Below are 558,033 nucleotides of genomic sequence, written 5' to 3'. Positions count from 1 at the left end.
GGTATGGTAAATTTTCTTATTCTCGTGTACTTCACGAAAACATTGGACATGTGCACTTGACGAAAAATGATTTAAATTCCACATAGGTTATCGTAAAACCCAGTATCGTAAAATCCAGGTTTCACTGCACAATACACAGTTGAACGAAACCGAACAAAATGCAATCCAATCGAACTCCAATCGTATCCAGCAAACGATTCGATTTTATTAGGTAAATATAACAAATGCAAAAATAAACTCTTTTCGAAGCGCAAATAAACATTAGTAAAGCTTACATTTCGATCCAGTTACTTTAAAATAGTGCTGGAATAATAACGTAGACCAGCCAAAACTGTAGCGTCCACGGGAATTCGGAAATCGAGAGCAAGTTTTGCGCGCGAGAGAAATCACACGTAAACTTGTAGACGTTTCAATTTGCGGTTTGCAGTTGTGGTTGAACAAGACCTCAAATGATAATTACAAAGGGGTGACATACGTAAAAATGAGACACAGTAGAGTATGAATGCGTTGCTACATAAAAAAAAAAGCTTTTCATTTGATTAAGGCTATTCAAGGTCAAACGTCTGGCTGGACGTGAGGTCTACAGGCCTTTTATAAAGTGCTGAGTTGGCAGAAAGACCCGCCCGCACAAAAGAGAGTAATGTCGTTTCCATTTAGCCCGTAATCAAATAATAAAAGATGAAATTAATTTGCGATAACAAAGCCTTACAGTTAAAATAGTTTTTTTTTTATAATTTTTCCCGGTTCCAACCGGGTTTTTTACTCATGCCAACATACTCTCTGGTAGGTCAGTGAAAATCCGGCTTCCAAAAGTCACTGCTAGACAGGCCAATACTTCATGGAGTTATAGCTCGTTGGACACTTATATAACAAAGTGTTGATAACCCCACAAATGTGGCTAGCATAAGGTATTGCCCTCGATTGCAACATACAATGCTTTGACGTCATAATAGATTCCTGTACTTCCTGTCGCCATTATTTGCAATTTATGACAATTAATCACGAGTTTTTTTTAAAGCTGATACAGATAGAAATCTCAATTTAAACACTTCAAAAAAAATTTTCTAAAAATTCCAGCGAAAATATGTTTCCAATTTCACAGTTTTTTCTGCCTTCTGTGGAGTCTTTCAGATCGCACGCGAATTTATAATTAAGTATGACGTAGGCCTAATTAGCTATTGACAATACCTTTTGTAATTCAGCCAATCAATGAATTTCTTCCTGCAAATTTTCCCGAATAAGCCGACAAAAGTAAACTTATTAAGGCCTCGCAGTGAATTCGGGATTTGAAACTGAAAGGCCCCGTATTGCTTCCTGTAGGGACCCTTGTGGCTGGGAACGGAAGAAATCTGGAAATAATTGTACAAAAGTGGACTTGCACGCCTGAAAAGCAGCCAAACATCAAACAAGATCCGTGGCTTCAGCTTCCAGAAAGCAAGGGAGTCTAATTAGCATTACACAGAAGACAAATTTCCCCACGCAACAAAGCTCCGTATTGAAGAGCTGCAGATAAAATTAACCAAGATTTACAACTCCAAAGTCCCAATCTTCCATTGCCTTCAGGAAAGCGAGATCTTTACAGCCGGTTCAAATATTTTTGGAACAGATTCTACACGCGAACTGCAAACCATGCCAGTTCAAGTCAATACACAATCCCACGAAATGGTGAAGGATTTCATCGGCTACAAACTACGGCAAAATAACATATTCCTGGAGGGATTTAATATGGAATCTCCGACCAAAGCCTCGAAGCATTTAAGAATTGTGGCTGATGAATTAATTGCGGACAACAGCGAGCTATTTCATTCTATGTGTGACCAACTGCATCTCACTCCAATTTCAACTTATCCAACTTTTGTTGGAATCGCCAATGAGATCTTCCAATCGGGCAAAAACTGGGGTAGAGTTGTTGCTTTTCTTGCTTTTGGAGCAACCCTTGCAGTTTATTGCGCCCAAAGAGAGGAATTACACGAATTAGTGAACGACATTGTAGAATGGGTCTCACGCTACATGGACCAAAACCTGTCCTGCTGGATTCGAGAAAATGGTGGCTGGGTAAGATTTCAACAAGTATTTCTCGCTTTAAAATAACCCTAACACTGTAGTAATTGTTTTAGGCGAGCATGGGGATTGTTTTGAAGTCCATGCATTTTTCTTGGATTTTTCAATGTTTTTTTTTTCAAAGATTTCCTCCTGTGGCTCGAGAGTGTTTACAAACGAGGGAGAATATTACCATAGTTGGAGCAAAATACCAAAAATATATATAATTTTTATACCGTACTCTCGCTGCCAAAAATTGAATCACAGGAAATAATGAAATGTGATCAATCTTGGTTCCAAGAGCTGGTACTTTCTGATGACCATTTTTTTGCTAGATTTTTACATGTTTTTCTTGAAATTCGACTCATTTCGGAAGTAATTCAGCGTTGTGAGACACATTGGGGACACTTTTTCCTCAAAAAACAAAATTCATAGACAGAAAACAATATTATGCTCGATTCGAGAACTTCCGAACATGCAGCTGAATTTCGAATAAAAATACTGTGGCATAGAAAAAATTAAGAACGTGACTCATATTTCTTAATTATTTCCTATTTTATGTTTTCACTTTTTACCTTTTCGCTTTTCACTCCAGTGCCAGATTTTTAAGTTACTTATATATTGCAAATAAAGCCCACAGAATCGAGAAAATGCTCGAGAAGTTTATTTATTCCGGAATTATGTACATTTATTTTCACAGAAATTTTTCCCACGGTTTGTAAACAAAACAGGACATATTTAGAATAACGGGAATTTTGCCAAAAAGATAACTTTTTTAAAGAAAATAGTTTATGGGTTCAGTACAGTCTTGTAGTATTTTTTTTGGTAGTAAAATTTCCCTGTGAATGAAAAATCCATTCGTGGTTAGATTTTGAGATAAAACATCTTCTTGTCACTGGTCATACATAACATAATTCCTGCTGGCCAGTATTTATCATGTTGTGATATAACAATAAAAATGTACCTTCTTCCAAAAAAAAAAATCCACAAAGCGAACTAAAAGAAATCCAAAGACAACTATTATTGAAACACCGATTTATTTATTTTTTGCTTTTTGTAATCTTTTGCTATCTGAACTTTAATTTGAATTTTCTTCCATATATGAATTTTCAAAGATTATTTTAAATGTTCCTGTCAAATGAGATGAAGAATTTGCATTTTTTTGTAGATAATTTGTGCTTGAATGCATGCCCCGTCTGAGACACTTGGTTTTTATGCATTTTAATGTAAATTGTTCCACTTTTTTTTCAGGATGGATTTATAGATTTTTTTCAACGTGAAGATGACTCCTCAGACCAGGATAGCAAGCGAGGGAATGGAAGATGGGGAATGGCCGCTGTTGCTGGACTGGGGATTGGAGCGTTGCTGATGTTGGCTTGCCGATAACTTTCTGAAAATTCTACATCCACAGGAGAAGATGGAATAAGAACTTTTGACTGTGGGATTGTATAAATGTATGATAAGGTTCAGTTTGTATAGTTGTGGTTATACACAGAGTGAGCCAGGAGAGAAAGCTTGGAAGTCACTGAACAGTACTGTACGTTCTCTGTTTTCAACACTCGGCGAATGATAAAGGATTGTAATCCATGTATAATGGTCCAAGATGGCTTTTGTATCTTCAATGAAGACATATAGACAGATGGTGGAACCTGGTTATCTGGAAACCCTTTTATTCAGCTGTAGTTTTTCTTGTTTTTTTGTTGTTGTTGTTGTTGTTTTTTTTTTCTGTAGACTGATTACAGATGTCTATACTCTATCAAAAGGGGGAGGTTTATATGCCCTTCCAAGGATCAGATAATTAAAAAATTGATGAGAGGATGTGATCCCCTAAGAAAAATAATATCAGAAAAACGAAATTGAGAAAAAAATATGCATTGGAAATAAGGAGACAACACATGAATGCTTTTCCTGCAAAATATATTGAGCATAAAAATAAAAATTATACCTGCCCCTTCAAATTCCTAATGATGGCAAATCTTGAATCAGCATTGTAGAAGATCAGTTAAGGGTTTTTTTTTTTGTCAAACCTTTTGGTTACCAGATATCCCAGTTCAACATGGTTGTGTTTTTTTACATATTACACAGTATATTTTTAATACATTGGGAAGAATTTTGTACTTGATTTGGTATAATGTTAGGTCATTGAATGGGTTTTTGACTAATTATTTCCATTTGACCTGGACCACTGAATTGTAGACAAATAGTTTTGTACATTTACTTACATATGGTTGTGGGTGTTGGAAAATATTATGGATAAAAAGCTTTATCATTATATATACTGATGGTTGGAAAAATGTAGACAATAGCAGAAATCCAGTTTAGCTTTATTTATCACAAGGTTTATTCATGGCAATGAGAACTTGGAGCTCTGACAGACATTTAAGTTTGCTTGACAAAGCAAATTTTGTCCAGTGCCTCCATCAGACATACTATTCGACAAATAAATAGGCCTTGCAAGAATTCCTAATCCTGAGATAGATTTGGTTGTTATACAGTATGAAAAAAGGTTCTCTGAGTTATTGATAAAAGTCAGTGTTTCATTGTTGTTGTTTCAACTTCTATAAACTCTACAACAAATCAGTCTTTCATACAGCCCCTTATTATCAGTGAAAAATAATTTTTCAAGGAGGCTTCAGAACATTTGGGGGGGGGGGAATAAAAAAAAAAAGAAGTGTTGGGGTGCACTGATATGCCCCTGCTTGTCTTTTCCTTATATTTTTTTTAGATATTATTGCCTTTTTTCTTTTAGAACTGTTAAAAATTGGAACTCTGTACCAGAAAATGCTTTATTTGCAGGCCTCAAACAGGCTGCAAATGTAAATTCTGACCATACCTAGCCAAGAATCCACTGCTGAGGGGTGGCTGTATCGGAAATAATTTCATGATGAAATTGAGGAAATAAATCATTTCATGATGAAAAAAATGTTGTGTGATTGAAATTTTTGGCACCCTACTAAGAAAAATACCCCAAACCGGCAAAACAACCCAAGTTTAATAAATCAGTAATACAGGGCAGAAACCACCCCAGGCTTTAATCAGTTTATAAAAGAGCCTTTTCCTATTTGCAATATCTGGAGGAGTGACCTCAGAGCATTGTGTTCAAAATTAATTATGAATTAACTATCAACAATGCTGATTAAAGCATGGTAGGGGGCTAAGAGCTATGACGACATTACAGTATTCAAGCCAATATTATGTAAGTTCCCTGGGGAGCTAGATGTGATTAAAGGCATTAAAAATCACCAATTAAATAAACTAACAAGATATATTTTAATATTTGTAAAAGAGTGGGAGCAAAAATTTTGCACTAAATTTAAACTAAGGATATCTTTAATAACCAAACATCTTTTTACATGTTTAAATAGAAATTTACAATCAGACTTTTAGAGGCTATGGATTTTACACCAACTCAGAAGTAGGCCACAGTATTCCTTCTGATTATATCTATAGCTAACAATTATCCTAGAACACCTTAAATCCAATGTCTACATGCAAAGCTATATACTGTAGCTACAATCCACAACAAGTTATTGTTACGCTTCTCCATCTTAGTACAATTTATAAAGACTCCTTCAATTGTATAAGCTGTCATACAGTATTCATTTAAATCTTACTAGGTTTTAGACTTGAATAGGAGCACATAAATTTGTATCTTTTTATGTAAACAAAACAGCTTTTCAAGTAATATTCTACAGGTGTGTAGCCAGGATTTTTTATGAGAAATTTGTGTAAAATTCGGTGATCCCAGGAGGGGTGTGTGCACCGTCTGACAAGATATGCACCTGTTTAGCAGCTTAGGCAAGAAACTTCATGGATGTCAGGCGCATACCCAGGCTTTGCTAAGGGGAGGGGGAAGCTGTCACAGGTATCATATGGAAAAAGAACAGTATTTGATGATTCTTCAATAATTTGGTGGCTTTGAGTAATTTGTGCACACTCACCCTAGGTTCACAAGGGGGTGTTTTTGTTATGGAATCAATAGTCTAAGTTATTCTAGTTATTTTGACCAGCAACACTGGTTCTGTTACACAGGGGCTAACAAGCCATTATTCTGAAAAGTAATGAAAGCAAAAAAATTCCCTAGAAAGCCAGCAATAAGGAAATAGCTGGTATCTTTGGTATTTTTTTTTAAACAAAAGTAAATCTTTTTAACTCCAACACTCATGGTAAATGGAAAACATTTCAAGATAGCAGAGATTTTGAGTTATCAAGTAGAAATGACTGAAAATTAGTCTCTAGATTGGGGTGGGAGACTCTCCAGAAAAGCAGCTGGGTGATAATCCAATCTTTTGGGGTTAAAAATTTTACCAACTGCTATTCCTTGGCGATGTTTAACAGTTTTTCCAATTCTGCTATCTCTTGGAATTAAAAATTCCTTCAAACACACCCAATTTGCTATCTCTTAGGCAGGGTTCAAAATATATTTTTTTACATCTGCTAGATTTTACCGTCTTTGTGGATTTTGGTGGGGAAAAAAGCCTGTATACTCTAAATATGAGAGAGGAATACAGAAAAAAAGACTGCAAAGACCGGAAAACAGCCGGCTATTATTTTGAACCCTGTTAGGGGCGAGAATTTCTGTTGACAACACCTCAAGTGCTTTCCCTTAGGGTTAAAATTTATTTTGCCGACGTTCACCCCTGTCTGTTTTATTAACCCCCCCCCCCCCCCGTTGGAGCTCAACTATAATTCATACTCTGGCTCAATTATCTGTGTACTTTGAATTTGTACCTAAGTATACTTATCTAAAGGCCATTCATCAAATAGTCTACCTTTGAGTAGCGTGGGCGCTGAAGGAAACGCAGCCATGGCCTTCCAATTTGCACAATGACAGCAAACAGAAACAGGAATCCGAAGCAAAGTGCTATTACCAGGGCTGATTTGCTGGTATGATTGTGTGGCTGTTTCCAGTGTATGTTAGCCTTGCCGACAGTAGCTGTACTTGACTGTGTTGACATTGATGTTAGCACTGTGCTTGTTTTATTTTCTGCAGTGTTGGGTTTCGTAGTGGTTCTGCGAGGGGTGGAAGATTGTTCTGTGGACATTTCTGCAATTAGATAAACAATCTTCAAAGATCAATCATATCACCTCAATCAAGATCGAATAAGAGTCAATAAGATTTGATTATTTCTAGCTCTCACAGTTTAATGACTAAATGTATTGGTGAGAGTGGTCACATATTCTATCAAGAATAAAGCCAGTCAGACAAAACAGTGTGCAATGATGTCAAATGTGTATGTGTATTCAAATCACCATCTCTTCCAGGGCCATAGCAGGGGGTGGGGCACTGGGGGCATAGGTTCAAAGGTGATATAAGCCCCCACGTTAACCCCACACTTCCCCTGACCATGGGGGTGGGGGTTTCAATTGACTAGGGCATATAAACATATCACACATTATTGAAAAAGAGGTAACTGTTTGCTTGTTTTTTTATTCTCTTTTTGTATAGTGTGTCATCAAAATGATGTAATAAAATTGTATGTTATAATAAATATAAAAAGTATAATAGATGCCCTTTCATTCAGTCAATCAAATAAGATTTTGAACCATGAATAATAAATAGTATCTTCCATGTTATATTAAATTAAAATTTAGTTCATATGACAGAAAGTAAACTGGATAAAATTAGTAACACCTTATGTATAATGCTTATAACGAAACAAAATATTTCTGAATATGGTTGAGAAAATTTTAATCAAACAAATTTGTTTTGATTTTGAACGAGAATACTAAATAGGGTTGTCATTCCTCTAATTACCAGTCATTATTCTGCAGAGCTCTAGATCATAGATAAAGAAAACAAGAGAAATCACAAACCTCTAGTGTCCACATCAATCGCTTTAGTCTTCATCATCACTCCAACCACGGAATTCGCAAACTCTTTTCGGACACAGTTCTTTTCAGGTTCACAATCGAGCAAAAAGCAATTAATCTTGCGGCTGCTCCCATTGTAGAAAATAAAAATATTGCAGAGGTCCTCTTCACAGCAAGCCTTGCTACAGGCAGCTTCGGTGGAGACGTTTAAGCCAGAAACAACAGTTGCCTTTTCATTCGTCGCTTTCTTCGATGCCTTGATGTCAATAATATAAGCCCTCTCTTCCTTCACCTCACATTTTGGTTTCTCCGTTTTAGCTGCACAAATGTCCGTTGTAATAGCTAGGAGAGTAGCTAAGCTAAGTAGAAGCGGTATAATAGCGATTTTCTCCATATTCAGATGACTCTTCACAGCGTTTTCCACCGAGACTTTTGCTCCTCCGCCATTTTGCAGTTCGAAGAACGGAGCGTCATTCAAGACACGCGATCAGAGAGACTGAGGAGAGCGGAGGTCGAACTGCATCCTGGTTAGAATTTTTTCAAGAGTCTGGAAATATACCAATATTTTTCCGGCAAAAAACGGGAACGGGGACAAAGAGGCGCCATGAGTAAGACGAATACAGGGAACGAAAAGGACGACCCAGTGGCGGATCTAGGATTTAGACAGGATGGGGGGGGGGGGGGGGGGGTGACCTTTTTGACAGCTGTCGCGATTATTTTTTTCTTCAGATTTTAAGGAATATATATTTCATGTTACAAATTCTTCTACAAAATTTCGAGAATACTTTTATTTTCCCTGTTTGTGAAAATCGCGTTTTTTATTAAAGTTTTGAATTACAGAAAACCACAACCATAACAGCTCCTCTTACTACGGACTTAACCGGAGGAAGAATTAGAAAAGAATATAACGCCATCTGTCATGGTTGCCCTGCCATAAAACGCTTACAGATCTCCATCCTGTCGACCGACACTATTGCGTGCAACCCAGCAAATTTTGCAAAAATCTGCCAGTTTGCGCCTTCTATTCTCGGGTGCAACTATATCAATCACAACACACTTTTAAAGCTGCCGGCGAGTTGTCAAAAAACTTGTAAAGCTCATGGCAAGAATCCAACATATTGCGTACTATATTGCAGGCGTGGCAAATGACTTTATTCAGTGAATGAAGGTAGCATCCTTTCGGCGTCTGGAGCTGACTTAGCTATTCCCACATAACCTCCTACGAGATACTAGATTCAGTAAATGAAGGCAGCATCCTTGATATTCGACATCCGGTGCTGACTAAGCTATTCCACATAACCTTTCTTATCCGAGCTCATTTATGAACTCATATGCCTATGCCCGCGGCAGTTGGTTAAAATCTATTTTTTTGTTGCTAAAGCTTTGCCAGTGGGGCATGTTGATGAGCTCCTCGCAGCTTCAGCTTGCTGCTTGTCCACTCTACTATGTGTGGGCATGAATTTGTCGGTTGCGCTCCGTTTAGCGTGTGGTAATATACACAAGTGCATATGTTTTTATAGGGAGTCTGACAAACGAAGAATACATAGATAGATATTTAAAAAGAAAAAAAAGTAAGGTGCTTTTTTTGGTCCGAAAAGGGGTGACATCACCCCCGTCACCACCCCTGCGACCCTGTACGTAAAACCAGGAACGCCTGGTAAAACATGTGTCTTACTTCAACCAGTTGAATATATACCTCGAATATACTTAGCCTCCCCGCAGGCAAATTGTCAGACCACAGGGAAACCGCGAGAATCTTAGAGATTCAGTCTTGGTTTTTAACGTTCAAAGACGCTTGCGGAGGAGGCTTAGAATATACTGTCGTTTCTCACAGCTTATGAAAATCTCTAATCAACTATCCTCGGAGCCAGACAATTGTCCACGTGACCATATCGTTGCACTCCCTTTACATATACGATGTTTCTTTCATGAGATTTTAAAATATCTATATTTTTAATCGGTCGAACGGACGGACATCCCGTACCGAAAACTTGAGAAAATTAGTTACCAATATTTGCTACCATATTTTGTATACCACCTTTGTATACCTTTTTTTTTCTTCGATGTCTGGCTCCGCGGATAGTTGATTTTAAAGCTACTATGTCATCATTACTGAAGTCATCAAAAACCTTTAATATGTTAACTACCATATAGTGCATATTTTTCTATTTCCATAGTACAGCTTTTAGGTTGGTTTATAGCCATTAGGTGAAGTTATTACATTTTGAGTTATTACATTTCGCTTTAAATATTTTATAACATTTTGCGTTGAAATGTTATTACATTTCGCGTTAAAGAGTTATCACATTTTGCGTTGAAAGTTATTACATTTCGCGTTAGGATTACATTTTGCGCTAGTTATTACATTTTGCGGCGTAACAGCTCCTCCAAGTACGGCAAATCCGAACGGACCTTTCCTCCTCTGTCACTCTCCGAGCTATCGTCCTCCCCATCAGCCTCTCCGGCGCATCGTCTATGCATCTAGAACCCCCCCCCCCCCTTGAAAAAAAGGACCCTCCCCTAAGAGATGAAAAAAATTAGGACCCTTCCTTTAGACATTCGAAAAAAGGACCCTCCCCCCCCAAAAAATCAGAGCCCCTTCTCCCGTACACGTATCCCTAAGCGGTTGTTGACCACGTATTCTTTCTATTATAGAGCACGGTACATCACGAATGGAAAAACATTAGCATATATAATAAAACATTATCGGAACAAAAAAGCAATTTATATATGATTTTAAGTACACGGTCCAATCAGATTATAATAGCAGGGGCATATATCAACCCACTATGCATAAAATAAAATGAAAAAAAATTCATGTTCCCTCATTCAACCGTATGTAACCAGATGGTAACGTGTGAGACGGAATTCTTTATCTTTGTTATCATACAAAACGTGTTTCTCTCGGTAGGCTTGTTACATCATTGTTTTAATTTTAAAGAGTATTCATATGTAGCTATTTATAAAAACGTTCTGCCTACAAGCCTGTTTTCCTGAGTAAGAACGCGAGAAAATTTAAACCTAAAACCCAAGGAAACGCTGATGAGAACAGAGGGAAAACAGTTATTAGAAAAAAATGTGTCTTGCAAATATGGACCTTACAGATGCTCCGATGAGTATAACCATCGTGTTGTGAAGTAGGAACCGCTTACTTACTGCTCATGGTTGAACGACGGCAGCGACAATAAATGTTCCCACAAAGCCGAGACTCCACCCTAAGGGGGTTAGTTCGTGCCCTTGTCTGACACGGCCTTTGTTGTTCGGATTTTTATTCATTATTGGAAAGCACATCAGGCGTTGACACTCCAAAGAGCCGTCTAAAAAAAGTTTGATTATTAACCAAATTCAATAAAAAATATCGCATTCACTCCCCCAAATCCGCCGATAGAATTAACGCTCCAGGTATTGAACCTCACGTTTTCAAATGTCTGCTTTATATTTATTTACTTATGTCTGCATGCGTACGACAGCAAAGTATATATGGCTGTCTGCCATGCTCATCAAGGCTCGCCTCAAGGGGCGATCACCGGCAGATTACGCTTCTAAGACGCAAATGCCCTCCGTGTAGTTGTAAGACATAGCACCAATATCCGCCGATGTGAAACTAAAAGCGCAGTCGGGAATCTTCACAGATCTCTATCGAATAACTCTACTCATAAATTAGTAAAACCGTCACTAAAGGCCATTCTCCTCAAGCGGAAATCTGCTTTTTGAAATGATTGTAATTTATATTAACTCAAGTCAATGATTTTTTATCCACTTTGCGGTGAGTGAAAGTGACGTTTTCCCCGCCCTTGCTTGAACGCTAGAGATCATCGACTGTAAGCGTGATTGGTGATCGGCTCAGACTCAATAATATGTTGCACGTAGAGACTGTTCGTATCACGAGCAGTTTGCAGCACATGTTTGCAGTGACACTCAAGAAACCTGAATACTTATTTTTATCAGCATGTACTTTTTGTTAAACTCGAGAATTTTCCTTTTCTAAGTACGGAAAATAGTCATGAGCTCGCAAGCCTTGCGTTAAGTAAGTAATAAGCATAATGTTTTTTTTCTTTTTCCCCTGTTTATGCATAGTTGTATTCAAAACACCACATGAGGGCATTGGTTTAGCTATTATTGTCAAAGTTTAAATGCCGAGAAAAATGTCATCCTTTTGTGAGCTTTTAATTGCTCATTTGTAGACAAAAAAAGCAAACGAGTCCCCTTGACAACAAGTTTCTAAAATAACGTCTCTCATAGACCAACTCCTACAAGCCTATATAATCATTCAGAACTGAAGAAAACAACTCGTATTTGAAAGTGAAAGTAGATAGTTTAACGGCAAAGAATTGAAGAAGGGATCATTTTTCGCATCTTGATTGATCTGGGAAAATAATTGAAAGTGACACTAACTGGCCACGTCACATATGGGTCCATCAGCAACAGGTTGCTTTTCAGAAAGTATTCACGGTATTTGCATGAGTTTCTAATCATTTTACCAGCATGGGGCAATAGTATAAGCCATACCGAACGAAAGATTAGTCTAATTTGGCTCAATTATTTACGGGAGTTTTTTTTATTATTATTACTCTGTCCGGGGCCTTTATAGAGAATTGAGAACAATATTTGATTTTTTTTCAGGTTTTGTATTGAATTCGTTAAAAAGGATCTTAACAGAAATACTTCCTTGCCTTGTAAAAGCTCATTATTATTTTCACAGTAGTTCTGTTAGCTTCCGGAAGCGCAGTTTGAGCGCATTTCCGCGTGAATTCTTAAAAATTCTAGCGCTAAAATCTTGCCATTTCCCTTTGATTACTGCATTTTAGAAGAACGAGTTTCCTAACAAACCCATACAAAGTCTCAAAAATGGACGCGACGCAGTATTGAATAATTGATTTTAGCATAATTATATACTTAATTTGCAAATTATACATCACGTCGAAATGGCGCGATTTGATTGGTTGACTTCTAAAATAAATACACCGGTACGGTTCAGCTGTTTCGTTGTCAATTTCTTTCACATGCAACGGGGGAACACCATCAAGAACCCGCAACGAAGAAACAACTTGGCCTGAAATTTCAATTCCGCCAAACTGGCAGGAAAAAGCTTGAAAATGTGGTGCTTTGTGTCGGAGCCGAGTGGGATAATTCATGAGATTTTCCTGCCGCGAAATGCAGTCGGCCAAGAATGCTTCGACCAGGTACATAGCTTGTTGAGGATCTACCAACGACCGATCCGTGCCATTCAGAACTGGATTTCTCAATGAGTTCCCAAAGAAATTAAAACAATATCTACACGAAAGGTTCCGAGCTGTTATTAGAGATTACTTTTCCAATGGCTTTCTGTTTTTATTTTTCAGGTTTGCGAAAAATTGCGCCTTGTAGAGAAAGATTATTTTGGGTTAAAATACAATGGTGGAAATGGAAATCGTTGTTGGCTAAACATGCGAAATACATTGTCAGTACAGCTAACCGGTAAACCACCATACAGACTTTATTTTCTCGTCAAATTCTTCGTGAGACCTCAAGAATTACAACAAGAAATTTCGAGGTAAGCGGGATTTAAACTGCAGGTTATCTGCAAACGTATTTAAATATTCAGCCTAACAAATTCCGTTGAGAAAATCTACGAATGGCGAGTTTTACTTCTGAGATAAGAGGAATTCCCCCTCGTGTATTTAAAATGATTTATTTAAAATAATTTACATTACTAAAGGTCTATCTTATTTGTTTTTGTTGTCTTTCAGGCATCAATATTACCTGACATTGAAGAGCTACATTTGCAATGGAAAACTTGATTTGTCTGCATCTCAAACAAAAACAATTTCTCGGATTTGTGCGCTTATAGCTCAAATAGAGACTGGAGACCATATCCCGGAGAAACCACCGCGATATTCGACTTTTATACCAAATGCTCTTCATACATTTTATTCAAAGACTTCAGACTTACAAAAGGATGCGGCAACGGAGCACATACAACTAGCTCATACGACAGTAAACGAGGCGAAAGTCGAGTTTCTGCATTTGTTGTCAAATGTTCCCGGATACGGCATTGAAGTATTTCGGGGTAAAACCACAAAAGACAAGTTTTCAAAAAAGCTTGAAATCTGTGTTGGTAATGATGGAGTCAAAGTTTACAGCGTTAATCAAGAATTCGACACAAAACAGGGAAGGGAAATTGTCCGCAAAGTCGTCGAAAAGAGGTATATGTTAAATAGCAATGTGTTCTATTGAAATATCATAGAAACGAGGTTATTACAGATACATTTTGTTGAATATTTTACACATATTATATATTTTCTGTTTCTAGGATTGATTTTCACTTTTTTATCTATATTCGCTCTGTGTTTTGAAAAAAATATTTCTTAACTTAACTCTTTAGTTTTATTCTAACTGAGAACTTGCAGCTTAAATTCAGCTTTCCAAGTTACTAAACTTTTGAGTTAGATATGCTGTATAAAATACAGAAAGCAATAAATTAAACTTATGAAAATAGTCAGCAATTTCCATCCAGTTCTATGCAGATTTGTCCTTTTCGTTGTAGGGACATAGAGGTAAACTGAATATCATTTTGTCTTTCAAACAATCAATGTCTGTCAGGTAAAGTAAATTTCTGTTAAAAGGAAGTTTGAGTGGATATGCTTTAAAAATAGTGAAGTGTAAAAAATGGAAAACTTTTAAAGTAATTTGTTTAATTTATCCATATTAGACAGCGGGAGTCTGCAGGTGAAATAGAAATTTGTATAAATAAAAAGTATTCCAGTGTATTATTTTAGGCACCTATCCAAATTAGTTTAAATGTCATAATCAATATATGTGCATTTTCTCATCGTGTGTGATATTTCAAAACCACTTCAGGTACACAAAAAATCGACTTCCTGTCTTGAATGCAAATAAGATTCAAAGTCGTTCTTATCATTAACTTTTCTAGCAGGAGAACAAATTAGGCCTTTTTAGCCGGGAAGTTCAAAGATGCCTGGATAGCATACTGCGGTGGAAATGAAAACCATCCTATATCTTTGAAACGTGATTAGAAAAAAATAAACACTTTTAAATTCTGACCACTTTTTGGGACTTCCTGTAGGTAGAACAGGTAATGATTACATGAATGCAAGTTGTGATAGAACTACGCCCATTATTGGGTTTCTTTGTGGTTTTTATCCATCGGCAAAACGTGAAGTTGTTTCGTCTGACTAACTTGCCGCTGATACGTACGCGCGGTATCAAAAAGCATCCTGAAGACCAGTGTATGTCATAGGACTGCCAATTATGGCGACTATATTACAACCGTGTATTGATTGAATTACATGAAGTGTTGAATCACAAGATAAGGGATAAAAGGTATCAAATAATATGTCAGACTTAAAAAAAAGAAATTTAATGGAATCTAAAAAAATGGAATTGGTGAACTAATGAGTATAATGTAGAGCAAAATTGAGAAATTTAAAGAAGATTACAAAAAATTATATTTTCTGATGAACAAATAACATTGGCAGCATCAATATTCGTCTTTTTCCAAAGATTTATCAAGGTAACGTTTTTAAACTTGACAAAAGCTTTTGATGTTTTTTTCTGTAGAGGTTTTGAGGTCTGATAAAAACAATCATTGGTGTCATAAAGTAAAGATTAATTTTCACTGTGTGATTAAGACAACAAATTGGCAATTGGTTTACTTAAGACACAAAAAAAACTTGAATATAGAAATATGTTTTAGTCTTTAAATACCCGCTTACCTAAGGTTATTTCAAATGCTGTTGGTATAAACTAGAATCGGAAAAAAAACTGAGGTAATTTAAAATGCTGTTGGTATAAACTAGAATCGGAAAAAAAAAACTGAGGTAATTTCAAATGCTGTTGGTATAAACTAGAATCGGGAAAAAACTGAGGTAATTTGAAATGCTGTTGGTATAAACTAGAATCGGAAAAAAACTTTAGCCGGTTCTCAAAAATACACGCTTTCATTTTTTTTTTCTTGCTGTTGGGGCTCGCTGTAACAGACAACAGACGCATGTCCAGAGGGGGTGGGTGGGGGAGCTCGTTAAAAGGAGCGATTTTTGCGCTTGTAGTACCATGGCAGGACTGTAAAAAATAATGCTAAAACTCTCTCCTGGGTTGTTGCCTCTTTTCTGGTTTCAATTTTAAGCATTTTATTTTCAACATATTCTTTCCTCCAAGCCGTCATGAATATACGAGGTTAAATTTAAAGTTAGTAGCCTGCTTTTTATGGTTAGTTTAGCTAAAATGACGGTCGTGAATCGATGTATATCCTGATTCTATGCAAGAAAAGGCTCAGGGATGGGCAAAATATTATGTTGATCAAAAAAGAAGGACTTGAGCTTAAAGCTGTTAAGCTTTATTGCAATGTCGTCTTTTGGTCGCAAAGAAACCGTCACTTTGGCTGCGAACATACTTGAGGATTATCCTTAACACACCATGAGTCACAAAACGTGAAAAAAAAATTAAGGGCATATATGGAAAAGTATGTCGTTCTTATTTTTGATATACATTTTATTTGCGCTCTAGCGCTGATTTTGCATTGAGAATTTAAAATACACTCTCTTTTTTTTTAAGAAGTCTAGTTTTCAGTTGAGGCTGGGCCGTTCTTATTTTTGGAACATTTTAAGGCTGAATATGTTCTTAACGATGTTCTTAAATTTTTAGTGTATAAGAATATGATAACCAATAAATTATTAGGAAGATAATTTACACTAATGATCAATAGCAATAATAAGGTTGTTACTATGAGCACAATTTGATTTTGTATTTTTGAAAGCATCAGGACTAAAAAGGAAAAATTTTTCTGCTATCTGGGTAGACAAATAGTTCTTAGCATGTTCTTAAAATTTGGTGAGATCTCAGGCTGGACGTTCTTATAAAAAAAGGTTCTTATAAAAGAGTATACATTTGCAATCTCACAACCCAAAGCTGATAAAAAGGGGCATGTTCCCTCAAGACGTTTTGATTTTTTACGGATCTTCGCTATTCTGCCCACTTACTACGTTTTTTACTGAGTGGTTTCACTCTCGATTAAGTTCTTACGATAAGTTTCGGATTAATGTCAATTGACAAGATTGGTTCCCTATGCTCTTAATCTACTTCTTCAGTTATCTTCAAACACCATAAAAATCAGTAAGAATCTTTTCGCTGAATATTCTTGTAAGATATACAGATATATTTCTCCAGCTTTAAAGGCCCTCCTATATGTTAATCACATCTACATAAAATCAGTCGTATATCGAATTGATGACAATTTAACTTGGAGATTGTATTTCTTCGCTATACTAGAAGATGAAGCTTTTATTTTTAAAGGAGACTGAGTGGTATATAGGGGCAAGAATATAGAGGCGCGCCTAAGTTTATCAATAAAATATGTTTGCTTGTCACTTGGTTCCCTTAGACGCAATTTGGTCTGATGGTTTTATTTCGTGCAGTGCTTTTATTATACAAACAGTAGAAATGTCTTGACGGTGAATAATGTTTTGCTTATGAAGATACAAAGGATGTATGAATTTAAAATATATAATATTCGGGCTAAAAGATAAAAAAGTATTAAGTGCATGTGGTTTTTACATTCCCGTTAAAAAGCAAATAGTAAGACATTATATGAAATTGTGCCAAAAATGCTTGCTTTTTTGAGGTTAGTGCTTTTTGCCAGCATAAGTAAAACTTGAGCTCAACAAATTATTGTTGATTATTAATGATTATATGTAAATTAAACATGTTCATTAACATTTATTATTTAATAATTATTACTTCATTTTCAACGATAGCACCCGTCGCACTTTTAAACGTCGTCTTGCTAAGGAGTGGCAAATGGCCAATCCGAAATTCTGAGACCCCAGAAGTCCGTCAACCCGGGAAATCCTGATACGCCGAAAAGTCCGTTTTGAAAATCCGAGAAAAGCGATATTGCTTTTATTAAGTCGGATCTCTAAAATCCTCTAATTCGAGAAACCTTACACTTGGCAAGAAAATCGATATTTCTAAGGAGAATTCGCTTTCCGTTTGCTAGCCAACAGGCCAAGGTAGCGCGGATTGCAACCACTACGTGTGCATCTAAATAAAGCCCTTCGGGCCGCTTATCGCGTAATCTGTCAACGCCTTGAGTATCCCGAGGGGATTCGTCTGTCACGGCCAGATATTGAGCATGATGGAGAAAAATATTACTGCTACCTGTAAAAGAGATGGGTAATGGACGATATTAGGGTAATCACTCGCTAGCAAACACATCCGCTTTTATTCCTTCAAAATGAACTCATCTATACCTTCAATTTTGAACTTGTAACTCTAATAAGATTGTTTTTAAGACTTATCCATTTCCTCCTGTGCTGTTTACAAAACCACCTTATTGTCTTTAAAAGCACGTATATAACCCAAAAGCTCTAAGCACTTATTGTTTACTATCCACATTTAATGGTTCTCTTATGTATACTTTTCAAGGTTTTGGGAATTTTTCTCTTTTATATTGCTCTAAAGTGCTTGTCTGTTTTTTATTTTTTATTATGGGCTTTTGTACACGGATGTTGACTCTTCTGACTTCTCTTCTGTTAACTTCTCTGAGTCTCCTGCTGAGTCGCCTGCTGGCTTCACTACGGTGCTTTTAATTATACAGACTAAATATGAAGCTGATCTATTTACTCTGCCTTCGAGCAATACTATTTCGCTGTTGCAATTATTGTTATTATTATTTTTACTTTTTGTTACCCCTTAGGTTGACAGGTATATGAAATTGTACTTTTTTATATAAAACGTTTATAGACAGCTGGTCGGTATAGTTTTGGGTTCCCTAGGATTGATAAGGTGACGTAGCCCTAAACCCCAGACCCTCGCGGTTAACCACAGGAAACCTGAAGAAAATACCTTGTGCTAGGCATTCAGATATGCTTGTCACTTTAAAGGAGGTCGTACTTACCTGCAAAAGAATACCAAAATACAAATATGTGGACATGATTTTCCACTAAACAGTAAATGTGTGTATGCTACTCAGTTCTCAGTTCGGTTTATCATTGTTTTCATTGTCGTTCTTTTCCTCGAAATTTAAAACTCAATGTGAAACCACAACGAAAAAATTGATTCACTTTGACCGTTCAACACAGAGCTTGTATTTAGATTATTGTGATACATCCAAAAAGGACAGTTGCTTTGTCATTCCAAGTAAACTGAAAACGTTGAAGAATAGTTTTATACAGACGGCCACACCTCTTGGCTTTATCCAGGTGTAGGAACCATTTCCAGAGGACACCTTTGTATTCAAAAGTCCAGTTCAAACCCCTAAAAAGGGTATAGTTATCTCTCGAATTTATAAAACAAAAAATCACGTGACATGACTCAAATCCAACATGGCGGTCGAGGCTGCGAAAAGGGGCGACTAGAAAACAAGAGCGGGATTTGGCTTCATTTAACGTATAATGTACAAGTTTGTTGATATCTAAATATGTTTTTCACAAGACAGATCTCATATGAAATGCTTATGAAGTGTTTACGAGTTCTTAAACCTCAAAACCAAGACCGAAGAAATGATTCCACACACACAAGCATCCAGAGAAGTTGACGAGTTCGCAATTAAAACCAAGATGGAAAGGAATGATTCCACCACAAGCATACTTGATCTGTTCAGCTCTGTTTTCATCATGATTCGTTTTACCAAACGAAGCTTTTGTGACGCAACGCGTGTCAATAGAGAAGGCCTCTGAAAATAGAAACGAAAAATCCTCGGTACCAGACCCCTAAAACGACAACGGTTTCTTCCTATGAAATGACGTCACAAAAAAAGAAAATACGAGACGCAGTCAAGTTGCATGACTGTTGCCCATGGCACGTTGTTTCGTCTTCTGGGCATCTACTAGAGAACAACTGCATGAAAAGCAGGACATCTATTTGTTTCGCTCATGCTGACACCATATGTGCGTGTGTCCTCTAACAACATATTGACCCTTGACCAATCAGAATACTCAAACCTTTATTATTCAGGAACGTCAAATGGTGGCCTGGTTCAAATTTTCAAACCGCTTTTTATCCTTTTTCAGGATAAACTTTGAAGATGTATCGACCGTCTCCTACAACAACCGCTGCTTCACCGTGGTCCATGGCAGCGGAGTGCAGGCTCAGCGAGTAACCTACAAACTCAAAACCGAGTGTGATGCTGTCGGACTTTTCCGAACATTCACCGAGTACCACACATTCTACCAATGCAACACCGTCAAACGTTCAGTTATCGATCAATGCACCCGGACGCTACTCGGAAGGGTAGCGACGGTATTTCTTCCCTCGAATGACATCGGAAAAACATATTTATTTGACGTCCAGCGGACTCGCCGACAAGCGTACAGCCATGCCTGGAGCGAGATGAACATTGGTCGCAATATGAGCCGAGTAGGCCGCGACAACCGAGGACGACACTCGATGCCCGAATACCGTCCGGTGCAATCTCCGCTGAGTCATCGAAAGTTCTACAGTCTTCGGAAGAGGGACTCGGGGACGTGTCGGAGAGAGCTCGGGGATGGTGATATAGAGAAGTTGAGCCCAGAGGAGTTGAAGAAGATGGTCTGGCACCTTCAGGACGCGAGGATTTGTCAAATTTGTATGGACGTTGAGGTGGCGACCGCGTTCTGCCCGTGTGGTCACGTGGTATGTTGCGTGGAGTGTTCCGCCCTGTGCAAGGAGTGCCCGTTGTGCCGTAGTCAGATCACGTATGCGCAGAGAGTTTTCTTTCCCTGTGAATAGTCCGTTTTGATAATGTTGCGCGCGCATCCAAAATGCCACAGATTGGCGGGCCACAGCTGATCCATAATGCGGAAAAAGAGGAATGTGACTCCAAAACCCCGCGAAAGTAGCACTCTGGCAGCAATTTCTATAGCGTCGTCTGTAAGCGCCACTCCGTACACTTTTTAAGACTGGCCCACCAGTCTGTCATTTAGAATGCGCGCGCAACATTGTCAAAACGGTCTATAGCGCCGTGTGGCGAGCCTTGAAAACAAGGAGATAGACCAGTTTTGGTGATGCTGTTTTTGTTTTCATTTCTTTTGCTAATTTATTTCTTGTTCATCTTTGTCGATATTACCGCTGCTGTTTTTGTTGTCATTTCTGTTGCTGATTTATTTCTTGTTCATCTTTGTCGATATTACCGCTGCTGTTTTTGTTGTCATTTCTGTTGCTGATTTGATTGCTGATTGCTGATTGCTGTTGTTGTTTGAAGAGCTGTTTTGGTTTAACTGTTGCAGTTATTGTTGATGACACTGTTGTTGTTGTTACTGTTGTTCGTGGTGGCTGCTAATGCGGCTGTCTTCGGTTGTTGCCATTTTAGCTGTTTCTGGTATTGTTGGTTGTTCTACTAATGCATTTGTTACATTTGTAGATTTTTTCTTGTTGTATTTGTTGTATTGTTGCTTTTTTCCTCCCATTTTTAATTTTTTGTTGTTTTAATGGCGTCTCGCTACTTTGTTCCATATCTTACCGTACCTTTGTTACCAGCTATTGTTTTGCTACCGTTTATTATTTTTCAAATCTATACTTTAATATAAGTTAATTCTAGCACTTACATCTTATTGCCTCTACGAAAGGGTCGAGTTGAATTTACAATTTACGAGGTTGAATTTAACGGAATTTAAAGGCTTGCCAAAATAGAATATAATTTCTTATCTTTATCTCTCCTTTCCCAAACAGGGGGGAGCGTGATTATTCATAATTTCACTATTATTTTATCATGTTTGCTTACAAAATCCTCTGATGGAATGTATGAAAGTATCGTCTTTTCTATGTCTTCATTCAAGAAGTTTTCATCGGAAATCAAGCCTCTGGGTTATTTTCTTTAAATTCTATACATTGCAAAATTCTAAATTTCTTCTAAGCAAATTAATGATCGATTTAAAGTGATGACCTGGTTTGCTTTTTCCCGCATGTGATTATTTCATTCAAACGTCTGAAAAGTAAGCTTAGGTATTTAAGAAATTTCTGGTTCGAAACATTTTCTTCCTAGGCGGCTAGCCGGCGTCAAGGCAAATGCTTGATTCTTATTAGCCCCGAAATATGTTAAAAGTAATCACTTTATAAAAAAAAGTATTTTTAATAATAGACCTAATTTTTGAGAAAGTAAGGGCATTGTTAAGGTTGCTTACCACTTTGCTAAGACTTATTTAGGCTAGATCCGATCTTTATACGTCAATCTTTCACTCTGAAGCTTGAAGCTTGTTCTGAGTAAACATGTTTACACCTGGTCGCATCCGCGAATCAATGTATCGTAGCCCGCAGTGATCATTGAGTAGAGCAAATAAGGCTGGATCCGGTCTCTGAACGCCATGTGAACGTTAATAGGTACATAAACAACCATTCTTAAGCTTTCTAAAGATGTGTTTAGTGGTCTGTTTATATTTACGCTTATTTTATTTATTTTATTTATTTGATACCCATAAAGCACTGCGGGTTACGACACATAGATTCTCCGATTGCAACCTTATTTGAAATAAGTGTATGATGCTAGTGTGTAGACGAAGCGAAATGCGTTCTGCTCATATGACTCTATCAACACATCCATGAAATTATTTATAGACTACGGAGCTTATATTTATTCTGAGCCTGCGTAGCATATGTAAAGGTAAGAAACAAGTGTGCATGGGCGGGTGGTTGCGACGGGCTGGAAGTTCCAACCTATTTCTTGTCTTGTACTAATCAATCACATTTCTTCGTTGTGCGAGGTTATGTGGCCTATGGCACGATAATGGGATTTGGCGATACAACAAATGTGATTTTAACTCTTCCCATACCATGCGTTTGCTACGTAGGTGCTTAGCCCTATGAAAAGATTATAAATAGGGAGTTACGTTACACGCGTTACACGCGTCACACAGTCAAATTCACGTTGTGTGACCTATTGTAAAATTGTGAATATATATTTATCGAGTTTATTTAACATGACCCACTAAAACGTTAAATAGAAATGGGGACGAATACATTTGCCCCACAATCTAACACACGTCAGCCTTCCCATAATCCTTTAGTCTGTATCATAAGGGGATTGGGTACTAGGACAATTTAATGCCAAAGTGACGAAGATGTGACGTCACATTGCACATATTACTGCAAGAGCTTTATTATTACGTAATAAGGATTTGTTCCTTGATTTTAATATAATTATTGCTAAGCCTTTAGAAATAGTTCAAAATAATAGTGTCTAATAGATTTCTAAAATAAAAAGATAAATTGAACAATTGTAAAAAAAAAGATTAGTCCAGATTGTTGCCAGCGATGCTAATATTTCTATATTGCTGTAACCATTATTATTGTCATTATTATTAATTGAATTTTAATAGATAAGAGAAAAGGAATATAGTGTGAATGATTATTTAGCATTTGGATTTCACGCCAACACCCTCCCTCCCCTCCCTCAAAAATTCATTTAGCAAATCGCCCAGATTAATACATAATTGATAAAGACGTCGGAACCTTTACGCAATAAAACCATTACACAATAATTCCTGCTTGTAGGGGTAATCAACTGTTCGACCGCCGCATTATGCAAGTCGATCAATGCTTCTAGAACCCAGCTCGATGCGCTTCATTTAAAATATCGAGAAAATTATGACGACCTATTGTTCTAAATAGGGACGGCAGGTCAAATCATAAAATACACCACTTGACAACGAAACAGGTAAGCTCTAACACTGACTGATCAGCTACTTACTACTTTTAGAAAAAACTAGAAAGGCGCTTTAGAGATCAACGCCTTTATGAATCATTGGAGTAAAATCTTACTTCGGCAATGCACTGGAAGATGATAAATAGAAATTAAAAAGGATTTTCTATAATAATTGCAGAATTTTATTTTGTTTAGGAGTTTTTATGGTCTTTGATCCCGCTGTAAGGGAACAATCAAAAGTTCACTACAACCCGCTAAAAACAAGCAGGTTCCTATAGTATTTTCTTGACTATACATTATGGGAACAAAATACGAATATATAAAGCAGGACACTTTCCTTTTTTATATTTTCACTGTCTATTTTATACTTTATTGACAAACAAATGTTTAAGCATTCCAGTAGTTTTGTTCATTTTTCCCTATATACTAGAGCGCGCGTTATGGAATTGGATTGCATTGTTTGAAAAATCTTTCAAAATAAAATTAAAAATAACAAAGCTGTATTCCTTCGTTACAATGAATTTGTCCAATGTAACAAAAATGCAAACAAAATTCTTTTATCTTAAGCAAATCGTACCTAGTTTTCATCTAAAGTAATACTTATTAAATTCTAATCTATACGAGAGGATTGCATCAAGGGTAAAATAGCCACAGGTAGCCTGGCGTTAGCGAGCGCAAGGGCTAGGGAAGATGGATAAGACACCGCGCGCCGGGGATTGGGTTGAGGTGGAAACAGGTACTAAGAAAGAAGTCTGAAATAGCTCACCGATATACACAAGATACATCCATTCTATTTCTAAACGGAAATATGTTAGGTAATATGTTAATCTATATATTTTTGGAAATATGTTAGGTAATATGTTAATGTATATATTTTTTCAACGATAAGAAGCTTGAAATTCGTAAGACGCCTCCTGACGCCAACACAAATCTACAGAAATAAAGCAACCAATGTTATGTAAACGTCGCCTTTTAGATTAACGAATAACAACTCAATCACTTTCAGCCCACTTATATGAAGGCCAAACTCTGCCGCTGACCCTCTCTTAAGAAGATGAGCCCCTTGGGGGGAAATGAGCCCTAAAGCACTTCTCTTGCTGTCAGCGGTAATAATGGTGGCAGTTAACGCAAGAAAAGCACGAGGTTAGTCACTTGATGATGTCTTGACCTGTGACGTATGTACCGATATCCACTGCGCCACTCAGGCTACCCATGATGCAGCGGTGTCGTATGTAGGGGAGAGATTGTGGGAGATTTAATCCCACACCCTCTTCATTATCAGAAAAAAATAATACTAAAAAAATAGTCACCTTGTTTTCTCGTGTCCCCCTCCCCCCATACGGACTGCAACATATGGGTGTGGTGCTTATCAGCAGAATACTAATTCAAAAGAACAAGAGTCCTCACAAAGTAATTTATATGATTCCATATGTAAAACAGGGAACTTGGTTATCCCGGGCGCAGTGACCTTTCGTCAGAGATGGTCTGACTTTAAGGCTACTGCAGGAACCTCTCAATACCGGGCGATGACTAGAAACATCGAAAATGCCGTGAGTACAAACATGACTAACAGTTATCATACAGGCGAAGGCTGTGAGAATGGAATTATTTTTGATATTCTACAATATTATACACAGGCGAAGGCTGTGAGAATGGAATCATTTTTGATATTCTACAAGATTATACACAGGCGAAGGCTGTGAGAATGGAATCATTTTTGATATTCTACAATATTATACACAGGCGAAGGCTGTGAGAATGGAATTATTTTTGATATTCTACAATATTATACACAGGCGAAGGCTGTGAGAATGGAATTATTTTTGATATTCTACAATGTTACACACAGGCGAAGACTGTGAGAATGGAATTATTTTTGATATTCTACAATATTATACACAGGCGAAGGCTGTGAGAATGGAATCATTTTTGATATTCTACAATATTATACACAGGCGAAGGCTGTGAGAATGGAATTATTTTTTATATTCTACAATATTATACACAGGCGAAGACTGTAAGAATGGAATCATTTTTGATATTCTACAAGATTATACACAGGGATAGGCTGTGAAGATGGAATCGTGTTTACATTTCTACTATTTATTATTATAAACAGGGATTGGCTGTGAATCATTTTTGGTATTTTATATATTATCATACATTGAAAGGCTAGGTAAATGTTATTGGTATTCTGCATCATTTTATACAGGAAAAGGCCGCATATCATACATGAAAAAGGCTGTGAAAGTGGTTTCATTCGATATTCGATTTACGATATTTTATGCCATCATAAAGAAAATGGTAAAGCCGTTATCAAAATGGCAAATCTGTGGCACTAACTTATGTTTTTTGTGGGTATTCAGATCAGGCAAAGTCTTGGCGACATGGAGGCGCTCAGGAATATTAGTGTAACGCAGCTCAGGTCAGTTTAATGGTTAATTGAGCACTGAATTATATGATGTAACAATTACATGAGTGGAACCGTACCAATCAGGACAACTTGATAACAATGCGGGAGCTCAAATTTAATAATTCACATATAATTAATAGTTTAATAGCACGGATTCTGATAGATTTTTTTGTCTCGTGTCGGTTGAGTTCCGTCGCCCCTCCGGAAGTAAACTGGTGACAATGCGAGTGTCTAATTTAACTGTTTTGACCTTAATAAATTTGAGCTGGAAAAGGTCCATTGTGGCTATATAATTTTGATAACCGTTGGTCCTTGCTTACTTCACTTGCTCTGTAGAGAGGATAAAGCTACCAAGAAGACCACGACACAGGGATACCTGACAGCAGAGTTCAACCTGGCTATGCGTCACGCTGACGTGACAAGGCTACAGAAGTGGCGTGACATGGTCCGTGACACAGGACACTTGGGCGAACTTCCGGTCAAGAGACACTCTCTCCATCTCAAAGGTATTCCGAGGGGCTATTTGCAGTCCCTTTCTTTGCGTTTCTTTATTTCTTCAATGAATTTAATTCCGATATTGTAATATTAACCTAAAAATCACTTCTCTCTAAGTGTGCTTGCACAAAAGTGTCCTAAAATCAACCTATTCCGTGAATAAGTCCGGCATTTTTATGTAATTTTTTTTATGTAATTTGAAGATCGATTACTAGCCCAGAAGTTTGCCCAGCTATCTCTCATTCCCCCACCCTGACTCCGAACTCCAGGTCCAGAATTTTTCGAATGAAGGGGGGGGGGGGGGGGGGTGGGGTATTATAAGATCTATTGAATTCAGCTCCCATAATATAGGGGAACTAGCTTTTCCATACATTTGGCTTTCTGAATAAGATACCAATTCTTATCTTGGATGACAGTAGTTTATTTATCGAAGAAATGCTCAGGTTGTTTGCAATAAGGGTGTTTGCATATCCACAAGAAAGAACACTGTCTTGCTTCATGCATTCCTTTGTTCCAGAACTCCTCCATTTAATGGGAACTTTGCTAGAAAAAACGCAGCAAAAAAGATGATTTGCGGCAGTGTGCACCCATAATAGGCTATTTGCCAGTTTTTCGCCCTTGGCAGCGAGAGGTTAAAAAAGAAACACTCAATCCTCCTAGTAGATCCACCACCGATTTTTTTTCTAAATTATGATAGGCCAATGATTGCTGGAGCTGATGATTTCTAGAGCTCTTAGCAACTAATTATGTTTTTCTCTTTCTAGAGTTACAATTTCGCCAATCTGACATTCCACTTTCATACAACACGTGGCCATCCGGGTCGTACGGACTTCCTAAACCAATGACAGGGTGCCACGGTGATAAATGGAGGGAAGGATTCCGTTACCATGACACCGAGAACAATGATAACCAAAATAACCAATCAGCGATAAGCCACTTGGCGGGGAATGTCACGCTTCATGGTATTCGACAGGAGTTTTGTATCCACGAGGGAGGGGAGGGAGAGGAGCGTTTATGGCCTCAAGGACAGTACTGTATCTACAAGAAGGGCGCGTTATGCCCTGCAGGGCTTAATGAAGGTACATTATCATTACCACCTCAGGGCCGTAGCGGACATCGAAAAACTGGGAAAAGGGGATACAAGGGGATAAAAGGGGATACAAGTTTACGAAGCATCTGCTGTACGGAATCCTTTTTTTTCAAATAAGAAATATATTAGTTTTGGCAAAAACGACAATTTTTGGCTAAATTTTCTTGATATATGTTTTTCAAAAACAACAGTAGCAGAAATAAGTATCAAGAATTACCATAAAATGTGGGTAAGCTTGGAGAGGGAAAGAGAGGGTTTGGCTCTCAATCCTTTATTCATTTATTTTCAGAAGTGGAGAATCGACATAGCTGTAGCAAGCCTCGTATTTTAGGGGGTGGGGGGGCACGATATAGAAGCAAAAAGAAAACATTTGGGTCACAGCCACGCCCCTACTGGACATTATGATTTTTTAAAACATTTGGGGGAGCACGTGCCCAAAGTGCCCCACCCCCTACTACGGCCCTGTTAAAACGGAAAAGACGTAAATCCAATGCAAAATTTAGCCCAAACAGAGCAAATTACAAAACTGTTGTGTGAAAACTTGTCTTACCCTTTTTCATAATTAAGAGAAATTTCTTTCTACAGGATGGATTCGCTGGGACGATGAGAACTCCGATATCGATTTCCCCAACAGCGAGGGGGGTTCACTCCCTGAAGGGATCTACGGCGAAAACACTGTCATCTATTATTGTTGTGACGGCAGGGGGGACACGTCTACGCCCATTTGGCTGCCGTCAGGGGGTCCTTTCTACTTGATGACGTTCATATCCAAAACTTGTCAGACGGTTCATCGATTTAAGGTATCGGCAAGGAGGGGATTTTTGACGTGCTTCAAGCCTTCCATAAAAAGGAGAACTATTAAAAACTAAATACAATTAAAAAAAGTCCTGTAACGTAGAGGTTTTGAGCATATATTTAACCCTATTCAGACCGGGGGGGGGGGGGGGGCATTTGAGGCCCCCAGCACCTTTGGTCTGTAATAATTTTTGAACTAGTAGGGCTAGAGCATTGAAATTTGGTGACTTTTCCTAAAATTTATCTTGAATCAGTTTGGTGTAAATAAATTTTAGGTTTAATGACAACTAGGCAAAACGCTTTAAGTCGTTAAGATCAACGATAAATACGACGTGCTCAACGTAAATCCATGTCATATAGGCGTTTTATGCCATGTTTTGAAAAAAAACACAATAAAAATGTACATCTCTATTTTATGGGGGAGGGGTGGTGTGTTTTTGTTTTGTCAATTTTTGACCTTCTCGAAATATTCATATCCACCTGAAATCATTAATAAAACTTGATACGAAGAGGAAATATTGTCAAAAAGCTTCAGATTTTTCTACCCATTTTTTATTAATTAAAATAAATAACTTTTATTTAATCCAAGATGGCGGATCCAAGATGGCGGATGCTGGTATCACATAATTAGCTAAAAATCGCTGTTTTTTTTAACTAACATTTAAATTTGGTGACGATTCTTTGAAAATTTACGGTCAGAGGAAGCCCCAAAAAGCCCGGTCTGGATAGGGTTAATATAAATCATAGTGATTATGAGCATTTATTTGAGCATTTATGATTTGACCCATCTTGTTATAACCTTCATCATGAAGATGAACATCTATTTGCCAATATCGTCTCATCTCTGTCAATTCATCTTTTGATCTAATACAGTCAAACTGCCTTCACAAACGCCTTCACAATTTCTCTCAGCTTCTCGATTTGAGCCCGCGCTGCCTTATGTTTGCCACATTTTGGCGTTAGCTCGCAAAGCCAGCCGGGTAAAGTAACTACGACAGTACTTGAGCCCGCGCTGCTTAATGCTCGCTACATTTTTACTTTAGCCCTTGTATTCCGACATGACCTTCTCTACTCGACAAGCTCTATCGCTTCTACATGTCGCCTGTGTCGGTCCCTATAATAAAGTAGTGATTCTGAGCATGTATTTCAGGCGACACTAGAGTTCCGTCACTTTGATGACGAGGATCATGCAAACAGAAACCAGCACAGTGGCGCGGTGCCTTATGGGATTACAGAAGACAAGTATAACACTCGAATATACTACTGCTACTATACGCCAGGTAGGCGTGGCCCATTTACCTTATTTGGACACTGGACACTGACCCTCGCTCCTCCTAAGAGGGGGGGGGGGGGGGGGGACGATCATTCATGTACCTGTGAGCTAGAGCGTCCTCAACCCATGAATGGCTGCTGTCACTTCTCTATGATGTCTTCTTTTGTGACAGAAAACCAGGGGCCGCCCAGTCAGAGATTTCATATTATAAAAGACGAACATCTGATAACTCTTTCATAAGGATTGACCCACTTTTGGTGGTCGGGAGGGGTTTCCTTAGTTACGCGCCTTGCTTGAAAACAATTAAGCAAGACATCCCTTATTATCTCTATTTTCAGTTAATTGCGATTCAGACGATTTTGATGACCCCTCCTGTCCCGTGTGGCTACCGTCTGAAGAGCAGGGAACAAATAAGATGATGGTATGTCCTGATAAGAATATATTAGGGCCCCCGGATGGTCCCCCGAAATTTCGATGTGCTCGCATCGGCTAATGCTCGCATGAGCGCGCATTTTTTTTCGCCTAAAAATGCTCGGTCTCGCATAAAAAACGGGGTGCTCGCAAGCTCGTAAGTGCTCGCCTAAGACCATTCGGGGGCCTTATATTATCATCTAAGATTGAAGACGGCCAATCACGCCGCCATTTTATGCTCCCGCTCAAAGAATCCATTTCCATCGGCTAATTCAAGCAAGTAACCAATATATTTTCAATCAAATATCGCAGGTCCGTAGCCAGGGGGGGGGGGGGGGTGGGTTTGGACGGACCGCCCACCCGGCTTGAAGGTCCGCTCAGAGCAAACAAAAGTATATAACGTTTGGCTGGAAATATACCGTGCACATCAATATGTCTTTAAAAAAAAACTATAAAATTCTTTACAAGATTGATTGCCTAATGTTATAAGGCGAGTAGAGGGGTATACCGGAAATTTGGTCCTCTGAAATGGAAATACGAACCACCCCGCTCAAAATCCTGGCTACGGGCCTGTATCGTCAATCTCATATCAGACTTTATTCGCAGATTGTTATTTTGAAGTATCCTCGCAAATAAACCGTTGTATTTTCGATGATAAACAATAACAAAGAAGTGAGTGATCGCGAACTAGCCATCAACATCCATACCCCGCCTGGCCTCCGTCTACTTGATCCCAGTCCCCTCCCGCGCTAACCCCCTGCCAAGTCCCTCATTGTTATACCTTTTTTCAGGAATTCAAGGCTGATAGGAACACGCCGAACCACGCGTTTGCTGTGGGGAGTGGTGTGGGGCTACTACTGATGGGCACCACCGCCTTTTGCGTCATGCTAAAGAGATTCGTCACTCGATCGACGACGGTTTATTATTATTGAAGGTTACGCCTCTATCGGCTATACCCATGACACAGCATTAGCAACGATGGCGGAAACGCAGACGGCAATGGCAGGAAAATACACTGACACGTCAAGGAGCTAATCGTGACTCTGTCTGTTTATCTCATAATTATCCTCCCAAACTGCGTCGTGAAAGCTTCAAGTTTGACGGTCCAATTTCTTACTTTTTGGTTATTTTAACGCCCCGTTAAAAATATCCTTTGAGGCAAATACAAGGGAAAAATCTCAAAGGAAAACGTCTTAGTTAATGTTCTTTCAAAATTTTCAGGAGATTACAGGCTGAATGTTAATAAATATAAATTTCACACAAATATAAGATTTTTTTATAGCTAAAAGAGTATACTGTGCAACATTTTATTTAAATTAGTGTAGTCTTTAACTTGAAGATATAACCCATTACCATGGCAACACGGCATGCTTATAAACTATTGCATAAAGACATTCTTATTTTAGCATGGATCTCAATATAGAAATTCATAAAATCAAATAAATGCTGGAATAGAAATAGAGGATTTAATTTTAAATTTTCTTAAAAGAATCCACTCGCTGGTGATGTTGTTTGCTCACTTAAAGCCGCATAGTCAGACCAGTTTAGTTTGGGAGGGCCGACCAAAACCTCAAACCACAAAATAATATATTAGAATCCGCGCTATTTAATAGGTCATCCACTCTAAATTATCAGTCACACTCTCAAACTTTGAATAGACACACTGCTTTTACAATTTTGAAATTTTTTATGCGTTTTCCGTTAAAAATCATCGGAGATTTTTACGAACTGCGAAGTACACTGGTGACAATGCGGCTTTAAAGATGACCACTGTGTTATCCAATGCAAACTACTCCCTACCATTTGTTTTTCTTCAGAAGCAAATCACAAAATGGCAAGTCCTGTCTTATGACAACACAGGCGCCCAAAGTTCAGTGGTCTTCTCGTATGAAGCGCTTCGATACTAAAGTTTACATTTACATAGAAACTTTTTTTTAAAAAATAAAAGAATTGCTAGTCAATTTTGGTGTAAAATGAAGGCTTAAGTATCTGCGTCTTTTTCTTTTCCCATTTGAGCAGTTTTGGGAGTTCAGAGAAGGATCCGCCTCCGGGGGTCGGGGTATTGGCGGACCCTCCTCTGAACTCCCAAAACAGCTGAAATGGGAAAAAAAACGACACAAGCGACTTCTTGTACGACTTCAGCCTTTATTATACACCAAAATCCACTACCAATTCTTTTATTTTTTTAATTCGTTTCTATTTCCATATAAACCTTAGTATCGAAGCGCTTTCATACGAGAACACCACTGAACTTGGGGCGCCTGTGATGACTGCATGAATGCCCATCGCATCAGTTACCAAGGAAACCGCCCTTTTGCGGAAAAATTCTCTCTCTCGGGCTCTGATTCTAAGTGACGTACACAAGACGATTTTAGAATATAAAATTCCTTACCAATATGGGAAGCGACAACTTTTAGACGGTACCTGTAATTGTAATTCACAAATATCTTATAAACGGTATGAATACATACCATGCGAAAGCTGCCTTATTTACCCTAGTTGTGACTGGTATTATAATATCGTGTAAACTATTACTCCAATCCACGGGCAGAACTCAGTTAAGCGGAGATGACAATTATTCTAACATTAGAAAAGATTACATAGTAAGCAAGGACGAGGGAAAGAAAAAAGTGTACGAAGGCGTAAATGAAGAAGAGAACAAGACGAACAAGGAAAAGGTACGAGATTTGAGCAGATTTGAAGATCAACTAAGGAAACAATCGCTTATGAGAACTGTTGGAAAGGTTAACGGAGTTGTTGAACGTCAAAAGGAGTTTGGAAATGCTGTTGAAGAAACAAACGGACATGTGAACGCTTTTGATGAGCAACTTGGTAGAAATGACGAACGTGTAAACGTTGTTGATGGTCAACTTGGAGGAATAAAAGGACATGTGAACGCTTTTGATGAGCAACTTGGTAGAAATGACGAACGTGTAAACGTTGTTGATGGTCAACCTAGAGGAATAAACGGACATGTGAACGCTTTTGATGAGCAACTTGGTAGAAATGATGAACGTGTAAACGTTGTTGATGGTCAACTTGGAGGAATAAACGGACATGTGAACGCTTTTGATGAGCAACTTGGTAGAAATGACGAACGTGTAAACGTTGTTGATGGTCAACTTGGAGGAATAAACGGACATGGGAACGCTTTTGATGAGCAACTTGGTAGAAATAGCGAACGTGTAAACGCTGTTAATGGTCAACTTGGTGGATATTATAACCTTGTAGACGACGTCAACCGGCAACTTGGTAGGGACAACAAGTATGTGAGCAAAATAAATGGACAACTTAGTAAAAGTAGAAATAACGTGGACCATTTGAGTGTTTCCAGCGATAGACGCTTGTCTCGTGCTATAAACGAAAGTTGTACAATTAACGTGTTGTGTTTTGGGGACTCTTTGACTACCGGTAATACAGACTCCCCGATATACCACCCTTATACAACCAGACTGCAAGAATTACTCGACAAAAATACTGATCTAAGTGAAAGAAAAGTCCATGTTTGCGTTCATAACTTTGGCATAGACGGAGAGACAGTCCACTGGGGCATGAAATACCGACTACCCAGCCTACTAAAAGAATCGTACTTTGACTGGGTGGTGATACTTGGTGGGACAAACGATTTAGCGGTTCTTTACACCCAGAAGAAGAATCCCCCTATGAACAAGCGCGATCCACTTTCGGAGGACACTATTTCAAAAGACTTGAAGTACCTACACAAGCTTGCATTGAACGCGGGCTCAAGGACTGTCGCGGTTACTATACCCGGCAGGCTTTGCGAGTTGACGCCAAACTGTAGCGAACATAAGGTAGCGCGGGCTCAAATCAATGAGAAGCTGAGAGAACTTGTGAACGCGTCGAATGGAAAGGTAGTTTTAGTCGATTTGGACAAAAAATTGAGTTTACCAGAGATGAGACGATATTGGCAAATAGATGTTCATTATAATGACAAAGGTTATACGAAGATGGGTCAGATCATATATGGCGCATTGATGGATAAAATTCTCTTAAAATTAACACCACACACAGGGGCGTATCCAGGAGTTCCGAGGGGGGAGGCCTAGTCAAGGGTTTCAAGTTAGGGGGGGCCGGATTCATTGTGGTTCCCTGGATTTCCTTATACTTTTTGTTATTTATAAGCAAAACATCCGAAAATAGAGGGGGTGGGGTGGGGGTGGGAGGGGGCGCCCCTGACACAGTGTTGCGGTCTGACATATCAATCATATAAATGCTAATACACTCTTTATTAATAAGTACCTTTTTTATTAGAGCGTCCAGGCTGAGATTTCATCAGATTTTAAGAACATGCTAAGAAGATACCGAGGCTCAGATAGCAGCAACATTAGTCTAATGTGTTCTAAAATGCATTGTTAAAATGTGTTCATTTATAACAACCTTATTATGTTGCTATTGATCATTTGTGTAATTATCCTCCTAATAGCACCAATAATTAATTGGGTACTATATTTTATAAGCACTAAAATTTTTATCAGCCTTAAAATACTCCAAAAAAAGAACGGCCCAGCATCAACTGAAAATTAGACGTTCTTATAAAAAAAAAATGTATAGCACTCAAGGCGAGTGTTAAAGGTCTATTACAGAGTTTATATGAGGCCCGTACCCAGGGAAGGGGGGTGCACGGGGTGCCAACGCATCCCCCCCCCTCTCGCACAACGGTCGAAGGTCTACTTTCGGTTCTCTATAGACGTTTTGTAGACAAAACTATAAGGCATAAGCTTGATCACTCTAGTATGTAGTCAAATACGACAATAAACGTCCCGTGGAGATACTGCAAATACTTAAAAAATCACTTTTATTATTTTTTTTTATCGCGGGTGGTCAGATTTTGATAAGAGAACTCCCCCCCCCCCCCCCCCCCCCCCCAGGAAAACTTAGACTTAGGCTCACTTTTTCGGGCATGTTAAGTGAATCAGTGAGGTAAGATGTGCTCGACGGTCTTTTGGACAACAATTTAGGAAAAGTGAAAATGTGTTTTTAGTGAGTTATCCTTATCATAAGGTAATTTTGTATTCCAAAATATGTCAGTTTTTAAATTAAGTCATTTTTTTATCGTTTGAGAATTGGTTAATCGATTAAGCCATCATTCTGTATAAGACAGTTGATACTTCTTTTTGGTTTCAAATTGGAAAGCAATGGACCGCTAGGCAATGTTCCCCCGGTCTCAGATTGCATATCAACATTCACAAATTCAATATTCTCACATGTGTAAATGAGTGTACAAAAGATACACAATCGGCTAACTTGAGGTTGCAACTTAACTTGAATAATCTACTTTTAAATTTATTACATAGCTTTACCTTACATCTATGATTACATTTATGGGGACTTTTTTTATATTTACGATTTATATTACATTTATGGGTGCTTTTACATTTATTCAACTCTACGGTTTGAATAAAGTCAGAATTGTTCCGTAGCTTCGTGTTGTTGTGGCTGCCGTAGAATACTTTGGCGAACTGGAATACCCCGTCATGGTACCCCTGTTGTAAATTCTTTACCAGTGACGCCTGTCGGGTTTCAAAGTGTCTATTTTTGGCAACGTTTCTCCGAAACAGTATAAAACGACAACAAGAGACTGGCTACAAGGATCATTTGCTCGATCAACTGATAAGTTTGGATTTTCAGGTATTTCTTACATCCCCTATTTGCCTTTATTATACGCGTTTATTAGAACTGTTAGAACAGATGGATCGGTTTTTAATACAGGCCTTAATAATGAGCTTAGAGGATATGCGTTTTGCAAGTCGGTCCTAGTTAGGTTTTAGATAGACAGTCCAAATTCCTTTCCGCTGTTTCAAGTTAAGTACAGTAAATCGTTTGTAAGTATAAGCAATTTATATATCCAGCACATGATTTGAAACTAGGAGTCGTCCTCCACCGAAATATCTATCGTAAAATCGACAGGAAAGGACGGAAACGAACCAGACAGGAAATGGAATTAGACGCCTTTAGTCCTGTGATTGTGCATTTTTGGTTAGGACAAAACACTGACCCCCCGCGGCACCTTTAGGTAGAGTTTTTATCACTGTACATGTACAACTATCAAATAGAATCCGAAAAGATTACCAAACTATGCTTTCTTTCGAAAGCAAAATGTACTATTGTATCCCATCTATAACTTCAGCGTTCACGGTCCAGAACCCAAGACATGCTTTGTCTACCCTGGATACCCGAGGCTCTATAAACAAACAAACAAAAAAATACTTTAACCATCACTTATTCACTAGTCACTTGAAACCCCACTTGCATTGTCCTGGGAAAGGTTGGGGGATTCAATTTTAACCCTGAACAAAACTAAAGAAAGCCCTCACCCCCTAATGAAAAAATTGAAGTCAAATGCAAAGGGTACAACTAAATGCAAGGATGCCAACCCTCCAGCTTCCGACTGGAGTCTCCCGTTTTTTGGACCCTTCTCCCATCTTCCCGCTTTTACTAAAAAAGAGAATTAACAATTTGAAAATTAAAATCTAATTGTTATAACTGTCTCACCATGATGTAAATGTGCACCCCCAGTACCATCCCCCCCCCCCCCAAAAAAAAAACCTTCAAAGTCTAGGGGTTGGCATCTCTGTAAATGACATGGAAGGAAAAAAAGCCATATGAAATATTATGCCTTCACCTTTCACTCAAAGAATGGAAAAAGTCGTATTTATCTGGCGGTAGTTATCATTTGGCATTTATCACCTGGCACTTGCCTCAGTACATTTCACTATATAGCGTACCACTCAATAGCACAGTTATAGGGAAAAGTCTGGGAAAAGTGAGAGTTACATTCCTGGTGGTTTCTGTGTTTTCAAATAATCTGCAAATAAGACTAAGGCAAGATTGGAAAATTTTGCAAAACCTGCAAAACTTTGCTGTGTGAAAGTGAATGAATGAAAAAAAGTTTTAAGAAAGTAATACTCTTATCTATGGTTGGTAAAATGTTTGTTGACTATACCTTCTGTCATAGTATGGCTGATTCTGAGACCACTCCTATTAATGTCAGTGATGTCACATGCTCTCTTTGCCTGGAGCAGTACCAAGACCCGCGAGTTCTAGCCTGCCTGCACACTTATTGTCGGCACTGTCTGGAGAGTCTGGTAGAGCACAGCAAGGAATGCACAGTGTCTTGCCCCCAGTGCCGGGAAAAAATAGAGGTACAGTTGATAACATTTTGTCACAAACACAATATTTTAGTGGCCACCTACTGTAAACTCATCTAGTAAATAAGGTTGGAACTAAAGCGTGTAGTGTAAAGTTGTCTTGCTGCAATTAGATTTGCTTTGAATACCATTTTGTGCCCTAGTCCCCCTCTTAACTTTCTCCTTTCAAATACTAATGCTGAGAAGGATTTCAATTCAAATATTATGGTTGTTTTTTACAGATAAGTGTTGAAGAGGTAAAATGTCTAAAAGTGGATTTCATGCTAATTGATTTGATTGAAAAGATGTCGGTGGATCAAGAAAATAAAGGCGACATCTCTATCACTTGTGAAACCTGCCAAAGTGATGTTGCTACTGGGAGATGCGATGATTGCTGCGAGTTCATGTGTGAGTTCTGCATCACATGTCACAGACGACTTCTGCGAACAAAGCAGCATAAGATAAAAGGTATTAAAGAAGTTAAAGGCACTTTAAGTTGCAAGTCGCACTATTGCCCACACCACAGAGAAGAAAAGCTCACCCTGTTTTGTGACACTTGTGACGAACTGATTTGCCGAGATTGTGTAATCAAAGCCCACCAAACTCACAAATATGACTTCACAAGCAACATCATTGATAGAGAGAAAGAATTAATCAAGGACAAAATTGAAGAAGTAAAATCCAAGCAAGAGGATTTATCCCAAGAACACGCTAATGTCTTGAGTGAGAAGGCTCGAATAGAAGCACAAAGAAAGTCGTTAACGTCAGAAATTGATGAATTTATAGATGCCAAAGTCAGCCTTTTGGAAGAGATGCGCTCAAATCTAAAAGATGAGGTCTTTTCTGATTATGAGAAGAGAAATAAGCAACTTGATTCTCAGGAAGATCACCTCTCTATTTCCATCGCAAACTGCAATAGCTGTGTGAAGTTCGCAGAGCGTGTTTGTCAGGCAGGTCCAGGAAACGAAGTTGAGGTGTTATCATTGAAAAGGGAGGTCCTGTCACGACTATCAGATCTTGCAAATACCACCATCCAAGATGTGCTATTTGAAAGAATGCTCAATACCTTTAAGGTAGACGAGGATTTCTGGGAATCTGTGACAGAGAAAGCTTCTTTAAAAAGTGAAGTAATCGTTGACCCTCAGCAGTGCGTCGTTACCATGGGAAAAGGTTCAGAGCCTGGGATTATTTATTCCACTTTTGCACAGCAGCTCATATATTTTTACGTTGCTGTTAACGACAGTAAGAAGCAACGTTATGATGCGCCAGTGAGTGTCGAAGCTTATGTTCGAATGACATCGCACGAGCCAGATAAAGTGACCCCGTTGATTTTTAGAAAACTGCAATTCTTCCCTTTTGGCGCCTATGAATTCACGTACACGCCTCCTGATGACGGTGATTATGAATTGTCAGTTAAAGTAAATGGTGAGAATGTCAGAGGCAGTCCATTCAAATGGAGCGTGCGACCAGAGAGTGATCTGGTCAAAATGTTTGAGAAGCCTTCCAAATCTCTCTTACTGTTAAAGAAGGAACATGTCTCTTGGAGAGTCAAATTGCTTCGAGCAAGTTTTGATTCGGAGCTTGGAGTAGATCATAAATCAAGTGAGGGTCGGCAGATTTGGGGTCAGTCTTGTATCAAAACATTAATGGCTAATGAGCCAAATTATAACTTTAATTTTAAATGGAAGGATGGTGACGTGTTTGGTGTCTATCTAAGCAGGGATAAGCAGAGCGCAAGAATGATCATTAATTATGAGCGCACAGACCGGAGGAATATATTCATGGGAATCAACTTTCCCGTTTGCTTATATACCCATGGTCAGTGGTATCCACAGTTCGAGAAATAAAGAGGAACAATCTGAACCCTGAACTGTGCTTTACATGATTTGTGGCATGTAACCCGTTACAGGTTTTGTAGGATGGTACGAATTAAATGCTGCGATATATGCTAAAAGCCATACTGTACTAGGCCACACCTCGGCAGTAGCGGATCTAGGGGGAGGGTTTAGAGAGTTTAACCCCCCTTTGGGCTGCTAGAAAGCCAAATGTAACAAAAAAAATCACCCCCTCCCCCCTTTGTCATTGAGCCAAACCCCCCTTTAGCGAAAAGCTAGATCCACCCCTGCTCTGTTTACATTATACATTATTAAAGCTTAAAATCTAAAAAGAAGAAATAAGCTAACAAAAATAGTCGAGTTACAAAAACTTAAGAGTTAGAGTATATAAATGAAAATAGAAGGATTTAATGCTGTATTGTTGTTATCCCCAGGATAAAAGTAGGGATCATTATCATGTCTGTAGGATCGGTATCGTCTTCCACATATAATTGGGATTTTTTCTTGCACCTAAAACACGATTCTGCAATGTCATTCTCGAATTCGTTCATTTTTTTTTTGTACAGCTTTGATAAACATAGACAAAATTCAAATCAGGAGATCACAATAATTGTTTTTTGCAATCCCGATTGAATTGTGCAACCAATTCTATTGAGACTTATTATTATAGTGAGAGTTTCAATAACAAAGTTGTCATATACTGACCGGGATACCTGTGTCAGGAAGTAGACCGCTGTAAATAGTGTAGGCTCAGGTGACTCACATGTTCCGAGGCGAACGGCCTGTCAAGTTGTTGTTGGTTTATTATGGAAATTTCGTTTGCTAATTAAAGAATAACCAAGGTTATTATACGTGGCGACGAGAAAAAAAACGAAAATAAGTCAAGAAGAAGGCGCTAGTGGTAAATTGGGACCGAAGAAACCCGACGAAGGATCGAAAATCCGGTGAGTTTGTTCCATGAAATATGGCGACCGCAGCGTTGTATGGCAACCTCTTTGCTTTTGATGAGACCGAACACAATTGGACGGAGTTTATAGAAATATACGAACATTATTTTGCTGCAAACAAAATAACAGAAGACAAGTTCAAAGTGAGCATTTTGTGTGCCAACGTAGGCCCAAAAGCGTACCACATAATCAAAAGTTTGTGTTTACTGGAGAAACCGGCGGACAAAACATTTGAGTTTATCACCAAGGCAGTGAAACATCACTTTAAACCGAAGCTTTCCGAAGCGGGCGCGAGTCTTTACTTTAACTCGAGGATTAGGAGAAGTAATGAAAGTGTCGTGATGTATGTTGCGGAACTCAGGAGATTAGAAGTTCCATGTAATTTCGGAGGATTTCTAAACCGAGCCCTGAAGGACAGATTTATCGCTGGCATAAATGATGCAGAAATCCAACAGAAAATCTTATCCACACCAGATGGAGACCTAACATTCGATAAGGCTTTCCAGATCGCAGAGGCATATGAATCGGCACGCCGCAATGAAAAGAAATGCAGAAAAGTGTTGCACAAGAGGAGCCCTCAGTAAACCAAGTGCACTACTCCCAAAAGCCTAAAGGGAAGGGACGCCCCACTAGACAGAGGGGTAACTATGAAAACAAAAGGGAGCAGGTTAAGGGGTCCCAAAAGACACCCATGTCAGGAGACAAATCAGGGGGAGAATGTTACAGATGTGGAAATTCCCATGACCCACAATCATGCTGGTTTAAAGATCAGAATTGCTACAAATGTGGGAAGAAAGGCCATGCAAAAAGTGCATGCCGGTCCGGGGCTACCATTACCCATGTTGAAGAAGAAGTTTTCAGTGAAGATGAAGATAGTGAAGGGGGTCCCGAGGGAATGTATCACATTAGGAACCCAGGAAATAAAGTTCCACCAATCACTGTACACCTAGAAGTAGACAGGAGGCCAATTGAGTTTGAAATAGATACAGGGTCACCCTATACCTTAATTTCGGAAGAAACTGCCAAAACTCTGCCAAGTTTCCACAAAATGAAGTCATCTGAGTTAGACCTAACTTCTTTTACAGGACACAAATTAAAAGTCCTGGGAACTATTGAGACTGTTGTCAGTTACCATGGCAACTCATGCACCACCCCAGTTGTCGTTAGCTTAGCGTGATAAGTGTAAACCACCTCAAGGAAACCCTGACCCTAGAGACTGTGCTTGAAAGGCACCCAGATATTTTTAGGGACGAATTGGGGAAAATGAAAGGCACGCAAGCTAAGATTATTGTTGACCCCAGCGCAAAGCCACTTTTCTACAAACCGCGCTCACTCCCATTTGCTATGAAGAGCAAGGTAATTGCAGAGATTGACCGACTCGTGGAACAGGATGTGATAGAGCCTATCCGACATTCAGACTGGGCAGTGCCGGTCCCAGTACTGAAACCTAACGGTGAGATTAGACTGTGTGGGGACTATAAGGTCACTGTTAACAAGGTTTCCAAGGTCGAGCAGTACCCAATACCCACCTTTGAGGAGTTGACTGCTCAAATAGCAGGAGGAACTATCTATCATAAGCTTGATCTCTCTCATGCATATTCTCAGGTTGAACTTGACCCAGATAGCAGGAAGTTCACAACCATCAACACGGTGAAGGGTATGTTCCAGTATAAACGTCTGCCGTATGGAGTCGCCAGCGCCCCAGCGGCCTTCCAACGTGCCATAGAAGAACTGCTGCATGGAATACCTCAGGTAGCTGTATACCTAGATGATATCCTTGTGACAGGTGAGAGCACTGCTGAATCGCTTGAGAATTTAGAGAAGGTCCTAGCAAGGCTTGATGAGGCAGGACTGAGACTTAAGAGAGAGAAGTGTGTGTTTATGCAGGACAAGGTTGTATACCTGGGTCATCAGATTGACAAGACGGGCATATCTCCAGTCAAGGACAAGGTTGAGGCACTAGTTAAGGCCAAGACACCGGAGAATGTCACGGAACTGAAGGCATACCTAGGCCTATTGAATTACTACGGTAAATTCTTGAAGGGTCTGTCCCAGGTCCTTCACCCTCTGCACAAGCTCCTAGAGCATGGGGTGAAGTGGCACTGGGGACCAGAACAGCAAACATGTTTTGAACTAACCAAGAAGATGATTCTCTCAGCAGGACTTTTGGTACACTATGATACCGAAAGAGCACTAGTACTCCATTGTGACGCTTCCCAGTATGGCCTAGGCGCAGTCCTATCCCATATCATGGAGGATGGCTCCGAACGACCTATTGGGTTTGCAAGTCGCACCCTTAGTGATGCTGAGAAGAACTACAGCCAACTAGACAAGGAGGGAGCCGCCGCCGTCTTCGGGCTAAAGAAGTTCCACAAGTATGTGTTTGGTCGAGATTTTGATATAATCACGGACCACAAGCCATTACTGTCACTGTTCCATGAGGCGAAGCAGACACCGGTCATGGCATCGCCCAGAATTCCATATTGATGAGGGCATACCAGTACCACATGAAGTACAGAGCAGGAAATCAGCATGCCAATGCAGACTGTATGTCCCGACTGCCTTTACCTGTGAAAGCGCGTACTGAAGACAGAGTATTGATGATAGAAGAGTTAGAAGACTGATCTATCTTGACCTCAGAGCAGATCAGCCATTGGACAAGGAAAGATCCTGTACTCGCACATGTACATGATTACCTGTTACGCGGATGGCCGACAGATGACACAGATCCAGCCCTTACACCCTATCGCAAGAGGAGAGACGAGTTAAGCGTCCAAGATGGGTGTATCTTATGGGGTGCGAGAGTTATAATTCCACCCGATGGTAGAGATCAAGTCAAGCGAGAACTCCACTCTGCACATCCGGGCATCAATCGGATGAAGGCCTTGGCCAGGAGTTACGTTTGGTGGCCCGGAATGGATGAAGAGCTAGCAGAGATAGTGAGGAGATGTGATGTTTGCCAGGACCGGAGAAGAAACCCGCCATCAGCTCCATTGCACCCATGGGAATATCCCGATGGTCCCTGGAAGCGGATCCACCTAGACTACGGTGGGCCGGTCGAAGGTCACATGTTACTGGTTATAACTGATGCTTACTCCAAGTGGATTGAGACATACCTGATGAAGTCAACAACATCTCAAGCAACCATAGACAAGCTGCGTGAATGCTTCGCACGAAACGGTATTCCAGATGTTGTTGTATCGGATAATGGTCCTAACCTTATCTCGGAAGAACTGTCAACATTCTTCAGTAAAAACGGCATCCAGCACATCCCGGTTGCGCCAGTACACCCATCCAGCAATGGGCAGGCAGAGCGAACCGTGCAGACAGTAAAGGAAGGGATAGAGAGAACGCCTGGAAGAGATTTGACCACGAAACTGCAGAGATTCCTCTTCCAATACCGTGTTACACCTCACACGACAACCGGTCGTAGCCCAGCGGAACTGTTAAACGGCCGGAAGTTGAAAACAAGGTTTGACTTGTTATACCCTGCTCTCCGAGGTCGAGTCAGGGACAACCAGAGTAATATGAAGAGATATCACGATGGGAAGACACCACTGAGAGCATTTACAGCAGGGGACTTGGTAAGAGCCAAGAACTTTGGACATGGAGTCAGGTGGTTCAAAGGTAAAATCTTCAAGGTAACTGGTCCTCTTTCGTATGAAGTTGAGCTCATAGACGGTGGACTTGTGCGCAGACACATTGACCATTTGCTGAAGCGAGAGGCAGACACAGACGTCAATGAGAAGCCTAGGGGGGATTCTAATATCTCCTTAGGTCCAATGGAGCTGGCCGGTGTAGACACAGTTCCAATAGAAAGTCTGGTGCCACCGACATCCACCACCCCCATATGCGAGCCAGTTACAGCGACACCAGACGATACTCAGTCAGCGCCTATTGCTACTACAGAGAGCCACTATCCTACGAGAGTTCGACAAACCCCAAGTCATTTAAAAGACTATGTTTTGTAAATAAGGTCCTTGTTGCAATACTTGTTGGGTTCACCAGGACTTGGACACATAGACACACATATCATTGGTGTACTGTAGTATGCTTTAGCTAGGAAGGAGGAAGTGTCATATACTGACCGGGATACCTGTGTCAGGAAGTAGACCGCTGTAAATAGTGTAGGCTCAGGTGACTCACATGTTCCGAGGCGAACGGCCTGTCAAGTTGTTGTTGGTTTATTATGGAAAGTTCGTGTGCTAATTAAAGGATAACCAAGGTTATTATAAAAGTGAACTAAGAGAGAATGTATGAATCTTTAAAAAAACCTTGAAAATGTAATAATCTTTCAATACCATGAATCTGTCATGGTAAGAGCTTTGCGATAGCCACCCGGCCCAGACACAATGAATTTCATTCAAATTCTAATATTTACTTATGAGCCTTTGGTACATGTGGGAGACTTCAAAGGAAATGATCACTGTCAATAAACATAGTTTTCAATAAAATATTGCATATTATTTTAACAAGGCATTGATATTAAAGTTCAACAATTTGTAAACAATTAAAAGCCCACAACAAACACTGACTCCAGACATGCGCAGGACCATGACAACTGCCCCTTCAAAAGGGACCTTTTAAGACTTCCTTTATAATGAGGTCTCTTTATTAATTGAAAGTACTTTGAGTGTATAAAGCAACACATTTGTCTTGTTCCACTGTAGTAGACAGTGGCCGGTGTAGCATATTAAACGGGTGTACTTTGAGTGTATAGCAACACATTTGTCTTGTTCCACTGTAGAACAAAGGGGCCAGCACATTAAACGGGAGGTGTACTTTGAGTGTATAGCAACACATTTGTCTTGTTCCACTGTAGAACAAAGGGGCCAGCATATTAAACGGGTGTACTTTGAGTGTATAGCAACACATTTGTCTTGTTCCACTGTAGAACAAAGGGGCCAGCATATTAAACGGGTGTACTTTGAGTGTATAGCAACACATTTGTCTTGTCCCACTGTAGAACAAAGGGGCCAGCATATTAAACGGGAGGTGTACTTTGAGTGTATAGCAACACATTTGTCTTGTCCCACTGTAGAACAAAGGGGCCAGCATATTAAACGGGTGTACTTTGAGTGTATAGCAACACATTTGTCTTGTTCCACTGTAGAACAAAGGGGCCAGCATATTAAACGGGTGTACTTTGAGTGTATAGCAACACATTTGTCTTGTTCCACTGTAGAACAAAGGGGCCAGCATATTAAACGGGTGTACTTTGAGTGTATAGCAACACATTTGTCTTGTTCCACTGTAGAACAAAGGGGCCGGTGTAGCATATTAAACGGGTGTACTTTGAGTGCATAGCAACACATTTGTCTTGTTCCACTGTAGAACAAAGGGGCCAGCATATTAAACTTTGCAATCCTCCTGCCCTGCCTCTTGTTGATCTTCAGAATTCGGAAGCAGCTGTTGGTCTACCTGTGGTTCCTGACTGTTGTGCCCAGGCTGCGCTTGTCTCATAAGTCTTGGGCCGGATACGGCTATGGCGACGGCGCCGATTGGTGCAGTTATTAAGATTGACAGCACTGCCATGGTAACGATCTACGAAAAAAAATATGGCTTTAAGGCAATGCAATACATAATTATGTCTTTATAAAAACTTGAATGAGATGTGTTGCACCCTTTAGTTAGCTTAAAGCCGTATTGTCACAAGTTTACTTCCGGTAGATTACGTAACAATCTCGGATGATTTTTAACAGAAAACGCGAAAAATATTTCTAAATATTGAAAGCAGTGTGTCTATTGAGAGTTTCTTAAAGGATATGATCGATAATTTAGAACAGATTGCTGGTTAAATATCTCGGATTCTTATAGATTCTTTTGTCTTTTAACGGTTGAGGTTTCCGTCGGACCTCCTGAAGTAAACTGGTGATAATGCAGCTTTAAGTGCTGCCATAATTGAAGTAACGGTCTAACAACCATAATTATAATTTCAATGTACTATAAGTTTGAATAAAAGTTAACTTAGTCTTATTGTGTTTAGATTAATAGATCAATTTCGTCTCAATGTGCAGAAGAATGCTTATCTAAAATCTCTCGAAGGCCAGATGCCACTATTTTGATAACAAAAACTTGCGATTCTCAAATGATGGCAAATGATTGCCAGCTCATTTGGAAATTTCTACTCGCATAACTGGGCCTATCTGTCAACTCAGACTGTCTTTTCTCTCCCAATAAAAAAAAATATTATTGACATGAGACATCTTAAAATTTTGATATTTTGGGTGGTTCTAATTCCATCCTATGTGAAACATCTGCCACCACAGCTCTTTCATCTCCACATCAAATTCTCCACACCCCCACAAGAAAGAAGAAAGAATTACAGTAAGAAGAATTTACATACCTGGACACCAAGATCTTCCTGGAATTTACCAGTATAGCCTCTCTCTCTGGCAATGTCAAGAGACATGGATCCTATGGCCGCCTGGAAGAAGAGGACACCCATGGGTTAATTTGAGGGCAGTTACCATAAGCAATGTATACCTAGAATTGACAAGTATTTGTTTTGGGAGAGGGTTAGATTTTTGGGGGAGGGGGCAGAATGTCAACACATGTATTTTTGTACTGTAGGATGCTTCTAAGGTGCTGTACTTGGAATCATGTTAAATACACCTGAATGGTAAAATAAAACCAAAACGAAAAAACCAATAATTCTAGAATCCACTGCGATTTCAAAATAACACTCAAATCATTCTTTCACTGTGCAAGTCCTCAAAAATGTTATAAGTTCAGATCCTCACGATTATGCTTTCAATTCGTGGTTTAATTCAACTAATATTTCTCAAAATCTAAATTACAACTAACTCCGAGCTTCAACGAGGAACCAGCCCCTACGGGGGGTCCCAATCAAAGATCAGGGGCCACAGGGAACCCAAGGAGGGCAATATACATATTACAACATCTCCCCCCTTTCAAAACTTCAATAAATGTTCAAAGAAAACCCAAAAAATGTTCTTAACATTGTTCAATAAGTCTTTGTGGCTTCTTCACTTCACGACCAGCTCTTGTTCTGATGGGTGAATGTGCTTCTGTTTCTCTCTGATCTTCCTGTACTTTCAATGGACTTGGCGGTTCATTGATCTGCGCTTTCCTAGCGACCACTTGAGGTTGAGGACTCATGTATGTGGGAGCCACTGGCATCTTCGGATTCATGGGTGTGTCCTTCGGGACAGAAATGATGTGCCTTCGATTTCTTCGAAATACACGTCCTTTCTCATCTTCAACTACATATGACCTTGGCAGGACTTCTGCTTTACACCATTCTTTATCTTTGTTTACACGAACTCTAACTTTGTCCCCAACTTCCAAAGGGGGAAGGTCCCGGCTGTGTTGATCATAGCTCATCCGTGAACTTGCTTGTCGATGGGCTAATGCCTTTACCACTCTGTGAGGGTCTACTGGGTGAGGTACCAACAAACGTCGATGGGTAGGTAGTGTTGAACGTGTACGCCTACTCATGAGTAGTTGGGCAGGTGAGACACCTATGTCGTCAAAAGGTGTATTTCTGTACTTTAATAAACCTTCAAATGGGTCTTTATTCTCTGCTGCTGCTTTCTTAAAGATTCGCTTTGCAGTCTGGACAGCTCTTTCCGCAGCACCATTGGACTGGGGATACTCGGGTGAGCTGGTTACATGCTGGAATCCCCAAGCTTCTGCAAACTGCTTAAACTCATGGGTAGTACTGAAATATTGCGGGTGTTACTATATTGTGGGCCATTGTCGCTGATCACTTTGGCTGGAATGCCAAATCTTGCAAAGATTTGCTTCAAGGTGTTGACAACACACATGGCAGTGGACTGCCGAAGTAGTTCAACTTCAAAATACTTCGAATAGAAATCAACCACAATCAAGTAGGAATGGCCAGCAAATTCAAAAAGGTCAGTTCCAACAACCTGCCACGGTAGACCTGGAAGGTCATGTGGATGTAGGGTTTCTCTCTGCTGTTGGTTGCGGAATGCATTACAAATCTGACATGAACGTACTCGGTCCTTAATATGGGCAGTCATGGAGGGCCAAAAGACATAGTCTCTTGCCAAACTCAGACTCTTACTCTCACCCATGTGTGCTCCATGTATATCTTCAAGTACTTCAGCTCTCATGGATCTTGGTACTACAATTCTATCAGATTTGAACAGCAAACCATCTTCAACACTAAGCTCTTCCTTGTAATTCCAGTATTCTCTTGCCAGTTCGTCAACCTGATCCTTGTCTTCTGGCCAACCCTCTAGGACATATTCCATTACTACTCTTGAGGTTTCACCGTTACTTGATGCATCTCTGAATTTCTTTAATGTGGAATTCTCAATTCCCAGATTTTCAATCAGATTGATTCCAATCACATCCTCTGGTTCACTTACTGGCGTAGTGTCAGTGAGTGGGGCTCTACTCAAACAATCAGAGATGATTTGTTTCTTGCCTGGGACATATCTCACATCCAAATCATACTTGGTTAGCTTCAGAAGCATTCTCTGCAATCGTGGTGGGCATTCATTTAGGGGCTTCCTAAAAATTGCCTCCAATGGTTTGTGATCAGTTTCTACAATCACTCGCCTGCCATATACATACGTGTGGAACTTGTCTGCTCCCCATAGTATAGCTAACAACTCTCTTTCAATGTTAGCATATCTCTGCTCACAAGACGACAAAGTCTTTGAACCAAAGGCAATCGGCTTACCCTCTTGGATGATGACTGCACCAAGGCCAGTGCTACTCGCATCTACATTCAGAATGGTCTGTTTGTGATTGTCAAAATAGGCCAACACTGGTGCATGGGTGATCACAGCTTTGAGCTTCTCGAATGCCTCTTGTTGAGGCTTCTCCCAGGTGAAAGCTGCTACTTGCTGGGTCAGCTGGGAGATTGGGCCTTGCAGATCAGCTTTGTGTTCAATGAACTTGTCCAAGTAGTTGATTGTTCCTAAGAATCGCTGCACGCCATCTTTGTCTGATGGGGGTGGCATCTCACTAATTGCACGCACTTTCTCAGGATCTGGTTTCAAACCCTCGGATGTGAACACATGTCCGACATAGCTTACTTCTGGAACTCGAAGCTTGATCTTCTTTGGATTAAATTTCAGGCCCACCTCTCTGCTTCTTTCAAGTACTGCTATCATCTTCCTATCAACATCACTTATATCTTTTCCATGGATTAAAAAATCATCAACAATTATTTCAACTGCAACTCCAGCGAAGAGCCTGTCCATCTCTCGTTGGTATATCTCAGGAGCAGATGAAATTCCAAATGGCAGCCGTGTAAATCTATACCGTCCCCAAGGTGTGTTGAATGTCAGAAGTTTCGAGCTTTCCTCATCTACCTCCACCTGCCAGTATCCACTGCATGCATCCAGTGTGGTGAACATTGTAGCTCCAGAAAGGCGATTGGCAACTTGCTCAACAGTGACCATGGGGTAGTGTGGCCTCTTGAGGGCCTTATTCAGATCCCTGGGATCGATGCAGATACGGACACTGTCTTTAGATGGTGGGTTGGCTCTGTCCTTCTCTTTTCGTTTGTCAACAACCAACATTGAAGACACCCACGGTGTGTGCTCTTCTTCTTTAACGATAATCCCATCTTGTTCCATCTCTTGGAGTTTTTCTCTTGTCGGTTCAAGCAGGGATATGGGGATCTTCCTAGGGGGGTGGACTACTGCAGGCACTGATGGATCTATCTCTAGGTGTACCTTGTTTGGCAGTCTTCCCGGTTTGTTACTAAAACAATCTTGGTACTGGGATAGAACCGGATCTTCTACCAACAATTCTGCATTCGGCTTGTTGCCATTCCCTTGTGTGGTCTCCTCGGCCAGTCTTTCTGGTGTGTCTATCAGGTCAAGATTCATAAACTTGAGCACCTCTAAGTCTAGGCAGGCTTCACAACTCAACAGGGGTGTAAACTCTCCATGCACAACAAGGTACAGCAGATCTATTTTTCGGTTCTTGTACTGGGTTGGAAGGCGAACACATCCAACAGGATGAATTGCCTTGTCTGCGAGCCATCCTTTAAGAGGCTGATGAATCTTTCGTAGCGGTTGTGTAGTGATGGCCTTATATACATGATATGGCATCACATTGGCCTCTGCACCTGTATCAGCTTTGACTTTCACCTCTTTTTGTGCAATCCTAAGGGTAATCACGCTCTTCTTTGTGCTATTGGGGCTGGAAACAGTCCCAAGTTCTACTGATCCAAAGTATAAGTGTGGATCACCCCCACGATCACCTTGGCCCATACTCTCAACCTGGTTTTCTTGCTCTACTGTGCTGACCGGTGTTTCTTTCTTACCCTTAAGAGGACACAACTTTGCAAAGTGTCCCTCTTGTTGGCAATTTCTACATTTCTTTCTTAAGGCAGGACAAATACTTGGTTTTGTGAAACGGTGCTGAAAACCACAAAACTTACAGGTAGGATTAGGTGCTCTCTCCTTTCCTTGAACTGGGTGTACACTCAATGGCTGCTGTGAACCAGTTGGTGAAGCAAACTTGAATTTCTGCAACTCAGCAGCTTCATAGGTTCTACAGTAATCATGGGCACTTTGGAGTGTCAAATCTGGCTTTTTCAACAACTCCCCTCTCAACTCATTCGAGAGCACCCCTCCCACGATACGATCTCTGATCAGTGAATCTCTGAGGGTCCCAAACTCACATGTCAACGATAAGCGTTTCAGCTCACTCACGAAATTGTCCATCCTCTCACCTTCTTTCTGGTTTCTTTGATTAAACACAAGGCGCTCATAGATGACGTTTCTTGCTCCCTGACAGTGTTCCTTGAACTTTCTACACACATCTTCATAAGATTCATTGCTTTCTCCTTCGTTGAAAACAAAATGACTATATTCTTCAATTGCATCTGCTCCAGCACAATTGAGTAGCAAGTTCACCTTCAACTTGTCAGGTTTCTCATCCTTTCCTTTCGCCACTAGGTAAATTTCGAACTGCATAATAAATTTCCTCCAATTTTCTGAGGCTTGGGCATCCAGCACCAGTGGACCAGGAGTCCTGTGCGACTCTACTTCTGCCATAATTTCAATTCTTTTCTCGATATTCTTTACCTTGATTCTCGTTAAACTTTTACTTGACTTCTGACACCAAGTTATAAGTTCAGATCCTCACGATTATGCTTTCAATTCGTGGTTTAATTCAACTAATATTTCTCAAAATCTAAATTACAACTAACTCCGAGCTTCAACGAGGAACCAGCCCCTACGGGGGGTCCCAATCAAACATCAGGGGCCACAGGGAACCCAAGGAGGGCAATATACATATTACAACAAAAAAGTAGTTGGTTTCTAATGAAAAACCTTACCTGAACTGTCGCTTTAGGAAGCCAAGCAATAGCAACAAATACTTTCTCCTTTAGAGTTAAGTTGTTCCCAGCCATAAGAACACCTGTTATCATCATTCGGACAAGGAGACTGATGCAGAGTGCTCCTATACAACGACCTGTCGATCAAGATACACCAATTGGTTGATTCTAAGCAGGCACTAATGTGTTGGTGATTTTGTGTCGTACTGGTTGGGTGCTAGGACTTAACAATTATTCAGAATCATCACAGGTGCCCCAAGTTCAGTGGTCTTCTCCTATGAAACTGCTTCAATACTAAAGTTTATATATGGACATAAAACGTATTAAAAATAAAAGAATTAGTAGTGGATTTTGGTGAATAATAAAGGCTGAAGTCTTACAAGAAGTCTCTGAGTCGTTTTCTTTCCCATTTTAGTCGTTTTCGGACCTTCCTCTGAACTTCCAAAATGGCTCAAATAGGAATGAAAACGACACAGAGACAAACTGTAGTATCAAAGCGGTTTCATACGAGAAGACCACTGAACTTGGGACACCTGTGGAATCATTAGTCTTATCACTGGAAACAAGGAATCATATTTTTCAATCATATTTTAAAGATAATCTAGTATAGCATGCAGTTTAAAGTATATAGTAGTGTATACATAGCATGCAGTTTAAAGTATATAGTATAATACTAGTATATAGTATAATACTAGGTCTAAGAAGTCAAGATACCCACCTACAAGGCTCACATCCATGTATTCCCAAGTGACCTCAGCACCAATAAGACCAAACAGAAGGGGCTGGAAGAACTCCCACAGTACAGCCATGGCACGAGAGACTGCTATCTTCTCATCATCACCCCAGCCATGCCCCGCTATGGTTGCCATAGAGAGTACTCCAAGTGCACCAGCCCCAGAGAATTCTGCAGCATTGCATCCAAATACAGAAAGCAGAGCAAAAGCAGCGAGTAGGACAAACCTGTTACCCAGCCTGTTGGTCTGAGGGAAAAAGCAAAGAATGACATATCCCTCCAAATAAATTAGCAGAAAAAAGCCAACAAATCGAGAATATTTAGCTACAAATATTGCAGATATCCAGTGCTGTTGAGCCATAGGAGGCAGGACAGACTCCCCCCCATTTATAAAACAGTTATAAGAAATAACGAATAGGGCGTGGCAGTGCCCCCCCCCCATTTATGTTAACGTCTCCGTATTGTGTACACCCCTCACCAGTTATCCAAGGCCTGCTGCTGCCCTGCCCATGTTGTTATAGTAACATCCACTAACTAAGTTGTACTGGTGCGGAAGACACAACAGAGCAAGGCTCATAATCAAGTGCCCCCTTGTGTGTATTGTCAGAAATGACTGTCACTGAGGGTGGCATCAAGCAGAATGTATATAGGGGCATTGCACTAAGAGATCACGTGACCTTTCTGGGTGGCAAATTCAAAACAAAATAATCAAACAAAAAATTAGAAATAACTGCGCCTGTCACACTGGAGAGGGAAGAAAAAATAACATTTTTAAATGAAATTAATTTTTTTTCTGAAATAAAAGAATTCTGGCTTTTTTCATAAGCAATAAATAAGTTGCTTTTTGTTGTTGTAATTTGGCCGCTAAAGACTTACCGTGCGCTAGTTTGCTCCCCAAACAGTCACGTGATCTCTTAGTGAGAGTCCCCTATTGCGCTCCTGGTGTATCAATGACAGAGGGCTTATTCACCGGCTTTACAGCACATTTTTAGCATACCTCTTGGTTGTTTGGTAGATACCAGCACACAACACCAACAAGGATGCCTATCACAATACCCATGAGAAGCTCTATTGGACCACGGAAGATGTTGAAATATAAGTTTCCTGAAAAAGAAAAAAAAAAGGCAAAAGGAGCATAAAAGTATTTGGTGAATTTGTATAAAACTGTAAAACACAGGTATTGCTTTTATTTCTCATTATGTAATACATTTCATTAATCTTAAATAAATGGATAAAAATCCCACACAAAATGAAAAGTATGTATTTGGTATGTAACCTGTATGTAAAAGGCATGTCTTTTTTGTACTGGATATGTATTGGGTATGTAAAAAAATACATACCTTTTACATACCTATACTTACATACCCTAAACATACCCTTTTCTTTTAGCCATCTATGTATTTGGTATGTAAAAATACATGCCTTTTATTCACCCACACTTACATACCAAAAACATACCAATCCTATCCAATGCACTTCTATGTATTTGGTATGTAAAAATACATACCTTTTATATATCTGTCCTTACACACCAAAAACATACCCCTTCTCTTTTAGACGTCTGTGTATTTGGTATGTAAAAATACATATCAATTACATATCCATTCTTACATACCAAAAACATACCGTTCTCTTTAATCCATATCTATGTATTTGGTATGTAAAAATACAAACCTAATATATACCCATTCTTTCATCCCAAACATTTGCCGTTGATCTATGTATTTGGTATGTAAAAAAAACATATCTTTCACATACCTATACTTTTATACCCAAAAAAATGGCAGTATTAGGCCATCTATGTATTTGGTATGTGAAAATACATACTATTTACATACCCATTCTAACATACCAAAAACACACCCATCTCATTGCTGTATTTGGTATTGAAAAAATGCATGCCTTTACATACCTATACTTTCAAAAAAGCATACCTTCATTCAGGGCTCTTCTATTAATTTCGTATTCAAAAATACTTTAACCTATTCACATACCCATTGTATGAACTAATAATAAAAATAATATTTATGGTAATGGGTCATTATTCTTGAAATCACAAAAAATTTATTTATAAATAAATAATTAATTAACTAAATAAAAAATCTGTAAAAACAATTATGAAAAGTACCAGTGATAAGTAATACGGTATATTTCTAATGATATTTAATTTTGGGTGCAGTTTGGAATTAGGATTAATTATATAAGGTAAATTTACATTGTGATTCTCACTCTATATTGTCTTTGCGGGAAAAAAAAATTCTCATTCTCGCTCAATCCTATTGGGAGGTATCCCAAGAAAAAAACAATTGTCATTACCAGTGTCAATAAAAAAACATGTCTGAATTAGTGTATGAACAGGTACGCAAACAATGCCTAACGGTTTCCTGTTCATGGGAATCAGATGCCTGACTTCTGCTTTTGGTCCTCTCAAGTCTGAGCTGGATAAGTGTTTAGAGTGCAGTATTTCATATTCCTCTATCATAGCTACATAACCATGCTCAGTACACTGGCAAACCACCTCGCAGGTAGAGCTTCGGCAGGGCTTTTTGTACTTGACAAAATAGAGGACGGACCCATAAGCCATCTCATCATCATCAGGCTTTGTAAACTGTACAACAGTCGAATTTCGTTTTGTTACTCGGGTGTATCCTGCACTGTGGATAATGTTATCGCCACGTTTTAATCGGTAAAAACATTTGTACATTATGTCGAATATTGCCACATTTCCAGCAATTATTTGTAGTTGTTCAACTTCCTGGAGAGCGCTGATGATATAAGGTTTAAGAGATCCCAGTACCTGAAGCTTTAGATTCTCATCAATTTCCTCGCTCACATGCCCAACCCTTCGTTTTTGAGTTAATGACTGACAAAAGTGTTTTACGTTTAAATCCGTCACATTTTCAATCATTTCTGGTAAATGTTGTAAAATGGAAACAGCTCTAACAATTTGGCCCTCAACATTTTGTGAACCATGAAAGAGGCTTCTTAAGTCTCCATTTAAGTCCTCGTAGAAAAAACAAGAATTACTGAAAAGAGGGCCGTTGAATCTAACAGAATCAGCAAGATGTAAAAGCTGATGAAGATTAAAAGTCATAAATCTGTCATCGTAGAGTCCTTGAGCTCGAAGACAAAAATGTTCCAATAGCTGATTAGCCTTGTTTATCTCCATTGGAGAAATTGACTCTTTAAGCAACATATAAACACCACACACAAAAAGCATTAAGTGCTGATAGTGTTCATTTGGCAAAATACCCTGCATTACAGGCAAGGAATAATAAAGTAGCCAGGTTCGTAACTCAGACGCTTTGTAATGCGACCGTTCCTCAACACTTCTTGGTATCCTGCTGACGTAGTTTGGCGGTTTTATCCTCTCACGCCGTTCGTCACATGCTTTGACGCTATTTCCACAATACCAAGAACATTTCTTGTGTTTCTTGTCGAACCAGTAGCACAGTAATTGTTTCATTACTCCTAACAAAACAGCGTGCATATAATCAATTGCCATTCCTTTGACAATATTAAAACCTGGAAATCCAAATGCCATGCTTATACCTTTCACGCCATCTACAGTAGTAGCTTTACTCGGAGACTGCGCAGCGCTCTTTGCATCTCTCAAAAACTCGCTGTGTGTTCTTAATGGAGATAATTTTTTCCGGTCTGGCATTTTAACGTAAGGGAAAATGCGACAGTTGCCTTTTTTCTCTGTCCTTACGTTTTGCCCTTTTGCCTTGCAATATGGGCAACCACATTCACCATTAAATTGCTTCATACACATGAAGAGGCATTTTGCAGGAGCATCCATTGTAGTGCTTATTACAATAGCTCGCCAAGTTATATCAGAACCATTTAGATTTAAGGTAAATCCGTCATTATAAAGTGTTTGAAACATGTCCTTAAAAGGATGCAGAAAAACTGAAAAGAGAGGTTTCGTGTTCCCGAACCAAAGGCCTGCAAAAAGGCGATACTTTCTTGAATACCTCATACGCGGAGGCAAATCACATATAACCATGTAAACCGGCCATATAGCATAGCTGGAGCTTTTAAACAATGCCACACCGTCCGTGTTTAGCTGAATAGCAAAATTGTTTGGATTTCTCAAAAAACCATGTTCTTTAAAAAATAATTGATAATTTTCGCCGTCAATTATATCCTCGATGTTTTCTGGGCAGTTCCGCCTTCTTTTGTCTTCCTCGTGGTTGAATCGGTAGGACGTAAGAGCTTCTACAAACGAACTGTCTTTAAGCATGCATGACAGCTGTGTGATAATTGGAAATACTATAAACGTATCCCATGTCTTACTTTTTCCAGGGGCGAAGCTCTTTTTGCAGTGCACGCAATTTTGCGTTGCGATTGGCTTAGTTTTTCCCAAGTATCGATTGCACCTTGTACAAAAATAGTGCCACTCTATGGGGGCACTCATGGAGCCTAGGTGATTCCAGAGTGTGTGAAGTGTTTTCATGCATCTATTAGGTACCGGGCAATGAAGGGAGATAAGTATTAACAGATGGGAAATCGCGGAAGCAGTAAGGCTCTCTGCCATCGCAAATGTCATTATAGCTGCTAGATGCATGGTCACTGTTAGCAAACTACCAGAATAAATTGGCGGATCCTGCTCTTGTGCAGTCATCAGGTCTAAATCTGCCCCGTCACTTTCAATTGAAGAGTCATCCAGCTCAATAAAGTCTTCTTGTTCTTCGTTCTCGTCTTTACTTCCATGTTCATTGTTAATTTCAGTTTCCGAGTCAAAAACGACGTCTGCAAGTTTCTCCCAGTCTTCGTTATCCAAATATTCATATATCTCCGCTCGGTTTTCAAAATTTCTGCTAGTGTGAACAGTGTCGGAATTACAAGTGGTCTCGCATGCAGTACAATCAGCTACAAAATTATCTTCGCTTTCGGATAGGACGTCATCAGGGTATTCGGCTATTATATCCTCCGTCGTTAAACTAGAAGCTCCCGCGAGAGTATCGTCTATCTTATCTTCTGTTTCTAAATCCAATAAGTTATCATTTTCGTTAGGATGAGAATCTGCAAACTTGCTTCTTGTTCGGGTTGTCCTGGGGATCTTGGATGGCGAAGTAATTGTGTTATAATACTGACAGTACCGTCCTTGCTTTTTTCGATTCTTTCGACCATCCATGTTGTTTTTGCCTGTAACATGAAAGTAATTCCGTCTAGTTTTCAGTTGTTTGTTCAGGCCATTATCTCTGGCCTACGGTATCAATCAATCTTGGCAGTTTCGACCTGATTGGTCAGTTTTGTTTTATTTTGTGATGTTCACGTCTATTTCGAGCACGATCTGGTTAATAACTAGCCTTTGTCGCATCCGTTTTTCCTACTCGAACTTTTAAATAGTCGATCACCCGACCGACATTTTCAACTACAAATGGCATCTCGTTTTCCAGCATTTGCATTGGTTAAATGGATAGGCGATCCAGAGCCCGAGTGTTGGAAGGTGATATATACGAAAAATATATGTACCGAGGATATACCGGAGGGAGTAATCGAGGGTTCAACCTACAATGCTGTGTGGGATCCCAAGCAAGAAATGGCCCGCGCCAAAGTTTTAAAACTTCATGGTAAGTCTCTTAATAATAACTTCCCATTATACATGTTGCATTAAAATTGCCTGGACGTATTAATGATTTGCAATCGAACATATCTAACCCTCAACGAACGCGATAAATGACAGTTAAACTTGAAATTCTGGTCTGCCCGAAGAACTCGGCGCTGATCACCCGAGTGTGAATTTGGAATATAAGAGTTAACCACCATACAATTCGGATTTTACAGACATTGGCCTCGGTTTTATGCTTGTTTGCCCCTTATAATTATTTTCAGAATCACCTAAAAAAATCACCATGTGGCGCTTAGCTGTTATCACTAAATTCCACAGTTGCGACAGAGGCGAGACTTGGCGCTCCTTGATTGATTTTAATCGAGTAGTATAATATAGTTGTATGAAATACTGTATTTTATTGCTTGAGACGATTAGATTGGCATGAGTTGTACTCCTTGGTTAAAAGTTAATAAAAACAAGAACACATTGCTGTTATACTTTCAGATAACAAAGCTTTTTTAAATGCTGTTTTTGCACTTACAGATAGTAAAGCTTTCTTGAATAGTATAAGGAAGCACGAGTACATAGACCCGTTTGAAGAACAACGGAAGGCGACTTTAGATGGTGGGAAGCGACGCCCAAAACCAAAAACTTTGGGAGGCGATTTTGTTGCTGAAGATATTGGTATTTGACTTATCTTTGTTTACTCATGTTTGCGTTTATGTAATGAGTCGTGGCGTTTAATATAAATATTTTCAGTGATTTTATCGGTTTCACAGAAATAGATGTGGCCCGAGAAACGGCAACAACCCGAGAAACGGCAACAACCGGAGGTGGGTAAACAAAAGCTTTAATGTTGCGTGAGTTTTTTTTTTTTTTTTTTGTAGTCTTTTGTAGTCCTGAGAGACTTTTATATTTACCGTCATGAAAAGCACTTTATGAATAATGCTTTTAATCAAAGGTAATTAAGTACTGTTTGCATTTCGTAACATGGAGTTCCCCAGGTAGAATCTGTTTCCGGCACTGTCAATGATAAGAACATGATAAGAACAAACATGCCGGAAATGCCTTCAAGGTTGAATCATCTAAAAGAGCGTTTTAGGATGTCAAACATATATCAAATAAAAGGATATGGTTCTCTTTTTGATCGGTCTGTTATTAGGAATCAAAAAGTAGTTCCGTTGTATTTTGTTCCGTCTGCAGAGGCCAATTACATACGCCTCTCTTTAGCCGCTCCAAATTGTTGCCGTGAAATATATTAAAAGCTATTCTACATTCGCGGTTTGATTGATAATAGTCTAGGTGACAAGCAGACAAGAGATGGACCGAATAATATTGGTTTATCGAGATTTTGCAAAGTATCGGCTCATTATAAAAGCGGCGTAAATAACCTTTATGACTTAAAATTCTAATCTATTAATCTTGAATCTATAGCTGAGGGACTAAAATCCGAATCATTTGACTGCTCAGTCTCTCTTTTGTCAAAACGTCCATAAAACAAGAATTATGACGTCCGTGCTGCCCGCGCTCTATTCACTGGCCCAGTATAAGGGTCAAGTCGATGGGGCTCTGATTTCCCCGCACCACAAGGCCAGGGACCAAGGGGCTACCACGGCGGGAGCATTTTCCAGCACAAGTTAGATGATTTTTGCTTGAATCATGTCCACCCGAATACTTTTAAGCCTTTTGAAATAAAAAAAGCGATGAGATGTGGTAATTACGAACTTTAATCACGATGAAGTTCACAAACTCAATTCGAAACACACAAAAAAAGCTAGTTTCGCAATGAATGTTTAGTTCGGAGCGAACTTCGGGATATTCTTGGGAAAAGTATGAAAACAACTGAAATGAAACAATTTCCTCCGGGCCTTAAACAATGGGTCATAAAGTGTTATTTATTACCTTTATTTTAATTTATGGTTATAGGCAAGAATGTCAATGAGGAAGAGAAGAAAAAAACTAAAAAAAGGACCAGTGACAAAGCTTCTTCGGGTACGTCACTACTTGCATAATATGACAATAATAGTATAGTAAAAAAATAGAGTACTTGGGAAAATTTAAGCGGCAGAACCACTGAAGTACATGATTGGTGAAATTCATAATAACAATAAATCCTCAACAGATAGTAATGCTCCAGTTAAGAAGAAAAAGTCATCAAAAAAATCATCAAAAAACACCCCCCCTGCGACAACTGTGACCGGAACTGTGGAAAGTTGCGACCAAATTGCTGAGACACTTGAGGTTAGATTTTCAAACATTTTCAAAGAAATGGAGCTTGTGAATGTGAGAAATATACTCTATACCACCCCTCCTTCCCTCATAACTATCTTCAAACACCCAAGAAAAACAGGTCAATCGAAAGAACTGTCATGCTCGAGAGGATCTGTACAGGACCCGAAATGATCCCAGGACCCGAAACGATCCCAGGACCCGAAACGATCCCAGGACCCGAAACGATCCCCAAAAGTACCCCAACTGATCCCGGGACCCGAAACAATCCCCAAGAGTCCCCGAAATGAACCCCAAGGAATTACAGTAATGGACAACTAAAGGAATGTGTAAGGATTGGCTTTCAGTTTTAAAAACATATGAAACATTTAGCTTTGTTTGTGTTATTAAAAGGAAATTTACATTAACTAAAACTATAGTATTAAGATTTTTATATACGACTGCGGGGGAAATACAGTGGTTGAGTCAGAAATTGGGGTCAACTAACAATTCCTGTGATAGTAATTTGAGGAGCCCGGCGTGGATAAATCATTTTTACATAACAAGCCATAAAAGAAAGTCTTAACAGATGGGACATGCTGCTTTACATAGGAAGCGAAATGTTTTAAAGTTATTTTTTGACATGTTTGTTTTCGGTGAATGAAAGACCTATCATATCATGAGATCATGCCGGGGTGTACGCACGACTACATGAGGAAATTCAAAACTCACATAATATTGCTTTCACATCCTCTTAATATTTTGCATCGGTAGTAGAAGGGTTGTTCGAGTGTATTATACTCAGTGTACTTTTGTCATTCCATCTTCTCTGCCAAACCGGCTGCCTAAAATGTGTCGGTAAATATTCGCTCGTAAGAACAAGGATTTCGTGGTGAAATACATGTTTGGTTGTCAGATGAATATTAATTTTTAGGGGTGATGTTTACCGGAAATGAGATTTATAGTGTCGGAGTCATGTGTCGGAACCGCAAAATGTTAAGAGTGTGATGGAAGGTCAAAAGTTTGGTTGATCTGAGCAAGGCTGTGCTATGTTTATGCTATATTCCTTTCAGTAGCAATTTAAAGTTGTGTATTTGTTTTGGACTCTGTTTATGGGTTTAACGCCGGGCAATGTAATAAATAGAAGTATTGTGTTGGAATTTAATATTTTTAAGTCACGTTGTTTAGAAATCGAGTCGCTGTTAACCCTTTATTATGATTCAAGAATTGCAAGTATTTCTTCTGCTTTCCCTCTGTCCATTACCGTAATTCCTTGGGGTTGATTTCGGGGACTCCTCGGTATCGTTTCGGGTCCGAGGATCAGTTGGGGTACTTTTGGGGATCATTTCGGGTCCTGGGATCGTTTCGGGTCCTGGGATCATTTCAGGTCCTGTACAGATCCCGTTCCTCGAGCACGACCAGTAAAGAATTGCGAGAAAGTACACTGAACTTTGCGAGCAAGAATTCTCAGCACTGAGAATCGAGATATCCTCAAATTTATGAAATCATAGAAAATCATAATAGACAATGTTTGTTTATGTACATATAGGACATCTCGATTGTTGCTATCAACGAGAGATCAACACAAAGAGCGGGTAAGGAATACTCCAATTTGTATTCTCAAGTCTATGATCATTCATGATGATTAGCTATTTACGTTTCATCCGTTTATCACAGGGTGCGAGCTGAATCAGTCAGAACAAATAGTCCAGGTTGGTACGCAATTTGAATGAGAAGTTCAGGATCTTAATTCTATACCTCTATAAAAATTTTTCAACCGCATTTCTATTTTCAAAGAAGTCGGCCTCCCGCGATTTATCAACATCGTCACTCAAGGTTTGTCAATTTCAATTAAACGGTTCTGAAACGCATAAAAATACACTAGTATAGATCCCCAAGTTTGAAGTCTCTCTTTAATTAACCAACAGGGAGTCACAAGAGACAAGCCAGCACATACGCAGCGTAAGTATTTTTGTCATTATTTCACTTTTCTATTTCATATTTATATCAAAAATTATTATCCCCATTTTCAGGGTAGAATTGCTGTAAAAAGAACAGTTCAGTATAGACTCCAAAATCAGATGTCTTTTATTCAGGTTCTACTTGAGGGTTTCCGCTCTATTAATTTTTTTTTTCTATTTCAGATGCGCAGAAAGAACCAAAAAAAAGGCCACTTTGCCCAAATCCTATGTGTGTTTCCACGAGAGATGAGCTTAGTGAGCTGAAGGAAAAATATGGGGCTTTGGAAGCGCGATTCAGGAGACTGAGCAGATCAGATGGTATCCAAGGTAAATATTTTCAATTTAATGGGTCAAAACGGGCGCCATTTCGTATTTTGTTGGGCTTTTTCACAGATAGCCTTTGAAATATCTTTCAAGACATAGCGTAAGTTACATTTTTAATTTTGATATTTTGTTCTCCGACAAAAAGGGAGCTTATATGCAAAATATTGAGCTAAAAAATAGTTATCTTGCATCTTTCCTCTCTGTCCTTTTAGTTGAAAAATTATTTTTTACGTTTACGTCATCCTCTTCTAGATTGTTTTCTGATGATATAGAGATCATTTTCCACGTTTACGCCATCCTCTTCTAGTTTGTTTTCTGATGATATAGAGATCATTTTATAATTGTCATTGATTTTAGGAAATGAGCTTCGAGTACCAAATGTACAAGTAAATGATGGGCGGGTAGGCGTGATGAGTGAGGCAGAAGCGGCAACGAGAAAGGTAATAATAAGGATGGATACAGGAATTTGAGAACAGTGCAGGGTTTATTAGTCAGCCTTGAACATAAGTCTTTAGTTTAAAAAAGTTTGAATAAAAATGAGTGTGAGGTGTAATCCAACCTTACGGGCATCAGGTCACAGATAGATTTTCTTGGGCGACTTGAAATACTTAGCTGCCATTCAAACGAAGTCAGTGGCTATGAGTGGTCCTCGCTTGTTAATTCGGGAAGTCCCGATTCGCAACAGCCGGGACTTTCCAGCGCTTGACAATGATAATTTACTAATCAGATCACTCAGTAGCCGCCGACTTTGTTCAAATGACAACTAACTATTTCCAATTGCCCGTGAAAGCAAGAGCTTGTCCTATCGCGAGTACTTGATACGATATTTAAAAAAATAACTCAAGTATTATTGACGTCGTTTTATGAACTATATGTTATTTTGGGTACTGAACGTTTTTTTTTTCTTTCATTATTTGCAGTTAGTTGAATTAGTTGCGGGCAGTGGTGTCTTCCTTTCGAGGACAGCACTTGCATTGTGCAAAACCGCACACACCAAGTCCTCGCTGGCTACACGCCTTTTAAAGGCGTTTTTTTCAGAAGAAGAAAGGCGCGAGGGAAAAATCTCTGAGCAGGGGGAGGTGGGAAATTTGCTTAACCAGCAAATTATAACCACTATTAAAGGTGAGAAAAGCTAAGTTTTGATTTTCCCACATTAAATTGTTTTCGCATCAGGTGAAGTTATGGTACCGCGAATATTTGGTATATTGAATAACTCAATTAATGACGATAATAACAAACGTAATGCGAAGTGATTTTTTGTTACATTAATAGCATATGCGTCGAGGCAGAACCTCCCAGACGGGTGTAAAAAAGGCATCACAAGTGCCATGAACCTAAGTATAAAAAACTTGAGGAGAGCAGCACGGAAGTCAGCTTGTGAAGATGATCTGCCAAGTCTGCCTAGTCTTCCTGATGATGATGATGATGACTACGATGCAGATGAGTCTTTGCTTGATTGAAAACTTTGGCATAGTTTTTACCATTTTTTTAAATTTATATTTGATAATAAACAATTCGAACTAGTAATCAAAAAAGTCATTTTTTGTGAATCGAGATTATGTGCCGATCTAGGAATCAATTAAACATTTCCAGTGATTTCCAGGTTAGTAACTTTACCTTTGCAGCTTAGCAGTTCCAGGTAATCTTATTGATCTTTAAGCAACAATTTAGTTTTACTTTGCGCATAAAGTGTGTTATACAACGTTCTTTGGGTTTAAATTTTGCGTGTGACATGTAGAGGCATAGATACCATGTTGCAGGGGCGTTTTATTGATATGCTTACAAACAAGGAAAGACTAGCTGCTTGGCTCAGTCGCTTATTCCAAGTTATCCCTTTAGCTATGGGACACATTTAGATAATGTATTGTACGTAAAATTGGCACGATGCCATTTTAAGGTAGCCTTGAGCTATGTTTGTGGCATGTCCAAGGTACATTTTAGGTATGTAATGGGTATGTAAATTTCCATTTAACGGTATTATTTGTGAAGGTACATTTTGGGTATGTAATGGCTATGTAAATTCTATACCATGCCTTCTTCAGGTAGCCTTGAGCTATGTTTGTGGCATGTACAAGGTATATTTTAGGTATGTAATGGGTATAATAATTTCCATTTAACGGTAGCATTTGTGGTATGTTCAAGGTACATTTTGGGTATGTAATGGCTATGTAAATTCTATACCATGCCCTTTTAAGGTAGCCTTGAGCTATGTACCCATAAGGTACATTTTAGGTATGTAATGGGTATGTAAATTTCCATTTAACAGTAGCATTTTGGTATGTAATCGGTATGTTTTTAGCAAGTTTTTGATATGTAAATGGTTCCCACTATATATATTTTACTTGCCATCTACATACCTAATACTTACCATTTACATAACTATAAATCTTCAAATCAAGGTCGCTTTTGGTTATGTAAAATGTATATTTTACAATGTCCAATTTTGATAGGTATTACATGCCAATTACATACCACCTAAATTGGTATGTAACAGGTATGTTTTCAGCAAATATTTGGTATGTAAATGATATCTCATTACATACCGTCTACACACAATTTACATACCTAACACTTACCTTTTACATAACTCCAAGGTCTTCAATATCAAGGTCGCTTTTGGTTATGTAAAAGGTATATTTTACTATGTCCAATTTTCATATGTATTACATACCCATTACATGCCTTCCAAGTTGGTATGTAGAGGGTATGTTTTTAGGAAGTATATGGTAGGTAAATGGTATCAAACAACATACCTTTTACATCCCCTTTACATACTCAAATTTCTGCATGGGAATATCATTTAAGTCAAAATCTTGACATTTCAGCCTTACTGTACTGGTGTTTTGAAAAGAGAACATCAGTCTGATTCAAGGAAACAATGGCCATTTTACAACACCATGACCTCATGTCCAGCTGGCTTATGTCCAGTTATAAGCCAGCAGAGCCAGGCACTAGTAATGCTCACCTTTTGAAAATGCAATACCAACAAACACACCAAACAAGCTGATGGCCAAGACATCATCACACGAAGACGCAGCCATGACAAGAGTAGGGATACCTTGTTCCACACCATAACCCTTAGCTTGCAAAACCAACAGCTGTGGTACAACCACAGCTGGAGAAACAGCACTCAACACAAACCTAGAAAAAAAAGTGAAAACTAGTAATATGGCATGAATAGAAAAACTACAACCAATCTCTAGAATAACAAGGTCTAATGACTAGGAAGACTACAGACAATAGCTGTAAAATAACTGGTATGAATAGAAAAAACTACAGACAAGCTGTAGAATAACTACTCTATGTGGTCTACACCATCATGGTGGAATGTTCAAGAGAATTTGTTTAAAAGCTAACGCTCAAAACGCCAGTGAAACTACGTATACAGGACGGTACTCTGTTTTTCAGAAGTTGATTTTTCCATGACATTGAAGGCTTCATCTATATCGATAATCATATATATTGAAACTCTTTGTCTATATCAATAATCAAGGCTAGAGGATAACAACAAAATGCAAAATAAATAGCATAGATCATAGATCTTTTTTACAAGCTACAGTTGTACAGCATTGACCAACAATTAATTATTTGCATGCTTTGTTTGGGAGAATTCAAGAGCAGATCAGTGGAGCACAAGACTGCAGGTTGAGTGCTCCACATCTGTTCAAGAATTCCCCAAACAAACACCGAGGTTTTCAAAACTCAATGAAGGCACAAAAAAGATGTTTTATTTCTTTTATAAAATTATTTCTAATCCTATTAAAAAATTATTTCTAATCCTAATCCTAAAAAAGCTTACAACAGTGTGCACTCATGGTGTCATTCCAGTGCACGTCAGCATGCGCACAAAAAACAAGTTTTAAAAACTTGCTTCAAATTCCAAGCTATATTTACTGCATTGTTTGGTGGTTCATCTATTTAGACTTATTATTTGCAATTTCCTATTTACCTGGGACACTTTTTCTCCCGAAGAATAATATTTTTTAGTGTAAAAGGTAAAAGTTTGTGGGAATTCACAGGGTTGTTGACTGACTATTCTGCAACGATTCCCCTTACATGATTTTATGCTGCGTCATCGCGTGACCTTCATCATGTAATGAAAAAGACCAATCCCACCAAACAGAGTGCCTGTACGAACTCCAATTATTTTATGAGTGCTTGTAATTGGAGGTATGTGTATTTAAAAACAAATAGATGAAATGCCAGCCCCCAAGAAAATTCACTATCATTCACTCCATCCCCCACCAAAATAAAAAGAATATAAAACACCTGACCCTGATAATACCAAAAACAAATATCAGGTAAAGTTGATGAATCAAAAATTATATACTGAGGACTAAACATGCAAACCCGAAGAGGATCATTTATCAGCTCTCAGAAGATTTCACCTCAGTGGATTGATGCACCACAGACAAAACAATGGATAAAAAGTAGAATGGGAGTGTAATAGAACAATAAGGTAATTCAGCCAGTTATGTTAGGCCTTCTGAACGGGCTGCTATATGTCAGCCAAGAATGCATAGGACATACCTGTCAACCTCTGAAAATCTCAAAGCTTGAGAATTTTTTGGGGGAGGGGTGGGGTATATTCATTTTTTTGGGGGAGGGTTAGGTTTAACCTTGCAGGTGTTTGCCGTATAGAAAGCTCTCACACACAAATCCACTTATAGATCTTGTGAGGGTGTTAGATAAATTGTGCTACGCAAGGAAATTATTGTTTCAAATATTTTAAAACAAAATAGGCAAAAAGACGATTTTCTATAGAATAATTTTTTGGAAGCGATAAAGACTGCTAAAAAGCGGGAGATTTGGTGCTCAGTGCAGGAGAGCGGGAGAAGGGGTCCAAAATCTTAAGACTCCCGCCTAATGCAGGAGAGTTGACAGGACCACCATGATAGGACCACCTCTCTGTCATGCTTAATATCTAAGTGAGTACCCCACTCCACCACCACCCCCCTAGGGTTCTGGGGATGTACCTACCCTAGCTGAAACCCCCATAGCCATGGCATATCAAGAACATATCTCACAACCACAGCAACTGTCACCGCCTCAGTAATACAAGGTCCAAATGCCAGTCGTACACATGTAAATTTCAGTCTGCGTAACGCTCCAGGGTCTAACTCCAACCCAGACCTGGCTAAAATAACCACTAGGGCTATACTTCTTAGTGTCGCTGACCATTTCTTGTCAATGTGCTTAGCAACATCAATTCCAGGTGCATTTTTAAGTAGAAACCCAACAATAAGCATCCCAAGCAATGATGGTAAGACGCCACAGGAAACCCGCGTAGTGATAAATCCCCCAAACGCTGCACACACTAAAATTATGAAAATGCCAAAAAGATTTCCACCAGGAAGCATTTCATGTCCAGTAATAGACCATAAAACTCCATAAGACACGAGAACAATTAGGCATCGAGTCAACGCTTGGCTTAGGAAGCCGGAAGGCGGACGAGTGAAGCCCAAGCCGGAAAGCATCGTTTGAAATCCATTGTCACTTTTGCTGTTTTCACTGTTCTGTGTCTCGCCATTGTTTTCGGTTACTTTGAGTTCAAGTGTTTCTGTATTTTGACCTTTCATTGTGTATTTCCCACAACAGATATATTATGTACAGAATACGTTACGGTATAACAGGTTAGTGGTGCTAGAACAGTAAATAAAAACAAACCCCGGCGTTTTGTGCATGAGTTTCCAAAGGCGCCATTTTTGTTATTTTGACTTGTTGCTTGGGCACCCTGTGTCCTTTGAGAAATAAATAACACTTTGCTAAGATGCGTTTTGATAGCTCTAGTAAAACGGAAAAGACGTAAATCCAATGCAAAATTTAGCCCAAACAGAGCAAATTACAAAACTGTTGTGTTAAAACTAGTCTTACCCTGTTTCATAATTATAAGAAATTTCTTTCTACAGGCTGGATTCGCTGGGACGATGAGAACTCCGATATCGATTTCCCCAACAGCGAGGGGGGATCCCTCCCTGAAGGGATCTACGGCGAAAACACTGTCATCTATTATTGTTGTGACGGCAGGGGGGACACGTCTACGCCCATTTGGCTACCGTCAGGGGGTCCTTTCTACCTGATGCCGTTCATATCCAAAACTTGTCAGTCGGTTCATCGACTTAAGGTATCGGCAAGGAGGGAACTTTTGACGTGCTTCAAGCCTTCCATAAAAAGGGGAACTATTAAAAACTAAATACAATTAAAAAAAGTCCTGTAACGTAGAGGTTTTGAGCATATATTTAACCCTATTTAGACCGGGGGGGAGGCTTTTGAGGCCCCCAGCACCTTTGATCTGTAATAATTTTTGAACTAGTAGGGAAAGAACATTGAAATTTGGTGACTTTTCCTAAAATTTATCTGGAATCAGTTTGGTGTAAATAAATTTTAGGTTTAATGACAACTAGGCAAAACGCTTTAAGTCGTTAAGATCAACGATAAATACGACGTGCTCAAGGTAAATCCATGTCATATAGGCGTTTTATGCCAAGTTTTGTAAAAACACAATAAAAATTTACATCTCTATTTTATGGGGGAGGGGTGGTGTTTTTTTTTGTCAATTTTTGACCTTCTCGAAATAGTGCTTATAGGAATATCAAAAAAAAATTCATATCCACCTGAAACCATTAATCAAACTTGATACGAATATTAAATATTGTCAAAAAGCTTCAGATTTTTCCACCCATTTTTTATTGATTAAGTTAAATAACTTTCATTAAATCCAAGATGGCGGATCCAAGATGGCGGATGCTGGTATCACATATTTAGCTAAAAATCGCTGTTTTTTTTAGCTAACATCTAAATTTGGTGACGATTCTTTGAAAATCTGGTCATAATAGCTCCAATGGTTTAAAATTTACGGTCAGAGGAAGCCCCGGAAAGCCCGGTTTGAATAATGTTAATATAAATCATAGTGATTATGAGCATTTATTTGAGCATTTATGATTTGACCCATCTTGTTATAACCTTCATCATGAAGATGAACATCTATTTGCCAATATCGTCTCATCTCTGTCAATTCACCTTTTGATCTAATACAGTCAAACTGCCTTCACAAACGCCTTCACAATTTCTCTCAGCTTCTCGATTTGAGCCAGCGCTGCCTTATGTTTGCCGCATTTTGGCGTTAGCTCGCAAAGCCAGCCGGGTAATGTAACTACGACAGTACTTGAGCCCGCGCTGCTTAATGCTCGCTACATTTTTACGTTAGCCCTTGTATTCCGACATGACTTTCTCTACTCGAAAAGCTCTATCGCTTCTACATGTCGCCTGTGTCGGTCCCTATAATAAAGTAGTGATTCTGAGCATGTGTTTCAGGCGACACTAGAGTTCCGTCACTTTGATGACGAGGATCATGCGAACAGAAACCAGTACAGTGGCGCGGTGCCTTATGGGATTACAGAAGACAAGTATAACACCCGAATATACTACTGCTACTATACGCCAGGTAGGCGTGGCCCATTTACCTTATTTGGACACTGGGCACTGATCCTCGATCCTCCTAAGAGGGTGGGGGGGGGGGGGGGGGGGGGAAGGACGACCATTCATGTACCTGTGAGCAAGAGCGTCCCCAACCCATGAATGGCTGCTGTCACTTCTCTATGATGTCTTCTTTTGTGACAGAAAACCAGGGGCCGCCCAGTCAGAGATTTCATATTATAAAAGACGAACATCTGATAACTCTTCCATAAGGATTGACTTCACTTCACACTTCACACTTTTGGTGGTCGGGAGGGATTTCCTTAGTTACGCGCCTTGCTTGAAAACAATTAAACAAGACATCCCTTATTATCTCTATTTTCAGTTAATTGCGATTCAGACGATTTTGATGACCCCTCCTGTCCCGTGTGGCTACCGTCTGAAGAGCAGGGAACAAATAAGATGATGGTATGTCCTGATAAGAATATATTAGGGCCCCCGAATGGTCCCCCGAAATTTCGATGTGCTCGCAGTTTTCGGCTAATGCTCGCATGCTCGCGCAGCTTTTTTTCGCCTAAAAATGCTCGGTCTCGCATAAAAAACGGGGTGCTCGCATCTTGGATTGAAGACGGCTAATCACGCCGCCATTTTATGCTCCCGCTCAAAGAATCCATTTCCATCGGCTAATTCAAGCAAGTAACCAATATATTTTCAATCAAATAACGCAGGTCCGTAGCCAGGGGGGGGGGGGGGGGGGGGGTTTGGACGACCCCTCCCCCCCCACCCGGCTTGAAGGTCCGCTCAGAGCAAACAAAAGTATATAACGTTTGGCTGGAGATATACCATGCACATCAATATGTCTTTAAAATAACTATAAAAATCTTTACAAGATTGATTGCCTAATGTTATAAGGCGAGTAGAGGGGTATACCGGAAATTTGGTCCTCTGAAATGAAACGAACCACCCCGCTCAAAATCCTGGCTACGGGCCTGTATCGTCAATATCATATCAGACTTTATTCGCAGATTGTTATTTAGAAGTATCCTCGCAAATAAACCGTTGTATTTTCGATGATAAACAATAACAAAGAAGTGAGTGATCCACATTCTTTAAGGACCAATAATCGCGAACTAGCCATCAACATCCATACCCCGCCTGGCCTCCGTCTACTCGATCCCAGTCCCCTCCTCCGCTAACCCCTGCCAAGTCCCTCATTGTTATACCTTTTTTCAGGAATTCAAGGCTGATAGGAACACGCCGAACCACGCGTTTGCTGTGGGGAGTGGTGTGGGGCTACTACTGATGGGCACCACCGCCTTTTGCGTCATGCTAAAGAGATTCGTCACTCGATCGACGACGGTTTATTATTATTGAAGGTTACGCCTCTATCGCCTATACCCATGACACAGCATTAGCAACGATGGCGGAAACGCAGACGGCAATGGCAGGAAAATACACCGACACTTCAAGGAGCTAATCGTGACTCTGTCTGTTCATCTCATAATTATCCTCCCAAACTGCGATGTGAAAGCTTCAAGTTTGACGGTCCAATTTCTTACTTTTTGGTTATTTTAACGCCCCGTTAAAAATATCCTTTGAGGCAAATACAAGGGAAAAATCTCAAAGGAAAACGTCTTAGTTAATGTTCTTTCAAAATTTTCAGGAGATTACAGGCTGAATGTTAATAAATATAAATTTCACACAAATATAAGATTTTTTATAGCTAAAAGAGTATACTGTGCAACATTTTATTTAAATTAGTGTAGTCTTTAACTTGAAGATATAACCAATTACCATGGCAACACGGCATGCTTATAAACTATTGCATAAAGACATTCTAATTTTAGCATGGATCTCAATATAGAAATTCATAAAATCAAATAAATGCTGGAATAGAAATAGAGGATTTAATTTTAAATTTTCTTAAAAAAATCCACTCGCTGGTGATGTTGTTTGCTCACTTAAAGCCGCATAGTCAGACCAGTTAGTTTGGGAGGGCCGACCAAAACCTCAAACCACAAAATAATCTATTAGAATCCGCGCTATTTAATAGGTCATCCACTCTAAATTATCAGACACACTGCTTTTACAATTTTGAAATTTTTTTATGTGTTTTCCGTTAAAAATCATCGGAGATTTTTACGACCTGCGAAGTACACTGGTGACAATGCGGCTTTAAAGATGACCACTGTGTTATCCAATGCAAACTACTCCCTACCATTTGTTTTTCTTCAGAAGCAAATCACAAAATGGCAAGTCCTGTCTTATGACAACACAGGCGCCCAAAGTTCAGTGGTCTTCTCGTATGAAGCGCTTCGATACTAAAGTTTACATTTGCATAGAAACTTTTTTTAAAAAAAATAAAAGAATTGCTAGTGGATTTTGGTGTAAAATGAAGGCTTAAGTATCTGCGTCTTTTTCTTTTGCCATTTGAGCAGTTTTGGGAGTTCAGAGAAGGATCCGCCTCCGGGGGTCGGGGTATTGGCGGACCCTCCTCTGAACTCCCAAAACAGCTGAAATGGGAAAAAACGACACAAGAGACTTCTTGTACGACTTCAGCCTTTATTATACACCAAAATCCACTACCAATTCTTTTATTTTTTTAATACGTTTTTATGTCCATATAAACCTTAGTATCGAAGCGCTTTCATACGAGAACACCACTGAACTTGGGGCGCCTGTGATGACTGCATGAATGCCCATTGCATCAGTTACCAAGGAAACCGCCCTTTTGCGGAAAAATTCTCTCTCTCGGGCTCTGATTCTAAGTGACGTACACAAGACGCTTTTAGAATATAAAATTCCTTACCAATATGGGAAGCGACAACTTTTAGACGGTACCTGTAATTGTAATTCACAAATATCTTATAAACGTTATGAAAACATACCATGCGAAAGCTGCCTTATTTACCCTAGTTGTGACTGGTATTATAATATCGTGTAAACTATTACTCCAATCCACGGGCAGAACTCAGTTAAGCGGAGATGACAATTATTCTAACATTAGAAAAGATTACATAGTAAGCAAGGACGAGGGAAAGAAAAAAGTGTACGAAGGCGTAAATGAAGAAGAGAACAAGACGAACAAGGAAAAGGTACGAGATTTGAGCAGATTTGAAGATCAACTAAGGAAACAATCGCTTATGAGAACTGTTGGAAAGGTTAACGGAGCTGTTGAACGTCAAAAGGAGTTTGGAAATGCTGTTGAAGAAACAAACGGACATGTGAATACTTTTAAAAGACTGAATAGAAACAAAAAGCGTCCGAACGCCATTATTGGTCAACTTGGTGGAAACAAAGGACATGTGAACGCTTTTGATGAGCAACTTGGTAGAAATGACGAACGTGTAAACGTTGTTGATGGTCAACTTGGAGGAATAAACGGACATGTGAACGCTTTTGATGAGCAACTTGGTAGAAATGACGAACGTGTAAACGTTGTTGATGGTCAACTTGGAGGAATAAACGGACATGCGAACGCTTTTGATGGGCAACTTGGTAGAAATAGCGAACGTGTAAACGCTGTTAATGGTCAACTTGGTGGATATTATAACCTTGTAGACGACGTCAACCGGCAACTTGGTAGGGACAACAAGTATGTGAGCAAAATAAATGGACAACTTAGTAAAAGTAGAAATAACGTGGACCATTTGAGTGTTTCCAGCGATAGACGCTTGTCTCGTGCTATAAACGAAAGTTGTACAATTAACGTGTTGTGTTTTGGGGACTCTTTGACTACCGGTAATACAGACTCCCCGATATACCACCCTTATACAACCAGACTGCAAGAATTACTCGACAAAAATACTGATCTAAGTGAAAGAAAAGTCCATGTTTGCGTTCATAACTTTGGCATAGACGGAGAGACAGTCCACTGGGGCATGAAATACCGACTACCCAGCCTACTAAAAGAATCGTACTTTGACTGGGTGGTGATACTTGGTGGGGCAAACGATTTAGCGGTTCTTTACACCCAGAAGAAGAATCCCCCTATGAACAAGCGCGATCCACTTCCGGAGGACACTATTTCAAAAGACTTGAAGTACCTACACAAGCTTGCATTGAACGCGGGCTCAAGGACTGTCGCGGTTACTATACCCGGCAGGCTTTGCGAGTTGACGCCAAACTGTAGCGAACATAAGGTAGCGCGGGCTCAAATCAACGAGAAGCTGAGAGAACTTGTGAACGCGTCGAATGGAAAGGTAGTTTTAGTCGATTTGGACAAAAAATTGAGTTTACCAGAGATGAGACGATATTGGCAAATAGATGTTCATTATAATGACAAAGGTTATACGAAGATGGGTCAGATCATATATGGCGCATTGATGGATAAAATTCTCTTAAAATTAACACCACACACAGGGGCATATCCAGGAGTTCCGAGGGGGGGGGCCTAGTCAAGGGTTTCAAGTTAGGGGGGCCGGGTTCATTGTTCTTCCCAGGATTTCATTATACTTCTTGTTATTTAAAAGCAAAACATCCGAAAATAGAGGGGGTGGGGGTGGGGGGCGCCCCTGGCACAGTGTTGCGGTCTGACATATCAATCATATAAATGCTAATACACTCTTTATTTATAAGAACCTTTTTTATAAGAGCGTCCAGGCTGAGATTTCATCAGATTTTAAGAACATGCTAAGAAGATACCGAGGCTCAGATAAGAGCAACATTAGTCTAATGTGTTCTAAAATGTATTGTTAAAATGTGTTCATTTATAACAACCTTATTATGTTGCTATTGATCATTTGTGTAATTATCCTCCTAATAGCACCAATAATTAATTGGGTACTATATTTTATAAGCACTAAAATTTTTATCAGCCTTAAAATACTCCAAAAAAAGAACGGCCCAGCCTCAACTGAAAATTAGACGTTCTTATAAAAAAAATGTATAGCACTCAAGGCGAGTGTTAAAGGTCTATTACAGAGTTTATATGAGGCCCGTACCCAGGGGAGGAGGGTGCACCCCCCCCCCCCTCTCGCACAACGGTCGAAGGTCTACTTTCGGTTCTCTATAGACGTTTTGTAGACAAAACTATAAGGCATAAGCTTGATCACTCTAGTATGTAGTCAAATACGACAATAAACGTCCCGTGCAGATACTGCAAATACTTAAAAAATCACTTTTATTATTTTTTTTATCGCGGGTGGTCAGATTTTGATAAGAGAACTCCCCTCCCCCCCCCCCCCCCAGGAAAACTTAGGCTCACTTTTTCGGGCATGTTAAGTGAATCAGTGAGGTAAGATGTGCTCGACGGTCTTTTGGACCACAATTCAGGAAAAGTGAAAATGTGTTTTTTTTTTAGTTATTCTTATCATAAGGTAATTTTGTATTCCAAAATATTTCAGTTTTTAAATTAAGTCATTTTTTATCGTTTGAGGATTGGTTAATCGATTAAGCCATCATTCTGTATAAGACAGTAAACAGTTGATACTTCTTTTTGGTTTCAAATTGGAAAGCAATGGACCGCTAGGCAATGTTCCCCCGTTCTTAGATTGCATATCAACATTCACAAATTCAATATTCTCACATGTGTAAATGAGTGTATGTACAAAAGATACACAATCGGCTAACTTGAGGTTGCAACTTAACTTGAATATTCTACGTGACATTGCATAATGCTAGGTGGTGGCGAAGTTTAGTGACGAACTCGTTATATGTAAATATGCGCGGCGCGCGATCATCCATCCAATCGAATGCCTGGCTACGCGCACCACTAGAACTATTAAAGTGGAAAGCATGTTCGATGGCTGACGTTGGGCATATCGCGCTACCCGGGATACGTGGGAGTGGAATTTCCACAACCCTTTCGCGGAACTGAATAGTTTTACTCCAGTGAATGGTTACCAGGGCGCCCCATGGTTGGATGGTGATGTCAGCTTTCGTGAGCTGTTTGTCCGCGTCGAAGCGCGTGGCAGATGTCGGCAACAAGTGGGACTTGCGAAACATGCCATTAAAGGCTGCTAGACATATCGCCCAGAAAGAAGCGTCTAGGCTCGACCTATGGTTTAGAGTTGCGAATATGTGATGTAAAAGGGCAGTAGTAATAGGTTGTTTCTGATTCGGGGGAGACCCCTTCGCGCGCTTAATGCCTGTCAATAAAGCTTGCAGCGGCCAATTATTCACCAGCGGATTAGGTAATCCGGATTCTTTGTGGAGAATGCCAATAATATTTAGGTAACTACGGATCGATGCCGGTTTAAGCGATCTCGCAAGAAAAGCTGCATACAGGAGCAAGTGCCGTTGTTGTAGGGGTACGGGGCTAAAGCCCATGAAAGAGCAAAATCTTAAAAAAAAGTTGCTCTGTGTGTTTTATACGTAGCCTTGGTCGATTCCGCAAATGTGTGTTGGCGGAAATTAATCACGTCGCGCGCTCAAGCTCGGCGGCAATCTCCGGCTGACGTACACCTGGAAGAGACGAGACGCAGGCTATAAGGAGACATGTGCGCTAGGAGTGGTATATTATCCACATCTCCGTTCGGAAAAAGCGCGCAAAGCGTGGAATAGAAGTAGAGGAGATGCGAAGGTGTGTGTAGCCTACTAACCGCGTCTGCCACCGCGTTACACCCCCCTTCGATGTAAACCGCTGTTAAATGAAAGTTATACATCGCTGATAACCAGAACACCTCGCGCAATTCCTGCATTATAGCTCTGTTAGCTGTCGATCCTTTGTTAATTATCGCGCAAGCCGCTTGATTGTCAGTATGAATTATGACCCGTTGGTTTGACCATGCGTGTGCCCAACGTTTGCCCGCTAAAGTTATCGCTAACGTTTCCTTGTGATTGATATGCAGTGTATCCCATTCCGGGCTGTCTAAGGGGAAACAGTGATAGTACCAATCCCCTCGAAAATACCCCCCCCCCCCCCCCCCCCCGCCGCCAGAGGGCACGCATCCGTGTGCACATCTACCGTGGGGACTGCTCCTAGGAACAGCCGTTTGCCATTGAAGACCTTTAAGAATTCAACCCACCAATTAAGATCGCGGCGGAACTCATAATCGAGCCAATATTTACCCGTTGGGCCCAGGTCATTCATTGTGTCAATAATGCGGCGTAAAAAGGTGCGACCACCATATACAACACGACAGGCCCAATTCAATTTGCCTGTTAAACGTTGCAGTTGTTTTTTGTTCGCTTTGCGCTTCTTCTGGAATCCAATTACCAGATTATTAAGTTCGCGCAGCTTTTCCTGAGGTAGTTCCATAGAGCATTCGACCGTGTCTAATTGGATGCCAAGAAAGGTTAAACGTTGTGTAGGTGGAACTAGCTTACGTGCGCTTAGAGTAAACCCGAGATCCGACAACAGCGATGTCAGTGTTTCGTAAGCTAAGTTGCATTGTTCAAACGTGTCTCTGGCTACGAGAAAGTCGTCTAAATATACCACTATGTCTCGGAATCCCCGGCGGTGCATCATGCGGCGGATAGATTGTGTTATGCGTTTAAATATGCTGGGCGAACTTTTTGCTCCAGAAGGCAGACGTGTGTCGTAAAAATATGTATAATCGGTATCCCTGGAGAATTTCCATTTACACCCAGTCGCGCGGTGGTTGTCAGGGTGAATAGGTATGGACCGATAAGCGTGCTGACAACCCTCTTCATAGTCTATTCCTTATTCGGATAAAGTCGTAAAACGAAATCGGACGTTGGGAGATTCCATCTCCTTATTCGCGAAAACTAACTTGAATAAGGAGCAGTCCCCTATTCGTGTCTCTGCACTAATCTATTTGTTTTGTCAGAGCCATATCTAGTAGCCAAGGTGTTAATTGACAACAAGCACTATCTGTCAAATTGTGGTTTTGTTAGCAAGGTCAAATTCACACGACATACGTACGTAGTCAAGTAAAGCGCACGAGATAGTTTATTAGGAAAAAATTGCGTAGCAGCCCTTAGGCTGAATTAGGCATTTACAAAACAATAGATACTATATTACAACTATAATAAATTTAACTATATACAGTAATAAATATAAAATATAAAAATTTAAAAACGTGATAAAGTTCATCCTATATATAATTAATCATAATCCATAAAAAAACATATATACTCTCCATTTAAGATTTGTTGGCCATCGAGAATGTAAAAGAATTCATGGCTCTGTTTGTTTTAAGGCGGGGCAAGGCAAAGGGCCGGTTTTTCCTAAGGTTATGGCTTGAAACGTTTGATGGAGGCAGCAAGCTCTTTAGTTTATGATTCGGATCAGAGACTATTTCGTCGAAGAGGTTGCTGCAAATTATGCCGTGGTGCACTTCTAATGGTGTTATGCCCAACAAATCACAAGCACCATCGTAGCTCGTACGGGGCAAAATTATAGATAGCGCCCTTTTCTCGATACGTACGAGCTCATTTTTTAGGTACTGCGGCAGGGCGTTATGAAAAACCGGCACTGCATAGTCGACGGCCGAACGAATGCAAGCTTTGTAAATTAAAGATAAGTCTGAGGGAGGTAGCCGAGCCCTTTTTAGTTGGATTAAAAAGTATAGCTTTTTGCTCGATTTCTTGACTACCTCGTTCACATGAGCGTTCCACGACAAGTTATCGCTTATTGTGAGCCCTAATAATTTCGTGCTTTTAACGACCTCAAGCTTCTTTCCCTCGATGGTAATGGCATCGAAAGGTCGAGGCGAGCGCGCAAACGAAATTCTCACCCCTTTGCATTTATCGGGATTAAGGACTACTCTATTGTCGTGGGACCACTCAATGATGTCGTTGACCAACCCCTGAGCGCTGCTTAATTCCCCTTTCAATACCACTTCGGAGACCGTGGTGTCGTCTACGTACTTCCATAAGTGTGGGGAATTACATTCTAGATCATTGATAAATAAAACAAATAACCACGGGCCTAGCTTGGTACCCTGTGGTACCCCGGAGGGGACTGGACCCCACTCGGAGTAGCAGCCCTTGGCTAGCTTAATTCGTTGGAATCTATTGGAAAGAAAATCAATGATCCAGTTAACAACGCTACGGGGGATGGCCAACCTACTCAGCTTATCTACGAGAATACTATGATCAATAAAATCAAAGGCTTTGCGATAGTCAAACAACAAAGTTCTTACTGTTGCTCCATTCCCGTCAGTCCCGAGAGCCCAAGCATGCAGCATGCTTATAAGCGCCATGGTGGTAGAAGACTTTGGGATCGCCCCGTATTGGTCTTGGCCAATCACCTCAAGGACCGCTGGCTTGACAAAGTCCGTGACCACGAATTCCTCTGCCACCTTAGACACGCACGGTGTTAGTGAAATAGGTCTTAGGTCTTTTCTGAGATCCAACACAGGTTTCGTTTTTGGAAGAGGTGGGACATCAGCCATTTTCCAGATGGGTGGCAGTCGCTGATCTTTAAAGGATGCGTTTAGGATTTGTGTAATCGGTTGGGCCATGATATCGGAAAACTCTTTCAGAAGCCAGCTCGGCACATTGTCGGGGCCCGAGGCCTTTCGTGGGTGGAGTTTAGATAACACCTTTTGCACGCGATCCTCGGTAACACTAAGGAACACGGGCTCATCCTCCAGGGGAAAGCGCTCGAGCGGCTCGTTCACCCGGTAAACCTCCAAAGGCTCTAAAAAGGCTGAGTTGATTCTGTTTGCCTGATCTTGCATAGGGAGTTCGGAAAAATTCTCGATGTTTATTTGAGTAGTCAAGTCCCCATTTGTTACTTTGGCGCCACAGAGCCGCTTAACCTCATCCCACCATTTCTTTGGGTTTTCGCCCTTCAGTTGTTTCACCTTCGAATCGTAAAACCGGCTTCTGCAGACCTTCCTCTCCCTATTCACCATGTTTCTGAAGAACTTGAATTGAACTGACTCGGGGCCGTGATTTTTAAAGGCCTCTTGTCTCTTGCGTATGATGGATTTAAGACCTGGCGTCATCCATGGTGCGTCGGCTGCACAAATGTGGTACTCTTTCTCGGGCATGATGATGTCAAGCCCAGTACTCACCACTTCAATAAATGTATTCCACATTTGATCGCAGTCCGATAGAGGGGCGAATAACAAGGACCAATCAATGCTGATCAGATATCTTCCGAGTGCAGCCTTGGAACTGGTGCGCAGGTCCCGCTTTATGATAGTTTTCTTGCGGTTGTTGTTTTGTTTCTTGTCTATTGCAGCAGCTAGCACCGTGTTGTGGTCCGACAGACCAAAAGGTGGAAAGGCCTGTGGCGCGGCGTAATGATCGTGCATGTTAGTAAGAATCAAATCCAAGGTTGCATCTTTCCGCGTTGGCACCTTAACAATTTGCTTCAGGCAAAAGTGTCTTAGCAGGCCGCTTACGTCCAGACGGTTGAAATCGCCAGTAAGCAGTATGCCAGAGTTGGGGAACTTTGACTCCACGAGCGCGAGGGACTGGAACAGATGCTCCCGCAGTGACTGGTCGTCTGCGCTGGGTGGGTGATATATTGCAGCGGCAATAATACAGTGGAAACCTCGAGGAAGGCGATTGGGTCTTAAATGCAGCCACAAACTCTCATGATCTTCACAGCAGTTCAGCTCTTTTAGATGTTCGAATCTACAGCCATCTTTGATATACGCGCACACTCCACCATGCATCTGTTCCATCCGATCACGGCGTACCACACTAAAGTCAGGAATATTAATGACTCCGTCGGACACGCTTTCTTTTAACCAAGTTTCGGTAATAAAAACAAGGTCGGCTTCTTTGCGCAAAACGAATTCTTTTACTTCATCGATTTTTGGAGCAAGTGACATAACGTTAGAGACAATCACATTTGGAACTTTGGCGCGTAAATGTCTCCGAGTAGGTCCGGTTTCGGTTTCTCCAATGTTGTTTTTGTCGCTGGGCTGGGTGTCACATTGAATATTTAATAAGTTCTGGTTCGGAGTATGCAAATTGATCCCTTCATTGAGGTTGGAAATATCGGGAACCGAATGCATTTCTGCCAAGCCAGGAACTGCACTTCCCTCTCTGCGACTAGTAGAAACCGAAGTAGGTCTTTGCTTCCGTTGTCCAGCCCGTTTGCTCCGACGAGTAGGACGAAAACGTGATATCTGTAGCTCGTTTAGAGTATCCCACAGGTTACGGCTGAGTGGTTTCGCCTTGGCTGATGTAAAAACTGCTTTTAAAGCTTCCCTGGTGTAGAATAAGGCCATTTCCAATCAATGAAGAGTAAAACACATGTAGGGAACTGTGTAGGTCTGATGGTGGTACGGATTTGGTCGTAAACTGCTTGGTTAGAATGAACTTTATGGACAGTCGAAATTTTGCATGCAGCCGGTTAGGCGCACAACAACAGGGCGCGAATATACTCCTCTAAACAAATTGTGAGAAAATACTAACAATCCTCTTTAAAGTAGATTCCTTATTCGAATAGATATTTAAAAAGAAATCAGGCGTTATGAAATACCATTTCCTTTTTCGAGAAATGTTTAGAAAATACTAAAGAACCCTCTCTTTAGTCTATTCCTTATTCGGATAAGTAGTAAAACGAAATAGGACGTTGGGAGATTCCATTTACTTATTCGAGAAATGTTTAGAAAGTACTAAAGAACCCTCTCTTTAGTCTATTCCTCATTCGGATAAGTCGTAAAACGAAATCGGACGTTGGGAGATTCCATTTATTTATTCGAGTAATGTTTAGAAAACATTAACGACCCTATTTTTAGTCTATTTCTTAATCGGATAAGTAGTTAAAACGAAACCAGGCGTTATAAAATACAATTTCCTTATTCGAGAAATGTTTAGAAAGTACTAAAGAACCCTCTCTTTAGTCTATTTATTATTCGGATAAGTCGTAAAACGAAATCGGACGTTGGGAGATTCCATTTACTTTTTCGAGAAATGTTTAGAAAATACTAAAGAACCCTCTCTTTAGTCTATTCCTTATTCGGATAAGTAGTTAAAACGAGATAGGGAGTTATGAAATACAATTTCCTTTTTCGAGAACTCTTTCGAAAGGAGTAGTTAAAATGAAATCGGGAGTTATGAAATTTCCTTTCCTTTATTGAGAAATGATGAGCAAACACTGACAATCCTCTTCATAGTTTATTCCTTATTCGGATAAGTAGTTAAAACGAAATCAGGCGTTATGAAATAACATTTCCTTTTTCGGGAACTCTTTAGAAAGGAGTCGTAAAAGCGAATCGGGAGTTATGAAATTTCATTTCCTTTATTGAGAAATGATGAGCAAACACTAAGAACCCTCTCTTTAGTCTATTCCTTATTCGGATAAGTAGGTAAAACGAAATCGGAAGTTGGGAGATTCCATTTATTCATTCGAGAAATGTTTAGAAAACATAAAAAACCCTCTTTTTAGTCTATTCCTTATTCGGATAAGTAGTTAAAACGAGATAGGGAGTTATGAAATACCATTTCCTTTTTCGAGAACTCTTTCGAAAGGAGTCGTTAAAGCGAAATCGGGCGTTATGAAATTTCATGTCCTTTATTGAGAAATGATGAGCAAACACTGACAACCCTCTTCATAGTCTATTCCTTATTCGGATAAAGTCGTAAAACGAAATCGGACGTTGGGAGATTCCATCTCCTTATTCGCGAAAACTAACTTGAATAAGGAGCAGTCCCCTATTCGTGTCTCTGCACTAATCTATTTGTTTTGTCAGAGCCATATCTAGTAGCCAAGGTGTTAATTGACAACAAGCACTATCTGTCAAATTGTGGTTTTGTTAGCAAGGTCAAATTCACACGACATACGTACGTAGTCAACAGGTCAAGTAAAGCGCGAATATACTCCTCTAAACAAATTGTGAGAAAATACTAACAATCCTCTTTAAAGTAGATTCCTTATTCGAATAGATATTTAAAAAGAAATCAGGCGTTATGAAATACCATTTCCTTTTTCGAGAAATGTTTAGAAAATACTAAAGAACCCTCTCTTTAGTCTATTCCTTATTTGGATAAGTAGTAAAACGAAATCGGACGTTGGGAGATTCCATTTACTTATTCGAGAAATGTTTAGAAAGTACTAAAGAACCCTCTCTTTAGTCTATTCCTCATTCGGATAAGTCGTAAAACGAAATCGGACGTTGGGAGATTCCATTTACTTTTTCGAGAAATGTTTAGAAAATACTAAAGAACCCTCTCTTTAGTCTATTCCTTATTCGGATAAGTAGTTAAAACGAGATAGGGAGTTATGAAATACAATTTCCTTTTTCGAGAACTCTTTCGAAAGGAGTAGTTAAAATGAAATCGGGAGTTATGAAATTTCCTTTCCTTTATTGAGAAATGATGAGCAAACACTGACAATCCTCTTCATAGTTTATTCCTTATTCGGATAAGTAGTTAAAACGAAATCAGGCGTTATGAAATAATTTCCTTTTTCGGGAACTCTTTAGAAAGGTGTCGTAAAAGCGAATCGGGAGTTATGAAATCTCATTTCCTTTATTGAGAAATGATGAGCAAACACTAAGAACCCTCTCTTTAGTCTATTCCTTATTCGGATAAGTAGGTAAAACGAAATCGGAAGTTGGGAGATTCCATTTATTTATTCGAGAAATGTTTAGAAAACAAAAAAAACCCTCTTTTTAGTCTATTCCTTATTCGGATAAGTAGTTAAAACGAGATAGGGAGTTATGAAATACCATTTCCTTTTTCGAGAACTCTTTCGAAAGGAGTCGTTAAAGCGAAATCGGGCGTTATGAAATTTCATGTCCTTTATTGAGAAATGATGAGCAAACACTGACAACCCTCTTCATAGTCTATTCCTTATTCGGATAAGTAGTTAAAACGAGATAGGGAGTTATGAAATACCATTTCCTTTTTCGAGAACTCTTTCGAAAGGAGTCGTTAAAGCGAAATCGGGCGTTATGAAATTTCATGTCCTTTATTGAGAAATGATGAGCAAACACTGACAACCCTCTTCATAGTCTATTCCTTATTCGGATAAAGTCGTAAAACGAAATCGGACGTTGGGAGATTCCATCTCCTTATTCGCGAAAACTAACTTGAATAAGGAGCAGTCCCCTATTCGTGTCTCTGCACTAATCTATTTGTTTTGTCAGAGCCATATCTAGTAGCCAAGGTGTTAATTGACAACAAGCACTATCTGTCAAATTGTGGTTTTGTTAGCAAGGTCAAATTCACACGACATACGTACGTAGTCAACAGGTCAAGTAAAGCGCGAATATACTCCTCTAAACAAATTGTGAGAAAATACTAACAATCCTCTTTAAAGTAGATTCCTTATTCGAATAGATATTTAAAAAGAAATCAGGCGTTATGAAATACCATTTCCTTTTTCGAGAAATGTTTAGAAAATACTAAAGAACCCTCTCTTTAGTCTATTCCTTATTTGGATAAGTAGTAAAACGAAATCGGACGTTGGGAGATTCCATTTACTTATTCGAGAAATGTTTAGAAAGTACTAAAGAACCCTCTCTTTAGTCTATTCCTCATTCGGATAAGTCGTAAAACGAAATCGGACGTTGGGAGATTCCATTTACTTTTTCGAGAAATGTTTAGAAAATACTAAAGAACCCTCTCTTTAGTCTATTCCTTATTCGGATAAGTAGTTAAAACGAGATAGGGAGTTATGAAATACAATTTCCTTTTTCGAGAACTCTTTCGAAAGGAGTAGTTAAAATGAAATCGGGAGTTATGAAATTTCCTTTCCTTTATTGAGAAATGATGAGCAAACACTGACAATCCTCTTCATAGTTTATTCCTTATTCGGATAAGTAGTTAAAACGAAATCAGGCGTTATGAAATAACATTTCCTTTTTCGGGAACTCTTTAGAAAGGTGTCGTAAAAGCGAATCGGGAGTTATGAAATCTCATTTCCTTTATTGAGAAATGATGAGCAAACACTAAGAACCCTCTCTTTAGTCTATTCCTTATTCGGATAAGTAGGTAAAACGAAATCGGAAGTTGGGAGATTCCATTTATTTATTCGAGAAATGTTTAGAAAACAAAAAAAACCCTCTTTTTAGTCTATTCCTTATTCGGATAAGTAGTTAAAACGAGATAGGGAGTTATGAAATACCATTTCCTTTTTCGAGAACTCTTTCGAAAGGAGTCGTTAAAGCGAAATCGGGCGTTATGAAATTTCATGTCCTTTATTGAGAAATGATGAGCAAACACTGACAACCCTCTTCATAGTCTATTCCTTATTCGGATAAAGTCGTAAAACGAAATCGGACGTTGGGAGATTCCATCTCCTTATTCGCGAAAACTAACTTAAATAAGGAGCAGTCCCCTATTCGTGTCTCTGCACTAATCTATTTGTTTTGTCAGAGCCATATCTAGTAGCCAAGGTGTTAATTGACAACAAGCACTATCTGTCAAATTGTGGTTTTGTTAGCAAGGTCAAATTCACACGACATACGTACGTAGTCAAGTAAAGCGCGAATATACTCCTCTAAACAAATTGTGAGAAAATACTAACAATCCTCTTTAAAGTAGATTCCTTATTCGAATAGATATTTAAAAAGAAATCAGGCGTTATGAAATACCATTTCCTTTTTCGAGAAATGTTTAGAAAATACTAAAGAACCCTCTCTTTAGTCTATTCCTTATTTGGATAAGTAGTAAAACGAAATCGGACGTTGGGAGATTCCATTTACTTATTCGAGAAATGTTTAGAAAGTACTAAAGAACCCTCTCTTTAGTCTATTCCTCATTCGGATAAGTCGTAAAACGAAATCGGACGTTGGGAGATTCCATTTACTTTTTCGAGAAATGTTTAGAAAATACTAAAGAACCCTCTCTTTAGTCTATTCCTTATTCGGATAAGTAGTTAAAACGAGATAGGGAGTTATGAAATACAATTTCCTTTTTCGAGAACTCTTTCGAAAGGAGTAGTTAAAGCGAAATCGGGAGTTATGAAATTTCCTTTCCTTTATTGAGAAATGATGAGCAAACACTGACAATCCTCTTCATAGTTTATTCCTTATTCGGATAAGTAGTTAAAACGAAATCAGGCGTTATGAAATACCATTTCCTTATTCGAGAAATGTTTAGAAAGTACTAAAGAACCCTCTCTTTAGTCTATTCCTTATTCGGATAAGTAGGTAAAACGAAATCAGGCGTTATGAAATACCATTTCCTTTTTCGAGAAATGTTTAAAAAACACTGACAACCCTCTTCATAGTCTATTCCTTATTCGGATAAAGTCGTAAAACGAAATCGGACGTTGGGAGATTCCATTTCCTTATTCGCGAAAACTAACTTGAATAAGGAGCAGTCCCCTATTCGTGTCACTGCACTAATCTATTTGTTTTGTCAGAGCCTTATGTAGTAGCCAAGGTGTTAATTGACAACAAGCACTATCTGTCAAATTGTGGTTTTGTAAGCAAGGTCAAATTCCTTCTACACGCGTACGTAGTCACGTAAAGCGTGAATATTTTTCCTCTAAATATATTAATGCGTTTGGAAAGAAAGCCCAAGATATAAATACATTTATCAGATGAGAGGTAGATTTCCTCTCTTTTGCTAGATTCATTTGTGAAAGCGATTGCACGCATTTCGTAATTTGACCTTTTGTAGCAGATAGAGTCTCATGTTCACAGCTCCGCTTAGCAGCGAGCACGTTAAAGCATCGAAATTTACCCGACGAAAATGCTGTTGGACTTGTTCTGAATAAACTGTTATGCCTAAATACTGTTTCAACTCGAATTAAAAGGTATCATGTAAGTACCCCCCCCCCCCCCGGATTTGAATGAGGAAATGAGCGAATAAGGAAACAGACGAAAAAGGAACTGCGAATAAGGAACTAACTTCACTCTGGTTAGGCGTTAGGTGTCAAAAATTTTATCGCGTCGTCGAGAGATTGAAACCTGAACTTGTCAATTTCTATATAATCGTTTACCGCCAGACCTCGCGGCCTCGAGCAGTCATTTATCAGGCGAATCTCGGCGGAGTCAGGCTTAGGAATAGCTCCTAATGCACTCGCTACTGTAGGTTTTGTTGTTGTAATCACATAGTTGCCTTTGTCAATTTCCTCTCTAATAGTTTGTTCTACCACATTGCGCGCCGCGGGGTTAGTGGCCGAGTAATAATTATCGTTCTCAACTTCTGTGTACGCCGTACCTACAGGTGCTAATTGAAACCCTTCCACAACGCCTTGTGTGAGGAAATCATAGTCCTCGTCGGATGCGAGTTCGTGCCGTGTTAAGCGGGTTGGCTGTTGGGGGGGGGGGGGGGGGGTTAGTCATGCTTGCGCCGAGGCATGCGAACCCTGTGGTGCTTGAGCGTGGGCTGCGTGAGATTGACCACATGCCTTTCCGCCGGTGGTTTTGCGGCTGCAAGCGTGGGCGAAATTGCACCCCTGTAAGCTGCACCCTTTCCCATTAAAATTACGGCATATAATTTTGCCGTCCGCGGTGAACGTGGTGAGCGTGATTCGTTAGGCGGTGGTGCCCGTGGGGGCTGTGCTGGTTAGGTTTGTGTGTTAGTGGTGTAAGAAACGTATGCAAATATGTGGAGTCGAAACTCCACGGGTAATTATATGCTGCTTGCAACTTGCGAAATTCGTTATCGTATAGCAGCACCAATTTCCATTCGAACCTGTTTGCTAGTTTCATTACCTTAACTGTGTAAGTAAGGTACTCCTGGGTGGCGTCCCTTATTAAAAACTTCCCTTCTATTAAAAAACTATTGAAAATTCTGGTGTTCGCTACCACCCATTGTTGTATAGAAACCCTTTCTAACCTAGGTTTCTTAGAAACTTCGCGCACTATGCGTATATGCGTATCGCACGCTCGCTGGAAGCATTAAGTGTGACTGGAGCATGTGATGCGCAACTTAGCGTTATAGTTCTAGATAGTGTTGCGCTTCCGGCCTGCCCCCGGCACGTGGGATGCCTAACATGCCGGAGTTGTGCGTCACAAAATTCAAGGCTCCTGGACCACCCACGAGATAGTTCCGGTCTAGATTTGCATTAATAGCCGCGCTATCAATATTCACTATATTACATTTATGGGTGCTTTTACATTTATTCAACTCTACGGTTTGAATAAAGTCAGAATTGTACCGTAGCTTCGTGTTGTTATTGTGGCTGCCGTAGAATACTTTGGCGAACTGGAATACCCCGTCATGGTACCCCTGTTGTAAATTCTTTACCAGTGACGCCTGTCGGGTTTCAAAGTGTCTATTGTTGGCAACGTTTCTCCGAAACAGTATAAAACGACAACGCCAGTACCGGTCAGCGGTACTTAGTTATGTTACGTTCACCAAATCCTGTCTTCTATCCGCCATCTTGTTTTTGCTGTGTTACGATACTGGCTTTGGTTCTCTGTTGATTAAAGCGTTTCCAAGTTGTGTCCTAGTTTGTGGTCTTATTCAACTGGCGTGGTGGCAGCTGGATTTCGTCCCTTCGTCTCTTTCGCCAAAAAAAATCACAGAATAGAACAGCAAACGCCGCTGTGACAGCACAACTTATTTACCGAAGAAATGGCTGCTACTCACAGAGCACCAAAACAATGGAGCCTATCTAAAACCGAAACTATCACCAGTTTTGAAAACTGGAAGCAAAACCTGATGTATACGCTGTCTCTCGATACAAATTTCTCAACTTATCTTGCCGATGGAGCTACATGGAAAAAGAAAACAAAGACCGAACCTCTCCGTGGCTATACCGATGATGATGAAACCGTTCAGCAATCAAAACGCCTCACTGCCCAACAGAAGGTGAACTTTTTAGAACTTATGCTAGGACAAATCGCAAACTACTGTCCTATTATTTCGAGAAACACTTTAGTTAAGAACTCTACATCTCTAGAGTTTATCTGGCAGGCGATCCGACAACATTTTGGATTTCAAGTAACTGGTGCACACTTCATAGATTTCGTCGACATCCATCTAGAGCCCGACGAGCGCCCGGAAGACCTGTTTCAAAGACTTATGGCTTTCGCCGAGGATTCCCTCCTCAAACCCAATAACCTAACTCACCATGGCGAACAAGTAACAGAAGAAGAGGAACTTTCCCCAACACTAGAAAACCTCATAGTGTTGACTTGGCTGAGGCTTATTCACCCATCACTACCTCGCCTTGTTAAGCAACGGTACGGGACAGAGCTACGTTCTAGGACTCTCGCATCGATCAAACCAGAAATCTCTCAGGCATTGAGCTCCCTGCTAGAGGAAATTCGCACGTCCGATGATGCAAAGATCCTTCGCTCAGCCGTCAGCAACACTTATCAGTGGAAACCTGCCACAAGCCACAACAATCAGTGGAAACCGGCACCAAATAGCAAGACCACATCAAGAAAGCCCCGCTCCTCGAAGGTATGCCCACTCTGCAGTCAGGCTAATCGGTCGGATACTCATCACTTCCTAAGCGAATGCAAATTTCTCCCAGATAGCGATCGGCGCTATATGATTAAAGCAAGACAAATCGCTGACATCTTCGACGACAATGACTCTGAGTTAGAGACACACGCCCAAATGCCCTCGACTGAGTCCATCGACCCCCCTGCACACACTGCCCATGACGCGGTCGTCCTCAGAATACAGACCCGCCAGTCACTATATCTAGACGTCTTCTACAATCACCATACCGTACGAATGACCGTCGACAGCGGTGCCACAGGCAACATGATAAGACTCTCCACCGCGACACGCCTCGGTTGCAATATTACAACCAGCTCTCAGTCCGTAAGCCAGGCCGACGGCTCATCCCAGTTACGTGTTGTTGGTGAAACGCGCCTTTCTTTTACCCGGGCAGATAAGTCTTTCTCATTTGAAGGTCTCGTTGTGGAAAACCTAGACGTAGAAGTGTTAGCCGGCACGCCCTTTATGGAGAAAAATGACATTGCGGTCCGACCTGCAAAAGGGCAGATTATCCTTGGAGACAACACCATCTACACTTATGGAGCCCACCACTCCACCCTCACCTCGACCACGGCACGCCTTGTAACCGTCCTCCGTGCACCACCACGCAACGCAACAGTCTGGCCAGGCGAGTTTCTTGAAATCACACTACCGGACGACACACCCACTGATGCCGAGTATGCACTTGAACCTCGTACCGACGCGCCGAGCGCTCGTAGAGTAAAACCATCTGCTGTCTGGCCTCCCCCTGGCATCGTTACCAGCATAGCCGGAAGAATACGTATTCCCAACCTTACATCGGAGCCACGCTCACTCAAACGTAACGAGCACTTCTGTCAAGTCCGCCAACTTTTCGAACCATCGAACGTCACAACGACCAGCCCAGCCCGTGCGTTCCCTTCTACAGACACCCTTCATTCAGCAAACGTTTCTCTAGATCCTGACAGTTTGCTACCATCAGATATCAAAGCCAAGTTCAAAGCCCTCCACCATGAATACGACCAGGTGTTTGACGCTAATATCGAAGGCTACAACGGCCACGTAGGCCCCTTCGAAGCCAGAGTCAACATGGGGCCTGTTGAACCCCCCCAACGGAAAGGGCGCCTTCCCCAATATGCACGTGAAAAACTTCTCGAGTTACAAGATAAATTTGATGAACTGGAGAATCAGGGGGTCTTTAAACGCCCAGAAGACGTAGGCATCTCCGTGGAATATCTAAATCCATCATTTCTAGTCCGCAAGCCGAATGGAGGTTCACGCCTTGTAACAGCCTTTACTGATGTTGGAAGATACAGCAAACCTCAACCGTCGTTAATGCCAAACGTCGATTCAACATTACGCCAAATCGCCCAATGGAATCACCTCATTGCGACTGACCTAACCAGTGCATTTTATCAGATCCCTCTGTCAAGAGACTCTCTGAAATACTGCGGAGTCGCAACTCCCTTTCGCGGCGTCAGAGTTTACACCCGTTGTGCAATGGGTATGCCTGGTTCTGAAACTGCGTTAGAAGAACTAATGTGCCGCGTCCTTGGAGATCTTCTTGCTGAAGGCGTTGTTGTCAAGCTTGCCGATGATCTCTACTGTGGAGGAAGCACCCCACATGAACTCTTCAGCAACTGGAAAAGAACCCTCCAGGCTCTTCACGAATGCAATCTTCGCTTGTCTGCCTCCAAAACAATCATCAACCCCAAGACCACTACTATTCTTGGATGGATCTGGAGTGCAGGCACCTTGAAGGCTAGCCCCCACCGAGTTGCTACGCTAGCCCAATGTCCAAGCCCAACTACCGTTGGTCGCATGCGTTCTTTTATTGGCGCATACAAGGTACTTTCACGAGTTGTACCACAGTGCTCCACATTTCTATCACCCCTCGACGAAATTGTCGCTGGCCGGGAGTCACGAGATACTATTGAGTGGACTGACAATCTACATACGGCTTTCTATAATGCCCAGAAGGCCCTCTCTTCCACCCGCGTCATCACCCTGCCAAGACCTGAGGATTTCCTATGGATTGTCACGGATGGCGCCCTGCGTGACCCAGGAATCGGCGCCACACTTTACATCACACGTAACGGCAACCTACACCTCGCTGGGTTCTACAGCGCCAAGCTAAAAGGTTCACAGTCGTCTTGGTTGCCCTGCGAAGTTGAGGCACTGTCTATAGCCTCTGCTATCAGACATTTCAGCCCCTACTTAATACAATCTCATCACCGAGCGTCCATCTTGACTGACAGCAAACCCTGCGTACAGGCGTACGAGAAATTATGCCGCGGCGAGTTTTCCGCAAGCCCACGAATTTCGACCTTCCTCTCTGCAGTCAGTCAGTACCAAGCCACAGTCAGACACGTATCAGGGTCCTCCATTCTCCCCTCAGATTTCGCAAGTCGAAACGCTCCACCGTGCGAAGATGAAGCCTGTCAGATCTGTTCCTTTGTCAAACAGCTCGGGGACTCTGTTGTCAGGCACTCATCAATTCAGGACGTCATTGATGGCAACGAGCGGCTCCCTTTCACTAGCCGATCAGCTTGGCTCGCGATTCAGTCCGAGTGTCCTGACTTACGTCGAACTCACTCCCACCTCAAACAGGGCACCCGACCTTCGAAAAAGGTAACAAACATCAAAGACGTCAAACGATATCTTGGTGTCGCCACCATCGCCAAGGATGGCTTACTCGTCGTAAAACGTGAAACACCCTTATCGCCCAGCCGTGAGTGCATCATTGTTCCACGTCGCGTTCTTGACGGCGTACTCACAGCTCTACATATTCAGCTATGTCACCCGTCAACTCACCAACTCAAGATGGCCACCAAGCGCTATCTGTTCGCCCTCGATCTTGAGAAGGCCATCGTTCGCGTGTCTCAAGCTTGCCACCATTGAGCTTCTCTCCGTACAAGCAGCAAAGCACGTATAGAACAGTCGTCTTGCGACCCGCCCGACGCCATTGGAGTTTCTTTCGCAGCAGACGTCATACGTCGGTCACGCCAGTTTATCCTGATTGTACGAGAGTGCGTGACTTAGTACACCACCAGCTTACTGTTAACCAATGAGCAACACTCTACCCTTCGCGATGCTCTCATTCGTCTTTGCGTGCAGATGCGTCCCCTCGACGGTCCCGTCGCCATCATTCGCACTGACCCAGCCCCAGGATTTCAAGCGCTAAAGGAAGACAAGCTCCTGCAACACCATCGATTAGTCCTCGAAATTGGACGCGCAAAGAACGTCAATAAGAACCCGGTAGCTGAAAAGGCAGTACAAGAGTTAGAACGTGAGATCCTACAGCTTGACCCACTAGGGAGCCCTGTCTCTGAAGTAGCACTTGCAGTCGCTACAGCTAATCTCAACGCCCGCATCCGATTACGTGGTCTGTCTGCGAGGGAAATGTGGACTCAGCGTGACCAGTTTTCCAACAGTCAACTCCCCTTCCAAGACCAAACCCTCATAGAGAAACAGCACGACCAGCGGAATTCTAACCACGCGTACAGCGAGAAATCTAAAGCGCCCACCGCAGACTTTCGCCCATCCACAGCAATCACTGTTGGCGACCTCATTTACCTGCATCCCGACAGGAACAAGACCCGAGGGCGAGATAGATATCTCGTCGTAGACACTGAAGGAGGCTTCTGTAATATCAGAAAGTTTATTGGCTCGCAGTTACGTTCTACGTCATACAGAGTAAAAAAAACAGATTGCTACAAGGTTCCATCTGAAGTACCGGACAAGACACCGACTGCAGCCTATGACTGTGACTCTTCCGCAGATGAAGATGACACTCCGGCCACCAAGAGGCTTCCGCCCCCAGCCCCACCAGATATACCGACAGCGATAACTGATCCACCTTCCCGGGATGTACCACCCCAAAGTGATGCCGACGCCTCTGAGACGAGAGCTATGGACTCCAGTCACTGTCCCTCCAATCTTCAAGATGATGACACATCCCCACCTAGGAGGTCTACCCGCGAGCGTCACCTTCCCTTACGTTATAGAGATGACGACTTTATCACTGACTTCAAATAGGGCTTAATGTATAAACTATGCTAGCAATTAGGCTTACTGTTATAGTCCTATCCTTTAATCAGTCCATCGTATTTACATTGTACGCCGTGAAAGACATTAGTTGTGTGATTTCTCTACAGTAGATAGTATAAGAGAGAAAGAAAGGAAGTCACGCCAGTACCGGTCAGCGGTACTTAGTTATGTTACGTTCACCAAATCCTGTCTTCTATCCGCCATCTTGTTTTTGCTGTGTTACGATACTGGCTTTGGTTCTCTGTTGATTAAAGCGTTTCCAAGTTGTGTCCTAGTTTGTGGTCTTATTCAACTGGCGCAACAAGAGACTGGTGAAGATAAATACTCCTCGATGACAACTCAATTTATTGACAAAGATGTTGAAGTCGTTCTGACAATGATAAGATAGATAACAATAAATCGTTTGAATAACATGAACGAGGTAATAAACAAAACACGGAGACTCTTACGACTATAAATGGGTAAAAACTGGTGGATTAAACCCAGTGAAGCGGTGTATAGTTCGTGAAGTCAACTTTAGTCCGCCATCTTGTTTTCTCCACACGTCAAAAAGTCTTGGGAACGAGAGTGGTCAGCGGTAATCTCTACATCCTCCCCAGTCCGGGAGGCTACGGGCGACCGTAGATGGACGGACTTACGGCTCGTACCATTGACCAGTCTCAGGCTCGTAACGTTTTGGCGGTCGGCGTGCGCGGCATGGACGTGGGGAGTGCAGCTGCCTTCTCCTGTTGCGGAGGGGACACTGAAGGCTCTTCGTTGGGAAGTGGTGCACACACCGACTCGGCAGGGCTGTAGTGAGGGTGGCGGGCGGGAGCTGCGGGACCCACTGGATCAGAGTCCGCGAAGGGAGACTTTTCTGGTGATCCCAACTCAGATGGCGGGGTCGTCGTCGTAGGTGTCCTTTGTGGGGACAGGGCTGGGGGGCGTTGAGACCGTTGTCGCTGCTCTGATGTGTGACAAGGTTGGTGTGGAGGTGTTGCTACCGCTGGGGGTGGCTTGATGTCTGAAGAGGCTGGAGTGTAAGCCCGTAGAAATCGACGATTGCGTAGGGTTAGGAGTCCGGACCCGTCAACCTTGACACGGTACTGGTCGTGGCCTGGAGACTCAACTACAACTCCCGACCTGTCCCACTTGTTAGGGTTTCTTCCTTGCTGGTTCTGGAGGAAGACCCTCTCGCCGACGGCAAGCGGTCTGAGTGGGCGCGAATGTTCTTTCAGTGTCTCAGCAGTACGCGTGATACGGGAGCGGAGGGCGTCTTCCTTGGCAGCCCACGCCTCGCGCCAGAGTGGTCTGACGTGAGGGTTGGAGAACTTCTCTAGTCTGTTGACGAAAGAGAGTGTGTCCCTCAGGGGGCGACCGAAGATAATCTGAGCGGGCAAGACGTTGCAGTCTGGGTCAGGTGTGTTGCGTAGCTGCAGCATAGCGCGTAGGAAACGGTCATGGTCGAGGCTACCCGTCGGACCAGTGTTTGACATAAGGAGGCGCTTGGCCGTTTTAACGGCCACCTCTGCCCGTCCGTTAGACTGGGGGAAGTGCGCGGATGACACACGGTGGCGTACGCCCCATGCTCGGAGGAAGTCCTGTGTGACCCCTGCTGTGAACTCGGGTCCCCCTTCACTGGAAAGCTCTTCCGGTACGCCGAACGTGGCAAAGAGGGAGCGTAGATGGCGAGTCAGGCCGGCAGCGCCTGCAAGGGTGGTCCCCGCTTTTGAACCGAACACTTCTACCCACCCTGAGAGGCGGTCGCCGGCGACCAAGTAGTGATGCCCGCCGTAGTCGAAGAAGTCGGCAAAGACCGCCTCGAACGGGGTAGACGGTGGCGGCGATGGTAGGGGAGGGGTGGCAGCTTGTGATGGTGCATTCCCATTGCAGTCTGAACAGCGTTCTCTGATGGCACGGATGTCCCTTGCCATTCCTGGCCAGTAGATTATTGTGCGAGCACGTTGCTCCATTGACGAGGTGCCTTGGTGGGCTGCGTGGAGGTGCTGAAGAACACGGGGACGGAGAGAGGTGGGGACAATGACGCGATCCTGGTACAAGAGGACCCCTTCATGTGCATAGATAGAATCACGGATGGGCCCAAAGGGTGCGAGATCAGGATCGCGGCTGTCAGCAGTTGTCGTTCCGTGTTCAATCTGTTGAAGGAGGTTGCTAAGCGACGTGTCAGAGGCTGTTTCTTGTACGAGGAGGGGCCATGATATGGTACTGATGTCCTGAGTGTCGTCGCAAATGGATGCCATGTGTGCTGCTTCTACCATGTCGGGGGTGCTCGGCGATCCCGTTGAGGAGTGACAGTCAGGGTCTGTGGGTGACGGGTGTCGAGATGCTGCGTCAGCTGCAAGGTTACTTGTCCCAGGCAGATGTTTGATGTCAAAACGCCACTGGAGGGTACGCTGTTTTAGGCGGAACAGACGTGTGTTGGTGATCTCGTCAAGGGTTCGGTCGCCGAATATCTTCACGAGCGGCTTATGGTCGGTGACGACGAGGAGATTGTCGCAGCCTTGTGTGAAGTACTTGGTTTGTTCTAATCCCCAAGCTACGGCTAAGGCCTCTCCTTCGATTGCTGCGTAGCGCTGTTCAGCCGAGAGTAGGGAGCGCGAGCCGGCAAGGGTGATACGCCATCCCCCAGGGCAGCAGTCGGGGACGTCAGAAGGGCATTAAAATTGCTGTTGCAGCAGTAAGTAACCGATGCCACGTTGCGACCAGTCGGGGCGTAGACAAGTGCGTCGCTGCATGTCAAAGATCTCCACGCCTTGGCGTATGGCCTGGATAATGGCCGCTTTTGACGCCTGAAATGCCTCTTCCAATTGGGATGACCAGGAGAACTTGCAGCGCGGGCTCAGGAAAGGCTTAAATGGCGCCATGATGTCGCGTAGCTGTGCATAGTTCGACACTTGGTTTACGAGGCCGAACCAGCTTCGGATGTCAGTCGTAGAGACCGGAGTAGGGAAGTCCCGGATGGCATCCAAGTATTTGGGGAGGGGCTCGATGGTGGATTCCGAGACGCGGAAGCCCGCAAAGTCTACGCTTTTCTGCGCAAACTGAAACTTCTCCGGGTTAAGCACGATGCCGGCTTCACCAACGCGGGTGAGGAAGTCGATGGTCCTCCACCAATGCTGTTCCAGATCGGAGTCGTAGTGTATTGTGTCGTCGACACAACGTTCCTTGCGCTCAAAGCCCGATAGAACGGCGTCGAAGCGGCGATTATATCCATCTCCCGATGAGAGGAAGCCTTGCGACGCCCTAGTATAACGCCAGCGCCCAAATGGTGTGATGAAGGTCGTGAGGGGTCGATCTGCTTCGCGGAGGGGAACACTGTGGTAGCCGTTCCAGGCATCTGTCACGGTTTTCCAGGTGTCCATCGGGACGCGTCGTGCGAGGTGGAACGGAGACTCCATGGCGAATGTCTCCCGTTGGCAAAATTTATTGAGTGGCGAGAGGTCGACCGTGCGTCGTGGCGATCCATTCTGCTTCCGTGTGATCACCATGCGGTGACACCATGTCACGGGTTCGCCATATGGAACGCGTTCGATCACGCCCAGGGCTTCGTCACGTAGGAGGTCGTCGTATACCTGTTGCTGCCAATGAAGGGGGATATTGGCGGGGATGTGGCATGCCTTCGGGGTTGCGGTAGGGTCCACGTGGATCTCGACTGGCGGCCCCTTCATGCAGGGTAGCGCGTGGTGGGGGCAGGTGTTAAATGTGGAGGAGGCATATCGCTCCAGCAGCCAGGCCCGCATCTTTACGTTGTTCTCTGGTGTGCATTCGAATGGCAGCTTTGGAGGGCGTGGGGGGCGGCGATACGCTGGGGGCACGAGCATGTGCCCGCTGTGTTGTCGGGTTTGCTGCAGCCCTCGTTGACTGCTCGCGTGGAGTTGACTGACAGGGGTCTGTGCGGGGTGGCTGAGTCATCGGTGTGCTCGTCGCTTGGGTTCTTCAGGGGCTCGGCGGAGGGAAAGCCATGTGATAAGATGCCCAGGTTAAGCATGGACTCGTACGATAAGCACATGGCTTGGACGCTGCCGCTTATGTATACCATTGAGCGGCAAGACACTGCTTCACCGTCACGAGTAATCGTCGACAGTCGGGCGAAGAACGCTCTATCGATGGCGATTGGCGAGCGGTTGGCGGCGGTGAGGTCAAGGCGTACCGGGAAGAGGTCCTCCAGCGAGAAGCCACATGCCAGGAATTCTGCGAGAGACCACAGGTCAGATTGTGTGCAAGTGTCCGCTATGGCCGAGACCTCAGCTTGGAGAGACGAATTGCGTGCAGAGTGGCTATGTCTGGTTGTGGTTTGCTTATCGAGCGACACGGTGATCGGGACGGTTGGGTGTGCGCGGAGGCGTGCTCGTTTCCACTCGCCTTTGGTGAAGACATGGTGATCAAGCGTGACAGCGGTAGGCTTGTGCACAGTGCCATGGGTGGTGGGCGTGTGTTGTGGGGGAGCGTTGGCTTCTTTGTCGTGGAGCGCTGCAATCTGAGATATCGGCTCTGACTCCACTGTCTGGACTGCAGGCTTTTGGGCATGGGGTGGTTGTTGTGGCCGGTGGCGGCGACGGCGGGATCGGTGGCACATGATGCACGTCTGGTGTGGCTTGCTGTTCCAGCCCCTGGTCCCTTCCGAAAATACGTGGAACAGAGCGCGGCAATCCGGGCAGGCAGCCTGCCTGGCCCTGTCAGGTTGCGAAGGGGCTGCTGGGGGGTTGTCTGAGGGAGGTTTTTGCTGCCGTCGGAAAAACAAGATGGCGGACTAAAGTTGACTTCACGAACTATACACCGCTTCACTGGGTTTAATCCACCAGTTTTTACCCATTTATAGTCAACGACTTCAACATGAAGATAAATACTCCTCGATGACAACCCAATTTATTGACAAAGATGTTGAAGTCGTTCTGACAATGATAAGATAGATAACAATAAATCGTTTGAATAACATGAACGAAGTAATAAACAAAACACGGAGACTCTTACGACTATAAATGGGTAAAAACTGGTGGATTAAACCCAGTGAAGCGGTGTATAGTTCGTGAAGTCAACTTTAGTCCGCCATCTTGTTTTCTCCACACGTCCCAAAGTCCTGGGAACGAGAGTTGTCAGCGGTAATCTCTACAACTGGCTACAAGGATCATTTGCTCGATCAACTGATCAAGTTTGGATTTTCAGGTATTTCTTACATCCCCTATTTGCCTTTATTATAAGCGTTTATTAGAACTGTTAGAATGCAGCTAACACTTATCATCTAGCTCTCAATTTTTGGTCTCGTCCATTGATACTCAGTACAAATGTGGGATAAACTCCTTTAAATATGCACACAAAGGCGGTGATACTCAAAACGCGTAATCACTATAAAATGCCGACTTCCCTAAGCATTGAAGTGGTCAATAGTTTAATTCGGAAAAGAACACACATCTTATTCCGCCAGACAGATGGATCGGTTTTTAATACAGGCCTTAATAATGAGCTTAGAGGATTTGCGTTTTGCAAGTCGGTCCTAGTTAAGTTTTGGATAGACAGTCCAAATTCCTTTCCGCTGTTTCAAGTTAAGTACAGTAAATCGTTTGTAAGTATAAGCAATTTATATATCCAGCACATGATTTGAAACTAGGAGTCGTCCTCCACCGAAATATCTATCATAAAATCGACAGGAAAGGACGGAAACGAACCAGACAGGAAATGGAATTAGACGCCTTTAGTCCTGTGATTGTGCCTTTTTGGTTAGGACAAAACACTGACCCCCCCGCGGCACCTTTAGGTAGAGTTTTTATCACTGTACATGTACAGCTATCAAAAAGAATCCGAAGAGATTACCAAACTATGCTTTCTTTCGAAAGCAAAATGTACTTGTATCCCATCTATAACTTCAGCGTTCACGGTCCAGAACTCAAGACATGCTTTGTCTACCCTGGATACCCGAGGCTCTATTTAAAAAAAAAAAAAATACTTTAACCATCACTTATTCACTAGTCACTTGAAACCCCACTTGCATTGTCCTGGGAAAGGGTGGGGGATTCAATTTTAACCCTGAACAGAACTAAAGAAAGCCCTCACCCCCTAATGACAAAATTAAAGTCAAATGCAAAGGGTACAACTAAATGCAAGGATGCCAACCCTCCAGCTTCCGACTGGAGTCTCCCGTTTTTTGGACCCTTCTCCCATCTTCCCGCTTTTACTAAAAAAGAGAATTAACAATTTAAAAATTAAAATCTAATTGTTATAACTGTCTCACCATGATGTAAATGTGTACCCCCAGTACCCCCCTCCCCCCCCCAAAAAAAAAAACCTTCAAAGTCTAGGGGTTGGCATCTCTGTAAATGACATGGAAGGAAAAAAAGCCATATGAAATATTATGCCTTTACCTTTCACTCAAAGAATGGAAAAAGTCATATTTATCTGGCAGGAGTTATCATTTGGCATTTATCACCTGGCACTTGCCTCAGTACATTTCACTATATAGCGTACCACTCAATAGCACAGTTATAGGGAAAAGTCTGGGAAAAGTGAGAGTTACATTCCTGGTGGTTTCTGTGTTTTCAAATAATCTGCAAATAAGACTAAGGCAAGATTGGAAAATTTTGCAAAACCTGCAAAACTTTGCTGTGTGAAAGTGAATGAATGAAAAAAAGTTTTAAGAAAGTAATACTCTTATCTATGGTTGGTAAAATGTTTGTTGACTATACCTTCTGTCATAGTATGGCTGATTCTGAGACCACTCCTATTAATGTCAGTGATGTCACATGCTCTCTTTGCCTGGAGCAGTACCAAGACCCGCGAGTTCTAGCCTGCCTGCACACTTATTGTCGGCACTGTCTGGAGAGTCTGGTAGAGCACAGCAAGGAATGCACAGTGTCTTGCCCCCAGTGCCGGGAAAAAATAGAGGTACAGTTGATAACGTTTTGTCACAAACACAATATTTTAATGGCCACCTACTGTAAACTCATCTACTAAATAAGGTTGGTAGGCAGGAACTAAAGAGTGTAGTGTTAAGTTGTCTTGCTGCAATTAGATTTGCTTTGAATACCATTTTGTGCCCTAGTCCCCCTCTCAACTTTCTCCTTTCAAATACCAATGCTGAGAAGGATTTCAATTCAAATATAATGTGTGTTTTTTTACAGATAAGTGTTGAAGAGGTAAAAAGTCTAAAAGTGGATTTCATGCTAATTGATTTGATTGAAAAGATGTCGGTGGATCAAGAAAATAAAGGCGACATCTCTATCACTTGTGAAACCTGCCAAAGTGATGTTGCTACTGGGAGATGCGATGATTGCTGCGAGTTCATGTGTGAGTTCTGCATCACATGTCACAGACGACTTCTGCGAACAAAGCAGCATAAGATAAAAGGTATTAAAGAAGTTAAAGGCACTTTAAGTTGCAAGTCGCACTATTGCCCACACCACAGAGTAGAAAAGCTCACCCTGTTTTGTGACACTTGTGACGAACTGATTTGCCGAGATTGTGTAATCAAAGCCCACCAAACTCACAAATATGACTTCACAAGCAACATCATTGATCGAGAGAAAGAATTAATCAAGGACAAAATTGAAGAAGTAAAATCCAAGCAAGTGGATTTATCCCAAGTACAGGCTAATGTCTTGAGTGAGAAGGCTCGAATAGAAGCACAAAGAAAGTCGTTGACGTCAGAAATTGATGAATTTATAGATGCCAAAGTCAGCCTTTTGGAAGAGATGCGCTCAAATCTAAAAGATGAGGTCTTTTCTGATTATGAGAAGAGAAATAAGCAACTTGATTCTCAGGAAAATCACCTCTCTATTTTCAACTCAAACTGCAATAGCTGTGTGAAGTTCGCAGAGCGTGTTTGTCAGGCAGGTCCAGGAAACGAAGTTGAGGTGTTATCATTGAAAAGGGAGGTCCTGTCACGACTATCAGATCTTGCAAATACCACCATCCAAGATGTGCTATTTGAAAGAATGCTCAATACCTTAAAGGTAGACGAGTATTTCTGGAAATCTGTGACCGAGAAAGCTTCTTTAAAAAGTGAGGTAATCGTTGACCCCAAGCAGTGCGTCGTTACCATGGGAAAAGATTCAGAGCCTGGGATTATTTATTCCACGTTTGCACAGCAGCTCATACCATTTTCCGTTGCTGTTAACGACAGCAAGAAGAAATGTTATTGTGCACAAGTGAGTGTCGAAGCTTATGTTCGAAAGACATCGCCCAAGCAAGATAAAGTGACCCCGTTGATTGTTGAAAAACCGCAATATTATTGTTTTCCGAATTATGAATTCAAGTACATGCCTCCTGATGACGGTGATTATGAATTGTCAGTTAAAGTAAATGGTGAGAATGTCAGAGGCAGTCCATTCAAATGGAGCGTGCGACCAGAGAGTGATCTGGTCAAAATGTTTGAGAAGCCTTCCAAATCTCTCTTACTGTTAAAGAAGGAACATGTCGCTTGGAGAGTCAAATTGCTTCGAGCAAGTTCTGATTCTGAGCTTGGAGTAGATCATAAATCAAGTGAGGGTCGGCAGATTTGGGGTCAGTCTTGGATGGAAAAATTAATGGCTAATGAGCCAAATTATTTCATTTATTATAAAGGTTATGAATGGAAGGATGGTGACGTGTTTGGTGTCTATCTAAGCAGGGATGGGCAGAACGCAAGAATGATCATTAATAATGAGCGCACAGAACGGAGGAATATATTCAGTGGAATCAACTTTCCCGTTTGCTTATATACCCATGGTGAGTGGTATCCACAGTTCGGGAAATAGAGGAACAATCTGAACCCTGAACTGTGCTTTACATGATTTGTGGCATCTAACCCATTACAGGTTTTGTAGGATGGTACGAATTAAATGCTGCGATATATGCTAAAAGCCATACTGTACTAGGCCACACCTCGGCAGTAGCGGATCTAGGGGGAGGGTTTAGGGGGTTTAACCCCCCTTTGGGCTGCTAGAAAGCCATATGTAACAAAAAAAATCACCCCCTCCCCCCTTTGTCATTGAGCCAAACCCCCCCTTTAGCGAAAAGCTAGATCCACCCCTGCTCTGTTTACATTATACATTATTAAACCTTAAAATCTAAAAAGAAGAAATAAGCTAAAAAAAATAGTCGAGTTACAAAAACTTAAGAGTTAGAGTATAGAAATGAAAATAGAAGGATTTAATGTATTGTTGTTATTCCCAGGATCAAAGTAGGGATCATTATCATGTCTGTAGGATCGGTATCGTCTTCCACATATAATTGGGATGTTTTCTTGCACCTAAAACACGATTCTGCAATGTCATTCTCGAATTCGTTCATGTTTTTTTTGTACAGCTTTGATAAACATAGACAAAATTCAAATCAGGAGAGCACAATAATTGTTTTTTGCAATCTTGATTGAATTGTGCAACCAATTCTATTGAGACTTATTATTATAGTGAGAGTTTCAATAACAAAGTGAACTAAGAGAGAATGTATGAATCTTTAAAAAAACCTTGAAAATGTAATAATCTTTCAATACCATGAATCTGTCATGGTAAGAGCTTTGCAATAGCCACCCGGCCCAGACACAATGAATTTCATTCAAATTCTAATATTTACTTATGAGCCTTTGGTACATGTGGGAGACTTCAAAGGAAATGATCACTGTCAATAAACAAAGTTTTCAATAAAATATTGCATATTATTTTAACAAGGCATTGATATTAAAGTTCAACAATTTGTAGACAATTAAAAGCCCACAATAAACACTGACTCCAGACATGCGCAGTACCATGACAACTGCCCCTTCAAAAGGGACCTTTTAAGACTTCCTTAATAATGAGGTCTCTTTATTAATTGAAAGTACTTTGAGTGTATAGCCACACATTTATCTTGTTCCACTGTAGCAGACAGTGGCTGGTGTAGCATATTAAACGGGTGTACTTTGAGTGTATAGCAACACATTTGTCTTGTTCCACTGTAGAACAAAGGGGCCAGCATATTAAACGGGTGTACTTTGAGTGCATAGCAACACATTTGTCTTGTTCCACTGTAGAACAAAGGGGCCAGCATATTAAACGGGTGTATTTTGAGTGTATAGCAACACATTTGTCTTGTTCCACTGTAGAACAAAGGGGCCAGCATATTAAACGGGTGTATTTTGAGTGCATAGCAACACATTTGTCTTGTTCCACTGTAGAACAAAGGGGCCAGCATATTAAACGGGTGTACTTTGAGTGCATAGCAACACATTTGTCTTGTTCCACTGTAGAACAAAGGGGCCAGCATATTAAACGGGTGTACTTTGAGTGTATAGCAACACATTTGTCTTGTTCCACTGTAGAACAAAGGGGCCAGCATATTAAACGGGTGTATTTTGAGTGCATAGCAACACATTTGTCTTGTTCCACTGTAGAACAAAGGGGCCAGCATATTAAACGGGTGTACTTTGAGTGCATAGCAACACATTTGTCTTGTTCCACTGTAGAACAAAGGGGCCAGCATATTAAACGGGTGTACTTTGAGTGTATAGCAACACATTTGTCTTGTTCCACTGTAGAACAAAGGGGCCAGCATATTAAACGGGTGTACTTTGAGTGCATAGCAACACATTTGTCTTGTTCCACTGTAGAACAAAGGGGCCAGCATATTAAACGGGTGTACTTTGAGTGCATAGCAACACATTTGTCTTGTTCCACTGTAGAACAAAGGGGCCAGCATATTAAACGGGTGTACTTTGAGTGTATAGCAACACATTTGTCTTGTTCCACTGTAGAACAAAGGGGCCAGCATATTAAACGGGTGTACTTTGAGTGCATAGCAACACATTTGTCTTGTTCCACTGTAGAACAAAGGGGCCAGCATATTAAACGGGTGTACTTTGAGTGTATAGCAACACATTTGTCTTGTTCCACTGTAGAACAAAGGGGCTGGTGTAGCATATTAAACGGGTGTACTTTGAGTGTATAGCAACACATTTGTCTTGTTCCACTGTAGAACAAAGGGGCCAGCATATTAAACGGGTGTACTTTGAGTGTATAGCAACACATTTGTCTTGTTCCACTGTAGAACAAAGGGGCTGGTGTAGCATATTAAACGGGTGTACTTTGAGTGTATAGCAACACATTTGTCTTGTTCCACTGTAGAACAAAGGGGCCAGCATATTAAACGGGTGTACTTTGAGTGTATAGCAACACATTTGTCTTGTTCCACTGTAGAACAAAGGGGCCAGCATATTAAACGGGTGTACTTTGAGTGCATAGCAACACATTTGTCTTGTTCCACTGTAGAACAAAGGGGCCAGCATATTAAACGGGTGTATTTTGAGTGTATAGCAACACATTTGTCTTGTTCCACTGTAGAACAAAGGGGCCAGCATATTAAACGGGTGTACTTTGAGTGCATAGCAACACATTTGTCTTGTTCCACTGTAGAACAAAGGGGCCAGCATATTAAACGGGTGTACTTTGAGTGCATAGCAACACATTTGTCTTGTTCCACTGTAGAACAAAGGGGCCAGCATATTAAACGGGTGTACTTTGAGTGTATAGCAACACATTTGTCTTGTTCCACTGTAGAACAAAGGGGCCAGCATATTAAACGGGTGTACTTTGAGTGTATAGCAACACATTTGTCTTGTTTCACTGTAGAACAAAGGGGCTGGTGTAGCATATTAAACGGGTGTACTTTGAGTGCATAGCAACACATTTGTCTTGTTCCACTGTAGAACAAAGGGGCCAGCATATTAAACGGGTGTACTTTGAGGGTATAGCAACACATTTGTCTTGTTCCACTGTAGAACAAAGGGGCCAGCATATTAAACGGGTGTACTTTGAGTGCATAGCAACACATTTGTCTTGTTCCACTGTAGAACAAAGGGGCCAGCATATTAAACGGGTGTACTTTGAGTGCATAGCAACACATTTGTCTTGTTCCACTGTAGAACAAAGGGGCCAGCATATTAAACGGGTGTACTTTGAGTGCATAGCAACACATTTGTCTTGTTCCACTGTAGAACAAAGGGGCCAGCATATTAAACGGGTGTACTTTGAGTGTATAGCAACACATTTGTCTTGTTCCACTGTAGAACAAAGGGGCCAGCATATTAAACGGGTGTACTTTGAGTGCATAGCAACACATTTGTCTTGTTCCACTGTAGAACAAAGGGGCCAGCATATTAAACGGGTGTACTTTGAGTGCATAGCAACACATTTGTCTTGTTCCACTGTAGAACAAAGGGGCCAGCATATTAAACGGGTGTACTTTGAGTGTATAGCAACACATTTGTCTTGTTCCACTGTAGAACAAAGGGGCCAGCATATTAAACGGGTGTACTTTGAGTGCATAGCAACACATTTGTCTTGTTCCACTGTAGAACAAAGGGGCCAGCATATTAAACGGGTGTACTTTGAGTGTATAGCAACACATTTGTCTTGTTCCACTGTAGAACAAAGGGGCTGGTGTAGCATATTAAACGGGTGTACTTTGAGTGTATAGCAACACATTTGTCTTGTTCCACTGTAGAACAAAGGGGCCAGCATATTAAACGGGTGTACTTTGAGTGTATAGCAACACATTTGTCTTGTTCCACTGTAGAACAAAGGGGCTGGTGTAGCATATTAAACGGGTGTACTTTGAGTGTATAGCAACACATTTGTCTTGTTCCACTGTAGAACAAAGGGGCCAGCATATTAAACGGGTGTACTTTGAGTGTATAGCAACACATTTGTCTTGTTCCACTGTAGAACAAAGGGGCCAGCATATTAAACGGGTGTACTTTGAGTGCATAGCAACACATTTGTCTTGTTCCACTGTAGAACAAAGGGGCCAGCATATTAAACGGGTGTATTTTGAGTGTATAGCAACACATTTGTCTTGTTCCACTGTAGAACAAAGGGGCCAGCATATTAAACGGGTGTACTTTGAGTGCATAGCAACACATTTGTCTTGTTCCACTGTAGAACAAAGGGGCCAGCATATTAAACGGGTGTACTTTGAGTGCATAGCAACACATTTGTCTTGTTCCACTGTAGAACAAAGGGGCCAGCATATTAAACGGGTGTACTTTGAGTGTATAGCAACACATTTGTCTTGTTCCACTGTAGAACAAAGGGGCCAGCATATTAAACGGGTGTACTTTGAGTGTATAGCAACACATTTGTCTTGTTTCACTGTAGAACAAAGGGGCTGGTGTAGCATATTAAACGGGTGTACTTTGAGTGCATAGCAACACATTTGTCTTGTTCCACTGTAGAACAAAGGGGCCAGCATATTAAACGGGTGTACTTTGAGGGTATAGCAACACATTTGTCTTGTTCCACTGTAGAACAAAGGGGCCAGCATATTAAACGGGTGTACTTTGAGTGCATAGCAACACATTTGTCTTGTTCCACTGTAGAACAAAGGGGCCAGCATATTAAACGGGTGTACTTTGAGTGCATAGCAACACATTTGTCTTGTTCCACTGTAGAACAAAGGGGCCAGCATATTAAACGGGTGTACTTTGAGTGCATAGCAACACATTTGTCTTGTTCCACTGTAGAACAAAGGGGCCAGCATATTAAACTTTGCAATCCTCCTGCCCTGCCCCTTGTTGATCTTCAGAATTCGGAAAGAGCTGTTGGTCTACCTGTGGTTCCTGACTGTCGTGCCCAGGCTGCGCTTGTCTCATAAGTCTTGGGCCGGATACGGCTATGGCGACGGCGCCGATTGGTGCAGTTATTAAGATTGACAGCACTGCCATGGTAACGATCTACGAAAAAAAAATGGCTTTAAGGCAATGCAATACATAATTATGTCTTTATAAAAACTTGAATGAGATGTGTTGCACCCTTTAGTTAGCTTAAAGCCGTATTGTCACAAGTTTACTTCCGGTAGATTACGTAACAATCTCGGATGATTTTTAGCAGAAAACGCGAAAAATATTTCTAAATATTGAAAGCAGTGTGTCTATTGAGAGTTTCTTAAAGGATATGATCGATAATTTAGAGCGGATGGCATGTTAAATATCTCGGATTCTAATGGATTCTTTTGTCTTTTAAGGGTTGAGGTTTCCGTCGGACCTCCTGAAGTAAACTGGTGATAATGCAGCTTTAAGTGCTGCCATAATTGAAGTAACGGTCTAACAACCATAATTATAATTTCAATGTACTATAAGTTTGAATAAAAGTTAACTTAGTCTTATTGTGTTTAGATTAATAGATCAATTTCGTCTCAATGTGCAGAAGAATGCTTATCTAAAATCTCTCGAAGGCCAGATGCCACTATTTTGATAACAAAAACTTGCAATTCTCAAATAATGGCAAATGATTGCCAGCTCATTTGGAAATTTCTACTCGCATAACTGGGTCTATCTGTCAACTCGGACTGTCTTTGAGTTCTCTCCCAATAATAAAAAAATTATTATTGACATGAGACATCCTAAAATTTTGATATGGGTGGTTTTAATTCCATCCTATGTGAAACATCTGCCACCACAGCCCTGTCAACTCCACATCAAATTCTCCACACCCCCACAAGGAAGAAGTAAGAATTACAGTAAGGAGAATTTACATACCTGGACACCAAGATCTTCCTGGAATTTACCAGTATAGCCTCTCTCTCTGGCAATGTCAAGAGACATGGATCCTATGGCCGCCTGGAAGAAGAGGACACCCATGGGTTAATTTGAGGGCAGTTACCATAAGCAATGTATACCTAGAATTGACAAGTATTTGTTGTGGGAGAGGGGTTAGATTTTTTGGGGAGGGGGCAGAATGTCAACACATGTATTTTTGTACTGTAGGATGCTTCTAAGGTGCTGTACTTGGAATCATGTTAAATACACCTGAATGGTAAAATAAAACCAAAACAAAAAAACTAATAATTCTAGAATCCACTGCAATTTCAAAATAACACTCAAATCATTCTTTTACTGTGCAAGTCCTCAAAAAGTAGTTGGTTTCTAATGAAAAACCTTACCTGAACTGTCGCTTTAGGAAGCCAAGCAATAGCAACAAATACTTTCTCCTTTAGAGTTAAGTTGTTCCCAGCCATAAGAACACCTGTTATCATCATTCGGACAAGGAGACTGATGCAGAGTGCTCCTATACAACGACCTGTTGATCAAGATACACCAATTGGTTGATTCTAAGCAGATACACTAATGTGTTGGTGATTTTGTGTCGTACTGGTTGGGTGCTAAAAATTAACAATTATTCAGAATCATCACAGGTGCCCCAAGTTCAGTGGTCTTCTCCTATGAAACTGCTTCAATACTAAAGTTTATATATGGACATAAAACGTATTAAAAATAAAAGAATTAGTAGTGGATTTTGGTGTATAATAAAGGCTGAAGTCTTACAAGAAGTCTCTTTGTCGTTTTCTTTCCCATTTTAGTCGTTTTCGGACCTTCCTCTGAACTCCCAAAATGGCTTAAATGGGAAAGAAAACGACACAGAGACTTCTTTTTAGACTTCAGCTTTTATTATACACCAAAATCCACTACTAATTCTTTTATCTTTAATACGTTTCTATGTTCATATACAAACTGTAAAGCGGTTTCATACGAGAAGGCCACTGAACTTGGGACACCTGTGGAATCATTAGTCTTATCACTGAAAACAAGGAATCATATTTTTCAAACATATTTTAAAGATAATCTAGTATAGCATGCAGTTTAAAGTATATAGTAGTGTATACATAGCATGCAGTTTAAAGTATATAGTATAATACTAGTATATAGTATAATACTAGGTCTAAGAAGTCAAGATACCCACCTACAAGGCTCACATCCATGTATTCCCAAGTGACCTCAGCACCAATAAGACCAAACAGAAGGGGCTGGAAGAACTCCCACAGTACAGCCATGGCACGAGAGACTGCTGCCTTCTCATCATCACCCCAGCCATGCCCCGCTATGGTTGCCATAGAGAGTACTCCAAGTGCACCAGCCCCAGAGAATTCTGCAGCATTGCATCCAAATACAGAAAGCAGAGCAAAAGCAGCGAGTAGGACAAACCTGTTACCCAGCCTGTTGGTCTGAGGGAAAAAGCAAAGAATGACATATCCCTCCAAATAAATTAGCAGAAAAAAGCCAACAAATTAAGAATATTTAGCTACAAATATTGCAGATATCCAGTGCTGTTGAGCAATAGGAGGCAGGACAGACTCCCCCCAATTTATAAAACAGTTATAAGAAATAACGAATAGGGCGTGGCAGTGCCCCCCCCAGTTATGTTAATGTCTCCGTATTGTGTACACCCCTCACCAGTTATCCAAGGCCTGCTACTGCCCTGCCCATGTTGTTATAGTAACATCCACTAACTAAGTTGTACTGGTGCGAAAGACACAACAGAGCAAGGCTCATAATCAAGTGCCCCCTTGTGTGTATTGTCAGAAATGACTGTCACTGAGGGTGGCATCAAGCAGATTGTATAGGGGCCTTGCACTAAGAGATCACGTGACCTTTTTGGGTGGCAAACTCAAAACAAAATAATCAAACAAAAAATTAGAAATAACTGCGCCTGTCACACTGGAGAGGGACAAAAAAATAAAAATTTTAAATGAAACTAAATTTTTTCTGAAATAAAAGAATTCTGGCTTTTTTCATAAGCAATAAATAAGTTGCTTTTTGTTGTTGTAATTTGGCCGCTAAAGACTTACCGTGCGCTAGTTTGCTCCCCAAACAGTCACGTGATCTCTTAGTGAGAGTCCCCTATTGCGCTCCTGGTGTATCAATGACAGAGGGCTTATTCATCGGCTTTACAGCACATTTTTAGCATACCTCTTGGTTGTTCGGTAGATACCAGCACACAACACCAACAAGGATGCCTATCACAATACCCATGATAAGCTCTATTGGACCACGGAAGATGTTGAAATATAAGTTTCCTGAAAAAGAAAAAAAAAAGGCAAAAGGAGCATATGTATTTGGTGAATTTGTATAAAACTGTAAAACACAAGTATTGCTTTTATTTCTCATTATGTAATACATTTCAATAATCTTAAATAAATTGATAAAAATATCATTTATAAGTCAAAATCTTGACATTTCAGCCTCACTGTACTGGTGTTTTAAAAAGAGAACATCAGTCTGATTCAAGGAAACAATGGCCATTTTACAACACCATGACCTTATGTCCAGCTGGCTTATGTCCAGTTATAAGCCAGCAGAGCCAGGCACTAGTAATGCTCACCTTTTGAAAATGCAATACCAACAAACACACCAAACAAGCTGATGGCCAAGACATCATCACACGAAGACGCAGCCATGACAAGAGTAGGGATACCTTGTTCCACACCATAACCCTTAGCTTGCAAAACCAACAGCTGTGGTACAACCACAGCTGGAGAAACAGCACCCAACACAAACCTAGAAAAAAAAGTGAAAACTAGTAATATGGCATGAATAGAAAAACTACAACCAATCTCTAGAATAACAAGGTCTTATGACTAGGAAGACTACAGACAATAGCTGTAAAATAACTGAATAGAAAAAACTACAGATAAGCTGTAGAATAACTACTCTATGTGGTCTACACCATGGTGGAATGTTCAAGAGAATTTATTTAAAAGCTAACGCTCAAAACGCCAGTGAAACTACATATACAGGACAGTACTCTGTTTTTCAGAAGTTGATTTTTCCCTGACATTGAAGGCTTCATCTATATCGATAATCATATATATTGATAATCTTTGTCTATATCAATAATCAAGGCTAGAGGATAACAACAAAATGCAAAATAAATAGCATAGATCATAGACCTTTTTTACAAGCTACAGTTGTACAGCATTGACCAACAATTAATTATTTGCGTGCTTTGTTTGGGAGAATTCAAGAGCAGATCAGTGGAGCACAAGACTGCAGGTTGAGTGCTCCACGTCTGTTCAAGAGTTCCCAGCAACGAGGTTTTCAAAACTCAATGAAGGCACAAAAGGATGTTTTATTTCTTTTATAAAATTATTTCTAATCCTATTAAATTTTTTTTTTCTAATCCTAATCCTAAAAAAGCTTAAAACAGTGTGCACTCATGGCGTCATTCCAGTGCATGTCAGCATGTGCACAAAAAACAGTTTTAAAACTTGCTTCAAATTCCAAGCTATATTTACTACATTGTTTGGTGGTTCATCTACTTAGACTTATTTTGCAATTTCCTATTTACCTGGGACACTTTTTTTCCTGAAGAATAATATTTTTTAGTGTAAAAGGTAAAAGTTTGTTGGAATTCACAGGGTTGTTGACTAACTATTCTGCAACAATTCCCCTTACACTATTTTATGCTGCGTCATCATGTGACCTTTATCATGTAATGAAAAAGACCAATCCCACCAAACAGAGTGCCTGTACTAAATCCAATTATTTTATAAATGCTTGTAATTGGGGGTATGTGTATTTAAAAACAAATAGATGAAATGCCAGCCCCCAAGAAAATTCACTATCATCCACTCCATCTCCCAACAAAATAAAGAAAAATATATAAAAAATATAAAACACCTGACCCTGATAATACCAAAAACAAATATCAGGTAAAGTTGATGAATCAAAAATTATATACTGAGGACTAAACATGCAAACCCGAAGAGGATAATTTATCAGCTCTCAGAAGATTTCACCTCAGTGGATTGATGCACCACAGACAAAACAATGGATAAAAAGTAGAACGGGAGTGCAATAGAACAATGAGGTAATTCAGCCAGTTATGTTAGGCCTTCTGAACGGGCTGCTATATGTCAGCCAAGAATGCATAGGACATACCTGTCAACCTCTAAAAATCTCAAAGCTTGAGAATTTTTTTGGGGAGGGGTGGGGTATATTCATTTTTTTAGGGGAGGGTTAGGTTTAACCTTGCAGGTGTTTGCCGTATAGAAAGCTCTCACACACAAATCCACTTATAGATCTCGTGAGGGTGTTAGATAAATTGTGCTACGCAAGGAAATTATAGTTTCAAATATTTTAAAACAAAATAGGCAAAAAGACGATTTTTTATAGAATATTTTTTTGGAAGCGATAAAGACTGCTAAAAAGCAGGAGATTTGGTTCTCAGTGCAGGAGAGCGGGAGAAGGGGTCCAAAATCTTAAGACTCCCACCTAATGCAGGAGAGTTGACAGGTATGATAGGACCACCTCTCTGTCATGCTTAATATCTAAGTGACTACCCCACTCCACCACCACCCCCCTAGGGTTCTGGGGATGTACCTACCCTAGCTGAAACCCCCATAGCCATGGCATATCAAGAACATATCTCACAACCACAGCAACTGTCACCGCCTCAGTAATACAAGGTCCAAATGCCAGTCGTACACATGTAAATTTCAGTCTGCGTAACGCTCCAGGGTCTAACTCCAACCCAGACCTGGCTAAAATAACCACTAGGGCTATACTTCGTAGTGTCGCTGACCATTTCTTGTCAATGTGCTTAGCAACATCAATTCCAGGTACATTTCTAAGTAGAAACCCAACAATAAGCATCCCAAGCAATGATGGTAAGACGCCACAGGAAACCCGCGTAGTGATAAATCCCCCAAACGCTGCACACATTAAAATTATGAAAATGCCAAAAAGATTTCCACCAGGAAGCATTTCATGTCCAGTAATAGACCATAAAACTCCATAAGACACGAGAACAATTAGGCATCGAGTCAACGCTTGGCTTAGGAAGCCGGAAGGCGGACGAGTGAAGCCCAAGCCGGAAAGCATCATTTGAAATCCATTGTCACTTTTGCTGTTTTCACTGTTCTGTGTCTCGCCATTGTTTTCGGTTACTTTGAGTTCAAGTGTTTCTGTATTTTGACCTTTCATTGTGTATTTCCCACAACAGATATATTATGTACAGAATACGTTACGGTATAACATGTTAGTGGTGCTAGAACAGTAAATAGAAACAAACCCCGGCGTTTTGTGCATGAGTTTCCAAAGGCGCCATTTTTGTTATTTTGACTTGTTGCTTGGGCACCCTGTGTCCTTTGAGAAATAAATAACACTTTGCTAAGATGTGTTTTGATAGCTCTAGTAGACGGGATCAATCAACGTAAATCCTTTGACACTTGTAGAGTTGAAAAAAATTTTCAACTCGCTTGGAAAATGGAAATAATTTTTTTTTGTGACTCCACAGGTAACCCGGAACAAGTCGCGTGGCTTTCTTCAACTCGCTTGGAAAATGGAAAGAAATTTTTTTTTGTGACTCCACAGGTAACCCGGAACAAGTCACGTGGCCCGAACAAGGATCCTGTCTCCCGAGCGTTACTCAGCAAAATGGAAGCGCTTTCTCGTCTTATTACTTCTAGCCTACCACACTATCTAGAAAACCTCCCTGTGCCGAAATCCATTGGAGGAATCTTCAAACTAGACCACAACCAAGTTCTACAGCTTGTTCCTTTGGTAGCAACGACTTCAGTTGTTGTATACGCTCTGGTGAAATGTTTCATGCCCAAAAAAGACGAAATGGTCAACTTGGAGAAAGACAAACATAAGGAAAAAGTAGCTGACTTTGTAGAGATTGAGGATATTGGGGACAAAGCTGTGTTCTGTAGATGCTGGAGATCGAAAAAGGTAGGAATGAGGATATCATATTTTTTATGCATGGTGATTGCATAATACGTGAATAATTAACCAGTTTGTTGTGATTGTTGATTGCTTGTCTGTAGTAAGTTATAAAACCATTGGCCGGCAGTCTTCCCCTTAAAACTTATTTCCTGTCCAAATTAAGAAAGTGGCCCCTACCCCTAGGAATGAAATGCCCTTCCCCTCCCTCCCTCCCTAAATACTGCTGGCTTCACAATAATTCTGTGAGAGGTATGAGGTAGGGGGGGGGGGGGGGGGGTAAGGGGGCATATTTTTCTCCTTTTTTTTTTCTTGACTTAAACACGAGGTTCGGCTTTATAAGGAAAAGTTCTCCCACCTCTGGGCTCAAGAACAATCAGTTATCAATCAGCCGTCAATGCGTCAACATGTCAGTACAATTGCTCCAAATTAAATATCATTCCTAGACTTTTCCACCTAAAATGTTCCTATTTATTGTAAAATAATGCTATACCAAGCTGTGTATGCTCTAAAATACAAGCATTTTCATCACAGCACAAGAATAATTTATGCAGATGCGTTTACAGATTACGGATAGTGCAAAATTCAAAATTTTGCACCGAAAGAGTGGAGAGCAAATTAGTTTTATTCCAACCAACTGAGGCTCAGAAATAAGCAATTTTACAGGCTTATAATTTGTGACTGCTAGCTTGGCAGTGTTGTGATTATAATTGCAAATTTGAGCCCGGGGTGGGAGGAGCTTTACCATTTATAGTGGAACCTTGTGTTTAAATCAGGAAGGTAGACAATAACCGAAAGGACAGGAAGAATAGAATTTGTTTGTCTAAGTTCTAATAGTGAAACCTATTGGCTGAAATGTGCCTTGTTTTGCACAGATATGTTGTGTTCTCCAACTGATTTTGATGCACTAGTTAAAATGTTCAAAATGTGTGTTAAAATGTGTCTGCATTATGACTGAGCTTTAGAATATCATGATCCTTCTCTTTGCAGTTCCCATATTGTGATGGTTCTCACGGTGCTCACAACAAAGAGACAGGAGACAACGTTGGCCCACTGATAGTGCACAAAAAGAAGCAATAGATGACTGCACTGCCATACTGTTACCTTTGACCTGTGCATGAAGATGTCAGAACCCTATATCTGGCAACAAACAGGGAAAATACATATCCTGGCACTATGGTATTCTATGTGAAATTTACTGAATAGGCCTATTATATGTATGGTAATCCTTCTGTAAAATAAATAAGTGATGTGAGTTTTATATCCTTTGAATTTGTCATAAAAGAAAAATAAACATCCTCGTCTTCTTTATTACACCAGGTGCATTCCCAGGATTTTCTAAGAGACGGAGCACAGTCTTAGGTATCATTATATAAAAGTATCATATTTGAAAATCCTTTACAAATAAATCACCTTTTTGTACCCAATGTGTTTGTTCCAAAGCCTTGAACGTCCTCTATTTATAGTGACCAGCAAGCTTGTGACGACGGTCAGCTCAAGCTCACTGGCCACTAAATAGAGAGACGTTTGAGGCTCTGGAACCAGGTTAGGGGGGTGTGCACTCTGTGTACCCCCTAGGTAAGCAACTGCACATTAACCAGTGTAGCAAGTTCAAAGCATTTTCTAAAAGTACATAATCCATGGGAAATAATTCTTTGATAGTTGGCCTGCATAAAATAAGAGCAGCAAAATATTGTCTGGACCAGCAATGTGTTGCATAGTGCTGTAAGATGTTGGTGGTCTGCCAGTTTTGTTTGGCACCAGAGCTCGCCTAATAGTGTGTGATCAAGGGGGGGGGGGGGGGTTAGGGTCTTACACCACCCTCCTGGGCTGCCTGGGGAAAGTGTTAGTGAGAAAAAAATGTGAGACAGGAGTGTATGCTGTACAGAAGTCTCCCATTAAATGTAGGTCCCCTCCAACCTGTTTTTGGAGACAGAGAAGCTGCTTTCTAACAGGGGGTGGGTGAAGAGGACTTTTAGTCTCTGGACCCCAGGATTCATTTACTTAGGACAGATAAAGAGTTGGAGCTCCTTGAACTGGAAGGGCTTAGGGTAATATTTCATTTACTTTTTGGGCCTGCATTTCCCACACACAACCTGATATGTGTTCATTTTATGGTCTATGGAAGCTAGAATATTAGTGTCACAAAATTTATAAGAATATAAAGCTACATAAGAGATATTTATTGATTATTATCAGGAGAGCATGTTCTCCTGTTATTATATATTATTTAGTTTACCCTGGAAGAAAGAGGCTGTTTTTGGAGAGAGAGAAAGAAGCTGCTTTCTAACAGGGGGTGGGTGAAGTGGACTTTTAGTCTCTGGACCCCAGGATTCATTAAGTTAGGATACAATAATATTTGTTGAGTTTACCATTTAATATCATCTATTATTACATGATTGACACGGTTTCCATTGTTTTTTTTTTGTTTTTTTTTAGGGCTTTATTTCACGTAGAAACCTCTATAATATGCAAGTAGCTAAGAGCCCGGGGAGGGTTTTGATATTCAGCAGGAAAGAACGGGGCTGATATATTGAATTTAATTGCTCATTATAAATGCAAGGATGTATCCAGGGGAAGCTCGTATACAACCCTTGCATTTATAATGAGCAATTCAATCAATTGACTACCTGCACTCTTCCATGCTGAATATCAAAACCCAACCATTTGGAACTTAACTTTGCAATTGTCCAAAATCTATTGGACCATAAAAATGACAAACTTCAACTATTAATTTCTTATATCTGCAGGTCTTTTTAGGGGTTTATTGCCTTTTTCGCCCTGGCTCTTTATTACTTTATCAACCTTACAAACATCCTCTATCATTACTTCATCAACACTACAATCGAACACCTTTGATACTATCGAAACTTACGAAACTATCCGATCCTGCCGCCACAGCTCTGGTTCTTATTCCTCACTTCTGCCCAGTCTTGTCAGGTAAGAACAGCCCACACCGTGTTGGTTTTCGTGTTCTCCGGAATCCTGTCGTCCTTTCTCTTCTCAACTTATTTTTCACTTAGAATCGTAATATTACAGTTTGTTGTTCCAAGGATCTTCCCTGCTAGCAGAGGCCTCTTTTCTCTGTATTTCGCTGGGCAGCCCAGAGAAATACAGAGAAAAGAGGTCTCTGCTAGCAGGGAACCAAGGATCGTTCCGACAAGATCAAAATCCGGGAGAAACTATTCGACTCGCGAAAACGTATTCTGTGTCAGTTCGGACATGTCTTCGTCGCTCTCCATCTCAGAAAAATACGAGCGTTAATTAAGCTAACTAAAGGGTGCAACACATCTCATTCAAACGCTCCTTTTGTAAAGGAAAATCACTTGCTTATTGCATGATTGTTATTTCCTACAAATAAAGAACACATATAGACTACCCCCATTGTAAAATGCCATAAACTGGCCGCGCAGGGAAAACTCTTCTTTGTATTTGGTACAATTAAGATACCAAGGCCTTTGTTTTCAAGGACGAAATAGTTTTCGTGACTATTAAGCAAATACCGATGTGGTTGATTATTAAAATCGTTTTCCTTTTTGATTGCCGTAGAAATTGCAGAAGAAATAACTTTTCGATATATATGCTAATGGGGTTTTAATCCTCCACACCACTCTTTGTTCAATCAGGGTTCAACTTCAAAGATTAAGATTCTGAAAAACATTTTTGCGTGGAAACCTTTGTCAATCCGTAATAAGTCAGTTAATTACTTCGAGCCTTCGGCAATAAGCTTATACATCCTGCGGCCTCGGGATGTATATCGCTTATTGCATCGGGTCTCGGTCATTAACTCTTACGTATGGTTGGGTTGCTAGGTTACTATATCTTAAATGACCCTTAAGACCAATGCGGCAGAGCGAATGCTATGAGTTATGATAGAGACTTGTTTCTTAACTAGGTCCCAGTCCCCTGTCTTCTCAATATCAAACAGGGTGTCCCCAATTGCAGGGAACATACTAGACCCATACTGATTATGCATCTCCGGGGCAAAGATCACATGACGTGTGTCTGGTCGCCTTGGCAACCCATAAGGCCAGATGAATGATCGCTCGAAGAGCATCATTTGGTCATTCAGCATACGAAGCTTTACGAAATCTTCAGTGGTTGAGGCTTGTTGTTTCTGTGCCGTGAACTTGGTCATGGCCTCCTCAAGGGTTTCTATCGCATCCTTAACGTACTCCAAAGTGATATTTTTCTCTTTGAGTCGATCGCCATAGCTTTTATCCAATGCTTTTATCCCACTGAGAAGCGTCTCCTTATATTGTCCAAATTCAAAAGGGAGTAGCGCAGGTTCGCTGAAATCCATTACTAGACGCCCACTCACTTGTGCCATCGTCAGAAAATTCAGAAAATGAGGATCGTTAAATTTCTTCTGCCAGTAGAAGGTATCATGAACCGAGTGATACACAGGGTACCCATAAATTCCGTGTGAGTAGAATCCATAGCTCATCTCAATGGAAGGAATCCCAACGAAATATGCGAAGTGCGCATGATCAGACCCAGACCCCAACGTCCCAAGTATTGGCTTATTCCCGCCAGGAGCTGGGCGAAGTCTTTTCCAAGTGTCGTAAACAGTGTGGGTCTTGCTGTGGTCCGTGGTTTTGGCGGTTGCCTTGAAGATGGACTCTGCCAGTAAAGGGCTCCCGGATGCTGAGAAACTATAGTTTCCTTTGACGGCGGTGTCAAGGTTTATATGGACGACGGCCCGGTCCGCCAAGGTTTTCTGTGGATTATAACATACAACGATTAAAAAAAAAATTCAGGAAATTGATTAAAAAAAAAATATGGCGAAATCCACCGGACTCTTCGTTGGCAAGGGTTTTTCTTTTTTTAACCAGAAATAGACATATACATTTAAATACGTTATTTGAAATATCGTAAATCATCATTCTGTGCTGATTTTACCATGAAAACGTGACAAAACGATGACCAAGCGGTTTTGTCTTGAAATTTTCGCGGTTGTTACGGTTTTGGCATTTTTTGGTACGGTTTTTTAGAGACGCGCTTTCCGGTTTCGCAAAACTTTGATACGGTTTTGCGTTCTTTTTTATCTGTGCGCACCAAATACGTAGTAAGTTATTTTCGTTGGATTCACACAGAAAGTATCGTAGCTTCTTGGTGATTCAAATGAATCATACAAATAAAATTACCAAGCCCGTCCTCTATTTCTATTACCTTTATATTTTCTTCTGGCTTTTTCTTACAAGTGGTGCGGTGCAAAATAGGTACACCATTTCACAATGAAAAAGTTTTTCATAATACCTGATTTTCCTCCACCCATTCCACCGATCCGATAAGTCCATACTCCTCGACACCCCAGCTACAGAACATGATGGTACGACGAGGACGCCAGCCTGGGAAACAATGTAAGAGGAATGGTATAAAGACTATACATGCCATACGTCCTGGGTCATTTTCTTATAGGAAATCACAAGGTGACGTCGCAAGAAAGGTGACCGCGCAGCCTAGAGGGACCTGGGGACGAAGCTATATGGTCAGCTTAGGTATTGCGGGATCAGATAAATTAATCAAAGCTGGCGGGTGTATGTTTCGTGAAGCTCAGAGAAGCCACTTCTAATTCAAAAGGTGTTCAATATATGAAAACTAGAGGTAGCTGGGTCTTGGAAAAAAACTTCAAATTTCCGTAGAATTGATTGCAAAGGTTGATTACAAAGTGTCAACTCCCTCGTCAGGGCCGTGGCAAGGGGGGGGGGGGCGAAGGGACTCCCCCCTCCCCCGAAAAGTATTCAAACTAATGACAAGGAACAGTAGGGGCGTGGCTCTAGCTGTCTCCCCCACTTCACCTTTGAAGGCTACGACCTTGCTCGTCAATGATACACTTAGTGAAATAAACCAAGGTTTCTCTTTATATACGAGAGCAGTGAACCCGGAATCTGAGTCCCTTGTTTTATCTTTGTCGAGTCTCCCTCCCGACTTACCAGTTTCCTTCATCAATTTTCCAAAACCACGTGCCACTTCCATCATAACCGCTGACCCACTGGACGGATCCACCCCACCAAATACCCAAGCGTCTCTATGGTTACCGATCATGACGATGCGATCAGGCTCAACAGCCCCTCGAATCGTACCAATCACGTTATAAGCCGAGCGCGTCACGAACTCGTTGTTGACCTCGAGGCGAACTCGGAGGTTTGTGTCACGGAAGCCTGGGCCGAGTCTGTAGGTGATATTGAGACGTCCTGACCATCCATCCGGCACTTCAGCTCCTATAGAACACAATCTCATTGAGGTTTGTCATGGAAAATTATTTTCTGTAGGTTTTCACGAAGCATTTTGAGATAAACAAGTATTTTGTACTTTTGAAGCCTACAACGTTTACAAACCACCGACCCTTTATCTGCAACAAGGCGCTTTCCCAAACGTTTTACGTTCTAAGTCCTCGAAGAAGTGAAAAAGCGATCTTATTTATTTTTGGCTGGATTTGTATTCAATACCACCCAAGCAGATCAGTGGTGCGTCTAAGAGAAGGGCTTGCATGAGTTTATATCTAGAAACGGAAATTTTATTTCGCTTAAATAAATCAACACAGAATTGCCTTTCTTTGTGATATAGTAAAAAAGTAAACAAGATATAGTATACAAGTGTTTCTTAACATTTTAAATTGATTTAAATGTCGGGTGACAAAAATGAGAACGTCATCTTACCTCCAATGTCGCCTGACAAGGCTATGTTGCGTGACAAGGCTATGTTGCGTGACAAGGTTTACCTCTTACCTTGCGTGATAAGGCTATGTAGCGTGACAAGGCTTGCCTCTTATATTGCGTGACAAGGCTATGTTGCGTGACAAGGCTTACCTCTTACCTTGCGTGATAAGGCTATGTAGCGTGACAAGGCTTGCCTCTTATATTGCGTGATAAGGCTATGTTGCGTGACAAGGCTTGCCTCTTATATTGCGTGATAAGGCTATGTTGCGTGACAAGGCTTGCCTCTTATATTGCGTGACAAGGCTATGTTGCGTGACAAGGCTTACCTCTTACCTTGCGTGATAAGGCTATGTAGCGTGACAAGGCTTGCCTCTTATATTGCGTGACAAGGCTATGTTGCGTGACGAGGCAAAGAGCATTAGCTCACCTCTTATCTTGCATGAAAAGACTATGTTGGGTGACAAAGCTTACCTCTTATCCTGCGTGACAAGGCCAAGAGCATTAGCTCACCTCTTGCGTGACAAGGCTATGTTGCGTGACAAGGCTAAGAGCATTAGCTCACCTTTTATCTTTTGTGATAAGGCTATGTTGTGTTACAAGGCTAAGAGCATTAGCTTACCTTTTATCTTTTGTGATAAGGATATGTTGCGTGACAAGGCTAAGAGCATTAGCTTACCTCTTATCTTTTGTGATAAGGCTATGTTGCGTGACAAGGCTTTCCTCTTATCCTGCCTGACAGATTATCCTGCGTGACAAGGTTATCCTGCGTGACAAGGCTAAGAGCATTGGCTTACCTCCCATTCTACTCAGAAAATGCACAGCATCCCCATACGTCATAGCCTGGGCGGGTATACCAGGGATGCCTTTGGTCTTATTAAACGGAATCCGGTAAATCCCATCCGTTGCCGGGAGGTCTGGGGTGAGGGGGTCTCCATTGTTAGCATATATGGTCCCTCGCTGGGCCCCTGAAGGCGGGAGCCACCAAGTGTCTGGGAATGTCCCTGCGCCCGCGGCTACGTAGTCAGCAGGATCGGAGTAAATCAGTACGCCTTTCGCGCCACATCTCTCTGCATTCTTAACCTGACCCATCCAAAGAAGAGAAACAGGATCAGACCATTTGACTTTTTAGGGGAGGGGAGGGAAGGGGAGGGATCGTTGTGGGGTTCGATAGAAATACATATTTCATTGGCATTATCATTAACTATGGCATAATGATGATTTCCTCCTTGTTTATAGGCTGAACAATATCTATTTATGAAATCCTTCGACCCCCCTTTAGCGCACTATTTAAACGCTTAGAAAAGCGCTCACATATTGATTGGGAGAATGTTACTGAAAATGGAACAGACGGCGTACAAAAAACAACGGAAGATCTTAGTTACGTCAAGGAGAAAACCCATATAAAACAATATAATTAGCTTGCTCAATGCACTTTCATTGCCTGTCGCCTGAACCCCCAAACGTACGGAAATAACGCTTAGAGTAATCAACAAAAACTTGATGTGAACATTTTCCTAAGCTTACTCGATGTGATTCCTTCCGTTTGTTCCACGGCACTCTCGTCCGCAGGATTTACATATTGAGAATGCCATACCCACTACTCCCACAGTGGCGTAGCCAGGATTTTTAACAGGAGGGGTCCCAAAGGCCCCCATTTTCTCCTGTATTTTCTCACACAATTCTCATACATTTACTGTATTTACTGCTGCTAAAAGGGGGCGCCCGGGCCCTCTTGGCCACGCCCAAGTCCCCACGATCTAGATGCCCCCCCCCCCCGCACTGACTGAAGTCTTACCTTGTCACCTCGGAATATTTTACCGTAGCGTAAGATAACGATCTTGTCGTCACAGGTCAAGTTCATGTCACGCAACTTGGCGAAGTCCTGGGTCGAGCCGTAATTGACATACAATAGGTCCCCAGTCACATGACCTGCTGGCGCGTACGCAAGGAATGGTGGGGCGACAAGGGTGTCGTTCTCGCTTGGCTCTGCAATCTGCAGGAAAGAGGTGGAGCGCCGAAGTCTAGCCGAGCATAAAGCCGACCGAATATTGATCATAACCGTATGGCGCCTTTATCTAACTCCTCCAGAAAAAGTAGTGGAGCTAGTGGATTCACAAGACAGTGTTCATACCGAAAAACCAGCCTTGATTAATAGCCGCAATCTTCGATTTTGAGCAAAAAAAAAAAATGGGGGAGGGGGAGGGGAAGGATACCTATCTTCCCTTCATCATCTCCCTCCCCCCATTTTTCATTTTTGCTTTAAAAGATAGCGGCTACGAATCGCTCGAGGCTGGTTTTCGCTATAAAACCACTGGGTAAACGCATGCATTGCAGGCTTCGAGACAGCGCTGGCTTTTATGGCACTACGTATTATGTGATTTGTTTTGATATGATATGTTTTATTTGGTAACAAGGTAACTGGCGTGACATGGTACTAGCGTGACGCAATTAATACGTCACGGAACAATAACGTTACGGAAAATAACGTGTAACGCAGCATGGCGGTAAACAGTGTATCAAGGGGTGGTTTCCCATGACATGGAGTGACAAAGTGTTGCGTGACATAGTGTTGCGTGAGAAAGTGTTGTGTGACATAGTGTTGCGTGACACGTGGTTGCGTTACACTACACAGCGCATATTATGACTTATACCTTCTCTGGGCCCTGGACATCAAGAATCACCCCCCCGGTTCTCTCATCAATGATCTTGACGGCATTGGGTTTGTCACGTGGTGGGATGGACAAGAGAACATCATATCGAGGCATCTCCACCTTGTCGAATCCATAACTCAACCACAAGTCCCGGATGTATTCACCTAACTTCCGGTTTTCATCGGTCCCACCCATGTGAGGGCGTTTAGTGAATTCCCTGAAATTGAAATACAGTTGATTTTAACGTAACGTGTATGTAGAGGGTTGTTGGGCGTATGAGCTCGAGAACCTGGAGAACCACAACCAAGATAAACCGATGGGATTTCTGCGTCCTTCTGAGTAATTTCTTTAGATCCCGAAAACTAATCGAGCTCTCCGATCAACTGAGGCTAACCAGCCTCAGTATAATTTGCAGCACCTAATATACAACCTTGGTATCCCTGTGGTGTTGCTATGGTAATTTGGATTTTTATTGCACATATGCAGTGCAAATGCATTTCGCCAAATTATTCAAATCACTACAGACAATCAAAAGCAATAAAAAAATAAACATGTCGAGTTTGTGTCAGAATGGATAATATCGGGCCTGTATTGCCACACAAAGTTGTGTCAGATATGTAAATTAGAGACACGAGTAATTAGCAAAGAAATAACAAATCTAAATTTTAGCAGCAGGAAAGTAACACGATACACGTTTTACTCACGATAAGAAGTTGAGTTTATCAACAATTATGCATGGTGATGTTTACAATTTAACAATGTATTTCCGCTTAGATGATCAATACAAATAGATTCGGGCTTCGCAGTATTTGATGTCTTTTGTCTCGTATGCTGTCTCAGTATCTCGTCTGAATATTACACCCTGTCGGATTAAAGTTTAATAAACAAAAGTATAAACCAGCGAAGTAGTTAGTTATAGTGCGAAAATTATACAGCGTCGACATAGTCCAGTTTCATAGCTAACACTTGTCCTGCGAGATCACAAATTATCTAAAAGTTATGTATGCTCCTTTGCAATAGATTACCTCAAAAAGTTCTCCAAGTTCTGAGCCCTCAAGGAGTCGGTCATACGATCTGTGTACGCGACCTGCTCTTCGGGTTTAGAGGAGCCATGTTCAGGTCCGTGCTTGCTACCTCGGGGGGCCGAGAAAAAACCGATCAGAAAGCCAACTACGAAGATAACGATTACCACAACAGCTAGAACTATACCGATTCTACGGCGGTATTTTAATAACGGCGGGCTTTTGTGTTCGACATCATCGAGAAGAGCCATTTCGAGGTAGAGCTGCTAGGGTAGTATCACAGAACAACTGCACTTGGGATCATAGACTGTCATTCGACCTTTTGTCGCTGTCCAAATTGGAGCTTTGAAAGGGCTGTCCAAATTGGAGCTTTGAAAGGGGAGGGGAGGGGAGGGGAGGGGAGGGGAGGCCACAGCCAGGGCTTTTGGAATAACGTTTTTTTTTTACATTTGTTTGTCGAAATCCGTGTAATTTGCCTAGACTCGAGTGTCACGCCATTTAATCGTCCCCTTTGAATATATACCCGGTTCCTCTCCAGCTATGGCGGAAGGGGAAAAAACTCATCGCTGGGAGTCGACTTACATTCACATGGAGGCGGTTAGGTAGAGCAGCGCGTCGAAGCTAAATGAGCAAAATCAAGGCAGATAAGAACAACCAGAGGCAAAAAAACGTTTATTCAACAATATCAATACATTCCCAAAGACAGCATTTTGGAGTACATCTATCGCATTCAGGAACGACTTTGGATGGCATTTAGAGATTAATATCCATTCACAGAATTTGGTTGTTTTGATTGAGCCAGGGCTTGTGGGTTAGTCGACCAAAACATCCCCTACTCTTATTATACTGAAGCCCTTGATTCGGGTCGAGTGTAATTCGACTATGCAAAGGCATCAAATCTCAACACTTTGATACAAGGATACTTGAAAATGACATGTATTCATCATACCATCAAAGAGTCCAAAAAACATACTCCTGCTCCGTTTTTAAAGCAGAAAAGCTTTATTTTCAAAGCGTGCAAAGCTACATAAAAAAATCGAGAATTTCACTGAAAACAGGCAAATGAGACGAAAAGGCGAAGCGTCTCTCTATCAAGCCGCTAGACGTGTTGACCGGTGGTCTGGTGGTAGAGCAAACAAAAATCTCTACCATCCTCTAATCTACGCTGCGTGGTTAGTTGGTGAACTTTAAACATTTGGGAGTGTACAATACAGACAAGCTATAGACAAACTAGATGGACGCGTAGGCGTAGGGTGTAAACAGGCTGTAGACAAAATAGATGGACGCGTAGGCGTGGTGTGTAAACAGGCTATAGACAAACTAGATGGACGCGTAGGCGTGGTGTGTAAACAAGCTATAAATCAATACAAGGTTGAAAAGAATGTTGTACACCTCCGTGAAGGGAATTGTTCCCAGTGCCGTAGCAGGCTTCGAAATAATAAACTATTGGGGGCACAGCCACGCCCCTTCTGGTCATTTTCTTATAGTTTTTGAAAATATCGGGGGACACATGCCCCCAGTCCCCCATTGCTACGGCCCTAGTTCTACATGACTATAAAAGACACAAAACGACGCAAATTAAGTGAAAAAAAATCAGGCTTCCAAATATTAGGGGGGGGGGGGGGGGGGCACGATACAGAAAGATTAAGAAAATATTGGTGGCATAGCTACGGCCCTGTTTCTACATGACTATAAAAGACACTAAACGACACCATAGCCTAGCCACGCTCATTCTGGTCATTTTCTAATAGTCCAATATAGTCTAATAAAAAACATTGGGGGTACACTTGTCCCCATACCCCACTCCCTGCTACGGCCCTGGTTCTACATGACTATAAACGACACAAACAAATAAATGAAGAAAGTAATCGGCTATCACTTCATCCTGAGTTAGGCCCCGCACTCGTAGATCTCGACTCTCATCGCAGGGTTGACATTCCACGCCTTCACCACGAACCGGATGTACCTGGCCTGGATGGTGACCGGAAGTGTGTGTGACACTACTGATTCAAGGTCGGTATTACCAGGAAATTCCTAGAAAAGAAGTCACATGGTATCAGATTTATAGCAAAACCTTGGACGGGCTAGAGAATCTAGCTTAGTTCATTGAGGTCTAGTGATTTACCTAAATAGTCAAGACAACCATTTCCTGCTAGCAGATGCCTTTTTTTCTTTGTATTTCGCTGGGCTGGCGTTCGCGAGGAAAAGCGAACGCCAGCCCAGCGAAATACAAAGAAAAGGGGCCTTTTATCTAGAGAATCGGTCCTTTAATGCTATGAATATTCAATTGGACATTAAGGGCTCGCCTATCTAGTCTGAGTTTTTTTTAGACAGCTGCAAAATACTTTCGGCAAAAATGATTTGCCCTGTAATCGTTGTAGTCATTAGTTCTACATTAAAAATATATTGTATTCAGGCGCGTACCCAGGATTGGCTAAGGGGGGGGGGGGGGGGGGGGGGCGGTCATAGGTATCATATGGAAAAAGCATCGTGTTTGAAGCTTTATTAACCCTATTCAGACTGGGCTTTTTTGAGCTGTCTGTGACTTGGGGGGTGGGGAGCAGTCATAGGTATCATATGGAAAATGCATCGTATTTGAAGCTTTATTAACCCTATTCAGACTGGGCTTTTTTGAGCTGTCTGTGACTGGGGGGGGGGGGGGGGTGCGCAGTCATAGGTATCATATGGAAAATACATCGTATTTGAAGATTTATTAACCCTATTCAGACTGGGCTTTTTTGAGCTGTCTGTGACTGGGGGGGAGAGGCGTTTCCAGAAAAGTGCTCCCGAAAACTCCCAAAAAGTGCTTAAAAAGTGCTCCAAAACCAATTACTGCTCAAATAGTGCTCATTGGCAAAAAGAAAATTACCGTATATTTTTAAGACAATTTAGAGATAAGTTGTGTAATAAAAAAAAAAAGAATATTGCTTTGATTAAATCCATTAGAGTATCCTATATTGTTTTCCATAAACGGGTAAACCACACTTTAGTGTATAACAACTAACTGTATTATAAATGACTTTGTTCTCTTTTGTGTTTGTTTACCTTTGTTATTTGGACACAACTAAAAAACAATGTTCAAACGTCACCAATGTCAATAATGTAAAACCTAATAACAGACCTTAATTATAACAAACTTCTAACGAGAAATAATTACAATAGATGTAAAACAGGAAAACATGGTTTCCGATTTGCAAGCAATAAAGTGCCAACAAAGTAAAATGTTAGTAGCTAATAACAACTCATTTAGAGCTTTCTTTGGTTACCATTGTATCTCACCATAACAGATGCCTCTATGTAGTCCTTTAGAGCTGCTTTAGAGCTGAACACAACAGGCTACCCAATATTTGTGGTTACCGTAGCACTGGCTACCCATTAAAATGTCGAAATCACCAGTCTTAACAGTCTTAGCCTAGTTGAGATAATATTAATTGTAGTTAAGGAAACTAGAAACTAGACAACAAAGTCTTAGTAACTTGGGTAAAAAAAAGCTAGAAGTTGACTTGTTTACCCAAAAAGTGCTCTCTGATCAAAATAGTGCTCCCAAACCCAAATAGCGCTAAAATAGTGCCGAGCACAATCTGGAAAGGCCTAGAGAATGCAAAGAATCGTCACGCCCTATTTTGGGTGTGGTCGAGTCAATTATGACGTCATAAATACGATGTCTAGCTATTCGTTAAAATATTGCCTAAATTATCAGATATCGGGTTGAAATCATTTTGCATCATTCAGATATGCCAAAATCAACCTTTTTGCGGCTTTACAATGCAAAAAGGCCATAAAAACGTTCCTAATGAATTTTTTTTTGTAAGAATTTCCGACATCTTGGGTCCGCCATCTTGGATACTTTTGATTTTGCAAAAGAAAAAAATCTGGAATTATTACAGAAAAAAGTATTGGTATGCATGTAGTACTCGTAGTAATAATTAATGCATAATATTAGCTTTTAAAGTGTCATCTATCCGGGGTAAAAAGATTCTAGCGCTTTTGTGAAACTTAACACCTAAACAAACTTATAAAGTCAATAGAGGCATTTAAATCTGAAAAACAGGACCAAAATATGAAAAATTCCCTAGTTTTTAGTTTTTGGAAAACCTATGTGTGAAAAAGCGGTTGCCTTGGTAACAGGAGCGTCTCCTTGACATGTCAATGGCATCAAAACGTCCTCAGATGGATTTTATGAAAAGTCACCAAGTTTTGGCCTCTTAGCTGCTATTGTTCAGAAGTTATAGCAATTCACCCCCCCCCCCCCCCCCCTTCTGAATAGGGTTAATAGAAAATGACCCACCTTTTGGCCGCCGCGAATCCTGCGCACCCCTTGTGTACGCGACTGGTATTTATATTTATCGTGCCAATGCATATGTTTTATAAACATATGTGGCACTATTTACATATAACCAAAATATCTCCAGTAAAGCCAAACCATAAACCCTTCAAGACACAAAGGATCTTAAGTAAGGCCGAATCATAAAAACCCTTGTATGTCATCAAGACATTAACCCTTACATTCAAGACATGCACCAAAGAATCTACTTTTACTCACGTGCGGGTAGTTCGTCCACGTGACACCGTCCAGGCTGTAGCTGAGTGCATATCGCGTCACCCAATGGGTCATGTCGAGAAGATAGGGCTGGCCTTGAGTGGCGACTTTGCTGATGTTCTTCACCGCGAGTAAATCCACCTGTAAGTACTCGTCGACTTGTGCGCGTGCTGGCCGCCAACACCCATACGTAACGCCAAATGTGAACGAATTGCGCAGGCGCCCGGCCGCGGGTGCCCAATAATAGCTCAATGACGATGAGCCCGTGATCTGAGAGTCGAGAATCCTGCGGTCCTCCATGCCAAGTGCCGTGCAATTCACTAGGAACAATAAGGTTTGGATTTATAACTTCCCCTCTACTATACGGTGCAACAAGTTGCCATACCCAAAGCCTAACTCGAATGGCACTGTAGCCAACCCAGTTCCTCGTGTTAACGACACAAAGCAAACTGGATAATTTGGTCCTTTTTCTGGAATTTCTACGGGCCTTTTACAAACTTCCGCCAGATGCTTTTAAGAAACTACCTGAATTCTAAGTTTCCGCTATTCATACCATATTGTGCATTGCGTGATGTTTGACTGACTATCATTTAATCTAATAACGAAGCGAACTTGGCGGTTATTGTTGTTGCTTGTCTCTTTAAAGTACGCGCAATAGACGTGCTATTTTTAGACAGAACTATAAAGCATAAGCAAAAGAGCTTGTGAAGGAGTGTGATAGTGATATGTTCCCCAATATCTCCACACTAAAGATATGCTGCATTGTAAATTCTACAAGCTGCGAATGCCAGAACAGCGCGAGTACACTGCGACGCCTCCAGACGTATAACAGATCGTGCATGGGGCAAGAGAGGCTATCGGCAATGGCCCTTTCCCACTATCACTACGACAGACACGTCTACCTAGACTACACAGACGCGAACTAGACGACACAGATAGACGTCGACCTAGATCAAATGGTTAATCGGTTTGCAGACAGCACACTATGAGAATTAACTTGGATCACTGCTTGAAAATTAATATTGGTCAAGGATGTGTATAGATGTGTTAGAAATTAAAGGGAACAGCTTTACCCTTAGTTTTATTTTCCCTACCCTACCCCCCGCTCGGGAAAAAAAGGGGGGCTTGGTAGGTCCACTTTTTTTGAACTTCTTACCCCCCCTCCCCCCAAGAAAAATCCTGGGTACGGGCCTGCAGTTAACTTACGTGTGCAGTTTTTCCCGGCGAATTTTTCTGCGCATGTGCAGATGTAGCTGTTTCCAATGTCTTGGCAAGTTCCATTGTTCTTACACGGAGCACTTGCGCAGTCGTCAAAGGCATCTAAATGAAATGCAACTATTAACAGTGCAACCAGAAAAACCGCAAACACCGGAAATATACATCGAAGGTTTGTTCCGACCAATCACTCACGAGATATTCACACCAGTCAACTAGAAACATATTTCTTGAATTTTTGCGTCTGACTTATCAAAAAGCATTAAACATTTCACACACATTTTAGGTGTTCACGGTTTAAATGGTTGCGTTATATTTTTAAGCAAAAAATTACCGACTGTACGCCATTGATTTTGGGCGAAATGAAATTGATTAACCCAACCGATGCATTATAGAAATGTATTGCTATCAGCAATACAATTAAAAGGTTAAAGAACCTTTAGCACCCTTTGAATTTAAAAAAAAATTCTCTTTTTTTTTCTAGTTTTTCATCCTTATCTTCGAAGTTCCTGTGGATTTTTTCGCCGCAATCGGATCAAATTTCATTTTTTTCCAGCCGTCACATGGTCGCTCTCGTACCGCCGGCTCTCAGGAACAAGCTTAGAACACGGGCTACTAAAATAACGATTTTATAGTGTATAAGACGACGAAAACTTTCAATACCGACAACAAAGCTCAATTCAAAATCGCTTGCCCTTTCTAAACAAATAAAGAATATTTTGAACTCACTAGGTCGACTCTTTCGCCTATGTAATACAATGATTGTAACGGTTGATCTTTCACGGGCTGATGAAGACTTCTGAATGGAGTCGAAATATAGGAGCTTAAAAATACCTGGTTGCCTTTCATCGAGTTTGCATATATTTTAACTTAACAAAGAATTTTTAAGACTAGGAGATACTTATATATAGTTACTATTTTCGATGGCTGTATCCGCCAAATTAGATTTTTAGTTATCAGTAGCGATTAGCAAGTTTCTTATCGAGGCCACATTCCCATTTCTAAGAGTAATAGTCGATTTACCTGTGTCGCACGTTTCCCCAGTAAAGCCAGGTCCACACTGACATTTTCCAGTATTACCGCCATAGTTCGCACGACATTTTCCGCCATTCGCACACTTCAGTTGGTCACACGGATTCTGAAAACACATGCAAAACCAATTGTTGAAACGTTGCTTGCTTTGTGTCAAATATCATTCCTTCTAACATTCTTGATTTGGAGAAACTCCACCTTCTACACCAAACACACTGTTGATGTAAATACCCGAGGATCAACCTCACCGTATCCTCTTTGCCGAAAAGCCCGGAAATCAAGGATTTTAGGTGCGGGCGAAAAATTTGCCAAAAGGGGGAATGTGTAGCCTGTGTAAGTGTAAGCTGTGTTTTAAGGAGGAAAAAAACTCGAAATAAAGGAAACCGAAGAGGAGTTCGATGAGCGATATTAACGTGTGAAAGCTTGCGGTATGTTTTTTCAATGATCTGAACAAAAAACACAACGAAATCCGTGCAAACATAGATAATAAAAATAAGAATCCTTCGCAAAGACTGTTACAAACAAAATTCAATCATTCATAGACGTTCTTAACACTTCTTGTTCAATCGAAAAAGGAATTTCGCGCTTTCCGCGTTTGTCGTGTTTCCTTGTACTTACCGGAATGCTGTAATGGTTTGACGACGTGTTAAAGTTGAACTTGTCTGAGGCGTTAAACTTGTCGTCAGACAGAAGTTCGCACCAGGTCTTATAAATCGAATCAGCAGAGTCCTTTTTTCCTGCATTGATCGACAAACAAGATGGGAACTCATCCATGCACTTCTCCCAGCACATCATCAAATTCGGTTCCATCGTCCTTACTAGCGCTTGCACCTCAAGATAGGAGTTCAGATGTTCGTTGAAGTTCGCGAAAGAGAATTCACCCCCGTCATTAACCACTGGCTTTTGTTTTTTACCATTTGAGCTGCTTGCCATTAGAAGGCATGATACGAGATAGAAATACATGACCCGTGGATTAAGATGCGCGAATGACTTCCCTTCAACACAGCCAACTAAGACTCAAAAACAAACTTACTAGCTATTTTATGCGGACCCAGATTAATTACGAGCGGGAGGCGAAATATTTCATTGGCCCCGTGCTGAGATCTCACCCACGCTCCCTTAAAGTTTTCCATTTGACCATCTCGGAACATCTTCGAACTAAAATTGCACAAATCATATAGTTAGAAAAATCATTAAAACTCAAGAAACTGACATACCATAGAAGTCTACACGAGAAAGCCAAGTTTGTTATGTCGCCAATCAGGATACCTTTGTAATAAATATAATAGAACCGTGTTTACCATGTTACACGCGCATCCAAAATGCCGCATGAACCGCGCTACGGCAATGCATTATGGGGAATTAGGTGATGTGTGTCGTCAATAAATATAGTCTTAGAGCAATTCTGATTATTTTTCTAGAGAGTAATCTCAAGTTATCAGTTTAATTAGGTTAAATGAAAAGTTGTTGTTTTCCAGTCACAGCTTGACAATTTTTTTAAAGTATGTTTGGAATGTGAGGACAATTCGTAATTCAATTTCGAAAAAGTGATAGTCGAAGTGGTTGAGTATTCGAAACAAAGCATACGTTATCAATTTATTTTCTATATCTTTTTTTTTTAATTTTGCTAAAAAGAAGACAAAATAAGGCTTGCTAAGGAAACGTAAAACATAAAGCTCGTTCGGGCTTTTTTACAAATGTTTACATAACAGGTGAACGACGGTCAGAGTTACGTTAAAGGCTGGTTTCCAAGTAGTCGCACCATTTTAGTGATCGCGCAATCGTGAGAGATGAAATGGAAACCTGGCTTAAGTAGCATATTATTAGCAATTAGCTCATTCTGTTGACTATTGCGGCAGTTTTCAGCGCTTCTATTTGTAAAGTTATCAGCATTTTTACTGGATCCTCGGCTATTATTAATTATTAAGCTCAACACATTCCTTGTTAGCTAATTTAGTTTCGCGCTTCTTCAGCCATAAGCCAGCTCAGCTGAAGTTTTTAAAGTAAATCAAATAAATAATTTTTCAAGAATAAATACTGTCAATTTTCACTCTCTACTTAGCTTTTCTTAATTGTGCAAATTCCTGTGACTCCATGGGGCATCAACTTATTATCATCTTTAAAACAGATTCGACACTGTTTTCCCAAGTCCCCAACCACCGAGTCAATCCTAGATCATATCTTTTTGTTTTGTAACAGCGAACTTCAAACTTTTTGGCCGTGTATGTATATCTAGAGACGAACTTTCTTTAAAAGTTTGATAACTTTTCTATTTCCGTGGCAACGAAACAGCGAATCTGTTAAATTCATTCTTAAAAGAGGAAAATAAGGGAAATTTTCGATAGACCAACTTGAAGATACTGTTACGTTCCTAAAACGACACATAGAGGAAGTCTTATTAAAATCATTATGAGCAATTCTTTGAAATTATCTTGCAAGCTAAATTTATACTATGAAAGAAGAGGACATTATTATTAGTTGCCATGGTATTTAACGCCTCCCCCCTACTTTGCAGTGCCAAGGGAAAAAAGACGCCATTGATTTAAGGCGCATGCCCTACCAATCTCTTTGCTGCGTTTAATTTTTAACAGCGCCCAGAAGTAACGGGCATAAAGTGAAAAACTATTTTCTTCCTTGGAAACACCCTGATTTTATCAATAAATAACTGCCTTCTTACATATCAAACATATTCCCCAAGGATAGTGTCCTTCGTTTGCATTGCCTTATATGGTCATTGATGCCCATATTTAGAAGAGCTAAAGTTTTCCCGCTCCCTGATCTCCAGAAAATATGGTGAAAAATGCTGATTCCTGTCAATTTGAGACTCGTGGCAAGAATTTGTCTAAAAAAAACCTGACAGATTGGTCAAATTTTTATCTCACTAATCTTGAAAAGCCCTTAGACCCAGGCCTCACAGAGATTGACCGAGCGGGTTTGAAGGTCACCCAAATATTGATATGATGTATTGTGTCAGTGTGTGTAAAGCTAAATGTAAAAAAAAAGAGGATCCCATTGTCACTGAGCCCCCGCCCCCCCCCCCCCCCCCCCTTCATTGAACAGCTAGATCCGCCCTTAATTTTACCTTCCCCCCCACCCCTACAGAAGAAAATCGTGTTGTTCATTTGTCCTTACGATTGTCTAAAAATTAAAATAGGATTATGTAGAATTTTTAAGCTTAATTTTCAAGAAAGTGTCAAGGGAGCGAACCAATATGATTACGCGACTGTGACTGTGATCAATAACGTCACTAGAAGCAAAAATATGCTGACGTCATTAAAATAAAAAAAAATATTTATAGTCATTAAAGACAACCAAACTCGGAAGGTGTCGTGTTGGTGTCAAGGGGTGTGCTCCAATATGGTCACGTGATTGTGACGTCACCAATGACGTCAGAAAAATAAATGTTTATAAAAAATATTTATATGTTATTAAAAACATCGTATGACAACCAACTTCGGTAGGGGTCATGTTGGTGTCAAGGGGTGTGCCCCAATATGGTCAGGTGATTGTGACGTCAGCAATGACGTCGCTAGAAGCAAAATATGCTGACGTCATAAAAAAACATATCTCGTGAAAGAAACATTGTATAACAACCAAACTTGCATGTCATGTATGTGTCAAGGGCGGTGCCAAGGTATAGTCACGTGATGCGTGACCATTTCCCGATGTCATATCTATATTCATATCTCCTAAACGAAACATCATATGACAACGGCAAATTTGGTATGTGTTATATATGTGTCAACAATATGATCGTGTGATCTTTGACGTCATCAATGACGTCACTAAAAGCAAAAATATGCTGACCCCAAAAAGACAAATTTCATGAAAGAAACATCGTACGGCAACCAAACTTGGTAGGTGTATGTATGTCATGTATGTTTTAAGTGGGTACAATGAAATGGTCACGTGACTTCATCGATGACGTCAATAAAAGTAAAACTACCTTGACGCCTAAACATCGTATGACATCTAAACTTGTTATGTGTGATGTAGATGTCAAGACTGGGGGAAGGGGGGTTAACAAATTGGTCGCGTTATGTGTGAAATCGTTCACGTCGTCAAAAACACAAATGTAATGATAATATTTAATATTTCTTATATTATTAAGCGAAAATAAGAAAGGATTTGGTAGTTTGGAGCTCTGCTTTTAGGCAATGCCTAAACCTATGTATTAGATTCTCTGAAGTCTACTCAAAGAAAGTGCAGGCGGGCAGCGAATGGGGTGGTGCAGGGGTGATGTATCAGTTGAGTACTGCACATAACAACTACTAACAGAATTATCCTTGGTATTCTCTAGGGGGATTGGAAAAGATAATTTTATAATATACCGTAGAGACGCCCCGGGCGCTTATTTAATTTTTCGGGTCATTAAGGGGGCGGTTATTATAGAGAGGGTGGTTATTAGAGAGGGGGCGGTTATTAGAGAGAGGGGGGGGGGGGGGGTTATTAGAGAGGAAGAGGTTATTAGAGAGGAAGAGGTTATTAGACAGGGGGCGGTTATTAGAGAGGCGGCGGTTATTAGAGAGGGGGCAGTTATTAGAGAGGAGGCGGTTATTAGAGAGGGGGCAGTTATTAGAGAGGGGGCGGTTATTAGAGAGGAGGCAGTTATTGGAGAGGGGGCGGTTATTAGAGAGGAGGCGGTTATTAGAGAGGGGGCGGTTATTAGAGAGGAGGCGGTTATTAGAGAGGGGGCAGTTATTAAAGAGGGGGCGGTAATTAGAGAGGGGGTGGTTATTAGAGAGAGGGGTGGTTATTAGAGAGAGGGCGGTTATTAGAGAGGAGGCGGTTATTAGAAAGGGGGCGGTTATTAGAGAGGGGGGTTATTAGAGAAGGGGTGGTTATTAGAGAGGGGGTGGTTATTAGAGAGGGGGCGGTTATTAGAAAGGAGACGGTTATTAGAAAGGGGGCGGTTATTAGAGAGGGGGTGGTTATAAGAGAGGGGGTGGTTATTAGAGAAGGGGTGGTTATTAGAGAGGAGGCGGTTATTAGAGAGGAGGTGGTTATTAGAGAGGAGGCAGTTATTAGAGAGGAGGCGGTTATTAGAGAGGGGGTGGTTATTAGAGAGGAGGCAGTTATTAGAGAGGAGGCGGTTATTAGAGAGGAGGCGGTTATTAGAGAGGAGGCGGTTATTAGAGAGGAGGCGGTTATTAGAGAGGAGGCGGTTATTAGAGAGGGGGCAGTTATTAGAGAGGGGGCGGTTCTTAGAGAGGAGGCAGTTATTGGAGAGGGGGCGGTTATTAGAGAGGAGGCGGTTATTAGAGAGGGGGCGGTTATTAGAGAGGAGGCGGTTATTAGAGAGGGGGCGGTTATTAGAGAGGAGGCGGTTATTAGAGAGGGGGCAGTTATTAGAGAGGGGGCGGTAATTAGAGAGGGGGTGGTTATTAGAGAGGGGGCGGTTATTAGAGAGGGGGTGGTTATTAGAGAAGAGGCGGTTATTAGAGAGGGGGCGGTTATTAGAGAGGGGGCGGTTATTAGAGAGGGGGTGGTTATTAGAGAGAGAGGGTTATTAGAGAGGGGGTCGTTATTAGAGAGGGGGCGGTTATTAGAGAGGGGGTGGTTATTAGAGGGGGGCGGTTATTAGAGGGGGTGGTCATTAGAGAAGGGGTGGTTATTAGAGAGGGGGCGGTTATTAGAGAGGGGGTGGTTATTAGAGAGGGGGCGGTTATTAGAGAGGGGGCGGTTATTAGAGAGGGGGCGGTTATTAGAGAGGAGGCGGTTATTAGAGAGGGGGCGGTTATTAGAGAGGGGGTAATTAGAGAGGGGGCGGTTATTAGAGAGGAGGCGGTTATTAGAGAGGGGGCGGTTATTAGAGAGGAGGCGGTTATTAGAGAGGGGGCGGTTATTAGAGAGGGGGTAATTAGAGAGGGGGCGGTTATTAGAGAGGGGGTGGTTATTAGAGAGGGGGTGGTTATTAGAGAGGGGGCGGTTATTAGAGAGGGGGCGGTTATCCTTTTTTGGCAGAAAAATTCCAGCTTCTTTATTTTTTATTTTTTTTTTTATACTACAGTATAAATGCTGTTAGATTGTTTGTTAATCGATTAAAATATCGTTATAATGTGAGAATGTCAATGCGAGGTAAATTGAATGAAGATTTACACCATTCAATTAGTGTTTTTATTGGGATACTTTTAGGGGGAGTGAAGGGGAGTGCGCTTATTATAAAATTCGAGGTCGAATGGGGGCGCTTATTGGGTAGGAGGCGCTTTTTTAAAGGAGGGCGCTTATTCGAATCATTACGGTAATAGGAGAATTGCATTTTTATGCATTTAAGATAGGTTGATTTTTGGTAGGTGGGATACATGATGAATGATAAAAGTGTTCTGTTGCTATGGACGTGCGTATGTCTATATTTATAATGTACGTGCTTGAGCTTTGTTTTCAGGATGTGGTGGACTCCTCTAGTTCTAAAAAGTTCGTAGTTTAAAATAGCTTGCACTTATGTACTGCAACATCACAAATTATCTCATATCAAACATATTCCCCAAGGATAATGTCCTTCGTTTGCATTGCCTTATATGGTCATTGACGCCCATATTTAGAAGAGCTAAAGTTTTCCCGCTCCCTGATCTCCAGAAAATATGGTGAAAAATGCTGATTCCTGTCAATTTGAGACTCGTGGCAAGAATTTGTCTAAAAAAACCTGACAGATTGGTCAAATTGTTATCTCACTAATCTTGAAAAGCCCTTAGACCCAGGCCTCACAGAGATTGACCGAGCGGGTTTGATGGTCACCCAAATATTGATATGTAAAAGTTGAGCCACTCCATGCGCTTGAATTAGCTTTCCCAGGCTCTTTTTTTTAGCAGATTTCTCAATTAACTTAACAACATTAAGTTGTTTACATTAAGACTATTAGTTCAGTTAATAATCAACTATTTTTTGAAAAACTCTGACGCGGGTAGCCTGTGGCTTATTAATAAGCATAAACAGTGGGTCGTTTTGGAATAACGATTTTTTTGTACATTTGTTTGTTGAAATCCGTAATCTGCCTAGACCTGAGTGCCAGACCTATCTTTCGTCCACTTATAGCATATATATATATATATATATATATATACACGCTGAAAGCTACAGTCTGTAGGCAAAGTGCTTTTGAATTGAGTACTGTGTAGAATATAAACAGTAGTGGATCTAGGGGGAGGGTTTAGGGTGTTTAACCCCCCCCCCCCTCCCCCCTTTGGGCTGCCAGAAAGCCATATGCGACTGTCACGCAGGAATAAGTCACACATGTAGTGAAGACATATTTAGCATCTAGAAATTATATACTGATCGGCTGTCAGCATATCGAAGTCCACGGAACGACTAAAAGCATTTTGTTTAGTATATATATATATATATATATATATATATATATATATATATATAAGCGTGCTACATAAAAAGGAATAGAGAATTTCACTGCAAATGAGCAAATGAGACCTACCACCCTCTAATATCTACGCTGCGTCACTTTAAACATGCTGGAGGGTATAGCTAGAAAAGACTACAGACAAGCTGTAGACAAACTAGTTAATATGACTAGAAAGACTACAGACAAGCTGTAGGGTGGTCTGACTAGAAAGACTACAGACACGCTGTAGAATAACTAGGTGGTATGACTAGGAAGACTACAGACAAGCTGTAGAATAACTAGGTGGACTGACTAGAAAGACTACAGACAAGCTGTAGACAAACTAGATGGTCTCAGTAGGCGTGATGTGTAAACAAGCTATAAATCGAAACAAGGTTGAAAAGTATGTTGTACACCTCTGTGAAACAGAGTAGTTGTGCAACTCCGGGACCAAGCGATTATTCCCAGTGCCGTATCAGGCTTCCAAATATTAGGGGGCACGATACAGAAAGATTAAGAAATATTGGTGGCATAGCTACGGCCCTGTTTCTACATGACTATAAAAGACACTAAACGACACCATAGCCTAGCCACTCTCATTCTGGTCATTTTCTAATAGTCCAATATAGTCTAATAAAAAACATTGGGGGTACACTTGTCCCCATACCCCACTCCCTGCTACGGCCCTGGTTCTACATGACTATAAACGACACAAACAAATAAATGAAGAAAGTAATCGGCTATCACTTCATCCTGAGTTAGGCCCCGCACTCGTAGATCTCGACTCTCATCGCAGGGTTGACATTCCACGCCTTCACCACGAACCGGATGTACCTGGCCTGGATGGTGACCGGAAGTGTGTGTGACACCACTGATTCAAGGTCGGTATTACCAGGAAATTCCTGGAAAAGAAGTCACATGGTATCAGATTTTAAGCAAAACCTTGGACGGGCTAGACAATTTTGTTTAAATATTTGTAAACAGCGCTAATAAAGTTGTAAAAATACAGACGTTTCGCATATCAAACATATTCCCCACATATAGTGTCCTTCGTATATATTGCCTTATATGGGCATTGATGCCCATATTTAGAAGAGTTTTCCCGCTCCTTGATCTCCAGAAAACATGGTGAAAAATGCTGATTCCTGTCAATTTGAGACTCGCGGCCAAAATTTGTTAGAAAAACTTGATCGCTTGGTCAAATCTTTTTGTCACTGATCTTGCTGAAAAGCCCTTAGACCCAGGCCTCCAAGAGGTCATCGGCCGACTGGGTATGAATGTCACCCAAATATTGATATGAGGCTACTACCTATTTATCAGTATGCTTCTAGACACTGATGAAGGATATGAGCCTCGAAACGTCTGTATTTTTACAATATTATTAGCGCTGTAAACAAACATTTGAACAAAATATAACGTGAATTTCCCAGCGCTACCAGCCCTAATCAACACCACGTTGATTTTTTTGGGCTTTAGAGAATTTACCAAGTTCAGTGCCTAGTGATTAGCTAAATACAGTGGAACCTGGATTTTACGATATGCCTCGGGGGAAAGAAAGTGTATCGTAGAATAGAGGTATCGTTGCAAAGAGGTCCTCGATTTTACGATATAAAAGACAATCCATACTGAAAATATCGTCGTTGCGAGGTCGGGTTGATTATCAACATTTAACAAAATAATAATATTGTAACTGTACTCTCTGTAAGACTGTATTCTGTATTCAACAAGACCTGTCAAACAAAAAGTAGATTAACTGTACTGTCCGTGTGCCTTGACTTTTTTTTCTCTATGATGATAGACAGAATCGAATAATATCGTTGTATCGAGGTCAAAATTACCCTCACGAGAACAGATTTGTATCTTAAAATCGAGAATATCGTTGTATCCAATATCGTAAAATCGAGGTAATTTCTTATACATTTAACTGAATTTCCGCCGGGGAAAAAGAATGCCATCGTAAAATCGAGGTTATTGTAAAATCAAGTATCGTACAATCCAGGTTCCACTGCAGTCAAGACAAACAGCAAAGATCTCCAGTAAGACCATACCATAAACTCTTATCTCCAAGACGAGGGCCGAATCTTAAATCCTTGCATTGAACACATACACCAAAAGATCTCCTGTAAGACCAAACCATAAACTCTTATCTCCAAGACGAGGGCCGAATCTTAAATCCTTGCATTGAACACATACACCAAAAGATCTCCTGTAAGGTCAAACCATAAACTCTTATCTCCAAGACGAGGGCCAAATCTTAAATCCTTGCATTGAACACATACATCAAAAGACCTCCTGTAAGGTCAAACCATAAACTCTTATCTCCAAGACGAGGGCCGAATCTTAAATCCTTGCATTGAACACATACACCAAAAGATCTCCTGTAAGACCAAACCATAAACTCTTATCTCCAAGACGAGGGACGAATCTTAAATCCTTGCATTGAACACTTACACCAAAAGATCTCCTGTAAGACTAAACCATAAACTCTTATCTCCAAGACGAGGGCCAAATCTTAAATCCTTGCATTGAACACATACATCAAAAGACCTCCTGTAAGGTCAAACCATAAACTCTTATCTCCAAGACGAGGGCCGAATCTTAAATCCTTGCATTGAACACATACACCAAAAGATCTCCTGTAAGACCAAACCATAAACTCTTATCTCCAAGACGAGGGACGAATCTTAAATCCTTGCATTGAACACATACACCAAAAGATCTCCTGTAAGACCAAACCATAAACTCTTATCTCCAAGACGAGGGCCAAATCTTAAATCCTTGCATTGAACACATACATCAAAAGATCTCCTGTAAGACCAAACCATAAACTCTTATCTCCAAGACGAGGGCCGAATCTTAAATCCTTGCATTGAACACATACACCAAAAGATCTCCTGTAAGGTCAAACCTTAAACCGTTGTCTTCCAAACCCTCCAATCAAGACACACACCAAGAAATCTCCTTTCACTCACATGCGGGTAGGTCGTCCACGTGACACCGTCCAGGCTGTAGCTGAGTGCATATCGCGTCACCCAGTGGGTGTGGCCAGGATCGTTTTTGGAATAGGGCTGACCTTGAGTGGCGACTTTGCTGATGTTCTTCACCCCTCGTAAATCCACCTGTAAATACTCGCCGGCTTGTGCGCTTCTTGGCAGCCAACACCCGTACGAAACGCCACCTTGGAATGTATTGCGCAGGCGTGCGTACTTGGGTGCAAAATACACATGGTGTTTGGACGATGAGGCCGTTATCTGAGAGTCGAGAATCCTGCGGTCCTCCATGCCCAGTGCCGTGCAATTCACTAGGAACAATAAGGTTTGGATTTATAATTTTCCCTCTACTATATGGTGCAACAAGTTGCCATACACACAGCCTAACTGTAGCCAATCCATAGTTTCTTGTGTTAACGACTCAAAGCCAATTGGATAACTCGGTACTTTTTCTGGAATTTCTAGGGGCCTTTTACAAACTTCCGCCAGATGCTTTTAAAAAAGTAGCTGAATTACCTGAAGTACCTGAAGTTTCCGCTATTCATACCATATTGTGCGAACTTGGCGATTATTGTTGTTGCTTGTCTCTTTAAAGTTCGCGCGACACGACGCCATATTTAAATGAAGAAACGGGCAAATGCGACCAACGGAGGAAAGAATACGTTTATCCATATACATTTCAGAATAGAATACATAGAATTTTGAAAATTTTGCCATTGTAATCACCGATTATGTAGGTTTCAGCTTAGCAGCTCAGAATATTTCCTTTTCTGGAAACACAAATATGGCAGCCTAAATGGATTATGACGTCATCATTCAAGCCCCTCGCCTTTTACCGCCGGGAAGATATATTTTTCGCTTTAAAAGCTTTTTCCCGTCGACTTTTGCAATTTTAGAGCAGCCAGTGTGTTAGGTCATCTTTCTAAGATATTTCGTGCAAGGCTTCGAAGCGATGGAGTAAAAATATAGAAGATGGTGAGTATTTATTCGAAGGGAATTGGAGCTCTGCAGCGACACATTTGACCGATTTCGAACCCAAACACATGTAGTAATTTGCCAAGATCTCTCTACAATAATTTTTCCGGGCTTAGAAAAAATTAATTTGAGAATAAGGTGTTATGTAGCTTTTGAAATCGGTATGTCTCTATATGGGACGCGACGCCAGTTGCTGGGACGTTTGGTTTCTTTAAACAATTTCGTGTTGAGCTCAGCACATCACCGACATAAGTATAGGAAACAAGGGCCCTCCCCACACTGTCAAGTGGATAGCTAGCCTAGCCGTATTTATTGCTATCATTTTTGCTTTTTCTGGCTGATTTTAAAACCAGAAATCTTATACGGCGCTGCCAAAGTGTATTATTAAATAGCTAAATTGAGTAAAAATAAAATAAAATTAGTGTGTGAGGCTGTAGTTTCAGTTGGCTCCTCTGCAATAAGGCCATCATAAATAATAAGCTACTGTACTCTATACATCAAATTGAAAAGAAACCCCTTCCTCTTTTCTAAATATAATTGTTACAATTTATTTCAGATATTGACCATGGCAGATAAGAAGAAGATAAGTAAATATATAAGGATGGACAGAGAGATCATTGAATTTTCTCCTTTGTATTCTCCTTTGTATTGTTAGTGATAAAAAATCTTATACTATTCATTTTTGTTTTTTGAATATTTGTTTTATTTTTCCAAGCTATTTGTTATTGACTACACTTTTTGAAAGTGTGGTTAAAAACTGACCCCCCAGTTCTGTAGCACTGTCAAGAAAGTAGGGGGGACCCCCTTCGTATTTAGAAAGACAATGCTTAATTAAAGAACGCTGCTTGGTGTAAAAATGGTATGAGATTATATGGCTTTCAACGTTAATGGAGATTTGCACCCCAGCCTCTGCTACGGCCCTGCCCCTGGTCCATGGACCCCTTGTTGAAAATAGGTTTTCTAGTAATAACATGTTTTCTAGCGAGGGAAGGTTCTTTCTACTTTTAGTATGATCTGAGTATAAACCAAGAGCATGGATGAAGGTTGGTTAAAAAGTTTCTATGTACTAAATCCCCAGAGCTAATACAGTCTTATACTTCTGGGTTTTTTAATTCGCACTAAAACATAATATAAGACACAGCATATTGTGCATTCAAAACGTGCAATGGGCTTTTGAAATGAGAGGGGATCTATGATTATTTCACATCACTTTTATGTATGGTGCTTGATTGTAAAAATTGTATGATTGGACAAATTGTTTCAACTTTTCCCCCATTTACTCTGACTGAAAATTTTCTACCAGAAAGAATTCAAATTATTAGAATTCTGTTGGAGTAAAATTGTTTAGGAGAAGAATGATAAGCTCATGAAAATGATTTGTTTTCTAGACATATTGCATTATACATATGCTATAAAAACATTTACAACATAACATGTGTCCACTGCATTTCTTTGGGATTGAACATTTTACCAACAGGCTTGTGTATTTTGGGGTTTGCAAGTTTCCATCCTTTTTGGGTGTATGACATTTTGAGCTCTGTTGGACCATTCCATAATGTATATAGCTAATTACTCCCCTCCTCCTTCCAACCCACTCCTGGGCAATTAAGCTTCAAGGCATATAAATCCTAAGCCCATTCAGCCTTTCGGCTATCAAGTCATAGCACATTCATTCCCTAGGGACATTGTCAAATATTTAAATTTGAGAGTTATACAAAAGATGGGCTGGTTGGTACAAGCCAAGCAAAACAAAATTCAAACTGTGTCTTCTATTTGTTTTATTTGATATTCTGTGTACCACATGCTTTTTGTGTGTAGGAGATGAGATTATTTAAGCTTATACCACTATTAAGTCATTAAAACAAATATAAAATACTTTATGTGTCAAGTAATTTTCTGCAGTGGCTGATCCAGGTGTGGTTTAGTCCAGACCTGGGACTCTCTTTGCGCTCGACATTCTGGCCAGTATTTATTGCATGCGCATGCGCAAAAATACACCGCATATATGCGGTGTGGCCTGGTTGCTTAGTTCAAGATGGCTGCGAAAGGGACGAGCGAGGCTTTATTTTCAGAAATATTTCGCTAAAATTGTCAGTCTTCCCGGGAACGGGAAAGATGATAATTAGGGTCTGAAAAAGATATAAATCAATGAACTTTTCAGTTTTCGTTATTTCTACGCGCGCACTTTGCTCGTTGTTATCGGAAACAAATCCTATGCAGGTCGCTGATATTCCTCAGTAGTATAAATTAACATTAAATTAGCAATGATCTATTTTCGGAGCTCTGCACTCGACAAGGTCTAGCGCGAATCGACACGTCCGTTATTGCGCGCGTTCGTATTTGAACTTTTTTGCTAAGATCGCTGATTGGTACATGTTCGCGCATGCGCATGCAATAAATACTGGACCCTCTTTCACGCGAGCCAGAATGTCGAGCGCAAAGAGAGTCCCAGGTCTGGAATAGGTGTGGTTCTGTGGGTCCAATCCTTTTTAAGCACAAAGCTATTAGTACAAAGTCATAGTTTTAATAAATTGAACCACCTTTGAAAAATTCTAGACCCCCATTCAGCTTTTAACAGCGCCTGCACAAGGCAATTTGAATACTGAATGTTCATGATCGACCGACAAACTCGGACGGGCTGCATATATATAACTTATTGAGACTAAACACAACACACCGTAAGGCATGTATCGATGTATGCATTATGAGCCTCGGAGGACGCAACGAATACCATTTGCAGTACTGAGTAGTAAACTCCAGGGTCAAGAATCCATGCCTGCTTGTCCACCGTTAAGTGTGCCTTCGAATTCCAGTATAATTACGCTTCCGAGCTGTAATTTAATCGTGATGACCATCATCCCCGCCGTCATCTATTGACTATAGCGAATCGGACTTTCCCACCGAACATAGCCATTCGAAATATAAATTTTTACCACATCTTTGCGCCCAAAGGCTTTTCTACAAGTCTTTGAAGTTCTGATACGTCTAAAACCCTACCAAAAAGCAGAAAGATATTGTTTTATGCTCTTATTCTCGTCTCTCTATGGCCGCCATGTTTTCTTTACTTAGGTCCAGCGAGTGTTATGACGTCATCTTACAATTTCATCTGTGATTGGTTGTTTCAATGTTTTGATGCCTCGAATGTCAAAACAAAAAAGTGTTTCCAGAAAAGGAAATATCCTGAACTGCTAAGCTTTGTCATTATGGCGAGGATGGTGGGTCTGTTTACACCATATTAGCGCCCTTGCTCTGCTTAATCATAGACTGTGAAATAAAGTTCAAGTCAGAAGCTGTCCAGAAAGATATGTTGCATTGTAAATTCTACAAGCTGCGAATGCCAGAACAGCGCGAGTACACTGCGACGCCTCCAGACGTATAACAGATCGTGCATGGGGCAAGAGAGGCTATCGGCAATGGCCCTTTTTCCACTGTCACTACGACAGACACGTCTACCTAGACTACACAGACGCGAACTAGACGACACAAATAGACGTCGACCTAGATCAAATGGTTAATCGGTTTGCGAGACAGCACACTATGAGAATTAACTTGGATCACTGCTTGAAAATTAATATTGGTCAAGGATGTGTATAGATGTGTTAGAAATTAAAGGGAACAGCTTTACCCTTAGTTTTATTTTCCCTCCCCCACCTCGTTCGGGAAAAAAAGGGGGGGCTTGGTGGGTCCACTTTTTTTAACTTTTTACCCCCCTTCCCCCCAAGAAAAATCCTGGGTACGGGCCTGCAGTTAACTTACGTGTGCAGTGTTTCCCGGCGAATTTATCTGCGCATGTGCAGATGTAGCTGTTTCCAATGTCTTGGCAAGTTCCATTGTTCTTACACGGAACACTTGCGCAGTCGTCAAAGGCATCTAAATGAAATGCAACTATTAACAGTGCAACCAGTAAAACCGTGAACATCGGAAATATGCATGGAAGGTTTGTTCCGACCAATCACTCACGAGATATTCACATAGTCAACTGGAAACATATTTCTTGAATTCTTGCGTCTGACTTATCAAAAAGAATTAAACATTTCACACACATTTTAGGTGTTCACGGTTTTGATGGTTGCGTTATAAATTATTTTTTTAAGCAAAAAATTACCTACTGTTCGCCATTGATTTTGGGCGAAATGAAATTGATTAACCCAACCAATGCATTATTAGAAATGTATTGCTATCAGCAATACAATTCAAGGTTAAAGAACCTTTAGCACTCTTTGAATTTTCAAAAAAAAATTCTATTTTTTTCTAGTTTTTCATCCTTAACTTCGAAGTTCCGGTGTATTTTTTTTGACGCAATCGGATCAAATTTCATTTTTTTTCCAGCCGTCACATGGTCGCTCTCGTACCGCCGGCTCTCTGGAACGAGCTTAGAACACAGGCTACCAAAATAACGATTTTATTGTGTACATAGACGACGAAAAATTTCAATACCGACAACAAAGCTCAATGCAAAATCGCTTGCCCTTTCTAAACAAATAAAGAATATTTTGAACTCACTAGGTCGACCCTTTCGCCTATGTAATACAATGATTGTAACGGTTGATCTTTCACGGGCTGATGAAGACTTCTGAATGGATTCGAAATATAGGAGCTTAAAAATACCTGGTTGCCTTTCATCGAGTTTGCATATATTTTAACTTAACAAAGAATTTTTAAGACTAGGAGATACTTATATATAGTTATTATTTTCGATGGCTGTATCCGCCAAATTAGATTTGTAGTTATTAGTAGTGATTAGCAAGTTTTTTATAGAGGCCACATCCCCATTTCTAAGAGTAATAGTCGATTTACCTGTGTCGCACGTTTCCCCAGTGAAGCCAGGTTCACACTGACATTTTCCAGTATTACCGCCATAGTTCGCACGACATTTTCCGCCATTCGCACACTTCAGTTGGTCACACGGATTCTGAAAACACATGCAAAACCAATTGTTGAAACGTTGCTTGCTTTGTGTCAAATATCATTCCTTCTAACATTCTTGATTTGGAGAAACTCCACCTTCTACACCAAACACACTGTTGATGTAAATACCCGAGGATCAACCTCACCGTATCCTCTTTGCCGAAAAGCCCGGAAATCAAGGATTTTAGGTGCGGGCGAAAAATTTGCCAAAAGGGGGAATGTGTAGCCTGTGTAAGTGTAAGCTGTGTTTTTGAGGAGGAAAAAAACTCGAAATAAAGGAAACCGAAGGGGAGTTCGATGAGCGATATTAACGTGTGAAAGCTTGCGGTATGTTTTTCAATGATCTGAACAAAAAACACAACGAAATCCGTGCAAACATAGATAATAAAAATAAGGATCCTTCGCAAAGACTGTTACAAACAAATTTCAATCATTCATAGACGTTCTTAACACTTCTTGTTCAATCGAAAAAGGAATTTCGCGCTTTCTGCGTTTGTCGTGTTTCCTTGTACTTACCGGAATGCTGTAATGGTTTGACGACGTGTTAAAGTTGAACTTGTCTGAGGCGTTAAACTTGTCATCAGACAGAAGTTCGCACCAAGTCTTATAAATCGAATCAGCAGAGTCCTTTTTTCCTGCATTGATCGACAAACAAGACGGGAACTCATCCATGCACTTCTCCCAGCACATCATCAAATTCGGTTCCATCGTCTTTACTAGCGATTGCACCTCAAGATAGGAATTTAGATGTTCGTTGAAGTTCGCGAAAGAGAATTCACCCCCGTCATTAACCACTGGCTTTTGTTTTTTACCATTTGAGCTGCTTGCCATTAGAAGGCATGATACGAGATAGAAATACATGGCCCGTGGATTAAGATGCGCGAATGACTTCCCTTCAACACAGCCAACTGAGACTCAAAAACAAACTTACTAGCTATTTTATGCGGACCCAGATTAATTACGAGCGGGAGGCGAAATATTTCATTGGCCCCGTGCTGAGATCTCACCCACGCTCCCTTAAAGTTTTCCATTTGACCATCTCGGAACATCTTGGAACTAAAATTGCACAAATCATATAGTTAGAAAAATCATTAAAACTCAGGAAAATGACATACCATAGAATCCTACACAAGAAAACCATGTTTGTTATGTCGCCAATCAGGATACCTTTGTAATAAATATAATAGACCGTGTTTACGATGTTGCGCGCGCATCCAAAATGCCGCATGAATCGCGCTACGGCAATGCATTATGGGGAATAAGGTGATGTGTGTCTCAATAAATATAGTCTTAGAGCAATTCTGATTTCTTTTCTAGAGAGTAATCTCAAGTTATCAGTTTAATTAGGTCAAAACGACAAGTTTCTTGGTTTGTTCTTATCGATTGGCTGTTTCCTAGTCACAGCTTGACAATTTTTTTAAAGTATGTTTGGAATGTGAGGAAAATTCGTAATTCAATTTCGAAAAAGTGATAGTCGAAGTGGTTGAGTATTCAAAACAAAGAATAAGTTATCAATTAATTTTCGATATCTTTTTTTTAGTTTTGCTAAAAAGAAGAAAAAATAAGGCTTGCTAAGGAAACGTAAAACATAAAGCTCGTTCGGGTTTTTTTACACATGTTTACATTACAGGTGAACGACGGTCAGAGTTACGTTAAAGGCTGGTTTCCACGTAGTCGCACCATTTTAGTGATCGCGCAATCGTGAGAGATGAAATGGAAACCTGGCTTAAGTAGCTCATTATTAGCAATTAGCTCATTCTGTTGACTATTGCGACAGTGTTATTTGTTATTAGTCTATTTGTAAAGTTATCAGCATTTTTACTGGATCCTCGGATATTATTAATTATTAAGCTCAACACATTCCGTGTTAGCTAGTTTGGTTTCGCGCTTCTTCAGCCATAAGCCAGCTCAGATGAAGTTTTCAAATTTTATCAAATAAATGATTTTTCAAGAATAAATACTTTCAATTTTCATTCTCCTTTTTTAAATTTTCTTTTCTAAATTGCGCTAATATCTGTGACTCCATGGGACATCGACTTATTATCATATGAGCTTAATGAATGCTTTAAAATAAATTTGACACTGTTTCCCGAGTCCCCAACCACCGAGTCAATTGCAAATTAAACGAGACTTACCTGTAAGTCTAAGTTTGATTGTGATTCTATGAGTCATCAGCCGGGAGTGTAGGGAGTGGTACGAGAGAGCGTAGCGCCAAGCATCAATCAGGTTTTAGAGTGCACAATAATCGCCTCAATAACTACAGAGCCAATACCCAGAGGGTGGGGCATAACAAGGGTGGGCTTACCACTCCCTACACTCCCGGCTGATGACTCATAGAATCACAATCAAACTTCGACTTCCAGGTAAGTCTCGTTTAATTTCCAATTCTATTTCGTCATCAGCCTAGGCCGTGAGGGACTGGTACGAGATTTCAGAGCAGTTATTGAGGCATTATTGGAAGAAAGATGCGGGAACAGATGTTACCAATGATGCAACAGTACCGGACATTAATAACACAACCAGTCTGTGTAAAATTTACTTCAATAAAACAGTGGTTATAACAACAAGTGGGATGTAGTACATTATACAAAATCTAGGCTGTAGATCCATAAACAATAAAAATTTGGTAGCATGTTTCACATTATTTACTTATGTTGACCTCCTAGGGAAAGTATAGCGCTACCAAAGTTGAAGGTGCGCTCTGTAGGCTTGTGATAAAAACGCTGAAATGTCTTTTCGCTAGACCAGCCTGCCGAATTCATGATATCTTGGATGTTAACCTCTATGTTTGCCAAGAACGATGTGGATGCGGCTCTGGTGCTATGAGCTTTGAACTGAGAAACATCAACACCTGCTGAAGCAAGCACTGCTTTGCACCACCTCGATATGGTATCCGTATTTGCAGGGCCATCAGGCTTTGCATGGCATAAAAGTAGTTGCTTGCAATTATTACGTTTGTTCTCGGTTTGTAGGAGGTATTCCTTTAAGTACTTCATTATGCATAGTTTCTCATCCTCTGGGTATGCCAGAAAAACAATCGGAGCAATGTGGTGCCCTGTCCGAGTTTGTTTAATCTTCTCGGTTACTGTATACAGCTAGAGACAGACAATTTCATATTTTCCAGAGAAAACAACGAGATCGTCTGGCTTCTCTATCCACTCAACAAAATTAGCAAAAATGTAAGCTTCAAGGTCAATTTCTTCAAAGTGAGGGATGTAACAATTTCGCCCTTGCGAAACCAGTCTAGGACAACACTTATCCCAAGTAGATACGTAGCGTGGAAGGGCAGGCTTAAGTTCAAAGATGCCCTTCATAAATGTCAAAAAAGGCTTGTTTTAAGGGTAATAGTTCCTAGGTCTAGCATTCATATTGCTGCTCCTTTTAAAGGGCTTGGCCTCAGAACTCTTATTCATGATTTTGTTAGTCGTTTTGAGCTCTTGCAATGTTTTTGGTAAATCATTACCAAAGAGGAGTTGCCCAGGCTTACGAGACCTCGAACACAATGGCTTGAACTCAGGGTTTGAGTAGAATTTCATTAACTCCCTTCGCTTATAGGATAATTCAGTGTTCACATGCCCTATAAGAGCAACAACATCTGACAAGGGATTTATAAGCTCTTTGTAGTTAGGGGTTGTTCTCTGTTCCCTGTGCTCAAGCAATTTTTCAGTTGTGCAAATCACTGCACTTGATACCTTTACTAAGGTGTCCTGCAGGGCTGATAATTTAAGTCAGAGCGTTTAGCATTTGTGTTAAGCTTACACCAGATCTCCTCATTTACTTTTGGTCAAAGTACCTTGTCACAATTCGAGGGTTTTTTGAATTTTTTCAAGAGCTGTTTTCTTTGTTCTGTAGGCAACTCTATGTTAAAACTCTCATTAACCAATTCAGCTAATTTAGCTGACACTGGGGGGCCAGTATCCACTGAGCCACTTGTACCTAATCTTATTTGGTCAAGCAAACTGTTGTTGTCACCCTCAACCTCGGACTCGTCAAGCTCAGAATTGAGCTCTAGTAACCCCTCATCTTTTTCAATGTCTCCGCCAAAGAGACTAACTTTATCATAATCTTCAGTGAGATTATTAGCGTCATTTGACGCGAAAAACTGGCTTTCTGAGAAGTTTCTGGTTCCTCATCTGAGGTAGTTGGGCTTGCTCTCTGTTGAGCCGAGGGATTTGCCCTCGATCTTTTTGACCGTGGCTCGTGGTTAGGCGAGCGTGACCTCTTTTGGGTTATTAGCTCCTTGAGTAGTTTATTACTACTCTGCATGCTAGCCTGCATGCTATTTAGGACGGCTACTAAGGAATTGGATCCTGTTTGTGCATTAGAAGAAGTCGTTTCTTCGGTTTCCTTCGGGTCGTTTCGGTCGCCCATCATGTTCCTGTAGAAAAAGATAGCAAAAAGGGCGGAAAAACCTGAACGAAGAAATTAGGTAAAAATGACCAGAATGTCGAAAAACTACCTCAAGCGGTTCCTTGATGGTTCCACTGATTGTATCGACGATTATTCTATAAAAACAGTGATTGAAAAACACGTAAAAGCTGAAGAATATGGGGAAACACTCTTTGTAAACAAAACGATGCGAAACACGACACAACTGATTGATGCTTGGCGCTACGCTCTCTCGTACCAGTTCCTCACGACCTAGGCTGATGACGAAATAGAATCATAGCTCATATCTTTTTGTTTTGTAATAGCGAACTTCAAACTTTTTGGCCGTGTATGTATATCTAGAGACGAACTTTCTTTAAAAGTTTGATAACTTTTCTATTTCCGTGGCAACGAAAGAGCGAATCCGTTAAATTCATTTTTAAAGTAGGAAAATTAGGGAAATTTTTGATAGACCAACTTTAAGATGCTGTTATGCTTTGTTCCTAAAACGACACATAGAGGAGCAATTTTGGAGCAATTTTATTTGAAATTATCTTGCAAGCTAAATTTATACTATAAAGGAAAAGGACATTATTATTAGTTGCCATTGGATTTAACCCCCCTCCCCTACTTTGCACTTGAGTAGGTTTATTTATAGCTGTTTCTTTTAATTTCATTTTGAGGGAGGACTTATCCATTTCAAATGATCAACAAGAATCTTTATGGGTTGAAATACAAAATAATAAGGGTAGCAAAAACATATTATGTGGAGTTATTTACCGCCATCCAAATAGTTCTCTTGACCCCTTTTTAGAACATTTCTATAAAACCATGGACAAAATCAGTAAGGAGGGAAAGCTCTGCCTTTTTTCAGGTGACATAAATTTGAATTTATTAAATTCAGACTCCCACCAACAAACAGGGGAATTTCTTAATACTTTATTTTCATATTCTTTTCAGCCACATATCTTGCAACCTACTAGAATAACTGATCATTCGGCCACGCTCATAGACAATATATTTTTTAACTCGCTCGAACATAAAACTTGTAGTGGCAATATTGTTTATCCCTTAACAGATCATCTTCCCAATTTTCTGACAATAGATTCAATTAATATCAATGTCTCAAAAAATGACTTCTACCAAAGGGACTATTCTAGGTTGGATCAGGAAGCTTTAATTAATGATTTTAGCCAAATTGATTGGTCTTTACAGTTTTATGGTATGGATAATGTTAACGATATTTTTTCCTGTTTTCTTGCTAAGTCTAATGAAATAATTAATTCCCATGTTCCAATGAAAAAACTTTCTAGAAAAGAAATTAAATTCAAAGCAAAACCTTGGATATCCAAGGGCATCAGAACTTCGATTAATTATAAGAACAGGCTCTATAGGAAGTTTATTAAATCTAGAAATCAATATCATTTTGAAAAATACAAAATCTATAGAAATAAATTGAACCATTTAATTGCAATAAGTAAGAGAAAATACTATGAAAAGTACTTTAATTTTAACAAATCTAACATAAAAAATATCTGGAAAGGGATAAAAGAAATTGTCGTGCTAAAGCCTAAGGCTCATTTCACACCTTCAAAAATTGTATCTTCTAATAAGGTTTTTACCAATGTAAATGAGATAGCAAATGAGTTCAATTACTTCTTTGCTAATGTTGGCAGAAATATCAGCAACAATATTCCAAAAGTAAACACTTTATTTTCAGAATTTCTTCCAACAGCTAATTCTAACAGCTTTCTTCTAGCTCCCACATCTACAGAGGAAATTAGAAGTATAATCTTAGGAATTAAATCAGGTAAAGCTTGTGGTTCTTCTAGCCTTCCAATTACAGTTCTTAAAATACTAAGCTCTATTATTTCAAGGCCTCTGGAGATATTATACAATCTGTCCTTTTCTTCTGGCATTGTACCTGATGCCTTCAAAATTGCACGTGTCATACCTATTTACAAATCAGGCTCTCATTTTGACACTTCTAATTTTAGACCAATATCATTATTATCTATTTTTAATCAGTTACTTGAAAGGTTAATGTATAACAGAGTCATAAAATTTCTAGACAAATACGATATTTTGTACAAAAATCAATTTGGCTTTCGAGCCAATCATTCTACAGAACATGCTCTTCTGCTTATTACCGATAAAATCCAAAGATCAATTGAGGGTGGTCAATACTCTTGTGGCATATTTCTTGATTTTAGCAAAGCTTTTGATACTGTTGATCATAAAATATTATTAGCAAAACTTTATTCATACGGCATCCGTGGCATAGCTTATGAATGGTTTGTTTCCTACTTATCAAACAGGCAACAGTTTGTTTCTATTGGTAATGTGTCATCTACACCACTACCAATAACATGTGGAGTGCCTCAAGGTTCAGTACTTGGTCCCCTTCTCTTTCTTCTGTACATTAATGATTTTAATAACTGCTCCAACTTATTTGACTTTCATTTATTTGCTGATGATGCCAATTTATTTTGTGCCGATTCTTCATTGACATCCTTAGAGACCAAAGTAAACACAGATCTGTATAATATAAATCGTTGGCTTTGTGCAAATAAATTGGCTTTGAACATCAGTAAAACTAATTTTGTCATTTTTCGACCAGCACAAAAGAGGCTGGCTAGTTCTATTTCTTTATCAATCAATAATAATACCATTAAACAAAAAAATAATATCAAATATCTTGGTGTAGTTATTGACTCCTTTCTTAACTGGAAGGAGCACATTAACCAGTTAAGTAAGAAAATCTCCAGAGGGGTCGGAATAATAGCAAAGCTGCGTTACTATGTATCACCAACAATTCTCACTCAGCTATATTATTCTCTAATTTATCCATTTCTTACTTATGGTGCTATTATTTGGGGCAACACATATGAATCAACAATCAAGCCTCTTTTTATTTTACAGAAGAAAGCTGTTAGAATCATAACTTTCTCATCTTACATTGAACATACTTCTCCTATCTTTAGAAAACTAAATATCTTGAAATCTCCTGATCTAATCTATTACTTAAACACAATATTTATGTACAAATTTCATTTGAATCTACTTCCAACTCCTTTTGATTCTTTTTTTACTACGGTTGCTTCAAGGCACAAATATAATACAAGACTGGCTTCTAAATCATCGTACTGCCTCCCTTTACCTCGAACTAATTATGGAAAGTTTAATATTCGTTTTAAAGGTGCCTCAATTTGGAATAACATCAAAGAACCTACCAAAACCATGCGTTTGCCTAGCTTCAAGGCTGCAATAAAGACCTCAATCCTTGAAAATTATTAGCTTCTATCTAGTTTTTTTGTTTTATTGCATTTTATTTTGCTGCTGCTTTCATGTATTTTGTATTCGTGCCTTGTACGTCCTTGCTATACGCTCCATTTAATTGAACTATTTTGTGCTGCCTAGCCAGATTAGCTTTTTAGTTACTTCAAGGCAGCCAATACCCAAAATCTGTAATTATTATTTATTTTCTTACTGTAATTTCTGTGTGTGGTATAAATAAAGTTATATTGTTGTTGTTGTTGTTGTTGTTGCACTGCCAAAGGAAAATGGTGAAAAAGACGCTATTGATTTAAGGTGCATGCCCTACCCATCTCTTTTGCTGCGTTTTATTTTTAACAGCGCCCAGAAAATAGATAATTTCAGGGGCTCATAAGTAGGGGCAATCAACAACCCATATTCTTGTAGTTTATAGGTGTCACGGCGTTTCCTAGGTTCAGGCTATTTTTAGACGCGCGGATTAGCCAATCAGATGACAGGCGGGAAAAACGTGACTTTGTCTCAAGGAATCCAAAATGGCGGCCGAGAAGGGGGAAATCGACTGAAGTCGTTTCTAATGTGACCTCTTGGCTGACCAGAAAGTATAATACGTTTTATTATCATTACAAAAAAGGCAAAGAAGGTATATAAAAGCATGTATATAATTTAAGACTTGCCACCATTACAGTAATGCACTTTTAGTCCTTGTTAATTAAATCTTGTGGGGAAGATCATGCTGCCACTGAAACAGCCTATTTTTCCCTGTAATAATAACAGTCTGTTATTTCGCTGTTACAGATAATTATATGTAATGATAAGGAAAATATCCTGAAGTTTTTCTTTTAATGATAATATCTGCTACATTCATGGATGTTTTTGCTACTCGAAAAGCTTTATTGTTGACTTTTGTTTGCTGTAAAAAAACTTAGTTTACACAACCCCGTATTTTAATTATCATTTTTTTAAATTATTATTATTGAAGTTGTTTATATTAGCTGCAAACATGCTACTCTTACTATTAAATATTAACTGCAAAAATATAGTGTATTAAAAAGCACCTCTGAATGGTGTCAACCTTTTTCTTTTAAAGTCTGTATTTGTCCCTAACTGTTGAAACAGTCCACAAGATCCAGCAGGATAGAAGTTGTCAAGTGGTTTTCTTCCTGGGCTTACTTGGCCCATTTTGTGTACATTCATTTGGCATGGTGTTAACACAACTTCTAAGAATATGACATTTTTTTGGTGCAAGGCCAGATTTTTCTCTTCACAGACTGAAGCAGGTCACCAACAAATCAAAGCTTGTAAATCCTGGTTATCAAAGTCATAGTATGAAATATATCCAAGCTATTGACTTATTTGCCTTGATTCTCAACATCTTATCAAACCAGGAAATAATAGCCACAAACTGGGTACTTTGAAGCTAAGGCAAGGGAGTTGGTAGCTATATAGGGTGAATATGTTTACCTAATGTTGGGAGGGCTTTGCAGAGCTCTTGGTCAAATGTTATTTGACCCATTCAAACCAAAATAGAATGTTAGAACAGCTATTACTTTCTAGGCATGTGCACTAAAAAATAAACAATTTATATTGTAACTTTATTAGCCCCTTCTACATTGATCATGACATTTCTATATCCTTCCTCTAAATATAATTTTTTGTTGTAAATCCTTTTGGTTGATTGGCTTGACAAGGCTTGGCCATATAAGATGCTTTCACCACTTCCAAATCTTAGGACACTAAAAATGGACTCCACAGTGCTACCATTGACACGGAATGAATGGACTGATGAAATAATCATCATAATCATCACACAATTGGCACAATGATAAAGAACCATTCAGCAAACTAAAGGAAACCAAGGATCACAATCCATAGATCCCATGTCTATATAAAAAAGGTTATGTCAGTCTGAGAAAAAATCTTATAATATTTGATAAGGAGTCCATTTCCCCAAGTGAACCAAATATTTTAAGAGCCTGAAACTGTTTGAGTGACAGCATCATCTTTCCATGAATAACTTTTTTGAAAGATTTTACTTTGCCATTACTATAATGATGGGGCCCGTGATGGCAAGTCTCATTACAGGCAAGGATGACAGATATGCATGCTTTTATACACTCCTGGACTTTTTTGCAATGATTTTAAATCTTATTGTTGATTTCTGTACAGCCAAGAGGTCAGTCAAAAGAAAGTCAAATTTGCACAAATTAAGATACCGTAAGTATGTAATAGTTTAAGGTAATTCCATTGAATTGCACTGCGCACCCCTTCTCCGCATAGTGGCGCGCGCTGTTTGTTCGAATTTTCCGGTATTAAGTGTGCGCGCGCGCCACAGTTGTACGAGAAAACAAAGCAAAAGGCGCGCGTTTTTTACTTAAAATCGCTTAGACAGAAAAACGAAGTCGGTTACCCCCATTTTTTATTTGCTCAAATAGTTAAATATATACAGAGAAATGATATACTGAAAGAAGAAAAAAAATTGGCTTATAGAAGTTCGTTTATTTTCTCTTAAAATCCGTAATAAAAATACTTCAAAATGGCGCTTTTTACCGTATAAATAGGGGCGAAAACAGTGTCTTTTAGTGCGATCTCTTAAATGTGATTTGTTTTGAACGTTTGCTACTACGGGTTATTGTTTGGGAGATCAGATTTTGGCAGCTCGACAAATAGAACTTAATTTTCTAAAGACTATTGGCACTACTTTCGAAAATTTAGAGTTGTGATTTTTCCTCGCTCGATCAGTAAGAACGCGTCAAATATACGCCCCAGTGAAAACAAGGTTGGTTACCCCCATTTTTTTTTATAATATTTTTTGAAAGCCCTTAATTTCAATATTGTTTATTCCAAGTTGTAAAAAATTATGGGTTGTAGAACTATTTCAAGGGAATTACCTTAAGTATTCATAACCGATTATAAGTTAAATGAGTAAGTAACAAGTATCAATTTTGGAATTTAGCTTAAACATGGAAACTGAATTTACAAAAATAGACACAAATGTAATGCCTTTTATGTTAGTATACTACATTGATATTTTTTTACAGTTTCTTACCAGATCAGGGCGTAAGCTAAGTCCAGGGCAGGTCATGAGTGTTGATATTTATGCGCATCATGACTAAATTCTTTCTTATACAAATATACAAATTACTTACAGTTTTGAAGAGCTGGTTTAATGTAAATGTAAAGCAAAAAACAAGACGATAAACAACTGTATGTTACGTCTTACACTATTATTAGTTCACTAGCAGTATCAAACATTTTATGAATGATAATATGGCCTCTCATCGAGAGAATTTCGAGATCGAAACAAATGATCACTTATTTCCGAATTTATTGCTTTGCAAGAGCAAGAAAAAATGTCCTCGTAACAAAGTTTGAGTCCACTTATGGAGAAATAAATAGTCCGAGGCTAGTGAAAAAATGTTTTTTTTTCTCTGTGGCTAAAAGGGTTCAGAAATTTGGAGGCATATGACGATGTAGGAACATTGAAAAGCAAGCGTCGTTTTCCCCCTTCTCGACCGCCATTTTGGATTGCTTGAGACAAAGTTAAACTTTCCCGCCTGTCATCAGATTGGCTAATCCGTGCGTCTAAAAATAGCCTGATCCTAGGAAACGCCGTGACACTTATAAATAATACAGATGATTGCCCCTACTTATAAGCCCCTGCATATATCTAAAATACGCTAAGGAAAAAGTATGTGGCATCTCTCACGGAGAAGGAGGAACTAGAAAACTGAAGAACCACACGAATGAAAATCCCTAGCTAAGGGAAAATTCATTTATTATCCCGAGGGGGGATGGGGGGGGGGGGGGGGGGGGGTGGTGTGAGGATTTTAATTAAAGAAATTTGCTCCTCCCTTCAAGAGGAACAAAATTTTGCATGCCCCCCCCTTATGCTTCCCCCATATTTTCGGTGCCCCCCCTCTCCGCCCTTCCCCTCCAGTTGATTATATATATGATGCAAAAAGGCTTAAAGGCTTTCGTCTGCTTGCGAGAAAAGCGAAAGCACGATAGAAAGAAAGAGAGAGGAAGAAAGCAAATTATATATGAGCGGGGATGTTGATGACGAAAAGTGAGCGCTTATAGCATTAGAACGTTAAGGAACATAAAGCACTTTATAAATATAAAGCGGAAAACATAAAACAAAATGTATATAGGATTTATATAGGTTTGCAAATTGGTTGAAATATAAACCATGATTGGTCAAAATAGCAAATTAGAAATGGTTGTCAATTCAACCTAAAAGAAAATGGTTGATGTAACCAAATTTATTTTGGTTGAATTACTTACCAATTCTTAAATGGTATAAACAACCATTTTAAAATTTGGTAACTAGTTCAACCAATAAAATTTTGGTTGATAAAACCAAATTTATATTGGTTGTCATTTCAACCTTTTTTTTGGTCGAATTAACCAATTCCAATTGGTTCAAACCAATTTAAATTGGTTGAAACAACCATCCCGGTTTTACAGTGTGCATTGCACAGATAAAACATGGCTTAATATGTTTCCTGGACTCCTGGGTTGTGTATGCAAAATAACTGCTCCAATACCGAGACTCGTCCTCGCCCCTGGCTGAACCAAGAAGTCTGATTTGACACTTGGTCAAATTATGTAGAAGAGACGACGCCCAAAGAAATCAGTGACGCCCTCTGGATATTAAATAAACCGGTAGGGTTTATTACCAAATAAATAATAATATATAATATAATAAATACACCCTGATAGGGGGTACCGGGAATTGTTTCCACTTTATAATGATAGAGTGTTTTTCAAAATCCCGAGAAGCAAAATGTGATTGTTATAATGGTCAAGCCAGAAAAAAATAGAACAAAGACATTACAGTGTATTAGTACTAAATAAGCTAAATAGTATTTGACGGGTTTTTTTGAAAACCACGCTAAGGCTAAGAGAAGCTGCAATTCAACATTTTTTTCTTAGCGAGAAAAATCACTCGCAAACGCGCCATTTTCGAGCTTTCCACAGAGACACAAAAAGTATTTCTAACTCACAGCACCAAAATGACGTCCAGAACTTCGTGGTTTTGAAACAAATCACAATTAATGTTCAGGCCAAAAAAATAAATAAAAAAGCACAATGTTGAAAGGATATCACTTTTTGAAGATGTTGTTTGCGTCTTGCACGAGACCAAGCGCACCCATTTTGTAAACAATCATTTCAAAGTACTTTTCATACCCATACAAACGTGTTGGAAAAACTTTGATTGCATTTGACTTGAATGTAGACGTGCGAACTCGCTTGAATTTCCCGCCAAACACTATGAACACAGGGCCCTTTTGGACTAGGGGGTAGACCATTAAAAATTTGGGGAGCATATCAATCAATCTTATTTTAAAAACTGTCGTTTTTCTAGCTCGCTCGGTCATTTCCTTATTAGGCACTACATACCATATTTGGGAGTCCCGCTATAATCAATTTTTTGCTTTTTTATCGCTCTGGAACTTTGTAAGTCGAGAATTTTCACGTAAACTTGCAGGCATTCGTGTTTACTACGCTTTTGCTGGCAGCCATCTTGGAAATGGAGCCTAGTCCCTAACGTTTTAGAATATCACAGGTCTCCCGCGCGCTCGCCCCAGGCTCTTTTAGACCATTAAGAAAAAACGACAGCCATTGATTGATATGGGAGGGTGGTGGCAATTCAAAAAAAAAAAAAACGTGCATGGCTGATTCTTCAAAAAAAAAAAAAAAAAAAAAAACTTGCAGAACTCCAAGTACTAACTTGCACACCTTTCTAGTAAAAAGAATCCTTCACACTCCGGGCCCTAGAAAAAAAAAACATGCACAAAAAATGCCACCCCCTCCCCCCATATTTCTAATGGTCCACCCCTAAATGGCCGACAGTTTTCAATTTATTTCAAGAAACCCTTAACTTGTCGAGCTAGCGAGTTCAAAGTATTCTATATTTGTTGAGATAGGGCAAGCAAATTTGAATTGAGATTTGTTATTGGTATTGGTGAACGCTTTCTGTTGACTTTTATGTACACTATAGAATCTAAATTTTAGTGGCACTTTTCTACAACATGCTGCTAAATGTCGAAGGTTCTCAATTTGCTAAAATATCACAGTAAATTGTCAAACTTCTGATCTCAAAGTATTATATATTTGTTTAGAATAAGCAAGCGAATCTGAATTGAGCTTTGTTGTCAAAGAAGAAATTGTTTTCATGCGAGCAGATCCAAATTTGGATAATTATTCGAGGGCCTTCTCGTATTTACAGTACTGTCACTTTGTCCACAAACTCATGAGTCATGTTATTTGCCTTCGGTTGTCCCCCTCCTTGTGCTTGGATATTATTATCGCTGCTGTCAGATCTTCCACTTGATTCCTTTAAAGGCCTCAACGACCCTTCGTTCATCTTCTTATTCCAAGGACGTTCAGCTCTACCCCTTCTTAGAAACACCCTCCTATTTCCAAGACATCCACACTCTAACATTCCCAGAGCAAAGGGGTCAAGTGCACTATTAAGATACGTCAGTATGTGACACAGCGGTAACACATCAGAATAGTAGACCCAATCCCCACCACGGCCAAGATCATGCCACAGGTAGATCACATGATTAGGTAGCTGGCATATTGCAAACACCATGACCACGAGCGCGAAAACCTTACAAAGATGCAAATTATTATCGCTACGTCGAGACAGGACATTAGTCATGTGAGGATTTCTAGAGCAACGAGCCATGATTTTGCGAAATGACCTCATGTCCTGCTTAAGTCGAAGACCGATCCTTACGTAACAAAGCGTTATTATGGTCAGCGGTATCACGTACAAGAGTACGAAGATAGAGACAGTATAGATGGCCACGTGCGCTCTTGACGACCAAACTTCGTAGCATTCCATATTGTCATACTTTAGCACTGTCATATAAGGAATAGCAACAACAATACTGATTCCCCATAAAATGCATATTATACTAATAATGGTATTTCTAGTTGGCTTTCTCTTCATTGGTGTAATTACTGCTCGATATCGTTCAGCACTTATCCCGAGGAGTGTTAAAACTGTGACTGCCATCAAAACAGTCTGCAAAGGATATACAATTTTGCACATGAAACCCCAAAAAGGCCAACCTTTCGACAATCTCTCAGCCAGGTCAAGTGGTATGCTCAGCAAACCCGTGAGAATGTCACTGAGTGATAAGTTGATGATGAAAAAATCGCTAATTCTCCGCCTTGGCCGATGATGAATCTTCCACCATATTAGAGAATTACCGAAAATACTGACGCCGGCAATGACTGAGTAACAAACGAGCTGTATCTCGAAGATTGGAGTACTGAGTGGACTTGTGGACGTCTCACTTGTGTTATCAGTTTGTGAAGTGTTCGTCTTCATTGTTAAGTGTCGTGTGTTTTCGCATGCAGCTTGCTTGAGTCTTGTCCCAGGCTGCAAGAAATATAAGAGGAGATTGACAAGAGCCGCCGTATTTCAAGGGACAGATTGTTGTGTTGGCTTGCATCATCAGTCTGAGTACTGCTTTTCTGGATACATTTTGTTTTATGTGTTTTTAAAATGAAGCATATACACAACCTTAAGCTATTTTAAGGATGATGATAAGAGCGAGTGCATGAATGATTTTGCAAAGCAATACATATTTCTCTAAATTTCAAGCAAGACTCGACAAAAAAATGCTAGTGACAATATAGGTATTACTGGCATGGAAGGGGGTGGGGGTGGGGTAATAGGGCGCATGTGAAATACAATCGCTAGCGCACAAGTCTGACAGACATATTGCGTTCTTTTGCAGGCGCCACACAGGGGGCTGCGCAGGAGGCGCAGCGCGAAAAAGTGGGTCATTTCTCATTAATAGATATTCAAATACTATGCTTTTTCTATAACTGCGCACCCCGCTCAGCTAATCCCGGGTACGCGCATGTTTTGCATGCGCTTGCTACATGATAGTCAGACTTAAAGGCCTTGGCCATATCATAGTCATTAAAATGCCAAAATATGTCTATCTCTCTATGCGATATTGAACACACAAAAAAAATGCATTATTGATCAAGCCATAGAGATCTAGGGAAAAAAAGTGACGTAACCTTCATAATTAACTTTGGCAAAAGCTTAATTGAGCTGGTCTAGTCTGCTGTTAGATACTATGATGACTGGTTTTAGCGAGCTTTGCTTAGCGAAAACAAGCCGCAAATATTTGAGGCAATCACTTAGCGAATACACCAAGTATACTTGGCTAAGATTTTAGTAGAAAAACTGTACGGATTCCTAGAGCTTGAGCAACAGTTGGACATAACTTGAAAATTATTTATTGTCGGGGATGTTGATGGTAAACGGTCAAAAAAGGTTTCATGCTATGAAATATATAGGTGTTCCTTAGATTTTTGGGTCAGCGTAGATAAGAATTGAATATTAATGTGGCATGACAAGCAGTATAAGGTAACAAAAAAATGGACGAGCAATATTTTAGGCGGTTGTCTTCTTAAACAACGAGAAATCGGCCAAAAATTTGACTTTTCTCATCATGTCAAAAACTGTGCGCAATCATTTGAGCACAGCTTTAGTTTTTTGTTATTCGGAGATTCGGTGTTTCAGCTATATCATAGTATATAGCTCGGGGGCCAGTAAGGCTCAGCTGTTTTCCATGATCTGACAATCAGCCGATTATAAGAAGGAAGGAGCTAGCCTTAGCTGTGATTTTGCCTTGTAGACTTTATTGAGTAAAAATGAAAAAAATATCCCCTGATGTTGTTATCTTTAACGATCTAAATTAGCATCTAACGTAAGCATTTATCCTTGAAAAGGGGTGAGAAAACAACTCCTTCTTTTCCGTTTTATCTCTACCTGAGGTGAAAAATTAGAGTATAATGAAAAAAAAACTTAACAATTTCGCCAAATAAAAAGCGTTGGTTTTCTAGGTAATAACGGAAATACAAGGGTTATTTGAATTTCCACACTATCTATTGTCAAAATCTCATTTTCACATCCTACTTTACGACAATGTCAAATAAAGCGTTTTATTCTTGCTTTTAAAAAAGACGCATTCTTCCGGATCTAACAGTTGTATGGGAGCCTGTCTATTGTAAGTCAAAACCCGAGAAAACGCACAGGCATTACGTACTTGTAAATACTATGATTTCTCGTGTCAGTCCCTGGGGGTGCGGATGATATGGCTACTGAATTTGTATGGGAAGTTAAGCTCAAGGGGTTATGCGAGAATCGACAGCTAATTAAACATTTAGAAGGAATCGAAACTCGAATATTCTATGATTAGATTACGTATATCAACTTCAACATCAATTACTCAAAGTATTTTTATTGGTAAAAATCGACAAGCCATCTAACATAAATGTGTTCTAGTCATTATTTAATATAACAATGTTTTAATTTCTCTATCACGTAGGGAACTACTTTAGAACTTATTTTTAGCTAGCTTTTATTAAAAGTCACATCTGAAAAAAAACCCGCTATCTAATATTGGTATATAGGAGTAAAATATATGGAAAATGCTTTTTTTTTCTTATCTCAGCTGCGAAGGGGATTTCCGTTACTTAAATGAGCCTACCTGACATTGGAACGCTCAGCTAGCTATTTTTCAAACGTTCGTATCCTGCACAATAATTTTTCCTTTATATTGTGGTTCATGGTCGAGTCTCCTTTGTGGCTAAACGCAGGGTATCCATATAATTGCTTCGAAACTCAATTTCGGAGGACAGAAGCCCCCGAAACAACTTCTACGGTGTAATTGAATAGACGGAAATATAATAGCAGGCAAAAGATGAAGCTAATAGTTTGTTTAATATAACCGGATTTGTTGGTGTTTTGAAGGATGAACTATTATGCGCGAACACTTAAACTTACCCCACTTTGCTTCGAAAAATTTCAAATTTTCCACTCCTGGAATTGCCCTTCCTCGGAAGTCTTTTAAACAGCCCCTTTGTGGGTTCTCAAAGGCTTATTTTCTTGTGTTTTTCCCCAAAGATGGCGTCTTTAACACTTGTGGAAATCTTTCGTTTACGCACTAACACACTCTTAGCGCCTAGGTCGAAGTGCCTGGAACCTAAAGTGAGGTTCCTAGCTAATATGCGGGAATGGGCGAGCATTTAAAGGTGTTGTTACGTAGCAACCGTAACAGGTGTTGACCCATGGGTAAAGAAGTGCTTTACAATGTGAAAAATAAAAACTTACACAATCCGTTTAAGCAAAAAAAAAAAAATAATAATGAATAAAAATCGTACCCTCTATTTGATAAAAATAGACTTCAGTGCCAAAGTCAGTCTCTAAGTTTCCTCGCAGAAGTCGTGTCACTTAATATTGGCGTTTTAAGAATTACATTATTATGTTTTAAATGATTGATCGACTTTTACTTTTTGTTTGAGCGCTTGAGTCGGCAATTTTAGTTGATATAAACGCTTTCAAATAAAAGATGATATAGGGGCAAAGAGAAAGTCCTTTTATTCAGGATTAATTGGGGTCATGTTATGAATATTTTCTTTTTCTACTATGTTTCGCTGTATTAGCTAGTGCTTTAAATTCACATCTAACATCTTCGTTCATTTCTTTTCTTGGCTCAGCTTGAACCCGATACTCATTAGACTTAGAAAGCGCACCAGGTTTTGCATATCATTCTGATTTCTTTGCTTCTTTTTTCTTCAGATATGTTTTTAAAATTTAATCTTTTTGAAAAATATAATAACAAAATTTTGATACATAAATTCCCCCGTATCAGATATCTCTCATGTTGTTGGTATTTCCGATTCCAGACTGAGCGTTCTATTCATTGCCATCGCTATCCAAAAAATATCGAGCGAAGTCTCATGGGGGGGGGGGGGGCAGTCATGGGCGTCGACAGATACATGGGGCGGGCCCCACTCTCGACTCTACCCCCCTCTTCCAACCTGCCAACCTGTGAATTGGAATATTTAGAATACACCAAAAACTGGTATTCGACTGTGCTAAATTTTCGTCAATAAGACTTCTTCAGGACTGCCCTTAAGAAGTCTACGAAAATTTGGTCGAACACCAGTTTTAGGTGTATTGTATTAATTCTTCTGGTTCATGATCACGACAATTTTGGCTTTTTGTATTTATTGGATTATTTAGAAATAGACCTGTATGTTAACTAAAATTCACACATGCACCCGGCGGTCACCATCCCTGGATCCGCCATTTGCAGACTGCTTGTTGCATAGCGCTCAACCGCTTCCTTTTACACCTATTTCAAATAAGGTTTCCACCCGAGAATCCATGTAATCGTAACCCGCGGTGGTTCATGGTTAGCATAAAAACGGCTGAATCCTTGTATCTGAAAGCCGTTTGAATGTTCATAAGAACATAAACATGATTCTACAGCTTTTGAAACCTCGATTTGTAGTTTATTTATGTTTATTTGCTAATTTAATTAAAGTCGGGCTACCTGCTCCCGAGTAATTCCAGTACAATTCTTAACCATTACATTGATAAGTCAATCAGTGCTAAATCCCGTCGTGTGTTTTATATATCGCCTTCTCCTTCTCTGGATATTCCGCATGACTTGTAGGAGCTTTTTTTCTGGGGGGGGGGGGGGGGGGTGGGGGCTGTGCGCGCAGTGGAATGACCACCCCACCCTCCTAAGTGTAAGCCTGGATCACTGTGCTTAATATTCACTAAAACTATTTTTACTTCTTGCTCGCATCATTAATCTTTATTATTATTATCATCATCGTCATTAATCTTCCGCTTATTCAACTACGACCTTGCGTGACTTTAACCTATAGCATAACAAAAGATTAATCTCGTTTCTCGCAAAATTATGGAGTCGCAAACATACAGCCTGGATTTAAGTACTCGCCATAGCTCTATGTCAGTAACACGCTCGGATCTCGCATAACTAACCAAGATGTTTGTGATCGCTTTAACCGCCTATTTACTATCAAATGACGCAAAATATCTGACTATTGAAAAGACAGCTCTATTTTCAAATGTAAACAATAAAAAGGAGAGATCGATCGACGTTCTTGTCTTGACAATGACTATTATTTGAGGGCGTTAGATTTATTGAAAAATGTCCGTGAGAATAAATCGAAACATTTGATTATGCAAATGATATGCATGCTATAACATAAAACAATGTTATACATAAATATTTTTCAATTCTGAGCTATCTATTATGATGAGTAAAAACCCATCAATGAGTGAAGCGAACCAAGCAACGCATATAGGAAAGGGGCACAAAAGGCAAATTAGCATTACCTTTTCAACAAGACAAAGAGCCTAAGGCGAACGCGCGGGAAACCAAAATCTAAAACGCTAGTGTCCAGAACCCTTCTCTAAAATGGCGGCCAGACCAGAAACACACTATGTAAACACGTAGTATATAAACACAAATTCCTGCAAGTTTACATTGGAATTCTAGGGCAGTTCTAGGCCAACAAAAAAGGAAAAACTTTTTGAAAATGATAATTAAACAAAAATAGTCGACAAAGCTGGAGAACCTTTTAAACAAGATAGGGAAAAATAAAAGTGAAAGGTTAAAATGCGACCGACTATTGTTTTTCGAGAATAAGCAAGAAAGGCGATAATATTTTCAGCTATCTTATGGATATAAGTTTATTACCGACTGATCTGGTCAGGACTGGGGCCGAGTGGTGCGCACTGAGTGGACATACACAGGGTAACCGCACGCATCATAGATAGGCTGCATATATTTTTATAAAGTACAAATAAAAAGTACATTCTTGAGATTTCCAGACATTGAAAACCGTTAGCTCTATGCTCTCTGTTGTGATTTTGATGCTGTATGGTCTGAGTTTTCAAGTATAAAAATGACTGAATTGCTACTTTGAGATTGAATTTTGTTCCAGTTAGCGTGATGCTCGGGTTCGAGGGTTCGAGTTTTGATATCCATCCGCTATTATTCGTCTATTTTAAATGTGCGTTCCTAAAGGCAATAGCTTTCAATAAGCAATAGGTTACAATTAACTGCCTAGGTGGCTATTCTAATTTGCGAATTTGTTTGATGAGCAGTAAGGTTTTCTCGGCACTTGTGATTGACAAGATGGCAAGGGTATTACTTAAAATGTCGGATGTATGAGACTTCCTAAAAAAAGTATAAAGCGATTCTTGTCTTAGAAATAACTAACCCATATACATACTGTAAAATTATCTTATAATATATAGTAAATTATTACCTTTTTACTTGCTCCTTTTGGAGAAACGCTAGAGTATTCCACTTGACATTCCTAAGGTTGGTCAAGGAGAAAAATTTAACCATCCACCGACTTAGCTTTTGTTTTGCTGCTCATATCCCGTGGAGATAATGTGATTTTGTCGCGCCTTGCGGGCTTTTGTCGCGCCTTGCGGGGAGAAATATCTTACGGGTGTCTATGCCGATTAGTATCCAAATTAGCTTGACTTAACCGCCAAAACGGGTGTCGTGACAAGAGCTTATTTTTCTTTCAACATGCCCTGATGATAACTATGCAGCAGCTTGTTTTTTGTCTCTCTATAACACAGGTATTCCAAGCTCTCCATTTGCCTCTATATGAATAGATATCGAGCTTGGGCTAAAAGAGATGAACTGTCTGGGTATTCTGTATGAAAAACAAAACCAGAATCCCTTCAAACTCCTTTCTAGTCTCCCACCCCGTAAATTGTAAAGGTAAACCGTGCTTTTCTAAATGTCGACATTCATGTTCATGGGAACCAAGTACACAGAGCATAGGGATGAGAACCTTTACGAGGAGAAAGAGGTGGACGTGTGCCACAGGTGGCCCAAGATTTGTGGGCACTACCCAGCCTACTGGTCACCTGTTTCGTCTTTGTGAGGACCTTTGGTGAAATACAAGCCATTTGTTATCTGGAAGGGGGGATACATTGTATACCCAGGGCCTTAGCCAGAGGGTGGGGCACCGAGGACACGTGCCCCCAGATATTTTCAAAAATAACTAGGGAATGACCAGTAGGGTCCTGCATATCAGTCAATCTTGTTTTGAAAACTGTCGTCATTTCCTTATTAGGCATTACATACCATATTTGAGAGTCCGCTTGAAACATTTTTTTTCTTTTTTGTCGCTCTAGAACTTTGGTAGTCGAGAATTTCCAGTCGGAAATTTCCAACTTGCAGGAATCTGTGTTTACTACGATTTTGCTGGTAGCCATCGGAAATGGAGCCTAGTCCCTTAACGTTTTGGAATATCACAGGTCTCCCACGCGCTCGCCTGACTCTTTCAGACCATTTAGAAAAACGACAGCCATTGAATGATATGGCTGTGTTTCCCCCCCCCCCCCCCCCCCAATATTTTCTTAACCCTATTCAGACTGGGCTTTTTTTTAGCTGTCTGTGACTGAGGGGGGGGGGGGGGGGGGGCTGGAAGAGCCCCCCTCCGTATTTCATGAACCGCTTAGGCTATGACCATCAAACTTACAGACAGTGGGCACCAGCATGCAAAGAATCGCCACGCTCTATTTTAGGTGTGGTCGAATCAGTTATGACGTCATAAGGACATCATAAATACGGTGTCTAGCTATTATTTTAAATATTGCCTAAATTATCAAATACGCGGGTTGAAATCATTTTGCATCATTTAGATATGTCAAAATCCGCCATCTTGGATTCTTATGATCTTTTGTAAAAGACAAATTCTGGAATTATTGCAGAAAAAAGTATTTGCAAGCAAATTACTGCTCATAGTAGTGATAAATGCATAATATTAGCTTTTAAAGTGTCATCTAGTAAATCTAGTGACATTTTTCACAACAGCTTCGAGAGAACAAAATTTACCCATCCCTCCCCCAAAAATATCCGAGGTAAAGAAAGTCTAGCTCTGTTGTGAAACTTGTCACCTAAACTAACTTTTAAAGTCAAAAGAGGCATTTAAATTTGAGAAACAGGACCAAAATATGAAAAATTCACTACGTTTTTGCGAGACCTATATGTGGAAAAAACAGTTGCCATGGTAACATGGAGCGTCTTGGAGACATGTCAATGGTATCAAAACGTCTGCAGATAGATTTTAGGAAAAGTCACCACGTCTTAGCCTCTTAGTTGCTATGGTTCAGAAATTATAGCAATTTAAAGAGCCCCAACACCCTAGTCTGAATAGGGTTTCTGTATTGCCCCCCCCATCTTACGCGGCCTGCTAAGGCTCTAACACCTAGTGAATTTCGTGTAAATCAACATGCCTTTCAATGTCAACACTTATGCCCATATTGGAGTGTAATAACAGAGCCACTGTATTTGATCTTGACCTTTTTAAGTTGTATACATACAGTACATATTATACTTTGAGAGAAAACTGCTCACTATACCCCTAATCTCGACCCTTGGATAGAGTTTATGACCTGGAGGCTAATGAGCCATGTCAGTAATTTCACCCGCACGGACCCGAGCCATCCTTTGCGCGAGTACACGTGGGCGATCTCGCGTACGCGAGTAAGCGCCTGGTGTATTTTGTCTCTGATGGGTTCGAAAAAGTTGTATCGAAAAGCAGTCTTCACAGCAGAGCCTAACATATTAAACATTGGTATTTGTATTCGAAAGAATGTCATTACAGACTAATCTTTGCCTACAGATACAGGATATAGGCAACTCAAGGGCAGGTAGCCCGTTGTAAGATAACTTATTCTTTTCCCGCTAACTTTGAAGTTCGTCGTTATCGTACTAACCTTCACTTTGCAACTTAGACCTCACTGATATTTTGAACTGAGATCCGCACTGATACGGAACATTTCGCACCCTGAGTCTCCGCCTACGCAAGAACGAGCTTTCCTACACACACGTACGTTGCAGCTCAGTTTTTGTATAGTATTCCTTTTGATTCGACTAGTTCAGGTAAATAACAACGAATATCCTTATGCATATTACACAATAAGCAAAAAAAAAAAAAAGCAAGATTGCGAAAGGCTGTAGGGATTAGTTGCGGTATTTTGCTAACGTACAAAAGAGTCGTGGAAGCGAGAAACACATATAACCGAGAGCCTCTTGACTTTGGAGGTGTTCTCTTAATGGAGATTTTAACATTAGAGATTGATCGGAATCGGGAATTTTAAAAGTGTCCATTATATATCCGTTTCAAAGCGGTTACACTGTATCATCAACCATCAATGGTTTGCTTCGCCGGCGGATTCCAGGATTTTTCAGGTATTGTTCAGTCCTCATGCCCTCGATGGAGAATTTGCTTGTAAATAATTTGTATATTAAAACCAGGGAACTACTCTTTAATCCACCACAGCACCTGAGATTAAACAAAGTTAAAAAATTTATAGAAATTTTTTTTGCGTCATTCAATATCGAGAATAGCTGTCGTTTTTTCTGAATGGTCTAAAAGAGCCTGGGGCGAGCGCGCGGGAGACCTGTGATATTCTAAAAACGTTAGAGACTAGGCTCCATTTACAAAGATGGCTGCCAGCAAAATCGTAGTAAACACGAATTCCTGCAAGTATACGTGGAAATTCTCGACTTACAAAGTTCTAGAGCGATAAAAAAGCGAAAAAATAAAAAGATTGAAGCGGACTCCCAAATATGATATGTAATGCCTAATAAGGAAAAGACCGAGCGAGCTAGAAAAACGAAAGTTTTTACGATAAGATTGACTGATATGTTTAGGAAAACACATTACTGTCAAACAAGTTTGTCGTTCGGGGATAACACAGGCTCAGGCGCGTACACAGAGAGGTGCATGCGCAGGGTTCAGCGCGCACACCCGGCTGGATCAGTGGGTCATTTTTTCCCGTAATTGAAGGATCGGCAAACACTATGTTTTTCAATATTCCTGCCCCCCCTCTCTCTTTAAGCCATACCTGGGTACGCGCCCAATTGCGCCCAATTGCCACCTCTAGTACACCTTTCCCACACGCGTTGCAAAAATCCAAAACCATAATATCCCCCACGCCCACGCATATCAGTAAATCTTGTTTTAAAAACTGTCGTTTTTCTAGCTCGCTCTGCCTTGAGCCTAGTCCCTAACGTTTAAGAATATAACCGGTCACCCTCGCACCCAGGCGCTTTTATACCATTAAGAAAAACGACAGCCATTGATTAATATGGGGAACTTGTCATTCCATTACCAAACGTGCTGGCAAAATACCGAATCACAGAGTACACCCCCACCCACCCCACCCCCCAAGGGAACTTGTCAACCCAGACAAACGTGCTGGCAAATACCGAATCTCAGAGTACATTCTTGTCTTCGATCTTTCAACTGTTCAAAGGAGACAGAAATAACAATTACCCACATATGTAGGATTTATTGGCTTAAAATTCTTCAAAATAAAACCAAAATTATTCTGATACATTAATGAAGAGATTCAATTACGAGAATCAGTTATTACTTGCTTGAATTAGCCGATGGAAGTAGGGTGCGTCATGGTACTTATTATAATGCATTGTGATTGTCTTGGCCTCCTTTAAATTTATCGCTTAATCGTGGATGAGGCTCGGGTTCATATCATTCAAGTTTGCCCCCAGCCGTGCGTGGGAACGCAACAAAATGACACAATCGGGCCTGGGATTATAACAGGGTCTTATCTTATCAAAGTAGTTATATGCAGATAAAAATACCGCTAACCCGCGTAGCGGAACATTTGTTTCAAGGTTCTGACGATCTTCAAGGTTCTAGTTCTTTTGGAGGGGCTAGTTCGAGAATTTACCTTCGTGTTATCTGAGGCATCGATTCGATTTCATTTCTGCCAGACAGTTTTAGGGTGAATTTGGAGGCGTGTGGGGAGGGGGTGGGGGAGGATTTGAGAGTGCACGTGGTGCTTGTGTCACGTGATGAATGGACTTACCGTAATTTATCGAAATTTTCGCCTTCCAGGCACCTTGCCTTCCCAGGCCGTACCTAGGGGGAGGGGTACGTGCACCCCCCACAACGGCCGAAGGTCCGCCTTCGGTTCCCGATGGACGTTCTATTTGTAGAGAAAACTATAAAGCATAAGCTAGGCTAGATTACTCTGGTATGTAGCCAAATCCGACAATAAACGTCCCGTGGAGATACTGCAAAGGCATTTTAATTTTTTTAATTTTTTTTTTAATTTTTTAAAAAAAAATCCCTTTTTGTTTTCTCGAGGATCGTCAGATTTTTATCAGAGAACTCATTCAAAATTAGGTCCATTTTTTTCGGATTTTGCACCCATCCAAGAAAAATCCTGGGTATGGGCCTACTTCCCGTGTTGCACTAAATAGACTTCCGTCTTTCAATCAATCCTTCAATTTTATTGAGATTTCATACAATAGTAGAATCCTGACAATACCAATCCTGCCATCATCTTTAATGATACAATCTTGACCACTTATAAGCCTAAGGCTTGGTCAAGATTGTATCATTAAAGATGATGGCTTCGATGATGACTTCAATGACTGTACGTTTCTCGAGATTGTCATAATAATAAGCGATCACGATACGGGGGCATGATACTGGTCGGGCCATCACAAGGGTCCAAAAAGAGGCCATCACTAGGGTCCAAAAAGGGGCCATCACTAGGGTCCAAAAAGGGGCCATCTCAAAAGTTCAAAAAAGGGGCCATCACAAGGGTCCAAAATAAGGGGCCATCACAAGGGTTCAAAATAAGGGGCCCATGATAAGTGGCCACAATAAGCGACCATGAAAAGGGACCTAAATCACGTTATTCCGATCGCTTTTATTTTTCCCGTAATCCCGGTTGTTCTTAAAATAGATCCTGCATCCGTTTCCGTCCCTCGCTTAAAATCTCTCCCTCTATCCCAATCTCCGACATTACACGAGTGCAAAAAAACGCATACCAGCCATCTTTTCCGGATATTCGAGGCCAATGTAGTAATTTTAGAAATATCTTCTTTAGTTTTCAATGCGTTTTCTAATGGTTCCCATAACCCTGTTTCAGATGTAAAGAGTCACCGCAAGAGTTGATAACATGACAATCGAGTGTAATAAAGGACTTATTATAACCCAGAGAGTTTATCTTTTACGGAAATCGCGACTTTTAATAATAAGAGCATATGGCTGAGATCGGCCGAAAATATGTTGCTATGTAGGGAAGTTTTTTTTTCAAAGTACGTTTAATGATAGGTTTAATAATGGGGAGTTTTTTACAAGAGATCAAGCGTTATGAGGGAAGTTAAAAAATCGCGAATTATTTGATCATGAAAAGCATATGTTCGATCGGCGAAAACAGGAAAATATTCCAGGCACATCTAGTTATATATGACCTCCAGCAGACAGGCGGGTACCCAGGATTGGCTGAGGGGGGGGGGGGGGGGGGGGGGGATGGCGCAGTCATGAATATTCGAAGATTCCATTATAAGAAATGACCTAGCCTCATCCGCACGCATCTCAAAGAGCAGAAAAAGAAAAAAAAGATTGGGTTTCCTGTGGCAAAAAAGCGGAAGTGACATACCGGAAGCGCGCCTCCTCTGTCTACGCGCCTGAGCAGATGTGATCTTGCTGTGGAGCATCGTTATCGAAATTCTGAACACTGATTTTAATTTCAACATGGTGTTTTAGTTGAAGGAAATATCCAAGATTCAATTCTGTGTATTTCAGCGGAAAATCAGATAGCGAAGAAACAAAACGGCAGCGCAAATTGAGCTTATGGCTCTATGAAGGTATAGTAGGGAAATTTGTGTTTGAATATGAAAAATAAATAACAGAGCTTAATATTATATTATGTCTTTCTTTATTCCACTTTGCTACAATTTGTGAATACAGAGAAGAATAAAAACAGGAGCAATTTGTCTTCGCCTGCAAGCAGCATTTGTTGCCTACGAGCTCTAGCGTGACAGAGAACCTATCTCAACCCGATGAAAGTCCTTAGCTGTAAATTGCGTATTCTATTCTTTCCTGTATTTTGCTCCGACACAAAAACAATCAGGAAATCGAGACGATTAGAACCCTTACACGTTATATTGCTTCTTAACTTGCTCGCACAGATTTTACGCTATTTCCTGTTTTCCTTGAATGTGTCTGTAATCACAAAAACTACCGCTATCTTGGTAATCATATGGACCTAGAAACCCAGGCATTAGCACGATATGTTGTTATTCAATTAGAAAAATGCACGAAAGTTCTAAAGATCTAATTACATGTTTTTGCCTTTAGGGTTTACCGGTAAAATCTAAGGTTAAAAAGTTTGCACGTTTTCAAAGACACTGGATTTGCCCCAGAGCCTAGTTATGAATGAAGCTGACAGCATGATGAGCCTAAGCTTGCTATCTGAGGGGGAAGTAACAGACTGTCGACGTATCATTTCCTGCTCGATTTTTTTTCGTTTTTTTTTTTTTTTTTTTTTTTTTCGTAGCCAGTTTTTATCTGGATTTTTGCTTTGCCTTTAAGCCAAGGATTGCTAATTTTTTTATGCGATGGCCCTTTCCGACCATTCAGATATTATCTTTAAATGTCTAGAATAAAAAAAAAAAAGAACTAGAAAGGAGGAAAAAAACTGTCTCTTTAAAAGTACATAAAAATTAAAACAACCCTAATGGCTGTAAACATATTCAAGCAATAAGAGAAACAACAGTAACCTCCTCTTTAAATACAAAAAACATCGCGCAAACAAGATGGCGCCCTTCTCCCGGCTCGCTAGGCGCTTGGGTGGTAGACACGCCCATAGCGTAGAGTGACGATAAAAATCTTTTTATAGCAACGTGTGGGATTCTAGCATCGTTTCGTTTACGGAACGATAAAGTTGTGGTTTTATCCGATTTATTCGTGTAGTCTAGGCCTTATATGAACGATTGAAACCGCAGCCGGTGTTTATCAATTCTGTATTAAGAACTTCAAATGAGCAAGGCCTTTGTATACATTCCACAGCATCCCGCTCTTTGTTTACGCTGTGCTCGCCATTCATAGAAACACCTGCCTATAGAATACATGATCATTTTAAAACCCGATCAAGCGTTCTATTTGACCTCAAGAACACGGGACGGATGGTATAGTCATGTGCAACGTCTTAAATTGCAAACGTCCCTTTTAAAGGGAACAATTTACCCATTAACCGCCATTAGACAAGATATGGTATATGGCCACGTTATATAGCCGAAATAAAAATATTTATGGTCTATTTGATTACTTCGCGAGGATTGTGAGGGACTTTAAAATCTGAGCATCATTTACATCAGAATGATGCTGTAGCCTCTTCAAAGGACAGGCAGGTCGTAGATACTCTTTATTTTCCCTTGTTTAACAAGGCTAACGCTCAATAGCACATGTTCTCCAATTTCTCCGACAAAATACTTTTTGCCATTTTTATGTTGTCATTGAAAAAAAGTAGATTCCAAAAGTTATTATATACTTATTTTAAAGCTCAAAACCTCAAAACAGCGAACCAAATGCTTTCGATGAAACTGGTGTTCTCATAGCCTGCGTTGTGCTGACTACACGCAAGCTAGTGTTATCACGGATTGAGTGAACATTATGTATCTATAGCTATTAACTAAATAGTAATACAAACAGAATGGAAAATTATATAAATGTAGGACCATAAATGTAACCAAACGATTCCCTGCCTGCATAAAATGAGCAAAAAAGCTTTTGCATAAGCGATAGTGCATGCATATTGGAGCATTTTTCAAAGCATGTTTGTATACCTCTCATATAGGAACATGGTAAACGCACAGCTAGGTTCCCGCAAGCGCTCTTGAAAGCGATATAATATTCGTTGATTATGCTTTAAATCTATATTACATATCCTGGTGTATTGCGTTTGTTTTATTTTAAAAGCAAGTTATTGCGTTCCGTTGATATTAAGCCGACATTGTGTGCACAGTATTCGCACAGTGTCTTTGCGCCTCTAATTGAGCTTTCTTTGTGACTCGCACAATGGGTCTCAATTATTTGTTTGATTTTTCCCTTTCGCAATTGAATTGAACGCTTGTATGCATGCATCTATAGGAATGCACAGAGAAACCTGACTTGTTTATCGGGAGTAAGCTGAACCATCCGGATTTTTCCGGTTCTGTAAAGCATATCTCAACGAATTCACGCCCCTCCTTTTCTCCCGCTAATTGACTCTCTTTTATTTCCCTTTTTAATAGACGCTCATCAACCCTTTAAGAGGCAAACGGTGACGGGCATTGTCATTTTAATTCAGCCTCATTAAAAAAAAAAGGAATGATGCTCAAAAAGGAAAGAGAAAAAGAAAAAGCCTTTGCTAAATGCAGAACGTGTTGAGCATTTGCATCTAGGCTAACAGTTCAAACAAATGTCTCTCCCAGCCCGCGTTAGTAAACCTTACAAGACAATAACCATGACTGAAGAATAATTATTGCAGCCATGATGGGAGATTGTTTAATACTCTGGACAAAGGCTTCGCAATAAATAATCTCATTTGCTATTGCATATGCCTTTTGTCCCCAACCACAAGGCATATGTATCATGAGAAATATCGGTAATTTATAATGCTTAATTGCATTATGCCTTTTGTCTTCAACACAAGGCATGAATAGCAAGAGATATTGATAATTGATAACTGTACGAATTCACTAAAATGCATATGTCCTTTTTCCTACACAACACAAGGCGCAAATAGCAAGAGATATTGATAATTTATAACTGTATGAATTCACTAAACTACATATGTCTATTCTACAAGAAGGCATTATAGCAACAGCAAGAGATTGAATATTTATAGCTGTACCCCCTCGCTAAAGTTATTTTGTGCACCCTTTGTCTAATCTACAATAAAAATACTGTATAAAAATGAGAAAAAAAGAGTAATGTATAGCTGTCAAGACACAGGTGCCCACACCCTTCACATAATATTACCCAAACAGGTATCTTACACTCCTACCTAGGAAACTGCGCTAAAAGCACCAAACATGATGACTGGAGAGCCTTATCGTGGTCTCACTTCACGATAATAGCAACAATGGACGAAAAAGATACGTTTTAAACTAGCAGCATTTCTCAAGTCCCTCTTCCTTTGGTGCGATCTCGTATAAGGTTTCACCCCGTCGCCACGTGCTTCGGTTTGCGGTACTAAGTTTAAAGTTTGCGTAGTTATAATCTATCGCCTGAAAGCCCCATATTAAGTAAGGTATCACTACAGCTGCACGTAGCATCTAAGTGCACGAGTGTATATACTTCAGTGCATTTCTACAAACGGCTAAGCGTGCTGCGGTCGTTAAGAGACAGCTGTCGGGTCAGAGGTCAAGCTTTTTCTGAGAGCGGCGTTACGGACGCGGCGATATTTTCTGTATCGTGAAACAAAAGAAGAAATTACTCTTTTTTAGGCTTCTTGGAGTCAACGAAGCCTTGATTTGTTGTACGTATTTGCAAGCTATGTTATTAGTTCTATTGGCTTAAAAAGAAAAACTTTACACAAACAATCACACCCGAAAAAAAAACATGACAAAGTAGCTCTCTGTACCTGGCTATTGCGCGCAAAACACATCAGCTGCAAATTGTTTTGTGCAAGCTACATCCTTTTCTTAAAAAAAAGATTCTTGTTTATTTTTATAAGTATTTATATTGCATGCGAAGTATTTGCTTAAAAGGAAAACCATTGCTTACTCACGCAAGCACAAGGCGCTCAACGGAAATAGCATATGCACCTCATTTGTACTTTAAGCCTTTGCGGACCTTCCGACTTGCAAAATTCGAGTCTTACTAGAAATCTGTTAAAATATATACCTTACTTTATTGAGTATTTCCCTATTTATTCGGAATAAAGCCGGTAGCTACTAACATAAGTGCATTAGCATGTATCAGTGTATAGATTCAACAAGAAACATCTCGATCACATTTGTAGGTTTCCTAATCCTCGAGTTTTTTTGAACGAAGCTGATATTTCCGTGGCCACAAAGGAATGCCTATGTATATGGGTTCGATAAATCGCGCTCAATTATTGTTTACAATGGGCATTCTATTGTTTGTCTACTTTGTCAACAAGCTAAACGCACGAATATTCATATTATTTGATAACACGGCGAAATTATCCTGTAATTTAACAAATAAAACTCGTAGAGCTTCATCCAAGCTCATAAATAACCTCTGGTTTTAGCCTATTGGAAGTTTTAATCCCGAAGAAAAAAGCCTTGTCATTTTGCTTCGTTAAATACTGCTTGACATTTTTGGACAATAGTAGAACAGTCGGCTAACTGTACGTGTCGCCTACCTCGAGTAAATATTTAGATTCTTACGAAATCAGGATTTAGGCGCTTAAGAGAGCTATATCACAGCAAGATTGAAAATCACCGACTTATAAAACCAGCAGGCCTTTGGAAGGACGTAAATTCACCGCTACCTTCTCTGCCAATATTCTAGAAATAGGAACCGGGTTCAGGAGAGCCGTACTGTCATGGTAGAATGCACCGGCATTCGAGGAATGCATGTTTAAGCCCCGCCTCCCAGCACTCATCCATGACTTGCATAAGTCCGCTAAAACCGAAAACGAACCGAGTTTTGTATCTAGCAAGGTCTATATCGTTCCCTGAACGGAAATAGTTCGTCTAAAAGCAAACGGAGTATATATTTAAGCGTTGCGGTTTCGCTCGATACGGTGCGTTAAAGTTTGAGGATCAATTACATTCCTGATTTGCATTTTTATTAGGACTGCCCGACGTGCTCTGATTGGCTAAAAGACATGTCAGGAAGCCATGTCATTGTCGTTGCCTAGCTAAAGCAAAATCTACCCGGCAACCACAAAGTAAATGCAAGTCAATTGCTGATGGAGCGACTGTCAATTATATAATTCGTCGGTCTTGGAGATTAGGCCCTTTCCGCAGAAGCCCTTAGCTCTGGGGGTGAAAGGCCACACAGAGATACTCCATCACAACATCGAAGGAGCGAACACAACAAGTGGTGCTGTGAAGGAACCCGGACGATAGCACGCGTTCACACAATTACATCACCTCCAGTGCTCGGGAAACGACTAACTCAAATACATTCCTTTGGACACGACCATTCACTCGTAGTGTGTATATTATCAAAGCATGGATTTACTCTGCTGTGAAGGACCGAGATTTCGCTTTGCGTATAAAGACCCTGCCATTCTTAAAGACGATAGAGTTCTAACTAACTTGTTGGCTTGCGAGGAGAGATATCTACCGAGCTGTAATTATTTTAAAATTGTTCAAACCGAAGTTGAGCCACACATGAGGAAATTAGTAGCGACGTGGATGTTAGAGGTAAATTTCCGCAATTTGAGCTTCGAAGTGATTATAATATGTGAAGCATTTTAATACAATTTAATCTAAATTTATTATTTTGTCTTGTGTTTTAGGTTTGCGAAGAAGAACGTTGCGAGGAAGAAGTGTTTGCTTTATCTATGAACTATTTGGACAGGATTTTATCTCTGTTACCGGTAAAAAAGTTCCAGCTTCAATTACTTGGTGCAGTGTGCATGTTTATCGCGAGCAAGATGAAAGAGACCTCTCCACTCACAGCTGAAAAACTGTGTATTTATACAGATAATTCGATCACAACCGAAGAACTACTCGTGAGTAAACTCCATTATGTTTCACGCTATTATCTTGCGGGTTTTATATTTTTTGTATTATAATGAATTTAGCACTAATTACCTCGACTGTAATTAGCATCGTGAATGTGACTACGCGAAAACCTCGCGAGTCTATGCTTGAATGAACGAAATTGCCAATTCCCAGCCAATTCCTACAAGTCGAGACAAAAACATTTAGATCCCAACGCGCCTAATACATGCCTTTATCCCATCCGGCCAGTATACTTTTGCCCCTCTGTAGCTAATTATTACTTATTTGTTTAGGTTTTTATAGCTCGCGCAGGTCTATCGCGTTACGCGCGTGTGAACTCCTCGATCTAAATAATCTCACCAGTTTTTGTCTTTCCTTTTTCTTTTCAGGATTGGGAACTTTTGGTATTAGGTAAATTAAAATGGGACGTTTCAGCAGTGACTCCACACGACTTCTTAGATCAGATATTTTCAAGACTCCCGCTTGATAGATCAACCTTAGATGTATTACGGAAGCATGCTTCAACGTTTATCGTACTTTGCTGCACAGGTAAATTATTTTTTTTTTTCGTGATAATAAACTCTGTATAGCTGCCCTCCCTTGTTATTTATTGACGCAGAAGTGCTTCACACTTCCTAATTCTGCACCATTTCTTTACATTCCATTTTTGACCCTGATCCTCAAGCAAACTTTATCGACTTAACGCACTGAATCCTCATTCACTAATGTAAACTAACCGCTAAGAACCCCCTCCAGAAAGCTCACCAGGATTCCCGCATCAATTCTTGTATACTTATTGGTTGTTATTGCCTTTTAGATGACAAGTTTTTACTGTATACTCCTTCCATGCTCGCGGCCGCCTCCGTGTGCGCGGCTTTCACGGGCCTGGGTATATCATCTCATGTCAGCTCTAGATCATGGACTGCAACACATCTAGCGAGCTTACTACACGCGATTACGAATATAGAACCCGTAAGTATCCGGAATATATATTTTTTTCTCGTGGTTTCAGTGGTATTTGGAGCCACTAATAGAAATATTGCGGTTTGTCTTGTTTTCTGCGAAGTAAAAGAAAAAAGGTAGTATCTTTTTTTTTAGTTTCAATTGTTAAAACATTTTTTTTACTAATTTTTTTTAACAAAATTTAACAAATCGGCATAGGAGTGTCGTGATAGACATATTTGCAGGTTTCCTATTATCCATTCGTATTAATGAAGACCAAAAGCGCGGGAATTTGAGACCATTGTCTGCGACACAGTAACAAATCACGGTGTTACTTTCTTCGAGAAATCTTGAGTCAACAAACATATTGTCATTTGAGATAAAAAAAGTGTTGCTTTCTTCGCAGTAAACGATGCTTGACCCATATTCACTTGCCAGACGGAATTCAAACAGTTGGCTTTGAAAAAAGAAATAAAGGCATTTCGCTGTCTTGTGTAAAGCAAACAAAGCTTAGTGTTTAGTATAGGTAACGTTTGTAAACCCAAGCGTCTGCCTTCGCGTTTATTGCTTGGATGCACTTGTCTTTTGCTCACGCTACCGGGAACAAAGAACGGCCGGCATCGCGGAAGAATTTTGTTTTTCGTTGTTTCATTCACAATCCACGTGAAAGCAGCGAAGGAGAACGCTTATCCATGCTAGCACACTTAAAGATTCGCTATCTATTACTATCACCACGTGAGCATTAAGTTGCGCAAAAAATAAAAATCGTCTCGGAAACGCAATGACGGAAACTCAATACTCGCTCTTATTTCGAACTTTTTTGAGCGCGCTTAACAATTCCCATTTTCTCTTGTATTTATTTGTCCTTTCACTTAAAAATGCCTCCTCGACGCTCCTCTAAGATAACAAAATCGGTATAAAGTGATTAACGTGGTAATTTGAATTTTCCATGGCGATTTCACAAAGGCTCGCCAATATGGCACGCGCGCGTACACAAGATACGTCAGTGTATTATTGTTATGGAAATTTGTCGGTATCATTTTTATGCCAGAAATCAAAATTGCTTGGAATGTTAGTTTTGCAGTAATTATCAACATAATATGATTTCCCCCGCAATGTTTAGAAGCTATGAAGCATTTTTGCCCTTTTTGTTGAGTATCTGGGAGGCCCCTTCGCCTCGCATCGTAGGTTTGTCTACACTCTGACAGGGTCTGTCTAATCCGAAACCCTGGTATGCGAAAACTGGACGGAGGTCATGGTTAAGACTCAGAATGCAATCGCTCGAAAGGCCTTACATTAAGATAATGTAAGCTTATAAACAACGGATATCTGGGTGTGCTTTCCTTTGTTTTAAATCCTTCCCTTTCAAAGGTATAAATTAGGGCAAGGATAGAGTGGCACATGACAAAAGGCTAAAAGGCGGCCTTTATTATCCAAATAATCTTCAGATGTAAGGGGTTTAGGCAAGGAAAGGCTTTTTCGTTGCAAAGCCCAGTTTTAAAACAAGATTCCAAGTAGAACTATTGAAAGTCTTACTGGGAAAACAAACTATTGTTGAACAAGACAAACGTCCGACATTTTCTGAATCTACTTACTGTAAGTCAATATAACTTTACAACATTCGTCAAATTTGTGTTAGTCCATGTTTCTAGCCTGAATGATTTGGGAAAAAACGTATGCTTGGAAGCTAGGTTTGGAAATGCTTTTGGTCTCGACTACTAATGTGTGACCCCTCACACAAACCAACACTTTACTCTGCATCCCTACCCCCACCCCCCCCCCCCCCCCCCAACCTCCCAAAGTTGCATAATCTCTTTCTCAACGTATTTTGTCGTCTCTTTCAGGAATGTCTTAGAAGTTGCCAAGATCTAATGGAAGAAGTTTTACATCTAAGCGTCAAGGCAGACCCGACGAGAGGGAAGGAGGCGCATACCCCTTCCACACCCTCGACACCCACAGACCTACAAGAAATTCAATTTTAATACTTCCTAGTAGTCCGTTTATTCGAGTCGTTCATTCTGGCTAGATTTTCAGCGTCACCGCGCCGCTGCCAATCGGGCCAGGCCCCCTCCGCAGGCGTGAGAAATTTCAGGAGTCCACACATATGAATACTGCAGTGCAAGGCTTATCTGTATGTGGCCCTAGTGTGTATATATTGTGAATAAATACTGGATTTGACATAAACGCCGTGCTGTGGCTCGTTTAGTTATAAGTAGCACACCCTACCGACCTTTCTCGGTCATGCAGCGTTTGTTAGCGCTTGCCTTTGGATCGTCCCGGGCTTATGTCTTGTACGATCAGACTTCGTGCCCTATCTCTCTTACCCTGGTCGTATCACATAAACTCGGATCAACGCGGGCCTGGAGTGCGCGATTATTCAAAAGACCTACATGAAGATGTACATGCTTTATTTATTAATTCTATATTGCTCGTTTAATTAGACTTCAAGCCCTTTAAGTTTCTCGGCCAGGAAGAGTTCGATATCGCATACCTTTTATCATTACCACCCTGCGCGCTGAAGATGACTTCGCAAAAATGTACCCCCTGTAATGTCAACCCATGCTTCACTGTAGGAGCATGCTTCTAGAATCATAGATGCAAAAAGCCCTAGCGAGCCAAAGCCTACAATTGAAAATTCAATTCCTTTGTGTCCACGTTTTCGTAAATAAGATCCGTGAGCATTACTCTGTTTCACAATCTAAAATTCTAGCGAGGTCATACGCCCCCTAAACGATTGCCCTCTGATAACAGCGTTATTAATAAGTTCATTGTCTTCCTTTGTCGTTCACGCAGCTAGGACTTGTCTTCAAAAATATTTAAAGAAAGAAAAAAGAAATATTTAAGATTTTGGCACCGTCAAAGAGACTAGTCGTCCTGCGTGAGATAATGTTAAAAAGAACAGGTACTTATGGACAATATTGTGTTACCCCAAATGTCTCTTTTAAGACACTCTTGTTCTTGATTTATGACGTCAAAATGTCCACAGCCGCACTTCCACAGCTAACAAGACCAATATTCTGACAAAAGACACAAGACACAAACAATAAGCCAAAGAATTGGAGAAGCCATTAAACCAGGTCCATCGTGCCGTCATCACTTTATTTTCAGGAAGGTGTCAAACATCCACATGTTTGCAGCTTCTGTGATTGGACGCTGAATGAAAGGAATTTCATGGTCTAAGTTATGAGCAACAAGGAAATGTTGGCTAGCACTCAGAGCGTTAACTCAAAGGGGCTTGAATGTTGGTCCCAGTGCGACCCAAAGCTATCTTGTGTCGATTCTCTTAGGTTTTCAAGGTCTGACAGTTTTGTCTTAATTGTTGACAGTGTTTATTCTTTACGTTTGTATGAGAGAGGACTTTTTGGCTTAGCCGATACGACCCCCTTGTCAGTGAGCTGGCGCCATGGAATACATATATGACCTAGACTAATTTTCATAAGCAAAGCTCTCGAGAAAACCCAAACATCTCAAAGCTACTCAAGCGTTTTATTTTCTTGTTATGGAATGCAGGGTTTCTGTAGCTCTACGGAGGGCAGAGTTTTAACAGTTCCAAGAGCGTTCTGAAAAGCTAGCACTTGAAAACTTTCATACTTTGGCTTGTATGTAAGGGGACAATCTCCTCTGCCCTCCGTAACCCAATCAGGAGGTTATCTTGCACAGCGAACAAGATATCCAGGAATGCATACAAGAACAACGCGTCTCTAATTGCTTCTTATTTTTCCTGTTTTGTGCTCGTATCTGCTAGAACTGAAGTCCGGATCATCTTAACATCCTCTTGATATCACACATTCTAGATTATTTCACTTTAAGGTAGGGGAGGGGTCGCAAGTCTTTTCAAACCAAATTCCGTAATCCTTTCCAGATGTTTAGCTACCTGTAGCTTTGCTGCACAAAGTGCTTAGACTCCTAAAAGTCGCCGGAAATTTTCCGCATTTCTAGCAAAAGAAACAAACGAGGGAAAGTTGAAAAAGTCAAGAGTTTGTTGATGGAAACTCAAGCAGGAACCCTCGTAAGACGTGATGCGTCTCATGGACCGAGACTAACCGTGGAGGGAAGTAGTATAAAAGGAATGGTCATGAAGACATCCCCTCCCGTCCTGAACGTAAGGCGTTTCATGAGCCGAGAAAACGGGGTATATAAACATAAAAGCTTCTGTCATAAAACCAGTTAGTTTTAAAATAGGCTATTATGGCCTAAGAAATGATGGGGTGGGAGATTAGTCACAAGCCAGTAGATTCTGCTTCACTGAGCGGTCACCCTGAAACGTATAAAGACTTATCAGCAAAGCCTTCGAGACAAACGGAGTTTTTTTTTTTTTTTTTTTAAACGAGACTCGTTTTTTTTTTTTTTGGGGGGGGGGGAGGGGGGCTGTTTGAATAATGAGCTAGACCAACCCAAACCCTTTTCTACAAGTTGAAGGTACTGCCTAACCAATTTTATTTAATTATTTATTTAGAGTCTTCCTCCACACTTATATATAAAGATACAATACATAAAAAAAACATAAGTGCAGAGAGGGGAAGGCGAACGGACAAAAGGTCCCTGCAAGGGCCTGCCCCGACACTACGGATACTTGAACACTTATCGATAAAATACAAAAACACAGAGACTAATCTAACAGCAATTCAGCCTGAAGGAGAGGTCCATGGCCTCGCCTTTATCTATTCATCTGTCACCGTGATTCCCTGCCCCTCTGGTACCGTAGAGTCTACCTCATTCCCGGGATGAACCAACAATTTGTTTATAACTTATTTACCATGTTAGCAATGTTTACTTAGCCCAGGATAGGCGCATGGCCTCGTCCTTTATCTATGCTGCATCCGTTGCTGTGACTTTCACTTGTTCCCCTTGGGACCTTGTTGTCGGCGAACAGCTACTTGTTGAGCGTCTTCGACCATGACCCTCCCAGATCCTTTTAGCAATGTGATGGTTATGCTTAGCCCCGGGGCCATCTATTATGTTTGATCTTAAACCTGTTCCTTTGGAACCCTAGCGTTGGAATAAGACCCAAGGCGAAGCTAGCATCCAGACCTTGATCTTCCCAGACCCTATTGTGGAAGAAAGCGTTCTTTTAATATTTACTTAGCCCCGGATATATCGATAGCCTCGTCTTTAATCTACATTTCTTAAACCTTTCTCCTTGGGGCCCAGGCGTCGCCGTAGAAAGTCCCGGTACATCAACAACTTGACTCCTAAGTAAATTTCCCAATAACCTTTCTGTGATTAATATATTAACACCTGTTGCAAATTAGGAATTCGCACTTTAGCAGCAAAGGGTCTATACCTAAGGGCTAAGGAATCAAGTTGGGTTACATAATCAGAGGGCCTTTGTCTTGTGTGGCGAGATGGTGTTATTGAAATGTAAGTTTGAGATTGCTTGTAATTGCAAGAGGTCACATTTGTCAGGGTGTACGTGTGGATGGTCGCATAGGTTGCATTCCTATCTACATTCACGGGTCATGATGTCTTCGTTGGTCTTCATATTTCCATCAAAATATAATAACCAACGCATTGTGTATCCTTGATGTATGTTTCCCGCAGGTTGTACTTGGTATGCTGCAATGACGCGACCTTCGCTTTAGCTCGCGCAATTCCAAGCTTGAAGTTTTAATGATCAAACGCTAATAGGTTTGATAATTCAGTTAATGCAGTCACCATACGTGAAAAGTTTTAAAGGCAAATCGATATACTCAACAAGCTTCACTTGATGAAAATGTGTTGATTGTCTTTGCTCAAGCTAAATTTCTTTATGACGAATTGATTATTTTGCATTCTTCATTAGAAGAGCCAATGAGATAATTCCACGAAAGATGATATAATTCATAAATTGCACAACCTTTTTGTCGGTATTTCTGGTCTATTAGCCTCTTCTAGACTATTACTAGGGGAGGTGCTATAGGGAGTCATTTTATTGTAGCGCCATTCAATCTTATTCTCTAATGGACTCCGCCTTATGTTCCTATAATTCGGATCCATGTGGTATTAGAGGTAACAAATAATGAATTTTTGTGTCATCGAATCGGGAACATTGCCTATGGAAAATCGCGAAGCAAGAATAATGCAGGCTTTACCATAATGCGCTAGAATCCGAACACTATCTTATGAATAAAAGTCTGCCTTTATTGCTTTGTTAGCATCGAGTACTTACTGTCTAATCCTTTAATGCTTTGTTTGAGATTTTAAAAAACGATGTTTGCACGTTTCTTAGACGATCAGATAGAAAAGGTGCTAAAGCCTATGTTAGAGTGTCTTTGCACTTAATTTACAAGGAGTCTTATGGTCTGAATGATGCAGTAATTGCCTTGTTTATTTTGTCTTCTAAGGACATATTATCATACCATTAGAAACGTTTTAGATAAGGAGACATAAAAGGGCGAGAATTTAGTCCTGTAAGAGAAAATATAAACAAGAACAGCTAATCAGCAAGTCGTTTCGTGGCTTCTTACATAATCACTCCGATATTAGCTTAATCTCCGATATTGGGAAATTCGATTAAATTATTATTATTTTCATGGTAAAGGTTTAATCTGCAATGTTGGGTTGTGAAGTCGTTAGATATTATACGCGAAAATGCTGAGATTTGTCTACTTCTGAAAACTAAAGGACTGCGTGTTTGTGTTCGAGATCAGGGGGTGCGCAGCCACGTACGCCAACCCCCTATCTCTACGTGCCCGCTGCGATTATTACCCTTCCCGTATTACACAGACTATCTTCTATCTTGACTAATATCAGCCACGTATAACTTTCCGCTGTAGATCCACCCATGAAAAAATAAACAACTACAAATCATTGGTTTACCAAACAACATCAGACGGGATTAGTCTTAGCGCAATTGTTTGATGGCAACAAGCTAAGCCATGTAGAATTTCATGCAACAAGCTAAGCCATGCTGAATTTCTAAATAAATTAGTTTAATGACAAAACCTATGGAGCATGTAAAGCTTGCTTGGGGCCCATCCGCACTTGTACAAAACTTGTTTATTTAGACACAAATTCTGTCATCAACTGTAAGAAACAAGTGCGGATGCGTTTGTTCGGCTGAGACAAAATTTGTTCGGCCAGGCCAAACTACAAAGACGCCGCTGGGGAGGTTTGGAGCCCTACAAAACTAGGCCAAACGTCAAAATCATGTCGAACATGACAGCTTTGTCAATTATCACCCTACTTGATAACCCAACGTGATCGAATTGCGCGGGAAAGTTCATCTTCGCAGAGTGAATCGAGGTCACAACATGGCGTACTTTCCTCGGGACTATTATTTCAACTATTATGGCTCACAAGTGTTTGATCCTGCTGGTATTTATGGTCAATCGCAGTCTCAAATTGTAGAGCAACCACATGAAGTACAGAATCCACCGCTTCAGCCTTTACAAGCAAACCAACAAGTGCCGCAAAACAACCAACAAGCGAACAAGCAACAACTTGATAAAGGCGGCAAAGCGCCAGCACCAAGTAAAGCAAAAAAGACTGAAAGTTTCGAGAAAGAAGAGGAGACGTATTTGATTAACCTGTGGGTATCATATCATGAACGACTCGAAAGCAAAGATTCGCGAAAATACTGGGCAAAACTCGTCGACGAACTGAACAATAAATATAACAACAACAGACCTGTCGATAAATGCACGTCCCCACGTTCAGCTTTTTCATAAATTCCAGTGTTACGCAAAACTCGAGAGTCGTGAAACACAACATCATATTGTGAATAGCGGCTCCAGTAATCAGCTTTGCTTTCTTGTGGTGCTTTAATTTTTATGTGCGTTCCGTCAATCGCTCCAGCGATGTTTGGAAGTTCGGATAGCAGTTCAAAGGTTTCGATTGAATCTTGCGTCTCAGCTATTGTGGACGGGAATTTTATGTATTCGTTCCTTAGTGCATACAAAGAGTTTACAACGTCTTCAAATGCTTCCAAAGCAGTAGAACGTCCAACATTCATGGCCACTCCAGCGTTCTCATATCCGCCACCGTGCGCTAATCGATAGAGAGCTACAGCTAATATTTTCTCGGGAGGAATACAGTTCCTGAATCTCGTGTTTTGCCGGCGTATATATGGCGTAATTGTTGCCAACAGCAAGTCAAACGATACGCGTTTCATTCTCATCTGGCGATAAAAAAAATTCTCGGGAATTATTCTTTGGCGGTAATGAATTTCAAACCATGACTGCAATGGCCGAGGCAAAACCCAGTATGGTCGAAATAAACGTTGTCTTCGCCGATTTATGCGTTGTAAAATGACGTTCTGGTGAATTACGTTAAATTGCCAATAGCAAAGAAGAAGTAGAAGTTGTTGCTGATGTCGATAATATGAATAAATTGCCAGAAACGACACGAGTAGAGCGATGTAATTCATTGGAAGCATGGCGAATTGTAAAGGTAAACAAACCACACGTGCAATTTCATTCGCGCCAGAAATACGAGAATGCATTTTGATTGACGTCGGCGGTTTGTAATTAATTTGTTTGGCCCGATAAGTGCGGATGTACTTTAGCTAATAACTTTTGGCCGAGACAAAATTTGTTATCATTTTTGTTCGGGCCAGACAAACTTTGTTCGACAAGTGCGGATAGGCCCTTGGTTCATTACCAAGTGCACACAGTGTTAGTGATATAGAAACGTGCTTGCTGTTGTACTGTATCACAAACCGTGAAATATCCTGCTAACAGAGACATCTTTTCTCTATTTGGTTGGGCAATCGGGAAGAAAAAAATTCCATTTTCCTCCTATTCCTTTCTCTTCTCTTTGCCTTCTGTCGGCAATTCCTGTTAAAATAAACAGCAAAGAACCCTGTTCTAACAGGATAACCGTGGAATGCTTTTCTTAAGTGCGCGGACATGGCGCTACAAAAGCGTGCAAACAGTCAGTGAAATTCATTGCTTAAGGGTTTGTTTAGACCGCCAACTGATTTTCAACAAACGCACTTAAAGTATTCCGATAGTATTGAGCGCTTCATTTAACAAATATATATACGAAGTCGCCTGGATAAGTAATGAAATATTGTACTCGAACGACATTATATTTGCTTCAAGCCTTTGAACAATTCACCAAAAAAGGGGCTCGACCGTCCATTTTATAATCTAAAGTCGCTTTTATTGGGATTGGGTATTTCACGGTTCTATGGCTATATATCAAGATTGCAAACATTTAATCAGCCAATCCCTCAGCCCTGGAGCTGTTTTGAGACCTCGTTGACTTTTCTTAATAAAAAATTAATTTGCAAAGCAAAACATTCTCGATAAAAGGTTTGGAAAAGCCGACAACTTTCATCGACGTGACCGTATCGTGCGTTTTGAGCGCAATATTCTCTTCTATGTTTTCTAATTTCGCCATGTCTGTTGTAATCTTTGCAAGCAACGCTCGGTTGCGTCCTCGCGTTTCAGGCCTGTGTGTTTCGCGAGCTCGAGGCGCCCACGCGTGGAAGGGGGTTGGGGGGGGGGGGGGGGGAAGGGAGGATAACGTGGGTGAGAGGGGGGATACATGAATGATGAGGGTGTTCCCCCTGGAAGAATTCAAAAGGGTATAGCTTTCAATTTTTTAACCAAGATACCAAAATATATTTAAACTATTTTTTTTTTGGTGCAGAGTCATCAGGCGGGCGATCCCTCATGAGCAACACTCTGTTAGGCATAGTAGTTTTGCATTTTTATTTATTCAGCACTTTAAACATCCAAAAGATGAGAAAGCTAGTATAAGTGCCCTGGAAGGGACTAGATGCCTCACTAGCAGCTCATCCCCCTTTCTTCGGTGCTTTAGTCATGGAAAAAGGAGCTAGCAAGCTTGCCCAACTTCACCGCAATAGCTAAATATCCTTGCGTATCAGTAAAAAAAATATATATACATAAATAATGCACAGCATAAAGAAAAGTGATTTTGAAAGAAAAGTGATTTTGACAATACATCACTTAAATTCCCCCGTAAGAATTTTCCCATCCACACGCACGCCATGAGGCCCGAATAAGGGTAAGTACTTTATGTACTTTATGTATAGTAGGAAGAGAACAGCAGGCTGACACTTCAGGGAATCATACATGAAGTACCTACCCGAATCAGGTACCAAACCTCTGAGGTCGGCTAAATAGGACTAGAAGGAGGCACATACAAAGGAAACAAGGAGAAGGACTAAGAAGCAGCATATTTGAAACCAAAGGCAGCACCAGGGATAAGAAGGATTCTGATATATGTACCTTTTTCTGCCTAGCCCTACGCATATTAAACATATTCCCCACGGATAGTGTCCTTCGTATGCATTGCCTTATATGGGCATTGATGCCCATATTTAAAAGAGCCAAAGTTTTCGCGCTCCCTGATCTCCAGAAAACATGGTAAAAATACTGATTTCTTCCAATTTGAGACTCGAGGCAAAAATGTGTCAAAAAAACTTTATCGCTTTGTCAAATCTTTATCACACAAGTCTTGAAAAGTCCTTAGACCCAGGCCTCCAAGAGAGCGAGATTTAAGGTCACCCAAATATTGATATGCTCCTGAATCAGGGATTTCCGCGGGAAAATACAAGCACATCTCTCTGAGAGAAAACAATAACCAGAATGTCATGGTATGTGCGATTGTTATAGACGGGAAAATCGTTGCTTTTGGTCCGGACTTATCGGAAGAAGCTCACTGATATATTTTCAGACAGAGGTAAGACCTTGGGTAAACACCTCATGGGTCAAGTTTTCTTTTTTTTTTGACACAAGATGTCAATGAAAACATCTTAAGAGGTAGAAGTTTGGGAGTCAAGAATACCTGATTTGCAGATAACGAGAGATGATGTAAAAAATGCAGAGGATGAGACGCGCTTTAGATTTTCGACAGTGACCCACACTAAAGTCACGCATGACACACACCCTTTATATTTGACTCTTGTAATTTTGTTACTTTGTTTAAGTAGAAGCTCTCGATCGCGGAATTTTCCACTCTAAATTCTCAAGCTATCCCACTCTATGTGAAAGATGAGCGATACGGTTTACTAAGGTTTTAACCTTTACACGGCAGTTAAAAAGCATACGAAAGTGTGCTAAAGGCAATCGCTTCTTAATACCATGATGTCTTGTTGACTGCGTTTAAGGCATTTCACATGCTGTTTTTAGTGGACACTGTTGAAAACCGCGCATTATAGCTATAAGTGCTTACAGGTTGATCACCCATTTTAAGTGTTCTTATTTTGGTAGTACTTAATCAATATCAGCTAAATATGAAAAAAATATACGATTGATGAATTAACCAGCCATTTGAAATTATTTACAATTGAAAATACGGCTTTGTTTTTGCCGAGCTTCGACCATCATCCATTACGTCATCAATTCCAATCATTCATTAATAACTTATAAACGATATTTGATTGATAATATCTCTCAGTTACTTGTTTGAATTAGTCGGTGGAAATGAATGCTCTGTATGACTTGGTATTTTGCGGGAACAAACCCCCTACCACGTGACCCTACGGGTTGTCATGGCCACCAAAAAGCGAGGTCAATGATTATAACGTCATTGACGGTTGGGCTGTCATGTTGTCCCTTCGAGGGCTGATGAACCCAGACCATAAGAAAATATTTGTAAATTTGTGAATTATGAGGATGCAGGTTAAAAAGGTTCTTTGATACGTGATGCTTACATTACCCCTGGTTATCAGCGAGCTGTGGACATGATTAATGAGATCGTAACCAAAACTTTTAACTGAAAAATGTGCCCAGTTAAAATCTTCCTTTAGATGATCACCCTTCAGACAAAACGACTGAATAAGAAGGACCGTACTTTATTTCTAAGTGCCACACTTCAGCTTATAATTATAGCCACTTTAGTAAAGATTCGCTTTAGGAGGATTTGTCGTTGGATGCCAGATGTTTTAGATTACCTTTACACACAGGTGACAAATCAACTAAAATGCAATCGTGTAATTTCTGGAGGGGAAAGTTCATTCCTTGGGCACGTGTGTGCTTTCTACGCCGCAGAGTCTTGGAGATGTTATCAGATTGCATTTTCCAGAAATGTCACCCTTTATTGTCATCGCTCATCTATCATTTTCATATCGGGTTTTTGATCAAGATACATGGAATGCTCGGGATTTTCCGGCGGCTCGCGCGGTGTGGTTAACAGACCACGCGTTTTTGAAGCAATCGTGGAGACCCACGCTCCTCGCATGTCAGTGTGCGAGATCTCACGTGTAGCGGTTGTAGCAGTGAGGCCTTAGCCAGCGTTGGGAGCATTATCTCTCTAGAGGTGTACTCTTTAGCTATTACGCTTTTTCGGTCACACTCGGGACTGTGAAAGCAAGAGTGCCGTTATAATGCAGGGAGCAGAACACAACAAACCCACAGTCAACCCTCGCTATTACGGACAACCTCGGGACCTTAGTCTAGTGTTCGTAATACAGTCAACCCTCGCTATAACTGACACCCTCGGGACTGTTATAGCAAGAGTGCCGGAAAAATGCAGGGAGAGGAACGAAACAGACCCCACAGTCAACCCTCGCTATTACGGACACCCTCAGGACCTTAGTCTAGTGTTGGTAATACAGTCAACCCTCGCTATTACGGACACCCTCGGGACTGTTATAGCAAGAGTGCCGCAAAAATGCAGGGAGCAGAACACAACAAACCATACAGTCAACTCACGTCCTTAGGCAGCGGAGCACACGCTTCCGTGGCCACCACTGACAGGTTTGTGAAATAGGCCAATAAGAACGCGAGAATCATTATCTAATTGGCAGAACTCTTCCCAGTTAAAAAATTCCTGTCAATCAAAACAATAAATTTTGCATGCTATTTGGACAACTGTTTTAAAAGTTTGTTTTGGTGACAGCGCGCGTCGCACTAGAAGATTAATAATTCAGGCAGTTTTTGACCTTTCTGTTTATAAATAACGCCAGTTTATAAAAACACGTGACGTTCCGCCTTTACCCCCCTTCCATGCAGACGTCCCAGGTTTGAATAGACACCCCACGCACTCGGATATCCGCCGTATTTACCCTTTTTCTGATTTTGATTTCGACAGCCTTTTTCTCATTATAAGGGACTCACCCACCACGCGATCATATAAGACATAAGCTCTTTGTTGCGGCTTTCTGTGACTTGTCTTTGGATGATTAAACCATGTTATCTGTATATCATTTGATTAATGACAAGTACGCGTGCTCTTTTAAGCACAGACAGGTGGGATTTTGTTAAGCCAAAATTTTCTAGAATGAGCTTTAGAATGATTTTTTTCTCGATTTTTTTGCCATACTCTGTTAAGCTTCATGGCCATATTCTTTCAAGCTTCAAGAATTTTTACTGCTTATTGCAGCTAAGCTTGTTCTATGGAAGAAATGCCCGGTTTTGAGATGTTATATTATGCATATTAAGAAAACGTTGTCGTTTTGATGGACTGGTACCGAGGAATCAGTGCAAAGATTCTTAAGCTGGCGGCACCTATTATTGCACCCTCAATTTCAAAGCTGATGAACTACTCTATCGAAAGTTCCGAGTTTCCAAAACGATGGAAAACGGCCAAAGTTACCCCTTTATATAAATCTGGTGATCATATGGACAAGAGTAACTACCGCCCTATATCCGTCTTGCCCATCCTGTCTAAGCTTCTTGAGAGACATGTTCACAATCATTTTTATGATTATCTTGTCGAAAACAAATTATTATATGCAAGTCAATCTGGGTTCCGCAGGCATCATGGAACTGAGACAGCATTAATTAAAGTAGTAGATAATCTCCTCTTTCAATTGGATAAGAACTGTGTAAGTGGTATGCTCCTTATTGATTATCGAAAGGCTTTTGACATGGTTGACCATATTATCTTGATGTCAAAGCTGAAAGCCTATGGTTTAGACAAGAACACTACGTCATGGTTTGAATCCTATCTACGGGGAAGGCGACAATTTGTTTCTATTGACGGCGTGGACTCAGATCTTTCTGTTATACAACATGGAGTTCCTCAAGGAAGCATTCTTGGCCCTTTGCTTTTTGTTTTATTCATCAACGATCTTCCTTTTCATATTAGTTCACCTAAAGTGAAGATAGATCTTTATGCGGATGATACTACTATCTCGTTTTCAACCGATGTCAATAATACTTCCAATTTAGAGAACACTCTTAATTCAGTGATGAGGGATGTGGAAGTATGGACCAATTGCAACAAACTTCCAATAAATGAGACGAAGTCAAAATCACTACTTGTGACTGGTAAACGCCTTGGAGAGAAAGCACCACACAGTAAATTATCCATTACGACATCTAATGGAAACACCCTTGAATCAGTGGAATCAGTAAGACTCCTTGGACTGGATGTGGACAGTAAATTGACCTTTTCGGATCACGCTGAAAGGACATACAAGAAAATTGCAGGAAGAATCGGCGTACTAAATAAGATCAAAGGTTGTCTACCCCTCAAACAAAGAACAAATTTCTATAATGCCATGATCAAACCTTTGTTTAGCTATGCTGGGACTGTTTGGCAAACAGCATCAACTAAGGATTGTTTGTCAAGATTTCTAACTCTACAAAAAAGAGCTGCACGTCTAATACTCAACGCTGAACCCAGAGCACCCTCAGTACCGTTGTTTAATAGACTTCAATGGCTGCCTTTCTATCTGGACAATCACATCTCAATGTGTTCTATTCTCTTTAAAAGGCTACAACTGATGGTGCCCGAATATCTAATTGAAACTCTTAAGCTGAACAATACACTTCATAATAGAAATACTCGTTTCTCAGGACTGAATTTTATAACTCCAAAGTATACTAGAAAAACCGAAGGTGGGAAAACGTTTACAGTAAATGCCATCCGTAAATGGAACAATTTAGAAGCCAGCATAAAGAAACTGCCTAATATAAGCTCTTTTAAGAACGCTCTCCGTCATAAATATCTTAATGAACAATTACTTTTAAATCATTTTAATATTTCGAATTAACTCATATTTTATTTTATTTATTTAATCTTTTTTTTTTCTCCTTTTGGTCTGGGTGGGAATAGTATTTTTATAATTTGTATTGTAAATAGAGATATATATATATATATATATATATATATATATATATATATATATATATATATATATATATATATATATATATATATATATATATATATATATTTTATATTGTATTATTTGTATGTATGAGTTTTGAGGGCCACAAGTTTACTAGTGTATTACACTATTAAGTGCCACCCTCTGTAAATAAAGTTATTATTATTATTATTATTATTATTATTATTATTATTATTATTATTATTATTATTATTATCTTAGTTTCTTTTCAGATACTTTCTCCATTGACCAAGGATGGTCACAGTCACTATTTTTCTCCTCTGATTACAACTCAAAAAGTTTATGAAGCACCTGCGGTACGGCATCTTAAAAATGACAGTAATCATGCAGTTTTTCCAAATAAGGATATTTTATTTTCCTTATATGGAAATGAAAGCGTTTGGCAAAAACGACAATTTTTGGCTAAATTTCCTTGATATGGATAATAGTAAAAGTTTTTTTTTTCATCTTCGTTGAAATTGAAAAAATAAGGTGCATCATGGGTCATAGTGGACGTGTCCCCTTAATAACTTGCCCATAGAAGCCTGTTCATGATCTTTCCATTATCGGAGGTGTTACTACAGAGCTAGTAGCAAACAGCTAATGAATTGAACAACCACTCAGTAGCCACAATACCGTAAGTATGCCACAAAACAACCTCTTGGAGTTTGCCTGTAGAGTATTGTTCTTGTATAGCCACGGAACAAAGAATCGCGTATTTGCGACACAATTATCACACAGTAATGATAGATATAAACAACTAATGAATTGGACAACCAGAAATACATTAAAGCGCCAGGCATAAAGAAGATAGACAGATTGCAGGTGGAGTATTGTTTAGGAACAGATAACGTCGGCGAATTTTACACTCTTCCTTGCATAAAAACACTGGTGCTAACAAAGAAAAAGTTTGTCGGTTTGCAGTAGAGCGAAGCAGTTTCTAGGTATCGGAATGTTTAGTGATAAGGAGCAGAGCCAAGTTTGTGAAAAAAAAATTAATGGCGTCTTCACGGTCAGAAGTAAATATTGAAAGCAATATCGTTTTTATTTGATAGGGGCATTGCACCCGACAAATTTGATGTCGATGTGCTTGCATCAAGTAAAAAAAAAATAGCCAATTCACTCAGAAAGTTCGCGTATTCTAGGCCAGATCGCCAAGCTAAGACGCGTGTTCTAGGCCAGCTCGTCCATGCTCATATATGCTCTCTGCTTTTGAACAAAATATAAAATACTCGGCTCATATTTAGAGCAGGTGTGTGCTTGCATGCTGGTAAGCACTCACATTCAAAAATGTCTCGACAAGATGATTACATAGAACGATAACTTCATATGGATAACTCTACAAGATGGCTCGATAGAACGATTACTCGATATGGATAACTCGACAAGATGACCCCATAGAACGATAACTCGATATGGATAACTCGACAAGATGACTCGATAGAACGATAACTCGATATGGATAAACACGACAAGATGACTCGATAGAACGATAACTCGATATGGATAACTTGACAAGATGACTCGATAAAACGATAACTCGACAAGATGATTCGATAAACGATAACTTGATATGGATAACTCGACAAGATGACTCAATAGAACGATAACTCGATATGGATAAATCAACAAGATGACTCGATAGAACGATAAATCAATATGGATAACTCGACAAGATGACTCGATAAATTTACTAGACAATATAACTCGATAAGATGACTCGATAAAGATAAGTCGACAAGACGACTCGATAGATATGACTCGACAAGATAACTCGATAACGATAACTCGACAAGTTGACTTGTTAGACATGGATCGACAAGATGACTCGATAGAGATAGGTTGACAAGATGACTCGATAGATATGACTCGACAAGATGACTGGACAAGATTACTCGTTAGAGTTAAGTTGACAAGACGACTCGATAGATATGACTCGACAAGATGACTCGATAGAGACTGATAAGATGACTCCATAGATATTACTCGACAAGACGACTCGATAGATATGACTCGACAAGATGACTCGATAGAGACTGATAAGATGACTCCATAGATATTACTCGACAAGATGACTTGATAGAGATAAGTTGACAAGATGACTCGATAAATATTACTCGACAAGATGACTCGATAGCGATAAGTCCACTTTAAAAACTCCTAGTCCTAACTCTAGCCTTGAACCTGGTCTAATAAGAGTCATATTCTATTCGAGGTGTTGGCGTCCACATAAGATGCCTCTTTCGGTAGCTGTTGCCTTGTTCCCGCCAATACAGACCCATCGGTTATGTTTGCGCAACCTACAATAGTCCAGCTGTTCGTGTCATTAGTTCCGATTTGAATGTCTCCATCTTTATTTAGGATGTAATTATGATTGCATTGTTATTTAGCAGAAACTAATGACCACTATGCTTCACAACTAAACACCAAGTAATTAACGCAAAGACTGGTAAAAGACTCAAAACAAAAATCAGGCAATCACTTATCGTTTACGTTTTACAATGTAAGTTTTCCAACAGTAAAAAAAGCCCCTACTCTTTTCCCTTAGCAACATCATCAACGACTTTAGGTAGTCAAATTAACCTAATTTTAAGATCTTCACTTTGTTACCTGATTACGTGAAACTAAATGCAATAAATAAGCCTTAAAATGGAGATAATTAGTCACGAATTAAAAACATGCTTCACACGCAATTAGAGAAAAAACAAGAATCAGAAAATCATAAAGGTTTCGCTCAGAGAATGGGTGCGGACATCATCTGTATTTCATTTGATTTTTTTTTTGGTTGGTGTGTCTTTCCAAGAAATTATTAACAATTACGTAGCAGGATATTCTTACTCTTTCTTCGCAAACATGTTCATCATGTTGTTCGAAATGAATTTAAAGTATATATATATACATCTTTTTAAAACATGGTGGAGCCCGGTTTGCAAGTGAGGTAGAAATTTTTTTATCTATTTATCTAAATTGTATCTACGTCGTAAACACTTCAATGAATGGAACAACCGGTTAACAGGGCTGGCATAGAAAAACAACATATGACACGTGGAATCGTTGATTTTTTTTTTTTTTTCATTCGATGGAAAAAAGTGTTTCTTTGAACTTTTAAAAAGTTCACTCAAAGAAATGAAAAGTGGATCTATGTCATACAGTGTGAAAATGTATATCATAAAGTATATATAATAAATACAAAAAACCCAAATAGTCGTGTTCGTGGACCAGAAGAATGAATAAAATACATCAAAAGCTTGAATTCGACTCTGCCAAATTTTCGTCTTTAATAAGACTTCTTCAGGGCAGAGGTGTATTATAAAGTATACATATATTTTTGACGACACGTTTTAAGAGATCACTGTGGTTAACGATTTCCCGCCGTATTTCGTGACACTTCTTTGTTGTTTCTTTATCCAGAAAACAAAGCATTTTTCGACGGTGAGTATGCAAACGGAAACATCGGGGAGGGATTAAAAAAAAAAGAAAAGAAAATAGCTTTTTAAATTTTCATCTGTGTAGCTGTTATTATACGACCCTTAGCCTCCTCTAAATTGAATATCGTGATAAATACTGGAATCGTCAAAGATGTTAACAGAACAATAAAGAAGCCCAGAGGCGCCCAAGGACAGAGGTTATGCAGGTGGAACATTATAAAGAGACAGCTAACAACAGTGAACTTTACACGCTTCCTATTATCAAAGCGCGAGAAAAATACCCTGGCGTTAACAAAGGCTGCTTAAACAAACTGAAATAACCCGCTTGTTATTTTGCAGTAGAGCGAGGCTGTTTCTGGGTATTGGAATGTAATAGAGCAGGGCCCTTATGGTCATAAATCAAATGAGATCTGTACTTTTGGATTTATACATCAAAGAAAACATATTACCCATACGTTTTACTGGGAGGGGGTTTGTAATCGACCGTGCTCTTGATGCCAACAGGAAAGAAGAAGTGCGTTTTGCTTATCGCCTCGAATACGATAAGAAAAGAAAAAACCTTTATTAATATAAAATACGCAAAGCAAAACACACAAAGGAACGCTAGATAAGAGCACTGGGTAGAAAAGTTCAGGAAAAAACAACACAAACTGAGCTGTAGAAAAGATCAGGGAAACAACACAAACGAGCGGTAGAAAAGATCAGGGAAACAACACAAAATGAGCGGTAGAAAAAAAAGATGAGAAAAACAACACAAAATGAGTGGTAGAAAAGAGAGGAAAACAACACAAAATGAGCGGTAGAAAAAAATAAGAAAAACAACACAAAATGAGCGGTATAAAAGATTCGGAAAATAACACAAAATGAGCAGTAAAAATGATCAGAAAACAACACAAAATGAGCGGTAGAAAAGATCAGGAAAATAACACAAAATGAGCGGTAGAAAAGATCAGGAAAATAACACAAAATGAGCGGTAGAAAAGATGAGAAAAACAACACAAAATTAGCGGTAAAAAAGATCAGAAAAACAACAGAAAATGAGCGGTAGAAAAGAGAGGAGAACAACACAAAATGAGCGGTAGAAAAGATCAGGAAAACAACACAAAATGAGCGTAGAAAAGATCAAGAAAACAACACAAAATGAGCGGTAGAAAAGATGAGAGAAACAACACAAAATGAGCGATAGAAAAGATGAGGAAAACAACACAAAATGAGGGGTAGAAAAAAATCAGAAAAACAACACAAAATGAGCGGTATAAAAGATTCGGAAAATAACACAAAATGAGCAGTAAAAATGATCAGAAAACAACACAAAATGAGCGGTAGAAAAGATCAGGAAAATAAAAAAAAATGAGCGGTAGAAAAGATCAGGAAAATAACACAAAATGAGCGGTAGAAAAGATGAGAAAAACAACACAAAATTAGCGGTAAAAAAGATCAGAAAAACAACAGAAAATGAGCGGTAGAAAAGAGAGGAGAACAACACAAAATGAGCGGTAGAAAAGATCAGGAAAACAACACAAAATGAGCGTAGAAAAGATCAGGAAAACAACACAAAATAAGCGGTAGAAAAGATCAAGAAAACAACACAAAATGAGCGTAGAAACTATCAGGAAAACAACACAAAATGAGTGGTAGAAAAGATCAGGAAAACAACACAAACGAGCGGTAGAAAAGATCAGGGAAACAACACAAAATGAGCGGTAGAAAAAAAAGATGAGAAAAACAACACAAAATGAGCGGTAGAAAAGATCAGGAAAACAACACAAAATGAGCGTAGAAAAGATCAGGAAAACAACACAAAATAAGCGGTAGAAAAGATCAAGAAAACAACACAAAATGAGCGTAGAAAAGATCTGGAAAACAACACAAAATGAGTGGTAGAAAAGATCAGGAAAACAACACAAAATGAGCGGTAGAAAAGATCAGGAAAACAACACAAAATGAGCGGTAGAAAAGATCAGGAAAACAACACAAAATGAGCGGTAAAAAAGATCAGGAAAACAACAAAAAATGAGCGGTAGAAAAGATCAGGAAAACAACACAAAATGAGCGGTAGAAAAGATGAAAAAACAACACAAAATGAGCGGTAGAAAAGATCAGGAAAACAACACAAAATGCGCGGTAAAAAAGATCAGGAAAACAACACAAAATGAGCGGTAGAAAAGATCAGGAAAACAACACAAAATAAGCGGTAGAAAAGATCAGGAAAACAACACAAAATGAGCGGTAAAAAAGATCAGGGAAACAACACAAAATGAGCGGTAGAAAAGATCAGGAAAATAACACAAAATGAGCGGTAGAAAAAATCAGAAAAACAACACAAAATGAGCGGTAGAAAAGATGAGGAAAACAACACAAAATGAGCGTAGAAAGAATCAAGCAAACGACACAAAATGAGCGGTAGAAAAGATCAGGAAAACAACACAAAATTAGCGGTAGAAAAGATCAGAAAAACAACACAGAATGAGCGGTAGAAAAGATCAAGAAAACAACACAAAATTAGCGGTAGAAAAGATCAGGAAAACAACACAAAATGAGCGTAGAAAAGATCAGGAAAACAACACAAAATTAGCGGTAGAAAAGATCAGAAAAACAACACAAAATGAGCGGTAGAAAAGATCAGGAAAACAACACAAAATTAGCGGTAGAAAAGACTGTGCTCTTGATGCCAACAGGAAAGAAGAAGTGCGTTTTGCTTATCGCCTCGAATACGATAAGAAAAGAAAAAACCTTTATTAATATAAAATACGCAAAGCAAAACACACAAAGGAACGCTAGATAAGAGCACTGGGTAGAAAAGTTCAGGAAAAAACAACACAAAATTAGCGGTAGAAAAGATCAGGGAAACAACACAAACGAGCGGTAGAAAAGATCAGGGAAACAACACAAAATGAGCGGTAGAAAAAAAAGATGAGAAAAACAACACAAAATGAGCGGTAGAAAAGAGAGGAAAACAACACAAAATGAGCGTAGAAAAGATCAGGAAAAAAAACACAAAATGAGCGGTAGAAAAGATCAGGAAAATAACACAAAATGAGCGGTGGAACAAATCAGAAAAACAACACAAAATGAGCGGTAGAAAAGATGAGGAAAACAACACAAAATGAGCGTAGAAAGAATCAAGCAAACGACACAAAATGAGCGGTAGAAAAGATCAGGAAAACAACACAAAATTAGCGGTAGAAAAGATCAGAAAAACAACACAAAATGAGCGGTAGAAAAGATCAGGAAAACAACACAAAATAAGCGGTAGAAAAGATGAAAAAACAACACAAAATGAGCAGTAGAAAAGAGAGGAAAAAACACAAAATGAGCGGTAGAAAAGATGAGGAAAACAACACAAAATATGCGTAGAAAAGATCAGGAAAACAATACAAAATGAGCGGTAGAAAAGATCAGGAAAACAACACAAAATGAGCGGTAGTAAAGATCAGGGAAACAACACAAATGAGCGGTAGAAAAGATCAGGAAAACAACACAAAATGAGCGGTAGAAAAGATCAGGAAAACAACACAAAATGAGCGGCAGAAAAGGTGAGAAAAACAACACAAAATTAGCGGTAGAAAATATCAGGAAAACAACACAAAATGAGCGGTAGAAAAGATAAGGGAAACAACACAGAATGAGGGATAGAAAAAAAAAACAGGAAAAGACATAAATATATGGAGACACTTGTAAGCTAAACAAATCACAAGGAATCATTTTTTTTATTGCATGTAGTTATGCACCCAGATCAGCGATTTACTTTTCTCTCGCAAATAAATCCAAGATGACCGCCACATCCGCCATCATCCCATTTGGCCACGCCTTTGTACCCGATGGCACAGCACAACTCGTGCATGTTTAAATTGGATGGCTCGCCTGGCGCCCACTGTGCGAACCTAAAGGAAATCATGGACCATAAGCAAAATACTTTAAATGTGGACATTTTTTCGCAACATTAATTTTCCCGCTTCGTTATATTTGCTAAAAAAAAAGGAAAGGAATGTCACGATTGCAATCCGATAAAGTTTTTACCCTGTGATAGGTCAACACATAGTGATCGACGCCTTCTTAGAGGAATCTCGATACCCTGGGTTCCCGATGATGTGGAGATGGTTAATTTTTTTTTTCTAGAATCATTAAAAAAAAACATTCAACCAAGTCACCTCGGGGGAGAGTTATCCACGACCCAACGAAACCAGCTCCCCTGTTTCTTGAGACCTATCCACGCCAGCTGATACCGCTTGATTCTGGCAACAAACGAATTTTCTTGGCTGCTTGAGATCTTCACCAGGTCTCCGCCGAGCGAGAGACAGGTTGACCGAGCGCTGTACCAGCTCATATGTCTTGCGTCAGACCAGTAACACGAGTCTTGGAACTTCCTCCAGCCGCCAGGGCAGCGAGCTGAGGGAAAAAGAATGTCATCGATCGTATTTTTTCATGTTTTTAAGTGTGGATGCATTCCGAAGAGTAAAGAATAACCCGAAACCTAGAACACACTAGGGACAAACACACAAGAAAGGAAGGAGAGACGACAACGGCAGCGCGAACGGCGACGGCAGAAAACAATGAAATTCGAAAAACCAGACGTGAAATATACTCTGAAATGGATTCTGTCTGATACATGTCAGCTGTTATTCCTTCAAACGACAACTTGAAAACTCCAGTTTCATGGTGTAGCGAGGACGGGAACGTGGTCCGAAAACTGGACTATCTTTGTTCGCTATGTTAGAAATAACATAATAGGCTTTTTTATAGTTTTTTTTTGGGAATGCATAAGTGAATGTTATCAAAACTTATCAAAAGTTCAAAATTGAGCGCAAAGCATGAAAAGCTTTTTTGGGGGAATCACGTTCTCCCTGCAGTCGCGGTCGTCGTTGCTTTAAATTTCCTAAAAGAGCTGAAGATACACACATAAGAGATAAACAAATATTCTGTGCAATATGAGCCACAAGTCAGGGTATAGTACGTTTTAACTTCCTGTCTTAACAGGGCATGGCCGCAGCAAAATACAGGCCTTAGGGGGGAGGGGATGGTTGCATGCTACAGATGTACTTTAAAAGAGCACAACCACTCCCCTATACTGGTCATTTCATATAAATGTTGGAAAAAAAGTGGAATCGCCTCCCAAGCCCCCATAGGCACTACATTACAGCAGGCTACATATTTCAGCTTGAAATGCCATTAATAGGGTGTACAATTCATTTTCTCTACAGACGAGCGATATTTGAATGTTGAAATGCCATTTTTAGGGTGTCATTGTTGTAGGGTTGTCATTGTTTTTTTGTACCGGTCATCGCCTTATCACTCCAATACCAGTCTACTGGACTCAATAGTTTACAGTACATTCAAGCGCATGGGTCGTGAAATTCTGATATATAAAATCTAAATGAGTTGAATCTTTTAAAGAGTTTCGATCAACCACTTCTTTTTTATGGTTTATAATTGAAAATACAACTGTTTTTTTTTTTCTTTTACCATTATAATCATAAAGACGGACCCCCGCAACCTCGCCTACTGGCCTGATAGCTATGTTAACGCCTCTCGCGAGTAATTGTTTTTAAAAATTCGTTCAAATAAAAGCTCCTTAGTAGCCCCTTCACGGAATCGATTCGGTGGTCCACTTGTCATGTAAGACATCAAGTTGGACTGACCTCATATACGCAAAATGGAGTGGTTTGCTTAACGAAGCGAGCGTGGAGCTCCATAGGTCCAAAAAGGCGATATTTGAAAGCAATATTTGAATGTTGAAATGCCATTAATAAGATGTACAATTTCATTTTATCTACAGACGAGCGTTGTTTAATGTTAATATGTACGTGGAGCGAGCACGCTTATGGCTGACAAGCCAGGATAAAGCAACATTTCGATTTCTCGAATCTGTTCGCTGAATCTACCTGGGCAGGGGCGAGTTGCACATTGAACGGTCTCTTGGGCGTCTCCCACGCAGTCCTTGCCGCCATGTGCGGGTCTAGGATTGGTGCACGTGCGAGCACGTGACTGGGTACCACTCCCACACGTCTTTGAGCACGAGGACCACCCAGAAAAGGAGCTCCAGCCACCATCAACTGGAAAGATCATGAAAACAACAAGTTTTTGTAATTGCTTTTTCTCCCAGTCGTCTTCTTATCACTCCAATAGCAGCCTAACAGTGACCTCTCAAAAAGGAAGTTTCATGTCTAGTACGTACCACGGTTTGGGAGGCTATTTTTGCGTAGTGCGTATTATACATAACAAAATACGGAACTGGCCTAAATAATCTTAAGTCAAGCGCAGGGGTCATGAATCTCCTTGGGTTGAACTTTTTAAAGAGTTACGATCAACCACCCTCTTGTTATGGTTTATAATTGAAAATACAACGGTTTATTTTCAAGGAAGCCTCAAAATAACAATCTACTAATAAATTTCTTGGCTACTCGCTTGAATCAGCCGATGGAAATGGATGCTTTGTGTGACTCGCCAACAAATGTTTTTTAAGATTTTTTACCATTATAATCATAAAAAACGCACCCCCACGACCTCGCCTACTGGCCTGATAGCTATCTTAAATATCATTTCTCATCTTACCTGCGCAAGGGGTGGTGCTGCAAGCTTGCTTCTTTAACACCGATTTCCTTGTACCAGCCTTGCACGAGGGCTCACCGCTGACAAACTCTGTTTCGTACCGTGACCGCTGACCTCCTCCACATGTTTTGCTGCACACGCCCCAGTCTAGATAAGTCACGTGATATAGTTAAAATCATAGAGCGTTTGATTTGGTTTATCATAGAGGCGAAATAAATTCATTAAATGGCAATCGCGTTGGCAGAGACGGTGTTTAATGGTTGGGTCGAGGGGTGGGGGGAAGGGGTGGGTGGGGGGGGGGGGAAGGGTGGAAGATAACGCCCCAGTCTAGAGAGGTCACCTGATAAAGGTGACATCATACAAGAACGTTTGATTTGGTTCATTATAGAGGCGAAATAAATTCATTGAATGGCAATCGCGTTGGCAGAGACGGTGTTAAGTGGTTGGGTCGAGGAAGGGGGGGGGGGGGGGGGAGGGTGGAAGATGACGCCCCAGTACAGAGAGGTCACGTGATAAAGGTGACATCATACAAGAACGTTTGCATATCAATATTTGGGTGACCTTCATACCCTCTCGGCCGAACTCTTGGAGGCCTGGGTCTAAGGGCTTTTCAAGATCAGTGAGAAAAAGATTTGACCAAGCGATCAAGTTTTTCTAACAAATTTTGACCGCAAGTCTCAAATTGACAGGAATCAGCATTTTTTAACCTGTTTTGTGGAGATCCGGGAGCGGGAAAACTTCAGCTCTTCTAAATATGGGCATCAATGCCCATGTAAGGCAATACATACGAAGGACACTATATGTGGGAAATATGTTTGATTTGATTTGGTTCATCATAGAGGCGAAATAAATTCAGTGAATGGCAATCGCGTTGGCAGAGACGGTGTTAAGTGGTTGGGTCGAGGGGGTGGGGAGGGTGGAAGATGACGCCCCAGTCTAGAGAGGTCACGTGATAAAGGTGACATCATACAAGAACGTTTGATTTGGTTCATCATAGAGGCGAAATAAATTCATTAAATCGAAATCGCGTTGGCAGAGACGGTGTTTAGTGGTTGGGTCGAGGGGAGGGGGGGGGGGGGGTGGAAGATGACGCCCCAGTCTAGTGAGGTCACGTGATAAAGGTGACATCATACAAGAACGTTTGATTTGGTTTATCATAGAGGCGAAATAAATTCATTAAATGGAAATCGCGTTGGCAGAGACGGTGTTAAGTGGTTGGGTCGAGGGGGAGGGTGGAAGATGACGCCCCAGTCTAGAGAGGTCACGTGATAAAGGTGACATCATACAAGAACGTTTGATTTGGTTAATCATGGAGGCGAAATAAATTCATTAAATGGAAATCGCGTTGGCAGAGACGATGTGTTGAGGGAGGGGCAGAGGAACATTGAAAGGGGGCAAACAAATCACAAAACAAACAAATCATATCAACATGTGCGTCATGTGTGGCAACTTTGTCCATAGTGCGAAACTCCTCTTGTTAAAATGCAAATTTTTTTTAAACCTCCTAATTGGTAACAAATTATGGTAGATAAGTAACAGTAGAATGTACTTATAATCGTTTTTTATTCAAAACCATTTGCAAGTTATGATAGCTATCCACATTTTTGGCATTGGACATATTTTAGACATTGCGCGGTTGCTTAGTTACCTTGCTTAAACATGTAGACGTAGTTCGACCATCCTCGGCCCAGGCCATAACGTCCGTCTGGACAAGTGTAACAGTTGCCGGCACACCCGTGCTTGTCGTAGCTTGCATTGGTGTCTCCCGCCCAGCACTCCTTTTTGTTTTGAAGCCCAAAGAAGACCATCCCTGCCGCCTTGGCTTTTGACTTGCACTGGCTGAATACCTGTTATGTTTGTTGTTAAACTGTATTAAATCAAACAACTTCAAAACGAAGCGCTTTGTAACCGCAGCCGCCTAGTAAATGAGTAACTCGACCACCAGCGGAGCGTTTGTACCTTCGCTTTTTATGCTCCCGCTCAATGGCTGCGGTTACAAAGCGCGTCTTTTGAAACTTGTTACGAGGTAACGCGTAGCGTAGGAAACACAACCAGTTTAGGTAGGAACACTAGCTTTATCCAACAATATCAAGACATTAGACATCATTTCGGAGTAAAGTAAAAAGCCGCCATTTTAAAACAAAAAGGCTGGTTTAACCGCGCGGTACTGGAACTAGTCTTGCGTTTTTCAGCACTGGCGCTGCGTACTTACTCAAACAGGAGGATGCACAGGACGCGCAAAGGTCCATGGGATACATATGACTGCGCAAATCTGTCCCCAGCAAATTGTGGGTAGTCCCGCGCTTGCCAATTTTTTTTTCTTGTATCAAAGGGAAAAGGCTGCCATTTGCAGCGTTGTCTTGGTTATTCCAAAACACTTGCTTGAGGGTTAGGGGCATAGAGCCTGCACGTTTAGAAATGCGCACGTTTATATGTCGGGAGTAGGAAACAATGGGTCTAAAAACATGTACACAGAAATCAAAACAAAGTTTTACAAAGGACATAAAGAAGATCAAACATTCACCATCGAATTCATATGATTACAAATGAAATGTGGGAAATGTGTGGAAAGTTTAAAAGCAAAAAAAAAATTTATGTCATGCCCGAGGTTACAAATGAAATGGGGGAAATGTGTGGAAAGTTTAAAAGCAAAAAAAAAAGTTTTTGTCATGCCCGAGGATCGAACTTGATCAGATCAGAATGAAAGAATTAAAATAAAATGGGACCATACTTCCAGACATACGCTGAAACGTCGTATGGCAGCTTAAAGCTTTACGGTTAGGCTGGAGATTTCGGCCCCAACACCGCTATCTAGCGAACTGTACAACACAAAGGAAACTGAGGTACCCGCGCATTAATGGGGAGGCAATAACCAGGATCCCAGGCCTGTCTTAGTCGGTTACGCCACGCACAGCTCGCTGAGATTTAGACTGAAAAATATCGGGGTCTTTTTCACGCTTGCGTCTCTTGGGAGTTAGTGTTTTGCAATAGTAATGTCGTCACGTGCTTAACACTCAGAGAGGTCTTTTGTGGAAAGGACAACAGACATCAACTGGGGTTTGCTGATAAAATTTCCACAACTTGAAAGACGTAGAAAAGGTGCAGGAAGGGCACACGAGCTCGACAGCAAATTAAGTTGATAAATAAAGAAATAATTATTAATAAATAATTCTCAAATCTTAAAAAAATGTGCCATCTATGACTGCGTGCCCCTTTGTCAATTTAAAAACGCGCCTTAGTATGCAAAAACACTGAGAAAAGCAATAAAGCCACCAAAAAAGAATATGTAAGAAATGCGAGTACATTTAAAACTTAGCAGACACGCACCTCTTTAAAGTTTCCCGTTGTGTGGTCGTATGGTCCGACTTGCCCGAGGTATTTGGGAAGCGCGCGGTCGAGTGAGTCCTTGTAGCATCCGACCGACTCGAAGTCTTAAAAAAGACGCAAAGAAGGAGTATGTTGTAATTTCTCTCACTTACCAGTGGTGTGTCTAGAGAAAACGCAGGGTGGGGTCCAGAGATGTAATTCACTAAACACGTATCAGTTAAGCTCAAATCAACATCAGCTCTGGTAATAGGACACTTTTCTGGAGACTTTTTCTATCCAAATACACACATGGAATTTAATTCCATTTATAATATTAACTGTCTTCTTAATTACCAACAAAGGGGTCAACTGGAGTCGAACCCATCTCTTCACATTAGTAGGGTGGGGTCCGGATCTGTCGGATCCCCCCTCTAGAAACGCGCCTGTTTAACACGTTTCTGCTGGCTGCTGAATTATTATAGTATTAAAAATTACTAGGCGAACTAGTATGCTAATACACAATGTTTTGTTAGTGGGAAATTTTAATCATCGTAACTCCATACTATACCTGTTTTCCCACATGGCTTAGAAGCTCTGCAATTTCTTGTCGCGTCGCTTCGTTTGATCATGACGTTGTAGGTGGGGCATTTTGGTCCTTTGTCTTGAGACAAGACCAATTTGTACTGAATGCCATGTCCGCACACTTTAGCAGTGCAGTCTGTCCAGTCTGCCGGGAAAAATAATTATGATGTTGATGATGATGATGACATTACGGTGTGATAGTTAAAGTGAGGGGGAGGAGGGGTCGAGAAAGAATGTAGTGATGATGATGATAATAATGATAATATTGGTGATGATGATGAAGATGACGAAATTATGATGATAGGGATAATGATATGGTGAAAGGGATAATGATAGATGATGTTATAGATGATGGTGATGGTGATGGTGATGGTGATGGTGATGGTGATGGTGATGGTGATGGTGATGGTGATGGTGATGGTGATGGTGATGGTGATGGTGATGGTGATGGTGATGGTGATGGTGATGGTGATGATAATACTAGTATTAGTGATAATATGATGTTGGCTATTCGGTTTGACATACCGTTCTTTACTCGGTACACGAAGTTGGACCATGCGGTTCCCACGCCAAACTTGCCATCATCTCGTCTCTTGCAGTTATCATTGCATCCAAGCTTGTTATAGGTTACTCTATAAGAATAGCGTCAACGAGTTAATAAAATGCTTCTATATGGTAGGTGGCAACGTCTCCCATTCCTTGTTTATTCTGAAATGTTCGATGTAACGCCACCAAGCAAAAGCAAAAGGCCGTTTGCCAGTGCAAATTGCAAATTGTAAATACAGATCTCTGCTTCTAGATAAAATCAACACTAAGAATAAAGATAAGCAAGCAAACTGATCAAAAGAGTTATTAAGATTTTCCTTTATTCATTACAAATATGGCCCAGTTTCATTGTCATATGCCATTTTCACACAACGTATTTTTGAATAACTATGCTCGTTCATTCACTGGCTATTTATTTGTCCGTAACGGACATCGAAAAATGTGGGGAGGGGGTGGAGGTGGGGGGTTCATTTCTGTAGATTTGTTTAAAAAAAAAGAACAAATAATTGGTGTGGGGGTAGGGGTAGGGGGCACTCGCCCCTTGCCCCTATAGACGTTACGGCACTGACCACAGGGTGTTCGCGATGGGATTGTTGACATTTCGTTGCATTAGCTGAGCCCCAGCACTCCTTCATATTCTGCAGGCCAAAGTAGGCCCCAGGCCCCTATAGACGTTACGGCACTGAACACAGGGTGTTCGCGATGGGATTGTTGACATTACCTTGCATTAGCTGAGCCCCAGCACTCCTTCATGTTCTGCAGGCCAAAGTAGGTATAGCCGCGTTCCTCGGCCTCCACACGGCACTGTTCAAACATGTCCTGCAAGTTGGGGTTCTCCCCGTCGTAAGTGATTGTCTTTAAGTAGTCGGGCATCGTGCGAGACGACGAGTCCTTGTAGCATCCAAGCGCCTCCCATTCTGTCATAAAGATTAACAAGTGTCAAAATCAATTGATAATTCAAGGCCGTGACGTGTGAATACGTAAGAAGACGGAAGGCTTTGTCAGACTTACCTAGGGAGTGGGCTGGAAGAAGATTTGCTAGAAGGACCACAAGCATTGCTGGCTTCATCTTGCTAGCTGAGACAATCTAGATAAAAAAACATTTTAATTAAAAAACATAACATTAAAATATGTACCAGCATTGTACCAGCTATGAGATGTGTGAAACGCACTTTAGGCGCAAATGTTGTTCTAATTTTTGTTGTTGTTGTTGTTGTTGCTTAAAAAGCTCTTATCATTCTTATTTCGTATCAGGTGATTAATTAATTGTCAAATGACAGTTCTGCTATCGAAAGACACCATTTATTTGGTCGAACTGATGATACCATATGTCTATTTCGATGCAGGTAATAATGGAGAAATCATGCGATATGTTTACTCATCATCTTTACTCTGTCGAATAATCGATATCCATGCTTTTGGCATTCGCTAATTGTGTCTTTGCATGATTACCCATCTTCGTTCTGGATTGATTGGTGTATTTAAGAAAACATTTTACGTATGTTTGATCGCTGCAAAATAGAACAGGATTGAGTTTTCGTATTTAATGCAGGTTTTCTTTTAAACCTTTTTGATGATTCGTGAGATTTTTCTTTTAGCTTGTATATATATTTTTTAAATACTTATTTGGACATTCAACAAAGTGGTCATCTCTTCTCGACGAATATTTTCCAAGGGCCGTATGAACAGGGTTTGCTAGGCTAGATTCAAGAAAAATCACGAAATCGTTTCTAAAGTTTTCTGAAATCGTTTCTAAAGTTTTCTGAAATGTGCTCCATATTTGGTAAGCGCTTTCTGTGTTACTTAAAGAAACCTGTTTCCAAATTTGAGCTTAAAATGAGTATTAAGTCACATGTCAGCCAATTTAGAGCCCAAACTCCTTTCTTCTGCCTTGAACTTTCAGAAGAAATAAATGAAAACTAAATAGATAAGAAAAAGATAGAAATGACATCACACACTTACCGTTATGTCCCAAGCGCGGTGGTGCTAGCTACCTTTGTCATCTATATCGCATTTTATAATGGCATTAAATAAACATGTTCGGAATCAATCCCAATGCAATATTGTCTTAACTGTTTAAGAAGACACTGTTCAAACAAAATAATTTTCCAATAAGAAAACATATAAGATTACAAACTAAGGGATGTCTTATTAGACCGGAAGAGCGGTAACTATTTATAAAAGACAAGGAATTAGTTTACATCTCATTTTCTAATGGAAATTATTAGACACAATGAGATAAAATGATTTATGACAAACTTTTTAAATGAATGTGTGAATTCAAAACAATAATAATTACATTATTTTGAGAATTTCGGGTAAACATTTGACATTGACCCAATTTTAGGTAACGAGAAGTGAATGACGAAGGAAAAAGCAAGGTTTACTAAACTTTTAATTAGCTTTTAAAAAAATGTCAGTTCTATATTTCTCTGTGATTAGAAGATTCCAAATAACTTAGTCTGTTGCCACGAGTAACCATAGGTATTTATGTGAATGTCAAGACCGAAAGTAAAAAAGAGGAATGACAATTTACAGATCTCATTGGAAGATAATAGGCTGCTTGGAGTAATCCAATGAATACGGGAATTAAAAGACTCCTGAAAAGACTAAATAAAATTGAAGAGCAAGAAGAATGGATTTGACATTTTCGACAGGAATCACGTGTCACCTTTATTATTCTAACCCATTATAAGTAATACGATAACGGACATCATTGACAATAAAAGCGAATTTGAGTATGCTATATGAGACGTTTGTTTGGGCTTTTAAAATGATGAAAAAGATCTCTGCTACCGTATATTCTTTGTGAGGAAGTTCTATTTTTGTGTGTACAGAATCCTCAAAAGAACTATCTCAAAATCTTGATACGTAAGCAGTGCAACAATATCGGTAGGGAGGGGGGGGGGGGTCAAATTATCGAGCAGGAAGAAACAAGAAAGGATAAATCTTTTGTCCTCCGAAAGAGAAAAGAAACTTGTGGGTGCTACAGGCTTGCGTTCTGTAATTCTCACCTTTTTTTGTGGGGGCGGGGGTGTGGAGTGGGCGCTTATTGGCAGCTAGGCACTTAAACGATCATCTACCTGTTTACGGGATTGGTTTTATTATCGTTAGTGTCTTTATAAATGTCCCATGACCCGCCAGCGCCGAAGAGTTTTGAAACAAGATTTAAAAAGATTTTCCGGAAAGACAGGCAGCTCATCTTTTTTCTTTCAAGTTTCAGAGTTCAAAATGGCGAGCGTTGACTCAGGCTGTTGGGTCCACCGTCTACTTTAATTTTCCCCTTGAAAAATCGTTTTTATTTACATGCTTATTTTAAAGATTTGGCATTAAAAAAAAGAAAACCTATCATTTCAAAAACACTTTTTGGTATATTTTTATTTTTTGAAGACGTGGCTTTTTTTTCTGAAAGAAATAACTAATTAATGTTGTGCCCTATGCGATAAAGACTGTATTTTAAAATCAGCTAAAGAACGGTTAATTGAAAGCGTTTATTAATTTGCAAACGTTCCTTAATTCAAACATTGAAAACAACATTTTACACCTTGCGTGGTAACAAAAGGCAATTGAATATTGAATATTAAACAAAACACCTTTAAAAAGCGTCCAAATTTTGTTGTATGATTAAAAGGAAAATATTCAGAATGTGCTGTAACCGCCTAAGTTGAAAGAAATGACAGGACTTTTCTTGGTTGCTATACTGGTTATCGTCACAACTTTCAAAGGTTGTCAGATAAACGGGGAAAAGACGCGACCCTTTTCCTCAATTCGCTCTTTTCAACTCCACGAAAAGAGCTATTTAAGTGTGACACACAAAAAGGTATATTTTGTCGAGAGATTAAGTAAGTGTGTGCTGAACTGTTTGCGAGGAGGGTCGGCAAGATCGTTTAACTTGACAATTGAACGTAACGCAGATGGAAAGTATCTCTGTGAGGTTTTATTCTCGGACAGGTTCCTTGAAAGGGAGAAGTATGTAGCAAGCCAGACGTTCGACCACTATGAATCCCCGGTGAGTAATTGCTTTCATTAACTAAAGCTTGTTTAAAAATCAACAGCCGCACTGCGTATGGGACAGACCACTATTTTGATATTAGTGGAACGGTTTCTTCACGTCAGATGGTATCTCATTTTTTCTTTTAACTTAAATGTTGATTAATTGTGAAATTATGATGGTCATTCCAGAGCGAGTGTTCTAAATGGCCTTGTCGCCATGGTAAATGCAAAGAAATCTACGAGCTGAATGACTATGAATGCGTTTGCGAACAGGGATATACAGGAAAACATTGTGAGACGGGTAAGAGCTTTACTGCACGGTGCGATCGGCAAAAAAAAGGTATAAGGGGCGGGTGGTATTTCTTACATAATCTAGGGCCCATTCCAACTTAATTCCTCATCTTTAAAAGTCTAATGATTTCTCTATATGCTTATTCAAATTTATCTATGTTTCCACGTTTCTATTTATGTTTCTACGTGCAAAATTATTGGACTCGTTTTATTACCAGATATCGATGAATGCAAGAATAAACCCTGCCAAAATGGCGGCATCTGCAAGAACTTACCAGGGAAATACGAGTGTGCCTGTCCAAGCGGAACGACCGGAAAACACTGTGAAACATGTAATCAGTTTTTATTTTGTTTTGTATTTTTTTATTCGGAAAAGAAGGAATGTACCGTCAAAGCTTCCGGGGACTCCGATAAAAACAGACGGGGGTGATCGTTGGCAAAATATTAATCCTAAGGATGGCACTTTGGGCGTCGTCAACAGAAATTCTTACCCCTATAAGATAGCAAATTGGGTGTGGTCGAAGGAATTTTTAACACTAAGAAATTGAAGAATTGAAACAAAAACTTTCCCCCTTAAGAATAGCAATTGTTCTAATTTATACCCTAAGGGATAACAGAATCGAAAAAAAAGACTTTAAACATCCCTAAGGAAAAGCAGTTGGTGGAAATTTTTACCCTAAGAGGTAGCAAAATGGGAAAAAATCTTTCAACACCCCTTATTTTATACCCTATAAGATAGGGCGATCACCCCTAACCGTTCTTATTTTTTAGTTCTTCCTGGACTACTGAGAATTGGCGAAGAACCTGTTTGTTCGCGGAATGATAGGTACGTGGATATACGGCTTGCATAAGAATAAAATGGTAAAATAAAACCATGATAAAGCTAATGTATAGCGAAAACACAATGCCCACAAATAACCACAAAAGTCCACATAAACTAGACTCTTTTGATGAATTAGATCAGAAGTTTCACATTAGTTACCTAAACTTCAAATTCCCGTTCATTTATTTGTATTTTCATTGTATTTCGTTCTATAAAAATCGATGTAAGTCCCATTGAAAGCCTCTTTGTGGACAGGTTTTTTGAGGTTGCTCCGAATGATAATAATCAACACTTCAAGCAAAGGGAGAACTGGTCAAGCTGATTAAGAGCACTGCCCCAAGTAACCCTTGGGTGTTATTTCACGCTTACTCGCTTTCGATCGGTCTGTCTCCCCCCCCATTTTCCGCCATAATCGTGCCTAGTGTATTCATTGCGTTGCAAAGCGGGCATTTCCTTTTCGCGCGTAAAGCGACATTAATGTCAATAAGTTAGTTGTTACAGGACGCAGCAATACACAGCAATTATTCTACGATGTTGGAGCATTTCTTCTTATAACACAACACGGAAAGAAAACGCTAGAAACACGCTCTCCCCTCACGAGTATTCAAACTAGTCCGATTAAAAAAACTCGTGCTTGAACACTTGCGTACGTCGTCTACGGTCTTTACGTCTACGTCGTCTACTACGTCGTTCCAGAAATGCTCCGTTACACTTGTATTGCTCATACATTTGTTTGTAATTTGACAGCTACATCGTCCAATTTGTGCAGTCATATCAAACCTCTCATGTCACGTATTATACCTATGGATGTGGAACATGGAGCCTGAGTCGCTGTACGGGGAGCAGGTATGTGATAAAAACAGGTCAATATAAGTAGGGAATAGCACCATGAGAGAGTCGCGCGAGAACAGTATGTATGAGCTTTAATGTGGTCATCAGTTTTTTTTATGGAAGCCCTTGCGAGTAGGTCTGGGTTCGAACCGGACAGTGTTCAATTTGCTCAGGGAAGCAGAACGCCGCGAAAAGAATTGTATGAGCTTCACTTTTGGCAGGGAAGCGCGCTCGAAATTAAATACAAACTACTTTATGATTATTTTATTTGAATTTACTGCCCTAACAATCGTACCAGGTGGCATATAGTATGAAATATTTATGCTATATGGTAATTATCATAACCAGTACTCTATTTCTAACTGCACAGACTCGAATGCTGCGATAAAATCGAAGCAAATACGAAGCAAACAGGAAATACAAGAAAGTCATAGTACTTTACGCAACTGCGTTTCTGCGCAACTGCAATTTCATTTTTGAATTTGACATTTATAATTTTTTATATTTAAGAGACTGCATTTTTATTTTCTTTGCATACATTTCTATTCTTGGTAATATAAATAATAAAATGATTCACAAATGGTCAGTTTCACAGCCATCCGCCAATAATTTACTACACAGTCACATGGATCAATTTCTTTATATAGGACATACTACGGTACCGCTTACCGTACACTCTACAGAATTAACATTGTCACCAAAGTGTTTTGCTGCCCCGGCTGGAAGCAGCACAATACTTCGTGCCCAAATGGTAAGTACTCCAACACAACCTCCGAGCAATTGCTACACAGTAAATGCAAGTGAAGCACGTCAGTACTTTGTGCCCAATGGTAAGTATTTCAACACAACCTCCTAGCACTTGGTACACAGTAAATGAGGGGAAGATCTAGCTTTTCGCTAAAAGGGGGATGGGGGGGTTCGCTGAGTGACAAAGGTGGGAGTGGGTAATTTGTTTGTTTGTTACATAGACAGACAGACAGATTACATATGGCTTTCTGAACGTCCAAAGGGGGAAGGGGGGTTTAAACCCCCTAACCCCTCCCTAAATCCGCTACTGGTAAATGGCAAGTACTTCAACACAACCTCCCAGCACTTGGTACACAGTAAATGGCAAGTACTTCAACACAACCTCCCAGCAATTGGTACACAGTAAATGGTAAGTACTTCAACACAACCTCCGAGCACTTGGTACACAGTAAATGCAATTGAAGCATGTTAGAACTTCGTGCCCAAATGGTAAGTACTTCAACACAACCTCCGAGCACTTGGTACACAGTAAATGCAATTGAAGCATGTTAGAACTTCGTGCCCAAATGGTAAGTACTTCAACACAACCTCCGAGCACTTGGTACACAGTAAATGCAATTGAAGCATGTTAGAACTTCGTGCCCAAATGGTAAGTACTTCAACACAACCTCCGAGCACTTGGTACACAGTAAATGCAATTGAAGCATGTTAGAACTTCGTGCCCAAATGGTAAGTACTTCAACACAACCTCCCAGCACTTGGTACATAGTAAATGGCAAGTACTTCAACACAACCTCCCAGCACTTGGTACACAGTAAATGGCAAGTACCCGTGCGAAATGAAAATTCACTTTTTGCGATAATAGTCGAGTTTCTGTGATATCCTGGAATATCTCAGAAAATCGCAATAAATCCAAATGAAGATAAAAAGGTGCGAGATCACACTTGTGAAATTCAAAGATATCTTTGAATATCGCAACGACGCAAAAGACATGAATAGCTCGTTTGCGATGTTCTACGATTTTCCATGATATCGTATTAGGCGAGTTCGTTCCGGCTTGAGAAAAGAACCTAGTGCAAAAGAATTTGATACGCATGGGTCGACCTTTGGATATTCTGCGATTTTTTTTCAACATTTAAAATTAATTGTATTAAAATTATCCGAATTTGAAGCACTGTTAAGTTATGCATGACATTTCTAAAACGCATAGTTTTAAAGCGGCTTATAAAACAATAGAAATTAAACAAAAACAGAAAAAGTAATAAACAACATTTGACAAATTAAATGAATAAAACTCTTCTAAAAATATAAATACAGTGGAACCCCGGACACCCTCGAGACTTTCATAAGTCTCCGTATCATCGGGGTGTCCGTATTAAGCGGGCTTTGTTTTGTTTTACTTCACAGTACGACTTCGTCTTCTGGAAGAGGCGACTGGAAATAAGAAGTCACGTGACTTCTTAGTTCAAGTGTAATTTTTCAAAAAGTATAATAAATTGCACGAGCCCGTAGGGCGAATTTGAGACTCTATTTAAAGCACACGAGCGCAATTACGAATCGTATGATCACTAGTAGTAGGGAAATGGCGCAGCTGGCGCAACTTTTTCATCATCCCAAATTTCATTCCAAAATGGCGCGAAAGTCTCCGCGCACCTCCGCCAAGCCCCGCGACCTGCGCATGCGCGAGTTTGCCAGAGATCTCCTACACGACCACGCCCACCTGTCAATCACTTTGTCACGTGATAGCCAAGCCCACCTGTCAATCACTTTGTAAAAAACCTGTCAATCATTTTGTAAAAAACCTGTCAATCATCTTGTCAAAAACTTGTCAATCACTTTGTCATGTGATAGCCACGCCCACCAGTCAATCACTTTGTCACGTGATAGCCACGCCCACCTGTCAATCACTTTGTCACGTGATAGCCACGCCCACCTGTCAATCATTTTGTAAAAAACCTGTCAATCATCTTGTCAAAAACTTGTCAATCACTTTGTCATGTGATAGCCACGCCCACCAGTCAATCACTTTGTCACGTGATAGCCACGCCCACCTGTCAATCACTTTGTCACGTGATAGCCACGCCCACCTGTCAATCATTTTGTAAAAAACCTGTCAATCATCTTGTCAAAAACCTGTCAATCATTTTGTCACGTGACGGTCAAGCCCACCTGTCAATCACTTTGTCACGTGTCGCACCTAGAGGGAGCTCGGGAGGCTAGCCTCTCAGCTTCACATCTAAAAAAGCTTTTGAAAAGTGGTTTAAAGACATGGCTGGTTTGATAGAAATGGAGAACCTGAAGGTGAAAGATCTGAAAGCCCTCGCCAAGGAGCGGGGTATCCCAAGATATTACTGGATGCGGAGAGACGAGCTCGTCGGGGCGCTGACCAGCACGTCACCACCACCACCACCCCGACGGGTTCCTTTACCCAAACTTGTCAAAGGGCTGCCACGACCACCCCGCATTACCCCGTCCAACACGTCGGAGAGTATTCTCGACGGCCCGATACCTGAGATTAATGTCCCTATTCTAAAACCCTCCCAACCCCCACGGAGTTCCCGCGTCCAATCACTCAAGCACTTTGCAAACAGGGCGGCCAACTTGATCAAGAGCGAGTTAGACAAGTTTGCGGATTGGATACTATCTTATGTCCCTGAGCCCATCAAAAAGACCGTCAAAGAGGCTGCAGATAAACGGGTCGAACGTCTGAAGGAGAGGATTAAGCGTCTACACGAGGAGGTGGAAGATCGCTTCACACCCAAGGAACAACAGACGGCGTTGAAGGGGTATCTTAAAACCCACGGAATAGCCGGGCAGAGAGGTTACGACCCCAAGACATTCATCGCCAGAATCAAACCGAAAGTCTTAGAGCTCATCAGTCAACAAAAAAAGCCTATCAAAGTGAAGTTTATCTTTACTTGCGGGTTTATAAAAGAGGATCCGGCTACAGCTCAGATCGAAGAAGAACTGGGATATTTTCATACAGAAAAGCCCGAGATTGTGACAGAGTCGACTGATCTCTCTGATTTGTTCGATACGATGACAAATTATTTACTCGGATTAGTTGAGCTGTTCCAGAAGCAAGGCTCCGGATGGCAGTTTGACCAAGTGGAATACTTTGACATCAACATAGATCCCTTTGAACCGCTTTCTGGGTCTTCCTATATTCCGCTGCCGCCGAAACTAGCGTCTAAGAAGGCGATCATCAATGTTAAGAACGAGAATGATCACGAATGTTTCAAGTGGGCAGTAACCTCTGCTGTGTATCCTAGGGAGAAAGATCCTCAAAGGCTCAGTAAACAAATGATAGAGAACTCTGAGAAATTCGACTGGTCAGGGATAGAGTTCCCCATCTCACTAAAACAGATTGACAAGTTCGAGAAACAGAACCAGTATACGGTTGATGTGTTTGGATACGAAACCAAAATATATCCATTGAGAATCAGTGAGAAGGATCCAGATAATGCAATCAACTTACTTCTCATCTCGGATGATGAGACGAATCATTACTGCTGGATAAAGAATATGATGAGATTAGTATCTACTCAAATTGATGAGTTTCATCATACTCGTTTTTTATGCTGTAGATGTCTGAACTCGTTTCGGTGCAAACAATCATTAGAAAAACATTCTGAATGCTGCGGCAATCATGAAGCGGTTGGAATAGAGATGCCTAAGATAGATAAGGATGGAAATCTACCCCACATTAAATTCAAAAACTACAACAGAAAAATGCGTGTCCCCTTTGTTGTCTATGCCGACTTTGAGAGCTTCACAGAGAATATAGACACTTGCTCCCCAGATGGGAGTAAAAGCTTCACTAAGCAATACCAGAAACACAAACCGTCTGGTTTCTGCTATCTCATCAAGTGTTTCGACGGAGATATATCCCTATCCGAGCTTGTACGATACACAGCTGAATCTCCAGACGAAGATATCCCACAGCTTTTCGTAGAGTCTTTGGAGTCAGACATTAAGAAAATTTACGATAAGTTCAGGTTCCCTAAGAAGGTGAAAATGACTCCGAAGGACAAAATCGCCTATAACGACGCCACTCACTGCCACATCTGTGAGGGTGAATTAGGGGAAGACAAGGTTTTGGACCATTGCCACCTCACCGGAAAGTACAGAGGTGCTGCTCACAACGCATGCAACTTAGATCACAAAATTCCAAAGTTCTTTCCTGTTATCTTTCACAATCTGTCTGGGTACGACAGCCATCTATTTATCAAGAACCTTGGTACATCGGAAGGTAAAATAAACTGTATACCTAATAACGAGGAAAAGTATATTTCTTTCACAAAACAGATTGTAGTCGACAGTTTCACGAACAAGGAGGGCAACAAGATTGATGTTAAACGTGATATCAGATTTATCGACAGTTTCAGGTTTATGTCGGCCAGTCTCGACAGTCTAGTGGGTAATATGTCAAGGGAGTGCTTCAAAAACCTGGCGGAGTACTATGAGGGGGAGGAGCTCCAGCTGTTGTTGAGGAAGGGTGTTTTCCCTTACGACTGGTTCGACGGCTTTAGCAAGCTCGACGCAACACAGCTCCCACAGAGAGAGGCATTCCACTCCAAACTCAACGACACCGACATATCGGAGGAGGATCACCTGCACGCGCGGAGAGTGTGGGAGGTCTTTGGGATGGGGACCATGAGGGATTACCACAATCTGTACCTAGAGTCGGATGTGTTGCTTTTAGCTGACGTTTTCGAGAACTTTAGGGACGTTTGTCTCAAGAATTACGGTCTGGACCCCGCTTGGTACTACACAGCGCCAGGGCTGGCTTGGGATGCAGCCTTGAAGACCACCAAGGTGAGGCTAGAGCTTCTGACGGACTATGACATGTTGCTCATGATTGAGAAGGGCGTCCGTGGGGGTGTCTCCATGATAAGCAACAGACATGGGGAGGCAAATAACCCTTACATGAAGGAGTATGACCCTGACCTACCCACAAAATATATCACCTACCTTGATGCTAACAATTTGTATGGCTGGGCGATGAGCAACCCTTTACCGACTCACGGTTTCAGGTGGATGGGTGACCAAGAGCTGTCAGGTTGGAGAGACCGCCCATGCATTCTGGAGGTTGACTTGGAGTACCCTCACCACCTACATGACTTACACAACGATTACCCACTAGCCCCGGAATCTATCGGGCTAGGCAATGTGGACAAGTTGGTCCCCAACCTTAACGACAAGACAAAGTACGTTATCCACCATGAGACTCTGAGACTTTACGTGAGTTTTGGGCTAAAAGTCACCAAGATTCACAGGGGTGTCACTTTTGAGGAGTCTGCTTGGCTGGAGCCCTACATTGACTTGAACACCGATCTGAGAGCCAAGGCGACAAACGATTTTGAGAAAGATTTTTTCAAGTTAATGAACAACTCCGTCTTTGGTAAGACTATGGAGAACATTAGGAACAGGGTGGACATTCGGTTGGTGACGGACGAGAAGCAGGCCAAGAAGCTCATATCAAAGCCGAACTATCAACATCGCACCATCTTTTGCGAGAATCTAGCCGCCATCCACATGAAGAAGACAAAGCTGATCTTCAACAAGCCTGTCTACTTGGGCATGTCCATTCTGGACCTGAGTAAGACGCTCATGTACGATTTCCACTACAACTTCGTCAAGCCTAAGTACGGCGAGGATGCAAAGCTCTTATTCACTGATACTGACAGCCTGATGTATGAGATCGAGACGAAAGACTTTTACAAGGACATCAGCGGGGATGTGAGGTCCATGTTCGACACCAGCAACTTTCCGAAGGGTCACCCATCTGGTATTGAGGTGGGTGTGAACAAGAAAGTCATCGGAATGTTTAAAGATGAGGCTGGGGGTCAGCAAATCACAGAATTTGTAGGACTGAGGGCCAAACTTTACTCGTACAAGATGGATGAAGGTAAAGAAGAAAAGAAATGCAAGGGCGTCAAGAGAGCAGTCGTCAAGAAGAGCATCGGTTTCGATGACTACAAGGATTGCTTATTTGGTAAGAAACCTCAGATGAGACTTATGAATGTCATCAGAAGTCATAAGCATGATGTTTACACTGAAACGGTGAACAAGGTCGCTCTATCTCATGAGGATGATAAACGGGTCATCTGTGATGATGGTATTCACACCTTCGCTCACGGTCATTTCAGAACGCTATTAGGTGGTGGCTCAGTATCTTCAGGGACGACTTGAAGTTCTTCCCTAACGAACGACCTCCTTGGAGCGCCTTCGGAGAGGTAGTACAACACAGGCTGTCCAACTGAAACAACACTGCGTGATAGATCAAACACTTTTAAACTCCAAATAGGATCTGTGGCTCGTCTGCGTTCACCTCCTTCCTCTTCTCCAGGAGCTAATAGATATCTAACTCTAACCCCTGGTGGTAGTCTAACTTCATCAAGTCCAACAGGCCGCTTATACGTTGGAGGATCAATATCAACCTCTTTCAAACCAATAGATTTTGCAGGCTCTTTGCCAGTAATTCTTATGGGTTGACTATTCAGAGTTTTCAAAACATCTGGCAATCGTTTCACCCAAACTCTGGACCGATCATCGCTAATCATTTCTTGAGCATACTGATGAGAAAACAACCTCTCCGCCAGTGTTCTATTGGCGCGTTCGACAAAAGCCTGTGCGCGATGGTTCCCAGCCTCGCTTCGCTGGATGGTGACACCCTTCTTTTTCATAATCTTCGTTACCTCTCCCCTAAATTCTGTCCCCGGATCGACAATCACCGTATGAGGCCATTTAAGTTTTCTGGAGTATATCTTTTCAAACCCTTTAGCAATTCCACTCGAATCCTTGGTAGTCAGTGCTTCTGCATCTTTATATCTCGAGGCAATATCAATCACGACCAACGCGTAACGGTAGGTTTTTCTGCCTACGTTATCGTGGGGCATAAACAACAGATCGGCTTGGTGAATCTGATTAGGTTTATTCACAGTCCAATGCGGTCTGGGGACATACTTTGGAGCTGGGAGATAGATCTGCCACAACGCCTGTTTTTCAAACCACCTCTTAGCCTCGGCTTCACTGACTTTAGCGACACTAGCTAACTTAGAAATAGCTGAATACCCTTTCCAGTATCCATCGGTGGAATAGTATATTTTTGATAACCTGCTTTCGTTACTCATTTAAAGATTATCTCTCTTTTCTTAAAATAAAAGATGGCACAAGCGATATCAGAAAAAATTAACCCAAACAGGATCCCACGGGAACCCTTCGGCCTGAAAGCGGAATCGTCGCTGAATCGGATTACATTCAATCCCTCATCGGCAAGTCCTGGAGAAACCCTCTATATAAATATTCCAAAACTTGCTGAAAATGTAGTGATTGTTCCAGGTAGTGTATCCTTACTATTTGACTTAAACGTCACAGGACACGCGAATAATACTCTCGTCAACAACGTTGGCCGGAACCTAGTGTCAAGGCTCAAGATTCTTTTCGGTGGAGAAACACTACAGGATACTCAAAGATACGATCTCTTCCAAACCTATCACGACTTATACTTACAAGCTGAAGATCGTGAGGATAGAATAAAACAAGGTATCTCCTCTGAAAACATGAGGAAGCTCAGGACAAATGCAGGTGACAAAGCGACATCAGATGCTAAGGAAGTAGCTCTTGCAGCAGTTCACAACACCAAGTACTGCATTCCACTCGACCATCCTATTCTCGGCGAGCATGGGGTCTTTTATCCAAAGGCGTTACCTCATCCGCTAATCTTTGAAATTACTCTAGCCCCAGTTTCCGACGTCGTTGTTTATGCTGACACGGTCAAGACTCCAACGTACACAATCACAAACCTCGAGTTGGAATATGCTTGCATCTCAAGTGAATACTTGGCTCGTGAGGCGTTGTCGGCTTATCAGGTTGGTAGAGGATTCTTTTACGAGAACGTCATTCTCCACAAAACGTTCACCATTTCCAAACCTAATGATGGTGTCATAAACGAGCACATTAATCTGCCGAGGAGGTCAATGACAGGGATATTGTGTCTGTTCACAGAGAGCTACACAGGAGGAGCAAGGGATTCCGAAAAGTTTGTCAATCCAAGTATCACATCGATCAACATTAATGTGGATGGCATGCCAAACCGTCTCTACTCCAAGGGGATGACACCGCCGGACCTCTGGGAGTCGGTAAAGAAACGTTTCGGTAGAGAGGGTGTTAAGCAAAAGGATTTTTACGCTAATAACAAGTTTGCTCTGTGGGTCGACTTGAGGGCACATCCAGATAACAGCATTCACGGAGGAGGTCTGGTCTTGAACAACACGCGGGACGGAGTAAAACTAGAAATGAAACGAAAAGTTGGAGGAACGGGAAACATCACCTGCTACATGTTTGTAGTAGCCGACGCGTTGATGGAGGTTATGAACTCGAATTTGAGAGCAATCATGTATTAAAAAGGACTTGTGTGATAATACAAAAAGAATGGAAGAATTACGGGAAAAAGTTCCTTTTCATTGTATTATCACAGGACCTACTAATTGTGGGAAGACAAAGTACCTCACGGAACAGCTCCGAGGGCCGTTCCGGCATGTGTTTGAATACATTGTGTTGATTTGTCCGACTTATGCGAAAAACAAGTCCTATCGTAGATTTGCTCACGGAGATAAACGTTTCTTGGTATTATCGCCGGATGCTAGTAACACCGATGAGATTAACGAGTTACTAACAGATTGTGCGGTGCTATTTTCTGGTACAAATACGTTACTCGTTTTGGATGACTGTGCTGTATCGAAAGATCTAAAGCAACGCTCGAACAAGTTTATCAATCTAGCGTTCTCAGGGAGACACGAAGGATTATCAGTGTGGGTATTGACGCAACAATTAACATCCATAGCAAAGCCCTTCCGTGATAACGTCGCCTGTGTGGTCACATTCCATAATCCATCTCAAATTGGCACCAAAACACTGTTTGAAGATTATGGAGGTGATTTAGACGTCGAGACTCGTAAAAAGTTCGTAGAACTGCTGAAAACTGAAAAGTATTCCAGACTCTGTTTCTGTCTACGGCATCCATTCCAACGTTATTTGGAGATTCCTGCCACGCGGTGAGCTCTAGGGCCAGCCCCTCGAAGTGGTTTAAAAACATCTTGGTCTACTTACAAAATAAGATGGCAAGCGTCGAGGATTACATGGAAGAGAAACCCGAGTCTGAGGGAGCCCGAGGGGCTAGCTCGAAGGGCGAGCCTCCCGAAGATGATGTTGAAGTCAAACGAGAATCGCTGGCTATTCTCGCATCTCTTGGGACTACGAAGGAATTTCTTGGTGTCGGTATGAGTCTTGGTGATATCAAGAAGCTCTCGGCGAAAGACGTCGAGAAATACTTTGTTCGCTACCAGACTGTCTTAGGCAAGCAAGTTACTGATGGATTAGTAGAATCAGCACTTCAAGTGGTGTCTCAAGTCATTTCCTACGTGGTTCCTGTAGATGACACCGAAGCGCTTAGCAAAGACTTACAGAACGACGAGTTGGTTAAACGCGAATTGTCAAACTTTGCAGGTCTCTTGGTATTGAAGGGAGGAAGGATGGTAGCACTTGCTAGTGCCCTCTTTCGGGTCGCTAAGCATGTTAAACTAACACCTTCACAGGAGACTTCCAACAAACTTCAAGAAGTTTCAAGCACAACTGAGCAAACTCTTGAGCACACCTGAGCACAACTAAGCAGGCTCTTGAGCACACCTGAGCACGTCTAAGCAAGCTCTTGAGCACAACTGAGCAAGCTCTTGAGCATGATGTGATTTAAAGATTCTTTATCCAGAGTAAAGAATCATGTCTGACGAAAATCAAGAGGTTGAGCAAATCACAAAGGACCCTCCCCCCAGGAAGAAGAGTGCCGTTAAGGAGAAAGATCCTACAAAAGTCGCTTCTGGTAAGAGAGTTGCCGAATATAATAGGAGGTGTAGAGAAGCACTTGCTAGGGAGATGAAACGCGAGGCGGAGGCGAGTTCAGAAGACGCTGCACGAGCAGAGACACCCCACCAAGAGGGAGCTCGAGGGGATAGCCTCTCGGACGCTTGGATTCCAGAGCTATCGTTTACAACTGTACTGGCTCTAGTCGGAATAGGGCTCACCGCATTGGATATGTATATGCGTTTTTACAAAAAGACGCCCAAGATCAACGCCAACGAGACTGTAACTTTCGAGAGGCCTGCCGCCCGAGGGGCTAGCCTCCCGAACGCGACGCCAAAAATAGGAATGTTGTGATTTAAAGATTATCTGAATCTGTAATAAATAAAATCATGTCAACTGAAAACAAACTTGTGAAAACGATCACCGACTCAGCAGTCATCATCGGATTAGCCGCCGGTATGGGTTATGTTGCTAAAAAGGCTATGAAAGAGTCATTCATCAGCGACCCTTCGTCAAGTGTTACAAACTACGCTAAATGGGTTGCTGTCCTGTCCGGTAGTATGTATCTGAAAGATTATCTGGAAACACAAAAGATTTTGCCAAAACCGCTGTAGGCGACTTAAAGATCTTATAGATTGATTAATAAATGGCGAGTATAGCATTTATGATTGGTGGAGCTATTCTTAATGCGACGGCATTCGTTGGAGGGAGTTACCTAGCGAGATACTTATCTTCTGACGCTACTCATGTTGATAAAGAAAAAATAAGACACGATAAAGCGCTTGAAAAGTATCAACAAGCAATGGGTGATTGGCAGAAAAAAAGACAGGAATACCAGGATTGGTTGGAGGAAGAATATAATAATAAAGTTCGTGCGGATGGGAACAATAAAGAGACGGATGAGGCCTTCAAACTATACGCTCAAACACATCCAGATTTTGATTTGAAAGAGCCTGAGCTCTCAGATTACTACAGACCAAGTAGCAACCAAAAGATGGGAGAGATGGCATATGTTGGAGGTGGAATGTTAGCCCTTGGCTATGTAGCGAGTAGGTGGATATGAGCCGGCACGACTTAAAGATTTCTTATTTTCAAACAAAATAAGAAATGGATATAGATTTTGATCCCACAACAGAAGAAGGTAGAGAAGATTTGAATACTACTGTAGACGAAGATTATGACTCTCTTATTCCAAACGATGGTGAGGGAAGAGAATCATGGAATGAAAGGATTTCAAACAGATTTGGTAGAGGTGCAAGCTATGTGATTAGGAGGTTGACCGACTTATGGAAAACACGAAACCCCGGGAGGGATGTCCCCGAGTACATGGAGTTACAGAATATTGGAGGTTCTTCTTCAACGGACACACTTAGGGTAAACCTTTTGTTATCGAAATATCCAGATCTTGATGAAAATTTAGTTCAGATTTCAACGGATGAAAGAGGGAAACAATTCATTTCCTTCTATTCTGCGAGAAAAGGTGGTTGGACTAGACCAGAAAGGTTGTATAATGAGGATAGAACGGTGCGGAAGAGTGTTGACGACAAAATCAGATCCGGAAAGTACAAGCAAATTCAGATTCAACTCGATGAACTAGACGCTACAGGTAATACACTCAGAGAAGAAGAAGAGAGAAACACCGAGCAAATGAGAAAAAATAATGAGGAACGAAGTGAAACAACTAACCAAGAAAGACTAAGAGCTATAGATCGTAAAAATGAAGAGCTCAGCGAAAGAAATTCTGTCATAGATGAGACTTTGGAAGAGAATCAATTGGAGAGAGAAAATCTTGAAGAGAGAATGTCGTTGAAAGATCGTGTCAAAGCGATTTTTAAGAAATACGGATTTACAGTCGCTGCTGTCGTTACCGCTGTGGGCGTTGTTATCGGTGTTATTGTCTCTAACCTGAAGACGGGTTTGACAAGTGTTGCAAAAGGCGTTGGAGACGGTCTTAAAACAATAGGCAAGAAACTAGGAGAAATACTCCCAGGAATGGTTGGTGCGATAGCCAGTTTCATCTTTAGAACGGCGGGTGAAGTCGTAGGCTTTTTAGCTAAAAACGCATGGCTTCTCATCGTCGCTGTCGTCCTGTATTTCGTAGAACGATTTAAAAGGAGACGGAAATCATAACAAATGGTATTACTCTACATTGAAGGGAACGTTGGTGACTTTACCGTCTATTTAGAACACCCTATTGAAAAGCCGCGGTTTATCGCGCTGCGAGGATGTGCGTTTCATAATCGTTGTAACAGTCTCTCAAGCGAGGGAACGGTCTCCGACGGTGAGAACATTATCCTCAGGATCCCCGCGGGGCAGTATACGATTGAGACGCTAAAACTTCAAATAGATGGGGGTATGCGTCTTGGTGAAAAGTCAGTATCTATTAGAGACTCGTCACTCGAAGTTCATCGGAACGTCGTGTTGAATGAGCCGCTCGCCTGCCTGTTAGGACTCAAGACCAGGGAGCTGGAAGCAAACACTCGCCACGAGATAAAGATGATAGGTCACGAGGCTATTTTTATCCACTGCGATCTTGTGAACGCGTCTGACTCCCTCCAACAAGGGGCGCCCTCACAAGTCCTAGCAAGTGTAGAGCTTGATGAAGGAAAGATATACCTCAATCCAAGCGATCCGGTACGGGTTAGCACCACATCAGTCGGTTACGTGAGTAGTCTCCGTCTTAGTATAAAGGGCGGTGACGGAAACACAATAGAGCGCGGTCTCTACCCGATACGTCTAATTTTAGAAATCACTTAAAGAATAAACTCTCCCCATAATAAAGCTATGGAAGAGTACAACTCAATCTACCCGAACGTACCCCGAGGGGTCAGCCCCTCGGGTGATAACTTCAGACTTCAAAAGATCCACGATGTTTTGGGAAGTTTGGAGCAGGAAGTCAAACATTATGAGAACGTGAGGAAAAAGTATAAACGAGCGCAGAGCGTGTTTTCAAAGGTAAGTGTGGGCTTAGGACTCGCGTCCGTCATTCTTGGGTCTGGTGGTTTAGGAACTTCTCTGTCAGGTTTTGGTATCGTCGTTGGAGTTCCGTTGGGTGCTTTGGCTGGTGTTTTTGGTCTTACGTCTGTAGGCTGTGCGGCGGTTTCTAAACGACTGTCGCGAAAAGTCTCTAAGCACGACCAAACGGTGGCGATGGCAGGGGCAAAGGTGAATAGCATACGTGATTTAGTTTCTAAAGCTTTGAAAGACAACAAAATATCAGATGAAGAGTTTTCATTGATCTTGAATGAGGTGGATAAGTTTGAGGCTCTAAAGCTTCAGATTCGTCAAAAGTCAGGAAAAGAGGACGAAAAAAACGTAAACATCACCAAGCTGAGGGAAACAGTAAGAGAAGAGATTTTGAAAGACCTGGCGAGTCGACCCGCTCGGTGAAATTTCTGTACGAGAGAACTCCCGTTGGATGGATCTATGAATTGAGATGCGTAAAGGACTGATTTAAAAACATCTTATATGTCATATAAGATGAAGTTTACAGAATTTGTGAAAAGGTACCCCTACTACTCACGCTTCAGGTTCTCTGCCGACGAGCACGGCAATGTGCAATTCGTTTTCAACGGGGACGAATACGATCCATTCGACAAGAATGGGAATCTAGTCAAAACGTTATATCACTTCCCTGGTAATAGCTGGAAACCTGAGAATATCCAGGATTTTCTAGTCGCCGACGACACACAAGCATACAAGGAAACGATCCAGCAACTGTTTGGGTTCCCAAAACAATACAGACTAGACGCGCGTGCAGAGTACAAGATATTGCCGTGGGACGAAAACCCTACGAGAAATAATTACGTCTCTTTCGATGTTTTTATAACACCAAAGCTGAAGACACACTTTGTTTTTAGGGACATATTCACCGACAGCTTGCTAGTATTCAGAACAGCAAAGGAGGCTAGTAGGTGGCTCGACGCCTCAAACCTCAGTTATTGGAGTCAAGCCTTAAATTTTGCTATGTTTTGCGCTACTGCTGGATGTGGTGTGACGCGTGACATGATTGACGACTCTCAAGTTGGGTCGTTCTACAGATTCCACATCATTTTCACTATCAGACGAATATTAAACGAGCTACAATGCCCTCTTCCAAAAGATAGGCTCTTTAGTTGGAATAAAAACTTTTACAGCGAAGCGGCTTACCAAAAACTAAGAACAGAATTCCGAACTGGTGACGATTTCCGGTTCCTCGGACCGATAAATCGTGGGTTAGGGAACGTTTATAATTATGATTATCACGGCTTGTCATCTTCTAACGACAAGTATAAGCCTTATGGCACCATTGATCAATTACACGACGAATGGGACGCTGCCAAAAGCGACCACGAACACATGAATCACTTTGAGATCGAGTACCTGAAAGACCTTAGAACTGGGTTTCAGTATGAGTGGTTCTTTCCGGAAAAATCAATGGGGTTAACCAAAGCTGGGTTGTCTAGGATAAACCAGAGCATCGAAGCCTTTGTTTACTGTATTCTAGGCGCGCAAGTTCAGACCCGGTCGTCAATCGTCGGTGATAGCGGTTCAGCTCAGGAAACGAAACAGGTCTTCACGAAACTCTTTGAAAGCGCGGTGGTGGAAAACAGTATATCGAAAAGTATACAACGGTATCAGTTTGCTTTACAACAGGCGAGACAAAAACTAGACCTGGCTTTCGCCCTCGGCTGTTGGTTAAGTCCATCGTATCTTGTGATAAATAACAACACTTCGATCGTTGGCTATAATAACAAGTTACAAAAAGCCACCACTGATATGAAACTGGGGCTGAATCCGATAAATAACGAGATAAAAACGATCCCAAAACATAATATGGGTCATTCAAAGATTGTATTACCTCATACCGAGTCAGTCACGGCTCACAAACCGGAACCGGAGGCGAAAACTAACCCAAAGCCGGACGTGATTAAACCCACGAACACGCAGCACGAAAATAACCTTGTCACGATCACAGCCTTTACGGCTGGTTTAGCTTGGTATCTATTCCGGTAACATGCGGGGTGCATGTGGACGGATGTGACGTACCGCAAGAAGACAATACCTGTCCACGTGTGCATACCAGACCACCCTGGCGACCGCGAACTCTCAATGTAAATACGAAACCTATTTTCAGAATCGCTAGTTGTTAGGGTGATTAGGAATGTATGTGTTTTGTAACGTGAGACGCGTTACAAAACTGAGTGGGTCAATGTTAATTTCCGTTACACGTTCTGCAATGGTGTTTTTGTCTATCGTGTTCGCATATTTGAGACCCTCCGCATAACTTACAAAAGGGTCTCTGTTTGCCGTGTTCACACATCCCTTTCCCCTCGCAGTCTTTACAGACATATCTTGCTCGTCTGTGCTCACAAATGCTACCGCCGTTACATTCTCTGCATCGCGTTTTTCTCCGGTTGTGAGGGCAGATTTGCGATCCGTGACAATCTTTGCAATAATATTTCACTCTGCCATGAAGACACTTATAATCCGTTGTTCGCTTTACGGGGGATACTTTCGAGTCTTTCACCGTTTGGTTCTCCATTTCTATCAAACCGGTCATGTCCTTAAATCACTTTTCATTTTTTTACGCTTCGATACTCACCCTCCTAGCCGGCCGACGTCTACCTGGCGAAACACTCTTCCAACGTTTCCTTCTCTTGCTCATCCATGCACCAATCCCAAAACCTGTCAGGATGCCAAGCTACTGGCATTAGTTCGTCCTCCAGCTTTCTACGGAATCTCACCTTGTGTAGCTTCTCCGGGAGCTCCTCATGCACGAGACCCCACCTCCACGCCGCACGTAGCACCGCGACAATTTCGTGTAGACCCAAGAATCGCGCGTAACTCATATGTACAACGAGATCGGTCGCGCCCCACTCCAAGCAAAACCTCACAATCTCGAGGTTTCCAGATTCGGTGGCCGGTGTTATAGCACAGTCCGGATCAAACTCGCTGAAGTTTTCTCTCAGCAGCTTTAGAACCTCAACGTGCCCATTGTACGCCGCCTCGGCGGTGGCCCAACCGACATCGACATCGGCACCTAGATCTATCAACAACTCAACAACCCCCACCTGACCTTCCGCCGCCGCAGCACCCATGGCCTCAGTCATGGCCTCTCCTCCGTCGGCACAATACTCACCCATCACCTTCAAAACCTCTACGTGCCCGCCTTTCGCGGCCATGGACGCTGGATACACGAAGTCACAGGCGCCCGACTCACAACACATCTTAACGATCTCGGTGTGGCCGTTCATTGCGGCCCTGACCATCGGCTTTTCGAAATCCGTCGCACCCCAACTCTTACACAACCTCACGGTCTCGACGCACCCCTCCCACGCCGCGCGCTCCATAACGGCGTCAAAGTCTGCGGCTCCCCACCTCGCTAAGGTGGCGGCTTGATCCTCCACGGTGAGATTTGTAAGACTTCCAGCACTTTGCATATCCATTTTGTTATTACATCCACGTCTTTAAACCACTTTTTTCGAATTTTTTTAGACGTGTTAATTCACATCTACTCCGAACTGACAGTTTTCTGGAAATCCTGATTTCTCTGGAAATCAGGAAATATCATACCACACCAGGCGTACCCAGGACTGTGGCCACTTCTCTCGCTTTCCTACTGATGGTTAACTCGGAGACGCCCGTCCTTTCGGAGAATTTTTTAAGTGTAATATCGACCCCCTTTAGCCGTACCCAGTAATAGGTTAAAGCGACCGCAAAGGATTGTGGGCGAGCGCGATTCAACTCAGACGAGCGGTTCTTAGATCTGTAGTAGAGCTGGACCACCTCTCCCTTCTGTGCGGGGGACGCCGAGAATCTATCCATCACATCGCGAATGTGGTCCACGACGGTGGGAGACGTTCCGTGTAGTAAGTAATCTTTAGGCATGTTAATACTGAAGATTTTTAGACCCTTAAGGCAACTCTTCCTGCTCAATCCAAAAGTTTCCATCAAGGTTTTCGGTGTCTGACACTTACCAGACATCTTGTAGGCGTAGTAGATACACGCAAAGACGATCGCCTTCCGTGGGTCGCCGCGAAAAATCTGGCCTTTCGTCACCTGAGTGTATATCTCGTTAGCTTTGGCTACAATTACCCCGCTAAAACCCATGTTCTCCACATCCTTGTCAATATTTCTATCCTCAGACCTACGTACCTGGACCCGACTTGGATCCGAAGACCGTTTGCCGTCGGAATGTCCGTAAAAACCCCATTCCCTTTCGTGCGCGATCACGCGCTGCATCTGTTCCCCGCACTCTAAGCAACTAGTGACCCCGTCTTCTGTGACTAGGTCGTCATGATTGCAAAGGGTGTTACTACTATCCTCGTCTCCCAAGGAGGCTCTACTAGTCTCGTATTCGGTGAGGGCTCGGTCAAACAGTGCAAATTCCGGCATGAGGGTGGGGACGTCAATCTCAGGCACCGGTCCGCCGGGGATATTATATGGTGGTGGTGACCGATCTTCAACCGTGCGTTCAACTGTTCGTTCCTCCATTTTATTAGACTGTTCATGTCTTTAAACCACTTTTCAAAGGCTTTTCAGATGTGAAGCTGAGAGGCTATCCCCTCGAGCTCCCCCTAGGTGGGGTCTAAAGTCTCCACACCACATCTGTGGACTAGTATCTCACCCATCTTTTTTCGCCATACCGTGGCATGGAGACTAACATTGCTAAAACACCGAGGACAATTGTCGCCGCTCCGGCCACAAACCCAACGGGGTCGAAGCTTCCGTATTCTGAGTCTTCATAGTAATCAGCGTCACAACAGCAGTGTTCAGGCCCCGCATCCGCAGTGTTACTCACATTCACCTCCAGCACCGGACAACCGCCGGCTGTAGCCGCATCGTTTTTAATCTTCACCTCCGTCTTTAATGTCATTTTATCTATGACCCCATTCGTCTTTAGACCAGAATAGCCTCTCGAGCTCCCCCTAGGCGCGACACGTGACAAAGTGATTGACAGGTGGGCGTGGCCGTCACGTGACAAAGTGATTGATAGGTTTTTTACAAAGTGATCGACAGGTTTTTGACAAAATGATTGACAGGTTTTTGACAAAATGATTGACAGGTGGGCGTGGCTATCACATGACAAAGTGATTGACAGGTTTTCGACAAAATGATTGACAGGTGGGCGTGGCCGTCACGTGACAAAGTGATTGACAGGTGGGCGTGGTCGTGCAAGAGATCTTTGGCAAGCTCGCGCATGCGCAGGTCGCGAGGCTTGGCGGAGGTGTGCGGAGACTTTTGCGCCATTTTTGGAATGAAATTTGGGGTGATCAAAAAGTTGCGCCAGCTGCGCCAAAACCCTACTACTTCACTTATAAATAACACACAAATTAGTAAAGTCAAGTTTTTGTTTGAAACACAGTAAAACAGCGCGCTTTTTTCAAAAACTGGTGTGATTCGTCCGTGGAATTGGACATTGAATCTCAAAATGATCATAATATATTTTTTGTTTGTTTTAAACGCGATCCCCTGATAGAATAGAATAGCCATAGAATTGCTCTGTCATATTTTTTTGCTAATTAACACCCGAGTGTTTTTTGCCCAGTTATATTTTTGCTTATTTTTATCACCCGATGAGTGTTTCTGTCCCGTCAAATTTTGCCTTTTTTCGCTAATTGTTCACTCGGTTATTTCCTCCCTCTGATTGATGTTGCGCTATATCCTTCGAGGTTCACGTGGGTAAAGGTCAGTTATTAAGAAACTCATAAATAATCATATAGAACCAAATTAATTCCGGCCCGCTGTAGACTTATATCAACATTGTGAATCAAGCCCTTAAATGATACAAACTTTTGCATTTTGCTTTTATTGTTGTCATTCTTCTGACAGGTATTGAGATTAGTTGATCGAAGTGTTACCTGGAATGCCGAGCCTACGACGCTCCCCGTGGAGATCGATGCTCAAAAAGCATCGATCTCCACAGGGGCCGGGGTCAAAAATTCCGTTGTTAAGAGCGTGCGGCTTGTTATGACACTATCTTACGTTCTGTAATCAACATCACCTAATCAGAATCCGCTATTTTGCATACGTCATTCACCCCTTGCTGGCTGCCTGGGATGTCGCCGACTTGTACTGGTTCTCGTTGGATTGTACCGGTTGCATTTTCTTAGCGAATCTCCGTGATTTTAGGGAATTTTATCGAATTTTAGTGATCAAATCAAAATGATCTCCAAGAAATTTGTTGTTGTGGAGTGGCTGAACAACGCAGAGGATCGTTGCGAGTTAACAGTTCTCAGGGGAAGTGAAGTTTTGCGCCAGGGTGGTTTGGTATCGGTGGTATTCATTGCATTGCAGCAGATAACACACCAAGACTTTACGAGGCAGAAGTGTTGCAAAACTTCGGTAAGTCGAAGTTAGGCTTCTTTGTTTTTATCGTTTTACTTTATAAAATAGAGACCTTACGCAAGGACGTCCTGACAGCGCATGTAGAACGCGAAAATAGGAAAATGCCGTTCTAGATTTGCCGTCGCGGACGACACGCCGTGTTGTGTGAGCAGTTCGTGAGCGCGCGCGCCATTCTTGATGCCGTCCCGTTCTTGCGTAAGGTCTCTAATATAATAATAGAACTAAGCAACGGTAGCGCAGAGAATATTTCGGGTATTCAGTCTGAGTTCCTACGGTATTTCTCCTCATGCTCACATTCGCATTGGCTTTTGTTTCTTGAGGAACGTCGATGCTATTATCTTTTGCGGCATTGTCTGGCTCGATTTTGGATTTCTTTCCTCCGTGATTTGTAAATACTCTTGCTTTTGGTGGCGGACGTTTGGAAGCACAAGCAGCTTTACAGTTCTAAACTACGGAGTACATTCTTATAAAAGCATGAAGTATTTGAACCCAGGGCGACGGTAGACCTCGACGGCGTTTCGTTCTATTTTGTAACGGGCCGTAAGAAGTAAGAGCGTGCAGCACCTCTGTATTATGACTTCAGTGCTAAAACTCGGAGCAATTATTAGCAGTTGGACGTCATAGGACGACAATAGGAGCCCACCTCTAGGGCCGTACAACTGTGAAAGGTACTATGAGTGAGCCCATCACTTGGTCGGTACAACAGTGACTTGCAGTTTTTTTATTTGGATTTCAGACTCACAGCGCAAGGCAAGCAGTTTGAAAACGAGCTGCTTGAGGGAGGCAACGACAGCGTTGACCGAGGTAACATTATAAGAATAGGAAAATCCACAGAATATTAAATGCATTCTTCGCATCCCTTACGTGAATGTTTTTGTTAGTTAATTTACCTTCACACAATTGATAATACTTTGCTAAAATAGTATATTAGTGTTAATGTAATGTTATATACCTAGAAGTAACGTAAAGTAAACACTTAAGGATACTGTAGACCCGGGCGGTAATTACCCCGATCGTCCCGGCAAAACGCGCTTAATTTTAAGTGCTTTTGTCTGGTCCAAAGTGCTTAAACTTAAACAAGAGGTAAAAAACCTGAAAGTTCTAGCGATGCAAGCTCTCAATTTGAAGCCCTACATGTACGGTACAGTACTTAATGGTCATTCCGGGTGAGTGAACACCATTCAACCAACAAATCTTTATGTGTTGCCTATAGCATTATTGCTAAGCAGCTCATCTCTTTTCTCAATATGTAATGTTCACAAACATGGGCATGTAGTATAATGGTTCCTTAACACAAATTCCGAATAATGGTTCCGAAACACAATTTACATTATACAGCTTCTTAAATGTGACTTGATTGATGGGGAATAATTAATGAGGAAATTTTAATGTTGAAAATGAAATTTGGAAACTTCATGTGACTAGGCTTTATCACATTAATAACAAATGGTTAGTTATTTATTTCAGATGACAAACAGCCACTCTGATTTAATGCTACTGCAAAATCTTCAATATGGAAAAAAAATTGTCATTCGTTCTCGTAGCAATTTGTAAGAACGACAAAATCTATCGCATACTAAAACGCCATTTTTTCATTCAAAATGGATGGAAAAACAGACTTAAATACGATTATTGAAATTACGGCGAAATGAAACCTCAAGAAACACGTGTTTTCAAGTTTGAATCATTGAATTCCATAAAAAAAAAACACAGGAAAATCTTAGAAGCAATAACTCGCCATAGAAAAGTAAATAATACTCGAGGGGTCGATCTTCAACCCTTAGGTAAAACTATTAGGATATCAAAATAACTAAAATTCACGGGAAGAAATAAGAAAGCGAAGGGAATGTTAAATTAAAAAAGAAATTAATTTGGAATTAAGTTGATCGCATGGTTTTGTCTCGACGAAAAATGTGAACGCCAACCGAAATAAAATAACATGGATTTTCCATAAAGCAAAGTCTTAGCGTTTTCCCTCGATTTTAAATGATAAACAAAGTTTGTCTTTTAGTGTATGAGTAAAAGACTATCAAGAGCCTCATCTAGAGCTTTCTAACTGTAATAATATATATCTTCATCCGCTAATCGCACAAGTGGTAATTAACAAAAATAACATGTTCGATATAGGTTAGTTTCTTTTCATAAATAAGGTTTATGGGGGGCTACTTTACGAAAAGTAGACCAATCATACACTTGTTATCTTTCTTGCTAGACCACAAAGGTGATAGATAAGACTACATTGTAAAGGCTCCTGTTTGCGACAATTTTTAAATTTCCGCGCAAAATTCGAGCTTTGCTGAGTCGGTAATGTGTACCATTACTTAGCATTATGCGTAATCTCTCACCTCAAATTTCTATAAATCTTACTCCAATAGTGTGCTATGACCTCGTGCTTGATGTACAAAACACGCCCACTAGTAAAAATGAAAGATACGCACAGAAGTATAATATGTTCTTATGTTAGATTTATTGAGATATCGGAACCTCTTTAATCTAATAGGATTAGGTGATCTTTAAATCCTTGTAAAAGAGCTTTTAAGATAGATAAAAAAGGCTAACATAATAACAGGAAGTCTGCGCCTTAAATTTCAATGAATATCAAGTACTAGAAGACAGGTGCAAATCTTTCTTGTGGGTATAAGATAATGATCTCTAAGTTATGTCTGGTTTTGAAAGTGTTTGTTTTGAAAGCCCTCTAAGAAAATGATATTGCAAAAGGGCTTGGCATGTTATTTATTTATTTGTTTTTTTTAAAGAACAAAGACTGATAAAATAAGTGAATAAATATATATAAATATAATATCCAACTCTATACCCTGTGTATCGAGCACTCTTCTATGGACCCTACACCTATATGAAACATATAACATAAAGTAAACCCCACAGAAACAAAACTTCAGCATAATCACACGGTGTAAACTCACCATCACCATCACCATCACCATCACCATCACCATCACCATCACCATCACCATCACCATCACCATCACCATCACCATCACCATCACTACGGCGGCTTCGGTATTCTGAATCCACTCCCTGGATATGAGGAATTTGGCTCTCAAACATAGGAAATATTTAGGCACAAATTCAAATTCGGTACTTTTCTCGTGCCCGGCTTGGATTTTATGATTTTGTTAATTATGTATCATATATTAGTAGCCGAATGCAGTGAATGTAACACTATCAGCAAGTAGTTTTGGATTTTTTAAAGGCTGTGACTGTGCGGTTTTTGCACATTGTAATAGTCCTCTCCGCTGTTATCACATAAAGAATATTGTTTTTTTTTTTTTGTATTTTTTATAGGTTTACAAAGATGTTCCTGCAGAGGATCAGCCCAGTCCAGTGGTACGTCGATAAAACATAAAACAAACAATTTAACCGGAACAGAGAACTCGTATAGACTATATACACGCCTGATTGCTTATACACCGATTTTAGCTGTTTTCAATTAATTGTTCAATTTATTCTTTACAGTCACAACAAAAGCAGAAAATTAAATATCTGTCAAAGCCCCTGGAAGGGGTGAAGAGGCTCCTGTCAGACCTCTTTACCGAAGAAGAGCTCATGCGGTGCACACTGAAGGGGAAGGGAAGGACCAGCAACAAGATGCAGATAATTTATGGTAATTCACAACAGTGCGAGAAATGCAGAAAGGTATCACTTACTTAACTGCAACTATCATTATTTTTGCAGGTGCAATGAGGGGAAATTACGGAATGACTGATGAGAAAATGGACCAGGAGAAGATTAGATTAGAAATCAGCAAAAATCCTTAAAAGACAAAACCAAAAAAGTCTTCAGTAAAGCTAAGTGAAATGTCCATTGTTGGTGTAAAATGTCCGCTTAAGTAGGTTTTTTAATCATAGAGATATTTTAGCTTGCCTTATATACCAACTTTTTGTCGAATTTGGTTTTGTCTTTTAACGATTTTTGCTGATTTCTATAACGTTATAGAAGTCACTGTTCACGTTGTATCCGAAAATTATAAAGTTGATTATCAAATTTTGAGATAATTGTAAATTTGTTCTGTATTCTAAAAATAAAATTATTTGCTGGAAAATATTGCTAGCTATTTGTAATAAATTACCGGATATCCAAGAAAAGCGTATAATATTCTGCAAAATGACAATATGTCAATAACAATAACAATTTCCTTCAATTCCGAAAAATCTTATAAAATCCGATTATGCATTCACTAAAATCAAAGAAAATCCAATATTGTCAAAGAATATCGTTCTTTATCGCAAAAGGAACAACGCATCTATGCATTCCCTGTCACATTAATGCATATTCCAAAAAATCGCATTATATCCAATTGGATATTCCAGAATATCGTAGAAAATCCTGTTTAAAGTAAGACTATGCCTTTTGAGATATCCTAGAATATCCTGGAATATCGGTCCAAATTTACCGTGAAAATTCACACCTTGTATCTAGAATATCCTAGGAAATCGCAGGATGTTCTAAGATGAATATCGTGAGATATTCAAGGATATTACAGAAAGTCTTGGAATATCCCAGTTTCATTTCGCACGGGTACTTCAACACAACCTCCGAGCACTTGGTACACAGTAAATGCAGGTGAAGCATGTTAGAACTTCGTGCCCAAATGGTAAGTACTTCAACACAACCTCCCAGCACTTGGTACATAGTAAATGGCAAGTACTTCAACACAACCTCCCAGCACTTGGTACACAGTAAATGGCAAGTACTTCAACACAACCTCCGAGCACTTGGTACACAGTAAATGGTAAGTACTTCAACACAACCTCCCAGCACTTGGTACATAGTAAATGGTAAGTACTTCAACACAACCTCCGAGCACTTGGTACACAGTAAATGGTAAGTACTTCAACACAACCTCCCAGCACTTGGTACATAGTAAATGCAATTGAAGCACGTCAGTACTGGTGCCCAAATGGTAAGTACAGAAAGCGCCACACAAATGATTGGCTGATAATTTCTACGGTTACAAATCTTCTTTTAAATTAAGAGTGCTGAAACAGAGCAATTTTCGAATATCTAATTCTAAATCTGATATATTTTCTTCACGGTTTGTGTGTGTGTGGTGGGGACTCTCCAGAAAAATTGGCTGCCATCCCTTAGGGGGTGTTGAAGGATTTTTCCGATTTTGCCATCTCTTAGGGTATAAATTTCTGCTATTTCTAAGGGGATGTTTAACGTCTTTTTTTTCGATTCTGTTATGTCTTAGGGAATAAAATTCGACCAATTTCTATTTCTAAGGGGGTGTTGAACTTTTTTCCGATTCTGCCATCTCTTAGAGTTTAAAATTCCTTCGACCACAAGAATTTCTGTTGACCACGCCCAAAGTGCCATTCTTAGGGTTGAAATCGATTTTGCCGATTTTGACGATCACCACCGTCTGTTCTTATCCCCCCTTGGATACTTTTTCATCTTTCTTCCTCCAGAAATCAACGAGTGTGATAGCAGTCCGTGTAAAAATGGAGGAAACTGCACTGATCAAGTCAACAATTATACATGCACGTGTCAGCCAGGATATACAGAGAGAAACTGCGAGATAGGTGTGTTAAAAAAAGCCACATTTACTCTGAATTGCACCCACATCAACACAATGTTAGTCTCCAATTTTCCAATGAAGTTATTCTTCATATAATATCTACAAATAACATACCAAAGAATATAATTACGCCAATAATAATCGGCGAGAATACAATAATAAAAAGGGCGGGGAAACACCATCTCCCCAAAAGGGACAAAGGGCGAATCGATAAATCTTGGAGCTGATTAAAATTTAGTAACGTTTATGCTTAACGTGAATGTTCCATGGGTACCGACTAGTTAGCTATAATAAGGCCATTCCAGCTAAAAGTTTGCTCGCATTACCATGGAAACCTACTTCAACTACCAGCATGCAGCGTGCGCATTTTTAAGCCTGCACCAAACGACGCGCGCGTTGCATGACGGTAGTTGAGGTAGGTTTCCATGGTGAGTGCGCGCGCATGCTTATAGCTGAAATGGCCTATTCTTTCAACAGACATAGACGAGTGCGCTGGAAACCCCTGTTTGAATGATGGTAACTGTACGGATCACGCGAATAACTATTCATGCAAGTGTCAACCAGGTTTTACGGGAATAAACTGCGAAAAAGGTAAATGTCACTAGAAAAGTACGAATAGGAAACCGCTCCTATATGCAATTGTTAGCCTGGCTATACTATACTATTACTATATACCTATACTATTTTTTCTATAGCTCCTCGAAGTTGTGCGTCCATCCGAGCCCTCGATTTCACATTCAGCGGTGTCTACCGTATAAGGACCCCTAACGGATCCGGGGCTTTGAGCGATGTTTACTGTGAAATGACGAAGATGGATGGTGGTAATAAATATCATCTATTTTCTTTTGTTGTATTAGAAGTGTGGCTTTTAATGAAGGATTAAGGGGTCACACCCAGCTGCTGACGAAATTCTTGCACCATGAAATAACAAGATATTTAAAGCTTTCATATCATATACTTTTTCTGCACAATAGTCCTGTTTAAACTGTGCCCTATCAATGACCAATTTTGATGTATTTCTATTAAATCATCCACCCATTTTATTTTCTTGTTTATCTGTCTCTCCCATTTTGATGTCTGAATCCGCCAAAAATGGCAATGACATGTATTGAACGTCATCGCTTCATTTTCACATTTTCTAAGCCGCGTGTTGTAATATAAATTTTGTTTTTTAGGATGGACAATGGTATTCAAAGCCGTCTCTGGAGCTTCACCGCTGACCGCTTCTGCTTTGTGGGCCTCTGATGTCACGCGTGACATGGACAGTAACGTATTCTCCGTCATGAAGACAAACACAAGCCATTACAAGAGTATAATCGTAGAGGAGTGGGATGCCTTCGGACCGAGTGAGGTATTTTTATACTTCACTATTTTACAGCCCGTCAAAACAGCACAAGCCGGGCACAAACCAAGCGCGACGCTGGCCAAACAATGTTAACAAACGTTTGAGCACTGTTTTAAGACCCGTGTCAGCACCAACAGCACAGCACCAACAACAGTCAGCATATTGTTGGCATTCTTGCTCGACTGACCACGTGACACAGGGATTCCAGCATGCCCTTTGTCTTGTGGCCAGTGAATAAAGACCAGCAGCGCTGCCTGATCGCTGCCTGATGTTGGTGCTGTTTACACGGGACGTGGGGAGGTGATGTATAATGGCATTAGAACGTATTTAAACGACGAAATTTGCCATTTTAACGTGTTTCGGGAAGGGGGGCTCGTTGTATGCCCTTGGCTGTAAGGCTGTTTGGCACAACATTTCCTGTGCCTTATGGTCAACGGCCCTTGCATGCTTGCTTATTGGCCCTGTTTACACTGAGCGTAACCTCATTAGAATATCTGATATCAGTATAATATCGTCCATAGAGAAATGTTGATCATTATAGCATAAATAAAGGAACCACGTAATAATCCAAGCTCTTAAAGCCGCATTGTCACCAGTTTACTTCCGGAGGTCCGACGGAAACCTCAACTGTTAAAAGACAAAATAATCTATTAGAATCCGAGATATTTAACAGGCCATCCGCTCTAAATTATCAATCACATTCTCAAAGAAACTTCCAATAGACACACTGCTTTCAATATTTTGAAATATTTTTTCGAGTTTTCCGTTAAAAATCATCGGATATTGTTAGGTAATCGATCGGAAGTAAACTGGTGACAATGCGGTTTTAAGCCCCGTGCAAACTGCGCCAACACTTGCCAGCATTGCTGGCGAATTTTGCTTGACTGACAATAAGATAAAGGAAATGTCAAACTGGGAAATGGACTTTCTGACATTTCCTTTGTCTTGTGGTTAGTCTAGCAAATATTCGCCAGCAATGGCGGCAGGTGCTGGCGCAGTTTGCACGGGTTTTTATAAATTGGCCAGCACGCACAGTAACAGAGCGGTCGCCCCACCCACCTCCTTCAAACAAGGAGGATAATGACAAACTTTCATACTCTAGGTTACTGGGGCATGTCCAACCCAAAATTTCTATTCATTACCTTAACAATACTATTGAAAAGGGAGTAATATTACATTATATCACCCTTATAATATCACCAGGACATGTAAATTACACAATAGAACAATAAAAGCAATTACATAAAAACAAAAACATTGTTACAACGTAACAATGAAAATCGAAACCTGGAGGAACGTCTACAATAACTGATTCCTTTCGCGAACAAAACGTTAAAAAAAGTGTTTGGCTCTCGCCATTTGTTCTATAAATCCCCTCGTCCCCATTCGCCTCGGTGAAATCCCTGAAAGAAATCGCTTCTGCCTTATTCACCCCTCACTTTAGTAACGATTAACGGCATCAAAATATTTCTTAACAGGTGCTTGTAAATGCGTATGTTGAGGGGGTCTCGGTGCTTCACATGATTTTCAACGCAAAGAAATCCGACAAGATGAGCTGGATGCAAAAAAGTCGAGTTCTTAGTTCGTCGTGGACCGACCCAGCTCTGAGTGTCGCGATTCTTGAGTTTACTCTGAAAGGGATCTGCCCTGACTACCCTGGAGTCTGTCAACAGTTTGATGTTCTTCAAAGCGGACGCGGTGGCTGCAATTTAACAGGTATGTCTCTATATTAAAAAGAGGGCAAATGGACACAGAGCAGACGCGTACACAGGGCCGCTTGGCGGCCAAAAAGAGGGTCATTTCTTATAAAGGAATCTTCATATACAAGGCTTTTTCCATAAAAGATACCTATGACCTCACACCTCTAGTTTCAGGACGCGCAAAGACCGCGCGACCAACCGGTCGCAGAGCTTTCAAATTTCCAAATAAGGAGAGAAGACCTCTATACGTGTTCGTGATCTACCCGAATTCTTGGACATTTCAGATTACGTGTAGGATTTACATACTTTTGATGAAATGAGCTAGCAAATGTTTTTTTAAGACTATTCTTTTTCCTCAGGATAATTGAATGCTAAATTACCTTCAGGAACATAGCGATTTTATTATTGATCCATTATTCATTTCTATACTGATTTCTAGCTGATCAGCCTGTGGTCGACGTTATGACTGTGCATCTGCGCTGAGTATGGTGTTGCTAAACATAGCGTCGAAATTACACAAAAAAGGAGAAGTCCAGTATTGATTAAAGCCGCAATGTCACCAGTTCACTTCCGGAGGTCCGACGGAAACCTCGACCGTTAAAAGACAAAAGAATCTATTAGAATCCAAGATATGTAACATGACATTCGCTCTAAATTATCACATCCTCGAAGAAACATGCAATAGACACACTGCTTTCAATATTTGGAAATATATTTCGCGTTTTCCGTTAAAAATCATCGGAGATTGTTACGTAATCGACTGGTGACAATGCGGCTTTAATCTCCATTGCCAACGCGTCTGTAAGGGAAAGACTGCGTCAGAGTAGTGTGTCGTCAGTCGCCAAATGGCCGTCCTCTGGTGCAGGTGGCCACCTCTTGATGTTTATTTAAGACGGATATGTCAAGTTTTACCTCAAAAACTTTTTTTTAACTTTTTAGACACTTAGCATCGTTGCATTTTAACGATGAGGAATTAGAAATAGTTTTTTTGTAGGTTGCAGAAAATGATACAAAGGGTATAGTTTTTTCTCGCAATGTTCGGGCAACTCGACAAAAATTGCATTGCAAGGTGCAAAAGAAAAGCAGATGTTAACACATAAGTAATTGTCTTACAAATCGCATTAAAAATTGCGTGTCAAGTTTCAGCAAAAAACTGCTTTCAGTCTGATTAAGAGTCGCACTGAGCGGGCACTACCAGCGAATAATAAACAGAATAATATTTTAGTACGATATGTCAGGCTGACTGATGTTCACTCTTCAAATACTTTAGATTGAGTAGAGTTAATCTTGAGAGTCTGGAGTTTGTGTTTGAGCTCCGAAGTGTGATCTTGTATTTGAGCTCCTGGTGCAAACAAATGCTCACGGACATAGAACACAGCCAGTAGAAAGGGATAAGGGATGTTTGTAGCAGTTCGGCAGATTATAAAAGCTAACATCCTCATACATCCCAAAAAATATCTGACTATCTGAATCTAAAAAAAATCAGGCCATTTTTTTTTTCAAGCAACAATGAAACAGGAAATACGTCGTATCTCCTGTCAATATCCGATCACCCCCTATTTTCCCGATGGGCTGATTACAATACTCCAGGGAGAAACGCAGGGCCGTACTAAGCCTCTCGGGGACAGGGAAGGGAGGCAGCAATGTCCCTTTTAGGTATCTCCTTATACTTTTTGAAATGAACTGGGGCTGGGGCACGGGCCATTCAGCCCCTATGGGCAACTCGGCACTGTAGCGTCTTTCTATTCTCTTTTACAAAAGCTACCAATAATGACAGGGCGACGCGCGCTACCGTGGACACTTTGACAATTTTGGAATTCACAGCACGCATCTTTTTGTGTAATCGCCTAAATAAAGTGGGACGGTAAAACAGACACAATACTCTCATGAGAGTGTGAACAGGGTGGAAAATTGATAAATGGGCTGAGGAAATACAGAATCCGTTTCCTCAGGCGAAATGGCATTAGTTTTCCGTAATGAAAATAGACGGAGATAGGTTATACCCTAATTGGAGGTTTCATTTCCTTAACCCGTCAGGTTTAATTACCCTTGTCGAAAATAACGTAAAATCTCTGAAGTGAACTAATGCACGTTCAGGCATTTGAATCCAAAATTGGTTGCTAGTGAATTTATCGTTTTCTTCGACCCAGATATTTTAATATTTTTATCTTTAAAAATCTATTCTTTCCCAAGTGTCAAATCATTAGCTGGTACAGTAGGTAGGAATTTAAACAAGAGCTAGGGATATTGTACTGCTACTATTGTATTGCTCAAATAATAGTTTCTAGCATTGCATGAGCCCTATGAATCTAAATAGATATATAGCCGCGTTTATATCATGGAAAATGCTTCTTTTCTTCTTCTTCTTCTTCTTCTTCTTCTTCTTCTTCTTCTTCTTCTTCTTCTTCTTCTTCTTCTTCTTCTTCTTCTTCTTCTTTTTACCTTTCAACGCTGTGTAATGTCTTTTACACATATGCGCAAATATAAAAACAGTTGTGCTTAGAAATGTCTTTTTACTGTATACACCTTTTAAATAAAAAATAGATGCGTCAGCGCGGAAGCTAACAACTGGCATTATTTTTGACCGTTTCTAAGTTTCTTAGGAATAATTATTTGTAAGAATAAACTAATTGCTTGATTTGATTTGCCTGTATTTTCTTGCATCCTATAGAAATATGACAAGACGCAGTGTTGTAATAAGTGTGATTTAATAAGTACTTTGTACAAAAATTTGGTATCCTATCTGGACGGCTAGATATCAGGGACCGACCTGATAACACCTGATATCTGACTAGCTAGTGGAGCTTTATCTAGTTTCTGTCTCTTGTGGACTTTAGTTTTTACGAACTTGGCAAAATGCAAATATGTACAAATAATAAATTATCATGATTATTATTGATGATATTTAACAAAAAAAAACTAAACTCGTAAGCATAACGCTCGTCTTTTTTTAATCTCTATCTTTATTTTAAGTTAAGCACTGGCAACGATTGCCGTCTAAGAATATTTTTATTTTGCATTAATGTTGAAGCCCAACTGTAAAGACTAGCAGTATCTTAAATTAAACCAATAAATTATCCACAGTTCTTGTATGCCATAGTAATCCATACTTACTGTTTTGTACATAAAGGCTATGGTGCAAACGGGAGCCGATTTGTCTAACCGATTGTCGTCCAGAGTACTTATATCTGCGATTTTTCGGGACCTGGCCTCGGTTGGTGAAGCGAAAATCGGGCTTGACATAGGAAATAGGCGTGCATATCAGCAAGAAAACACAATGAATATCAAGGAATTTCATTATTTCATTGTGCCAGTTTTCACGCAAAATCAATGTCTGCATATTTAGTATCACTTGCCCCTCTATTCCGACCGGAAACAGTTTTTATGCAGCTTCAATTTCTGTCGATTTAGTATCATTTGCCCCTCTATTCCGACAGGAAACGGATGACACACCTGCTGATGCTTCAACGTGTACAACCGCTGAATTTCGACCACGGAAACTTGCGAGTCTAAAAACGTGTTTGTATTCCTCCCTGAACATAGGGTTCATGGCGCCGTATATAAAAGGGTTGATGACCGAGGAAAGAACTCCTACGTAGGTATAGAGAAAATACAGTTCTCGAGGAAGAGCGAATTCCCCTTTAACGAAATCGATTATGTCCATGACTAAAATAGGTGTCCAACAAATTAGAAATCCTACAACAGTCAAAAAAAGAGTTCGTGTGACTTTTATATCTTGCGTACTTGGCCCTGATATAGAATTCCTGTTTTCCTTCAAGGCGGCTTGGTGGTTTTTAATTGTACGGAAAATCTTGTAATAACACAAGATAATGACGTTCATTGAGATGAAAACGTTTGCATATACCAGCCATGTGTTGAGTTGCAAGCTGTGTTCTTGAAAGCAAAAGCACTTCCCTGGGTTGAAGATATATCGTCCGCCACTTGCCAGATACTGAGTAGGTGTGATACAAGCCAGCAACCATGCCGCACATATGATGAGTTTTGTACGCCTTGGGGTGAATATGAGTCGGTAATAGTTCCTTCGCACAACTTGGAAGTAGCGATTCACTGCCGCAGCTGCCATAACGAGGACCGAAGCACTGACGCATAAGAAGTTAAGGATTCCATGCAACTGGCAAAAGATATCATGGAAGGGCCATTTGCTCAGAGCTAAAACTGGAGTAGTTAGAAATATGTGATCTGCAATCAGTAGAATGTCTGAAACAGCTAGTGCGGCGATAAAGTAATGTATCACTTTTCCGTCGCGTCTCTTTTTGTAGAGGACCCATACAACTAGGAAATTCCCAAGAATCCCAATGATAAACTCAGTGAAAAACACAAAAATCTCTATAAAAATACGTGCCGTCCCTCGGGACGCGAGATCTTCTTGCAGTCGATCCAAGCTCTTTTCCATAGCAAAATTTTGGAAGAATCACTTTGAGGATCTGTGATAAATTGAAGATAAAACAATGGCAATGCGTTTGTTTTACAAAGCGAAACAATTAGGTGCCGGATAAGGCTTTTACATGCGGACACAAATGCTATAGAATTTGCGCAATTTCATCAAGTGTCCCGCAGTAAAATGTAATAGTGTGTCGGCTCTGTTTCCCAAACGAGCTAACTGCGACTGATTTGCGCACGTATTATGTTGATATAAGGCGGGAAAATGTACTTGCTACGTTAAGATCTCCATAACAATGGAAAAGAGCGGAATCAATATTTCATAAGCATAAATGTGCGATGTCATTCTCCTATTGAACTGTTGATATTCGGAATAAGCAATAATGTTAACCGCTGGGTTCGTTTGGATTAGCTTAATCAGGATTGGTTTACGAATGATAATAATCTTAATAAACGTTTTATTTAGGCCTCGGTGTATAAATGTCATGCAATTGATCGAAGATATGGTAGCAAACGTTTTTTTTTGTGTATAACTATAAAAAAGCGCAGACTTATATAGAATACAGCAAGCGGAAATATAAAAGTGATTTTTTGTTTTCCAAGGCGGGAACATAATTGCCTTGAGGCTATTTGTCATAGGTAAATGCTATTTTTATACAAGTTTATTCAGCTTGTGCAAACACAGGAAATATAGGCGAATATTTGCTAAAAAAAAAAGTTAATTTGCCCAAAAAAGGATGTGATCAACCTGCCTAATAATATAATCAATTGGATGGGTATTTTTGGGTAAATGAAGAAACAATAATAAAATCTTCACTTAAAGTTACAAATATACACCTATTTCAAATAAGATTGGCATAAGGTCGCATTAGCTCATGATTTATGAATGATTGGAGGAATTATGGTCTGTGCAAGCCAAGGATTATTCAGCTTTCCAAAGGTGTTTTTATGAGGCTCGTTTGTTTACCACTGGATGCAACATTCGGATTCAATTTGACAGCGTGGCTTGAATTACCAATCAGCGCGTCGCTTTAAAGCATGAATCTGGTGACAACACAGGCAGCCCAAGGCTACCGTCAGTGGCAGTGGCGGATCTAGGATTTAGAAAAGGAGGGGGGTGACTTTTTTGAAAGGCTGTCTCGATTTTTTTCCAGATTTCAAGGAATATATATTTCATGTTACAAAATCTTCTACAAAATTTCGAGAATACATTTAATTTCCCTGTTTGTGAAAATCACGTTACTTATTGAAGTTTCGAATTAGTAGAGAACCAAAAGCATAACAGCTCCTCTTACTACGGACTTTTTTGGAGGAACACTTAGAAAAGAAGATAACGCCATCCGCCATGGTTGCGCTGCAATAAAACGCCTACAGACCTCCATTCTGTCGATCGACACTATTACATATCCTAACGTGCAACCCAGCAAATTTTGCGAAAATCTTCCAGTTTGCGCTTTCTATTTTCGAGTGCAAGTGCATTAATCACAACACAATTTTAAAGGAATTCTGCCGGCGAGTTGTCAAAAAAACTTGAAAAGCTCATGGTAAGAACCCAACATATTGCTTGCTATATTGCAGGCGGTGGCAAACGACTTTTTTCAGTGAATGAAGGTAGCATCCTTTCGGCGTCTGGAGCTGACTTAGCTATTCCCACATAACCTCCTACGAGATACTAGATTCAGTAAATGAACGCAGCATCCTTGATATTCGACATCCGGTGCTGACTTATCTATTCCCACATAACCTTTCTTATCCGAGCTCATTTATGAACTCATATGCCTATGCCGGCGGCAGTTGGTTAAAATTGCCAGGAATTCTTGTATCGCTGTTGCTAAAGCTTTGCCAGTGGGGCAAGTTGATAAGTTCCTCGCAGCTTCAGTTTGCTTAACCACCCTACTATTTGTTAGCATGAAATTTCCGGTTGCGCATTCAATTCATGCTATAAAATTCTTACGCTTTTGCCATCCATTATTAGGGGTCTCACCGGTCTCACAGTGATTTTAGAGCTTAGGATTAGAAACTGCTTCGACCATACCCAATGTGCCATCTTTTAGTTTTAAAAAGGTTGTTGAAAAGTGCTTTTCTGTTCCGCAAGTCAGAACATTCTGATTCAAAATGAACGCCTTGTTTCGCCTAGTGCAGTGGCCTGGCTTTCTGTCACGAACTTTGCTTGATTTCCGTCCAGTGAATAGCATCGCGATACATCCAACTCGGCTATAACAATTTGAAACGATTTATCTTTTTATGTTTATAAACGCTTTTTTTCTCCCAAAAGGGGGGCGACATGTCACCCCCGTCACCACCCCTGGATCCGCCACTGAGTGGGATATAAATGAATGTTTAGGGGAATATGTATGTTAGCGAAAAAGTGCTTTATCGTAATAAAATGAAATTTAGATTACCGTATTACACTTTATTTTCGCAACGTATAATTTTCGTGATTTTGAGATGGCGATATTTCGAAACTTTTTTTTTCGCGATTTTTCCTATTTTCGTAAAAACCAGAATACTTTATTTTCGCGATTTCGCGATTTTGGGATGATAGAATGAAGCAAAACAAGTGAAATTAAAATGTGCTGTTGTAACAAAAAGATGCGTGGGCTAAATTTAGTTTCATAAAAATCTATAAATACAAGTCCAACTCAACCCCTTACCGTTCTTTATGAACCTTAGAAGACTAAATAAACAAGGTGTTCCATAAAGCTTATTAAACGGCCAATATTCCCCCCAAAGGCTTCTTGTGTACTCACAATTCTCGCGCATCCTAATTTTCGCGACACTTAATTTTCGCGGATCTTTTAAAATCGCAAAATTCGCGAGATTAAAGTGACGCGAAAATTAAGTGTAATTTGGTATGTAATATTGTGTTTGAGTCTTTCTTTATTTCATCCGCGCGTCTAAGAAAAGCCTGATCCTGGTAAACGCCGTGATACTTATATAATACAAGAATGTGTACAAGTTGATTTTCCCTACTTTTGAGCCCCTGGTAGAAGTCAAACTCAGATTTCATTACCGAAATTCCGAAATGTCGTTTGTGGGGCGTTTGTTCAAACTTGTAAGCTTAGGGGGTGGGGGGGGGGGGGGGCGTTCATTACGCCTATCGGATAGCAGGATAGGAGCCGTTCTTTAGATAGTTCTTTAGTCATAGGAAATTGGGGTATAACTATACGCTAAAGTTCCTGTGTTTACGATGGGATTCCTGTGCATTTTCCCGTTTCAGGGGGTCGTTTCACAAAACTCCAGGTAATTACCGGGCCCGTTAGGGTCCCGGGAGAGTTTTCGGGATACTTTTACGGGCGAGGAAGAGCGTTTCTCAAAGCTTGCGGTAGCGTCCCGGCTGTTTACGGCTTCCCGATAAGCAAATTATAATTTTCAGAGTATAAGAATAGATTGGCTAAATAATTATTGAATATCAATAAAAATCGTAGATTTGTCGATGTCTGTAGACAACTGGTACCCCAAACACTGCTGTGGCATCGGCACTTTTCAAAAAAAAGAAAAAGAACAACTAGATAAAAAGTCTCATTTTGTAGCAAACTTGACAGCTAAATGTCAAATCATTTGACAGAAAAGGAACCTGATTGGCTGGTAGGTAATCCCATAAATTGATGTTAGCCGTGACTGGCCCACTCCTTTCCTCAAGTGATGAAAATTCACTACAACTCTACACAACTTGAAAATTGCGAGATTTAATCGGAAAAAAAGCAACAAATTGGATAGTTCAACTTGGCCAATTCTAGATGAATAGTTGATCTGTAAATTCAGCTGAAAATATTAAGGGAAAACATCGTTTTGGGTATCAATTATCGCATTAAAAGTAATTCCCGGTAAGTTTAACGGGAGCTCTTGAGCTCCCGTAAGTTACCGGGATTTTTTCCGGACCCGACAATAACGGGCGTTTTGAGAAACACCCGTAAAGTTTATCGGGGGCTTACCGGGTGACTTTCCGGGTTTCCGGATTTATCGGGACTTTTGAGAAACGACCCCCTGGTGTCTGGTTTTTTGGCGCGAGAGTGGGGACGTGCGTAAAACGGGAAAAGAAGCACTCACTCGGTTGTTTTTTCCTAAAAACTTCAAACAGCAACTTTAGGGAGAATGTATATAGAGCAGAACAATAATTATTGAGACGACTTGAAGACTTCCCAGAAGTAAGTGACTACACAGAAGCAAGAAAAACTACTAGACCCAAGATAAGAACCAAGACGCTAATATTTTCAAGTGTTGTATAAAACGAAGAGCCAAAAAAAGGCAGAGCGCAATAAAGCAAAGATAGCTCGAGAGACGGTAAGTTCGTTTTATTGTGAAGTGAAGTTATCCGATACTTAAGTATGTGTTTTGTCGTTGGGAGTAAACGAAAGGATAAAACTAAGGGAGGCAAAGCACTTCGCTAGTGTGCAGTTCAATGTTTCGCTTGAGTCCAAACCGTTTGTAGGCAATCAAAGCCAAAAACAATTCTCTAATACCAACACTCTACTCGGTCGTCTGGAAAGTACGGTGGCCCATATCTGTCACGGCGGAAGGAAATAGCTCAAGGAGAAAAGAAATAGCTAACCGAAAAAAATGAATTATGGCGAAAGGAAATATAATTCACAAAGAAAACCGGAAAACCGGTAATTATCGGGCCAGTTAGGTTTTACCGGGAGAGTTTTTTGGGACACTTTTCCGAGTGGGAATAAGCAAATTATAATTTTCGTAATTTATGAATTTTTAGATTGGCGAAATAATTACTGAATTTCAATAGAAATCCTAGATTTGCCGATTTGTGTAGACAATTGGTACCCCAAACACTGCTGTGGCATCGGCACTTTCCGAAACAAGGACAAAAAACAAGTAGATAAAGTCTCAGTTTGTAGCAAACTTCCAATACCTTCGCAAAAGTTGTTTACATTTTTTAGGCGCACGGTGACATCTAAATGTCATATCATTAGACAGAAAAGAAACCCGATTGGTTGGAATAGAATCCCATAAAATGATGCTAGCCGTGATTGGCTCACTTCTTGTCGGGCAGTAGGTTGGTTTTCTCAGTGATGAAAACTCTATCGGCCCAGCGATCCATCGACCCAGCGAACCATCGACCCAGATATTCATCGGCCTAGCGATCCATCGACCCAGCGATCCATCGGCCCAACATTCTAGCGATTTAAAGATATGCGGATCTAGTGTTCCATCGAGTCAGTTTCTCCTGACTTATGCAGTTGATTGAGAGGTATTGATATAACATGTTATCAGCATAAACACTGTTAGTGGCTTGTGACGTCAGTTGTGAGGTTCTTACACCGAGGTGTAAGAACACCGTGTTTGTACCATGAGCTCCCCGAGCTCGGGAGACTGGGTGACCACTCCTCACGACAACGACGGAAAATAAATTATTGCATTGCATTGCATTGCATTGCATTGCATTGCATTGCATTGCATTGCATTGCATTGCATTGTACTGTATTGTATGTAAAGCCCATATTTTACACTTACATGACTTACAACACCTATGCTGTACTTTATTAAAATCGACATGGTTAAAATGATGAGATTCAATGAGAGAGATCAAAATATTTTATAGTAAGAACATAAAATTCATCTTAGGGTAGCCGGTTAAGTGTCCAATGTAAAGTAGATTCATCGACAAAGCGATTTGTAGGAGACGATTTTCATCAATTGTTTCAAACTACTTCCACTTCAAAATAGATGAAGCAATCAAGGTAAATACCTCGAGTCCATTCGTGAGTGTCCAGAGCACATTTAATTACGTCTTGAAGTAAGCTGTATGAGTCTAAAGCAGTCAGTTATCTTGAGCCGCGTGTCTCGCACTCGGGTCGCAAATGTAAACACGAGTAAATACAGCGAAATCAATCCAAGCTGAGATGATTTTCCATAATAACTTGGTAGAAATTGAGGCTATGGTTAAATATGCAGTTATTAAATCGCGAATCGGGCCTTCAACTGCACAAATAACATGGATCTGAGAGCTGGAATCTCAAATTCAAGATGGCAGCCATGACACAGTTTTAAATTATTCAAAATTTTTGGTAACTATGCGTTGCGATGACGTAGGACAGTAAGCTAGATACTTCGTGTAAGAAAAAGGCTCCAGTAAGGTCGCAATCAATACACTAAAACAAGCGAAGTAGTGACTATGGCGCAAAGGCTCTTGGGGTATTGCGAAACATTGCAGATTTCCCGGGACCACGGAAAAAAAAAAAAACAGTTGCAATTTATAACTTGGCTACCACAGGTATCCCAGTAATAAAACGGTCATTTTTTTCCCGTACACACTATGCAGTAAAATTATTCACAGCGTCATTCGTGCAGCTCTCGTTGATTGATCTCTCGGTCTAAACAATGAATCGAATACCAAGTTTGCAGGAAAGCAACGTAAAATTTCGGCAGAAATAAACTTGGTGACAGCAGATATAGTAGAGCCTCTGAAATCTTTGAGGTACAAGGAGAAATGAAACCATCTCGTAGTCCTGCTGGACCATTCTCTTGCCATAGTTTTTAATCGCGACTCACGACTTGGAAGTCGCAGTAATTGGGATTCGGTCACGATAAAATACGGGCCTAGATGTTGCGGTTTATCTTTTAAGCTGTCAAACGATTTTATTGACGTTTTCTATTTGGTATTGCGAGAAAAATGCTGTTTTAATTAGCTGATAGAGCCTGTATTATTATCTTAAAGCCGGAAGTATCAACCGATACGTTAAATTGTGGTTTATTATAAAATACATGTCGGGCGATAAGGGCCACAATTGGCGTGAGACTAGCAGAATTGGAAAAAAAAAGTCTTAAAAATCCTCTAAAGGATAGCAGTTGGTAAAAATTGTATACCCTAAAAGATAGATCGATCGCCCCGTCTACTTTTCTGGAGAGTCCCCGCATATTGGCTAATATGATTGACTTATATGCATAATGTTGCACACCCCCTTCACACTTAAATGACATCTGTCAAGTTAAACCGCCTAATGATGTTTCTATGATGAGATATGAGTATTGCCGTTTTCAATGACGTCATCGATGACGTCATGCTGAGGCACCATATCGTTGCACCCCCCTTGACACCTACATGACATCTGCCAAGTTAGACCGCCTTATGATGTTTCTATGGTTAGATATGGGTATTGCCGCTTTTAGTAACGTCATCGTTGACGTCATGATACTCAGTTGACACTCCCTTGACACCTACAGACATCTACCAAGTTAGACCACCTTATTATGTTTCTTTGATGATATATAAGTATTGCCATTTTAGTAACGTCATCGTTGATGTCATGCTCAGTTGGCATATCGTTGCACCCCCCTTGACACCTACATGACATCTGCCAAGTTAGACCGAACTATTATGTTTCTAATTATGTTTCTATTATGAGATATGAGTATTGCCGTTTTAAATGACGTCATCGATGACGTCATGCTGAGTTGACATACCGTTGCACCCCCCTTGACACCTACAAGACATCTGCCAAGTTTGGTTGTCTTATGTTGTTTCTATGAGTCGAAATTATAAGTTATAACATTTATGGGCGACGTGTTATTACATTTATGGTTAACGTGGTTTATAACATTTATGGGCGACGTGTTCTTACATTTATGGTTGACTGTTTATTACATTTATTGGCAATGTGTTATAACATTTATGGTTGTTATAACATTTATGGGTAACTGTTATTACATTTATGGTTGTTATAACATTTATGGGTGTTGTTACATTTTTGGGTGATACAGACGCAACGAAAACCATTTGCAGTACTGAGTAGTCAACTCCAGGGTCTAGAATCCATGCCTGCTTGTCCACCGTTAAGTTTGCATTCGAATTCCAGTATAATTACGCTTCCAAGCTGTAATTCAATCGTGATGACCATCATCCTCGCTGTCATCTATTGACTATAGCGAATCGGACTTTCACACCGAACATAGCCATTCGAAATATAAATTTTAACACATCTTTGCGCCCAAAGGCTTTTCTACAAGTCTTTCAAGTTTTGATACGTCTAAAACCCTACCAAAAAGCAGAAAGATACTGTTTTATGCTCTTATTCTCGTCTCTCTATGGCCGCCATGTGTTATGACGGCATCTTACAATTTGATCTGTGATTGGTTGTTTCAATGTTTGATGCCTCGAATGTCAAAAAACAAAAAAGTGTTTCCAGAAAAGGAAATATTCCGAGCTGATAAATAGGGCTATGGCAAGAACAAGCCACTCTAACTTTTACCAAGATAGCATAACATAAGAGAGGGACACTTTGGTATTACCCGCGCGCCATGCCGATTCCGAATGCGGCTATTTTAGTAACCACCACCCCACCACTGCGCGTGAGGATTTGCTCCTTTTATTTTGTCCTACTCCTCCGCGGGTTGCGTGTTGTTGTTTTTCAACTAATAGGAATGAAAAGAGATCATTTAAAATAACTCGGAAGAAGAAAACAAGTCTAACTTAAATAAGCAAGATTGGCAAATATACTCACAGAAGCTAAATCCCTGAATAGTTTGACTGTTTTGTTTGTCTGAGCGGCGTAGTCAAGTGAAGAAGAAAGAAAAAACCGAAGAACGATAAAATGGCTGTGATACCGCGTTTGATTCAAACCCCGACTCCAGCTTGTATAATAACAACATAATAACATCTAATAATAACACCATCAAAGAAGTACAGCAATATCTCCCTCTTTATTTTCTCACCATAGATACTTCAGCTTGCTGGCTTTGATCATCACAAAAATGCATTCCCTCGCTTCAAGGATAGTTTTATGAAAAGTATTTTTCTTGGAATCCTTCTCAATTCACTGGAATATTCATAAAAATCAATATCATATCGAATGTCTAACTTACAGATTTCGTTTGACCATTAGGAAGATAATGAATGTTGAGACACCAGGAAGAAGCAGCAAGTTAGAGCGAAAACGGTGTTTGAAGCACGAGGTTTTTCCCTTTTGATTTTCAATGAAGTCTCTTTTTTTTAAACGTTTTCGAAATCTTGCAATCATCGAAGTACTACATCCCCTTAATATACCGCAACTGCCTTGTATCTTTGATGCTAGAATGAAATTATTGATGGTATTTGTGCAAATAATGTGTTTTTTTTAGTTTTCAAGTAACAAAACAGCGGCAAACAACAAGATGTAAATGCTAAAGCGCGGGGGTAGGGTGAGTAGAAATGCTCACGCGCAATGGTGGGGTAGTGGTTACTAAAAATAGCCAGATTAGGAATCGACATGGCGCGCGGGTAATACCAAAGTGTCACTCTCTTATCGTATGCTCTCTTGCTTTTACATTTTTCAAACATTGTTTCATTTCAGAAAATTCGTCAATTTTTTAAAATTATCAAATGTAATTGTAACATATTTGCTACATGAAAAATGTAACGGTTAATACTGTCAATCAATAAAAAACATTTCAATAGGCAAGTCTTCCACTATGCTATGTACTGTTTGTACATTTTTTAGATCAATGAAATTATTTCTCCTTTTATGTATCAAAACAGAGAATCATTAACCTAAAGATAACATTCTAGGCCGGGTTCCTAGAAAGCAGGTTAACGCTAACACATAGATAAATAAGGTTGTCATCCAATCAAATGTCTCGATAACAATATTTATTAGTGGATTAGCGATTTGTCAGTGCTCTGTGCGATGGTTATGTGCCGTGAAACGCGTTTGTCGATTTGTCAGTCGACAGGTCGGCAAAATTTGTCAGTGTTGATTTGTCAGTGCTCTATGCGGTGCTTATATGCTTTAAACGCGTTTGTCGATTTGTCAGTCGACAGGTCGACAAAATTTGTCAGTGTTGATTTGTCAGTGCTCTGTGCGGTGGTTATATGCCTTTAAACGCGTTTGTCGATTTGTCAGTCGACAGGTCGACAAAATTTGTCAGTGTTGATTTTTCAGTGCTCTATGTGCGGTGGTTATGTGCCGTGAAACGCGTTTGTCGATTTGTCAGTCCACGTGTCGACAAAATTTGTCAGTGCTGATTTGTCAGTCTTCTATGCGGTGCTTATATGCCTTTGAGCGCGTTTGTCGGATTTGCCAGTCGACAGGTCGACAAAATTGTCAGTGGCAATTTGTCAGTGCTCTGTGCGGTGGTTATGTGCCTTTAAACGCGTTTGTGGATTTGTCAGTCGACAGGTCGACAAAATTTGTCAGTGGCGATTTGTCAGTCCTCGGTGCGGTGGTTATCTGCCGTGAAACGGATTTGTCGATTTGTCAGTCGACAGGTCGACAAAATTTGTCAGTGGCGATTTGTCAGTCCTCTGTGCGATGGTTATGTGCCTTCAAACGTGTTTGTCGATTTGTCAGTACCGACAAAGCTGACAAAACAAGACTCCATGTTTGTGCAATCTGGCGACAAACGGCGAGAGTAGTGATTTGTGTGGTGCTTTGAGAATTTGTCTAAGAACACCGATTTGGTGCTTTAGCTAGAGGGGATGGACACCATCTTGGTGCTCTGTAACACCGAGAAACTACCTGCTTTCTAGGAACCGAGCCCTGCTGTTTACATAAAAACTGCTTAGGGATTATTTTCTGAAAATTATTCTAGACCTATCCGATTCGAAATTCAATCGAATTTGGGGGCTCTGCCTTTAGGCTGTGCCTAAATATATTATCTAGTAAAATCATTTACGTTAGCGTTACCCTGGAGACCAGAGGCTCCGTTTCAAGCGAACCGAGATTTTTCGAGCGAAACGAGAGGTTTTTCGATCGAAGCGAGAATTACGACGAGCGAAGCGTGCAGCCTCTGGGCGAACGCGGTCCTATTCAGGTCCTATTCCCATTTGAACCCCCGCCCCCTACCATGCTGGGAAAAGCGGATATTCAGCCTCTGGAACCCAAGGGCACGTAAGCGTTTCTTTGGTTCAAGTTTTCTCCTGTTGGGGCTCCTGTGGTAGCCGACTGTTCCATTGCTCAGCGGAATCCCATGCAATTCAAAATGGCGACCCTTGTGTTGGATTGTGGCGCGTGTTCTCAAAAAATTGGATTCGCGTCAAACCCAGCTCCGCGGTAAGACAAAAACAACTACAATTGCTACTACAGTAATGCTAAGAAGAGAGGTTTGATTGAAAATAATCAGCTTTATTAATTTTATTTGTGATTCGAAATGAGTTTTCGTTAGCATTTTGCCGTGTTTCTGTCAAATAAAAAAAAAATCCATAGCAAAGTTTTTCCTTCAGAGATTTCAGTAAACTGTATGCCTAAATAAAAATTCAATCAAGTTATACACATGAATATTATTGTGTTATATATATATATATGTATATTATTGTGCAGTATAGATTCATCAAGAGAAGGTTTCACCTTAAAAATAGTTCAGAATAATATAACTATTCTTTAAATCAGAGTACAGTTAGGAGCATGATGCTTTAATTTCCACTTTGGAGAGGTTTGTACTTAAAAACTAATTGTTTATTTGATGTGGTATATAGATCAATCCCGAATGCAATATTCAAAGCAAAGAGTGAGCGACGAAAGTTGTTTATAGGAGATCAGATTGAAGAATGCAAAGATTACTCAGCCTTATTTTACGTGCTGCCTTTTCAAAAAGGATTTCTTGTGAATTGGGATGTGGAAAAGCAGATATGGGACTACACATTTGGTAAAGAAGGCTTAGAGGTATGTATTATAGTTAGTCATGTGTAACTTCATATTACATATTACTATCATATTTGCCTTACTATAGCCTGCTAGCTGGCTCTCCATAGGGTTTATTAGAAAAATATTGTTTTCAGAGTTTCAGGATTTCTTTAGCACACAAAAAAGCAAGAGATGGGTAGGGGGGGGGGGGGGGGAGGGAGGGAAAGGAGAGCCAGCTGCAAAGACAAGCGTTTTCTCTTGCTTGTCCTCCTATGACAAACATAAAGTACATAAGAAAAAGGAGCCACCTTTAATGAAGTCTTAACCATTTCATATCTAACCTTTTTTAGAGGGGAGGCTTCTCTTTTATTGTTTTACACTATCTTTTACTAACCGTGTATAACACATGTTCTACTTGTACATTCATTAAGGTAAATTTCGAAGATACCACTCTTCTGGTTACTGAACCACAGTTTAACTTCACTTCTCTCAAGGTTAGAGAAAATTTCTCATGATCTTATTATCTTATGGTGATTTGTGATGTTTACAAGAGGAGCCAAGTACAAAAGAAAGTGTAATAAAGAGTATTTTTTAAACATTAGGATGCAATGGATGAAATTCTTTTTGAGGAGTACAATTTTAAAGCACTCAGCAGGACAACAGGTAAAGTATATTTCAGAAAATCAAAAAAAAAAAGAATTTGAATAGGATAAAATATCAAAATTTGAATAGAACTAATTGAATAGTAATATACAGTAATAATTGGTTTGTGTATGAGTTTCTTTATCTAGCAATGAAAGTAAGTGGCACAGCTCCGTGCGGGCTGGCGCTTGCCACATTGCAAAATGCAAGTTCCTTCCCTATGTGGTGAATTCTATTGTTAACTACATTTGCCACGGAGGCGAATGCCTGTTTCCCATACTTGTTAATTTTGAATCATGATCTTTTACCTCGAAATTATATTTCTAATACGTCAAGATAATGTACTGATGAAAATTGCAAATTGGAAAAACACAGAAGAATGAACTCTCTCTCGTTTTGCACCGTTTCCTAGTACCAGGTAGCATAATATTTCCACAAAGAGGATAATTCTTGGCAAGCTCCAGTTACTTTTTTGGTTACCATATTGTTAATATATTTTGTTGGCACTTATTTTGCCAAAAAAAAAAAAAACGATCAGCATATTTAGCGAATTTTTGCAATTTGGGTGCAAAATCATTTTCAATTTCGTTAACAAAATTTAAAAATGCATTCTCCAAGAATTTCATTAAACATTACAACAAAACAAAACTTTAGTAATTATATTGTGCTTGATGCTATGTATCTCCTTACACATTTACATACATCGAAGCTGTGAGACTATAGTTAAGAATCATAAGTTCTTAATCGTCTTGGTCGTCATTTTAGAAAAAAAAAACACGGCAAACAAAACAGAAAGGGTGTTGAATTTTGCGATATTAATTAAGTTAGTAGAAATAGGATTTCCCTGGTTTTTAATGTCACAAAATTAAAGAGATTAATAGGGTATTTTTCACTAAAGCTTCTCGGTTGTGGCTAATTTCCCATCAGTGTGGCTAATTCCTTTGGTTTAAAATTAGCCACAGTGGCTTGTGCCCTAAAGATCCTACCGCACACAAAGCACAGAAGCCTTATTTCATAAGTCCATTGCTACATTATCTGTCTGCCACCATTTTGTCATCCTATCTAAATACCAAGCACGGGAAAGCATCTATCAGCCTAATGCAAAAAGCTATACAATAATTTCAATTTAATTTAGTCAATAAAGTAAAGTACAGTATAAAGTATTTAAATGGTTTTTCCAAATTTCCTCACATAAATTTTCCAAAGTTAAATTAATAAGAATCTGAATATAAATGCCTCCTCCTGTTTTTAGCGGCGCAACTAAGCGCATACAAGTGTCATCAGGACATGGTGTCCAAGAATCCAGTTTGTCTAGTTGTGGACACCGGTTACTCATTTACTCACATTGTACCTGTGTTTAATGGCAAAGTGATAAAAAAAGCAGTCCGAAGGTAAGGTTGAACAGTAGAATGGTTTTCAAAAACCGTTAAATAGAAATACTATTTAGTTTGACTCTTTGTTATAACCGACATCTTGTTATTACAGGCATCTCGTCATTATGGACAACTCGTTTTTACGGACAACTCATTATTATGTAAACCTTGTTATTATGTACAACCCGTTATTACGGACTCATTATTATGTAAACCTTGTTATTATGGACAACCCGTTATTACGGACTCATTATTATGTAAACCTTGTTATTATGGACAACCCGTTATTATGGACAACTCTTTGTTTCCCTAACAGCTCTTAATTATGGACACCTTGTTATCACGGAGAACTATAATTATGGACGACTCATTGTTACAGACATCTCGATATCATGGACACCTTGTTATTATGAACACCTTGTATTACAGATACCCTGTTATTACTACAAGCCATGTAATCTTTGAATGTTCACTATTTCTTAAATCAAAGTCAACAAAAAATAATTTTTTTGTGCTAAAAGGCTTACACACTGTTTATTAGATGCCTTCTATGTGAGGATTTCAAGAGGACTTTAAGATACTTTACTATTAGGTATACAGCATTTTTTTTTGTGTTGTCTCAGACATGAGATTGAGGTTTCCTTGGCAGGCAGTACAAGATGAATGTAATGACCTGGTTATCCAGCAATAAAAACGAATGTTGCACCATAGAATAGATAAACCTTATTCACAAGTTTGGTGCCTTTTTTTTCTTTCAGAATTAATGTTGGTGGAAAATTACTCACAAACCATCTAAAAGAGATAATATCCTATAGGTACCATATTGCTGATATTAAATTATACCTACCTGAAGTATTATTACACATTGTTATTATACACTATGGCTAGGATAGAACACATGTCGTTGGCCCACAGCTTTGGGTCGTACCTTCAAGACCTTGGTCTGATCTTTCCCTGTACAGACCTTGTGCTCCATTAATAATAATCCTTTATTATAAAATAACACTAGTAAAATGCAAGCTCTGATTGCTTGAGAAAAGTTGATGGTTAGAGTACACATTATTCATGTTGAATGCATTGCACACACACTTTTCACTTCAAATTTTGGACAAATTTTTTGTTTGTCGGTCCTCTACGCCATCATTCAATATTTCATTATCTAGCCTCCTCCTCAGGCATATCTTCTCGCGGAAAGAAAATGTGTTTTTTTTATGCGGGATTCCTGTGGCTCCCGTGTCCTAAAATCACAGACACAGGTATCCCGAATCTGAATAAAGGCCACTACAGATTAAAGTTGACTGCAGAGGAGGCTATGATGAACCTTTTTGTTTGACATGCTGTGATGTCATCGATGGGTTATCAGTGGACAGACACCCACAAAGATATGACAATCTTATTCTTTATTCTCATCCTAGGAGAACCAGGGCGTCGCAGAGTTTAGGCGCACAGGGAGCGCGGCGCGAGAAAGAAACAGGCTGAAAGATTTTCAGTGCTCTTTCTTCCTCATGCGCTCCCTATGTGCACGATCTCCGCGACGCCCTGGGTCCCCAAGGATGTTTTGTTCTATTATCATCTTTATTTGTTGTGTTTTCCAGACAGCTTCATGTTCTAGATGAAACTTATGTGATCAATCAGGTACTGTTACAATTGTTAGCTAGGCTATTGGCCATAGACTATAAAACTTGGTATTTTTGTTTTACTGGTACAAATAGTAGGGTGAGGCTCTAAACCAAGTGCCCCCGTGTGTGTATTGTTAGTAAACAATTTCACTGTGTGTGGTCTCGGTCATAGGGTTCATTGCGTTGTGGTTTGTTTTACATCGTTCAAGTTAGTGTAATGCAGCTTGAAGAGACAAGACCTCCAGTATCAAATAGCTTACAGCTTATTCAATTGTTACACAAATTGGAAAAAACGTAAACCATACATTCGGATCACCCAATTGGTATGGCAGCACATTGCTTTTACGGAAGGCTGTAAAGAACACAGCACAATTCAGGGCTGTGATAGCTCTAAATGTTATACATTTAGGATAGCGAATCCCTTGTTTTACCCTTTTTTCGTGGCACCATGGACGCCATCCTGTGGTACCACATCTGGTGACAGTACTTACACAGTCCAAAACTTTATATCAACCATGTGAAGTGCTTGGATACTTTAGTGTTCCCCAAATGTCAAATTACAAGCTCTCCTAGTGAACACTCTTTTGACAACTAGCTCTACTAGCGAACGCTATTTCACAATCTCATCAAAATTTTCAATTAAACTTTGTATTTTACTTGTGGCTTGTATCTTCTGTTGCCACAGGTGAAGGAGGACACATGTTATGTATCCAGTCAGTTTTACAAGGATATGGAAATTGCAAGGTTTGTTTAGTATTAAAGTGCCCTTCGTCAGCCACACCTTTGTTAATGTTTTCATTTAATATTGAAAGGCAAATGATGTGTTAAGGTCTTGGTAACGGTAAATTTGACACCACTGTTTGTTTTTGTGTTTTTTTTTTTGCAAAACCTGTATCAATAGTTTTTAACTTTATTTTTGCCAAAAAATTTTTTCCATAAATCACATTCTAAGACGGCTAAAATGGGCCTTTGCTGTTTCCCGTAACCTGTTGACCGTGAATTCACGCCAAATCTTTGACTTTCCTAGCGTATTATTTTGAGGCGAGAACTCGAGCTTGTCTGGCGTAACCTCGCGACAGGTTTTTAAGATATCGCCTTCAAATTTTCGGGATCTGATAGATAATTATGCGATGTCATAAAGTGTGTGAGGAATTTTCGATTTTCGATTGAAGATCGCTTTTATAGCACTTTTCGTGTCGAAATTTCGCCAGAAATGAGAGTTCCAACTTTGATTTGTGATAGTTTGTTGACAGTGTCAATTAACAAAAAGTCCTCACACACTTTGGAAGATCATCTATCTATCATTGAGATGCAATTACGTGCAAGTGCATGCGCAATAACGCGATGGATGCATTACTCTCTAGAGTAAACTCCGTTCTTTTGAGTTTGAGGCCTCAAAACCTAAACACGGAATTAGCTATTGCAAAAAATAAAACTTGCAGGGGATAATTCAATCTTTTATTTGATATATAGTTTGTACATTTAGGAAAATTGTAGTGCGACAATATTTTTTTTCCGCGGACACATCGTTTACCTTTACCGAGACCATAAAGTCTCGAAATAACCTCTAAAATTAAAGTTTGATACTTTATTTACCAAATTCAATCGAAAATATTGCATTGGCTTCCCCAAATCAACCGATGGAAATGAATGCTTTATCACACTTGGTATACTTTGCTAGAATGACAAATTGGCCGACAGAGGCTGTTAACTTGATAGTATGAATCCAGTAAAATACCCAGAGTGGTCGTGTTCTTAAGTTAGTACAAGTCCAAACTAGCGACTTGTGGCCAGGGTGCTACCCTTACCCTTTTACAACACGATGTTATTTCAGACAAAGAGGCAAGGAAAACACCATTGTTAGAGAGTATGTGCTTCCAGATTATACTCACATCAAGCGAGGATATGTCAAGGTGTGTTATCTACAGGACAGTATCAAGTTTTTTAATAGGGACTATATATGAAATACTGTATACGGTGGGAGGAATTTAGGAATTTTTCTCCAAACACAAATCTTCCTACACAACTGCCCTGCCCCCCCCCCCCTTGGATCTGTCACTTCTATAAGATTTTAATTATAATTTTAATGAGTTGGTAATCAAATTAACATGGGCCAAAATTGTATACAATAATAATTTCCAGATTCTTACATAGATGTACAGTACGACTGTGTGATACTTTGCGCTGCAATTAGAAGCATTTTACTCTATGTACGGTACATAGTGGATTGACATGAAAAATAACCTTTTCTTTTTGGACACTTCAAAACTGGCGTTCACAGCTCCAGTGTTTTTTTAATAGAATAACCAAGCATATACTGAGACATGTTAACTGCTTGTAAAGATACTCAAAACTTTTGACTAATATCCTTAATTAGACAACTCGGGAAGCTTTTTTATTCCTATTGTTATTTTTACAATTCTCTTTGTTTTGGTAGGTTATATTGACAATGTGATTCTGCAGAGGCAACTTCCAGTTTCTTAAATTGCTTGTTTCAGACTGAGCAAGACACCGGCGAGACTAAGAAAAATGATACGGAACAGGTGAGTACCCCTCCAGTAATCTGTCTGTTTTCAGGTAGACCCTTTCATCTCTATACCTAGAATACATTTGCAAACAAGACAGCTACAGTACATATTGTTCTAGATGAAACTTATGTGATCAATCAGGTACTGTTACAATTGTTAGCTAGGCTATTGGCCATAGACTATAAAACTTGGTATTTTTTTGTTTTACTGGTACAAATAGTAGGGTGAGGCTCTAAACCAAGTGCCTCCATGTGTGTATTGTTAGTAAGCAATTTCACTGTGGGTGGTCTCAGGCATAGGGTTTATTGCGTTGTGGTTTGTTTTACATCGTTCAAGTTAGTGTAATGCAGCTTGAAGAGACAAGACCTCCAGTATCAAATAGCTTACAGCTTATTCAATTGTTATACAAATTGGAAAAGACGTAAACCATACATTCGGATCACCCAATTGGTATGGCAGCACATTGCTTTTACGGAAGGCTGTAAAGAACACAGCACGATTCAGGGCTGTGATAGCTCTAAATGCTATACATTTAGGATAGCGAATCCCTTGTTTTACCCTTTTTTCGTGGCACCATGGACGCCATCCTGTGGTACCACATCTGGTGACAGTACTTACACAGTCCAAAACTTTATATCAACCATGTGAAGTGCTTGGATACTTAAGTGTTCTACAAACGTCAAATTACAAGCTCTCCTAGTGAACACTCTCTTTGACAACTAGCTCTACTAGGGAACGCTATTTCAAAATCTCATCAAAATCTCATCAAGACCTCCAGTATCAAATAGCTTTCAGCTTTTTCAATTGTTACACAAATTGGAATCAAGGCAGGATTCAAACCTGGGCCACAGACGTTCTAGACACTCCATCTCTGCAACTATATGCATACATACATGTGATTAAGTAAGACAAAGAAAAATGATACGGAACAGGTGGGTACCCCAGTAATCTGTCTGTTTTCAGGTAGACCCTTTCATCTCTATACCTAGAATACATTTGCAAACCACACAGGTTGTGGAGCGCACGTTAAAATACTCTGCTTTCAAACGTGGTTTGTTTATAATGCGGCACGCCCTATCGATGCCGCCAGTATGTACATATTTAAGGAGGATATCACACCTTTGATTGACAAGATGAGGACATGTGGTGCCCCAACATAACTTCTAGTTTATGTCAATCAGATATACGTTTCTCGCATTCTCAATTATTTTAAAATTGGTTTACTTCACTAACTGTCAAGGTGGCAACGGTACCGCGCGTCTCACTGCAAAAACATGCATTTTCTCCTTTGATATCCATGATACAACGTTGATTGGTTGGTCCTTAACAACTCATAAAGTGATAGAAGTTGCAGTGGGTAAGGAAGAAAAAATTTGAAGGTAAAGTGGGAAAAGCGGGCAAGCTAGGAAAGAGGTCTGTGAATATCTTGTCGTATAGAGTACTCATAGCAAGTCTTTTATGTCTTTTTTGTCCTTGTGTCTTTTATTTAGACCCTGAGGATGAATAATGAGCGGTTTACCGTACCTGAGATACTCTTCCACCCATCTGACATAGGTATAGTTGTTTAATAGTAATAATTATAATAATAATCTGATAAAAGGGATTATAAGTACGAAGTTGACAAAAATAATAATGTTAAAGGCGGCGCAGCAAGTTTTTAATATACAGTGCTTAATTGCTTTCAAATACAAACGGGTGATACACTAAACAGGCGCGTTTCATGGATTGGCTGGAGTCATAGGTATCATATGGAAATAGCATTTTATAGCATATGCTGTGTATTTGAAAATAAGAAATGACCTACTTTTGGCCGCCGCTGTGTACGCGCCTGGTAAAAGGAAACACCAAGCAATTTCTGGATGCATGTAAGGGAAGACATAGCGGACCAAATCCTAGAGATATTGTTTTGAGAATCCCTACCACCAAAGCCAATTTTGCATTTGTTCTAACATTAGAATAACGTCTTTGTATTTTCGTCTATTTTTCTATGTTTTTCCTGTAGGTATTCACGAGATGGGGATTCCTGAAGCTATAGTTGATTCTGTCAGTGCAGTCCCGCCAGGTTAGTATTAAATACTCTATCTGTGATCTCTTTGCAATCCAACCACTACTAGAAATATGCCCGGCAGCTTTGAATACAAAGGGCAGACAAGGAAAAGTTTGAAAACGGCCCACTTTTTCCTCTGCCAGGTTGTTACGAGAATTTTGTAAAGCGTTATGGAATTTATATATAAGTCTTTAGACTGTCTCCTTGTCACTCCTTAGCATGTGACCCTTTCTCTAATTTCTTAGAAATGCAGCCGCACTTTTATATGAACATCCTGCTTACCGGTGGAAGCGCTTTGTTCCCCGGATTCAAGGAGAGAATGTGAGTCACATGTCACTCTTACTGCCTTATAAGGGCATATCATACCATAATTGTAAGTGCGTTGTCCTTCTCTTTTTTTCGATATTTATTTTATTTTTTTGTGCGATTTCTTTTTATTTTCGCCAACTCCCCCCGTCACTTTTATTCTGGACCGTTCTTTATAGAGAAACGCCGGTGTTTAGCAGTTTAGGGTTTTATTTCAGTAGCTGAATTCTGCTACAAAGCTCAGACAAGTTCTTTTAGAAACCGTAGAGAAGTATAGAAATAATACCAAAGCACTTAAAGTATATTTTAATCGTGGAAGTTACTTAAAATCATCCGTCTTACTATCCACATCTTTAACTGACTGCTGCGTCTTTTTTATTATTTTTTAATTAGATGTTTTTCCAACAGATTTGATGACGTTCGTGCGCTGGCCCCATGTGACTTCGACATCGTGGTCAACCTGCCTCCAAAGTAAGTGTTATTTATGCCCAATGGCGAGTCCCACAAAGCACCCATTTCCATCGGCTGAGTCAAGCAAATATCGTCAATAACGTACCAAACCTTATTCGCAGATTGTTATTTTGAAGTTTCCTTGCAAATAAATCGTTGTATTTCCAATGATAAACAATAACAAAGGAGTGGTTGAGCAACATTCTTTAACATTCGGCAGAAACTACACGAACATTTGCTTCTTGTTTATCCCCTATTGTCTGAATTAGAGTCTGCGGAGTAATAGGTTTGATTTGTTAAACTACCAGAGGGGATATTTGAAAGCTACAATATTCTCGTGTGTGAATTATGTAGCTTTATTGCAAAGGCTTATATTAAGTAAATTATATTCAGTTTCCTTAATAACAATTTACCATAGACATCGAATACACGTATGCACATGCCTGAATTTCCACAGAGAATTGCTTGACTCAAGTCACCCGGCCAATCACGCCGCCATTTTATGCTCCCGCTCAATGCCGAGTTCACACAAAGCATCCATTTCCATCGGGTAATCCAAGCATGTATCCGAAAAAATCTTAATGAAATATTTATAATAACATATCCGGCCTCATCCTTGGATTGTTATTTTGAACTTTTCTTTCAAATAAACGGTATATAGGGGTTATTTGCCGGGTGGTAGGTCCGTATCGTTAAATACCGTGACCGAGGTCTTGAAAATACTGACAGAGGCCGAAGACCCATTCATTCTTTAACCTACCTCTTGACAACTGGCTTACGGCCCAGGTTGTGGACGCTAACGTCCCCTTAAGGTTGTAATAGCAAGGTTTTGTCGAGTAATGCAAGAACTCAGAGGCGGTCATTACCCCGCCCCTCGCAGGAGTGCACGATTTTTGTCATAATACCAGCATTTTATACATTTACTTTGCTTACTTGATTTCCGATGTTATTTCCATCGAGAAAAGAAAACCACAATTGCCATCACCCCTCATGATTATTACTATTTACACCAGCATTTTATATGGGTTAATTCGCACCTTTTAGATCTCACCCGAGAAAAGGGAACTTCTATTGTTTTTTTCATGCAAGTATGAAAATTCGACTGTTTGGAATTCATTTTCTCGTTAAGTGGCTCTGGTTTTTTGTTAAGTGGCTCTGGTTTTCGTTAAGTGGCTCTGTTCTCCAGACTGCAACTGACAACATTTGAAGTGCAACGTTTGCGCGTTGTGAACATACCGTAAATGATCTGATTAATAACGCTTCCTATCTGATGAACGCCCCCCCCCCCCCCCCTTAAGCTTACAAGTTTGTAATGAACGCCACGGGCGTTTATTAGATCGTTTACGGTAACCTTGGCTGAAGTTCGTTTTTTTTTTATTTGCGGGTCGCAATCCCGGGTTTTATATTCGTTACTCAAACAAACATCAAATCCCGAGCTTTCTATTTTTCTTTTGCTGTGCACATTATATGGAGAAGAGCAAAACACACTGTGGATGTCCTATGTGCCACAAGCCACTAACATGATAGGTAACAGGGCACATTATACGGAGATAGGGAAACACACTGTTGATGTCCTAGACACCAGGCACTAACATGATAGGTAACAGGGCACATTATACGGAGATAGGGAAACACACTGTGGATGTCCTATGCGCCACCAGCCACTAACATGATAGATAACAGGGGACATTATACCGAAATAGGGAAACACACTGTGGAGGTCCTATGCGCCACCAGCCACTAACATGATAGATAACAGGGGACATTATACCGAGATAGCGAAACACACTGTGGATGTCCTATGCGCCACCAGGCACTAGCATGATAGGTAACAGGTGACATTATACCGAGATAGGGAAACACACTGTGGATGTCCTATGCGCCACCAGGCACTAGCATGATAGGTAACAGGGCACATTATACCGAGATAGGGAAACACACTGTGGATGTCCTATGCGCCACCAGGCACTAGCATGATAGGTAACAGGGCACATTATACCGAGATAGGGAAACACACTGTGGATGTCCTATGCGCCACCAGGCACTAGCATGATAGGTAACAGGGCACATTATACCGAGATAGGGAAACACACTGTGGATGTCCTATGCGCCACCAGCCACTAACATGATAGGTAACAGGGCACATTGTACCGAGATAGGGAAACACACTGTGGATGTCCTATGCGCCACCAGCCACTAGCATGATAGGTAACAGGGGACATTGTACCGAGATAGGGAAACACACTGTGGATGTCCTATGCGCCACCAGCCACTAGCATGATAGGTAACAGGTGACATTATACGGAGATAGGGAAACACACTGTGGATGTCCTATGCGCCACCAGCCACTAACATGATAGGTAACAGGTGACATTATACCGAGATAGCGAAACACACTGTGGATGTCCTATGCGCTACCAGCCACTAACATGATAGGTAACAGGGGACATTATACCGAGATAGCGAAACACACTGTGGATGTCCTATGTGCCACCAGCCACTAACATGATAGGTAACAGGAGACATTATACCGAGATAGGGAAACACACTGTGGATGTCCTATGCGCCACCAGCCACTAGCATGATAGATAACAGGGCACATTGTACCGAGATAGGGAAACACACTGTAGATGTCCTATGCGCCACCAGCCACTAACATGATAGGTAACAGGAGACATTATACCGAGATAGGGAAACACACTGTGGATGTCCTATGCGCCACCAGCCACTAGCATGATAGATAACAGGGGACATTATACCGAGATAGCGAAACACACTGTGGATGTCCTATGTGCCACCAGCCACTAACATGATAGGTAACAGGTGACATTATACCGAGATAGGGAAACACACTGTGGATGTCCTATGCGCCACCAGCCACTAACATGATAGGTAACAGGTGACATTATACGGAGATAGGGAAACACACTGTTGATGTCCTATGCGCTACCAGCCACTAACATGATAGGTAACAGGTGACATTATACCGAGATAGCGAAACACACTGTGGATGTCCTATGCGCCACCAGCCACTAACATGATAGGTAACAGGTGACATTATACCGATATAGCGAAACACACTGTGGATGTCCTATGCGCTACCAGCCACTAACATGATAGGTAACAGGGCACATTATACCGAGATAGGGAAACACACTGTGGATGTCCTATGCGCCACCAGCCACTAACATGATAGATAACAGGGCACATTATACCGAGATAGCGAAACACACTGTGGATGTCCTATGCGCCACCAGCCACTAACATGATAGATAACAGGGGACATTATACCGAGATAGGGAAACACACTGTGGATGTCCTATGTGCCACCAGCCACTAACATGATAGATAACAGGGGATATTATACCGAAATAGGGAAACACACTGTGGAGGTCCTATGCGCCACCAGCCACTAACATGATAGGTAACAGGTGACATTATACGGAGATAGGGAAACACACTGTGGATGTCCTATGCGCCACCAGCCACTAACATGATAGGTAACAGGTGACATTATACCGAGATAGCGAAACACACTGTGGATGTCCTATGCGCCACCAGCCACTAACATGATAGATAACAGGGGACATTATACCGAAATAGGGAAACACACTGTGGATGTCCTATGCGCCACCAGGCACTAACATGATAGGTAACAGGTGACATTATACCGAGATAGCGAAACACACTGTGGATGTCCTATGCGCCACCAGGCACTAGCATGATAGGTAACAGGTGACATTATACCGAGATAGCGAAACACACTGTGGATGTCCTATGCGCCACCAGGCACTAACATGATAGGTAACAGGTGACATTATACCGAGATAGGGAAACACACTGTGGATGTCCTATGCGCCACCAGCCACTAACATGATAGATAACAGGGGACATTATACCGAAATAGGGAAACACACTGTGGATGTCCTATGCGCCACCAGGCACTAACATGATAGGTAACAGGTGACATTATACCGAGATAGGGAAACACACTGTGGATGTCCTATGCGCCACCAGGCACTAGCATGATAGGTAACAGGTGACATTATACCGAGATAGCGAAACACACTGTGGATGTCCTATGCGCCACCAGGCACTAACATGATAGGTAACAGGTGACATTATACCGAGATAGGGAAACACACTGTGGATGTCCTATGCGCCACCAGGCACTAGCATGATAGGTAACAGGTGACATTATACCGAGATAGCGAAACACACTGTGGATGTCCTATGCGCCACCAGGCACTAGCATGATAGGTAACAGGTGACATTATACCGAGATAGCGAAACACACTGTGGATGTCCTATGCGCCACCAGGGACTAGCATGATAGGTAACAGGTGACATTATACCGAGATAGCGAAACACACTGTGGATGTCCTATGCGCCACCAGGCACTAACATGATAGATAACAGGGGACATTATACCGAGATAGGGAAACACACTGTGGATGTCCTATGCGCCACCAGCCACTAACATGATAGGTAACAGGGCACATTATATGGAGATAGGGAAACACACTGTGGATGTCCTATGCGCCACCAGCCACTAACATGATAGGTAACAGGTGACACGCACCGCGATACAGAGGTTACATGCAGTTAATTACAATTCTAATATGTATATAATACAAGCCAATTATTAATTATTAACACATTTTTGAGGAAAAGAATAATCTAATATACAATTTACATTTTCTTAAATACTTATTTTTTAACTTTTTTCCTGATGTATATTTTTCATTTCATTTTCAATTTTTTCTTTTTTTTTCGCCTTTTTCTTTTTTTTTCTCCATTTTCCATTATCTTTTTTCAATTTTTTTTCAATTCCTTTTTATTTCTTTTATCATTTCTTAAAACTATTGGATATCATTAATGCAACCCCACCTGCATACTAATGTGGAACTTAGATTTTGGGTATGGACACCCTAGAGTAGCTGGAGGGCTATGCAGGCTAGGGTGCGCTTATCTTGTTTCTCGATTCTGATTCTCACATAAATAAATACCTCACCCGATTTTACACAGTCTCTCTAAACTTCGGATTGCTGACTGCCTTATTGCAGCAAGTCTCCAAAAGTAGAGAATTGGATTTAGCAACGAGTTAGCTAACATCATTAAAGCACTGAAAAACGAAAAAGCAACTGGGATTTTTGAGCCGATCACAGAGTTCCCTCTCGATGAACCTACTGCTGCCGCAACTGCTAGGACAACCATCACCGGAGAGTAACACACTAAAAACAACAAGTGAATGTAGAGCATTGTCAGCACGGATTTTTTGAATGTCTTCATGCTTTCAAGGGATTGCTGGTTTTGGGCTTGGATTTGGGTACGGTGTTTACGCACTATCCGAAGAGTTTGTCCAAAGCAGAAGATGGTAACGGCGAATCCTAGTAATATAGCTGTAGTGAAAAAAGCGTTTATGGCAGTATTTGGATAGAACATCCTCAATATTGTAAAAACAGCAGCAAAGATCCAAATAACAACAAGTACTATACAAATACGGAAATTTGTGACCACCTCGTTGTAGCGGAGATGCAGTAAAAGCAAAAGGTATCTTTCAAGTGATGTACAACACAGCGTCAGAAAAGACACTGAGAAGAAAAAGTACACCGACACCTCTAAGACTACCCCCGAAGGGCAAAATATATCCTCTAAGTCTTTATAAATGGAGACTTTGAAGACCAATCCTGTTACTCCAGGGCAAAAACTGGCTCCCAGATCTGCTAGGGCTAGACCGAGTATCAAAATATTTGAAGGAGTCTTCAAGGAAGGAGTTGTCGCGATGGCGAGGATTACTATAAAGTTGAGGAGTGTCCCTGCCACCATGAAGAGCAGAGAGACTGTAATATTTGTGTACATGTCGGGATACACGAACTCGTTGCTCTTCAGTACCCCTATGGAAACAAGGTAGCCACCGCAGACGGTATCTGTTGTTGTGTTATTGGAAAACATGGAGTATTAAAACGATGTATCCGATCTTAATGCAATGTGCCCTCCTAACCACCTTTTGTCAAATTGAACTCGAAATAAGTTTCCGAATAATTGATAATGCTTATATTTATGTGAAAAAAGTATTATATTCTTGCTTCTTCTTGTAGCTATTTTGGAAGAAGTGGAGGTGTCTTTTTGTTGTCCCTAGAAGTCCCAGTTATTATGTCTGCTTGGCTTTTGTCCATTTTATGATGTAAGTTCGCCAACTCGCGGAATTATTCTTCTTCGAAAAAGCCTCAAGTCTCTTTAAGAAGCTGTTATTCGTTTTGTGGCGTGCTTTTCTAAGATCTTGGCAGTACTTGAGGAGACGTCCTACTTTACGCCAGTTTAGGCTGAAGCTCTTCTGCGATGCCAAGTACCTTTATCTATTAACACGCAAAATGCACTTTTTCTTGTCTTCCAAAACTCGTTTCAACACAGCCTATGCCAACCTGTCTCCTCGCTTTGTCGTTCATCTAGTGCCAACCACTAACTGTCCAATATTTGCTTTGTCAGTTACAGTGAACTGACCACCCTATGAACCAATAAACAAGGTACAATAATTTTTCGATTACAAATTACATCAACTTTCACCATAGGAGGTATCTCTGCATTTTGTTGTTTAAATGTTCAACAAACTTAAATTGTCTTTAAATCTGTCTTACCACTACCTTGCTTTAATATATGCATAGAATAGACGTCTTTTTCATTTCTACTTTCAACAACTTTGTTTGAGATATCTCTCACTTTTTTTGTAATTAACCGCTTTCAGACTATGAATCTGTCTCATCAAACCCAGCTGCAAAGGAAGAAGTCTTGTCAATCCCTATGTCTCCCTACTTTTAACATCGGATATATCTTTTACTTTGATATAACGCTTTTCCCCAGACACGACTTATTTATAAGTCACTCTTACCAAAACCACACTTTGATACTGTAACTTCGTAATAGTCATACGGCTTCAATTGGGCATACCTCTCAACTGCTTGGGCGACGAGTAATCTTCAGCGCTTCTCTTTTATTGATTCGTGTAGCTTATAACACCCTGCTTAGTAATCCAGCAGAACTTATTAACTTGTCCTGCTATGACGCTCTCTCGCACTGAGAACTATAAATCACATGTTTTATGTAGCTCGCTTTCTCAGCGTTGAATTGTTTGTAGAGTGCCCATGCTGTTTTAAAATAAAAATAAAATAAGTCATTCAGAATATGGAAAGCCTAAAGCCAATGTCATTTCTCTTATTTTTTAAAAAATACACTACAATTAGAAAATGAATTTTAAAATTTCATTGCTAATCCTAGACTTAATCACTAGTACTTCATTTGTTACCTGATATTCTTCGCATCTCGCTATTGTTGCCTTTGTAGAATTTTCTATCTTTTCATTTATTCTTAGGCGAGAAAAGCCCTTTTTGTGTTGACCATCCCTCTTTTGTGCGCGATTCTCGGTGGTGCTCAATGTTCGTATTGTAACAGCAGTCTAGGTGCGATATAGGCCTTGTATGGTTGTGTTTTAGAAGTAGACTGGCTTATCTGGCTCTTTTATTGGCGTCTGATTAAACTTCCGCCACCTGCTGTACTTATTAAGTTTATATTAAAGTCTCGACCCGAAAAGTCCAGTTTCGAATTCGAAAATGAACGCTAGACCGATTGATTGAGGGCGAATTTACAGTGTTATTCTCGACGTGAAGAAAATTTTTCATAAATTTTCACAAGAAAACGAAGTATTCACAAGTACAGTCATTGTATGATTTTCAGGATCGGTTTTATCTCGTTGGAATTTGTGAATAATTAACTTCACGCCAAGGCTGACACTGTAAAATTCGCCCTCAATTAATCTGTCAAGCGGTCATTTTCGAATTCGAAACTGGACTATTGAGCGACAGTTTTTTTTATATTGAAAAAAATATTGAAAATTTTTATTAGCTTTTCTTGATAAACTTTAGCTATAAAATGGTACTTTTCTTTAATAGACTGAATTTCACATTTAATAGGTGGATTTAGTTTGCTAGCTTAATCTGCATCTTATTTGAATTGATTTGTTCGGAAATTTTCACTCGTTTTAGCCGCAATTAAACCCTGTCCCTTGAGCTTACGATTTGCCTATGTTTTTAATGGACGTCAATTCGCCTTTCGAATTATTCCAATTCTGCATCTGTCCCAGCTTTAGACCGATCACAACCCAAGTGACGTTATAGTCGATCCCCTTTCTAGCTACCGTCAATGAGGAAATACCGCTAAAAACAATATTAGTAATGTAGACAAAGAAAAGGCGTTTGAACAATCCCATTGTATTGAAACTCTACACTCAACACTTTATTTGTTCGCCTGCTAGTCGGCTCTCCAGTGGGTTATTTCGGAAATTCCTTTTTTGGGGACTGTCGGGATTCCTTATTTTTTGCGCCACAGGAGAGCCGGCTCACAGGCTACTTTATTGTTCTATGAAGTCAAACATCTTCTTACCGTTACTCCCTAGGAAAAATCGTGTAAAACGTTTAAAATACAAGGAGTTTGTTTTTACGGTTTAAAACTGTTTCTGAGCATTGCATATTTTTTGATTTAGTGCGTATATATCTCTTGTCTGCTTATCTTACGTCTGTCGCTTTTCGGTGCAATCTTATTGGTTAGTGGTCTAGCGGTCGTCGTAACTACGAAATGGCTTCTGTCACCAAAACAAGTCGCGACGACAGAGCAAAAAAAAAATCTCCCAAATTAAGACCTGGTAAACTTTGGTAAGCTTGAATTTTTGCATAGAGGTTCCTTATGTTATGTAAACCAACATATCAAAAAGTGTTTTTTTTCTAATGGATTCGTCTTCGAGATATGAGGCTTTAAATGCAGTTTACAAATGTTCAAAGTATAAATTCTCCTCGTTTTTAGGGAGAAGTCGGGCTCTGATCAGAAATTAAGCCAACTTTGCTCGCTAATATCTAAATTTCATATCTTCTAAATTTCTTCAAAATCTGGAATTCATCTTTTTGTCAGAGGAACTCCTTGTATGCGGAATCTTGAGCTTATATATTGGGAATTGAAAAAATTTAGGCCATTTTTTTGCTCTGTCAGTCGCTACTTATAAACGAAAAGCACAAGGTTCACGTGACTATTATGAAGGCTCGTCACAGAAACCGGATCCAGGGGTATGTAGCATCTCTTTTCGTACGTGCAGTCAGCCGAGCGTAGCTGACTGGTGTTGGCACATGGTAAGCTTATGGATACTAATTATTCGTTAGAGTAAAGGTGTTAAACAAAGTTCAGTAATGTCAGAGCCAAGCATTGCTGACCTTTAATGGATAATTATTTTGATTTATCCATATTCTTCGAGACGCATGGTTACTTTCGGTCGTAGAACTGCCATTTGAACTGACAACCTTTATTTAAATAGGTGTATTTTTTTGTATTTTGTTGTTTACTGTAAACTGTGGCAATTCTATCTAGATCCTGATTCTAGCTAGAGTCGGCAAGCTGTTTTGACATTGCAAAATGAAGATTCAAAATGATTCAGTATTTTAATAGTGTGAAAACTAGTCGAGAGAAAGAGAACATGAATATGGCTGGAATCCTCTTCCTTTTTTATTTCCCAAATGATAAATAAGTGATGTTTCTCGCTCATGTTTCTTAAAGAAATAAAACAATCAAATTTCCGGAAAAGTTTCAAAAGCAAATTCTTTTAAACCTTTCACGCCTTTTACCAGACAAGAACCATACAATAGTCATACCATTCTATTAAGATTTTACTAGGGGGATAATTATGGCATTCAGTTTAAGGGTTCAGGTGGTATCTCAAAACGAGAATGTAAATAGCCCTGTTACCATGCTCAAATCCAATATTCTTCTGAATATTCCGGGGAATATGATTTAAAATGTCTACTGTAAACTATGATAAAAACAGGAAGGCTTTAATTGATATTTCATCTTTTCTCCCCTGTTTTAGCCGTTGAAAATCAAATGATTTATTTTTTATTCATTTATATTTGCGTTACATTTAATATGTTTAAAATACGCTATTGGTAATTTGTTTCTGAGAAACACTTGTTATGAAGCAGTTTAATAGTCGGCTTTTTAATTTATTTTGAGATTGAAATACTGGCGGTGCTGTTACGTTGGGCAAAAGTACAATATGCAGATTAAATCCTTGGTTGTTCAAATATTAGATTAGTTGGCATACTGTTTTTTGAAACTGCGAAAACTGTTTATGTTTATAAAAAGAAGACAACTCAACCACAGGCAATATTCGACAGTAAGATTTCTTTATAGTTTTACCTTATAGGGAGTTTGCCTAAAGTGTCAGCAAATAGGACGACAGAAGGAATAATTTTGGCTGGCCTCCAATCCGCAAAGCCGATATTTGACAGTTCGATTTCTTTTTTTAGTACCTGGTACTTCTCTAAAATGTAAGCTAACGATACGACTGAAGAATTAGTTTGCCGAGACCATTACCACTCCGCAAAACTGATGGCAACGATGGAATTGCTTCATCCTGACATTTATACCAACATCACCGTCACTGTCTTCCTTGCAGTGCCAGGAATTCTCCTGAACGTCATAGTCATCGTCGCGATTATGGTGACACCTGCCTTAAAGACTACTTCTAATACCATCATACTTGGCCTAGCACTAGCCGACCTTGGTGTTAGCCTTTGTGTCGGGACTACATCAGTAGTATACAAGATAGCCTTTTATAAAGACTTGCATCTACTGCCCTGTTGGCTTAAACGTGGAATCGTTTTTCTACCTGTTCTGCACGGTGTCTTTTTTGATGTTGTGTCTGACATCCTTGGAGAGATACCTTTTGTTTTACCTTCACCTACGCTATAGTGAACTTGTGACAATCCGTAAAGTCCGAAGATCACTGATTCTACTCTGGTGTTGTTCTGCTCTGCTGACGTCATGGAAGATTTCCAACTGGAAATACAGGGCTATGTATATTGTCGCAGGATTCGTCGGTGTTTCCGTCTTTACAATTTCCATCTTCTGCTCCGTTCAAATACTCCGCATCGTTTATAAGCAACTTCGCCAGATCAGAACCCAAGGCCACCAAGATTTGAACACTGTGTTGAAGTTCCAGAAGTCTGTTTTATCAATGGTGTATATATTGGTGCTTTTTCTCATGTGCTATAGTCCCTTTGTGGTTGCCTTTGTTGTTGCCGCGAGACAAAACGCTTCCAGGAGTAACCCGATCATTGGGTACCACCTATCATCTGCTTATCTTTTCAGTGGAACAATACTGGTCCTGTTGAATTCGTCTATTAACCCAATTCTTTACTTCTGGAGGTTAAGAGAGATAAGAAAGTCTGCGATTTATACTCTGAGGAGACGAAAGTTATTATTGTAACCTAGCGCTGAGGTACAATTTTGTCAAGAACAATAGTATCTGGAATTTATTAACTTTTACTTCTGGAGATTCAGACCGTCAGCGATTTGTTTACTGGCCTTGTCACACAAACAATACGATTTACAAGAACAGAATGAAAATACACATTTATTATAAAAAATAAATGTGCCAGGAAGAGGATAACAGGTCGTAAGCCCAAATTCTTTGAGGAAACTATGTAAATGTAGTCATTATACTTAGTTTTTTATGCACGAGATGTAAAAATTCTCTGTATAGTTCTGAGGAGAATGAAGTCTTTTCATGCTATGTCCTGCCTTGCGGTTATGCTATAGAAGGTTTTATGTTCAAGCATTTTGTCTTCCTGGAAGTCGAGAAAGGAACAAATCATGCTAACCCACACTTTAAAAAACCTCAGTCAGTCACGCCTTTGTTATTGCTCTCATTCAATATATGAAAACAAAATATTATCTGATAAAATGTCAAAATAACCAACTAACGACAAATGCATATTCCGTATATCTAACAATAACATATCTTGCTTCTGTAAATCTGCTGTTTGGTGCTTTCTAACACTTGCCACTAAGTATTTTGCTAGGCTGGCATAGTGGCAGGTGATAGGCTCGTCAGAATGACAGAGCAAAAAAATGGCAAGTTTTCCCAAAATACGGTCTGTTTTAATTAGGTAAGCTTGAGGTTCCTCATGTCATGTAAACCAACATATTAAAAAGTGTTTTTTCGAATGCATTCGTCTTCGAGATATAAGGCTTGAAATGCAATTTTTTAAATGTTCAAAGTATGAATTCTCCTCGTTTTTACGGAGAATTCGGGCCCTGAACAGAAATTAAGCCAACTTTGCTCGGTAATATCTAAATTTCATATCTTCTTAATGTCTTTAAAATTTAAAATTAAGAATTTGGTCAAAAGAACTCCTTGTATGCGGAGTCTTGAGCTTATATATTGAGAATTGGAAAACATCATGCCATTTTTTAGCTCTGCCCGTCAGAATGTATAGATTCCTATATTTCGCAAGACAGGTGGGGTATGTTTGTATTGCGAACTTATGTTGGAGCTTGCTGCAAGGTTTAAAAAATCCACGTGAGTTTTCAATAACACGCTCGTGAGAGCGTACCAATTTATTCCGCTCAAATCAAACCTTACTAATGGCGTCATTAAAATGAACAAATATCTTAAACAAATATCTGGGGCCTTCGAATTGAAAACAATGAGGTAATGACAATAAAAAAGGTGTTGTATTGACTTGCTAAAACACCATATATAAAAAAAGCTGCTCTGAGTTGTGTCGACGCAGACCGAAGAATACCAGCAGGAAAGAAGCTAGTTTCTTTTTTCTTTTTTTCTTTTTTTTCGCTTTTTTTCGCGCCCTTGTCAGAAACACGTTTGTTTTTGTTCTTATCCAATAATTTACAAATTATGTAAAGAAATCTTTAACTAACCGTCTAAACTCTGCTGGCCGCCCCATTGCCAGATTATCTTGCTAGTGGCAATTAATTTATTTTAAAATTTATACAGTAGTTATAAATTCTCGCGATAGTTTTAGATCAGCCGATGGAAATGGATTCTTTTTCTCATTTCGTATTCTACTAGAATGAGAAAATGGGTGCTGACGGATACTTGTCTTTTTATATAAATTCATAAATTACTTGATTATAATATAAACTTGACGTTTTCTGGTTGGTTTCAGCCCCATTGCCTACGCATGGGAGGGAGGGTCAACGTTGAGCAAAAGCGACACATTCACCAAGAAAATGTGTGTGACGAAAGCAGAATACGCGGAGCAGGGCAAGGCTATTTGCAAGGAGAGGTTTGACTCATGACCTTATGCTTGTTGCTAGCACGTGCTGTTCACGTGCTGTTCACGTGCTGACAAGGTAACTGCAGAGAACCCACAGGGTACCCATGGATCTAGGTGACAAGCAGCATTGTACGCACTGTTATGAAATAGAAAAGACTGAAAGGTTTGATTTTAAACAGAATGCTTCCTGCTGAAGTTAACGCAAGGCCAAATGATTAACCACAGGGTACCCATAGGTCTAGGCTATAAACTGCCGTGTACCTAAGGTCTGGAACGACAAGGGTAATCATATTTAAATTTTGAACTAAAGTCTTTCTACTGGCATGGATTTACGACAGGTATCCATAGGTCTAGGCTACAAACAGATTGTACCATTAGTATGGAACAACAAGGATTATCATATTTAAATCTTGAACTAGTCTTTATTGCCACGGAGTTATGGATTTATCAAAAGGCTACCCATTAGATCGCAAAAAGTTTTAGGCTACAGGCTAAAAAACAAAAACAAAAAAAAAACTTTTGGTCAAGAGCTTTGCTTGGCCATTGAGGAAACTAAATACATAGTTCAGGACATCACACCAGACTGTACCTATTGATCCGGCCTTACATTGTGGTCAGTACGCAGCACTCACAAGCTGCAATCTGATTGGGCAAATGAACAATAACCGCACCTCGACACAAAGAACGAGAAAAATAGAGACAAAAGAACTCCTTTGTAGAACAAAACTAATAGGAGACAATGCAGCTGCGTACTTACTCTTACATTGTCCATGATCCCTAATATCAAAGAGCTGTGCAGCGATAACTAAACCTAGAAACATGTAACACTAATGACTAAAACATTCATGTCATTTCTCCTTATGCTTTTTGAGTACAGGACGTAGCCTCTGTCTAGCGTAGCGCCAAAATAAAATCGTAAAAACAAATCCTTTCCAATATCTGGAATGCCAACCTTAGATGTTGGGAACCCAAATTTACGAAACATTAACAGAATGTCCGCAACAATACCCTGTGTTATTATTACATTTGATATTTTTACTTTGCGCTCCGTATTTTATATATGCTAAAAAATAAAAAGAGGTTCATGAGCTTGCGCCGCCTAATTGATATTTAGTACAAGAATAAAGGATACGCTTCGATTAAACAAACCTCTATATAACGAAGTCCTTGGTATAACGAACAATGTCCTCCCTTCATTCCGGCCAAAATTACAGTATACATATGGAACAGAACCTCGCTATAACGAACAGATTTCCCCATTCCCTTGGCACTACGTTAGATCGAGATTGTAAGTAACCCATGTGTAGTAGCCCGCTTTGGACCATGTGTAACGTATGAATGGCCTAATCCGCCAGTGCTGAAAAACGCAAGACTAGTTCCAGTACCGCGCGGTTAAACCAGCCTTTTTGTTTTGAAATGGCGGCTTTTTACTGGCGAACTGTCACATTTTTGCGAATGCTAAGAAAACTAGACCAAACCTAAGGCTATAATTTTCTTTAGGACTCCCTCATTATCACACAAATCTGTCATCTTTTGTACAGTATGGTTTTAATGCTGTACAGTTAGTCAAATCAGCGAATGAAGTCAGACTTTCGTACCTTTTCTCGAACGATTCAACTACGATTGTGCTTGTTTTCGCCAGAGCACGCGCATGCGCATATGTTATTCAGCACTGTCGCCTTATCCTTGTCTTTAAAAGCCAATGCTTAGAAGGACATCAAAAAAGGTAGTACAGCAATTAGTTTTTATCTACGGTCATTTGCTTATTTATTTGATGCCCATCAAGCACTAGGGCTATGACAAATTGAGTCTCCGAATGCAACCTTATTGCAACCTGAAGCAAGTATATATAATGGATAACAAGTGTATATTTGATTAACATAAAAAAAACACCGTGCATCGTGCGTTTTATTTATTTAACACGATTGGCAAATCTAACATTAGGCACTTCAGTATCTGTAAGTTGCCCACTTTTACGCCTGGCGCACATTGGTCTGCCTGTGGCGTGTAGAGTATCACTTCGCGAAGCAGGAACACGTTTCCCAGTTACCCATCGCACACCTATAAGTAACAAGATGTATGAACCATCAGTTACCCATCGCACACCTATAAGTAACAAGATGTATGAACCATCAGTTACCCATCGCACACCTATAAGTAACAAGATGTATGAACCATCAGTTACCCATCGCACACCTATAAGTAACAAGATGTATGAACCATCAGTTACCCATCGCACACCTATAAGTAACAAGATGTATGAACCATCAGTTACTCATCGCACACCTATAAGTAACAAGATGTATGAACCATCAGTTACCCATCGCACACCTATAAGTAACAAGATGTATGAACCATCAGTTACCCATCGCACACCTATAAGTAACAAGATGTATGAACCATCAGTTACCCATCGCACACCTATAAGTAACAAGATGTATGAACCATCAGTTACTCATCGCACACCTATAAGTAACAAGATGTATGAACCATCAGTTACCCATCGCACACCTATAAGTAACAAGATGTATGAACCATCAGTTACCCATCGCACACCTATAAGTAACAAGATGTATGAACCATCAGTTACCCATCGCACACCTATAAGTAACAAGATGTATGAACCATCAGTTACCCATCGCACACCTATAAGTAACAAGATGTATGAACCATCAGTTACTCATCGCACACCTATAAGTAACAAGATGTATGAACCATCAGTTACCCATCGCACAGCTATAAGTAACAAGATGTATGAACCATCAGTTTTAGAGGGGTTAATAGGTTTTCGGATCGGCGGATCCGGAAAAAAACTAAAGCGGTTGACGGATTTCGTATTCTGATAATCGTGAAGGCTGCTGATTTTGCTTATTCGTGACTTATACCCAATTCACACCAACTAAAACCATTTTAAACCTGGTTTAGCTTTAACTGAATTTAAACTAACCTTGTTTTACTTCGATGGCGTTCTTACCAAAACTAGACTAGTTTGCCTAAAACTTCAAAACAGCACGCATTCGTGGCGTCCTTCCAGTGCAAAGTTAGCTTAGTTAACTTTGCTAACTTAGTTAGCAAAGTTAACTTATACCCAATTCACACCAACTAAAACCATTTTAAACCTGGTTTAGCTTTAACTGAATTTAAACTAACCTTGTTTTACTTCGATGGCGTTCTTACCAAAACTAGACTAGTTTGCCTAAAACTTCAAAACAGCACGCATTCGTGGCGTCCTTCCAGTGCAAAGTTAGCGTTTAAAATTAAATATTTTGGCTTCAAATTCTAAACAATATTTAGTTCATTGTTCGATGGTTCTTCTTTTTGAACTGAGTTTGGAGTTTAGTTTTTGCCTGTGACCTTTTTTTCTCCCCAAGAATAATATTTTGAGTGCTAAAATGTAAACGTCCGTGATTTGTTAAATGATGATGCACTAAATCCCCTCTCTGCCCTCTTTTTTTTTTCTCGTACACCCTTTCAGCAACCGTTGAACGTTTTACTTGGCACACTTGCTTGATGAAACGTGTCTTTCCTCGTGTTCCCACGTTCTCCCCCTTTTCCTGCACTCCTTCTTATCCGCCAATTTTGTTAGACAGGGTAAACACGTTTAAACACGGTTGAGTACGGGTATCTCATACCTGAAGTCAGTGCAGCACCTGTCACAGCCTTTAGGGACGTCCGCTCTCTTGGCGGCTGCCATGAACCGCTTGTAGGCGATCAGATCCCTCGTGTAATCATTGCGCTTCTTCATCTGAGAATTGGCAACTAAGAAATATAATTGATTTTTACAATACTTAAGTCGGGCTCGGCTAGCGCGTCGGGGGCAGTTTCCGAGCCACGGAGTACTAGTTCAGATTAAGCAACGTAACATGGCCGGGTTTTCACGGAGAGCGCGTCGCGAACAAGGCGCATTTTAGCCAAATAAGAGGAAAATTCGTGGTTTATTATCAGAATGTAGACTAACAAACACTGTTCCTACAGCCCTTGGTTCATGGTTCACTGCTACAATATAGAGTAATGTTTCCTAACACTGCAATATATTTGATAAAACAGGTGTTTGCATCGGCGAAATCGTTTTTGCGCTCACTGCCATTCTAATCCTTTCGTGGTAGATATATGTAGGAAATGGAAGGGTGTGTACAACTGAGGTGTTATGCTAGGGTGTTCACCACAGAGGTGTAATTCCTATGAATGCTGTAACTTGAATAATAAAAACTCCAGGATCAGTTATAAAGCCTAGTTTAACAGCTTCGATAACCATGCTTTTAAAAGCGTGTACATCTGGAGATTACGTGCAAAATGTAACAATTGAAGAAAAAAATATATCTGATCTATCTTTTCCTTTAGGAAACCCCCGGGGTCCCCTCCTGGCTAAAGAAATAAGTGTTTCATACTTAATATAACCACCTGTATTTCATTTTCGTAAGTCAAGGAGTAAAACCAAACGAAATAATCAGTAAGTTATCAGTAAAATGTGTTAGTGCGTTATCTTTCGCAATATTGCCTTTCATGTTTTATTTAACTGTTAAGAGGCAGAAGGAAAAAAATGATCGAAAAAAAAACTTTAAAAAAGGTGATAAAATGCTTTCATTGTGTCCGCTTGTTTTTTTACTTTTTTTATATAAACGTTTGAGAATAATGAAAGATTGTGGACAGCTTTATACCGAGCAAACCGTTGTTAAAAAATGCAAACAGTTTTAATGCATTGTCTACCTCGATTTTTTAACGGCAAGAGGAAAATAAATTGATAGAAAATAGTATTTAGAATTAGTTTTCTGTGTAAGCATTTTTTTCTTAGGGCTTTACTTTTGACTTTGATAGAGAACATTCTGATATGCTCTTAATTTTTATTTCCAATGCAAAAACAACCTGTTTTATTCTTATTAGAAACATTTTTTTCTGAATTATTTTTCATTCATAGAGACAGAGTTGTATTTTCTTTAAGAGATAATAATTTGACAAGATAAAAACGATTACAAGACTTCAACAAAAAGTGAAATTTTATAGATGATTTTTAATCTGGTAATATTTACTTACTTGGGCTCGGAGTCACGATGTGTGTGATCGCCAGGAAAACTATTACCAATGCTACCAGAGTTTTTGAGGACGCCATGTCGAGTTCTTCCACTGTCGTAATCTAAAGCTAGAAATGACGCTCTGCGCTGCTCTGCCTTCAATATATGGAGCTTCTCCCTTTGAACAGCTTCCTGCTGGGCCAAAACCAATCAAAAACGCCCAAACAACTCTGAGGCAATTACTGCATTTCTGCTCAGTCCAATCGGAATCCTTTTTGACATCAAGGTAGCTATCTATTTATGGCATTGTCAATTTGGACCATAACGTTTGGTTCTTACTGTTAGCTAGGCATAATTAGATAATTTTGAGTTTTAAGTCAAATCATCTTATTATCCCCTAGGTATGATTGGCAAAGCACTGCCGAAATTCAACTTTTGTGTGTAACAAGTGTACTCCACTGAAAACATTTTCTTGAGCAAATCTGATAGTTGATTGAAATTATCAATTCATGGTTATAGCAACACAACTTTGTTTTCTCAATTACAGCACTAACTTTGTTTATAGATCTGTAACGTAATAATTTATGTGTAGTGACAGATTCCCATTAAAAAAGAGAAAGAAAAGAAAGAGACTTTTCAGAAAAAAGTATTTACAAAAACCTCGTTAGACCATATTTTCGGCTAGCAAAAATCAAAGCTGCTCTGTTCCTTTCCATCGAACATAGACATTATAACGATTGTTTTTATTTTCATTAAGCTGCTTTTGAAGGCATCACCCCTTCTGTTCAATAACAACAGGAGAACGAACACCATTCGTATGGCCCAATTAAAGATACAAAATTCTTCAAGTCTTTTTCAACATTTAAGCCACCCCTCTTCCAAGTTGCTTTTAGTTCTTTCGGCACAATATGTATAAGTTCTATAGGATACTTCGGCAGTTGAATCCAAAACACCTTTTAGGCTCGATGCATATCCACCTCTAGCATTGTTACAATTAACGGAAAGAAAATTCTCAAGTTATCAGTTTAAAGTATTTAGTTGTTAGCGTTAAATATTTCAAGCACTTATATTATTGCTTTTAATTATTGGTTTTAGCAATTAAGGAATTGTCTAGAACAGCACTTCAAACTGAACCGTTTTAGTGTAATTGGTTTAAGTATTGCTTTAAAAGTCAGACACCTTCACAGGCATGTAATATACGTCTTTGTCTCCGATGTATTTGTTTAAGAATTAGATACGATGTGTGGTCTATGCATAACAAGTACTGGTATCTTTTATATAAAAATAACGCCACGAATGTCCTTGCAATAAAATAGATAAAAATCTGGTTATTTATTTACAGTAGACACGCTCGTAAAATTTCAGATTTTAAAAATTACACAGATGATATTAAGTATAAACTATACTGATATACGATTTCGATTCATCAAAACCGGGATAATCTTTTTGTGATAACTCTTTTTTTGTTATCTGCGGAGACGCTTACTTGCTTTCCCGATTCCTGATAACGGTGTTAATTTAAACACGTTTCGGGTGTTATAAAAAAACACCTAGAAGAAACCTTTCACGTTTAGCACTTTTAAAGTACAAATAATATTCCTGATTTAAAGTACAACACGCGCTCCCGTGGCTACCGATAGAATACACTTTTTATTGTCCAATTTCAGTTGAGGTTGGCCGTTTTCATTTTTAAAGCATTAAACGCTGAAAATGTCATTACGAGATGTTTTTGAATTATTGTAAAAGTAAAAGATGAAAATGACACAAATGACAAAAAAAAACAATATTTTTAAGATTGTTATTATGAAAAAAATCGGACTCTGCATTTTAGAACAAATCGCTATTAGAATTGGGAAATCTAGGGCTGGATGTTCTTATGAAAAAGTTTCTAATAAAGAAAGGGGAACTAGTGTAGCCAATAGCACACTTATGATTGTTAGGAGCATCAACTAAGAAGATAGGGTCGTGCTGTGATGTGTATGTGATGATACGTTTGCATCCTTCACAAAACTGCCAGGGTGGCCACGGTAGCGCGCGTCGGACTGTAAAGATCGGATGTTAAAATAGACAACTTTGCAGACTCTGAACACGGGTATTAATTGTGATCGACGAAAGCTCTATATCTCGTGATTTTACTTTTTAATCTTCGGAGTCTTTATATGACGTGTCCTTTCAAAGGGAGCTGCTTTTTAGGTGATTTCTACATAAAGTATAAGTCTTTAAGTCAAGGTTCGGTTGTTCAACCTTCTTTTCCGCCAAATATCAAATGTTTGGTTCCTTTTCCCTTTCTACTTGATAAGCTATAAGCAGAGTGAAGATAGGAGGTGGTTCTAACGTGATTCCTACATGAGAGGAAGTGTTTGTATCTTACCTCCGAACATATTTACGTGTAAGCCTAATTAACCTTTTTTGCTGTTGATTACAATGGTTTAGATACAGCTAAACACGCTTAAAGATATCGAAAGTTACTTTTTTATTATTTAATCATTATTTTATTGTCTTGGTAGGGACGAATATGTCAACGAAACAACCCTGAGAAGGTTTACCTAGCAAATTAGAAAATCAATTAACCCAAAAGTAAAAAAAAAATGTAGTTTCATGGCCGTGAAATAACTTTATCCGTAAAAACAAAATAACCTAAAGACCCATCCAATAAAATAAAATGACAACATATCCGTTCTCTCTTAATAAGGGATTATTTCTTTTCTTTTTTTTTTTTCACTTTACTGTATTCTCTTTTTTTTTAGATTTCAAAGCTGGATATCTACGTAGCTTTGCGATTATATTAGCGGATGTGGGCGTTCAATTCGCGCAGTTATCCTCAGCAATAACATCGCTATTTTGATGTTGCCGGCAATTTTCTTTCATCTTTGCTAAAAGCACATAATTTCCGACAAAGCTCCCACTCGTCGTTATCGGAAATAGCTACAATAGGGGAATCAAAAGTAAAATAGTTATATACACAGTGGAAAAGAGTAAGTGTAAAAAGCATGCCTTTTTCCATTCAATCTATTTATAAAAGTGCCCTATTATACTAATTCCGAATGTCAATAGCAATAGCAAATTGTTTTATTTTGCTTTAGTTGTGGCTTAGTTCAGCCCCAGGCGTTCCTAGGCGCAAAGTTCATTTTTCCAACCTGCTTCGCCTGATAACATTTGTTTTTATTCTCGATAATGTTTTTATCATGCTTGACTTTCATGAAAGTCAGTGTCGGCCCTTTTCTTAAAAGGAAATAATAGGATAACCTTAAAAGGAAATAAAAGGATAACCTTTTGTTATCAAAATTGTATCGCAGAAATTCCCGATAATTAGATATGCGCCTCTTTTAATTCAAGTTTCAGCCGGAATTCCTTTTTTTTTTACATTTTACTAACATTTTGATGGACTTTCCGTTTTTTGTTTGTGGTTTTGATAATTGCTGGTGATTGAAAATATTTTAAGGCAGCAAGCACACACATTGGATTTCATACGATTATTTATTCTGATTAAGAATGTAAAGATATGTAACGTTAAGTCAAGAGAAAAATGATTTAGCGTCTTGCAAGTACCCGTCTATCTTTCGTCAATTTAAAAAAAGTCAGATGTTTGGGACATAGTTTTGACCGTGTTATAAGCTACTAAAAGCAACATCATGGCAAAGATAGCCTTGTTGATAAGGATAAAACACAAGACCCCTTTTTTTCTTACTTTATTTAGATATTGGCATTGATTAATCTATAGTTATCACATACGCGTCATAAATTCTCTTTAATAAAGATAAAACTTCTTCTCTTGGAAGAGCAATAATGATCGAATACATCATAACGTTACCTAATTTTATCCATTTGGGTTTTATCTAATACTACACGACTACGTTTCGTTTAAACGATTTTGAACATTCAATTACAAACCGTTAAACGGATGCCCTTTCAACTGGAATGCGCGACTCTTATTTACATTTGAAACTTTGAGGTAACCTGAATATGTAACGCCGTCCCAGTTCCTAAAAGCGTTTGTTTCCATGCTCAATTTTTTTATAGGCATCTTTACCGCGTTACTTTTGACAATGACAAAATGAAGGAACTTGTGACAACTCTAGGACTTCACTGAAGTAAATGTAATTCACACCATAAGTGTATTTATCAGTGCACTAAGCGCTTTAAAGCTACTCGGGTGAACACACTCTGTGAGTGTCATATAAACTCGTTTTCAAACTAGCGAACTTGAAAAATTCATATTCATATTCTACTAGACTAACCGTATCACCTAACAGGCTACTGAATGCCATCTAAGGTGTACATTGTCTCTTTTTAACTTAAGGTTTCTTATTCTGGCGTTTTGCTCGTGCGCGGAGAATGCAGCATCGCTTGGAGCAGTAGGAGGGACAGAAGGGGGTTGGGTTGCAGCTTGGGTTGCACTGTAACATTGAAGGGAACTGAGGTGGGAATGGTGGCTGCTGTGGGATCTTGATGTGAATGGGCACAGACTTGACCTTGATCTCGACTGGCTTGAACTTGGGCTGCTTGAATTTTTGGGGCTTGCATGGGTTCTTTCCACAGTTAGGTACCATCATTCCTGGCATCAATGGCTGGGCCATGGATTGTGGGTAAGGTGAGCTGAAATGAGCACCAAATGGCGAGGCTCCGAAGGAAGGCATTGGCGCTCCATATTGAACTGGCATTGGCGCTCCATATTGACCTGGCATTGGTGCTCCATATTGGCCAGGCATTGGTGCCCCATATTGGCTTTGCATTGGTGCCCCATACTGGCCTGGCATTGGTGCCCCATATTGGCCAGGCATTGGTGCCCCATATTGGCTTTGCATTGTCGCTCCATACTGGCCAGGCATTGGTGCCCCATATTGGCTTTGCATTGTCGCTCCATAGCTAGTGCTGGCTCCGCAAGTTGTCCCTGCGCACGGCGATTTAGCAGTGACACTCTTTGGCCTCGGTCGGACTGGTCTTCGAACTGGGGAGCGACGGGCACATGGACCGTACATCATAGGCATACCAGGCATGCAGGGTGGCTGAGGTGGGGTATAGACCTGAGGCTGAGAGACCATCATTGGGCCGGGGATGTATGGAGGAGGAGCTCCTGGTAGCCACATCGCGCTGAGGAAGGGGGAAGAGTAACCTTGGAGGTTTTCCTTCTTTGGTGGGCCGTTCTTCTTAGGGGCAGCCTTCTTAGCGGCAGCTTTCTTTGGAGCAGCCTTTTTTGGGGGAAGACAGGGGTTGAATGGTGATGGTACACAGGGCATAGGTCCGAAAGGCATCTGCATTTGCATTTGAGGAGGCATCTGTGGCGCCATCATAGGAGCGCCGTATCCCATTGGTTGTCCCATAGGAGCGCCGAATCCCATTGGTTGTCCCATAGGAGCGCCGTATCCCATTGGTTGTCCCATAGGAGTGCCGAATCCCATTGGTGGTGACATTCCCATTGGCTGTCCCATTATGGGTTGCTGTATTGGAGAGCCGAATCCCATCGGAGCACCATAACCATTTCGTGCCGTGGCCCTTTGAGGTGCTCCCTTTCTAGGGGTCTGTACCTTGGCTTTCGCTCTAGGCATTGCTGCTGGCGGTGCGGTAGGTTGGGGGTACATCAGGTGTGGTGGGGGGAATGGGGGAGGCTGGTAGGGGTTAAGTGGTGGTGGCATGCAACACATTCCCATTGGCGCTCCCATCGGTTGCTGCATTCCCATTGGCTGTCCCATCATCGGTTGCTGCATTGCCATTGGCTGTCCCATCATTGGTTGCTGCATTCCCATTGGCTGTCCCATCATCGGTTGCTGCATTCCCATTGGTGGCATACCCATACCAGGAGGACAAGGGATGCATTGTCTCGACTGCTCCCCAGCCTTCAATGATCTCTTGCCATGACCTTTCTTTGGTACTACGGATTTTTTCTTGCCATAAGGGCTAAACCCATAATGTGAGGTATAACCTGGAAGATTTACACGCTGTTGAGCGGGGTTCCTTGCTGGTGCACGTCCTGGTGCCGGGCGGGCCTGGGAAGCAGCAGCAGGCGTCTGGCATGGGTTAGCTGGTGTAGGTACGCATGGAGCAGACATTGCGCTAGCGTAAGGTGATGCCATGGCGCTAGCGTAAGGCGATGCCATGGCGCTAGCGTAAGGCGATGCCATGGCGCTAGCGTAAGGCGATGCCATGGCGCTGTAGGGCGAAGACATCACGGAGCCGTAGCTGTATGGTGTTGCGCAGGGGTTTGCTACTGTCGGGACGCATGGGCTTGCTACTGGCTTTACCGGCTTTGGTGGAGGTGCCCAGCTGTAATAGGAACAGAAAAAAAACTGTTAAAGAATGCCAGTCAGGCCGTCTTTTTACGCTCCCGCACATCGACAAATACAGACAAATAGATCCTTCTATAAACTGCAGACATCAATTGTCCCTGGTTGTTCTGACGTTCTCTTTCAAATAGACGTTCAAGTTATACCCTATAGATCACTGATACTAACCCACTCCCTTACCATTGTAAGTAAAATGCTCCATAGTGAAACGCTCAGGATGATTTGGGGTCCCCATCTTTTCTCATTGAAATATTTTACCCTAAATCTTTTTTTAGGTATAAGTCTGTGTCTTTATTTTGCAGAAAATTATCACGTTATCATTTTCTATTTCTGACTTTCTTGTTTATTTAATATATCTCAGCATTAATAAAATATTGACTCGCGAAAAGAGATAGTAGTTACATACATGCAAGACAGGCGCTTTTGTTTGCATTGATTTACTATTTCTTACAACTCGTTAGCCGAATAAAGGCTTTGAAAATAAGATTGATTTACTTTACTGTAAATATATTTTTAGACAAATGCCGTCATAAATGGCAAATATATCGCAGACGCTTGGAATTTGCTTGTCTTTGTATTTACATATTAAAATGTTTTGTATTTTCCTCAGGCAATTCCTTTAAACTATATCATCGACGTTTCTTGATTTACTTTTTGTGCAAACCCTTTAAGACACCACGATTAAATCTGATTGTCAAATAGTGTTTCGGTAACCTTTTCCATAAAAATTATACTGAAAATACGAGTGTATATAATTTTTGTTTAGCCTAAAAACGTTTATCGCCATCGTTCCCTTGCACAATACGTCGACTACAACTTTTATATTCCTGTTTAGCTTCCAATGCCTCTCGAATAAGCATTCGTCTTCTATTCTTTCATACACTATTTAAGTTTTCGTTTGCTAAAGTCAATGCAAGTGCCCTTGTGATAATATTATCCTGGTGTTTAGACATTGCCCTATCCGCGGCTTGTGCAGCATCGCTTTGCGCATGTAGCGGGGCAGGCGGTCACCGGCATTGATTGGCACATAGACGGACACTGTGAGTTCGACAATGGGAACTGCATCAGACTCGCAAGATTTGGGTTTTGAGGAATTCTGATCTCGATTGGAGCATCTTTCAGCTTGATCCTGATTGACTTGAACTTTGGTGTTTTGAACTTAAGTGGCTTGCATGGGTTTGACGGGTTAGGTAGACACTTTGGGTAGGTCATCCCTGGAATGAGTGGCATACCAATTGGACTCGGCAAAGCGCTGCCATACGACGAACCGTATGGGTTAAACGGCATTGGTTGGACGGGAGGGTTAATGTTGTACCGGATGTGCTTGACCACACCCATGTTTCCGCAACCTGTGCTTCCGCACCCCGTGTCATAGCTGGATCCATAAGTAGATCCATACTGTGATCCATACGGTGATCCATAAGTAGATCCATACGGTGAGCTGCCATAGGAAGAGGTTGTGCCATATGGAGAGCCGTTGCTGGTTGATCCATAACTGTAGCTAGTACCCAAGTGTTGAGCTGCGAGATTAGCAGGATCGTTAGCCTTGTTCTTCTTTGGGTGCAGCGTCTTGCTCTTTGTTACTGGTCGCTGAGGGGAGCGGCGAGCACAGGGTCCGAAGGTCATACCAGGCGCACAAGGCATTTGGGGTCCCATCATTGGTGGTGCCATCATTGGCATTTGTGGGGCCATAGGCATCGGCAGTGCCATCATTTGAGGAGCCATCTGCATTTGAGGTGCCATCATACCAACTTGTGGGGTGCAAGGGTTGTAGGGTGTTGGCACGCAGAGTGCAGCAGCTTGTTTTGGGATAGGCTTTCTTGCCTCCTTTTTCAAAGGCAGCATTTGGGGGATCTTCTTGTACTGTTGCAGCTGCATGAGAGGGTTAGCCATGTATGGATTCATCATTGGCATCATTGGGGGCATCATTTGCTGTGGCATCATCTGTTGCGGCATCATTTGCTGCGGCATCATTTGCTGCGGCATCATCTGTTGCGGCATCATCTGTTGCGGCATCATTTGCTGTGGCCCACATGGATACGATATACACTGCCTAGTTTGTCTCTTAGGGACAACAGACTTTTTCTTGCCATAGGCGGCCCCATATGGACTAGCACCATAAGGAGAGGTGTACCCGGGGAGGTTAACACGTTGCTGGGCAGGTCTCCTGACGGGGGCACGCCCAGGTGCAGGGCGGCGTTGAGAGGCTGCTGCCGGGGTGTTGCACGGGTTGGCGGGGGTCGGCGTACATGGTGCAGCGTACCCAGTACTGTAAGGGCTCGCCACGATTCCGTATGTTGACCCCATGCTGTATGGTGAGGACATAGTACTACCGTACCCATAGGGCGTGGTACAGGGGTTGAACATGGTAGGGGTACAAGGTGCTGAAACTGGTTTGACTGGCTTGGGTGGTGGTGCCCAGCTGAAGATAAACACAGTAAAACACGTTTGGCAACTTGGACCTCAATCACCCTTTCATGATTCAAACAATTCGAATTCAACACAATTCGTATAATTTTGTCATTTATGCGCCTTTTTAAAATCCCGTTTTTGGTTCTTTTTATGTCTCTTGCCCTTCCACTTTAAGTTAACGGTATTCCCTGTTTGTGGCGTCTACAGCGAAGTACCGATAACTCGAATCCCATGACAATTCCAACCGTCCATGGTAGTGAGAGGGCAAGCAATATTTTAGACTAGATATGGGTGCTGTAGAGGTTCGAGTTACCAGTATTTTACTGTATTTATTATTTATGTATACGATAGCAAATATAATCGCAAAGTAGCTAAACCCCTTATAAACACCCTAAATCGCACTAGGCTAATCATGAACATTGATTAGATGAGCTGTTTACCTCAGTTTAACACTAAAAAAAATACCAACGATAGTAGTGAGAAATAGTGATAGTTAAAAGTTTCTCAGACACGCACCAAGTTGGTCACTGTTATCGCCAAAAATATTTATCCAAATTGCTTCAAACTTTGACAGGATACCATGGTCACCCATACCTATTACCAGTTTAATTTTGAGATAGGGCACCCAAACTTTATTTTTCCGAGAAATCTCGACGAACTCAGACCGCTGGTCTTAAAAGTTTCTCAGACACGCTCCAAGTTGGTCACTGTTAACATCTTAGCTTACAGTGGCTGCTAATGTAGGAGAGATTTATATGCAAACTCTTTTTTTAATGTTTAAACGAAGATTTATAAAGTCTAAATATTTTATACGAAGTCAATGAATTGTTAGATAAATTTTCGGCATTGCCCTTCCGCGATAACTATTTTTCATGTCAATGTTTTTGTAGTTATAACATTGACCTAAAAGTGTTTAAACAAAATGTAGCTTACTTTGGTACGTGGAAGTGAGGGCGGGGTCCTCTCTGCACGGAGAACTTCATCATCTTTGGTGGCTTTGGTGTGGGTGGGGCGCAGGGGGAGGCGCCATAGCACGCGGAATATGGGGTGTAGCTGGGAGTCTGGAAGCAGCACGTTGGGCTGCAGGCGGTTGTGCACGTGGAAGCACACACAGTCGGGCAGATCAACTCGGTAGAGGGCTCGCTACCTACATGAAAAAGATAGAGATGACGATTGAAGCAACGGAACTGGGAATGGGGGAACGGAACGGAATTGGGGCAACGGAACTGGGAATTGGGGCAAAGGAACTGGGAATTGGGGCAACGGAGCTGGGAATTGGGGCGACGGAACGGAATTGGGCAAATTATTAGACAGAGGAATTAAAGAAAGTATTCAGAGCTCTTCGGATTCAAAATACATGAGTAAAAAAAATTATAAAGGCCACAGAAATAGCAACGGACAGAAATGAAGAGAATTGAGACTGAAGAAGCCGCGTCCGCAAATCGAGATAGCAACTCGATAGAGGTATGCAGTGTAGTAGTTGTGTCACCGATATTTTGAGGTAGCTCTGTTTAACTAATAAATGATTCCTTACGTACCTGGTGGCAGTAGCTTGACGGAGAGGACCTTAGCAGCAGACTTGAGGGGAGCAGGCAGCTTGCTCTTGTTCTTCTTCAGCGCGTCCTTGATTTTCTGTACCGGGTTGGAGTCCAGGACTGGGTTCTTCTTGTCTTTGGGTCCAAACTTCAAGACAAGGGTCAGGTAAGTACCCTTCTTCTTCTTTGGTGCAGCCCTGTTATAGAAAATAAATAAATTAGTGCAAGCTAACCCCCCTTGTATGATACAACAATAGCGCAGATAGAACATGGTCTAGTTAAATGCATAGGAAGGTCAACCCAGGCATCCGGCGCCGACTTTCGTAACCGGCACTTCTCAATATTGATAGGCTATACCTAAACTAGTAGGTTTACCAATCAGAATGCAGCACTGATGATAAACCGCTAGTGTGACTTGACTAATAGTGAATAGACACCAGTACTTACTTCTTGGCCTTATCCTCAAACGTCTCATCATCCATTGACTCCATATCCTCATCAGACTCATCATCTGTAGATGATGTCGGCCCAGCTGTGTATGTGGTTGGTCGGGTAGGAGCCACGGTGCCGGTGGGCGTAACCTCGCGCTTACCCATCATATGAGGCATACCATACTGAGGCTGGGGCTGCATACCGTACTGGAAGCTGGTGCCGTAGGGGTTGGGCGGGGCACCGTATGGGGTAGAGGCAGCCAGTGGGTATGGGCTAGGGGGCTTGACAGCGGTCTTGCTGCATAACGGAAGATAAGTTGTAATAAGCCGGGGTTAACGCACATTCGTGTATCCCAGGTAAAACTCAATCTCCCGGACCCTCATAATGTTCTTGCTTAGTCCTTGTTATATATATTTTTTACCTCAGCTCTAGAACGTGTATGGCTTTCAGAACCATAGTCTTGTCGTCTTTATAGATTGCTTTTATCTGAAAAAGCAAAATACAGAGTTAGAATGCTTCTGCTTTACATTCTTTATAAAGAAATATCTCCTATATTTTACAATCCTTAGAATTTCAATCATTGGTTTGAAAAAAAAATTAGAGCCCCAGAGCCTCTTTCGCCAATCACATCACATGTGAAAAAAGGGCTCATAACGCATTGCTTCCAGAAGTCGTATTATGACCAAATAATCCTTACCGAGTCCTCAATCTTCTTCTTCATCTCTTGGAAAGCCAAGGATTGTGGCTTGCTGAAGTCATCAATGTAAGAGACTTCGGCAAGGTGCATCTTGACTTGATATAAAACGTAACCTGTGATAGCAAGGACGTGATGTAAACTTCTGTCCAGGATAGTCTAGTACAGTCGGACATGTTACTATCTAAACATAAACACATCGTAGGGAACAATATTCCCCTAGTCGGAATATTCTAAAGAGCTTTCCTATGATGTATTGTCTCAAACTCGTGGACACTCGTGGATAATATAAGCATTACTTTCCAGGTTGTAACTAGTAAGACGTGGACATCGATGGTTATTGCTTCTATGTTTGTTAAGGGGCCGACCATTTGACTTTTGATGGGGGGGGGGCTTCTTTGAAAAAAATATATATCCTTCACGGGTATTTAAAAATATCTTTCACCAATTGTTGGACGAAAAGAATTCCTGCATCGGCAATAAAAAGGTAATTGCATGCCAAATACTTTGAAAAATTACCCTGCGTACCCAAAAAAGCCCACCCCCTCTCAAAAGTGAAATGGTCGGCCCCTAAACTGCTTTTAACAAACGGGCAATGTAAACTTAGTCTGTCTAAAGGGCGTGCGCAGTCATAGTTACACCGGCCGTTTGTGAATTGGGGTGCGCGTTCTGCGGCGACGCTCAGCTCTGCGCCTACGGACGAGACAGTTATGAGCACTCTGAGCATACCTTTGAGGGCCTTCTTGCAGATGAACTCGTGCTTCTCTGTGCACTTTTTGTCGAAGAAAGTACCGAGGGTAGAGCTGAAATCCAGCGCTACGCAGTTTTGTCCCTTTCCCTGCGGCTCTCCAGTCTTCCAGTTGAGGTGCTCGATAGGGTTGCCGCCCACGTAGCTGTAGATGCTTTCCTTGATACGATCATTTAGACCTGAAAATGAGACACGTTAGTTTCACACATTAGTCGTTATGTTACAAGATCTTTCAAGTTATTGAGTACATTAATGATTCATTTGACATTACGGCGACCCATGCGACTTTACAACTTACTGATCATTGCGACATTATGACAACGATTTAGCGAGCAATGCGATATTATGACGTAACTATTTACCGATCAATGCGATATCATGACGTTACGATTTACCGATCAATGCGACATTATGACTTGAGGACTTACTGATCATTGCGATATTATGTCCTTACGATTTACCGATCAATGCGACATTATGACTTTACGACTTACTGATCATTGCGATATTATGTCCTTACGATTTACCGATCAATGCGAACCAAGGACACTTTAACTCACCAACCCATGCGAGTTTATCCTTGTTGTCTTTGCCCTTAAGACCCTTTAGAGTGGTCTCTTGCATGGCGTCCGAGATGTCGGTGAGTATGGCACCCTCCTTTGCGCACTCCACAACTCCTCCCATCCAAGTCTTCTTATCTGTGTGGCGCTTGTAGCAGCTTCCCTGGTATTCAGTGTAGCCGGGGTTGCATTTCACTGCCAAGATGAAGGGACAATGTAAATTTGACGCCTATTAGCGAGGCGAGGTTTGCATGTGTTTTGAGTGTGTTAAGTTGACGACTATTATCAAAGTAAACTGTGTATGCGTTTGACTGTCGTAATTTATGGGAAATTTATGGACTGTATGAGGTTGATGCCTAAGGGGTATGCGTAAGTTTAACTGTCTTCGCATGCATACTCGTGGCGTTTGGCAGGCAAGGTTGATGTAATATTAATGGACTATGTGCGGTTAACACATTGGCTTCAGAATTGCTTTGTGTGACTTTCGCTATACGCACCTCCCTCATCGGCCTCGTAGATATCCGTATATGGCAGCACATTCTGTACCAAATCCTTCTCAAGAGCAAGAGGCTCGTAGAAAGCAACAACGTAGATCTTGCCCTTTGGTCCCTTGCTAACACCAAGTCCAACTTCCTGGGTCTTCCGGAAAACAAGGTTGACAAAGTCTTGATTATCTTTGTTTAATTTCTTGTGTGCCCAATCATAGTTCATAATCTTGGCGTACCACAGACCGACGCAATCTCTTGATGCGTCCATTGGGGATTTCATTATCCCACAAACAGTCTGATTGTGCTTTACATTCTTGTCCGGAACAGCTTTGCCAGCCTTGGCGAGCTTGGCGGCGTGAGCCTTAGCACCAAGGGAAAGCGTGGCAGACAGCTGGAGTGGGCTAGCGGCGTGCATGCCTCGAAACATGTTCATGTACTTCAGAACATCCTTCGCTACGTTATCTGATAGAGCACAAGGGGACGTTAGGAAGTCTGAATGCGTAACATTTGCCAGTTTCATTAATTGTGATCTAGTTTAAGCTACATATAAAACAAATATCGCATGTAAATAATATGTATAAGGTTTTCCTGTGAAATTATAAGAAAGTGCGCGTATCTTCTTAACTCACAAGTATCCTGGCAAAAGTCGTCTTCTAAAAAAATTATGGTACATGAACGCATGTATAGAGGCATACTTTCATGTTCAAGGTGTGAGTGCGAGTTTCCAAAAGGGAGACATGAGTAAGAATGTATGTTTCAGTAGTAATGAAATGGAGTATAAAACGTTGTAAGGGACCATTTTACTCACCAGCATTGAAAGCTGACTTAGCTGGCGAGTCCAGCCTGTCAGGGTCGACATATTCATTCCCCTCCGAGAAGTCGCTGTTCTCGCTTGGTACGTTGTTGGTCTCCTCAAAAGAGTTATCGAGATCATTGCTTTTGTGGTCAGCAATTGAATCTATCAAATTAAGCAGAGCACGACACATTACCCACTTCTATTGGACTTCTTTATTATTGGTAATACTCAAAAGAGTGACCGAGATCATTGCTTTTGTGGTCAGCAGTTGAATCTATCAAATTAAGCAGAGCACGACACATTACCCACTTCTATTGGACTTCTTTATTGGTAATACTTTCATTATTAACAGATACAAATAGCAAACAAACAAAAAACATTAATAAGCATATCTTAAAGAGCCTTTATCAGCCAATGTGCTGACAAAAAAATCTCGAATAAACCATCAAAACAAGCTACTCAAATCAGCCGATGGAAATGAATGATTCTTCACATTTGGTACTTTGCTAGTAGGGTGATTTAGATCCACGACGCCGGCAAGAGCCTCGTGCACGTTCGATTGCGCGCGCACGCTAATTTTTGCCGGCGTCCCGTCCTGAAGAGGACGTGAAAAAGCATGAAATGCCTTCCTGAACAGGACGCGACGCCGGCAAGAAAAGCGTGCGCGAGGCGGCGTCTTCTTGCCGGCGTCGTGGATCTAAATCACCCTGTAAGACAAAATGGCGGCTAACAGCAGAGTCCTAGATATTTCGCTTACGAAATACGATCGTTTATAATGCAAGTGATCGTAGATACGCCGATGCAGATTTGTTTTTATTATAGCTCTATAGTTGCTGAGTGACTTAATGGCGACTGAAAGAGACCTTTAAGTGTCAGCAGTGTTTTAAAAGTAGACGAATCGCTTACCGTGATGCTTTTGCTTATGGTGCGAGACATCGTCAGTCGTAGGATCGAAGCTTAGAAAATCATCTGCAATGAAAGTAGGCCGCTGTTAGATTGCATGTCCTTATAAGTTGTCAAATTGATAATCAACGTACACAAGCTTCTAAACGGCGAACTGAACCTTTCAAAATTATCGATATATAAAAAACGGAGGGAAATACACGCGCTCGATTATCCGAGGCCTTTTAAAAATAAATATAGACAGAATGGAAAAAGGCGGGAAATACACCCGTTCCATTATCCGATATCTAATTTAGAGTTCAATAAAAATATTTATCAGAATATTAAGTGAATCTATTTAGAAACACACGAAAGGGCTGTTTCTTGGTACTTTATAGAAGTGCAGAATGGTTAGGAAGGACAAGGTTTTCTTACCGTCGGCCCTTGCAAGCGCGATGCAAAGAAGAGCAAACGCGAGCAATCTCATCCTTGCGCGCGAACTTGACAGTTCCCTAAATGTCCTAGTCCCACCTGTTGAAGAAACACAAAGAACTATAAGTCAGCACTCGGCCATCAACTCCTCCTCAACATCTTTAAAATATATGATGTGTATTTTCCTACATGTTAAAAGAGGAAATCACACGGAGTAATAACAAGTAAAATCAAAATAGTTGCTAGCTGTTTTAAAATCTGTAATCAATTGCACCAAAGAGTACGGATACTCCAAAAATAAAGTATTTGTTGTTTAAATAAATTGAATTGAATTCAAATAAAAGTGAATTAAATAAAGTGATTGACTTTTAGTTATATCAATGGCTCATCCAATAATTCTATGTACAAATCTTATCGCTAACTTGTAAGGCAAATTCTATTTGTCCCTAATGCACAAAACCATCAACTTTGATGGTAAAGGAAAAAATACCTTGAACCGCCCAATAAATTCAACGGGTCCAGAAGAGAAACTTTGTGCAGCAAGTCTAAAATGTTAGAGGCTTAGGGTAATAAAGTCAGACTAAGAAATCTGATGATGTTTGTTTGGACTTACTGCTCATGACGTATTGTGATATCAGCAAGTCAAGAGCGCACCGACAATCACGATCAAATGTTCCCGAATCGAATCTTTGATCAGAAAACTCATTTCTTTTCAAGCCTTTAAAATAATGCTACTTTAAAGGCTCCTTCGGAATTTCTGGAAACGTTGTCACCCTGTTTTCCAGATGTACAATTATTGTTAATATTGATAGCGACCTGATGTGACAGTATGTTTGTGATCAGTTTGTTTTGAGTCACTTGCAGGTTACATTGTCATCATAGTAAAAACAAAAAAAAACAAAAAAAAAAAAGTTTGAAATACCTCTTTTTATCAGATTTTGGAAAAAACCTAAAAAACGGTGTCGATTATCGCTGTATTAGGATTACATGACATCGCTATATTCTTAAGCAATAGAATGTGTAGTACATATAACACAAGGTACATATCAAGATTGCTTTTCGGTATTTCTAAGAAAAACTTTTTTCGCGGGAGATGTAGTAGTCGTTTTTGTTAATTATTTTAATTTGCACAATGCATTTGTCAACCTTTTCTGTCTTAGATTCCTGGAAGAATCGACCAGTTTTATGTCGCAATGCCAGTAACACGATTACACAGAGCAGCAAGGAATGACCTGATCCAAGTGTGCATTCTAGCATGACAGCTAATGTTTGAGATCACAACCTCATTAAACTCATCCTTGCACTAGATAACGTTCAAGCTTTAGTGATTAGCTAAATGAACTAGGGTACTATTTTGAATCTATCAGATGAGTTAAATGACCATTCTTAGAACCTTCATTATGTCCGTAATCGACCTTCATTGGTAAAGTCACTACAGACGTATATCTCTATATTTGATTTGATATATAAGACGCAATTGATGAAATAAGGCTAAAATAATTGTGCATCACGTTACTGAGGGAAATCTACATCAAAGTTCAGCCTGCCATATCCCTTGATTATGAAGGTCAACATAACCAAAGGACTAGACAATAAGTGCTACTTGCCAACTTAATATAAAGTACAAAATGAAATAACGTGCTTGAAGTCTACATATGGATATACACCCAGACACTCTTTTGATTGATTGCCTTACCTTTCCTGAAGTTATATTACGAAACACGGAATGCCCGACTGCTCTGATCTTAGAGCTATTATCCCCTGGGCGATCCCGTTTGATTCTGCAGTTATCTGTGCCGTCTGCAGTGTGTGATTAACACATCGGTGCTCACGAATATTTTCTTGAATAAGTCACGGTGTGTTTGGAAAGTGACGAACCAGGGAGCGCCTTTGCCTTGATGTTTAGCTTACCTCATTCCGTAACTTGCTCAAAACAATCCAAACAATCTGCTACAGAAAGAGAAGACTTGACTGTTGTACAAAATCGTATAGCATGTGCAACTTCTAACATTTGTATTACATAGATTATATTGAACGAACAACTCTTTGTCAATATTTAGTAACAGTATTCAGAGTGAGTATTTAGCGTTTTACAAGAATCGCAAATTTTTGGTGTTTATAAAAAGATCACCAATTTAAGTATATTTATTTTTACTTCCCAAAAAACAAATACAATTTGCCTATTTTTATCGGTCAACCGTGCTTACAGTTAAGATCCTCTTGTTTTTTTTTTTTATTTGTCAACGCTGGATGACTAACTAAAGTCATGTGTATAGTAGATATACATTTTGGTTGCTGATTAATTTTGTTACAGTTATTTGTTGTTGTCAAGCTATTGATCTTTGCAGTAAATACAGCAAGTGACCGACCTATTCTAACCCATACAACCTGTCAAACATACAAGCAACGGTCATGCTCTCATCAAAAGTGCAACACGGACCAATGATATTGCAGAATTGAGGGATGGTGCTCTTAAGTAATAATCAGCAAAGATGAAAATGTTAGCCGATCTCAAAATCAGATGGTCAGATTATCTTAATTGCTTATTGGGCTCAGTGTAGTCTCACAAATGGCTACTGGAGCTTTACAGCTATGGACTAAATCAAGGTCTTGTGCAGGGTTTTATGAATAGCGTTTTGCGATAATATTTCAAGGACGAAGGGATGTGAGCTGGAGTAATGGAAGTAAGAAACGGTAAAATATGGATCAGTCTTAGCTGAATGTCCTACCGCTGTTGGTTAAAAGCGGGTATTCGTACCGTATCACATAAGATGAAGGGAGATAAAATAAAGGTAGTAAGCAGCAAGCAATAAACGAGGATAGTCCTGTAGGTTGCTTTGTGGGCAAGGGGATTTAAGAAGCAACAAAACAAGGTGAGGAATAGGCAATAAAGCCTCAGACAAAGATATGTACAAAATGGTAAACTGTCTGACATAAAAGACATTTGGTATATTTTAAAGACCTCTTGAAAAGTAGCCACTCTAGTAAAAGGTTTATCTTCAGAAGAAATATTTTACACCAGCGTCTGGAAGTCGTCGGAATTATCGGGCTCGCGGAATACTTTTGACATTATTGCTTATTCAAAATACGACGCAAAGGATACTTTTTGTTGAAAGGGTGCGGCGGGCTGGCCGTAACTACACCGTTCAAGAGAGAACGCCAACTGACGATTAATTAATGCCAATAGATGCGTGGAGGGGGAGGGGGGCTAAATGGAGGTGCGGCTTCACTGACTAGTAATTATTTAATGCCAATAGAGTCGTGGGGGGGGGGGGGGGGCAAATGGAGGTGCGGCTTCACTGACGAGCAATCATTTAATGCCAATAGAGTCTTGGGAGGGCTAAATGTAGCTACGGATTCACTGACTAGTAATTATTTAATGCCAATAGAGTCTTGGGAAGGCTAAATGTAGCTACGGATTCACTGACGAGCAATCATTTAATGCCAATAGAGTCGTGGGAGGGCTAAATGGAAGTGCGGCTTCACTGACTATTCATAATTTATTGCCAATAGAGTCTTGGGAGGGCTAAATGTAGCTACGGATTCACTGACTAGTAATTATTTAATGCCAATAGAGTCTTGGGAAGGCTAAATGTAGCTACGGATTCACTGACGAGCAATCATTTAATGCCAATAGAGTCGTGGGAGGGCTAAATGGAGGTGTGGCTTCATAGGCTCGTGTATAGAGGGGACATGCCTACCCATTTGACGAGATATATTCGGCTTCTGTTGGCCCCTTCGTTGTAATTTCAAGTGTATTTGGTTAGAAATAGCTTTTAGATGGATCTGGCGACCTATTACCAGACCTAAGGATGCCGATTTGATCCTTGGTCAGTAAATTCTTACTCTCTACCCCACCCTGCGTTTTTCGCTAGCCACGCCCCTACACCTAAAAGAGTATAAAACTCAGCGATTGAGCGGCAAATGTTTTGCGAGTTTTGTTTTTGTCCGCTTAATAATTATACTTCTCCAAATAATAGAGGTCCCAAATATTGTCAATACCAAGTTACTAAAAAATCAATTTCGATTTTACAAAACAATAACAAAGTCGAGTCACTAAACAGAAATGTGTACTTTATTTAGGTAATATTGTTACAAGTGTAACTTAGATAACCTTAGTTTTATAACAAGACTTCTTGCTGAACCGACAAGTTTCCTAATATGGGACCGCCCATGGTAAGACGTACTCTTAGGTCGCATATGCGTTTTAGAAATAAGCTGAGACGAAACATTTGCTATTGAACAATGATAAATCCAGCATTCCTTATCGAAATTAAACTACTGAAGCTATTTAAACAATAGAAAAGAATTTTATTCAATTCACATGATTCACCAAGAATTTGTATATCTGGCATATTTTCTTAGAATTTATTATTGATATAAAAAATCATTAAAATCATTGTTTGTTGTACAATTACTTTTTTGAAGTTTTAACTACCTACTAATAAGTAATCATGGGTTAAAAAAAGAGTTCACCCTCATGGCCTCTTGAATCCGTGGGCAAAAAGTTATATCTAATATATAAGGTATGGATAAATACAAAAAGCCCAAATAGTCGTGTTCGTTAACCAGAAGAATAAATACAATACACCAAAAACTGGAATTCGACTTTGCCAAATTTTCGTCTTTAATAAGACCTATTTAGTCTGCCCTCAAGAAGTCTTATTGAAGACGAACATTTGGCAGAGTCGAACTCCAGTTTTTGGTGTATCATATAAAGTATGGTATATCTATAGCACCTAGACACTACAAAGTATCATATGCTAGTAGAGAAAATAAGTGTTAGCAATATAGGTGTGGTCCAAAACTATCTCGAGACACGCCACTCAAGGGTGAGTGGAGAGAAGTTAGAAGACTTGAGCGATCTTTGAACCTTAGGGAATGGGGGGAGTTACCCCCCCCCCCACCCCCCTCTCCCTCGTCTTTATTTTTCAGCTCTTTGTTGTTATCTATATTTCTAGGAAGCATATACATGTAGCTCGCGAAATCACCCACTTTTTTCAGCCTCTGTTACGGCAACATCTTTTAGGACAGTAACTCGGACAAAATGACCCGTACGCCTGTCGGCATGGCAACGCACAGTTGGTAAAAGGCATCACTGGGGCCATCCCGAAGGGAGTATGCATAGGGAGGCGCGGGGACTGGAGCGGAAAGGATGGCATCATGGGGGAATGCTGGGGATACGTGGCAGCTTGAACCATGGAGTTAAACATGGGGTTGTGGTGGAGTGGTCTTCTCCTTTTTACCTTGTTATAGTTCTTGTTTACCGGGTATCTCAGTGTTATGTTTGGTAACTTCACAACCAAAGGAGATGGCTTTCTTGCTGCGGTCTTATCTATAGGTTTAAATGAGGGGTACTGGAAAGCAGCCGATCCAGGGAAAGGGCCAAACGGTAAGGGCTGCTGAAAAGGCATGAATGGTCTTTGTTGCATCATTGGGGGAGGGAAGGGTATTTGCATGGGGCCCATCATTGGAGGTGGGTACATTGGTAATTCGGGTTTGGGACAAGGCTTTCCTTTCTTGGGTACACATGGCTTCTGGGTTATTGGTGGCATAAAATGGGGAGGAAATATATATCTCGTAATGGTGGGAAAAGTTATTCCTTTCATAACTATTCCTTTTGTTTTCTTGCCTTGCTTGCCTTTTTTGTTCTGTTGTTTAGATAAAGGATTTTGATATTGCATCAGGGGTGAGAAAGGTCCTTGCATGGGGCCCATCATTTGGGGAGGGAAAATTCTTTGCATGGGGCCCATCATTGGTGGGGGGAAGGGTCCTTGCATGGGGCCCATCATTGGTGGGGGGAAGAGTCTTTGCATGGGGCCCATCATTGGTGGGGGGAAGGGTCTTTGCATGGGGCCCATCATTGGTGGGAGAAAGGGTCTTTGCATGGGGCCCATCATTGGTGGGGGAAAGGGTCTTTGCATGGGGCCCATCATTGGTGGGGGGAAGGGTCCTTGCATTGGGCCCATCATTGGTGGGTTGAAGGGTCCTTGCATGGGGCCCATCATTGGTGCGGGAAAGGGTCTTTGCATGGGGCCCATCATTGGTGGGGGAAAGGGTCTTTGCATTGGGCCCATCATTGGTGCGGGAAAGGGTCTTTGCATGGGGCCCATCATTGGTGGGGGGAAGGGTCCTTGCATTGGGCCCATCATTGGTGGGGGGGAGGGTCCTTGCATGGGGCCCATCATTGGTGGCGGGAAGGGTCCTTGCATGGGGCCCATCATTGGTGGGTTGAAGGGTCCTTGCATGGGGCCCATCATTGGTGGGGGGAAGGGTCTTTGCATGGGGCCCATCATTGGTGGGGGGAAAGGTCTTTGCATGAAAATATTTTCACCCTTTTTGTGCAGAGCTTTTGTCTTTTCCCCTTTCGATCTTCCATGCTTCTTCGCAGAGGACTTTTTCCTGTTCTGACTCATTCGAATTGGGCTAAATCCGGGGTATTGAAAAATTGCGGAACCCGGAAACGGACCCAAGGGTTTGCTAAATTTCATTGGCTGTTGCATGGGGCCCATCATTTGGGGAGGGAAGGGTCTTTGCATGGGGCCCATCATTTGCGGAGGAAAGGGTCTTTGCATGGGGCCCATCATTTGGGGAAGGAATGGTCTTTGCATGGAGCCCATTATTTGGGGAGGGAAAAGTCTTTGCATGGGGCCCATCATTTGGGGAGGGAAAAGTCTTTGCATGGGACCCATCATTGCTGGGCGAAATGATCCTTGCATGGGAAAAATTGGGTTACCATTTTGTCTAGCTTCTGGTGGGCATGGTATTCCGTTTCTTGGTACGCACCTCTGTGTCGATTGCAGTGATTGCATTGAAAATGGAATTTGCTGGGAAGGTGGGTATTGTCCTACCATTGCTCCCTGCCCCATAGAATATGGCGCCATAAAGGGGTTCCCAAAGGGTATTCCTATGCTTGATTGTCTCAGGTGGGAACCAGGCTTACCGAATGTTATATCAAGTGCCGGAATTCCATTTCCTTGTAAAGAAAGGACTTTTGTTGCACCCTTTCTGCTCCCTCTAAACTTTCGCTGCTTTCGAGGAAAGCTAAACGGCAGCATTTGTGGTCTGGACATCCAAGGATTCGGCATTGGTTGATACGGCATTTGTGGGAAAGTGTTTGGTGCATAGGGAGAGAACCTGTTGGTGTTCTGAGGGAGCAACTGCTGTTGCGAAAATAAGGGCGAGAAAAACGGGTGATCTCTAAGCATATTACCTCGCATATTATTATTGTAAGACTGCTGCCTAACGTTACTGGACGGGTAGTACTGTGGGTATAAAGGGCCATTAAATGCTGTGTACGGTGATTGAATGCCTGATTGTTTTGGTATGACGACTGAGCGCGATTTTGGGGGGCAAGGACGGTAAGGCCCAGGGACACACGGTGCCTTATTCTGCGGAAAGAATGGTAACTCCATTCCCATTGGCTGCTGGAATTGCATTCCTCCTGTGAAATATAAACTGATTGCATCAGGAATCAAATAACCCTTCCTTAATTCCTAACAGTTGAAGACGTTTACGACCACCGTTATAAGATACTCTGTGGTTAGATTGTGATTCTTCCGTATACTTGATCGACAAATTCAACCCTAATTAAATTGGACCATCCTTTCAAGAAACTAAGGCTAATTGATTTAATTACATGCCGACTGGTATGTCTAGAGAAAACTACGGAAAATAGTGATGGGTGTTTTGTGAGGTGATCTAATCAGGTAAAAACTCAACGTGAATTTGTATGTGTCCTTCGTCTGAGAGGGTATTTTTCGATTGTCATTAATGACTAAATTATCTCTTACCCATTTGTCCTGGCATTCCGGACGAAGGCCTTGTAATTGGTCCCATCTGATTTGCCAACAGCCCAAATGGAAAGGGCATCTGCTGAGGCATTGGCTCAAGTCCCATGCCCAGCTGCTGTGACATCATCTGTCCGGCGTATCCCTGTGCAGCCATTGGCCCCATCTGAGGTCCGTACCCAGGGTAGTTAGGGGGGCACATAGCGCCAGGCAGGCAACTACCAGATATTTGTGATAGCTTTGGGCGTGGTGGTGCCCATCTTGGTACGTAAAAATCCCTTTCTGGTTTGGGGACAGATATTTTAATTGATTTTGGCTGCCGCTGTTGCTCTTGCTGTAAAAAAAAAATAACAAAATTACCTATGTTATTAAAAAGCAAGTACCATGTCACCATAACGATCCAAAATAAAATCAATAAACGTGATTTATTTAAAAGAAAATAAAAAAAACGAGGAACTAGCCACTTTTATTATAAGTTATCCACTTTTCCTGGGGGTTTGGGGAATACATTCAAGTCCATATAAGGTCAAAGATAAAATGTAGATCATCTAGGCGCTACTTTATCTAAGAATGATATTATAGCCATTGCTAGAAATTATTTATATCTTCAATAAAAATGTTCACTAAATACCAAACGGAAGCATATGATAACGTATACAATTTTGCCAAGGCTGACAACAGACAGAAACTTTACCTCGCCCCTGCATTGCATTCAATAATGATTAGTATAAACCTATATCCAAGGTTGCCAGTGCAAACGGCAAAAATGTTCTAACTATCCAAGCATGAAGTCACAAATAAAAACCAGCAATACCCTACATCTTAAGCCTTAAATGGATATTCGGTCATAATATAATGATACCCATGGTTCCTCTCGGCTATAGAACTGCCATCTACCAAAATCGCCATTTGCAGTTTACACTGCCAACATTTTTTTTAAATGACTGTATTCAAAGTTCGTTCCCACCTGGAGCAGCCCCGCCGTGCAGGGTACCCTCATACCCGGGACACACGTCACCGCACCCATCCCGTACTGGCCACTCATCACTGGGATTTGCCCTTGCATCTGAGTTCTCTGCATGAAGGCATCGCTCGCCTGCATCCCCTGGCCTATCGGCTGAGGGCATGGGACCCCATTCCTAGGGATACATTCTGGGCTTGGAAAAGAACATGGGTAGCCCATACTATTAACACACTTTGGGCCAGGTAAAGCTGCCGGTTGGGGTGGCTGTGGACAGTAACACAAATCACATCAAGATATTGGTGCCAACTTTGTATAGTAAAAAAAAAACACCAAATAGCAAATATTCCGCGCTCCAGAAGAAAGGGCTTTATTTCATTTAAAGTCTCTTTTTGGCGTTTTAAGCGCAAAAAACAAACACGTAATTTCTTAGTGCATGTCGCCTACTGATGAAGTACCTTAAAATATCAGTCCTTATTTGTGTATTCTACCTCGTATGTGGGCATGCGCAGTAGTGCTAGCTGAGCCTGCTTGGCCTGTTCTATCACCATCGGGTCAACTGCTCCCCCCTGCATCTGTTTTATGAGCGCGATCTGTTGCTGCAACAGCGTGCTTGCGATCCGGGGGTCCACGACTTTGGAGGCGACGCGAGAGGAGCAGCACAGCGGATTGCAGTGCGAAATGCAATGAGCCGTGCATGCGTCGTGGCAGTGTCCGACATTGGCGGGACCTTCGCCTGGGAAATAAACAAAAAAATTCGTACCAGTTTATTATCCTGTCTCAAGGATACTCAAATAAGCTGCAAAAAAGTCTAACCTGAGAAGGATTTGGAAAAGAAAGAAGAAAGTAGACTTAGATCAGTCTCGTCTTGCAAAAATCAGGTGCGGATTAATCAGTATTTTTCCCGAAAAGGGTTGCACCGGCCAGAAGAAGGGGGGACCAATATGTAACACATGAAACATATGGCGGAAGGTACACTTTGTGAAAATTAGCTCCCATATATTTCTTTAAGAATTTCGGTAGGAAGAAGGGGGGGGGGGGGGGGGGGTAGGGAAGGGACACCGCTACGTCCCCTGGATCGGCAACTCAACACTCCTCTCTCTATCTCCCCTCCTTCTTGCAACTTCCTAGGCCAAAGCACTTCAATGTACCAACAACTAACTCAGCGCAATATTAAACGCTTACCTGGCATTAGAACTTCTATCTTTCTAATCTTTGTCTTCTTGTTCAAAGGTTTGGGAAGTTTGCCACTATTTTTCTTTATAGTTTCTTGGATAGGTATAGTGGGGTCGGGTTTGACTCCGGGTCCGAACTTGACGATGATGTCTACGCCTACTTTAGGCGAGCTAGAACAAAATAAAATACGTTAAGCCCAGTACAATATAATTATGGCGTGCACCGCCGTAGCAGACAAAGTTGTAAAAAATTGGTAAACTTGCATAAGCGATTTATTGTTTTGATTAACAGGAACATCATAGCTAGGCTGATTCTATAGTGTTCGGAAGTGTTCGGAAGTGTTCGGAAGAGAGTTCTAAACTTACCTTTTTTCTTCTTTCGGCTTAGAGCTTTCATTATCCAAAGGCTTAATCTCTCTGTTGATCAGAAAATATATTAAAAATTTGCAAGTCCATAGCCTGGGGGGGCAATACAGGAATGTACGCCCTCTACTGGTTACAGTTCCTTATAAATTTTGAAAATATAAGGGGGGGCGTGATCCATATGCCCCACCCTCCGCTAAGGCCCTAAAGTCAAAAGCTAATAGATATGCTGGTTTGCATAACTTTTGGAATAGCATAGTTTCTTACCTAAACTGCTCTACCATCACCGTCACCAAGTACACATCGCCTTTGAAGATCTCCACGATCTGGAATACAAGCACAAGGTTATGATACTTAACCGCCGTTGCCGTGCCAAAATAATCTCTATTATCATTATCGTCGACATGTCGTTGACAATTCGACTGTAGTAAAGATTGGCAGATAGGTTTGCACTAAGGTATGCAAGTAAGAAACTATGTTATACATGTTCGGCATAAGCACCCCCTGTCCCACATAGCTTCACACGAAACTCATACTCAGTGATAGAACCAGAAGAAGTGGTCCATAGGGAAGCCGGTGCTTCCCTCTTTTGACGGAAATTTTAGAAGGAACATAAATTCCACAAATATAACATTTTCCTGATTATGTTTGATATATTGGAGCACCAACACCCCAACCCCAGACACCTCCCTAAAATCACATCAAATTAAACCCACAATCCGTGACAAAAATGCTGAGACATCCTACCCATATGCCAAACCCCTTTTACAAAAAGGTGCTCTTAGATCAACAGACTGTACCATCTCTTCGAAATCTCTCCACCCCATCTCCCAGATGTTGTTTCAAAGCACTGGCGTCCCAGCTGACATTAGGGGACTTGAGATTGGTGGCGGAGGGACGACGACGACGCACACTTATTTTTTCACGCGCTAAAAGAAAAATGTGGTAGTGCGCGCTGAAAATTTTCTCAAGTTTCCTATTCGAGGGAGGAGGTATATTGCCTTTATCACAGGAAAATAAGATGTATTTTTTTTTTGCAAGCGGTCAAAAAGTCTCAGCTGTTATTGTCACGGATTGTAGACCCGCCCTGCTATCACGATCTTATATTATATTGTACTCACGATTTTCTCAATTTGCGCTTTTAGCTCCAGGTGAGCCAGCGTTCCTGGTAGCCTGAGGTCTTCCGCCCAAATCAAGGTGATAAGCTCTATGGTTACTCGGTACGTTACCAAACCTGTATGAAAGACAAATAAACTACTTTTCCGTTTTGCTACTTGGAACAACTTTTTTGCGTCAACGTGCTACTTGTCTGGCCACCGCCTAAGCCAAGCCAACGCAAGTCCTCGCAAGTGAATGAAACGTTTGGAAACTTTTGCTTTAAATAGAGTAAAGGAATCCGATTTCAATGTTTTTGTATTTCATAGATAATATACTCCATTTTATATTAATTTTAGGGTATTTTCCCTTATGCTTGCGCGCAAGAGATCGCATAGTAAAGCGTATAATAACTCAAAACATTCAGCCTGCATGAAAAACAAAGCAAAAAAGTTTCGTGTGGTGCATCTATCGCAAATTAGGGCTCGGACCATTTTTTGAATTCCATGGTTTTTCCATGTTTCCAAGGATGTTTCAGAAACTTGAAACGACTTGCGCTGAATTTCGTTTTGTGGCCAAGGCTTAAAGCTGAATCGAATTTTACAATGATACGAGAAGTTAGTCCGATGAATTGATAACATTTCCATACCCTGTCATTATTTTTAAGTCCACAACCAGGACACCGTGATAGTTCTTCACGTGTACAAAACTACCAAAACATGTGTAAAACCGCCCTAAAATTTCCACAGCGAATGTGCGGAATAGGATTTCGAGCATACGGTTCAATATTGAGTATGAGTATTCACATAATATGAGTATTGTCATAATATAGCGATAACATCCGAATTTAGGCTGACAATTTAGATCAATGTCCATCAAAAGTCAAGGCGTTCATACCTTCTAGAGGTTTTCTACAGACAAACTGATGCTTCTGTTTGCAGTTAAGGTCGGCCATACTGCCGTAAGGGTTCAAGCTGTCCTTTAACCGCATCCCGATACACTGCTCTCCTTTCTGAGAAGGTTCCCCCGGGATCCAGTCGAGATACTCTACGCTTGATCCATCCGTGTAGGAGTACATGCCCTTTTTGATTCTAATGAGTTAAAAGGTGACTCGAAGTCAGCTTTTACACAATGGAAACGTGTGGTGTGTAGAGGGCAGGTTTTAGTGTAAGCCGGTTTGGAAGGGATTGGTGTAAGCCGGTTTGGAAGAGCGTGATGTAAGCCGGTCTGGAAGGGATTGTTGTAAGCCGGTTTGGAAGGGCGTGGTGTAAGCCCGTTTAGAAGGGATTGGTGTAAGACAGTTTGGCAGGGCATTGTGTAAGCAGGTTTGGAAGGGAGTGGTGTTAGCCGGTTTGGGAGGGACTGGTGTAAGCCGGTTTGGAAGGGCGTGAGGTAAGTCGGTTTGAAAGGGCGTGGTGTAAGCTGGTTTGGAAGGGATAGGTGTAAGCCGGTTTGGAAGGGCGTGGTGTTAGCAGGTTTGGAAGGGCGTGGTGTAAGCTGGTTTGGAAGGGATAGGTGTAAGCCGGTTTGGAAGGGCGTGATGTAAGCCGGTTTGGAAGGGCGTGGTGTAAGCTGGTTTGGAAGGGCGTGGTGTAAGCTGGTTTGGAAGGGCGTGGTGTAAGCTGGTTTGGAAGGGCGTAGTGTAAGCTGGTTAGGAAGGGATAGGTGTAAGCTGGTTTGGAAGGGCGTGGTGTAAACTGAACTACCGTTTCACTTTCCCTTTTTTGTGAGCAGCAGAATCTAATATTGCCTTACACGTTCAATCGTACCTGTCGTTTAGTCCGGTCCAAAGTGGCCCGTCCCGTCCGGAGATTGACACCCTGTCAATATAATACACCTCTTCTTCGCTATGCACTGAAAGTAACGTGGAGTTCTCTCGCGTACACTCGTGGAAAGCGTTGATCCAGGTGTCCTTGGTCATGTGGAACTTGTAGCAGGACCCACGTATCTCTACATAACCGCGAGGGCATGGGACTGAAAAAAGGTAAAAACAAACAGGGTTAAAGTGCTGTTATTTTCAACGTCTTTGGTATTGTTTCGTGCAATTCAAGATATAAATTGTGTAAAGAATCTCGAAATAAAATCGTCTGTAATCAAAATACCGATCATCGTCAACACATTGATTACGTCACTACTCCGTATCGTACGTGATAAGGATCACCTTCATGTACTAGGGCCCCCCCCCCAGCCCCCCCACCCCATCGCAATAGCCCAAATCGGTCCTTAGAACCGAATGCTGTTTCTACACCAGGCATTCTCTACCACGACAAAATGACAGCTGACGGAGAATCTTTTTAAAGAGCCCTTTTCAGCCAAGCCTTCAAAAACAAATTATTAGAGATTTTATACGTTATTTAACCCATTTAGATCGAAAAAATATAAAAAAAGTATTTCTAAATCAGCCGATGGCAACTGACAAAGACCCTAAACACGAACAACGAATTGACTCCAAACACTTTCCCAAATATGCCTGATAGTTCTTTAATATTCTTCCCTACTTTAAAGTTGTCGTAGTTTGTCGTACGGCTTTACTTTGTGCTATGTGTCTGGCAGTTTCATGGGTCCACACTCAATGAAGACTAACTGTGAATGCCGAAGACCTGCTCGAGAGCTTGCGAAAAGGGGGCGGAGCGATCCCTTTGATAGCGCGCGTTCGTGTTTAAGAAGACTGAATGGATTTTTTGGTTCACTTACCTTGAGGCATGGCCAAGAAAACATCTGAAAGATTAAGAAATACAATTTTCAGTAAATTTAATGACAAAATCAATACTAATACTTTGTTTGTTTCTAAACAATAATACCCTGAGGCAAAAATGCATAATTTCAAGATTCTGGCTTTTTAAGTGGATTTTTTCCTGGAGCATCCTCGCGACCTCGCGCTATGTATGAACGCCGGAAGGAAGGCTACTTACCCAACTAGTAAATAAATAAGTCGGGAAGGCTTCGGCTAGCCTGTCGGGGACTTTTCGCGCTTTAGAGCTCAGATCAGATCAGCTCAGATTACCCCACGTAACTTGACCGGGTTTTCTAAGTAAACTAAGTAAGATGGATTTTTGTGGTTTGTTGTCAGAATTTTGCCTAACAAACTCTGTTCCTCGTGCCCTTGTTATCACCTGTGTACCCTAGGACGTTTTCCTTCATGGTCGTCTTGACGTTCCCGGGTGGATCAAAATATACAACGACGTAGAAGCGACTTTGCGTTCCCTTGACACCTCCCACGCCCACATACAGGCTGTCACGCCAGACAAGCTGAACAAACTGCATGAACTTGGTGCTTAGCTCGTGGGTATGCCAGTCATAGTTCACGACGCCATCGTACCTATAAATAGAGATAATGTCACGCAAGCTGTCACGCAAGCAGTCGCGCTAGACTCGGCGAACAGACAGTAATATCTCGGTGCTTGATGAGTATGTTAATTACTGTTAACAGCACATTGAACCTTTAAATAATAAACACATACGCCACACAAACAAACTCCATGTTTTTTATGCTAGTATCATAAATGTGCAGGAGCATAATCTGCCCAAGAAGGGGGCTAAAAAAATTATCATGCCCTATAATTCATTGAGTATACTAAGCTGAGAAGCAGCTAGGTATATGGGGACGGTGGAAGGGGTCCGTCTCAGCTATCAACAAGTTTTGACAATGTTGTAGGGCTTTTAATAGAAATATTTTCATATGAGGTCTAGTCGTGTTGCCCAATAAGGACAATAAAATATCAATGTTTTGCAGTTTACCAATCGAAGACACAATCCTTGGCAAGCGAAGCACGTCGTCCTGACTGGATACACATGTTCGACCCGTATGAGGTCTTAGGGTCACGTGCCGCGCCGCCTAGCTTGCTGATGTGCAAGGCCCATTTCTGGGCTTCCTCATTCATGACGTCAGACAGAATGACCGGGCCGACGCCATGGAGACGGCGGAACACATTGATGTATTCAACAATACGGACTCGGAATATATCTGCGGAGAGATCAGAGAGATAAGGGACTAATTTAGACTCATTCCCTTTCCGGATACCCTTGTTAACTCTACCTCTTGATGCAAGAAATCGTTAATAAGCATCTGCCGGCCACATTCAGCGCATTCTGCGCGTCGAGATTTGGCCCAGGCTTTTTAGAACCATTTAAAAAAAGATTGGCGGGACATGGTTTCTTGCAGCTCAACAGCGGCGTTGATTTGAGGACGGCCTTTGATTCGAGGGCGGTGTCAATTCATAAGATGCAGGTTGCGTAAGGAAGGATCTATGGCTTCCCTATTAAAGGACATTTTATCATACAAATAGGTAAAGAAAATAATGAGCAAAATAAATTAATCGAGTGTATACGTCAAGCACCGAGAACTGCAACGACCTAGGATAAATATCCAAATATTAACCCGCGTTTTCTTTTTCGTTTTTCAAATCTTTTTTGAGGCTGTATATAGTTATATCAAAATTAGATCAATATGAAAAAAGAACGACTTGTATTTGTTTTCTCCTTCCCTCAGACCCGACAATAACTTACTAATGATGTTCTTACCGAGGTACAGGAATGGCGTTCCTTCAGTACCCGAGGGCTTTTTCGTGGGCCTTCCTAAGATAAAGATTTGGATTCAAATCATCACCATCGTCATCACCATCGTCATCGTCATCATCATCATCATCATCATCATCATCATCATCATCACCACCATCACCTAACCATCACCATCATTATCACCATTGTAACGATATCCGGTTTATACAACTTCCGGTGACGTCACACACCACGTGCGTAGACACGCTTGTACGAGTTTCTTAGACTATAGTCATCTCATATGTCTCGGTGTTCTTTCTTCGTTCTTCATCGTTCCTTCAGCTAAGAAACGATACATGGTGTCAGAAATAGAGGATTCAGTCTCTGTAAAAGAATACAGTGAGAAGAGAACCCAAAATGCCAGACGAAAGCGGAGAGTCGACGAGTGTGCCTGGGTTTGTACAAACCAACCTCCAACTACCGCAAAAGTTAGAGACGAGAGGCAACTCAGCTAACAATTGGAAGACCTTTAAAAGGCTCTGGATAAACTACGAAATAGCCTCGCAACTGGATAAACAGAGAATGGAGCTGAGAACGGCTACTTTGATTTCATGCATTGGTCCCGAAGCACTTGAGATCTACGACGGTTTGCCCTTTGCAAACGAAGAGGACAAAACAAATATCAATCGCATTATGGAGCTCATGGAAGCGCACTGCGTTGGAGAAACTAATGAGATCTATGAAAGTATTTTTTAACCGAAGAAACCAGGAAAATGGTGAGTCAGTAGAAAGCTTTATCGCTGCACTTAGATCACTTGCTAAAACTTGTAATTACGGCGAATTGCAAGATGGAATGATTAGGGACAGAATCGTAGTCGGAATAGCCGACAACAGTATTAGGAAGTAATTGCTGACGGAAGCTAAACTCACCTTAGCAAAGTGTGTTGACATATGCCGTGCAAATGAAGCTACTGCTAAAAGGCTAAAGGAAATGTCCCAGCAATCCGGCGAAATAAGCGCCATTACCACAGGCCCCCCGCGCAGAAAAACAGGGTCAAAAGGGGGTAGAAGGCAGGAACCCAGAAAACCGCCACATACGGATAGCAGCAAATCAAATCCCCACCCCAAATGTAAATTCTGCCATAGATTACACCCTAGAGCTAAAGAGAAATGCCCTGCTTGGCAGAAAACATGTGATACATGTGGAGAACTTAATCACTTCTCAGTAGCATGTAAGGCTCTAAAAGCAAGCAAGAAGGGTAAGAAACCAATACACAATCTTGATTATAAAAGTGACAGTGACTATGGTGCATTATTTACTGTGGAGTCTGTGGACACTCTGAACACAAATCCACTCAGCCCTAAGAACATTTATGCACACATGCGCCTTCGTGATGAGCTAATCAAGTTCCAATTAGATTGTGGACCTAGAAGATTTGTATAAGAAAGTTTTCAATGACCCAAAATTGAAACGCTTACAGAAAAGCAGCGCAACACTAGTCATGTTTAACAAGTCAGAGCTAAAACCGCTAGGGGTGGTCAACATAGAAACCCTCAACCCAAAGAATAATGATCTACTGCTCACGAAGTTTGCAATAGTCCCTAGAGGCTACACCCCACTGCTAGGTGCACAGTCCGTGCAGAATTTCAAGCTAATGACAGTGAACAGTGAAAACATTATGTCTTTGTCAGACTCAAGCCCAACCTCAGACCCAGTTAGTGAATTTCCAGATGTGTTTACAGGGGAGGGTAAACTAGATCAAAAGCTACACCTAGAGCTCGATGCAACTGTCCCCCCTGTAATCCTCCCAGTCAGGAAGGTGCCCCTGGCAGTACGAGAACCACTCAAGAACGAGGGTGTCAAACCAATCTTCGATGACATCCTTATCTTCGGAAAAGGTGACTGCAAAGAAGAAGCCATCAGAGATCATGATGCCAAGTTGAGATCCCTCCTCGAGCGCTGTCTCCAAAAGGGTATCAAACTCAACAGGGAGAAGCTGAAGCTGCGTTGTGCTGAAGTCAAGTTCATGGGTCACGTGGTATCGACAGACGGGTTGAAGCCAGACCCCGACAAGTTACAGGGTATTGAAGAAATGCCTACACCAACAAACAAGCAAGATATCAAGAGGTTGCTTGGTATGGCAAATTACCTCCAGAAGTTTGAACCGAATCTCTCAGAAGCAGCTGCACCGATGCGCGAAGTGCTCAGAGAAGAGAACCAGTTCCACTGGGACGAGCAAGTACAAGGACAAAGCTTCAAGAATGTGAAGAAGATTGTTTCACAAGCACCAGTTCTGAAGTTCTTCGGCCCACACGAAGAAGTCGAGCTGCAGTGTGATGCATCAGAGAAAGGGATGGGAGCCTGTCTAATGCAGAAGGGACAGCCCATCGCATATGCGTCACGTTCTCTAACAGAAACCGAGAAGAACTATGCTCAGATTGAGAAAGAAATGCTGTCCATTGTATTTGGAGTGGAGCGCTTCGAGCATTATCTGTATGGACGGCCAATAAAAGTTGAAACGGATCACAAACCTCTTGAAAGCATTTTCAAGAAAATCCTCATTAGTGCCCCCAAGCGCCTACAAAGAATGATGTTGCGACTACAGAAGTTTGACCTGCAAATTAACTATAAGAGAGGAGCTGAAATGTACCTTGCAGACACCCTAAGCAGAGCCTTCCGAGGGCAGAAGAGGAGTGCTAGTCGAGATGATGTAGGAGATGTGATGCTACTAGGAGAGATGAGAGGTACGACTGAGCGAGAAGTAGAAAGTATTGACATGATACAGTTTCTACCTGTCTCTGAAGCTACCCAAGCATCACTACGACAAGCTACAGAGCAGGACACAGCTATGAGAGAGCTGAAGTCTATAATCCGACAACGCTGGCCAGAGGTGAAGGATGACGTTCCTGTGAGCATCAGAGATTACTACTCTTTTAGAGATGAGTTGTCACTACAAAACGGCCTGGTCTTCAAAGGAGAGAGGTTAGTGATTCCCAACAGTTCCAGAGTAGAGATGTTGGCTAAGATACATGCCAGTCACATAGGGATCCAGGGATGTCTCCGTAGGGCTAGAGAAGTCCTGTACTGGCCTGGAATGAATAAAGAAGTAGAAGAGTATGTTGCCAAATGTGAGATTTGCAACAGTCACTTATCAGAGCAAGGCAAAGAGCCAATCATATGCCATGAAATCCCCAACCGCCCATGGGAGAAAGTAGGCATAGACCTGTTTGAACTGAATGGGAAAGACTTTGTACTAACAGTTGATTACTATTCAGGCTTCTTTGAGGTTGACAGGTTGGAAGGCAAGACTGCGAAAGAAGTGATGAGGAAGATCAAACCACATGTGGCCAGACATGGTATTCCAGACCAGATTATGAGTGACAATGGCCCGCCATTCGAGTCGCATGAGTTTAGACAGTTTATAAACAGTTATGGAATTGAACATGTGACCAGCTCCCCAGGCTATGTCCAATCCAATGGAAAATTAGAGAATGCAATCAAGACGGCAAAGAATCTGATGAAAAAAGCCACAGAATCAAACAAAGACCCGTACTTGGCTCTACTGGATTGGCGGAATACACCATGCGAAACAGTTGGTTATTCACCAGTTCAAAGATTGTTCAATAGGAGAACCAAGACACTCCTACCAACTTCCAGCAGACTCTTGAAACCATCAGTGCCCAGAGATGTACGCCAGAAGCTCACGCTAGGCAAAGCCTGAAGGCAAGGCAAAGCCTGAATTACAACCGTGGAGCGAAGGAGTTAGAAGAGCTGAAACAAGGAGATGTTGTGCGTCTACAACCTACAAAGACAGTGGGAAGGGCCAAGCAATGGAAGCAAGCAAGAGTTGAAGGAAAAGTTGATATTCGATCATATCAGGTACGTACTGAAGACGGACGGGTTTACCGACGAAACAGACGACACCTGCGGAAAACCAGAGAGCAGATGCAGCCACCGCAGCAAGAAGAGATAGAAATACACTGCCCTTCCCCAAGCAGACCTGCTAAACCGGCGATGCCTACGACACACAAGCAGCAGCAGCAGGAGAAACAACCTTCAGAGAAAGCCCCTGAGAATACTGCCCAGGATGTCCCCGATGTCCCAGCGGAGCAACGCACGCGTTCAGGACGGGTTGTGAAACCGCCTGTACGTTTTCAATAGTTTTATTATCCAGGACAGTGACATTTTGTTAGTGTAGGGGAGATGTAACGATATCCGGTTTATACAACTTCCGGTGACGGCACACACCACGTGCGTAGACACGCTTGTACGAGTTTCGTAGACTTGTAGTTGTTGTTCTTTGAGATAAAGAATATAGTCGTCTCATATGTCTCGGTGTTCTTTCTTTGTTCTTCATCGTTGCTTCAGCTAAGAAACGATACAACCATCACCATCACCACCACCATCGTCATCGTCATCATCATCATCATCATCGTTACCATCACCTAACCATCACCATCGTCGTCATCATCATCATCACCACCACCATCACCATCACCTAACCATCACCATGACCATCGGCATTATCATCATCAACATCATTATCATAATTACTATTAATTCCATAATAAAATATATATAAATATTAAAAATATATATAAATAATTATTATAAAATATAATTTCATAATAAACTATTAATTAAGTGTAAAAGAGCAATATTACAAAATAAAAACAAAAAAATCAAAAACAAAAAAAACAAAAACAAAAAAACAAAAACAAAAAAAACAAAAAAAATAAAAACAAAAAAAAACAAAAAAACAAAAACAAAAAAACAAAAACAAAAAAACAAAAACAAAAAAACAAAAACAAAAAAACAAAAACAAAAAAACAAAAACAGAAAAACAAAAAAACAAAAACAAAAAACAGAAAAACAAACAAACAAAAACAAAAACAAAAAAACAAAAACAAAAACAGAAAAAACAAAAACAAAAACAAAAATAAAAAAAAACACGAGTCTGCTTCACCTTCGTTGTTGTTGTTTTTTTAATGTAATGTTTCCTGTTCATTACCTTGGGGTCGGGTACTCGGACGTTTGGTTGGACGGCCGGTTGGACGAGCAGTCGGACGTTCTTCAAAAACTGTAAAAATGAAGAATTGATTGCAAATCAAATGACGATACAGTTTAAATTGTTGTACCTATTTCAATTAAGATTGCCCCGAGAGCTTTCTATCATAACCCTCAGAGTTTTATGGGTAACATTTAACTACTGAATCCTAGTCTCTAAAAGCCGTTTAAAACTAGTTAACATGTTTCTGTGTTGTAACCGGAATGCCTAATGTGTATCAAATAAATAAGCAATAAAGCTTTAATATAAAGTAACTTTAAAAGCTTTAGCATTCTGTTTATGCTTTTCTGCTTATTTATTTGATACCCAAGAAACATTCCAGACTACCATACTTTCACAGTTTCTTCCGGCGTAGCCCGCACGGCAGCGACAGCGGTATCGCAAAGGAGTGTTGAGCGCCGCGAGGCAGGCACCGCCATTCTTGCAAGGTTTGCTCTGACATGGGTCCGTAGAGGGAGGCGGGCGGCCATCTGAGGGGAGTTGCGTTATAGTTAGACTCAAATACTGTAAATAAGCGATTGCTTTCGGTACATTTGTATTAGGAGGGGCACATGAAAAGACCGGCGTATGCCGGTATGAGGGGGTACTCAGAGATACAGGCTTCACTTATGCTGCATTCACACCATAACCATGTTTAGTTAAGTTTTTCTTTGCCTGATAACTTGCCAAGTTTCTCATTGTGTTGAATTCTAACTAGCTAAATGATCACTTAGTAACATGTACAGCACAGTCTATTCAGTTTTGTTTTTGGTTACGTCCACTTATGTGAGATTGAGATTTAAACCAGTTTAATTAAACTAACTTTAAACTGGTTTAGTGCTGGTGTGAATGCGGTATTAGTCTTCACTTTAGCCTGGGTTAAACGCCATTCTTTTTTGGACTGTTCACAATGCAAATACTACAAATAAGCAATTCTTCTTGAAATGAGTACAGAAAAAAGAGCGATTGTCCAAGGCCACACTTCTTAATTTAATGGCTCTGTCAGTCGCCATTAAGTTTTTTTTTGTAATTGTGACGATCTAATTTGGTAAATCAAAAATTAGACTATGTTTATAGATGGCTATTTTTTAAATGTATCTTAATAAATGCAAAACCAATGAAGGCGAGACTGACATAGTCCCATATATAGCCCAAAATGCAGACGTTCATATTTTTTTTTTTATAGAAATTGCTCGCGCAACATCAGGAAAACGGTCTATTGATCGTGGCTGAGATGGAGTGATCTTCGCGGAAGTTCCGTCACACATAATGCAAGAAGTTATGGTTATTGTTAGTTGTCCAAACAACCCCTTCCCTTCAGTATCTGGTGGTCCCTCCCTCACCTGTCTGTGCTCGGCATCGTTCTTTCAGTGACAGGATTCCGGATGAGTCCAGTGCCTCCGGCCAGACCTGCAGACAGCTTACCCGCCCGCTGAACCTCTCTTTAACCCGACCAATAGCGCCAAGCCTTATAGGATGGTGCGTACCAAGGCGGAACCTCCCGATGCGCCGAAGCACGCGGCGGCGAAACTACACGTATAAACAGAGAAAATAAGCAACTCTGTTTTGACAGCTTTCATTTTCCAGATTGTTGGGTCAATTACACATTATGACAGTATATACCATAGTCCAGAGTCCGCTTCATCAATCATTTGTAATGGTTATGGTAACATTATTTTGACACGGTAAAAACATTAGGACTTTTAAGGATATCATTTGCTTATCTCCCTAGAATTCGAGAAAGTCAACTCACGAAACTTTCTTGTAGACTCGCAGACATTCGTAAATATAATGTTTTTGCCGTCCGACATCTTGGAAGAAGGTTTAAGACCCTTACGTTTTAGTCCATCTCTAGCTATGACGGAAAAACATAACTTGAAGTTTCCAATAAGCTCATTTCACATCAAATAAGGCGGAAAATTCCCCTAAGTACTTAGTGAGTAATATCAAACTAAATATCAAATGCGACTTTTCTTAAATTGATGCGGATTTTTGTAAAGTGACATTGAAATTTGAACGATTTCGTCCCTGAGCTCATACATAGCGCAAAGATGATCAAGGAAAAAAAATTATCTTAAAAGGCCAAAATCAGGGTATGTGCATTTTAGCCTCACGTTTTTGTGTTTTTTAAAGGGAAAATCAGTCCGGAATACAAGGAACTGATGGCTATTGTAAGAACTTGTATCTTCTTTCTCCATTTCTTCGAAGTGCGCATGTTCAGGGTTTTTCCGTCATGTCGAGTTTACTAGCGTTGTACACAACTCACCCTTTTGCCACCATCGACCCATAGTCCAGCCATTCCTGTCTCCACGTCATATGTAAGTCCCAAGTAGTACCATTTTCCAGGTCGTAAGCCGACCATTCTAAGTCTGCGAGCGATGCGACCGCTACGACTGAAGAATCGCGCTGACATGATCTTGTTACGCTCCCAGTACAAGCCGATCCCGTAACCATTACGGCGAAAGTTTACAATAGGGCCGGGTCTGGTGAGAAAATGGGTACTTAGCTATATGGATACATCATAATTACCTTCATCGCTACCTTAACCATCATTACCATCACCATCATCATCATAACCGTCATCATCATCATTTTCGTCATATCATCATTTTCATTTTCATCATCAATATCAACATCATCAACGTCATCAACATTATCATCTTCATCATTATTATCACCATCATCATCAACAGCATCATTATCATATATATCGTCGTCAAGCAACGAGGACGACTATGATAACTGCTAAGGCAATGCTATAAAAAACATCGCTTAGCATTAGAGACTTAAATATATTCACTGTTTTATCATTAATAAATTACCGTACCACTTACAACACCATTACCATAACCATAATAACCGACATTATAAAGAAAATCATCATCATCACAACTGTTTTCAACATCATTGCCATCATCATTACCATCATCGTCATCGCCAATATCATCATCGTCATCACCATCACCTTCACCATCATCATCACCATATCATCATTACTATTATCAACTTCATTATCATTGCCATCACCACCACCATCATTCTTACTATCATCATCATCATCATCATCATCATCATCATCATCATCATCATCATCATCATCATCATCATCATCACCATTAACGAGCATCCCCATCATCGTAACGCTTTGAGATACCTGTTTTCTAAGAAAACCCATATGAGCACTGTCAGGGACCCTTTCGCGTCCAGCTTTCCGCCGTACGAGTTAGAAATCTCGATGTAGTGTCCGTAACCGCCACCGAGCCTAAATGCGCCCCCCGGTGTTCCAAAGGGACCGCGGATTGGTCGCACTCTTCGTGGTATGTACGCGGTCGGCGCGTCGTTCCCGCTAATGTCTTCGCCGTATATCTTGTTATTGAGTGGGTAGATTGCCACAGGACTCATACCCTCTAAAAGGACAAGTATTGATTGATTGATTGATTGATTGATTGATTGATTGATTGATTGATTGATTGATTGATTGATTGATTGATTGATTGATTGATTGATTGATTGATTGATTGATTGATTGATTGATTGATTGATTGATTGATTGATTGATTGATTGATTGATTGATTGATTGATTGATTTATGCGGAGAGGTCGCTCCCCTATTTTCACTATGCAGGGATGTGCGGCTGGATAGGGTAAGGTTTTTTTACCTTTACTGTCCTAGATATGGTATATATTTAAAGCTATTTATCCTAGCTGGGTACATATTCAGGCCTCTCTATCCTGAACAGGGTTCCGATTTTATCATTTTGGTTTCACATGAATTGTCAAGAAGATTGTCGTCAAGCTTTTTTATGACGAGGTTCGTAGCGTATTCGGGTTTTCCTTTGTCCTAAGCAAAGAATTGATTTTTTTTTTGTCGTAAATAAAGAATTTTATCTCTATGATATTCAGCTCTAAACAGGGTCACGTTTGCAGATACTTGGGGCAGATAAAGGGGGAGGGGTGGATTGGGTGGATATCCAGCCCCTTTTTTGAGTAAAAAAAAGAAAAGTCTTTTTTGTGTGAAGAAAATAAATGAGGTTTTGTCCATGTGCCTTCGCCTGCTTTAATTTGCTGACGCGACAAATCCAAATGCTTGTAGTATTGTTAGATCTATGTGACCTTCCTAGAACCATTGGGTCAGTTATACAGTAAGCCGTCTATCTGGCTTTTTGCCACCTCCCAGTTTAAAATCCTGGACCCTCCCCCCCTGTGCTTGGCGGCATCCCTATAGGAACATGTGCGTTGTACTCCCCCTGTACTTGGCGGCATCCCTATGGGAACATGTGCGGAGTACTCCCCCTGTGCTTGGCGGCATCCCTATGGGAACATGTGTGGAGTACCCCCCCCCCCTGTGCTTGGCGGCATCCCTATAGGAACCTGTGCGGAGTACTCCCCCTGTACTTGGCGGCATCCCTATGGGAACATGTGCAGAGTACTCCCCCTGTACTTGGCGGCATCCCTATGGGAACATGTGCGGAGTACCCCCCCCCCCCCCTGTGCTTGGCGGCATCCTTATAGGAACATGTGCTGAGTACCCGCCTGTACTTGGCGGCATCCCTATGGGAACATGTGCGGAGTACTCCCCTTGTACTTGGCGGCATCCCTATAGGAACATGTGCGTTGTACTCCCCCTGTACTTGGTTGCATCCCTATGGGAACATGTGCGGAGTACCCCCCCCCCCCCTGTGCTTGGCGGCATCCCTATGGGAACATGTACGGAGTATCCCCCTGTAAATGGCGGCATCCCTATGGGAACATGTACGGAGTACCCCCCCTGTGCTTGGCGGCATCCCTATGGAAACATGTGTGGAGTACCCCCCTGTACTTTAATTAGCAGCAATCAGAAAAGGCATACACTCACCTACATCCCCTGCTTCGCAGATGTGGCTCGCGATCTTCTTGATACGTTTCAGGTTCCTGCTTAGGTGATAGAACGACTTAGCGACAAAGATATTCTCCTTCGACTCGACCAAAAGACGCATCTGCTTCGTGCTTACTGGCCTGTGGAAAAAATAGTATCGCGTGAATACATTTTCATCGAGTAACATTTTTACTCTCCCTGTCAATTTTTGGCAGTTGATGAGCTTGAAAAGTTTGTCCATCAAAGAAGACGTTTCCAATGCAAGAAATATCACGTAACATATAATATACTTACGCGTACTGTGTTACTATTTAGGCGTACTACAAAGTGTAAACTCCAGTAAACTTCTACAGAAGCATACTACATTCAAATATGCCAAGAGTATTTGACGGCCAAACTGTAACTGTTTACAAAGCTCTATAAATTTATACGAAGTTAGACTCGCAATACAGTAAGAGCGTTACAGATTCTAAAGGTTTGGGATTGCGTGACAAAGATTATACCAGCGGCATCCTTTTGATATGTTTACCTTCGCATGGACTTCCGGACAGCGATGACGTAGACCTCAACCCCAATCTTCCTGAGCGGTAACACCATTCGGTCTAATCTAGGCATACCGTCATCTGTGGGTTCTTGGTCACCTTTTGTCAGTACAACCAGCACTTGAGCAACCTAGTTAAAAAGGGATAAATTTCAATCATCTTATTGCCTTCCCAAACTGGAAAGTAGACGACATTTGAAGAGTCTCTCTCAGCCACCATTTTGGCATCCTTGTCAGAGCACATGAGAAAGCAAGAAGTGGAAAAACTGTTGTTTTTTTTAGCTTCACTTCTTATAAACCATTTCCCGTAGTACTTTATTGGTAGCGCATTAATGGCGAGATTCTAGTGATTGTGTACAGGCACATAAAAAATATATATAAAAAAAACAAAACAATAATATTGATTTCCTGACCTGACCTAGTTTTCCTATACGCCTATTTGGGTATTTATTTGATACCCATAAAGCATTGCTGGCTAGGACACATGGATCCTTCGAGTGCAATCATATTTGAAAGGTATCCATCTATTTCAAATTAGGTTGCACTCGGATGATATATGTGTCGTAAACCGCAGTGCTTTATGGGTATCAAATAAAAAAAATAAGTACCTCTAAACGTTCACACGGCCATCAGAGACCAGGATTTAGCCATTTATATGTTACCCATGTACCAATGCGGGTTACGATACATTGACTCGCGAGTGAGAATAAGGTTTTATTTGAAATAGGTATACCTATTTGAGAAGTATTTTACCTTCTCCCCTCGGCGTTTCCTGTATTGGAACTGACGATATGCCCTTCTGAGCGCGACATCTATCCTCTTCTCAGACTTTGTAAATCTCTGGTAACGGATTCCGCGGGCGAAACTGATCCACGAAATTCGCCTCCCAAGCTGGACATTTCGCGGTTGTCTACTGGTGGAGAAGACGCTTCCTACACGTGTATTTTGACTGGAGATGGGGAACTGACGAGTGAAGATTTGGACGAATCGTTTCTCGTAGGCAAAGTCACGTGGGGTGAGATCGTAAGAGGAATCTATTGCAATAATGAGATCCATAGCTCTTGGGCATAATTGCTGACTAGTTGCTGCAATCCAAAATGTTATGTTAATCTTTTATCTCGATCTTAGTCCAGGTAACACAGACAGAGCCGTAGTAAGCCAGTATAAGATTAAAGAGGTGGGGGTGGGGGTAGGGGGTGGTGGTGGCCCGTCAGAGCGATTGGGAAGACGGAATTGAGGAACAAACGACTCCCTTCTCCTCCCCTTTCCTTCATGGCAAAACTTCGGCGGTCTCCTACACAGTCGTTCTGATCTCTGTCCCAAAGCAAACGTAGAAAAGTAGGAATTGTTTCCACCTTTCGCCAAATTGCGAGAAGATTTGCCCTGTGAACCAGGCAACTCACAATGCAACCTGCAATATTTCAGGAAATTAGCCAATCTTTTGTTACTCAAGGAGGTGACCACTGTAAGCTACATACAGGCGCGTTGTATGTTGCAAGAAATGTTGCGAGCGTATTTCATCTCTTTGCAAATTAGGTTTTTTTTATTCGCTAGCGTTGTATTGCAAGTTGCAAGAAAAAAATCCTCCGTAACATGGTATTTAGGAAGAACATAAATCGTTTAAAAATGTAGCTTCTCTTCTATTTGTATAAATGGTACCCACTTTTTGTCACCGAGAATGCCGCACAGAACATCATAAGAACCACGCATTTCGACAGCCTCATGGTAGCCACCCGCTGTACGTTCTCTGTATATCGCGGGCACACTATGGTCCAATAATGATAATATGGTGATAAGTGATAAGACAACTATAATTACTGTCGAGCATCAGGGCAAGCTATCTTTAAATGCGTATGACAACATTTTGGTTTTTAGTTAGTGATCGTTAAAAAGAGGGATAATAGAGGTTCGACAGCAACTGATATAACCACTCACCACATCTTTAAAGAGCATATTTTTGAATATGGAAAAGTCGATTTTGTTTTTAAAAGGTAGCTATAATAATAACAGATATATAGAGAATACTGCGTACGGTTTTTATTCACGAGTTGTGCAGAACAAAACGAGTGAATAAAACTGTATAAAACACTTTACATGCTGTATCTTGTTTATTATATACATATTGAGAAATTTATAATAAGCTTATTACATAACATTTTATTTATTTGGCTGCAGAGGCTCCGAGGTTTGTGCTGTTCGGACGGTTCAATTGAAGACAGACAGAAACTTACATTGAAATGAATCTGTTTCGCTAATGTCTCGCACGAGACGGTAGCTCATGCTACACAAGTAGTGTACTTTTTAATCTCTGAATCTATGAAATAAATTAATTACTAAATGGAAAATGCTTGTACAATTTTTAAGTACTCGTTGATGCGTTGGGATTGAAGCCATTCAAGTGCAGTGTGAAAAAATATCGTACGTCCAATCAGACCCGCGAACGACTTTTCTTCACCGTGAAAAAAACATCGAGCCTCTGATTTGACCAGTGAACGAACAAAAATTTACTGAAAATGTTTTCAGTCTTTTTTTTTAGTATGTATATAATAAATAAACGTACTGTATACATCAATAACGAAGCAGAATTTTGCAAATCGATCGTAGACCTGTTTTTTTTTTTTTGTATGTGAAGAAACCTGTAATAGAAACCTAATTTTCTTATTATAGTAGGGCTTGTAATCTTATAAATTATTGCGATCTTTAATTTTTTGCAATAAACTTTTGATGTCTAAGGCACGATTCGTAAAACCACTGCCGCCATTTAAAATTTAAATTCCAAAAGAAATTACATTTTTTGCTGTTTGATTATTAAATTCATTGTGATGGAATGCCGTAATTAGAAGTCATTTAAGTGCTGGCCAATAAAATGTTATTAATGATTTGACTGTGGAAGCCAAAAGATTGATTATAACATTTGAAAACCGTTGTAAAGACCCCGAAGAATATCTAAACGCGCTATACTAGGGCAATGAGCATTAATATGGGATCATTACTTTACATTTAAAACTATCGGATAAGGGAGAATTGTTCAGAGGAAATGAAACGTTCAACCAGTTTCTAACCATTTTAACTTTTGATTCTAAGAAAAAAATAAAAAATAAAAAAAATATATCTTTAGGAAGAAAAGGGTCGACAACTAAACGAAAGTCGTACTGCATTTTTAAGTTAAATCGTTTTCATTATGTGTTGTTATGATCATAGAAAGAACAAGATTTTGATTTGTATTCTCAGCAAGTGGATTCCTGAAGGCTGCGGTCATTTTACCAACAAACACTGACCAAAAAGTCAACCAAAACAAAAATAACTTAACAATAAAGAAACGATATACTTTTATCGAGAATAAAGATTCATTGAACTCGAAAAAAATGAAATTTCGACTTACCTATTGAAAGGTGTGACAACCACTGAGTGTGGAACACCAGAAATGGTTGAAAACAAAGAGCGTGTTTATTTTCCAAATCGGGGCTGACCTGCTTCCACATGCCATGTTTTGAACTGAAAAGTACAACTTTGCTCGGTTCACATTGTCTAGATTCCATAAAAGGGCAATGGATATGTATAATATTTGATAAGATTAATAAAAAAAGGAAGGGCACTTTTATTTCGAGGTGGCGAGGTGCATCGTATATATTTCGAAAAATGTATTTTCTTTATCTGACAATTAAAGCCAAAATTCTATGTTAGAATCTCTTATTGGTATAGCAGTTGGTGATAAAGTCTCTTTGATATGCAATGAAATGGAATGCGAATTTTGTTAACAAATTTAATAAACGACGCTGATCCAGGCGTGCCCCTCCCACCGCGGTGACCCTAGATACTTATCCCTCAGTTACTAATACTAAACAGATAATAAAAACGGTCAGGAGGGGGGGGGTGTAATTCATAAAATAAAATTAGCTATTTACCGAGTATCAGCTAGAATCGATATGGCATTATAAATATGGTTTCTTAAATTATTTGAAGCTACTAATCTAATCTTTGGGGATCCTAGACTAATGTCTGATTAGAATACCTTGTCTGGTTTCTTGTTTAGACGCTTGCAAATTTATATGCATTACGCAAGGAAATAGCCATAATATACATTTCTAAAACGTTTCTAAACCGATTTAGCGCTTAGTTATTGCTACGTTTTCAAATAGAAAACGTCTACTTTTGGTGTCAGTACGCAGCTTTTAAAAGCTGCAATTTGATTGGGCAAAGAACGAGAAGAATAGAGACAAAAGAACAAAGATAATAGGAGACAAAGCAGCTGTGTACTTACTCTACTTTTGTACTTTTTGAAGGGGGCTCAAATGGAGGGCGCTGATTGGTCGGGTGGCAGTGATTATTTTCTAAGAAATATGTCACAAACCAAAGGCGTTAGGGACCGGTGCAGCAGGTAGCGTCAGCACATCGATTGGATACCTAGCTCTACTTAATTTTTGGGTGCTCGATTTTGAAGCATCTCCATGATAAATGGGCATTTTTTCGCCTTTGACTTGAATATGAATACTGATTTTACAGGAAAAGATGTCAAAATTTGGCTTTACAAAAAATATATTATTTCTTTTGAGTAGGTTAGAAGACTGCGCATCATCCCCAAATCGAGCCTCGTTTCCATGCTATAAGGTCACGTGGCCCATGTGCCCTAAATTATTTCTTTATCCAATACTTGACTACAAATACGTATCTTAACAATGTTTGGTGAGTATTCCCTATTCCAGCTTCGTTTCCACACACTTCATAATTAGGGCGATTATGACGGATTATGACGGAAAAACCTGGAAAACGCGCAATTCCAGATAGAGAAGACACAATTTCTTACAATGGCAATAGGTTCCTTGAATTGCGGACTGATTTTCAAAACACAAATAACGTGAGGCCGAAGTGCACATAACCAGATTTTGGCTTTTTAAGTTTATTTTTCCTTGATCATCATTGCCCTGTGTATCAGTTCACGGCTCAAATTTCAATGACACTTTAAAAAAAGTCGCATCAATTTAAAAAAAAGTCGCACTTGATATTTTGTTTGCTATAAGTTACTAAGTACTCAGAGAAATTCTCCGCCTTATTTGATGTAAAATGGGCTTATTTGAAGCATCAAGTCATGTTTTTCCGTCATGTCAATTAGGGCCCCTGAATGGTCTTTGGCGAGCTCTTGCACCCCGTTTTTTATGACCGAGCATTTTTAGTTGTTGAATACTAAATCGCACATCTAAAAATACAATGCGAGCACGGCGGAAAAAACTGCGCGAGCATTAGCCGAAAACTGCGGGCACATCGAAATTTCGGGGACCATTCGGGAGCCCTATAATTTTGAATCCCCCTTATTCCCGTCCTAGCAAGTTCCGAAGTTGCCACCAAAACTTTTCTTGTTTTGTAGGTTTTGTAATAAACATTTCTAGATTGGTGGCTTGCTTTCAGCAAAAAAATCCCACGGGCCCTTGTATTCTGACATTTGCTCCCAGGCGAATAAGGAAGTCTTTATTGATAAAGTTAATGTAATACATTTAGTTATATAATAAACCTATCTGTCTTGTCAGCTTATTCTTCCTTGATTGTCTCCATGGAAACTGTAATTCAAAACATTTCAGGGAGTGCATTCGATTCTTTCTCCTCCTCATGGTCCTGCTCGTCAGTGACGTCACTTTCTGTTGCTTGGTTACCGGAGCTCACTTCAGTGTCTGCGTGACTCTCATCGCTGTTGTGTGACGGCCAATGCTCCTCGTATTCCTGTTCAGCGTCTGAGACTGCGGGCTCAGCACCCGCTGGTGGTCCGTCGATGGATTCCTTGGTAGGTGTTGGTGACGAAGCAGGTTTTGTGACTGCAATTAGAGAAAGAAAGGTATGATTTATTAGGGACCTACCATAAGATATCTCTAAAAAACGTCTGATAGAAGAAAAATCTAGCTTGGCCACCCGACCATTACAAAACAAGATGGCTACCATGACCTAACGAATCGCATAAGAAACACCAAGTAAACGTGATCTTGTGGACAAAGAATATCTTTAAGGTCCCTTGTCAGCCACATATTTGTTCGGATGTTTGTGTGATCACATTCCGAAATGAACACCTAAAACAAAGTTTTAAACTCGATTTCCCAAACTCAATCCAAAATATCAAAATATAGCTTTTTCAGATGGGCCGATGGAAATGGATGCTTTCCCACACTTAGTTTTTTGCCTGACATGGATGACAAAATGGCGGCTGATCGTGACTCTTTAATAACCTACCAGTGCTTTGATCTTTTGGCTTTAGCGGCGCAGGGCTCGGGTCCTTCAGCAATTCATCACCGCCACTCCACCCATTGTAATCATTATCATCATCATCGTCTACGTCGTTATCGTCATCTTCATGATCATTATTGTCCGGAAGCAAATTCATCTGCTGGTAATCCGGGAGATCTTCCGGAACGTCGTCCATATCATTATTTTCTGATAATTTCTCCCGAAGTTTAGCTTCCAGTTTTTTTATATTTCTATCCACCATCTCAACAGCTCTTTCCACCTTCCTTTTATCAACTGCGCCGTCTTTTACTTTCAGAAACTGTCCCACACCTTGAAAATCCGAATAATCTAATTCTTGACTGTCTTGCAACTCGTCGCGCAGCTCTCGTAATCTTTTAAGCGAGTCTTTGGTTTGAACTTTGGCTTTGCCACAGCAGGACTCATCGCAAAACATGTAGCATTGAGGGGTCTGGGGCATACAGGTCTGGCATTGCTGTGGTACCGGATATTGATATTGATACCCCGTATGTTGAAATGCGGGTTGCTGGTATCCCGCATGCTGGTAAAATGGGTATTGGTATCCCGGATAGGTCACGTGAGAGTAAGTTGGTGACGTCACAAGGGGGCACTTGCAACCCGGATTACTGAGCTTCTTTTGACATGGAAAAGAGCACATCGTTTTGTCTTGGAGGAAAGAGAGAAAAAGATAAAATCGCTGTCTTAAAGATAAACTGCAAATGGTAATATCATATAAATTTGGTCTTTTTTAACTTACCTAAGGAGTCATGAACTGAAATATGAAGAAAAAAGGTATAAGTATCTTATTAGTTTGGAGGAGACTGTTAAAGAGTTGAAATTGTAAAAGATGGGGAAGGTTTTTTAATGGCTTAACAAGGAATTTGTTTAAATGTAGCCCAATCTGTGCCCGGTGTGATACTGAGTATACTTTAAAGAGTCCCGCAATTGGTGAGATCTACGAGTAAGAAACGGCTGATATAATTACCTGGTCTATCTAATGTTATACTGACAATCCTCTCTGATTTTCTGAGAAATCGCTGGAATTGCAGAGTAGGGTCCGCGGTGTCCGTCCGGAACTGTAGCTTCAGCTTGACTATCGTGCCTCGTCTCCTGGAAATGATCGAAATAAGACCTTGAAACAAGAATAGCAGTAATTGAACGTGAAAATGAAGGTTATAATACATAGTTGTTAGCTGACTGTTTATTTATTACTTACCCTCCTGGGACAGATAGAGGTCTGTAATGAAATAAACAAATTAATATTTAAAGAGCAACTTAATTTGTTAAACCACTTTGAGCAAGAGGCTGTCATTTTTTACTCAATTTGTCCCTCCTCTTTTCGTACCCTTGCCAGCCTCCCCCTAGTGGAGGTGGGGGGTTGACCCCGAGCCCAGTGAAGGGTGTGTAGTTAGGGGAAGGGGGAAACCCCAAGGAGGGAGTTTGGGGAAGATTAAGCACTGATTTATAAAACATATGAGAGATGAATAGCTAAACGTTTGAGCGCACATTAGCATACAAACCTAACTTCAATTACCATAATCCAGCGCGTGCTTTTTTAAGCTTACACAAAACGAAGCGCGCGCTGCATGTCGGTAGTTGAGGCAGGTTCCCATGGTGAATAGCTTAAAGCTGGAAAGGCCTATTGGTGAAATTCACCTCACTTACATTTCTTTTAAATTATTTTCCAAAGGCAAGAGGGGAATCACATGCCCCCTTTCTTCACACCAACCCCAATTCACTTTCTACGACGATTGCTGTGTTCTGCGCTTGGGGGGCTTACCTGGTGCCAGTAATCTTGACTGTTCGCAATCCACCTCCTACTCGCCCTGAAGGCTTCTGAAGAACCTCCTTAATCTAAAGACAATCAATCCCTCAATCAATGCATCAATCTGTCAATCAACCAATAAGCTATTAACGCCCAGGAGAGCTTAAATTTCCAATATTTTCAATCCAATGTTGCTATATATTGGAACAGCATCAGCAATTTATTTAGGCCTGAGAACCAAACGTTTCTCATTTGTTCATTCATGGGGGTGTCACTACCCCCCCCCCCCCCCCACTGCAACAAACAGGATTGCTTGGTCTTGACATTTTTTTAAAAATTTGCGCCCGATACAAAGAGTCTGATGAATTACCGCAACTTTGATCCCTCTCTGAAGGTCACGGAATGCTTTCGTTGTTCTGTCTCGAAAATTCGGATTCCATCGGAAGTTTTTGTAGAGTATTTCAACTCTAAACGTTGATTTCCCTGAAATAAATCGGGAAACGCGATGGATAACTCAAAGTATTTTTTTTCTGCTTGTCAATTTCTGAGGTAATGATGATGATAATGATGGTGATTCATATTGCGGTGGTAAAATACCGATAATGATGCGATGATGAGGAGGTTACTATGATAATTAGCTAGTAGCTAATGATCATCGAAGCCTACGGTTTGCTCGCACACTACCTTCAACGGGCATCCTACACATATATGGATGCTTCTCAGAGCAACTCTTATCAGACCAGCAGCTGATTGGCTTAGACGTCGTCCAGACAACACAGTTCTCTGCCGCGCCACCATGAGCGTTCACAGGGGCACAGACGCCAAGTTTAAAGTGTAACCCGTCCAGCCAGGCGAAGTGTCCCTCCTGAAGACGGTCACTCAGGCCTATGAAACAAACCATGTGGGAAATCAACAGGCGCGTCCCTGGGATTGGCTAAGGTTGGCTTCGCAGTCATAGGTATCATATGGAAAAAGCATAGTATTTAAAGATTACTTAAATGGCCCCCTTTTTTGGTCGCCAAGGGGGGTTCTCGCCCCCCCCCCCTCCTTCCCCCCTGTGGACGAGCCTGTATAAATATTCATGTGACCTTCATATTTGTTCGGCAAATTTGGGGGACTGAGATATAGGGATTAAATGGATTAGTGAGATAAATATACGACCAAGCGATATAGGTTTTTTTGCCATTCTCCTGTTTGCTTCATTTTTCATCATGTTTGCCTGAGTATTTCTAAATATAGACATTTAATACATTTAAGACATTAAAAAAAACAACGAAAAAATCATCGGTAAGGAACATGGCTAAAAAATTATCTCCAATAATTTATTGAGGGAGGGAGGGAGGGAGGGAGGGAGGGAGGGAGGGAGGGGGAATAGTGCTCACCTATCCACATGTATCCCTGGCCACCGCTCCTCACTTGAAGGTCACGCATGAACTTCTCCTCGTCCTGATTCCGCACAGAGACCAGCGTCGCGTTCTCATTGGCGCATCTTAGCACTGCGTCATCCCACGTGACCGGCGTGGTATGGTACTTGAAGCAGTTTGACCCGAAGCGCGAGTATCCCGCGGGACACTTCGCTGATAAATATGATTGAATTGTTTACCTTGGGACAAAGATTCACTTTCCCCACATATCCCCACAACTGTTTGCGACGCGCGCGGGAAGCCGAGGATAAACTTTGCCATCTTGTTTACAATTTTGACGCCTGTCCTCGGTGTCCCACGCTCGTCGCTAAGAGTTGTGGCAAGATGTGGAGAAGTAGACCAGAGCTTTGAGGCCCTATGGTACTATCTCGTTGCTACGAAACTCCGTTGCTACGAAATGGAAAAGCGCTACATTCCGTTAAATAGACTAAAATCGCCGCGAGACTTCCAACTTGATTCCGTGGCTCAGTGGTTGGCACCTTTGACTCGTAAGCAAGCGCCCCGGGTTCAATCCCCGGTCGAGTCCTTTTTTATTGTTATTTTCTTCGAAACTCCAGTTCTAATTTTTTTTGTTCTTTTTTCCAAGAGATTAAAATAAACTTTCGACATTTTGTAGAAGAAAATGCAATTTTTATATGTTTTTCGAGAATAAAAATAGATGGCGGCCATTTCCGCGCGAGAAAGACACGTTAATTTTGAACATTTTACAACAATTGTGAATTTTTTTCACCCAAACCATTGATATTACTTTTCTTAACAACTTAGCGCATGGGATTTTTGATTTTTGAAGAAATAAAAAAGTTATTACCAAATATGTGGTTTTCGAAGAACATAAATATTCGCCATTTCTCGTGGTGTCAAAATTTCGCAAATCCGGTGCGTGAAGTATTATAAAAAAGTGATGTTTAAATATTTTTGCAAACAAAATATTGTAGATTTGAACAGCTTCTTCGACATGTTTTTATGTTCTGGGCCACGTGACCATGGAAGGGGTCAGATGACGTCATCACTTGTGTCATTTATGTCTAAAAAACTTATGTTGAAAGTTCCAAGAGATTTGACATAAAACAGAAGCTTTTATAAAACAAACAAATTTACCTAGCAACGGACTCAGAAGATAGTACCATAGGTCCTAACAAGATCGCTGTGATTGTTGTAATCATAGGACAAATAGAGGTAACATTAAGCATATCGCTGGGTCATGATGTCCGAAGTTCACTTTGCTATGACCCTTCTACCGATATTGAAGTTGTTCTCTACCTATTCTTTTTTAAACAGAAATTATTTAGTGCACCACAGAACAGGATGGAATCCTCCTAGTAAATAATTTATTAAAACTTTGTCTTTTGTCCTAAAAGGGGTTGGTACATACCAGACATCCGGACCAGGAGGTGATCCAGGGGATCCACCCTCCCCTCTCTCCCTTTCTGGTCCAATAAAGCTATTACGTCTTAGTCGTTACGTCTCAGATGGAAACGAATGTTCTTGAGAAATCACTTTGTCCCCCCCCCCTTCCTTGCTATGACCTGGTGCTTGCGGTCTAATCCTTTAGCTTTCACGTGAATCACGGTCCGCTATATTCAAACGGGGACAGAGTACTCATAACCCAACCCACCCACACGCCCACCCACGGGACAAGATTACTCAAAGAAGTTTTTAAAGAAGTGCTTATCAAGAAGGAGGCTTTTCAGTTGGTCTTACCTTTTGAGCTTGCATCAGTGATAACTGTTGGGTTGATAAACATAAATTAGTTTCTAAAGCTTTCACTACCAGTAATTTCTTAGTAATTTCTTTTCAATATACAACTTTTTTTAGTTATTGCCGCTTCAGCAAATGCGTAAAAAGTATGTGATAATTCATACAAAAAATATATATAATAATAATAGCTTGTAATCATTGTTAGGAGTTTGGCACTCACTCTTTACCGGTCGCACGTTTCTCTTCAGTTCCCCTTTTCGCTTGGGTGAAAAATACGCCACGACATAATACTTTGTGTCAGAAGCTTTCGAGATACCAATCCCGATGCGGTTTGTATTATTCCAGATCATGTTCATGAACGGGCCCGCGTTCCCTGATGCCTGCGGTCTGCACCAGTTGTGGTGCTTGATGGTTGTGTACCAGCTTATTGCGCATGTCTTGGCAAGGTCCCGGATGTTGCCATTAAAGAGACACAGATTTGTGCTGAGCCTGCATTGAACAACCACAAAATATCACAATATGTCAATCAATGGGATTTTCCTCACCAGGTCCTCACGTCCACTCGTAACACGTCCCTCCCCTCCCCTTATTGTCTTGATGGAAGCCTCTGAATCTATAAACAATGGTTTTCGCCTCTTTAATATCAAGGAGCAAGCATATCAATTTAAAACGCCCAAATAGTCGTGTTGGTAAACCAGAAGAATATACAATACACCAAAAAACTGGTATTCGACTGTGCAAAATTTCGTCTTTAATAAGACTTCTTCAGGGTAGAAGAACAGCAAGAGGTGCGCACGAAGGGAAAATTTTGAGTTAACTTCAGTTTCAAATTCCACTGTGCCCGCTGGACATATTGACTAAGGGCTCGCAAGAACAGTACGAGCCTTGGTTTTAGAAGAACCGTTCGCAATTACCAGCGAGATCATATCAAGAATTCACAAGCATGCATTTTAAGCTGCAAGAAATCCTAGTTTATGCGCTTGGAATTTATGCCAACCAAGGTCCGTATAGTATATGCGTCCTTAGTCCGACTTATCAGCGGGTATAGTATAAAACTAAACCATTGAAGTACCAAGTCAAGCGATCTTATAGCTGAAAGAATTTGAGAAGCATTCGAAAAAAAGAAGCTCGCAAAATCGATTACTTTTAGTTTTACTCACTTAGGATTTGCAGCTGAGTTAATGTCGCCTGACTGTCTGTATCGCTCGGCGGCTTTCTGCGCAAGCGCAGTGGCAGTTGGCGAATTGATGAGTGGACCCCCCGCGTGGAGATGACGAAAGTCATTGATGTACGTCAGGAGATCCCTCTGAAATGTTGCTATGGAAACAATAAAAAAATGTAATACTTTGACCACATTAATCAATATTTTTAAATGGCTTAGATGAGCCTGAGGTGAGCGCTTGGGTGACCTGTGATATTCTAAAGCGTTAGGGCCTGGGCTTCAGGGGAAGATCCAGGAGTTTAAAAGAAGAGGAACGGTGCTAGGCTAAAAAACTTTGTTTTTAGATGGTTATTTCGAGATTTTAGCACATTGTGTGCCTTCCAATACTAAATAAAAACAATAATAAAGGTGTGGCTGACAAGGTCACTTAAAGTAATTATTAAGTTTTTCAATGGACTCTCTAATGCACCCCTATTTTTGATCATGAAAATAGTATCGCGAACAAGATTTAAAAATAGATTGTCTATTTTGAGAGGTTCGGTGGAAGAACTTACCTTTTAGTGGAGTTGAAGCCAGCAGGCAAAGGATGATGGGAAAAAGCCTACCTAGCATAACGGTTTGAACACCTTGGAAACAGAAGAAAAGGCAACACAAATCATTATAGATCAAAGATAACTATTTAATAATCTTATAGTGTTCTATGATATAGTAACTGACTCGATCATTGAAGGGACACAAAGGTAGGTTTGAGTCAGTGGAGACTCGGGTTAAAGGGTTTATTGCATTATTAGTGTTCATAGTTTTATTGACTGATCAGGTATAACCCTGGAAGGTTCATCAGACAAAAGCTGTCTATAAAAAACTATCTATAGCAAGGTAACGACATGGTTTTACAACACGGTACAATTGGATTATTTTGTAAGCCTAATATGTTACGAAAGTGTACCTGTTCTTACGTTTGAAGAAAACATAAAAAATACTTTGCTTTGCTTTCTTCCATAAACAGTATTGTCCGTCTATTTATGAAGTGAATTGTATTAGTGGGTTTTTATACTTACCATTCGAATGCGCCTCGATGTATATCTTTTCCAGTAAAATGTCAACTAAAGCGCTATGATCTGTAAAGTCAATTCCTAAAAGCACGAGAGTTCTTATTTATTCATAAGTTCATATGTATGTTTTTGTTTTTGTTAGACCCCTACGAGGAAAAAAACAAAACAAAGTTGGTTTTCGGGTTTTCTTTTGTACAAGAAGCTGGTAGTACCTACAAACCATGAAATTGAAAATAAATATGATTAAAAGCAAAATTCTTATTTTACCAATAATAAATTCTTAAAGAATATAAAAGTATTTATATATCTCACATTTAACATGGGAGCTACTAAGTTTATTTCACTTCATAAATGAAATTAAATAAATGTTCTAAAAGAACAAGAAAAACATAATTTTTTTGGTAAGAACAAAATGTTGGGTTGTAAACAAAAATATTTTCTTAATAACAATATTATCACTTTCAATGTTATTTCATTTCTGTTACAATTCCACTACATTTCTTACCAACAACTCTGAACCATTCGATATTATTTAAGATGGATTTAGGCACTACCTAAAAGCGGAGCCAGCAGCGAACACCTTTTGTGTTGACTGATCGAGGTAGTAGTGGGGGATGAGGGGTCTAGGATCCTGCTCTCCTCATCTTTACTGAGATTAAAAATAACTAAGTTTATTCATTGGCTCAACCAAATGGATGCAGCCCTCATTCAATAATATAGATAATTATGCAGTACATTAAAGTTAACAAAACACAATTTCTGGTGTGAATATGGCTGTAAAAGTTGTCAATAGTCTAATGATAAATTTTCATGTCCCTTAATAGAAGTTCCATTATGAATATTTTTATCAATACAATACTATTACAAGCTTTAGCCTTGTGCAGAATGTCATACAGCATTCCAAAGATTAGATGTAATTTTTATGAACCGATTACGTGGCGATTCTTTTTTCATTTGACTGATTATTAAGAAATATGTCTGGAAATTAAAATCCACAATATCCCTCTTTCACACTGCACATTCTTACTCATAGCGCCGATACGTGCCTACAGCTAGCTACATTATCATCTCTTCACTCTGTTGTCTAAATTGAAGACTTTTAAGGGTGGTTTTCGTTTATTTCATCTGGCATCATTTCTTGAACCTGAAAAATAAAATAACAGGGCATGAGTAGGGAAGCCGGATAGCCAAGCACAAAGTATATCATTCCTTTATATCAATGTTGCCCTGGTGTTTTGCCTCTCCTGGTCAAGCGCAATGAGGTCAGTTAAAGATGTCGCACCCTTTCACATAAAAAATATTTGTTTAACCCTATTCAGAATCTTCGGAAAAAAAATCATGACCTCCAAAGCAAAGCTAGAAATCTAAACTTGATGACATTTCCTTTAATGTATATCTGCGGACATTTTAATGCCAAAGTAATATTGCTCCAGGTTACCATAGCAACCAGTCTTTTACTCATTAGTGTGATTGTTCATATTTTGGTCCTTTTTAATTTAAGTGATTCTTTTGAGTTTATAAACGGTGTCCTACGACGGTGTGGGTAAAAATGATTTCTAAAACTCGTTGGCAAGAATACCACTAAAATTACTAAATGACATTTGCTAAGCCTTAACCAAAAATTGTTGTTTTGGCCAAACGCGATCACTTCCGTATAAGGAATCTAATATAGTCCTTATTTGGAAAAAAACGCATGATTCTTGCCATTTTTAAGGTCGCCGTACCCCAGGTGCTTCGTAAACTTTATGACTTTATTCAGAGAGGAAAAAATTGTGACTATCTTTAGCCAATGTAGAAGGTATCTGAAAAGAAACTAAGATTCTTCGGTACCATTCCAAAAAAAAAAAAAAAAAAACGACGTTTTCTTCATATGATAACAAAATGGCAGTTGTATCTTTGTATCTGTGACTCAGATATTATATAGATGCTGACCTTAATTACACCAATACTATCATTCAAACTACATAATTTTTTTTAAAACCCTAACAGCTAGAAGCAGATTATATATTTTCTATCACCTCGTCATTTTCGTTTTCACTATTCGACCCAGGCTCCTCCTCTTCCCCGCTATCGTTCCCATAGGCCTTGTGGCGCTCGGGGTCGTCCTCAAGGCCAGCGGTTGTCTCTCCATCAATACTTTCGCGAAAGTCTTCCATGGGTTCGGCGCTGGACTCGATGGTCGAAAGATCGATATCGCCGCTTCCATCTTCGCTGTCACGATTTTCATCCTTTTTTAACATTGAAAAAATGTTGTGATGACCAATTATTCCTATAAATTTATTAATAACGTTTTACAGAAATCAAAGTCGCATTAAGAAGTTTGATCAAGTTAGCAAATCTGAGAAATTACCGAGTGTTCTAATGTCATATTCTGTGGTTTTGTTGCGTTTTGTCCAATTTGCGGTGAGGCTTTCTCGCCAGGATGGATATTCGCTTGCATGCCGCAGGCCCCTTCAATTGTAAAGAGAAGAAAACGATAAAAATGATCTCAAACTACAAAAAACTCTTATGCTCTAATGCTGTATGCAGTCTGAGGTCTAATGGCTGAAATAATAATACTAGCTAATGAATATTGTGTTTGCAATGTATAATTTGATTTGGATTCTTACCAACTATGATAGTTAATGCAATCAACATATTGATTGTGATTGCCGTATCCATGTTCGTGCTGAAAAGAGCAAATAACTACCAATTACCTCAAGCACAGAACATCGTTTTTCAACTAATCGCTTTCCCTTAATAAACTGAAAGCGGTCTTGGGCGAGCGCACAAAAACCTTAGAGAAATTAAAGAAAATTAAGATTGCAAAATTTTAGACTCTCAAGATGGCGGCGAGCAAACACACAAACGATGCGGTTCAGGTTTTTAAGGTTTTACGGGGATGATAGGATATGGCATGTTACATTAATGTAGCGGGGAGGGAGGGGTTAGAGACTTATGCCGTAATAAGGAGTATCGGACAAGCGTTAATATTTATAAAAACCTCTCATGAAATCGTCTGCCGTGGGGTTATCTGTAGTCTTTTTATACCACGTGCGTGGATCATTGAACATGGAGGGGGATATCCCTGCGATAGAATCCAGCTTACATATTTAATCTTTCCCATTATGTTCCTCGTATAAATATTAGGCAATACAAAAATCTTACCTTGTAGTAATGAAACAGGATTACCAAAAACGAAAGCGCACAATCAAGCATGAATTATTTATCGTTTTCTCTGTTTTCGTTTTGAGAAGAAAACAACCAGGTAAATAACCATTGTCTGGCGCTATATTTCCATTGTATTTTCATGGTTTTGATCTATTATTTTAGAACGGGGTCAGCAATTAAAATTGCAGGAGATGGTGGTAACTACTGAGAGTCCTTTCTAGCGTCTGCACACAGGTATCTCACAATCGCTTTACCGGGCATTAAAGGAATACCCTATATAGAACCGTCACCCTGTGTTTCCTTTTCCCATTTTTTCCATCAAATCTTTAAATGGACACCTCAGTATAACCGACACTTTATAAGAGGGCGTCGGTTGAATGGAGGACCATAGTTTTTGAGAAGTGTCGATTATCCCATTTATAAACAAGGGGATTGTAGAAAATCTTGCAGTATTTTAAAACCGCGAATAGTCGGCTCTTTTTGTCATATTTAGTACGACTTCTTCAGGTTATTATGATTAATTCAAATCTGCGAGTTTATATGAAATTCCCCCCTCACAACAGAGACAGCGATTATAGTTAAACTTGTGTTAGGTTTATTTGTATTTTTCTGTATTTTCGCATTAGTTCATGCTACACAGTTAATACACAGATAATTATCAAGACATAATAGCATTTCATACCAAATGCAGCCAGCTGGCTTATAAAGCCTTGTCATTTATAGTGATTCAAAATAGAATAAAATAAAATAAAATAGTAGCGATTTTTAATTGACACGCAGCTCCTTTCAACACTACGCCCAAAAAAAACTTTTTTCTTTTCACAACTAAATGGCGTATCTTAAGACTAACAACAAGAAGCTACACACTCCGGGGAAAGCATCGTTGCACCCTCAGATGCGAGTACACATTGCTAATATCCTGAGCCGTTACTTTTTCATGGAAAAAATAAAATCAAATCCAAAGTAACCTAAGAGTTTCCTTTGCATTGAACATATTTACGGGTTTTGTTACATATTTTCAAGGAAGCTTATTCCCCTTTTTAAGGTAGTTTTTTTTTTACTTTTGGTTCTTCGCTAATGATGGCAGCATTTTTTCGGACAGTAACTCGGACAGTGGTGGGCCTGTCGGCAACCACGTACGCAACCGACCGTCTCGGGAGCCTGGTAAGGAGGTGGAGCCATGACAGGGGCCTGGTTCGAGATAGAGTATGCTGCAAAATTAGCGACGGGTCGCGCGGGAGCCTGGTACAGAGGTAGTTGCTGCTGAGGCTGTTGAGGGTATGCCCCCATCGGGCGCGCAAAGGCTTGTGGGAAGGCTTGAGGCGCTCTTTTAAGACAGAAGACGGATTAGGCAGAGTGCGGGATACGATAAATAATTAGTAGGGTTCTACATACGTGTACAATACGGTTAAGTTACGAGATTTGGGTCACGTTTCAGCTAGCTTAACGAGCCCGAAATACGTCACCCATTCTACGCTAAATCTACACAATTGAGGGGTGGAAAATTCAGAACAAATTCATAAGAAGCTTTTCAAATGTTTGTGTCTTAAGATATTCCGTATACAGGACTCGAAAAAAGTAGCATGTAATCTTACAAATAAAAAAGATATATAGGGTATATATGTGATCTTGTATGATAATATTCTGCCGACTTTAACAAAAAGACGTATGTGTACATTTAACGTAGACTGGGTGGAGGTACTGGATTCGGGTCGTGTTTTTGCTACCTATACAAGTCAACATACGGGACCGGATACCCGGTAAAGTACGGGATCCGGGTTATGTTAAACTACCTATACAGAAATGCATATGGGGCCGGGTATCTTTTAAGATACGAGATCCGGGTACGCATACGGTACCGGATAACAAGTAAAAATACACGATTTGGGTCATGTTCTAGCTAACTATACAAGCCAACATATAGGACCAGATACCCGTACGGGATCCGGGTAATGTTTTACCTACCTATACGAGCTCACATACGGGGCCGGATACCCAGCATGGTACGGGATCTGGTTTCCCGCCATCTGTTGCGTCATAGGCGCCTGAGGCATCATCATGGGTGTGGCTGGTATCATAGGTGCGGGGAATGCAGCCGCGCCAAATGTGGTGGTACCAGTACAACATACAGGGTTACACTGACTGGAGCAGGCCGTGAAGCACTGGGACACACACAGACCATCACCTGAGAAACAGAGCATGCGCAAAGGGTCAACTCCCAATCAAACCTGCCGCTGCCTGCTAGCCGCCGGCTCGCATTCGGAGTAGGAAATGCTTTGTTTTACCCTTGCCCAAGAGGATTCCAAATATTCAAAAACAAAAAATAATTCAGACTGGCCCAGATGTTGACTGATGATGACTGATGATGTGCGATGATGACTGATGATAAGCGATGATGACTGATGTTGACTGATGATGACTGATGATGTGCGATGATGACTGATGATAAGCGATGATGACTGATGTTGACTGATGTTGACTGATGATGACTGATAATAAGCGATGATGACTGATGATAAACGATGATGACTGATGTTGACTGATGTTGAATGATGTTGACTGATGTTGACTGATGTTGACTGATGATGACTGATGATGACAGATGACGAGCGATGATATGACTGATGATAACTGATGTTTTGTATGACTCGGTAGTGAGCAGGAGTTTGAAATGGGGCGAAGTGTGGTCGGTCTCGTTCAAAAGAAGGGCTGACCCAGCAGTGACACACACCTCCATTGACCAGCTCGACGGAAGATAGAGTGGCATTGTGTTTGCTCTTCGGGCTCAGGCGATGCTGGTTATTCTCGAGGTATCCCGCGAGAACAAGCCCGACATTCGGGTCATCTTTGGGGTTATGCTTTTGAAAGACTGCTACATCTGAAGACCCATCGGGGTTTGTACTGAAAAGAGAAATCATTCGCGTGTTACATATAGAACCACTACCCTACTATTAGGATAGAGCTTTTAAGGTTTGATTAGAGCTCTGAAGATGGATCATACAACCACAGGAAACCCGCTTCTAAGGTTGGATGATAACTCTGTAAATGGATCATACAACCACAGGGAACCCGCTTCTAAGGTTGGATTAGAACTCTGTAGATGGATCATACAAACACAGGGAACCCATTCTAAGGTTGGATGAGAACTCTGTAAATAGGTCATATAAGCACAGGAAACCCACTTCTAAGGTTCGATAAGAGCTTTGAAGATCGATCATACAACCTTAGGGAACCCACTTCTAAAGTTCGATTGGAGCTCTGTAAATGAATCATACCAACACGAGGGGGGGGGGGGGGGGGGGTTTACGGTTCATTTGGATGTTTTCTAACTTTGCGATGTATTTTTAATATTTTATTTCGAATACATTAGAAAAAAATACATAGAAAAAAAGGTCCAAAAATAATTTTAGAGACTCGTAATGATGACTATGAACGATTATGAATGATTAACGAATATTTCGGTAGTTTGCGGAGTGGCAGGCCGTGGAAGACACTTGCAAAATTTGATGCAAAATTTGTCGCATCTGTCGCGGCCTTTTTCTCTCTTTAGCGCGTTGTAACGCCAAATCGCTAATGCAAACGAAAAGCAACCCCTTTTTTTGTCGCAGCGCTTTTGCAAAGGTTTCAAACATGTAAAAAAGTTTGATTAGCGCGCGCGAGAAAAATCGCCGCGACAGTTGCGACAGAAATTGCATCTAATATTGCAAGTGTCAACCGCCCTTTACTACTCACTTGACGGATTCACCAACAAACTCAGGTCCTCCACCTGGCCCTTCACTGAATGCTTGAGTGTAAGGCATCTTGATCTGAGATAATGCGAAAAATTAGCGGTAAGATTGAGTGATTGTGGGTCTCAACTGATTGCTTGAGCGGAAGGCATCTAATAAGCGGTACGATTGAGTGGTTGTGGCCCTTCACTGAATGCTTGAGTGTAAGGCATCAAATAAGCGGTAAGATTGAGTGGTTGTGGCCCTTCACTGATTGCTTCAGCGTAAGGCATCAAATATGCGGTAAGATTGAGTGGTTATGAGGTTCGACTGATTGCTTGAGCGTAAGGCATCAAATAAGCGGTAAGATTGATTGATTGTGGGCCTCGACTGATTGCCTTAATGAGAAGAGAACCCTTGATGTGAAAGTTATAAAATCGTTAACAACGCTTAGTTATATGGCCAAGACGGCGGCTTTGGGGGCCTTTTATTTGGCGATATAGGTGTCGTGTGATTCTACATTACAGAATTTTCGAGGTGTTTTTTTTTTCTTCGCAGGTATGGGTTCCATAAAAAGCGAATATCTTTAATTCTACAGATCTGTGCATATTCATTTGTTTTCGTTCAATCGATTTAGTACTGACCACTTTCTTGACGAGTTCGGCTAGGTTCTGAGGTGTTCCGTCTCGGGCTACCGCCTGCGCTTGACCCTGACCTTGGCCTTGGGCTTGACCCTGACCTTGGCCTTGGGTAATGTTATCTTTCTGCACGTGGACTGTGATCTTGTATGTCAGGTTGCCTAAAGTAACAGCAAATGCATTGTATTGCCATCATGCAATCCTCTCCCCTCCCTCTTCTTTACCTCTGACAGGCATCATTCCCCCTCCCCTCCCCCTACCTCTGACAAGCATCATTCCCCCTCCCCTCCCTCCTCTTTACCTCTGACAGGCATCATTCCCCCTCCCCTCCCTGTTCTTTACCTCTGACAGGCATCATTCCCCTCCCCTCTCTCCTACCTCTGACAGGCATAATTCCCCCTCCCCTCCCTCCTCTTTACCTCTGACAGGCTTCATTCCCCCTCCCCTCCTTGTTTTTTACCTCTGACAGGCATCATCCCCCCTCCCCTCCCTCTTTTTTACCTCTGACAGGCATCATTCCCCCTCCCCTCGCTCTTCTTTACCTCTGACAGGCATCATTCCCCCTCATCCTCCCTTCTCTTAACCTCTGACAGGCATAATTACCCCCCCTCCCCTCCTATTACCTCTGACAGGCATCATGCACACAGATGGTATCTTGTCCGTGCATTTGCGATCCGCCCATCCCGTTCCCTCTGCTCTGGTTTCCATGGCGACACAGTCCTCGCCAACACCGGTTGGCTCAGAAGGAAGGAACTCGTGGAAGTTGACGGGCGCGCCGTTCACCCACGTGTATCTACTCTCTGTTTGGTGGTCATGGAAACCGATCCAGGCCTCCTTACCGCCTGTAGGAACATTAACAAAGTAATGGAAAGTAATAGAAAAGATATAGAGATAGCAGACTAGGGAGGATAAACTAGATAGGTGGCTGCCTTTTGCACTTCCATGCGGCAACTCCAGTCTACTTCCGTCGGGCCGACGTAAAACTCAACCGACAAAAGACAAACAAATCTATTAGAATCCGCTTTAAGTTATCAGCCACATCCTCCTGCCTGTACAATTTTCAAATATATTTTTGGAGTTTACCGTTTAAAATCGGATATTGTTACGTAATTGACCGGAAGTAAACTGCTGACTATGCCGCTTCAAGCAGCTGTTGCTTTATCCTGTTCATGGTTAACCACAAACATTAAACCTTTCCATGGGTTAGATGATTCTTTAACGCAAACTACTGTAGACGCGCAACTAATGACACAGACCCTTTAACCAACTAGAGTGGCCTACGCGAAACTCAAAACCCATGCTTACATCTGATGGCACCGCACCTTTAAGTAACTCACCAATAAGGCCGCTGACGAAAGTGTTTTGCTCCTTTGTCTGAACGGATGCAAGGGATGCGCCCTTTTGTGCACATTGGGCGATGGCATTTTCCCAGGTCAGTGGTGTTTGTTGATGGAAGAAGCAAGAACGTTCGTTGCGGACGAAGTCAGCCGGGCATTCACCTATGGGAGGAAAAAAGGTTTTATCAGTTATTTAGGTCCATCTACGTTAATCAAGGTAGTGAAGCTTTCGTTCTCACCGTTTTCGCTTGGCTCGACAAGATCTGCAACAATACAAAAAAACAGATGTTATTAAAGAATGATTATAATTGTAGATACATCGCTTTTTTCACAAAAATAGAAAAATAACAATCTACTGATGAAGTCTGATACGTTATTGACGGTATTTGATTAAAAATCAAATCGTTTAAATTAGCCGATGGAAATGGATTTTTTGAGTCATTTAGCATTGATCAGGAGCATAAAACCTTTGTTTGCTTTTTTATCATCTGCTTCTTCATACCCGGATTTATTATTATTTTTTTTTTTGCCATCAATTCACAACCTTTTATAAAAGTTTGAAATATTAAAGCCAGAAAAAAGTTGTAAAGGGTTTGAGGCCCAGGAATTAATTACTCATAGTTTCAATTAAACAGTCACATCTAAAAATGGCATCTTGATTGGTGTTCTCTTAGATAACAAATTCTTGGATTTCTTAGACACAAGTCCAGTAGATGCGCGTAGTTTCACTGCTAGTAATTTAAATATTGCTAGTGAGAGTGAAGCAAGAATTATCTCACTAATAATATTCGAAAACAAGAAAGTTAACTAGAAGCGATAGCATGCTTTTTTGGTATAATGAATTACTTTACTTAAAGATCCGCAAGTTATGTACCTTTGACAGACCCCACATTGTCTTTCATGTTCTGTTCGCTGCTTGGAGGATCGATATAAGCCACGACGTAGAATTTTCCGGACGGGCTTCGCGCCTTTGCGATACCAACACGACGACCCGACTTCCATATGAGTTGGACGAAGCTACCGGCCTTCCCAGGTACGACGGGCTCGGCCCAGTCGTAGTCCTATAAATCGCGAAACAAAAAATATATTTAGGGTTGCCTTAATCCCTATATATTAACGCTATTCACAACGGCTTTCTTCCAGAAGTCGAACAACAACATGCATTATGTATCTGACGAATGGCGATAAGGCGCTGAACATTTCATATCTTATTGGGAGAAAGTAACATCTTTATCGTAGCCAGTTGGGCAGCCCGATTTGCTTGCCTTTACGTCAAGAAGTATAAAAAAACGCATGTTTATACAACTTTACTCTTATATTCGATTTGAACTCGAAGACACATGGCATGGCTAGGCAAAGGTCCTGAATGGCGGCCAGAGGCGATTTTGTACCGACGTGGTATCGAATAGACAATAAATAACCGATCAGATACCTTCGCTGTCTTGTACCACTGCCCGACACATTGCTTTGCTAGGTCCAGATCCTGAATGGGGTCCACTCGGCTGCAGATTAGCGCACCATAAGGCGAGTCGGTATCGATGCCTTCCTTGTCAGACGCGGCAATCTTATTGGCCCATTCTTGCGCTTTCTTTGTGATAGTCTCATCCGTGACAAGTGGGCCGGCGCCGTGAATGAGGCGGACAGAGTTCATCGATGTTAAGAGAGGGTACTGGATCATTCCTGAGAACAATGGAGAGCATTCGATTATAGGTGAATATTAGGACACAAGGGACGACACCATGGATGTGTTAACAGAGGGTACTGGAACATTCCTGAGAACAATGGACAGCATTCGAATATAGGTTAACATTAGGACACAAGGGACGACACCATGGATGTGTTAACAGAGGGTAACTGGGACATTCCTGGAGAAAAGCGACGATAGACGGGTGTAACTTCTCGCTGATGTTTTGTAACGATTGCGATGATGATGGTAATGAAGGTATGGATGATGATGATGATGACCACCACACCCCCCCCCCCCCCCATCCTCCTCCAATCGCCAAATTCGCAAGGAAGTATTAAAGAAATGTATAGGAGCTATATTCCTCAGATTTGACACCCGCCATATGTTTTAGGCTTCCCTCCTCTATTTGGTAGCCCCTACCCACCTTCGTGAAACCCTGAAATCCGCCATTGTAGTAGTGTTGTAGGTGATGACGAGAATGATAACTATTATGATTATGATGATATTTATAGCCTTAATAGTTACCACTAACATACCTGTTCCGCCGTTGGGCTTGGGCGTGGTCGCCACCGTTGGTCCGTTTGTCGCGACTCCTTGAGTTGTACCACTTGAAGCTAGAAACATCGAGAAAAAGGTTGGATTACACGTGAATCCCATGACAGGGATTATATCTGCCTTCTTGCCTCACCCTCTTCCCTATCTATCCCCCCCCTCTCTCTCTCACACTCTTCTTAAAAAAATCTCTTACAAAATTTAAAAAGGAAGTGCTTTGAGAACAATAGAATTTGGCCTGAAATTATGTACCAACGTAACATTTTATTAAAGAACAGCGTACAAACATCACATAAAACAATATTACAAGACAGAAATTTGCCATGAGATCATTAAATGTGCATTGATAGAGGGTATGGATTGAAAATGAGAGTATTCGATGAATTAATTCATAAAGCGAGAGAGAAACTCTTCGAGAGATGATGAGGAAGTGTCTTTGAGGAAAAGCAAATGACGCATGTCGTACTTTCAAAAGATCTAACGCAAGCGTTACGTTGAATCATCTAATAAAAAAAATCGTATTTATGACTTCAATCGCCGATTTTCGTCTGCCTTTAAAGTTCGAGTAAACAAGGTTCTTAAAGTTCAACTTGGCTCTCAAATTGATGTTCTCAAAGTTCGAGTTTAAGAGGTTCTCAAAGCTCGAGTTAACGAGGGTCTACAACGGTTGCATTCAAGACTATTTCTAAGACTTTTTCTATCTTTCTAATCATGCTATCAAGGACAAGAAGATGTACGAGTGGATGCATGATTACGAAGGACGAGGTGGGTGGGGATACCTGTTGGCCCAGTACTCGATGCAATGGGCTGGGTTGTCGGTGACGGTGGTGCTACGAATGATTGACAGTAACAAATGAGACATGTGAGTTGATTACGGCACAAATAGATTACGTGTTAATGTGACATGACTGTGTAACGGCAGAGTCGCGTCAAATTCCTCTGTTAGATTGTGTGGTAGGTGATGGTGGTATGCCGGTGGTAGATGTTGTGGTGGGTAATGGTGGTATACCTGTGGTAGATGTTGTGGTGGGTAATGGTGGAATACCTGTGGTAGATGTTGTGGTGGGTAATGGTGGTATACCTGTCGTAGATGTTTTGGTGGAAAATGGTGGTATACCTGTGGTAGATGGTGAAGTGGGTGATGGTGGTATACCTGTGTTAGACTGTGTGGTGGGTAATGGTGGTATACCTGTGGTAGATGGCCATATTAATATTTGGGTGACCTTAAATCTCGCTCGGCCAATCTCTTGGAGGCCTGGGTCTAAGGGCTTTTCAAGACTTGTGTGATAAAGATTTGACCAAGCGATAAAGTTTTTTTGACACATTTTTGCCTCGAGTCTCAAATTGAAAGGAATCAGTATTTTTCACCATGTTTTCTTGAGATCACGGAGCGGGAAAACTTTAGCTCTTCTAAATATGGGCATCAATGCCCATATAAGGCAATGCATACGAAGGACACTATCCGTGGGGAATATGTTTGATATGTGGTGGGTGATGGTGATATGCCTGTGTGTAGTGGGTGATGGTGGTATACCTGTGGTAGATGGCGTGGTGGGTAATGGTGGTATGCCTGTGGTATGGTGTAGTGGGTGATGGTGGTATACCTGTGTTAGACTGTGTGGTGGGTAATGGTGGTATACCTGTGGTAGATGTTGTGGTGGGTAATCGTGGTATACCTGTGGTAGATGTTGTGGTGGGTAATGGTGGTATACCTGTGGTAGATGTTTTGGTGGGTGATGGTGGTATACCTGTGTTAGACTGTGTGGTGGATAATGGTGGTATGCCTGTGGTAGATTGTATAGTGGGTGATGGTGGTATACCTGTGGTAGATGTTGTGGTGGGTGATGGTGGTATACCTGTGGTAGATGTTGTGGTGGGTGATGGTGGTATACCTGTGTTAGACTGTGTGGTGGGTAATGGTGGTATACCTGTGGTAGATTGTATAGTGGAAAGGTGGTATACCTGTGGTAGATGTTGTGGTGGGTAATGGTGGTATGCCTGTGGTAGATGTTGTGGTGGGTAATGGTGGTATACCTGTGGTAGATGTTGTAGTGGGTAATGGTGGTATGCCTGTGGTAGATGTTGTGGTGGGTAATGGTGGTTTGCCTGTGGTAGATGTTGTGGTGGGTAATGGTGGTATGCCTGTGGTATGGTGTAGTGGGTGATGGTGCTATACCTGTGGTAGATGTTGTGGTGGGTGATGGTGGTATACCTGTGGTAGATGTTGTGGTGGGTGATGGTGGTATACCTGTGGTAGATGTTGTAGTGGGTGATGGTGGTATAGCTGTGGTATGGTGTAAGGGTAATGGTGGTATACCTGTGGTAGATGTTGTGGTGGGTGATGGTGGTATAGCTGTGGTATGGTGTAAGGGTAATGGTGGTATACCTGTGGTAGACTGTGTGGTAGGTTTTGGTGGTATACCTGTGGTAGATGTTGTGGTGGGTGATGGTGGTATAGCTGTGGTATGGTGTAAGGGTGATGGTGGTATACCTGTGGTAGACTGTGTGGTAGGTTTTGGTGGAATAGCTGTAGTTGCGGCAGTTGATGGGGTTGCAGGAGATGGAGGTGCCGCAGTCGATGGCTGCTCTACACTCAGTACAAACATGGAAACGCGAGAATGTATATCGGTATTAGCGGAAATCACATATGTAATGTTTGAAAGTAATCCAATCAAAATAGAGAGCCAACATTGACAAAAACGTCAGTAATGAGCCTTGAAATGAAGCTTTGACACATTTTCTATTACAAAATCGGAAATTTATGGACAAGCCGTTCACTCATGCAGAGCATGCAAAGACTGATTTTACCTGTTGTTGGAGGACACGGGATGCAGTCTGTGCAAAATTAGAATTGGATTTCATATTATTGAAAATAAGTGATACGAATAGAATAATAGCATTTGACTGATCTATACTTATATTCTTATACGCGTTGTCATTGCCAGGGTCGCTGATAAGCACATAGCGCTATATTATTCATTCTTCAAGTTTTTAAAGGCCTACATTTTGTCTCGAAATGGGAATAAAGAATTGCATATCATAAGCTAAAGGGTCATGTCGCAAAATCAGAACTCGCATTGAAGATGATACGTTGATAAAATTAATAAAATTAAATAAAGAGCCTGCCCGGAATGGAAAAATAATAATAATGTAAAGCAAAATTCAAGCAAGGCATGCTGGATAGATCGTGCATGCGTATACCTGGATCAAAGAGAAGGCAGACCTTGACGCAATCTGAGAGATGAAAGTGCGGGAAAGGCGAGTGAGGGATGCATGGCGTATGACGATGATGTTGAAATAAAAGTGTGGAAATAATGGAAACAAAACCATCGTCAAGATAAAATAGTAATCAAAATGATGATGACTACACCAATAAGCAAAGACGAGAAAAAATATAAGTAGCGAAAAATGATAAGGGGATACCCAGTAGGGGCGTGGCTGTGCCCCCCCCCCCAAAAAAAAAAATGTTCTCTTAATGTTTCTGTATTGTGCCCCTTAATTTTACATGGCCTGCTACGGATCTGCGATGTTATGACAACAACAACAACAAAAACAGCAAAACCACAAAAGACAAGAAAATAAGGGATGAGGGAATGAGGGAAGAAATGACACCTGTGACGTACCTGGAGCAGCAGTGGAGCCGGGGGCAGCCGAGGTGGGTGCAGCTAGAAAATAAAACAGGATAATCCTTCATAATTATCATCATCATCATCGTCATCGTCATCATCATCATTCTATCACTATCGTCCTCCTCATTTTTCTCCTTACTTTAATCGCCGCAATCATTATTTATTCACACTGTCGTTAAAGACTTTACATCAAATAAAAAGCTCGAAACATTTATATTTACGCCTGGATACTCATAAAAAAAATAATATAGAAAGAGCCGATCAGGGCAATCGCTTGGGTCCATAATAATTTACTTGCATGCATTACTAAGCACCCAAACAAACACAAGTTTTTAGCATGGTTACTTTCGCAATCTTTACTTATGAGAATTTTCACTTACCCGTAGATGGGGCAGCCTTGGGTGTAGCTCCTATTACAAAAAAATAAAATAAAAGTAATGCTCTTAACTACAACGTATCAAACACTGACATCTTTATACTATTTCAAATTTCCCTTGTCGCCAAACTAAATTAAATAATAAAAGAATAATAATAAAATAGTTGAAAAGGAAAAAGATACTTAGCGTTAACAATTTTAGATTGAATATGACGCAATGTAGCCTAATAAAATACGCGTTGTAGTATTATGGAATTAATGTTAATGATTATGTCAAGTTTGTGGTCATAAAGACCACGAAGATGATGACAATGATTCAATTGATGATCAATAACAGCGTTGTTGGTTAGGTAGGCTGTGCACAAATAATTAACGATCTCTAGCGAGGAAGATTATGATGATTATTATAATTATGATTGGTGTGTGGTCACGTAATTTGGTGAGAAATTTATAACATTTATAAGAACGTCTAATTTTCAGTTGAGGCTGGGCCGTTCTCATTTTTCTCACACTGACATTGTTCTTAACGATGTTCTTAATTTTTAGTGCTTATAAAATCTAGTGCCCAATGAATTATTAGAAAAAAAATTACACAAATGACCAATAGCAATACTATTTGAGGTTGTTATTGATGAACATAATTTGACACTGCATTTTAGAACACACCAGACTAATAAAGTAGTATTTTGCTGATATTTGAGCCTCGGCATGTTCTTAGCATGTTCTTAAAATTTGTTGAAATCTCAGCCCGAACTTTCTTACAGGAAAGGATCTTATAATAACGTGTACCGATGTTTGACGAAGATGATGATGATTTTTCTAATTATGAAAAAAATGCGTGTGTCATGGAATGAAGTGTGTGATTACCGATGTGTGGTGGCTGTGGTAACGATATCGCTGCTGGTTTGGGGGCCTGAGCAGGCTTTGCTGTTGTGAGAGGAAAGTGACTTTTTTAGTTATCAGTGTAGTTAACTGGTGAAAAACATTAGTTAATACTTACAAAACAAGACAAAACAGTTTGTGGTAATATTACATAGCTTTTAAATTATATCAAAACATATACTAAGATGACAGTGTTAAACATGATGATCAGATAAGCACCATGTCAATGATAAGGTTACTCTAGCTTAAAGGTGCCTGCGTGGTGGTGCTAAAAGAGTTGATTGTGTGATGGCATTACTAGAGTTGATTTTGTGATGGTGTTAAACGAGTTGATTTTGTGATGGTGTTAAAAGTGTTGATTGTGTGATGGTGTTAAAAGAGATGACACGGTTAATTACCGGGAGCTTTTGGTAATGTTGTTTGTGGTTGTTTCGGTGGCGGCGGTGGAGCTTTGGCGGCAGCTATGAGACGACGAAGACATAAGACATCATGAGATGATCTTGAGCACAAATTGATAAATGCATAGACCAAGATTGCTATATCATGATTATAGTAATCATTTACGTGATGTGTTATTTTATGGTTATGATAATGAAAGTGGTGATTACCAGGAGCTTTTGGTAATGTTGTTTGTGGTTGTTTCGGTGGCGGCGGTGGAGCTTTGGCGGCAGCTATGAGACGACGACAATAGATATAATGAGATGATATTGAACAGAAATTGATAAATGCATAGACCAAGATTGCTATCTCATGATTATAGTAATCATTTATGTGATGTGTTATTTTATGGTTATGATAATGAAAGTGGTGATTACCAGGAGCTTTTGGTAATGTTGTTTGTGGTTGTTTCGGTGGCGGCGGAGGAACTTTGGCGGCAGCTATAAGACGACGAAGTAAAGACAATAAATATTATGAGATTATTGAGGTACCGAAGGACACAGAGGCCGAGTTCTAGGTGATACATGCACACAGCAAAATTGTTATTTACGATGTTAATGAATAGGGTGCTTGGGACAAAGATAAGATTATTTTAGTTATGATGATGATGATAGTAAATCATGCTTGTGATTGTGTTATTCTTATGGTGCTAGTCATAACAATCCTTTTAATGACGAGCCCGACAGAGCAAAAAAAAAAGGCAAGTTTTCCCAAAATAAGGTCCGGTTAACTTCGGTAAGCTTGAATTTTTGCATAGAGGTTCCTTATGTTATGTAAACCAACACACAATAAAGTTTTCTTGTAATGGGTTCGTCTTCGAGATATGAGGCTTGAAGTGCAATTTTCAAATGTTTAATGTATGAATTCTCCTCGTTTTTAGGGAGAAGTCGCGATCTGATCAGAAATTAAGACAACTTTGCTTGCTAATATCTCCTTAATTTCTTTAAAATTTGGAATTAAGCTTTTGGTCAGAGGGAATCCTTGTATGCGGAATCTTGAGCTTATATATTGAGAATTGGAAAATTTCATGCCATTTTTTTTTTTGCTCTGTCGACGAGCACATGATTATGATTTGGCTTCTGTGGTGTTTGGTAGTGATACTGATGATTTTCTTTATGATGGTGTCGACATGATATTAATAATGACGATAACTATCGTGAATGGAAGTGTCTTATGGAAAAGAAAGACTGAATCATGGCGGCTATGATACACGTGTTACCCATGTGGTTACCAGATGAACTTGGCAACGCAATGGCTGCTGGTTGCTGAGATGCTGGTGCTGCAACATAGCATGGTACAATGGTTGATGGACAATATGTAAAATAAAACACTGGGTTGATACAAATGTGATGATATGCGATGGCAAACAAACCCATATCAATCAATGCCTGTCGTTTTTTTCTAAATAGCCTATACGAGCCTGGGCAAGCATGAAATTTGTGATATTCAGTTTAGGCCTCTTTCCATGATGGCGGTCAACAAAAATATAGAACACACTAATTCCGGTTAGTAGAAGTGGAAACTCTCCACATGCAAGTTCGAAGGTAAAAAAAAAAAAAATGATGCAGACTTTCAGAAATGTAAAATGTCCAAATCAGGAATTGAGCAAGCGAGATAGAAAAAAGACAGGTTTCAAGACATATCAAACACGTGTGGGAGACTGGGGCGAGCACGGGGGACACCCTGTTACAGTGGAAAACGAGGGATCCTGGGGCCTATTCAAAACGACTGCCATAAAAGACAATAACATAAAAACAAAATTTTCTGCAAGTTTACTTGAAATCTTCCAACCGAGACAACGTTAGCGGCCGAAAATACAAGAACATTATTGAAGCGGACGTATCTTTATATGGTATGCCATTTCCTTATGGGGCAGATCCAGGCTGAATGAGAACTTTTAAAACATTTTCTTTTTAATGGAAAGCAAGGATTATATGATGGAACTAATGAAACAGCTGATCACCAGGTGTTTTTGGGGGCTTTTTAGGTGGATAACCAGGTGGATTTGAGGGGTTTTTAGGTGGATTACCAGGTGGATTTGGGGGCTTTTTAGGTGCTATGACGGCGTGATTGGCTCCAGGGGGAGGCATGGGCGCTGTTAAATGAAGAAAAGTACAACGAAGATTATACAACAACGCCGATAGAGATGATGATACTTATGATGATGATGATGATGATGATGATGATGATGATGATGATGATGATGATGATGATGCTTATGGTAATGATGATGATGATGATGATGATGATGATGGTGATGATGATGATGATGATGGTAATGCAAATGATGATGATGATGCTTATGATGATGATGATGATGGTGATGATGATGATGATGATGATGATGGTAATGCAAATGATGATGATGATGCTTATGATGATGATGATGATGGTGATGATGATGATGATGATGATGATGATGATGGTGATGATGATGATGATGATGATGATGATGGTGATGATGATGATGATGGTGATGTTGATGGTGATGATTTAATGATGATGATGGTGGTGATGATGATGATGATGATGATGATGATGGTGATGATGATGATGATGATGCTTATGATGATGATGATGATGGTGATGATTTAATGATGATGATGATGATGGTGATGATTTAATGATGATGGTAAAAATGATGATGGTAGTGATGATGATGATAATGGTGGTGGTGGTGGTGGTGATGATTATGATAATGGCGATGATTATAATAATGATGATGAAGATAATTATGATGATTATGATGATGAATATGGTGATGATGATGATGGCGATTATGAGGGTGACTTCAATTATGATATTGATAATGATTAGAATGCAGCTATTGGCGTAAAAGCGGTGATTACCAGGGGCCTTTGGTAATGTGGTTTGTGGTTGTTTCGGTGGCAGAGGAGGAGCTTTGGTAGCAGCTATAAGCAACGAAGTAAAGACCATGAGTATATTGAGCTATTTAAAGAAAGGGATACGATTAATATGACTGGATCATTAATGAGGCTAAAGGTGCATTTCCATGTGAAGATCAGTGAGATTTGTCAACACTTTTAGAAATAAAGGAATGAAGAAAAAAGCTACTCACCTAAGTTTCTATACTTAGTTTCTATATGTTAATATTCTAACAAATGTGCAACCAATTTAGTTTTAATGTAACAATTTCGAAGGGTTGACTTGTTCGTGGATCAGCTAGGGCGTGTGCCGATAAGTTGAATATGAAGGAAGGGGGGCTATTTCTTTACAGAAAATGGATTCTTAATACGTCATATGGGATTTCTAGCTTTTGGAATCGTATTTTTCTAGCCTGACAAAATGGTAGGTACAGACTCTTTTAGATCTAGAAATATTACCGTTCGTTGTCGGTGGCTGTGTCGCGGCAGAAGGCGTGGTTGCTGGAGCCTTTGCGCTGGTTGCTCCCGGTGTGGCGCCAGGCGTGGGAGGAGCTTTTGTGGCGGGTGCATTAGTAGAGGGTGCGTTCGTAGCGGGTGCATTAGTAGAGGGTGCACTAGTTGTGGGTGCATTTGTAGCGGGTGCGTTTGTAGCGGGTGCGTTTGTAGCGGGTGCATTTGTAGTGGGTGCATTTGTAGTGGGTGCGTTTGCAGTTGGTGCGTTTGTGGTAGGTGGCGCCGTTGTCGGGGCTGGTGTTGTCTCAGTTGCTGAAGATGTTGTGGGAGCAGCGACTGTGAAACATAGGTGTGATTGAATATGGTTAGACACCTTACGCTATCAGGTAAAAGATAAAAGGTCTGCTTAGCAAGCGCGATAGGCTGGGGTTAGGTCGTCAAAACGTAGCAGTCTACAGCATTTTACAGAGAGCTGGTGCTCTTTGTAAGCGCGGCAAAAGACAAGCTATTAGCAACAGAATCAAATGAGCGGATATCGCATCGCTACCTCATCCAGGGGTACGGAATTACAAATCGTAACTGCGCACTAAAGAAGTTACCGTAACAATAGTCGCCTACCTTCAAATTATACACACAATAGTGGACTTTGCCCTAGAAATCTTGTGAACGTTTGGGTGGCAAATTCAAGCCAATGTAAACATAGAAATGACTGCGACCGTCACACCAGAGAACGATGAAAAAGTAAAATATTTAAATAAAATTTAATACTTTTCTAAAATATATATATTTAGGCCTTTATTCGTAAGGGCTAAATAAGTTGCTTTTTGTTGTAGTTATTTTGCCGCTAAAAGTCTGAGAGCGAGTTAGTTTGCCACCCAAAAAATCACGTGATCTCTTAGAGCAAGTCGCCCATTTACTTTTTAGGGTCAGTACGCAGCTCTTACAAGCTGCAATTTGATTGGGCAAATAAACAATATCCGCACCTCGACACAAAGAACGAGAAGAATAGAGACAAAAAACCTCCTTTGTAGAACAAAGATAATAGGAGAAAAAACAGCTGCGTACTTACTCACTTTTTTCATCAATGCTGTCTGTTCTTATCGTTGTCCTATGCTATTCGGAAAACGACGGCTCCGAGTTTAGACAATGGCTAAGACGGCTCCGATATTAGGCAGTAGCTAAATATATATAATACCATAACAATACCTGCTGGTGCGGGTTGGCTGACCATCTTCTTCGTGGGGTTGGAGAAAACCCTCTTGAGCTTCGAGTCACTCGCCAGCCATTCCGAGGCTTTAAAGTCGAACTGGTTTCCTGCCGGGTCCGTAACCGTGAACTGATTTGAATAACCACATAATATAAGAATAAAACACAAAGAGTGAAATGATAAAAAATGGAAATAATACTATTGTGTTTTTTTTTTCATAGGGCTCAAAGCATCACCCTTATGAAGCTAAGATGCTAAAGGTGATGGCTGACAAACGATCAACAAGGAGAACTGTTATATTCGAAGATGTAACCCCCCTAATTTTTCAAGGCCTGCTACGTACGGCTCTGTAACATAATTAATGACAACAACCAGCAATTATGACGATTATAAAAGTGATGGACATAAATAGTGCAACAAGAATCAGCGTTAGCTTTGCTACCTTTTTAAGAAACCATCCTGGCGCGGGTCCCGAGTTATCGTTAATGACTGTAACTCGTTGAAGTTCGCCAATATCCCTAGCTTTGACCTTAAACGTCGACAACCTGCGCAGTGGTAAAATGGATTAAAGAATTTAAGACTTAATGCATACGTCGAACCGAACTTAAAGCCGCATTGTCACCAGTTTACTTCCGGTCGATTACGTAACAATCTCCGATGATTTTTAACGGAAAACGCGAAAAAAATTGAAAGCAGTGTGCTTATTTAAAGTTTCTTTGAGGATTTGATTGATAATTTAAAGCGGATGGCCTGTTTAATATCTCGGATATTAATAGATTCTTTTGTCTTTTAACGGTTGAGGTTTCCGTCGGACCTCCGGAAGTAAACTGGTGACAATGCGGCTTTAAACCGAATCAATTTAATAACTGGTGCGAGTCTGAGTCAAGCCTCCAGTGGAGGCATACGTCGACCCTATTTCTCAGGAGACAATACTTTTAAAATAATCGAATTCATACTTTCGTGGAGCTTGCCCTTAAAGCCGCATTGTCACCAGTTTACTTCTGGAGGTCCGACGGAAACCTCAACCGTTAAAAGTTAAAATGATGATGATGATGGTGGTGAAATGGTGGTGATTATGATGATGATGACGGTGATGATGATAATAATGATGGTGAAATGGTGGTGGTTATGATGATGATGGCGGTGATGATGATGGTGAAATGTTGGTGATTATGATGATGATGGCGTTGATGATGATGCACAAATGGTGATGGTTATGATGATCATGGCGGTGATGATGATGGTGAAATGGTGGTGATTATGATGATGATGGTGAAATGGTGATGGTTATGATGATAATGACGGTGATGATGATGGTGAAATGATGATTGTAGTGGTTATGATGATGATGACGGTGTTGACAATGATGTGTATGATGAAGATTGCGCTGTTATGAACTGCAATGCAGTGTCTTACTCACTTGCCGCGTGAAAATGCGTCTTTATCGCCATTATTTAATGCCTTCCTCGAAGTCTCGCCTTTCGTTCCAAAAAGCTTCACGAATATGTTGGCATTTGTACCGGCGTACCATCTCGCACCTGTTTTGATGCTTAAAGTCCAGTCTTTCCTCCCTGTGGACGAAGGATGGCATAATGGACTAGATGAAATTATAGAATATTCCGTCTTTATAATTGCTGAATGAAGTAAAGATAATCATACATGAAAAAAATATATACAAATATCAGTAAAAAAATAGCTAATAGTAGATTGAATATAAAATAGTGGTCAGAACTTTTTGTGTTTAGGTTAGCATTCTATTTAAAAAAAAAGTTGTCAGTGTAAAAATCGCGAATGGCAGACAGGCCTGCCTTAGCATTCAAACAAGTGTCAAATGGATTTTGTATACATTTATATTATTTGTCTTTACCTTGGAATGCAGGAGGGTCCTGACCTTGGCATACTGTCAGAATAATAATAATAATATAATTAAATAATTAATATAATAATCGATATTTATAGCGCCACTTCTACCTCTACTATAAGCAAACTAACTAATTAACTAACTAACTGACTGACTGACTGACTGACTGAACTAAAAAAAGAGAGAGAGCTACATCAGGGTGAATTTGTTGAGTGACGATTAGCAACTCCTTATTGTTCACAATTGAAAATACAACGGTTCATATGCGGGAAAACTTCAAAGTAACTAGCCACGATAAAAGTATGATATTAAACTTAGTGAATGCATACAAAAGACATGATTACTCACCCACTATGAACACGAGTCCAAGGGAAAGGGTTACCAACAGTCGCCCTCCAACCATGCTCGCTGAAATAACACAAATATGGACAATGTATAAATTAACGGAAAAAAATGCATTTCTTCGTGTCGCATTTACAGTACTACACTCGCTAAATTGGTCACAAAGATAAGTTTCTCAGAAAGTTAGCCAATCAGAATCTGAGAATCACTGTTTATGTGTCATACGCTGAAGTAAACAAAAGCCTTGTCTTTGCCACGCCAATAGACCTTTTCGCGGTTACTGGGGAGGCCTGTGGTTTTACACCAAAGCGAGGCTCAAACGGGCATGTTTTGGCGGAAATGCAGCGGCGTGTGCGTCGGGTCGTTTCAAAATACAAAAAGACAATCAGCCAAAACATTTGCCCAAAATGCTTTTGTCTTCAGGAGTTGTTTGTTATGGCTTTTTGGTGTAAAACCACAGGCCTCCCAAGTAAACGCGAAATGGTCTATTGGCTGGATGGAGTTTATGCCAGTTAAGGCCTGCTTTCTTCTCTGGCATGCTAGTTTGCTAACTTCATAACTGTCAAAGTAAGGTTCATATGCAAACAACCTTATCAATGCGCCAATCTGTTAAGCTCGATATAGCTAATTGTGGGCATGGGACCATCGGCTTAACGTCGTTATCCAAGAAGACGAGGGATCCACAATCCCCAATGTAGAGAGCCCGATTAGTACACCTCAGAAAAAAAAATTCCAAGCTGACTTGACTCGGGTTTGAAACCTGGTGCTAGTGCTTGAAAGACCAAGCCCTGCAACTTTGTGCCACCCTCCTCGTATCGTCCAAAATCTGTTTTCAGCATAAAAATGTTTTCGCTTTAATAACAACTGAACTTATAGACTATATGTAAGTTGTCTCAAAAGCTGTAAAAAAAGGTGCGCTGGGTAGTGGCGATAAGACCCCGGGACTGAAGGAGATTCGCTTGAATTGCCCATTTGAAAAAAAAAATATAATTGCTTGCTTACAACCCTTCAAACGGGATCAAAGTTAACCTGAATGTTTCTCAATATAATAATTTTATTCTACGAAAACGACGAAAAAATTAATTGGATAAATTTTATTGGGCGGCCAAAAAAGCAAAAAGGTTCCTTTTCTTCATTTTGAAAGTATCATATAGTCCCCGGAATGGCCCCTAAAACTAACGATCAACAGCGATTGCTTTCATTTTTGGTATTTATTAGAAATAAGAGGTAGCTTAATGACAATGGTAAAAAAAATCCTTGCCAGCGTATGGATTTTTTTCAGGGGCGAATTTCAAAGTAGGTAAATAACAGTGACTGAAAATAAAAATACGCCAATTCTCGGAATTCCTCTTATAGATTTTAATAAAACTTCCTCTAAGTGTCGACCAAGGTCTGATGTACAATATCCGATAGCTTATTTATTTAACATTTCCTGGTAGCGAACAGCACTTTGCGAATAGTGAATTAACGGGCACACCGTTCCGTTGCCATAGAAACAATGTAAACACATTTCACATTTTTATAAAGTTTATCCCTAGCTACATGGCATTGCCACAGTAGTTTGATGATCCGATCCCTGTAGCAGAAGACACGAGTTGTGACGGGATGGTTGGAGATTCGGGAAACTGTATCGAATCTCCTTAAAATGTGTTTTGTTTTCTTATTACTTTAACCACACTCATTGTGCCATTTCGTAGGTGTAGATGTGCTGATGGCTACAATCGAAGTGATACGCACCAGGATTAAGATTGACTTAGGATTAAGACCCGTCTCTCTGGACTAATGATCCATTATAGGAACGGCTGTCTTCTTTAATTGATGATCCGTATCATCAAGACTTTGTCCATCTGTTCCCAGGCTGTAATATAATACCTATGTAGATATCTAAGTTGTTCTCATTGACCCATTTGCTGACGCGTGTCGTTTCCGCTATCTTTATCTTGGCTACCAAATGTATATATTTATCAGCCCAAAAAGTAAAAATATATTTATGCAACCCTTTTCTAAAGTAGTCCTTTTTTCCCATCAAAGTTTTCTTATCAATGATTTGAGAATGTAAAAATATTTCAAAAAGCGCATGTAAGGTCAATTTGGAAAATAATCGAGTAAATAGAATTTCTGAATAACTATTGCGTAAATTTTTCGTGTCTAGGACTTCTGTAAGATGGGTTTTGTGACGCTTTAGCTTTTTGCACTTTTCTTTTGTATATATCTCATCAGTCAAGGAAGCAAAGCTAAATAAATATTGTAATATTAACAATAAGGACAACATTTATTTTGTCTCTCGAGATCTTCTTCCAAAAACGCTTCTAAACATGACATCATTTTGGAGCATCTCAGATAAGACATCTAAGCATCAAATTGTTTAAAATCCAGTTCTGATTTTTCTGGATACAAGACTTTAAGAATCTATTTTGTAAACAAAGGTATCCTACAGCCATAACATCAAACTGAGACGTCTTAAACTATGATATGTTACTGGTCACTCGTTTCTTGTCGAGACAAGAAAAAAGGGTACACTTTTACTTCGACCTACCTTCGATATGTGTTGACCGGAGGTCACTTTGTCAACAATCCCGCCTGAACTAAATAAACAAGGGAAAAGTTGTTCGAAACCTAAAGCAAATGAACCCTGAACGCCCACCCGAAATGGCGCCCTGTGAACACGAAGTCAAAACGGAGTCAAAAGATAAATCAATAATTAATCGACTTGCGCTAATAGATTAACGTAGGGCTCAGAAATTTATCACTAGAAAACACAACAAAATGTTACGTTACTCACTCAAGATAAGAAAAACATTTCAGGGGCAGTCAAAGCCTTCTTAAACATTTCAGTAGCTGAGTTGTCTGTTTTTATTCGAGGGGAGGGTGTTAGGACAGAGAATAGAGGTAAGTGTGGTTAATTGAGTGAACGCGTGGCGGGTTTCAGGGTCAAGCGCCCGGATAATTCCACCACCTGATGCGCTTGCAGGTGGCAAAAGTGAGGAGCATGACATCATAGCGGACGCTTGCAGAGAAATGAGCTCTTGGTTTTCAAATGGAAGTGGTGTTGATGCACAGAAAAGATCGAGAACATGCGAGACGCGAGTATTCCAATTAAGGGGGGAGGGCTAGGAGACCTAACCACAGTGTACATTACCAGCCTATGGCAGTCAAGATAATCACTTACAAAACTGCAAATTAAAAGTGACTCAGCATGAAAAAAAGGTCTCTTTAATTTTCCAAGGCACATAAGTTTTTTTTAAGCATTCATTATTATAGGCTGGTGATTATGACTTTACCGCCGACCTTGCAAATCCGTTTTCCACAATTTAAAACTAGTTTGCATCTTTAGCTCTAGCTTCATGGCTAATTGCACGCATCAATCAATGGCTGCCGTTTTTTTCTAAATGGTCCAAATGGTCTGGGCGATAGAGTGGAAAAGTTGTGATAACCAAAACGTTAGAGCTTTTAAGCCTCTATTTTGTCATTGTTGCCAGCAAAAACACGAATTCTTGTGGCATTTCTCGGCGTACACAGCTCTAGCACAGAAAAGAAAAAAAAAGAAAAAAAAAAATTGAAGCGGACTTCCAAATATGGCATGTAGTGCCCAAATTAGGAACTGACCGAGCGAGCTAGAAAAACGACAGCTTTCCCAAAAAGCTTAATTTATATGTCCGTATAAAGACCCTATAAGGACACTACATGTCATATTTGGGACTCAGCTGAACTCTTGCATTACACTTTCTTATAAGAGCTGATCACAGGTTACTCGCCCCAGGCTCTTTTAACATCATTTTAAAAACGGCAGCCATTGATGATTTGATTGATTTGCATTGGATGCAGATTGGTAACGTGACGTTTGTGCTTATCTTTAAATTACAACGCGTGCAAGCGAGGCAGCCTTGGCATGTTTTGGGGAGTAAGCCAATTAAACCATTGAGGATGAACTGATTGACATGAAGTTCACTAGCCAACCAGCGAGGCAAACAAGTGCTTGAGTGCACACCAAAGTACGACGGAATCAACACTGTGATTCTTGCATGCTAGACGGGAGCAGAAAATGGCAAAGTTCAAATTGTAAGGCTGTGTTAGCTTACATTTGCTTGATTTTTTGCCTAAAAGTTCCTTGTGTATATAAAACAAAAATAAGCTTTGGTACTTTTTGATAGATGATCTGTTCTTGTAATATGATTGAACAAAGTTGCCAAATATCATGAAAAATTAGTATTTTTTCCCCCAAATTGGGTAATTTCAGACAAATGAAGTCTGAAGAATGAGTCTTACAATTTTCAAAATCTTAAGAACGGATTTTATATTACACAAGGCAAAAACATCTAGGCAAAAACTCAAGCAAATGTAAGCTAACACAACCTTACAATTTGAACTTTGCCATTTTCGCTCCTATGCTGCATACTATAATAGGTTATTCCAAGGTCAATTATCAGATTATAGTTATGTAACTAAAAATTGTCAATTATAAATTGCTCAAGGTAGATGGGGTTTTAAGATTTTGTATTAGTGGCCATGGTAGCGAGCCTTGCACTTTAAGGTTCATGGCCTTAGAAAAAGTTTAGATAATCGTTCTATTTATGGGACCTTCCTTATTGATATGCACTTCAAACCGCGCACGAACGTAACAGTCCAAAATGTGCCTCACTTCATTATTCGTAGAAGATTCGATTTTTTTTCTCAGAAGAGCAAGAAAATGATGGATGCCTTAAAACCGCCCTTATTTGAATACCACAGGTTTACGAAATGAAAGCCTTTTTTACAAAAATCTTTATGCTGTAACGCTCGTTTGAAAAACCACTGGGCTCCCTTGCGCCGAAACAAACGCAATAAAAAAAAAACAACAAAAAATACAACAGGTTTTCCGTTCGCCAAAACAAAAAAGCAAAGTCGTTTTTATAAATGGTCTAAAAGAGACTGGGGCGAGCGCGCGGGAGACCTGTGATATTATAAAACGTTAGGGACTAGGCTCCAAGATGGCTGCCGGCAAAATCGTAGTAAACATCAATTCCTGCAAGTTAAATTCTCGACTTACAAAGTTCTAGAGTGATAAAAAAGCGAAGAAATAATTGAAGCGGACTCCCAAATATGGTATGAAATGCCTAATAAGGAAATGACCAAGCGAGCTAGAAAAACTAGTTTTCAGAACAAAATTGACTGATATGCGCCGAAACAAGACATAAAAAACTATATAAACAACCCTCGTTTGAATACCACAGGGTTTCAGTGCGCCGACAAAAAAGTGTTGTGAAAAAAAAAAACATTCAAACAGCCCTTGCTTCGATACCACAGGGTTCCTGTGCGCCGACAAAAAAGTGTTTCAAACAGCCCTTGCTTCAATACCACAGGGTAACCGCTGTCCAAACAAAATGTTATGAAATGATCATTGGCTGCGGGTGATGTGTGGCGGGTAGCTGTAAACAAGTTGCATGGAAAGGGCAGTGAAGACAATGAACGACTAGTGGTGGTCTTGACCTAACCACTGGTACCATATTGAAGTCAAACAGACCTAAGAGAGTAGGGAAAGAAAGATGGGTGACATGATCAAACGATAATTACCCTGATTTGTCAATAAAAACAGAAATAAATGAACTAACTACAGCAAATACTAAAGCTTCTGTGTCGGTAAAAGTTATACTTATTGTAGTTAATGATTGTCTCGAGAAAAAAATGAAATAAGCGGGGGTTACTAGTTGCCGATTTGAAGGCCGCTATTGGGAGAATATTTCGGAGACAATATGAATTTACGTTCAGAGGTAACGTTTATGGTAGTAATCATTAAGTGGAGTTTCTACCAGACAAAAAACTATCACAATTACTTTTCTGGCATTTAATGTCAAGTAGAAAACTTTAAAACGTCAAAACTTTGTTTCTGGCCTGTTTTGAAAGCGACTAAAAGAGCGATCATAAATAAATAAAAAGTAATTAATAATTCATGGAAAGTACCTTGATTTTGGACAGTAGTAGCGCGTTGAACCAACTTGAGTGAAATTTGCGCAAAATTTCTAAAGAAAAAAAGACCTAAAAGTAACTTTGATAATGCGAGAAATCAATGTCAAGAAAGCCGTGAAAATGACGGACAAATACCAAGTTTATGAAGTAATCATTGGGTGAGAAAATCAACTTACAACTCCAGTGTATTTCAATGGACGCATCTAGCGGCTCCCAAGAAAAAGAACTAAGGTATTTAACACGATTATACCCTGCTTTAACATAGACCAATAGAAGATTAGGTATATCTAATTATGTTTCTCCTTTACTGATATTTTAAGATAATAAATATTTTTCAAATTAGCGAGTTTAAGTGCCAAATACACAAACAACACTGGGTAGAATATTAGATGGTAGATAAGATAATTATAGCTTTGACTATCATAATAATCCGTTACAAAAACTCAGTGTAGATCACCCTAAACCTTAAACAAGCTTTCTGAATTTCTCCAGTTGAGCTATAAAAAGAGCTAGAGAAAATAAACACATTGTGCGGGAGACGGGTTACACCTGTTGTTATGGAGAAGTTTCTCGGTTCTCCGTACTCCTTGCTATGTGCTAACCTTTTGATCTGGCCTAACTCTGGCTTTAGGAAACACTTTGTAAGCTTTTGTACAGTAGGCCGTGGTTTTTCTACGTTACTCTCAAGTACCGGGGGCGGAGGGTAAGGAGGGACGAAACTCTAGAGCACTCTTATCGGGTTATTGTATTTTTCGGATAATGAAATTGTATTTCGTTTTTAAATGTTATCCTTTTAATATTTTTATTTTATTTTAAAAAAATAGGTTGGTCAGCTCGTATCATTATTTGTGGGATTAGTAAAACCTTTGCAGTATATTCGAGAATTTGAGATACCAAAACGGGACGGAAACTAATTTGCTTTTAAGACATATATCCTTTCATAGTATCAAAGTATCATGATATTTAATCGTCTTCGCCTATTTCACTTATAGATCGAAATGAACCGAGTTGCAGTTTTCTTTTACTATTTCAGAGAATTAGTAAGATAGTCAGAGTCTCGTTTTGTTAAAGCAGAATGGGTGTTCCTCTCCTGCATAGCTGCCCTTGGTGTTAGCACTAACGAAGGCTGCGCAGGAGAATGTGGCGCTTAGATCAAGCGGTATCATGTGCTTTGATTCCTTGATTTAATAAACAATCTCGGTCTATCCCTACCCTGGGTCCAGAGCCTCGAACGTCTCTCTATTTAGTGGCCAGCGAGGTTGAGATTCAACCTCGGTAGGTAGCCTATCCCTGGAATTTTGACACGTTTGTTTATTTTCAGGGCGGGCCTTGTCATACAATGAATGCTCTCTATGTTGTGGTATCACTCATCCTACTATGCAGTATATCCACAGTCCTGGGTAAGCCTGGTATGACTAGAAAGACTACAGACAAGCTGTAGAACAACTATGTGGTATAACTAGAAAGACTACAGACAAGCTGTAGAATAACTAGATGGTATGACTAGAAAGACTACAGACAAGCTGTAGAATAACTAGGTGGTATGACTAGAAAGACTACAGACAAGCTGTAGAAAAACTAGATGGTATGACTAGAAAGACTACAGACAAGCTGTAGAAAAACTAGATGGTATGACTAGAAAGACTACAGACAAGCTGTAGAACAACTATGTGGTATGAGTAGAGAAACAGCAGACAAGCTGTAGAATAACTAGGTGGTATGACTAGAAAGACTACAGACAAGCTGTAGAATAACTAGGTGGTATGACTAGAAAGACTACAGACAAGCTGTAGAACAACTATGTGGTATGACTAGAGAAACAGCAGACAAGCTGTAGAATAACTAGGTGGTATGACTAGAAAGACTACAGACAAGCTGTAGAAAAACTAGGTGGTATGAATAGAAAGACTACAGACAAGCTGTAGAATAACTAGATGGTATGAATAGAAAGACTACAGACAAGCTGTAGAATAACTAGGTGGTATACTAGAAAAACTACAGACAAGCTGTAGAATAACTAGGTGGTATGACTAGAAAGACTACAGACAAGCTGTAGAAAAACTAGATGGTATGACTAGAAAGACTACAGACAAGCTGTAGAAAAACTAGATGGTATGACTAGAAAGACTACAGACAAGCTGTAGAACAACTATGTGGTATGAGTAGAGAAACAGCAGACAAGCTGTAGAATAACTAGGTGGTATGACTAGAAAGACTACAGACAAGCTGTAGAATAACTAGGTGGTATGACTAGAAAGACTACAGACAAGCTGTAGAACAACTATGTGGTATGACTAGAGAAACAGCAGACAAGCTGTAGAATAACTAGATGGTATGAATAGAAAGACTACAGACAAGCTGTAGAATAACAAGGTGGTATGACTAGAAAGACTGCAGACAAGCTGTAGAAAAACTAGATGGTATACTAGAAAAACTACAGACAAGCTGTAGAATGACTAGGTGGTATGACTAGAAAAACTACAGGCAAGCTGTAGAATAACTAGGTGGTATGACTAGAAAGACTACAGACAAGCTGTAGAAAAACTAGATGGTATGACTAGAAAGACTACAGACAAGCTGTAGAATAACTAGGTGGTATGACTAGAAAGACTACAGACAAGCTGTAGAATAACTAGGTGGTATGACTAGAAAGACTACAGATAAGCTGTAGAATAACTAGGTGGTATGACTAGAAAGACTACAGATAAGCTGTAGAATAACTAGGTGGTATGACTAGAAAGACTACAGACAAGCTGTAGAATAACTATGTGGTATGAGTAGAGAAACAGCAGACAAGCTGTAGAATAACTAGGTGGTATGACTAGAAAGACTACAGACAAGCTGTAGAATAACTAGGTGGTATGACTAGAAAGACTACAGACAAGCTGTAGAATAACTAGGTGGTATGACTAGAAAGACTACAGACAAGCTGTAGAATAACTAGGTGGTATGAATAGAAAGACTACAGACAAGCTGTAGAATAACAAGGTGGTATGAGTAGAGAAACAGCAGACAAGCTGTAGAATAACTAGGTGGTATGAATAGAAAGACTACAGACAAGCTGTAGAATAACAAGGTGGTATGAGTAGAGAAACAGCAGACAAGCTGTAGAATAACTAGGTGGTATGAATAGGAAGACTATAGACAAGCTGTATAGAATAACTAGGTGCTAAGACTAGATAAACTACAAAAAAGCTAAAGAAAAACTAGGTGGTATGACTAGAGAAACTACAAACAAGCTGTAGAATAACAAGGTGGTATGACTAGAGAAACTACAGACAAGCTGTAGAATAACTAGGTGGTGTGAACAGAGAGACTACATACAAGCTGTTAGATTAACTAGGTGGTCTGCGTAGGCGTGATGGAAGCTATTTTTCCTCCAACGAAGGCCTAACTCTCGTAACGTCAACTAAACTTTAGTGTTTTTATAGTAGAGGCGTAAATATACGATTCCAACTCGTGTTGATTTATTTGTTTTATGCATGCTTTAAAGTAAAAGTATTACTTATTACTCGACCTACTATTTCTCTCTCTCAACTTTATCTCAGGTATCCCATACCAAGTGTATGTGCACACAGGAGACGTGTTTGGCGCGGGAACGGACGCTCGCGTTTTTATGACCATATTTGGTGAAAATGGACAGTCGCCCGAATTTGAGCTGAACAGCAATAGAAACGACTTTGAAAGAGACCAGTAAGTGATGGCGAACGCTGCTCCACACTAAAGCCCCGTATAAACATACTAAAGCCCCGTATAAACATACTAAAGCCCCGTACAAACATACTAAACCCGGTACAAGAATACTAAAGCCCCGTACAGACATGCTAATTCCCCGGCTAACGACTTAACGGCAACTTGCACTGTGTCAATGTAATGAACAGTCGTGGCTGATTGTCAGCATGGGCCTTTTTGCACGGGGCTTTAGTGCATTAGCATACTTTTTATCGATCTGTCATAAATCTCACACAAATGGCGGCATCGGTACGGTAATACGAGTAACAAAATCATCCAACTTGTTCAGCTTTCAACAATTCACAAGCGCGTCCGAGCTGTGGCTAGAGATGTTGACGTTATTTTGCTCTGAAAGACAAGTTGCGTTCGGTGTAGTAGGCGCAACATTCACAAGTTTTGTTGCACAAAGTAGAACGACTTTTTACAATTTTTGTTGCGAGACAAGTTGTGTAAAATTGCTCTTTTTTGCCGTAACTTTAATATTAGCAACTTCTCAGGATAGATATATTCTAAATATTGCCTAAGTACAAACGGTATACTCCACAATGTTTTACGGTTGCTTCATTCTGATCTCTCTCATTGACAGCACCGACTTATTCGAGGTAGAAGTTCCGAGGCTAGGCCGATTAAAGAAGATCCGAATTCGACACGATAACACATGGTTTGGTGCAGGGTGGTTCCTAGACAAGGTGAGGATGGTCATTGCCTCCCTAGACCTCCCCCCAGCAACAACATCTTTCGCAACATGACAATCAGGGAAGGGGGTTATATTATTAGTTTTCTCAGCGTTAGCTTCTGAGGTAAGTCTAGTTCAAAAAGTATCTGAGAGCAATTTTTAAATAACCCTTGTCAATTTTTGGTAATTCACGCAAAATAGTTCTTGTTGGAGCGAGTGTATGCACCCGATATCTTACAATACAAACAGGGGACTGTAGAAGGAAAGTTTGTTGGTAGATTTTTTAACACTAATTAGACCAACATTGATCGATTTCTAGCTACTTGCAAATTCAATTTTATCGGCAAAGGCCACGCTTGCATGCTGAAACTCCACAGGACCCGAATATCTAGAAAAAAGGCCCATTGCAGGCACACCTAATTCGCTTGATTACAAGACAAAGAAATATTGACTAACTACTTCTGAACATAGCTAACTGGAAAACGTGTGTAAAACTCTATTAGGTATCTAGACGAATGGGAATTATTTCTTCAGTGCATTCACAATGCGACGCCCACTAACGTGGCCTACTTGGCTAGGATGCGGGGAGCGTAGGATCTGATTGACATGAGAATCACCTAGCAAGGCAAATTCTTTTTGAATGCACATCAGAGCGCGACAAATCGGAACCGAAGCAGCGATTCTCGCAATCCAAATTGGCTTAAAACTTTGTAATTAAGGATGCTTGGTATATTTTGTGCTCAGGTTGAGATCAAGGATGAGAAGGGTTGTGTTTACGAGTTTCCCAGCCATAGATGGCTTGCCAGCAACGTGGACGACGGCAAGATATCACGTGATTTCATCACAAAGACCACATGTAAACCACGTGCGAAGGATTTCAGGAATCCCACAGGCAAGTAACTCTAACAACATTCCAATTTGCCTGGATTTGAAAGTGTCATCTCTAAATCGATTCCATTACGGAATGGTTATCGACATACTTACAGCAAAACAAAGAATAATTTTTACGATTCTCGTCTCTTTTGTAAAAAAAAAAAAAGAAACAAAGCATGCCAAGCGATAGTCAAGTAGTTTTTACTTCAGAAAAAGGTGGAAAAATTTTAAGTATAAAGAAAATAACATGAGCGGATCCAGAAGTTTTAAAAGGAGTCGAAGCAAGAGTTTCAAAAAGAGGGAGCCAAAGCAAGAGTTTCAAAAAGAGGGAGCCAAAGCAAGAGTTTCAAAAAGAGAGAGCCGAAGCAAGAGTTTCAAGAAAGGGGCGGGCGAATTCATTGTTCTTCCATAGATTTCCTTACATTTCTCGTTATTTCTAAAGTCAAATGCCCCTCCCCCCCCCCCCTAGATCCGCCGATGAATATCAAAGATTAATAAAGAAAGATATGAGTTCTGGGGCAATATCGTCCCGAAGTCGATGTAAACTGTATCATTACGCCAGTGTATTCCGTAATATGGTGACACTGACCTGATATCTACCAATGTAGCCTGCAAACAGGACCTTGGGGTGTCCAACGGTCTCATCACAGACGCCCAGATGACAGCATCATCGTCATATGATAACAGGCATCAACCATTCCACGCACGGCTGAACCAGGTACCTGTCGGATCCCGTGGGGGGTGGTGCTCGGCGTTTGCGGACGATACGGAATTCTTACAAGTAGACTTTGGGAATTCAACATACGTACAAGGTTAGTATTGAATGAATTCTTTACTTAATTCTTCACTGGAATCCCATTTGGTGATACCCACACAGTCGAAATGAATACAATAAAAAAAAATAGTTACTTTACTTGAGCGGAATAACGAAATATTTTTACCTTTCTCTGAGGACACAGAAGGCGGGCCATGCTGACAACTGTAAGACCGCTGACCAATCGAATTCGATTGATGTCCAGTGGCGGTTCAGCCAATCAAAGTACACTGTCCCACTCCCATTTCTACAGCACTTGAGAAACGTGCTACAATCTTTTTATTGGAAACCCACATGAAGATATACACTTTCGAAGAAGCCAACTCGTTCTGACAATATACCACGACCAAAAAATAGAGACGTTTTTTTTAAAAAGCCCTAAATATAAAAATCGTCTTACCGTTGCCATAGGGATAGCCACTCAGGGCCAAGCGCTGTTTGACAACTGGGTGACGCGGTACACAATCTCCTACACTACGGACGGCAGCACGTGGAAGCCTGTGAGAGACAAAGGCACGATTTTGGTAAGCTATTGCATCCGTATTTATGGCGTTCAACCGCGTCTTTGTTATTTGAAAGGAAACTTTAAAATAACAATTAATGATTAAAAGCGACTATTCATTAAGGATATTTGATTGAAAGTTACCTTTAGTAACTGGTTTGAATTAGGCGATGGAAACAGACCCCTCGTATGATTCTGATATGCGGGGGAACGGACAGAGCAAAAAAAATGGCAAGTTTTCCCAAAATATAAGGTCAGTAAGCTTGAATTTTTGCATAGAGGTTCCTTATGTTATGTAAACCAACATATCAAAAAGAGTTTTTTTTTCTAATGGATTCGTCTTCTAGATATGATGCTTGATGTACAATTTTCAAATGTTCAAAGTATGAATTCTCCTCGTTTTTAGGGAGAAGTCGGGCTCTGATCAGAAATTTAGCCAACTTTGCTCGCTAATATCTAAATTTCATATCTTCTAAATTTCTTTAATATTTGGAATTAAGCTTTTGGTCAGAGGAACTCCTTGTATGAGGAATCTTGGCCTTATATATTGAGAATTGGAAAATTTTATGCCTTTTTTGCTCTGTCGGGGGAGCGTTAGTTAAATGTCGCCGTGATAAACATACTGCATGTTTAAAAATACTGGAGGCTAAATGAAAGAATGAAAAAGAGACAAGACGCGTAAATTCGAAAGATATAATTGAAGAGATATAATTGAGAGAAGATATAATTGTTGAAGGGTAAAATACTTTTAAAATGTGAGAGCTGAGTAGGGACTTTAATGTTTAATTAAATTAACCTTACTTGAAAATTACCTTAAGCCGTTAAAACCAAATAAAAGTCTGCTCGCACACAATTTAACAATCTGTTTATTCTACTTTTTCACCATATCAATATTTGGGTGACCTTCAAACCCGCTCGGTCAATCACTTGGAGGCCTGGGTCTAAGGACTTTATAGGATTAGTAAGGAAAAGATTTGACCAAGCGAGCAAGTTTTGGTAAATAATTTTTGCCGCGAGTCGCAAATTGACAGGAATGAGTATTTTTCACCATGTTTTCTAGAGATCTGGGAGCACGAAAACTTTAGCTCTTCTAAATATGGGCATCTATGCCCATATAAGGCAATACATACGATATCCGTGGGGAATATGTTTGATATGGAACTATGGGTATTTCCTGAAAAAGTTTTATTGCGCGCAGGATCTTTCAGGGAACTCCGACCGCAACACTGTAGTCACGCACTGGTTCCCAGGGGTCACGGCCACAGCAATACGAGTTCGACCACTGGCCTGGAACGGGTTGACAAATTGTTTGCGTATGGAGTTATATGGCTGCAAGAAAGGTAAGCAGAAAACACGCTGATATTTAATGTCTTTTGAGGTTGTTGCTGAGCGTGTTTTAAAGGTGTTGTTGAGCGTGACTGAGCGTGCTGTTGGACATGTGGCTGGGGGTGCTAATCAGCGTGTCGTTAAGCGTGTTACGTGTGCTGTTGAGCGTGTCTTTGCGTGTTATGCTGAGCGTGTCGTTGCGTGTTATGCTGAGCATGTCGTTGTGCGTGTTTCTGAGCGTGCTGTTGAGCTCGTTGTTGGACATGTAGCTGGGGCTGTTACTAAGCGTGTTACATGTGCTTTTGAGCGTGTCTTTGCGTGTTATGCTGAGCGTGTCGTTGCGTGTTATGCTGAGCATGTCGTTGTGCGTGTTTCTGAGCGTGCTGTTGAGCTCGTTGTTGGACATGTAGCTGGGGGTGTTACTAAGCGTGTTACATGTGCTGTTGAGCGTGTCTTTGCGTGTTATGCTGAGCGTGTCGTTGCGTGTTATGCTGAGCATGTCGTTGTGCGTGTTGCTGAGCGTGCTGTTGAGCTCGTTGTTGGACATGTAGCTGGGGATGTTACTAAGCGTGTTACATGTGTTGCTGAGCGTGCTGTCGAGCGTGTTGTTGAGTGTTGCAATACAGAAAAACATTCCTAAACATTCTTTGTCTATTCTTCAGGAGATGTAGAAACAGCTTCAAAGAAAGGTACCGGATTAGAATCTAGATTAAAAACATTTACAGTAATACAAAAGAGTGTTTCGTAATCTGTAAACTTGCTAGGTATCACATTCGGATTTGCTATCGGAGCCAACGAATCTTATATTGATGCTAAGCGACGGAGGTTATAAAAGTGCATTTTCAACATTGCAACCTTTAACAAATTAAAACAAAAGTAAAAAAGATAAAAGATAAAGATAAAAGATTATCCAGTTATCACCATCGATAGAAATATTGTTCTATGAATGTTTTTTTTAAGTATGAAGCAATACTGTATTTTATTATCATCAAGAAATTAAAAATTAAAGTAATCAAGTGTGGGGTTTCATTAAAATATCTTATAATCATATTTGAAGCTTTTAAATTTGATTTTAAATTCTCTAAAAGCACTGTTTTTTTATCTGAACGACTGATTGTCAATGTCAATCATTGTCATACGCATTCCTATTTCTTTTACTCCCTTTAAACATGTTTTTAGGTGGCGCAAACAGTCTCATTTAAATCTATATACCCGAAAACGATAAAAAATTATAGAAACTAACCTGTTACGCGATTTTAAAGCAGTGGCGGATCGGAGTTTAAAATGCTGTCTTGTCATCTTGCAGGAGAGCCCTGGGGATCGACTTCGTCTGCGTTAAGAGAAGACCAGGAATCACAATCAAGTAAGGGTGGAAGGTGGGGGGGGGGGGGGTTACTGTATTGGCCTTTTTTTTATACGATATTGCGGGAAAAAAGCAAAACAAATGAGGTGATGCGGTATTTACAATTTCAACTGCGGGATTTTGCTTTTTAAAAAGCGGTATTGCGTTAAAAAAAATAAATATTGCGGTGCTTATTAGTCCTGCGATGCGCGGGATTTGCCCGTGGTACGGGATGATCTAGCGGGAAACATAGGAAATGTCGGGGTGTCGCGCATGCTCTTCAAAATCTCGTCCTTCTGTGCGGTAGAGATATTTCCTTTTTTTCTGCGGTATTGCGGTATTTTCGAAACTTTTGTGCGGTATTTCGGTAATTAACCCCGCCAACGTCCCCCCAATAAGACATCTGTGAACAGACATAGCAACAAATGGCGGTCTATTGCCAGAACCAACTCTAGCTATTTGAAATCACTATTGACCTCTGTAGGGTTGCCTTTTTTATTGTTTTCATTGTGCCGTTACAAAGATAAACGACGAAACTTTTGGGGAAAACCCTCCGTTTGGCAAAAAGCTAGATCCGCCTCTGAAGCCACCCCCCCCCCCCCTCCCCCGTCACAGCATCACAGAGTACAAAAAAATAAATAAAAAAATACCACGTCTAAATAGGGACACCAAGTAACATTGTGCGTATCCTATGTTCCAGTTATCAAGAAATCCGTGCTCTATTTGCGCTTCGAGAAGATCGTCAAACGCGACATCATTCGTGACAGGTCTGATCTCCATAACGACGCGCGCATTGTCAACTTCGCCCGTCTCGTGCGCTTTAGCGAGAAATGCGGAAAAGGCGTCGACCTGAACGGCGGAGACGTGTTACTCGACGGAGAACGCTTTGTAAACAAACCACGGACCCAAGTAACAATCGCTGCATGGGTAAAACTAAACACAGTAGACACGCCAAACTCAATATTTGATACAATAGGGGGAGTGAATTCCACGCACGAAGATGGGCAGTACCATTATGAAGTGGATGGTGGGGCGGTAAGATGGTTTCATCGAAATGCCAAAGGAAGAATAATCTTCAACGTTACAACAGAAGTTATTGTGCCTGCTAATGTATGGACACACGTGGCAGGGGTGTATGACTCGAAGACAAAGTTTGCTGAGGTTTACGTGAATGCAAAATTTGTGATGAGAGAGGAAGGCGCGGGTTTGCTGTCTCAGGATTGGACGAGGAAGGCTGGTATCGGACAGCATAAAGGGGAGCGACTTTTGAAGGGAATGGTGGATGAGTTCTACATTTCCAACCAGGCACTGACACAGGAAGAGATTAAAAAACTCATGAAGAGGTGCAAATTCGAGAAAGGTGAGTTACATGTTCACAGTTATAGGTCTTCTCTAGAATAGATGATATGCCAGGCGATATTGCGCCGGGCTAACGCACCTGGTCCTTTTTAGATTCAAACAACAGCCGTCATCTTCTCATTCCAGCAATGTACCAAGCGTAGAAAAGCTTCCCTTTCCATCGGCTGATTTGGGAAACAAATGCGATATTTTCGATTGAGTTTGGTAAATTATATAGTTTTAAATTTTGTTTTTAGATGGTTATTTCGAGATTTCAGGAAATTACGTGCCTTCCAATGTTAAATCAAAACAATAACAAAGGTGTAAATAACAAGGGCTCTTTAAGCTCGCCATCACATTTTGAGGCCAATAAGAGATTTTAGAAAACAAAAGAACTTGCTCAAATTTAGGCGGAATTCCTTTAAAAAGGCCTTGTTAGCAAAACCTTTCTCATTGTTTTTATTCAATATTTTAACACAAATTATGTGAAGAAATCTTTAAAACAAAGTTTTATAATTTATTTACCAAGTTCAAAACACAACATTGCAAAAGCCTCCGAAATCATCCATTGGAAATGGATGCTTTCCCACGTTTGGAATATTGCTAAGGCGTCAAAATGTCGACGAAACTTAAATAACCATTCACATTGCCTGAATATTTCATGTCAGAGTGCTTTACACCGATCGGGATGGAGGATATGCGCATAAAAGACGAACAGATCACGGCCTCTTCAACACTCCAGCCGCATAAACCGTACTACTCAAGACTTAACCTGATCTCGTTCTACGACGACCCTAAACGCAGCGCGTGGTGTGCGGATGATGATGACAAGGAGCCCTACCTCACAATAGACCTTCGAGATGAGAAGACGGTCTCGGGTAAGATGGCGATTATCTTGGGATGAAGATGTGGTGGTTGTGGTGGTGGTGATACTGCTGATGATGCTGTTGATGATGGTGGTGGTAGCGGTGCTGGTGATGATCATGCTTGAAATAAAGTTGATAATGATGATAATGATGGTGATAATGATAATTGTGCTTGTAGTTATGATGATGATGATGATGATGATGATGGTGATGGTGATAGTGATAATGATGATGGTGATGATGATAATGATGATGGTGATGCTGCTGCTGATGATGATGATAATGATGATGATGGTGAGTATGGTGCTTGTGGTGGTGTTGATGGTTGAAGTGATGATAATGATAATAATGGTGATGATGATGGTTATGGTGATGATGATGATTAAGGGACATAATAATGAATGACGAATCATTGTCATGACAGTGTTGATTATGAAAGTGGGATGATGATAATGACAATGATTATTAAAATCATATTAGAGTAGATCCTGCTGCTGATGCGGATAACTCATCACAATAAATGAAAATATCAATAATAAATGGTGATTAAATAATAATAGATAATTTTATTTTAAAGGCGTTGCCATACAAGGGGCTTCTGTACTCGACTGCTTCGTGACAAGCTTCAAGTTGTGTCACAGTCAGACGGGCCGCAAGTATGACTGCGTGAGCAAAAATGGAACAGGCGAGGTGTGTTCAAAAAGCGACACATAAGGTTGCGCGCATTCAATTGTTTATAATACCATACATAAACACAACTTCACTATCCTAATGCCCTTGTATACAGTAATCAATTAATCGTGTACCTTTCAAAGGCATTTGTCGGGAATATCGACAAGGACAGCGTCAAGATCCACTGGTTGACCAAGTTCTTTGATGCTCGATTCGTTCGGTTCTACCCACTGGCTTGGTACGGCGAGAGCATCTGCATGAGAATAGAACTGTACGGGTGTATCACAGGTAAGTCACTCTCAAATCACTCCTCTGTCTGTCAGTCCGTGTCTGTCCATCTGTTGATATTTCTGTTTTCTTTCTCCATATTTATCGCTTGTGTATGTTTGTTGCCTCTCTTTCCCTCTGTATTTGTCTGTTTGTCTTCTGTCTCAAATATTTATAACATATTGGTTTTCGTACACATACCTGACCCAATAGAACTGTCAGGTTTCCTACATTCCGCTTTACATTTGAACATCTTCTAAACCCCTCCTCGGTCGGGCCAATGCCCTTCCGATTTTCTAATAAAGCCGCATTGTCACCAGTTTACTTCCGGTCGATTACGTAAGAATTCCGATGATTTTTAACGGAAAACACGAAAAATATTTCAAAATATAGAAAGCATATAGTTTGCATATTGGAAGTTTCTTTGAGGATGTGACTGCTAATTTAGAGCGGATGGCCTGTTAAATATTTCGGATTCGAATAGATTCTTTTGTCTTTTAACGGTTGAGGTTTTCGTCGGACCTCCGGAAGTAAACTGGTGACAATGCAGCTTTAATTTGTCAACTGTGCTTATTTAATGTAGTATTTTCGCTTTATGGCTGCCTCCTTTTATCCGTCTGTCATCAATTATTTAATCATTACTTCTTTCCGACAACTTTTTTACATAATAGTTTCTCAGTTTTCATCTACACATTCATTCATGTTTTCTATTTGTCTTATTTTGTGTGCATGTATATAAAAATGTCTTAAAAACTTTTTCGGTCCAGGTCTATTATCGGATACTACAGAGGAAACAGCCGAGACAGCGATCATTGACCCAACCCAGTCTCAGTTCGCTGACTGCAGCTCCAGCTGTGGCCGTGGAACTGTAAAGACCCTGGTACCATGCAACAGGGATCCCAGCCATCCAGGCTGCACAGGAGGAAATCAAAACTTTGTGCAACGAAAGCCATGCGAAAGGCCGAGCTGCCCCGAATGCTTTTATCCAATGGGAATGGCAAATGGAAAAATCCCAGACAAGGCAATATCAGCGTCCTCGGGTGTGGACCATACCCACGCGCCTTTCTTTGGCCGTCTTATAACTGAGGAACAGGGAACGAGAGGGCATAAGGGAAGCTGGTGCACTACAAAAGATGATGGTCAGCGGTTTCTCCAAGTAGATCTTCAGCATCCAGTCAAGCTTACGGGTAAGGTTTTTAAAACCGCTTCAAGTAATGATTATAGCCAATTAGCCAATCGGATGAAAGGATTTGGTCAGCAGGACGGGCGCTTATGCCACAGAAATTACACCAGATTCTAAAAACGCGAGGAGGGAACTGTGATTATTTCACTTCCAGGGGAAACGCCGGATAGAGTAGAATTTACTTCGTCAGTGTGCTTTATATAAATGACCCTTCCATATAAGTTATTTTATAAAAGAATACTAATGAAGATACGCCTTTGGCGAAAACAAAATACAAAACACAGTTAAAAGCATCTTGAGCCGTTAAATGATGTCATTTCTCGGGTACAGGTATCGGAACTCAAGGCCAAGTTTCCACTGACCAGTGGGTAACAAAATACCGCATAGAGTACAGCATAAATAACATAGGATGGAATAACTACACTGAAAACAGCCAGCTAAAGGTACGAACTGCAAAGACCAAGGTGGTGAATGACATTTAACGATCACGAAGCATGAATTGGACCCATTAATAACCTTCGTACTCATCCATAACCGGAACATATTGATATATAATTGCTAGCGATTGACGAACAAGTAATTCCATTTTAAATGTTTTTCCATGACCACAAATTCACAAGGGCGGATAAATAATGATCTACAATACCAATAAAGGTAATATATAATATAAAGCTGATATATCGGTTTAATTGGCAGGTATTCTCTGGTAATGACGACAAAGACACAATTTCCATTCGTCATCTCAGGCATCCTGTTATGGCACGTTTCATCAGAATATATCCACTGACCTGGCACGGCAGGCTCATATGCATGAGGTCGGAAATATATGGCTGTGATAATGAGGGTAAGTAACAGCGTGGCCTTAGACAAAATAACAAACACATATTACTATGGAAGCTTTTAATAATGACCCTGGATGGGAGATCGTTAACGCCCTTTTTCTATTTTAAAAGTATAGTAAACTGACCACGGATCTAAGGCCTAAGTAAGGCCTAACGTAATAGGCTGGATTTCCTCATTTTTTTATTACATTCCCGTTCTATCGTTTTGTTTCCCATTGTTTTGTGTGTGGTGCATCAATCTAGTCATGTGAATTCTGAATATTTGGTACGATATCTCAAGTTTTACGAATTGAATCCCATGGGGCCATGGTTGGCTGGGCTTAAGAATTAAGCAATGTATAATTCCCAAAAATCCTCATTGTTTTTTTATCTGTGATCGAGGTTAACACTAGGTTAACACTATTTTTTTCACAGTTGAAGCGCAACTTGTTTTGGGGTCGAGCTTGTATAGCTCTAAACGATAAAACAATAAAGAATACATAATATTTCCAACAAAACTAATTGTTTCAGCTATGAGCGCCAGCCATTCGAAAGCGTCCAAGTTGTCGGAGAAAAACTCTCACTCGTTCTTACTCCCAAAGAAAGTCCTCATGAAGCTGCAAAACGAGGCAACAGTACAAACACAGATGGGCTTAGTGCCCAGTTCGTCATCACTCAAACCAATCCCGCTATACAGCAATATAGCCCAAGGAAACCCCAGCCTTATGACTTTGCAAAATAGCAAGGCTGAGCAGTTCTTTCTGGGCGCTAAAAATAGGGCTTATTACAGCCCCCAGTCTGGACAGTTCTATAGCAATGTTGGTAACCCTGAGACAGCTTTTATGTTAAATTCTGGAGTGGCAGAGGGTCGAATGAGGGCTCCAATATACGGGCACATGGATGCTACTTCGTTCACAAATAGACCAGGCGCATCTAGAGTGCCGTTTTATAAGACCATGGATCAACAGAGGGTCTTGCAACAGTCTCGAGAAAAGAACACTGAAGGGATGTCGAGATTTCATGTGCTTGATTATTATAGAAACAATACAAAGGGAATAAATAGTCAGTCCAAGTCAAAAAGCAAAGCAGTCCAAAAGGCCAAGGGCCATGGTAAACTAAAGAAGAGTAGTAAACAGGGCACAAGAAGGATAAACAAATTGGGAGACCCTGTGAATAGAACTTCGAAACATAACATTATGGTCCAGCAAATGGCCAGGGGTAACACGAATAACAACAAAGCGCATGTAGAGTTGGAGGGCTATCATTGGTCAAAATTTAGTTCATGTAGCGTGACATGTGGACGTGGCGTGAAGGAGCGTTACCGGAAGTGTAACGCAATCGAATGCACGGTGGATGGCATCGAGACTGAGATGGTGCCATGCTTCACGCCGCCATGTAAAGGTAAGGACTTTTTGACAAAGTCTGAATGTTTTTTTGAAAAGTACCTTCATTATTGGGTTTTCTAATTATATATAAAACGGCATCTATACTAACTTGCAATTACAGACATCAACCCGTGCTATTATAGAAGTACCCGATTTTTTTAAGTTCTATTTTATAAGGATTCGATATGAGAACTTCTTAAGTGATCATTAGTATAGTTTCCAGATGGAGTCTGATGTTGCAAGGGATGTGCCACTGGTCTGTATTGACAAAAAGTTTTTGTCAATACTAGAAAAATAATTGTACTTTGCAAAATTTTGCCGAATTTTTTCGAATATTTAAGTTTTGGGTTTTATTATTTTATGTATTATGCCTTATAAGAAAAATCTGGTGTTAAGAACCTTGTGAAAATTAGACAAGTAGAAACTATCGACCCAAATAAGATTTAAAGGAGCATACTTTTTACGTAACCTCCTCAAAGTTTTTTAAAATATATTATAAAAAATATGTTCTGCCTGTATATTAAGTATTACAAAAATCCTTTTTGAAGAAACCTTTTTGCCGCAGAACAATAGAACCTTGCGCGTACTTCTTGCCCTTGTCAAAAGGTTCTCGACCATTGACATAATTGCTGCTATTTTCACAGCGTCTACGGAGTGGTCGGGGTACTCCAAGTGCAGCGTCACGTGTGGTGTTGGTAAGCGAACGCGTTCAAGGCAGTGTAACGGCAGGGACTGTCCAAAGACTGGTCGAGAGATTGCTACCATCCCATGTCATCAGCCTGAGTGTCCAGGTAAGTCCAGGAATCAGTGGCCGATCTAGGAGTTGTTCAGTTGGTTTTGTACCCAGGGGTGGTTCCGTACCACAGTATGAATAAAAAAATTTATTTCAAGTAAAATGATATTTGTGCAGGTAATTTAAAGCCGGGATTACCTTGGTGTTGTTTTTATAAATTTAAATATCCTTTGAAATATCCTGGCTTCACAACAAGAGGATTAACAAATTTCAATCATACGAAGTGCATGTAGAGATAAGTGAGCTCAAGAACAGCAATTGAGTCCAAGATGGCTGACAAAAGAAAACATTTGCCAATCAAAAAAAGGCCAGGTTGCCCTGATAAAGTAATGGATAGCTTTTATTACAATAAGTACAATCTTGGCCTAAAAATGCTCTTAACATTTTTTTCCCAGTGCTTAACCTGGATTTTGAAGAGATCGAAAACCACGTCTTAGTGGATCAGTCAGGTAAAGGCAACAACGCCTACATGGGCTTTGACAGTCGCATCCTCCCTTATAACGGCGTCTGCGGTCATTACGCCGAGCTTGGGCAGTTTGGAAATATCTTGCTTGAAGATCTGACGTTCAGGAGAAAGCCAAGAGAAGGCGTGTCCATAGCGGGATGGGTGAACATTAGAGATAGTACACGTGGGAGTCACTCAATCTTTAGCACGGCGAGGGCGATAAACGTTGGACAAATAATCGGTAAGGGTAAGATTTTTGGCTAAGGAAAGATTTTTGGCTAAGGAAAGATTTTTGGCTAAGGAAACCGAGGTGTTTTTGTTTGTGCGAGTTCGAGGGCAGATTAGTGTATAAAAAACGATAAAACATGGTAAGAATAAACATTGGTTGTTTATGGATAGAATTTTGAGGGCAGTTAGACCGAGCTTTGACATTTTGCTAGCGCGCTTCTATTACATGGCCTTAATAAAGTCTATGCAACTATGCCTTTTTGAATTTGCTATGACAAATTTGTTTATTTATTGAATGACCGCACCGCCACAAACACAACGCATTTCTTCTTTCTTGTTTTCAGGAGGGTATCACTTTGAGATAGACGACGGAAAAATCCGCTGGTTTCATCGAACGCGCGAGCATAATCCCGTTTTCAGCATCATGACAGATGACGTCATTCGCCCAAATGTCTGGTTCCATGTGACCGCGACCTACCAAGCTAGGGCGGGAAACGCCAAGGTAACGGAAAATTGTTGTGTAACGCCAGGCGTCTTGGTAACAGATGTTTCTAGCGTTTATGAAAAAAAGGCAAACGCCGTCTTTTATCCTCGTAGGATACCAAGACACTCAAAGAATCGCTTTCTGTCAGCTGACTTCAGCGAGTGATTGAAAAACCTTCAATCAAAATCGTTTAAGGGGTATCAGACTTCAGTCGCGCATTTGTTTTTTTTTTTTTTAAATGCTATTTTCCCTCAATAAACCCTAACAAGGGCGATTACGACACGATTTCAGTGCAAATAACCATGTTTCCTTTTCAGTGGGCCGCTGATAAACGAAAATCCAAAGTAATTGCGGCAAGACGTTAGATGTAGAAAAAGTAATTTTCTCCTTTGTCCTCAAACTCATCTTTCTATGTTAGTTTTCTTTGTTGATTCCTGTTCTCAGGGATAGGGGTTGTTACCTACCTAAACACCCCCTCCCCATACCCCTACAAACACCAGACAAAGATTGACAGCTGCCATTATAATTAACTAAACTTCCAAAGTTTACTAACCGCGGGTTTTGGGTCATTGTATCATGGGCGTTTCAGGTCTACGTCGACGGCGAGCTGAAGGCAAGGGGACCCGGCAACGGTCTGCTGGACACCGATTGGGGTTATAAAGCATCCGTGGGCAGCTTCGACTTCGATGGTCGGTTCATACGAGCAAAATTAGACGACTTTTATATGTTTGATTACGAAATTTCTCCCAAACAAGTACAAGACTTGCTCAGAATCAAGTGTCCCAAGAAGGGTCGTAGGTAAAATATAACAAAGCACAAAATATTAACACGACACTAAATTACATTATAGAACAGGCCATTCATATCTGCAGGATAAAAAAGTCGATGAAAGAAAGCAAATAGCTTTCACCTTTTTTGGCCAATAAGTTTAGTGATCCCGTGGCTTTCTTTAAAAAGACTGTGGCTTCAATAGTTGCAACTAATGCTCATCCTTGGAACTGAAAGTCCGTAGATCTGACACATGCGTGACAATGCTGTTCAAAACGTTCAAACTTGTACAACTTTCCCTGTATTATGTGATACTTAGAAAATAGAATCGAGTTGTTTTAGTTGTAGGATGGAACGTTATAGGATGGATTAAAATTTATAGTGATTCAAGCGGGTTTTATTTACTATGAACATCTACTGGGTTACATAGTCTACAAAACTACATGTCACGAATCGGATCGACGGACTCCAAGTATCCTCTGGAAGGTTCAAAAGTTACAATTCTTCAAATATATTTGTTGATTGACCTAGGGCGCTACGCTAAGCAGAAAAACCATAACAATTCAGGTAGTATTCTTCAATCTAACTTTTGTATCTCATTTTCTGGTGATGGACTGTTCATTAAAACGTGGCAATCAAAAACTAACGAAAAGGGAAGGCGGGTTAGAGTAGGTATTTATATAATATTTATCGTGTCTACAGTAGACGACATCATGGCAAGTTGAACAATTCCTTCAAGTGCCTGACGTATCAAGAAATTGTTAAATGTAATGTTATAGCCGAATTCGTTGTTGGGTGACCTCGGCGAATTCAAAATCCTCAATAAATTGTCTAAGCCAATTGATGGCTTTCATACTTTATGACGCGTCATAAAGCATCTAACTGCATGCGGGAAGGGAATTTTGTTGGTCGCGGTGGTATGATTGACTAGCCCCTATTCCAAGACTGGATTTGAATTCTCGGTCGCGCAACAACGAATTCGGCTATAAAAAAGAATTAAAATATCTTTTTTTTTTTAACAAACAAATATATAGGCTAGGCCATTTTTGCCAATGGCTTTACAGTGCGACGCATACAGCAGTGACCACCTTTTAGAAAATTTGCCAATGAGAATGCAAATATCTAGCCATGCCCTTGACACAAGATGGTCCGGTGCACCTTGGCCTATACTGGCAGGAAAGGGCCTGGGACTAGCCCAGGTGGTCCGGTGCACCTTGGCCTAGATACATAACTCCCAAAAATGTCTAGAAATCACGAATTCTTTCCTAAAAATCTCGAATTTTCTTATTTTTTTTCTTCTATAAATATGCCATTTCTCCCTTAATTATAAGAAATATATCGTTATGTTGTGTTTTTTTTTATTTATTGTGCATGTATAAATGCGCAATTCAGCATTATTCGCATCGAAAGAAATTACTTTTCACGATTTACACATGTTTTACACAGTGAAGAAAACAAGCCAACAAGGCATTCTGGTAATATGGCCAAAGCCGCTGACTGGTACTTTTTTTATGACAGTAACTAAATAGCCAAACAAGGTTATTGACAACGTTATTGACGATCGGTTTAGTTGAAAGAATCACATTTCTACCGAAAATCGGCAGTTTTTACTTAAAATTCCTATAACCCTAAATAATTTTCTTAAAATCCTGAAATTTTCTAAAAATCCCGTTTGACTCTAAAAAAAATCTGGAATTATGTATCTAGGCCTAGGTGCACCTTAATGCGGCTTTTTCTTAGAGGCTAACATTCAAATATGACTTGTTTGTAGCTAGGATTAAAATGGAAAAACCAAAACAATCGCAATATATGCGGTGGTGCGCGTCGCACTTGAAAAATAAAGTGACAATTCTGGAGTTATTTGTAGTAGTTTTATTCTCGATAGTACTACGATGAGAGTTGTAAAAATACATATTGTAAAAGATAAGTGGTGTACACTGGTAAATTTGCACACATTGTTATATTTCTATGTACAAAAATAAAATACAGTATATTTCAGAATTGTAGTACAAGAGCTTGGATTTATTATTATTTAAGAATACAGAGAATGAAATGTTTCCGCCAGAATAGTTATTGGGACCTTACGAATGATAAAGGCGACCCCAATTTTTAAGTGCAAACAGTCATCGTTATAAGGAAAGCGTCGAACAATGTTTGATCAAATAATAGACCGCGCAGCCCTTTAAGACATTTGATAGCTTATTATGTCAAGGTCTAGTCCACATTAAGCCCTTGCATCGCCTATTAGGTCAATGCAAGGTCCTGTTCACATTAAGCTCTTTGGTCGCTTATCAAGTCAATGTTTTGTTCACATTAAGCCCTTGGGACCCTTATCAAGTCAATGTTTTGTTCACATTAAGCCCTTGGGACCCTTATCAAGTCAATGTTTTGTTCACATAATACTCTTTGGTCGCTTATCAAGTCAATGTCTTGTTCACATTAAGCCCTTGGGACCCTTATCAAGTCAAGGTCTTGTTCACATTAAGGCCATGAGGAGCTATCTCGGGAATCTGCCCGCTGCTCAGACTGTGGATCATGGCGGAGATCTGCGAGTGTCGAGTAAGCTCTTGTTGCTGCTGCTTGATTGTGTTTTCGCGTTCTTTGATCACTTGCTCGTGCTGCCGACACAGAGACTCTAGTGAAGACACCTGGAAAGGATTTATATATATTTAGTCAGCCGTCATTTTGTTATCCTAGCAAAATGCCAAGTATGAGAAAGCAGTCATTTTCATCGACTGATTTGGGGGAGTTTATCAAAAATTTCATTTTGAATTTGGTAGATAGTCAATTACGATGGCTATTTAGTAATTTCATCACATATAATATTTGGTCTTCAAGATTTAAATTTAAACAGTAACATGCTACGCCTGACCATGGCACATTAAACATCGTAATTAAAAAAGTAAAATGTTTGTCAGGAATATCCATGATCTTTAAAGGCAACCATAGGCAACCGGCTAGTTTTGATAAAACGGAAGTGACGTAAAACATGACCTCACCTTGCGCATGACGTCACTTTTTATCTTCTCGTTTTTCGTCAATTCCTCTTTACATGTGGATATCGTCTGCTCAAGTGTTTTCACTTTGTTCTTATACTCTGTAATAGTATTGCAAAGAACATTATAATCAAGTTTAGAGTTTTAAGGCTTGCGAAGTGGCAAAACGTTTGCTTGCGGAAAGACAGACGAGAATGGAAATAATGCCTGGTGAACACTAGTGTCATAACATAACCACATAACGACACGGACATAACGACACGGATATAACGACACGGACATAACCACAGGGACATAACCACACGGACATAACCACACGGACATAGCCACACGGACATAACCACACGGACATAACCACACGGACATAGCCACACGGACATAACCACAGGGACATAACCACACGGACATAACCACACGGACATAACCACACGGACATAACCACACGGACATAACGACTAGAAAAAAAAAACATGTTTTTTTTTTCTCTTATGTTATGTCCTTGTCGTTATTTCGGGCTCATGACTTTAATGCTGATCTATTCAAACTTGAAAATATGAACATAAGATTGCCCACGCCTATGTCACGAGTGTGGACCAGGTATACGGCATACGGACAAACGGAATCACATACGAAGGGGCAAAGACTCTTGCTGTAGCATTCATAAGTGTAGTCACACGTTAAAAATTAGTATAGGCTTGTGGGCTAGAAATCAACAATTTGACACTAGTAACCTAGCAAAAATCCTTCGTTACATAAATATAAATAAATCACAAGCATCTCTTTGTGTTGTCAAAACTAGATTCTCGATGCAATTTAACTAATAAAGATAAATAAGAGAAATCACTTTGTAATGATCAACAGCACCTATATTTCGGCTGTGTACAACAGCCTTCCTCCTTTCTCCTTCTTCCTCCTTCCGTAGGATGTTGTACAGAGCCGAAATATAGGTGCTGTTGGTCATAACAAAGTGGTTTCTCTTGTTTTTCGTTACATAAAGACATACACCTATTTCACAAAAAGGTTGTCAGTGCAAATGGCAAACGGTAGATGGCTTATGGTAACCTTTAATGGATAATTGTTTTGATTTATCCATATTCTTCGTGACGCATGGCTACTTTCGGTCGTAGGACTGCCATTTGCCAATCGCCATTTGCCATTTGCACTGACAACCTTTATTGAAATAGGTGTATATAGAGCAGTAGACGATACCTTGCATTCTGATCTCCTCGTCTTTCGTTTGCTGGAGCAGTTTTTTACGCTCTTCATCAAGTTCTCTCAGCTGTTTAGTGGCGCTTGAAAACAGACGTTTAACATACTTTGATTGCTCCACTTCTGCTTAGAACACTATAGTCTTTCATGTTTTCGTTATTTGGCAATAAAGCAGACCTTAGAGAATTTGAAGTGTAAGTGTTACTTGCCCAAATTGCCGGAAAAAAGTCACATACCCAGAAAAATGTGCGCGCGATTATGAATAAGAGAAGAAAGCAAAAGTAAAATTTAAAACCTAAAGCAAGCATTGAAAATATACCATGACACCACAGTTACGCGTCTTAAGAGGCTCAGCATCTTCATTGCAGAGCTTTGAACAATTCATTATACACAGTTTTGTTAACAGCTTGTCTGTCGCTTTCTACTACTTTGAACGACTGTTTGCCGGAAGTCCGAGGCACCCTTTCTCGCTCAACTCTGTCACGAAATCATGAAGTCACGCAAAGCGTTAAGTCACACAAAGCCTTATTAACCTCAAGCGAACAACGTGACAGAGGAGACTATCAGAGGGGTTAACTGCGTCGGATTTTAGAATGAAAAGAGAAGAGTGTTAGCCAAGACTTACGTATCGTGCTGAATCTTAAGGTTATCGTTGTGTCGTCTTCGCATCTCGCTAAGCTCTGTCAACGCTTTGATCTCATCTTGGGAAGCCAGCAGACTTCTCTGACTCGTCTCCAGCCTAGCAAAGTGCAAATCGATGCGTTAGAGGGTCATTCACAAAGTGAGACAAAGTACCAAAATATCAGGTGCGGAAAAGGCTGCGGTAAGGAATCAACTTAAAGCGGCAGTTTACCTACGGAGCGCCAACGGAAACCTCAACCGACAAGAGACAAAAGAATCTATTAGTATCCGCGCTATTAAACAAGCCATCCGCTCTAAATTATCAGTCATATCTTCAACGAAATTTCAAATAGACACACTATATTTACAAGTTTTAAATAATTCTCGTGTTTTCCGTTAAAAATCATCGCGGATTGTAATATGATCGACCGAAAGTGAACTGGTAACATTGCCGCTATAGCTAATTTTTTTTTTCCCTGTTCAAGGGGCGGACCTTATTTTTTCAAGTAAATACAATATCCATAAGAGTGAGCTTTAATTACGAGTCTCGTTCACCTCTGTGAAATTTCGGCGAACGCTTTTTTGAGCTGCTTATGCTCTTCTGCGATGATACTCAAATTCTCATTTGTCCGAAGTAGAGTTTCCATCTGAAACGCAAAAAAATAAAACCAGGTTAATGCCAATGCGTCAAGCATTATCAAAATTTTATCAGTTTTGTATTTTTTCATCATCAAAGTCGCCATAATCGTCTTTATCATCCATCCTCATTATCATAATCTCAATAATCATCATCGCCATTATTATCATCACCACTTTCGTCGTCATCATCATCGTCATCGCCATCTTATCCTACCACTTTCGTCATCATCATCATCATCGCCATCATTATCTTACCACTTTCCTCATTATCATCATCATCGCCACCATTATCATCACCGATTTCGTCATCAATAATCGTCGCAATCATATCATAATCATATCATATAATCATTGTCGTCATTTTATTACCTCTATTGTGGCGGCCTTCTGCGACTCCAGCATCGTCATTATCTGCAGAGCGTTGAAAACCCATCATTAACCGATGAATTGGATGGAATCGATACTGACGGTAATCTAAGCTCAACGACATTTTTTATGACGTTTTGCTCCACCCAAAGTATATTTGGGTGCTCCATCACGTGGGCTTGCACAAATTCATTACTCTGGCTCCAGAATAATGATCGTATCTAGCTTGAGTTTACGAGAAAGCCTAAAAAACAGGATGGAGTTTTACAAAAAACTGTTTTTTGAAGGCTTATCGTACTGGACTTTTTGGGACTCTGGGACCATGTAACACAATGATAAAAGCACGCGCGAATCCACATATCCCACCTCATACCTGTTCAGTCTGGGCTTCATTCTTCTTCTCTGTCTCTGATAACAACTTTCGAAGTTTGGAACACTGAAAGATACAGTTTCTCAGTACACACGAGGTAGCTTGCTAAACCGCATTATTATGCTTTAATAACAAAGCCAAGGTTAAACATATTGATTGGAACCAAGAAAGTAACGCAGACTGCTATTAATAAAGCGTCTTAATATAAAGTAAGAAACAGTAAGAAAATGGAGTATAATAGCTGTCAGTTTGCCCGAGGTTGATAGAGTAGTTTATTGATGGTGCTGTATGGTGTTTCTGTTTTGGCTTGGTTATTGCAGCTTTGACTTTAGAGCCAAATTCCTTTTTGAAAATTTTGAATAGTATGTCTGGGTATCATATCATATGTTCTAGACCAGGTTTCTATTGTTGTCAGATACCCACCTCTGCTTCGGACTGCGCCCTGCGGCACCTGTATTGCGATATGAGGCGGTCTGCCTGTGCCACGGCTAGGGCCTTTGCCTCAAGTAGGTCCTGAAGATGGCTTTCCTTTGTCTGTACAAGACAACATTCTTTGGTTATAAAGAAATAGAATGAATAAATTGGAGTAGTAGGTCCTGAATATGGCTTTCCTTTGTCTGTACAATACAACATTCTTTGGTTATAAAGAAATAAAATAGATAAATTGGAGTAGTAGGTCCTGAAGATTGCTTTCCTTTGTCTGTACAAGACAACATTCTTTGGTTATAAAGAAATAAATAAATAAATTGGAGTAGTAGGTCCTGAAGATTGCTTTCCTTTTTCTGTACAAGACAACATTCTTTGGTTATAAAGAAATAAAAGAAATAAATTGGAGAAGTAGGTCCTGAAGATTGCTTTCCTTTGTCTGTACAAGACAACATTCTTTGGTTATAAATAAATAAAATAAATAAATTGGAGTAGTAGGTCCCGAAGATGGCTTTTCTTTGTCTGAACAAGACAACATTCTTTGGTTATAAATAAATAAACTAAATAAATTGGAGTAGTAGGTCCTGAAGATTGCTTTCCTTTGTCTGTACAAGACAACATTCTTTGGTTATAAATAAATAAAATAAATAAATTGGAGTAGTAGGTCCCAAAGATGGCTTTTCTTTGTCTGAACAAGACAACATTCTTTGGTTATAAATAAATAAAATAAATAAATTGGAGTAGCTTATCACTCTCATTGCAGCTAGATGCTGAATAACGAGAGCGCAGATTCAGACGTGGTCGAGTTGAAGGCATGGGAAGGCGCCTCAGGCAGCCGCCATACAACTCGTGTCTGACCACGGATCACAGCTAAGATCGAAATTGTTGGTTTTGTGGAGGAATGAAAGCCGGAGAACCCGGACAAAAACCCTCAGAGCAATTCAACCGACAAAAGCAGAAATAATAAGGATTAGAATAACAGCAGTGACAAAGATAACATCAATATCAACAGCGACAACAATAGATAATAGAAATAATAAAAAAAAGACTACCATATAACAACAAATTTCTACAGCACAAGCAGAATGACACCAATAAAATTAGAAACATCAATAGAAAACAACAGTAGGAGCAGCATCAGCAACAACAGTAGGAGCAGCGATTAAATGTTGAAAAAACATTATCAGTATGTTCATAGGCATTTTTACCATGAGCGAAGATAGTTTCGCTTCGTAAATGTCGATGATTTCCGATGCCTTAGGATCTTTGATCTGAAGAAATGATCAAATAATGAATTAACAATACGACATAGTATTGGGGTGGGGTGCTGTCTATTTATATGTTCGTCACATAAATGTACCCCACCTCTAGTCCAGATCTCATCTTCTCGATCAAACATTCGATATTCGCATCCGTAACGTTGCTCTTCGGCGTCATAACGGCAGGTCGCAAATCACGTGATGACCAAGAAGCCACGTGGCGCGAGCGCGCACTCTGATTGGTAGAGCTCCTAGGAGGTGACGGGGGAGGGCTGAATTCCTCGTCTCCAGGTCCCCGTAGCGTGGTTAGCTCCACTTCACGCGCGGAGTTGTTTGAAGCAATTATTTCCCCGAGCCTGAGGAAGACATAGTTAAAGAAGGGCAATCACGCCATCTGTCGTTCCCGCTCAATGGCGATTCACTCAAAGAATCCATTTCCATCTACTATTTCAAGCGAGTAACCAATATATTTTCAAATCAAATATCGTTAATAACATATCAGACTACATCCGTGCATTGTTATTAAGTTTACTTGCAAACAAGCCTCTGTATTTGCAATGATAAACAACAACAAAGAAGAAGACTTTATAGATCGTGATCGTGATCTAGTAATAGAAATAGTAAAAATAGCAATAACAATTAATTGTTAGTAGCAAGAACAAAAACACAGCAACAGTGATAATAATAGCAACAATAACAATAATAGTACTCCCAACTGCCAAGCACTTTCACCAGATAACTCACCAGATCATCTGGAAGTCTGGTAATGTGGTCGCCTCGCTTAGTATTCTCAAAGCCTTCTGTACACTGTCCCGCGCTCCACAAGTCAGCGCATGCGCAAGTAAAGGCACCAGTCGCTGATCCTGCAGAGCGGCGAACAAGTTCTCTTTGACACCGGGTACAGAGGCTTTTAGACTACACATCAAATGGAGCATGCGCAGAACAACACGCACGCCATCCTCCCTAGAAAGGCAAAGAGACAGGATGTCAGACTGGACGGACGTGTTCTTACCTTGAACCCATAAAGGCTGGGTTCATGCTGGGCAAGAGATCTACAAGTTCGAACGCGTCCTTAGTGTGTCGTGTAGATACTCCTGGACCTGTACTTACCCCTATGAGATTGCCGTTCCTTTCGTTGCTCCTTATTTTTTCGATTTTCGGGAGGTGGGGCACCGAAAATATTGGGGAAGCGTAAGGGGGGCATGGTAAATTTTGCCGCTTCTGAAGCGGGGGGGGATAACTAATTTTATCCCTTACTTTTATCAAAATCCTCACACACACCCCCCCTCGGGATAATAAATGAACCCCCACAAGATCTGCAAGGTCGAGCACGTCCCTAGTGTGTCGTGTAGATACTCCTTGACCTGTACCTACCCCCATGAAATCTGCAAGGTCGAGCGTGTCCCTAGTGTGTCGTGTAGATACTCCAGGACCTGTACTTACCCCATGAGATCTGCAAGGATGAGCGTGTCCTTAGTTTGTTGTGTAGATACTCCTGGACCTGTACTTACCCCATGAGATCTGCAAGTTCGAGCGTGTCCCTAGTGTGTCGTGTAGATACTCATGGACCTGTACTTACCCCATGAGATCTGCAAGGACGAGCGTGTCCTTAGTTTGTTGTGTAGATACTCCTGGACCTGTACTTACCCCCATGAGATCTGCAAGGTCGAGCAAGGTCTGCAAGGGGTCCCTAGCGTGTTATACTAGTACTTTAGGATCTTTACTAAATCCCACAAGATCTGCAAGGACGAGCGTGTCCTTAGTTTGTTGTGTAGATACTCCTGGACCTGTACTTACCCCAATGAGATCTGCAAGGTCGAGCAAGGTCTGCAAGGGGTCCCTAGCGTGTTATACTAGTACTTTAGGATCTTTACTTAATCCCACAAGATCTGCAAGGACGAGCGTGTCCTTAGTTTGTTGTGTAGATACTCCTGGACCTGTACTTACCCCCATGAGATCTGCAAGGTCGAGCAAGGTCTGCAAGGGGTCCCTAGCGTGTTATACTAGTACTTTAGGATCTTTACTTAATCCCACAAGATCTGCAAGGACGAGCGTGTCCTTAGTTTGTTGTGTAGATACTCCTGGACCTGTACTTACCCCCATGAGATCTGCAAGGTCGAGCAAGGTCTGCAAGGGGTCCCTAGCGTGTTATACTAGTACTTTAGGATCTTTACTTAATCCCACAAGATCTGCAAGGACGAGCGTGTCCTTAGTTTGTTGTGTAGATACTCCTGGACCTGTACTTACCCCCATGAGATCTGCAAGGTCGAGCAAGGTCTGCAAGGGGTCCCTAGCGTGTTATACTAGTACTTTAGGATCTTTACTAAATCCCACAAGATCTGCAAGGACGAGCGTATCCTTAGTTTGTTGTGTAGATACTCCTGGACCTGTACTTACCCACATGAGATCTGCAAGGTCGAGCAAGGTCTGCAAGGGGTCCCTAGCGTGTTATACTAGTACTTTAGGATCTTTACTTACCCCCAAGAGGTCTGTAAGGACGAGCGCGTCCCTAGCGTGTTGTGCTGGTATTGGTACTCTACAACCTTCCAGCACTGCTCCAGCTGAAGGTGTTTTAGCATCGATTTCCTCAACGATGAGTCAAAGCAGATTGGTAATAGATGTCAAGGGAAAACAACTTGGTAAAATTTAAATAGACTTTGCTCATCCAAACTCGATTAGCCTGGCAATTTTTTGGGATGATAAAGATATATATAATATATATAATATATATGTTTATTTCTACACCATTGCAGCTATCATGGCTGAATTACAAGTGAGAGGTCGTCACACAGAAACTAACAATAGCGCACAGTCACAAAATCTCTAAACCTACAAGTTTTAGCTTGCGGTCCTATTATTTTCTCATTTCCTGATCTCAAATTATATCCATGTTGGACAGTTGTCATGTTATTAACCACAGATTTTAAGGGTTCAACAGTTTTAGCTCTTGCCATAAATTTCCGACATGCTTCATCCCTTCTCTCAGACAAAAATTGGAGAGACGTTGAGGCAAGGGCACTACTATAGCTCGTATATTCGTGCCTTAGAATGATTTTTAAAGCTCTTTTCTGTATAGACTCCAGGTGCTCAGATAGGTATTCCGGTAGAGCAGCCCACACCGGCGACGCATACTCGAGTACAGACCTTATGAGCGCGCAATAAATAGTACACAAATCATGTACTGATAACGATCTTGAAAATATTTGAAAAGGAAAAATAAACTTGAACTTGACGATGACGATGATGATGATACGTTTCATTTCAATCAATGAGGGTAAACAAATTAAAGATCTTTCGAGAAAAGTAAACCCTTATTCAACAAAAGTTGTCGTAATCCAGATTCCTGGTAATATGAAAACGACAAGTATAATTACTCGCGCAACAGCTTTCGGTATAAGAGAGCAAAAAGTCTGTACTTTGGGCACATGCTTCATAAAGACAAGTATGGCACAAATGCTTATGGACGGGAGGTATGGTACGAACAAAACGAGGCTCTTCACATAGCTCTTTCTCTCATAGGGGGGTAAGGTTGCAGCCCCACCAGCCCGTCCCCTAAATTTGCCACCAAATGCTATTTATCAAAAAGATATCAGAGATGACGTCCAGGGCTTTGCTTGTCTGCTCACAGCGCTTCTTGAGTCCTGGTCCATCGATCTGTGCAGGCGGTGTAAGCAGGCCCATCAGAAGCGGGGCTAGCGAGGACACACGGCTAGACATGCCTTTTGTAGTGTTACTATCGATGATTTCCTACAAGTACAGGTTTTAATGGGATATGTTTTTATAATGGAACCCCATGACCTTAATAATGTGCGATCCTCACAGAGTAGTGTCTGTGGCTCTCTGGTACGGTGTAATTCTCTATTCTATGTTTTCAAAACTTAACTTAGCTACATAAGTAAAGTTGTCAATGATACGTCGACCGAAAAAATGTGAGACACCAAAGATTTTTTTTCTGCGAAGGTCATCGGTTTTGAACATCCCACTCGTGAGTGGGCCATTTTGGAATTGTGCAAAGAAACATGCGTATATAATACACGCCCTAAAATTTTATCACTTATTGTCATCAATCCCGGTCGCTTCTCCCCTCGCAGTAAACTTCAATCTTACCCTCTTACCTCAAACATCTCCTTGATAAAGTCTAGAGCACAAAGGGACACAGTGGGGTGGGCCTCTATGGGCTGACTGCACCAAAACAGCACCGCATTGTACAGCTCGTTTGGGTCATGATCCCCCTTCGCCTTGGCAACATCTGGGGCAAGCAAGGTCTTGCAAAGCAGGGATCGCATTCCAGATACAGTGCAGAATGTCAGTAGTAACTCCAATACCTGGGAAATAAAGAAAGATAATAATTTTTCATAAGTTGGACCACCATTTTGAAGAATTCTAGATCCACTGGAACTGCCCCAAACGTGTGTACTGTACCTTAGCAGACTCCTCGCCAGAGATGTTGGTCAGAAGGGTCAGTATTTGCTCCAAGTAATACGCCAAGTGCTCATGCCTAGAGATGAACGGAATAACAGCATTGTTAAAGCCGCATTGTCACCAGTTTACTTCCGGAGGTCCGACGGAAACCTCGGCGTTAAAAGACAAAAGAATCTATTAAAATCCGAGATATTAAACAGGCCATCCGCTCTAAATTATCAATCACATCCTCAAAGAAACTTCCAATACACACTGCTTGCAATATTTTGAAATATTTTTCGCGTTTTCCGTTAAAAATCATCGGATAATGTTACGTAATCGACCGGAAGTTAACTGATGATAGTGCGGCTTTAAGTTATAGGGAAAATCAATGAAAGGAATTGGATTAGGTGAGCATTGGGGGGGGGATGGGGGGGAGTTAATGCCAAGAGTTGAAAGGAATAACAGCATTGCGAAATTCTAAGAAAAAAAACCTTGAAAGGAATTGGATTAGATGAGCATTGGGAGGGGGGGGGGGGGTAGGAGGCAATTAATACCAAAAGTGGAAAGAAATAACAGCATTGTGAAGTTCTAGGATAAAAACCATGAAAGGAATTGGATGAAGTGAGATAAAGGGGGAGGGTGCAGTTAATGCCAAGAGTTGAAAGGAATAACAGCATTATGTGAAAGGAATAACAGCATTATGTGAAAGGAATAACAGCATTGTGAAGTTCTAGGAAAAAATCCATGAAAGGAATTGGATTGAAAGGGAGCAGTTGGCAGAGCATCTTTCTGTGTAATGCCAGACTCCCGGTTCTGAAGTGAGTTTGTAAGAAGGTTCTTACCCTTACTCCAAGAATTTTCTCAAATTGTTCTCTGGTTTTTCTCAATCCATAGAAAACGCTAATTTCATTCTAAGCTAAACTGGTCAGACACAAGTGATAGAGCTGCTGTCTTTAGCGCCTTTCTATGAGGAAAATTGCTGTATGTTCTTCATGTGATCACCAATTTTGTAAAATTAAATAAAAATTAGGCATCTGACTGACCCGCTTGTCGAGTCTCAAAAACTTCCTGGCTACGCTTCAAAGTTTAAGAATTTCTATGGTTTCCAAATAGCAAACAATGAAAATGATGGTTACTCTTACATTTTCGGTGTTGAGATAATTTGTTTGAATGTACTTACACCATGAGTGACTGCTGTATCTTTGGGCTTTCAAGCAAGTCGACAAACAGGTCAACTGAGTATTTCCTAGTAAGCGACCCTTCGCCATTTATAAGGATGTTGAAGACCAGCTGGAATGTCTGGTGGATGTTCTTGGAGTTGAAGAGCTAAGGGAGGGTAAGAGTTATCATTCAGGAGAATGAAGGAAAAATATTAATTTTGTTATGAGCCATGAAACGTATCTATATTGAATATGTACGAGGGAAACATATCTCAACGAAAGGTTGATATGTTTTGAAACTCTGTAAAAAAGAGTAGTTTGGTAGATGTCTCAAGAGTTATCTCTTCGTTTGAACTTCTTTTTTTTTTTTTGGGGGGGGGGGGTGGGGGGGGGGTTGGGGGCTAACACTTGAAGCATCAACAAATCTAGTACTGTACAGTATTTTGTTTTTAGAAATGCATATCTGAACCTTGTGTTGATATTTATTTTATGCATGTCTTCAGTTTTTCTACAGTTAGCATAGCATGTCAAATAAGATTTTTATCTGGCCATATTCATTCCCCATTAACCCATATGGTATTCCTGGTTAACCCCTCCTCATACCCTATACAGAATCAAGATAAGGCAAAAATCCCACGGGGGGAGGGGGTGGGCTGTATCTATCTCTGTTGCCAAAAAAAATTTCTGGACCCGCCCCTACCACATTATTACACTATTTGATGTACCTTTTCACCAAGCTGCTCATTGAGTGACAGGCTGGTGAGTATCGAGAGTGAGAAAATGATGACGGTGAGGTTCGCATGGGACAAGTATGATATCAACATCCGGTACAAAGATTTCACATTATCCTGGAAACACATATGAAACAATAAGAAAAGAGTATGATTGTGATATTATTTGCATGGAACAATTCTGTACTTATAAACAATGACATGACAGACATTTTTACAGTAGAGCTGACAAGCTTTATCATGGCCACAAGATCTATATTTTTTTGTAGTTCTCTTGTGTAGTAATCTTGTGTGGTACCTACCATCGCTTTGATATGTGCCTGGACAGCCATGTGGTGTCTACATAGGTTGGCAAGCAGACCAAGGCAGGGGATGGTCATCTCAGACTCTGGCATTTGACTGAGGGATTAAAAACACCACCAAAGTTTAGAGCTATCGTTACGATAAAGTTATAAGTGTGTGCCACCTCTGATGGAACAATGGAGGAACTGGAAAACTCAAGAACAACACTATTAACAGGTAAGGGGCCAATATATGTGTGTGAGTGGGGACGGAGGCAACATCCAAAAGTTGGGGGGACCAATACATGTTTATAAGGGGGAATATAAACCAACGCAAAGGGTGGGGGACCAATAAATGTGTGTTGAATTTGGGTATCAGCCTACATTGATCTCACTATATAACAGATGAAGCAATAAAAACCTGGAAAATTTTGTAAACTATGTAACTAAGCATCTTTTTTGTAGATAGACAAGTTAAGTCTGCTGTAGCACCTTGTACTCATAATCACAAGCTAGTTAGGCTCTGGAACCATTTTATACCTCACATGTGTTTGATCACGAACAGAGCCTCAGGCAAATTTTAGTTAGTGAATAGACCACCTTAGTCTGCTGTAGCCAATTGCTCATAACCTTTTGAGGCTCTGATACCATGTTATATTCATTTGTGTTTGACAAGTAACAGAGTGTCAAACAGGGGTTTCATTAGAAGGCTACTTCCCTACTCACTGCCGGCAACTCAAACAATGATTCTCAGTTTTCAAACTCAAAATAAAGTTCGCATTCGTGATAAACAGCTTAAAATTACATTATGCCATTGTCACTACCCTTTATTGTCGTTCTTCATTGGTTTTCCATTAGCCAATTAACCGTTAAGCGAATTGTTGTTTGCCACCATATTGGATTTATGTTGATAAGGATCACAGGTAGTTTTGAGCCCAAACTGTCAGCAGTCTCTTTTAACAAATATACATTTTCAACGAACAAAAAAGGAAAAGAAAACCATGTTCAGTATTGTTCTATCGGGGGTTTTTCGTTAATTGACACATATATGAGTTGTTGTAATCTTTACTCTGTACAAAGAAGCAGGATAAAATGAGATGATAGATTTGGAATTGTGTGAATCAAGCTGTTTATATTTTTAACTAAATTGCATCACCATTTTCAATGGGAAAAAAAGAGACGGAACACAATGTCTATTTTGTTTTTACCTCTAATCCTACATAGGAATTGCACCATTTCCATTCTTTTTGTTTTATCAAATTTTATTACTAATTGGTGTGATACCCTATCTGGGGACCTCGAGCCATTATTCTATGCTTTGAGGCTCCAGCCGCCTACTTCCCAAGCACAGCCTGCTACTATAAAAGTTATTGAAACCCCTGGTCAAACACCTTTCAGGTAGTGAATAGACAAGTGGGGCCTCTTGTATAATAAACTAAAGCTGATGAGGGTTGGAACAAAGTTTTGTAATAAAGGCACTGTGACGAGCCTCTGGAACTGAGGTATACTCACATGTGCTTGACAAGAAACCTGATCAGCTCCTCCATACTGCCGCTGATAGAAGTGATTTTGCTGCAGTAAGTGATTCGCTGAAGCAGCTGCAAAGACTGAGAAAACAAATATTGCTATGGATATTACAATATTGCATTGGAAAATCCATTGGGAGTAGTACTAAGTGGATGATGGATAACACATAAATACAGTAGCTGAATCATGGTCTCCCAAGGCCATGTGAATTTTCAAAAGAAGCATAACCAAAAAGCCACAGATTTCAAGCATGGATTAGTTTTACTTAAGACACAGGGAACACTGCAGTTTTATAACACATGGACTATCCAAGTGCAACCTTACATAAAATATGTATTTATTATTAGATTATTATAAAGAGAAACAGATAACATACTAAATGTTTGAAGAAAAACTATAATAATAGAATCAGGAGATGATCATGATTCTGTTTTCCAAGGCTTTTCTTATATGGAAAACACCGCAGTCAGATAGTCGATACCACAGTGTAAGTGGACAGACAAGCTTAAATAAGTAATTAAGGATACTATATATTATCAAACAAGCTGAAATAAATAATAAGGCACAATCTATTGCCAATGCGCATACCTGAAGGACTATTTTCTCATTGTTGGTGACCTGATTCCTCTGTAGGAAGGAAGCTAAGGTGGATGTGAGGTGGTAGCCACTGTGAAGAGCATCTCTGGTCTCCAAGTCTGCAGCTATTACATTGAATGGAAAACAAAATAAATAACAGGGGCAAGTTAACATTACAAAGTGCTAACCTAGGAACATAATAATCAAAAGCTTAAAGCCGCATTGTCAACAGTTTACTTCCGGTCGGTTACACAATAACAATATCTGATTATTTTTAATGAAAAAGGCAAAAAATATTTCAAAATAGTGAAAGCAAGGTATCTATTGGAAGATTCCTTGAGGATGTGATTGATAATTAAGTGCGGATGGTCTGTTTAAATTGCACAGATACAAGATAGATTATATTGTCTTTTTTAACAGTTAAGGTTTTCGTCGGACCTCCGGAAGTAAACTTGACAATGCGGCTTTACCACCCTGGAGGCTCTTACTGTTTAACATACTAAATGCACCAACGAGTGTTTTGTATCAGGAGTAATTAAAGCTTGACCGCAACCATTTAAGTGACTTACATAAGTTGAAAAGTAAAACCATTGCCTTCAAGTGCAGGGTGTGATTGACAACATTCTCATTAAGAAGGCTGACGAGAGAGGACAAGCACTCTGCTGGTAGGATTTCCTTGGAGTTGAATCCAGACAAAGCCGCACCGGATGATATACCAATGAGAACCTTTGAACAAGAAACATGATACACCAATGAGAATCTTAGAACAAGAAACATGATACAACATTTCACTCAAGAAACCAGCTCCAACACAGAATTGTTCAAGTGTGTTAATGAAGTCTAAAGATCCCAAGATCTTTTACTTTTCAATTCTGTACATATTCCACAAATTATCTGCAACATGGAAACAGAGAATTTCAGTGTTTTCTAGCTTTAGTATGCAGAGGTGAACATTAGCCAAGCAACCATTTAGAAGAGGTCAAATAGAATCAGATTTGTGGGCTTTGTACACTTTACTGTTTATGTGGGCAGCCTTCTCAAAGAGATTTTGAGGAGCAGGTTAGTATGACTTGAGGCAGAAGGTTTCTGTTTCCTTTTCAATAACAAAACAAAAATAATATAAATTATGTCTAGTTGGAGACGGTCAAACATCCAAAGGAGGCGACTCGCTTTGCCAGCAGCTGGCCGGTTTTAAGAATTCTGTATTGGTCAATTTACAGTAAATTTGTCAGTTTATAATGTGAATGCCGAATAGAGGCTGACAGCTTAATAGAGGTTCGACTGCATTTTATTCCTCACTCTGGTTCAAGAACACGACTAATTGGTATCCTGCATGTTTTAAACAGTTCAAGAATGGAGCCTGATTAAGAAAATAGGAGTAATCTCCAAATTGTATCAATAATGATATCTCTAAAGGGGATAGCACGAACTACTGAATCAACTTTCATCGGCCAATCAAAGGTGATAGTGTTCCAATATAACCACAAACGTGTAACAACCAATCAAGACTCGAAAGTCATGTAAGTTATATATGGCATAGTAAGTTCCATTTTCGACAGTAAAACACTGAATAAGTATGTCAGAAAGTCAAAAAAGGCAGACATCACAGTCGCTCAACATTGGATACTTGTATTCCACAAAAACATAAGAAAAGTAGAAGCTTCCCTGCAAGAGGTATCTAATCACATAACGCACAAATATCGTCCACTATTTTGGTACTCACATCTATTTGTCTTTCCAAGTCTTTGACGGTTTGATCCGTCGAACGCGCTCTGTACTGGCTAAAAGCTGCAGCCAGTGCTTTCAAACAAGCATTTACATCTAAAGCCATAATTTCCTGAGGTATTTACGCAATCAAAGTTATTCCATAGTCATATAATTGCAATGTTTTCGACGAGTTTTCAACACAACACAAAACACAAGTTACACTTTCGAGCTTCCCGCTCAACGACGCGCGCGCGCAAATAACAAAGAGGATAGCCGCTGACCAGCGAGATGGTTGGTCACAATCGCGCTTCAGCGTCAAAGGGTACATAAAGTCAGATTTAGTTTTATCCACTTCTTACTGAATAATGAATGACTGAAATCGATAAACTTTACACCACTTTCTAACATACAGATATAGTTGACAATGTTGAGTGTACAAAACATGGCTTTAGAAGGATGATGAACTGGCCTCCTAGGGGTGGCGCAAAGCGGATGGTGTTTTAGCCTGAGTATCAGGCTTTTTTTAGGGGAGTCCCCCCCCCCCTGAGGGCCTTGATACTCAGGCTAGGTGTTTTGGTCTTCTTTAACCCTGCTCAGACCCGTCAGTAAATTCTCTCTAGCGCGTGAAATATAACCGAGACAAAAATGGAAGGGAAAATGATAAATAAATAAAAAGTAGTAAGAAGTAATAGAAAAAAAAGTAGATCCGATTGCCCGAGGATCGAACCTCCTTAGATCCGATGAAACGAGAGAAGAAAAATATAGACCATACTTCCAGACATACGCTGAAACGCCGTATGGCAGCTAAGCTTTACGGCTAGGCTGAAGATTTGGGCTCCAGCACCGCTATCTAGCGAACTGTACAACACAAAGGAACCTGAGGTACCCGCGCATTAATGGGGAGGCAATAACCAGGATCCCAGACCTTTCTTAGTCGGTTACGCCACGCACAGCTCGCTGAGTTGTAGACTGAAAAATATCGGGGTCTTTTTCACGCTTGCGTCTCTTGGGAATTAGCATGTTGCCATAGTAGTTGGGTTCGTCATCTTGAACAGCACGCTGTGCCCTAGGCATAATCAAGAGACCATAATGGTCTCTTGGCATAATACATTACCTCCTTTAGCATTTTGTTCTCCTGTACTCAGTTCTTGCGCAAGTGCATATGTCGTCTTACGTGTTGCCGCCTTTAGTTCATTTGTGCTCAGTCGTGCACCCGCATATTATTACTCAGAAACAAGAGCAGACAAAAAAAAAGAACTGGAAGGCAAGCGCCGAAAAGCGCATCTTGGCGCTTGTGCTTATTGCTCTCGTGCTTGGCACACAAAGGACGAGAACGTCCTGTAATCCTGCAGGCCCGTACCCAGGGGGGGGGGGTACACACACACACACACACACACACACACACACACACAACAGCCGAATATCCACTTTCGGTTCTCAGAGACGTGCTTATTCGTAGACAAGCATAAGCAAGAGACCATGGCATAAGCTAGATCTCTCTGTGTATGTCATTGTCAGAATTTTTTGTAGCCAAACCCTACAATTAACGTCCCATGGAGATAATGCAAAGGCATAAAACAATTCCTTTTTGTTCTTTCGGCAGTTCGGGGGTGGTCAGATTTTTATCAGAAATCCCCCCCCCCCCTCCCCCAGAAAAATTAGGTCCACTTCTTCGGATTTCGCAGTCCGAAGTCCCGTTTCTGCGTTTTCATACTCCTACGCGCTATGAGTAGATTTAACCTAATTGTCTTGTGTCAGTCCCATCTTTAATCGATAGGCCTCTTCAGTCCGTTTTCGCGGTGAGGCCGCAGACTAAGTCGCCCTAACCATAGTTAGTAGAGAGAGATGGTTAGGAAACCACAGGCGCCCCAAGTTCAGAGCGCTTCGATACTAAAGTTTATATGGGCATAGAAACTCGTTTATTGTTATTTGAAACTTTGCTATTTTTATTCAATTACTTTTAATCTTTGTCTTTATCACTTCGCTTGTTTTATCGCCATTTTATCCCAAGCTCTACACCCCTCGAGGTTAGTTCTAGACAGCCATGTCCTATTTCGTGCCGAGAGCGCCAGTAAAATTCTATAGTGAGTAGAGCTCTATCAAACAAACTCGGTGAGCTTTTTCGGCAAGTATAGTAGTGTCTGTACGTGTCTGCATCAATACTGAAAATTTTTCTTAAGATCGCAGTGCGGTATTGATGCAAATAACAACGATTCTCCGCTTACTCCATATAGTCTCTTGTACTGTACGCTCGACTTGTGCACGGTCATGGTCAGATAACTCGAATATAAGAGAACAATAACATGTTTCTTTGAAGTTCGCCGCGCTTCCAAACCAGTCCCCTCTACTATGCCCTAACACTATCAAGAACCGGCAGACCTTCCTGAGTTCACGCCCCACCCTGATTTTTTTAAACCTATAAAACCTCTAGCCCGCACCCCCTCGGGGTTGTTTCGGGGTTCATTCGGCGCGCCACAGGATTCCCAGTATTCGGAAAAAAAATGCCAAACTAAGTTACCTAAAAAACTTTTATTTACCTTTATACAAAGAAAATAACTACATTGTTACACAAGAAAATAATTAGTTATAGTGCAATTATTAAGTTAAACATATTTTTATATGGCATAGGTCTATGACTTTGACAATCTTGTTCGATTATGCAGTAAAATATTATACAAGCTTTAAGACCTTTGCCAATGGTCGGTTAGGGAGAACAACGTTTATCGTTTTTCCCAGAAAACTAGGAATTCCAAGAACTAGAAGTAGTTTTGCAGCTAAGCCATTAATAAGACTAAAAATGCAACAAGGCTACTACTTAAAGAGCCTAGTCAGCTACACTTGTTATTATTTTTGTCCATGTTAAAGGACAAATAATGTGAGGAAATAACTAACTAAAATTAGATTGTATACTTCGTTTAGTAGATTAAGTCCAAAATATGAAAATAGCATTTCTTAATCACCAGATGAACTTGGTATTTTGATAGGATGACATACTAGTGGCTGACTGAGGCTTCCCAGTCTTATGGTTTAAGAGAGCTGGGAAGAGCACATCTGCATAAATGACCGGCCTAATGAGAACATTACTGAAAGCTTATCCCAGCTCTCTTCTACTAACTAGCATGCAGCACAAAATGTTGTACCTTTAGTCTTATATAATACAAAGCAGAACTCTACAAGGATGAACACCATTATAGCCACCAAAACTCCCTTTACTTATGGAGTAGCCTTCTATAGTAAGATAACTGAACAGGTGTGGAATGTCTTTGACGAGGTATCCTTCACAACAGCCTAGTCCCAGGCATTCTTACTCTGGTTATATGTCGAACTGTTCTATAGGTAAGCCCGTCCCAGGCCCTTCATTGCCTTACTGTTCATCTCCTAGCACAGGTAACCCAGTAAGATGCCTGGGAATGGGCTGACAAAGGGTTCCACTGTACTTAAACAACCACATAAGTTTTAAATACTACGGGGCAACAAGTGGACCCAGTAATAAAATTAACACCTTATTAGAACAAAAAACACTATATTCTGCTTCTGTGTCCTTATTCAGAAGCCCTTACTTTAGCTTCTATCTAACACTTTTTCCAAAGCCAAAAATAAATGAGGTTTAAACAAAGTGCTCTATACTCCGAAGGAATAAGGTCACTTGTTCAATGTGGTCTTATTTTCTTCTCTTCTACAACAAAACTATGTTATTTACTACTGTTTACTACTGACAGTATTTGGACTAAACTCTTGCTAAGAAAGTCTGCAAGGGTAGTGGCTTTGAGGAGGAGAAAGCAAAAGAATAACAAAAGGGTGAAGGATGGAAGCAAAGTGTTACATGAAATTGGGGATGGGGTGAAAGGAGTAATGGACTGTTGCCTCCTACCCTAATTGGGGAGCCTTATGTCAGTTGTTAACACTCTTGGGGAAACTTTGTCTTCCATTGGTACTTGACATTTGGAGTGGGATAAAGGGTGCTATGGAGTGGTGTATTCTGTCCTTATTGACACAGTAGGGTTAAAGGGAGCTATGGGGTCTATTACCCCTGTTGGGACAGTGAAGGTAAAGGGAGCTATGGGGGGGGGGGGGGGATCTATCACCCTTGTTGGGACAAAAGGATTAAAGGGAGTTATTGGGGAGTCTATTACCCTTGTTGGGACATTGGAGGAAAAGGACTTATTGGGGAGGGGGATCTATAACCTTGTTGGGTAAGTAGTGTAAAGAGCAAAGTGGTCAGTGTCAGTAGTTGGCTGACTCAGAAAGCGGCTGTGTTTCTGGTCTGTACTTGTACATTGGTGGCTTGTTGCACTCATCAATCTGTTCCTTGATTTGCTGTACAAAGATGTGGGTCAGGATAATCCCAGCAAACTAGAGAAACAACAGAGAGCAATAAGACTTGAGAAACTAATGGGAATACTTTTATAGAGTTTTCTAAGGCAACATTTTTTTTTCATCCTAGCAAAACATAAAGTATGATAAAGCATACATTTCCATCAGCTGAGCGGGAAATATATTTTTATATTTCCATTTGAAAAGGCATATCCCAATTTTGAAGATAAGTTAGTCCTCCGAAAATATGGCTCACAGGCCACGGTCTCCAATACACTCAGTTGTTTTGAACTCTGTCACCCAATGTACTTGAACTGAACAACTGCTTAACTGAGCCGATTGCATTACATATCCTACACACACTTGACAAACTACCACCTATAGCAAACATATATCCTTTTAAATATAATATCTGGCCCTCTATCTCTTATCAAACTACCATAACCTGATTTTATTCTCACCTCGGGCAAAGCAAAGGCAATGGCGATGGCAGCAACCACATACATGTGATCCCTGAACCAGTTGATAACGGCATCCAGACAACCAATAATGTAGACTTTATTTTCTTTTTCAAGCTGCAGGCGCTGTTGATAAAAAAGTCACACAAATTTAACTGAAATGTTGATTGAGTTGATGGAAAAAGTGCTTTAAGGTACAAGGAGAGGTAAATGTGGGTCTTTTTTTAATCCATTTTTCATTCTTGAGGGTGCAAACCAATCCAAAAAGAATTTAATTTTAACATTTCCGGATGTGACCCAATAACAGATTGCACAACAATGCGAAACATTTAATTAATTTTATTCATTTTAAAGGTTATTTTTGGGTGTCAAAAGGAATTTTCATAGTGCTGGCCATCGCCTATACAGATTAACCACTCATATTCTCATAAAAATTGCTTTTATGAAATTTTGAAGGATGATGATACTAACATGTTTCTTCCTTGCGTTCCAGCCACATTGAATGTTGATACTCTAGAAATGATAGATATAATAATCTGATCAAAGGAGTCCATCCACCAGAAAAAAAAACATAATAAGACTGGCAAAGAATCAGATTGTACCTAATTGTACTTAATTCAGATTGTAAAAGTTTATCAAATAAGTCTCACTTTCCCAACACCCTACCCATGGTTAGATGCCTATCTTATGTGGGAACTCTCCCTCCCACAACCCCTGCGTCTACATCACCATACTGTATGAGATATCCCCTCTTTCACAGAAAACCACACGCCATTAGGGTATTCTCTTCTACCTTTTGTCCTCCACCCACCAACGTCTATGTAGATGTCTATATTGTACAGCACCTCTCCCTTTCATGCCTAGACGACTGAATTTTAAAGTTATGCTGTACCTCTCCATCCTTCTTGACGCAGCACGTATGAGGCACCCCACACTCCTCAGGGGACGGTCCTCCGCACTTGAAATATCTATTAGCATCCCAGTCATTGATGCTTGAGCTCCCACAGCACTTAAACTACAACACAAATACACAAACATAAACACATCCCCCATCTCTTTTTGAAAAAAAAAACATCTCAAGTCCCCCTACCCCTATTTTCAAATCAGACCCCTCTCTATATCGAGCCTCGTTCCCATCCTCTCAGAAGTCAAAAGGATAATGTAACATAGTTTTTCAAGAGTACAAGTGATTCTTGATTGGTTTTAAATGGCAATGTTAAGAAAACATACTTATATATACACTTGTACATATACAGCATCTGAGACTTTTAAAAGAGCCAAAATACCTACTGGAGTTTTCTAACAAAGTTAATGGAGATTTTGCGAGTCCTTTTCCACATGTCCTCTGAGAAACAAAAAAAAACCTTGGGCACAATATTTTGCTGTTTTCTTACATTTTCCTGAATACCGTCTATGATGTTTTGCAGATCAAGGTTGTCCCTGTAGTTGACAATCCCTTTGCTTATTTGGTTTTGCACAGACTTTCGCACCTAAAAAAGAGAAGATGAGTGTTATTAGGGCAAGAGGTGTCTCCCAAAAAAATGCATGGTTGAGTACATTAGTGGCTCACTAATAGGATGAAAGTGACACTAATTTTCTGTTTTTAAGAATATCGATCAGCCACCATTTTGTTATTGTTTATTATTGGAAATACAAACGGTCTATTTGCAGGGAAACTTCAAAATAACAAGGTAGAATGAAGTCTGAAATGTCATTGACAATATGTGATACAAAATATCCTGGTTACTAGCAATATTTAGTAGATGGAAATGGATGCTTTGTGTGACTTGACATACTGAATAAAATATCTAGAGGAATGCATACATAGCAACTTACATTTGGCCAGAAAGCAAATGCTAACAAACCACCCAGAACTTGTAGAATGACAATCACCACTATCACCCATTTGTACTGAAACAAAAAGACATTGTCAGCTTTCATGTTCACTGGAAATTCACACAAACTTTGCCTGGGGGACCAGTTATTCCTAACATCTACTGGGGATAGATTCAACTCCACCTCCACCTCCCCCCCCCCAAAAAAAAAAACAATATTCAATGGAAGATTGTGATATATTGGAGAACACAAGGAGAAAAAATAATTAAAACAGACATGTAGCAGTAGAAGGGACAAAAATAACATTGGAGGTACTTTTAAATATTACATTTTTTTTAGAAAAATAGTAATAGGCAAGACCATTGATCGTTATTATCAAACATTGCTTGGGTAACCATGTTTTAATAAAGTGCTTCTTATTAACTTACAATCTCAAGGAGGATAATTTGTTCTCGCAGTGCACCAACAGTACCAAAGAAAGAGATTATAATGATAAGGAGACCAACAGCTATTAGGACGGAGCCTGGGTCAGTTGAAAGACTGGACAACTTGCTGTAGGAGCCTTTCTGAGTCACTGACCACATGCCAACACCAAACATGACACCTCCAATTGCCTGGAAATTAAACGAGCAGTTGAGCGAACTGTGATAGTAAACACTGTAAAATACAATAAACTAGGACAGCTACAGTAACTATTGTAAGCAAGATTTTATATTTATTTATTTTTTTAAATATTTCACTGGGAATCAAAATAGTGTTTGACTTGACAGGAGCTGTTACAACAATGCTTGGAGACTCAGTGCATTTGATGCAGTTGTCTGCATCAAATGCAATGAGTGTCCAAGAACTATATGATGATAAATTTATTTGTGTTAGTGTGTGTGTGTCTGAAAACATAAATTTAACCCATTGACTCCTAGCTATTTTGGAGCTGAATTTACAAAAAACAGATACCTCTCCCCCTATTCTGAGTTTTATACAGCCCGTCAAAGTCAAACACAGCTGCACCTAGTCAGCGGTATCCAAGCTTTCCAACAGTGCTTTGCGGTCCCCACTTTTAATCCCTCGTCGTTGTGCTGAAGCCAGCACAAGTTGATGGTTGCTTGTATTTTTCATCAAAAATAAAGCTATGAGCATATTAGGAGAGTGTCTCAGGACATCATGAAGTCTTTTGGGGCATAATTGAGTGCTTTGCTTATGGATATTTGCAAGCAAAGGTGGATTCATGATGATTTTTTCTTGTTTGGCTTTGCCTGGATGAGAAAATAATTTTCTAATGAATCACCAGAGCTCTCCTAAATGCTGTCTTTTCTGAAACCAAATTGATTCCAAAATTGTTTACACTGCTATTCTGGGTCTGTATGACCTGGAATTGATTTGTTTGGCTTCGGGGTGAAAAGACTTATAAAAAACCATCTGACTTTGGGGAGAGGAGTGTTGACTGACCCTCCCCTCGTGAATTTTTCCCTGGATCTCCCAGAATGCTTTGCAATCCGTAAAGGCATCTTCGTGGTTTTACAAGCCTTCAAGGAATGGACATTGTGTTTTGAGGCCATGGAAATGAACCTGAAGGATCAGAATAAAGGTATCTATTTGTGTCTTTAGCTTTGTTTGCTGATCTCTCTCCCTTGTGTGGTATTTTGAGCGTTTTATTGAGAGGGGTGATTCTGCTTTTCTTTCCTTGTTCGATTTGAAATTTGTCAAAGAACCTGTGCTATTATTTGGCTTAAGAGTAGTTGCCAACACCTTGGTTGGGTGCATATCTTCAAGACCATTTATCCCTTAGACTGATGCCCGAATATCTTCATCTTGTTGTGTTTAGTTTGCATTAATGAATTTTTGGGGTTGTGGGTACTTCCCAAAGCCGGTACAGGCCGGTTGAGTGGTCAATGTGTTAAGTGACAATCTGCAAACGTTTTTGTGCAAACTTTGAGTATACTCAGTGTGTAGTAGATAAACACAATGTAACTAAAGATGACGATCAAATACAACTACAAACACATTAAGCTGATAATATACAAGACATTTGGGCTGCAAAAATGAACCATTTTAGAATTTATTCTGTCAATAACTTTAAGTACATTCCAGAAGGAAAGCAACTAACGCCGACATGGACTTGAAGTCAATTCATGCTTAATGGCTCACGCTACTGATCAAACGTTCGATTAATAATCACAGTAGATTTAACATAGATAAAGGGTTGTAAGCAATCGAACAAATCATCGCTGCAATTTACAAATCGATGGAATTTCGAAGCCACTTGTAAGCCCATCTAATACCACTAGCTAGAATACTCAGAAAACACGAACACTCACCCAGAATAATAGATTGAATACGAATAAGAAATACTTGAGGCATTTGCTGATGACATTTTGCGCTTCGAGGTTCGGATTATCCATAATTGCAAGAGAGACAGCGGAGAAAGATTGGATTTGAGGTGAACTTTACAAACAAGGGAGGTTTCACACTTTGGACGCCATGCCTTGCTCATTTGCATAATGATTTGCATCTAGATTAGTGGATTAGTACTCAGGGCAGCGCGGGTTACCACGAAAAGGTGTCCCATGGACACACCTATGTTTCAGGGTAAAGAAAGTCACAAAAAATGCCAAAAATTTGAACGTAAATCAGTATTTATGATCGTACTTTTTAATACCCCTTTGCTCTCAATTCCAAAAACCTTACCTCGTTTATAAAGGTTTTTAAAAATAACATAGTACAAAAACTTTTCTAAGTTGCAAGAGAAGATGGGACACCTGTGGTACCCAGCGTTCCACTCGGCAGTAATGGCGGCCATGTTCGATTTCGTGTGACATCTCCCAAATCGTCAATACTGCCCTCAATCTTGTTGATCTCATAAAAATGCAAGGCGTGATTATATTATTTTGCGTCTTTTTTATTCCAATTACTCTTGCTGCTCAAGGTTCATCGTATTCTGATGTGCGATGCAAGTGTACTTGTCCAAAAGAGCTCGGCAAAAACAACACGAAAAACGTGTTTGTTGCTACTGTAGAACCAGAACAGTGGTACAGTATATCTTTCTACTATTGGCCGTGGCTATAGTTCTTAACTTTAGTTATTTGTATTTTCTTAAATGTAGTATAGCTCGACAGCTATTAAGAGTAGTTTACTAAAATAAGGAACAGTACTTAAACATCTACAATCTATGGGAATCTATCTAGATTTGATCTGCACTACGCGATCAAAAATAAGCATAAAAATTTGACTAAGATTTATTAGCTTAAGTTATGTGTTAAGCTATTATTCTAAAATGCAGTACAGCTCGACAGCTACTGGTAATTAGTTTTAAAAAAAGGTTATACAGTAACTTACTTGTAACTAATTTTAAGCCAAAGGAATTAGCCACACTGATGGGGAATTAGCCACAACCGAGAAGCTATAGCAAACAATTTAATCAAAATACCTTATTGGTCTCTTTAATTTCCAGACATTTAAGCCCTGTGAAATCCTACGAACTTTAATATCGCAAAATACCCTTTCTGTTTTGTTTCCTTTGCTTTTTTTAATGACGACCAAGACCAAGACTATTAAGAACTTATGATTCTTAACTTTTGTGTCACAGCTTCGATGTATGTAAGTGTGTTAGAAAATAGCATCAAGCACAATATGATTTCTAAAGTTTTGCTGTAATGTTTAATCAAATTCCTATTTTTGTGAAATTGAAAATGATTTTGCACCTAAATCGCAAAACCTTGCGAAATATGCCGATCCTTTTTTTGCGAAGTGTCTGCGAAACATATTAACAATATGGTAATATGGTAATATGGTGGGGTTAAAAGCAAAAAAATAATGTTCCTACTAGGCAGGAAGGATATTCTAAAGTTACACCCACCTTGGCTTAAGTCAAGGTAGATTTTTTTTACGTTACATCAAAAAAAAAAATAGTTGGCATGTGTCCACGACCTCCCTTTGTAGATGCATTACTCACAATAACTCAGAAGTATATCATGAACACATCTGCTTACGAAATACTTAGTACCACAGGTGATAAATGCTTTTTTGAATCATTTTTTCTCATCTAGTACTTGTCAACACATTGTAAAAAGAGAAGAGAGATTCTGTCTGAGATGCCAGTGCAAATATGAGGCAAGAAATACAATTCTCATCAAGGTTTGTGTTTTAAAATGCAGTAATGTTTATACACTTATTTCAAATGAGGTTCCTCCCGGAGATTGCTTGTGTGGTATGGGTATTAAATAGAAAAAGTAAATAAGTGTAAAGTGTGAAAACACTAATCCAAGTTTGAAAAACTGTGGAATTCTTGTTTATGTACCTGTAAGCATTTATGTGGCTTTCAGAATCAAGCCATGTACATGTTACCCACAAACCAATGCAGGTTACGATAGCCAGCTTGCAGGCGGTACTCGGTGTTATCTTCACGGAAAACCCTCTCCATTCACTGATTGGGAGACATCTTGTTTTTTAGCTGTGTGGTTCCGGTTCCTTTTTCCCCTGCCCTATATCTGTCTTGCACTCATCCCCGTATGGCTCAAGATACAAGATGACACCCGATAACAAAACGGAGAGGGTTTTCTGCAATGATAACACTGAGTACCGCCTGCAAGCAGGCTAAGGTTACGAAACATAGATTTTGCAGTGCAACCATATTTGAAATACATAGATGTATATGTTGTGGTTGGAAATTTTTCAACCGGTTGGTAATTTTAAAACCAGCTGGAAATTTTCAAACCAGTGGAAATTTTTCAAATTGTGTTTTATCTGTCATTCTAAACGGGATTATGTTTTTGGGGACTCATTAATAAAACAGGGGCTTGGATTTTTAGGGGGGTATTAAAAGAACAAAGAACACCACACCTGCTCTCCTCTCCTCTACCTCTCTCTCCCTCCATTCTTAGTTATCTATTTATTCATTACCCTACTAAGTGAGTTACCTGTGTCTAATTTACATTTTTTTTCTTACCTTACCGTGATTCGAACCCTCAACCTTTCGCTTCGAAGTCCGTAGCCCTTACCACTTGACCACTAAGGCTTGTGACTAAAGATGAGCGATTAAATCTTGCTTTATTGTAATATTCATGACAATCCTTACGTCACACTTGTTATAAATGCACGCATGCGTATTAACGAGCGTAGTGCAAACTCTTGTGGATAAAAAAGCAAAAAATATCACAAAAGACTAACTGTGCTGCCATTACAATGAATTTACAACATTTGAAAACATGCCAGAACCTGTATAGGGCTTAAATAGATGTTTCATATTCTAAAATTGCGTACGCGTACGTATTTGCATGACTCGGACCTGGCGGCTTCGGAGGAGTCTAAAATTTCGCACTTTTGTCGAACGTAACTCAAGATGGGTGCGAAAGCGTGTATTGAATGACTGACATGTAAGACTGCACAATAATTAGAGCAATAATAGTGTTCTTTTATTTCTCTTGAATAATTATTTTTTGTCCTCTTCGTAGCATCGTAATTACTTGATTTTGTGTAACATTTTCTCTTCTAAAGAAGCCGATGTTTATGAAATGTACTGCTGCAACAAGAACCTATATAAATGTTTTTAATTAGTTAGACATTTCGATTGTGCTAAAGGTCATTACTCGGAAAATATGATAGTAATTAGTTCTCCATATCGATTGTTCTAAAAGTCATTACTAGAACAAGGAAAGTTACATTGTACTAAAAGCCATTGCGTATTGTACGAATAAAGAATGCTGTTCAACTCTCATGTTCATGTTCAGAAATATTGGGTTTTTTCGACAAAGAAAAGGTATAAAAACAGGGAGTTTGTCATTGAACAAAACATCATCATGGCGGAGGAAGTTGTGCCGTGTGTTGACCACGCTTTATTACTAGACAAGATTACGGAATTGAAGCTCCAAACCAAAAGTAAAAAATCAGAAATCAATTTTTAAAGCAAAAAAAAAAAAGAGCACATTAGTGATGATCCAATAGTTCTGTCGTCTGCCGACGAAAATACTATAAAATGGAAGAAATGGTCCTATGCCAACGGGAAGGTATGGTCAAGTGAAGGGAAGGAAGTTGCTTGCAAGGCCAACATCTATGACGCATTGACTTTGGCTCATACCAGAATAGCACATCGAGGAAGAGAAAAGACGTGGAAATGGGTGAAAAACAATTACAGTGAGATCAACCAAACGATAGTAAACTGCTATGTGCAAATGTGTCGGATTCACTCAGAGCAGAAGCCCATTACAGACCGCGTAAAAGAAGTGAAGCAGCCCCTCCAGTCTGAAAGGTTTTTAAACCTCATTGAAATGGACTTGATGGATTTTGGCAATTGCCCCTGTTCATGCTCAAAAGTTCATAAATGGGTAGCAAATATAATTGACCACCACACAAAGTTTTGTTACATGCAGCCTATCTACTCGAAGACTGGTGAAGAAGTTCTTAGCGTGATATCCACTTTTTGCACCCTATACGGCTATCCCAAGAAATTGAACACGGACAACGGGCTAGAGTTCAAGAATCGGCTTGTTGAAGCATTTGCAGAGAAAATCGGAATTCAATTTAGTCATTGCTCACCTCGTACGCCTACAACTCAAGGTCTTGTAGAGAGAAGTAACCGAACCTTTAAAGAAGATCTAAGGGCAATTGTGAGGCCCACAAAGAACTAAAGAGATGGTGTGAAAGCACATCGCAAGTGCCATACGATGAACATCACACATCACAGGGCAATCAACGAGACACCTTACGAGGCTGTGTTTGGTTTTAAAGCCAACAGGGAACATAGAAATGTGGCTGACAATGAAGATGAGATGCCAGGAGCCAAACGTCAGAAGCGAATTGAAAGTCAAGAAACATACAACCAGAAAATGGTAGAACAAACCAAGAGGAAGAAAAAGCAAAAGTTCAAGAAGGAAGATATTGTGGCCATTCAAATTAAGAGACCTGACAAAACCTCTTGTCTTCACCCACGTATGCTCATTGGAAAAGTTGTGTCTGTCAAAGAGAGTAATTACTGCACAGTTGTTACTATACATGGGCGCATCAAAGGAACAATTGCTCCAAATTGGTTGAGCCACTGCACGTCATCAGTACCTCCACGATTTGATCGCCAAATCACGTTTACAGAAGCTTGTGAGAGATGCGCCCAAATTAATTAATTAAATAAAAATATCTTCCACACAGTTTTGTTACGTTAAGTTTATTTTAAACACAAAGGCGCGGTATAAAAGGGCCTAAGCCCTCCCCCATTTTCCAAATGGAGAGAAATTCCAATATGGCGGCCATTACCATTACGAGACCAGTCAATAAAGAATGCCCCCATATCTAATGATCTGATATCCAACAAATAAATAATTTCCCATCTGAAAGAAAAGATATGTTTGATTTGTACTTCAAGCCATTCTTGGCAGCGAGAAATGCATATTTGTCTTAGAATTCGTACATTTACGGCGCGATTTCAAATCGCCATTCGCCATTCGCCTTCGACGCCATTTTTTTGGTATGTATACCTTCCCGACTCTCCTAGGGAAGGATTTGGTGAGCTTGGGCCCGCAGTGACCACTGTTATTGCTTAGCAGTCTATCCTAAGGGATTATGCGGGGGGTACAAACAGAGCAAAATTTTGCCATTCTTAGTGTGTTTAGAAAACATGTTTCGTGGAGCGATTTTGTCTAATTTCTTCGCACTTTTCTTGGCCGGTAGCATGATTCATATTTAAATCAGACATTCGAGGAAATATGAAGAGCATTGTACTCAGGAAAGAATCACCTAAAATGGGGAGAAGAGGAAATAAAGGCAGGAAGAAAAGACATTGCAGAAAATAATATGTGTTTTTGTAAGTTCTGTACTGAAAAATAGCACACAACAAAGCAGGACATTAGAACTAAACATAAGCAGCAAACATCAGGTATAAAGTCAAGATACATTATATATATATTTTTTATTATTCGTAAGTCACTTTACAGCTGTAGTGTAAGAGGACACTTCAGTAAAACTTATTCTAGTGAAACCATTATTTCTACTTTCTTGTTGCTGCAACAGGTGTAAAACAAAAATGCAAAGTCTGCCTATCTGCTGTTGTACATCTGTTCAAGAATTAATCAAAAATCCATAAAGTGTTTTGACATTTACCTGAGCAGGAAGAAAATTTGTGTGGTGGGCAGGTCAGGGGATGTTGAACCCCCAGTTGACTTCTACTTTGACAAAAAGTCAATTTGTCTTTATTATCTTTTTACCAAATTTAATAGTTGATCAATACATGTTCACCATAATCAGGCTTCAGCAAATGACCCCAGTTTCAAAAGATATTTCAGCGGTACCCAGGGAGTGTGCAAGTGAAACTCTGATATTACATTATCTAGGGTGGTCTACTAAAGGAATGCCTGATATCCATATAAGTGAGTTGGAGCCATAATTGAGTCTATCTTTCTACTTTTTGGATCAGAATGCACCTGTATAGTATTTTGTTTTTATCTTGCAATTTATGATAACTACAAATAATGTAGAAATAATAACAATTGGATTTGCTTTTGTTTCTATTTGTCCAAAAACGGTCTGGATCCTTTATTTTTATAAAGGGTTTATCCAAACATATGTTTTATACTTTATAAGTTAATTATACAAAATAGAGACATGGCTTTTACTGTTTTCATTCAATGGATATCCCCCCTGTAGCTACACTTGCTTTTACTGTAAGAATGAAAAGTCTTGAACTGAATGGATAAAAGAGAAAGCATTTTGGTTTATTCAACAAAAGTATAATCTATAATGCAGTTTATAAAATATGACTGGTTGCTTTATACACTTCACTAACACATAAATAAATTTGATAGCAACAAAACATGTTTCCTTTATAAAGGAATGTTTATGATTAAAAATCACATGGAAAATGTTATACTGTATATGTCTATGTATCTGCTTTTCTTGAGGAATATATCCTGTTGATAATTCAGATGTCACCATGACTTGCTTCTTGGGTATAGCTAGGATGAAATCATATAATTAATTAGAAATTATATAATAGACTCAACATGCAAGTTTGGCCCCCAATTCATTCAGACAGAGATTTACTAAACTGTTTAGTTAACATTACTAGAATACAAATAATGGACTGCATTCTCTGATGATTTAAGTAAAGATCCCAACAATAAAAAAACGCTACCATTAATTACATATTTATACTTAAATTCCAACTTATAGTAGCATGTAAATAGAATTAAAGCTTCACACACCACAAAACAATCTTTTCCGAGCTCAAGGCAAGGTAAAAAAAAAAAAAAACGAGAGGAAAGCAAGATTTGATCTACAAACAACATCTTTTCTATAGAATGCCTGCATTATTACTTCTTTCGGCAGTAATGGACAAAGTCAAGATGCATTTTCTAGCAAAACAGAGTTTCCCTGCCACTTTAGGTAACAAGCTTATGATGACTAATTTAAATCCTGTTTTCTGAGTTTTAAAGCTATATGAAAAGTAAATTTTAGGCATAAAAAACTCACCTTTTGTCGAGGTTTGAAATCGTTGTTTTCCGATCATGTGTTTGCTTCTTTTTTGGATAACTCACGTTGGTTTTATAGCTTTATTTCTACTGAGTTTCCTTTTTTACACATTCTATCGAACTAGAAGGTAGAGTTGGCATTTTTATACATCAGGAAGTGCTTTGAAACCTCTCCCCTCTGTGTTTTGATTGACGGCGGTTGATTGACAAATGAGCCGATGCTTCCAATGGAAGCACCCTTTTATACCGCGCCTTCGTGTTTAACAAAGTCTTACCCAACCATACCCTAACCCTAACCAAAAGATACTTGAAGTTCATTTTGACAAAGACTTACCCAACCATTCCCTAACCCTAACCCCAACGTACTTATCAAAAAAGAATGCCTGGTACTTCTGAGGTCTTCTAGATTTTGCACTGGTTGGAGAATTTCCAACTGGTTGTAAAATTTCTAACTAGTTGAAAAATTTCCAACTGGTTGGTAAAAATTCCAACCAAAATGAATTTCCAACCACAACATATACAATATATATGCCTGGGGCAATAGAGCTTGCCTAAAGTGTGTGGGAGATGGAAAGGCATGATGGTAACTCAAAACACCAAGGAAAGGAAGGAAGGATATTGATTTGAAACGTAAATGCATTTTATGTCAAGGGGTATGGCACTCTTGATTTTTTTTAAATTCTTGTTTTTGTTTATTTGTAGGTGATCATTATAATCATCCTCATAGTCTTGGCCATCCTTTGCTGCTATTGTATTTACCTGGTTGTTGACTCCAAACTAAAACCAGTAGATCTGAGTGTTATTTCAGATGAGGTCAGTAGTCCTCAGGTAAATGGCTGGCTTAATGATTATAACCTTTGATTTTTACAATTGGTTTACCATTGTGATTTTTGATGGTGGTTTATTGAATGGATTAACGAATGAGTGAGTGATTTTGTTTGATAATGGTAGTTCTTCCCCCTTCCTGTGTAAGTGATACAAAGAGTACCATCTTTGTAATACCTACGTAAGACAGCTTTAAACTAATGCTCATCAAAGCCTTACTTTGAAAATGGTTGTTATTTAAAGAGCTCCATCATTACATAATATAAGCAACAATGCTTTGTGATTTATAGGAAACTCTAGAAGCAGCAAAAAACCTTTCTCTCTTAACCTCTACCAAATAGAACTGATTTTTTTCTCCCTTCATAGCTTGAGTTTTATAGTAGGGTTCTGCTGTATACCTATTCATAAGACTCTTCATAGTTAAAGTAACAGGAGAGTTCTGTTATTTGATATAATAATGTTATAATAATGTGGTGGTCTTAATGCAGGTGCAGCAGAGTCTGAATGAAAGAAGTCGTCGCACATCCAGCTTTAGCATGAGAACACTTGATCAGAAACATGCTCGCTGGAAACAGGCTGTTGCACAACAGAGGAGACATATCTATGACACAAGGACAATCAATGCGTGAGAACACTTGATCAGAAACATGCTCAGTGGAAACAGGCTGTTGCAAAACAAAGGAGACATATCTATGACTCAAGGACAATCAATGCGTGAGAGCACTTAATCAGAAACACTCTGTAAACAGGCTGTTTCACAACAGATAAGACATATCTATGACTCAAGGACAATGAATGAGAGATGGTGATAATTCTTGATCAAATGTATGCATGCCAGGATAAACAACAATCAATGCTTAGCTAGAGCACATGCAAAGGTAACAGTAACAACAGTAAAAGGTAGGCAGGCAAGTTATATTTCCACATTTTAAATGGATTCACAACATCTCAGAATACTTCAGTTCCTTAAGCTGAGACTGGGGAGCCTTTTACCTAAAAGTTAACAACTGTGCTGTACAGCCATAGCTAGTTCTAAATTTTAAGTATATGGGTATATATATGGGAAGGGATTTTATGTGATTTATAATTCAAGTAAACCGATATTAAGGAAAGGGGAGGGGGGGGGGGGAGCAATACCTAACAGTCTTATATCTTTGCCAATAGCACTGACAAGACTTTCTCACACACAAGGTTAGATATCGTGTTTTCTGTCATGGCAGCACATGCTTCTTTCCGTAGCATCAGTTAACAATACCCCTCCCGGGTCAACTTGTTTCTGATTACCATATATACTGACCAATACCGGGCTGCGGGGAAGTGTTTGCTCATTTTGCATTTTAAATCTCAGCTATAAGAAGTGGTGCCAGTAGTGCAGGGTATAGCGGGAGGGGTTCAATTAGACTTTGGAATACCCATGAGAAGGGCTTTTACATGATATATAATGCAAGTAAACCCATAAAGGGGGAAGGGGGGGGGGGTACCCAACAATCTAACATCTTTGCCACTGAATCAGCTTATTTCTGATTACCCTGTATATTGAGCAATAACGGGCTGTGGTAAAGGGGGAGGCATGTTTGGTCACTTTGTACTTTGATTCTCAGCTACAGTACATGTATAAGAAGTAGAGCTTCTTTGCAATATATAGCAGAAGAGGTTCAATTAGACTTTTGTTTGCTGGAAATCTTTCCATTTGCTGTATGTCCCTTATGGGCCACCAAAGATCCCATTTGAAAACCCTTGCCAGCCACACCCTTGTTTTCAACCAACATTGGAACCAATCATAAGAAGGTTTCTCGAAATTACCACCTGAAAATAAAATCTTTTCCTTTATTCACCAAATTCAGTCGAAAATACCACAAAAGCTTCCCCAAATCAGTCGATGGAAATGGATGCTTTGTCACCCTTGGTACTTCGCTAGAATAACGCGATGGCGGCTGACAATATGCTTATTGTAATTAATTTTGTGTCAAGCGTTTTAATAATGTTGACACACTTTATCCGGTGTTTTATGAGATGACATACCTTTGTCATATTCCCATATCACAGTATAAATTTTAATTAAAATTATATCTCTTTGCCGTGGGTGATATACAATCTTTAGAACTTTTTTACATTTCAAACTGTTTTGACCTGAAGAAGGAGGTCACGGTTAATCCCTAGTATTTGTTAGCAGAAGAATAGAAGTGGATAACCCTCCACTCATTATTGCCTAATATCGGAAATGTAAGGCGCTAGTTCATCCTTATGCTTATCATTTAAGATAAATATCTAATAAATACATCGACACAAAAAAAGTCTGACAATGTTACGAATGAGATAAGCGTCTTTTCCGTGATGGAACGATTGCTTTTTCTCATCCCGCTTATTGCTTGCATCAATTGTCAATGAATGAATTAACTTCCGTCGCTCGCTTCGCTGCTCATCTTTTTGTTCCTTCGAGAATAAAAGAGTTGGAGTCCTGGTGTGCGCGGGACATAAGCTTACTTGGGGGGCGGCTTCGACTGCTCTTTTAGACGCCGAAAACATTTTAAGACATATCAAAAGGAAGTTGTTGTTTGAATAATACGTCTGCGAGTAAAAACTCAACGTATTTCTATAACGTTTGTTATTGATGTTATTTTCTTGATACGTTTTTTTACGTGTGACCACACTCAAAGTGGCACAAAAACTAGAATGCACTTCTTCAGATTGTTTCGTCAAGTGGGCTCGTCGTTAATATTCTCGTAAAGGCTGGTTTAGTCATATGCGCCTGCCTACGACATGTCTTAGTCTAAGATCAAACTTCGTATTATCCATGAGCCGTATTCGATGCAAATGAATCAAGTCGATTGTATTATCGTCATTTCCCCTTATTTGCATTGAATACGGCTCATGGATAATACAACGTTTGAAATTAGCCTTAGCCCTGAATCACACACTACGATTGTCGTAGTAGAGCATCGTTGCGGAATCCTAGGCTTGTTTACCCTCTACGACTCAAGCTGTAGATGTGCTGCGGGTAAGTCGCATATGCCTAAATCGTGCTGTCTAAGCCATTGTCATCATGGAGTGTTTGACGGACATACACTTGACAATAAATATTTCAAATCAAATACTGGTAATCTACTTTGTGACAATAGCAATGGTAATCTGATAGTAACCGTTGATTTGTAATAGTTTTAAATCTGTTGATTTAAAATCGTTGATTTGGGGGCAGTCTGCCCTTGACGTTCTTTTGGAGTTGACTACTAGTATTTGGTGTAAATTTTCAATAATTTTTTTTTTCAATCACAGAAACTTTCAGAAAAGTATTCCAAGTTCAAAACATTTCTAAAAAAAATCATTTCAGCAGATGCTGATGTTTACCCCATTAAGCAGAGGGTCATGTTTACCTTTTTGAGGGCGGTGTCTATTCATAAGAGGCATCGTAAAAATGCTCAAATCTAACTACTAATGTCTCTAAAGTATTTGTATATTTCCAAATGGTTCTTGGTAATCGAAACCAGACGACCAATAAGGTTTCACTTCATGGACCTGCCCAATAACATGTTACCTTAAATTATAGGTGATTATCTGATTATGGGACCCCTGAGTACCATACTGATGGCGGCTGAGCGAGGATAACAACCGATTTTGGGGGGGGTGAACGGAACGGAGGTCTTTTCTACGTACGCCGATATGTCATTTTTTTCTAATATTTTGTCTTAAACGCGTAAAACTTTTCAGTGACAATTCTTTTTGGTTGGTTTTGGCTTGGTTTGGATCACGGGGCTTATAGTTGCCAGGGGCGGAAAGGGGTTTAGATCCACGGATTATTATATCTCAGGAACGGAAAGGGGTTTGAATTACGGGGCTTATAGCTGTCAGGAACGGAAAGGGGTTTGAATTTGGCTTGAGTTTGGTTATTATATCTCAGGAACGGGAAGGGGTTTGAATTTGGCTTGAGTTTGGTTATTATATCTCAGGAACGGGAAGGGGTTTGAATTTGGCTTGAGTTTGGTTATTATATCTCAGGAACGGGAAGGGGTTTGAATTTGGCTTGAGTTTGGTTATTATATCTCAGGAACGGGAAGGGGTTTGAATTTGGCTTGAGTTTGGTTATTATATCTCAGGAACGGGAAGGGGTTTGAATTTGGCTCGAGTTTGGTTATTATATCTCAGGAACGGGAAGGGGTTTGAATTTGGCTCGAGTTTGGTTATTATATCTCAGGAACGGGAAGGGGTTTGAATTTGGCTTGAGTTTGGTTATTATATCTCAGGAACGGAAAGGGGTTTGAATTTGGCTTGAGTTTGGTTATTATATCTCAGGAACGGAAAGGGGTTTGAATTTGGCTCGAGTTTGGTTATTATATCTCAGGAACGGGAAGGGGTTTGAATTTGGCTCGAGTTTGGTTATTATATCTCAGGAACGGGAAGGGGTTTGAATTTGGCTTGAGTTTGGTTATTATATCTCAGGAACGGAAAGGGGTTTGAATTTGGCTCGAGTTTGGTTATTATATCTCAGGAACGGAAAGGGGTTTGAATTTGGCTTGAGTTTGGTTATTATATCTCAGGAACGGGAAGGGGTTTGAATTTGGCTTGAGTTTGGTTATTATATCTCAGGAACGGGAAGGGGTTTGAATTTGGCTTGAGTTTGGTTATTATATCTCAGGAACGGGAAGGGGTTTGAATTTGGCTCGAGTTTGGTTATTATATCTCAGGAACGGAAAGGGGTTTGAATTTGGCTCGAGTTTGGTTATTATATCTCAGGAACGGGAAGGGGTTTGAATTTGGCTCGAGTTTGGTTATTATATCTCAGGAACGGGAAGGGGTTTGAATTTGGCTTGAGTTTGGTTATTATATCTCAGGAACGGAAAGGGGTTTGAATTTGGCTCGAGTTTGGTTATTATATCTCAGGAACGGGAAGGGGTTTGAATTTGGCTTGAGTTTGGTTATTATATCTCAGGAACGGAAAGGGGTTTGAATTTGGCTCGAGTTTGGTTATTATATCTCAGGAACGGAAAGGGGTTTGAATTTGGCTTGAGTTTGGTTATTATATCTCAGGAACGGGAAGGGGTTTGAATTTGGCTTGAGTTTGGTTATTATATCTCAGGAACGGAAAGGGGTTTGAATTTGGCTTGAGTTTGGTTATTATATCTCAGGAACGGGAAGGGGTTTGAATTTGGCTTGAGTTTGGTTATTATATCTCAGGAACGGGAAGGGGTTTGAATTTGGCTTGAGTTTGGTTATTATATCTCAGGAACGGAAAGGGGTTTGAATTTGGCTCGAGTTTGGTTATTATATCTCAGGAACGGAAAGGGGTTTGGAGAAGGGGGCTTATAGCTGCCAGGAACGGGAAAAGGATTTGGAGATACTAAGAAGGCTGGACTGGATAAAGAAGCGTCAAGTAAAACGGGATTTGAAGCCCCCTCCACACACACTACATTCCCCAGAATCGTTCATGCGCATTTGGGTAATCTTCCGGGTGGGCACATCCAACACAAACGTATTAGAGACGATAGGAACGATAGTCTAAATGCGGTAGTTAACCCCCATTAAATAGCTACAATACAATACAATAATCTTTATCTATGGAAGGTTACATTATTGCCTTAAAAGTTTTCTAACTGATGCTCCTCTTTTCCTATGCTAACCTAAAAAATGTAAAAATATAAAGATATCACTCGGCAGGACATTCAGTAGGACATTCATCAGGACCATGGCGCCATGAGGCACGCAGGTACACATGAGCTACATGACAATACACCGATGCCAAAAACACACATGATGAAATACTCACATAGATATTAACACTGGCATAATTTGATGGAAAAATAAGAAAAAAAGAGAAAAAATGTTAAGTGGAGTACCAACAGAAGTTAAGATTAAAGCGAAAGTTGTAACTAAATAGTTGTAACTAAATGTGCTAGAGGCTCACCTGTTAAACGTGGTGACGCTACGCCTCACGCATGGTGTCAAGCGTTCGATCGAGAAATGTCCGAGACTTTCAGACACTAAGTCTTTTTTGTGACACGTAAGGTGCACTTCCCTTGCATTGCTTTTAGGACATGTCCCGAGATGTCGTTATAGCAGCGCACGCAATCGGCAAAAGCTCTTCCTTACAGCAAATTTATCGCATATTTACAAAAGTGAACCTTCTTGATTGCAGTATTAGCATTGTGAAGGTAGTAAGAGAGGATTTATCGGTCTGTATATGCAATTGGGTGGTGCTGATATATCCGATGTGAGACTTGCAGACATGAAAATGTGACAAAGTGTCATAGTTGAGAGACATAGTTGGGACAGAGATGTGTAAACACATAGATCACTGTTCCATAGATATTGTCAATACAAAACAAATTTATTAGTGAAAAGGAGTATGTTATAATAAAAGCGCTTTACGTTAAAAAAATCCTTATAATAATTAAGAATACCCATTTTATTAGGGCTAAGGAACACAAGCTTCTAGTGGTTTCACGCACATCCAACAAGTCATATCCAGGGCCGACAAACAGGGAGATATTTGCAATGTCTCGAGCAGGAATCAAACCCGTTTCAGCAAAGGCGAGAAATCTAGCTTTTCATCCGGCTCTCTACACATAGTCTTTGTTAATTTATCAATTTAAAAAGTAATTTCCGAATAAACCCAATGGAGAACCGGCTAGCAGGTTATGATGAGCGCCATTCGCTAACGCGCTAACACATTCAGCCAGGCCACCTTGAAATTCCACAAGGGCGGGGTAGGGGGTTAACACAAGTTCCCTGCGTAAAGCTCTGCGTGCTATTCTACGAACTTCTTCATTCCTCGTGCCTGTCACCCTGGGAGAGATGGCTGCACTGAAATTTCTTGCTAGATTTATAAGACTCTGAGACAGGGTATATACAGTATATACAGTATATACAGAAGGTTTCTCGAAATTACCACCTGAAAATAAAATCTTTTCCTTTATTCACCAAATTCAGTCGAAAATACCACAAAAGCTTCCCCAAATCAGTCGATGGAAATGGATGCTTTGTCACCCTTGGTACTTCGCTAGAATAACGCGATGGCGGCTGACAATATGCTTATTGTAATTAATTTTGTGTCAAGCGTTTTAATAATGTTGACACACTTTATCCGGTGTTTTATGAGATGACATACCTTTGTCATATTCCCATATCACAGTATAAATTTTAATTAAAATTATATCTCTTTGCCGTGGGTGATATACAATCTTTAGAACTTTTTTACATTTCAAACTGTTTTGACCTGAAGAAGGAGGTCACGGTTAATCCCTAGTATTTGTTAGCAGAAGAATAGAAGTGGATAACCCTCCACTCATTATTGCCTAATATCGGAAATGTAAGGCGCTAGTTCATCCTTATGCTTATCATTTAAGATAAATATCTAATAAATACATCGACACAAAAAAAGTCTGACAATGTTACGAATGAGATAAGCGTCTTTTCCGTGATGGAACGATTGCTTTTTCTCATCCCGCTTATTGCTTGCATCAATTGTCAATGAATGAATTAACTTCCGTCGCTCGCTTCGCTGCTCATCTTTTTGTTCCTTCGAGAATAAAAGAGTTGGAGTCCTGGTGTGCGCGGGACATAAGCTTACTTGGGGGGCGGCTTCGACTGCTCTTTTAGACGCCGAAAACATTTTAAGACATATCAAAAGGAAGTTGTTGTTTGAATAATACGTCTGCGAGTAAAAACTCAACGTATTTCTATAACGTTTGTTATTGATGTTATTTTCTTGATACGTTTTTTTACGTGTGACCACACTCAAAGTGGCACAAAAACTAGAATGCACTTCTTCAGATTGTTTCGTCAAGTGGGCTCGTCGTTAATATTCTCGTAAAGGCTGGTTTAGTCATATGCGCCTGCCTACGACATGTCTTAGTCTAAGATCAAACTTCGTATTATCCATGAGCCGTATTCGATGCAAATGAATCAAGTCGATTGTATTATCGTCATTTCCCCTTATTTGCATTGAATACGGCTCATGGATAATACAACGTTTGAAATTAGCCTTAGCCCTGAATCACACACTACGATTGTCGTAGTAGAGCATCGTTGCGGAATCCTAGGCTTGTTTACCCTCTACGACTCAAGCTGTAGATGTGCTGCGGGTAAGTCGCATATGCCTAAATCGTGCTGTCTAAGCCATTGTCATCATGGAGTGTTTGACGGACATACACTTGACAATAAATATTTCAAATCAAATACTGGTAATCTACTTTGTGACAATAGCAATGGTAATCTGATAGTAACCGTTGATTTGTAATAGTTTTAAATCTGTTGATTTAAAATCGTTGATTTGGGGGCAGTCTGCCCTTGACGTTCTTTTGGAGTTGACTACTAGTATTTGGTGTAAATTTTCAATAATTTTTTTTTTCAATCACAGAAACTTTCAGAAAAGTATTCCAAGTTCAAAACATTTCTAAAAAAAATCATTTCAGCAGATGCTGATGTTTACCCCATTAAGCAGAGGGTCATGTTTACCTTTTTGAGGGCGGTGTCTATTCATAAGAGGCATCGTAAAAATGCTCAAATCTAACTACTAATGTCTCTAAAGTATTTGTATATTTCCAAATGGTTCTTGGTAATCGAAACCAGACGACCAATAAGGTTTCACTTCATGGACCTGCCCAATAACATGTTACCTTAAATTATAGGTGATTATCTGATTATGGGACCCCTGAGTACCATACTGATGGCGGCTGAGCGAGGATAACAACCGATTTTGGGGGGGGTGAACGGAACGGAGGTCTTTTCTACGTACGCCGATATGTCATTTTTTTCTAATATTTTGTCTTAAACGCGTAAAACTTTTCAGTGACAATTCTTTTTGGTTGGTTTTGGCTTGGTTTGGATCACGGGGCTTATAGTTGCCAGGGGCGGAAAGGGGTTTAGATCCACGGATTATTATATCTCAGGAACGGGAAAAGGTTTGGATCACGGGGCTTATAGCTGTCAGGAACGGAAAGGGGTTTGAATTTGGCTCGAGTTTGGTTATTATATCTCAGGAACGGGAAGGGGTTTGAATTTGGCTTGAGTTTGGTTATTATATCTCAGGAACGGAAAGGGGTTTGAATTTGGCTCGAGTTTGGTTATTATATCTCAGGAACGGGAAGGGGTTTGAATTTGGCTTGAGTTTGGTTATTATATCTCAGGAACGGAAAGGGGTTTGAATTTGGCTTGAGTTTGGTTATTATATCTCAGGAACGGAAAGGGGTTTGAATTTGGCTCGAGTTTGGTTATTATATCTCAGGAACGGGAAGGGGTTTGAATTTGGCTCGAGTTTGGTTATTATATCTCAGGAACGGGAAGGGGTTTGAATTTGGCTCGAGTTTGGTTATTATATCTCAGGAACGGGAAGGGGTTTGAATTTGGCTTGAGTTTGGTTATTATATCTCAGGAACGGAAAGGGGTTTGAATTTGGCTTGAGTTTGGTTATTATATCTCAGGAACGGAAAGGGGTTTGAATTTGGCTCGAGTTTGGTTATTATATCTCAGGAACGGGAAGGGGTTTGAATTTGGCTCGAGTTTGGTTATTATATCTCAGGAACGGGAAGGGGTTTGAATTTGGCTTGAGTTTGGTTATTATATCTCAGGAACGGAAAGGGGTTTGAATTTGGCTCGAGTTTGGTTATTATATCTCAGGAACGGAAAGGGGTTTGAATTTGGCTTGAGTTTGGTTATTATATCTCAGGAACGGGAAGGGGTTTGAATTTGGCTTGAGTTTGGTTATTATATCTCAGGAACGGGAAGGGGTTTGAATTTGGCTTGAGTTTGGTTATTATATCTCAGGAACGGGAAGGGGTTTGAATTTGGCTCGAGTTTGGTTATTATATCTCAGGAACGGAAAGGGGTTTGAATTTGGCTCGAGTTTGGTTATTATATCTCAGGAACGGGAAGGGGTTTGAATTTGGCTCGAGTTTGGTTATTATATCTCAGGAACGGGAAGGGGTTTGAATTTGGCTTGAGTTTGGTTATTATATCTCAGGAACGGAAAGGGGTTTGAATTTGGCTCGAGTTTGGTTATTATATCTCAGGAACGGGAAGGGGTTTGAATTTGGCTTGAGTTTGGTTATTATATCTCAGGAACGGAAAGGGGTTTGAATTTGGCTCGAGTTTGGTTATTATATCTCAGGAACGGAAAGGGGTTTGAATTTGGCTTGAGTTTGGTTATTATATCTCAGGAACGGGAAGGGGTTTGAATTTGGCTTGAGTTTGGTTATTATATCTCAGGAACGGAAAGGGGTTTGAATTTGGCTTGAGTTTGGTTATTATATCTCAGGAACGGGAAGGGGTTTGAATTTGGCTTGAGTTTGGTTATTATATCTCAGGAACGGGAAGGGGTTTGAATTTGGCTTGAGTTTGGTTATTATATCTCAGGAACGGAAAGGGGTTTGAATTTGGCTCGAGTTTGGTTATTATATCTCAGGAACGGAAAGGGGTTTGGAGAAGGGGGCTTATAGCTGCCAGGAACGGGAAAAGGATTTGGAGATACTAAGAAGGCTGGACTGGATAAAGAAGCGTCAAGTAAAACGGGATTTGAAGCCCCCTCCACACACACTACATTCCCCAGAATCGTTCATGCGCATTTGGGTAATCTTCCGGGTGGGCACATCCAACACAAACGTATTAGAGACGATAGGAACGATAGTCTAAATGCGGTAGTTAACCCCCATTAAATAGCTACAATACAATACAATAATCTTTATCTATGGAAGGTTACATTATTGCCTTAAAAGTTTTCTAACTGATGCTCCTCTTTTCCTATGCTAACCTAAAAAATGTAAAAATATAAAGATATCACTCGGCAGGACATTCAGTAGGACATTCATCAGGACCATGGCGCCATGAGGCACGCAGGTACACATGAGCTACATGACAATACACCGATGCCAAAAACACACATGATGAAATACTCACATAGATATTAACACTGGCATAATTTGATGGAAAAATAAGAAAAAAAGAGAAAAAATGTTAAGTGGAGTACCAACAGAAGTTAAGATTAAAGCGAAAGTTGTAACTAAATAGTTGTAACTAAATGTGCTAGAGGCTCACCTGTTAAACGTGGTGACGCTACGCCTCACGCATGGTGTCAAGCGTTCGATCGAGAAATGTCCGAGACTTTCAGACACTAAGTCTTTTTTGTGACACGTAAGGTGCACTTCCCTTGCATTGCTTTTAGGACATGTCCCGAGATGTCGTTATAGCAGCGCACGCAATCGGCAAAAGCTCTTCCTTACAGCAAATTTATCGCATATTTACAAAAGTGAACCTTCTTGATTGCAGTATTAGCATTGTGAAGGTAGTAAGAGAGGATTTATCGGTCTGTATATGCAATTGGGTGGTGCTGATATATCCGATGTGAGACTTGCAGACATGAAAATGTGACAAAGTGTCATAGTTGAGAGACATAGTTGGGACAGAGATGTGTAAACACATAGATCACTGTTCCATAGATATTGTCAATACAAAACAAATTTATTAGTGAAAAGGAGTATGTTATAATAAAAGCGCTTTACGTTAAAAAAATCCTTATAATAATTAAGAATACCCATTTTATTAGGGCTAAGGAACACAAGCTTCTAGTGGTTTCACGCACATCCAACAAGTCATATCCAGGGCCGACAAACAGGGAGATATTTGCAATGTCTCGAGCAGGAATCAAACCCGTTTCAGCAAAGGCGAGAAATCTAGCTTTTCATCCGGCTCTCTACACATAGTCTTTGTTAATTTATCAATTTAAAAAGTAATTTCCGAATAAACCCAATGGAGAACCGGCTAGCAGGTTATGATGAGCGCCATTCGCTAACGCGCTAACACATTCAGCCAGGCCACCTTGAAATTCCACAAGGGCGGGGTAGGGGGTTAACACAAGTTCCCTGCGTAAAGCTCTGCGTGCTATTCTACGAACTTCTTCATTCCTCGTGCCTGTCACCCTGGGAGAGATGGCTGCACTGAAATTTCTTGCTAGATTTATAAGACTCTGAGACAGGGTATATACAGTATATACAGTATATACAGAAGGTTTCTCGAAATTACCACCTGAAAATAAAATCTTTTCCTTTATTCACCAAATTCAGTCGAAAATACCACAAAAGCTTCCCCAAATCAGTCGATGGAAATGGATGCTTTGTCACCCTTGGTACTTCGCTAGAATAACGCGATGGCGGCTGACAATATGCTTATTGTAATTAATTTTGTGTCAAGCGTTTTAATAATGTTGACACACTTTATCCGGTGTTTTATGAGATGACATACCTTTGTCATATTCCCATATCACAGTATAAATTTTAATTAAAATTATATCTCTTTGCCGTGGGTGATATACAATCTTTAGAACTTTTTTACATTTCAAACTGTTTTGACCTGAAGAAGGAGGTCACGGTTAATCCCTAGTATTTGTTAGCAGAAGAATAGAAGTGGATAACCCTCCACTCATTATTGCCTAATATCGGAAATGTAAGGCGCTAGTTCATCCTTATGCTTATCATTTAAGATAAATATCTAATAAATACATCGACACAAAAAAAGTCTGACAATGTTACGAATGAGATAAGCGTCTTTTCCGTGATGGAACGATTGCTTTTTCTCATCCCGCTTATTGCTTGCATCAATTGTCAATGAATGAATTAACTTCCGTCGCTCGCTTCGCTGCTCATCTTTTTGTTCCTTCGAGAATAAAAGAGTTGGAGTCCTGGTGTGCGCGGGACATAAGCTTACTTGGGGGGCGGCTTCGACTGCTCTTTTAGACGCCGAAAACATTTTAAGACATATCAAAAGGAAGTTGTTGTTTGAATAATACGTCTGCGAGTAAAAACTCAACGTATTTCTATAACGTTTGTTATTGATGTTATTTTCTTGATACGTTTTTTTACGTGTGACCACACTCAAAGTGGCACAAAAACTAGAATGCACTTCTTCAGATTGTTTCGTCAAGTGGGCTCGTCGTTAATATTCTCGTAAAGGCTGGTTTAGTCATATGCGCCTGCCTACGACATGTCTTAGTCTAAGATCAAACTTCGTATTATCCATGAGCCGTATTCGATGCAAATGAATCAAGTCGATTGTATTATCGTCATTTCCCCTTATTTGCATTGAATACGGCTCATGGATAATACAACGTTTGAAATTAGCCTTAGCCCTGAATCACACACTACGATTGTCGTAGTAGAGCATCGTTGCGGAATCCTAGGCTTGTTTACCCTCTACGACTCAAGCTGTAGATGTGCTGCGGGTAAGTCGCATATGCCTAAATCGTGCTGTCTAAGCCATTGTCATCATGGAGTGTTTGACGGACATACACTTGACAATAAATATTTCAAATCAAATACTGGTAATCTACTTTGTGACAATAGCAATGGTAATCTGATAGTAACCGTTGATTTGTAATAGTTTTAAATCTGTTGATTTAAAATCGTTGATTTGGGGGCAGTCTGCCCTTGACGTTCTTTTGGAGTTGACTACTAGTATTTGGTGTAAATTTTCAATAATTTTTTTTTTCAATCACAGAAACTTTCAGAAAAGTATTCCAAGTTCAAAACATTTCTAAAAAAAATCATTTCAGCAGATGCTGATGTTTACCCCATTAAGCAGAGGGTCATGTTTACCTTTTTGAGGGCGGTGTCTATTCATAAGAGGCATCGTAAAAATGCTCAAATCTAACTACTAATGTCTCTAAAGTATTTGTATATTTCCAAATGGTTCTTGGTAATCGAAACCAGACGACCAATAAGGTTTCACTTCATGGACCTGCCCAATAACATGTTACCTTAAATTATAGGTGATTATCTGATTATGGGACCCCTGAGTACCATACTGATGGCGGCTGAGCGAGGATAACAACCGATTTTGGGGGGGGTGAACGGAACGGAGGTCTTTTCTACGTACGCCGATATGTCATTTTTTTCTAATATTTTGTCTTAAACGCGTAAAACTTTTCAGTGACAATTCTTTTTGGTTGGTTTTGGCTTGGTTTGGATCACGGGGCTTATAGTTGCCAGGGGCGGAAAGGGGTTTAGATCCACGGATTATTATATCTCAGGAACGGGAAAAGGTTTGGATCACGGGGCTTATAGCTGTCAGGAACGGAAAGGGGTTTGAATTTGGCTCGAGTTTGGTTATTATATCTCAGGAACGGGAAGGGGTTTGAATTTGGCTTGAGTTTGGTTATTATATCTCAGGAACGGAAAGGGGTTTGAATTTGGCTCGAGTTTGGTTATTATATCTCAGGAACGGGAAGGGGTTTGAATTTGGCTTGAGTTTGGTTATTATATCTCAGGAACGGAAAGGGGTTTGAATTTGGCTTGAGTTTGGTTATTATATCTCAGGAACGGAAAGGGGTTTGAATTTGGCTCGAGTTTGGTTATTATATCTCAGGAACGGGAAGGGGTTTGAATTTGGCTCGAGTTTGGTTATTATATCTCAGGAACGGGAAGGGGTTTGAATTTGGCTCGAGTTTGGTTATTATATCTCAGGAACGGGAAGGGGTTTGAATTTGGCTTGAGTTTGGTTATTATATCTCAGGAACGGAAAGGGGTTTGAATTTGGCTCGAGTTTGGTTATTATATCTCAGGAACGGGAAGGGGTTTGAATTTGGCTTGAGTTTGGTTATTATATCTCAGGAACGGAAAGGGGTTTGAATTTGGCTTGAGTTTGGTTATTATATCTCAGGAACGGGAAGGGGTTTGAATTTGGCTTGAGTTTGGTTATTATATCTCAGGAACGGGAAGGGGTTTGAATTTGGCTTGAGTTTGGTTATTATATCTCAGGAACGGGAAGGGGTTTGAATTTGGCTTGAGTTTGGTTATTATATCTCAGGAACGGAAAGGGGTTTGAATTTGGCTCGAGTTTGGTTATTATATCTCAGGAACGGGAAGGGGTTTGAATTTGGCTTGAGTTTGGTTATTATATCTCAGGAACGGGAAGGGGTTTGAATTTGGCTTGAGTTTGGTTATTATATCTCAGGAACGGAAAGGGGTTTGAATTTGGCTCGAGTTTGGTTATTATATCTCAGGAACGGAAAGGGGTTTGGAGAAGGGGGCTTATAGCTGCCAGGAACGGGAAAAGGATTTGGAGATACTAAGAAGGCTGGACTGGATAAAGAAGCGTCAAGTAAAACGGGATTTGAAGCCCCCTCCACACACACTACATTCCCCAGAATCGTTCATGCGCATTTGGGTAATCTTCCGGGTGGGCACATCCAACACAAACGTATTAGAGACGATAGGAACGATAGTCTAAATGCGGTAGTTAACCCCCATTAAATAGCTACAATACAATACAATAATCTTTATCTATGGAAGGTTACATTATTGCCTTAAAAGTTTTCTAACTGATGCTCCTCTTTTCCTATGCTAACCTAAAAAATGTAAAAATATAAAGATATCACTCGGCAGGACATTCAGTAGGACATTCATCAGGACCATGGCGCCATGAGGCACGCAGGTACACATGAGCTACATGACAATACACCGATGCCAAAAACACACATGATGAAATACTCACATAGATATTAACACTGGCATAATTTGATGGAAAAATAAGAAAAAAAGAGAAAAAATGTTAAGTGGAGTACCAACAGAAGTTAAGATTAAAGCGAAAGTTGTAACTAAATAGTTGTAACTAAATGTGCTAGAGGCTCACCTGTTAAACGTGGTGACGCTACGCCTCACGCATGGTGTCAAGCGTTCGATCGAGAAATGTCCGAGACTTTCAGACACTAAGTCTTTTTTGTGACACGTAAGGTGCACTTCCCTTGCATTGCTTTTAGGACATGTCCCGAGATGTCGTTATAGCAGCGCACGCAATCGGCAAAAGCTCTTCCTTACAGCAAATTTATCGCATATTTACAAAAGTGAACCTTCTTGATTGCAGTATTAGCATTGTGAAGGTAGTAAGAGAGGATTTATCGGTCTGTATATGCAATTGGGTGGTGCTGATATATCCGATGTGAGACTTGCAGACATGAAAATGTGACAAAGTGTCATAGTTGAGAGACATAGTTGGGACAGAGATGTGTAAACACATAGATCACTGTTCCATAGATATTGTCAATACAAAACAAATTTATTAGTGAAAAGGAGTATGTTATAATAAAAGCGCTTTACGTTAAAAAAATCCTTATAATAATTAAGAATACCCATTTTATTAGGGCTAAGGAACACAAGCTTCTAGTGGTTTCACGCACATCCAACAAGTCATATCCAGGGCCGACAAACAGGGAGATATTTGCAATGTCTCGAGCAGGAATCAAACCCGTTTCAGCAAAGGCGAGAAATCTAGCTTTTCATCCGGCTCTCTACACATAGTCTTTGTTAATTTATCAATTTAAAAAGTAATTTCCGAATAAACCCAATGGAGAACCGGCTAGCAGGTTATGATGAGCGCCATTCGCTAACGCGCTAACACATTCAGCCAGGCCACCTTGAAATTCCACAAGGGCGGGGTAGGGGGTTAACACAAGTTCCCTGCGTAAAGCTCTGCGTGCTATTCTACGAACTTCTTCATTCCTCGTGCCTGTCACCCTGGGAGAGATGGCTGCACTGAAATTTCTTGCTAGATTTATAAGACTCTGAGACAGGGTATATACAGTATATACAGTATATACAGAAGGTTTCTCGAAATTACCACCTGAAAATAAAATCTTTTCCTTTATTCACCAAATTCAGTCGAAAATACCACAAAAGCTTCCCCAAATCAGTCGATGGAAATGGATGCTTTGTCACCCTTGGTACTTCGCTAGAATAACGCGATGGCGGCTGACAATATGCTTATTGTAATTAATTTTGTGTCAAGCGTTTTAATAATGTTGACACACTTTATCCGGTGTTTTATGAGATGACATACCTTTGTCATATTCCCATATCACAGTATAAATTTTAATTAAAATTATATCTCTTTGCCGTGGGTGATATACAATCTTTAGAACTTTTTTACATTTCAAACTGTTTTGACCTGAAGAAGGAGGTCACGGTTAATCCCTAGTATTTGTTAGCAGAAGAATAGAAGTGGATAACCCTCCACTCATTATTGCCTAATATCGGAAATGTAAGGCGCTAGTTCATCCTTATGCTTATCATTTAAGATAAATATCTAATAAATACATCGACACAAAAAAAGTCTGACAATGTTACGAATGAGATAAGCGTCTTTTCCGTGATGGAACGATTGCTTTTTCTCATCCCGCTTATTGCTTGCATCAATTGTCAATGAATGAATTAACTTCCGTCGCTCGCTTCGCTGCTCATCTTTTTGTTCCTTCGAGAATAAAAGAGTTGGAGTCCTGGTGTGCGCGGGACATAAGCTTACTTGGGGGGCGGCTTCGACTGCTCTTTTAGACGCCGAAAACATTTTAAGACATATCAAAAGGAAGTTGTTGTTTGAATAATACGTCTGCGAGTAAAAACTCAACGTATTTCTATAACGTTTGTTATTGATGTTATTTTCTTGATACGTTTTTTTACGTGTGACCACACTCAAAGTGGCACAAAAACTAGAATGCACTTCTTCAGATTGTTTCGTCAAGTGGGCTCGTCGTTAATATTCTCGTAAAGGCTGGTTTAGTCATATGCGCCTGCCTACGACATGTCTTAGTCTAAGATCAAACTTCGTATTATCCATGAGCCGTATTCGATGCAAATGAATCAAGTCGATTGTATTATCGTCATTTCCCCTTATTTGCATTGAATACGGCTCATGGATAATACAACGTTTGAAATTAGCCTTAGCCCTGAATCACACACTACGATTGTCGTAGTAGAGCATCGTTGCGGAATCCTAGGCTTGTTTACCCTCTACGACTCAAGCTGTAGATGTGCTGCGGGTAAGTCGCATATGCCTAAATCGTGCTGTCTAAGCCATTGTCATCATGGAGTGTTTGACGGACATACACTTGACAATAAATATTTCAAATCAAATACTGGTAATCTACTTTGTGACAATAGCAATGGTAATCTGATAGTAACCGTTGATTTGTAATAGTTTTAAATCTGTTGATTTAAAATCGTTGATTTGGGGGCAGTCTGCCCTTGACGTTCTTTTGGAGTTGACTACTAGTATTTGGTGTAAATTTTCAATAATTTTTTTTTTCAATCACAGAAACTTTCAGAAAAGTATTCCAAGTTCAAAACATTTCTAAAAAAAATCATTTCAGCAGATGCTGATGTTTACCCCATTAAGCAGAGGGTCATGTTTACCTTTTTGAGGGCGGTGTCTATTCATAAGAGGCATCGTAAAAATGCTCAAATCTAACTACTAATGTCTCTAAAGTATTTGTATATTTCCAAATGGTTCTTGGTAATCGAAACCAGACGACCAATAAGGTTTCACTTCATGGACCTGCCCAATAACATGTTACCTTAAATTATAGGTGATTATCTGATTATGGGACCCCTGAGTACCATACTGATGGCGGCTGAGCGAGGATAACAACCGATTTTGGGGGGGGTGAACGGAACGGAGGTCTTTTCTACGTACGCCGATATGTCATTTTTTTCTAATATTTTGTCTTAAACGCGTAAAACTTTTCAGTGACAATTCTTTTTGGTTGGTTTTGGCTTGGTTTGGATCACGGGGCTTATAGTTGCCAGGGGCGGAAAGGGGTTTAGATCCACGGATTATTATATCTCAGGAACGGAAAGGGGTTTGAATTACGGGGCTTATAGCTGTCAGGAACGGAAAGGGGTTTGAATTTGGCTTGAGTTTGGTTATTATATCTCAGGAACGGGAAGGGGTTTGAATTTGGCTTGAGTTTGGTTATTATATCTCAGGAACGGGAAGGGGTTTGAATTTGGCTTGAGTTTGGTTATTATATCTCAGGAACGGAAAGGGGTTTGAATTTGGCTCGAGTTTGGTTATTATATCTCAGGAACGGAAAGGGGTTTGGAGAAGGGGGCTTATAGCTGCCAGGAACGGGAAAAGGATTTGGAGATACTAAGAAGGCTGGACTGGATAAAGAAGCGTCAAGTAAAACGGGATTTGAAGCCCCCTCCACACACACTACATTCCCCAGAATCGTTCATGCGCATTTGGGTAATCTTCCGGGTGGGCACATCCAACACAAACGTATTAGAGACGATAGGAACGATAGTCTAAATGCGGTAGTTAACCCCCATTAAATAGCTACAATACAATACAATAATCTTTATCTATGGAAGGTTACATTATTGCCTTAAAAGTTTTCTAACTGATGCTCCTCTTTTCCTATGCTAACCTAAAAAATGTAAAAATATAAAGATATCACTCGGCAGGACATTCAGTAGGACATTCATCAGGACCATGGCGCCATGAGGCACGCAGGTACACATGAGCTACATGACAATACACCGATGCCAAAAACACACATGATGAAATACTCACATAGATATTAACACTGGCATAATTTGATGGAAAAATAAGAAAAAAAGAGAAAAAATGTTAAGTGGAGTACCAACAGAAGTTAAGATTAAAGCGAAAGTTGTAACTAAATAGTTGTAACTAAATGTGCTAGAGGCTCACCTGTTAAACGTGGTGACGCTACGCCTCACGCATGGTGTCAAGCGTTCGATCGAGAAATGTCCGAGACTTTCAGACACTAAGTCTTTTTTGTGACACGTAAGGTGCACTTCCCTTGCATTGCTTTTAGGACATGTCCCGAGATGTCGTTATAGCAGCGCACGCAATCGGCAAAAGCTCTTCCTTACAGCAAATTTATCGCATATTTACAAAAGTGAACCTTCTTGATTGCAGTATTAGCATTGTGAAGGTAGTAAGAGAGGATTTATCGGTCTGTATATGCAATTGGGTGGTGCTGATATATCCGATGTGAGACTTGCAGACATGAAAATGTGACAAAGTGTCATAGTTGAGAGACATAGTTGGGACAGAGATGTGTAAACACATAGATCACTGTTCCATAGATATTGTCAATACAAAACAAATTTATTAGTGAAAAGGAGTATGTTATAATAAAAGCGCTTTACGTTAAAAAAATCCTTATAATAATTAAGAATACCCATTTTATTAGGGCTAAGGAACACAAGCTTCTAGTGGTTTCACGCACATCCAACAAGTCATATCCAGGGCCGACAAACAGGGAGATATTTGCAATGTCTCGAGCAGGAATCAAACCCGTTTCAGCAAAGGCGAGAAATCTAGCTTTTCATCCGGCTCTCTACACATAGTCTTTGTTAATTTATCAATTTAAAAAGTAATTTCCGAATAAACCCAATGGAGAACCGGCTAGCAGGTTATGATGAGCGCCATTCGCTAACGCGCTAACACATTCAGCCAGGCCACCTTGAAATTCCACAAGGGCGGGGTAGGGGGTTAACACAAGTTCCCTGCGTAAAGCTCTGCGTGCTATTCTACGAACTTCTTCATTCCTCGTGCCTGTCACCCTGGGAGAGATGGCTGCACTGAAATTTCTTGCTAGATTTATAAGACTCTGAGACAGGGTATATACAGTATATACAGTATATACAGAAGGTTTCTCGAAATTACCACCTGAAAATAAAATCTTTTCCTTTATTCACCAAATTCAGTCGAAAATACCACAAAAGCTTCCCCAAATCAGTCGATGGAAATGGATGCTTTGTCACCCTTGGTACTTCGCTAGAATAACGCGATGGCGGCTGACAATATGCTTATTGTAATTAATTTTGTGTCAAGCGTTTTAATAATGTTGACACACTTTATCCGGTGTTTTATGAGATGACATACCTTTGTCATATTCCCATATCACAGTATAAATTTTAATTAAAATTATATCTCTTTGCCGTGGGTGATATACAATCTTTAGAACTTTTTTACATTTCAAACTGTTTTGACCTGAAGAAGGAGGTCACGGTTAATCCCTAGTATTTGTTAGCAGAAGAATAGAAGTGGATAACCCTCCACTCATTATTGCCTAATATCGGAAATGTAAGGCGCTAGTTCATCCTTATGCTTATCATTTAAGATAAATATCTAATAAATACATCGACACAAAAAAAGTCTGACAATGTTACGAATGAGATAAGCGTCTTTTCCGTGATGGAACGATTGCTTTTTCTCATCCCGCTTATTGCTTGCATCAATTGTCAATGAATGAATTAACTTCCGTCGCTCGCTTCGCTGCTCATCTTTTTGTTCCTTCGAGAATAAAAGAGTTGGAGTCCTGGTGTGCGCGGGACATAAGCTTACTTGGGGGGCGGCTTCGACTGCTCTTTTAGACGCCGAAAACATTTTAAGACATATCAAAAGGAAGTTGTTGTTTGAATAATACGTCTGCGAGTAAAAACTCAACGTATTTCTATAACGTTTGTTATTGATGTTATTTTCTTGATACGTTTTTTTACGTGTGACCACACTCAAAGTGGCACAAAAACTAGAATGCACTTCTTCAGATTGTTTCGTCAAGTGGGCTCGTCGTTAATATTCTCGTAAAGGCTGGTTTAGTCATATGCGCCTGCCTACGACATGTCTTAGTCTAAGATCAAACTTCGTATTATCCATGAGCCGTATTCGATGCAAATGAATCAAGTCGATTGTATTATCGTCATTTCCCCTTATTTGCATTGAATACGGCTCATGGATAATACAACGTTTGAAATTAGCCTTAGCCCTGAATCACACACTACGATTGTCGTAGTAGAGCATCGTTGCGGAATCCTAGGCTTGTTTACCCTCTACGACTCAAGCTGTAGATGTGCTGCGGGTAAGTCGCATATGCCTAAATCGTGCTGTCTAAGCCATTGTCATCATGGAGTGTTTGACGGACATACACTTGACAATAAATATTTCAAATCAAATACTGGTAATCTACTTTGTGACAATAGCAATGGTAATCTGATAGTAACCGTTGATTTGTAATAGTTTTAAATCTGTTGATTTAAAATCGTTGATTTGGGGGCAGTCTGCCCTTGACGTTCTTTTGGAGTTGACTACTAGTATTTGGTGTAAATTTTCAATAATTTTTTTTTTCAATCACAGAAACTTTCAGAAAAGTATTCCAAGTTCAAAACATTTCTAAAAAAAATCATTTCAGCAGATGCTGATGTTTACCCCATTAAGCAGAGGGTCATGTTTACCTTTTTGAGGGCGGTGTCTATTCATAAGAGGCATCGTAAAAATGCTCAAATCTAACTACTAATGTCTCTAAAGTATTTGTATATTTCCAAATGGTTCTTGGTAATCGAAACCAGACGACCAATAAGGTTTCACTTCATGGACCTGCCCAATAACATGTTACCTTAAATTATAGGTGATTATCTGATTATGGGACCCCTGAGTACCATACTGATGGCGGCTGAGCGAGGATAACAACCGATTTTGGGGGGGGTGAACGGAACGGAGGTCTTTTCTACGTACGCCGATATGTCATTTTTTTCTAATATTTTGTCTTAAACGCGTAAAACTTTTCAGTGACAATTCTTTTTGGTTGGTTTTGGCTTGGTTTGGATCACGGGGCTTATAGTTGCCAGGGGCGGAAAGGGGTTTAGATCCACGGATTATTATATCTCAGGAACGGGAAAAGGTTTGGATCACGGGGCTTATAGCTGTCAGGAACGGAAAGGGGTTTGAATTTGGCTCGAGTTTGGTTATTATATCTCAGGAACGGGAAGGGGTTTGAATTTGGCTCGAGTTTGGTTATTATATCTCAGGAACGGAAAGGGGTTTGAATTTGGCTTGAGTTTGGTTATTATATCTCAGGAACGGGAAGGGGTTTGAATTTGGCTCGAGTTTGGTTATTATATCTCAGGAACGGAAAGGGGTTTGAATTTGGCTCGAGTTTGGTTATTATATCTCAGGAACGGGAAGGGGTTTGAATTTGGCTTGAGTTTGGTTATTATATCTCAGGAACGGAAAGGGGTTTGAATTTGGCTTGAGTTTGGTTATTATATCTCAGGAACGGGAAGGGGTTTGAATTTGGCTTGAGTTTGGTTATTATATCTCAGGAACGGGAAGGGGTTTGAATTTGGCTTGAGTTTGGTTATTATATCTCAGGAACGGGAAGGGGTTTGAATTTGGCTTGAGTTTGGTTATTATATCTCAGGAACGGAAAGGGGTTTGAATTTGGCTCGAGTTTGGTTATTATATCTCAGGAACGGAAAGGGGTTTGAATTTGGCTTGAGTTTGGTTATTATATCTCAGGAACGGAAAGGGGTTTGAATTTGGCTTGAGTTTGGTTATTATATCTCAGGAACGGAAAGGGGTTTGAATTTGGCTTGAGTTTGGTTATTATATCTCAGGAACGGGAAGGGGTTTGAATTTGGCTTGAGTTTGGTTATTATATCTCAGGAACGGGAAGGGGTTTGAATTTGGCTTGAGTTTGGTTATTATATCTCAGGAACGGGAAGGGGTTTGAATTTGGCTTGAGTTTGGTTATTATATCTCAGGAACGGGAAGGGGTTTGGAGAAGGGGGCTTATAGCTGCCAGGAACGGGAAAAGGATTTGGAGATACTAAGAAGGCTGGACTGGATAAAGAAGCGTCAAGTAAAACGGGATTTGAAGCCCCCTCCACACACACTACATTCCCCAGAATCGTTCATGCGCATTTGGGTAATCTTCCGGGTGGGAACATCCAACACAAACGTATTAGAGACGATAAGAACGATAGTCTAAATGCGGTAGTTAACCCCCATTAAATAGCTACAATACAATACAATAATCTTTATCTATGGAAGGTTACATTATTGCCTTAAAAGTTTTCTAACTGATGCTCCTCTTTTCCTATGCTAACCTAAAAAATGTAAAAATATAAAGATATCACTCGGCAGGACATTCAGTAGGACATTCATCAGGACCATGGCGCCATGAGGCACGCGGGTACACATGAGCTACATGACAATACACCGATGCCAAAAACACACATGATGAAATACTCACATAGATATTAACACTGGCATAATTTGATGGAAAAATAAGAAAAAAAGAGAAAAAATGTTAAGTGGAGTACCAACAGAAGTTAAGATTAAAGCGAAAGTTGTAACTAAATAGTTGTAACTAAATGTGCTAGAGGCTCACCTGTTAAACGTGGTGACGCTACGCCTCACGCATGGTGTCAAGCGTTCGATCGAGAAATGTCCGAGACTTTCAGACACTAAGTCTTTTTTGTGACACGTAAGGTGCACTTCCCTTGCATTGCTTTTAGGACATGTCCCGAGATGTCGTTATAGCAGCGCACGCAATCGGCAAAAGCTCTTCCTTACAGCAAATTTATCGCATATTTACAAAAGTGAACCTTCTTGATTGCAGTATTAGCATTGTGAAGGTAGTAAGAGAGGATTTATCGGTCTGTATATGCAATTGGGTGGTGCTGATATATCCGATGTGAGACTTGCAGACATGAAAATGTGACAAAGTGTCATAGTTGAGAGACATAGTTGGGACAGAGATGTGTAAACACATAGATCACTGTTCCATAGATATTGTCAATACAAAACAAATTTATTAGTGAAAAGGAGTATGTTATAATAAAAGCGCTTTACGTTAAAAAAATCCTTATAATAATTAAGAATACCCATTTTATTAGGGCTAAGGAACACAAGCTTCTAGTGGTTTCACGCACATCCAACAAGTCATATCCAGGGCCGACAAACAGGGAGATATTTGCAATGTCTCGAGCAGGAATCAAACCCGTTTCAGCAAAGGCGAGAAATCTAGCTTTTCATCCGGCTCTCTACACATAGTCTTTGTTAATTTATCAATTTAAAAAGTAATTTCCGAATAAACCCAATGGAGAACCGGCTAGCAGGTTATGATGAGCGCCATTCGCTAACGCGCTAACACATTCAGCCAGGCCACCTTGAAATTCCACAAGGGCGGGGTAGGGGGTTAACACAAGTTCCCTGCGTAAAGCTCTGCGTGCTATTCTACGAACTTCTTCATTCCTCGTGCCTGTCACCCTGGGAGAGATGGCTGCACTGAAATTTCTTGCTAGATTTATAAGACTCTGAGACAGGGTATATACAGTGACTCTTTATTGATATTGCCTCAAACTCTCAGAAGAAATAATTGCCATTCAAGTCAGTCCCCTTTTCAGGCACGTACAATTTCGAGTGTTTGTTGGTTTAATAGACGTCTAGACCTCGGATGCAGATGTTGCCCTTGTAACAGCGCACACAAACGTGTAAAGACGAGAGCACGCACATCGCAGTGTTTGTATTGCTTTACGTACTAGACGCTTAATTAACTTTATTCATTCGAACACTAAATCAACAGTCGGCGCCACTTGCTGTACCAAGAAAATTTTCTCAAGTAGATGCGGTGACAGTTTCTAGACAAGATCGTCCCTTGCCAGCCCTTTGATTTATCAAAGGGCGTTTAAAAAAAAAGAATACGCATCCCAATGCCCCTGACACGTTGGATTCTAGAGCGTTCTCTATTTACAGCAAGTCAAATGATGCTCTGAATTTGAGTCCTCCCTCTTGAAGTTAAAGGCTCATGCATTGTATAGTGTTTAGGATAAGTGTCTATCGTATTGCAGATATTGTAAAGGGTATATATCTAAGCACTAAGTCAACATTTAGTGCCACTTCTTTTAGCAAAACGCACTTTCTCAAGTGGACTAGTGACAGAGCAAATCTGACAATATCCTAAAAATCTTGAATTTAAAAATTAACCCAGTACACAGGTGTATTACTTAAATTGAAAGAGACACGATGCAACACAATATTTCCCACACAGGGAGTTCTGGACTCTAGGAGAAAAAAACGGCCGTGTTGAAATAACATAACTTTTCACCAGGTAACCCGAAAACTTACAAGACAAAAAGATTACCCATTTGTTTTCTCCATTGTTTAACAAAGTTCTTTGCTAGCATTATTTCGCACCGATTTTTCTTGAACGTCTTTACACCTCCGCTATTTTTCCGTCTCTTTTTGCTTCGCCAGTTGTAAGCCGGCTTCAAGCATCGTTGTTTGCTGAGAAGGGCGTTTAGAAACCCCAGTTCCTCGGTGCTAGGGACGCTTTCAAAATGGCGGCTACGCGGTAATATTGGAATCATAAATGCGGCTATTCTGTCGGCCGCCCCCACAAGCATCGGTACACGCGTCCGTCGAAAACGCAAACCGGGAACTCAAACGACGGCCGCCAATTTTATCAAAAGTTCGCGTCTTCAGAAAACCTAATTTTTGAATATGGAAGCGGCTGTCAATAAATAAATTTATTTTACCCCGTCAATTTTCATGGTTGAATTTATTGTCGAACACCATTGGAAATTTCTAGGCCTTCATTTATGGATAGGCTCTCTCTAACTTCCTCCCTCTTTCTAAACCATCTCTATTAACGTTTAGAATTAATTAAATCAGGATTATTGTGACGTCATAGGCAATGGTGAAAGCCAATTTACTAATGCGAGACATGCAGCATAAATGCAGCATAAATGACTCCTCTCTTCTTTACTCTCAACCAACAAACCCCATGATACCGCTTGTGGAGTTCATTGGCATGCGGAACGAAACTTATTCTAGAGCAGTATGTGATCAGTGGTCTTGTCACTGGCTCCAGTGGGTCTCCCTCGCACGCGTAGACTCCCTCAAGTGCGAATTTTCGCACGAGCTGTTACAAGTGGGCTCTTACACTATCTCGCTGTTAGCACGCGCCTGCGAGCTCAAATTAGCGTCACTTCACTCAACTCCTCAGCTTAGAATTGCAAGAGAAGTACTCTTACGTACGATCAATCACTTCGCGCTAACTTCCCAGGTCGGCAAGTAATTATTTCTTAGTCATTAACATCAGAGGGTGCTATTTATTCAATAAATAGAATACAACTGAATATTAAGAAATCATTCACAGAAAATAAAGACGAAAATTAAATGAGTAATTGTTAGGTCCAGAAAGGCACATTTGCTCATTTCTTCAGTTAATTTCACATCATTCAAAGTACTATTAGTGGATTTACAGAGCAGAACAACGGTTATTATTGTCTAAATATAGCAGAAATTCAATAAGCGTTTTGAGTGAAGAATGATTCTAAAGAAATTGTACTTTGAATTACGGTTTGGGTGTTTAATTGCATTGGTATTCCAGAAGAACCAGCCCTGAACAGAAAAAAAAATACATAGCAACGGAAGGTGATTACGACAATGCAGACATTCCATTTTTTAAAGCCTGCGAAAGCACTCTAATATTGGGGGTATTTGTGGAATGAAGTTGTTTGTCAACAAAACAAGTTCCAGTAACTTACAGGAAACGAGTTGTCACTTAATGTAAAGATGAATGTTTATCGATGTAAAACTGCCGTTTTAAGCGCTTGTATGAATACACAAGTTTTGTTTTTATTAATGATGTTCTTGACACTCTCTAGACAGCGTATATGTTATAGTCTGTTGGCACGCGTCATCCAATAAGCAAGACGTGCTATGGACTACTCATCCTTGTCATAACCACGGTACAAAAATGCATTGGATATTATTAACCTTGGAGCCCCCCCCCCCCTTACTAAATACCGCGTGCAGGCAATTCCGACCGAGTCCCCTGTTTTTTTCTTATCTCCAAAAGAATGCACTTGTTCAATCATCTCATGACCCTACACACTTCTTCAAAAGTCGAACTCGGCACAGAGAAGATCCCATGTTTGTTTTATAGACACGGCTAAATTTACTTAGCCAAACAGCGTTCTAAACCCGCACCGAAAATGCAATATCTAGCAAGAGACCTGCACTATCTCTTTATGGTGTATTTGAGTGAAGTTTATGGCGCAATGGAGTTGACAGCTCGACCAATCCTGCACGGTATTTTTTCCGTGTTAAGTGCTGTTAAACGATGAGTTTATTAAATGACATGCCCCACCAAGGCACGCGCGTTGAAAGCCTCAACAAATACGATCTCACGCCCTAAATGTATTTACTTCTCAAGCGAAGACAGGCAAATCAGACCTAATAACACGCTAAAACTCGGAACACCACGATAAAATCATTATACATAGGTGCGTACGGCGTTATTATCGACTGTGAAGTTCTCTCTAGGTGCGACAAACTCATTTGGACTCCTGCTGTTATACGCGGTGTTAAGTTTTTATTAATCGTCCGCGCGCGCTGCAGAGCAAACAACTTATGTAAAGGAATGCAACAACGAACTTGCCCAAAATTCCACTTAGTCATAACAAGGCGCGACGCACAGAGCCTACGAGACTGTTTCGCGTTAGTATTTAAGCAAATCGATATGTAATTCAAGCATTCTAGAATCCGTGCGATGTTTTTTATCTGGGCTAATTTCATGTAGAGGCCTTGATTTGCATGAGAAAGGAAAGATCAGAGATGATTGAGCTACTTCCAAATGACAATATTTAATCTTGCTTGCTTTAGCTCGAACGTTTTGCATTTGTGCATCGAAACACTGCCAGACCTTAAAGCTTCACTATAATTCCATGACATGTCATGATTGACTGGGTCTAGCTTGGGCAAAGGCTGTACTTCGTTGTGAACTGCACTCCATGAAACCTTACAATGCAAATAATAAGGCTCTCTATACCTGCAGTCAACCCCTGGCGCATGCATAGGGAATTATCTCTGCATCGTAGAGAGCTCGGGAGCGTCGGTGCAAATGTAAGCATTTCGCGCGCCGAGAATTTTGCAGCGATTTTGTTTGCCGAAACTGTCGGTATTTTTAACCATTGTTCGCCAATCTAATTACGGCGTTCGCCACGCGAGCTACCTCAAGTATTGATATGAAGATTAGTGTATTCAAATAAGCCTGCGTCCTGAGCCACTTAGGCGGTGTAAAGCTCTATTGTGTAGGCTTGTCGCTAAACCCCTCCTATATGTGGCTTGGTTAGCGGCCCGTGAAATCCCCCAGGAAACGCAAAACCTTTTTATAAGCCTACACGCGCCGGGCTTGGGGTTAGTCAAGAACGGCACACGTAAGCGAAGCGTTGGCACACCCTGGACGCATGTGAGTGCTTCTCGCTTACAAATGGAGATTCCGATGGAGGCTTCCTTTTTCCTGCCCAACTTAGACGAGTTCGACTTATCAGAGCTGAGCTGTGATGAAACTCCGTCCCCTGTTTCGACTTCTTCTAGTTCGCCTCTTAGGAGTCCATTCTCCCTTGAGTCTCTTGATTCTTCTGCATCGAGATCTTCGACTTGTACATCGCCCGATTTCTCGAGACAGGATTCCGAAGGATCCATAAACTCATCTGTAAGCCCGAGAAGACAAAGAAAGTGTAGCTCTCCGAACTGTAATAAAAAAGAGCACGTTTCCGTGCTTAGACGGAACGAGAGAGAGAGAAACAGGGTTAAACTCGTTAGTGACGGCTTCGCCGCCTTGCGGAAACACATTCCTACTACACCAGTAAATAAGAAATTGTCCAAAGTTGAGACGTTGAGAACTGCTATAGAGTACATCAAACACTTACAAAGAATCTTGAACGATAGTAACAGAGTGGAGCGCGAGAAAAGGCTTCTTCGCCAAGTTGGCTTATTACAGAAAGCTTACAAGTTGCAGGTATGGGATTGATTTGTGCTCTTGGTGCTTTGCGGTCATTCATAGTGACAACTGTACAACTTTCAACAGATTGCGCTACACGCGTGCACATAAGGTGGGCGATTTCGACCGCTTGTGCCGAGCCCTTTAGGTTAACCCCTAAAAGTTCACTTTTATTAGCTCATTTCCTAGCTTAAGTAAGCAAAAGGACTGCCAACTCTAACACCTCAATCGGCGACACAAGACCCCTAACAACCGTCCAATTCAATTTGAACTTATCCTTTAACTGCACTTAAGAGAAATCAGTTTAATATCGAGAATTGTTAAGCCCGCGCTTTTTATAATTTTTCGAGTTTTTGCTTCTTAGTTAAATTGTGCGCATATTTTAAGGTATTCCTGTAGAGCCTTTTCGCTGCTATTGTTCTAATCTTGATCTCGCCACGTGCCCGCGTCTTGCACAAATAAGCTCTGGGAGCGTTATTGATGTTTCTGGGCCTGTTGGTACGCTAGTTTCTTGCTATACAACCTTATTCTATGCGAGGCTTTGTGTTCGATCAGTGAACCGGAATATGGAGATGATGTGCAAACGTGGATCATGGAGGTCAATGCAAACCTTATCCATATATTGTCTAAAATATTTTTTGTCTAACTCTTTCCTATAATGGACCATTCGTTCGCTGTAGTCCCAACGAATTCGCCGAGCTAGTTCTTGAAGAGAACTCGATCACATTAAAAAGTACTTCTCCCCTCTCCAACCCATGCAAATTATAGCCCAATACCTTTACAACCTTTGTGTAATGGTGTTTGCAAAATTTTCAGAAGTACTGCACTAAAACATGAGCTGTTTGAAAAAAAAAGTTTTGGATTGTCCGCCAAAGTTTGCAAAACTTTGTGAAGTTTTGTGAAGAGTCTTGTATCCAATCCTTAGCAGCCCATTATACCTTACGAAAACCCGCTTTTCGATATCTTGTTTTATCTTTTATGATTTTTAAATGCAAAGTAAATCGGACACCAGTTATTTTAAAGACCGTAGATTATAATCGCTCATGGTTTTTGTAACAGGTAGCTTTGCATTTATAATCCCAACAGAATTCCTTTGTTCTCAAGAAACATTGGGCTTCTATCTATCAAACGATTTTTTTTCTTTTTTAGATGTACTTCTGACGTTTTTTTTTTGCGTATAAGCAAAAGATCTTCGCTCCTTGATTTTATTATTTTGCGCAAAGATCACGGGCCTGCAAATAGATTCCAATGTTCTCCCGTCTTAGAGCTCATTTTGTAATGGTGGGTCAAAACACCACCCAATTAACGTTAGCTCCAAAAATTCACTTGTACCTATTAAGTAAACTGTAAGAACTTATCTACGATACGTAGTTCTCGCCATAAACGCATTAAGTTTATACTTTTAGTACCAGAATGCTGTGTCAATAACGCTGAATGGCTTGAAAAGCGCATCGCATTTGGTCATGCGCTATTTCCCAAGTAATCCCAGTGATTTCATTATCCAAAACCAACCGTTCGCAAAAAGAGTTCCCGATCACTACAGCTTCGACTATAACGATCCAGTCTAATCGTTTACCGTTAATACTGGTGCGAACATTTAATGGATGAAAGTGTGTGTGTGTGTTTCAAAAAGTCTCGCGATTTTAAACCGATTTTTAAAAATTTGGCAACAGTTTTTAGATATAAATCTATTCAATCCGTTTTTTTTTTATAAATGTATCGCTATGAAGGGCTCTTGTTTTAAGCCTTTTTTTTATCGCAAAGGGGGCGCAAAGGGGGGAGAGAGATCTTTGGCTTTCCAGTAGGTTTTACGAAGTAAAAGTAAATGTTTAATTCGATAGATAATTAAGTACTAGAGGCGGTGAAATGATCATTTTATCTTTTTTGACATCCCTATAGTTTCCTGTAAATACTCTTGTATTAATGAAGGTTTTTTTGTCTTTTTTTTTTCAGTCGCATAGCAGAGTAACGTTATCACGACAAGACCAAATAACAGCATTATTGATGGAGCTACCGGAGATTGCGCCATACCCACGCCAGCCACCTTTAGCGTACCATGGATTTAACCAGGGTATTAACGGTCCGGCCCCAGTAGGACTATATTATGGACCAGTGGGGCAGATGCAATAGCGCTCTCTCTCAGCCACCAACAGCATACCAAGGACTTAGGTATTTTTCGGCCATGCCCCAGCCAGTAGGACTATATTATGGACCAGTGGGGCAGATGCAATAGCGCTCTCTCTCAGCCACCAACAGCATACCAAGGACTTAGGTATTTTTTTCGGCCATGCCCCAGCCAGTAGGACTATATTATGGACCAGTGGGACAGCTTCAATAGCGCTCTCTGGCCTTCTGCTCCATCAAAATGATGTTTTGTTATTATGGTGGGGAATATATTTTAGTAGAGAGTAGTTATATGTAGAGCTCGAGAAGACTTTCAAAGGAACATTCACAACGAGTAATGCAATCTTTTTATCAAAAGGTATGCATTTAACATGCTGTATATACTATGTTTTAGTGGACGTTTTGTTCCGAAATGGGCAATTTATTTCATTCTTGACTTATATATTTTGTTATGATTTGTTTTTATTGAAGATTTTAATGAAATGACAAGGTATTGGTTATACCAAATTTGGTAGATTTGTGTAAAATCTCGAATAGCTTTTTGAAACACAGAATCATATTTCCTTTTGATGTGAGAAAGCTGTTTCTCGCATATGAAACTCTACGAGTACTTGAGGTCAAAATAATTTAACAATTAAACTTTGTAATTCTTTTTGGAAAGTGATGAAGATATTTGCGACGTCTGGTAAGATTAATTTGTATTTTTACAGCTTTGGCACAAAAAACTTTGCAATTTAAATAAAATCAATAATTGTCTTAGAGATTAGAAAAGCAAAAGAGAACTTTCAGAATTGCAGGTAAAAATCAACTTAGTCTTGTAGAAAGCCTTTATCAAATTAATCCAAATAAAAATGATATGTACATCGTTTGAGCGAGGCTTAAAGGAACCACTCAATAATGTACTATGGCTTCTATCAAATTTAGAGTCACTTAACAATAATTGACTTTATAGTCATTGTTTCCGCTCTGTTAATTGAGCATTTAGAGATGTATAAATGAATTATCACATTCCTTAGGATGTTGAAACATTGTAAATAAATCACACTTGTTAATAAAGATTATTTTTTTATAGTTTTGGCTACACTATCTCATAATCTTGTAGGGGTCCAGGCGCGTACCCAGGATTGGCCGAGGGGGTAGGGGTAGGGAGTGGGAGTGGTAGGGGGTAGGGGGGAGTGGGAGGTGCGCAGTCGTAGGTGTCGTAGGCGAAGACAGGGCCGTAGCAAGGGGTGGGGCACTAAGGGTACGGGCCCCCAATATCTTCAAAAATTATGAGGAAATGACCAGTAGGGGCGTGGCTGTGTCCCCCATTGTTTTCTTAATGTTTCTGTATCGTGCCCCCCCCCCTAATAATTCGAGGCTTGCTACGGCTGTAATTCTTGAATCTTTTCGGTTAGATTTGGTAAATGAAATGTAAAGTTTTGTTTGTTATGTTTTATAGCTATTTCTTCAAATAAATTGTATTTCTATTTCAGATGAACAGAACAACAAATATAAGAGTCTTTAACTTGCAGTTTGACTTGCACTATCACTGAAAACTGCTTAAAGAAAATAAGCCAGCTAGAACGTAAAACATCGAGGTCTTGATAGATACAAGCACGAAGTGTATCGAAGCATTTCATCTTTGACACCCTGATCCTTGTCAATCAAATATTCCTCGCTTCCTGATTGGATAGTATTCTCTTCTCTTTAGAGTGCCATTAGAAATCATCAGAAAGGCTAGTGGGGGCCTAAAAGGTTGTTCCATATTCATGGCCTATACTGTTATATCGTGCAGAGCTAGATTTAAAAAGGAGCAAAGCTAAATATCGTAAAAGCTAAAAGGAGCAAAAGCTAAATAGGAGCAAGGCTGAATACTTTTTTGGTACTTTGTTTTCGTTTAGTTTATAAAGAGGTCGACGGTTAATCGATTTTCTTATCCCCCAGGGTCAGAAATAAATTTTGCATCACAAAGCAACATACGAACACTAGTCATTTGATTAGAACCTCTTTAATTAGGAAATACGTTCTGGATCTTTTTCTAAAGACAATGAAATCCCTTTGGCGTTGCTTCTTAGAAGCACTCATAATAAATTTTAGTATCAAATAACTGAAGTTGAAAAAAGGAAACGGTATGCAAACACACTGAACTCTCCTAGTAAGGCACTTGATCCTAAGGCGATATCAAACGGCGTCGTCGTTGGCGTTGGAGACTATATACGGATATCCTGTGATTTGGGTTTCCACGGAACAAAGGGTCATTGAATATTTAACCTTCAAACTACGAATCCTAAGATGCTTTGTTTTTGCCTTTTTTACTGAACGGATTCAAAGTAAATGTTTTGACTAATAGGCTCACTCAGGGGATGGGTGGCTGGTGGCGATGGTGGGGGGTGGGGTGGGGTGGGGCAGCTTATTCCTTGTATTTCCCTGGTGACAGGCACTTTGTTCCCGGTCAGGCCCTGCCAGAATAGGCCCCACCCCCCATCTTCTCTGATCCCTATTAGGAAATGGGTTTTTAGTGCCTGTTCAAGCAATCCCCAGTGAGTGGGAAATTTTGGTAGCTCTTGGAAAGTGAGCTAAAAAATACATGTGTACCCTTCTAAAGAAGCCACACCCAGTAGGGTGAAAGCTGGCCGCTTAAGAATGGCTGGTTACTTTATGGGGGTATAGCTAAATGTACTTTAGTAAGGAATTGATTTTAGAGACTAGAGCGTTGTCCATTTGGCTGGTCGCTTAATGGAGATACCTAGAAGAAAAGAAAGATCAAAGATGATCAAGAAACTCGACGAAAGACAGTGCGCCATCTTTTCCTCGCTCTGCTAAGGCCCTGTGGGCGTTTCCCAGGTTTCCAGTGGGCTCAAGATTAAATGTTCTACTAAAAAAATTTTGGTCGCTCCGCCATCAATATTTTCTGCTTAAAAGGTAAAAGTTGCAAAGTTTGGGGCGGCTCGTTTAAAGAGGCTGTTTTATGGAGGTTTTACAAAGAGAATTTTGGCTTGATAGACATCAGTAGCATAAAGCTATGAGTTTTACGTATAACTAATGGCCTCCTTTTTCCGAACTTTAGAAGCACACTAGCATACACACATTGGCACCAGTCGGGCCAAGACGGGACGCTAGCACAGTCTATTACCCGTGCAGTTCGACAACCATGGACAGCTGTTTCGTCCTTATTAGGACTCGTCAGCATGGCATAGCCGGTTTTTTTTTGCCGATGAAGTTTAACTGAGGCAAACCGGCTATGCCATGCTGACGAGTCCTAATAAGGACGAAACAGCTGTCCATGGTTGTAGAACTGCACGGGTAATAGACTGTGCTAGCGTCCCGTCTTGGCCCGACTGGTGCCAATGTGTGTATGCTAGTGTGCTTCTAAAGTTCTCCTTTTTCCATACGCCCAATTCCAATACGAGCCACGTTATGTTATTTGTAGGCAGCGTTGTTAAACATAGTTTTTAATGCGATTTTTTAATATTGTAGGAACCCTCGTCAATAATTTCCAACTGCTAAACCGTTTTCTGTCATTCAAACTAACGGAATACCATTTGGTGCTTTGTGATTGGTCAGCACATTGAAGAGAGTTATCGTGATTGGGAGCCAATTTAGTGCTGGCCAATGAAAACACTTTAAAGATTTTGAATGAAGAAAGCAAGAAGACTGCTGGAAATCGCGTCGGCGAGACTTAGCAAAACATTAAAAACTGCAGTATTTTGTTTCCTTCTGGGCCGAAAGCAATATTGGCGCTGCATCTCCAAAGTTAAGTAGGTTTTGTTAACATAGTTTCTCGGTAGACATCATTTGCAGATAATTATTATAGTGTTTTTTTTTCTCTAGTCTTTTTCCGAATTTGCAATAGGTTAAATTGATACAACTTCAAGGCCCTTCTGAGAATACATCGAGTATTGTCAAATGTGGCTAATGTCCAACTGTTCATTGATTTGGCACAGCATCGATTAACATACAGGTGAAATTTTTGGAGTCTAAAAATACTTTTTTATTTATCAATTAAGTCTTTTTGGCACCTCATTAATTCAAGTACCATAGTCCACCAATGCTTCGAATTTTGCCTAGCAACGTACAGGCGGTGTTTGCGCGAGGGGCTTTAGTAAAAAAAGGGGGAAATATATTGATATATTATCTATTTTTCGATTTCTCTTATTTTCTGTTTGGGTCAACTTTATGATAGATCTTCTGTTCTTACCCACGTGTGTCTCTTATAGAACGTTCTGCCTGATGGACACGAACAGAGGCGAGTTTTTGAAGTGATACTCAAGCTGTGGGGTGCTCAATATCGAGCCCCATGAGAACAGAACATCCAATCATTCTAGAAGCCCACCTTCACGGGAAACCGACCCGATATTTCGCAACATCATAATGGACAGATGTTCGCCGTTAAACACGAGCTGAAAGAAAGCAGAGCTAGCTCCTAAGAGAACCCTATCGCCCGCTGTCCAACATGTACTTTGCCGTAGTGTATAAACACTTTTGCTTTTGGACAAGATGGCTTTTAGTGTATCAGTAGCTTGTATGTTGGCCTGTAGAGTTTGTGATATTTGGCCCTTAACCACTTTCTACTAGCGTCTCGCTCCTTGATTTAGTATCGGGGCCTGCTCTTTACAAGACTAAGATATATTTTACCCCCCTCCCCCATCTAACCATGAGGTAAAAATCAACACACTTAGGACGTTAAAGTGAGACCATGAATTGAACGCTTATTAAAAAACCTTTTGTAGTAAACTTGTACCCATAATAATCCCCTGTATCAATCTTATTTGGCCTAATTTCGTTATATATGACACGTTACAACTAACGGTAGTTTCTTGGTGTTACCGAACACCAGCACCAAAAAACACAATATAAAAAAAGCCAGAAGGAAAGACCTTAGAACGAGACAATGAAATAAAGTACAAAGGCCTTGAGCACCAAAAAAAGCTCTTCGTAACACCAAGGAATACCCCAACTAACGAAATCATCATCGTCATCATTGTCATCATCTTTATCATCATCTTAAAAATTATCATCGTCATCGTCATCATCATTGTCATCATCATAATCATCACCATCATCATCATCATCGTCGTCGTCGTCGTCATCATCATCATCGTCGTTGTCATCATCATCATCATCGTCATTATCATCAGAATCATCTCCATCACCATGATTATCAAAACCAGAGTAGCATTATATCATAAATCATTATTATAGTCATCAGAGTCATTACTATCACTACAATCCTTGTCATTCTTACTATTTTATCCATCGCCGTCATATACTGTCAATGTTGATATTATTGAGTGTATTGCTCATCAACACTTTCTTGTGCTTGTGGCGCTCCAAAGGAAGACGTTACGCACTACCTACTAGCCTGCCCTAGTTGCCGCTCAACGAGTTACTCATTGTCAAAGTCATTGCTAGCAGCAACTCATCATTGATTTAATCCCAATTTGAAGATAAAAATAAACATTCTTCTACATGGGGCTCTGGTATGTTTTGTACTCTTATGATGTTTGTCTTGTTTGTCTGCTCTATGTTCTTAATTTTGTAAACTATATAAGCGTTAGTCCCCATAGATAGCATTTTGTACTCGTACGATGTTTGTCTTGTTTGTCTGCTCTATGTTCTTAATTTTGTAAACTATATAAGCGTGAGTCCTTATAGATAGCATTTTGTACTCATATGATGTTTGTCTTTTTTGTCTGTTCTCTTGTAAGCTATATAAGCGTGAGTCCCCATAGATAAGCATTTTCTACTCGTACGTTGTATGTCTTGTTTGTCTGTTTTCTGTCTTTTATTTTGTAAGCTATATAAGCGTGAGTCCCCATAGATAGCATTTTGTACTCGTACGATGTTTGTCTTGTTTGTCTATTCTCTGTCTTTTATTTTGTAAACTATATAAGCGTGAGTCCCCATAGCATTTTGTACTCGTACGATGTTTGTCTATTCTTTGTCTCTTTTTTTGTAAACTATATAAGCTAGAGTCCTTATATATAGAATTTTGTACTGTACTCGTACGATGTTTGTATTGTTCTCTGTTCTATGTACTTAATTTTGTAAACTATATAAGCGTGAGTCCCCATAGATAAGCATTTTGCTTTTGGGACATAAAAGGTATTTGTATCTACGCCAACTCAACAGAATGATTTCTTTGGTAGAACCCCATGCAGTATATTTTTTTTCAGAGTCAAAATAATCAAACGTTGGCGCGACATGGTCTGCACTTCACTAATCTTTCAATCATTATTCCGCCCATCAGAATAGGAAAATACTTCTCTGCTACTAGCCACCATCAAATCAAAGGAGCTACCGTATATGACATAGCAAAGATTGCTTTGAAATTTCATTTGGATGACTGCCCAATATCAACATCATTGTCAACTTTTGTTTGAAACAACAACAGGCGCGCTTCTAATTAAGCACTTTACTAAACTGACCGTTAATCCGTCACCGACTTCAGACGCAACAACTTTAGACGCTATGCGCATTACACGAGGTTTGTTTGGTTCTGGGCTTTCTGGCAGGCTTAAAACGCGTGTATGTAAATACCTTAACCTCGTCAAGAATTGGACAAAACTATACCCTCCAAAAATATTTAGGGCGCAGAGGCTTGATTACACAACAACACAAACCTAGGCACTCGTTTTATAAACGCTTATATGCCTCACTGTCCCTCGATGCCTTAGCGTCATGCTCGCTGTCCCATCGGGCTCTAAGGGGTCTCCCTAATGGATCCTCAAGCACGCCTCAAGGCTAAAACAAGCCACGACGCTCACAACGTTTAAGACGTATACACAGCGCTGCACTAGAGCGTGGACTAGACCTTATAACGTATAATAGGAAATAGATATCCTTTTATTTAAAGACTTCATTTAAAAGAGAATTACGTATCGTTTGTACACTTATTTGTCTCTAGAGTAATAATCGCGCTAAACTATTGGCCGTACCTCGCTAATGCAAGCGACTGTTCACAATTGTTGCCAATAATTTTTTGAATCAAATCTATATATACATGTTCAGGAATGCATTACCGTTACACCCTGTGGATTTGTTCATATGCCGAGCTCCCGCAGAAGCTTATTCGAGAGGCGGCGGAATCAAAGGGCAAAGCTTTGCCGATCACCTATTGTGATGTAAGGTCATCAACGAAGCACATCAGCAATTAGCCAGCTTTTGGTAAATAACTGCCACCAAAGGTTAATTCCACTTTTGTTTTCTTAGCTTAGTATAAACGTTGTTTATACTACAAATATTTTGTCTACAAAATATTTCTTCTCTTTTTCTTATTTGGGATTTGAGATGAATTGTATCGTATATAGAAATACACAATTTGTTGGTCAAAGCTCGTTCACAACTGAAGCCATATCTTGAATTTTCAAGAAAGCTTCGAGATCTTATAGATTGAAAATACCATTAATGAACAAGCAAAATATTAATTACTCAGATTACCCAAAAATTTCGCACAGTCTCGGAGCCTCGTTTTTTTTTTTTCTCTACCACGGTCTCGGAGTAAAAAATGCGATCTAGGCCTCTGATTTTGCTAAACGCGATCCGTTTAATGTTGTTAACCATGCTGCGGGTTTCCCCCTTGTAGTAAGATTGTATTGTAACTCTACTTATTCTTTTTTCAACTGATGTTTATGACATAGCTCGGAAAAGCTCGGGCTCGAATTCCAAAATTTGACAGTCTCTTGCTCGGATTCTGAAACGCGGGTCTCGGCGAGTCTCGGATTTACCCATCGATACCCCTCATAACGTATGAGTATGGCAGAACCCTAATCCTGGGTTCCTGAAAATGACAAGCTTCCGTGCAAGCCCTACCAATTGCGCAATTGTCAGATATCATCTAGGTATTCCGCCAGAAGGAGGATAAGCAATCAAAGCTGGTCAAACAATAATCCCCTTGTTACATGGAATGTGCGCGATCGTTAAATGGTCACGGAAAGATGCACATTTGTCATCCATTTCTTGTTGGTGAGGATACAATTCTGGTCATATTTTGGTTTGTCGCAACTTTCATTAAATTATTGGACCAAAAGGCTGACAATCTTTTCCCTGTCTATCATCTATGTTGATTTCTATTAGAGTCGTGTAATGTCTGAACCTGGTGCTATGTGTGTGATACTTCATTGTGACATGGTTACCATTTGCATTTAATTCCTGGTCTTTTATCTTTGCTTGTATCTAGATGCCTCCTATGTGGTCGTGTGTTAGCGCGAAATGTGCGTAATTGTCGCCGAAATGTTCACTAGTCACGGTTGAAATTCGATAAAAGGCATTGTGTCTCCTAATAAACCTCTTTTATGTTTGTTTTCTAATATTTTGTTTCTATTGTTGAAACACGGTCTTATCACTGTATCTCTGGGAGTCTCTGGGCCGGCAAATGGTGGTAGCACGGAATTTGCGCAATAGTTCACAGATGTAATTGATAAGGTCAACAAGTTTTAACCAAAATGAGTCTCTTTCTGTGGCGGACTTTTCGTAGGTCCTTGCAAAGATGAGCGCTACAAAAAATGACCTGGAATAAACAAAAGAAAATATAATGGCCCAAATGGTTGCTTGATGACTGGATAAAGACATTTGTGATTGATGGCCCTATAGAATATAATTTACATCCCGATCATTGTGTGACAGGTAATTAGTAAAAAAAATGCCCAAATAGTTGTTTGATGACTTAGTAAAGGTAAGAATGCGCTAGGGAGAGTCAAATATCTACTTGATGCTACCTTTTTCTTTTCTTGTTTCTTTTCTTTTCTTTTCTCTCTCTCTCCCTCTCTCTCTCTCTCCCTCTCACCCTCTCTCTCTCTCTCTCTCTCTCTCTCTCTCTCTCTCTCTCTCTCTCTCTCTCTCTCTCTCTCTCTCTCTCTCTCTCTCTCTCTCTCTCTCTCTCTTTCTTTCTTTCTTTCTTTCTTTCTTGCTTTCTTTTTTTTCTTTCTTTCCAGCTTTTTTCTTCCTTTCTTTCTTTCTTTTCTTAGTGCGAAACGAAATTAGTGTCGAAATCCCGATTGTCAAATACCTTTGAAAAGGGACGCGGCACGCCTATAAGTTTCCCGAATCTACTAAAAATAGGAACTGCTTGGCTAAGCAATTTCTATGCGAGCATTTTAGATTTCCCTGTCAAACGCGATAAGCAAACTAAACAAAATGCTTTTAGTCGTTCCGTGGACTTCGATATGCTGACAGCCGATCAGTATATAATTTCTAGATGCTAAATATGTCTTCACTACATGTGTGACTTATTCCTGCGTGACAGTCGCATATTGCTTTCTGGCAGCCCAAAGGCTCCCCCTAGATCCACTACTGTTTATATTCAACACAGTACTCAATTCAAAAGCACTTTGCCTACAGACTGTAGCTTTCAGCGTATATATATATAGTATATATATTTCTTTTTGTCGTATTACTTATCCATGTTCCTGTCGAGCGTCACAAAACATAGACAGGTTTTGAGTACAGGGGCTGATCCAAGATTTCAAAATGGGGGGTGGATGATGGCCGGATAAACAGCTTATAACTGATCCAGTGGTTCTTGGTAGGTCACTACATAGAACTTACATACTTCACACTGAATTGAATTTGTCAAGTCAGCTAAGTCAAGCAGGCGAAGGCACATGGACAGTAACCCCCTTCCCTCAGACATTTATTATCTTCAAGCAAAGTGACTTTTTAATTTTTTTAACTCAAAAAGGGGGGTGGATATCCACCCAATCCACCTCCTCCCCCCTGTATCTGCCCCTGGAGTAATATATTGCCTTTAAATTAGAAAATAATGAGTTTTATTTCACAAAGGCCAGAAGGCAGGTAAAGCAAGCGTCCATCTCTTCCACACAGGAAATGACTGTGGTTTATAAACATAAACAAAGAGTGTAGACAAACTTCCGAAACTTTTAAGTTTCATTGTCCGTTTTTCCGACATCATGCAACTCAATATGCATTTTTAACACCATAAATTTCCGACATTTACATGATATGTTATTGCGACAGCGTCCCCGGGATTTTGATTATCAGGGTTTTGCAGAATGCAGTAATAATTGTTTTTTCTTTCACAAGAGTTTCGGTTCATTTAACCTATAGCAGAACTTCCAGCGTTGTTTTGCGCTGTTTCAACGGAAGAATGTTTTTGCGTAATAAAAGCTCTCCACGCCATGCGCTGAGTTAGCTTCCTTTCCTGTTGCGATCTCCCGCCATGCCATTCAAGTCGGAGAACACTTTTAGTCCAAGGTTACCATCAGAAAAGCACATGCTTACATTTGTTATATCTATAATTAAAAAAATTGTTAACCACTAATCAAGTAAGCTTTACTGTAAAATACCATCAACGATAAAAGACTAATACTTTATTAAAGATATTTTCAGTTCGAGTTAGCAGATGTAAATAATTCTTTTTTTTTTTGACTCGGTGAAAGGTAGGAACGAAGTATGTTAGGTTAAATTCTAAACCATGAAATTCCCTCTAACTTGGTTTAGTTGTGCCTTGTTTGCGGCGCGCTCTCCGTGTGTAATAAAAAGCCCGTCAAGTTACGTTGCTTAATCTGAGCTACTACCCCGTGGCGCGCGAACTATCCCTGACTTCGATAGCCGAAACGTGCCCGACTGGTCGTCGTGGTTTATGATCAGCTTATTATCCTAACAAACTGCTTAACTACCGCCCTTGCTCGGTGTTTTTCGGGAGCGTAAAAAAATGGATGGGCGATTGGCATTGATCATTGGTTTAACACTATTTAGACCGGGGAAGGGGGGGGGGGGGGGCGCTTTTGAGGCCCCCAGCACCTTCGAGCTGTCATAATTTTGAAACTGGTTGGTCTAGAACATTGATATTTGATGACTTTCCCTTAAATTTATCTTATTTTGTGTAAATAAAATTTTGATATGTGTACCCTGGTAACCATAGCAACCAGGTTTTGATACATAGGTTTAATGAAAATTAGGCAAAAGTCGTTAAGATGAGAATTGGAAAAGTAGATGGTGGAGGTAATGAGAATTGGAAAAGTAGATGGCGGAGGAAATGAGAATTGGAAAAGTAGATGGTGGAGGTAATGAGAATTGTAAAAGTAGATGGCGGAGGAAATGAGAATTGGAAAAGTAGATGGTGGAGGTAATGAGAATTGGAAAAGTAGATGGTGGAGGTAATGAGAATCAGACTACACTAGCTTGTTCCTTGCCCTTCCCCTCCCTCCCCCCCCCCCCCCCCCCGCGCACCTTCCGCCACCGTCTTCTCGCCCTAAAAAGCGTCGAGTAAAAGGAAGCCCTACAATAAAACCCTTTGTTCGAAAATGAAAACCGTTCCGTCTTAAACTAAAACAGAGGGATAATAAGCGAATATTCAATGCTCCATTTGGAATCTTTTAGATTTTATTGCCTTACTAAAATAACTGACAAGGATTATTAGTTCATTTCGATATATTATACACTTAAATACACGCCGCTTAAGCCGACTTTGTATAAATACTCTGTACATATTTCTAAGATTTTTTTTACAACTTCGAAATCTTTATAGACTGCAGTATCTTTTTCCAAATGATGAATGTAAAGTTTTTTTCCTGATATTAAAAACACGGATTATTTTTTTGTATTAACACTCCTTACGCATTTTATCAACCCCTATAAGCGTCCAAATAGTCTATTTTTATATAAAAGATTATATCTTCGCATTTCCTAAACATTCGACACCCCGGTCAATACGTAATCCCTTACGGCACTCTCACGCGTATTTTTTATCTCGCAATTTGTCATTTTGTAATTCCAGCAAAATATCAAGCGTATTTATCGATTGATTTGGGGAAGTTGACGATGGTGGTGGTGATGATGCTGATTACGTTGATAAAGATGACGACGACGATGATGATGGTGACGTTGATGATTATGGTGAAGATGATGACGTTATCGATGATGATGGTGATGACGTTGATGATGATGGTGATGATGATGACGTTGACGATGATGATGATGACGTTGAAAATGATAATGGTGATGATGATGACGTTAACGATGATGATGATGGTAATGATGACGTTGATGATTATGAAGACGATGATGATGACGTTGAAGATGATGACGATGATGATGATGACGATGACGACGTTGATTACGACGACAATGATGATGATGATGATGACGACGTTGATGATAATGATGAGTGTTTTTTTCCTATTGCTATTACTGCTGCTGGTGCTTCTTTTTTAATAGTTCTAAAGGTCAAGCCCGTAGCAAGGTGTTGCATACTCATCTATGATTGGATTGCCTCTAGGCGTCATTCAAGTCAGATCTCACAGCCTCCTCATGCCTCTAGGCGTCATTCAAGTCAGATCTCACAGCCTCCTCACCACGACCTTTGTTGATTAGAATCATTGAGAAGTAAGACGAAACGAAAAAATCACTGGAATCTTTGCTGTTCATTATAGCACTTGAGACGAGATAAGTGTTTGTAGAAATCAAAGCCCCTTGCATACAGTACCAGCATTACCAGAATAACACAGCTTTGTGTTTCGATAATGCTCTGCTGTTTTCATAACATTTCAGACGGCTAGTTCGCCAACATTTCCCATGTCTTGTGGTAAGCCATGCTCTATAGAAGATCCTCTATAGAAGGTTATAAATCAACACACCGTTTTATTTAACTTTTGTAGCTTAACTTAGATCATCATTTGGAAGAAAAACCGCAGCCTTGATTGTTCTCAATTGTCCTTAACTGTTCAAACCACTAGCAGTATTCGCGGATCTCCTCGAAGGCGCAGCTCTCCCCACAGCATTCCTCCACGATGTTGGCGTTCGGGGAAGATCTCTTTTGTCTACTCACAAATTGCTTGGCGTCTTGTCTGTCCATTGTCACCGGGGATGAACCTGTTGGCAAACAATAATGCAGTTGTTTGTTGTGGTAAATAATTTCAAATATTACAACATAAAGTCAATGTGATATAGCTTATTTGTAGGTGATGGTAATATTAAAGATGGCGATGTTGCTGATAATAATGATCTCTTCCTATCGGTTTAGCAATCGTAGCGGTATCTCTTCTGAAGAAGATAACGACCACTTACAACCGGGTTAGCAAACGTAGCGGTAGTTCTACTGATGATCATAGCGACCCCTTCATATCGGGTTAGCAATCGTAGCGGCATTTCTACAGACGATTATAGCAATCCCTTCCAACCGTGTTTGCAATCATAGGGGTAGTTCAAAAAACGATGACAGCGATCCCTTACTACCGGGTTGGCAATTGTAGCGGTAGTTCTACCTACGATGATAGCGACCCCTTACTGCCGGGTCAGCAATCGTAGTGGTATTTCTACTTACGTTTCCGCCTCCTGGAGCCGCAGACATCGAAATAAGCCGAAATGATCTGTTCCCCACAGAAGAACCCAATCGTACTCGACCTTCCTATTTCCCTGACTTTGTGATGGGGTTCTGGTTGGACGAGACCAACGCAAAGTAACACACACAATATCACCATAGCAACCAGGCAACAACTTGGATTCTGCATCTGCAAGGGAAATGGACTGTTATTGGTTGTATATCAATAAGTGACAGATTGTTATTGGCAGTTTTTTTCATAACATTCAGGAGATAGGTTGTAGAAGTGGCATACTTTCAAACTGCATGACATTTATATATTGTAATACTGGGATCATTTACTGCGGTTCTTAAAATTCTGTGAGATCTCGCTTGTTCCCTTATTGTTTTCTGGTTCCCGTCATTCGAAATGCTACTAGCGTTTTTATTGACCAGTACTAAATATCCAATCACGGCACTGTTGCCGACGTTAACCAATCAAAAAGCGCCAAATGTAATGCCGTTTGTGTGAATGAAGAAAAGCGGCTTATCAGTTCGAAATTATTGACGATAATTCGCAGAATAATAACAATCGCAGTAATCAAATGGCATCCTTGGTGTTTGTCGGAGTCTGCATAGCGGGGGAATCTACACCGGTCATAGGGTCTAGTTAATCCATCCGCGCGAACGCTATGCTCAGTCACGTTTTCGAACAAAAAGCAGCAAGAACGCCATGACCCGGACGCACCGTAAAGAGGTATTAAGAAGGTAATAAATACAGTAAAAACACGCGTGTGAGAACCAGTGATTTAAAAACCTATAGGCAGAAATTTTGCATTTTAATGCCCCAAAATATCAAAACCTACTTCGCCAAAAAAAATCAAAAGGTTTTTTCTATTATTGTTTACTACATGAACATATAAATTTGGTATACAATAGATATAAGATTAGAGATATAACATGTATACTTAACAATTATACCATTTTCATTGAGGTGGATAGTGGCGAAATATTAGATAGTAGATATTTTTAGAGCCACTATGCTCCAAAATGGTTTAAGAGCAGTTTTCTTTTCGGAGACACTTGAAAATCGGCTGTTACACCCGCCATTTTGTATGATTTCGGGGCGCAGGAAAATATCCACCTCCTAGGAGGTGTATATTGCAATTTATCCCGAGTTTCTCAACCAATCAAATCGCTTGTTCTTGCGAGGTTCCCGAGTTTTATATACTAAAGTAGGATATCTCTAGGGCAAAGTGGCTATGTATTCAGTCACAACTATAATTATGAATTCTACTGTTGATGAAGCAAAATAAAAATAAAAATTAATAATGATGATGATGATGGTGATGGTGATGGTGATGGTAATGGTAATGGTAATGGTAATGGTAATAGAAGTGGTAATGGTAATGGTAATGGTAATGGTAATGGTAATGGTAATGATAATGATAATAATCCCACAGAAATAAAGGATATGATACCAAAGCATCGCGCGAAAACAGTTGTTTCTCGCTCTTGATTGTTGTTATATATTCTTTTAATTAATCATTATATCGGGTTTCACATATTGGCTCCGTAAGGGATTTTGTCGACCTGACAATCGAACGTTCGTGATGGAGCTAATAGCGCTGGACTTGCCTCAATCTGAATAGGCTAGAAGAATAGGCTAATAGAAAGTAGCCAATCGTTTGATGTCCTTTTTTAAGAATAGAACTCACTGAATACGTAAGAAGGGTAAAGCTTAATATCAAGTAAAAACCGAAATTTGGAGAAAAAAAATGTTAATGGAAACTAAGGTGAAAGCCTTGCACTAATGAGCGTTATTTTTGAATCCAATTATTCGCCGAAAAAGGTTTTTGAGTAGAGTAAGGTATATGCCACACAACAGTGTCGAGAGTGGACGATGTCATTTTTTCAGGAAATCTTTCATGGCTCATCCATAAAAAAGATAATTTAATTTGAAGTCCATAATTTCTATCTCATTTTTCACCCCTTCAATTTCTTCCCTTTTGAATACTAATGCTCTACAATAACTTAATATAAGTCTCATCGTCCTTGTAAACAAAATTATAAGACAGTTCATGTGGAAAACAGGTCTTCAATGTACACTTAGGCTTTCGCACGAGCAAATGTCTTTTTCGTGGTAGATTAATTCAAAGTCTACCAAGTACATTGTAGCCTTAGGTATTACTTCAGCTAAGACCTTTATCTGAATTAGGAAAGAAATCCAGGAAATCTTTCTTATTTCACTCTAAAACTTCACAGAAAAGCAGGTTTGTTGCGTTTTGCTACGGTTTAGATAAGACTTTCACCCAATCAAAATTAGCACTTTGCTTGCATTATCCGAAAGCATTTTGCCAAAACCATTTTGCCTTGTAAAAGCGCGCATTGTGTAAAATCCTCTTTAGCTACCTGTAAATACATTAGCCTCATTTAAAAACGTGTGCTCTTAAAAAGGGAACAACATAAGTGACCAAGAATAATTGATAAAATAATAAATATGGTCTGGAAAGCTGGAAGGTATTAGCTACAAGAATGTTAATATAGGCATAAAATGTGTACACTCAAATGCTTTTATTTTTTTCTAATCCCATTTCACGTGATAAGGAGTACTGTTCTTTTTTTAAGATAAAGAAAGCCTACGGCTAAATCCAATCTTTTTTTTCGCTTAAAAGTGGACTTGCCCAGTCAGGACTTTTAACGTCTAAATCCGACAAATCAAAATGTCGTCAAAAACTGTGGTGATTCAGAATTTTGATAGTCACTTTTTTAGAAGAGATTATATGGAACGTTATGTAAGAATAGTTAACACTGCAAGTCACACGCTACGCTTCTTTTTAAGTTGCAGTTACAGAAAAAAACTTGTTCGCTAGATATCAAAGATTCAGGCTACGATTTTTCAAAAATTAAAGTCATAGCAAAAATAAAAGCTCAGTTAATGATTAACACAGGATTACAGCTAATTTACGATTTTTTATTATCGAAAATACCCTTTTACTTATTAGTGTAAGACATTTTGAATTTTTACAAGCTGCAAGAGCATGGTATGTCGCCTATACAATGCCCTACAATCGTACCATTATTATATTTTTATTATCGTTTTGCTTTGTGTAACCTTCTAGTAGAGGTAGGTGAAAAGATCGTCTAACCTCAGCATTTTCCACAACTAATAAAAATCAATTAAAAAGGGTAAACCTGCTAGAAGAACCAGCCTTAAAAATGCTGCATAAATGCCATACATAGTTATGCTCAATGGCAAAAATGCATGCTTGTTGGAAACACTTACCTTAAAAATAATTCTACGAAATCAATTCACGGGGAATAACTTTAACCAAAGCTAGGTAAAATTAATCGAAAATGATAAATGTTAAAGACGGATGCTGGTCAAATCAACACTCCTCAGAAATAATGTTACGGTCACTGTGATGCTAAATTCCACTCATTTGAAAACAAATCTACACTGGATATAAAAAACTTTGCCTTGGTCAATGCTAGAGAAATACATGCTTGCTGTAAACACCATCCCTTAGAAATATTCCTACGAAATCATACAAATTACATCAAACATGTCAAGTGAACCTTTCCGCATTTCTTTTTATTATCAGGAACGAAAAAAATTCTAGCTTGATGGAAAGATATTGAAATATCAAAGAAATTGTGCATAAAATCAATGTCTTTAGAAATTATGTACACTTAACTTTAACCAACATTTCGGCAGTGAAGCTATTATAAGGAACAGCAAAAATTTGAATCTCCTACTAAATTCCACCAATTTAAAACCCCGCGCAATTTTACACTGGATATAAAAGACATTTATCAATCTCAAAGAATGCATGCTTGCTGAAAACACCATACGATCACTGCGCATAAACCGAAGTCTAGGCAGTCAAGCTCTTATAAGGAACAGCAAAAAATGGCATTCCTTGCTAAATTCCACCCATATTAAAACCTACGCAAACTCACACTTGATGGCATAAGAGCGAGCTCTACCTCTCAGATCCAGACACCACAACACATCTGCTCCTTAAATGAAGCAAACTCGCGTCTCATCAACTCTTATAGCTTGGCTTAGCATGCTCGCGCTTCCCGCCAGAAATTCCGATTGTACCCCGAGGCTAAAAACACCTTGGATTGACGAAACGTCGCGCGGTAAGACGCAGACAAAGAGGATTAACTTAGGTGTAAGGTGACTGAAAGTTTTCAAAAAATGGTGTCGACACGATATCGGAGAAAATGTGTTCTAGAGAGCTATAACTTTATTTAACAATTAGTCCCCGGAGGCGGTTTGAATATCGGCAAGAAGGAAATCAAGAGGATTATTGGCAGTATTCAATATACGCAAGGTGGCTAATTGATTTAGCATAATTCTCATTTCGATAAGAAAGGTTTTTAAACGAAAATAACCTTTCGGCTCGATTTTTTCTTCTTGGGAAATGTTAGCTTCTCAGTGGCGGATGAATAGAGAGGGAGGGGGGGGGGGGGAAATGTTAGCTTCTCAGTGGCGGATGAATAGAGAGGGAGGGGGGGGAGGGGGTAGGTCCCCCCCCCCCGCCATTTATTGATCCACTCCTTTTAGGATTGGGCGCACCCTTCCTTTCAAGATCCGCTCCTAAGTTGTTGTTTACTAATTTATCTGTTTTATATTTTCTGAGAGGAGGGGGGGGGGGGGGGGGGGCAGTTACTGCTACACATAGATTGTACTAAAACCTACAAGTTGTTTGTCTGAAAAACATGGATTGTCTGGAAAATGGATGGCTCTAATCCTACGGTTTTGGTGGTAAAGGGAAATTTGATCCAAATGCTTAGAAGCAAGAGGCCAGACGAAAGCTACCCACCCATACATAACATAACGTGTACTTCAGTATTTTTAGTAGCTATTGGCTTCAAATCTGTGAATGCATACTTCATTTTTTCCTTCTGGAAGATTTACAGAATTCGCAAGAGAAAATCGGTTACTCTCCGCTTTTGCCAGGGCTGGAGGAACAGAGCTTGTTAAGCTAAATTCTGAGAATAAAACTACGAAATCCCCTCTGAATTGGAGCTCTTTTTGTTTACTTATAAAACCCGGTCAAGTGACGTTGCGTAATCTGCGATTCGCGTGCCTGTAATTGAGATACATTACCACTTTGTTTACCACCTTGTTAAGCTTTCAAATATGAATATAATGCCTTCTTTGTTTACCACCTTGTTAAGCTTTCAAATATGAATATAATGCCTTCTCGCGTGCAAGGGAATCCCTCGCACCGATCAAAATACCCAAAGGGTCGTGTTCTTTTACCAAGGTAATTAATCTAAGTAGTAGTCCACTAGGAACTGGTAGCAGATTCTGTCATATTTTTCCTCTTTATTAAGACTTCTTTGGTCTGCCCTGAAGAAGTCTTAATAAAGACGCAAATTTGGCAGAGTCGAGTAATAGTTTTTGGTGGACTTTATGCATTTGGTAATCGCGGTTTACTTCGTTTGTGGACCACACATATTAGACGGTAAACAGGTCTATCCAGAATCTCTGTCATCGGGTAATATATATATTCACCGGTCGTCATTGTGGATTTTAGGAATTCAAGAGAGCACGTTAGGTACCGCTAAGCCACGCCTTCCTGCAAGCCTAAATAGGCCAAGCATAACTTTAGGAAAAAATTCCATTTTTGAAGGAGAATGAGAAATATATATGGTTCTCCCTAAAAAAAGCTCAAAGCTTACAAAACTTTCGCTTGACTAGCCATGAAAGATAACCAGAGGAAATAACACCGTTTGAAGTCTCTGGCCTTAGGAAAATCCCCTGTTCTAGCGCCTACCTTAAAAATGGCACAGTTCGAAAATAATGGCATAGTTATAGAAATTTCGATACTAGACTGTAAATACAAGACTGAAGGACATAATAAGTAACTAGACATACCGTAAGCGAACAAGGAGTTGCAGCCGTGAAAGCCAAGTGAAAATGCACTACTTAAGCGTTTAATCGTGATAAAAAGACATTAAACTATGCGAGGAACGAAGGCAATTACACTCAGGAAATGACCTTTTAAAGACAGGGTAGATTACACAGCGTTCTGTCAGCAGATCTTGCTCGACTTCAGCTGGCTTTGTAATGTAACACTCATGATCTTGACAGACTCCATCTACACAAAACTATGCTTCCATGATGCATATGCATTTTTTTTCACCTTTATTTAAAGAGCCCTTGTCAGCCACACCTTTGTTATTGTTTTCAAACAAAATTGGAAGAAAAATTATGAGAAATCTCAATCTAAAAATAAAATATTTTGGTTTATTTACTGGATTTAATAGAAAATAGTTGCCAGCAAATCCTGGCTACGTCTAGTAGAAAAATAGCAATAAAATGCACATTTTAACTTCGACATGACAATCATTAGCAACACTAATTTAGCTGCCAGTAGCCATCAGAAAAGCGAATTCAATGAATTTGGGCTTCCTGTGGATCAAGCCGCCATCTTGAAAACGAAATATCCGTCCCCTCCGCCCATCTTCAATTAGTAGTTATACGTTGCCTCTCCAGCTTCATTTGGACAGCGTCTGTCAGTACCAATATTTGGGCTCCCTTTGGCAGTAATTGATACAAAAGCGGCCATGATTTTTCCGCACGTGCTCTGTGTTTAAGATAATGTTGAAAGCTCCTTCGATTTATACCGCGAATACTATGGCGAAAACAAAGAATGTTTTGGTAACTATGACGACTTATTATCCGACGTTTTACGGGTTTTGCTTATCATGGCTTTCGAAGTTTGTCAATTGATGATAAAACAACTGAATGAGCGATTTAGCGTGAGGCGAATAATCAAACTAGCCCATCAAATAGCCAAAACCCAATCACCTGATGTAAAGCTTTGTTTACAAATACAGTTGAGCGAAATAACTTTTTTTAAGGCCAGACAATCCATCCAAATTCCTAAAATGGCGGGTGAACAATAACATTCAGTAGATCTCTGTGTTATTTGATGTGATGAATTTATATAGGGAAATGTAAAATCACTTTGAATAATCACATTTGCCTGCCCCGCACATATCAGACATACTTTTTAAATTCGATACCTGGTTTGCCGCATGTTATACTTTGGGTTTATTTTTCCACAGCAATGTCCAGTCCAGAACTACTATAAATGCAAATCATTGCACCAGAAATAAGACAAAATTTATTGCCTCGTGATTCTAAGGCAAACACAGCCATGGAGGAGACACACAGATTCTTCAGAAATCAAGAGGCTCAATTGAATACCGCAGTGTTCTTTTGCACAAAACAGTAGCTGATCTAGGGGGATGGTTTAGGGGGTTTAACCCCCCCCCTCCCTTTTGGGGCTTCCAGAAATCCATATTTAACAAAACATCACCCCTTCCCCCTTTGTAACTGAGCCAGCCCCCCCCCCCCCCCCCCCCTTTTAGGAAAAGCTAGATCCTCCCAAGCAAAATATTTTGTAAGGGAGAAGCAGGAGATATTAATACAATATAGTACACTATATTTTAACACATGTACAGTAATCATTTCAATAGCTATTTTAATGGCCACCACTTAGATCCAAATCGCTTGTGTATAAACATACAGCTAGGGGTGGGAACAGGGAATGTGCCCCTCCCCACTCAACCACCAAAAAGCAGTCTTTTGAAAATATACTTTTTTTCTAAAATATCTATGACTGCACGTCCCCTCCCCAAATAATAATCAGATTGACTGTTATGGTTATCAGACCAGAATAGAATAAAAAAAAAATAATACAAGCAATTTGTTATAATACAAGCAATTTGTTTTTCGTTTATAAAACAAATAGAGAAACCATGAAACAAAGGGTTAGTGATCAGCAAAGACAGTGGCTGCAAAGAAAAGAGGGTCTTGAATAAATCTGGCTTATGGATGGGAAATGTTCCAACTGGCCCTAGGCAAATCTATAAGAATATAGATTTTACTCTTGCAATTCAATGACCAATCTGAGCTCGAGCACTTCACTTCTCTGTGAGGACTTCTAGTAATAAAAGATGTCATATTTAAAATCATAGACGAATGCAAGATTTCTCTACATTGGAATGAGGAGAATCTTACTTTTTCGTGTATTTATTTTTATCGCGGCATGACGGATTTTGAGTGCTTCGCAGGCTAAATAATATTAGCACGCATGTGATACAAGAGTCACAAAACCGATCTACAAATAAAGATAAATTGTAGTAAATTTGAGGCATCCGTAACCAAAGAAATATAAGCGAATGCTATAGGAAATAATATGCATAGACAAAAGTAAGCAAACCACAGTTAACCCAGAGAAAAGCACAGGTAACCCATTTGGACGACATTTTAAACAGCGATGGGCAGCTCGGCAGCTCCTCGATCAAAATTCCATGGAAACAGAGAACTTGCGCTAAGAGATCACGTGCCCTTCTGTGTGGCAAATTCAAACAAAAAAAATCACAGGAATGACTTTGCCCGTCACACCAGAGAACGACGAAAAAAATAAAATCTTTAAATTAAAAAAAGTCTGGCATATTTGGTAAGCGCTGAATAAGTTGCTTTTTGTTGCTGATATTTTGCCGCTAAATGCCTCAACGCACGCTAGTTTGCATAACGTGACATTTAATACTTTTTATACTAAAATCCAAATGTTTCCTGCTGTTTAAGACGGTGTTTCTCCGATCATCTGTTATTACATACTTTTTGATATTTTACATCGCTTCCTATACATAACGTAAAATTTAATACTTTTTCTACTAAAATCTAGTTGTTCCATGCTGTTTCTGTGTTTATGCGACACTGTTTATCACATAATTTTTTATCCTTTACATCCCTTTCTATATATAACGTAGCATTTAATACTTATTATACCAAAATCCAGTTGCTTCATGCTGTTGACTCGGAAGCGTTTGAATGGGATTTTGGAAAATCTTAGTGTGCTGACTTAGTTGGAGATATATTTTTGGTAAATCTCAATACATATATTTTAAAAAAACAAGTACGAAACTCATTTTGTTTACACTTCGCTTTGGCCTACATAGAGTGATAATAAAGCTTTTACGTGATTTTGAAAAATAGGGCTCTCAATATAATAAGGAAAACGCGCTTTTGTCACCTTAGTCAAAATTACCTTAAGATAACATTAAGTAAACACCAATGGGAAAGTACCTCTTTAACGATTACTTGTAATTGATCGTATCATTTGAATGAATGTGATGGGAAAAGGTCGTGGAATGGAAGTGAAAATGCAAACACTAAACGATAACATGAATGAATCACGTGGAACATGCCCTTTTAAACAAATGGAATTAAAAACATCAAATAATGCAGATGATAATGTGTAAAAAAGGTTATTTTGGCAAGAAGTGCATGCCTCGTTTCAAAAGCATTGGTTTCAATCTAAGTGCATCACTGTGAAACTCAATCCATCCTACAATAACAACACCATAACTTACTATAAAAGCATTAATAATCTAAAGATAATTATGTTTCCAAAATGATATTTCAATATTCAATATCAAGAAATATAAAAACATATAAAACACGGTGTTTTATAAGAGAGATACCGATAATTTCTGATAAGTATGGCTTTGGAAATGTTAAAAGCCATTAACGGAGGTTCGATAATGTAACCAGTAGCAGTATCTGTAATCTATCATTACTTGCACAAGAAAACGAGAATAAACTGTAAATAAAAAGAGCATATTAGTATTTACTTATAACTTCTGTTTATAATTTCGCAATCGAATAAGTGCATGGATAGCGAAAGAGTACTAAAAGGAGGAACAGGAAATTGTAAGATAAAAAAAGTGTTTTGACTTATTTCGCTACTCGAAGACTGAACTGACGCAGTTACAGAACAACGATAACATGATATGATCCACTTATCTGTTTACCTCGATGGGCATTTGCGCGTGAATGGGAAAAATCACAATTTTGCATATAATTTCTCAAGTGCTACAAGACTGAAATCGTTTAAGACCTTTAAACAAGTATTTTCTTTAGATGATCAATTCCTACCCTCGGTCCTTGGTCTTCCTGCAAAGCTAAGCGAACGTATTGAAGTGAACGCTTCTCGTCAAAGAGGGGTCCAAATAGCTCCCTCAGAATTCAGCTGGACTTAAATACTTAACTATTTCCGTCGTACGTCAGAAGAGCACACAAGAACTTTCCGTATGTTGTAGAAAATGGTTTTACGCTAGTATAGCCCCGTTTCCTTTTCCCCTCTCTGATTCTCACTTAGGAGTCACTAGCTTCCGTGCAGAGCTTTTAGCTGTATGTGTTCGCTGTCAACTGTGAGCGACACGCTTAGTTATCCGTTCTTTTTCACAAACATTTTACACCCTTGGCCTCTATAGAATCTGGCTCTCACATTTGGCGTCTTTGATTGATTTTTTGTTGGATTTGAAAGGCCCTATCCACGAGCATTGAAATTATTTCTAAAGCACTCTGAATGCCTTAAAGTTCTTAAATGCCTAAAAAATTTCATGGTTATAATTAGTTCACCTTATTTCACGAATTCTATTAATATAGCAGTTGCAAAATTGGGGGGTAGCGCTGAGCTATATATCTTCGCAGCATCTTGAATTTTGCAAAAACGCAAAAAAAAATATATTTTACTTACAGTATACACGCAAAATTATTTAGACACTCTGAAAAGAATGGGTTTACATAATCAGTTTAAGGAAAAATGCATTGTATAAAATTTTAATCAAAACGGCGTATCTTGTGAAAAAACAGTCTCTCGCAAAAAAGGTAGAAAGATAATAGCTCAGAACTAGCCCTAAAATTGTTGTATTCAGCTATAAATAATGCACCATTTTCAGCAAACAATTACTTATGTATGCAGTTATGTTAGTAAACGTCTTGACCGACTGTCAGAAATTCAGTCAGTGTGACGTCATCATTGTTCCATTAAGCTGAATAGCCTTTTCGTTTTACTCAATGCACCATCTGCCTGTGCTAAATACAGATCCAGGGGGGGTGGGGGGGCATTTTTTACTTTGCACCTCTCGTCCCAATCTTCATGGTCATTTTAGGAGAATTTCAAAAAACTTCAATTTTTTTATGGAAAGGTTATAATAAAATAGAATTACTTTTAACTGTAAAAGTATAAAATTGAAAAGGCGAATTATTATTGTCTTCATAACCTGAAATGTAGCCAAAATAAAGATAACGGAAAAAAAATAATTTGCTCTGATTCGCCTTGTTCATCTGATTCCTGTTTGTCGCAACTTTATCTTGTATTGATTTGTCTGATTCTTCTTTGCTTGCCTGGATATCAAGCAAGTGTCAAGCGCCTATTACAGTCTGATACTGCGCACATAAGCACCAACGCCTTCACCGCTAGAGGATCTCAATTCTGAAAGTCATTTCCGTAATAAAAGGTTGCCATGCGACGCACGCTACCGTGGTCACCTTGACGTGAACTTCAGAAGCGAAGCGAAAAAATGCATCAGTTCACAAAAGAGGACGACGGAATCCTCCTTGATATGGAGTTTATGTCAATCATTCTATTTTCTATTTCTAAGAATAGATGAGATACCATGACAAAAACTGTACAAAATCAGATATCGACAGCATATCATAGCTATTTATTCTTGACAGCCATTTCCGATCGTACATTTTTTGTTCTTAAATAGATACAATTTCAAAAATCTTCCAAAATTGGCTGTTGACTGTAATTTGTGAAATTTTCCTGCGTCCGCCAAAAAAAGCGGCCCATAGGCGCACACACATACACATCATTTAAGCAAGTTTTTTTTATCCCGCGAATTAAGTCTTTCAATGAGCTGGATTTATCTCATGATGTATCTTTACTTTTCGTCTTACAGCAGATATTTTTAGCAAAAGAAAAAACTTCCCGTGAAAGGAAGGGCACTAAGTACTAGCAAGTGGTTTAGACTGTAGAAAACTCTTTAATGTCTAGACGCTCTCTATCACACGTCTTAAATTAGAAATAGAATAGAATTTCGCAACGTTCACATTCCATAAGTTCACTGGAAGCTTCGTTAAGCACGGCCTTCGCTAAGATTCAATCGAAAACGTACACGTTTTTTAGTGTATATGCCAAAAAAAAATTTTTTTCGAATCCATTAAGCTTAATTTTTTCTTGGATTTTTTTTTTCAGTCTGAAGAAGACGAATTTTTTATTTTGTGCACACGACTTCTCTTTTGTATTCGCGGGAAAAAATCAATTCTAACGGCGTGTAAGTTTCAGTCAAGTTTCAAGTGACCCTATTTTTCGTTTCCTTTCTCTGTATCTACAAAGCATCCGTTAACCGCCCACATTCTTCCGAGAAAGGAATCGTGACCAAAACGAGTCGAAATGAAATTCCGGTCTCACTTTAGGCAGTAGATAGTCTAGCCGACTTAACATTCAATCAAAGACAATCTCATATAGACTGAATCATAGACAGTATGATATAGGTTCAATCATACACGGTCTTATATTGGTTCAGTCATACACAGTCTTATATAAGTTCAGTCATACACAGTCTTATATAGGTTCATTCATACACAGTTTTATATAGGTTCAGTCATACACGGTCTTATATAAGTTCAGTCATACACAGTTTTATAACACGGTTCAATCATACACAGTCTTATATAAGTTCAGTCATACACAGTTTTATATAGGTTCATTCATACACGGTCTTATATAGGTTCAATCATACACAGTCTTAAATTAAGGTTCAATCATACACAGTCTTAAATTAAGGTTCAATCATACACAGTCTTATATAGGTTCAATCATACACAGTCTGATATAGGCTAAATCATACAAATTCTTGTATATACACAGTGTTAAATAGGCTCAATTATACACAGTCATATATAGACTAAATAAGATGCTGTACTAATTTTACGCGAGGGAGACAATAAATCGTAACCACCTTGCATCATGCGTAATATGTAAATGACAAAGACTTAATATCTAAAGTTACTCGTTTTTTCAGAGGCACAAAAAAATACGACTTGCATAATCTTATTCGTTCTTAATCAAGCGAAGAATCACAAAGATATTGGCAGTAAAAGAAAAAACGATGTCGAAGTTGAATAACAATATCCGAACGACAAAAAAAATCACGTTATCAAGTTATGCGGAATAAAAAAAAAAACGTGAGAGGGTGATATGCAAGATTTTAGTCAATCTGAGGGTAAGGAAGATTTGTACCTTCAAATGGTAAAGAAAAAAAGTGAAAAATAAAGGCTCCAATTCGAAATACCAAACCTCAATTTAAAGGGAGAGCGAAAATCGCGACTAAAACATCCGCGAAAAAAGAGGGACTGAGTAGAAAAAAAAACTTATTTCTACCAGATTTCAGATGAACGTCCCCTTGTTCTTGTTATTATACAGATATAGGTATTAAAAATATTGTTTTATATCTTGTTGGACTCTAGTTTTATTATATAGTAGTATACTTGTATATTTATAAAGAAAAAAAAGTCAATGGAGTTACGATGTATTTTTCTTGAATGGAATGCACTTGTCGTAGATCTAAAAAAAACGTGACCTCTTCTTGGCGAGATCAGCTGATAAAGACAACGTGGTTGTAATCTTTTGTTTGTAACCAGAAAGGCGTGAGTGAAATAGCAATCTCACTTATACTACTGACTCTTTTTTACTTTGGTTAGCTTGGCGGAAGTAATTTTCTAATGACTTGAAAAGAACTGCATTTAATCAATTTAAAGAGTTCTCTAAGGCAATTGGCTTTAGGCTTCTATTTCCTTTTTTTGTTCTTTTTGTATTGAATATCTTCCGAATTTCTACGAAAGAAAATGTTAATAATACTGGAAAAAAAGAGTTAAGGGTTTCCATAAAGTAAAAGTAATGTAAAAGATAATAGTCAGAAACACTAAAATCAAAGAAAAAAAGGGGACAGTGCACGTTATACAATAACACATTTTTGAAGCCACGAAAAAGACACTTGACTGAAATAGAGACCTATTTTTTAAGAGATTTATATGAAAGATCCAGGCTTTCAGTGCATATGCTTCAAATATTAGAAAATCTGAAACGTTTCGAATAACGTAACCACAAATCGAGATATCAAAATAATCAGTAGGATAAGAGAGCTCGTGCTTAGAGTAAGTTAGGCAAGTCGATTTTTCATATAATGTAAAAAGGAAAATTGATTTAGAGACGAGAAAAATACAGGCAAGGAAGACTTGCTCATTTTATCCCTTACTCGATTGTTCATAGTATGTCGTCGGTTTAAGTGTTGACATGTAGGAATCGTGAAAGTATGAAACAAGTGTAAAGGTATTATAAATATTTCTGCCTAGCGTGTCATAATGTACAAACCTTATAAAACGGTATGAAAACTGTGAATTCGAGGGCCTAAAATGAATTCTTAATAGTATATAAATCCTTCCAACAACTGCATTCCAAGGATATAGAGGGATGCAAAGATCCAGTTCTAAGAGTAATACACACAACTTCTAATAGTAAAACAAAACATTTGCCGTCTTACCTCTCTAGCTGTAGGCGTTACAAGACGAACTGCTTTTCTGCTCTGATTCAAAACGTCCGCAGTTTGTCGCCGTGATGTCGTCCCTTCAGGCTTGCAAGCCAAACTTGTTCCTTGTTTTCAGCTGGGCTTTTTATCTACCAAAAATACCAACTATCAAGTCACGTCGGATATTGAGGCGTGTAAGTAATCACAAATAGATTGCGCGGTTAGTCATTTTAGGAAAACACTCTAGGAAATTAAGATAACATGTCTTTCACGTTGAAGGGTTAGGTCATTACTCGACACGTTTTTTTTGCGAAAAAATTCGAAGGATCTTATTATGGCGTGTTATAATAAAGATAGTTGAGAGGAAAGCTACTTGGACAAAATATTTCGCATGTTTCTTTTTAAAAACAAATTTGCTGAGCTTTTTACTCAACAAATTTATGGTGTGAAATATGCATAGAAATCTGCATATACATAGCAAACCTCAACCCAGGCTAGATGTGTAGCTAATTCTCAGTCGCTTTTTATATACATATAAATATATATATTATATATTATATATATATATAGAAGACTTTTCCCTGGGAATTTTTGGTATTTAAAACAAAGACATATGCATATACTCATAGGTCGCCGCTCCCCAGAATGGAAACCGCCCACCAATAACGAATATATATCTCGCACTTTTTGGCAAAGCAACTCAAAAGAGAAAGTGCGCATATGAAAAAAAAAAAAAAAAAAACACCGCCCTAGACAACGGCATCCCAGTACCCCCCCCCCCCCCCAAAAAAAAAAGCCTTTGTAAAATCAAGAAATAAAACAATCGCTGCGGTGTCTCAGCTAAATTATGTATTAAAATCTGTTACCTTTGGCAGATCTCAGAAAACCATCTCGCGCCCTGCACCGCACACAACAAACCGAGTTCTACGCCATCCCGCACGCCAGAACTGACACATATAAATATAGCTTTCTGCCCCGTGCCCTGAGACTGTGGAACCACCTTCCACAGTCTGTTATTGACATGAGAGGCTGCCCAGAGGCCTTCTACGCTGGGCTTTAGATGTGAACTTGCGCTGCGCATTAATATATTTGTATGAATAGTCGTGTTGCGCAATAAATAGAGTGAAGTGAATTTTTTTCATAACAAAATGTAATAACAGCGAAGAGAGGTGTTACTAACACCTCTCTTTTTCGATTGTTATTTTTCTCATCAGTCGTCTGTTATTTTAAACTTCTTCCAACTTTCTTTCTCTTTAATATACCCTTTATTGTTTCTTCATCCTCGCATGTGCTTATTTTTCACCTTATACTCATCTTGACCGTGAGATGTACTCTTCAGCACACTTGAATCACTTCAAAATAAACGTAGAACTTTTTTTATAAGAACGTTCAGCGGGAGATTTTACCACATAAGAACATCTAAGAACATGTCGAAGCATTATTGGTTTGTTAGTCCTGATGCCTTAAATGACCTAAAATTGCTCCAAAAATAAGAACGGCCCATCCTCAACTTAAATTAACACTTCTTATAAAAAAAGAGTTTATGTATTTTAATATTCATATTAACATGAAAAAGCAGTGTCACACAAACAACAGTGTCACGCAACACGGATCTATAGTCTTTAAATAAGACGTGTCGGCTACAACCTCCTATGACACCCTTTGTGGTTATCGTGTGTTCGTTTGTTTACACGGTGTTCAACGTGTTTGCTAAAATGGCAGCCGATTTGTTTTGGCGGTAAAATCTCGACACGTGCGGTGGGAGGTTTTCAATATCAAAACCCTAAGCGGGAAAGACAAAAAGATAAGTAGACAAAACCAAAGATGGGCCCCCACATTCTATACCACAAACTCCTGCCAGCAATTCTTCAATTGCCAGTTCCCATCCTAATGAAAATTGTGATTATTATTTTGAAAGTATAATTGTGGAATTCGGGTGTTAAAAAACGTAAAATCTTGTTTAAGTACACCAAATGTCTGATAAACATAAATGACCAATTTTTTCTCCGTGAAAATATCTATGGCTTACTCTATACATTATCGACTTTTCAAGCAAACCCGCAGCCTGTAGCGAGAACTTAAGTCCATTCTTCAATCCGTTTTCCTTAGTTGAGATAAGCCGCAATGTATTCATTTCGAAAACCAAAGGTAATGGCTATTAGTTAGTCTGTATAACTGTGCGACGCGCGCTACCGTGGCCACCTTTGCAGCCTTTGTAAAGCAGACCAATTAAGAGGCGAGAAAGGTGCTTTCTTATTGACGAACTTTACCAGCCAACCAGCTTGGGAAAGAAATGCTTCAATAAGTATCAGAAAGGACGGAATCCTCCCTCTGTGGAGTTACTGTTCAATATTGTGTTTCTTGCATGCCATTTCGCCAACTTCCTTAAAACTTTGTCTTGGTGGCCACGGTAGCGCTCGTCGCAATATTAAGACCGGTGTCATACCGTTTTTTTTTTCTGCACAACCGAGTAGTGAAGTAGTGAACCATTACTATAAGTAACCTCTGCACCGCCTCTATATATCCGTCTAGCAGCCTTGCACTCAAGATATCAAGTTTTCTACTCAGTGTTAGATTCCCGATAACATTTTAGTAAGTATTAGCTTACAAGTCTATGTTCAAAGTTATTTGACATTTGTCATTATGCAACGGGGCGGTGAAATACTGTGAAATTCTATGCCGATGTTTTATGTTTGTGAGTTTTGCTTCAAAAGCGGGGATATTTGATGGACGTCGCTTTTGGACCTCGAAGATAGCACTGAATCACGTTTTATCATAGGCATTGTTTTGGCGTTTTTCTGTTAAAGTTTGTGTTTCTCATAATGCCAAGGACATTGAAATACATAATAAAAATTGGATGCTCTTATAAGAACACCTCAGTTTAATAAAAAAAGACAGTATAAAAGGAAGTAAAAAGACTTGTATTCTAAAATAAGGCAAAATTATGCTCGAGTTATAGCGGGATTTCTTAGTATTGGCCTGCTCAAAGCTTTTTAGAAATCAAAACTAAGATCTAACTATCCATTAAAGCGTGTGTAGCCCTCTCAAGATTACTGAGCAACTGAGATTAATGGATGAAAATCGCAATTCGACATAAATATTTAAAAAAACACACACACACAAGAAAAAGAGAAAAGATCTGTACGTAACATTATATCATATATCTAGAGACAATTTTCATGGTTTGAAAAATGCAAATATTAACTTAATTTGGATTAGTAGGCGTTTTCAGTTATTCTAAGGAGGTTACCTCAAATAATCAAGTAATCTGTTCTCTTTGGCGTTTTATTCCCGCGGGCATCGTTTCTGATTACAGAGCGATTTCCGTTTTACATGCAACCGTGCGTCCAAGCAGCATTATCTTTTTCTTACGCGCAGTAGCCGTGTAAAGTACGTACAGTAGCTCTACATACAGTAAATAGATAATATATATCAAAATATTTCTTATATACCGAGTTATACCGATACTGTGTTCTTATAAAATCATAAGTGCAATTGCCGGATTCCGCGGAATTTTTTTTTGTCAAAATGTTTTTAAAAAGTTTAGAAAAAATGTTAACGTCTCAATAATATTTTCGTCTCCCTGTTGTATTCCAATATTCTACCCACAAAAACAAAACACTTACGGCTACTTGAGATGCAATTGCTCAATATTCTCCACAAGTGCGAGCCTTCTTGGTGTCAACGCTCTGTGTCGATATGACTACTGGATGGCTCAGGAAAAAAGTATTTTTAGTTCCCGCACGCGACGGTTTGGGATGAGCCCTGGTGACTCTCCAACTACTAATATAACAATAATCGTTATCTTCAATCGGCTGTAAAGTAACAGCGGACAGAAGATTGTTTTGATCTTTTTCAAGTGGTTTTAGCAGACCCGATGGCTAGACCTCGCAAAGATTAATTGCCCTTTGGATCATAGTGAGGGGTTCCTGTCATGAGAATATTCCAAAGGGCAATTTGTGAAACAGAGTAAAGTGTTACTAATTTAGACAAGGATTAGCAGAGAATGGTTATTAAGTGCGGAGCACTCCAAGAATTTTTTGTCTGGGGGAGCGATACACTTTTTAGAAAGCATATCAAGAGATCTACTACAAAGTAATAGGCTTTTAGAATAATCAGATTAGAAAAAAATATAGGCCGGCGATTGGTGCAGACTGTCAAAAGTTTTTTCAGTCGAGAGGAAACGATTAACGACAAGAAATCCTCAACTCGAATCCAAAGCAATTGGCTGTGTTACTTTGTTGAAATACAACAGAAAGAGGTCGTACATAAAATAATTCGAATAGGTCTGTAATGGGTGCATCATGAATGGCTCATCCCTGAAGCTGTCTTCCTCAAGCTGGTTAAAAAATTCGGGCTAAAATGTTTGCGGGGGAGTTTTAAAGCTCTTACCATCCAATCGAACTATTTTCGAAAAAACTGAGTCGACAAAATTATATTATTGTATTTGAGGCTCATCACCTTTTGAGCTTCGAATGTATTTACGAGGAACTGTAATCGAGTAAGGCATCACATATTAGAAATACATAGTAGAAATCTTATATAATGGACACTGCGAATGAATTAATTGATTATTAAATAATGAATAACCAATTAGTGTTTTAATTAAAACAAGTTAAAATTATCAAATATTGTAACTTTGTTGTACCTTTTTAGAAGATATTTGACTGGCAGCATTGGTCAGCGGACAAGACGTAGATCACATGACAGTAGAGACATGTACCTGTAGGATTGCTAGGAATTTTGGGTTTTCTCTCCATGCATGGGGCCGGCCATTTGATTTTTTTTTTGGGGGGGGGGGGGGGGGGGGGGGGGGGGGCGACGATCATCATCACCCCCGGGGGACGGGGGTGGGAGGCAAATCAATATTTGGGTGACCTTCAAACCTGCTCGGTCAATCTCTTGGAGGCCTGGGTCTCAGGGCATTTTAAGATTTGTGAGATAAAGATTTGACCAAGTGATCAATTTTTTCTTGACAAATTCCTGCCGCGAGTCTCAAATTGACAGGAATCAGCATTTTTCACCATTATTTCTGGAGATCAGGGAGCGAAAATGTTTAGCTTTTCTAAATATGGGCATCAATGTCCATATAAGGTAAAACAAACGAAGGACACTATCCGTGGGGAATATGTTTGATATGGCGGTTACCTCACCCTGGATATTAGATGCTTGCCCCCTAAAAGGAGACTACCCATGATGCCACCTAATATTCATAAAGCAATCTTTTTATTGTCAACGTATTTTCTTCTGTTTGTAAAAATAGAGCATTTCTATATATGATTTACCTCATATATTCATAAAGTCTCACTTTTTTCTATAATTGTATGATTAAACCATGGCAGTTCTCGAACAGATATATCTCAGAATAGTACGTACATAACTTTGACCAAACCAAGAGTATCATAAGTGTAAACTTATTAAAAATCAGATATAAGTACTCAGAAATTAGTACGCAAGTAAGGTATTTTACAAGATGTTTAAAACATATATAGAAAGCGTACAACTAAATAACACCAAAAACTAACAACGAACAGTCAATTTGAAAATATCAAACGACAGACTTTGTTTAACGAATTCTCGAAGAAAAGCAATTATTAATTTATAGGCTGTGGCAGTTGATGGTACTTTAGCAGAGAAGACAACTCCAAGATGGCCATTCCTTTTTCCTCCACCTACCTGCAAGCCAGCTCATCCAAATACAGCATTTTCCGGTTTTTGCGGTATTACCTGCTGGGACACCTGTTTTGCCTGCAACAGTGTGCCATTGCAGTCCTCGATCGATACATGGACTGGGCACCTTCGGGATGCCTGTGCATGCAATGGATAACTAAGGTTTTTGGGGTAATAATTCAATCTAATTTTTCACCGATTTTTCTTTCGTTTTGACTCCTTCAAAACCTGTTGTCGGACAGACCGGCTTCTTTTCCGCGTGGGAGTTGGAACCGGCATGGCATCGAGAGCCCTTTCGCGGAGGTGCTGCACGGACGCAATGTCCCCTCCAGGGGCTGTTCTTTGTCTTGGTCCGCCGAATGGTCTCCAGTCTTCTAGCTGTGTGGCCTCATTCTCCACTGGCAGAGTACGGGAAAGGGGGGTGGTACTAGTGCACCTAGAAGAAAAAAATCCTTCAATGAGATGGTCACATGACCCTTGTTTTTTAAGTGCCGTGTGTTGCTCGTGTCATAAAGGAAATAGCCGTAGTATGCCATGGCAAAAAAAAATCGTCAATAATATACATATTTTCCCTAAATAAATATAAATAAATAAATATATCGAGTGTTTGAGGAGAAAACGATTTTTTTTTTCAAAACGCTTTCTTTGCTGGGGTTTTCCGTTGCCGTGAAAAAATAAAAACTTTTGAAAACACGAGTTTGTCAGCCAATTAAAATTTCGCTTCAGATATTGTGCTGACTCATTGGAGCTGAATAAATAATCATCTAAAAAGAGTGTTTGATGCTTTTTTATTAAAGCAAATACGATCGAAAACACAATAGCTCGATCGGCCGATGGCAATGGATTGCTTTGTCACACTTGGAATTACAGTAGAGTGACAAAATGGTAGCTGCAGAGGAATTTTAACTACACAATACAATACGTAACATACCCTAGCCCGGTACGTACCTTAAACGCCCTCCTCTTCCACCACGGGCACCCTGTGGTACATCAATTACGCCCGGTCCCTGACGTGGCGGATGCCGCGACCTAACTCGGTCAGCGGCGATTTTGATAATGTTGTCATTTTCATCGTTGCTATGGACCCCTGAGCGGTTGATCCTGGTCGATGTAGCTTTACACCGAGGTCGAGGCAGACTGGTCATATTTTGCGATTGGTTTGTACGTTTTCTAGGGAAGTCACCGCTACTTCCAAGCAAGCAATATTCAGTAGCATCTCTTGAATCTGAAGAGCCTTCAGGTTGTCGTCTCGTAGATTCCCATTGGTTGATGCAAGATCTGTCTTCGCTCTGGCACTCATCAGCTGTAGAGGGACTAGGCGTAAAGGGACAAACTTGACCAACTGTATATGAGGTGCTTGTGTCAACACCAGACGTCATTCCATCGGTTGACGAACAAGCGTCGTCGAGTGGCCTATTAGAGTCAAACACAAGAGAACGATCCTCTTCACTTGTGGGGCTGGCAAATGACTCACTTCTCAGCGAATCGAGAAGGGAGCTCTTTTCTTTCCCGCCCTTTGCAGGGGCTGAGCGTACTACTGATGAATAATTCACAATTGTTTTCAGTCGAGACAGCTTGGCTGCTGATGATGCCGTATTCTGAGTACCAGTAATCTCATCTACCACCATTCTATTTCCATCTGCTATCGAATTACGTGTGGTATCTTTGGAAGAGGTTCCAGTAGGTTCTGAAGTAGGCTTCACGTGGGAGCCCTGTGTATCATAATTCGGTTCTACCGGTCTGGCCAATAATGTGCTCGTTTCACAGGACTCCCCAGCGCTCTCTTTATCGGTCATACGGATATTGGCAGCATCCATTGTGCTACCCGCATCTTCTCGCTCATTCGCCTCCTCTACCTCGTCAAAGAACCTCACTCTCTTCTTAAACGGTGAGTCGGCAGATCCTGCGGAGCCTCTCCTCTTTAGAATTGACACAGGTCCGGTCAAAAGTAAGTTCCCAGGTCGAGACTCTCCTCCCTTTGAGGGCTGGCTTTTGTCGTGATCAGGTCGAGACTCACCTCCATTTGTGGGATGGCTTTTGTCGTGATCAGGTCGAGACTCGCCTCCCTTTGAGGGCAGGCACAGTTCCCTGTGTCTTGAGGATGTTCTGGAGCCTCGGTATGAGTGCAACCGCTGGTACTGGGACCTAGTGTGGAAAAAAACATAAAAGCAATGAAAAATGACCCATTTAGAGTTGATTAAAAATGACCCATTTAGAGTTAATTAAAAATTGCCCATTTAGAGTTAATTAAAAATGGCCCACTTCGGGACAGGGTGGCAGACATAAGCTTTAATTGCCTTGAGAAACGGGTAAATAGGGACGGATCCATTAAAAACAGGGGAATCCACATGAAGATCACAGGCTTCCCATATTCGTTAGTGAAGGCAATGGTAACAGTGAGAAGACTTGAGCTCGGAGACCAAAGTCATAGAGGACATGCGAAACTGTAAACGAGCGAATAAGAGAAGAGAAATAAATAAAAATACATTTTCCATCCCCCCAACCCCCCCCCCCCCCCCCTCAAAATATGCATATTTTGGCTTCTCAATCGGAAATATCGCAGCTAAAATCGCACGGAAAAGTTTGCTAGTGTGAACTGTGTATACCTGTTTCGCTTGGCGTTCGCAGTGGTATCATCCTTCCGGCTTCGGGATCGTTTCAAGCCCCGCTGATTATCCGGTTTTCTATCACGTCTGTCCGAACGAGCCGACGGCTTTTCGTCATTACCCCGAAATGAATCTGAACACCTAGAATTACGAACATGTACACGACGTGACTCACGACGATGACTTTCTGAAGATTGTGATTCAGGACGCCGATCTTGCAATTCAGTTCGGCTACTCGGCTTGTTACGATGAAGCCCCGAATCCGGTGAAAGGCTGCCCGAGTGCGAATCGAGGATAACGTCGGTGATGTCTCGGTAGTCGTGCACATCGTAAACAAGCCTTCGTGATCTTGCATTATCGATTAGTGTTGACCAGTCAGCTGAAGACTAAAAAGGCATTCCAAGAAAATTAACAGAAGACCACATATCGATCAATGGCAGTTTTTCTAAATGGAATAAAATAACCTGGGGCGAGCGCGCGGGAAACCTGTGATATTCTAGTTCTAGGGCGACAAAAAAGCAAAAAAGATTGTAGTAGCTTTTCAAATATGGTATGTATTGCCCTAAAATGGCCATGACCGACCGAGCTAAAACGACATTTTCGAAACAATATTGATTGATATGCGAAAAATTTCGTAATGCCGGGGAACTGATTTTGTATCGTGTTCATTACAAAGTCTCTGCTTAAAGCTTAACCGTTTACCCGTTGACAATCACGAGAGTGTACGTCTGGCATTGAAAATGGTATCAAGAGTATATCTTCCAGGCTCTTATATAATACTAATGAAAAATTATTCAGGCTTACAACAAATATCAAATTACAAATAGTCATCATGAAATTAGCGATTTAAAATAATTAAAACATAATAAGGTAAACACGAATAACGTCTAACAAAAAATTACACGAGGTTAACCTGCGTTCGAATTCTGTAATAGATCTAAATGTTTTACGGCGATGTATGTGTCATCATAGCCTAGTTGTCTACCTTAAGAGTCGTGAGGTGGCCGACCAAGTAGAGGGCGTGGCGAGCACGTGTCAGAGATACATTCAGTCGGTTGCGATTGTCTACGAATCTATGAATAACAGGGGAAATGAACATGAGGTTATTGACTGGGCGAACAAGATGATCACGTAATAATACTATTGAAACAAACATGGCTGAAACGGGTATAGCAATAATAACAACAAAGTCAACACATCAACAAAAACATCAACGACGACAATTAGACAAAATGACAGCCCAAAATTGCAAATATCCAGAAAAAAAGAAGAACAAAATTGGCAGAAATAGAAGTGACATCAAAGCAACTAATGAAAACAACGACATTATTGAAAGTAATCACAACCACTAACAACAGAAAATTGCACTATTGGTAACAGTAAAATGGATCATCATAACCAAACAATCACCATTAACGACAGAAGCGACAAAAACAACACCAGCGACAATAAGAACAGCGACAATAACAACACCAGCGACAATAAGAACAGCGACAATAAGAACATCAGCGACAATAACAACACCAGCGACAATAACAAAACCAGTGACAATAACAAAACCAGTGACAATAACAACACCAGCGACAATAACAACACCAGCGACAATAACAACACCAGCGACAATAACAACACCAGCGACAATAACAACACCAGCGACAATAACAACAGCGACAATAACAACACCAGCGACAATAACAAAACCAGTGACAATAACAAAACCAGTGACAATAACAACACCAGCGACAATAACAACACCAGCGACAATAACAACACCAGCGACAATAACAACACCAGCGACAATAACAACACCAGCGACAATAACAACAGCGACAATAACAACACCAGCGACAATAACAACAGCGACAATAACAACAACAGCGACAATAACAACACCAGTGACAATAACAACACCAGCGACAATAACAACAGCGACAATAACAACACCAGAGACAATAACAACACCAGCGACAATAACAACAGCGACAAAAACAACAACAGCGACAATAACAACACCAGCGACAATAACAACACCAGCGACAATAACAACAGCGACAAAAACAACAACAGTGACAATAACAACACCAGCGACAATAACAAGATCAGTGACAATAACAAGATCAGTGACAATAACAACATCATTGACAATAACAACAGCGACAATAACAACACCAGCGACAATAACAACACCAGCGACAATAACAACACCAGCGACAATAACAACACCAGAGACAATAACAACACCAGCGACAATAACAACAGCGACAAAAACAACAACAGCGACAATAACAACACCAGCGACAATAACAACATCAGTGACAATAACAACAACAGCGACAATAACAACATCAGCGACAATAACAACATCAGTGACAATAACAACAGCGACAATAACAACAGCGACAATAACAACATCAGTGACAATAACAACATCATTGACAATAACAACAGCGACAATAACAACACCAGCGACAATAACAACACCAGCGACAATAACAACACCAGCGACAATAACAACATCAGTGACAATAACAACACCAGCGACAATAACAACATCAGTGACAATAACAACAGCGACAATAATAACACCAGCGACAATAACAACATCAGTGACAATAACAACAGCGACAATAACAACACCAGCGACAATAACAACACCAGCGACAATAACAACAGCGACAATAACAACACCAGTGACAATAAACATCAACAACCACAAGTACCGCCACAATAACTCACCCTATTCCACTCTCTCCCTTTTTGGCGCGGACACATGACATGATAATCACGTCCTTTTCCCGACCCTATAAACCAGCAACAGGACCAGTCATGTCTGTGTTAGTTATAACGTGATCTGTACAATGCATTTATTTCAGTATTAAGTGAAAGAGTCAATTAACCATCACAGGGTGGCCGCTTAGAGTTAGCACTGTTTACATCACTTAGCACGGTTCCGAGGTTAACCACTTAATAGGGATACCATTGTACTTTATTTTTATTAGAAACAACCAAAGTAAAGAACAGTATTACAGAACCTACCTGGAAACCATCAACAGTGTTCACTTCTATACTCTCGCATCCTCTTCCCCTGAAAGGTAAGACAGTCGGATATCAATGAGATGAGAATACAATATTCTTCTACTAAGCACCATTGAGATGAGTGGCCGCTTTATGGAGTTGACCGCTTAAAAGAGGTATCTAAATGAATTATTTCTGCGAATAGTGAAAACCTTATTCTGGGATTTGAATAGAGCTTGGATAGAAATGGCAGGGGTTGCACTCAAAGGGCAAAGATACATACAGGGGCGTGTCCAGAGGGGGCGGGGTGGGTTGGGTTAAAAATGGGTTTAATTGTCTAGTCATTCTAGGCCATGTCCGCTACCCAGGACTATACCGTCCAAGATTAACCTAGCCGTATTCACACCAAACCTTAGTAACTTACATATAAACGAGGGTTGTAAATCAAGACGGAGTCGAATCAATCGGGTCAGCATGTTACACTCAGAATTTCTCATCTTGGCACATGAGAAGGGTCCAGGGGTGAGGAACCCCTCCCCCACCCCCCTCGGAAAACGTGCCTGAGATACCTACAGGGTTCTGCGGAAACACAGGAAGCCCAGTTATCTAGTGGATACATACATATTTCTGAGGCTTGCGATCAGTTCTTCTCGTTGTTTTCTGTAAGGAGTGATAATGCCGATACTTTTAGGGGTAAGCTCTGGAAGCCTTAGGATCTTTTGACACATCTTGGATACAAGGTAGACCTCAACAGAATTCCAAATGCCACTAGGAGAGGAAAGACAGACATCAACCAACAACAACGACTATCGTTCTTGTAAGTACACCAAGATTACCACCATCGACACTGTAATAGATCAAGCATTCCATAATCGCAATCGTTCAGCATTAGAGCATTAAACATCGGTAAAAAGCAGGAATGTCAGTATATCCGGCATCAGCTTAATGACTTTTAACACGGCCTGGTCATATACTACTAGTAATCAAAGTTCTTCCAGATCATTAACACCGTCACCAAGCTTAATGACTTTCAACACGGCCTGGTTATAAACTACTAGTAAACAAAGTTCTTCCAGATCATTAACACCGGCACCAAGCTTAATGACTTTCAACACGACCTGGTCATATACTACTAGTAAACAAAGTTCTTCCAGATCATTAACACCGTCACCAAGCATAATGACTTTCAATACGACCTGGTTATATACTACTAGTAAACAAAGTTCTTCCAGATCATTAACACCGTCACCAAGCTTAATGACTTTCAACACGACCTCGTCATATACTACTAGTAAACAAAGTTCTTCCAGATCATTAACACCGTCACCAAGCTTAATGACTTTCAACACTACCTGGTCATATACTACTAGTAAACAAAGTTCTTCCAGATCATTAACACCGTCACCAAGCTTAATGACTTTCAACACGGCCTGGTCATATACTACTAGTAAACAAAGTTCTTCCAGATCATTAACAACGTCACCAAGCACAAGTTCAAAAAACTGCTGCTTTCTTCATATCATTGCCAACATCACCACAAATAACACTATCATCACCAGCCATTAGTACAATTAACAACACAACTCTACTCCTCAAGATCATTGCCATCATCACCAAGCATAAGTACAATACACAAAGTACACCACTACCATCCTCAAGTTAGTTACCCTTTTCGATCGTTGTGTTCACTGCTGGTCACTGTGTCAAATACAGCATAAGGAACTTGAAGAGGGAAATGACGCTTCTCCACTGAGCTAATCAACAACAATAAACAAGTATCGTCAAACATTATATTAAATAAGGTGTAGAAGCTAACCGCTATTAAAGGGTAATTTTTTGGAAAAATGCAAGAGTTCGAAAGTGGGTAAATGTGAGTTGAACAGTTCAATCGACACCTAAACAATGACACTACCCCTTTAACTAACCTTTCGTTTCGTACAGCTCTGTTGTACATATGCTCCATGACACTACCCCTCTAAATAACCTGTCGTTTCGTATAGCTCTGTTGTACATATGTTCCATGACATTACCTCTTTAACTAACCTGTCGTTTCGTATGCTCTGTTGTACATATGTCCCTTGACACTACCCCGTTAACTAACCTGCCGTTTGGTATAGTTCTGTTGTACATATGTTCCACGACACTAGCCCTTTAAATAACCCGTCGTTTTGTATAGCTCTGTTGTACATATGTTCCATGACACTACCCCTTTAACTAACCTGTCGTTTCGTATAGCTCTGTTGTACATATGTTCCATGACACTACCCCTTTAACTAACCTGTCGTTTCGTACAGCTCTGTTGTACATATGTTCCATGACACTACCCCTTTAACTAACCTGTCGTTTCGTACAGCTCTGTTGTACATATGTTCCATGACACTACCCCTTTAACTAACCTGTCGTTCCGAATGGCTTTGTTGTACACATGTTCAGCGGGAAAGAGGGCTATCTCGGGGTGCATGCGGTACTGCAATTCAAGCAGGTGTACGGGCCGCTCATGTCCTGGGGAAATTCAGAGGACTTCTGTTGAGACGTTCTGTTTATGTCTACATTTTACTGTGGCTGTGTGCATGACTGCATTACCCATGACCCTGTGGTAGCAATGCGCCCTCCCCCCCTCCCCCCAACTCAAACAAAAACCGAAATGTACTTACTCGGAAGAACTTTGAAGAACTTGTACAGACGATCAAACATTGAACGCCCATACAGCAGTTCTCGCGCTTTCTGTTGAAAGAAAATAGATAGATCAAAGCTAAACACCCTTTTATATAATTTTCTCGTTTGAATGTTTTAATAATTGGAGGGATACAATAAGTACCCAATATATCATGTAATTTATATATACCTATATAACATATTTTATCGTATTCTAGGGAAAGTTGTTAGGAATCTAACTTTGTGCAATACATTTTAGTCATTTAGTCATTAGCTTATTTGTAGCACACTAACAAAGGTTCGTGCGAAGTGTAGAGATATCTTCTCAACCCGGCCTTAACTAATGGTCAGTCCATACAATTATAAAAAAAACGTCAGTGCAAAGGGCAATTGTCGCTTGGCAATTGGAAGTTGCACAACCAAAAAGTACAATTGGCTCCAGGGATAAATCATACGATAATCCATCAAAAGTCATCAATATATGGCTCTGATGTCGCTGGATTAATCAACTTTATTCCAACAAATGACTATAGTATCCAATAGCAGCTATCGGTCTTGGGAATGTCATTTGCCATTTGCGATTGCACATTCACCTATTTCAATAAACGTTGCCAGTGCAAACAGCAAATGGCGTTGTCAAATGTTAGCCAATCTTTCAAAAAATACCATGGAACTTCTACTGAATGTAGGAAAATGTGGATAATTTCAATATTACTTATCATCTTTATTCTTACAAATAATTATACCCATAAGCAGTGATTGGTCTTAGAACTGCCATTTGCCAATTGCCATTCGCCATTTGCACTGGCAACGTTTATTTAAATAGGTGTATACGGACATGTCCGAATGTCAAAGGAAAGCCTTTGCTTACCTATGTTAAAAGAACTCTACTCAACTTACGTAAAGGAAGCAAAACGGAAGGAAGCAAAAAAGAAAGCAAAAAATAAGTCAGTGTCATTATGATTACCTATTTACCTGATTACCTATAAAGCTCATTACTAAAGCTAGAATGACTTAGCGTTCAAGAAATACGTTAATGAAATAATAAAGTTGATTAATTAATAATTATTTATTTAATAATTAACTAATAAAGCTGATTACCTATAAAGCTCATTACTAAAGCTAGAATGACTTAGCGATCAAGAAATGCGTTAATTAAATAATAAAGTTTTGAGACAGCAAGTTATATAAAAAAGCCACCACGAAGGGACTCGAACCCTCAATGTTCTGATCCGAAGTCAGACGCCTTATCAAGAAATGCGTTAATGAAATAATAACGTTTTGAGACTAAAAAGCAAGTTATATAAAAAAGCGACCACGAAGGGACTCGAACCCTCAATCTCCTGATGCGAAGTCAGACGCCTTATCAAGAAATGCGTTAATGAAATAATAAAGTTTTGAGACTAAAAAGCAAGTTATATAAAAAAGCGACCACGAAGGGACTCGAACCCTCAATCTTCTGATCCGAAGTCAGACGCCTTATCAAGAAATGCGTTAATGAAATAATAAAGTTTTGAGACAATAAAGCAAGTTATATAAAAAAGCGACCACGAAGGGACTCGAACCCTCAATCTTCTGATCCGAAGTCAGACGCCTTATCCATTAGGCCACGCGGCCGGTCATGTCCGAAAATATCAACACTTTGCAATATATAGAAAAAATTTGGGGTTAAAATTGTTTATTTTGTTTATGAAGACAGCCTTTTGCAACGGGTTTAAGATAATTGTTTTCAAACATTTCTTGTTCCAGCAGGTACCTACTGTACTAGGTACGAATCATTATTAAGCGCTCTTTGGTGATAACAAATAGATTAGGAAATAAGATTTAAAAAAAAAACATCTCTAATTAATAACCGAAAACAACCTTATTCGGGAGAAACCAACTTCTTGCAAACTTCTCTTTTTTGCTGTCTCAATTCTTTGGAATCTCCATTTAACGTCCAACCACTCACAAGCGCCATATATTACAAAAGGCGGATAAAGGAGTGGTCAGCTTACCCCTGAATTCTAAAAATAATTGGCTTTAATTGAGAGTAATAATAATAATAAAGCACTCAAGCAATCGTGATCTCAAACTAGAAAACTAAAAAACAAACAAAAAATGGGAAGTTTCATATTAATATGCATTCCTTTTTGTGTAGGGAGCAGGGCCGGCGGGGCCCATATTTTGAATATGTGCCGTGATCGATGGTTCGGTTACGTAAGCAAGTGGTCACCAAAATGCGAAAAACATGCTACCCTACGGTAATATAGCAGGATACCCCACGTTTACTCACCGTGGATATTACTGTAGCGGGTAGCTGTTCCGGGTCTCCAACTAAGATCAATTTGGAGGGTCGGTATTGAAGAGGGATCAGAATATCCATCTCGCAGCACTGACACGCCTGAGAGTTGGTAAACACACAATTAGACACATTATAACAATATTGTGAATGCTACCATAGCTCTAAGCTTTTAAAAACGCCCTCTCGACATAGCAGCCTTTAATCGCAGCAATTTTAGTACCAAGCCTTGTGTCAATACCGAAAGGATTCCATAACTGCTTCGCCAACGTATTAAATTTAAATACAACCTAGCCTTAGAAAAAGGCTATAAAATAAGTACGACAACAAAATTGTAGGAGTGTCAAATACAAGGATCTAGCACTGCAAAGTCTGGATAATGTACCTGCCAAGACCAAAACAAAACCCTAAAACTGTAGTTTACCATTTTTGACCAATTCATACATTTTTTCTCTTGGATAGCGACACGCAATATAATATCAAAACACTGCAAATTAAAGAGCGCACGGATAGACAGAAATATGAAAACTGCATGTAGATTGACCAGTCAGACCCAGCTCACCTCGTCAACAATAACACAGGTAAACGGAATCTTCTTTCTGTTAAAAAAATATACATATATACATAAATATGCACTAGTATATACATAAATATGCACACAGTATCTTTCAAATTTTGTTCTATATATAGATAAAAAAGCGTCTTTAAACAACGTGAAGATGGGAAAATCCTCCATATCAAAACAAGCTTTCAATAGTAATATATTGTGGTAGGTAGAGGTGTCAGTTAACGTTACATTTTTTCTAACGTTCAGTCCCCTCATCAGTCTTATAATCGAAGGAGGCGCTTATTAATATTTTTTCCTCTTAATCGAGGCTCTTATTTAGGAGAGGCGCTTGTTCGAGGGAGGGGATTATATGGTAAGGGGCTTATTTGAGGGAGGGACTTATCCGTGGAAGAGGCTTATCTAGGGAGGGGCTTATTCGAGGGAGAGACTTATCCGTGGAAGAGGCTTATCTAGGGAGGGGCTTATTCGATGGAGGTACTTATCCGTGGAAGAGGCTTATCTGGGAAAGGGCTTATCCGAGGGAGGGACTTATCCGTGGAAGAGGCTTATCTGGGGAGGGGCTTATTCGAAGGAGGGACTTATCCGTGGAAGAGGATTATCTGGGGAGGGGCTTATTTGTCGGAGTGGCTTATCTGGGGAGGGGCTTATTCGAGGGAGGGACTTATCCGTGGAAGAGGCTTATCTGGGAAGGGGCTTATTCATGGGAGTGGCTTATCTGGGGAGGGGCTTATTCAAGGGAGGAACTTATCCGTGGAAAAGGCTTATCTGGGGAGGGGCTTATTCATAGTAGTGGCTTATCTGGGGAGTGGCTTATCCGAGGGAGGATCTTATCAGTGGAAGAGGCTTATCTGGGGAGGGGCTTATTCGTGGGACTGTCTTATCTGGGGAGAAGCTTATTCGAGGGAGTGGCTTATCTGGCGAGGGGCTTATTCGAAAGAGGGACTTATCAGTGGAAGAGGCTTATCTGGGTAAGGGCTTATTCGTAGGAGTGGCTTGTTCATGTGAGGCCAAGAAGAGGCTTACCTGATGAGGGGCTTATTCGTGGGAGTGGCTTATCTGAGGAGGGGCTTATTCGTTGGAGTGGCTTATCTGAGTAATAGCTTATTCGTGGGAGTGCCTTATCTTAGGAGGGGCTTATTTGTGGGAGTGGCTTATCGCGAGAGGAGCTTATTCAAGGGAGCTTACTCGTGGGAAAGATTTATTCAAGGTATGTGCTTATTCGAGACATGGAGCTTATTCGAGGCGCTTGCTTGAGCAATAACGATAAAACAGTTCTGTCAATAACAAGGATGACCTTTCTAAAAGTAAAACACATCCATACCCGGTAGATCCCCTTGTGTCATGCTATAACTTATAATAACACACCCATACCCGGCAGATCCCCTTGTGTCATGCTATAACTTATAATAACACATCCATACCCGGCAGATCCCCTTGTGTCATGCTATAACTTATAATAACACATCTATACCCGGTAGATCCCCTTGTGTCATGCTATAACTTATAATAATAACACATCCATACCCGGTGGATCCCCTCGTGTCATGCTATAACTTATAATAATAACACATCCATACCCGGTAGATCCCCTCGTGTTATGCTATAACTTATAATAATAACACATCCATACCCGGTAGATCCCCCGTGTCATGCTATAACTTATAATAACACATCCATACCCGGCAGATCCCCTTGTGTCATGCTATAACTTATAATAATAACACATCCATACCCGGTAGATCCCCTCGTGTCATGCTATAACTTATTATAATAACACATCCATACCCGGCAGATCCCCTTGTGTCATGCTATAACTTATAATAACACATCCATACCCGGTAGATCCCCTTGTGTCATGCTATTACTTATAATAACACATCCATACCCGGTAGATCCCCTTGTGTCATGCTATAACTTATAATAATAACACATCCATACCCGGCAGATCCTCTTGTCTCATGCTATAACTTATAATAATAACACATCTATTACCGGCAGATCCCCTTGTGTCATGCTAAAACTTATAATAACACATCCATAGCCGGCAGATCCCCTTGTGTCATGCTATAACTTATAATAATAACACATCCATACCCGGTAGATCACCCCGTGTCATGCTTCAAGTTATAATAACGCATCCATAGCCGGTGGATCCCCTCGTGTCATGCTATAACTTATAATAACACATCCATACCCGGTAGATCCCCTCGTGTCATGCTATAACTTACAATAACACATCCATACCCGGTAGATCCCCCGTGTCATGCTATAACTTATAATAACACATCCATACCCGGTAGATCCCCTCGTGTCATGCTATAACTTATAATAACACATTCATACCCGGTAGATCCCCTCGTGTCATGCTATAACTTATAATAACACATCCATACCCAGTAGATCCCCTCGTGCCATGCTATAACTTATAATAACACATCCATACCCGGTAGATCCCCCCGTGTCATGCTATAACTTATAATAACACATCCATACCCGGTAGATCCCCTCGTGTCATGCTATAACTTATAATAACACATTCATACCCGGTAGATCCCCTCGTGTCATGCTATAACTTATAATAACACACCCATACCCGGTAGATCCCCCCGTGTCATGCTATAACTTATAACAACACATCCATACCAGGTAGATCTCCTCGTGCCATGCTATAACTTATAATAACACATCCATACCCGGTAGATCCCCTTGTGTCATGCTATAACTTATAATAATAACACATCCATACCGGGTAGATCCCCTTGTGTCATGCTATAACTTATAATAACACATCCATACCCGGTAGATCCCCTTGTGTCATGCTATAACTTATAATAATAACACATCCATACCGGGTAGATCCCCCCGTGTCATGCTATAACTTATAATAACACATCCATACCGGGTAGATCCCCCCGTGTCATGCTATAACTTATAATAACACATCCATACCCGGTAGATCCCCCCGTGTCATGCTATAACTTATAATAATATATCCATACCCAGTAGATCCCCTCATGTCATGCTATAACATATAATAACACATCCATACCCGGTAGATCAACTCGTGTCATGCTATAACTTATAATAACACATCCATACCCGGTAGATCCCCTTGTGTCATGCTATAACTTATAATAATAACACATCCATACCGGGTAGATCCCCTTGTGTCATGCTATAACTTATAATAACACATCCATACCCGGTAGATCCCCTTGTGTCATGCTATAACTTATAATAATAACACATCCATACCGGGTAGATCCCCCCGTGTCATGCTATAACTTATAATAACACATCCATACCGGGTAGATCCCCCCGTGTCATGCTATAACTTATAATAACACATCCATACCCGGTAGATCCCCTTGTGTCATGCTATAACTTATAATAACATATCCATACCCAGTAGATCCCCTCATGTCATGCTATAACATATAATAACACATCCATACCCGGTAGATCCCCTCGTGTCATGCTATAACTTATAATAACATATTCATACCCGGTAGATCCCCTCGTGTCATGCTATAACCTTATAATAACACACCCATACCCGGTAGATCCCCCCGGGTCATGCTATAACTTATAATAACACATCCATACCCGGTAGATCCCCCCGTGTCATGCTATAACTTATAATAACATATCCATACCCAGTAGATCCCCTCATGTCATGCTATAACATATAATAACACATCCATACCCGGTAGATCCCCTCGTGTCATGCTATAACTTATAATAACATATTCATACCCGGTAGATCCCCTCGTGTCATGCTATAACCTTATAATAACACACCCATACCCGGTAGATCCCCCCGGGTCATGCTATAACTTATAATAACACACCCATACCCGGTAGATCCCCCCGTGTCATGCTATAACTTATAATAACACATCCATACCCGGTAGATCCCCCCGTGTCATGCTATAACTTATAATAACATATCCATACCCAGTAGATCCCCTCATGTCATGCTATAACATATAATAACACATCCATACCCGGTAGATTTCCTCGTGTCATGCTATAACTTATAATAACATATTCATACCCGGTAGATCCCCTCGTGTCATGCTATAACCTTATAATAACACACCCATTCCCGGTAGATCCCCCCGGGTCATGCTATAACTTATAATAACACATCCATACCCGGTAGATCCCCTCGTGCCATGCTATAACTTATAATAACACATCCATACCCGGTAGATCCCCTTGTGTCATGCTATAACTTATAATAACACATCCATACCCGGTAGATCCCCCCGTGTCATGCTATAACTTATAATAACACACCCATACCCGGTAGATCCCCTCGTGTCATGCTATAACTTATAATAACACATCCATACCCGGTAGATCCCACCGTGTCATGCTATAACTTATAATAACACATCCATACCCGGTAGATCCCCTCGTGCCATGCTATAACTTATAATAACACATCCATACCCGGTAGATCCCCCCGTGTCATGCTATAACTTATAATAACACACCCATACCCGGTAGATCCCCTCGTGTCATGCTATAACTTATAATAACACACCCATACCCGGTAGATCCCCCCGTGTCATGCTATAACTTATAATAACACATCCATACCCGGTAGATCCCCTCGTGCCATGCTATAACTTATAATAACACATCCATACCCGGTAGATCCCCTTGTGTCATGCTATAACTACACATCCATACCCGGTAGATCCCCTCGTGTCATGCTATAACTTATAATAACACACCCATACCCGGTAGATCCCCTCGTGCCATGCTATAACTTATAATAACACATCCATACCCGGTAGATCCCCTCGTGCCATGCTATAACTTATAATAACACATCCATACCCGGTAGATCCCCTTGTGTCATGCTATAACTTATAATAACACATCCATACCCGGTAGATCCCCTTGTGTCATGCTATAACTTATAATAATAACACATCCATACCGGGTAGATCCCCTTGTGTCATGCTATAACTTATAATAACACATCCATACCCGGTAGATCCCCTTGTGTCATGCTATAACTTATAATAATAACACATCCATACCGGGTAGATCCCCCCGTGTCATGCTATAACTTATAATAACACATCCATACCGGGTAGATCCCCCCGTGTCATGCTATAACTTATAATAACACATCCATACCCGGTAGATCCCCCCGTGTCATGCTATAACTTATAATAATATATCCATACCCAGTAGATCCCCTCATGTCATGCTATAACATATAATAACACATCCATACCCGGTAGATCAACTCGTGTCATGCTATAACTTATAATAACACATCCATACCCGGTAGATCCCCTTGTGTCATGCTATAACTTATAATAATAACACATCCATACCGGGTAGATCCCCTTGTGTCATGCTATAACTTATAATAACACATCCATACCCGGTAGATCCCCTTGTGTCATGCTATAACTTATAATAATAACACATCCATACCGGGTAGATCCCCCCGTGTCATGCTATAACTTATAATAACACATCCATACCGGGTAGATCCCCCCGTGTCATGCTATAACTTATAATAACACATCCATACCCGGTAGATCCCCTTGTGTCATGCTATAACTTATAATAACATATCCATACCCAGTAGATCCCCTCATGTCATGCTATAACATATAATAACACATCCATACCCGGTAGATCCCCTCGTGTCATGCTATAACTTATAATAACATATTCATACCCGGTAGATCCCCTCGTGTCATGCTATAACCTTATAATAACACACCCATACCCGGTAGATCCCCCCGGGTCATGCTATAACTTATAATAACACATCCATACCCGGTAGATCCCCCCGTGTCATGCTATAACTTATAATAACATATCCATACCCAGTAGATCCCCTCATGTCATGCTATAACATATAATAACACATCCATACCCGGTAGATCCCCTCGTGTCATGCTATAACTTATAATAACATATTCATACCCGGTAGATCCCCTCGTGTCATGCTATAACCTTATAATAACACACCCATACCCGGTAGATCCCCCCGGGTCATGCTATAACTTATAATAACACACCCATACCCGGTAGATCCCCCCGTGTCATGCTATAACTTATAATAACACATCCATACCCGGTAGATCCCCCCGTGTCATGCTATAACTTATAATAACATATCCATACCCAGTAGATCCCCTCATGTCATGCTATAACATATAATAACACATCCATACCCGGTAGATTTCCTCGTGTCATGCTATAACTTATAATAACATATTCATACCCGGTAGATCCCCTCGTGTCATGCTATAACCTTATAATAACACACCCATTCCCGGTAGATCCCCCCGGGTCATGCTATAACTTATAATAACACATCCATACCCGGTAGATCCCCTCGTGCCATGCTATAACTTATAATAACACATCCATACCCGGTAGATCCCCTTGTGTCATGCTATAACTTATAATAACACATCCATACCCGGTAGATCCCCCCGTGTCATGTTATAACTTATAATAACACACCCATACCCGGTAGATCCCCTCGTGTCATGCTATAACTTATAATAACACATCCATACCCGGTAGATCCCACCGTGTCATGCTATAACTTATAATAACACATCCATACCCGGTAGATCCCCTCGTGCCATGCTATAACTTATAATAACACATCCATACCCGGTAGATCCCCCCGTGTCATGCTATAACTTATAATAACACACCCATACCCGGTAGATCCCCTCGTGTCATGCTATAACTTATAATAACACACCCATACCCGGTAGATCCCCCCGTGTCATGCTATAACTTATAATAACACATCCATACCCGGTAGATCCCCTCGTGCCATGCTATAACTTATAATAACACATCCATACCCGGTAGATCCCCTTGTGTCATGCTATAACTTATAATAACACATCCATACCCGGTAGATCCCCTCGTGTCATGCTATAACTTATAATAACACACCCATACCCGGTAGATCCCCTCGTGCCATGCTATAACTTATAATAACACATCCATACCCGGTAGATCCCCTCGTGCCATGCTATAACTTATAATAACACATCCATACCCGGTAGATCCCCTTGTGTCATGCTATAACTTATAATAATAACACATCCTTACCCGGTAGATCCCCTCATGTCATTGAGCAACTTCTTACTTCCGCTACCGCTCAGTGTACAACACACGATGTCCGCACTGTTCAAGATGTCCTTCCTGACTCGTGACTCCATCCTTCTCTCCTGCGCTTCCTTGTGCTTCATCTGGCAGTACTGCTTATCTAAGGCATGCCGCTGTGTGGACAGAGCTTTCCGCTTGGTTTCAACCACTTCAAGCTGTGCCTAAATAAAGAAGCAAATTTAAGCGCTGTGTAGATAGAGCTTTCTGCTTGGTTTCAACCACTTCAAGCTGTGCCTAAATAAAGAAGCAAATTTATGCGCTGTGCGGATATAGCTTTCCACTTGGCGTCAACCACTTCAAGCTGTGCCTAAATAAAGAAGCAAATTTATGCGCTGTGCGGATATAGCTTTCTGCTTGGTTTTAACCACTTCAAGCTGTGTCTAAATAAAGAAGCAAATTTATGCGCTGTGTGGATATAGCTTTCCACTTGGCGTCAACCACTTCAAGCTGTGCCTAAATAAAGAAGCAAATTTGAGCGTTATGTGGACAGAGCTTTCCGCTTGGTTTCAACCACTTCAAGCTGTGCCTAAATAAAGAAGCAAATTTATGCGCTGTGCGGATAGAGCTTTCCACTTGGCGTCAGCCACTTCAAACTGTGCCTAAATAAAGAAGCAAATTTATGTGCTGTGCGGATAGAGCTTTCCACTTGGCGTCAACCACTTCAAGTTATGCCTAAATAAGTGCCGTGTGGATGGAACTTTCCCCTCGGTTTCAACCACTTCAAGCTGTGCCTAAATAAAGAAGCAAATTTAAGCGCTGTGCGGATAGAGCTTTCCACTTGGCGTCAGCCACTTTAAGTTATGCCTAAATAAATGCTGTGTGGATAGAGCTTTCCACTTGGCGTCAACCACTTCAAACTGTGCCTAAGTAAAGAAGCAGATTGAAGCGACGTTTATTGGCGGAGTTTTCGCTTGGTTTCGACCCCGTCCGTTTTCTTGTTTGTATGTTCGTGGTATTAATATCATAGTGTTTAAGTGGTAGCTTCTCATACTATGGATACTGAGGCTTCATTGGTTGGAATAAATTTTCAGTTCAGACCTGCAGTTCACATTTTTCGTCGTCGTCATCCTCTCCTTTGTTCTGTATCATGTCCTGCAGGTAGAATTTCTCCTTGTCAAGTAGGTCTGACTGCTTGTGCACTGAACGAAGCTGGGTTTTCAGATTTGACGAGTTGTCTGTTGCAATAGCAGTGTCTGGTGAAGAAAGTAATAATTAGAGATGAAAAAAACATCAAGCAAGGGTTCTCGTCACATTTAAAGAATGACGATCAGCCATTCCCTATTAACTGTTAAAATTTGTAAATTTTATCAATTTTTGTACATTTGGAAATTTTAACATACAACGTTCCATCTGTAAAAAAACTTTAAAATAGCTATCTACGATGTGGATCAAATGAATACTTTGTGTGACTAAAAATCGCGCCAATGGCAATTGCTATCAACACCACAATTACAGCCGTTTTCAATATTATGGGAACCCCGTCAAAAATTTGCTAACCGCTGGCTTCAATCAAACTAACGGAATTAAATTTGCTGCTTTCAAGTTCAGCGCCTTACGGGGAGGTGGCATGAAGCCATTATAGTACTGGCCAATAACAACGCTTCAAGGATCTAGAATGACGGAAGCCGTTAGGTAACCTAGTAGATGGAAGAAGTCGGCGAAAGTCCGCAGAATATCGAGTTCCAGTAACACAACAATTATCTCCATCATTACTACCATTATAACCATGATCACCATCACCACCACTATTAACGGCATCACTATCACCAACACTAACATTACCATCATCACCGTCGCCGTCGCCGCCGCCGCCACCACCATCACCACCACCATCACCATCACCATCACCATCACCATCACCATCACCATCACCATCACCATCATCATCATCATCACCATCACCATCATCACCACCATCATTATCATCATCACCATCACCATCACCACCACCATCACCATCACCATCACCATCACCACCACCATCACCATCACCATCACCATCACCACCACCACCACCATCTCCATCACCATCATCACCATCACCATCATCACCGTCATCATTACCATCACCATCACCATCATCATTACCATCACCATCATCACCACCATCATTATCATCATCACCATCACCACCACAACCACCATCACCATCACCATCACCATCACCATCACCATCACCATCACCATCACCATCACCATCACCATCACCACCACCATCACCATCACCATCACCATCACCATCACCACCACCACCACCATCTCAATCATCACCACCATCTCCATCACCATCACCATCATCACCGTCATCATTCCCATCACCGTCATCACCACAACAATAATAACAGGTATCTCTGCTTGCCTTTTTGCTTAAGGATGCCCTGAGCCATGTTGTCCAAGCACACGTCTTTCACGGAGGGGCTGACATGCGACTTGCGACCCACTCGTACAAGCACGAAATCCCCGCAGTTATTTTTCACGTCTAGATTAAAAGAAAACAATGTTAAGCTACAGTTGGCCGGTGTCTTGTTCCATCTTTAGTTATGGCCTTAATCTTCCGATCTTACGTACCTCTCACACACCTTCTACACTTTAGTGCCTTTTATGATATCATTAAAGAACACTGATTTGCGTGACGCGTAGATCACGCCGAATCACGGTGAAATTCAATCCTTATTTTTTTAAGTATCAAAGAGGGGACTTTTCCTTTCACGCTTTTCCTTCGTCATCTTTTCCTCACGTCCTTTTTCACGCTTTCTCTTCTTCAAGCTCTGGCACAATATTTCGTCGTAACGTTCCTTCTTACACCTTCATTTACTCCACTAACCCCGTGCATTTCTGTCTTTCCGAACATTCTCTTTGTTGGCGACGTCTCGCCGTGGTGCAGCCCTTACGATCTTTCGCACCAGCTCGTCAACCGCCTCGTTTGAGGGAGCGCATACCAGCAGCCGAGTCTTATCCGGAAACACTTCGGAATGGTTTCGGTTTTCTTCGCAGCTTCTCGGATGCTAGGAGATTATGTGTAAATGTGCATAAGTATGGAATTCATATAAATATTCAATGACAGTTACTAGCAGTTTAAAAATGTGATATCCTACTGCTGTTGGTGATTACCAACCATAATCATCAAATCACCACATCATCGTTATCATCACCATCGCCATCGCCATCGCCATCACCATCATCATCATCATCATCACCATCACCATCACCATCACCATCCCCATCACCATCACCATCACCATCACCATCACCACTACCATCATGATCGTCACCATCATCATCACCATCATCCTGCAGAATGATTAACGCTGCTTACATTGAGTATCCTGGTTATTATGCCGACGATAGTGTGGGACTTGCCGGTGCCAGGCGGGCCCTGTGTCAGGTGTATACGGGGCAGGGCGTAGCTCTGGTGGACAGCCTCCGCAGCAGTAGCGATCACCCTCTCTTGGGACATGTTAAACAACTGTCAAAGTTAAAACGGGTAAAGTTAGCCCAGTACAGGCGGCTGAGTGAGAGAGGAGAGCGGTACAGGCGGCTGAGTGAGAGAGGAGGAGAGTGGTACAGGCGGCTGAGTGAGAGAGGAGGAGAGTTGTACAGGAGGCTGAGTGAGAGAGGAGGAGAGTTGTACAGGCGGCTGAGTGAGAGAGGAGGAGAGCGGTACAGGCAGCTGACTGAGAGAGGAAGAGAGCGGTACAGGCAGCTGAGTGAGAGAGGAGGAGAGCAATACAGGCGGCTGAGTGAGAGAGGAGGAGAGTTGTACAGGCGGCTGAGTGAGAGAGGAGGAGAGTTGTACAGGCGGCTGAGTGAGAGAGGAGGAGAGCGGTACAGGCGGCTGAGTGTAAGAGAAGGCAAGCGGTTAAGTCAGCCCAGTACAGGTGGCTGAGTGAATGAGAAAGAGAGCGGTACAGGCGGCTGAGTGGCAGAGGAGGAGAGATGTACAGGCGGCTGAGTGAGAGAGGAGGAGAGCGGTACAGGCCGCTGAGTGAGAGAGGAGGAGAGTGGTACAGGCAGCTGAGTGAGAGAGGAGGAGAGCTGTACAGGCGGCTGAGTGAGAGAGGAGGAGAGCGGTACAGGCCGCTGAGTGAGAGAGGAGGAGAGTGGTACAGGCAGCTGAGTGAGAGAGGAGGAGAGCTGTACAGGCGGCTGAGTGAGAGAGGAGGAGAGCGGTACAGGCCGCTGAGTGAGAGAGGAGGAGAGTGGTACAGGCCGCTGAGTGAGAGAGGAGGAGAGCTGTACAGGCGGCTGAGTGAGAGAGGAGGAGAGCTGTACAGGCGGCTGAGTGAGAGAGGAGGAGAGTGGTACAGGCGGCTGACTGAGAGAGGAGGAGAGTGGTACAGGCGGCTGAGTGTAAAAGAAGGAAAGCGGTTAAGTCAGCCCAGTGCAGGCGGCTGAGTGGATGAGAAAGAGAGTGGTACAGGCGGCTGAGTGTAAAAGAAGGAAAGCGGTTAAGTCAGCCCAGTGCAGGCGGCTGAGTGGCAGAGGAGGAGAGCTGTACAGGCGGCTGAGTGAGAGAGGAGGAGAGCGGTACAGGCGGCTGAGTGAGAGAGGAGGAGAGTGGTATAGGCGGCTGAGTGAGGGAAGAGGAGAGTGGTACAGGCGGCTGAGTGAGAGAGGAGGAGAGCGGTACAGGCGGCTGAGTGGCAGAGGAGGAGAGAGGTACAGGCGGCTGAGTGAGAGAGGAGGAGAGCGGTACAGGCGGCTGAGTGAGAGAGGAGGAGAGTGGTACAGGCGGCTGAGTGAGAGAGGGGGAGAGCGGTACAGGCGGCTGAGTGAGAGAGGGGGAGAGCGGTACAGGCGGCTGAGTGAGAGAGGAGGAGAGTGGTACAGGCAGCTGAGTGAGAGAGGAGGAGAGCTGTACAGGCGGCTGAGTGAGAGAGGAGGAGAGCGGTACAGGCCGCTGAGTGAGAGAGGAGGAGAGTGGTACAGGCAGCTGAGTGAGAGAGGAGGAGAGCTGTACAGGCGGCTGAGTGAGAGAGGAGGAGAGCGGTACAGGCGGCTGAGTGAGAGAGGAGGAGAGTGGTACAGGCCGCTGAGTGAGAGAGGAGGAGAGCTGTACAGGCGGCTGAGTGAGAGAGGAGGAGAGCTGTACAGGCGGCTGAGTGAGAGAGGAGGAGAGTGGTACAGGCGGCTGACTGAGAGAGGAGGAGAGTGGTACAGGCGGCTGAGTGTAAAAGAAGGAAAGCGGTTAAGTCAGCCCAGTGCAGGCGGCTGAGTGGATGAGAAAGAGAGTGGTACAGGCGGCTGAGTGTAAAAGAAGGAAAGCGGTTAAGTCAGCCCAGTGCAGGCGGCTGAGTGGCAGAGGAGGAGAGCTGTACAGGCGGCTGAGTGAGAGAGGAGGAGAGCAGTACAGGCGGCTGAGTGAGAGAAGGGGAGAGCGGTACAGGCGGCTGAGTGAGGGAGGAGGAGAGTGGTACAGGCGGCTGAGTGAGAGAGGAGGAGAGCAGTACAGGCGGCTGAGTGTAAAGGAGGAGAGGGTGGGGTAAGAACTTAAAGTACAAAGCCTCGATCAAACAGGGATAAGAGTTATTGAGAAAGAGGACTCTTTCTAGCTGTCACCGGGCCATCTAACGGTGACAACTCTCATGTCGAATTTGAATGTTTCAGGTGAATGGCAGTTGATTGGAGTGTGTGAAAGTGCACGGTCAAACGGATATAAGTATTGGAGTTTTCATCTACTTTCGTTGACACCTATTTCCCTTCCTTCAGGCGGCTGAGAAGCAGAGGAGGAGAGCGGTACAGGCGGCTGAGTGAGAGAGGAGTAGAGCGGTACAGGCGGCTGAGTGTAAGAGAAGGCAAGCGGTTAAGTCAGCCCAGTACAGGTGGCTGAGTGAATGAGAAAGAGAGCGGTACAGGCGGCTGAGTGGCAGAGGAGGAGAGCTGTACAGGCGGCTGAGTGAGAGAGGAGGAGAGCGGTACAGGCCGCTGAGTGAGAGAGGAGGAGAGTGGTACAGGCAGCTGAGTGAGAGAGGAGGAGAGCTGTACAGGCGGCTGAGTGAGAGAGGAGGAGAGCGGTACAGGCCGCTGAGTGAGAGAGGAGGAGAGTGGTACAGGCAGCTGAGTGAGAAAGGAGGAGAGCTGTACAGGCGGCTGAGTGAGAGAGGAGGAGAGCGGTACAGGCCGCTGAGTGAGAGAGGAGGAGAGTGGTACAGGCCGCTGAGTGAGAGAGGAGGAGAGCTGTACAGGCGGCTGAGTGAGAGAGGAGGAGAGCTGTACAGGCGGCTGAGTGAGAGAGGAGGAGAGTGGTACAGGTGGCTGACTGAGAGAGGAGGAGAGTGGTACAGGCGGCTGAGTGTAAAAGAAGGAAAGCGGTTAAGTCAGCCCAGTGCAGGCGGCTGAGTGGATGAGAAAGAGAGTGGTACAGGCGGCTGAGTGTAAAAGAAGAAAAGCGGTTAAGTCAGCCCAGTGCAGGCGGCTGAGTGGCAGAGGAGGAGAGCTGTACAGGCGGCTGAGTGAGAGAGGAGGAGAGCGGTACAGGCGGCTGAGTGAGAGAGAAGGAGAGTGGTATAGGCAGCTGAGTGAGGGAGGAGGAGAGTGGTACAGGCGGCTGAGTGAGAGAGGAGGAGAGCGGTACAGGCGGCTGAGTGGCAGAGGAGGAGAGAGGTACAGGCGGCTGAGTGAGAGAGGAGGAGAGCGGTACAGGCGGCTGAGTGAGAGAGGAGGAGAGTGGTACAGGCGGCTGAGTGAGAGAGGGGGAGAGCGGTACAGGCGGCTGAGTGAGAGAGGGGGAGAGCGGTACAGGCGGCTGAGTGAGAGAGGAGGAGAGCGGTACAGGCGGCTGAGTGAGAGAGGGGGAGAGCGGTACAGGCGGCTGAGTGAGAGAGGGGGAGAGCGGTACAGGCGGCTGAGTGAGAGAGGAGGAGAGTGGTACAGGCGGCTGAGTGAGAGAGGAGGAGAGCGGTACAGGTGGCTGAGTGAGGGAGGAGGAGAGCGGTACAGGCGGCTGAGTGAGGGGGAGGAGAGCGGTACAGGCAGCTGAGTGAGAGAGGAGGAGAGCGGTACAGGCGGCTGAGTGAGAGAAGGGGAGAGCGGTACAGGTGGCTGAGTGAGGGAGGAGGAGAGTGGTACAGGCGGCTGAGTGAGAGAGGAGGAGAGCAGTACAGGCGGCTGAGTGAGAGAAGGGGAGAGCGGTACAGGCGGCTGAGTGAGGGAGGAGGAGAGTGGTACAGGCGGCTGAGTGAGAGAGGAGGAGAGCAGTACAGGCGGCTGAGTGTAAAGGAGGAGAGGGTGGGGTAAGAACTTAAAGTACAAAGCCTCGATCAAACAGGGATAAGAGTTATTGAGAAAGAGGACTCTTTCTAGCTGTCACCGGGCCATCTAACGGTGACAACTCTCATGTCGAATTTGAATGTTTCAGGTGAATGGCAGTTGATTGGAGTGTGTGAAAGTGCACGGTCAAACGGATATAAGTATTGGAGTTTTCATCTACTTTCGTTGACACCTATTTCCCTTAAATCGAGGCTTTAATTGAGACAATATCACAGAGCAGCTGACCGACACTCTTTAAAAAAGGCCAATCACGCTGCCATTTTATGGTCCCTCTAAATGGCGAGTCACACAAAGCATCCATTTCCATCGGCTAATTCAAGCAAGTAAGATAAGTTCAATTAAATATTGTCAATAGCATGCCAGACTACATGCGTAAATTGTGATTTTAAAGGTTACTTGCAAATAAACCGCTTTATTTATAATGATAAACAATAACAAAGGAGCGGCTGACCGACGCTTTTTAACCTACCTTAGAAGGTTGAACCTGTTTGGGTACTTCGTTGAAACAAAAGCACTGTTTGCCCCGTGGTCGCAGTATATCCTTAGCGAGAAGGTTATTCTTCAAATGCATCAACCCGCACCACTGACGTAACGTGGTCGCTAAGGAAGTGACGTATACCATTTCCATGACAACGCCATCAAGGGGATGGAAGTTTGAGCGCACCCGAAGAGTGTATGTTACGTTGTAAACACGACTGGGACTATCTATTTATGAAAATAAATCAAGAAATAAATAATAAATAAAAAAACAAACCAATCAAAATATAGCAAGAAAGAAAGAAAGACAGGAACAAAGAAACAAAGAAATGTGTACAATAAGCATGCAAAAATTCACTGCTTTGGTTGACACGAGCTTCAAGTTTCCTTCATTTTTGCGTGTGATCGTTCTGGGCTCCTTTAGACCTCTTACATAAACGAGAGCCATAGACTTCCATGTCCCCTCCCCATCCTGGTTAAGCCACGACCGAAAACAGGGTGCACGCACTGTACCTCCGCTGTCGCTCCTAGTTGAGCCTTGTTTCATCTGCACTAACTCCATCCTGTGCACCACAGCAAGGCACTTAAATCCGCCATCCGCTTGAATGATGACAAGGTCGCTCTCCTCTGCCACCAGGTTGCGCTTAACACGCTCAGCAGGGACTTCCATAGCGGTGCACTGAACCAGCGTGTGACGGCTAGAGCGTGACGTGCTATCTACCGTGACAGAAAGGCTCTTCTTCGGGATGTCTCTGTCATTGTAGTCTTTATTTGCCTGAGACACATAAACAGTAATTTACCTAATAAGGGTGAAGAAAATAAAAGTTTGTAACGCAATGACAATCCTGTCACGCTAGTTTTTATTTGCCTGGGAGGTATAAACACTCTTTCAACATGAGGATGAGAGATACACCTTTTGTTGTTCATTACGAGAAAATACACCTTCTTGTGCGCCAATAGTCAATTAATTTGACATTCATTTGCGCGAAATGCATATTCAATTTGGAATTTTGCATAAATGTGGCCATTGAATTGTACTTTTTGTCAATTATTAACAAATGAGAACATTCAATTAGGAAAAAACAACATTCAACTGCATTCATATTAATGTCATTACGATTAAACGAGATCTCAAGAAAGTGGTTCGACAATCAATAGCACAAATTTATTATCAATAAGTTATTCATTACTAATCAATCCTAAATAATGTTTAATCTTGTTTATACGTGAAATCTGGTACAAAAGCGAATACTAGCTTAGATTGACCGACTACCGACTACCGACAAAGACATATAATTCTTACCTACTACCGACAAATTATGGAAATTTTAACTGACTACCGACATGCAGACCCCCCCCATTCAGACCCTGGTGTAAGCAACCCTTTATTACCATGAAGGTTTAATGAATATGGTGAATGTTTATTGTTAGAGGGTTTATCTCCAGATTTGTTCCCAATATTTGTCTTCCAATGTTAATTGAAGGCAATAACAAGGGTGTGGCTTGGAAGGTTTTTTGAAGTACCTGATCATCCCTGCGGATTATTCATGTCCGCTAACAATAACATTTTCTGACCTTCCCCTTTATTTTAGTCCGCTTATGTGCTGATGCATTTTGTCTTACCTTTTCCATAGCTTCCATCTCGATGAGCGGTTTAAACACTTCGTAGTAATGATCAATGCTGTCAAACGTCTTGGGGATCATACAGCAGTGTGTTGGGAAATGCGTGTTGTTTGGTCTTTCAATCCACGCAGCTTCCCAACCAAGCACAAGATTGAACAAATCTTCCTCGGTGAGCTTTGACTGTGTAGTTACCACAGCGACTGGTTTATTGAATAGGGAATCAGAAGCACTAGGTCTGTTGTTAACTAAAGGAGCTGCGATGTTCAAAGTTTGGTTCTGTGGGAGTGTGGAGGATCTAGATTGACCGTCAATATTTGGCACACCGCAATCTCTGACATCTCCTAGAGACTGAGTTAGAGTCGCTCTCTTGTCACCTGATTCGCTGGATCCATCTTTGTTCAGATTACCTAAGCCGTCACCGTCATCATCTGCAGTTTCAGCCCGGTCATCTATCGGCTGCTGTTGGAGATTCGCATCCTCACCTGCCTTCGAGTAATCCCCGCGCACTGAGGAGGGAACTCTAAATCGAGATATTTCAGGTATAGCTCCCACGACCTGTTCGTCCGGATCCACCTGAGAATCCATGACTAGATCAACTGCAATGGAGTCCATAGCGCTCTCCTGGGAACCCCACACATCCTCATCTTTGTCGAAGTCATCATCAGAGGGCCACCAAGAATCCGCTTTATTGAGGTCATCAGTGGGTGATTCTGCGTCGAGTTCGTTATGTGTGTCCGCATTACTCGAGTGCTCGGGACTTCGAGATTCTTCACCTAGATGTAAATTCTGCAAAGAGCTACCCGACTTAACGAGGGGAACAGCAGGTAAGTCTACATCATTCTTGGTTTGCTGTTTCAAATTGCCCGACTTATCAGAGTTCCCTAGACTGTCTACCATGCAGAGGTAATCACCGCCGGGTGTGAGGTAGCGAAACGTTATGCCTAGCCGAGTGCCTTCGCCTCCACTTGCAGCATGGGCATCGACAACACCTTCCTGGGCATCATCACCATCATCAGCAGTAGCAGCAGCAACAGCAGCGTAGTTCAGACCTTGGCCAGCAGACACTTCTTGAGCAACCTCTCTGCCTTTCAGGGAAATCGCGGGGCAAGAATAAAAGGCGTTGGACTTTTTCAATGTTTCAGTTTCCTCACTTTGGGAAGCTAAATGTTGTGAGTCCACTCCATTATTCCACCACTCGTCATTGTATCCAAAATTCTCGATGTGTTCACTGACAGCGTTAAGGGAAACCTCTAATGGAGAGTCAGCTCGTCCGTCAGCCACAACTTTTGAAGGCCTCCCCACGTTAGAATTCCACTCTAGAGATGCATCTCTTTGTTTCTCTTCATTATTCACCTCCCCGCTGTTGTCTTGTGCATTAGGAGCAATACCACTCTCTGTGCATCTGTATTCTCCTTGAAAATTCCCCAAAGTTGAACGAAAGTAAGACGTTAGGGAAGTACTAGCAGCGCACTTCGTCTGATCAATTACACAATCCCTTTGCTGCTTTAATGCCATTGACTGTGAACTGACGTTTGTAGCGCTAGAACCAGGTTTCCTGTTCACATCTAAAGTCCTCAGGGTCTCAAAGGGGTGACCAGATGTGTTAACAGGAATATCATTTAAAGGGGACTCCAACAATATGACATCGTCGTCATCAAAATCTGAATCAGAAAGATCCCCATAAATTTGCTTAACATTAGTCTTAAGATCGGGGGTGTTCATAATGAAGCTCCGAGGGGCATCGCTTTTGTCAAGAGCAGATGGTGAAAATGCGCGCTCTGGTTTCGGTTTGTAAGGGTTGACTTCGTAATGAGGAACGTCAGAATCGTAATCGTCTGATATTTCATACGTCTGCAGATCAGCATGTGTATTAGCAGCCACCATCAAAGGTTTGGTCTGACCAGTTAAACCTTTGGGCAAAGAACTTTCCGTGCGATTAGAGTCCTCCGCATTGGATATATCCTCTAATTTGACTGAGATATCAAATGAGGATGGTGCAGGTTTAGATAAATGACCGGAGAATTTAATGTGGCTTGAAGGATACTTGTCGATTTTCTTCTTTCCAGTTCGACAAGGATAAGAGTCATCTTTCGCCTCGTAAATCTGCTTTGTTTCCAGAGTATCAACGAAGCAATCTGATGGCTTTGGTAGGTGGCATTTTGAAGTGGTTTTGCCAGAAAACTCGTCCCTTTCATCTTCGATGGATATTCTTTTACGAATAAACCCTCCAAAGCGTTTCTGAGAAACACCCGACACCCCTACGACTGACGGATCCTCAGAGCGTTTATTACGTACGTGAGTTTCTGCATCACTACGTATTTGAGTTTGAAGGTGAGTTTGGGATGTAAGGAAATCGTTATAAGCCTCCTCAAGATCAGAATCGCCGATGTCCTCTAGTTCCAGACTACCCAAGGGTTCTGGCTTTACACGGTCAGTATGGCTTATTTTCGTCTGTGCAGCGGACAAGGCCTGCACTAGAAGTTCATCATCGTCATCGTCGTCTAGGAAAATTGGGTGGGACTTTGTGCCAACTGAAGCAACAAAAACAAGACAACATCAATAACAGCAAAACTGATCATCCGATATGGCGATTTGAATGATGTTTCGGAATGTACTGACTTACAAAGAAACTAGGTACCTTTAAAAAAGGCAGTCCATGCCAAAAATATCGATTTCAAAATACAAGCTGTATCGTGTCATCTAAAAACGAGGTTCCGCTATAAAAGGGAGTTCAGTTATCAATCAGCCGTCAATAAGTGAACATGTCACGACAATTGCTCTTAGCTCTAAATTCAAAATTTATAATCTAAACCAAAATAAATATCATTCCTAGAGTTGTTCATCTAAAAATGTTTCTATCTATCGTTAAATAATGCTATACCAAGCTGTGTGCGCTCTAAAATACGAACATTTTCATCACAGAGCGAGAATAATTTAGGTTATTATGGTTAGCGCAAGATTTAAAATTTTGCACCGAGAACGTGAGTGGACAGCAAATAACTAATTTAACAATCTCTCAACACAACTGTCTTGTTACCTGTGCAAAAATAGTTTTATTCCAGCCGACTGAGGCTCAGAGATAAGCAATTTTACAGGAGGCTTATAATTTGTGACTGCTAGCTTGGCAGTGTTATGATTATAATTGCAAATTCGAGCCCGGGGGTGGGAGGAGCTTTAACTTTTATATCGGAACCTCGTGTTTAAATAGCCAACTATATACTACGGGGGGCCAATTTATATGTGCAGCTAACGGCTAAGCCCATTTTGTGTTTTTTTTTTTTTTAATTACCTTTCGCTGGCAAAGCATTTACATCTGTAAATGACCCTCCGGACGATGCCTGTTTAACTGTCTCACGTCTCACGTTTGTTCCACTCCACGATTTACCTTCTGGATTCTTGGGTGTATTTGCACTCTTGTTACTAGAAGTAGAAGGCCTTTTTTGAGGAGTACCTGACCCAAGGCTCAAGCGAGCTTCTCCATGAGTACCGGTTTTACGACCATGAGTACCGGTATTACGAGATGAACTAGCAGCAGGGGTGGCGCAGGAATGGATTTTATCTGGCGAAAGCTTAGGGATCACGACTTTAAGATCATGAGTTTGCACCAGTGACGGTCTTACATCTTGGGCATTCTTGGTTGGAATGGCTTGTTTAGCTCTTACTGGAGAGATCATATCTTGTTTTATCTTAGTGGATTGCTTTCTTGAACCACAAAAGGTCTTCAAATGAGATTGACTTGCTGTCTCAAGTGTCCGTGATTTTCCCTCTTTTCGTCCAATGCTGCATGGTAGTTCGGTCTCTCCAAGAATAGAAGGCGACGCAGGACTTGAAGCATCACTCGACAAAGGCGAAGGTACACTGACTTCTTTACTAACGTGGTTTTCTTTAAAAGTAACATAATTCACAGCCTTAGGTGTCGTGGAAGACGCTGAGCTAGTGCTATAGCCTGCTAAATGTGATGGTAAGTCCCCCTCTATCTGTTCTAAGAGAGAAGGTGATGCAGGACTTGGCGTGTCACTTGATAAAGAGGGCGATGGAGTGTTCCGTGTATCACTAACTTTACTGGTCCTTGTAGCTCTTAAACGTTCAAAGAGGGCTTGAGAAGAGGCCATCGTCCCTATATCGCCCCCAGTAGACGAGTGCAAAGAAAATGCGGCCGATTCGCTCGCACTAATTATGGAAGGGGCGTTGGATTCCCTAAAGCAACTTGACTTTACAGTCTCGCTACGTCCACTAGTAGAAGATCGTGGCCCAACCTTTGACAAAGCGGATGTAGTCGACTCCTTTGAGACTGAAGTTGGCATGTTACGTGGGTCTCTGCTGTTACTTGATATGGCAGTCCTGTTATGTGTACTACTTATGGATAAAGAAGGACAAGTTGTATCACTTGAAAGCACAAGTGAAGAAGCATTACACGGACGTCCAGTAGAATCAGTTATTGTGTCGTTGGACGAAGAGAGGACGTTCTCAGGAGATGGAGCGTGGAGCCACGCATTGTTCATAGATTTTCGTGCGCGGCGTCTTCTAACAACGAGAGGCTTTGGGGCATTATTAGGTAAAGTGTCCTGCAAAACAGAGAGAAGGTTGACTTGCATTAGCAGAGTCAAAAGGCCCCATGGACTTTTTAGTACAGCAGACGAACTGTACAAGATACTCTCGCTCGCCACTAGTTTTATTTGCAGAAAACTATTTTTATAGTGCTGGTAAAATACTATACCTGAAAACGGTGGACAATATCCTGTGCCAATGATATATTATACCTGAAAAAAGCAGACAATATTTTGTGCCATTCTCTGGCTCTTCTCCTCGATGCTTCCGCTTCCTTGTAAGACTTGATCAATGCTGTATTTCAAGTTTCGATCGGATGAGCTCAGCTTGGAGAGAGTGCGTTTGGCAGGGGCAACGACTTGTTGAAACACCTGAGATACATTTAGATAAAAAAAGCTAATAAAAAAAAACTTATAAAAACCGTGTCAATTTGAGGAGCCCTAGCCTGAATCCTACATACCCTGTCAGTGACTGACTCTTTTCTGACTCTGGACATCAAAACAAGGTCATTGGCCCACATCTCTGCGGTTTGCTTGAGAAGAGACTTGCTCACTTCCTTTCGCACCAGTATGTGAACGATATCCAACATCTTGAAAAGGAACTCGTTGCATGTGAAACTCACCCTGGGGACTTGCTCTATAGAGAAATGAAATAAGGTGAGAGGTCCAGGTGTTGAAAGCATTCTTGTCTAGCGAGACAGGTCGGGTGGAGTTAAAAAGTGTCGAATAACTGATCCTTTGTTGTTAATAATAAAACCCCTTATCCATTCCATCGAATCGAACAAGAGGGTTCTAGGCTCTCCATACAACCATGCTCTTGATCTAAACTCTAGCCCTTGAGCCTCAAACAATTGGAGAAACTCTTGTTACTACTCCTCTGGCCAATCCGTAGGGCTGTGACCCTAAAGTCAAACGAAAACTACTGGCCCAGCAGACCGCATTTTATAAGCACAAAAGCACGCTCCTGGGGGCTGCCACGAGCGTGCGAAAGCACAATGCACCATACACACACCCCACGCATACCAACAGGTTGCCTTCCACACCCCACCAACCCCAAGCAGGGTACACTGACACATTAAAAAGGACCCCCCCCCCAAAAAAAAAAAAAAGAAAGACCTACGCTATACAAACAAGAAGTTATGGCCCAAAAACAACTGACCGCCACTACCTCCGAACAACTGGAGAAAATTGCAAAACTAACGGCACACGTGGCCGAAAACCAAAGGGGGCCTAGTCACCGTAAAACCTACTCTAAACAATCACAATTGCCCTGAGACCTCACAACTCAGAGACGTAGTTGCGGCCCAAAAGGAGATCATCCACTACGTCTGCTTCGCAAGGAGAATTGTCTCCTCACGAAACGCGCTGAGTTGCTCAGCGAAGAGATTATAAGACTCGAATAAGACTCGCAATTAAGAGCTAGAACCCCCCACCCCTCGAGCAAAAGTAAGACTAATCCCAACCTATGTTTGCTATCAAACAGCTGCTATCTAACCTCAAACAGCGGCTAAAGCTCATCAAAAACGAGCTCAAAGAGCACTGTTTGCTCGCAGGGCATCGAAGAAGGAACCACCTCAAAGAACCCAAGAGCTAAGAAGAAAGTGACCTCGAATTATTTCTTATAGGGAAGCGACCTAGAAGAACCTACCTTATAACAAACCCACCAACAACCCTACAAGCAAAAGTGACACTAAACCTCAACCTGTGTTTGTTATAGCCCACAAACAGCTGTTAAAGGGCACCAAGGGTGAACTCTCAAGGCTTCGAGACACCCTCACCTCGAAATGCGACAGGGCGAAGGCAAAAGCAGTCTACAAAGCGCCCGAAAACACCAAAGAAAGTGCCCTTTGTTATTAACCACACACACTTTATAACAATCCCGTCGGGTGCCCCTAGGGACCCAATATTCCACAGGCACATTCCTAACTTTCCTCTTGCTGCTTGACAGTTTTTGCGGCTATGCGCACTTCATATACCTCCCCCCCCCTCCTTGACACACAACCCATCCCATCCAACAACACCTCTCCCTTCCTTCTAAACACCTTCATCCACACCTGGCCCAATAATATCATGACTTACGTGATAAGTCGTGTAGGTAGGTGATAACCTTGGTCACAGCTCCTTCCATCACGTCACCATAATCAAGAAGAGATGTCACAAACGGTCCGAACCAAGCAAGGGCTATCCTTTGAGTAGCGCCACATGAATTGCTCTGTGAACTCTGTGGACAAATAACATGACCTTCAAACACTCAATTACATTAGAGCCAAACATCCCATCTCTTAGAGTTTTCTTGGACACAGAGTGCTGCTTTGCAAAGCTTTAAAAATGTGGATTTTGATGTCTTACGCTATTTTTTTCTTGCTTTCCGTCTTAACACATTTTCTTTAGTCAAAGTCTTTAGATAAAACCTACAGTACACACCTCCACAAAACTGTATGTATCATGCAGCAATTTCAAAAAAAATCTGGATCTTCCACTGCTGTGCTAACCCAAGGGTTTCATTAAGTTTCAGAGTAGGCAGGTGGAAGTTATTAAATTTTACTGGTTCAAATGAAACTTTTTTCCAGCGCTTGTTGTAAAATAGATGGCAGTTCTGCTAGGGCCTTATGAAACCCCTGCTTACCTGTGAGCTCTGCGAACAGTCTATATCTGGGTCTTTCTTGATGAACATGCTGCATGCAGACATTTGGAGTTTGAGAATCTCTTCTACAAACACAGGATGTCCTGTAACCATGTCGAGCACCTTGTCGGCACTAAAATCATGACTCCATAGACGGCAGCCATACTGCTCCAGGAGAATACTCAGGCAACGGAGAACTGACCAGAATGCTTGTTTTCCTGAAAAAAAAAAAGGAAAAGAGTGGCTTTACAAGTGGTGCTGAGAGTGGCACACTGGTTAGTGTTGGCAAATCCAGGATTTTATTAAAGCTGCTGCATAAAGTTGAGTGTTTGTAACACAAAAATGTTTAAAATCATTTCTTTTCCCCCAAAGGGAAAGTTGCGCCCTCTCCCTTCAAGATACAGTATGTCACAGCTGAGTGGTAAAGGTTCCGTTTCTCAAGCAAGAGGTCCAGGGGGCGAACCAACCAAGTTTACACCAACTTAGTATTCTTCTGGGCCGGGTTCCTACAGTAGAAAGCAGGTTAACGCTAACCCAGGGATGAATGCCCTTTTAACCAATCAAATGTCAAGATGTATTTATCCCTATAGGTTAGCGCTAACCTGCCTTCTAGGAACTGGCCCCAGAGATTTAAAAGTCCTGCTCTCAAACTCGGGAACAGTCTTCTTCTTGGGTTGTTATAACAAATGTTGCGACTTGTATATGGATGTTACATCTCCCTTGTTCAAGAGTGATTCATTTGAAGTGATCTTTCTCTCATTTACACTAAGTGGACGTTCAAGTCAAGGTGTCCAGCCCCCTGAACCCATTTTACTATAGGCATGTCTCTTACCTTTAAGAGAATGATCTTCTATGGCAAACACCAGAATAGTAGGCAGTTCCTGCCAGCCCCCTTGTTCTGCCAATAACTTCACTCTGACCGTCTCACTGTCAAACTGATGGAGCAGCCAGCATATTCCTCCCCAGTAAGTCTTTTGTGAGCTTAAAGGGACAAGGTGACTTGGAAGCAATAGTGTGTTGTCCTCTTGTATCACATTATCAAACTGGTTGAAGGTGGCGACATAGCTTATCATCTGGACCATCTTACTGATGCTGTCATAGTCATCTAGTGAGATGGGGCCAAGCTGTTGTGCAGTTCTCTCTGCCCATCTGCGGAGCTATAGATACGGTACAGTAGAAAATAAAAACCCTGAAGTTAAAAATACTAAGCTAAATCATTTGTTAGGTTTTTAACTGGGCTGTGTGATCTTTTTGACAGGGCAAAAACATTAAATGCGACATTGAACGGTATAAATCAAGGCCCCCACGAGCCTCACGAAAACCCTTTTTTTTCTCTCTCATTATTTTATCATTATACATATAGACCATGATTTATTTACATGATTGTATTTTTAAGAATGGAGAAAAAAGTAGAAAACATCCTTGTTTTCCTCTAACAGGGAGTTATTGCCCAATACCCTGACAAATGTATGCATGGCACTGCTTCCTTACATTGATTTACCTTGTTCTCTAATACCCTCCCGTGTCATGCATTGTTGGTGTATTGGACAACCCTGTTCCCTACTGCTGCCAGGGCTAAATCTACAGTATGTAGACCGCCTTGTTCAAGCACTATTGGACATTAGAATGAGGAAAGGCAGAAAACTGTTTTGACTATCAACTGTATCACTGTGACCCAGAGCTTGCAGAATATTCAACATAGCAGAAAGGACAAAGAAACCCAATGTACTGTACCTTAATATCAGGGTGTATCAACAACAAATACACTCCAGGAAGTTTCTCCTCAACAGCGATTTCATCTCCTTGGCTAAGAATGGCTTCGACAGCCTTTGAAAACAGGCTTGCAAGCTTCTGATTGAAGAGCAGTTGGGGGTAGTGAAGGATCTCAATGAGAGACACATGGAGTTCACCCTCCAGGCCAAAAATCCCTGCAGGCTCTAGAATTGCCACTTCATCGCTTAGCTTTAAGAGAGAATAGTATGGAATAATTCAGTAATACTTATTGCTAATAAAGGACCGTAGCCTGGATTTTGAGTAGAGTGACTCAGCTGGCCATCTTGCCCTCACTTGCAAACAGTACTTCGATGGACTTTCAAGACAAATGAAATGGTCCTTCCAAGACTACAAAACTACCCCCTGGCTATGGATCTAGACTGTACATACATACTGTAAGGCTGATCAGACTTCCATATGATCTAGACTGTACATACATACTGTAAGGCTGATCAGACTTCCATATGATCTAGACTGTATATACATACTGTAAGGCTGATCAGACTTCCATATGATCTAGACTGTACATACATACTGTAAGGCTGATAAGACTTCCATATGATCTAGACTGTACATACATACTGTAAGGCTGATCAGACTTCCATATGATCTAGACTGTACATACATACTGTAAGGCTGATCAGACTTCCATATGATCTAGACTGTACATACTGTACATACTGTAAGGCTGATAAGACTTCCCTATGATCTAGACTGTACATACATACTGTAAGGCTGATCAGACTTTCATATGATCTAGACTGTACATACATACTGTAAGACTGATCAGACTTCCATATGATCTAGACTGTACATACATACTGTAAGGCTGATCAGACTTCCATATGATCTAGACTGTACATACATACTGTAAGGCTGATCAGACTTCCATATGATCTAGACTGTACATACATACTGTAAGGCTGATCAGACTTCCATATGATCTAGACTGTATATACATACTATAAGGCTGATAAGACTTTCATATGATCTAGACTGTACATACATACTGTAAGGATGATAAGACTTCCATATGATCTAGACTGTACATACATACTGTAAGGCTGATAAGACTTCCATATGATCTAGACTGTACATACATACTGTAAGGCTGATCAGACTTCCATTAGGATATAAACAAATCAAGAGCAAATTGAATCACAGAGTGATTATAGAATCACAGATTCTGATTAATTTTGACTGCTTTCAAGTCTTCTGAAATTACACTAAAAATCACTCTTTCACCTTTTAAGTGCCCTTTAAGGCAGGTTAATTTACAAATTCAAGTAAAGCTTGGCCAGAAATAATTGTTACTTTAATTGTTACATTTTATATGTTTGATATAACCTCCACTTAGCTACAGTACAGGTCTAGAGTAACATAACCTCCACTCGCAAGTACTCGAGACTCGTGCATATTCTTCTCGAGTGTCTCTCGAGAGTATAAATAAAATATTTCCTACGAACACATGTCAGAGCGTCATCGTGTTACGCATTTCGTCTATGAGAATAACACGAAACCAGAAACCTCGTCGTTTCTTCATCAGATCTCGCATGTTTGATTTATCATAACCTTTTATTCTGTAAGCCTTCCGATCAGCCACAAACTATTTGAGATATCTTTTGATGTAAGTTTTTATCTGAAAAGTGAATCAATATTTCCTATGAGCATTTTTTTAAGAGCATCGATGTAATAAATATTTCGTCTAAGAAGCGTTGCGTTATTTCTTTAAGATCCCCGTGTTTGATTGATCATTCTTAAACCTTCCCACTCGCTGAAAGTGCGAGCGGTTCGATTCCTGCGAGTGGCGAGTGGCTAAGTTCTCGATTGCCTCATTAAAAGTGCGAGTCTAGATTCTCGAGTGGTGCGAGTGCTAATGAGGACTCGACACTCTCGAGTGGAGGTTATGTTACTCTAGACCTGTACTGTAGATAGCAAGGCTAAACATTAATTTCAATGCATTAATATCCTATTGAAGATTGTGTTAATCACTATGATTCTCACATCATGGTTGGTTGACTTTAAACCCACATCCAACCACTAACACTATCTACCAGAATGGTTGATCTAAAGAACCTCACTTGCTGTGTTGTGCTGGAAAGTTGATTAACTTCAGTAAGCTTTTCCTGGATCCACTGGCACAGTCTGTCAATGTCACCTTGCCATAAGGTCTGGAAGATACGTAAACATGAATATATAAAAACAGAATATATAACAATCATACCATTTCCATTGAGGTGGACAGTGACTAAATATCTACCGAGAGCCAAAGGCTTGAGGTATGTAGATATTTTTTAAGCCACTATGGAAATGGTATAATTGTTTTAGTATATAAAACAAGCTTTAAGAGCAGTTTTCTTTTCCGAAACACTTGGGAACCGACACCCAACATTTTGCTTGATTTCCGGGCGCAGGAAAAAATCCACCTCCTAGGAGGTGTATATTGCATTTTATTTCGAGTTTCTCAATTAATCAAATCGCTTGTTCTTGCGAGGTTCCCGAGTTTTATATACTAAGTTAGAATATGAGGTAATCACCCTAATACTGTTAGATACAACAAGAACACAAAATTCAACATCAAGTTGGAGGCATGCAGTATGAGGGTACCTCAGACAGCCACCATACAACTCATGTTTGATAAAGGAATCCAGTTAAGGATCACAGTTTGTTGTTTGTTTTTGTGGAGGGTGGAAAACTGGAGAGCTTGGAAAAAACCCTTGGAGCAAAGGGGAGAACCAACTAATGTCCTAACTGGGGATCAAAACTTGTGGCCAGTTGTGAGAGGCACGCAGGCACAACGGGACGAAGGGTACAATATGCAAGCTGCAGGTCGGATGTGTAGTAGAAGGTATGCCTCTAAACTGAGGCTTTAATCAACATAAATCTACAGCTTGTAAAACTAAACCGAAAACTAAGCAAGATGGCTGCCCCTAGAGATTCTATGGGGTAAAACCGCTGTACAACAATAAACATAACACAGGCAGCCCAACACGTAATGTTCAAGGTTCTTAACATACATAAATACTACATTCACCCCTCTGTTAGAGGTTAAGTCTGAGCACGGGGGCATTCAATGTTCAAGGTTCTTAACGTAACATAAATACTACATTCACCCCTCGGTTAGAGGTTAAGTCTGTCCACCGGACGTCGGGTCCTCTCCGAACGTCGCAAAGGAGGCTGCCCATCAAGACCTGTACTGACCTGTGGCACTTCTTCGCCCACACCTATCTCCACTTCTATCTCCGAGGAAGGTGGGGAACTACCAGTAGCAGGGTGATGCTCACCTGGAACAGTAGGCTTAACTTGAGGGAGTGGGTACATTATTGGTACTTCACCTTTGGGGGCAAGATGCTTGGTAGAGACTGTTGTTTCTCGGCCATCTGGATAGCGCACATGGGCGTAGTGAGGATTCGCCTGAAGCAATTCCACCTCATCAACTAACGGATCTGTCTTGCTTGCACGGACGTGACGCTTGAGTAGGACCGGTCCAGGCTCACTCATCCATGTTGGGATGGAAGATCCGGAAGAGGATCGCCTGGGAAAACCGAAGAATCGCTCATGGGGTGTCTCATTGGTAGCCGTGCACAACAGAGAACGAATGGAGTGTAGAACATCAGGGAGGACTTCTTGCCAGCGCTTTACTGGCAGATTCTTAGACTTCAGGGATGCTGAAATTGCCTTCCATACCACTCCATTATACCTCTCCACTTGCCCATTGCCTTCGGGATTGTAAGCAGTTGTCCTGCTTGTGGCTACCCCTTTTTCATTCAGGAAGTCTCGCAGTTCCTGGCTGATCAAGGAGGAGCCCCTGTCCGAATGTACATAGGCTGGCATACCGAACATCGTAAACAAGGAGGTAAGACACTTGATCACTGTTGGTGTAGACACATCAGGACAAGGGAAGACAAAAGGGAATCTTGAATATTCATCAACCACATTGAGGAAGAACTTGTTGCCATTGTTACTTGGCAAGGGGCCCTTGAAATCAATGTTTATCCTCTCGAAAGGTTTAGTAGCCTTAATGAGAGGAACTTTGGGAGGTTGATGAAACTGTGGTTTGCATTCACAACAAACTGGACACTTACTTGTCATGCTCTTGATCTCCTCAAGGGAATAAGGGAGGTTCTTGGTGCGTACGAAGTGGTTGAGTCGGGTGACCCCTGGATGACAGAGTGACTCGTGGAGCTGGTAGAGGGGATCTTCACTCAACGTGGCGCAAGTAGCTCTGGACAGAGTGTCGGGTGGAATGTTCTCTTTACCAGGACGGTAAATGATATCGAAACTATAGCAGGAGAGTTCGATCTTCCACCGCATGATCTTATCATTCTTGATCTTTCCTTTGTGGCACTGGTCAAACATGTAAGATACTGATTTCTGGTCTGTTTTAAGAGTGAAGTGCCTCCCTGTTAGGAAGTGCCTCCAGTGTCGGACAGCTTCTACAATCGCTTGTGCCTCTTTCTCAACTGAGGCGTGCTTGAGCTCGCTGCCCTGTAAGGCTCTTGAGAAGAATGCAACTGGCCTCCCATTTTGGCTGAGAGTGGCAGCTAATGCCACCTCTGAAGCATCCGTCTCAACTTCAAATGGAATGCTTTCATCGATTGCACTAACAAAAGCTTTCTCCACCGTCTTCTTGATACTCTCAAAGGCCGCGACAGCGGGCTCGGGTAATGGAAAAACCTTGCAGGAGGTTATTGGCTTGATTCGATCCGAGTATGCGGGTATCCATTGTGAGTAGTAGGAAAACAATCCGAGGCATCTGTTCAGAGACTTTGAGTCACTTGGAACGGGTAGCTCTCGCAAAGGGCGTAGACGTTCTGGGTCTGGACTGATATTCCCTTCCTCAACCACATATCCAAGGATAGGAAGACGTCCGGTGGAGAAGATGCTCTTGTCGTTGTTATAGCAGATGTTCTTGCGCTTAGCAGCTTCAAGGAAACTCTGAAGGTTGGAATCATGCTCTTCTTGGTCTTTCCCACAGATTGTGATGTTGTCGAGATAAGGGAAGACCGCTTTGAGATTGTTCTCTTCCACAAACTTAGTCATCTCTCTCTGGAAGCAGGCCACCCCGTTGGTGACGCCGAATGGGAGTCGGCTAAACTGATACAGGTTACCTCTAGCTTCGAATGCTGTGTACGGTTTATCCTCATCTTTGAGAGGGATCTGATGATAAGCACTGCGTAGATCAATAGTGCTGAAGATTTTGTACTGGGCGATCTGGTTAACCAAGTCGGTTATTCGTGGTAATGGGAATGCGTCGAGGAGGGTAAACCTGTTGATGGTCTGTGAGTAATCAATTACTAGCCTCTTCTTGTGATTCTCATCCTTGGTTACTACAACTTGTGCTCGCCATGGAGAGCGACTGGGCTCAATGATTCCTTCATTAAGCAGCCTCTTAACTTCTTCATCAATGAACGTGGAATCTTCTTGGCTGTAGCGGCGTGACTTTGTGGCAATAGGATGACAGTCTGCTGTCAGGTTTGCAAATGGCTCAGGCGGGTCTACATTCAGAGTGCTGAAGCTACAGACGGAGAGGGGCGGTTCGGAGCCCTTGTACTGGAAGATGACACTTTCGTGCTTTGACTGAAAGTCTACTCCTAATATGAGGTCTGCACATAGCCCAGGGAGTACAGAAAACTTGAGGCCTTCATATCTCCGTCCTTGGTAGGTAAGATCAACTGTGCAAGTACCACTAACCTTGATGGCGCCTGTCGAGGAGGTTGCCATGGATACGGTACTAGATGAGGGCTGGACTGTCAGACTTGCTTGCTCTACTAGACTGGGATGGATATAGCTTTCACTACTCCCACTGTCAAACAGGGCCTTGACTTGCAATCCTTGGATATTGACGACACCACATGATTTAGAGAGGGATTTTGGTGGGTTAGCTGTCAATGTGGCGAGTATCGGGGACCAAGTTGCTGCCGAAACTCTTTCTTTTGGAACCGCCTTTCCTTTACAAACTTTAGCAAAATGGCCTTTCTTTTGACACTTGTTGCAAATAGCCTCCAGGGCAGGACACTTCGGTCGAGGGTGTTTCTTGTTTCCACAGAAAAAGCAAGTAGCTTTATCGAGTTTCATTGTAGCTACAGTAGACTCGTCAGGCTGTTCTGCTGACAATGAGGTGCTGTTACAAGGGAGTGCTGCATTTATAGGTATCTGTGGTGCTCCATATGATTCTGAACTCCTCATAGCTGACTCCAGAGCTCGAGCCTGGTCAAACATGGTCTTTAGATCAAGTGTTTTGTTCTCCAACAATCGTTGCCTGATTGTGTTGGATTTCAGACCTGTAATAAACGCATCCCGTATGCTCTCTTCGCTGTACTGCGCTGCGGTTACACTCTTAAAATCACAGTCCTTACTCAGTGTTTTCAGAGCTTGCAAGTACTCATCTAAGCTTTCCGATGGTTGCTGGCGTCTCGTTGCAAGTAGATGGCGAGCGAAGATCTCATTCCGTGGTCTAACATAAAGGGCTTGTAGCGCCTCAATTGCTGCATCGTATTCCGTACAATCTTCGATGTGTTGGAAGAGTGTTGGAGAAACAAAGTTAGTTAAAACGGTCAACTTGTCCAGGCCCGTCTGAGGTAGAACTTGTACGAAATTCTCGAAGGTCCTTTTCCAATGGAGCCATTCCTTCTGGGCCGTGCTGCTATTTGGATCGGTTTCTAGGCGTTCAGGACGCAGTACTTTATCCATGGGACTTCAGAAAATATGTTGATTAAATTGTAGTAGAAGGTATGCCTCTAAACTGAGGCTTTAATCAACATAAATCTACAGCTTGTAAAACTAAACCGAAAACTAAGCAAGATGGCTGCCCCTAGAGATTCTATGGGGTAAAACCGCTGTACAACAATAAACATAACACAGGCAGCCCAACACGTAATGTTCAAGGTTCTTAACATACATAAATACTACAGGATGCAACCTGCACTGACCTGCAGCCTGCATTTTGTAACCTCTGCACTGCGGGGTGATGCTCTGCCAACTGTGCCTCCAAACTTCCCATATTAATATACACAAATATTTGATAGAATATGCAGAAACTTATCTTACAACTTTGACCCTTCTTCTTTGAGCAAGAGTGAGAGTTTTGGTTTTGTAATTCACACCAAAAAGTGGTATGTAATTCAAAAAATATATATAAAAAATCTTACACCACATGATTCTGTAATGGTAACATAAACAATGAAGCAAGCAAACAAACAAGTTAAGTAATGAACAAGTAACACATTTATTACCCACCTTCTGTTTATATGGCTGTACTTCCAGTAATTCTTCACAGATGTTGTGGTACTCAACAACGCAGTCGCTGCAGTACCGGAGGTCCAAGAGAAGATCGGTATACCACATGTGCCAGGGTTGGTCTGACATTGACGGAAACTTTCCCCGTATCCATGCCGTCCCACCACACCACTCACAACTGCGCTTTGCGATCAGGCAGTCAGCCTGAAATAAATAATAAATTACAGGCTACTATACAGTGCCACTATCTAGACTATGCATACTGGTCCTAAGACTGTTCTGAACGACATGACGTAAAAACCTGGAAAACGTGCAATTCCAGATAGAGAGAGAAGACACAATTTCATACAATGGCTATAGGTTCTTTGTATTACGGACTGATTTTCAAAACACAAATAACATAAGGCCGAAGTGCACATAACCAGATTTTGGCTTTTTAAGATAATTTTTCCTTGATCATCATTGCCCTGTGTATAAGCCCAGGGAAGAAAAGCTCAAATTTCAATGACACTTTACAAAAAGTCGCATCAATTTAAAAAAGTGCACTTGATATTTTGTTTGCTATAAGTTACTAAGTACTCAGAGATTTTCTCCGCCTTTTTCGATGTGAAATGGGCTTATTTGATGCGTCAAAAGCGCATGTCATCCACAATAACAACGGCAAATTTTGTCTTTTTCGAAATTTATGAACTAAGAGTAACAGCCGAGCAAAAGTAAACAAGCCAAATACCAGTCAGATAGAATGGTCGGTACCTAACTGCTAAGGGAATCTCCAATCTGTAGACATAACTGTCACTCAAAAAGAAAATATATCATTAATTGTGTTGCCATGTGCATATGAAAATTATAACACAAATAGGTCTTTCAAAGCGGATTGTAAAGATCTTTCAGATATTTTGAGGTTAACCTGGCTAGACGATGGCGAATTGGCAGAGCCAAGTTTAAACAAACTAAGCGTGCTTTCACGGTTGCCTCTGCTTTATTCAAAATTTCCATGCTTAGAAGATATGAAAATATCAAACCCTTTCGCAATCAATTTGAATAAATGAGTAAAGGTCTTGCTTTGCTGAAATCAAAGTAGAAGCCGTGAACCCCTCAATGTTTGATGTTTGTAAAAACAAACATTAAACATTTCAATAAAATGTTAATCAATTCCTTTGCAGCGAAACCCAAAACCATTCATATCACACACAGTACAAAAAAGTAGACAGGTAATATTAACTTTGGAGAGCACAGAGAAATATTTTAAAAAAGTATACATACTGTGTTTCCCGCCATTTTGCTCTTTCAATGAAACCGTCAAAAGCGCATGTCATCCACAATGGCGGACGAGAACAGCAGTTCTTTCTCTCCTCATCGCTCAGGTTCCAAATCGAGCTTGGGTTGGCGAGCCTGGCATCGCCAAAACATAATTCGGGCTCATAGCTTGGCCCTACATTGTGTTCTTTTTGTAAAAAGTGCAGCAGTTTTCTAATTTAGAATTATTTTTGTACGTAGGTATCACCCTTGCACTTTCTCATCCAACGATCAAAAAGGGTGGTCTCCCTGTGGCAAGTAAAACAGGGACCCCATAGCTTTATAAATTATTTCATTATTTTTCTTTTAAAAACAAGAGAAAACCTACCTTCAACCTACTTCAACACATAATAAATAAATTCCAGATTAGTCTTCTCCTTTTTTTAAACCGTATTTTGTTTTATTTCTACATATCCAAGTACGAATACCCTGTGTTACTAGGAACGCCTTTTCGTTTTAAGCCTAAGTTTATTTTTAGTTACAAATTCTGGGAAACTTCTACACTTCTCCTTGAGATCTTCAGTATCTTCGGCAAAGAGCAAACGTGTAAATTAGCTCTCTCAAATCGCCTGTTACTTTGAAATTGGAGGTAATAATCAATTTACATTTTAGGACCACTTTAAGATTATTATTTTCACACATTTTGCCGTCTTTTTGCACAAAGTATGTTCCATCCATAGAATATTTTGCGTAACCACTGGATTGTAAACGGCCACATCACATGATTTTATTGTCGCTATTATTACATTTTTTTACCTATTATGACGAAATGAAATTACACTCTCTTTTTGGTTGTTGAGATTACAATAATAAGCTAACGTTGGACGTTTAGATTCGTTTATTATGTTGTTTATTTGACATAAAATACTGCAAATAGACCGGAAGTGATAATACAAACCCAGTCCCACGCCGCTGAAAAAAGCTCTGACGTCACACAGCTCGTTCCATGTTCTTGTTCAGTGAGTCCCAAACAATCACTGTGTATGATTTCCTCCCTGCTCTCTTTGAGGGTTTTTCGGAAATGTTTTGTTTTGGCAAATTAGAAGTCAAAGTTGCATTATCAGCTTTTTCACCAGGCAATCCAGTGCACATTATCAAAAGATTTATATAGCAAACTTATATCTTGCCGCCGGCATACTCCCGGTCATGCGACAAGTGCTGGGATCAGGGCTTGTTTTTAAAAATGTTTCTATGGACCATTGCGTTTCTTCATCCACATAGTTAAATGGCAGCCGATGACAAGCAAATAATTTGATTTGCTCTAATCCCCCTTATTCACTTCTCCATTATAAAAAACACTTTGCCCTTTGTATAAAACTTGCTGAATGTTTTGTTGGTATGGGCAAAAAGTTAAAGGCAGTTAGATAACATCTTTTGCTATTTGAGCGGGAAACACTGCTTTTTCCTGCCTAGACAAAATAAGCCCCGATTCCAAGCTCTTGTTGCATGCCCGGACGCGTGTTGGCAGCAAAATATAAGTTCAAAGAGAAAGTGACCTGTCACTCATCAATCATGTCTCACACCAACATCACATCATTGGCCGTAACTAATCAGGTTTTGAACAATGGAATCGAGCGTTGTTTCACTCCCTTCTTATTTTATATAGAACCTAAATACGAAGTTAGATTCGGAGAGGGCTTAGGCTTGTCACAAACACTAAAGAGGCTATGGTTACACAGTACAGTTCAAATGTTTCGAGAGTTGAAAACAACAATCGCTAGGGTTTTTAGACAAGAGAAATAGAAATATAACAAGAGGCAATTTCAGACATTTCGGATTAAGGTTAGAAATATTTTATTCGTTGAGTTCAATATTCAACACAAATTGGGGGTATGCATTTTTGTTTATTTTGATTTTGATTGGACGTTTAGAATCGTTGACATTAAATACTGCAAATAGACTGGAGGTTATAATACAAACCAGTTCCACGCGTCTGGATAAAGCTGTAACGTCACACAGCTCGTTTGAAAATATGTTCTTGTTCAGTGACTCCCAAACACTGTGTGTGATTTCTACCCCCCTCTCTTAGAGGGTTTTTCAGAAATGTTTTGTTTTTGCAAATTAAAAGCCAAAGTTACATTATCAGCTTTTTTACATGCCAATCCAGTGCACCTTATCCAGAGATTTATAGCAAACTAGAAGGCCATGATTTGCTTTAGCCTGATTTATCACATGTTTAGAGATCATTCGTTCAGGCATCTCATAAATCACACTAGATATAGGGAGATAAGTGAAGGTTAAGAATAAATTCAAGCAAACCTCCATTTGGGGGAGGGGCCTACAAAGTCACTGTGTGACAGCGTACCTATACACAATATTATGGAGATTCCAACCAGGATTCAGCTAATTTGAATCAAATTATTATTGCTTTCAGAATTTTCCTGTATCACCATGGCGGAATCAGAAGAGAAGGTTGGGGATGTGAAGGATGTCACATGCTGTCTTTGCCTGGAGCAGTACCAAGACCCGCGAGTGCTAGCCTGTCTGCACACTTATTGTCGGCACTGCCTGGAAAGTCTGGCAGAGCACAGCCAGGGGGACTCCATTTCTTGTCCCCAGTGCCGGGAAAAAATACAGGTGACCTACCTACATTCAACAGCATAGCTTGGGTGGAGTTTGCACCCCTCCCTCCGTCAACCCCTTCCAACTCCTGAAATCCTCATACACCATATCCAATATCTCAGTAAATCCTATTAAAGGACACCTAAGTTTATTTTTTTTTATTATAATCTGATATGAATGGCTATTCACCCCCTCTGCAAACCTCTCTTTGCATTTGGAATCCATATCCATATGAAATCCATTGTCTCCTCTGCTAACCTTTAACAACATAGCTAGAGTAGGCACATATGGAATGCGTGCTTCTCCTTTGCTCAGTAAGTTCTTATTGATGAAGCAAATTTTAGATTTTTTGCATGTGACTTGTGCACCTCCCTCAGCAAATCCTGTCTTTGCCATATTCTTTGCATTTTGAATCAATTTTTAGAATCGTGTAACATCATTTTTTTTTTTCTTAACAGATTTCTGTCGATAAAGTGCAAAATCTAAAAGAAGATTTTCTACTGAGTAATTTGATTAAGAGGATCTCATTGAGTCAAGGGAAGAAGGATGAGGAGTCAGTCGATTGTGAAACCTGCCAAAGTGATGTTGCTACTGGGAGATGTACTGATTGCAGTGAGTTCATGTGTGAGTTCTGCATCAATTCTCACAGACGATTACTTCGCACAAAACAGCACAAGATAATTGGTATTAAAGAGGCCACAGATAAAGGCACTTCAAATTGCAAGTCACACTATTGCCCACACCACATTGGCGAGAGACTTGCACTATTTTGCAGTATTTGTGATGAGTTGATTTGTCGGGAATGTGCCATTAATACTCACCAAGATCACAAGTATTATTTTCCCAACGCCATCATTGATCATGAAAAAGAAATAGTCAAGACAAAGATGGAAGTGGTCAAAGCCAAGGTATCTGATTTATCACATGCTCATGCTAATGTTTTTAGCTTATTTTCTCGACTTGGAGCAGAGAATAAAGCCTTGACGTCAGAAATTGATGAATTCATAGATGCTCAAGTAAGCACTTTGGAAGAGATTCGCATGAATCTTAAAGACGAAGTCATATCCGATAATGGGAAGATAAAAAAGCAACTTGCTTCTCAGGAAGATTATCTCTGTATTTCCATTGCAAACTGCAATAGCTGTGTGAAGTTTGCTGAACGCTTTTGTCAAGCAGGGTCAGGGGACGAAATTGAAGTGCTGTCATTGAAAAAGGAGCTCGTATCGCGACTATCAAGTCTTGCCGATATACCAATTCAAGATGTCGAATTAGCAAATTCCAACAGGTTAAGTGTAGACAACAAGTTTTGGGCATCTATGACCGAGAAGGCTTTACTGGAAAAAAGACTGCAGACCTTAGACCATCAGCAGTGCGTCGTTACCATGGGGGCTGGCGCTGAACCAGGTGTCATATATTCCACCTTTGTATGTCAGGAAATTATATTCAGCCTTACCGTAAAGGACTGCAAAGGAGAACAGTTCGAGGCGCCTGTAAGAGTAAAAGCCACTATCCGGAAGACAACTCCAGAACAAAATGAAGAGAATTCTATATTTGTGTCAAGTGATGGAAAGGGCATATATAGTTTTATGTACACCCCATTATTTGATGGTGATTACGAATTATCTGTGAAGTTAAACGGTAAGGAGGTCAGAGGCAGTCCGTTTAAATGGACCGTGAAACCTGGGAAGGATTTTCCTGATTTCAAGAACTCCCGAGATCTTCTAAAGGATAGGGAAGAACATATAATTTTGAAATTGAGATTAATTCAACTTGAATGGGGTGATGCGAGCATAGGGGTAGCTCATTGTAGAAATATGAGACAAGTTTGGGGCTGCTCTCCCGGAAGAAAGTACACTAAGAGTACAGAGTCAAGTAGGAGTGTCAGCTTTTGGAAGGTTAGTCAAGTATACACTATCTATCTCAGCAGGGATGAGCGGGGTGGGAGGATGATCATCGCTAATAATGGCACACGTGAAAGGGAGGTGTTTGATGGGATCATCTGTCCTGTTCGGCTTTACACCTATGGAAGATGGGAGATAGTGGAGGATATTACCTAGTATGACAAAATGCTTGACAAGTTATTGTCTTACGACTGATTTACACTGCCTGCCAGTCATAATTGAAGGCTGTGACTTTATAAACGAGTAATAGAATCCCATATAGAAAACACCAGCGGATGCTCTGAGCACCGGATTATGCCAGACATTTTTTTTGTATTTCTTATGTTTATGATTTTCATTTACACGTAAGATACACAGTTGACGCCCTATAGATTGGTTTCAAAATGCCGTGCAACAAAATTTACACTTTGTTATAAAGTGTAATAGTCAAGCCAGAACAAAAGAAAACAAAGACATTACAAGGTAACAGTACTAAATAAACTAAATAGTGTTTCACTGTATCCTGCGTCAGTAAGCTGCTGTGCATATTATTAAGACTCCTGCGTTCCTCCAGCAAAGTTTTCTAAACAAACATGTATTTTAACACGCAGCGTTTGCGTTAATGTAGTGAAAATAAACTTAACGCACTGGTGATTGGTCAAAGCCAGTCAAATATATAGTATATCTAGTTATAAAGCGATACATTCTGTTACCGAATTTATTTAACATTTGTTTAGAATGCTCTAGTATGTGAAATTACTTAGTGACTGGCGGAGAAGTAACGTTACATGTTTCTTCACATTTATGTCTACACTGTATGTTGACATAAATCATGTTTTAAAATCAAAACCGTATCCGACCTCGAAACTTTAAAAACTGTTTTTTTTTTGTTTGATTGTGTTTGGGAGATGATACAGAAACGTTAGAAAACAATGGAATTTGATTCAGATTTGAATAGCAGCACGTGAAAATGCGTTCTGTCTGGTAAATTTCAGCCGTTTCCATCTACGACGTGAAAATTTCACGGCCAATTGAGGACGTAGGACGTTTGCACTGTAAACTTCTCCAACTATGTTCGCTGCAGTAGAAATGATCTTCTTAGTATATTATTATCTGTCTCTGACTATATTGTTTTGCTAATTTTATTCCAATTATATTGAAATTGATTTTCAAACGCGAGCGCATCTTTTTCGATCTCGTTGTCCTAGCCGTCGCCATCGTCCTTGCTTTTAAGCTTTTAGGTCCCTAATATAAAGATTTAGGCATTGCCTAAAAGCGGAGCTCCGAATGGAAGCACGGGTGGCCGAGTGTGTTAGCGCGTCGGCCTCTCACCGCTGTGGCCAAGGTTCGAATCCTGGCTCAAACTGGGGATTTTTCCGGGTTCCTGCCTTGGTTCGAATTTGTGTCACAAGTGAGTTGAAGTTATTCTCCCGTGTTTCCAGTCTTCTCGGATAAGGACACTAAACCGGAGGTCCCGTCTCTTCAAGCTGCACTACATTAACCTGAACCGAAGGGACGTAAAAGAACCACTGGGGACGCAATAAACCCTCTGGCAGTGACCACCCCCAGTGACAGTGCTTACAATGCTTACTAACAATACACTCAAGGGGGTACTTGAATTGGAGCCTAGCTCTGTTGTGCCTTCCGCACCAGTATAACTGGTGGAAATAGAATAAAGAATAAAGAATAAAGAACGACCAAATATTTGCTTATTTTCGCTTAATACTTTAAAGAATATTTTAATATTTTAATTTTATATTTAAAAATATTATTATTTTAGTCGTGTTGTCACACGATGTTTCTTTAATGAAATATAAATATTTCCAAGTTTGGTTGTCATGATTTTTCATTTAGGAGATATAAATGATATGACATTGGGATAGTTTTTCTTAAAGTGACATTATCGATGACATCACGTGACCATATCTTGGCACCGCCCTTGATACATACATGACACCTACCAAGTTTGGTTGTTACAATGTTTCTTCCACGAGATATGAATGTTTTTTTTTATTTTGACGACGTCAGTATATTTTGCTTATGACGTCATTGATGACGTCACAATCACCTGTCCAATTTGGAGCACCCCCCTTGACACTAACATGACACCTACCGAGTTTGGTTGTGAAATAATGTTTCTTTCAATAGATATGAATGTTTTTGCCTTTAATCACGTTTTTTGCTTTAGCTGACGTCATCGATGACGTCACACAACACGTGACCATAATGTTGCATCCCCCTTGACACCTACATGACACTTACCGAGTTTGGTTGCCATATAATGTCTCCATCGTGAAAATAAATATTTTAGATGACGTCAGCATATTTTTGCTAGTGACGTCATCGATGACGTCATCATTACGTGACCACAGTTTTGCACTTTCCTTGACACAAACATGACACCTGTTTGGCTGTCGTACGATGCTTCTAAGGGACGGACGGACATCGCGTCACGAAAACACGAGTCGATGGGTTACCAATATTTTTTACCATATTTGTCTTACACTTTTTCTTATAGTCGGGTCGCTTAACGCACAAAAAGAGCTCAATCTATACACAGCGGACAAAAGCACCAAACTTGGTATAAATATAGCCTAGAGGATGGTAATTAATATTGAGACCGGTGCCCACCGGTACCATTAGCGGATCCATAGATAAAGAGCAATTCTTTTTTTTATAAATCTGGTGTCGCGGGTACCCTGTGGTGATATTTTCATACCTTTTCATGAGTCAAAAAAAGATAAAAATGCACATATTTGAAAACGATTTCTATCATTTAAGCTGTACTCTATCGAATTCCGAACAAAGAAAACGTATAAATGGCTATAAAAAGCTACATTTGAAGAAGGAAATATACTGGAACCCAGGCTCCGCGCGGCCTTATTTTACATCCCTCTTGCTAACATACAAATATAATAATAATATGACTGATTTCCGTCCATCAAATAAGCACAATAGGTGGTGCACATGAATTTCACCAGAAATTGTCTTTCAATGAGCTGTCTAAGCATTGTATTAAGGGTTACAGAGCTTTGATTCAACCAGTGCGACTGTAATTAATAGGCCCGTCACCAGGAAAAAATCAGCTACCGATGAGGGAGATTTTTCATAGCCTGTTGTGCGTTGATAAAATATACCATGACAACTCGGATCATTTGTTTATCTTTCCATTACGGCCCTATGTTATTTTTTAAATCAAATTATCACAATTGTTTCCGAGGCGAGAGCCTCGCTCTACCTCATGCTAGTTACGGGCCAAAGTGGCCAGTATATAGATCGGCAGTGGTGGCTGGCGTTTACGGATATGGCGATCAAAACCATCTGATCGTTTATTAGGATAATTCTGGCTTACGTCAGGTTTGGGCCTAAACGTGTCCTCCTAAGGTTGACGCTAGTACCGTTGACACTAGAGTTTTTGCACACTTGTTTATAGCACCGTCGAAGGAAAAATCTTCTGTTTGGAAAAGAAATCCCAGCGGACCCTGCACACAAGCTAGCGTACGCGCATCGTTCTGAAAAGTCTCTTTCAGTTTATTTCAGAATGAATTTTTTCCCTTTATTACAATAACGGTCCGCCGATCCTGATCGTGCGCCTTAGAAGAAGCCTCTAAAACCCTGTCCTTTAGCAAAAATCGGTTAAAGGATTTCTCATTCCCGAAATCTCCCAAGCGTGTCTAATGCGCATCGTGGAACTTGGACATCACAAAAAAGGTACGTACCATTTTCAACAGCTTCCACTTATATATTCTGATAATATATTATATCCAATAAGCCTGACAAAAGCTCTACACTTTTTTATCATCCTCTCTCCCTTCCTGGAGACCTTTCCTTTACTTATGCTCCACGGCTTTTTCCATCCCTGAGGTCATCATTAAGACATCTTTAAATTAATAACATAGTCCTTTATTGCAGCGGCGATTCGTTGGAGGTTGGTTGCTATCTTGTTAAAAGCATGCGATACGTTCAACCTCGTCACTATAATGCACACGTAGGGAGAAATAAGCACTGTTTTTTTTTTTGCAGTTCCTCTTCTGGTCACCTTTTTTCGTTCTTTTAAGCTTTTAAGTTCTTTAAGCTTTTAAAAAGGCTTTCGAGCATTAATACCGCAAATTTGTAATAATTCTTGTGCCATTTTGCGCTATTTGCGACAAAAGAGTTTCTACAGATGTTTCTTCTGCAGAACATCTAAATCCTTTAATATTGTCAAGAAAAGATTCACAAACTAATTACTTTGATTGAGGAGGCATATTTAAAGCATCTCGTTGTTCTGTGGTGTCTAGTTGACATACATTTACAAAGTCCCCTATTAAATCCAGGTCTACCTCTTTTTAGCCAACGTCAAAATACCCGATAATTGCGATAATCGCAGATTTAAAAGAAATACATTTAAATTCAGACAAGAGTTCATATTTAGTAGGTTATTGACATTGTAAGTCCTTGATACATAAAGTATGAGCCTTTTTTACCTAAAATACGCGATTTTATGAGGTACTTACAGCGTATACTATGCCAATATAGGCCGCCATCTTGGATAACCGTGAGGGGGATTGGGTCTAGCCTTGAAAACTTTTTCTCTTACATAAAGCGTTTTAATGCAGCCGACGACAATTTTATCTTGAAATATCAACAAATAGCGTTATATTTCCCCTACTAGAATAAAACAATCAGATTTTTCGCCTTAGTTTTGGAAATACAAGGTCTTTAAAATTTCACCACAGGAAGCCCGTGTTGTACGCTTTTTTCTAATTTTTATTCCGTTATTACACGAAATCCTCAAGTGGTACCGGTGGGCACCGGTCTCAATATTAATTAGCATCCTTTTGGCTATCTTTATGCCAAGTTTGGTGCTTCTGTCCGCTATGTATAGATTGGAACACTAAGCGACCGGACTATTAGGTATGGGGCTCCGCTCACGCGGCGCTTCGCGGGAGCTCTGCTATTCGGGCGCAGCCACGCACCTACAAGTCATTTCAAAGTATGAAAGAACTGGGGGACACTACGGCACTACAGTTTTGTACATAATATGCTCTCTAAAAGCGATTTCGGGACTGGAAGGGGACACTATTCCGGAGGAGGCGAGGGGGGGCACTGATATGACACAATTTAGGAAAAAATTGCTGGCTCTCCAAGCGCGTGTCTAGAGGAAGGGGTGGGGGGGGGGGGGGTGTCCGGACCCTATCCTGTTTATGTGACGAGATGGGTTCGAATTCCTTCGTTTGATTGTGTGTGTATTTTGATAGAGAAAGAGATGGATGTATTCGTGGTCAGTGACTTATACTTTGGACCCTACTCTGATTCAATACCTGATTTATCAATTGAATATTATAGTCTTTCGTTTATCTAGGCTGTATTTTTTTAACTATACTAGTATGAATAGCCTGTGTTACCTCCATTAGAAGCGAGTCACCATGTTTAGCCTATTTTGCATGCCTGCACTGCATCATGGGAGTCTTGGAAACACCTTGACAGACAGGCGGGCAATCTCCTCCCCCAGAATCATAATAGTTTTTTTTATAAGTCTCTTTGCCCCGAAGCCAAACAAAACATTTCCAGGTCCAAGCTACCCAGAATAAGCCTGAAAACAATTTTTGAATAAGGTTGGGTAGCAAAGATGGCCCACATTGGAGAATATGAGGCCATTCACTAGAAAATTCTTTTCTCACTTGGTGAAACCCAGACAAGGAATTATCCCATTGAATCAACCTCAGCGTGCAAACATCCATAAGCACAGCATTTATTATGCCCCAATAGACTTTATGTTGTCCTAAGGCACTCTCCAGATGTGAAAAAGCTGTAATTTTTAAGTAAATTACAAGCAAAACTGTTGTAAGCAACAGGCTGTAGCAGTGCTGTCGCTAGAAAGAAAAGGCACCGCAGTGCATTGTTGGAAACTTCAAGGCATACCGTCTTGGGTCAGTTTTCCCAAACTCCGTACAGTCCATAGCCAAGTGAGCTAGAGTATCTAGGCGTTGAGTTAGGATGCTTGTTTGCTTGTTTATTGCCAAATTTTGTCGAAATCTCCATCGACTGCCAGTAATGTAGCAGCCCGCTCGTAAGGCCTAACAGGATTGGCTGGATTACCTCACTGTTCTATTGTATTTCCGTTCTATTGTTTTGTCTGTGGTGTATCAATACAATCAGGTGAAATCTTCTGAGAGCTGCTACAATGCGGGAGACGCGACCATAACACGTGTGCTGGGGGTCGTTTCTCAAAACTCCCGGTAATTACCGGGCCCGTTAGTGTACCGGGAGAGTTTTCGGGATACTTTTCCGGGCGAGGAAGAGCGTTTCTCAAAGCTTGCGGTAGCGTCCCGGTTTTTAACCGGTTCCCGATAAGCAAATTATAATTTTCAGAGTTAATGAATAGATTGGCTAAATAATTATTGAATATCAATAAAAATCTTAGATTTGTCGATTTCTGTAGACAACTGGTACCCCAAACACTGCTGTGGTACCGGCACTTTTCGAAAAAAAGACAAAGAACAAGTAGATAAAGTCTCATTTTGTAGCAAACTTCCAATACCTTCGCAAAGTTGTTTACATTTTTTTAGGGCAGTGATATGGTTTCCTCAAGTGATGAAAGTTCACTACAACTCGACACAACTTGAAAATCGGGAAAAAAAAGCACCAAATTGGATAGTTGAACTTGGCCAATTATAGATGAATAGTTGATCTATAAATTCAGCTGACAATATAGGAAAAACATCGTTTTTCCTATCGCATTCAAAGTAATTCCCGGTAAGTTAACGGGAGCTCTTGAGCTCCCGTAAGTTACCAGGCGAGTTACCGGGATTTTTTCCGGGCCCGACAATAACGGGTGTTTTGAGAAACACCCATAAAGTTTATCGGGGGCTTACTGGGTGACTTTCCGGGTTTATCGGGACTTTTGAGAAACGACCCCCTGGTACAGGTGGTACGCTTCCGACCCGGCTCATAAGTCGGCAAAATCGGTCTGAAACTGTTATTAAATGCCCGTTCAACACTCTTTGAAAGCTGTGGTAACTCGTCCCAAGTAACTGACGAGTGAAATTTTTTTCAAACGTACCGAAATTTGCTCCAGAAATCTTGCTTGTGCACTCCTTTTGTTTATTTGTTGACCACGAGAACCGAACGAGAGATCACGAGTCCCATGTCAAAACATTGCACAATGTTCGATTGCTCGTCTGTCAAAATTTTAGTTCTAGTCTCCGCGGCCTCATTTTTCAAAGTGAGGCTGCGGAACATGACCCCAAACCAAAATCGAACCAAATACCCGGAAACATTGGAACACCCTTCGCATCTGAATTAAAAATAATGGAAAGATTTGTAGATCTTAACTCTCATAAAATTCTTCCAAGTCTAAGTCTTAAGCGGGAGGGGGATAGTGGATTTGGTCCACCATTGTTAGTATCGTAATCAATGTTTGATAATAGCAGAGTAGCTTCATAATAGAGTAGGTGCTACATATGGGGCTCTTTTGGCTCTCGAGAGCCATACAATTTTGAAGTACATCTATCCAGCTATTTCAAAAATTAGGTGCTACAGCATTGCCGTATTAGTATTAATAAACAATGAATAACGGAAATTATTGCATAGTCATTGTATGATGAAACCCTAAGATTTGACATTGATGATGATGAATAAACTTTATTTCACTTTTTTCATTCTTTTACTTGGCCTAAACGATTGCTACATATCAAGAATGCATACATATCAAACAATTGCTGCATATCAGGAACATAAAAACAAGTTTTCTGCGCTCGGAAGACGCAAAGCCGAAAAGAAAATACCTAAAACTGAAAATAATATAAAATAAAAGAGATGTAATACATAAACAAAGCACTTTTGATGATAAGGATAATCATCAAATTGCCTATGATGTTTTATGATGATTATAATGATGATGATTAATTGGGTGGTGATGATAAGTTTATGAAGAGCGATAGTGACGGTGACTATGATGACGATAAAGTGAAATCATCCCGTCTTTAGAATTGTCAACGGATGTCAGTTCCATTTTTTTGTCAGTATCATAAACAGATATTCGCTTAATAGTGCTCTACACAAGACGCCATTTTCCATACGTGTAGAACTGAACAGGACAGTCAAGACCATCTCTCTCTAGCGTGCGCTCATTACAGATGATCATCCCGGCTGCCTGTGTATCCCTGCTGAGGAACACATTGAACACGTCACCACCCTTCCAAGATCTGATAGAGCTCGTATGTTCCTCATTGGCAACATATTTCTTTCCAGGTGACCACCCCCAGACCCTCTGCCCCCCATCTAGGTGATGCGTTACCCCGATATTCGCCAACTACTCATCTGCAAGTAATTCCAGTTTCCAAGAAACGTGCTCTGCTAAAGCCAGTAAATCGTTTTTCGTAGGCTGTTCCCGCAAGATGACCAGATCTTCATACGGCTTCACAGCCCATTTAAATTTGCTACCTTTGATATGATCACCATTCACTGTTACAGACAAACTGTAATCACCATCTTCTGTTGGCGTGAACGTAAAACTATACAACCCACTCCCATTAGTTGACACCGATAAGGGAATCACTTCAGTTGGCTTTGGTGTTGACTTCTGGATAGTGACTTCAACATCTACTCGACTCTTATAGCTTTGTTTTTTTTATTGTCATTAACGGCAACATTGAATTCAGTAGTCTTGGATATGAATGTGGAATACACCACACTAGGTTCAGCGCCCATCCCCATGATGAGTTCACATTGTTGAGTAACAACCTGACTGTTGTAAACTAGAATACTGTTTGTCATAGATAACCAGAAGCTCTTGTCTACATAAAGCTTAGCAGGCGTCACACCACCAAGTTCACTCGGGCCACTATTCAATGGGTTCTCTGATATGGCATTAAGGGCCAGTATGACTTCCTTCTTTGTGGATAAAACATCAAAATCTGTACCCTTCCTGCACATCTCATCAGCAGACTTTATACGACTTTGTATGTTTGCTAGAACGGAAGACAACTGATCCTCTTGTTCAGTTAGTTGCTTGTGCTTGCTTTCATAATCAGACATGACGTCAACTTTTAGAACTCTGCGTATCTCCTCCAGCTTATCATCAACGAATTCATCAATTTCTTTTCTCAACGACTTTCTTTACGCTTCTAATCGAGCCTTCTCGTTCAAAACATTTGCCTGTGCTTGGGATAAACCCGCCTCCTTGTCTTTTACCTCCTTTATCTTTGCTTAGGTGACTTCTTTCTCTCGATCGATGATGTTGCTAGTGAAGTTATACTTATGATCTTGATGGGAATTGATCACACAGTCTCGGCAGATGAGCTCGTCACATAACAGAGTGAGCCTCTCATCTTTATGGAAAGGACAGTGTCCAAGCAGGCGACCAGAAGAACTTGTTGCTTCTTTAAGCGCTATTACCTTGTGCTGTTTTGTACGAAGTCATCGTTTGTGGGAATTGATGCAGAACTTACACATGAATTCACAGCAATAGGTGCATCTCCCAGCAGAGTGATCTCCTTGACAGGTTCCACAAGTGATGGATATCGCGGATTTACTACCTTGATCAAGTGAATTCTTCTCTTTTAAGCTGTTATTTCTTAACTTCCCTGCTTCATCAACAGTAATCTATAAAAAAATAGAAGACAGAAATTTAGAAAGTTAATCACTCTCCTTGCAGCTTGAATGCTGAATTGTGAGAACCCCGCAAATATGGCCAAATAAAAGGTATAATATAGGATGGTACCTCAGCAAGCTTTTTTTCTGACTACAGAACGCAGCTTGCATTAAATGTAAAACATAGAAATATTGATCTTTGTGGAGGGAGGGGTACGTAATGGAATGGGTTTACTGAATTTTATAATGCCAAACTACATAATGCCCCAGACAAAACCAGTCATACACTTTCAAGCATTGTATTACACTAAACTTTTTCTGTACCCCTAATTGTTTGCAGCCTTGGGAGCTGTGGTCCACCAGACTTTCCAGACAGTGCCGACAAAAGCTGTCCAAACAAGGCAGCACTTGTATGTCCTTATACTGCTCCAGGCAAAGAGAGCAAGTGACATCACTCATGTCTGTGGCCCTATTCACAGAGGCTGCCATGCTAAAAATAAAAATAAATTTGTCAAGCTGGTCACCCTTGTAAGATACAATAAGAGTGCAGATAAAGCATGGTCAAGGCATAGGGAGCAGCAAGAAAAGGGATCACAGCTTAGCATTGAATTCAGTGGTTTTGTGGATGGAGGAAAACCAAAGAATCTAGAGAGAACAAACTCGACTCAACCCAATTTGGAACCAGGAACACCTGGAACACAGTGGAGAGAAGCTTAGGTAATACAAAGCAATGCTCTGCCAACTGTTTACCCAAGCTACTGCATTATGACTGAAAAATAATGCAATAAACTATCTCAGTGAAATAAATAAGAAAACTTTTCTGGTGGAATCAATACTGGATGAGAAATAACATGTAATGTTGTTTAGTATGTCAGTTCTACCCACTTTATGATCTCAGATTGAACTTAGCAAGAAAACCAGTTAACTGGGTCTTAAATATAGGTCAACATTCAGTGTTACTCAAAGCGGTTTCTAAGGCACCTTTCTGCCAGTTGCTAGGCTAAGAGATTGGAACAGTTAAATATGGCACAGCAAAAAAAGGCAAGAATGTCAAGTAAAAAGTGTTCATAAGGCCACAAAATTCACTTCCATCTTGCGTTTAGGGACATCCCTGGTTACTATGGCAACTTGTTCATGATAGACATATTCAATCAAGCACAATGAGTAAAAAATACATTTAGTCGCTGTCTTACAAAGTCATCCTCATCCCTCGACTTTTATTTTGTTTATTTACGCAGGACTACATAACACATGACGTGTCAGACACCGACGTGCATATACGAAGAACAAAACTTCTAATGTGCATCATGAAAAAAACATAAATACACATCACGTTACCTTAAAATATCTTGCTCACTGTCTATATGTTGACAAATTTTAGCTTGGGTAAAAGCAAATGTAGGCAAGAGACAAAAGGTTAAAGCGCACGTGGTGGAATTAACATTCACATATAAGCTTATTCCCCGAGTTTCTTCTCAAGGCCTTCTCCTTTGGTTAACAGAATATAGAAATAGGTGTTACAAGTTATATAGCAGGGGTAACATAAGCTGTAAGAAATACCTCATTTCATTCCATGTAATAAGAACGATGCTTGTTTGCTAGTTTGTTGAGAGCAATTTTGCTTAAATGAAAAATTCGACAGGCGTTCCTCGTACGCCACACGGGTCGCAGGCAATTAAACTAAATTTAAATCTCAAGATTCTAAGGCGTGGCAGGGCTCCAATTACTGGGGGTGTGAAAATTTTTGAAGAAAGATATTGGGGGGCACATCCACGCAACCACTGGTCATTTCCTTTTAATTTTAAAGATATTGGTGTGGGGGGGGGGGGGAGAGCCACGCCCCTACTGGTCATTTCCTTTTAATTTCAAAGATATTGTTGGGGGCACAGCCACGCCCCTACTGGTCATTTCCTTTCAATTTTAAAGATATTGGTGTGGGGGGGAGAGCCACGCCCCTACTGGTCATTTTCTTTTAATTTTAAAGATATTGGTGTGGGGGCACATCCACGCCCCTACTGGTCATTTCCTTTTAATTTTAAAGATATAGGTGTGGGGGGGGGGGGGCAGCCACGCCCCTACTGGTCATTTCCTTTTAATTTCAAAGATATTGTTGGGGGCACAGCCACGCCCCTACTGGTCATTTCCTTTCAATTTTAAAGATATTGGTGTGGGGGGGAGAGCCACGCCCCTACTGGTCATTTTCTTTTAATTTTAAAGATATTGGTGTGGGGGCACAGCCACGCCCCTACTGGTCATTTCCTTTTAATTTTAAAGATATAGGTGTGGGGGGGGGGCAGCCACGCCCCTACTGGTCATTTTCTTTTCATTTTTAAGATATTGGTGGGGGGGCACAGCCACGCCCCTAATGGTCATTTCCTTTTAATTTTAAAGATATTGGTGGGGGGCACAGCCACGCCCCTACTGGTCATTTCCTTATACTTTAAAGATATTGTAGGGGTGGGGTGGGGTCACGTGCCTCCTGTGCTGCGACCCTCAGATTTTGCACTGTAGAATAAAATTTTGATAGACACAGGTAAACCATGATATTGGTCTCTCGTGATCGGAAAATAAAATATAATTTGAAGGTGTGTCTTAACAGTTTCCTTAAAATACTGCATTACTATATCAGTCTTTTGTGTGGTTTTTAAGGGGAATTTTGGTGCAGAAAGGTTTAGTCCCTCGAGAGGACCCCTCCCCCCTCCCCAAAGAAAGCATCAGACATGCCATACTTCGAGAAGTTTTCAGTTGCAAGTATTTAAAATCAATATTGCCATCTGGCGTTTTAGAGAATGGAGTCATATTCAATGACGTTAACATTGAGAAGAAAATTAATTTATTAATCTAAACAGAATAACTTTAATTTAACATTTATTTCAATTCATAGTACATTGAATGAAAAATGATAGTGTGAAACTAAGACCGTAACATCGATGATAGCAGCACTAGTTCATTTTTTATACATACATACTCTGTGCTTTTGCCATATTTTTATACATACATACTCTGTGCTTTTGCCATATTTTTATACATACATACTCTGTGCTTTTGCCATATTTTTATACATACATACTCTGTGCTTTTGCCATATTTTTATACATACATACTCTGTGCTTTTGCCATATTTTTATACATACATACTCTGTGCTTTTGCCATATTTTTATACATACATACTCTGTGCTTTTGCCATATTTTTATACATACATACTCTGTGCTTTTGCCATATTTTTATACATACATACTCTGTGCTTTTGCCATATTTTTATACATACATACTCTGTGCTTGCCATATTTTTATACATATACATACTCTGTGCATTTCCCCTAATTTTTATACATACATACTCTGTGCTTTTGCCATATTTTTATACATACATACTCTGTGCTTTTGCCATATTTTTATACATACATACTCTGTGCTTTTGCCATATTTTTATACATACATACTCTGTGCTTTTGCCATATTTTTTGTGCATATGACATACTCTGTATTTTGCCCTATTTGTTTTTCTCTTAGATCGTTACCATGGCAGTGCTGTCAATCTTGATAACTACACCAATCAGCGCCGTCGCCATAGCCATGTCCGACCAACGACTTATGTGACAAGCGCAGCTTGGGCACGACAGTCAGGAACTACAGGTAGACCAACAGCTGCGTCCGAGTTCTGCCTCAGCGGGAGGCAACGAAAGGCAGGCGTGACGCTGATCTCGGAGATGCCAATTGTCGATTGCTTGTTCTTCCTAGGGCACCGTGACGCTGATCTCCGTGATGTCAGTTGTCGAGTGTTCCTGTCGGATCCATGGCCGATTCCCTCCTTTGTATCCCACAATGCACCACGCTTCCCTATACCCTGGAGTTACCGGATCTCGGGCCCCTATGCTCCTCAAGGCGGATTCGGCTAAACCGGCCAGGTCGGCAGTTACTTCAACAGTAGCGATGACCAGCGTGTTGTTTGGGAGATTAGTTAGGTATTCGGCCATTGCTTTTGCGTGAGAAGATGAACCTCTAGTGTCGAATGGGCCACTTTTTGAATGAAATGTCCCATTCATGTGGAAGACAACAATAGTCCATCCTCGTCCAGCCTGCAAGAATGGAACAAAAGTCTCAGTGAGCTGTAACAGTACTTTTTTCGCGTGGAGAAAACCTGCTTGCCTTCTGTCATATCATACGTTGTTATTAGGTGTTGTTGTTTTCGAATATGCCCCCAACCTCTTTCAGAACCCTAAAATTTTCAGAAAACCCTCCCCCCCCCCGTTACGACCTCAATAATAAAAAAAGTCTTTAAATCTGGGAAATGGATACCTCGGTTTCCGAATTCCGACTTCCCCTCCCTTCTGTTCGCTTATAATGAGTCATTCATCAAACACGAATATAATTAAAATACAGTGACATTTTGGTAGCTAGAATTCAACCAATATTAATCATGTTGCTTAAAACCGTTTGACATCTCTTCTTCACAACTTTGGGTTTCAGCCTTCATAACTTCATAATTGTTTGCATGTAAAATGGCGCAGAGTTGGGTTGCACGGATTTTTGTTCCTCAAACAGTTGCTTGCAGGATTTTTTTTTCAAAATCACCCCCCGCCCCCCACCGCCCTCAAAAGTCAAATGGTCCGCCCCTAAAACGACAACGTTTTCTTAAACACGAACGCGCACTATAAAAGGGACCTGCCTAAGGCAAGCTGTCATTCGTCAATTGACTTCACTGTGTGAAGATCTCCGTAGAGAGAAACCAAAATGCTGCAATAAAGTTCTAGAGTGGCCGATAACGCACTATTGAAGAAAACATAGCCTTATCAACAGCTGTTTCTTGAAACAGAACGAAAAATAGCGATGATTAAATAGGTATTGGAGCGATTTAAATTCGTTGTTTGTACGCACGCGCACTGTAATTACGTGAACTTTTGCAAACGTGAATTTCTGGCAGTTTCTTGGTGTTACGGAGCATCAGCACCAAAAACACAATGGAACAAAAGCCAAAAACAAAGACTTTAGAACGAGACAATGAAATAGAGTACAAAGGCCTTGAGCACCAAAAACAAAGCTCCCCGTAACACCAAGGAATACCCGAATTTCTAAAGCACCTATTACGAGGCGTCTAGGAATAAAGTAGATTACTGAAGATAGGTATCTGTTGCACGCTATCCATTTTTTTACGTACATTATTGAAGTATTCTTGTCCATCAACGGTAATTCTGCTTTCACTTTCACTTTCCAACCTGCTTGGGTCATCAAACGTTTCAGACCGCACGTATATGTTAACTGTAAATAGATAAGCAAAATTATATATGTATTAAGGCCTGGCTAAACTGGCGACATGTCGGGCGCGACATGTAGCGCACGACATGTCTCCTAAATGTTTCCTAGTTCAGCCACCACCAAAAACATGTAGTGCGCGACAAACTTTGTAAGGCGCGACACTTCTCAGCTATCGAAGAAACATTTCTTTGTCGCTGCTACAAGATTTGGCGGCGCTACCATGTCTCTTTGGGTGGCTAAACTAGGAGACATGTCGCGCTCGACATGCCGCCTAGTTTAGCCTGGCCTTTAGATTCTATATGTAGTAGAATTGTTAACTGGTCAACCCACTTAACGCCTGATTTATGCTGCAACAGTCAAAAGGAGCACTTCAACGAGCATTTCTCTTTTCGTTGTTAACTGGTCAACCCACTTATCGCCTGATTTATGCTGCAACGGTCAAAAGGAGCACTTCAACGAGGATTTCTCTTTTCGTTGTTAACCGGTCAACCCACTTATCGCCTGATTTATGCTGCAACGGTCAAAAGGAGCACTTCAACGAACATTTCTCTTTTCGTCCACCTTCATGACCTGTTGTTATTAGGATGTGATGATCCGCTAGCGTGAGACCCCCAAAGGTATAGCACTTAGTAGAGGTTTATACCCTAAAAGATCAACCCATCTACTTTTATGGAGAGTCCCCCGCCCCTGGTTATTGAAGGTTTTAGATTCCGATCTTCTGGAACACTTGTTTATTAATATCTATTTCTTTTTTTTGTTTGATGTGAAAATCAGCATAAACATATCCCCTCAAACTCACAGCGCTTCACTCGACACGTATACGTCATCCCATCAGGCTTGACCTCGCACATCTCGTCTTCTTGACAAAGCGAGTAGCTACATCTGTAGGGGCGTAGATTGTAGATCATGTAACTCCCGTCTGGGTCGCTCACCACGTCCCATGGATGGGATAAGTGCGTGGCTCTGTTTAATTCGCAAAGACCAGCTCCGGGGTACTGGTTGTAGCTGTAGCAATCTGGCGTCCCCATGCATGCTTGAATGCACTGGATAAAGGAGTTTGATTGGAAAGATGCGATCACGTGGTTGATTAGCTTGCTGCCTGGCCGTGACGTCACAGGGCTGCCTCCCCGTACTGTTCGGTACATTATGAAGAGGAGCATTGCCAGCAGTGCGCTGAAGTCAGTCAAGTACATCTTGAAGGATTCCTGTTGTTTGACAAGAAGGCATCAAGGCAACACTCGCGTCCATTATCTAATCCTTACTAATAGCTACAAACCGCAATTGGTCTTATAACTACCATTTGCCATTCACCATTTGCACAAAACAATGTTTATTTTGAATACGTGTATTCAAATACGTGTATGTCCTCGCACAAAAAAAATAGAAATAGCGATGGTCTAGATAGAGGGGTAGCAATGGGTACCTCGAAATTTGGAAAGTCTCGAAAAAAATTTGCGAAGTCTCGGAATCTCGGCATTTTACGCAAGTCTCGAAGTCTCGTTTTTTCCAAAAAATAAGGGGTCTCGGAGCCTCGTTTTTTTAACCACGGTCTCGGAGTCTCGGGTTTTTAGACGCGATTTCAGTGTTCGAAGTAATCTGTTTTATTATTTTATCAATTGAAGAATCGGGACCTTAATGAATAAAACAAGCAAGAAAGGAAGTGGAAAATGCTAGTGAAAGATAACAGAATTTTCATAAGTAACAAAGAAGAAAGTTCTACTATATAGATTTACGAATATCTCCTGAAATAATGCATTCCGATGAAAAGCCACCAAACTTTTCAACTTTCGTAGATTTAATTCATCAAATATTTAAAATATGGCTGACAGGAACAAGTGGCTCAGAAGAATAGCGAATGTTGTTAAAAGTTTATCGAGTTCTCAAAAGAGAACCCGAGACTTGCCAAGGCGCCGAGATCCGCTTTTAAGAATGTCAAATTTTTGGAGTCAGAGCCCTGAGCTTATCCGGTCGCCGAGCTTGTTTTTGGATAACTTGCTCGAGGTATGTCATAAACATCAGCTGCAAAAAGAATAAGTATAAATACAATACAATCTTGCTACGGTAGCTACAGTTCCTGTTCATAGCGGAAGGCTCAAGACTCAAGACTCGAAAACAAAACATAATATATAGATTTAGGCACTGCCTAAAAGCAAAGCCCGCATTGAACACTTTTTTGTGTTGACTGATTGAGGTAGTTTTAGGAGAGCTGGGGGTCTAGGATCCTGCTCTCCTCATCTTTAGAATGGATTTTTAATAAGATTAAAAATACCAAAGTTTATTACAGCCTATAGTAACAAAATGGATCCAGCCATCATTTAATAATATAAATTATGCAGTACATTAAAATACACAATTCCTGTGTGACTATGGCTGTCAAAGTTGTCAAGAGTCTAATGGTCAATTATTATGTTCCTTCATAGTAGAATATTTTTTTAATACAAACAATATTCTTAAAAGCGTTGCCCTTAACAGCATTCCAAAGATCCCCAAAAATGTAGTCAGTTTAGATGCCATTTACTGTACTTTTTATGTATCGAATTAGTGGCGATTCATTGGACTGATTATTCAGAAATAAGTGTGGAAATTAAAATCCACAAATAAATCTCTTTTCATGCATTACATATTTGGTGCACACACTTTTTACCATATAGTGGCCTGTTGTTGGTTGCCTACTCCAAAATGAATGCAATGTAGAAAAACATATTTGCTTTGGAAGTAAATTCTAAAAAAAATGACATCTAAGTCATCACTAACACCTTGCATATATATGTGTATAAGAAGGTATAGAAATATGGTATAGCTATGCGACTTGATTTTTGTGGTCATCGGGGGGTATCCTGTGGTGTCACACGCCAAGTCAGCAACTCCCATACCCCAAAATGGCGACAATGGCCCCGAAATGGCGACAAAATGCAAGCACGGAGGAAGGAAAATAGTTCTTGTCAATTATGTGGAATTCAGTGCCTGTTTTTTTCTTGCCATAAATTAAGGCAAGAAATGGATAAAGGCAACCAGAGGAGTTCTACTAATATTCATTCACGCCAAGATTTATGCGTGTATACAGAGAGTTTGCCTTAAACTTCATTTAATCATTTTATCTATTCCCCTGATTGGTTTTGCAAGATGATGGAAGGCTGTTTCCAATTTTTATTGTCCCCACCGGTCCTGGGTGAGGACAAGTCTAAGAGACAAAGGTGAAATTATAAGAAAGTACTGAATATAATTAAATTGCATTATTGTTATATTTTGTTTATCAAAAATTTCAAGGACATTTCTTCCTTTTTCCTCTCCCTGTTGACTATTTTTTTATGCAATTGATGCATTTTGCTATTTCCCCTTTACACCAAAAATAAATGGCTCCGCTAAAACAGATCAAAATCCGAGAATCCGAGATCGCGTTTAAAAATCAAGTGAGAAAAAACAAGACTTCGAGACTTGCGAATAAAATCGTCCGAGACCTTGCGAAATGTTTGCGAGACTTTCGAAATTTCGAGGTACCCCATCGCCACCCCTTAACATGTATAGTCAAACGTGCTAAAATAAATTCATTCGAAACATAAACTAACAAAATTTTTGGACCACAAACTGAAAAAAAAATTACCTTTCGTACGCTTAAACAAAACTCTTGAGAGCAGTGCTGACCAAACGCTGGCAAATATTTTTTTACCTCCGTAATTTGTCATAAAATATTCACCATGGAATCTCGACTTTGACTCGCACTGTTTTTGATTGGCTTTGCCTTTGAGCTGTTATCCTTTGCTTTTGTGTGTGTAGGCTAAGACAAATAAATAAATAATCATTGTCGTCCCGCGTGTCTTCAGTAAGATGTTTGATACTTCGTTATTCTTGGGCAAAATTTGGTTCAAGATCAGAA

General features: G+C 40.4%; 38 protein-coding genes, 9 long non-coding RNA genes and 1 other non-coding gene across 94 annotated transcripts; 20 read left to right on the top strand and 28 right to left on the bottom strand.

The window, feature by feature from the left end:
- The first annotated feature begins 1,224 nt into the window (after nucleotides 1–1,224).
- Nucleotides 1,225–4,582, top strand: LOC5514524 (bcl-2-like protein 1). The gene is made up of 2 exons (XM_032384097.2): nucleotides 1,225–2,055; nucleotides 3,292–4,582. Exons 1-2 carry the CDS (start codon nucleotides 1,630–1,632, stop codon nucleotides 3,424–3,426), a joined length of 561 nt encoding a protein of 186 aa, XP_032239988.1. The 5' UTR covers nucleotides 1,225–1,629; the 3' UTR covers nucleotides 3,427–4,582.
- Nucleotides 4,583–5,352: 770 nt separating this feature from the next.
- Nucleotides 5,353–8,350, bottom strand: LOC5514525. Its single transcript, XM_001634689.3, has 2 exons — nucleotides 7,858–8,350; nucleotides 5,353–7,087 (listed from the first exon to the last, which is right to left on the bottom strand). The coding sequence occupies exons 1-2, from the start codon at nucleotides 8,246–8,248 to the stop codon at nucleotides 6,786–6,788; spliced, it is 693 nt and encodes a 230-aa protein (XP_001634739.2). The 5' UTR covers nucleotides 8,249–8,350; the 3' UTR covers nucleotides 5,353–6,785.
- A 4,472-nt stretch (nucleotides 8,351–12,822) lies between these two features.
- LOC116619411 (E3 ubiquitin-protein ligase MYLIP) lies at nucleotides 12,823–23,156 on the top strand. Its single transcript, XM_032384169.2, has 4 exons — nucleotides 12,823–13,037; nucleotides 13,197–13,387; nucleotides 13,584–14,039; nucleotides 19,863–23,156. Exons 1-4 carry the CDS (start codon nucleotides 12,951–12,953, stop codon nucleotides 20,557–20,559), a joined length of 1,431 nt encoding a protein of 476 aa, XP_032240060.2. The 5' UTR covers nucleotides 12,823–12,950; the 3' UTR covers nucleotides 20,560–23,156.
- Nucleotides 23,157–23,294: 138 nt separating this feature from the next.
- On the top strand, nucleotides 23,295–71,078 carry LOC5514562. 3 transcript variants are annotated; one of them, XM_048722675.1, is made up of 10 exons: nucleotides 23,295–23,479; nucleotides 24,474–24,610; nucleotides 24,908–25,017; nucleotides 25,834–25,892; nucleotides 26,217–26,386; nucleotides 27,140–27,454; nucleotides 67,866–68,080; nucleotides 69,271–69,400; nucleotides 69,758–69,840; nucleotides 70,606–71,078. In XM_048722675.1, exons 2-10 carry the CDS (start codon nucleotides 24,541–24,543, stop codon nucleotides 70,744–70,746), a joined length of 1,293 nt encoding a protein of 430 aa, XP_048578632.1. In that variant the 5' UTR covers nucleotides 23,295–23,479; nucleotides 24,474–24,540; the 3' UTR covers nucleotides 70,747–71,078. The 3 variants fall into 3 exon arrangements, with proteins under 3 accessions (XP_048578632.1, XP_032240061.2, XP_048578631.1); XM_032384170.2 differs by lacking the exons at nucleotides 67,866–68,080; nucleotides 69,271–69,400; nucleotides 69,758–69,840; nucleotides 70,606–71,078 and adding exons at nucleotides 28,051–28,265; nucleotides 29,411–29,540; nucleotides 29,872–29,954; nucleotides 30,736–31,402; XM_048722674.1 differs by lacking the exons at nucleotides 23,295–23,479; nucleotides 67,866–68,080; nucleotides 69,271–69,400; nucleotides 69,758–69,840; nucleotides 70,606–71,078 and adding exons at nucleotides 23,953–24,282; nucleotides 28,051–28,265; nucleotides 29,411–29,540; nucleotides 29,872–29,954; nucleotides 30,736–31,402.
- Nucleotides 35,526–39,046, top strand: LOC5498952 (tripartite motif-containing protein 45). The gene is made up of 3 exons (XM_048722666.1): nucleotides 35,526–35,593; nucleotides 36,921–37,107; nucleotides 37,335–39,046. Exons 2-3 carry the CDS (start codon nucleotides 36,922–36,924, stop codon nucleotides 38,937–38,939), a joined length of 1,791 nt encoding a protein of 596 aa, XP_048578623.1. The 5' UTR covers nucleotides 35,526–35,593; nucleotide 36,921; the 3' UTR covers nucleotides 38,940–39,046.
- On the bottom strand, nucleotides 44,298–67,679 carry LOC125556754 (sodium/hydrogen exchanger 9B2-like). 3 transcript variants are annotated; one of them, XM_048722667.1, is made up of 7 exons: nucleotides 66,937–67,676; nucleotides 64,922–65,097; nucleotides 52,901–53,007; nucleotides 51,889–52,150; nucleotides 51,171–51,307; nucleotides 46,221–46,301; nucleotides 44,298–45,418 (listed from the first exon to the last, which is right to left on the bottom strand). In XM_048722667.1, the coding sequence occupies exons 1-7, from the start codon at nucleotides 67,533–67,535 to the stop codon at nucleotides 45,227–45,229; spliced, it is 1,554 nt and encodes a 517-aa protein (XP_048578624.1). In that variant the 5' UTR covers nucleotides 67,536–67,676; the 3' UTR covers nucleotides 44,298–45,226. The 3 variants fall into 3 exon arrangements, with proteins under 3 accessions (XP_048578624.1, XP_048578625.1, XP_048578626.1); XM_048722668.1 differs by having other exon boundaries at nucleotides 64,952–65,097; XM_048722669.1 differs by lacking the exons at nucleotides 46,221–46,301; nucleotides 51,171–51,307 and having other exon boundaries at nucleotides 66,937–67,679.
- On the top strand, nucleotides 57,201–63,662 carry LOC116610678. 4 transcript variants are annotated; one of them, XM_048722671.1, is made up of 13 exons: nucleotides 57,212–57,482; nucleotides 58,007–58,147; nucleotides 58,243–58,296; nucleotides 59,390–59,455; nucleotides 59,586–59,704; nucleotides 61,221–61,266; nucleotides 61,349–61,383; nucleotides 61,472–61,507; nucleotides 61,600–61,633; nucleotides 61,816–61,959; nucleotides 62,314–62,396; nucleotides 62,877–63,078; nucleotides 63,229–63,662. In XM_048722671.1, the coding sequence occupies exons 1-13, from the start codon at nucleotides 57,290–57,292 to the stop codon at nucleotides 63,414–63,416; spliced, it is 1,341 nt and encodes a 446-aa protein (XP_048578628.1). In that variant the 5' UTR covers nucleotides 57,212–57,289; the 3' UTR covers nucleotides 63,417–63,662. The 4 variants fall into 4 exon arrangements, with proteins under 4 accessions (XP_048578629.1, XP_048578628.1, XP_048578627.1 ...); XM_048722670.1 differs by having other exon boundaries at nucleotides 57,216–57,482; nucleotides 61,469–61,507; XM_048722672.1 differs by lacking the exon at nucleotides 58,007–58,147 and having other exon boundaries at nucleotides 57,201–57,482; nucleotides 61,469–61,507.
- Nucleotides 71,079–77,420: 6,342 nt separating the features above from the next.
- On the bottom strand, nucleotides 77,421–80,471 carry LOC5501659 (RNA-directed DNA polymerase from mobile element jockey). The gene has a single exon (XM_001622872.3). The coding sequence runs from the start codon at nucleotides 80,469–80,471 to the stop codon at nucleotides 77,421–77,423; it is 3,051 nt and encodes a 1,016-aa protein (XP_001622922.3).
- A 12,819-nt stretch (nucleotides 80,472–93,290) lies between these two features.
- LOC116608459 (uncharacterized protein K02A2.6-like) lies at nucleotides 93,291–94,889 on the bottom strand. Its single transcript, XM_032369674.2, has one exon. The coding sequence runs from the start codon at nucleotides 94,887–94,889 to the stop codon at nucleotides 93,291–93,293; it is 1,599 nt and encodes a 532-aa protein (XP_032225565.2).
- Nucleotides 94,890–95,288: 399 nt separating this feature from the next.
- Nucleotides 95,289–96,371, bottom strand: LOC116607915 (transposon Ty3-I Gag-Pol polyprotein). Its single transcript, XM_032369358.2, has one exon. The coding sequence runs from the start codon at nucleotides 96,369–96,371 to the stop codon at nucleotides 95,289–95,291; it is 1,083 nt and encodes a 360-aa protein (XP_032225249.2).
- Nucleotides 96,372–97,690: 1,319 nt separating this feature from the next.
- On the top strand, nucleotides 97,691–101,676 carry LOC5500983 (tripartite motif-containing protein 45). Its single transcript, XM_032369357.2, has 3 exons — nucleotides 97,691–97,794; nucleotides 99,321–99,507; nucleotides 99,744–101,676. The coding sequence occupies exons 2-3, from the start codon at nucleotides 99,322–99,324 to the stop codon at nucleotides 101,355–101,357; spliced, it is 1,800 nt and encodes a 599-aa protein (XP_032225248.2). The 5' UTR covers nucleotides 97,691–97,794; nucleotide 99,321; the 3' UTR covers nucleotides 101,358–101,676.
- A 121-nt stretch (nucleotides 101,677–101,797) lies between these two features.
- Nucleotides 101,798–105,126, top strand: LOC125560613. The gene is made up of 3 exons (XM_048722417.1): nucleotides 101,798–101,812; nucleotides 103,643–104,183; nucleotides 104,261–105,126. The coding sequence occupies exons 1-3, from the start codon at nucleotides 101,798–101,800 to the stop codon at nucleotides 105,049–105,051; spliced, it is 1,347 nt and encodes a 448-aa protein (XP_048578374.1). The 3' UTR covers nucleotides 105,052–105,126.
- Nucleotides 105,097–112,577, bottom strand: LOC5514528 (sodium/hydrogen exchanger 9B2). 3 transcript variants are annotated; one of them, XM_048722665.1, is made up of 8 exons: nucleotides 111,735–112,577; nucleotides 109,731–109,906; nucleotides 109,319–109,425; nucleotides 108,312–108,573; nucleotides 107,515–107,651; nucleotides 107,111–107,191; nucleotides 106,184–106,306; nucleotides 105,900–106,090 (listed from the first exon to the last, which is right to left on the bottom strand). In XM_048722665.1, the coding sequence occupies exons 1-8, from the start codon at nucleotides 112,331–112,333 to the stop codon at nucleotides 106,043–106,045; spliced, it is 1,533 nt and encodes a 510-aa protein (XP_048578622.1). In that variant the 5' UTR covers nucleotides 112,334–112,577; the 3' UTR covers nucleotides 105,900–106,042. The 3 variants fall into 3 exon arrangements, with proteins under 3 accessions (XP_048578620.1, XP_048578621.1, XP_048578622.1); XM_048722663.1 differs by lacking the exons at nucleotides 107,111–107,191; nucleotides 107,515–107,651 and adding an exon at nucleotides 105,097–105,712 and having other exon boundaries at nucleotides 105,790–106,090; nucleotides 111,735–112,532; XM_048722664.1 differs by lacking the exons at nucleotides 107,111–107,191; nucleotides 107,515–107,651 and adding an exon at nucleotides 105,097–105,712 and having other exon boundaries at nucleotides 105,790–106,090; nucleotides 109,761–109,906; nucleotides 111,735–112,531.
- Nucleotides 112,578–112,735: 158 nt separating this feature from the next.
- On the top strand, nucleotides 112,736–114,368 carry LOC5500979 (CDGSH iron-sulfur domain-containing protein 2 homolog). The gene is made up of 2 exons (XM_048722703.1): nucleotides 112,736–113,083; nucleotides 114,065–114,368. Exons 1-2 carry the CDS (start codon nucleotides 112,787–112,789, stop codon nucleotides 114,152–114,154), a joined length of 387 nt encoding a protein of 128 aa, XP_048578660.1. The 5' UTR covers nucleotides 112,736–112,786; the 3' UTR covers nucleotides 114,155–114,368.
- An 868-nt stretch (nucleotides 114,369–115,236) lies between these two features.
- On the bottom strand, nucleotides 115,237–123,772 carry LOC116619410 (glutamate carboxypeptidase 2-like). Its single transcript, XM_048722702.1, has 7 exons — nucleotides 123,413–123,772; nucleotides 122,388–122,604; nucleotides 121,532–121,729; nucleotides 120,531–120,816; nucleotides 119,011–119,298; nucleotides 118,334–118,425; nucleotides 115,237–117,794 (listed from the first exon to the last, which is right to left on the bottom strand). The coding sequence occupies exons 1-7, from the start codon at nucleotides 123,658–123,660 to the stop codon at nucleotides 116,898–116,900; spliced, it is 2,226 nt and encodes a 741-aa protein (XP_048578659.1). The 5' UTR covers nucleotides 123,661–123,772; the 3' UTR covers nucleotides 115,237–116,897.
- A 292-nt stretch (nucleotides 123,773–124,064) lies between these two features.
- Nucleotides 124,065–132,935, bottom strand: LOC5514530 (lactadherin). Its single transcript, XM_032384159.2, has 5 exons — nucleotides 130,815–132,935; nucleotides 130,188–130,302; nucleotides 129,156–129,269; nucleotides 127,953–128,269; nucleotides 124,065–125,443 (listed from the first exon to the last, which is right to left on the bottom strand). Exons 1-5 carry the CDS (start codon nucleotides 131,157–131,159, stop codon nucleotides 125,300–125,302), a joined length of 1,035 nt encoding a protein of 344 aa, XP_032240050.2. The 5' UTR covers nucleotides 131,160–132,935; the 3' UTR covers nucleotides 124,065–125,299.
- Nucleotides 132,936–137,864: 4,929 nt separating this feature from the next.
- LOC5500912 (EGF-like repeat and discoidin I-like domain-containing protein 3) lies at nucleotides 137,865–147,509 on the bottom strand. The gene is made up of 6 exons (XM_048722416.1): nucleotides 147,334–147,509; nucleotides 146,919–147,037; nucleotides 146,292–146,406; nucleotides 145,251–145,364; nucleotides 140,502–140,830; nucleotides 137,865–138,431 (listed from the first exon to the last, which is right to left on the bottom strand). Exons 1-6 carry the CDS (start codon nucleotides 147,449–147,451, stop codon nucleotides 138,288–138,290), a joined length of 939 nt encoding a protein of 312 aa, XP_048578373.1. The 5' UTR covers nucleotides 147,452–147,509; the 3' UTR covers nucleotides 137,865–138,287.
- Nucleotides 147,510–159,986: 12,477 nt separating this feature from the next.
- LOC5500913 (neuropeptide FF receptor 1) lies at nucleotides 159,987–167,283 on the bottom strand. Of its 2 annotated transcripts, none has more exons than XM_048723125.1 (2): nucleotides 167,181–167,283; nucleotides 159,987–161,445 (listed from the first exon to the last, which is right to left on the bottom strand). In XM_048723125.1, exon 2 carries the CDS (start codon nucleotides 161,392–161,394, stop codon nucleotides 160,273–160,275), a length of 1,122 nt encoding a protein of 373 aa, XP_048579082.1. In that variant the 5' UTR covers nucleotides 161,395–161,445; nucleotides 167,181–167,283; the 3' UTR covers nucleotides 159,987–160,272. The 2 variants fall into 2 exon arrangements, with proteins under 2 accessions (XP_048579082.1, XP_032225178.2); XM_032369287.2 differs by lacking the exon at nucleotides 167,181–167,283 and adding an exon at nucleotides 163,873–164,097.
- Nucleotides 167,284–173,335: 6,052 nt separating this feature from the next.
- LOC125560773 lies at nucleotides 173,336–174,111 on the top strand. Its single transcript, XR_007306854.1, has 2 exons — nucleotides 173,336–173,572; nucleotides 174,066–174,111. It is a non-coding gene; the product is annotated as an uncharacterized LOC125560773 (long non-coding RNA).
- A 4,529-nt stretch (nucleotides 174,112–178,640) lies between these two features.
- On the top strand, nucleotides 178,641–182,521 carry LOC5500914 (G1/S-specific cyclin-D2). Its single transcript, XM_001622235.3, has 5 exons — nucleotides 178,641–179,092; nucleotides 179,188–179,403; nucleotides 179,785–179,944; nucleotides 180,213–180,367; nucleotides 182,182–182,521. The coding sequence occupies exons 1-5, from the start codon at nucleotides 178,898–178,900 to the stop codon at nucleotides 182,317–182,319; spliced, it is 864 nt and encodes a 287-aa protein (XP_001622285.2). The 5' UTR covers nucleotides 178,641–178,897; the 3' UTR covers nucleotides 182,320–182,521.
- A 3,918-nt stretch (nucleotides 182,522–186,439) lies between these two features.
- On the bottom strand, nucleotides 186,440–188,724 carry LOC125560753 (protein ALP1-like). Its single transcript, XM_048723084.1, has one exon. The coding sequence runs from the start codon at nucleotides 188,691–188,693 to the stop codon at nucleotides 187,860–187,862; it is 834 nt and encodes a 277-aa protein (XP_048579041.1). The 5' UTR covers nucleotides 188,694–188,724; the 3' UTR covers nucleotides 186,440–187,859.
- A 13,742-nt stretch (nucleotides 188,725–202,466) lies between these two features.
- On the bottom strand, nucleotides 202,467–211,901 carry LOC5502023 (semaphorin-5A). Of its 3 annotated transcripts, XM_048723032.1 has the most exons (11): nucleotides 211,721–211,896; nucleotides 210,770–210,845; nucleotides 210,480–210,675; nucleotides 209,738–209,844; nucleotides 209,199–209,357; nucleotides 208,652–208,755; nucleotides 206,973–207,171; nucleotides 205,328–205,471; nucleotides 204,658–204,828; nucleotides 202,927–203,164; nucleotides 202,467–202,659 (listed from the first exon to the last, which is right to left on the bottom strand). In XM_048723032.1, exons 2-11 carry the CDS (start codon nucleotides 210,825–210,827, stop codon nucleotides 202,512–202,514), a joined length of 1,524 nt encoding a protein of 507 aa, XP_048578989.1. In that variant the 5' UTR covers nucleotides 210,828–210,845; nucleotides 211,721–211,896; the 3' UTR covers nucleotides 202,467–202,511. The 3 variants fall into 3 exon arrangements, with proteins under 3 accessions (XP_048578989.1, XP_048578991.1, XP_048578990.1); XM_048723034.1 differs by lacking the exon at nucleotides 202,927–203,164 and having other exon boundaries at nucleotides 211,721–211,901; XM_048723033.1 differs by lacking the exons at nucleotides 210,480–210,675; nucleotides 210,770–210,845; nucleotides 211,721–211,896 and adding an exon at nucleotides 210,364–210,407 and having other exon boundaries at nucleotides 209,738–209,846.
- Nucleotides 211,902–213,341: 1,440 nt separating this feature from the next.
- Nucleotides 213,342–244,876, top strand: LOC116609462 (sushi, nidogen and EGF-like domain-containing protein 1). Of its 3 annotated transcripts, XM_048722486.1 has the most exons (12): nucleotides 213,342–213,767; nucleotides 213,941–214,052; nucleotides 214,261–214,374; nucleotides 214,814–214,868; nucleotides 215,613–215,711; nucleotides 216,344–216,447; nucleotides 241,067–241,180; nucleotides 241,654–241,767; nucleotides 241,872–241,997; nucleotides 242,352–242,527; nucleotides 244,000–244,237; nucleotides 244,661–244,876. In XM_048722486.1, the coding sequence occupies exons 1-12, from the start codon at nucleotides 213,432–213,434 to the stop codon at nucleotides 244,702–244,704; spliced, it is 1,632 nt and encodes a 543-aa protein (XP_048578443.1). In that variant the 5' UTR covers nucleotides 213,342–213,431; the 3' UTR covers nucleotides 244,705–244,876. The 3 variants fall into 3 exon arrangements, with proteins under 3 accessions (XP_048578443.1, XP_048578444.1, XP_048578445.1); XM_048722487.1 differs by lacking the exon at nucleotides 241,067–241,180 and having other exon boundaries at nucleotides 213,343–213,767; XM_048722488.1 differs by lacking the exons at nucleotides 241,654–241,767; nucleotides 241,872–241,997 and having other exon boundaries at nucleotides 213,344–213,767.
- LOC125560628 lies at nucleotides 234,604–239,735 on the top strand. The gene is made up of 5 exons (XR_007306701.1): nucleotides 234,604–235,631; nucleotides 236,371–236,438; nucleotides 238,941–238,982; nucleotides 239,112–239,259; nucleotides 239,331–239,735. It is a non-coding gene; the product is annotated as an uncharacterized LOC125560628 (long non-coding RNA).
- A 14,484-nt stretch (nucleotides 244,877–259,360) lies between the features above and the next one.
- On the top strand, nucleotides 259,361–283,346 carry LOC5502025 (actin-related protein 6). The gene is made up of 15 exons (XM_001623195.3): nucleotides 259,361–259,604; nucleotides 260,027–260,213; nucleotides 260,606–260,668; nucleotides 260,777–260,837; nucleotides 262,069–262,207; nucleotides 262,948–263,004; nucleotides 263,785–263,824; nucleotides 264,494–264,552; nucleotides 265,643–265,721; nucleotides 266,307–266,351; nucleotides 267,827–267,890; nucleotides 268,339–268,398; nucleotides 268,629–268,704; nucleotides 269,098–269,160; nucleotides 282,147–283,346. Exons 1-15 carry the CDS (start codon nucleotides 259,522–259,524, stop codon nucleotides 282,277–282,279), a joined length of 1,209 nt encoding a protein of 402 aa, XP_001623245.3. The 5' UTR covers nucleotides 259,361–259,521; the 3' UTR covers nucleotides 282,280–283,346.
- On the bottom strand, nucleotides 266,231–267,873 carry LOC125560606. The gene is made up of 2 exons (XR_007306691.1): nucleotides 267,109–267,873; nucleotides 266,231–266,702 (listed from the first exon to the last, which is right to left on the bottom strand). It is a non-coding gene; the product is annotated as an uncharacterized LOC125560606 (long non-coding RNA).
- Nucleotides 274,054–276,762, bottom strand: LOC116609464 (alpha-1B adrenergic receptor). The gene is made up of 3 exons (XM_032370291.2): nucleotides 276,443–276,762; nucleotides 276,088–276,284; nucleotides 274,054–275,647 (listed from the first exon to the last, which is right to left on the bottom strand). The coding sequence occupies exon 3, from the start codon at nucleotides 275,092–275,094 to the stop codon at nucleotides 274,150–274,152; it is 945 nt and encodes a 314-aa protein (XP_032226182.2). The 5' UTR covers nucleotides 275,095–275,647; nucleotides 276,088–276,284; nucleotides 276,443–276,762; the 3' UTR covers nucleotides 274,054–274,149.
- A 7,593-nt stretch (nucleotides 283,347–290,939) lies between the features above and the next one.
- Nucleotides 290,940–304,369, bottom strand: LOC116609465 (proline-rich extensin-like protein EPR1). Of its 3 annotated transcripts, none has more exons than XM_032370292.2 (13): nucleotides 304,223–304,368; nucleotides 302,530–302,625; nucleotides 302,119–302,181; nucleotides 301,225–301,374; nucleotides 300,426–300,878; nucleotides 299,929–300,123; nucleotides 299,350–299,547; nucleotides 298,624–298,736; nucleotides 298,348–298,412; nucleotides 297,942–298,223; nucleotides 297,498–297,691; nucleotides 296,893–297,106; nucleotides 290,940–293,527 (listed from the first exon to the last, which is right to left on the bottom strand). In XM_032370292.2, exons 2-13 carry the CDS (start codon nucleotides 302,579–302,581, stop codon nucleotides 291,562–291,564), a joined length of 3,945 nt encoding a protein of 1,314 aa, XP_032226183.2. In that variant the 5' UTR covers nucleotides 302,582–302,625; nucleotides 304,223–304,368; the 3' UTR covers nucleotides 290,940–291,561. The 3 variants fall into 3 exon arrangements, with proteins under 3 accessions (XP_032226183.2, XP_048578354.1, XP_032226184.2); XM_048722397.1 differs by lacking the exon at nucleotides 304,223–304,368 and adding an exon at nucleotides 303,017–303,104; XM_032370293.2 differs by lacking the exon at nucleotides 290,940–293,527 and adding an exon at nucleotides 293,868–295,969 and having other exon boundaries at nucleotides 304,223–304,369.
- Nucleotides 304,370–306,583: 2,214 nt separating this feature from the next.
- On the bottom strand, nucleotides 306,584–332,340 carry LOC5502029. Its single transcript, XM_048722913.1, has 24 exons — nucleotides 332,234–332,340; nucleotides 330,515–330,616; nucleotides 329,605–329,936; nucleotides 328,840–328,982; nucleotides 328,311–328,450; nucleotides 326,610–326,862; nucleotides 325,722–325,938; nucleotides 324,799–324,985; nucleotides 323,809–323,946; nucleotides 323,420–323,488; nucleotides 318,432–318,485; nucleotides 317,649–317,874; nucleotides 317,024–317,229; nucleotides 316,605–316,628; nucleotides 315,680–315,884; nucleotides 314,808–315,001; nucleotides 313,937–314,049; nucleotides 313,083–313,141; nucleotides 312,819–312,869; nucleotides 312,463–312,623; nucleotides 311,769–312,013; nucleotides 311,284–311,544; nucleotides 310,320–310,650; nucleotides 306,584–309,970 (listed from the first exon to the last, which is right to left on the bottom strand). The coding sequence occupies exons 1-24, from the start codon at nucleotides 332,331–332,333 to the stop codon at nucleotides 307,527–307,529; spliced, it is 6,255 nt and encodes a 2,084-aa protein (XP_048578870.1). The 5' UTR covers nucleotides 332,334–332,340; the 3' UTR covers nucleotides 306,584–307,526.
- Nucleotides 332,341–334,292: 1,952 nt separating this feature from the next.
- Nucleotides 334,293–342,316, bottom strand: LOC5502022. The gene is made up of 14 exons (XM_001623206.3): nucleotides 342,184–342,316; nucleotides 341,680–341,751; nucleotides 341,124–341,280; nucleotides 340,184–340,452; nucleotides 339,967–339,990; nucleotides 338,224–338,418; nucleotides 337,526–337,726; nucleotides 337,212–337,324; nucleotides 336,857–336,930; nucleotides 336,293–336,313; nucleotides 336,062–336,186; nucleotides 335,834–335,848; nucleotides 335,065–335,742; nucleotides 334,293–334,655 (listed from the first exon to the last, which is right to left on the bottom strand). Exons 2-14 carry the CDS (start codon nucleotides 341,735–341,737, stop codon nucleotides 334,411–334,413), a joined length of 2,175 nt encoding a protein of 724 aa, XP_001623256.3. The 5' UTR covers nucleotides 341,738–341,751; nucleotides 342,184–342,316; the 3' UTR covers nucleotides 334,293–334,410.
- A 174-nt stretch (nucleotides 342,317–342,490) lies between these two features.
- Nucleotides 342,491–345,603, bottom strand: LOC116609467. Of its 2 annotated transcripts, XM_032370295.2 has the most exons (5): nucleotides 345,325–345,603; nucleotides 344,787–344,845; nucleotides 344,528–344,628; nucleotides 344,196–344,405; nucleotides 342,491–343,321 (listed from the first exon to the last, which is right to left on the bottom strand). In XM_032370295.2, the coding sequence occupies exons 2-5, from the start codon at nucleotides 344,836–344,838 to the stop codon at nucleotides 343,277–343,279; spliced, it is 408 nt and encodes a 135-aa protein (XP_032226186.2). In that variant the 5' UTR covers nucleotides 344,839–344,845; nucleotides 345,325–345,603; the 3' UTR covers nucleotides 342,491–343,276. The 2 variants fall into 2 exon arrangements, with proteins under 2 accessions (XP_032226186.2, XP_048578333.1); XM_048722376.1 differs by lacking the exons at nucleotides 344,787–344,845; nucleotides 345,325–345,603 and adding an exon at nucleotides 344,874–345,222.
- A 296-nt stretch (nucleotides 345,604–345,899) lies between these two features.
- Nucleotides 345,900–368,206, bottom strand: LOC116609466. 19 transcript variants are annotated; one of them, XM_048722358.1, is made up of 28 exons: nucleotides 368,104–368,206; nucleotides 367,858–367,906; nucleotides 365,328–365,387; nucleotides 364,986–365,018; nucleotides 364,539–364,689; nucleotides 363,561–363,663; nucleotides 363,118–363,247; nucleotides 361,918–362,247; nucleotides 361,423–361,485; nucleotides 360,603–360,668; nucleotides 359,793–359,852; nucleotides 358,951–359,013; nucleotides 358,744–358,806; nucleotides 358,534–358,596; nucleotides 358,121–358,180; nucleotides 357,258–357,287; nucleotides 356,872–356,913; nucleotides 353,233–353,310; nucleotides 352,442–352,689; nucleotides 351,884–352,070; nucleotides 351,249–351,272; nucleotides 351,010–351,171; nucleotides 350,296–350,514; nucleotides 349,679–349,833; nucleotides 349,060–349,133; nucleotides 348,059–348,228; nucleotides 347,293–347,512; nucleotides 345,900–346,654 (listed from the first exon to the last, which is right to left on the bottom strand). In XM_048722358.1, the coding sequence occupies exons 3-28, from the start codon at nucleotides 365,380–365,382 to the stop codon at nucleotides 346,402–346,404; spliced, it is 3,102 nt and encodes a 1,033-aa protein (XP_048578315.1). In that variant the 5' UTR covers nucleotides 365,383–365,387; nucleotides 367,858–367,906; nucleotides 368,104–368,206; the 3' UTR covers nucleotides 345,900–346,401. The 19 variants fall into 19 exon arrangements, with proteins under 19 accessions (XP_048578315.1, XP_048578314.1, XP_048578313.1 ...); XM_048722357.1 differs by having other exon boundaries at nucleotides 367,858–367,978; nucleotides 368,104–368,122; XM_048722356.1 differs by lacking the exon at nucleotides 368,104–368,206 and having other exon boundaries at nucleotides 367,858–368,011.
- Nucleotides 353,414–356,859, bottom strand: LOC125560599. Its single transcript, XM_048722375.1, has 4 exons — nucleotides 356,450–356,859; nucleotides 356,057–356,083; nucleotides 355,740–355,835; nucleotides 353,414–354,078 (listed from the first exon to the last, which is right to left on the bottom strand). Exons 1-4 carry the CDS (start codon nucleotides 356,576–356,578, stop codon nucleotides 353,896–353,898), a joined length of 435 nt encoding a protein of 144 aa, XP_048578332.1. The 5' UTR covers nucleotides 356,579–356,859; the 3' UTR covers nucleotides 353,414–353,895.
- Nucleotides 368,207–371,242: 3,036 nt separating the features above from the next.
- On the top strand, nucleotides 371,243–391,785 carry LOC5512421. The gene is made up of 22 exons (XM_032381894.2): nucleotides 371,243–371,495; nucleotides 372,586–372,664; nucleotides 374,813–374,957; nucleotides 375,583–375,685; nucleotides 376,417–376,564; nucleotides 377,154–377,357; nucleotides 377,771–377,883; nucleotides 379,060–379,201; nucleotides 379,850–379,876; nucleotides 380,494–380,550; nucleotides 381,230–381,889; nucleotides 382,536–382,745; nucleotides 383,311–383,423; nucleotides 383,549–383,693; nucleotides 384,440–384,859; nucleotides 385,186–385,298; nucleotides 385,552–385,699; nucleotides 386,208–387,077; nucleotides 387,706–387,852; nucleotides 388,250–388,540; nucleotides 388,872–389,029; nucleotides 389,601–391,785. The coding sequence occupies exons 2-22, from the start codon at nucleotides 372,604–372,606 to the stop codon at nucleotides 389,811–389,813; spliced, it is 4,488 nt and encodes a 1,495-aa protein (XP_032237785.2). The 5' UTR covers nucleotides 371,243–371,495; nucleotides 372,586–372,603; the 3' UTR covers nucleotides 389,814–391,785.
- LOC116618348 lies at nucleotides 379,149–383,675 on the bottom strand. Its single transcript, XR_007306682.1, has 4 exons — nucleotides 383,540–383,675; nucleotides 381,968–382,052; nucleotides 380,431–380,517; nucleotides 379,149–379,190 (listed from the first exon to the last, which is right to left on the bottom strand). It is a non-coding gene; the product is annotated as an uncharacterized LOC116618348 (long non-coding RNA).
- Nucleotides 391,637–408,309, bottom strand: LOC5512432 (protein CIP2A homolog). Of its 2 annotated transcripts, XM_001632736.3 has the most exons (22): nucleotides 408,068–408,308; nucleotides 406,914–407,070; nucleotides 406,357–406,469; nucleotides 405,754–405,848; nucleotides 404,263–404,359; nucleotides 403,955–404,077; nucleotides 403,250–403,395; nucleotides 402,088–402,163; nucleotides 401,781–401,990; nucleotides 401,256–401,412; nucleotides 400,144–400,276; nucleotides 398,410–398,628; nucleotides 397,772–398,021; nucleotides 397,615–397,677; nucleotides 396,404–396,514; nucleotides 395,984–396,046; nucleotides 395,614–395,655; nucleotides 395,161–395,252; nucleotides 394,610–394,723; nucleotides 393,985–394,067; nucleotides 392,779–392,876; nucleotides 391,637–392,427 (listed from the first exon to the last, which is right to left on the bottom strand). In XM_001632736.3, the coding sequence occupies exons 1-22, from the start codon at nucleotides 408,173–408,175 to the stop codon at nucleotides 392,239–392,241; spliced, it is 2,739 nt and encodes a 912-aa protein (XP_001632786.1). In that variant the 5' UTR covers nucleotides 408,176–408,308; the 3' UTR covers nucleotides 391,637–392,238. The 2 variants fall into 2 exon arrangements, with proteins under 2 accessions (XP_001632786.1, XP_032237786.1); XM_032381895.2 differs by lacking the exons at nucleotides 391,637–392,427; nucleotides 392,779–392,876 and having other exon boundaries at nucleotides 393,981–394,161; nucleotides 408,068–408,309.
- Nucleotides 408,310–410,565: 2,256 nt separating this feature from the next.
- LOC5512416 (tetraspanin-33) lies at nucleotides 410,566–417,160 on the bottom strand. Its single transcript, XM_032381897.2, has 8 exons — nucleotides 416,975–417,160; nucleotides 415,088–415,273; nucleotides 414,660–414,734; nucleotides 414,218–414,313; nucleotides 413,716–413,838; nucleotides 413,295–413,336; nucleotides 412,827–412,949; nucleotides 410,566–412,404 (listed from the first exon to the last, which is right to left on the bottom strand). The coding sequence occupies exons 1-8, from the start codon at nucleotides 417,056–417,058 to the stop codon at nucleotides 412,276–412,278; spliced, it is 858 nt and encodes a 285-aa protein (XP_032237788.1). The 5' UTR covers nucleotides 417,059–417,160; the 3' UTR covers nucleotides 410,566–412,275.
- Nucleotides 417,161–417,429: 269 nt separating this feature from the next.
- LOC116618349 (transmembrane protein 9B) lies at nucleotides 417,430–432,304 on the top strand. 3 transcript variants are annotated; one of them, XR_007306762.1, is made up of 5 exons: nucleotides 417,430–417,685; nucleotides 418,703–418,790; nucleotides 424,811–424,936; nucleotides 425,422–426,721; nucleotides 431,799–432,304. XR_007306762.1 is itself a non-coding variant. In XM_032381899.2 (4 exons), the coding sequence occupies exons 1-4, from the start codon at nucleotides 417,522–417,524 to the stop codon at nucleotides 425,560–425,562; spliced, it is 504 nt and encodes a 167-aa protein (XP_032237790.1). In that variant the 5' UTR covers nucleotides 417,430–417,521; the 3' UTR covers nucleotides 425,563–427,227. The 3 variants fall into 3 exon arrangements, 2 of the variants coding, with proteins under 2 accessions (XP_032237790.1, XP_032237789.1); XM_032381899.2 differs by lacking the exon at nucleotides 431,799–432,304 and having other exon boundaries at nucleotides 424,811–424,921; nucleotides 425,422–427,227; XM_032381898.2 differs by lacking the exon at nucleotides 431,799–432,304 and having other exon boundaries at nucleotides 425,422–427,227.
- On the bottom strand, nucleotides 424,993–431,799 carry LOC116618350. Its single transcript, XR_004296156.2, has 2 exons — nucleotides 430,830–431,799; nucleotides 424,993–425,534 (listed from the first exon to the last, which is right to left on the bottom strand). It is a non-coding gene; the product is annotated as an uncharacterized LOC116618350 (long non-coding RNA).
- A 2,963-nt stretch (nucleotides 432,305–435,267) lies between the features above and the next one.
- Nucleotides 435,268–438,847, top strand: LOC125560745. Its single transcript, XR_007306838.1, has 2 exons — nucleotides 435,268–438,134; nucleotides 438,681–438,847. It is a non-coding gene; the product is annotated as an uncharacterized LOC125560745 (long non-coding RNA).
- Nucleotides 438,848–439,854: 1,007 nt separating this feature from the next.
- Nucleotides 439,855–443,434, top strand: LOC125560751. The gene is made up of 2 exons (XR_007306839.1): nucleotides 439,855–442,721; nucleotides 443,268–443,434. It is a non-coding gene; the product is annotated as an uncharacterized LOC125560751 (long non-coding RNA).
- Nucleotides 443,435–443,706: 272 nt separating this feature from the next.
- On the top strand, nucleotides 443,707–447,286 carry LOC125560744. The gene is made up of 2 exons (XR_007306836.1): nucleotides 443,707–446,573; nucleotides 447,120–447,286. It is a non-coding gene; the product is annotated as an uncharacterized LOC125560744 (long non-coding RNA).
- A 6,321-nt stretch (nucleotides 447,287–453,607) lies between these two features.
- Nucleotides 453,608–457,481, top strand: LOC116618339 (helix-loop-helix protein 2). Of its 3 annotated transcripts, none has more exons than XM_048723019.1 (3): nucleotides 453,656–454,304; nucleotides 456,240–456,407; nucleotides 456,511–457,481. In XM_048723019.1, exons 1-3 carry the CDS (start codon nucleotides 453,774–453,776, stop codon nucleotides 456,517–456,519), a joined length of 708 nt encoding a protein of 235 aa, XP_048578976.1. In that variant the 5' UTR covers nucleotides 453,656–453,773; the 3' UTR covers nucleotides 456,520–457,481. The 3 variants fall into 3 exon arrangements, with proteins under 3 accessions (XP_032237760.2, XP_048578976.1, XP_048578975.1); XM_048723018.1 differs by having other exon boundaries at nucleotides 453,657–454,304; nucleotides 456,240–456,381; nucleotides 456,590–457,481; XM_032381869.2 differs by having other exon boundaries at nucleotides 453,608–454,304; nucleotides 456,240–457,481.
- Nucleotides 457,482–469,771: 12,290 nt separating this feature from the next.
- LOC5512433 lies at nucleotides 469,772–535,167 on the bottom strand. 3 transcript variants are annotated; one of them, XM_048722346.1, is made up of 33 exons: nucleotides 534,851–535,167; nucleotides 533,588–533,791; nucleotides 528,430–528,519; nucleotides 526,310–526,537; nucleotides 525,408–525,732; nucleotides 524,579–524,793; nucleotides 524,032–524,173; nucleotides 522,414–522,589; nucleotides 522,166–522,324; nucleotides 520,695–521,970; nucleotides 517,406–519,936; nucleotides 516,296–516,557; nucleotides 515,775–516,010; nucleotides 511,353–511,502; nucleotides 510,861–511,041; nucleotides 510,396–510,515; nucleotides 509,075–509,229; nucleotides 507,980–508,197; nucleotides 500,855–500,891; nucleotides 500,287–500,394; nucleotides 498,011–498,080; nucleotides 497,753–497,858; nucleotides 497,024–497,110; nucleotides 495,978–496,124; nucleotides 495,378–495,426; nucleotides 495,078–495,142; nucleotides 493,327–493,414; nucleotides 492,342–492,727; nucleotides 490,684–491,880; nucleotides 489,932–490,171; nucleotides 485,369–485,417; nucleotides 484,081–484,214; nucleotides 469,772–469,861 (listed from the first exon to the last, which is right to left on the bottom strand). In XM_048722346.1, exons 1-32 carry the CDS (start codon nucleotides 534,863–534,865, stop codon nucleotides 484,128–484,130), a joined length of 9,399 nt encoding a protein of 3,132 aa, XP_048578303.1. In that variant the 5' UTR covers nucleotides 534,866–535,167; the 3' UTR covers nucleotides 469,772–469,861; nucleotides 484,081–484,127. The 3 variants fall into 3 exon arrangements, with proteins under 3 accessions (XP_048578303.1, XP_048578304.1, XP_048578305.1); XM_048722347.1 differs by lacking the exons at nucleotides 533,588–533,791; nucleotides 534,851–535,167 and adding exons at nucleotides 529,684–529,774; nucleotides 532,950–533,282; XM_048722348.1 differs by lacking the exons at nucleotides 469,772–469,861; nucleotides 485,369–485,417.
- On the bottom strand, nucleotides 499,556–499,628 carry Trnar-ucg. The gene has a single exon. It is a non-coding gene; the product is annotated as a tRNA-Arg (tRNA).
- Nucleotides 535,168–535,377: 210 nt separating the features above from the next.
- Nucleotides 535,378–553,065, top strand: LOC116618345 (tripartite motif-containing protein 45). 5 transcript variants are annotated; one of them, XM_048722763.1, is made up of 5 exons: nucleotides 535,378–535,472; nucleotides 537,258–537,460; nucleotides 537,904–539,340; nucleotides 552,417–552,539; nucleotides 552,645–553,065. In XM_048722763.1, exons 2-4 carry the CDS (start codon nucleotides 537,275–537,277, stop codon nucleotides 552,501–552,503), a joined length of 1,710 nt encoding a protein of 569 aa, XP_048578720.1. In that variant the 5' UTR covers nucleotides 535,378–535,472; nucleotides 537,258–537,274; the 3' UTR covers nucleotides 552,504–552,539; nucleotides 552,645–553,065. The 5 variants fall into 5 exon arrangements, with proteins under 5 accessions (XP_048578720.1, XP_048578719.1, XP_048578717.1 ...); XM_048722762.1 differs by having other exon boundaries at nucleotides 552,417–553,065; XM_048722760.1 differs by lacking the exons at nucleotides 552,417–552,539; nucleotides 552,645–553,065 and adding an exon at nucleotides 549,242–550,503.
- LOC125560673 lies at nucleotides 549,215–550,525 on the bottom strand. The gene is made up of 2 exons (XR_007306764.1): nucleotides 550,462–550,525; nucleotides 549,215–549,391 (listed from the first exon to the last, which is right to left on the bottom strand). It is a non-coding gene; the product is annotated as an uncharacterized LOC125560673 (long non-coding RNA).
- On the bottom strand, nucleotides 552,641–557,817 carry LOC125560612. Its single transcript, XM_048722415.1, has 4 exons — nucleotides 557,761–557,817; nucleotides 554,959–555,364; nucleotides 554,062–554,162; nucleotides 552,641–552,982 (listed from the first exon to the last, which is right to left on the bottom strand). The coding sequence occupies exons 2-4, from the start codon at nucleotides 555,350–555,352 to the stop codon at nucleotides 552,641–552,643; spliced, it is 837 nt and encodes a 278-aa protein (XP_048578372.1). The 5' UTR covers nucleotides 555,353–555,364; nucleotides 557,761–557,817.
- Nucleotides 557,818–558,033: the final 216 nt, after the last annotated feature.

This window comes from Nematostella vectensis, chromosome 15 (assembly GCF_932526225.1).
Source record: "Nematostella vectensis chromosome 15, jaNemVect1.1, whole genome shotgun sequence".
NCBI lineage: Eukaryota > Metazoa > Cnidaria > Anthozoa > Actiniaria > Edwardsiidae > Nematostella > Nematostella vectensis.
The sequence above is the reverse complement of the archived record's forward strand: the minus strand, read 5'-3'. Positions and strand labels throughout refer to the sequence as shown.

Bases quoted from the DNA above. Each gene is read 5' to 3' on its own strand.
- LOC116618349 (XM_032381898.2), top strand. From the start codon at position 417,522: ATGCAAGGCGTGATTATATTATTTTGCGTCTTTTTTATTCCAATTACT. The intron at 417,686-418,702 runs GTACAGTATATC...TTTCTCATCTAG, and splicing joins ACTGTAGAACCAGAACAGTG to TACTTGTCAACACATTGTAA. The intron at 424,937-425,421 runs GTAAATGGCTGG...GTCTTAATGCAG, and splicing joins ATGAGGTCAGTAGTCCTCAG to GTGCAGCAGAGTCTGAATGA.
- LOC5512432 (XM_001632736.3), bottom strand. From the start codon at position 408,175: ATGGCTTTAGATGTAAATGCTTGTTTGAAAGCACTGGCTGCAGCTTTT. The intron at 404,360-405,753 runs GTGAGTATACCT...TTAATCCCTCAG, and splicing joins AGGTTTCTTGTCAAGCACAT to TCAAATGCCAGAGTCTGAGA. The intron at 398,022-398,409 runs GTGAGTTATCTG...TGTCTTCCTCAG, and splicing joins CCAGACTTCCAGATGATCTG to GCTCGGGGAAATAATTGCTT.
- LOC5502029 (XM_048722913.1), bottom strand. From the start codon at position 332,333: ATGTGGAAGCAGGTCAGCCCCGATTTGGAAAATAAACACGCTCTTTGT. The intron at 314,050-314,807 runs GTATGAACGCCT...TCTTTCATACAG, and splicing joins CTGTAGAAAACCTCTAGAAG to GTTTGGTAACGTACCGAGTA. The intron at 310,651-311,283 runs GTGGGAACGAAC...TTTTTTTTACAG, and splicing joins GCACGGCGGGGCTGCTCCAG to CAAGAGCAACAGCGGCAGCC.
- LOC116608459 (XM_032369674.2), bottom strand. From the start codon at position 94,889: ATGGTAGAAGCAGCACACATGGCATCCATTTGCGACGACACTCAGGAC.
- LOC5500914 (XM_001622235.3), top strand. From the start codon at position 178,898: ATGGATTTACTCTGCTGTGAAGGACCGAGATTTCGCTTTGCGTATAAA. The intron at 179,404-179,784 runs GTGAGTAAACTC...TTTTCTTTTCAG, and splicing joins TCACAACCGAAGAACTACTC to GATTGGGAACTTTTGGTATT. The intron at 179,945-180,212 runs GTAAATTATTTT...ATTGCCTTTTAG, and splicing joins TATCGTACTTTGCTGCACAG to ATGACAAGTTTTTACTGTAT.
- LOC5502023 (XM_048723032.1), bottom strand. From the start codon at position 210,827: ATGAAGCCAGCAATGCTTGTGGTCCTTCTAGCAAATCTTCTTCCAGCC. The intron at 207,172-208,651 runs GTGCGTGTCTGC...CAAACATAACAG, and splicing joins CAACGGGAAACTTTAAAGAG to GTATTCAGCCAGTGCAAGTC. The intron at 205,472-206,972 runs GTAACTAAGCAA...TGACTTATCTAG, and splicing joins CGTCTACATGTTTAAGCAAG to ACTGGGGCGTGTGCAGCAAA.
- LOC116618339 (XM_032381869.2), top strand. From the start codon at position 453,774: ATGGAGATTCCGATGGAGGCTTCCTTTTTCCTGCCCAACTTAGACGAG. The intron at 454,305-456,239 runs GTATGGGATTGA...TTTTTTTTTCAG, and splicing joins AGAAAGCTTACAAGTTGCAG to TCGCATAGCAGAGTAACGTT.
- LOC116610678 (XM_048722670.1), top strand. From the start codon at position 57,290: ATGGCATCTCGTTTTCCAGCATTTGCATTGGTTAAATGGATAGGCGAT. The intron at 57,483-58,006 runs GTAAGTCTCTTA...TTGCACTTACAG, and splicing joins CAAAGTTTTAAAACTTCATG to ATAGTAAAGCTTTCTTGAAT. The intron at 61,960-62,313 runs GTAAATATTTTC...CATTGATTTTAG, and splicing joins CAGATCAGATGGTATCCAAG to GAAATGAGCTTCGAGTACCA.
- LOC116609462 (XM_048722486.1), top strand. From the start codon at position 213,432: ATGACAGGACTTTTCTTGGTTGCTATACTGGTTATCGTCACAACTTTC. The intron at 214,053-214,260 runs GTAAGAGCTTTA...TTTTATTACCAG, and splicing joins AGGAAAACATTGTGAGACGG to ATATCGATGAATGCAAGAAT. The intron at 216,448-241,066 runs GTAAGTACTCCA...TTCTTCCTCCAG, and splicing joins CAATACTTCGTGCCCAAATG to AAATCAACGAGTGTGATAGC.
- LOC5501659 (XM_001622872.3), bottom strand. From the start codon at position 80,471: ATGGCCTTATTCTACACCAGGGAAGCTTTAAAAGCAGTTTTTACATCA.
- LOC5512433 (XM_048722346.1), bottom strand. The intron at 509,230-510,395 runs GCAAGCAGAGAT...TTTCTTCACCAG, and splicing joins GGGCATCCTTAAGCAAAAAG to ACACTGCTATTGCAACAGAC. The intron at 490,172-490,683 runs GTACGTACCGGG...TTTTTCTTCTAG, and splicing joins GGAAGAGGAGGGCGTTTAAG to GTGCACTAGTACCACCCCCC.
- LOC5514530 (XM_032384159.2), bottom strand. From the start codon at position 131,159: ATGTATTTCTATCTCGTATCATGCCTTCTAATGGCAAGCAGCTCAAAT. The intron at 130,303-130,814 runs GTAAGTACAAGG...ATGTGTTTTCAG, and splicing joins CAAACCATTACAGCATTCCG to AATCCGTGTGACCAACTGAA. The intron at 128,270-129,155 runs GTAAGTTAACTG...TATTGTTCCTAG, and splicing joins CGCCGGGAAAAACTGCACAC to TGAATTGCACGGCACTTGGC.
- LOC116609466 (XM_048722358.1), bottom strand. From the start codon at position 365,382: ATGGTTGGAGGGCGACTGTTGGTAACCCTTTCCCTTGGACTCGTGTTC. The intron at 359,014-359,792 runs GTAACACGTGTA...GTCGTCTTATAG, and splicing joins TTCATCTGGTAACCACATGG to CTGCCGCCAAAGTTCCTCCG. The intron at 358,597-358,743 runs GTAATCACCACT...GTCGTCTCATAG, and splicing joins AACATTACCAAAAGCTCCTG to CTGCCGCCAAAGCTCCACCG.
- LOC125560753 (XM_048723084.1), bottom strand. From the start codon at position 188,693: ATGCTTCCAATGAATTACATCGCTCTACTCGTGTCGTTTCTGGCAATT.
- LOC5514562 (XM_048722675.1), top strand. From the start codon at position 24,541: ATGAGCCCTAAAGCACTTCTCTTGCTGTCAGCGGTAATAATGGTGGCA. The intron at 27,455-67,865 runs GTACATTATCAT...TTCTTTCTACAG, and splicing joins CCCTGCAGGGCTTAATGAAG to GCTGGATTCGCTGGGACGAT. The intron at 69,841-70,605 runs GTATGTCCTGAT...ACCTTTTTTCAG, and splicing joins AGGGAACAAATAAGATGATG to GAATTCAAGGCTGATAGGAA.
- LOC5502025 (XM_001623195.3), top strand. From the start codon at position 259,522: ATGCAATTCAAAATGGCGACCCTTGTGTTGGATTGTGGCGCGTGTTCT. The intron at 260,669-260,776 runs GTTAGAGAAAAT...TTTAAACATTAG, and splicing joins TTAACTTCACTTCTCTCAAG to GATGCAATGGATGAAATTCT. The intron at 264,553-265,642 runs GTTTGTTTAGTA...ATGTTATTTCAG, and splicing joins AAGGATATGGAAATTGCAAG to ACAAAGAGGCAAGGAAAACA.
- LOC5514525 (XM_001634689.3), bottom strand. From the start codon at position 8,248: ATGGAGAAAATCGCTATTATACCGCTTCTACTTAGCTTAGCTACTCTC. The intron at 7,088-7,857 runs GTTTGTGATTTC...ATCTAATTGCAG, and splicing joins GATTGATGTGGACACTAGAG to AAATGTCCACAGAACAATCT.
- LOC5514524 (XM_032384097.2), top strand. From the start codon at position 1,630: ATGCCAGTTCAAGTCAATACACAATCCCACGAAATGGTGAAGGATTTC. The intron at 2,056-3,291 runs GTAAGATTTCAA...CTTTTTTTTCAG, and splicing joins TTCGAGAAAATGGTGGCTGG to GATGGATTTATAGATTTTTT.
- LOC116607915 (XM_032369358.2), bottom strand. From the start codon at position 96,371: ATGCGGGCCTGGCTGCTGGAGCGATATGCCTCCTCCACATTTAACACC.
- LOC116609467 (XM_032370295.2), bottom strand. From the start codon at position 344,838: ATGGATACGGCAATCACAATCAATATGTTGATTGCATTAACTATCATA. The intron at 344,629-344,786 runs GTAAGAATCCAA...TTACAATTGAAG, and splicing joins TGCATTAACTATCATAGTTG to GGGCCTGCGGCATGCAAGCG. The intron at 343,322-344,195 runs GTGATAGAAAAT...TTTATTTTTCAG, and splicing joins GTGAAAACGAAAATGACGAG to GTTCAAGAAATGATGCCAGA.
- LOC116619411 (XM_032384169.2), top strand. From the start codon at position 12,951: ATGTGGTGCTTTGTGTCGGAGCCGAGTGGGATAATTCATGAGATTTTC. The intron at 13,038-13,196 runs GTACATAGCTTG...TTTATTTTTCAG, and splicing joins GCCAAGAATGCTTCGACCAG to GTTTGCGAAAAATTGCGCCT. The intron at 14,040-19,862 runs GTATATGTTAAA...ATCCTTTTTCAG, and splicing joins CGCAAAGTCGTCGAAAAGAG to GATAAACTTTGAAGATGTAT.
- LOC5512421 (XM_032381894.2), top strand. From the start codon at position 372,604: ATGAATGCTCTCTATGTTGTGGTATCACTCATCCTACTATGCAGTATA. The intron at 375,686-376,416 runs GTGAGGATGGTC...TTTTGTGCTCAG, and splicing joins CAGGGTGGTTCCTAGACAAG to GTTGAGATCAAGGATGAGAA. The intron at 376,565-377,153 runs GCAAGTAACTCT...CTACCAATGTAG, and splicing joins GGATTTCAGGAATCCCACAG to CCTGCAAACAGGACCTTGGG.
- LOC5500979 (XM_048722703.1), top strand. From the start codon at position 112,787: ATGGAAGCGCTTTCTCGTCTTATTACTTCTAGCCTACCACACTATCTA. The intron at 113,084-114,064 runs GTAGGAATGAGG...TTCTCTTTGCAG, and splicing joins GATGCTGGAGATCGAAAAAG to TTCCCATATTGTGATGGTTC.
- LOC116618345 (XM_048722760.1), top strand. From the start codon at position 537,275: ATGGCGGAATCAGAAGAGAAGGTTGGGGATGTGAAGGATGTCACATGC. The intron at 537,461-537,903 runs GTGACCTACCTA...TTTTCTTAACAG, and splicing joins AGTGCCGGGAAAAAATACAG to ATTTCTGTCGATAAAGTGCA. The intron at 539,341-549,241 runs GTTAGTCAAGTA...AATTGTTTGCAG, and splicing joins GGAGTGTCAGCTTTTGGAAG to CCTTGGGAGCTGTGGTCCAC.
- LOC116619410 (XM_048722702.1), bottom strand. From the start codon at position 123,660: ATGGCTCTTCTCGATGATGTCGAACACAAAAGCCCGCCGTTATTAAAA. The intron at 122,605-123,412 runs GTAATCTATTGC...TTTCAATTTCAG, and splicing joins AACTTGGAGAACTTTTTGAG to GGAATTCACTAAACGCCCTC. The intron at 117,795-118,333 runs GTATTATGAAAA...TATAATCCACAG, and splicing joins AATGGGTGGAGGAAAATCAG to AAAACCTTGGCGGACCGGGC.
- LOC5500912 (XM_048722416.1), bottom strand. From the start codon at position 147,451: ATGTTCCGAGATGGTCAAATGGAAAACTTTAAGGGAGCGTGGGTGAGA. The intron at 147,038-147,333 runs GTAAGTTTGTTT...CGATCAATGCAG, and splicing joins GGGTCCGCATAAAATAGCTA to GAAAAAAGGACTCTGCTGAT. The intron at 146,407-146,918 runs GTAAGTACAAGG...ATGTGTTTTCAG, and splicing joins CAAACCATTACAGCATTCCG to AATCCGTGTGACCAACTGAA.
- LOC5512416 (XM_032381897.2), bottom strand. From the start codon at position 417,058: ATGGATAATCCGAACCTCGAAGCGCAAAATGTCATCAGCAAATGCCTC. The intron at 414,735-415,087 runs GTAAGTTAATAA...TTTTTGTTTCAG, and splicing joins AAATTATCCTCCTTGAGATT to TACAAATGGGTGATAGTGGT. The intron at 412,405-412,826 runs GTGAGAATAAAA...TTGTTTCTCTAG, and splicing joins TTGCCTTTGCTTTGCCCGAG to TTTGCTGGGATTATCCTGAC.
- LOC5514528 (XM_048722663.1), bottom strand. From the start codon at position 112,333: ATGAAAGGTCAAAATACAGAAACACTTGAACTCAAAGTAACCGAAAAC. The intron at 109,426-109,730 runs GTGAGCATTACT...TTTCTTTTTCAG, and splicing joins TGGTATTGCATTTTCAAAAG to GAAACTTATATTTCAACATC. The intron at 105,713-105,789 runs ATGTGTTGCTAT...GAAACAAGACAA, and splicing joins TCTACAGTGGAACAAGACAA to ATGTGTTGCTATACACTCAA.
- LOC5500983 (XM_032369357.2), top strand. From the start codon at position 99,322: ATGGCTGATTCTGAGACCACTCCTATTAATGTCAGTGATGTCACATGC. The intron at 99,508-99,743 runs GTACAGTTGATA...GTTTTTTTACAG, and splicing joins AGTGCCGGGAAAAAATAGAG to ATAAGTGTTGAAGAGGTAAA.
- LOC5498952 (XM_048722666.1), top strand. From the start codon at position 36,922: ATGGCTGATTCTGAGACCACTCCTATTAATGTCAGTGATGTCACATGC. The intron at 37,108-37,334 runs GTACAGTTGATA...TGTTTTTTACAG, and splicing joins AGTGCCGGGAAAAAATAGAG to ATAAGTGTTGAAGAGGTAAA.
- LOC125560613 (XM_048722417.1), top strand. The intron at 104,184-104,260 runs ATTTGTCTTGTT...GCATAGCAACAC, and splicing joins CTTTGAGTGTATAGCAACAC to ATTTGTCTTGTTCCACTGTA.
- LOC125560612 (XM_048722415.1), bottom strand. From the start codon at position 555,352: ATGTACTTGACTGACTTCAGCGCACTGCTGGCAATGCTCCTCTTCATA. The intron at 554,163-554,958 runs GTGAGTTTGAGG...ATCTATTTACAG, and splicing joins TACGTGTCGAGTGAAGCGCT to TTAACATATACGTGCGGTCT. The intron at 552,983-554,061 runs GTACGTAAAAAA...CCATTCTTGCAG, and splicing joins GACAAGAATACTTCAATAAT to GCTGGACGAGGATGGACTAT.
- LOC5500913 (XM_048723125.1), bottom strand. From the start codon at position 161,394: ATGAAGACGAACACTTCACAAACTGATAACACAAGTGAGACGTCCACA.
- LOC125560599 (XM_048722375.1), bottom strand. From the start codon at position 356,578: ATGGTTTTGTTTCCATTATTTCCACACTTTTATTTCAACATCATCGTC. The intron at 356,084-356,449 runs GTATACGCATGC...AATTTTGCACAG, and splicing joins CTGCCTTCTCTTTGATCCAG to ACTGCATCCCGTGTCCTCCA. The intron at 355,836-356,056 runs GTAAAATCAGTC...TACTGAGTGTAG, and splicing joins CCCGTGTCCTCCAACAACAG to AGCAGCCATCGACTGCGGCA.
- LOC116609464 (XM_032370291.2), bottom strand. From the start codon at position 275,094: ATGTTTTCCAATAACACAACAACAGATACCGTCTGCGGTGGCTACCTT.
- LOC5502022 (XM_001623206.3), bottom strand. From the start codon at position 341,737: ATGCTAGGTAGGCTTTTTCCCATCATCCTTTGCCTGCTGGCTTCAACT. The intron at 341,281-341,679 runs GTAAGTTCTTCC...TTGTTTCCATAG, and splicing joins GGCTTCAACTCCACTAAAAG to CAACATTTCAGAGGGATCTC. The intron at 340,453-341,123 runs GTGAGTAAAACT...TGTTCAATGCAG, and splicing joins AACTCAGCTGCAAATCCTAA to GCTCAGCACAAATCTGTGTC.
- LOC125556754 (XM_048722667.1), bottom strand. From the start codon at position 67,535: ATGAAAGGTCAAAATACAGAAACACTTGAACTCAAAGTAACCGAAAAC. The intron at 53,008-64,921 runs GTGAGCATTACT...TTTCTTTTTCAG, and splicing joins TGGTATTGCATTTTCAAAAG to GAAACTTATATTTCAACATC. The intron at 51,308-51,888 runs GTGGGTATCTTG...CTTGATCGACAG, and splicing joins CATGGATGTGAGCCTTGTAG to GTCGTTGTATAGGAGCACTC.
- LOC116609465 (XM_032370292.2), bottom strand. From the start codon at position 302,581: ATGAGATTGCTCGCGTTTGCTCTTCTTTGCATCGCGCTTGCAAGGGCC. The intron at 298,224-298,347 runs GTAAAAAATATA...TCCGTTATGCAG, and splicing joins ATACACGTTCTAGAGCTGAG to CAAGACCGCTGTCAAGCCCC. The intron at 297,107-297,497 runs GTACGTAAGGAA...TTTTTCATGTAG, and splicing joins CGTCAAGCTACTGCCACCAG to GTAGCGAGCCCTCTACCGAG.